Below are 563397 nucleotides of genomic sequence, written 5' to 3'. Positions count from 1 at the left end.
TTATCCTGTGGTTATTCTTGTGTTGTTGGTTAGTTGCTAAGACTTAACGGACTCTTAGGGGCTTCCCTGGTGGCTCAGTGGTAAAGGTATAGGACTCCTGGCGACCCCATGGACTGTAGTCCTCCAGGCTCCTCTGTCCATAGGATTTCCCAGGCAAGAATACTGTAGTGGGTTGCCTTTTCCGTCTCCAGGTGCTCTTCCCAATCCAGGGATCGAACAGGTGGCGCCTGCTTGGCAGGCGGATTCTTTACCGCTGAGCCACTAGGGAAGTCCTCCATCCTCCAAGATACTTCGTCTTGCAAAGTTAAAGGAATTTCTCGGCCACACAGTACTAATTTCTGAAAGGCGGGAACCGTGGCACCAGACATAGGAAATGTAATATTGTGACTCTGCTGAGAAGGGAAAAGAGTTCCAAAGATACACATCTCTAACAGAAATGTTATTACCAGAGATAGAAATAGCACAATCGACGAAAGAATGTACTAAAAGTACTTCAGAAAACGGGAGACGGAAATGGTTTAAAAATATATTTTAAAACGTTTAAAATAAGAATAATGCCTTTAAAGTCCTCAATACTTTGTATGCTTTCAGCTACCTAGGCACACAGAAGCTGTGCTTGGAAACAATTCACACTGTACATTAACTTGAATGTAAATTCAGTGCCGATTTTAAGTTTAAAATGGTGTTCATTATAAATTTTATTCCCCATAGAACCATTTAATTGAGGTAACATTGCACACGGTAGCACTGATGTCTTGAAACTGAGTTTAGAATAAGAAAATTCAGTTCAGAATACCGTACTCCTAAAAGAAGGGTGTGATCACAGTATCCACTAAGAGAGATGCAATACAAACAGGAAATAACCACAACTTGTAATTTTGGTCTTCCGTATTTGTTTAATGTCTGTCTAAGGTGCCTCTCCCTCTCTAGACAATAAGCTCTCTGAAGTCAAGGGCCATATTTGTTTTTTCTCTATATTCCCAGCACCTCGTGCTTGGCACCCTTATTGTGCACTCAGTGACAAGTCAGGACCTACAGCTAAACGGCTGTGAGTGTATGTTTCATTAAGTTAAGAAACAAGCTAACACTTCTTGATTAAAAATGTTGATTGAGTTGTTACAGTTTCTAATCTACACTGGGTTCCTTCTAAGAATTCTTAATTTGGTATCATGCTCATTCTAGGGTTAAAGTTAAGGGAGTAGATTCAGACATAGGCTTCAGGGCAAACCCCCTACATGTTTAGGAGTTGAAACATACTTTTCTAAAATGAACAATTATCCTTAATTATAAGGATAGGTAGTCTGTTGGCCTAAATTATTCATTTGAAATTATCCCTACCCATTGCCTCTCACTTTACATGTAGTTCTTTCCAGATGTGTGCATGTGTTCTAAGACACTTCAGTAGTGTCTGACTCCTTGCAACCCTATGGACTCTAGCCTGTCGGGCTCCTCTGTCTATGGGATCCTCCAGGCAAGAAGACTGGAGTGGGTTGCCTGTGCCTTCCCAACCCAGGGGTCAAACCCTTGTGTCTATGTCTCCTGCAATAGCAAGTGAGTTCTTTACCATTAGCACCACCTGGGAAGCCCTCTTTCCAGATAGAAGACATATAATTTATAAAAGGGGTACATTGTTTTCCCTGGAGTTAGTAATAGATCTAAATGCAGATTGACAATCTAATTGGCAAGATACGGTAGCTCTAAGCATAGTTAGGAGGTTTCAGAAATTTAACTTGCTGAACTAAGGAAATAGTAAAGTGCAGCCATTAATATCATTTCAACATAGATTAACAAGTTTTTTGTGTATATGAAATATAATTATAACCAAATACTATAAGACTTCTACATGAGGCCTTTTTTTTTTCTTTTAATTATGAAAGTGTGATAACACATTTAACAGGAGACTTGGAAAATACAGAACAAAGTTACACATAATTCCACTATATATTACAATTTTTTAATGTAGATAAATTAGGATTTTTAGTTGGAGTTTCAGTATCAAACTCTCAAAAATTAACAAATAGAAAAGTAGAAAGATATAGTAGACTTGAAAAGCACTATGAACCAATTCTGCATAATTAAGATTTATACAATTTTCACACAACAGCAAGATACAAATTCTATTCAAGTTCCCTTAGACTATAAACCAGGAGACACTGGAACATATCCAGGGACATAAAGTGCAAAAATTTCATGGTCTAAAGGTATTGAAATCATACAGAGTCTATTCTCTTATCACTATAGAATTACGTTAGAAATCAATGTCAAAAGATATTTGAAAATAAACGACGTTTACCAAGAGAGATCTTTGACTTAGCCATTGAAGGCCCATAAGACCTATTTTTAAATAGGACGTTCAATACTTAATATCTTGACATTATTACTTTGGTATAAGAAAGTCTAAAATATTGTGGAGATACTAACTTTCAATGTATTGTGAAGTTCTCTTCTTAGAGTTACTTTCTGAATAAAGAAATTTTTCTTCATTTTCTTTATTATTTCTCTGTTCTATAGCAGAGATTTGTGAAGAGGATTTGTGAAGCTTTATATGGTGTTTTAGTTGATCAAATGTAATTTCAGTTATAATTGATCATAATTTCATTTAAGCAGTTTGGAGTAGTTGCATGATACATACATTAAATTGAAGAATGTAGAATCCGTCTTTAATCTAGAGTATGAATCTTATAGTTTGTGTTACCATTTGGGGAGTTATGTGCAATTTCTTGAGCAAAACTCTAGGCAGTATTTGCTGAAAGAAGAAACAGCTTTATATGTTGCTAAGTCTTAATTAAAATGTAATTTATATTTTTCTATAGTTGGAGTGGTTCTTTTTTTTTTTTTTTAAGAGCAAAAAGCACTGAACCTTTGTTAACACAATTTTATTTTCTTAGGAAAACAGAACTGATCAGGTATTAGGGGACTTTATTTATTCCTCTTTATTGCCAGGATTTTTTGGATTTGAGTTTTTCAGACTTGACTTCTCATTTTGACTCAGGGCTCTGAATGGTAAGAGATTAAAAGGCTAGCTGTTGATAATAATCTGATTGAGAGAGATGAGCCATGAGCTTTTCTTAAGTTAGATTTTTGTTTGTTTTAAAGCTTAGTTTTTACTAATTATTAGTAATTGGAGAAATGCTCATAATTCATGTGTACAAATTATTGATTATTGGTAAATATCTATTTGTATTGCCATGAGGCAAACATCCATAGACTTTCTAAAACTTTTTTCACTTGCTTTTTGTTTTGACATAAATATTGGGAAAATGAAAGGATACGTACTCTTCATTTTTAACTTTTAAAAAGTAAATAAAACAGAAGGAGCCACTTGAACCTCAAGGATACTGAGGAACAGTCAAGGAACAGTCAAGGATACTGATTATATGACTTAGAGCAGTGCTTCTCAAACAGAGTTCCCCAGATCTAGATGTTAGTAAGTGTTCCTTAAACACACCACACACACTTTTGCTAGCCTAAACAATTTTAGGAACTTAGTAGGTTGGGGGAAGTAGGAACTTCAAGACATCGGTGTTAAGCAGAACATTATTTGGAAACTTGAAATAAGTGAACCTAGAAGGGTCACTATCCCTCTTCAGTTATTTTGTGTTAAATTTTGTGTTAATAACACCAGTTCGTAAGTATAGTGATTTACAAATGATTAGTATTTCAAAAGTTTGCTTGAAGATTAGTTCTTTGAAATATGTACATAAGAGCATGGTCATGACTAGGGAGTAGGTGTTCAAGTTAGCCCACAAGGGCTTATTTAATTTATAAAGTACTTATATGAATGCCATGGAACCCAGTGACAATATGTGGCAATAGTTCTATGAGGAAAATATTTGGATTTTTAACTTCGGTTGGGAGGAGTACATTCCTTGTCTTTACTTCTATGCACCAGAAGCTGTGTTAGGTGAAAAAGTTACAGTGTTGTTTACATGTATCAGAGATTCTGCAAATCCATATCTTACCCAATGTTAGGAGAGCCTCACCTCGCTCTCACTAGTCAGGCTCCTATGGTTTCCATTAGCCCCAACTAGTGGAAAGGAATGTTCAGATTCTAGGGGCTGAGAAACAAGGAACTGGCCCAACCTTTTGCCCCAGCTCCTATCTTTTTTTGGCAGGGGGGCTTTTTATTTTATTTTTTTAATAATTATAGGTTCACACGAACTGCCAAAAAAAAGTACAAGGAGGCTGTATATATTCTTTCCTCAGCTCCATCTCCTCCCTATGGTAGCATCTTGAGTAATGATAGTACACTAGCCAAATGAGAAAATTAATGTTGATATAATTCATAGAGCTTATTCAGAGGGGAGGGGAATCATTAGGATATAAAAACTATAGAAAGGATCGGGGGTACCTATATACTGGAGCCTCTTATAATCCTGTGCTGAAGAGAATTTTATAATGACACAATAATTGCTACCAGGAATTCCCTGGTGATTGGTGGCTAGCACTCTCTGAGCTTTCACTGCCAAGGGCCTGGGTTGGAAAATATTAATAAGATCCCACAAGCTTTGCATTGACCTCAAAATAAAAAATAAAATAATAATTGCTACCAAATATTTAATACCTATCATATTCTAGGTATAGGTGTTCTATCTATGTGATGTATATTATTATTAGCATTGTTGTTTGCATTTTTACTATTATAAGCATAACAATTATTGAGCAATTATGGGGCAGGCAGTCTTCTAAGCAATAGTTAATATTGACTCATTGAATCCTCACAACAACCCTATGAAGAAAGTATCTCATTACTCACTTTATAGATGAGAAATCTGAAGCACAGGTTTAGTAATTTGCTCAAGACACATTAAATAGAAGAGCTAGCATTTGAACTGACTCAGACACTGGAGCCAACACTCCTGAGTGCCATGTAGATACACATAGACTTCAGTGTTCATAGTAACCTTTCAAGGTAGATATTATTGTTTCTGTTTTCTATATGTGGAACCTGAGGTTCAGAAAGGCTAAGCAATTTGCTCAAGATCCTATACAGCTAACAATTATTGGAACCCAGTTTGATTCCAGGCCTGACTAGTTGCAAACTCTCACTATTTCTAGTTGGCCATTGGTATCTTGGGCTTCCCTGGTGGCTCAGATGGCAGAGTCTGCCTACAGTGCAGGAGACCTGGGTTCTATCCCTGGTTTGGGAAGATCCCCTAGAAGAGGGGATGGCAGCTCACTCCAGTGTTCTGGCCTGGAGAATCCCCATGGACAGAGGAGCCTGGTGGGCTACAGTCCACAGGGTTGCAAACAGTCGGACTCAGCTGAGTGACTAAGCACAGTGCAACATTTTGACTGGTGTGAGGTGAAAGCTCATTGTAGTTTGGGCTTCCCTGGTGGCTCAGACAGTGAAGAATCTACTTGAATGTGGGAGACCCGGGTTCGATCCCTGGGTCAGGAATATCCTCTGGAGAAGGACATGGCAGCCCATTCCAGTATTCTATCCAAATCCCGTGGATGGAGGAGCCTGGCAGGCTACAGTCCATGGCGTCGCAGAGTCAGACATGACTAAACACGTTTCACTCTATTTCTAGTTGGTCATTGTCATGGACTGAACATTTGTGTTTCATATCTTGAAACCTCATCCCCAATGTGACAGTGTTTGGAGGTAGGGTCTTTGGAGGTAGTTAAGTGATGAGGGTAGAACCCTCATGAATGGGATTAGTTCTCCTCTAAAAGAGGCCCTAGGGAGATTTCTCATCCCTTCCATCAAGTGAGAAGATTACAGTGAGAAGACTGTGGTCTAGGAGGAAGCAGGTTCTCACTAGACCCTGAATTGACCATCACCTTGACCTTGGACTTCACAGCTTCCAGAACCATGAGAAATAAATTTTTATTGTTTATAAATGTCACCCAGTCAATGACTTCTAAACGTTATTTATTTTTTAATTGAAGGATTATTGCTTTACAGAATTTGTTTTCTATATGACATTTTGTTATAGCAGCCTGAATACACAAAAATCTATTTTTGCCTCTCTGTTTTGTTTTTTAGTTTGTTGCGACTGTGGGTTGAACCTGGGCCCTTGGCAGTGAAAGCACAGAGTCCTAACCACTGGACCACCAGGGAATTCCCACCTCGCTGATTTTAAACACAAATCTCTGCCAGACCTCAATGATACTGTGATTTAAGAAATGTGTATTTGGTCTTCCTCCACAGTTCCTGGCACAAAAACCTTTGCAGTTTCCTAATGATAAGGATCTTGGGGATATCTTTCCTTCTCGGCTTCTGAAATAGCTCCAGAATGAAATCCATGTCCTTTCAGCCACCTCTAAGTTCATGTAGATATGACTTTTGGAAAGTCCCTAAGGATAGGGACCTCAGAGGAGGAGAGAGGGGCTGGAGGTTATATCAATAGCTAATGAGGCCTCCATAAAAAAACCCCAAACCAACTTGCTCAAAGAGCTTCCATGTTGGTGACTATGGAGGTGCTGAGAGGGTGGTGAGACTAGAGAGGGCATGGAAGCTCTGCACCCTTCTTCACACCAAGCCCTGTGCATCTCTTCCACCTGGCTGTTTCTGAGTTATTAATATAACCTTTTATAATATACTGGTAATCCAGTAAGTAAACTGTTTTCCTGAGCTTAGGGAGCTGCTCCAGCAAATTAATCAAGTCCCAGGAGGTGGTTATTTGAACCCCCAGTTTACTGCTTGTGGATTAGAAGCACAGATTAACAACTTGAACTTGTGACTCATCAGGACAGGGCTCAGTCCCCCAAGATTTTAACTTCTTGGATCTGACAGTATCTCTGGGTAGTGTCAGAACTAAGTTTAAATGTAGGACACCCAGCTGGTGTGGTAGCATTGTTTGGTGGGGCAAAAAAAAAAAAAAAACCTGTCACACACTAAGCGATCAGAAGTGAAAGAAGTGCTGTGAGTAGACAGAAAATAGAAGAGTATTTTTTTTCCTAAGCAAGCTCTAAAGAGGTCTAAGTCTGAGACCCAAGGCAGCGGCTGCCAAACCTTAGAGTGTTTTAGAACCAGTTTGCAAGACTTAAAACCCCAACTGGTGGACTCCATCTGCAGAGTCTGTGATTCAGTAGGTCTGGAAGAGCAAGTACTCACTTGATGCTGATGGCACTGGGTCTCAGAACATACTTTGAGAACTACTAGATCTGGCCTGCCGTCCCATTTAAGGTGGTTTCAGACTAAGGGAAGGATAGAATTAAAATAAGGATGATCAGACATCACAGTAATAGATGATGATATATCAGCAAATTTTCAAAGTACTGCAAGTATAAAATAATGGTTCTGTGACTCTTACTTGGAAAAGGTACTGCAAAATTAACGTTTCAAGGATATAATATACATGTCAGTAATAGTCAATTCCATTTACTTTCTGAATAAATTGATGCAGTATTTTCCTGGGTTTCCTTTCTGCCTCCAGTTTTCCCCTTGAGTTTTCTCAAGTTCCATTTTCTTGATGACATTCTTCTAAAACAGGGGCCCCCAACCTCCAGGACCTAATGCCTAATGATCTGAGGTAGAGCTGATGTGATAATAAAGGAAAGTACACAATAAGTGTAATGAGCTTGAATCATCCTGAAATCATCCCCCACCCCTTGCTCCCCAGTCCATGGAAAAATTGTCTTCCCTGAAACCGGTCTCTGGTACTAAAAAGGTTGGGGATTGCTGCTCTGAAAGATTAGCTCCATTGCACCTGTAAAATCTATTCTGAGTTCCTTGTGGTTAGCTTAAATCTCATATTCTCTGCTACTGCCTTCCCTAGCTCCTTGAAGTCTCAGGCCCATCCTAGTTCTTGAGTCAATTCACAAACAGGCAGAATGTGTCTCCATTAACTGTTCTTCCCCAGCTCCTGAATTCTAGCCTGTTTGCTAGGTTTTCCTCTATCGCTGCCTCCTCAGGGCTGTGCCTGAGCAGGTTCAATCAGGAGTGGGGTCTCCTGGAACTGTCTGTGATACCAATGAACTAAACAGAAATGCAGAGTTAACTTTGTTTTTAGTCACCTTGTTCAGGGGATTCCTTCACAATCAAAACAAAGAGAAACCTGTTCATTCTTAATCCTTTCTCATTTCTGTTAATGGTGCTATTCGCCTTAGTTTCTTGAACTAAAAACATTGTGTTATTGATTCCTCATCCTTTTCTCCTATATTCCATGTCCAATCAAGGGTAAACTGTATTGAGTGAATAGGACATCTTCATGATGTCTCTTTCCCTCTCCTGGTGACAATTTTCTGCCCTGTTGGTGACCTAAGGGTTGTTTCACAGTCATGATGTCTCAGAGTTTGAAAAGAGCACACATGTTAGCTAGCTCAACCCCCTATTTTGTGCTTGAATTCTCATGTCAACTTTGTCATCAAGTGCAACACATTTGTTAATGGGGAATTCAATAGCTCTTGAATCATAGCCTATTCAGTCTTCAAAGGATATCATTAGAAAGTTGTTCATGCCAAACTCATGTGTATGTAATATCATTTAAAGGAAAAAGTCATTGTAATATCTAAGACTGAAGCAGTTAAATATCTAGAGACAAGACAAAGGGCAGATGCATTAAGTAGAGCTCTTTTTAAAAAGAATTATGAAAATGATAGATTCCCACCTTTTTAGTAATGTCTAACACTTGGATTATGAGTCCTATTTCGAAATTTGAGAATAGTTGTGCTAGTCAGACTGGTGAAAATTCTCATGGATATGAGCGATTTTAATACCTTTAATGAAGACAGAACTGATGCCCTAAGACAGATGACTGCCTTGGATAATCACATATAAGTAGAACTCTGATGTATTTATTAGTTGTTTTCTCCCTTAGTATAAATTAGATGTAACATATGGTACCATACATACACATATAATTCTAGGAAATGTCTTTTAAAATAGTTCAAGATTGAACACCTTCAAACAGACATAGAAATTAGTGTTGAAATACACAACACCTCAAAGCATTTATCAGATTTCTATTTCTGGTTCTGTCACTATGTTATACAAAACCCTGAAGTCTGTTGGACTTCCCAGATAGTTTCAACAGACTTCCCAGATGCCTACAGAGTCAAAGGTCTGTAGCTCCTGTTGTGCCATTTAGACTTAGTTACCTTATGATGGACTTCAAAAAAAAAAAAAAAAAAATCAAATCTTTTAGTGTTTTCCTCACTATTTCCCCACTCGGTTGAACCCTTGAGATCCTTGTACTTTTACCTATAAGCTTATCCCAATACTCATCAGGTCCTATAAAAACCTGCTGTCTTTATAACTAATAAGAGTCAGAGCCTGGTTAGTGTTAGACCATCTTATTCAGAGCTTGTTAGATGTTAGAATGTCTTATCCTCTTGCCTTTTGGCTACATCCCTAGGATCTGCCTAATCAAATCTTGATGTTCTACATGGCAGAACATAAGCTACCATGCTGATCCCAAATTAGACTTCCCAGGTTTTTAGTTCTACTTATAAATAGAAGTATCAGAGGAACATTTAACTTGTAGACAGATGAAGTCAACTAAATAGCAGTACTATTATTTGCTTAATTCAAGGATATCATAGAACCATTAGAGCAGTGGAAAAATATTTATGGATACCCAGATGGCCTGAAGAGCTATTTAATTTCTAGAGATAAAAAATTCACATTTATATTTTGTGTTCTTTTTTTAAAATTTTACTTGCCACCTGACAAGAGGAAAAAAATTACTCATCATTTAATATGGAAGTCATTAAAGTGTCATTAAAATGGAAACTCTTTAAAAGTAATTCAGATCTGCCACAGACTAATCTTTTGAAAGCTGCACATCTCTCTCTCCTCATCGAATCTCTGGCAGTCCTCTTGGAGGCACTCTTGTGGCATGCACAGTGATCTAAAAGGTACACTGACAAACTGCTAATCTTGGCACCCTTGATGTGCTAGCTCCTTTTAGGAATAATTTAAATATGCTCTGGGTTGCCCTTCTCACAAAGTATTATCCTTATTATAATATCCAAATTAACAAAGAAGTGTGTGGAGTAGACAGAAAACATGTATATTTCCATCCACCCTTCCATATACTACTGCTTAGTGTAGTGTTTACCTTAGCATATACATCGTAGTGTAATATATACCTACGAATATAGTATATACCTAAGTATAGTATAGTGCTAGGGTCAACCTCGTGGACATGTGACCTGCACTCAAAAGGGCCCCACATTGGACTTAATGTGCTGCTGCCCCTATCTTGAAATTCTTAATTTTTTATTGAGGGGCTCCCCATTTTCATTTTGCACTGGGCTTGCAAATTATGTAATCTGCCATGGATAGTGCAAGTATATTCTTCTAACTTTCTACACCTAAAATTCTTTCTAGCATATGTTTCTTCAATCTTTAAAAATAAATGCTTATGTAATATCTCTGTTTTAAATATAAATAAGTAATACAGATATACATAGGGTCATACTATGTATACTATTCTTCAGCCTATTTTTAAATTAATATATTAGAGATATTGCGCCCTGTTAGTTATCTCATACTTTGTGATAGCTGAAGAATGGTTTCTTGTATGGATAAACATTATTTAATCTCCTCCTGATGGATGCATCATGTCCCCTGTTCTTTGCTATAATAGAATATACATACATTTGTGCTCACTTACCCTACTATTTCCTTAGGGTACATTTCTAGAAATAAAATTTCTGAGTCAAAGGGTATGAACATTTAAAATGTAATACATACTATCTGATTGCTCCTTAAAAAGATTATACCAGACTATACCAGATTATACCAGACCACCAATCTGACAGAATGTGGTCCACTGGAGAAGGGAATGGCAAACCACTTCAGTATTCTTGCCTTGAGAACCCCATGAACGGTATGAAAAGGCAAAATGATAGGATACTAAAAGAGGAACTCCCCAGGTCATTAGGTGCCCAATATGCTACTGGAGATCAGTGGAGAAAGAACTCCAGAAAGAATGAAGAGATGGAGCCAAAGCAAAAACAATACCCAGTTGTGGATGTGACTGGTGATAGAAGCAAGGTCCAATGCTGTAAAGAGCAATATTGCATAGGAACCTGGAATGTCAGGTCCATGAGTCAAGGCAAATTGAAAGTGGTCAAACAAGAGATGGCAAGGGTGAAAGTCGACATTCTAGGAATCAGCGAACTAAAATGGACTGGAATGAGTGAATTTAACTCAGATGACCATTATATCTACTACTGCGGGCAGGAATCCCTCAGAAGAAATGGAGTAGCCATTACGGTCAACAAAAGAATCCAATATGCAGGACTTGGATGCAGTCTCAAAAACGACAGAATGATCTCTGTTCATCTCCAAACCATTCAATATCACAGTTATCCAAGTCTATGCCCCAACCAGTAATGCTGAAGAAGCTGAAGTTGAACGGTTTTATGAAGACCTACAAGATCTTTTAGAACTAACACCCAAAAAAGATGTCCTTTTCATTATAGGGGACTGGAATGCAAAAGTAGGAAGTCAAGAAACACCTGGAGTAATAGGCAAATTTGGCCTTGGAATGCGGAATGAAGCAGGGCAAAGAGTAATAGAGTTTTGCCAAGAAAATGCACTGGTCATAGCAAACACCCTCTTCCAACAACACAAGAGAAGACTCTACATATGGACATCACCAGATGGTCAACACCAAAATCAGATTGATTATATTCTTTGCAGCCAAAGATGGAGAAGCTCTATACAGTCAACAAAAACAAGACCAGGAGCTGACTGTGGCTCAGATCATGAACTCCTTATTGCCAAATTCAGACTCAAATTGAAGAAAGTAGGGAAAACCACTAGACCATTCAGGTATGACCTAAATCAAGTCCCTTATGATTATACAGTGGAAGTGAGAAATAGATTTAAGGGCCGAGATCTGATAGATAGAATGCCTGATGAACTATGGAATGAGGTTTGTGACACTGTACAGGAGACAGGGATCAAGACCATCCCCATGGAAAAGAAATGCAAAAAAGCAAAATGGCTGTCTCGAGAGGTCTTACGAATAGCTGTGAAAAGAAGAGAAATGAAAAGCAAAGGAGAAAAGGAAATATATAAGTATCTGAATGCAGAGTTCCAAAGAATAGCAAGGAGAGATAAGAAAGCCTTCTTCAGCGATCAATGCAAAGAAATAGAGGAAAACAACAGAATGGGAAAGACTAGAGATCTCTTCAAGAAAATTAGGGATACCAAGGGAACATTTCATGCCAAGATGGGCTCGATAAAGGACAGAAATGGTCTGGACCTAACAGAAGCAGAAGATATTAAGAAGAGGTGGCATGAATACATGGAAGAACTGTACAAAAAAGATCTTCATGACCCAGATAATCATAATGATGTGATCACTCACCTAGAGCCAGACATCCTGGAATGTGAAGTCAAGTGGGGCTTAGGAAGCATCACTACGAACAAAGCTAGTGGAGGTGATTGAATTCCCGTTGAGCTGTTTCAAATCCTAAAAGATGATGCTGTGAAAGTGCTGCACTCAATATGCCAGCAAATTTGGAAAACTCAGCAGTGGCCACAGGACTGGAAAAGGTCAGTTTTCATTCCAATTCCAAAGAAAGGCAATGCAAAAGAATTCTCAAACTACCGCACAATTGCACACATTTCACATGCTAGTAGTGTAATGCTCAAAATTCTCCAAGCCAGGCTTCAGCAATACGTGAACTGTGAACTCCCTGATGTTCAAGCTGGTTTTAGAAAAGGCAGAGGAACCAGAGATCCAATTGCCAACATCCGCTGGAGCATCGAAAAAGCAAGAGAGTTCCAGAAAAACATCTATTTCTGCTTTATTGACTATGCCAAAGCCTTTGACTGTGTGTATCACAATAAACTGTGGAAAATTCTGAGAGAGATGGGAATACCAGATCACCTAACCTGCCTCTTGAGAAATCTGTATGCAGGTCAGGAAGCAACAGTTAGAGCTGGACGTGGAACAACAGACTGGTTCGAAATAGGAAAAGCAGCACGTCAAGGCTGTATATTGTCACCCTGCTTATTTAACTTCTATGCAGAGTACATCATGAGAAACGCTGGACTGGAAGAAGCACAAGCTGGAATCAAGATTGCTGGGAGAAATCTCAATAACCTCAGATATGCAGATGACACCACCCTTATGGCAGAAAGTGAAGAGGAGCTAAAAAGCCTCTTGATGAAAGTGAAAGAGGAGAGTGAAAAAGTTGGCTTAAAGCTCAACATTCAGAAAACGAAGATCATGGCATCTGGTCCCATCACTTCATGGGAAATAGATGGGGAAACAGTAGAAACAGTGTCAGACTTTTTTGGGGGGGTCTCCAAAATCACTGCAGATGGTGATTGCAGCCGTGAAGTCAAAAAATGCTTACTTCTTGGAAGAAAAGTTATGACCAACCTAGATAGCATATTCAAAAGCAGAGTCATTACTTTGTCGACTAAGGTCCGACTAGTCAAGGCTATGGTTTTTCCTGTGGTCATGTATGGATGTGAGAGTTGGACTGTGAAGAAGGCTGAGCACTGAAGAATTGATGCTTCTGAACTGTGGTGTTGGAGAAGACTCTTGAGAGTCCCTTGGACTGCAAGGAGATCCAACCAGTCCATTCTGAAGGAGATCAGCCCTGGGATTTCTTTGGAAGGAATGATGCTAAAGCTGAAGCTCCAGTACTTTGGCCACCTCATGCGAAGAGTTGACTCATTGGAAAAGACTCTGATGCTGGGAGGGATTGGGAGCAGGAGGAGGAGGGGACGACAGAGGATGAGATGGCTGGATGGCATCACGGACTCGATGGACGTGAGTTTGGGTGAACTCCGGGAGTTGGTGATGGACAGGGAGGCCTGGCATGCTGCGATTCATGGGGTTGCAAAGAGTCGGAGACGACTGAGCGACTGAACTGAACTGAACTGATACCAATCTAAATCCCACCAACAGATTACAAGCACTATTGCTGCCCCACTTGGTAACTGATCATAATAACTTCATCTCTGCCCATCTGATAGTACTTGCTATTTCTAATGGCCTTAGCCTGAGTTATTAGCTCTCTAGGATAACACTGATTCAACTAACATGGAATGGCAGTTTATTGACTCAAGCACCAGTGTGCCTATCAAAGTGAATACTTTCTTGGGGGTGATTTTACCCTGGAATTCCTAGCCAAGATATCTGAGGCCCTCTAAGCTCCCAGCTTTTCTGTTAAAACAAGGCTTTTGTTTTCCATGTGTAATATTCATGGATACTGTAAATGTTCAAAGAGCCCCTACCAACGTTAATCTTACTATCTTTCTGTTCTTAACCCCTAACCTTTAAAAATCTTATTTTGAAACAGTTTCAGACTTTGACTAAGTTGCAACAGAACAGTACACAAAATTCCCATATAGTCTTCACCCAGAGTCCCCAAATGTTAACATTTTATCACATTTACTTTCACTTCCTCTCTTTTATATGAACTGTTTGAGACTTAGATGCAGGCATGAAGCCCCTTTACCCCAAATGTTTTGTGTTCATTCTCTTATCTAATCACAGTGTGCTTATCTAAACCAGGAAAATTGGTGCAATATTGGTTTCTATAGACATTATTTAAATTTGATTAATTCCGTAGAGTCGGACACGACTGAGCGACTTCACTTTCACTTTTCACTTTCATGCATTGGAGAAGGAAATGGCAACCCACTCCAGTGTTCTTGCCTGGAGAATCCCAGGGATGGGGGAGCCTGGTGGGCTGCTGTCTTTGGGGTCGCACAGAGTCGGACATGACTGAAGCGATTTAGCAGCAGCAGCAGCAGCAGCAACACTTCATAGAAAAAGAGGAAAATTCTTTTTTTTCTGGTCCAGTGTTCAAACTAGGACCACACATTACATTTAGTTCTTGTGAGTTCCTCTACACACATACTTTTTGAGGTCATATTTTTCTAGATAAATCCTAGGTTAATGTAGAAAAATACTTTTTGGCAACTTGAATTCCAAAAACCTGGTTGGTTAGCCTTTTTTGTATTTATGTTTTAAAGCAAAGTTTTTTAAAAGGGGAAAACATACAATCAAACAGGTTAAAGAAGTGGCACACTTTGGCTGTAGATGATACAAATTGTCAGCAGTAAATCATATATACAAAATGAAAACTTCAAAAGCCTTTTAGGAATGCTCTAGATTTTCAAGAAAAGTTTCTCCAGGGCTGTTCTAAAAAGACTGGCTCTTGTGCTGAATTACCAGGTGTTGAGAAGTCCTATTTGATTATATACAAATAAAGTTATTTCCAAGTTCTAGAGAGCCTAGGGAGGAATAAAACCAAACAAATGTAATACGAAATGGCTCAACACCAAAGTAAGGGCATTTGTAGTCTTAGTAGGATGACATTGTGTGAGGTGTGTTGAGTGGGTAAATTAAACTATGGCTAGCCCATGAATCGGAGAAGGAAATGGCAACCCACTCCAGTACTCTTGCCTGGAAAATCCCATGGACGGAGGAGCCTGGTAGGCTACAGTCCCTGGTGTCTCGAAGAGTCAGACACAACCCAGCGACTTCACTTTCACTTTTCACTTTCAGGCATTGGAGAAGGAAATGGCAACCCTCTCCAGTGTTCTTGCCTGGAGAATCCCAGGGACAGAGAAGCCTGGTGGGCTGCCGTCTATGCGGTCACACAGAGTTGGACATGACTGAAATGACTTAGCAGCAGCAGCAGCAGCAGCCCATGAATGGGCTTCCCAGGTGGCACTAGTGGTAAAGAACCCGCCCACCAATGCAGGAGACATGAGATGCAGGTTGGGTCCCTGGGTCGGGAAGATCCCTTGGAGGAGGGCATAGCCATCCACGTCAGTATTCTTGCCTGGAGAATCCCATGGACAGAGGAGCCTGGGAGGCTACAGTCCTTGGGGTCACACAGAGTCGGGATACAACTGAAGTGACTTAGCACAGTACAGCACACAGCTCATGAACAGGCTCCCTGTAGCACTGGGGACTTTGGATAGTTGTGACTGAATAACCTGAGTGCTTCTACAGCTTAAAGATGAATTCATAAGGAAGGAGCAGATAGATATTTTCCTTATTAAGCAAACATTTGAAAAGTGATCACTGTCAATGTGTTAACCACCTTGAATGAAAACTCATCAGGCTATTACTTTTTTCATCCTACAAATGGAGAAATGGAGGCATAGAAAGGTACAGCAATTTTTGTCCAAGGTCACAAAACTAGTAGGAAATTGAGGATCTCAAGGTAAAGCCAACAGGCTGACGTGGTGGTGTAAGTCCATGAATTCTCAAGACTGAGCCATCAGTTTCACAAGTCTGGGGCTTCACACTGAAGATAAATGACTGGAAGCATAATTGAAATCCAACAGGACAAGGATGGTCAAGAAAGCTGTCTAAATATCAGACATGACACCACAAAACTAGTAGAGAACATAGGCAAAATATTCTCTGATATAAATTGTAGCAATATTTTGTTAGGTCAGTCTCCCAAGGCAAAAGAAATAAAAGCAAAAATAAGTCAAACCTAATCAAACTTAAAAGCTTTGGCACAGCAAAGGAAACCATCAACAAAACAATGACAACCCAGTGAATGGGAGAAAATATTCACAATCATGCAACCAGCAAAAGGTTAATATTCAAAATATACAACCATCTCATAAAAATCAATTTTATTTAAAAAAAGACAACATAATCAACAAATGGGCAGAAGACCTAAAGAGACATTTCTCCAAAGAAGACATACAGATGGCTAACAGGCACATAAAAAGATGTTCCACATTGCTAATGAAATTGCTAATTTTCATTCTCTAATGAAATGCAAATCAAAACCACGATGAGATGTTACCTTACACTGATCAGAACAGTCATCATCAAAAAGGGAACCAACTCTCCTACACTGTTGGTCAAAATGTAAATTGGTGCAGTCACTCTGGAAAACAGTATGGAGGTTCCTTAAAAATCTAAAAACAGAGCTACAATATAACCCTACAAATCCCCTCCTGGATATACATTCAAGATAAAAAAAAAAAAAAAACTCTGATTTGAAAAGATACATGCACTTGAGTGATCATAGCAGCATTATTTACAATAGCCAAGATATGGAAACAACCCAAGTGCCCATTAAAAGATTATGGGCTTAAGAAGATGCGGTGTATATGTGACTATAATGGAATATTACTCAGCCATAAAAATGAGATTTTGCTATTTGCAGAAATGTAGATGGACCTAGAGACTATTACACTTAGTGAAGTAAGTCAGACAAATACAAATATTTTTTGGTATCACTTATGTGTGGAATCTAGAAAGTAATACAAGTGAAGCTATATGCAAAACAGAAGAAGACTCTCAGGCATAGAAAACAAACTTATGGTTACCAAAGGGGAAAGTGGGAGGAGGGATAAATTAGGAATATGACAGTAACAGATATAAACTAGTATATATAGAATAGATAAGCAATAAGGATTTACTGTATGTGAGGGCATCATATTTAATATCTCATAATAAGCTATAATGGAAAATAATCTGAAAAAATATATATAACTAAATCACTTTACTGTACACCTGAAACTAACGGGGTATTCTGAATTAGCCATACTTCAATTTTTAAAAAAAGGAAAGAAAGAAAAAGAAGACCTAAACTAACATGGGAAAGGGGAAATATCAGGAAACATCTGAGAGCAAGCTGCTCTATTTTGAACAAAGCTATAAAAGCTTTCTGAACAAAGCTTTCTTCTTAAAATTCAGTAGAACTGAATTCATATAAAAATGAGCAACAAGAACATATCAAGATCTGATGTGATATAAAATTGTTATAAGGAAAAAGAATAAGGAGTAAACTAACAAGCATACATTCTTTACCACTAGGGCCACCTGGGAAGCCCTACCAATTAAATGGAGGGCTGACTATATGCAGATTTTCAACTTCGTGGAAGGTTGGCATCCCTTGCTCCAGTGTTATTCAATGGCCAACTGCACTTTTCAAAGTGGCTTTAAAATAATTTAAAATAATAAATTTGGTAAAGATGATTATTTTAAGATAAAATATGAAAATTTCACTTTATAATTTTGTAATTCAGTAGCAAATTATCGTTTGAATCTCCGGCCCATCCAAAGTCTGCTGTGCCTTACTACATGGGAGTTTTGTGAAATGAGAATAAAATTTTTTGGAAAGTCAAAACCATAAAGGGGAATTTAATAAGTGGCAGCAAATGTCACAATACATTATGGCAACATTATGTAGAAACTCACCCAAAACTTATTAGAATAATCTTCTGTAATGTCACATTGCATTATTATGAATTTGGAATTTTGCCATAATAAAGGTGTGAGAAATATATTTAAGGAAGGGTGCTGTTAGCAGAATAATTGAAGGGTAAACTTAGAACAATTATTCTCAGAGTGAGAGAGCATGTGTAATTTTTATTTTTTTTGTAATTTTTAAAAGTGTATTGAATATGACTACTACTGTTCTCCTAATACAACCTTAGAGAATTAGGTTTGATAAAATCTGTTCAGTTGTGGATGAGTTATTCAACTGTGAGAGGCACTGTAATGGAATTGGATAAAGTCTGAGACATATTGACATAGACCCTGATTTTAGTGCTTGTGCATGAAAGTGTTCGTTAGAGTTGGATAGGTGCTGACTTGATATATTCAAATCACTGTGGTATATTTTCCAAACTATAGTACACAGGTCAAGTCTGTCCCTCCCTGACTGAAAATCACAAATATGAAATATTAAGGCTAACTGGAGAGATATTTTAACTATGTGCAGAGGCTGTATATTTTAGTGTAGATCATCCTGGAAAGCTTTCCTATCCCTAATTTTTTTCTCACAAAAACATTGGGCTAATGAATGTTGACAAGTCTTTAAAAAAAAGGATGACTTTGTCAGCAAAATATTTTTCTCCATAACTGGTTCCATATTTTTGAACCAATATAGAACTGGAGGAGAAAAAGAATTTTTTAAACCAAATTTTGATGAACATAGAAGTCCTAGGTTCTGGTTTGGACTTCTCCATAACAATTTTGGATCTGGCTTTGGAATCCCAAGTGGGCCTACCTCGTTGAGAAAGGAAGTGGAGGTGATCTAGAGCTCTAGTAATTTTTAATAAGTTAATTTACTAGTACAACTGAGCCATAGATGAGCACAGAGAAGATTAGTTGGTTTATCTGGGGCTCATTTCCGGGGCGAATTTGGACCCTGGACCCCAGGTGTCTTCGACTTGCTTTGTTTCCTAGCACCTTAACATCACTGCCTTAAACAGCCAGCCAGTCCTTTCTTATCCATCCAGTGACTGAATTCTTTCATGACTTTTCCAGAGTCTCTGCCTTTTTTTTTTTTTTTTTAATGCATTTCCACTGCTTACAGCACACTGATTGGAGCTTGAGGTTAAGAAATAAAGGACAATTTAACTCAATTCATTTCAGCCTTGTTTTATTTCCTATGAATAGCTTTAACAAAAAGTTGTTCAGTTCAGTTCAGTCGCTCAGTCGTCTCCGACTCTTCGCGACCCTATGAATTGCAGCATGCCAGGCCTCCCTGTCCGTCACCAACTCCTGGAGTTCACTCAAACTCATGTCCATCGAGTCGGTGACGCCATCCAGCCATCTCACCCTCTGTCATCCCCTTCTCCTCCTGCCCCCAATCTTTCCCAGCATCAGAGTCTTTTCCAATGAGTCAACTCTTTGCATGAGGTAGCCAAAGTACTGGAGTTTCAGCTTTAGCATCATTCCTTCCAAAGAAATCCCAGGGCTGATCTCCTTCAGAATGGACTGGTTGGATCTCCTTGCAGTCCAAGGGACTCTCAAGAGTCTTCTCCAACACCACAGTTCAGAAGCATCAATTCTTCAGTGCTCAGCCTTCTTCACAGTCCAACTCTCACATCCATACATGACCACAGGAAAAACCATAGCCTTGACTAGTCGGACCTTAGTCGACAAAGTAATGACTCTGCTTTTGAATATGCTATCTAGGTTGGTCATAACTTTCCTTCCAAGGAGTAAGCGGCTTTTAATTTCATGGCTGCAATCACCATCTGCAGTAATTTTGGAGCCCCCCAAAATAAAGTCTGAAAGAGGTTGAATCAAAACATTTGATTAAAGAGAGATCTGAATTTTGAAGAGTCCAGTTTATTTTTGGTACCATGATCCTGGGAATACAGAGAATTAACTCATTTCTATTGACTATGCAGAGGTTCAGCTTTATTTTTTCATAATATAATAGAGAGTGTTACAGTAAGAATATCAGTAAATTCTCAGGAACTTTGGGGAAAGCACTGACTATCTCCAAGGAAGAGATTTAAAAAACAAACAAACAACAACCAAAAAATTCCCCCAAAACCCAGTTATGTAGTTTTTTTAAAAATGTAGTTAACTTGAAAAAAATTGTGGCTTGTGCTTACTATAAGATAATACATGCATGTGATAAAGGTACATAAAGAAAATCAAACATTAGGAGGTTATCCAATAAAAACCAAATCTTTGTCCCAGATCTACTTCCCAATCTTCATTTCCCTCTGAAAAATACAACAGTTTCTGAAGCTAAACTTGATAAGTAGGTGCTGAATTAATCCTTTTGAAACTCAGTCTTAGTCTTTAAGGACCAAAAAAACATGTTGGGCTATAGCCTCAGCATTATTGGAGAGAACCACACAGCACTGGTTCCCTAAGAGTCATCGTTGGTGTTATTTACATGTAAAGTGGCTGTGATCCAAGGTTTGTAAATGATTGCACAATAAAAATTAGGGTGCCCTGTTGTGGATCACTGAATAGGTACCATGTAGGTTACAATTTAACCACGCTAAAGAAACTAAACTATGGAAACAAACAGTAATAAGTAAAATATTCATCAGAGATTTGAAACTATTTCCTTTTAATTTATATTTTTATGAAATACTCTTCTTCCCTCAATATCAGAGAATTTGAATGACTTTAATTTTGATAGAAGTTTCCAAAGAGATAGATATATTACAAGATAAATCTATTTTCTATTTTTATAAACCTAATTGTAAGTGTGTCACTTTGTTTTGTGTTCACTAATGTTTGATTTTTTTTCACATGAAAAATTGTCTTTTTGTGGTTAGTACCTGTTTGTCTTTGATATCTAAATATTATATATCTAAAATAATGGTGAATATAGTCTCTGTTTATAGTTCAATGCATTAAGCTGCTATCATAGAGAAACAGAGGATAGATATTTCCCATAAACTAGTTTTTCATGTCCTAGATTACTTTTGTGGTTGTATTTTGACAACTCAGAACTCACTATTTCATTACTGCTGAGTTACTTTCTTCCAATGCATTTACCTTAATATTTATATTGAATTCATTTATCATATTTCTGTGTTTTTTATTCCAATCAATAAACATTCATTTCTTCACCTAGCAAACATTCATTGAATATCCACTATGGCTCGAAGTTGGGTAAGACACAGTGCTGTTTCTAGTAACCTCACATTGTTTGACTTGAGAGGCCAACCAATGTGGGAAAGCAAAACACACTTGAGCAAATCAATTTTATGATATATTAACACAGAACATTTGGTGGACAGGGAAGCCTGGCCTGCTGCAGTCCATGGGGTCGCAAATAGTCGGACATGACTGAACAACTGAACTGAACTGAACTGAACATAGAAAATACATTCACAATAGGGACACCACTTGGCAGTGAAACATTATAAGAATATTTGTAGAATAAACTTTATTCTTGCTTAGAGAAATCATCACCTGTTATTCTCAGGTCATTGGATGAGAGCTCAGAAATATTCTTCTGTCCTACTCAGAAGAGAAATGTCTGGTCATTTATGATCCTAACTTGTGCTTCTGCAAATGCTGAAAGAGTTGTTTGGTCCTAGTTTCAAGGGGTTTATTTTCTAGGAACTACTGTATCCACAAGGGTATGTTTGGTCAACTGGGGGTGCTTGGTCTGCTTAGAACTAACTTGCTGGAGTTCATTATGAGATATTACCAACCTAAGATACAGTCATTAGCATTTCCATTCAGAAATAAGTTGCTCAAAGTTCAAAGTTTGTTCAGTAACTTCCTTGCCTGCTTTTGCAGCATCTAAACACTAGGACTTCTACCTTCTAACTCTTTAGGCATATTTCATTTTGAAAAGAAAAATCCTGTGACTCAATTCTTACCTAATCACTACATTCTTTCATTATTGTTATTATTATTACCATTGTCAAGAGAAGGGAACATCTCACATCTTTTAACCGAAGGCTTTTCGATTTCTCTCCTTATCTATGCCTATCTGGGTCCTCTTCTTCACAGTGAATGGTAAATTTGTCCACCCAGTTGCTCATGTCTCAAATCTGACTGCCATGCTTGAAAATTCCATCTCCCTGTGATCACTTATTCACATCCAATAAGTGATATTTCTACCTTCAAAATATGTATTGAGTTTGTCCACTCTTCTCCATCTGCATTGCCACTGCCCTGGTCCAAGCCACTGTTGTGTCTTCTTGGACAACTGTAAAAAATGTCTCACTGGCCACTCTGTTCACATTTGCCTCTTCTCCAGTCGAATCCTCAGCAGCTATGAGAGTGACAGTTTTTTTAAAATATTTACTTATTTGGCTGTGCCAGGTCTTAGCTGCAGCGTGTAAGATCTTTTAGCTACAGCATGTGAACTCTTAGTTGCAGCATGTGGGATCTAGACCTCGAACAGGGATCGAACATGGGGCTGCTGCACTGGGAGCTCAGAATCTTAGTCACTGGACCACCAAGGAATTCCCAAGAGTGACAGATTAAAGGGTATTTCTCTTAGTCCATTGTTGTTGAACATCTGCAAGCCAGGCTTCAACAGTACGTGAACCATGAAATTCTGGATATTCAAGCTGGATTTAGAAAAGGAAGAGGAACCAGAAATCAAATTGCCAATATCCTTTAGATCATCAAAAAAGCAAGAGAGTTCCAGAAAAACATCTACTTTTGTTTTATTGGCTATGGCAAAGCCTTTGTGTGGATCACAACAAACTGTGGAAAATTCTGAAAGATAGGAATACCAGACCACCTGACCTGCCTCCTGAGATATCTGTATGCAGGTCAAGAAGCAACAGTTAGAACTGGACATGGAACAACAGACTGGTTCCAAATTGGGAAAGGAGTACCTCAAGGCTATATATTGTCACCCTGCTTATTTAACTTATATGTAGAGTACATCATGCAAAATGCTGGATTGGATGAAGCACAAGCTGGAAGCAAGATTGAAGTGAAGTGAAGTGAAGTCACTCAGTCGTGTCCGACTCTTTGCGACCCCATGGACTGTAGCCTACCAAGCTCCTCTGTCCATGGGATTTTCCAGGCAATAGTACTGGAGTGGATTGCCATTTCCTTCACCAGAGGATCTTCCCGACTCAGGGATTGAACACGGGTCTCCTGCATTGTAGACAGACGCTTTACCATCTGAGCCACTGATTGCTGGGAGAAATATCAATAACCTCAGATATGCAGATAACACCACTGTTATGGCAGAAAGTGAAGAACTAAAGAACCTCTCGATGAAAGTGAAAGAGGAGAGTGAAAAAGTTGGCTTAAAACTTACATTCAGAAAATTAAGATCATGGAATCCGGTTCCATCACTTCACGACAAATAGATGTGGAAACAAAGGAAACAATGACAGACTTTATTATTTTGGCTCCAAAATCACTTCAGATGGTGACTGCAGCCACAAAATTAAAAGACCCTTGCTCCTTGGAAGAAAAGCTATGAGAACCTAGACAGCATATCAAAAAGCAGAGACATTACTTTGCCAACAAAGTCCATCTAGTCTAAGCTATTGCTTTTCCAGTAGTCATTTATGGATGTGAGAGTTGGACTATAAAGAAAGCTGAGCACTGAAGAATTGATGCTATTGAACTATGGTGTTGGAGAAGACTCTTGAGAGTCCCTTGGACTGCAAGGAGATTGAACCTGTCAATCCTAAAGGAAATCAGTTCTGAATATTCTTTGGAAGGACTGATGCTGAAGCTGAAACTCCAATATTTAGGCCACCTGATGCAAAGAACTGACTCTTTGAAGAGACCCCAATGCTGGGAAACATTGAAGGTGGAAGGAGAAGGGGACAACAGAAGATGAGATGGTTGGATGGCATCACCGACTCGATGGACATGAGTTTGAGTAAACTCCAGGAGTTGGTGATGGACAGGGAAGCCTGGCATGCTGCAGTCCATGGGGTCACAAAGGGTGAGACATGACTGAGTGACTGAACTGAACTGATTATTGTTGATGTTTAGTAGCTAAGTTTTGTCCAACTCTTTTTAGTTATCCCATGAACTGTAGCCCACAAGACTCTTCTGTCCATTGGATTTTCTAGGCAAGAATACTGGAGTGGGTTGCCATTTCCCCCTCTAAGAGATCTTCCCAACCCAGGGATTTAACCTGTGTCTCTTACATCTCCTTCATTGTCAGGCGGATTCTTTACCACTGAACCACCTGGGAAGCCCCACATACATGCTCACTAGTACTCAAAAAATTAAATACAAGGATGAATGAATGAATTAATACATGACAAAATATTTATAATGTATTTTTCCCTGATTATGTACACTACAGGCTTCCCTGATGACTCACAGATAAGGAATCTACCTGCCAGTGCAGGAGATGAGGGTTCAATCCCCGGATTGGAAAGATCCCCTGGAGAAGGAAATGGCAATCCAGTATTCTTGCCTGGGAAATTCCACAGACAGAGGAGTCTGATGGGCTACAGTCCTGGGGTCCCAAAAGAGTCAGACATGACTTAGTGACTAAATAGCAACAACTAAAAAATAATGTACATTAGAGAAAGTTTGGAGAGTACAGAGAAAATAAGTAATTCATATTCTCACCACAGGAATATCTGCATTTCTACTATACAGATTTTGGAAAATATTCTTCCAGTTACCTGATGTCAAGAAATGACTTAGAAAAGCACCAATATGTGTCATTTGGTATAGAGTGGCCCTAAGGAGTCTCAGACCCTACCAGGAGGGAACAAAGCACCACCCATCAACAGAAAATTGGATTGTTGATTTATTAAGCAGGATCCCACCCATCAGAACAAGACCTAGATTTCCGTACAGACATTCCCTCCCATCAGGAAACTTCTACAAGCCTCTTACCCTTATCTGTCAGAGGACAGACAGAATGAAAACCACAATCACAGAAAACTAACCAAACTGATCACTTGGATCACACCCTTGTCACACATGGAGCACAGCCTTGTCTACTCAATGAAACTATGAGCCATGCGTGTAGGGTCACCCATGATGAACAGGTCGTGGTGGAGGGTGACAAAACATGATCCACTGGAGAAGGGAATGGCAAACCACTTCAGTATTCTTGCCTTGAGAACCCCGTGAACAGTATGAGAAGGCAAAAAGATAGGATGCTGAAAGATGAACTCCTCAGGTAAGTAGGTGCCCAATATGCTACTGGACAAGAGTGGAGAAATAACTCCAGAAAGAATGAAGAGGCTGAGTCAAAGCAAAAACAACGCCCAGTTGTGGATGCGACTGGTGATGGAAGTAAAGCCAGATGCTGTAAAGAACAATATAGCATAGGAACCTGGAATGTTAGGTCCATGAGTCGAGGTAAATCCAGTTCAGTTCAGTTCAGTTGCTCAGTCACTGGGACCCCATGGACAGCAGCAACCAGATCTCCCTTTCCGTCATCAACTCCCCGAGTTTGCTCAAACTCACTTCCATTGAGTCGGTGATGGCATCCAGCCATCTCATCATCTGTCCGCCCCTTCTCCTCCCACCTTCAATCTTTCCTAGCATCAGGGTCTTTTCAAATGAGTCAGTTCTTTGCATCAAGTGTTGGAGTTTGCAAAGTATTGGAGCTTCAGCTTTAGCAGCAGACCTTTCAATGAATATTCAGAACTGAGTTCCTTTAGGATGGACTGGTTGAATCTCCTTTCTATCCAAGGGACTCTCAAGAGTCTTCTCCAATATCACAATTCAAAAGCATCAATTCTTCAGCGCTCACCTTTCTTTATAGTTCAACTCTCACATCCATAGATGACTACTGGAAAAACCATAGCTTTGACTAGATGGACCTTTCTTGGCAAAGTAATATCTCTGCTTTTTAATATGCTGTCTAGGTTGGTCATAGCTTTTCTTCCAGGGAGCAAGTGTCTTTTAATTTTGTGGCTGCAGTTATCATCTGCAGTGATTTTGGAGCACCCAGAAATAAAGTCTGTCACTGTTTCCAATACTTCCCCATCTGTTTGCCATGAAGTAATGGGACCAGATGCCATGATGTTAGTTTTCTGAATGTTGAGTTTTAAGCCAACTTTTCCACTCTCTTCTTTCACTTTCAAGAGGCTCTTTAGTTCTTCTTTGCTTTCTGCCATAAGTATAGTGTCATCTGCATATCTGAGGTTATTGATATTTCTCCTGGCAATCTTGATTCCAGCTTGTGCTTCATCCAATCCAGCATTTTGCATGATGTACTCTACATATAAGTTAAATAAGCAGATTCACAGTATACAGCCTTGACATACTTTCCCAATTTGGAACCAGTCTGTTACTCCATGTCCAGTTCTAACTGGTGCTTCTTGACCTGCATACAGATTACTCAGGAGGCAGGTCAGGTGGTCTGGAATTCCCTCTTCTTTAAGAATTTTCCACAGTTTGTTGTGATCCACACAGTCAAACGGTTTAGCATAGTCAATAAATCAGAAGTAGATCTTTTTCTGGAACTCTCTTGCTTTTTTGATGATCCAATGGATGTTGGCAATTTGATTTCTGGTTCTTCTGCCTTTTTTAAATCCAACTTGAACAACTCAAAGTTCTCAGTTCATGTACTGTTGAAGCCTAGCTTGGAGAATTTTGAACATTACTTTCCTAGAGTGTAAGATGAGTGCAATTGTGCAGTAGTTTGAACATCCTTTCACATTGTCTTTCTTTGGGATTGGAATGAAAACTGACATTTTCCAGTCTTGAGGCCACTGCAGAGTTTTCCAAATTTGTTGGCATATTGAGTGCAGCACTTTCACAGCATCATCTTTGACGATGTTAAATAGCTCACTGGAATTCCATCACCTCCATTAGCTTTGTTCGTAGTGATGCTTCCTAAGGCCCACTTGACTTCACATTCCAAGATGTCTAGCTCTAGGTGAGTGATCACAGCATATCGATTGTCTAGGCCGTGAAGATCTTTTTTGTACAGTTCTGTGTACTCTTGCCACCTCATCTTAATACCTTCTGCTTCTGTTATGTCCATACTGCTTCTGTCCTTTATTGTGCCCATCTTTGCATGAAATGTTCCCTTGGTATCTCTAATTTTCTTGAAGAGATCTCTAGTCTTTCCCATTCTGTTGTTTTCCTCTATTTCATTGCATTGGTCACTTAGGAAGGCTTTCTTATTACTCCTTGATATTCTTTGGAACTCTGCATTCAAATGAGTATATCTTTCCTTTTCTCCTTTGTCTTTCACTTCTCTTCTTTTCATAGCTATTAGTAAGGCATCCTCAGACAACGATTTTGCATTTCTTTTTCTTGGGGATGGTATTGATCACTGACTTCTGTATAATGTCACAAACCTCAGTTCATAGTTCATTAGGCACTCTATCTATCAGATCTAGGCCCTTAAATCTATTTCTCACTTCCACTGTATAATCATAAGGGATTTGATCTAGGTCATACCTGAATGGTCTAGTGGTTTTCCTAACTTTCTTCAATTTAAGCCTGAATTTGGCAATAAGGAGTTCATGATCTGAGCCACAGTCAGTGCCTGGTCTTGTTTTTGCTGACTGTGTAGAGCTTCTCCATCTTTGGCTGCAAAGGATACAATCAATCTGATTTCAGTATTGACCATTTGGTGATGGCCATGTGTAGAGTCTTCTTTTGTGTTGTTGGAAGAAGGTGTTTGCTATGACCAGTGTGTTCTTTGGCAAAACTCTATTAGCCTTTGCCCTGCTTCATTCTGTACTCCAAGGTCAAATTTGCCTGTTACTCCAGGTATTTCTTGACTTCTTACTTTTGCATTCCCATCCCCTGTAATGAAAAGGACATCTTTTGGGGTGTTAGTTCTAGAAGGTCTTGTAGGTCTTCATAGAACTGTTTAACTTCAGTTTCTTCAGCATTACTGTTAGGGACATAGACTTGGATTACTGTGATATTGAATGGTTTGCCTTGGAAACGAACAGAGGTCATTCTGTTGTTTTTGAGATTGCATCCAAGTACTGCATTTCGGACTCTTTTGCTGACTATGATGGCTACTCCATTTCTTCTAAGGGATTCTTACCCACAGTAGTAGATATAATGGTCATCTGAGTTAAATTCACCCATTCCAGTCCATTTTAGTTTGCTGATTCCTAAAATGTTGATGTTCACTCGCCATTTCCTATTTGACCACTTCCAGTTTGCCTTGATTCATGGACCTAACATTCCAGGTTCCTATGCAATATCGCTCTTTACAGCATCAGACTTTACTACCATCACTAGTCACATCCACAACTGGGTGTTGTTTTTGCTTTGGCTCCATCTCTTCATTCTTTCTGGAGTTATATCTCCACTGATCTCCAGTAGCATATTGGGTACCTACCAACCTGGGGAGTTCATCTTTCAGTATCCTATCTTTTTGCCTTTTTGTACTGTTCATGGGGTTCTTAAGGCAAGAATACTGAAGTGGTTTGCCATTCCCTTCTCCAGTGGACAATGTTTTGTCAGAACTCTCCACCATGACCCATCCATCTTGGGTGGCCCTACACGGCATGGCTCATGGTTTCACTGAGTTAGACAAGGCTGTGGTGATTGTCATCAGATTGGTTAGTTTTCTGTGATTGTGGTTTTCAGTCTGTCTGCCCTCTGATAGAGAAGGATAAGAGGCTTATGGAAGCTTCCTGATGGGAGAGACTGACTGAGGGGGAAAGTGGTAAATCAGAAGTGGTCAAACAGGAGATGGCAAGAGTGACCATCAACATTTGAGGAATCAGTAAACTAAAATGGACTGGAATGGGCAAATTTAATTCAGATGATCAATATATCTACTACTGTGGGTAAGAATCCCTTAAAATAAATGGAGTAGCCCTCATAGTCAACAAGAGTCCAAAATGCAGTACTTGGGTGCAATATCAAAAATGACAGAATGACCTTTGTTCATTTCCAAAGCAAACTATTCAATATCACAGTAATCCAAATCTATGCCCCAACCACCAATACTGAAGAAGCTGAAGTTAAACGGTTCTATGAAGACCTACAAGTCCTTCTAGAACTAACAGCAAAAAAGAGATGTCCTTTTCATCATAGGGGACTGGAATGCAAAAGTGGAAGTCAACAGATACCTGGAGTAACAGGCAAGTTTGGCCTTGGAGTACAGAATGAAGCAGGGCCAATGCCAACAGAGTTTTGCCAAGAGAACACACTGGTCATGGCAAACACCCTCTTCCAAAAACACAAGATATGACTCTACACATGGACATCACCAAATGGTCAATAACAAAATCAGATTGATTATATTCTTTGCAGCCAAAGATGAAGAAGCTCTCTATACAGTCAGCAAAAATAAGACCAGGAGCTGACTGTGGGTCACATCATGAACTCCTTATTACCAAATTCAGACTTAAATTGAAGAAAGTAGGGAAAACCACTAGACCATTCAGGTAACCTAAATCAAATCCCTTACACTTATACAGTGGAAGTGACAAGTAGATTCAAGGGATTAGATCTGATAGAAAGAGTGCCTGAAGAACTATGGACTGATGTTCATACCATTGTTCAGGAGGTGGTGATCAAAATCATCCACAAGAAAAATGGTTGACTGAGGAGGCCTTACAAATAGCTGAGAAAAGAAGAGAAGTGAAAGGCAAAGGAGAAAAGGAAACATATCCATCTGAATGCAGATTTCCAAAGAATAACAAGGAGAGATAAGAAAGCCTTCCTAAGTGATCAATGCAAAGAAATAGAGGAAAACAATAGAATGGGAAAGACTAGAGATCTCTTCAGGGAAATTAGAGATACTAAGTGGACGTTTCATGCAAAGATGGGCACAATAAAGGACAGAAGCGGTATGGACCTAACAGAAGAAGAAGATATTAAGAAGAGGTGGCAAGAATACACAGAAGAACTATGCGAAAAAGATCTTAATGACCCAGATAACCATGATTGTGTGATCACTCACCTAGAGCCAGACATCTTGGAATGTGAAGTCAAATGGGCCTTAGGAAGCATCACTACGAGCAAAGCTAATGGAGGTGATGGAATTCCAGTGAGCTATTTAACATCGTCAAAGATGATGCTGTGAAAGTGCTGCACTCAATATGCCAACAAATTTGGAAAACTCAGCAGTGGCCACAGGACTGAAAATGTCAGTTTTCATTCCAATCCCAAAGAAAGACAATGTGAAAGAATGTTCAAACTACTGCACAATTGCACTCATCTTACACTCTAGGAAAGTAATGTTCAAAATTCTCCAAGCTAGGCTTCAACAGTACATGAACTGAGAACTTTTGAGTTGTTCAAGTTGGATTTAGAAAAGGCAGAGGAATCAGAGATCAAATTGCCAATATCCATTGGATCATAGAAAAAGCAAGGGAATTCCAGAAAAACATCTACTTCTGCCTCATTGACTATGATAAACCCTTTAACTGTGTGGATCACAACAAACTGTGGAAAATTCTTAAAGAGATGGGAATACCAGACCACTTTACCTGCCTCCTGAGAAATTTGTATACAGGTCAAGAAGCAAGAGTCAGAATCAGATATGGAACAATGGACTGGTTCCAAATTGGGAAAGGAGTACATCAAGGCTCTATATTGTCACCTTGCTTATTTAACTTATATGCAGAGTATATCATGTTAAATGCCGGGCTAGATGAAGCAGAAGCTGGAATCAAGATTGCCGGGAGAATTATCAATAACCTCAGATATGCAGATGACACCACCCTTATGGCAGAAGATGAAGAGGAACTAAACAGCCTCTTGATGAAAGTGAAAGAGGAGAGAGAAAAAGCTGGCTTAAAACTCAACATTCAAAAACAAAAACTATGGCATCTGGTCCCATCGCTTCAAGGCGTAGATGGGGGAACAGTGGAAACAGTGACTGACTTTATTTTTTGGGGGGTCCAAAATCACTGCAGATGATGACTACAGCCATGAAATTAAAAGATGTTTGCTCCTTGGAAGAAAAGCTATGACCAACCTAGACAGCATATTAAAAAGCAGACATATTACTTTGCCAACAAATTTCCATCTAGTGAAAGCTATGGTTTTTCCAGTAGGCATGTATCGATATGAGAGTTGAACCATAAAGAAAGCTGAGCACTGAAGAACTGATGCTTTTGAACTGTGGTGTTGAGAAGAGTCTTGAGAGTCCCTTGAACAGCAAGAAGATCAAACCAGTCTATCCTAAAGGAGATCAGTTCTGAATATTCATTGGAAGGATGATGCTGAAGCTGAAGCTCCAATACTTTGACCTCCTGATTTGAAGACTCATTGGAAAAGACCCTGATGTTGGGAAAGATTGAAGACAGGAGGAGAAGGGGATGACAGAGGATGAGATGGTTGGATGGCATCACCGACTCGATGGACATGAGTTTCAGCAAGCTCTGTAAGTGCTGAGGGACAGGGAAGCCTGGTGTGTTGCAGTGCGTTGGGTTGCTAAGAGTCGAACACAACTGAGTGTCTGAGCTGAACTGAAGGATCAGAATGCTACAGCTGCACAGAAGCCATCCTCTCAGAAAAGTGTACTTCTATACAGTGGGGCTGGACGCATTGAAGGACTATCGATGTATTTTTATACCTTGATATAAATTCAGACCTCAGAGGTATAGATTCAAAAGCTATAAAGGAATGTACGTCAAACATGAACCTCCCCTGTTATATTTCAACCATCTAATACTCCTTCACAGAAGCAACCATCGTTATCAATTGATTTTACAGATTAAAAGATGATTACCCCAAGTAATACTTACTTAGAAAAATAATTTTTATGTATTACCCCTTGCCTTAGTCGACAAAAATTGCTGTTAAAAATCCATGCCTAATATCTAAATAATAACCCTATTTAGTCAGAACCAGTAAATTGATATTGTGAAATGGGAATTCAATTTAAACACAGGTGAATGGATAGTCTTGAAGTTGCAGTAAACAGGCTTCACTTATCCACTGACATGGTTTTTGCTTCTCAGTGGCTTACAGTAGGGCTTCTGGAGAAAAATGATGTAACTATATAACTTGGCACCTTTGAAATGGTCCCGAAATCATTTGTTTTCCAAATTGACTCTCTCCTTATTTTAAAACTTCTGAATTCTTCAAATCTCTGATTCTGTATCTTTCTTCCTCACTTTTATCAGATGACTTTGCCTCTTTATAGGGAAAAAGGAATCATCAAGGTTTTCTGTGTAAGAAGCTTCTTTCTGCCAAGCAGATGCACATGTGTGTTTTAGAAGGACCATCTCATGGTCCATTTTGTATGGAAGGAGATGTTCTGAGGTATGGATCTATACTGATTCCTGAACTACATCAGGTCATGGAAAAAGAAGATTGAAAACTGTGAAGAGATATAAGGAAGGAAGTGCATGGATGCACAGCTTTAGATTGTGCCTGGATTATGAGAATACCTGTCCCATGTGGATACTTGCCAAGGACTCCTGCAGAGAAGGTTCTCAATAATTAGGCGGACAAAATGGCCTTGCTCACTACTACTACTAAGTCGCTTCAGTCGTGTCCGACTCTGTGCGACCCCATAGATGGCAGCCCACCAGGCTCTGCCATCCCTGGGATTCTCCAGGCAAGAACACTGGAATGGGTTGCCATTTCCTTCTCCAATGCATGAAAGTGAAAAGTGAAAGTGAACTCGCTCAGTTGTGTCCGGCTCTTAGCGACCCCATGGACTGCAGCCTACCAGGCTCCTCCATCCATGGGATTTTCCAGGCAAGAGTACTGGAGTGGGGTGCCATTGCCTTCTCCGGCCTTGCCCTAGGCATCTAATTGTTCAAAAGGCTCATTTTAAAAGGCTCCATAGGGGAGAGAGTGGATGGAGACATGTACACTATTGTAAGTAAAATAGATGGCTGGTGGGAATTTGCTGTATGACTCGGGACTCAAACTGGTCTCTGTCATAACCTAGACAGGTGGGATGGGGTGGAAGGTGAAAGGGAGGTTCAAGAGGGAGGGTACATATGTATCCCTATGGCTGATTCACGTTGATGTGTGGCAGAAACCAACACAATATTGTAAAGCAATTATCCTTCAACTAAAAATAAATAAATTTAAAAAATAAAAGGGGGCTTCTCAGGTGGCGCTAGTGGTAAAGAAACTGCCTGCCAATGCAGAAGGCAAAGACGCAGGTTCGATCTCTGGGTTAGGAAGATCGCCTGGAAGAGAGCATGGCGACCCACTTCAGTATTGCATTTGTGCCTGGGGAATCCCATGGACAGAGGAGCCTGGCAGGGCTCCTGGGGTTGCAAAGAGTCAGACATGACTGAAGAGACTTAGCTTGCATAGGCACTTCCCTGGCAGTCCAGTGGTTAAGACGCTGCATTTCCACTGCAGAAGGCACAGGTTTGATCCCTGGTTGGGGAACTAAGATCCTGCATGCCAGGCTACATGACCAAAATGTTAAAAAAAAAAAAAAAAAAGCTGCATAGTGGCAGGGAAGGAGATTACATGTAGGTCTAACATCAACTTCCTCCAGCAGGGCTGATTGGGCTACTTCACCTTCTGAGTACCTAACATACCTGCAGCAGTGATCAGTAACTGAACCCTGATCCAGACCCAGCCCTGGAATATTTACCAGCCATCTAGCAGCAGATTGGTTACCTAGGCGTCTTTCATCATGGAGCGGGCAGCAATATTTCCTTGCTGTGAATGTGTATTTACTATAGATATAGGTTTACTTTCCCTGAAGGCCAGATTTTTATCTGTACCATATCTCTAGTCTTACTAAGTACCTAGTTCGTTGTTGTGGTATCCATTTAATCATTGCTTCTAACCAGGGAATTTGTTTATTGATGAATGAAGTAAAGCACTGAACTAATACTGTCGCGATTCACTGATCTTATCATGTAGCCCATCATCTAGAAGTGGATGGACTTTTAGGAAGATAGACAGTCCTTTGGGAAATCCAGTAAAGGTACAGGCTGGGAAATAACACTTTGTGAGGGTAATGCTATCAGTCAGGCTGCAGTAAATGCATATCTTCCATGCCCACGATACATGGGTCCAGAAACCAGGGATGTAAAGCGGGCTGTGCTCTCAACAACTTGTGCAAAAGCCAAGGTTGGTTCCTTAGCCTTCTGGACATCCTGTAAACTAACCAGTATCCTGTAATAAATCCTTTTCTGCTTCAACTAGTATGTGTGTACTCTGTAGTCTAAAACGAATACTCCAGTGAATATGTTTCTAAACTAGTCAATGCAAGAGCAATAGAATCCCCCAATTTCAGAGAGGGGGCGAATGTTTGTGATTTAGACACAGTAACCCCCTTACCTCCCATTCAGTCCTCAACCACTGAAATCTCACATCTGCCTTCCCTGCTACTGCCTTTGTTAAGATCACCAAGACTTCCCTGATGTCATCTCTTGGCAACATTTGACCCTATTGTCCACCTGAAAGTTCTAGAAAAACCTCCCTTCCTTTAACTGCAGTGTGCCATTTGGTTTCCTTCCTTTTTCCCTGTTCCTCCTCAGTATTTTCTGAGAGGCCTTCTTTCTCTGCTGCTGATCATTTTAGATGAGTATTCCTCAGTGTTCTCTACCAAATCTGCTCCTCTTCTTACTCTACATAGTATTCAGCGGTAATTTTAGATTTTCTCTACTCCCACAGCTTTAATGAATTCCTGTACAATGCTGACTGCCAAATTTATTTCTTCAGGACAGTTACCTCTCCTCAGGACCAGCTGCATTCTGAATATCTCTACCTCAGTGGCTCAAAAGCACCTTCAATGCAAGATATATAAAACAGAACTCAGTAGTTCCTCCTCTCACGTCTTCAAAATCCTTCAAACTAGCCAACTACTTCTTTATTATATTTCCTACCCTGATCACCAACACCACCATCAACAGGAGCACTCAAGCCAGAAACTGGGTGTTGGCTTCGCTCTCCCATGCTTACCCAGTGATTCCTCAAGTCCTCCAAAATCTACTTCTCAAACATCTCTCACCTCTACTGCCTTAGTTCTCTCTTTTTTTCTTTCTTTTGTTTTTGTAAGAGAGCTTGGGAATAGGCTATTTTATTTATGGATTTATTTTTTGGGCCGCTCCCCACAGTGTGTTGGATTTTAGCTCCCCAACCAGGAATCGAACCCATGTCCCCTGCATTGGAAGTATGGAGTCTTAACCACTGGACCACTAGGGAAGTCCCCCTTAGTTTTAGATTCCATCATCTCCAGGCTAGTTTCTTGCCTCCTAACCACTCTTTTCCTCCTTCTAATCCATTCTTCACATTAAAGATAGACTGATACATTCAGAACATATGCAGTCATGCCTTTCCCCTGTCCACAGAATAAATAACATCCTAACTCCCTTCTCTGGAGAAGGCAATGGCACCCCACTTAAGTACTCTTGCCTGGAAAATCCCATGGACGGAGGAGCCTGGAAGGCTGCAGTCCATGGGGTCGCTGAGGGTCGGACACAACTGAGGGACTTCCCTTTCACTTTTCACTTTCATGCATTGGAGAAGGAAATGGCAACCCACTCCAGTGTTCTTGCCTGGAGAATCCCAGGGACGGCGGAGCCTGGTGGGCTGTCATCTATGGGGTCGCACAGAGTCGGACACGACTGAAGTGACTTAGCAGCAGCAGCAGCAGCAGCAGCAATCCCCTTCTCAGAAGGGCTGGTAAGGTCTTCCACAGGTTGGCTTCTTCAGCGCCGTTTACTGCACTGCTTGCTTCCTTTCCAGCAATTTGTGTTCACTCTTACTTAAGTTTTCTCAGGTCCTAGAATATGCCACACTCTCTTTGTCCTGAGGAACAACACAGTATTCCTATTCTAAAGGCCCTGAATTCAACTTAGATATTATTTTCTTTAGCAAGTCTTTCCTTCTGGGTTGTTGCCCCTGCTTTGTTCTCTACTAGCAGGGAGGTGCCTTCTACCTCTCCATCATATATGTGTGGCAAGCAATTGTAACTCTTGATTTACTTTTCTGTTTTTTCCCGGATAGGCCTCACTCAGTGGAAGCATGAGCTGTGTCTCTTTTGTTCACTGTTGGTGGTCCCATCACCTAGCAGAGTTTTGGGCACTTAAATATTTGTGAAATGAGTGAACAGTTGACACAAGAAGGTAGTAAATGACAGAGGAGTAATAAATAATTAATTGTTCATCAATTACTGGCTAATGAACATAATTATCAAAGAGTCAGCTAAAATGAAACAGAGTTGTATAAATCTAAATAACCAAGCCTTTCTTTCTACATCAAGGATATCAGCAGTATCCTTCTCTACAGCAACTTTAAAAAAGTGTTTTATTGAAATACAACTTAAAATGTACAGATCTTAAATCTAAAGTTTGACTGGCTTTTGTATATTCTATACCAGGGTAACCACTACTCACGTTAATATGTAGAACATTACCAGTAGCACAGAAGTTTCCCTCATTGCCAAAGAGCATCCTCTCAAAGGTAACCGCTTCTGACTTCCTACCAGCGCAGATTTGTTTGCCAGATTTTGAACTCCACACAATGAAGCGGCCTCCTTTTCTCAACGTCACCTTGATGAGTTTTGTTCTTTTACACTGCTGTACTCATCTTAATGTATGACTATGTGGTACTTCATCCATCCTACTGTTGAAAGACATCTGGATTTATTTCAAGTCTGGACCGTTATTAATAAAGCTATTATGAATATTCTTGTGTATGTCTGTTGATCAACATAAGCACTTAGTATGTTGGGTGTATAGCTAGAAGAGGATTTGCTGTATCACAGGATATGTAGTAAGTTCAGCTTAGGTAAATATATTATCAAATACTTTACTAAAGTCATACCAATTTATTATACTCAATAAATGTATGAGAGTTTCAGTTGTCCCACATCCTTGATATTACTTTATTTGATTTATTTATTTTTATTCTTTGGCTGTGCTGGGTCTTCACGGCTGCACATGGGCTTTCTCTAGTTGCAGAGAGCAGGGGCTGCTCTTGATTGTGGCGCACGGGCTTCTCATTGCAGTGGCTTCTCTTGTTGAAGGCTCTAGAAGCAAGAGCTTCAGTAGTTGCAGCTCCTGGGCTTAGTAGTTTCGGCTCCTGGGCTCTAGAGAGTCAGCTCAGTAGCTGTGGCCCATGGGTTTAGTTGCTCCAAGGCATGTGCAGTCTTTCTGGACCAGGGATCAAACCTGTGTCCCTTGCCTTGCAGGGTGGATTCTTTTTTTAAAAAAAAAATTTATTTATTTGGCTGTTCTGGATCTTAGTTGCAGCATGTGAACTCTTGGTTGTGGCATGTGGGATCTAGTTCCCTGAACAGGGATTGAACCCAGGCCCCCTGAATTGGGAGCACAGTATTAGCTACTGGACTGCCAGGGAAGTCCCTGGAAGGTGGATTCTTAACCACTGGGCCACCAAGCAAGCCTAATATTACTTTATATTTATATTATCTTTTACCAACTTATAAAAACTTATACAACTAAGATGAAAACTGAGCTTACTGTGATAGTATAAAAGCATTCAAAACAGGCTTCTTGAGGCTATTTTTTAGGCATAAGATAGTAAGAATGGTTAATATTTACTGAGTGTGCATTGCTTGCCAGGCATATTCTAGGCACCTTATGTAGGCTACCTCATTTAATTATCATTATAATGCTGTGAAGTAGATACTATTATCCCTTTTTAGGGATGAAAAATTTGTGGCACAGAGAGACATCATTAAATGATAGACTTTTAAAGAACTAGATGGCAGTACCCTGAATGGATTAGTTAATGCAATCCCACTATATTGACAAAAAGCCAACTCATAAAGTAGGCTGCATCTTATGAAAAAGAGGTCACCTAGTATGTTAGAGGAAGACTCTAGATTGGAATCCAGATCTCCTAACTTCTCGTCTAGCATTGATAACAGAACCAGTAGTGCACAAATCAGGTAAAAATAATGGTAATCAAAACAAACACATTTTTAAAAATTACTTCATTCCCTTCAGAATTTAATTATTATGACTTTGATTTATGGAATAGTTTCACCAAATTCTAAAATGACACTTATTAAGTTCAAGCAAGGTCACATAATGATTCATATTTTATGGGAGCCAAGTCAATTTAGTCACTCATTGTGTCTGACTCTTTGTGACCCCATGGACCGCAGCACGCCAGGCTTCCCTGTCCATTACCAACTCTCAGAGCTTGCTCAAATTCGTGTGCATCAAATCGGTGATGCCATCCAACTATTTCGTCCTCTGTCGTCCCCTTCTCCTCCTGCCTTCAATCTTTTCCGGCATCAGAGTCTTTTCCAATGAGTCAGTTCTTCACATCTGGTGGCCAAAGTATTGGAGCTTCAGTTTCAGCATTAGTCCTTCCAATTCGGGGGCCAAAAGTTTATGTAATTAAAGTGGGGGTGGGGCTTATTAAGAGAAATAATATAAAAGTATCTTTTGCAAATGTTACAAGAACCTGTGAACAAACTGCTGGGGGCCTGGTGGTAGCCACCCTCCTATTATGAAGATTTCCCCCAATAGTCCCCATCTCATGGTATTCATGCCCTTGCATAATTCTTCTCCAACACTGTACTGAGATTGGTCTGTGAGACCAGCTGAATATAGGAGAAGTGATGTTACTTTGGAGGCTAGGTTATAAAAGACCGTATGACTTCTACCTCTCTCTTGGATCATTCACTCACTCTGGGTAACCCAGCTGCCACTGTGGTGAGAACCCTCAGGTAGCCCTGTGGAGAATCCCATATGGTGAGAAACTGGGGCCTCCAGCCCGCAGCCGTGGGAGCCATCTTGGAAGGGGATCCTCCAGCTCTGGTCAAGCCTTTAACTAACTGCAACCTTGGCTACAACCTCATGAGGCACTCTGAGCCAGAAAAGCTGCCCTCTGATCCCAGACTCAGAAACTGTGTGGAATAATAAGGCTTCTGTTTTAAGCTGATACGTTTTGAAGTAGTTTGTTATACAGAAATTGGTAACTAGGACTTCCCTGGTGGCTCATGGTAAAGAATCCACCTGCCAGTGCAGGGGACATGGCTTCGATCCCTGATGAGGGAAGAGCCCACATGCTGTGAAGCAGCTAAGCCCTGTGTCACAGTTACTGAGCCTGTGCTCTAGAGCCCAGGAGCCGCAACTTCTGAGCCCACGTGCCACAACTCTGAAGCCTAGAGCCTGCACTCTGCCAACAAGAGAAGCAACCGCAGTGAGAAGCCTGCGCACTGCAACCACAGAGTAGCCCCTGCACTCTGCAACTAGACAAAGCCTGGGCAGCAGTGAAGACCCAGCACAGCCAAATATAAATAAATAAAAATTTTTTAAAAAGACAAGAAATTAGTAACTAATGCAGGCCCCTCACAGGGCCTTGGAAGAGACCCATGTAAGTGAGAAGCCTAGAAGTTTGAATTTCATAAGCTTTATAATAAATTGGTATCTGCCAATGTTTTTTTTTTTTTGAATGTGCTATTCTTTTTTTTAATATAAATTTATTTTAATTGGAGGTTAATTACTTTACAATATTGTATTGGTTTTGCCATACATCAACATGAATCCGCCACAGGTATACACGTGTTCCCCATCCTGAAACCCTCCTCCCTCCCTGTACCATCCCTCTGGGTCATCCCAGTGCACCAGCCCCAAACAGGAGAATGGCACTGAAACATGTATAGTATCACATATGAAATGAATAGCCAGTCCAGGTTCGATACATGATACTGGTATCTGCCAATGTTCAGTTCAGTTCAGTTCAGTTCAGTTCAGTCGCTCAGTTGTGTCCGACTCTTTGTGACCCCATGAATCACAGCACACGAGGCCTCCCTGTCCCTCACCAACTTCTGGAGTTCACTCAGACTCATGTCCATTGAGTCGGTGATGCCATCCAGCCATCTCATCCTGTCGTCCCCTTCTCCTCCTGCCCCCAGTCCCTCCCAGCATCAGAGTCTCTTCCAATGAGTCAGCTCTTCACATGAGGTGCCCAAAGTACTGGAGTTTCAGCTTTAGCATCATTCCTTCCAAAGAAATCCCAGGGCTGATCTCCTTCAGAATGGACTGGTTGGATCTCCTTGCAGTCCAAGGGACTCTCAAGAGTCTTCTCCAACACCACAGTTCAAAAGCATCAATTCTTCAGCGCTCAGCTTTCTTCACAGTCCAACCCTCACATCCATACATGACCACAGGAAAAACCATAGCCTTGACTAGGCGGACCTTAGTCAGCAAAGTAACATCTCTGCTTTTGAATATGCTATCTAGGTTGGTCATAACTTTTCTTCCAAGGAGTAAGCGTCTTTTAATTTCATGGCTGCAGTCACCATCTGCAGTGATTTTGGAGCCCCCAAAAATAAAGTCTGACACTGTTACCACTGTTTCCCCATCTATTTCCCATGAAGTGATGGGACCAGATGCCATGATATTCGTTTTCTGAATGTTAATGGCTGTTTATTAGAGTGCTGCAGCAAAGACAGCTAGTTTCCCTGCATTATTTGTACTTTCTTCCATAGAGGCTGTAACTAGGTCATGCCTATCCAGCCAGGAGTGTCCAGCCTCCTTTGCAGCTAAGTGTTTCACGTGGCAAAGCTCTTGTTAATGGAATGCAGCAGAAGTACTAGGTTCCTTTCCCGACTGTGCAATCAAGAAAGTGGCTGTTAACACTCCTTTCCTCCTTCTCCTGGGGCAAGGATGGTGACAAGTGTAAGGAACTTGGCAACCACATGTTGAAGATAGCAGAGCTCTGCCGGCTAAGTCCCTGAAAGAATTCACAGAGCATAGCCTCTACCCCTCCAGGCTGGAATACACCCCCTGAACAACTTTGTTAGAAATAAACTTCCATTATATTAAGTGACTATCTTTGAAAAGAAGTGAACCTGCCCTAATTAATTAGTTATGTTCTTCAAAACTCAGATACCTAATTTTCCCTCCAGGCTCTAGTCTTGGTGTTATTTATTTCTGTATCTGTTTCATAATTTATTAGCTTTTACTCTGTAAAATTTCAAACATACGAAATTAGAGGAAATCATATAATGAAGCCCTATGTTCAAGTCTCTCAGTCGTGTCCAACTCTTTGCAGCCCCATGGACTATAATCCACCAGGCTCCTCTGTCCATGGAATTTTCCAGGCAAGACTACTGCAGAAGGTTGCCATTTCCTACTCCAGGGGATCTTCTTGACCCAGGGATTGAACCTGCGTCTCCTGTGTCTGCTGCATTAGCAGGTGGATTCTTTACCACTAGCACCACTTTAGCCCCCTAAAGAGGCCCTACGCTGCTAAGTCACTTCAGTTGTGTCCGACTCTGTGTGACCCCATGGATGGCAGCCCACCAGGCTCCCTGTCCCTGGGATTCTCCAGGAGAGAACACTGGAATGGGTTGCCATTTCCTTCTCCAATGCATGAAAGTGAAAAGTGAAAGTGAAGTTGCTCAGTCGTGTCCGACTGCTAGTGACCCCATGGACTGTAGCCCACCAGGCTCCTCCATCCATGGGATTTTCCAGGCAAGAGTACTGGAGTGGGGTGCCATTTACAATTATGATATTTTGCAAACCTAGTCTAGTGACCACTGCCAGAGAAGTACAGTGAGGTAATTATACCTCAAGAGAAAACTGCTGAGTTGCCTTGGGCATGTGGCCACCCACATTAAAGTCAAACCTTTCAGTCTTCCCTGCATCAAGTGTGGCCCTGTGGCTAAATTCCAGCCCCAGGAATGTAAACGAAAGTGTTATGCGGCAGCTTTTAGAAAGTGTCCCTAACAGACAGTCCGAGTTTTCTTAGTCCCTTCCCCCTTTCTGCTCCCTAGAATCTGGAAAGATGGCTGGAACTCAAGCAGCCACCTTGAGACAATGAGGTGGAAGGACTTGCTAAAGATATAGAGTTATCAAAATAGAAGGCACCTGGGACTATGACACCACAGAGGAATATACTGGCCCTTGAACATCCCTAAACTGTGTTTATCAGGCCATTCCTATTTCCTGTATGTGTGTGTGTGTGCACGCGCCATTTCTTACATATTTATGACCATTTCCATGTCATTGGCATCCTCTCTCCCCAATTGCTCTCTCCTCAATTATTTTAAAGCAAATCTCAATCTCAATCAACATATCATTTCACTGGAGACACTTTAAATGCCGTGTAAGAAATCTCTTCTGCCTTTCCTGGAAACCAGTGTTTTCTGTGAAACTGTGGCTATGCAAAAAGCCAGTTCCCCACTGCTTGACAGCATATGATGAGGACATCATGAACTGTGAGGTTAAGCTCACCCGCCAGTGTGAGAGGCACAACCTATTCACACAGTGTACCAGAATCTACCTTTACCCCATTCAAGCTAGAAGTTTTGAGCCTATAAAAGGAACTGGCAGGGTTAGGCAGCTTGAGAGTATGGAGTGAGAACTAAAGTCAGGTGACTTGAATCCTAAACGTCTAAACCGTGGTCTCACTAGCTGTATGCTATTTACTTAATTATTCAGATCCTCACATTTTCTCATTTATAAGATGAAAACAATATCTATTCTACCACTGGACTGATATAACAAAATCAGCTAAGATTTTTTAAACTATAAACTTTATATGATGATCCATTTATAACATGGAAGTAAAGATAAGCTAAATTTTAAATTCTGACTTAATATTCTCTTGCAGAGTAGAATTTATAGTCACTTAAGCTACAAGAAATCCCTTCGCAAAGAGTCAGACACAACTGAGCAACTAACACACACACACAAGCTACAAGAATCAATGAAAATCAGTGTTATTGGTGGGAGTAAGTACTTTTTCTTAGTAGTTTATTGAATATGAATCAGCACCACCATTCCATGAAAGGGAAATGATATTTCAGTTTGTCCATTTCTAAATATGTTGCATCTGAGAAAACTGGACAACAGTGAGCTCCTGCAGGGAAAACAGTAATTCAGCTTACAATCTAAGTTGAAATTTTCCCTCAGTCACTTGCCTTCTCCCTTCCCTCACTATTTTCCAGATTTTGACCCAGACAGTTCTGGATATTCTGGGATATGGGGATTTCCATATCCTAATGACATCCCCCAGACACCAAAATGTCTCTTTCTGCGTTATTAAGCTCAGTTCCACCAAGTCACTGTATTGGGCAAGGTTGGTGTTGCCCAGGAAAGAGGTGAAGCAGTTGTTTTGCTCAGCGCAGCTGTGGGCTCCCTGGAACTGGTGATGCCTGCTCACAGCCTCTGACCTCTCACTCTGGCTTCCTAGCCTTCACTCTAATCTCTGATCTTGCCTCTTGCTCTCCTGTATGTCTGCTTTCCTCTTCATTTGCAATATTCCAGTAACATCATCACAGAACTATTTTTAAAAAGGAAGTGTACAATAATTCACGTGAAAAATAAGTAATATCTTTTCTCCTCTCCCGCTGAATCTGTATGCAGTGTTTTTCCTTTCTGGTTTCTGATTTTAAATTACAAGTACCTGGTAAGCTAGAACATCGCTGGTGACCCAGATGGTAAAGAATCTGCCTGCAATGCCGGAGAACCAGGCTTGATCCCTAGGTTGGGAAGAATCCCCGGAGGAGGGAATGGCTACCCACTCCAGTATTCTTGCCTGGAGAATTCCATGAATGAGGGAGTCCTTGGCGTCGCAAAGAGTCGAACATGACTGAGTGACCAGGACACACACACACACACAACTGGTAAGCTAGAATATTTTTGTTTTTTTAAACCTTAAATTTAGTTTTATCATTTATAACTTTTTATTTTGTATTAGGGTATAGCCATTAACCTATGGTTTTTCCAGTAGTCATGTATGGATGTGAGAGTTGGACTGTGAAGAAAGCTGAGAGCCAAAGAATTGATGCTTTTGAACTGTGGTGTTGGAGAAGACTCTTGAGAGTCCCTTGGACTGCAAGGAGATCCAACCAGTCCATTCTGAAGGAGATCAGCCCTGGGATTTCTTTGGAAGGAATGATGCTAAAGCTGAAACTCCAGTACTTTGGGCACCTCATGTGAAGAGCTGACTCATTGGAAGAGACTCTGATGCTGGGAGGGACTGGGGGCAGGAGGAGAAGGGGACGACAGAGAATGAGATGGCTGGATGGCATCACCAACTTGATGGACATGAGTCTGAGTGAACTCCGGGAGCTGGTGATGGACAGGGAGGCCTGGCGTGCTGCGATTCATGGGGTCACAAAGAGTCGGACACGACTGAGTGACTCAAATGAACTGAATGGAACTGAACTGATAGCCATTAACAACATTGTGATAGTTTCAAGCGGACAGAGAAAGGACTTGGCCATATGTATACATGTATCCATTCTCCCCTAAACTCCCCTCTCATCCAAGCTGCCACATAACATTGAGCAGAGTACCACCTGCTATACAGTAAGTTCTTGTTGGTTATCTATTTTAAATATAGCAGTGTGCACATCGAATAGTTTTAGATTTACTAGAAAGTTGCAAAGATAGTACAGAGAGTTCCTGTCTGCCCCTCACCCAGTTTCTCCTATTGTTAGCATCTTACATTAGCCAGCTACCTTGGCACAACTGAAAAACCAACATTGATATACTACTATGAACTAAACTGCAGACTTTATTTGAAGTTTACTAGTTTTTCCTATAATGGCCTTTTTCTGTTCTAGTATCCCATCCAGGACAACACTGTACATTTAGTCATCATGTTTCCTTAGCCTCCTCTGATCTGTGACAATTATTTAGGCTTTCCTTATTTTTCATACCTTGACAGTTTTGAGAAGTACTGGTCAGTTGCTTTGTATATATCTCTCCCAATTTGATTTTTTTTCTGTGTTTAGACTGGGGTTACAGGTTTTGGAGAGGATGACCACAGAGATGAAGTACCATTCTTCTCATGCCATATCAGGGATAGATACTATCAATAGAACTTATCACTAGTTGTGGTAACCTTGCTTACTTAGTTTAGCAGAGGAGCCTGGTAGGCTGCAGTCCATGGGGTCGCTAGGAGTCGGACACGACTGAGTGACTTCACTTTCACTTTTCACTTTCATGCACTGGAGAAGGGAATGGCAACTCACTCCAGTGTTCTTGCCTGGAGAATCCCAGGGACGGTGGAGCCTGGTGGGCTGCTGTCTATGGGGTCGCATAGAGTCGGACACGACTGAAGTGACTTAGCAGCAGCAGCAGCTGCAGCCATGTTTCTTCACTGGAAAGTAACTTTCCCCCTTTCTCCATACTCTATAGAAGCAAATGACTAACTCAGCCCATATTCAAGGCAGGAACACAGATTAAGCTCAGCCTCCTTGAAGGGAAGTATCCCCAACAATTATTGGATTTCTAATAAAAGAAAGACTTGTCTTCTTTCTCTTTTTTTTCGCTTTTTCAGCCATTTATTTTTATCAGTATGGACTTCTGGACATTTTTTTATACTTTGGTACAATGCTACGTTATTTTTGCTCTCAAATTCTCCCAGCTTTGTTTTGGGAGCTCCTGCAAGTTGGCTCCCATATCCGCTTGACATGCTTCATCCTTTTTTTTTTTGAGTACAACAGCATGCTTCATCTTATATTTTCCCTGTCCCAGCTTTAGCAGCAGCCATTTCCCAAAGGAACCTTGGTTCTTTTTATTAGAGAATATACTGGAATTCAAAATCTGGGCACACTGGGCATGCTTGTTGCTACTGGGGAGAAACTTTAAAAATGTATTAAAAAAATTTTTTTTAATTTGGCTGTGCTGGGTCTTAGTTGCCAGATGTGGCATCCAGTTCCACAACTAGGGATCAAACCCAGGCCCCCTGCATTGGATGCATAGGGTCTTAACCACTGGACCACCAAGAAAGTCCCTAGAAACATATATATTTAAAATTGTGGTTGTTTTAGTATGAGGCATTTGCCTGTGCTTTATAAACTTAATTATGAAAAACTAATAGGCAAAAATCTAACCTTACAAAAAATGAATGTGACAGTAGATTGTATTTATATGAATTACAGAAAGGTTCTCATCCCATTAAAATAATCTTAAGCAGAACAATCCCCCTAAATTCATTTAAAATATAATTCAATCTGACTAAATTTGATCTGAGCATAACTTTTTGGCAATACACATTATCTCAGTTCAGTTTTCCTAGGAAAAAAAAAAAAAACCTGAGGCAGAAGCAAACCTTACCTACCACGTAAAGGTTTATTGGTGGTGCAGTCTCAGGGCAGCAAGAGTGAGGGTAAAAGAGAAATGAGGCATGGAAAGAAGCCCCCCTGAAACACAGAACAGTCCATGGAGGGAGGAGAAAGAATTTATCTGTTGGACTTCTTGCTGAAGCCCAGCCCTCATCCTCAGGGAAAGCTGAGAAGTTGATGATGAAGATGGAGTGGTAGTAGCTACAAGTAGCAGAAGGGACGGGCATAAGTGGAAGCCATGTAAATTTGCTGAGGTGCATAACTAGGTCTGGTTACACACACATGGAGCAAAGCAAGATATATGCCCAGGGACTTCCCTGGTGGCCCAATGGCTAAGACTCCAAGCTCCCAATACAGAAGGCCCAGGTTTAATCCCTGTCAGTGAACCAGGGGGGCTTCTACAGTGGCTCAGTGGTAAAAAATCTGCCTGCAATGCAGGAGCCACAGAAGACTCAGGTTTGATCCCTGGATTGGGAAGATCCCCTGGAGGAGGAAATGGCAAACCACTCCAGTATTCTTGCTTAGAGAATCCCGTGGACAGATGAACCTGGCAGACTACAGTCCATGGGGTCTCACAAGATTCAGATACCACTTAGCAACCAAACAACAACAACATACCATCCTTAATGCCCAGCTAAATAATATGCTCTCTGCTGCTGCTGCTGCTGCTGCTGCTGCGTCACTTCAGTCGTGTCCGACTCTGTGCGACCCCATAGACGGCAGCCCACCAGGCTCTGCTGTCCCTGGGATTCTCCAGGCAAGAATACTCGAGTGGGTTGCCATTCCTTCTCCAGTGCATGAAAGAGAAAAGCGAAAGTGAAGTCGCTCAGTCATGTCTGACTGTTAGCGACCCCATGGACTGCAGCCTACCAGGCTCCTCCGTCCATGGATTTCCCAGGCAAGAGTACTGGAGTGGGGTGCCATTGCCTTCTCCTACCCCCACAATTTCTTCATTTCAAGAATGTTGTATAAATGAAATCACACAGCATATGACCTTTAGAAATTTTCTTTTTTATTAGATATACTTGGTTTTAAGTCCTGGCTCCACCAGAGAACAGTGATCAGAACAGTTACCGAACTTCTGGGAGCTTCTGTAAGAAGTGAAATAGACACACAGTTTGTTGTATTTGGTTTTATCTTATCTCACAAATATTATAATAATGGAGTGGTAATAAAGACTTATTTGCATAATTTACATTTAATAGATTTTATTTTTTAGAACAGTTTTAAGTTTACAGAAAAATTGACTGCAAAGCGCAGAAGGATCCTATATGCACTTCCTCTCTTCTGTCCAGTATCCCTTAAAATTAACATTCTCCATTAGTGGTTAACCTTTGAACTTCTGCTGTATTAGAAATGAAGAGTAGGACAGTACTGTTGTGGCAAGGTAACCTTTTGACTCCCAATAAATAGCAGTGTTTTCCTGGGAATAGAAACAAAAGAGAAGTCTTGGTATGGAGACAGATAACATGAGACTCCAAATTCTATTACACAAATAGGGGCAGGGTCGTTTAAAATTTTCTTTTCTTTCTGATTTTAAAACTCTTGACTCATCTTCAAAGAGAAAAGGAATAGAGGTCATTACAAATATTATAGCCAGCTCTGTGATTTTATACTTGCGAGGACTAGTTTCAAAGTAAGTTCTCGATTCAATTCTTTGAACTAAATTGAAAACGAAAACTGCATCTGAGAGGACGGACCAGCATCAGAAGAAAGATGATTGAAGTTCTTGTGGTGACTGTCACGGGAAGATGTCGTAGGTCACTAAGTATCCATGGGAAGATTTCTGTCTCTTCCAGTGAGACACCTCCGTTTCTGGGACACACTGGTAACCACCCCCCCCCCCCCGCCCCACCCCGAGAGGTGTTTTGGCAGTGTCTGTCAAATTTTCATAGGGGCCCAAGGAAATCCCCTTCAGTTTGGACTCAATCTGGAAGTTATTTCTTTCTAAAAGGAACTGAGCTGGTTACAAATCTCACTGAAAACCTCATGATAGGCAGAGCACAGAGATGCTGGCCAGAGGCAGAAGCAAAGCTGTGAGTGTAGCAAAGGGGCTGTACAAAGACGGCGGCAGGCTAGGCACCCTGTATTCAAGGAAAGCTATGCGTCCACAGCCGAGGTCCGGGGAGTTGTTCCAGTTAATCTGAACTTTGAGCAACTGCCGATACAGATTCTGTAAACTCTGTTAAAGGACTTGTCAAGTGGCTGTTGTTCCTGGGCAAACAAGTATGTGGCAAAAACAGAGTCAGTTATTCAGAGGAGGACTGGTACAGCCCGGACAATGTAAGAAGTGAAATCCAGTTGAGAACAGAAACATTTCCTGAGAGTTGCCTAAGAATGCCCACCACTTCTTTAGTGAAGGCAGGATACCAGAACCCCACTGCGCAGTGTCTGTCCTGTAGTGTTAGGTGTGGGTATAATTAATGAAAGGCATGCGTTTTCTTTGACTGATTCACTCGGTTTCAGTTAGTCTTTTTATTGTTTTTATTAAGCCCCAAGTGAAAGAATCCCAGTATTGTTATAGACAGCCATCAGGGCAGAGTGGATGCAAACAACACTTGTGGTCAGCTGCCTGAATGAGGTGACCAGGTGGACAGTTGCCCCGGCAGCGTGGTGCCTGGGCGTTCTGTTTGGTGTGCTGCCTGTTTACAATGGCACTGGGCAGGAATTCATGTTCATATGGTGATGGCCCCACAAGAAAGGGCCACTTTATGTTTTGTCTGTTCCATTCCAAAAAACAAGTAATTTTCAAGCTTTTGTACTCTAAAGCACTGGTTCTCTAACATAACCATGCCAAATTCCCTTGAGTGTGATCAGAACTTTGTTGGGTCCCACCCTCAGAGATTCTGATTCAGTAGATGGGATGGAACCCAAGAATTTGCATGGTAAGCTTCCATTCTGTGGAGCAGCCAAATAAATTTCTCATTCCTCATGATGCTGAACTTAAAACTGGAGAGGTTATTGCCAAGTGACAGGAATGGCAAGGTGCGTGTTGCACCTGACCCTGCTTCCTTTCCTGCACCAAAGCCTCTGGGATCACTCTTCTGTGCTTATCCTTTACTAACACCCACCTCCAAATCAGGATATCTAAAATGGGGAATTCACTCCCCTCTGTTATTAATTCCTCTCTTCTCTTTCCTCTAGTTCCTGTTGCTAATATATGTATAAGAATAATAGATAAGGGACTTCCCAGGTAATCCAGTGAGTAGGACTCTGAGCTCTCAGTGCAGAGGGTCCAGGTTCGATCCCAGATCAGGGAACTAGACCCCACATGCTGCAACTAAAGATTCCATGTGCTACAACTGGGACTCGGTGCTGCCAAATAAATTAAATAAATAAAAAATAAAAATATTGAATAATATACAGCAGCATGCAACTGAGCCATTGTATTTCAGGAGTTCAGGGAAAGACTCATGGTGGAATTGAAACATCACCTGCACCTGGACAGAAGGATGGCATCTGGCTAAGCAGATGGGAGACAGCATACATTTCACACACAGGCAGCATCTTGGGCAAAGACTCAGAGGTAGGACAAGTGGAGAGACAAGCCTGAGAGGGGTGTGTCCTGGAGACAACTAAAAGCAAAGATTGAATAGGTAGGGTGGGGCTAGAGATCCTGGCAGACTTCAGGGTAGATTTTGTAAGACATGGGAAGACAGTGAAGGCTTTAGAGTGATTAAAGTCCAGCTTTGGGCAGATTAGTTGGGCAATGGAGTGTGCAGGATGGCTTGACAGTGGAGGCCATCTAGCAGGCTGTTCTGGAAATTTCAGATCTCTGCAAGCCAGCAGCAGGTTCTTTCTTAGAACCTGAAAGTAAAGTGTTAGTTGCGGCTGTCTCTTTGTGACCCCATGGACTGTAGCCTGCCAGGCTTCTCTGTCCACGGAATTCTCCAGGCAATAATACTGGAGTGGGTAGCCATTCCCTTTTCCAGGAGATCTTCCCCACCCAGGGATCAAACCTAGGTCTCTTGCATTGCAGGGAAGCCCAGGTTCTTAGAACCAGACATGCGTCCAATTCACGATCGAAGTCATCCCTGGATGTGACCTCAGTGGGTCAGGGCAAGCTGAGCCACATCGTGTTTTGCTTAATTTCTCATATTTAAACTTCCTAAAAATCACTTTCAGTTACTTTCAATACTTTGCATGTAAATGTTCAAACTGATTTAAAATAAAGCCTTACCTTTTTTTTATTAAAATGTTTTAAGCCTTAACTTTTTAAGCTTAAAAGTCTACTCTTTCCATTTCATAATACTGGCTATTGTTTCTAAACCAGCCTTTGATTTCGTTGCATCCTCTCACTTTCTCAGTCCTCCAAGGTTTTCTTTCCTACCTCAGTAACCTTTTCTCCTCCCTTTGATAATCCAAACCTAAATTATCTCTACATTCTTTTTCCTGGCTTAGTTTAGAGGCAGCTTTCGCCTCCTGATCAAATTCACTAAAATATACAGTGGCAGATGGTTCTCCCCCTAATGTTGCTTCTACTTAATGATTCCAGATATATGATTCATAGATTATCTCAGAAAAAAAAAAGGATATTTTCCTCATTTGGATAAGGGAATATGAGCACTGTTCTCTATGTTATATGTGTAATCACATTTCTCTGTTGTACTGATGAAACGTGAAACAGCCACTTGTGGTTCAGTCTTCATTAGCAAGATATGGAAACTCCAGGCCTCAGGACCTTCACAGAACAGTAGGGTGTCTGCTACAGAGGCTGTCTCGATGCTCCTGGCAGCCTCATTTGCCCTCCAGTGTCAGCCCTGTGGGCCCCACTGCCCTGACATCCCCCTCCCTCCCAACACAGGCATATTCTGGGTTGCTCCTCGATTCCACTCTCAGTTACTGTCATGCCACCCGGCTCGCCCAGCTTACCCTCTTCCTGGGCCCCCAAGCAGATATGTCTTGTGTTCTGTATTCCCCAGGGGCTCTGTTCTTTATCACTGCCCCTTCCCAGGAACAAAGCATGAGCCCGGAGCAGCCCTGCAATCTCAGAGACGCCCCACTGTGCTGCCTCGTGGGTGTGCTCCCTTTGATCTCCTCCAGTGCCCCAAGATCAAGAGTGTGTGTGCCTCAACTCTCTCTGAGAACACGCAGAATCACGAATTACGTGGCAAGGTTTATACAGCCGATTTAATAAACTTTGCGCAGTTTTTAAACTCATGGTTTTCACAACCATAAAATTTTGTCTTTGGTAATTTGGAAATGATGGTGAGGAAACCCCACCCCTCCTGTTTCTTACCACTCTCCCTGGAGGCTTTATATGCAGCCTCCATGTATTCAGGAATGGAGTTTCTGAGGTCCTCATTCAAAAATCAGCTGAAGCTCTCAGCACCTCAAGTACCATCAAAATATCTAAATTTCCAATGTTCACAAACTAGGTCCCATTCAAATGTAACTTTTGAGCATCTACTCTGCCAGGCACTATTCTTAGTGCTTCGCTGATATATAAGTGAACAAGGTAGACAAAATCTCTGCTCTCAGAGAATGGGTGTATAAACAAACAATTTCAGACAGCGATACATGCTATGAAGAAAATAATACCTGGTGATATGATAGATAGTGATGGGGATGCTGAGGGAGGCCTCTCTAAAGAGGTGAAATTGATGTGTGACCTCCATGACAAGGAAGAGGCAGCCATGAGAAGCCCCAGGCAAAGAATGCTCTAAGTAGGAGGAGGGTTTGGTGTAAAGTCGGCAGTGGGAGGGCCAGTGAGCCCAGAATGGAATGTAACTAAGAGATGGGGAGTGATGGGATATGAGATAAGAGAGCGAGGTAGGGATGATGTCATATAGGGCCTTGTGGGACTGGGTGAGGAGACTGAATTTTATCTGAGTACTATAGGAAGCTATTGCATGGTTCAACTAGTGGGAGATCATGATCTACTTAACTTTTTTGTCTTTTTTCATTAGTGTTTTTGAAAACTGAGATGGGATGTATATAATGTGTTACTATTTTAAAAGTGTATAATTCATTGGTTTTGAGCAGTTCGCAATGGATACAACCATTACCACTAATTCCGGAACATTTCCACCACCACCAAAAGAAGCCCTGTACCTGTTGGCAGTCATTCTCCTTGTCCCTTTCTCCAGTCCTTGGCAAAAAAATTGTCTAGTTTCAATATCTATGGATTTGTGTCTAATATAAACTGAATGATATAGCCAATTGTGTTTAGCTTCTTTTACTTGCATTATGTTTTCAAGGTCATCCATGTTGTAGCATGTAATAGTATTTGATCCCTCTTTATGGCAAAATGATATTCCATTGCATGTATATACCACGTTTTGTTTATGCATGCATCCATTAGTGGACATTTGGACTGTTTCACTTTTTATCTTTTATGAATAATATTGTTATGAACATTTGTATACAAGTTTTTATATGACTATATGTTTTCATTTCTCTTCAGTATATACCTGTATGAATATATACTTTATTTCTCTTCCATATAATTGCTAGGTTATATGATAACTCTTGGACGAGGGGTATCTCCTCACCGCCGCCCCTACTGATCTTGAATGTGGAGTAGCTCCTCTCGGCCTTCCTGCACCCAAGCAGCCACCGCTCCTTTTCTGGATGAACTGGATGGTGAGCGCCGATTTGCCCACGCTGCCTCCACCGACCACCACCAGCCGGTACTTCTACTGGCCGGAGCCGTCCCGCCAGCCGGCCGCGGTCATGGGGACGCCGCCGAGCCCAGCCTGGCCACGCGGAGCCGCTGCCCGCCTTAGGCCTGGCTCTGGAGACATGTGCGGCTGACGGGCTGCGAGTGAGCCTCTGCGCTGTGGTTCCGGGCGCAGGAAGCTGCTGGAGGGCCGATCAGGACGGCACCCACACATCTCTTCAAGAAAATTAGAGATACCAAGGGAACATTTCATGCAAAGATGGGCTCGATAAAGGACAGAAATGGTATGGACCTAACAGAAGCAGAAGATATTTAGAAGAGGTGGCAAGAATACACGGAAGAACTGTACAAAAAAGATCTTCATGACCCAGATAATCACGATGGTGTGATCACTCACCTAGAGTCAGACATCCTGGAATGTGAAGTCAAGTGGGCCTTAGGAAGCATCACTGTGAACAAAGCTAGTGGAGGTGATGGAATTCCAGTTGAGCCCTTTCAAATCCTAAAAGATAATGCTGTGAAAGTGCTGCACTCAATATGCCAGCACATTTGGAAAACTCAGCCGTGGCCACAGGACTGGAAAAGGTCAGTTTTCATTCCAATCCTAAAGAAAGGCAATGCTAAAGAATGCTCAAACTACCGCACAATTGCACTCATCTCCCACGCTAGTAAAGTAATGCTCAAAATTCTTCAAGCCAGGCTTCAGCAATATGAACCACAAACTTCCAGCAGCCCAAGCTGGTTTTAGAAAAGGCAGAGGAACCAGAGATCAAATTGCCAACATCCGCTGGATCATGGAAAAAGCAAGAGAGTTCCAGAAAAGCATCTATTTCTGCTTTATTGACTATGCCAAAGCCTTTGACTGTGTGGATCACAATAAACTGTGGAAAATTCTGAAAGAGATGGGAATACCAGACCACCTGACCTGCCTCTTCAGATATCTGTATGCAGGTCAGGAAGCAACAGTTAGAGCTGGACATGGAACAACAGACTGGTTCCAAATAGGAAAAAGAGTACATCAAGGTTGTATATTGTCACTCTGCTTATTTAACTTACATGCAGAGTACTTCCTGAGAAATGCTGGGCTGGAGGAAGCACAAGCTGGAATCAAGATTGCACAAGCAATCAAGATTGCTCTCAAGAACTAAAGAGCCTCTTGATGAAAGTGAAAGAGGAGAGTGAAAAAGTTGGCTTAAAGCTCAACGTTCAGAAAACTAAGATCATGGCATCTGGTCCCATCACTTCATGGGAAATAGATGGGATAACAGTGGAAATAGTGGCTGACTTTATTTTTCTGGGCTCCAAAATCACTGCAGATGGTGACTGCAGCCATGAAATTAAAAGATGCTTATTCCTTGGAAGGAAAGTTATGACTGACCTAGATAGCATATTAAAAAGCAGAGATATTACTTTGCTAACAAAGTTTCATCTAGTCAAGGCTATGGTTTTTCCTGTGGTCATGTATGGATGTGAGAGTTGGACTGTGAAGAAGGCTGAGCGCTGAAGAATTGATGCTTTTGAACTGTGGTGTTGGAGAAGACTCTTGAGAGTCCCTGGACTGCAAGGAGATCCAACCAGTCCATCCTAAAGGAGATCAATCCTGGGTGTTCATTGGAAGGACTGATGCTAAAGCTGAAACTCCAATACTTTGGCCACCTCATGCGAAGAGCTGACTCATTTGAAAAGACCCTGATGCTGGGAAAGATTGAGGGCAGGAGGAGAAGGGGACGACAGAAGATGAGATGGTTGGATGGCATCACTGACTCAATGGACATGGGTTTGGGTGGACTCCTGGAATTGGTGATGGACACGGAGGCCTGGTGTGCTGTGATTCATGGTGTCGCTGAACTGAACTGAGTATTCCACTGAATATATGTACCACATCTTCTTTATTCATTCATCTGTCAGTGGACAGTTAGGGTGCCTCCATGTCTTCGCTATTGTAAATAGTGCTGTTATGAACACTGAGGTGCATGTGTTGTTTTGAATTATAGTTTTCTCTGGGATATGCCCAGAAGTGGGATTGCAGGATCATATGGAAACTCTGTTTTTTGAGGAATATCTATATCATTTTCCATTGTGGCTGCACCAATTTACATTCCCACCAAGGATGTAAGACTGTTTCCTTTCTTTCGTACTCTCTCTGACATTTATTATTTGTTTACTTTTAATGATGACCATTCTGTCCAGTGTGAGGTGCTATCTCATTGTAGTTCTGATATACATTTCTCTAATAATTAGCATTGCTGAGCATCTTTTCATGTGCCTGTTGGCCATCTGTATGTCTTCTTTGGAGAAATGTCTATTTTGGTCTTCTGCCCATTTTTTGATTTTTTTTTTCCTTATTGAGTTGTATGATCTATTTGCATATTTTAGAAATTAAGCCCTTGTTGACTGCATCATTTGCAAATATTTTCACCCAGTCCTTAGGTTGTCTTTTCATTTTGCTTATAGTTTCCTTTGCTGTACAAAAGCTTATAAGTTTGATTAGGTCCCATTGGTTTATTTTTTCTTTTATTAAAAAGTTAGTCTTTCTTAATGATGTGACTGACAAAAGACCAGGCAGTCTCCCTCAATAACCCATTCCAGTATCATTTTATTCTAGTAGTCTGGAAGTTCTTTATGTCCAGTAGAAATCTCTCCTATTTTAAACCCATTTTTTCTCATTGGCTCTTCTGTACTATTGACTTATTGGAAAAGACCCTGATGCTGGGAAAGATTGAAGGTGGGAGGAGGAGAAGGGGGCTATAGAGGATGAGATGTTTGGATTGCATCACTGATTCAATAGACATCAACTTGGGCAAATTCTGGAAGACAGTGAGGGAGAGGGAGGCCTGGCATGCTGCAGTCCATGGGGTTGCAAAGAGTTGGACACAACTTAGCAACTGAACAACCACAACACTATAGACAAAACAAAACAAAGCCAACTCTTTCAAAACCTCTTTAGTCTTTAAGAAATGGTAAAGGATCATTTATCAAGGCGTTTGAACACTGGTAATATCCAAACAACAGAACAGTGATGATGATTTCCTCTGCCAGTGTTGGCCCAGTGGCCCCGGTCACGCAGTGCAGACAGGACAGTGCTGATTATAACAGACAGATAGAAAATAACCTTGTCAGTGGCTATTTCAGGTGAAAGAAGAGTACACATTTTATGAAATAAAGGTCAGTTACTACTGAGCAAAAAAAAAAGAAAAACTACTGTTGCAGAGGCTGAAACAGACATTTGGAAATGAAAAGGACTGCAAAAGCAAGCAGACATTGATGAATCTGTCCCAGTGAGTGCTGCGTTCACGTCTCTTAGTTTTGCCCAAAGCAGTTTCAATAAATCCTGCTAGCAATTTTCTCATACTTCTCTTTACAGATCATCAGAATTTCACAATAAGTAAATGTGATTTGCTTTTTTATTATTTCATACTGCTTTGGGAAGGATATTTTAATAAAATTAACATGCATCACAAATTCTATTTTTTTATAATGTGAGAATTGGAATGCATAACCTATTTGTTGTTTTTAAGATCGTTAAATATTTAGACGTTTTCACAATGTGCTACATTTCTGTTGTTATTACTTTCAAGGAAACCCAGATAGCTTTACTTGATAAAAAATGACATCGAACCCTTAATCCATGCTTTGCTTGATTTACTTGTATTAGATTAAAATGTTTTATAATCGTACAAGACTTTCAAATTTATATATTTATTTTGATCACTGAATATATCCCATTTTTGATACCACTGTGCATTAATCAGGCTTTGGTTAGGCTAGGCTATCTATGTCATGATAGCAAATTAACTCTCAAATCTCAGTGGCCTCACCTAACAATTTTATTTCTTGCTCATGTTAACCGTGCTCTCTCGGTCAGCGGTGGGCTCTCTTCCACACAATCTCTTAAGTACCTGGACTGATGGGGAATCCAATATCTTGTTGTTGTGTTATTAGAACATGAGATCCCATGGCTGCTGCAGCAGAAGAGAGAGCTGCAGGTTCTCACACAAATGCTTAGATGCTCTGCCCAGAAATGCCACTCATGACTTTTATCTGCTGAAAAGGACTTTTATTTGATCTCAATTTTTTTTTTTTTTTTTTTTGGTCATTCTGTGTAGCATGTGGGATATTAGTTCCCTGACCGGGGATCAAACCTGTGCCCCCTGCACAGGGAATAGGAGTCTTAACCAGTGGACCACCAGGGAAGTCTGATCATAATGTTCTTTTGAAGTTCAGAATAATCTTGTCTTTAATTATGTCACCCCATGCTTATTCTTTTCTCAAGTGAACTCTATTTTTGTTAGCCTCCTCTAACTGTTACTATTCTTAAGTGTAGACAAAGAATTGAGTCTGGGTTATTTAAATGAGAAGGGATTTATGAAGGGAGATTAGAAAGCTCATATAATCATTGGAAAGGCTGGAGGAACAGGTTTGAGGCCAAGTACCAGCAGTCCCAGAACCCAGTAGTCTTTTTTGCAATGGGGAAGATACTGTTCCCACTGCCGACCCCAGAACTGTGACACTGAAGCCAATTTGTGCCAGCAGAATGGATGTCTGGGCACCGCCTGCTCTATAGGTATTTCCTGACAGGCACAACTGAGAGGCAGAAACCAAGGTATAGGACCTCACCTTAAAGTCAGAGGCTAGGGTCATTATAAATGTTTAATTTTAGAATTTACTCTGGGATAGTAGAATTTTGGGATAAAACAATGTGGGGAACTGTTAATATAAGATGTAGGGTGGTTTTTCAGAAGATTTAAGGCTGCCATGTGTAACAGATAGTTACTATACTTTCTTTTATAGAACTCATTTTCTTTGCTCTTGTAAATTTGTTTTGTTACAGATATAATACAACTAGACATAAGAAAGAAGCACAGAGACTGCTTGACACCACCTTAACATAGACACTGTTACTATTTTGGTATATTTCCTTTTCGCTCCTTTTCTATGCAGAATTCTCTTCTATAAAATTATCTGACAATGAATACTGATTTCCTAGTGAAATATTGGAATACAAACATTTCCCCCCATGTTTTCACATTATTTTCAAGATCATGGATTCTAGTGGCTATGCAATACTGCAAAGGTTGGAATGGCTTTTCTATGTAAATTTACCATCTAAATACAATACTGTGATGTAAATCAATAGGCATAACTTCTAGAACTGATTACAACTGTATGCTTATTTGTTCATTTATTCTGTGATTGTATCAACATTTTAATGGTTTCCTTACTTTCCAGTTTTCATCAAGACGCATGACCTCAGAGAGATACAGACCAAGACTCAATGCAGATAAGGAAAGGAATTTGAAATCTGTAGGCAAATGGTTAAGTACAAAAACATAATCTTCGTTTTTTCTTTATTTCTGGCAGTACCGCAAGGCATGCGGGATCTTAGTGCCCTGACCAGGGGAACCCGTGCTCCATGCACTGGAAGTATGGAATCTTAACCACTGGACTGCCAGGGAATTCCCAATCTTCATTATTTAGAAAAAAGGGACTTTTAGTATCATCCATACTAGTAGTGATACCAAAAGCTTGACCTCTGTATAGCAGTGCCAAATCAAATCTTGAGACAGAGTTTTGGGTGAAGTACAAAACAATAGCTTTATTGCTTTGCCAGGCAAAGGGGGAAACATAGAGGGCTCCTGTGTCCCTCTACCAGGCTCCTCCATTCGTGAGATTCTCCAGGCAAGAATACTGGAGTGGGTTGCCATTTCCTTCTCCAGGGGATCTTCCCGACCCAGGGATCGAATCCAGGTCTCCTGCACTGCAGGCAGACGCTTTAACCTCTGGGCCACCAGGTAAGCCATTGTTTTTCAACCCAGGAGGATTTGATGAGGAGTTTTATAGTAAAGGGATCGAACCCAGGTCTCCTGCGTTGTGGGCAAACACTGTACCATCTGAGCCACCAGGGAAGTCCCTTTATGGTAAGAGTTCAATGGTGGGGTGACTGATAAGATTAAGATGTGTGTGCAAGGCTAGCACTCTAATCTCATCTCAGCTGGTCTCCTAATTTTGATGAGATTTTCTGAACCTCTGATGAGGTTCCTTTAATCTTCTCAGGTGGTTTCTTGGCTGCTCCTCCCTTAATTTACAAATACACACACACACAGAAGTCGCTCGGTCATGTCCAACTCTTTGCGACCCCATGGATTGTAGCCTACCAGGCTCCTCGGTCCATGGGATTTTCCAGGCGTGAATACTGGAGTGGGTTGCTGTTTCCTTCTCCCTTGATTAACAACTGTTCAAATCTGACCTTTGGAATTCAAAGAAGATCATGAAGGCTAGAATCCATTCCCTACAAACAAGAAATGGGAGACAGAAAGGCTTCCATGCCCAGGAGCCCCACCGGGTCCTGCTTGGTTTCAGTTGCCAGGTAATTTTGAAAAATTCCAGACAACGTTTCCATTATTCATTTGCTTATGTCATCATAAATTTGGTGTCATTTCTGACCATTATATACAGCAAAATTCAATTTCATTGAACTATTCCTCCCCTTCAAAAAAGAAAAAGTCACACACGCTAATAACCTTAAGAAAGATCCATTAATTTTTGTATTGAGCACTCACTATTCTAAATAACTCAGGTAGGCCCAGTGTGAACAGAAAGATGTATCACATATACTGCCTGCCAAGGAGACATTTAAAATCTCTGATCAGGAACTTTAGTTTGAAAAGCAGCAGTGTGTTATATTGTCTTTTAAGTTTCATTTAAAGGCACTAAGAAAAGTTTTTTCTATTTCTTTAATTTTGTGTCTATATGACATGATGGATTTTCACTAAACTTATTTGATAATAACTTTATGATGTGTGCAAGTCAAATCATTATGCTGTATACTTCAATATAACTAGAAAAAAAAACCCCAAGTGTTTATTTTGCCAATAGTTCTAGATTTGGGAATATAAAGATTAATAAAATACTCTCTGAAAATAAGATTATAGAAAGTAGAGTAGTTTAGGAAGTAAAGAGACAAAAGAAAAAAAATCACTAAATATTATTTTATAATTAAGCACAGTGTGCCTCTTTGTATATAAAATCAAAACTAACTAAAACTGAGGGTTTTTTAGACAAAGAAAGATAGGGAAAATAAGTCCAGACTATGGGAGCATAGAAAAGACATAAATGAGAGATTCTGTGTCACTCTTTAGGAAACTATACATATTTAGTACTAATAGAGCAAAATATTTATCTATCTATGGTGTATGTGTATATCTATAATAGATAATATAATCAAATTTCTGTTGACTTAAAAAAGATACACAACGTGAGAGTTACGAGTCAAGTTTTATTTGGGGCAAAATGAGGACTGCAGCCTGGGAGACAGCACCTCAGAAAGCTGAGAAACTGCTCCAAAAAGGTACTGGGGGAAGGTCTATATATGTGATTTTGGTGAAGGGGGAGTCACATTCAACCAAGCACTAATCTTACAAAAGATTTTCTGCTAGTCACAAGGAGCTGATGTCACCATGAAGGTTTTTTAGATATGAGGAGATGCAAGGATAGGGATCATGAAATCAGTTTCTAAAAATATCTAACTATCTAAAGACCTGTTCCCCCAGTTTCCCTGGAGCACAAAGTGCCTCATTCTCTACCCTAACTCCCTTCAGGGTATGTTGAAGGTCAATAGCTGCAGAGCCCAGGATTCAATCTCCTCAGAGGCAGATGGCAAATGCACTTGGTAAGCTCCAATTTGTAGCTGACATTTCTAATTAAAATATATAATATAATATAATTTATCTTAAGAAGATGTAAAGTATTTGTTTGAGACTTCCCAATAGTTTTTGAGAGCTGACTGTGGGGAGTGGAATAGGTATATGGTATACTTATATTTTATTTTATATACACTATAACTTTAAAATAGTAAAAAAAAGAATTAATAATTATAAACATGCATTCTTTAATTGCAAAATACTAGAGGATATGGCAAATAGTGTAAGAATGGTGAGTGGTATGTTTATGATTATATCTGTTATGGTAGACATGTAGACTGTATGCATTTGCCAGAAGTCATCAATTTACATACTTGAAATTGGTGAATGATATGTAAATCACATCTCAATAAACATAAAAAAAAGCTAAAAAATAAAGGCACTAAAAGAATTGGATTGATAGTCAAGGGACATGAGTTTTATTCATAATTCTAGCACTGTGTTATTTTTGACAAGTTTTTCAAACTCTCTGGACCTCAGTTTCCTCATTGGTAAAGAGAAGTTGTTAGACTGGGTGAGAGTTCAAATGTCTCATCCCTAACATCCTGAAAATACAGTACATATCCTACAAGCTGTCAGTGTTTTTCTATCAAAAAAGAATAATAAACATATATATGTGTGTATTTATTATATGTGTATATATTTACATTTTGTTCTTGTTCACTTGCTAAGTTATGTGCAAATCTTTGCGACCCCATGGACTGCAGCACGCTAAGCCTCCTTGTCTCTCACCATCTCCAGAGTTCACCCAAGTCCATTGAATCAGTGATGCTATCCAACAAAAGACTTTTGAGAATCCCTTGGACACTTAGGAGATCAGACCAGTCAATCTTAAGCGAAATCAACCCTTAAAACTCACTGGAAGGACTGATGCTGAAGCTGAAACTCCAGTATTTTTGGTCAGCTGATACGAACAGCTGACTCTTTGGAAAAGTTCCTGATGCTGGGAAAGACTGAAGGCGGAAGGAGAAGAGGGCAGCAGAGGACAAGATGGCTGGATGGCACCACTGAAACAATGGACATGAACTTGGGCAATCTTCAGGAGATGGTGAGGGACAGGAAGGCCAGGCATGCTGAAATCCATGGGGTCACAAAGAGTTAGACAAGACTGGGCAACTGAACAACAACAACTCTGCATGTAAGTTAAATAAACAAGGTGACAATATACGGTCTTGACATACCCCTTTCCCAATTTTGAACCAGTCAGCTGTTCTATGTAAGGTTCTAATTGTTGCTTCTTGACGTGCATATAGGTTTCTCAGGAGACAGATAATATGGCTTGCTATTCCCATCTCTTTAAGAATTTTCCACAGTTTGTTGTGATCCACAGAGTCAAAGCCTTTTGGGATATGAATAATTTTCTTCCCATTTTGTCTTTTCTAAGTATTCTCTAAAAATGGCTGAAGAAGAGCTTCCTCCGCTGAGTCCGGGGCTGCTCAAGAAAATTTGAGTCAAAGTTTCTCTCTAAGTCGCCATCATTCTTGCGTGTGAACATGTGTGCTAAGTCACTTCAGTCGTGTCCGACTTTTTGCGACCCCATGGACTGTAGCCTGCCAGGCTCCTCTTTTCCAGGCAAGAATACTGGAGTGGATTGCCATGCCCTCCTCCAGAGGATTTTCCTGACCCAGGGATCAAACTATCATTTTAGCAGAACCCCAAAGTAGTTCTGTTTATCCCTTAAATTTTTTTTGAAGGATACTTCATTTGTAATCATTTTTACTTAGCATGCAACTTGTATATCAGGATGACAAAGCCTTTTACAATTACTGCCTAATACATTCTTCCAGCAGCTTCTGGGGAGACCAACATTTTACAGAAAAGCAAAATGCGATGTAGATACGTACATTTACTTGGCCAGAGTGACGCAGTGACTTTCTGTACTTACAGCCAAGGGAAACCCTGCTCCTTGAATGATAACATTTTACAGTTACACTGAGACTATAATCACAGAAAGCCTACTTTTTATTCAGTGATAGAGATGCCTTAAAAAAAAAATCTAGAGTTCCCAATTTACTTCTCGGAACTGATTCTCCTTTTGATCTTTCAAGTATCCTCCCTTGAGTTAATTGATAAAAGTTTTTAGCTCTTCAGTTTTGCACTGATTTCAAAATGAAAAACACAATGCTATTTTATGTCCAACAGACTTCCTTGCCACCATTTGGCTCGCTCTTTTACATTTTTGTATTAGCATAAAGCTTGATGCTAAATAAGAGAGAGAAGTTGCAGCTCTCCCCATAAACAGAAGCCCTCCTGTATTTGATTTCTAGCCATATCCACCTGAACATTGGTCCCTGTTATTAAATCAATATTTTTTTGATTCATTATACTGTTCATTCTTGGCAAGAGGAACTTCCATCTTTTAACCTTTCTCATGACTAAGCTGAACGTGTCTTTGGTTTGAATGAAAAATACACCATTAAGAGAAGGTAGTAAATCTTTGTTATATGGCTAATGAATAAGACCATGTTATTTTATATTTGATTTCATAATACTTTGAATTTGTAGTTAAGAAGCAGACTCTCCAGCATCATATTATAAATGAAGTGCCAACTTTATTTAAAATTTTATGTTAGGTCATATGATAACTTGACAATTCTTTTGATAGCTACAAAGAAATAAAACACCAACAGAATATATTTAAGAAGCTGTGTCATCATGTACACTTAGAATCAGAAAAATAAAATTCCACTACTATGTTTTATTAAGTAAAATCTGAACAATAATCTTTAGATGGATTATTAATAATTTTATAGATACCTATTTATTTTTCTGAAGTATAATTTAGAAATTATAGTAGAGAGAAGTCAATTGAAGACTGAACAAATGAACACAACTTCATTACTTGACAAAGACTGGCAGACCCTTTTGCAGTTGGTTTTTCTCCGAACCATCCTTTAAGGATGTTTTCTTAAAATTAACTATGGTTATATTTTAACTAGTTTTATCTAATGTTTTGAATTAAATTACCTCTTTAAAATATTTATCTGGTGAGGTTTCTTGAGAAATCCAGAATAAGTGGAAATAAATTTATGCAGCTGAGAAACTTAACATATATATCTAATATATATATAAACTCAAACATTTCTATTGCAATGTACTTTAGTCTTTACAGAATTAATTGAGAAAATTCAAATTAGTAAAGATGTTTATGCCATCAGATTAATTAGTTGACTCATCTCTTGGCAGCGGAAGTGAGGTTGTCCACATGAAGTAGTCACTGGCCTGGAGACCCAGATGACTGGGTGCAAATCTTGGCTCTCTTGATGATGAGTCACTGATGTCTCTGCATCAGATCCTTACTCATAAAATGTTATTAATGGTATTTTTAGACTTAGGTGGATGGTGAAAGCTATTTTATCAAGTGCTTATAAATGCTTTGAAGGTTAGAAGTCCAGAATGTTATTAGATCACAATATACAGAGTAGAAAGATATTAAAAATGGCTCTTATTACTGTCATGTTTGAATGGATTTCTCAGGATTAAGAAACTTACTTAGTTAAATATAGAGCCCAGTTGCTGGTGTTTAGAGGGAAATGCTATGTTAGACTCACTTAGCAATGACAGTCTGTCAGTCTCTAATGAGTGTGGATATAGAATTACATACTCTGGTAGTTGACTTTACTTATTTTAGTGTTGTTCAAACTGGTCCTCTAGGGGTTTCATAATTTACCTTCAAATTTTTTATTTTAATATTGCTTTTGGTCCCATCCAATCCTTAAGGGCATATCTGCTTGAAGTCAATCATTCTATTACATATTGGTCTAGTTATGACTCTCTTGTTTAGTTGCTGAGTCATGTCTGACTCTTTTGTGACCTATGGACTGTAGCCTACCAGCTCCTCTGTTCATGGGATTTCCCAGGCAAGAATACTGGAGTGGGTTGCCATTTCCTTCTACAGGGGATCTTCCCAACCCAGGGATCAAACGGTCTCTTGTGCCTCCTGCATTAACAGGTGGATTTTTTACCACTGAGCCACCAGGGAAGCCCTTAACTCTCTTGTTACCAGTGCTCTGATTATCGTGTTACTGATTGCTGGGAGCTCCAGATTTTGCGCTGACCCGGATTTTACTATCTTCTCAACAGGTGACAGTCCTGGGAATGACTTTTCCTCTCTAAGCTGCTTGTTACAAAAACACCTTAATTAATAGCCCTTTGAGAATTTCCAAAGTAAAATGAACCAATAAACAAATATAAAGTCTCAAAGTCCTGAATATTAGCAGGCACATAAAATTACATGATCGTTAAAGTCTCTTCTAGGTCCAAAATGCTGTAATTCTAAAACTTAAGGAAAAAAAGTGGGGTGATATATACCCACCCAGTGGGTGATATACAGGACTGACCTCCTGCTGCTTTGCGTTTGCTTCACTGTTGTATGAGATGAGTGTGTGGAAGGGAGATCTGGGGCACTGAGAAGAGAACAGCAAGGCTGCCCACAAAGGCAGACCACAGGAGGGGCTGGGCAGGAAGCAGTTTTACTTCCTGGTAGGAGAAAGCCACAGGGCCTCGGCTGGGCCGAGGCAGTGAGGTGCCTTGGGTGACAAGTTTAAGGAGGCCTCTGCTCTCGCGGGCAGTGTAAGAGTAAGGGTGTATTTGGTACTCCAGGAGTCCAGCCCTGGGAAAAAGGCTTAACAAGATCTGTGCCAGGGAAGAAAGAAAGGGCCACAAACCTGGGAATCTGGAAGCCAGAGTTGGAGAAGCCAATCAAATCCATTGACAGCTAAACTGTGAAGTCCTTTGCTTTCTGTTGTCTACCCTCTCTGGCTCAGGGCAATAAATTCCAACAGTTTCACAGCCTTAACTTCCTGCTCTCCTAGGAACACCAACTTAGAGGAAGGGACAGTTAATTCTGGGGAATCAATACAGGGACAACAGAGAAGAAATAATGTGTGGGGGAAAAAAAAAAAAGATGATGAGAATAAAATACCTCCACAAAGTGACCTGGGGCTCCTCCTGAGCCTACACTCCCTCTGCTGGGCTGGGCTTTGGGCCTTAACAGAGGCCTCCCTGCTAGACGGCTTTAAAGCCTTGGTTGCGCTTTGAGGGACTCTTTCACCTGTTTGGTAATTACTGCTCCCCTTTGCACAGAGTCTGGAGTAGCCAGAGCTATGTTTTCATTTCACAAAACTGAACATAAAAAGTGATCACTGAACCTGTTATTTCAGGCTTCTATTCTGCCTGATAGTGGAAATATAGCTCAGAAGATTGTAGATAAGTTGACTTCTGAGTTTTTTTCGCCATGTCTGGTAAATTCCATGAATTCAGAACTCCAACCCCCGTCTCCCCAGAGTGGCATCTAAGTTCTAGGTGCCAAGCAAGGTGAAGCACTGGGTTCACAAATGCCCCTTGAGGCTGACATTCACTGCTCATGTCCATGCTCCTGTGGTCCCCAGTCATCAGTCCTGCTATAGCAGCTCCTCATCTTCTTTAAAAATTCCAGTTTATCTCTGCTCTCCTGTATGTTTGTTTTTAATTTATTTTCATTTACCTGTTTGGCTGCACTAGGTCTTAGTTGTGACATGTGGGATCTTTAGTTGTGGCATATGAACGCTTAGTTGAGGCATGTGGTATCTACTTCCCTCACCAGGGATCAAACCCGGGCCCCCTGCCTTGGGAGTGAGGAGTCTTAGCCCCTGGACCACTGGGGAAGTCCCAGCAGCTCCATATCTTGACTGAGGTGATTCTTCCTGAGCCATGTCTTCACCTCTCTTAGGGACTGGGAAACTTGGATGTCCTCCTGTGCCATTCTGGAGCCTTGCAGGGCTATCTTAGACACATCTGGTTGCTATTTCTACCCATTCCTGTTTACCTCGGTCTCACCTGAGACGTGAACACAGGTCCCTCTGCTCTCAGATCCCCACAACTCTGAGGATTCTAACAGTCATCCTGACTCCTCCCCACCTGACTTCCTCTGGGGCCTCAGTCTTATCTTGAGTTACTCTCTCTTGCTCTCTTATATCTGACTGTCTCTCTTCTCCTTGGAGATTATCTAACACTACAGTATCCACTAGTCATGCATGGCTACTGAGCTCTTACAATGTGGCTGGTCCAAAATGGGATGGACGCAAAGCAAAAATACACGCTAATTTTAAAGACTTATTTGAAGAAAACATTCTAAAATATCTCATTAATATTTTTAATATAGCTTACATACATGTTGAAATAATACTATTTTGGATATGTTGAATTAAATGTAAAATAGTGTTACAGTTCATTTTTTTCTTTTTACTTTAAAAAATGTAGCTACTAAAAAATTTAAATTGCATTGTATTTCTTTTGGACAGAGCTCATCTAACAAATTTAAGGAAGTGTTGTGGACCGAACTGTGACTCTCCCTATTTGTAGCCCTAACCCCCAATGTAACTGTATTTGAAGATAAGACCTTTAAGGGGGTAATTAGTGTTTAATGAGGTCATAAGGGTGGGGCCTATTGGATTAGAGCCATATAAAAAAGGAAGAGACACCAGGAAGGCACAGACAGAAAGAAGGAAGACCACGTGAAGACACAGTGAGACGGCATCTGCTTACAGGCCAGGGAGGAAGGCCTCATGAGAGGCACCCTGCTGGCACCTTGATCTTGGACTTGCAGCTTCCAGAACTGTGGGAATATCAGTTTCTGCCTTTAATATTCTGTCATCTGGTACCTAGTCCATGGTATTCTGTTACGGCTGCCCTTGCAGACTAATAGAGGAAGGATGCCTCATTCTGACATCATGTCTTCTTTTAAAACCAAGTGTCAATGGCATTGGTTTTAGCTTTTGAGCCTTAAAAACCCTTCCTCTTAATCAACTGTCTGTGCCAGAGATTTTAAAAAATCTGGTTTGAAACTCAAGAGTTGAGTGAAAATGGACTCTTTGGTTCTCTGTTGTGACCTTCCTTCCCCAAGGCCTTAGAAGGAGTTACCCTCTGCTGCCTGAAGTTGAGGGAGAGATCACAGGACAAATGGGAAGTATGGGGGCAGAAACAGTTGATCATAATATTAATCTGCTACAGCAGTTACTTTCTCTCTTTCCCCATTTTGTCAAACTTCACGAGGATCTGACTTTATTTATTTGGTCATCCATTCATTTGTTCCTTATTTCTTGCCTACAGATTGATATGTATATTTTAGTGTGGATAGCTTTAAGAGAGCATTTTCACTAAAAATTCCATGTCTTTAATAATGAAAGATACTATCAGCTGTTAAAGAAATTTAAAATATCACAGTAAGTGCATGGTAATGGTAGAGAGAGATGGGTAAAGGTACTAAAATCCTGTTGTTCATGTCTTTAGAGCTCAGAAAGTTTTCTTAGCTATGGAGGAGATCCTGTTGTCCACCCTTAGCACAGATCTCACTTTGCTAGAAGTCCTACAATTCCTGATGTAATGCACAGGGCACACACAGGGTCAGTCTTGGCTTCCAACCATGGCAGTGGTCACTTGGAGACAGTGGAAGGCCAGAGAGCTAGGTCTTGCTCTTGGATGGGCATGGGGAGCTTCTCCTATCTTTTGTACTTTTCTGATTCACTAAGCATAGCTAGGTCTTACTGCTCACCTCACTGCACTATCAATCTGTATTTACTTCTCTGTGAACCCTGAATATTCCTTTACTCAATACCTAGTATATAGTTAATGTACAATGGAAGTTTTAGGAATGAAACTAAATGAATGCATGAATCCAACAAGTTCTGCCCTCAGATCCTCACTTCAGACTTTCTCTTACCTCTTTGTTAGCCTGGACATGGATCAAGCATCTCCCTCCATCTCCTTTAATCTCAACCAACCTCTCCTTTATAAAAACAAATTATTTTTAAAAGTTGCTTAATTACCCAAGTACTCTATGAAGATGTTATCAATATAACATGATAAAATAATACAAAGAGATTGAGAACTCCCTGGCCGTTCACTGAAGTGAGCCTGGGTTTGGGGAACTAAGATCCTGCAAGCCATAAGGCACACCCAACACAAACAAAAAACACAACAAACAAAGAAACAAAAAAGAGACGGCAGAAGCCTGTTACAACTCCATGGCAATCTCCTTCATCTCACAGCAGTGTGGGAATAGCTTCTACCCCCTTTCATAGATGCGTCACGTACCTACTAAAATAGACACAAATGTGTATGCTAATATGTTATTACCACCATATTATATATGTTAATATACATGTTATACATATTTAACCTAAATAATTTTATGCTGTTGGGTACTGTTTAACAGCTTGCTTTTTTTTTTTCCCCACTAAATTACTTGATATCCGTTTATGTCACTGTCCATTCATCTCCCTTGTTCTTATTTTAGTTGCTGTAAGTATTCTTTAGCACAGAGGAAAGAAAATACATCTAAAATATATTTAACTTCTTCTTTATTGATGACCCTGTGGTAGCTCAGACAGTAAAATATCTACCTGCAATGCGGGAGACCCAGGTTCAATCCCTGGGCTGGGAAGATCCCCTGGAGAAGGAAATGGCAACCCATTCCAGTACTCTTGCCTGGAAAATGCCATGGACAGAGGAGCCTTGTAAGGCTATAGTCCATGGGGTCTCAGTCAGACACGACTGAGCAACCTCACTTATTGATGACACTACAGGCTGTTTGTAATTTTTCACTGTTATAAACAATGAACATCCACTTATTTACATGTTTCTTTAGACACATGTGCAAGTGCTTTTTTTAATGACACATCCTTAGAAGTTGACTTGCTAGGTTAAAGGGTACATGTAAATTCTAGGGAATATCCTGAGAAGGAGGCTTTCTCGGCCATTTGCCATGCAATGTTTCCTTGCTTGTAAACCAAATAGGCTTGCTAAAATGTATGAGGGCAGAATGACATGGCAATACTTAGACTATCCTAGTCCCAGGAGATAATTTATGTAAATTGTATGGCCACAGATAGAAATCACATTACGTCCTTTATTTTATTTTATTTTTTATTTTTTGTGTTTTTTCCCTTTTTTTAAAAATTTTAATTTTTACTTTATTTTACTTTATAATACTGTATTGGTTTTGACATACATTGACATGAATCCACCACGGGTGTACATTCGATCCCAACATGAACCCCCCTCCCACCTCCCTCCCCACAACATCCCTCTGGGTCATCCCCATGCACCAGCCCCAAGCATGCTGTATCCTGCATCAGACATAGTCTCGTGATTCGATTCTTACATGATAGTATACATGTTTCAATGCCATTCTCCCAAATCATCCCACCCTCTCCCTCTCCCTCTGAGTCCCAAAGTCCGCTGTACACATCTGTGTCTTTTTTGCTGTCTTGCATACAGGGTTGTCATTGCCATCTTTCTAAATTCCATATATATGTATTAGTATACTGTATTGATGTTTTTCTTTCTGGCTTACTTCACTCTGTATAATCGGCTCCAGTTTCATCCATCTCAACAGAACTTATTCAAATGTATTCTTTTTAATGGCTGAGTAATACTCCATTGTGTATATGTGCCTCAGCTTTCTTAACCATTCATCTGCTGATGGACATCTAGGTTGTTTCCATGTCCTGGCTATTATAAACAGTGCTGTGATGAACATTGGGGTACATGTGTCTCCTTCAATTCTGGTTTCCTCGGTGTGTATGCCCAGCAGTGGGATTGCTGGGTCATATGGCAGTTCTATTTGCAATTTTTTAAGGAATCTCCACACTGTTTTCCATAGTGGCTGTACTAGTTTGCATTCCCACCAACAGTGTAGGAGGGTTCCCTTTTTTCCACACCCTCTCCAGCATTTATTGCTTGCAGATTTCTGGATTGCAGACATTCTGACTGGTGTGAAGTGGTACCTCATTGTGGTTTTGATTTGCATTTCTCTAATAATGAGTGATGTTGAGCATCTTTTCATGTGTTTGTTAGCCATCCGTATGTCTTCTTTGGAGAAATGTCTATTTAGTTCTTTGGCCCATTTTTTGATTGGGTCATTTATTTTTCTGGAATTGAGTTGCATAAGTTGCTTGTATATTTTTGAGATTAGTTGTTTGTCAGTTGTTTCATTTGCTATTATTTTCTCCCTTTCAGAAGGCTGTCTTTTCACCTTGCTTATATTTTCCTTTGTTGTGCAGAAGCTTTTAATTTTAATTAGACCCCATTTGTTTATTTTTGCTCTTATTTCCAGAATTCTGGGAGGTGGATCATAGAGGATCCTGCTGTGATTTATGTCGGAGAGTGTTTTGCCTATGTTCTCCTCTAGGAGTTTTACAGTTTCTGGTCTTACATTTAGATCTTTAATCCATTTTGAGTTTATTTTTGTGTGCGGTGTTAGAAAGTGATCTAGTTTCATTCTTTGACAAGTGGTTGACCAGTTTTCCCAGCACCACTTGTTAAAGAGATTGTCTTTACTCCATTGTATATTCTTGCCTCCTTTGTCAAAGATAAGGTGTCCATAGGTATGTGGATTTATCTCTGGACTTTCTATTTTGTTCCATTGATCTATATTTCTGTCTTTGTGCCAGTACCATACTGTCTTGATGACTGTGGCTTTGTAGTAGAGCCTGAAGTCAGGCAAGTTGATTCCTCCAGTTCCATTCTTCTTTCTCAAGATTGCTTTGGCTATTCGAGGTTTTTTGTATTTCCATACAAATCTTGAAATGATTTGTTCTAGTTCTGTGAAAAATATCACTGGTAGCTTGATAGGGATTGCATTGAATTTGTAAATCGCTTTGGGTAGTATACTCATTTTCACTATATTGATTCTTCCGATCCATGAACATGGTATATTTCTCCATCTATTAGTGTCCTCTTTGATTTCTTTCATCAGTGTTTTATAGTTTTCTATATATAGGTCTTTAGTTTCTTTAGGTAGATATATTCCTAAGTATTTTATTCTTTTTGTTGCAATGGTGAATGGAATTGTTTCCTTAATTTCTTTTTCTACTTTCTCATTATTAGTGTATAGGAATGCAAGGGATTTCTGTGTGTTGATTTTATATCCTGCAACTTTACTATATTCATTGATGAGCTCTAGTAATTTTCTGGTGGAGTCTTTAGGGTTTTCTATGTAGAGGATCATGTCATCTGCAAATAATGAGAGTTTTACTTCTTCTTTTCCAATTTGGATTCCTTTTATTTCTTTTTCTGTTCTGATTGCTATGGCCAAAACTTCCAGAACTATGTTGAATAGTAGCAGTGAAAGTGGGCACCCTTGTCTTGTTCCTGACTTTAGGGGAAATGCTTTCAATTTTTCACCATTGAGGATAATGTTTGCTGTGGGTTTGTCATATATAGCTTTTATTATGTTGAGGTATGTTCCTTCTATTCCTGCTTTCTGGAGAGTTTTTATTATAAATGGATGTTAAATTTTGTCAAAGGCCTTCTCTGCATCTATTGAGATAATCATATGGCTTTTATTTTTTAATTTGTTAATGTGGTGAATTACATTGATTGGTTTGTGGATATTGAAGAATCCTTGCATCCCTGGGATAAAGCCCACTTGATCATGGTGTATGATCTTTTTAATGTGTTGTTGGATTCTAATTGCTAGAATTTTATTGAGGATTTTTGCATCTATGTTCATCAGTGATATTGACCTGTAGTTTTCCTTTTTTGTAGTATCTTTGCCAGGTTTTGGTATTAGGGTGATGGTGGCCTCATAGAATGAGTTTGGAAGTTTACCTTCCTCTGCAATTTTCTGGAAGAGTTTCAGTAGGATAGGTGTTAGCTCTTCTCGAAACTTTTGGTAGAATTCAGCTGTGAAGCCGTCTGGACACATTATGTCCTTTAACATCCCGTTGACATCCCATCCCGTGGTTGTCTTTCTCCACAGCAGAGCAGTATGGAAAATATCCTTCTGAGCCCTTTCCCATGTATTTGCATTATGTCTTGAAGATTTTGCATCCTACTACTTTGTAATACCTCTATAAATGAACAGAGAAAGTGGCCTTCCATACTCCAAATGAGAAAGGAAATGTTGTTATTAGTCATTACTGTCTGTCATCTTATTCAAGAAGGGGAAGGTGGGTCATATCAAGAGAATCAGAGTCACCAGGTCATAGGCAAGGTGATAGACCTCAAGACTTGCTTGTATCTGCTCCATGGACATGTTGCAACAGTTAATGTGGTAAACGTCACTATCTGAGTGGTGAGAAAATAGAGTATGTACTATCTGAGCACTTAATATTATTTGGCAAAGGAAATAAAATGACTTTTCTTAAAAACTTTTCTGATATGTGTCTCTTGGAGTTCAGAAAATTTTCACTCACTGATTTATATAAAGAAATTATTAATTACTGAGGATTTGTCAGGAATGGGTATATCCTTTAACCACTGGCTCAAAATCCCCCAAAATAATATATTTTAAATTTTAGTAGATATATTGCCAAACTACCATCCAAAAGGCAGGTATCAATTTGTACTCCCTCTAATAGTGATTGAGTCTAACATATTATCAATTGTTGTCTGATGGGTGAAAAATAGTATCTTATTATCTTAATATGCATTTCTCTAGTGACCAGTGATATCCAGCATATTTTCACAAAATATCTGACCACCTGTATATCCTCTTGTGAATTGTTTGTTCATATCCTCTGCTCATTTTCTAATTTGTTTGTGTGTCTTTTTATCTTTGTTGTTTATTCATTTTTTGGCTGTGTTGTGTGGCTTGTGGGATGTTAGTTCCCTGACCAGGGACAGAACCCAGGCCTTTGGCCATGAGAGCATGGAATCCTAACCACTGGACCACCAGGGAATTTCCTTTTTAAGAATAGCTTTACTGCTTTGCCAGGCAGAGGGAGCCACGGCAGGCTAATGCTACAAAACCATGTGTCCTCTCTTCTTTATTGACTTGTATGAATTTATTAGGTAGTATGTATATGAAATTTTCATTCTATATTGTTAATATTTCCTATAGCTCTTTTGGTCTTTTGATTTTGTTTAAAGTGTTTTAATACAGAAATGCTGATTAATTAAGTATAGCAATCAATATTAACTCTTTATAGGCTTTATAATTTTGGGAATTTTAGTTTAAGAAGGCTGTGTATCACCAATGTTATTAACATATTCTTCAACATTTTCCTCTAATATTTTAAATGTCTTTAAAATTCTAAAATATGAGTATATTCTCACTAAAACTGTAAACAATTTCTAGTAATATGATGAACTAGGCCTTAAGTAAGATCCTTCCCAATATAGCACATGTAAAAATCCCATACAGAATATCAAAACAAACAAAAATATTTTATGTATATTTGTCTGAGGCTGAACTGGTGAGAAATTAAGGGAATTTTTTATAGGCTGGGTGAAAAGAAAGCAAAATCTGAAGGGATAGCAAAGCCCTGAGTGTTTATGTGATCCTTAGTGGCCAACAGTCCAAGTTTTAATGGGCCCAGTGCTTCAAGGACAAAGAGTATACCAGGGTCCAAAGTAAGATGGGAGCTAGATGGGGTATCTTCAAGGATGACTCTTCTGGTGACTGAACTAGAAAAATCCCATACAGCAGAGGGTTAGTGGTAATATTTGCCAGTCTCACTTGGACTCTGGGCAGAGCTGAACCAAGAAGAGAAAGGGCTGAGAATTCTTACTCATCAACCTACTTCTACATGTGTTTAGAACTGTAAATTCAAAAAAAAAAAAAAAAAAATTGCCCCAAGCCTAAAATGTAGCTGGGGCTTCCCTGGTGGCTGAGTGGTAAAGAATCCTTCTGCCAGTGCAGGAGACAGAGGTTCAATCCCTGGTCTAGGAAGATTTCACATGATGTGGAGCAACTAAGCCAGTGAACCACATCTACTGAGCCCATGTACCACAACCACTGAGCCCATGTACCACAACCACTGAGCCCATGTACCACAACTAGTGAGCCCATGTACCACAACTACTGAGCCCATGTACCACAACCACTGAGCCCATGTACTGCAACTGCTAAAGTCCGTGCACCCTAGAGTCTGTGCTCAGTTGTAAAAGAAGCCACCGCGATGAGAAGCCTGTGCACTGCAGCTGGAGAGTAGCACATGCAGCAATGAAGACCCAGCCCAGTCAAAAATAAATACATTAAACTTTTAAGAAATGTACTTGGGACTATCCCTAATACCAAGAGGAAGCAAGATGTGAGGAAATAGCAGAACTAGCACAATGCCAAGTCAGGCATCAAAGTCTTCAAATAATGGAATGATCTGGTATAGAATAAAATATAAGTATCAATATGTTTAATGTATGTAAAAGATTATTGAAAGAATACCAAACTATAAATTATCAGAATTGGCCACAGAGATTCGAAAAAGAACCAAAAAGAACTACTACATATTAAAGATGTAATAACTGAAATTATAAACTCAGTGGAAGTCTTGAAGAGTCGATTAGGCTCAGTTGAAGAGACAATAAATAATAGATAGGAGGAAATTACAACAAATTCAGAAGACAAAGAGAATGAAACTACAAAAGAAATATTAAGAGGACACACAGAGAGAAGTTCTGAAATGTTTAATTGCAGTTTCAGGAGGAGATACAAATAAGGGAGAAATTATACTATTTCCAAGAAATGATAGCTGAAAATCCCAAAATTTGAGGAGAGAATTTCTTCTTTTCATCTATTGATGAGAAATACCAATACACAGATCAGAAAACAGAAAGAACTGCAGACAGTGTAAGTAAAAAGAAATCCACAACTAGTCATATTAGAGCGACATTTTAGAATACCATAAGGAAGAAGACTATACTAGAAGCAAGACTATACTAGGAAGATTTCAAATGATGTGGAGCAACTAAGCCAGTGAACCACAACCACTGAGCCCATGTACCACAACTACTGAGCCCATGTACCACAACCACTGAGCCCATGAGGAGAAAAGACAGTGCTATCTATAAAAAAAACTGTATTTAAACTGAATGATTTTCCCACAGCAACAAAGGAAGCCAGAAGACAGCAGAATGGTACATTAAATGTGCTGAGAGAAGATAAATGTCAAAATATCCTATTATATGCAGCAAAATTATCTTTCAAACATGAGGTTAAAATTAAGTAATTTCTGACTGAAAAAATTCAGAGTTTTTATTACAGCAAAACTTTATTCGAAGATCTAGAGAATGCACTTTAGGATGAGGGATAAAAAGCACAGAAAGAGAAAAGTGAATAAGAAAAAACAGTGAGCAAAGACTATGGTAAACATGTCGATAAATCTAAGCAAACATTTATTGAATAAACCAATGATAATGTTTATTTTGAGGGTTAAATAAGGTAAGCTAGACACAACTAGACAACAACAGAATGTATAATGAGAGTGGTGAAAGGAATTAAAACATTCTAAGGTTCTTTAATTTTCCTAAGCGTGGATAACCACACTGATTATTCTTCAGGCATTAAGTTAAATATAAACTTAAAATTTCCAAGGTAACTATATTCACTCATATGCATTGCTACCTAGCAAATACCCACAAATTTAGCTGCTGAGAATAATATACATCTGCTTCTCAGTGTCCGTGGGTCAGGATCTCAGGCATGGCATAGCTGAATCCTTTGCTCAGGGTCTCTCACAAGGTTGCCGTCAAGGTGTTGGCCAGGCTGGGATTCTCACTGGGAACTCAGGGTCCTTTTCCAGTTCATTCAGGTTATGGGCAGTATGCAGTTTCTTGTGGTTGTAGGCCAGAGGCCTCAACTACCAGAGGCTGCCCTCCAGGCAAGTCATGATATGACTCTTTGTGTCCCTTCAGGCCAGCAAGAAAAGTCTGCTGCTTCAAATTTCCCTTTTCTGGAAGGATCTACTTTTTCCTATAGGTTCTCCTGATTAGGTTAGGCTCATCCAGGATAATCTCCCTTTTAATCAACTCAAAGTCAACAAAAGTGGAACCTTAATTGTTTTTTCAAAATTCTTTTACCTTTGCCATATGATTTAATCAAGATGGTAATATCCATTATATTTACAGTCCCCACCTACACTCATGGAAAGGGAATTATACATGACAGGATGGGAATCAGGGGGAGCTATCTCAGAACTCTGCCTCTTTGTATAACCATTAAAAAGTATAATTAGATTCTATGCTTTCCAAACCAATAAAGGTGAAAAAGAATCAGTTCAGTTCAGTTCAGTTCAGTCGCTCAGTCGTGTCCGACTCTTTGCGACCCCATGAATCGCAGCACGCCAGGCCTCCCTGTCCATCACCAACTCCCGGAGTTCAATCTAACTCATGTCCATCGAGTCCATGATGCCATCCAGCCATCTCAACCTCTGTCGTCCCCTTCTCCTCCTGCCCTCAATCCCTCCCAGCATCAGAGTCTTTTCCAGTGAGGCAACTCTTTGCATCAGGTGGCCAAAGTACTGGAGTTTCAGCTTCAGCATCATTTCCTCCAAAGAAATCCCAGGGTTGATCTCCTTCAGAATGGACTGGTTGGATCTCCTTGCAGTCCAAGGGACTCTCAAGACTCTTCTCCAACACCACAGTTCAAAAGCATCAATTCTTTGGCGCTCAGCTTTCTTCACAGTCCAACTCTCACATCCATACATGACCACTGGAAAAACCATAGCCTTGACTAGACAGACCTTTGTTGGCAAAGTAACATCTCTGCTTTTCAATATGCTATCTAGGTTGGTCATAACTTTCCTTCCAAGGAGTAAGCATCTTTTAATTTCATGGCTGTAGTCACCATCTGCAGTGATTTTGGAGCCCCCCAAAATAAAGTCTGACACCATTTCCACTGTTTCCCCATGAAAAAAGAATAAAAAAAGGAAAAAGTATAGTCAACTAAAACAAAGAGTGAAAACTTTGAAAAGTGGGGTACATGGAAAATATAAAAATGAAATGATAAATAAATCACAGTCAATCTCAAGAAACTACATTCTTCTGATGCAAAGATTAAATTTTTTAAAAGTTCAACTTTTTGCTGTCAAGAAGATACACATCTCACCATAACAACACAGAAAGTTTGAAAGGAATGCAAGTAAACACTAATCCAAAGGAAACTGAGATGGCTAAAGCAGAAACAGACAAACTCAATTTCAAGAAAAAAGTATTGCTAGAGATCAACTAGGTCACTACATATTGAAAAAAATTCAATCCATGAGCAAGATATAAAAATTTTAACTTAGCACTTAAAATATTTTCAACATATGGGATGCAAAATTGTCAAAAGTTGAAGAAGAAATGATCATATTACTGTTAGGAATATTTTCACATTATTCTTTCTTTGATCAATAGATCATGCAGACAAGTTCTGAGGAACAATTACAAAACTTGGCCTAACAGACATAGAATATTGTACCCAAATATTAGAGAATACACATCCCTTTCAAATGTATGTGGAACTTTTACAAAAAATTACCACATACCAGGACATAAAGTATTTCAATAAATGTCCAAGAACCAGTATTCTTGACCAGCATAAAATTAAACTAGAAAAAAATAATAAAACTTCCACATATTTGCAAATTTAGAAAAATACTTCTAAATAACTAAAGAGTCAAAGGAAAAAATTACAATGGTAATTAGAAAATGAGTAAAAATGTGTGGCATGCAGTTAAAATGTTACTTTGGGGGAATTTACAGATAAATGCTTATATGGAAAAGAAAAAAAAGAGAATAAATGAGAACTCATTTTCAGATATTATAAACAAGAAACAAAAACAAGAGACAAAGCAGAAAAAGCAGAATGTGGGAAATAATGAAGATAAAAACAGAAATTAATAAAGTAGAAAATAAACGAAATGATATATTACTTAGAAATATATATGTTACTTTTTATACATTAGTAATATATAACTTAGGCCTTATTACTTATTAAACAATACACAGCTTAAGTAATAATTATTACTTAATAGTTATAGTAAGTAGTATTATTTTTTATATGTTACTTATATAATGCTGAATATTTTTTCTATAGAAAAAAACTTAAAACGAAAAGCAAGGAGTGAGTAACACTAGCTACAGGTTAATAGTTATTTTTCTGGGTGAGGAGGGGGAAACAATCATTTAGGGGCCCCCAGAGGTCTTCACAGTATAGGTGATGTTCTATTTCCTTAACTGAGTGGGATAGACCCTGGTAACCATTTACCCTTTTACTTCTTCCTCTTTCCCTCCCTCCTTTTCTTCCTTTCTTACTATTCTCTTTTTGGCCATGCTGTGCAGCTTTCGAGATCTTAGTTTCCTGACCAGGAATTGAACCGGAGTCCTTGGCAGTGAAAGTGCTGAAGTCCTAACAACTGAACTGCCAGGGAATTCCCTTCTTCTCCTTTTCTTTTAATGTGTATATACAGTATATAATTTCTTTCATATTGTGATGTTTTGCATTTTTAGTTAATTTTTTTTACTGTATATTTTAAATGCAGATACAGCAAAAATCTCCTTATAACCAAGCCTCCCTCAGAGGAAGAGAAACCCTTACTAGTTTCATGTGTCTTTTTCTAGATGTTTTTCCTTACATTAACATACATGTATCTGAGAAACATATAGCTTACTACTTTCTGGGAGTGGGGGTTAACATGAAGTGATATTTTACCAGCTGTACTATTGTAGAATTTGTTTCTTTCCCTTAATAATCTCTCTTAGCAAAGTAACTTTATAAGTACACAGATACCTGGTTCATTTCTGCATGTGTGTGTTTTCACAGGATATCAACCAGAATAAGCTAGGCTGTGCAATAGTAATGAACAAACAGATTCCTGGGAGCTTATAACAAGAATTGTATCTTTTCATGCTTATGCTACCTGTCTACTGTGAACTGACTTATACTGTGTGTGCGTGTGTGTGTGTCAGTGTACTATATACTTGTCTCTGCACCTCCCACTATGTAATGTTTTTTAAACTGCTTATTATTAATGATTATTTGTGTGGGGGGGCGGTTTGCCTATTTTCTCTTCTATGCCAAATTTCAATCAGCTTGTCAAATTTTATTAAAGGACATAACATTTTAACTATGGCTTTTCTCCTTAAAGCCCAGTTCTCCCTCTTCTCAGTAAATGGCATCATTATCCTCCTAGTTTAGTCAAAAAAACTTAGGAGTTATTAATATCTTGAATGCTCTCTTACTCATAACCCATTCATTAGCAAGTCCTCTGGCTACTGCCTCCAAATTGTATCTTAAATCTGATCACATACACAAATAAATTTACTAGTAGCGGCAATATGTCCTTATTCTTTAAAAAAAAAAAAAAAATCCCTGCATGCGAGCAAAATAGAACCTCTAAGTTGTTGACCCACTGAGTTTTTTTTCTGGTGTCTGTTATTTGAAACCAAACACAATTATTAAAAAATAGGGGTCTTTTAAATTTGCAGTATTGAAAAGGTTTACTATACATTTGGAAACCAGATATACTGTTCATAAAGAAATTCCAGACATTAAGAATCTAAACTTAAAAAGTAGAATGATAAAAAAAAAAATTAGACCATCATTAGGATGAGGTAGTTATTCACACTATTTGCCAAACTGATCTGATTTGCTCCCTTGCTGGGTGCACAGTGGGACAGCACTTTCCGCCTCCTTGTGGTCACATGAGGCCATGGAAATCCTTCTGGCTCCTGAATTGTGAGCAGAAGTGGAAGGGGTGCCTGTGGCCCAGAACATTTCACTGGCTATGTAAGATCCCTCAGAGTTCTCTTTCCCCTGCACCACAGTGACCGGCAGTGTTCATGGCAGTGGCTGCTTCATAAGCCCGAGTCCCAGAATGAGGAAAGAAATCTTGCATCTTGTTTATTTGTTGGTGTATTTATCTCCCCCCTCTCACCTTGCATTGGGCTTCCCTTGTAGCTCAGCTGGTAAAGAATCTGCCTGCAATGCAGGAGACCTGGGTTTGAGCCCTGGATCAGCAGACCTGGGTCTGATCCCTGGGTTGGGAAGATCCCCTGGAGAAGGGAAAGGCTACCCACTCCAATATGCTGGCCTGGAGAATTCCACAGACTGTGTATAGTCGCAGTTGGAAACGACTGAGCGACTTTCACTTTTACCCACCTTGCTTTTGAATGTAAATGTGAGAGCAGAGATGCTGTCAATCATCACTGTACCTCCAATGCTTAAAATAGGTAACTGACTCATAATTAAATGTTCTACAAATATTTGTTACTGGTTGATTTCGACTGAGGCTGAATTTAACTTACAGATTACTTTAGGAGTGAACTGACATTTTTACAATGTTATATCTCTTCCTTTATTTGGCTGATTTTTTAAAGACCAGCAGTAAAGATTTAATATTTTCTTCATACAGGCCTTGTGCACATGTTGCCGAGTTTACTGCTCAATATTTTACAGTTTTTATTGCTATTGAGAATGGGGTTTTTCCTCAGTTATTGCTGGCTATGAGGAATGCTACTATCTTTGTTGATCTTGTGTCTTGGCCAGAATGTCTTAGTTTGTCATTCAGTTCTCTGAGTTTTGTAGGTACACAGTCACATTGTCTACAAATTTCCTTGCCTTTCCCTGTGACTTGGGATTCTTGGGTGACTGGCTTATAATTTGGGGGCTCCCTGAACATTATTTAAATTAGCATTTCATGATATTTCTATACTACTATTGGTATTCTGGATCACAGCTGAGAGGTTACATCCCTCCTCTTTCCTTATGAAACTGATGTTTGTTATTCATAGGCTGTGTCAGATACTGGATTATTATGAACCTGTAACAAGAATTCTGGAGACCATGTATATGTGGATGGGAGCGAACATCATCAGTAAACATTTGAGGAAAAGCAAGAAGCTAATAACCCCAGCTGGGGACAAGCTTGGTCAGGTCATCGAACTGGTTGATGTTGGCCAGCTAGCTCCAACACATGATCTGAGGAATGGAGGCACTTCTCCAACCTGAAATAGAAACTCTGGAGGGTAGCTGACATAGAGAAGGTATCAAGATTCTGTTCGGGGCCCTTTTTGCCCAAACCTCTAGGGAAGCAGCACTCTATAGGAGGAATATTTTGATGGAAAAGAAAGCTGTGGCTTTCAAGAAAGGAAGCCCCCTACAAGTTGAACTCTCCAAGAAAGGTTGAAGTCTTGGAGAATATTGGGTTGCCCTTTGCCTCTAACATGCATGACGCACTGGGCCTCAGACTCAGCACAATGCAGCAGCCCTGGGAAGGCTCCCTTGACCTGAGACAGAGTCACAGATTCTTCCACTAGGCTTCTTAGTAGCCTCCGTGCCCACTTCCCAGGTAAAGAATCTGCCTGCCAATGCAGGAAACACAAGGGCCAATCCCTGGTTGGGAAGACCCCCTGGAGGAGGGCATGGCAACCTACTCCAGTATTCTTGCCTGGAGAATCCCATGGACAGAGGAGGCTCGTGGGCTACAGACTATAGGGTCACAAAGGGTTGGACTTAACAGAAGTGGCTGAGCAGCAGCAGCAGCAGCAGCCTCCTTTTTGTTCTACCAAGCACTTGATGGATTGGATGATACCCTCCTGCATTGGTGAGGACAAAATTCAGTTTACTGACTCAAATGCTAACTAATCTCTTCCAGGAATACTCTCACTAACACACCCTGAAGTAATGTTTTGCCATCCTGGCTGGGCATCCCCCTTTAAATTGACACTAAAATTAACCATCAAACAGACACTGGAAATGGAGCATAGTACTCTTTTGCAAGGAGCCAAGATACAGCTTTACATTACCTCTCAAAAAAGTTGCTAACAATAAATCTCATTGTTTTTGTTGTTCTGTTGCTAAGTCGTGTACAACTCTTTGAGATCCCATGGACTGTGGGACACCATGATTCCCTGTCCTTCACTATTTCCCAGAGTTTGCTCAAACTCATGTCCATTGAGTCGGTGATGCCATCCAACCATCTCACCCTCTGTGGTCCCCTTCTTCTCCTGCCCTCAATCTTTCCCAGAGTCTTTTCCAATGAGTTATCAGTCTTTTCCCATGAGTCTGTATCAGGTGGCCAAAGTATTGGAGCTTCACCTTCAGCATCAGTCCTTCCAATGAATATTCATTGGACCAAGCAAATATAAACCTATCTACTATTCCCATGACCAATAATAAGACAATCTTCGGTTCCAGGGTTCATCTGTTTCCATTTCTTTGTGGCCAGTTCTCAGAATTGTGGCAGCTCATATCCTGGATACAGTCTGGTCTTTGTGTAGTTAACTTTTCCACCCTGGGGTTTCAGTGTCTATAAGATGGCTCACAGAATATGGCCCAGAATATTTCTATAGACCTTGAGAAAGAACTAAAGGCCCCTGACTAGGTTTAATGACTACCTGATCATTATTGTCTCCTTTGACTGTTTTCCTTTGTTTCTGCATTTCTCACTTCTCTGATTAAACTTATTCTTTGACTAAAATTTTCCACATACAAAAAGCAGACAGAGGACATGAGGGAGGGGGAAGGCAAGGACCATAGGGTCCTGCTCCATTTACTGGGAAGCAGCATGAAGTCATAACAACCACATCATGGAGATGTTATCCCACCCTGTCCTCTGACAACTTTGATTTCTTTTTAACTGCAATGAGAAATAATGTGCATTGCCGAAGTGTTCATGAAATAATTTTGAACAATTACCTCAAATAGCTTATGCTGCTGCTGCTGCTGCTGTTAAGTCACTTCAGTCGTGTCCGACTCTGTGCAACCCTATAGACAGCAGCCCACCAGGCTCCTCTCTCCATGGGATTCTCCAGGCAAGAACACTGGAGTGGGTTGCCATGTCCTTCTCCAATGCAGGAAAGTGAAAAGTGAAAGTGAAGCCGCTCAGTCGTGTCTGACTCTTTGTGACCCCATGGACTGCAGCCTACCAGGCTCCTCAGTCCATGGGATTTTCCAGGCAAGAGTACTGAAGTGGGTTGCCATTGCCTTCTCCAAATAGCTTATGAGTATGGCATTAATAGAATTTGATAAACAAAACATTTTTGGAATTACATATTTTGATTTAGGAGAGAGAAGCTTATTATTTATTTCAAAATACTACCAAAAGAAACTTTGACAAAACTGAATGTGGCAGGGGTAAGCAGAAGAAAGCAGTGATTTATAGTAGGTGTCATAAAGATTCCCCAAGATGGGTATCTGTGAATATTTATTGTTTATCAATAAGGGCCATGGGCTCTACAAGGTTGAGACCCATTTCTCTATATTTGCTTTCTGAGAAATCTCATCCATTAATCTGGCCTCAAATACATGTGGTTCAAATCTAACTATTTCCTTGGCTTCAGAGTCTTTGAATGAGTCCCCATTGCTTATGCATTATATGGCAGAACAAAAACCAAATTGTTAATTTAGTATTCAACTTATATGCAGAGTACATCATGAGAAACGCTGGGCTGGAAGAAGCACAAGCTGGAATCAAGATTGCTGGGAGAAATATCAACAACCTCAGATATGCAGATGACACCACCCTTATGGCAGAAAGTGAAGAGGAACTAAAAAGCCTCTTGATGAAAGTGAAAGAGTAGAGTGAAAAAGTTGACTTAAAGCTCAACATTCAGAAAATGAAGATCATGGCATCTGGTCCCATCACTTCATGGGAAATAGATGGGAAACAGTGGAAACAGTGCCAGACTTTATTTTGGGGGGCTCCAAAATCACTGCAGATGGTGACTGCAGCCATGAAATTAAAAGACTCTTACGCCTTGGAAGAAAAGTTATGACCAACCTAGACAGCATATTGAAAAGCAGAGACATTACTTTGCCAACAAAGGTCCGTCTAGTCAAGGCTATGGTTTTTCCTGTGGTCATGTATGGATGTGAGAGTTGGACTGTGAAGAAGGCTGAGCGCTGAAGAATTGATGCTTTTGAACTGTGGTGTTGGAGAAGACTCTTGAGAGTCCCTTGGACTGCAAGGAGATCCAACCAGTCCATTCTGAAGGAGATCAGCCCTGGGATTTCTTTGGAAGGAATGATGCTGAAGCTGAAACTCCAGTACTTTGGCCACCTTGTGCAAAGAGTTGACTCATTGTAAAAGACTCTAATGCTGGGAGGGATTGGGGACAGGAGGAGAAGGGGACGACAGAGGATGAGATGGCTGGATGGCATCACGGACTCGATGGACATGAGTTTGAGTGAGCTCCGGGAGCTGGTGATGGACAGGGAGGCCTGGCGTGCTGCGATTCATGGGGTCGCAAAGAGTCAGACATGACTGAGTGACTGAACTGAACTGAACTGAACTGAAGCATCCTCCAAACAAGGTGCTCTTCACACATGACCAGATTCGATCCCCATCCCACACCCACACAATCCTCTTTACTTAGCTATATCAAACCTCGGCTATTCTCAGAACATGCTGCACACTTCCTCTCCTCTGATTTCAATTTCATTGTCCATCTGGGAAGGCCTTTCCCTTTCCTCCTCTTTCATTATGCAAATGAGATATCATTCAAAGGCCACTCATCCTGAAAAGGACTTCTGGTCAGAATGAACAGTCCTGCATTTCTATGGTAATTCCGAGTGGACCTCTTTTTTTTTTTTATGACACCTCACATTCCAGTTATCATTGCTATCTTTTACCCATTTCAGAAGAAGCAATCAAAATGTCTGAGCACCAAAGTAGGCAATCAAAAGCATGTCCAGAAAGACATTAACCAAGAAGCATCTTTATTCTCATAAGTATTTTAAACTAAAATTTTACTTCATATATAAAGGATTTCTAATTATGTTATCTCCAGACGCCTTATTCTATCTTCTGTTCTGTAATGCTGTGACTAGGGGCCTGAAATCCAACATTTCCTAAGTGTATTTTTGCCAGTTGGCTTCCAGTTAGATTCTGCTAGTAAGACACACCATTGGAAACTCACACGGCAGGGACAGGGGAGAAGCCAGTGTTTGTTTTCTCTACACCTCTCTTTCCTTTGTAGAGAAGCATTCCTGGGGTCTGTGTCCATCCCAAGTAAGGTTGCTAGATTCAGCAAATAAAAATAAACAACAACCAATTAAATTTGAATTTAAGATAAGCAATGAAGGCTCCTTTATTTTAGGTATATCCCATTTAATATTTGAAACATACTTACACTAAAAAGTTCTTCATTGTTCATTTGCAATTCACACTTATCTGGTGTCCTGTATTTTACCTGTCACCTGTACTGACGAGGCCTCAGCATTTTAATTACCTTCCCTTACCCCAGTTTCTGGCTTGATTCTGTCTATTTCTGAGTCTTTAAGGACTGATTCTGCTGCATGACGTAGGTTTCCCAATTTGGTTTCCCTCATTGACAGATTAGGATTCAGCTTCTTCTAGTGTACAGCTCTGACTTCTTAGTTTATTCTCTAGAAAGACTAGAAAGGAGAATGTCAGTGAATGACAGTAGAAGTATGTGAGAAGCAGCTATGCAGACCTGGCCCTCTGATTTTTTATCCTGAAGCTGACTCCAGTGTCCCCTCATGAAGCTGGGCAAGACCATAGAGTTCAGTTATTCAAGGGCTGTCTTTGTTTACACCGGTTTTCTGGAATCTTCATTATTGGCAACACTTCCACTTTCAAAACTGTTCAAGTGTGGATGCTAAATGATGTGGGTGCCCCAAGCGTGAGCCACGCTTGCTGGACACTGAGCTGCAGACCCTCTCCTGTCACTGTACTGCCCTCACACGCCTCAGCTCCCGTTAAGAACTGCTTCCAGTTCCCTGGACACAACATGCTATTTCACCCTGCTTTTTGATGGCTCCTGTGCTTCCTTAAGGTTCTATTACCTTACTTATAATAATATTCACACCACATATTTATCTTCTTTATTAGACTACTTGAAAATGGAGACTGTTTTGATTGAACTGTATGTATTTTCAACATCTTGCATTAAATCTAGATATATTATGCTCTCAATATAAGTTTGATGAATAAAGCATATCAAAATTAAATTATATGCATATATAAACAAAGATAGAAAGAAAATAGACAAAAGTAAATTCATAATCAGATTTGTAAATGTTTCAGATGATTAAAAAATTTTTGATATTGTTTTTATAATAAAATATTTTATAAATAGCAAGGTTGATCATAGAGTATTAAAAAAAATTTTTTTTAATAGTTCAATCCTCAGTTGGTTCTTAAAGGGTGAACTCTCAGTTATTCTGTTTGTAACAGATATACAGTGCTTGCCATTTTGTGTGTTCCCAATAAATACTGAATGAATAATCACAGATTCATTGTGAGTTTGAAGAGAAATGAGTGGCTATAAAGAATGGGGATCTTAAAATAATTTTTAAAAGAATTTGCTGACCTATGCAAACCTATGATTTGGATGATTGACATGAAAAGGGAGTCAATTCGGTTCATGGTGGTCAGGTTGCATGGCCCAGTTCTTCGGGTTCCCCTTGCTGCTGGCTGGGCAGACATTCAGAGGATACTGAGCGCTTCGCATGTAGCTGGGGCCAAAGATAGCTGAGTCATCTGTCCTTGTATAAATGCCCATCTTTATCAAGGTGAAGAGTGACTGCCCCTCCCTAGTTCCAGACACAGCCCTCAGACTGTCCCTCTGCTCATTTTAATGGCATTGTATTGCACCCTTGTTCACTTTCATCTTATTTGGGAAGCAGGATAACAATGTTGGGGTGCTGGGGAAGGGGTTCAGCACACAATGTTTTATTCTGCCAAGGGAATACAGTACAAGGGAATAGGACTCTGAACTCGTTCCTTGTCTGGAAAAGATTAAAAGTTGCAGACTTTTTTTTTCCCTTCCAGTTTTACTGAGCTATAACTGACCTACAGCACTGTATAAGTTTCAGGTGTACAGCATAATGATTTGACTTAACATACATCATAAAATGACTAGCATGATAAGCAAGGATTGCAGGTCTTTTAAAATGTTAGCTGATAAACAAAACTTGTCAGAGGAGAGGAAGAAAATTTCATCAACCATGTGCCATGTTCTGTGATATGTTTTACATTTGTAAAATGTAATATAATAAACTATCACAACACCCCTGCTTTTGTCTTCATTCAGCATTTAGTAAGTGCCAGGGGCTGGCTATCAGCTCAGATCCAGTGGTCTACCCATGTGAGAGAAACGTTCTCCTCCTTTGGTGATGTGAATGAAAGTGCAGGTTCTTACCTGGAGAAAATGGCACTTGGAAGAGTTTCATGGTTAGAATATCATTTTTTGCAGCATCAAAGAATCTCAACTGGGATGAGCATATTTCTGACAGCTCAGTACAGAAATGCTTGAGGTCTGGACTTTTTACATGCAACAAAAATGGAAAATTAAAATTTAAGCCTGGTCTCACTGGTAGATATATTGATGTTTTCAATTTGTGCCTCATTGAGCTGTAGGTTTATTTTTGCATATTTCTATCTGTATGCTATAATTCAATTTTCCAAAAGTTCGTTTTTAAAAAGACTGAATAAAAGTTATCACAGGAAAACTAGGGATGTTCCAAGTCTGCACAAACTAAGCAAGTTACACAACCACATCCCAATTCTACTTTATCTGTAAAAAATAAAGTTAACAGAATAAGCTGCCACTGTCTTCTAAGAGATGAGATTCTATTATCTTCACTTGGTCAGGACATGGTTGAGTTCCTAAAGTCAGACCTCCCATCTCCACAGTAAGAAATTTTTAAAAAAGTTTCCTTCATTCCTGAATTTTAAAACAAATTTCTTGGTGATACAACAGAGCTTGCCAGTAACACTTTTGCAATCCTATCTTTATTTGCATAATCTCCAAATGATTCACAGAAAACAAATACCTTGCCTTTCCTCAGGTTTGGCCAGATGAAATGAATCTTTAAGTGTTGTAGGACAGTAGGAAAGAATGTTGAAACATTTGTAGAATTTTTCATGAAAATTAACATTGAGAAAGAAATTATTCACTTTTACAGAAGTCATATTTTCATTTGGATATAAAATTCATCCAGAATTTAACCCTCATCAGGTTGACTACCTTGAAAATAAGGTACAATTGGTTAAATGGGAAACAGAGTAAAGGCATTTATGTATGATTATTCTCACTATGGGCAAAATTAAAAGTTTTACCTCAGTACTAACATCAGACCTCATAAGGAACATATCAAGTTTAATATGAAATACATGTTACACTTTTTCTTTTAGAATTTAATTTATTGAAAGTACAGAGATGGAGACAAGCTGATACTGCAGAGTCCTTAAATTCATCTTGGGAAATACGGTCTGATCACATGTGTAAGCTGAATTATTCTTTACATTACTGCAGACTGCAGCCTTATTTGATTAGCTTATTTAAATTATATTCTTTTTTTCTACATATTATTTTGATTTTCAAAACTAAAGGAGAGTTTAAAAATAGTATAATGAGCACCCAAAACTCCTCACCTAAACTACCAGTTACTGATTTTTGCTGTATTTCTTCTCTGTGTGTGTATGTGCTTGTGTGTGCTGAGCCAATTGAAATTAACTTGTTGGTATCATCCCTAAGTACATTGGCATGTATCTCTTTAGAACAAGGATATCCTCTTACATAACCACAATATCATCATTTCTCTCAAGAAATTTAACACTGTTAAATAACACCATCTAATACACAATTTATAGATATAATAATATATGAAAGATAGTCATCATCAAATGCCCCCAATTATAATATAATTGTTTTTTTGGACAAAGGATTAAATCAAAGATCACGTAATGCATTTAGGGGCCATGTATCTTAAGTGTAGCCTAATTTAGATCATTCTTCTGCTCCTTTTTTTTTCCTTCTGTCTTTTATGACACGGAGATATTTTGAACTCCAGGTGTGTTTTTTTGTAGCATGTCCTACAATCTAGATTTGTCTGATGGTTTTCTCATGATAGTTAAACATGTTTTAGGAACAAAAACACTATACATGCGTGCTTGCATCCTGTTGTTTTTCTATATACATCCTATGTTTTCCCATTTCTGAAACTTTGCTCATACAGACCATCTCTTTAATATGCTTCTCCTACACCATCTCTAGAAGGCCTGGTGTGAGGTTGAACCTTCTCTAGAGTGATTTCCCTAATGCCTTCCATCCTGAAGTAATCTTTAAATTTCCAGAATATATTAGCTTTCCTCTTCTAATAGCATTGACATTTTTAAAACCTTTGCATTATTATTTTTATTCACATCTTTTAACTTTTCCCCAAAGAAAGCCACCTAAGGGCAGGTCTAATTTATCTTTGTGTCCTCCCTGAAATCTAGCACATCGTAGTTCACCCAGTAGGCAATCAATATATACATTTGTTGAAAAAATGGATGGATGGATTAATAAATGAATGAAAGTAGTACCTCTAGTTTCAGAGATACAGTGAGTTAGTTACAAATTTAATAGTTTTTAAAAGTTTAATTTCATCACAAGTGCATTTTCTATACCTAGAATAGTCTACTTAATTAAAAAATAAAATTTTAGTTTTAATGAAAACGAAACATGTATATTATATACCTTAGTATGTGAGAGCATGCTCACTCACTTCAGTCGTGTCAGACTCTTTGCAACACTATGGACTGTAGCCTGCCAGGATCCTCTGTCCATGGGATTCTCCAGGCAAGAATACTGGAGTGGGTTGCCATTTCTTCCCCCAGGGGATCTTCCTGACCCAGGGATTGAACCCACATCTCCTGTGTCTTCTGCATCACAGGCAGATTCTTTACCACTGAGCCACTGGGGAAGCCTCATGCCTTAGTACAGTTCTTTTAAAAGGCATTGAGGGAAGCCTTTCAACCTGGAAAGTTTATTCTTTAGTTTTGAAAAATAGTCTTATATTATTTCTTTGATAATTTCCTCTTTGCATGTTTTCTGTTCCTTTTGGAATAAAGTCCTAAAAGTCAGACTTTGAAACTTCTGGATTGATTTTCTACATCTCATCTTTTCTTTCATATTTTCTACCTTCTACTTTTAAAAGGTTTTCTTCTAACCTATTATTGATCTTTTTAAATTTTGGAAACCCTGTTCTTAATTTCCAAGAGTTCTGCTTTTGTTTTTTGAGTAGTCTTTTAAATAACATCCATTTCTTGTTTCATGGATACAATACTTTTGGAAATCTCTATGGAAATACTGGCTCAGTTGGTGAAGAATCCTCCTGCAACGCAAGAGACCTGGGTTTAATCCCTGGATCGAGAAGATCCCCTGGAGGAGGGAATAGAAACCCACTCTAATATTCTTGCCTGGAGAATCCCATGAACAGGGAGCTTAGCGGGCTACAGTCCCTGGGATCACAAAGTGTTGGATATAACCACAAAGAGTGGTTAACACTTTCCCTTTTTTTTTCATGGAAATATTAGAACTTACTGAAATTTTTCTTCTGTTCCCTGCATTACCTTTGTTAAAGCTTTCTTAAAACCTTCTTACTCTTATCTTGGTCTTTCCCTCATTTGAAGACATGTTATATATTAAGTGGACTTCCCTGGTGGCTCAGACGGTAAAGCATCTGTCTACAATGTGAGAGACCTGGGTTCGATCCCTGGGTTGGGAAGACTTCCTGGAGAAGGAAATGGCAACCCACTCCAGTACTCTTGACTTGAAAATCCCATGGACGGAAGAGCTTGGTGCAGGCTACTATCCTGGGGTCACAAATAGTCGGGCACAACTGAGAGACTTCACTTTCTTTCTTTCTATATATTAAGTATGAAAACCTTTGTGCACTGAAGCCTGACTGGTAACTCCGTGTACATGAGCCAGGTTTGCCAACTGCCAGATTGGCTAATAGGTTAATTAAATTTTGAGTTAGGTATTATGATGTGGAAACTCCCAACTGTCAAAACATAAAGGTCTCTTCTCTGACATCATACAATTTCTGTAGAAAAGCCTTTCTTTTTTTGGCCTAGGGAGTAACATCTCATTCTGAATAGTCACCCAGCAGAGGGGTGTGTGTTTGTGTGCTTTCTGTTCCTTATTCAGATTTTTAGTTAACCCTCTGTTTTCAGTCATGCATTTCGCCCCTTCCCTCTGTATCCTCTGCATCAGCCCGCTAAGCCTCAGCTTTATCCTGCTGCATCAGTTACTATTCATCTTTTATCTACATTTCACCTTCCAGAGAGATGTGGAAATCTCTCATCCTTCAATGGACTCTCCTGCTCTTGGTATGAATTTATATTTTCTTTTTACTCTATTACCATCATTTTGGTGGAGTCTTGAGAAGGAGAGGAGATAAATACGTGTATTCAGTTTGCCACCTTTAATTGGACTGCTTAATTTTTAAAGCGTTTGTGTTACAAACTTCCCTCTCCTATAAATCTGGTCTTGTGAATAATGTAAATTTCCTACCAAGAAGATTAAAGAAGTGATTCTCTATATGCTTATGGGAGTAAGGTTCAGGTAACTTTGGGTGGTTTAAAGTTTCTTATTGAGTAATCTGGAAAGTACTAAAGATACTGCTCAGGGCAGTGTGAGATAAACTCTCCCTTCATGACTTCAAAAGTCTGGTTACTTATTTACAACTGGGGTAAGATAAACAGTCAAACAACTAGAGGACTGCCACAAACCACTTGTACAGTTAAGTTTTTATCCTGCTACCAAAACCACACTCTGTCCAAGTCTTTGATTACCCTAGCTTCCCAACATTGGGAGGAGAACAAGCTGCAGTGTCACACAGGCAGGCCCCTCCTAAGTCCTGCTCACTCACAAAGAATTTCCCCTTTGAGCTTCTATGACACTGGCTGGTTACTCACACTGTAGATTCCTCAGGATTGGCTGGGACTGCAAATAAAACACTGTTTGCCCATAATCAAGTCGATAAGCTACAACATAAAAGCATGTAAGTTCCTATTCTAAGACTATTTTATGAAGCTTTTGCTCTCTTCTTTCCTAACACTTTCATGCAGGACCTAGAAAGGAAACAGTGGCTCCGGCCATAAGAAAAGGTCTTTAAAGAAAAATTTTAAAAGCCTAAAATGGGTCTGTTGAATTCTAAAAAGCCCAAAGCCAAGCAAGCCCGAATTCTTCTTCTGGGACTTGACTCTGCTGGGAAGTCTACCCTTCTTTACAAACTGAAGCTTGATAAGGATATTGTGACTATCCCAACAGTAGGTTTCAATGTGGAGATGATTGAGTTGGCAAAAGGTGTCTCGCTCACGGTCTGGGACATTGGAGGACAAGAGAAAATGAGAGCCACGTGGGGCCTCTACTGTGAGAACACTGATGGGCTAGTGTATGTTGTGGACAGTACGGACACACAGCGACTAGAAGACTCCAGGAAAGAGTTTGAGCACATCTTGAAGAATGAGTACATTAAAAATGTGCCTGTGGTCCTGTTAGCCAACAAACAAGATGTGCCTGGAGCTCTAAGTGCCGAGGACATCACCAGGACGTTCAAAGTGAAGCAACTCTGCAGTGACCGGAACTGGTGTGTGCAGCCCTGCTGTGCCGTCACTGGGGATGGACTAATGGAGGGGTTCCAGAAGTTAACTGGATTTGTGAAAAGCCAGATGAGATCAAGAGGAGACACTTTAGCATTCTTCAAACAGCACTGAGGTCCAAGTGGAGGAAGAGACGCTGATGAAGTTGAAAGGGTAATTTTTTTTTTTCCAGACCAAGTAAGAAAAGCAAATTGGCAAGTTGACAAACTTTTCCTGAAATGTTATTTCACCTAAATTCCATTAAACAACTCGGAATAATATCTAGAAAATTGTTATTTTGGGCCAAACACTCTAGCAAACTGTGTGGTAATGATAATTGTGAATGAAAATGTTACAATTTTGTGCATGTTTGATGATTCCAAATAATCATATTTGGGAACAAATACATTCTTGCCTTATTATTTTTATGTGACTACTAGAACAAAGTTTAAGCTGCTAATAGAATCAGACTTCTTTCAGACTGTTTCCAGCTGTTACAGGTATTCAGTTTCCACAATGCTCCTGTGTAATAGCTGGGTGGTATAAAAAAAATGAACTTTAAATTACGAAGAGGAAAAGGTTTGCTGTTAACATTTTATAAATCCCTATTTCCTAAATAAAGGGATTTTGTTTTGTTTTACTGTACTACTGCTAGGTTTTTAAAATCTATTGCTAGAAACTTCTTACAGTGAGTCAACCATGAACCCCAGGCTGTCAATTGCCCAGTGGCTGTGTTCTCCTATAGGAAGTAGAAGTTTGTATCTTAGAGCTCTGGGGATCAAGAGAGCATCTTAAAGCTTAGGGTAAGGTCTGAACTTATCGTCCAGCTGGAGGCTGCAATTCTCAGACTGGCTTCGGTAGAATTCAATATAACAGTTATTACTTGGGAACGTATGTACAGCTCACTGTACTGATCAAACAGGAACCAGAGCCATACTTTGCTGTCAGAGACCTGGCAATTCACAGGGGAGACAAACAAAATAAAGCCAGCAGATAGAATAAGGCAATAAGTACTAAGTGCTGTAACAGGAGAGCCTCATTCTGACCTGGGGAAACAAGAAGTGCTTCATGCAGGAGGTAGTGTTAAGTCCCCAACTCTGGGGGACCCTGTTGAAGGTACAGGTTAGTCACTGGAAGGTCCCATCAGTTGGAGATTCTCCAGCGACGTTGTTGGAGACGGAAAGAGGGGAGAAAGAACTGGAGATTGAACTGGAATTCCCCTGAGAGGCTCAGAAGTCCCAGAGAGGCCCTGGAACTTGCAGAAGCCACTCTTTCCCTCTACCCTGCCACCAACAAGGCTCATTTGGGTTAGAAGCAGGCCTCAGGCCCGCAGTGCAGCCTCAGGGGCTCCAAATTGTAAGGTTGCAAAGGAAAATAAAGGTGCAGTAAAGCAATAAAGGTACACTGCTTGCTCCTGGATTCCTTCTGTAGTTTTCTTCTCTCGCCCTGGCCCTGATTTGTTGTTTGGCAACAAATCCTTCTGTGTTGCATGGCAGGGATTCAAGTAATAAAGTAGACATATCTTTAATTACAGTTACCGTAGGTTGAATACTGTGTGTGCCACAGTTACTGACGCCTGCGTGCCGAGAGCCTGTGTTCTGCAATGAGAGAAGCCGCTGCAATGAGAAGCCCACACCCTGCAATGAAGAGGAGCCCCCGCTTACCTCAACTAGAGAAAGCCTGTGCTCAGCAGTGAAGACAGTGCAGCCAGAAATAAAACTATTTTTAAAAAAGGATAAATTCAAGCTAAATATTACTTAGCCATAAAAAATAATTAAATAATGTCATTTCCTGCAACATGGATGGACTTGCAAGTTATACTAAATGAAGTAAGCCAGACACTGAAAGACATATATCATATGATATTGCTTATACGTGAAATCTAAAAGAAAAAAAGGATATAAATAAACTTATACAAAATAGAAATAGACCCACAGACATGGAAAACAAATTTATGGTCATCAAAGGGGAGAGGGGTGGAGGGAGTGATAAATTACTGAGTTTGGGATTAACATACATGCACTACTGTATATAAAATAGATAACCAACCTGGCCTTACTGTATAGCATAGGAAACTATATTCAATATTTATAATAACCTATAAGGAAAAAAATCCTTTAAAAAAGATATATATTATATGAAAGTATTACTGAATCACTTTGCTGTACACCTGAAACTAAAACAACATTGTATAACATGTATACTTTAAGAAAAATAAAATAAATATATAAATACAAAAAATAAATCCAAGCTAGACTAAAAATAGAACACTATGGTCCTGCAATCCAACTTCTAGGTATTTATCCAAAAGAAATGAAATCATTACCTTGAAGAGATATCTGCATTCCCACATTCATTACATTATTTATAGTAAATCAAGACATGGAAATGCTAAAGAACGGTCAAACTATTACGCAATTGCACTCATCTCACATGCTAGCAAAGCAATGCTCAAAATTCTTCAAGCCAGGCTTCAACAGTACGTAAACTGTGAAACTTCCAGGTGTTCAAGACCAGAGATCAAATTGCCAACATAAACTGGATCATCGAAAAAGCAAGAGATTTACAGAAAAACATCTCCTTCTGCTTTATTGATTACACCAAAGCCTTTGACTGTGTGGATCACAACAAACTGTGGAAAATTCTTAAAGTGATGGGAATATCAGACCACCTGACCTGCCTCTTGAGAAATCTGTACACAGGTCAAGAAGCAACAGTTAGAACTAGACATGGAACAACAGACTGGTTCCAAATTGGGAAAAGAGTACGTCAAGGCTGTATATTGTCACCCTGCTTATTTAACTTATATGCAGAGTACATCATGAGAAATGCTGGGCTGGATGAAGCACAAGCTGGAATCAAGATTGCAGGGAGAAATATCAATAACCTCAGATATGCAGATGACACCACCCTTACGGCAGAAAGCGAAGACGAACTAAAGAGCTTCTTGATGAAAGTGAAAGAGGAGAGTGAAGAAGTTGCCTTAAAACTCAACACTCAGAAAACTAAGATCATGGCATCTGGTCCCATCATTTCATGGCAAATAGATGGGGAAACAATGGAAACTGTCAGACTTTATTTTGGGGCACTCCAAAATCACTGCAGATGGTGACTGCAGCCATGAAATTAAAAGACGCTTACTCCTTGGAAGAAAAGCTATGACCAACCTAGACAACATATTAAAAAGCAGAGACATTCCTTTCCCAACAAAGGTCCGTCTAGTCAAAGCTATGGTTTTTCCAGTGGTCATGTATGGATGTGAGAGTTGGACTAAAAAGAAAGCTGAGTGCTGAAGAATTGATGCTTTTGAACTGTGGTGTTGGAGAAGACTTTTGAGAGTCCTTTGGACTACAAGGAGACCAAAGCAGTCAATCCTAAAGGAAATCAGTCCTGAATATTCACTGGAAGGACTGATGCTGAAGCTGAAACTCCAATACTTTGGCCACCTGATGTGAAGAACTGACTCATTGGAAAAGACCTTGATGCTGGGAAAGATTGAAGGTGGGAGAAGAAGGGGACGGCAGAGGATGAGATGGTTGTATGGCATCACTGACTCAATGGACATGAATTTGAGTGAGCTGCAGGAGTTGGTGATGGACAAGGAAGCCTGGTGTGCTGCAGTCTATGAGGGTGGCAAAGAGTCGGACATGACTGAGCGACTGAACTAAGACATGGAAACAATATAAATGCCTATCAATAAATGAATGGATAAAGAAAATATGGTGTATATATACAGGGAATATTATTCAGCCATGAAAAGAAAGAAATCCTGACATCTGTGATAACATGGATGAACCTGTAGTTTGGAATTATGCTAAGAGAAACAAGTTAGACAGAGAAACACAAGTACTGTACGATCTTACTTATATGTGGAGTCTAAAAAAGCTAAACTCATTGTAGATTGTAGATTGTGGAAAGTAGATTGGTCGTTGCCAAGGGGTAGCGATGGTGGTAGTGGGCTGATGGGGAGGTTAGTAAAAGGGTACAAACTTAAAATTATAAGATGAGCAAATTCTGAGGATCTAATGTACAGCATGGTGACTGTGATTAACAAAATTGTATTATATACTTGAAATTTGCTGAGAATAACTCTTAAATATTCTCACAATCACCACAAAAAAAGTAACTATGTGAGGTAAAGGAGGATGTATTAATTAACTTGACTGTGGAAATCCTTTCACAATTTTATGATATCAAATTATCATACTGTGTACTTTATTATTATACATATAAAATGTATTACAATTTTATCTGTCAATTACACTTCAATAAAGTGGAGGAGGGGGGGAATCCAAGCCAATATATATTGCTTTTATATTAAGAAGTTTCTTTGCAAAAACAAGCTAGGTAGAATGAATGAAGTACAGTAACAGAGATGTAAGAAACATGCTGAAAGACTGTGGCAAGAGAGTTTCTGATTTCAGGAAGATCTTAGGGGGATGGCAATATGAAATACTTCATAGTAGAGTTCTTCCTAAGTTTCACAAAACTATTAATATGGGAAATATGCATATTTTTAAAAAATGCATTACCCCTTACCATTGTCCTTCTTTGATAAAAAAAAAAAAAAATCCTTCCTAGAACCTTAAGATACTAGGTTAAGTGAAATAAGTCAGACAGAGAAAGATAAACACTATATGACCTTATTTACATGTGAAACCTAAAAACAAAACTCATAAAAAAAAAGAGAGATAAGACTTACGGTTATGAGAGGCAGAGAATGGGGGGTTCAGTTCAGTCGCTCAGTCGTGTCTGACTCTTTGCAACCCCATGAACTGCAGCACGCCAGGCTTCCCTGTCCATCACCAACTCCTGGAGTATACTCAAACTTAGGTCCATTGAGTCGGTCATGCCATCCAATCATCTCATTCTCTGTTGTCCCTTTCTCCTCCTTCCCTCAATATTTCCCAGTATCAGGGTCTTTTCAAATGAGTCAGCTCTTTGCATTATGTGGCCAAAGTATTGGAGTTTCAGCTTCAACATCAGTCCTTCCAATGAGTACCCAGGACTGATCTCCTTTAGGATGGACTGGTTGGATATCCTTGCAGTCCAAGGGACTCTCAAGAGTCTTCTCCAACACCATAGTTCAGAAGCATCAGTTCTTCAGCACTCAGCTTTCTTTATAGTCCAACTCTCACATCCATACATGACTACTGGAAAAACCATAGCCTTAACTACACGGACCTTTGTTGGCAAAGGAATGTCTCTGCTTTTTAATATGCTGTCTAGGTTGGTTGTAGCTTTTCTTCCAAGGAGTGTCTTTTAATTTCATGGCTGCAGTCACCATCTGCAGTGATTTTGGAGCCCCAAAAAATAAAGCCAGCCACTGTTTCCACTGTTTCCCCATCTATTTGCCATGAAGTGATGGGACTGGATGCTATGATCTTAGTTTTCTGAGTGTTGAGTTTTAAGTCAACTTTTTCACTCTCCTCTTTCACTTTCGTCAAGAGGCTCTTTAGTTCTTATTCGCTTTCTGCCATAAGGGTGGTGTCATCTGCATATCTGAGGTTATTGATATTTCTCCCTGCAATCTTGATTCCAGCTTGTGTTTCCTCCAGCCCAGCCTTTCTCATGATGTACTCTGCATATAAGTTAAATAAGCAAGGTGACAATATTCAGCCTTGAGGTACTCCTTCTCCTATTTGGAACCAGTCTGTTGTTCCATGTCTAGTCCTAACTGTTGCTTCTTGACCTGCATACAGGTTTCTCAAGAGGCAGGTCAAGTGGTCTGGTATTCCCATCTCTTTCAGAATTTTCCACAGATATTTAGTATAGTATTACCTATTAGCAGATTAGAAAGCACATTAGAAAATTAGCACAAGAAAGCACATTTTGCTTTGAGAATATCACACAAATACAAAAGTTGATTATTAGATGATAACCATATGGGTAGTATACTCACAAACATTACCTCATTATATTCTCACAAAGTCTTATGGGGCAGCATAACAAATACTATCAATACCACTTTAAAGAAATAAGAAATGATTAAGCACTTACTAAACCTAGTCCTCCGGTTTCCTAGATTTCAAAAAGAAAACCACATGTAAGTATTACACAATGAATTGAGCAATAATGTGGCATGTACAATTTTTACCATTAAATTTCTGTTTCTATAAACCTATGGGACTATGTATCAGAGTATGTCTTGGGCTCAAAACGTAGAAGGCATCTTCCTTTCCATCTCATATTTCACATCTATGGCAAATTCTGTCAGCTTTTTCTTCAATATGCATCTCTTCTGGCCACTTTCCTGTTCCCATCACTCCCTCAGGCAACCATCAATTCTCACCCAGATGGCTGCATTATCCATATGGAATTCTGCAGGAGAGGTCTGAAGATGAAAATCAGATCACATCACTGCCCTGTCTTAATGCTTCTGTCCAATTCTTACCCTACCTGGGCCCGCCTTCTGCTTCTCTCCTCTCCCTGTCCCTCTCTAGTCACAGTTGCCTTAGTGTTGCTCTTTTGCTGCTAATTTCTTACAGTCTTAGGACCCCTAAACTTGCTATTTCCCGAGCTGAGAATACACTTTCCTCAGGCCCAACCAATGTGCAGAGGCATTCCCTGAATCCTTATCTGAATGAAGCTCTTCATCCCTCCAGTTTCTACCTCTCACCGTGTTTACCATTTCTCATAGCCTTTACTCAAGTTGTATCATTTACTCATTTACTCAATTATTGTTCCTTTCCCTCCCTAGAAGGTAAGTTCATGGAAGCAGGGACTTTGTTCCCTGTTGTATCCTAGAATAGTGCTTAGGACGTAAAAGGTATTCCAAAAGATACTTGTGGAAGGAATGAATGAATGGTCTGAATCCTCAAGGGAGGTCTTGTCAGGGCCTGAGGCCGCCTCTAAGGGACGGAATATGGATCCAGTGCGAGCGTGCTGGCGAGTGAATAGAATGGCAGAGGTGGACCGAGGCCCGTTTCACTAACCTCCGGGGCAGAGTGCTGCACTGAAACCAACAGATAGGCTTTGGAGTGACATCTGGGTGGGAGTTCCAGTTTGTCTCTTGCTGGCTCTTAAGCAGGTTGCTTCACCTTTGTGAGCCTCAGTTTTCTTACCTAGAACAATGACTTGAACAAGAAACAAACCTTCATTGTGTTGGAGATTTGGTGGTTGTTATAGCCTGGCTGTTCATTCCCTAATACAGGAGGATCATACTTCTTGATCCTCTCATGTGTTCCAAAACACTCCTTTCCTCTGTCTTTTTTTCCACACAAATCCCCCCTTCCCTGTCCCCCTACCCATTTTAGGAGCCCTGTTTGAACCACCCCAAAACAGGAAGGGAAAGGGATTTAATTTTTCCTTGATGTTTTATTTTTTAAAACTTCAAACCTTCAGAAAACTTGAAAGTAAAATTAACACAGGTATAAGTTTCACTTTAATAATTATAACAATTTTGCCATATTTGTGCTCTTTCTTTCTACACTCCCATAAGTGAAGTCGCTCAGTCGTGTCCAACTCTTTGCGGCCCTGTGGACTGTAGCCTACCAGGCTCCTCTGTCCATGGGATTTTCCAGACAAGAATACTAGAATGGGTTGCCATTTATACATACATACAATTGCAACCATCTTGACACCTCACGCCTAAATACTTTATCATCTGATTCCTTAAAATGGATATTCTCTTATGTAACCATAGTACATTATACATAGACTTTTAAACACTAATTAAATATCATCTAATAGTCCATAGTTAAATCTCCTCAAACAGATCTTATTTATAGAATTTTAAAAATCTAAGATCTGTATCACTTGGTTGTCACTTTCAATTTAGAATATTTCCCCTATCTTTTCCTATTTCTTCATGACCTAGAAATTTTTGAAGAGCCCAATCCAGATAATTTAAAGAATGTCCCACAGTCTGGGTTTATTTGATTGTTTCTTCATGACTAAATTCAAGTAAACATTTTTGACAAGATTAAATGTCAGCAACCTCAGATATGCAGCTGATACCACTCTAATGGCAGAAAGTGAACAGGAACTAAAAAGCCTCTTGATGACGGTGAAAGAGGAGAGTGAAAAAGCTAGCTTAAAACTCAACAACAACAACAAAAAAACAGATCATGGCATCCAGACCCATTACTTCATGGCAAATAGAAGGGGAAAAACTGGAAGCAGTGATAGATTATATTTCTTGGGCTCCAAGATCACTGTGGACATTGATTGCAGCCATGAAATTAGAAGACACTGGAAAGCTATGACAAACCTAGACCGCCTGCTGAAAAGCAGAGGCATCACTTGCTGACAAAGGTCTGAACAGTCAAAGCTATGGTTTCTCCAGTAGTCATGTACAGATGTAAATGTTGGACCCTAGAGAAAGCTGAGTGCCAGAGAATGAGGATTTCAAATTGTGGTGGTGGAGAAGACTCTTAAAATTCCCTTGGACTGCAAGGAAATCAAACCAGTCAATCCTAAAGGAAATCAACCCTGAATACTCATTGGAAGAACTGATGCTGAAGCTGAAGCGCTAATACTTTGGCTATCTGACACAAATAGTTGACTCAATTGGAAAGACCCTGAAGATGGGAAAGATTGAAGGCCAAGGAGATGGAGGCAGCAGAGGATGATATGATTAGATAGCATCACCGACTCAATAGACATGAATTTTAGCAAACTCCGGAAGATAGTGGAGGACAGAGGAGCCTGGCATGCTATACAGTCCATGGGGTCCAAAGAGTTGGATGTAACAGCAACTGAACAACATTCCATAGATGCTGTTGTAGTTCCCACTAAATCCAGTAGTAGGCACACAGTGTCACACTGTTACTGATGATGCTATATTTGGTCACTTCCTTTATGATAGTGCCCACTAGATTTCTCCCTGGTAAAAAATATAACTTTTCCCTCTGTTCTTAGTAAGTAATTTAATATAATAAGTATGATATTTTGAGACTATGAACATTCTGTTCCTCTAACGCCTTTCTCTTAATGGTTTTATCATCCATTGACAAGCCTTTCCTGAGTCAGTTATTACACTAGGAACTGCAAAATGGTGATTTGCTAAACCTGTTTTTCCTTTTACATTTATCAGCTGGCATACTTCTGTAAAAAAGAGCTTTTTTTTTTTTTTTTAATCCCCTTCCCCATAAGAAAGCAATCTCCCCTCTCCCTACTCTTTTGTTATAGACTCACAGATATTTTCAAATTCAAACTTTTATAATCCAGTGCTACTCAAACTGAGGTCCATAATCTACAGCAACACCTGCAAACTGCTAGGAAAGTATTAGGAAGTTCTCGAGACTTCCCTGGCGATCCACAGGCAAAGACTCTGCACTTCCAATGCAGAGGGTAAGGGTTTGATCCCTGGTCAGGGAACTAAGATCCTACATGCAGAATGATAGGCTTCCCGCCCCCAACCACCAAATGTAAATTCTCAAATTTGACCCCAGACCTATTAGTCAGAATATTTGGGGTAAGTGGGGTGGAGGTGTATGTGAAGGAAGTTCCTGGAATTTGTGTTGTTACTGAGACTGCTATAATCCATTTCTGTACAATTCTTTTTAATGTTCAAACTGTCCTGAACTCGCCCAGGAGAAGCTCTTTGAAGCAGCCTCTGTGTTCTGTTGACATCCCTGTTTGTCTTTGAGTAATTCCTTTCTTGGGAGGACACTGAGTCATCTTATACTTTCCCTATTCAGCTGCCTCAGACCTGGAATTAACCATTTCTCCCAGGAAATGGTTAATTTACTGGTTCCTTCCATTGCAGAATGGTACTTAGAAACTGAAGTGTTGCTAGCTGTGTTCACTGTTCCTGGACGTCACTGCTTATGGGCCCATTCAATAGAAAAAGCAAGGAAATATATGGGGTCGCACAGAGTCGGACACGACTGAAGCGACTTAGCAGCAGCAGCAGCATACATATAATACTGACACCTCCGGATTGAATGCACATCATAGGATTTTTCCTTACCTTCCTCATTTCTATTCACATCCCTCTTCTCCTACAAATAACTCTGGTTCTAAAAAGCATTAGCACAGTTACTCATTTGCCCTATGCTACAATACAACAAAATAATTTCAGAATCACTATTCCAAACTGCCATCTCTAATAAACCCACTCAGGAAAGTTCAAGACTTCCCAGGTGGCACTAGTGGTAAAGAATCTGCCTGCCAATGCAGGAGACACAAGAGACGTGGGTTCGATCCCTGGGTCGGGAAAATTCCCTAGAGATGGAAATGGCAAGCTGCTCCAGTATTCTTGCCTGGAGAACTCCATAGACAGAGAAGCCTGGTGGACTACTGTCCACTGGGTTGCAAAGAATCGGACAAGATTGAAGCAATTTAGCATGCATACACACAAGAAAATACTTTCAGAATCACTATACCAAACTGCCATCTCTAATAAACCCACTCAGGAAAGTTCAAGACTTTTTAGTTCTTTCTGCTTTTATTCAGAGTGCTTTGTTCAAAAGTTACTTTTTTTTTCTGTGCCTATGTCATAAACATGATACTGGTTTTAGGTTGATTTTTGCTATTTGTATTCAATTTTAAGTTTTGACACTACTTTATCTTTTGGGTTAATATTAATCTCAATTTTCAAATTCATAGAATATTTACATGCCTCGAAAATGACAGTTATATGAAAATGTATATACAGAGAAGTCTGGCTCACATTTTAACCTTTTCCACTTGGCCGTAACCTGTAAGTATTTTCATTGTTGCTGTTCAGTTGCTACATCATGTCTGACTCTTTGCAATATCATGAACTGCAGCTTGCTACCTTCCCTGTCTTTCACTATTTTCATTAGTTTCTTTTTTAGCCTTCCTTTGCTTTTTCATTATCAGGATAATCAAATAGATACAATTACATTCTTATTTTCTCCTGTTTCTTACACAAAATGCCACATTTTATACACAGAGAAGAAATAATTTTAAAATACAGATTTGCTGCCAGCTCATTATTACATTAAAGAAGAGGGACTTCCCTGGTGCTGCAGCAGTTAAACTCCCGCTACCTCCATCCGACTTCTAATGCAGGGGGAGTGGGTTCAATCCATGGTCAGAGAACTAAGATTCCACATGCTGCCAGGCACAGGCAAAAAAATTAACAATTAGTTAAAAAAAGAAGAGGGAAGCCCCCTTAGCATAATAATGTGATTCTTATACATTCCTCCTCAAGTTATTTATAAGTGTTAGTCAGTTGTATCTGATTCTTTGTGACCCCATGGACTTGTTGCCAGGATCCCCTGTTCATGGAATTCTCCAGGCAAGAACAGTGGAGTTGGTTGCCTTTCCCTTCAAAATCGCATTTTATTTTCTTTCACTGCAAAGCATTTTTAAGGCATCTTTCCACTGTAGTTCAGTGTACCTATGGTAGCTGCCCATTAGCGGGAAACATGAGAGACTGCTTACAATGAGACACAATCCTCTGTTTACCAAGGGAGAACCACCGTTATCTACATAGTTACCTGTCTGTTCTTGTTTTAGAGTAAAAGACCTTCACTTCCTGGAGAAAAACAAGATTGACATCAGCTAGGCAACAGGAGAACACACATCGAAGGAACAGTGCAGACAGTGATTTCTCTAGAACTGTACCTTTTTGTCTTTTTTTTTAAAGACCCCCCCCCCCCCCGTCATCCTCCAGTTTTCTTCCTGATGTTCAAATAATGCTTACAGTTGTGATCACAACCTTAGGCATATCCTACAACTACAAAGTTGCTATGCTGCTTTACAAAAACAAACAGAGAGGAAAAAAAAACCAACCAAAAAAAATCATACTAAAACAAATACAGACTAGTATTTTTGGGGAGTTGGAGGGAAGAAGCAGGTCTTGCAGAGAAAGTTTTGTTACTTGCAACAAACTATATACATAACACTTTTGTACAACCTAGAGTAACTGTTTCCAGACTGTCACCTATTTCAAGTTGTAATGTACTGAACCACTGTGGAGAACACAATTGTTTCCCCTGTTTGGGAGGTGAGATGGGGAAACTGTATACTTACTTCTGCTGTGACTGTATGTGGGTAAATGGACAAGATCTATCATTTATTTAGGGACCTGTTCTGCATTCTCCCAACTCTGTACCCATTTTTCTTTTGTGTTATGAGTGTACTTTTTTTTTCAAACCAAAGTTTAAAAATTCCAAACTTTTTTCAACCTTGGAATATGAAGTAGAGTGCCCTCAAGTGGACGGATTTTCGTCCTCAGTCAGTGTGTGTGTTGCTGCTTGGCTGCACAGGTGGCACAGTGGTAAAGAATTCACCTGCCAATGCAGGAGGTGCAAGAGACGCAGGTTCGATCTCTGGGTCAGGAAGATCCCCTGGAAGAGGAAATGGCCTCCCACTCCAGTATTCTTGCCTGAAAATTCTGTGGACAGAGGAGCCTTGTGGGCTACAGTTCACAGGGTCACAAAGAGTTGGACACGACTGAGCAGACACACACACCGCTGGAACCCCCAGAACGCCAAGGTCTTCCCTATGCCTTCCAGACGCTTTCTTCTTCCTAAAACCAGACAGGGTGAGCACCTGAGCAGGGAATCTCAGGTGGCAAAATTTAGTTCACCAGTTTCTACTCCGTTCAAGATCTGGGTTCCCATTCTTGAAGAAACAAGCTCATGGAAGGGTGTGTTTTCTTATTATATACTAATAACTTCTTATACTAATTTGTACCAAAATTTCCTTGACTGACATGCCAAGTAATTATGAAGTTTTCTTTTTCTCAGTATTGCATGAAGGCTACCAAGTTGGAACAGGCAAGTCCTGGATGTTAACGTTTAATTCATCTACCTCATTCATGTGTTATTTTTGCAACTATAGGGTCTGTTTTCCCATTTGATGACTGCTGAAGTGTTCCCAGGCCCTGTGGTAAACCTAGGAGTTGATGTATTGGTGGGAGCAGCTGGAAGTTCAAGATGTCATTGTGATTCTTTTTTTCTTTAATCTCCCTTTTATATATGTAATATTCCTGGAGAAGGAAATGGCAACCCACTTCAGTATTCTTGCCTGGAAAATTTCAGAGACAGAGGAGCCTGGCGAACTATAGTCCATGGGGTCACAAAGAATCGGCCACAGCTGAGTGACTGAGCACGTATGTGATATTAAGCAGATGATGAAGCACAACTCTTGAGGATTTAACAAGGAAGGAGAAAGACTCACACTTCTGGGTGGAGAAGTCATTGGCTCCTGTATGAAGAAGGGTGGATGGTGAATGCTCTCAAGTCAGTCTCTCTGTGATTGCACCCCAAAAATGTTTTCTGTTTTGCCGAGCTGTGCCTTTCCTTCTGGAATAGTAAGTGAATACAATAAGAGTACTGTTTACACTGTGAAGTGGATATTGTCACAGAAATTACACCAGAGGCATTCTCACTTGTTAAGCTAATAATGTCTTGTGAATGTAAAACCCCTGTAGGTTTTAACCTGCTGATGCTGTCTGTCTATTGGGAAATAAATTTTGGATGGTTCTTTTTTCACCAAAAAAAGGTAAAAGATACATTTTACGTTTATTTTAAAATTTAACCCTATGTAAAAAAGGAAGCATATGTATACACACACACACATACACACATATATACATATTTACACAGAACATATAAAACTCATCAAAATATTTGAGCAGTTACATTATAGATGGCTATAATTCCTTACAGTTCTAGTATTTTCCAAATTTTATATAGTGACTATGAGTCACTTTCAGAGTCAGGAGATGAAATATTATTTTCAAAAAAGCTGTTTAATCTTCAGAGTCTGTATAAAATATGAGTAGACAATGCATGGACCTAGAACTGTCATTTCAAACGCACTGATCTCAAGTAACATGAAATCTTTTTAACGACCAGAAAAATAGCAAAGCACAGACACGTGGGGGCATTGTAACCAAATTTTTATAATCTTAGGGAAAAAACCCAGAAACCAGAATCCAAAACAGCAGACGCAGTGTGCACTCACGGTCGACTAGGTTCTGTTACAAGCATCTGTATGTATTATCTCATTTCATCCTTGTGTTAACTCTATGGGATAGTACCATTATTATCCTCACTTAAGAGATCTGAGACTCCTAGCCACACAACAAAATTGTGAAAGCATTTACCATGATCTTTTGTATATAATCAAGCTCCTATTGACAGTTGTTTGGTGATAATTCCATAGTGCACCTCGGTGTAATTCTCTACTAAAGCCTACTTTACATTCTCAAATGATTTCCCCACTGCTGTACTCTGGGTCTAAGAACAGTTAGAGAGTAGAGAATGAATATTTAAACTTTTTAAGTTTGTTTTTTTTTTTTTTAATCAGAAATAGGAAATTTGAAAAATAGGAAAATCCCACTCTCTATTAGCATTTTGTGACATTTTCTTCCAGTCTTTCTCTTCCATATGTATACATATTCAAAACATCCTTTTTGATAATTGGGTAATTTGCTTTTTTCATCTATTATCACATCCATGTATTATGTATCTTTACCATATTACTATATATCTTTCAGAACCACCATTTTAGTGTTACATCATTTTCAATGAAGTAAGTATACCATAGATTATTCAATAATTTCTCTACTATTCTCTTTTTTCAGTTCAGTTCAGTCGCTCAGTCGTGTCCGACTCTTTGCGACCCCATAAATCGCAGCACGCCAGGCCTCTTTGTCCATCACCAACTCCCCGAGTTCACTCAGACTCGTGTCCATCGAGTCTGTGATGCCATCCAGCCATCTCATCCTCTGTCGTCCCCTTCTCCTCCTGCACCCAATCCCTCCCAGCATCAGAGTCTTTTCCAGTGAGGCAACTCTTCGCATGAGGTGGCCAAAGTACTGGAGTTTCAGCTTTAGCATCATTCCTTCCAAAGAAATCCCAGGGCTGATCTCCTTCAGAATGGACTGGTTGGATCTCCTTGCAGTCCAAGGGACTCTCAAGTGTCTTCTCCAATACCACAGTTCAAAAGCATCAATTCTTTGGCGCTCAGCTTTTTTCACAGTTCAATTCTCACATCCATACACGACCACAGGAAAAACCACAGCCTTGACTAAACGGACCTTTGTTGGCAAAGTAGTAAGTAATTCAGCAACAAACATGTTCATATGTATATTTCCCCTCCCTCATGTTTATTGCCCTATTCTGCAACTATTGTCTGAACAGCTAATGAATACCAGGCACTATATTAGGTTCTGGGTTTAGGACATTTTTCTCTAGGATAGTATTTTAAGGCTGCAAAATCTTATGCCTCAATACATACTGTCAAACTGCTTTCTAAAAGGTTAAAATCAGGTTATTCTAGATGGATTCTTTAAAAATAAGAGAAAAAACAGATGTAAAAACTTTTAGCTATTAGGTGATTGATGACTACAGCCTTATGTGTTGAATCAACATGAGTAGTTACAGTAGTTAGATTTGTAGATTTCAAATCACTTATGACAGGAAAAAATTAATGCCAAAATTTATAATAGTTTTCACTAATTTTGACTCAAAATCCAGATATAATAAAAGAACACTGATAAATTCAACTACATAAAAATGGAAGTTATGGCAGACATCGTGTGGTGTGCTGTGTTTAGTCATTTAGTCATGTCCAACTCTTAGTGACCCCATGGACTGCAGCCAACAAAGGTCCTCTGTCCGTGGGGATTCTTCAGGCAGCAATACTGGAGTGGGTTGCCCTGACCTCCTCCAGGGGATCTTCCCAACCCACGGATCGAACCCAGGTCTCCCGCATTTCAGGTGGATTCTTTACCATCTGAGCCACCAAGGAAGCCCAAGATAACTGGAGTGGGTAGTTTATCCCTTCTTCAGGGAATCTTCCCAACCCAGGAATAGAACCAGGGTCTCCTGGATTGCAGGCGGATTCTTTACCAGCTGAGCTGCCAGGGAAGCCTGGCAAACATCATGCTGCTGCTGCTGCTTCCTAGTCGCTTCAGTCATGTCAACTCTTAGCGACCCCATAGATGGCAGCCCACCAGGCTCCTCTGTCCCTGGGATTCTCCAGGCAAGAGTACTGGAGTGGGTTGCCATTGCCTTCTCTAGGCAAACATCATAAATAAAGTCAAAATACAACTATCAAACTGGCTGTTAACATTTGCAATATATATCATAGGTAAACATGTTCATAAGAGAACACTTAACAATCAAGAAAAAAGAAACCAAAACTCTATAGAAAAATGTACAAAAGACACATACACTGTTGAAAATAATATTTCAATCATCTTTAAACAAATGAAAAATATCTCTAGCTTCACTATTAGAGAAATGCAAATTAACACTACATTTAAATACCATTTCTCACCTATCATGTTTGCAAAAATCTAAAAGTGTGATAACATTCTGTAATTCTGTTGGTTGAAACTAGGAAAATGAATGATCTCTTCCAGTGCTAGTAGAAATAGAAAGTAATACGACTTCTGTAGAGAATCTGGCATTCTCCAACAATGCTACATTTACACTTACCTTTTTAACGCAATCAAATGATTTACTGAAGTTCTCCTTATGTTAAATCTTTCAAATTAGACATTTCCTTTTAAATACGGCAGCACTGTTTATAATACCCAGGACATGGAAACAACCTAGATGTCCATCAGCAGATGAATGGATAAGAAAGCTGTGGTACATATACACAATGGAGTATTTACTCAGCCATTAAAAAGAATACATTCGAATCAGTTCTAATGAGGTGGATGAAACTGGAGCCGATTATACAGAGTGAAGTAAGCCAGAAAGAAAAACACCAATACAGTATACTAACACATATATATGGAATTTAGAAAGATGGTAATGATAACCCTGTATGCGAGACAGCAAAAGAGACACAGATGTATAGAACGGACTTTTGGACTCTGAGGGAGAGGGAGAGGGTGGGATGATTTGGGAGAATGGCATTGAAACATGTATACTATCATGTAAGAAACGAACTGCCAGTCTATGTTCGATACAGGATACAGGATGCTTGGGGCTGGTGCACCGGGATGACCCAGAGAGATGATATGGAGTGGGAGGTGGGAGAGGGGTTCAGGATTGGGAACTCATGTACACCCGTGGGAGATTCATGTCAATGAATGGCAAAACCAGTACAGTATTGTCAAGTAAAATAAAGTAAAAATAAAAATTAAAAAAATAAAAATAAATACAGCAGGCCATTGATCAAAATAGTTAATCTCATCCAATTGGGTGTACTTTTAATCTAGCAGTCTCACTTGTAGGAATCTTCCCTGAAGATACACAACCATAAATCTGAAACAACATATGTGGAAGATTATTGATTGTGGCATTATTTGTAATAGCAAAATAAAAATACACTTCAAGCTCTTCCATTAGAGACTGGTTAAAAAAGGAAAAGGTATATTCCCAGAGTGAAATACTACTCAGCCAAACAAAAGAATGAAAAAGGGGACATGCCAAAGGGAAATTAAAAGGGCTAAGTAACAACTAGTGCACCTGAGGTCCAGATCTTGGTTTGTAAACATAATATCTCACTGAAGGGAACCAGAGCTCCTTGGAAAAATGGCTGTTCAGATCTGGGGCAAGTAAAGTAGAGGTAGGCCTGAAATATCTCTTGCCAGGGTGTAAAAAAGAACTTAAAAGCTGATGGAGATAGGTCAAAAGGTTACAGTAGTGGCTTAAACGGATTCATTGGCCAACTCGGAGATAATCTGGGCAGCAAAAAAGAGTACAGATGACAAAGGATTATAACACACTGAATAAACAAAAATAAAATTCTAAGTCCATAATGATATTAAAAATATAAGAAGATGAAAAGGAAAGGAAAGGTGTGGAATGGGGGAAGCTCTCTTACAGAGAAAAATGTCAAGGGTATGACAGAACTGGAAAGCCACTACTATACAACTGCAAAGTAATAACTATTAATAGTCTTGAGTATAACACTCAACTTATTTGTACAGTAAGATCACAAAGTGATTTCATGAAATATATTCTGGCTTTATCTGTGATCTAGGATTAAAAGACTTCTGAAATGGAAAACCTTGATCAGATAAAGGAAGGCTATGGAATCCTTAATTTAGCATGCTTTTTCCTTCTCTTCAAAGCTGAAAACTGCTTACAAGTACAGTCCTTAGTGTCTTGACCTTGAATTCTTTTCATCTTTTCTTATGTGGCTACAAGGTGTATTGGAACAACCCACTAAAAGAGGCTTCATCAGTAATGAAATTGAAAGACAAATGTCAAATTGTAAGTTTGATATATACTTGCACATATAATTGATGTAAGCAATAAACATCATAAAGTCTCATGTCCCTGATATAAATATTATGTTGTTTGTATATTGTTATTTATGTGTTGTTAAAGCTGTAGAGGGAAAAGATTCTGTTTAGCCTGCTGAGCCAAATAAAGCATCCCATTTCCAGTCTAAAGCATGGATCTTCTGAGGAAAGTAAAACCTCCCAACATCTACCTCATTTCCAAGAGACCAGGCTGGAAGGAGAAGTCTATAACAATGTTGCTTCAATTCAGGGTAGGGTCTCCACAGGCCACACATCCATTTCATTCTATTGTGCCTGGTCAGACTAGTGTACACCTGTTGACCTTGTGTAAATGTTTATGGTACTCCCTTTCACTCTTAAAAGTGTCTAAGTTTGGACCATATTTGGTTAGCCTACTTCAAGAAGACTCCTGACGCTCCTTAGGGAAAACTTGACTTGGCTGATGTTGAAGGTAAATGTCAAGTGAGAGAGAGAGATGCAAGTAAAGACTCTGCAATGTGGTAGGCAGAATAATGACCCCCCACAGATACCCTGGTGCTAGTCCCTGGAACTGTGAATATGTTACTTTATAGGATAAAAAGGAAAATATGATTAAATTAAGTATGCTGAGATGGGGAGACTATCCTGGATTATCCAGGTGAACCTAATCTAATTACAAGGATCCTTACAATTGTAGGAATTCCCTGATGAATTCATAGTTAGAGGATGTGACTATAGAAGAATGCTCAGAGGTGCAACATTTGCTGGCTTTGAAGATGAAATAAGGGGACCACAATGCAAGGAGTTGGGCAGCCTCTAGTGGCTAGAAAAAGCAAGGAAACAGATTCTTCCGTAGAACCTGGAAAGAAATACAGACCTGCCTAAAGAACTATAAAATAATAAATTTATATAGTTTTCAGCCATTAATTGTGTGCTAATTTGTTACCATAGCAATAGGAAACTAATACACGGAACTGACAGCATTTCTAGTGAGGACTGAAGGATCCAACAAGCCATTCATTCATTTAACAAATGTTTAAATCCTTATATATGCCTGACCCAATGTTGAATAAGATAGACTTTTTAAAGAGTTTACAGCTCTGGAGGAAGAGAATCACTGAAACATGTAATTAAGATTGGTATGAGCTAGTGGGAAAGAATCCACCTGCCAATGCAGCAGTTGCAAGAGACATGGATTTGATCTCTGGGTCAGGAAGATTCCCTGGAGGAGGGCATGGCAACCCACTCCAGTATTCTTCAACCCACTCCAGTATTCTTGCTTGGAGAATCCCATGGACAGAGGAGCCTGGGGGTGGGGTGGGGAATACAGCCCATAGGGTCACAGACAGTCGGACACGACAGAAGCAACTTAACACATAACACACGAGTGTTCTAGAAGGGTTAGTAGGGGGGTGGCAGGAAACTTAGTGAGCACAGGGGAGTAAACCAGGATATACAAACATGGGTGGAAGGCAGCCCAGTCTGAAGATATGGCATGTTTGGCCCAGGTGAAAGTTCAGGCAGGGGTTTCAAAGCATATGGATTAATGCAGTAAATAGCCAGCAGTATAGTTTGGCTGGACCATAAATAGATGGGAAAGGGTAACAGAAGTGCAATTTGGGTCAACTAGTAAAGGGCCATTCAGACTAAGAGTTTGAACTTAATCCTTCAAGCAATGGGAAGATATTTTTAAATAAAGTTTTAAAGCAGGGAAGGGGACATAGTCAAATTTGTATTTTATAGAGATACATCTGGTATAAGCTCCACTAGTACTGAGAACAAATTTGTTTTTGTTCACTCCCGCAGACACCTGTATCAATCAGAACATGCTAAGTTATGCTGTAGTGACAAATACTCCCAAAGTCTCAGTGCCTTAAAACAAAAGAAGTTTATTTCCTTCCCATGCTACATAGATCAGAGTTGGTCTCTGCTTATCTTAGCCATTCAGGGGTGCAGGTCAATGCAGTTACCACAATTCAAATGTTGCCTGCTGCTAAGCAAGAGGGGAAAAGAGTTCTGGAGCACCTCAAAGCAGCAATTAAAGGCTGAGTCTGAGAGTGACAGGGGTCACCTCTATTCACACCTCATTGATTAGGACCAGGAAGCATAATCCCACTATCTACTGGGGAGGGTTAAAACTGGCAGCATTTGCTGATGATTTTTATTAATGATTAAAGCTATGGTTTTTCCAGTAGTTATGTACAGATGTGAGAAATGGACCATAAAGAAGGCTGAGCAACGAAGAATTGATGCTTTCAAATTGTGGTGCTGTAGAAGACTCTCGAGAGTCCCCTGGGCTGCAAGGAGATCAAACCAGTCAATCCAAAAGGAATCAACCCTGAAAATTCATTAGAAGGACTGATGCTGAAGCTGAAGCTGCAATACTTAGGCCACCTGATGGGAAGAGCCAACTTATTGGAAAAGATCCTGATGCTCAGAAAGATTGAAGGCAGGAGGAGAAGGGGAGGACAGAGGATGAGATGGTTAGATAGCATCACTGATTCAATGGATAGGAATTTGACCAAATTCCAGGAGACAGTTGTGGACAGAGGAGCCTGGTGTGCTACAGTCCATGGGGTCATAGAATTGGACACAATTTAGCCACTGAACAACAACAAAATAATTATTAATTGAACAAATGAATCAATACAAAAGAATAAGAGGTCATCTGATGAAGTCTCACCTAGTAGAAAGAGAACAGGGAAGGAACAGGAGAGGAGAGTCAGTGAGTAATCAGATGTGCAGGGGAACAGTCTACCAGATTTTCAGTCTGGGTCAGTGGAGGAAGGGTGTTGCCAATTAAAAAGAAAAAAGTGAGATGAGAAGGTGCACATTTGGATACGTGCTTACGTGTGTGATCGGTAGAGCGCAGCTGAGACACCTACATTTTGACCTCACCTTTTGCAGTCTTGGCTTCAGGCCTTTAGCTCAGGATACTAGGCTCTTGGTATAGAGGCAGTGGAGCCCTAGCTAGAAAGCAAAATTGGTCCCTGCCCTGGTGAGGATGGTTAGTCCCCACCATAGGTAAAGAGCATGTAAGGAACTTTACACGCATTCCCTCAAAACATTCTATGAATACGCTATGATTAGATTCCTTTTACAGTGAGGAGAATTATTAGAAGACTACCTAGAATCCAACTCTGATGTGATATCCTGTGCAAGTTCACCTCTCCAAGCCTTGGGTCTTTCAGCTTTAAAATACTACTTACACCGAGAGTGGTAAGGATTGGAGGCTGGTAGGAGGACCAAAGAGTTGGAAGAAGGCCGGAGCAACCAAACACAGTACGAGAATTACAAACACAGTGCCCAACTTCCCCCGTCACACCTGCCGGGAGCGACGAACCAGAGGTGGGGGCGGGAACTAAGCCCAGTCTTGCAGGGAGATGACGTCATGCCACAGACGCCTGGAACTGCCCAGGCGCCGAGGAAAAACTAGACCCCGCCCCTGGGCCGCGCGATGCACTGACGTCACACAATTCCCCGCCTCCGCTGGCTCTGACGTTTCTCCGCTGGGGTTCCCTCCAAGGATCTCCGAAGGCAGTTTGCAAGAGGAACAAGAGGGATATTTGCGTGGAGTCAGTGTGACATCAGTTTGTAGTAGAGCGACTTCACTTTCATGCCTTGGAGAAGGAAATGGCAACCCACTCCAGTATTCTTGCCTGGAGAATCCCAGGGACAGATGAGCCTAGTGGGCTGCCGTCTGTGGGGTCGCACAGAGTCGGACACGACTGAAGCGACATAGCAGCAGCAGCAGCATGGCTTTGACCTCCTTATCGGAATGTATCTGGACCGAGGAGCATCTTATCTGGTGGTTGTATTGAGAAGGCACGCTGTAACGATTGGGTAGTTCCCCAGAGCAATTGTAGGTGCTGCCGCTCTGGAGGGGTAATGGAACAACAAGACCTTTAATCCAAACTTCTTTGAGTTGTAGACAGGTGTGTTATCTCTTCTCCTCATTTCCCATTTACTCTTCAACTCATTTCATCTGTTAAAGATTGTGTTTGAAAGGTGAAGTGAGTGAAAGTCGCTCAGTCGTGTCCAACTCTTTGCGACCCAATGGACTGTACAGTCCATGGCATTCTCCAAGCCAGAATGCTAGAGTGGGTAGCTGTTCCCTTTTCCAGGGGATCTTCCCAACCCAGAAATTGAACCCAGGTCTCCCACATTGCAGGTGGATTCTTTACCAGCTGAGCTACCAGGGAAGCCAAAATGAAACCTTCAAGGTGTGGCCCTGGTGGAAGGTGAAAGCCCACAAATATATTTGCATGCAAATATATAAATATAAAATGAAAATGTGTCAAGAGTTTAATTCCTTAGTGAGGAAGACACCAGACGTTGCAAAGCATCCTAAAGAATGTAAATAGTCTATATTCTGAAGTGAATTTACAGTTCTCCCTCCCCTTCTTCCCCTTCATCCAGTGGATCAGCAAGTTCTTTTGACTCCATTTACAAAACTGCATTCAACTCTCCATTTTCACAAACACCGTTTTAGTCTGAGCTAAAATTATATGTGGATTATCTTCCAATGACCTCACTCCCTCTCCAGTCTCTTCTCTACGGGCTTCTAAAGGGACTCCAGATTGCACAAGCTGGAATCAAGATTGCCAGGAGAAATATCAATAACCTCAGATATGCAGATGACACCACCCTTATGGCAGAAAGTGAAGAGGAACTAAAAAGCCTCTTGATGAAAGTGGAGAGTGAAAAAGTTGGCTTAAAGCTCAATATTCAGAAAACGAAGATCATGGCATCTGGTCCCATCACTTCATGGCAAATAGATGGGGAAACAGTGGAAACAGTGTCAGACTTTATCTTTCGGGGCTCCAAAATCACTGCAGATGGTGACTGCAGCCATGACATTAGAAGACACTTACTCCTTGGAAGAAAAGTTATGACCAACCTAGACAGCATATTGAAAAGCAGAGACATTACTTTGCCAACAAAGGTCCGTCTAGTCAAGGCTATGGTTTTTCCAGTGGTCATGTATGGATGTGACAGTTGGACTGTGAAGAAGGCTGAGCGCTGAAGAATTGATGCTTTTGAACTGTGGTGTTGGAGAAGACTCTTGAGAGTCCTTTGGACTGCAAGGAGATCCAACCAGTCCAGTCTGAAGATGAGTCCTGGGATTTCTTTGGAAGGAATGATGCTGAAGCTGAAACTTCAGTACTTTGGCCACCTCATGCGAAGAGTTGACTCACTGGAAAAGACTTTGATGCTGGAAGGGATTGGGGGCAGGAGGAGAAGGGGATGACAGAGGATGAGATGGCTGGATGGCATCACTGACTCGATGGCTGTGAGTCTGAGTGAACTCCGGGAGTTGGTGATGGACAGGGAGGCCTCGCGTGCTGCGATTCATGGGGTCGCAAAGAGTCGGACACGACTGAGTGACTGAACTGAACTGAACTGAAAGGGGTCATTAAAAAAAACAAACATCTACTACTAAACAAACATCTCCTTTGCTTGGAGATTTAAATTCACCTATGCTTGCTTACAAAGAACTGCATGATCTATGGGTGCCTGTTCACCTACCTCATCTACCACTTTCTGTCTCCCTTGCTGTGCTGCGGAGCCCTCTGGCTGGAATGCCCTTTCTTCTAAATTTCACTTTATTGCCTCTTAAAAAATCTTCAGATCTCAGTTTGAGAACAGCCTACACAGAGAAGCCTTCCTAGGCCCTCCATTCTAAAGTGGCCACTCAATCATATATCTAAGAGTCTAAATTTCTATAGAGCCTTAATCACTTTGATACATGACACTCATTTTTTTATTGTTCATCTCTCCACTCCTCAGTTAAGATCCACGCATGTAAATTCAGTCCAAAAAGCACTTATCTATACTGGGTACTGATGTACCCACAATGAGTCATCATGTTATTCATACACAATGAGTTCAGCATGTTATTCATACCCTAGTTGGAGCTTAATCATTTAAGTGGTTAATTTTCATAACAGAAATTTCAGAAATTATTTAAAAACAAGTGTTTCATGAGATGTTTACAAAATGTATCTGGTTATGTTAGGTGAAAAATACTTTGGATTAAAGAAAAATGGTGTCAAAAATATTTTCTGGGCTTGATGTCAGAAGAATTATTATCACCAAAGACTTTCTTTTCAAGAATACTAGCAGTTTTTTGTTTTTTAAATGCCTAGATGAATTGCAATCTAGTGAAAGAAATTTGGTTTAATAATTCAATCTAAGATACTTGGAATGAAACCCTAAAAAAACAGACTCTTTTTTGCACGTATCTTTGCACAAACTCTCTGTAGGATACTTGTTGTTTTTCAGTTGCTAAGTCATGTCCAACTCTTTGTGACCCCATGGACTGCAGCCCTCTGCCAGGTTCCTCTGTCCATGGGATTTTCCAGGCAAAAATATTGGAGTGGGTTACCATTTCTTTCTCCAGGGGACCTTCCCAAACTGGGGATCGAAACTGCATCTCCTGCATTGGCAGGCAGATTCTTTTATCAGAGTCATCAGGGACACCTATGTAGGATATTGGAGAATTCTAAATAAAACCTGAAGAGGGGACACTTGAGTCTGGACTTTCAATGAGTAGACTGAGAATATGAGTAGGTGACAAGGAGAGAAACTGGTACGTTAGGCAGAGGTGTAAATTTGTAACTGAGCAGGACTGTATGGGGCCTTCCAAGGACAGACCCCTTCTCCATATTGTCTGCTTTATTTCCTTTCTGCTTTAGTACCTAGATAATAGTATCTGATGCACATTTCCTGTGTTGTTTTACTAACATGAAAACCCCCACCAAGTGGAAGAAACTACTAGATTATCATAAGAACATGGCCCCCAGGCCTACCAGAGCCTAAGGATCATAATGGTAACTCCTGTGACACCACCCTGCTACCTCACTATCAACCAATCAGAGAATTGTGCATGAGCTGAACACATGAGACGGCCCTCCCTCACCTGGATTTTGAAAATGCTTTGCTGAAACCTATGCAAATTGTGACTTTGTGAGCAGCAGCTGTCCTGGACTGCTTGTACAGTACCCTACAGTAAGTGCTGCAGTTCCTTTCATCACAAGCCAGTGTCAGTAGATTGGCCCATGGACTCAAATGTGGTTTGATAACAAGTTCAGTTTGGAAGCAGAATATAAATGAACTTGGCTGAAAGGATGGCCAGGAGTCATATTACCAAGGAACTTAAAGTGTGGGTCTTATTCTATGGGGAAGCCAACAGAGATTTTAAATGGAGCTGTGACATGGTCCTCTGTTTTTCAGTCAGTTCAGTTCAATCAATCAGTCATGTCCGAATCTCGGCAACCCCATGGACTGCAGCACACCAGGCTTCCTTGTCCATCACCAACTCCCGGAGCTTGCTCAAACTCATGTCCATTGAGTCAGTGAAGCCATCCAACCATCTCATCGTCTGTCATCCCCTTCTCCTCCTGCCTTCAATCTTTCCCAGCATCAGGGTCTTTTTCAGTGAGTCAGTTCTTTGCATCAGGTGGCCAAAGTATTGAAGTTTCAGCTTCAGCATCAGTCCTTCCAATGAATATTCAGGACTGATTTCCTTTAGAAGTGACTGGTTGGGTCTCCTTGCAGTCCAAGGGACTCTCAAGAGTCTTCTTCAACACCACAGTTCAAAAGTGGTGCTCTCCAACACCACAGTTCAATTTTTTGTTGCTCAACTTTCTTTATGGCCCAACCCTCACATCCATACATGATTACTGGAAAAACCATAGCTTTAACTACTCGGACCTTTGTTGGCAAAGTAATGTTTCCGCTTTTTAATATGTTGTCTAGGTTAGTCATAGCTTTTCTTTCAAGGAACAAGCGTCTTTTAATTTCATGGCTGTAGTCACTATCTGCAGTGATTTTGGAGCCCAAGAAAATAGTGTCTATCACTGTTTCCATTGTTTCCCCATCTATTTGCCATGAAGTGATGGGACTGGATACCATGATCTTAGTTTTCTGAATGTTGAATTTTAAGCCAGCTTTTAAACTCTCCTCTTTCACTTTCATCAAGAAGCTCTTTAGTTCACTTCTGCCATAAGGGTGGTGTCATCTGCATATCTGAGGTTATTGATATTTCTCCTGGCCATCTTGATTCCAGCTTGTGCTTCTTCCAGCCCAGTGTTTCTCATGATGTACTCTGCATATAAGTTAAATAAGCAGGGTGACAATATACAGCCTTTTCCAGTCCCATGGCCAGTGCTGAGTTTTCCAAATTTTCTGACATATTGAGTATAGTACTTTCACAACATCATCTTTTAGGATTTGAAATAGCTCAATTGGAATTCCATCACCTCCACTAGCTTTGTTCATAGTGATGCTTCCTAAGGCCCACTTGACTTCGCATTCCAGGATATCTGGCTCTAGGTGAGTGATCACACCATTGTGGTTATCTGGGTCATTAAGATCTTTTTTATAGAGTTCTTCTGTGTATTCTTGACACCTCTTCTTAATATCTTCTGCTTCTATTAGGTCCATACCATTTCTGTCCTTTATTGGACTCATCTTTGCATGAAATATTTCCTTGTTATCTCTAATTTTTTTGAAGAAATCACTAGTCTTTCCCACTCTATTGTTTTCCTCTATTTCTTTGCATTGATCACTGAGGAAGGTTTTTTATCTCTCCTTGCTAGTCTTTGGAACTCTGCATTCAAATGGATATATCTTTCCTTTTCTCCTTTGCCTTTAGCTTCTCTTCTTTTCTCAGCTATTTGTAAAGCCTCCTCCGACAACCATTTTGCCCTTTTGCATTTCTTTTTCATGGGGATGATCTTGATCCCTGCCTCCTGTACAATGTCATGAACCTCCATCTGTAGTTCTTCAGGCACTCTATCAGATCTAATCCCTTGAATTATTTGTCATTTCCACTGTATAATCAAAAGGGATTTGATTTAGGTCATACCTGAATGATCTAGTGGTTTTCCCTACTTTCTTCAATTTCTGTCAGAATTTGGCAATAAGGAGTTCATGATATGAGCCACATCCAGCTCATGGTCTTGTTTTGCTGACTGTATAGAGCTTCTCCATCTTTGGCTGCAAAGAATATAATCAGTCTGATTTCAGTATTGACCATCTGGTGATGTCCATGTGTAAGGTCTTCTCCTCTGTTGTTAGTGTTGCTGCAAAAGGTAACATCATGACTCATTGGACAACATTAGCTATGTAAGTGGACCAAAATAAACCTTACATAGTTAAAATCTATATATTCCAGGTAATAGTAGATGATATGAACTAAAAGAGCTTCTAATAGACCTCAGAATTGCACATTAGAGACAAATGAGATATTAAAGAAGATATATTTATTTTTTAGCAATAATTTATAGGGTACCACTCATGATCAGGCAGGGGTTTCCCTGGTGGCTCAGCTGGTAAAGAACCCACCTACCAATGCAGGAGATGCAAGAGATGCATGTTTGACCCCTGGGTTGGGAAGACCCACTGGAGAAGGAAATGACAACCTGTTCAAGTATTCTTGCCTGGAACATGACCCAGCCGGCACACATGCATGATCAGGCACGTGGTACGGGAGGGGGAGAAGGGAACCTTGAAGCTATTTTCATTATGTCAAAAGACCTAACAGGAAACTGCATTTCCCCTCAATGAGGCTGAATAGGGTGATTAAAATTCCATGTTTGTTTTCTTTGGATTGGAATTTAAAAGAACTTATTATGAGAACACTGATCATCTCAGGCTGATAAGAAGCTCTGATGAGATGATAGAGGTATCCGGTTTTTTTTCTTAAAGAGAAAATGAGCTGAAATTTAATGTAATTTGCTAAGTAAAATTATCCAAAATGTGGAAATACCATTGAATGGAAGGAAAATGTGCAAAACAGTAAAGTATGAAATTCAAATCTCACCTTTACAGTCTCTTTTACATAAAAGCCAAACCTGCTTCTCCTTGATTTTCCATTTTAGTGATGGCCTCGCCATGTATTCAGGCTTCCCTTGTGGCTCAGCTGCTATAGAATCTGCCTGCAATGCGGGAGACCTGGGTTTGATTCCTGGGTTGGGAACATCCTGTGGAGAAGAGAAAAGCTACCCACTCCAGTATTCTGACTTGGAAAATTCCATGGACTGTATAGTCCATGGGGTTGCAAAGAGTTGGACACGACTGACTGACTTGCACCATGTATTCAGCTACAAAACGCAGAAGCCTGGGAAGCATTCTCCACTCCTGCCTCAATTTATTTCTCCTATTTAATCACACAGCAAATTATTAAGTCTACCTCTAAAACTTTTCTAGAATTTTATCCTTGTCTTTATTCAAACTATTATAACCTTGCTTGACATTAGCTTTTGTTTTGTTTTGCTGAGTAGGTAGAATTAACACACTTGAGGAGACTGAGGTCTGTGTGACCTTGTCCTAAAAGATAAATTATGATAATACAACAGGGGAGAAAACATGTCATATTTGTCAAATTTCTGTGAGGTGTTCTGCATCCAAGAGTCATGCTTTCTTAGCTACTTAGTTTTTATTAGACATGAGGGAGGAATTTGTCCTTCAGTGTCTTGAATGAGCTAGAAAGTTGTGATTACTCATCATAATGGAAACTCTCTTGAGTGATATAAGCAGGGTGTGAGGGGCTGTCACCACAGGCTCCATTCCGGCCTCAGAAAAAGTTAGCATGTGGTCAGATCAATCTCCTCCTGGGCAGTTGGGTTGGGTGGTGTTCATGCAGAAATGCAAGTCATAACTATTGCTTAGTGGAGTGTTAGATGAGGTTCAGGATGTGCAGGATGGCACCTTGGCATAATGAATATTGTAAGCTGAGAAGTTAGGGAAAAGAGCAAAAGCAGGGAGGTCACTTTGGACCTCTTCCCCCAACTTCTTCCCTGAAACAGGTCATCTCACCCTCCTGTGAGGGGCTGTTTCCCTTGGCTGGGAAAAGAGCATTCTTCTCTCTGTAAACAAAGGGCTAGAGAAGAATCCAAATGAATGGTTTGCCCAGTTTACTACACTTACCTCAGACTCTTTGACCTATTATATTTCTCCAAGACTGTCTACTCTTCATCAATTTAGCATAAAAATACGCCAGATGAACCATTTCTCTGGGTCATCATTTCCTTATGAAGACTCCTGTGTCATGTAAAAATTATATTAAATAAATGTTTGTTTTTCTCCTGTTAATCTGTCTTTGTCAGTTTAATTTCCAGACCAGCCAGGGACCCTAAGAAGGTTGAGGAAAACTTTGTCTTACCCTATAATAGGTAATAAAAGTTAAGTTTAAAAATAACTGCAGGGACCTTTCTGGTGGTCCAATGTTTAAGACTTCTTGCTTCGACTACAAGGTGTGCAGGTTCAGTCCCTGGTTGGGGAACTAAAATCCTGCATGCCATGCGGCCTCACCAATAATAAGAATAATATAATAAAATTTTAAAATTGGAGCTTATTTTATATCCTGATCTACCATCATTTTTACAACTAGAAAAATCAAAGTAAAACCTAGCTTAGTGAGATAGAAATACTAGGTTGTCCACTCAACAGCCATAGCCATTTTTTTCTCTTTTTCTTTTGATATCCGACATATACTTACACTAAAACAATATTAATTCTGTAGTTTTCTTGGCCACCCTACCATTGTTATATCCAACAGTCACGTTCCTTAGTAGCATACATAAACACAGTCAGATTAGCAACAAAAATAAATTTTTACAGTGATAATTATCTTTTTTTAGAAAAAGAATTTTATAGGTAATGAATTGCACCCATCAATACAAAACTAGGACTCCTGTCCTCATAATTTTGAATAAGTAATAAAAAGCCATACCAGATTTTTTTTAACAAATGTATACTGTATACTATGGGCAGAGAATTAAGTATCCTGACATTTAGTAAAACTTGTGCAAGACTTTGAAATGGCAACAAAAGATAACTGAGTGTTCTGTCTCATGCGTCCCCCCTGGATTATCTTCTCTGAGTTTCTTTGAACTACTTACAACTCTATAAATGGTAGACACTGGGGACAATGCAAATGACTCTTGTCTCAAAATGGGCAAATGAATTCTGTCCAGTGGAAGCGTAATTGATTTCTCTCCCCACCCTTGTGGAGAAACTGAATTTGTATCATTGTCAATTCATTGTCAGCATTCCTTATCTATCACTTTGAATTCTCCTTTGAACCAATTATAATATCTTACTGGTTTCTTCATTAATTATTGAATAACACACTGAAAGAAGAACTTTGATGCATATTCATTTTATATTTGTATGAGAATCATGATTTTTACATTTAAAAAGTATATATCCTTTAGCAATACATTTTAAAAGATAAATGAGTTCATTGATATTTGGTCATTTAGGATGACGATACATTCTCAATCATTTCAGGATGATTTTTGTTTTACCAAAAATCAAAGTTTCAAAGCAAGTGACTAATACACCATTTTTGTTTTGTTTTACCTCTTTCTGTTATTTCCTCTTCAAAAATATCTGCCTCCTCAAGAATATACAATGGGCCAAAGATAGCCTCTTCAGTAAGTGGTGCTAGGAAAACTGGACAGCTAAGTGCAAAAGAAAGAAATTAGAACACTTCCTAACACCATACACAAAGATAAACTCAAAATGGTTTAGAGACCTAAATGTAAGAACAGAAACTAAAATTCTTAGAGGAAAACATAGGCAGAACACTAGATGACACAAATCAAAGCAAGATCTTCTAGGACCCACCTCCCAGTGTAATGGAAAGAAAAACAAAAATAAACAAGTGAGACAAAATTAAACTTAAAAGTTTTTGCACAGCAAAGGAAACTACAAACAAGGTGAAAAGACAACCCTCAGAATGGGAGAAAAATAATAGCAAAGGAAAAAACTGACAAATAATTAATTTTAAAAATATACAAGCAGCTCATACAACTCAATACCAGAAAAACAAACAATCCAATCAAAAAGTGGGAAAAAAACCTAAACAGACATTTCTCCAAAGAAGATATATGATGGCTAACAAACACATGAAAAGATGCTAATATCACTCATTCAGTTCAGTTCAGTCTATCAGTCGTGTCCGACTCTGCGACTGCATGAATCGCAGCATGCCAGGCCTCCCTGTCCATCACCAACTCCTGGAGTTCACTCAGACTCACCTCCATCGAGTCAGTGATGCCATCCAGCCATCTCATCCTCAGTCATCCCCTTCTCCTCCTGCCTCAAACCCCTCCCAGCGTCAAAGTCTTTTCCAATGAGTCAACTCTTCGCATGAGGTGGCCAAAGTACTGAAGTTTCAGCTTTAGCATCATTCCTTCCAACGATATCCCAGGGTTGATCTCCTTCAGAATGGACTGGTTGGATCTCCTTGCAGTCCAAGGGATTCTCAAGAGTCTTCTCCAACACCACAGTTCAAAAGCATCAATTCTTCAGTGCTCAGCCTTCTTCACAGTCCAACTGTCACATCCATACATGACCACTGGAAAAACCATAGCCTTGACTAGATGGACCTTAGTCGGCAAAGTAATGTCTCTGATTTTCAATATACTATCTAGGTTGGTCATAACTTTTCTTCCAAGGAGTAAGTGTCTTTTAATTTCATGGCTGCAATCACAATCTGCAATGATTTTGGAGCCCCCAAAAATAAAGTCTGACATTGTTTCCACTGTTTCCCCATCTATTTCCCAGAAGTGATGGGACCGGATGCCATGATCTTAGTTTTCTGAATGTTGAGCTTTAAGCCAACTTTTTCACTCTCCTCTTTTACTTTCATCAAGAGGCTTTTTAGTTCCTCTTCACTTTCTGCCATAAGGGTGGTGTCATCTGCATATCTGAGGTTATTGATATTTCTCCCATGCAAATCAAAACTACAATAAGATACCAACTCACACCAGTCAGAATGGCTATCATCAAAAAGTCTACAAATAATAAATGCTAGAGAGGGTGTGGAAAAAAGGGAATCCTCTTGCATTGCTGGTTGGAATGTAAATTGATACAGTCACTATGGAAGCCAGTATGGAGATTCCTTAAAAAGCTAGGAATAAAACCACCATATGACTCAGCAATCCCATTCCTAGGCTCATGCCCTGAGGAAAACAAAATTGAAAAAGACACACGTACCCCAGTGTTCACTGCCGTGCTATTTACAATAGCTAGAACATGGAAGCAACCTAGCTGTCTACTGACAGATGAATGAATAAAGAAGCTGTGGTTGATTCTCGTTGATGTATGCCAGAAAAACCACAAAATTCTGTAAAGCAATTATCTTTCAATTAGAAAAATAAATTTAAAATTCTGGGGGAAAAAAGTTAAAGAAAAAAAAAAGTCACCCTTATCATGTAGTTATTTCTATACCACTTACTACCACTATCCCAACCCCCTTTGTCTTGGCAGTTGTTCAGAAATTTATTGTTTCTTTGTCCAAAGGTTAGGAGTTTCCTGCTCTGGTCACTTATTCTGATCCTTTGTTTTCTTGTGAAGTCTCCTGTGTACATGTAACAATTCAATAAAATTTACATGTTTTTCTCCTCTTTGTCTTTGTCAGGTTAATTTCCAGACCCAACCAGGGACCCTAAGAAGGTGAAAAAAGCTTACTGCGTCAAAGGGACAGGATTCATAGGAGATGTATTTTTTTTTCCATTTTATTAATTGAAGGATAATTGCTTTACAGAATTTTGTGGTTTTTTGTCAAACATCAACAAGAATCAACCATGGATACACCAATGTCCCCTCCCTCCAGAAACTTCCTCCCATCTCCCTCCCCAAACCACCCTTCTAGATTGTCACAGAGCCCATGTTTGTGTTCCCTGAGCCATACAGCAAATTCCCACTGGCTATCTATTTTACATATGGTAATGTAAATTTCCATGTTACTCTCTCCATACATCTCACCCTTTCCCTTCTCCCCCTCCTCCATGTCCATAGGTCTATTCTCTATGTCTGTTTCTCCATTGCTGCCCTGCAAATAAATTCTTCAGTACCAGCTTTCTAGATTCCATATATATGCATCAGTGTATGATATTTATATTTCTTTTTCTGACTTACTTCACTCTATAATAGACTCTAGGTTTGTCCACCTCATTAGCACTGAGTCAAACGTATTTATTTCTATGGCTAAGTAGTATATAGTATGTGGATCACAATAAACTGTGGAACATTTTTCAAAAGATAGGAATACCAGACCACCTGACCTGCCTCTTGAGAAACCTATATGCAGGTCAGGAAGCAACAGTTAGAACTGGACATGGAACAACAGACTGGTTCCAAATAGGAAAAGGAGTACGTCAAGGCTGAATATTGTCATCCTGCTTATTTAACTTATATGTAAAGTACATCATTAGAAAGGCTGGGCTGGAAGAAGCACAAGCTGGAATCAAGATTGGTGGGAGAAATATCAATAACCTCAGATATGCAGATGACACCACCCTTATGGCAGAAAGTGAAGAGGAACTAAAAAGCCTCTTGATGAAAGTGAAAGAGGAGAGTGAAAAAGTTGGCTTAAAGCTCAACATTCAGAAAACGAAGATCATGGCATCTGGTCCCATCACTTCATGGCAAATAGATGGGGAAACAGTGGAAACAGTGTCAGACTTTATTTTTCTGGGCTCCAAAATCACTGCAGATGGTGACTGCAGCCATGAAATTAAAAGACACTTACTCCTTGGAAGAAAAGTTATGACCAACCTAGATAGTATATTGAAAATCAGAGACATTACTTTGCCAACAAAGGTCCATCCAGTCAAGGCTATGGTTTTTCCAGTGGTCATGTATGGATGTGACAGTTGGACTGTGAAGAAAGCTGAGCACCGAAGAACTGATGCTTTTGAACTGTGGTGTTGGAGAAGACTCTTGAGAATCCCTTGGACTGCAAGGAGATCCAACCAGTCCATCCTAAAGGAGATCAGTCTTGGGTGTTCATTGGAAGGACTGATGCTAAAGCTGAAACTTCAGTACTTTGGCCACCTCATGCGAAGAGTTGACTCATTGGAAAAGACTCTGATGCTGGGAGGGATTGGGGGCAGGAGGAGAAGGGGATGACAGAGGATGAGATGGCTGGATGGCATCACCGACTCGATGGACATGAGTCTGAGTGAACTCCGGGAGTTGGTGATGGACAGGGAGGCCTGGCGTGCTGTGATTCATGGGGTCGCAAAGAGTCGGACATGACTGAGCGACTGAACTGAACTGGACTGAGTATATAGTATATACATACCGCAGCTTCTTTATCCATTCATCTCTTGATGGATATCTACGTTGCTTCCAGTTCTAGCTATTTGTAAATAGAGCTGCAATGAACATTGGGGTACTTGTGTCTTTTCCAGTTTTGTTTTCCTCAGGGTATATGCCTAGGAATGGGATTGCTGAGTCGTATGGTGGTTTTATTCCTAGCTTTTTAAGGAATCTCCATACCGTCTTCCATAGTGGCTGTATCCAGTTTGCATAAAGGCTGACTTAAATAAGGCTGCTGTTGCTAAGTCGTTTCAGTCGTGTCCAAATCTGTATGGCCCCATAGACGGCAGCCTACCAGGCTCCCCTGTCCCTGGGATTCTCCAGGCAAGAACACTGGAGTGGGTTGCCATTTCCTTCTCCAATGCATGAAAATGAAAAGTGAAAGTGAAGTTGCTTAGTCGTGTCCGACTCTTCGCGACCCCATGGACTGCAGGCTACCAGGCTCCTCCGCCCACGGGATTTTCCAGGTTAGGTTGTACAAATTTCTTGGCTCCAAATTCCCATTGTAATAATAAGAATATCTTCGCTCCTCCGAGGGTACCTTTCACACAGGAGTTTTATGACCTATTTCAGGGAAGTTGAGAAAAGGGTAAGTCAGAGTGCAATTCCGGTATCTACCTTTCTTAAATTTTTTTTTCAGCTAAAGCTATTTAATATGCCAAGTTGCCGTAGTTTGGCGTAGTATGTCCTGAACCTCATCAATGCCTTAATTATGTGTAGGGACTGTATAGAGATAGTAGTATAAGAAGTAGCACATATGGGAATCAGCAAACTGGATGGTGGGCAGTTCTGAGGCGGATCCAGCAGGAGAGAGGAGCTGGAAGGAGGGAACGCCTACAGAGACATGGGGTGGGTGTATGGCTCTCTCTTAGTTATTTAGTCAGTAAGTCACTAAGTCATGGTTGACTGATTCGCGGCCCCATGGACTGTAGCCCACAAGGATCCTCTGTCCATGGGATTTCCCAGGCAAGAATACTGCAGTGAGTTGCCATTTTATTCTCCAGGGGATCTTCCCAACTCAGGGATCAAACCTGAGTCTTCTGCATTGGCAGGTGGATTCTTTACCACCAAGTCACCTTGGAAGCCCCTCTTTCTGAGTACCAAGCACAGTTTTATCAGGCTCCTCAGAGATGGCCATTTACAGCTGCATAGCAATACTTTAAAAAAAATATATTATTATTATTATTATTTTTTTTTTTGCCACACTGCAGGCAGCCTATGGGATCTTAGTTCCCCCACCAGAGATCAAACCCAGGATCTTAGCTCCCCACTAAGGGTCACACTCAAGCCCCCTGCACTGGAAGTGTGGAGTCTTAATCATTGGACCACCAGGGAAGTCCCCCACAGTAGTACTTTCTCTCCCTCTCTCCAGGGCCCAGCCCTCCAGCCCCTCATCAGCAGGCAGCTAAGAGCAGTCCCAGGGTAAAAGGCAGAGGTATGCAAAGTCCTGAACACCAGTTATGAGGACAGGGTGTTGAGGGGTGAGGGCGTTGTGGTGTGAGTACAGAGCTATGATCTGACAACAACAGGAGCAGGATTCTAGCATTAAAGCTGTGAATTTGGTGAGGACAGGGCCATTCCCCAATTTCTGGGCTATTCTCCTAGCTCCCACAGCCCTGAAAGGCCCTGCTACCATACCCACAACTGTAGGCAAATAGCGTAGGGGGTCTGGAAGGAAAAGAACTAGACATAATTTTCTTGACATAAGAGAAGCCATGTTAGGCCTAAGTCATTTTGGGATCTAAGCCTGGCCACAGTGCTTGCTTTTGCAGGAGAATGGATCTCAATAGTTAATAAGGAAAGAAAGTTAAGGAAACAAAAGAGTTGTAAGAATAAACAATTGCTGTTAGGCCAGGGAAGTAATTTAACCGTGTGTGTGTGCTCAGCCATGTCCAACTCTTCGTGACCCCTTGGACTATAGCTACCAGGCTCCTCTCTCCATGGGATTTTCCAGGCAAGGATACTGGAGTGGGTTGCCATTTCTTTCTCCAGGAATTTAACCATATTGAAGACTATATATCAGTTACAAAGAGTCCTAGTTCTGTTTTGAAGGTAGAGATTAGCCTGAAACGCATTCTTGAGCTGTTTTGCAGGATCTAAACCGTTTTGAACATGCAGCCACTAGACTAACTGGAACCTAAGGAATGATGATGCCAGCTTTCCTGACCCTGGTGACTTTAACTAGAGCCTGGATTCTATCAACCTTTGCCTTAATGCTATGCTGAATTCTCCTCTGTTTAAGCCCCTTCATCAGTATGAATAAACCAACCAAACCCCTTCATGAACATACAGGTACCCTTAGCTTAAAACTTCCCCAGTTTTGCTGCTTGGGGAGACACTGCATTGGAAAGATTCCAGTGTACTCCCTAGTTACTGGGAGTAATAAATCCTCCTTTCTCCCACTCTTTGGCTTGACACCCACAAAAGAGGCAAAACCAAGTTTGGGGGGTAACACAACCCTAATGAGAGTTGTGGGTTCCAAAAATGCCTCTTACTCTAAATGATTTTTTAAAATTTTGTGTTAATTGTTGGGCACAGCATTGCCCTTCCACCACTCATGGCTGCTATTTCTATTCCAGATCAAAATAACTGTAGTAACTTTTTCTGATTATATACTTTATTAAATACTGCAGCATATCTATTTTTATAATCTCTAGTTTTCCAAATAACTCTGCAGGACAGCTATTATTAAAAGCTGGCACTTGAATAGTATAAGCAGCTAAAGATGGGTTTAGCCAAACTGTGAGGATGGCTGGATCCTACAGAACATAAGGAGCCACAGTAGTGTGTGCTGCAAAGTCTGGGGTCTCCAGTGTCACCTGTTCCCTGTGTACCCCCAGAATATGTCCTCTTCCAGCTAGCAGAGGCTGCTACAGGAAGAGATACTGCCTTCACCCTCACATCTAAACATCCTTCCTGAGTCTTGGTTCAGGAGAAGGCAAAGTCCCAGACTTCTGCCAGGGAAAGATTAAGCCACAGCCCTGATGAATGTGGCCATAGTTGCTCTGGTTTTAGCCCAAGTCAGTCACTCTTACACAGCCCACTAAAGGAGCTCCTGAGTATCAGAATGTCCTGGAAACCAGGCTCAGATCTGATTAGAAGGGTGGCAGAGCGCCAAGAAGGCAGACTAGATGCACAGCTTCACCCGATCTCCTGTATCAAAGTCAGGGCCCTGATAGGAAAGAAAGGGACCCTGAGACCTGGGACTGGGGGGATGAGTCTGAGACCCTTAAACCTCAGATTTCCCTGAGCCTTACTATCAGAAACAGCTGTGCCCCTATTCAGGCCCTGCAAATAGGTTTCAGTTCAGTTCAGTTCAGTCACTCAGTCGTGTTTGACTCTTTGCGACCCCATGAATCACAGCACGCCAGGCTTCCCTGTCCATCACCAACTCCCGGAGTTCACTCAAACTCATGTCCATCGAGTTGGTGATGCCATCCAGCCATCTCATCCTCTGTCATCCCCTTCTCCTCCTGCCCCCAATCCCTCCCAGCATCAGAGTCATTTCCAATGAGTCAACTCTTCGCATGAGGTGGCCAAAGTATTGGAGTTTAAGCTTCAGCATCAGTCCTTCCAATGAACACCCAGGATTGATCTCCTTTAGGATGGACTGGTTGGATCTCCTTGCAGTCCAAGGGACTCTCAAGAGTCTTCTCCAACACCACAGGTCAAAAGCATCAATTCTTTGGCGCTCAGCTTTCTTTATAGTCCAACTCTCACATCCATACATGACCACTGGAAAAACCATAGCCTTGACTAGACAGACCTTTGTTGGCAAAGTAGTATCTCTGCTTTTGAATATGCTATCGAGGTTGGTCATAACTTTCCTTCCAAGGAGTAAGTGTCTTAATTTCATGGCTGCAATCACCATCTGCAGTGATTTTGGAGCCCCCCAAAATAAAGTCTGACACTGTTTCCACTGTTTCCACTCTTTCCCCATCTATTTGCCATGAAGTGATGGGACCGGATGCCATGATCTTAGCTTTCTGAATGTTGAGCTTTAAGCCAACTTTTTCACTCTCCTCTTTCACTTTCATCAAGAGGCTTTTTAGTTCTTCTTCACTTTCTGCCATAAGGGTGGTGTCATCTGCATATCTGAGGTTATTGATATTTCTCCTGGCAATCTTGATTCTTGTGTTTCTTCCAGCCCAGCATTTCTCATGATGTACTTTACATATAAGTTAAATAAGCAGGGTGACAATATACAGCCTTGACGTACTCCTTTTCCTATTTGGAACCAGTCTGTTGTTCCATGTCCAGTTCTAACTGTTGCTTCCTGACCTGCATACAGATTTCTCAAGAGGCAGGTCAGGTGGTCTGGTATTCCCATCTCCTTCAGAATTGTCCACAGTTTATTGTGATCCACACAGTCAAAGACTTTGGCATAGTCAATAAAGCTGAAATAGATGTTTTTCTGGAACTCTCTTCTTTTTTCCATGATCCATGGATGTTGGCAATTTGATCTCTGCTTCCTCTGCCTTTTCTAAAACCACTGAACATCTGGAAGTTCACAGCTCATGTATTGCTGAAGCCTGGCTTGGAGAATTTTAAGATTACTTTACTAGCATGTGAGATGAATGCAGTTGTGCAGTAGTTTGAGCATTCTTTCGCTTTGCCTTTCTTTGGGATTGGAATGAAAACTGACCTTTTCCAGTCCTGTGGCCACTGCTAAGTTTTCCAAATTTGCTGGCATATTGAGTATAGCACTTTCACAGCATCATCTCCCAGGATTTGAAAGAGCTCCACTGGAATCCCATCATCTGCACTAGCTTTGTTCGTAGTGATGCTTTCTAAGGCCCACTTGACTTCACATTCCAGGATGTCTGGCTCTAGATGAGTGATCACACCATCGTGATTATCTGGGTCATGAAGATTTTTTTGTAGAGTTCTTCTGTGTATTCTTGCCACCTCTTCTTAATATCTTCTGCTTCTGTTAGGTCCATACCATTTCTGTCCTTTATCAAGCCCGTCTTTGCATGAAATGTTCCCTTGGTGTCTCTAATATTCTTGAAGAGATCGCTAGTTTTTCCCATTCTGCTGTTTTCCTCTATTTCTTTGCATTGATCGCTGAGGAAGGCTTTCTTATCTCTCCCTTGCTATCCTTTTGAACTCTGCATTCAGATGCTTATATCTTTCCTTTTCTCCTTTGCTTTTTGCTTTTCTTCTTTTCACAGCTATTTGTAAAGCCTCCTCAGACAGCCATTTTGCTTTTTTTGCATTTCTTCTGCATGGGGATGATCTTGATCCCTGTCTCCTGTACAATGTCATGAACCTCCGTTCATAGTTCATCAGGCACTCTATCTATCACATCTAGGCACTTAAATCTATTTCTCACTTCCACTGTACAATCATAAGGGATTTGGTTTAGGTCCTACCTGAATAGTTGAGTGGTTTTCCCTACTTTCTTCAATTTAAGTCTGAATTTGTCAATAAGGAGTTCATGATCTGAGCCAGTCAGCTCCTGGGCTTGTTTTTGTTGACTGTATAGAGCTTCTCCATCTTTGGCTGAAAAGAATATAATCAATCTGATTTTGTTATTGACCATCTGGTGATGTCCACGTGTAGAATCTTCTCTTATGTTGTTGGAGGAGGGAGTTTGCTATGACCAGTGCATTTTCTTGGCAAAACTCTAATAGCATTTGCCCTACTTCATTCCATAGTCCAAGGCCAAATTTGCCTGTTACTCCAGGTGTTTCTTGACTTCCTACTTTTGCATTCCAGTCCCCTATAATGAAAAGGACATCTTTTTTGGGTGTTAGTTCTAAAAGGTCTTGTAGGTCTTCATAGAACCGTTCAATTTCAGCTTCTTCAGTGTTACTAGTTGGGGCATAGACTTGGATTACTGTGATATTGAATGGTTTGCCTTGGAAATGAACAGAGATCTTTTTGTCATTTTTGAGATTGCATCCAAGTACTGCATTTCAGACTCTTTTGTTGACCATGATGGCTACTCCATTTCTTCTAACGGATTCCTGCCCGCAGTAGTAGATATAATGGTCATCTGAGTAAAATTCACCCATTCCAGTCCATTTTAGTTAGCTGATTCCTAGAATGTTGATGTTCACTCTTGCCATCTCCTGTTTGACCACTTCCAATTTACCTTGATTCATGGACCTTACATTCCAGGTTCCTATGCAATATTGCTCTTTACAGCATTGGACCTTGCATCTATCACCAGTCACATCCACACTGGGTGTTGTTTTTGCTTTGGCTCCATCTCTTCATTCTTTCTGGAGTTATTTTTCCACTGATCTCCTGTAGCATATTGGGCACCTACCGACCTGGGGAGTTCCTGTTTCAGTATCGTATCATTTTGCCTTTTCATACTGTTCATGGGGTTCTCAAGGCAAGAATACTGAAGTGGTTTGCCATTCCCTTCTCCAGTGGACCACATTCTGTCTGACTTCTCCCCCATGACCTGCCCATCTTGGGTGGCCCCACACGGCATGGCTTAGTTTCACTGAGTTAGACAAGGCTGTGGTCCTAGTGTGATTAGATTGACTTGTTTTCTGTGATTATGGTTTCACTGTGTCTGCCCTCTGATGCCCTCTCGCAGCACCTACTGTCTTACTTGGGTTTCTCTTACCTTGGGCGTGGGGTATCTCTTCACGGCTACTCCAGCAAAGCACAGCCGCTGCTCCTTACCTTGGACGAGGGGTATCTCCTCACAGCTGCCCCTCCTGACCTTGAATGGGGACTAGCTCCTTTCGGCCCTCCTTCGCCCGCACAGCCGCCGCTCCTTGGACGTGGGGTAGCTCCTCTCAGCCACCACCCCTAGGTTTATCTGTACCATTTTTCTAGATTCCATGTATATGCATTAATATATACTATTTGTTTTTCTCTTTCAGACTTACTTTATTCTGTATGACAGACTAGGTTTATCTACATCTCTACAGATGACCCAATATCATTCCTTTTTATGACTGATATTCCATTGTATGTATGTACCGCCTCTTCTTTATCCATTCATCTACTGATGGACGTTTAGGTTGCTTCCATGCAGATGTAGGCAATGGAATGTGGACGTGGGGCGGGGGGTGGGAAGGGGAGGGTGGAATGAATTGGGAGAGTAGCACTGACATAGATACACTACCGTGCGTGAAATAGATAGCTAGTGGGAACCTGCTGTATCGCACAAGAGGCTCAGCTTGCTGTTCTGTGCTCACCTAGGGGGTGGGATGGGAGACAAAGCAGGCAGGTACAATAGGGAGGCGATATATGTATATACAGAGCTGATTTACTTTGTTGTACAACAGAAACTAACACAACACTTTAAAGCAATTATACTTCAATAATAATAATAATAATAAAATGAAACAGCTCTGTCTTTCTCTTGCCTAGAGGCAGGCAATGACCCTATGTGATGCCCATATCTCACAAGATGATGCTGGTTCTCCTCAAGGCCTTTCGCTACAACCCCTTATTATCTCCAGGCTTATAACCAGTCAGTTCTAGGCCCAGCTTTAGAAGTAAAACATGAGCCTTATTCTAGGAACAAATAAATAATCCATCAAAGGAACTGCAGAAGTTTGCTAATGCAATCAGCAAAGAATGAGGGAAAAGATACACGAGTGGATCTTGTTATTACCATGGAACTCTGGAGAAAGGGGATTTGTTGACATGGAGGTACTTACCGATGACTCAAGACTTAACCTCTGGCAGAGACACTGGAATCGGTTTGAAGTGTTGTGATGGTGCTTTGGAACCTGAACATAATGAAAGCTTACTGTAACTGAAGTGGAGTTTCCAGAACTTCCTTGCCATGGAATTGAGTTGGATCTTGGCATAGAAAATATTAGAATAGATTTACTATGGAAAGTCTAAAAACTCTTAACCTGTGTTCCCCAGGAGGGCCAGATGCACTTGCTTTACTTAGATAATAAGAAATGCACTGGTGAGAAGCCACTGACATTTACCCGAAAAGTCTGGTTATCACTGTTTTCTGCAAGTTGTATAGTTGGCATCTTGAAATGGAACTCCTAGATATCAATGGGGATGTTGGGATTCAAGAATGGTAGAGGTAGACAGCACTTGAGTATCAGAGACAAAACTGTGTAGTTACTGCAGCAAGGCCAGAGTGCAGTGGGGGCCTTGGTCTACAGTATCTACAATGATGTCTGAAAGATGACAATGTTCCTACATGTGAGATGGGTGAGTGTCCAAGTGAGGTGGTGCTTAATTTTGGAACATTAACTTTATCAGTTTTGTTAAAATGATAGTAATTCAATTACATAGTAATTGAAATAGATGGGGAAACAGTGGAAACAGTGTCAGACTTTATTTTTGGGGGTTCCAAAATCACTGCAGATGGTGACTGCAGCCATGAAATTAAAAGACACTTACTCCTTGGAAGAAAAGTTATGACCAACCTAGATAGTATATTGAAAAGCAGAGACATTACTTTGCCAACAAAGGTCCGTCTAGTCAAGGCTATGGTTTTTCCAGTGGTCATGTATGGATGTGAGAGTTGGACTGTGAAGAAAGCTGAAGGCTGAAGAATTGATGCTTGTGAACTATAGTGTTGGAGAAGACTCTTGAGAATCCCTTGGACTGCAAGGAGATCCAACCTGTCCATTCTGAAGGAGATCAGCCTTGGGATTTCTTTGGAAGGAATGATGCTGAAGCTGAAACTTCAGTACTTTGGCCACCTCATGCGAAGAGTTGACTCATTGGAAATGACTCTGATGCTGGGAGGGATTGGGGGCAGGAGGAGAAGGGGACGACAGAGGATGAGATGGCTGGATGGCATCACGGACTCGATGGATGTGAGTGAACTCTGGGAGTTGGTGATGGATAGGGAGGCCTGGCATGCTGCAATTCATGTGGTCGCAAAGAGTCAGACACGACTAAGCAACTGAACTGAACTGAATTGTAAAAAATTACCATTTTGGGGACCATTCATCCAAATTTCTCTCTGTGCTTTTGTTTATAATTTTGCATGTGTAGGATCTGGTTGTATGTGTTTTTCTGTAACTATATTTTTAGGCCAATATTTTGTAGGCATCTTTCCTTATCAATAAAGATAAACATGCTAGAGAATTTTGAAGATATAAAGGCAGCATGGTATAGTTCTAAGCACCTAGATGTTGAAACAGACTGCTTGAATTCAAATGCTAGTCCCATCAATTTCTAGCTTTGTGAAATTAAATTGAATTCTATGTCTCAGTTTCCTCCTCTCTAAATTGGGTAAAACAGTGCTTTCTTCTTTTTAAGATTATTGCAACAATTAAATGAGTTAATATATACTTAGATCAATACTTGACAAGTGTTGTTGTTATTAGCTATTAGTTATTGTTTTATAGTCTCCCAATAATGGGCATTAACATTATTGGTCTCTTTTAACTCCTGTGAGAAATACTGCAGTGAACTTTTTGCCCTTATATCTTCTTATATCTGTGTGATTATCTTCTTAAGAACATTCCTAAAAAAGTTGGATTTCTAGAGCAACAGTCATGACCCTTTTCCTGAATGATACTTTTTATATTTTCTAGACTTTACCACAAGTTTCTTGCATGAGAATTGTGTACTCCCCAGTCTATATTTGTAAATATGGATGTGTCCTTTAATTTCTTTTTAATTATTAAATAGGAATTTGAACTCAAGCAAGAGAAAATTAGAAAACATGGGCTCAGATGATCATTTGGTTCTTTGTGATTGAAATTGCTTTTAATTCTATCCTCTGCATGTTTTAGCCTGGATCTCAACCAAGGGTCTCATTTTCAGAACAAGTCAGTTAAATCAGTGACCTTGTACTGTGACCTTACATGGCCCATGTAAGGGCCATGCTTCTTTGAAAAGGGATTTCTGCAACATGACCGCACAGTTGAATGGATAATACCTGAGTCTTAAGAAAAATATTTCATTGATCCCCTCACCTCTGCACCCAGATGTAGCGTTTAGATGCTTCCATTTCTATCACGTTCATATCTTATCTGATCCTCAAGGCAGTGGTTGCTGGCCAGACACTGTAACTCCCACGTGGCTGCTGCTGCGGGGGCAGGGAGTGGAGAAGGCAGAGGTGGTCCTGGGCAAGGACAAGTGTGGGGAGCAGCGGCTGCTGCCGTTGCCCTTGTCCCACATCTGAGTCGTCATAAAGAGCTCCCCGTGAGGTGTCCAGGAAGCCCTGGTGCTCACGGCCAAGGTCACGCAACACTGTTCACTATCTCACCACCTATTCCTGTAGCAACCGGAGTGGAGAAGAAAAGAAACACTCACAATGATTTATCAAATACTGCGGAGGAATCAGAAACTTTTTAGCCTCTTGCAGATACATCATCAAAGACGATTTTAGCTAGTAGATATCTGAAAATGTTGAAAAGGGAAGAGGAGGAGAATGACAACAGCGATAAGAGTGATGACGACCATGTGGAATCCTAAAAACAAAAGGTGCTTTGAAGTTCAGCCTGGTGATGGCCCGTGAGGATTAGCGCCTGTGCTCTCAAGCAGGCAGTAGTCAGTTCACTCTTCAGAAACCTGGCGGACATTGTATTCTTTCCTGGCTGAGATCGAGAATAATGTACCTCTGCCATAAACAGCCCAAAGGAAAGAAACCCAGATAGCAGCTTCTTCCCCAGACCCACAATGCAGCTCGAGTGGGAGGGAGGGACGGATATATAGCTGCGAACCCTTGGGCACAGCCAGCCTGCAGCGGTAAGCTCTAGCGGCAAAGACGAGTTTTCTTCACCTCCTAGTTTACAGATGAGCTTCCTTGGTGGTTCAGTGGTAAAGAATCCATGTGCCAACGCAGGAGACCCGGTTTCAGTCCCTAGGTTGGGAAGACCCTCTGGAGAAGGAAATGGCAAGCCGCTCCAGTATTCCTGCCTGGAAAATCCCATGGACAGAGGAGTCTGGCGATTACAGTCCATACGGTCTCAAAAGAGGGGTCTCAAGAGTCAAGCATGACTTACCGACTAAACAACAACTAGATTACACATAGATTTCTGATAACTTATAAATATGTGTAAATTCCCGTATGTATATTTTGAGATTTGTTCTTGTAACAACTAGATTCTGTTTTAGTATGTTTAGTATGTTTAAACATGTATGTTTAAACATGTTTGAGATTAGTTCTTATAAACAACTAGATTCTGCTTTAGTGTGTTTAATATGTTTAAACTACATGTTTTAAATATATGTAGTCTATGGTTAGTACATTACCTTTAAATTTTTGTACTTCAAGAAAGTTTGTTTGAGGCTTATTCCCTAGGAGTGCTTAAAATAGACAATAATCACATCACCTAGGTCAATTTGTGGAGATTTTATCTGAAGGCAGAGGAATGAGCTACCTAGAATTTTCATGCATTTTATTCCTTTGGTGATTCACTAATATGGTTCAGTCATCCTTGAAACAGTATTCCAATGCTAGACTTTGATCCCAAGTCACATGTGATCTCCTTTAAAGTGTTGTTTATATCCATTCTACATTTTGTTTCCTAAAAGTTTCATTCTGTAATGAGTTAATTATGCAATGTCATTCAACTTCAAAGTCATTCAGTTGGTTTTATGAAAAATGTAGATGCTCTTTTAAAAAAAAAAAGTAGACGAAGAAAATAGTTACTGGCTTGCTTCACATCCCATGGCTCCTTGTCTCTGAGTCTCTGACTGTTAATTTCCTTCTAGGACAAAGGAGCTTAATCCTTCCACTCTGTGTTTTCTGCCCCTCCAAGGATATCTTTACCTTTACTCTCTGCCCTTTTAAAAGTTAACTTAGTCTTTTCTTGAAACTTTTTTCCTTAACCTAAGCTCTGAGCGCCTCTCTCTAAACTCTGTTTCTGTGTAACAGTCCTGTTTTAGGGAGTTCATCGTTCCTTCTCTTTGCAGTGTTCTAGCAGATGGAAGCATGGGAGGTGGGGAAGTCAAGCATCCAGATAGATTCAAACTATTCAAACTAGTCTCAATTCATGTTTTCATGAGTTCATTCATCTACACTTCCATTCATGTTTTCACATAGGTATTATTCATTTGCTTAGTCATTATTCACTTATTCTTGCATGAAATATTAATACATTCTACCTGTCTGCATTCAATTTGCACACATTCATCTCAACGCTCATTCATTCATTCATGACTTTATTCATTCAGTTATTGAATTCATTTAGATAACATTTATTTATTTTAAAGCTTTTTAAAATGTGGACCATTTTTAGTCTTTGTTGAATTTGTTACAATATCACTTCTGTTTTATGTTTTAGTTTTTTGGCCATGAAGCATGTGGAATCTTAGCTCCGCTACCAGGGATTGAACCAGAACCCCCCTGCAAGGGAAGGCAAAGTCTAAACCACTGCACCACCAGGGAAGTACTCGTTTACATAGAATTTATATACTCAACAATTTTTTAATTAATTTTTTTATGTCAGCCAGGGAAGCAGGAAACCAATGGCACATTTAAATCAGGATAATTGAAGGGATTAATTACAAAGGCGTTGGCAGAGTATGGGAAAACCACAAGGATTAGTGCAAGACTAATACTTTGGCCACCTGATGTGAAGAAATGACCATTTGGAAAAGATCCAATGCTGGGAGAGATTGAAGGCAGGAGGAGAAGGGGATGGCAGAGGATAAGATAGTTGGATGGCATCACGGACTTGATGGACATGAGTTTGAGTAAACTCTGGGAGTTGGTGATGGACAGGGAAGCCTGGCGTGCTGTAGTCCACAGGGTTGCAAAGAATCTGACACGACTGAGCGACTGAACTGAACTGAAGTGTAACACTCTGGAGCTAACAGCCTGTCCCAGTTAGCACCTCTGGCTCTGAAAGGAAAAGGGGGAGAAAAACTGAGACTTCTCATTGTGGGATCCCTGCCTGGATAAGAGAGAATCTGGGCATAAATACCAGATTGAATTCTCCTTCCTTTGGCAGATCTTTTGCCAATGCCTCCACTCTACAAGTATTCTCTGAATGGGAACTACATCAGTGTGCGACACAGAGGACAGAGGCAGTCGGCACTGGTCAGCCTTCTGGGGGCAGGGTAGGATGAAGGTTGGTGGAGAATGTATCTGGAGAGGCAAAGAAAGGGAGAGAGCACTCCCCATGCTCTGAAGCTAGGTTCTGAAGCTAGTCAGCAATGCACCTTCCCTCTGCTTCTTTATAATTAAAAAATACTGTATTTATTTCAAAAAATTAAAAATTATTTTCCCATTGAGGTTATTACAGAATACTGAGCAGAATTCTGTGTGCTGTACAGTAAGTCCTTGTTGGTTATCTATTTTAAATACAACAGGATGTACTTGTCAACCCCAAACTCCCAATCTCTCTTCTCCTTCCTTATTATTGAGAAAGAACCAGTAAGAATGGGCAAAAAAAACTCCTGCTTAGGAAATTACTTTCATCACAGAAAGCCACATAGACTAGAGTCAGCCTGGTTACACATGCTGGCTATCTTGGATTTTGCTTTTTGGGGAAAGTCTTTCCGGTTCTCCCATCACCCCCACCCCAAAAAAGTGCTGTTTCCTATGACAATGCTTTAACAATAAATTGTGTCTGGATGACTGCATTCTGCATTCTACACACCTTGATTATCTTAGCCAGGGCCTGGTGAAGAGTAAATGTCAAAGGCAACACGGAGAAAGAACACCTGGGTGCTGAAGCGTCAAGATACTGTGAATTTCTTCCAGTCTACCACAAGGTGGCAACAGTTACCATGGTCCAATTTTCTTCTCTGCAGGACTCAGGCACATATCTTCATCCACTATCCTGTGAATAGAATAAATCTATTCTTAAAGCTCAACATTAAAAAAACTAATATCATGGCATCTGGTCCCATCACTTCATGGCAAATAGAAGGGTAAAAAGTGGAAACAGTGACATTTTATTTTCTTGGGCTCCAAAATCACTGTGAACAGTGACTGCAGCCATGAAATTAAAAGTCCCTTACTCCTTGGAAGGAAAGCTATGACAAGCCTAGCCAGCATACTAAAAAGCAGAGACATCATTTTGCCGACAAAGGTCTGCATGGTCCAAGTTATGGTTTTTCCAGTAGTCATGCATGGATGTCAGATTTTGGCCATAATGAAGATTGAGTGCCAAAAAAATAGATGCTTTTGAACTGTGGTGCTGGAGAACATTCTTGAGAATCTCTTGGACTGCAAGGGGATCAAACCAGTCAATCCTAAAGGAGATTAATGCAGAATATACATTGGAAGGACTGATGCTGAAGCTGAAGTTCCAATGCTTTGGCCATCTGATGCCAAGACTCTTTGGAAAAGACCCTGATGCTGGGAAAGATTGAAGGCAGAAGGTGCAGGGGAAGACAGAGGGTGAGAAGGGTGGATGGCATCACCAGCTCAATGGACATGAATTTGAACAAACTCCAGGAGAGAGTGGAGGACAGGGAAGGCTGATGTGCTGCAGTCCATGGAGTCTCAAAGAGTTGGACTTGACCTACAGACTGAACAACAACAAAATTTTAAAATAACTATATCAAGGAGAGAATAATACACTGATGGTGAGGAAGAGAAAAAACTATTGCATATCTACTTTCACTAATATTATTAGATATGGCACTGTAAATTTTACTTTAAACAGCATTTGAAAAACATTACTAAATTTCTGAAACAAAATTTGCCTCTGTGCAAATGTTAGATAAACAAATGGATTATCCCTGCCCTATACGGTTCCTAGCTGTATAATTTGTTCACCCAAAGTCTATTCTCTGGGCTCTTCCCATACACCTGGCCCTTCTTCTTGCCCTCAAGGTTAACGAGTCCCATAGGTTCAGGTTCTCAGTGACTTGCTTCTGTCCCCTCTTCTCTGCAGCCACCTCTATCTGTGCAGAAACTATACACTGTGCTTCTTATACTGGCCTGTGGGTGCTGGAATTCATCCCTGTTTCTAGTCTTTTTAACTCTTGAAGAAGGGCACCATTTTTAAGAAATTGTTGCTGAATGTTCTTTACAAGCTCAGGGATGAAGCTGTCCTAGTGAGGTGAAGTGTAACTTACCTAGTTGTTTTTTTTTGAAAATACTTACATTTCTTGAGTGTCTTAGAAACAATGTAGAGCATTGTCCCTGCATATTTTTTAATCTGCAGAAAACTTGCTTCTATTTTACTACTTTTGCACTTTGGCAAAGATTACCAAGACTTGTCTAAAACTTACCAACAATTAGCAATAAAATTTTGCCCTATAGTTTAAAATAAACTGTGTCCAAAGGATTAAGAAAAAGAATGCTAAATAAGATCAGGCTTTTTTTTTTTAATAATCAAGGGGTCCCTCAGTCAGTTAGTCAGTTCATTCACTCAGTTGTGTCCGACCCTTTGTGACACCATGGACTGCAGCACGCCAGGCTTCCCTGTCTATCACCAACTCCAGGAGCTTGCTCAAACTCACACCCATCAAGCTGGTGATGCCATCCAACCATCTCTTCTTCTGTTGTCTCCTTCTCCTCCTGCCTTCAATCTTTCCCAGCATCAGGGTCTTTTCTAATGAGTCAGTTCTTTGCATCAGGTGGCCAAAGTATGGGACTTCAGCTTCAACATTAGTCCTTCCAGTGAATATTCAGGACTGATTTCCTTTAGGATTGACTGGTTTGATCTCCTTGCAGTCCAAGGGACTCTCAAGAGTCTTCTCCAACCTCACAGTTCAAAAGCATTAATTCTTTGCTGCTCAGCTTTCTTTATAGTCCAACTCTCACATCCATACATGACTACTGGAAAAACCATAGTTTTGACTAGATGGACCGTTGTTGGCAAAGTAATGTCTCTGCTTTTTAGTATGCTGTCTAAGGGGTCCCTACAGAAAATGGATAAGAAACCATGGGGGTGGATGACAGGACCATGAGTAATTCCTGAGGCTGGGAAGAGGAGCCTAAGAGCTCAGAGCAGGAGGAAGGGGTGAGATGGGTAAAATTTTCAGCTTCTCAACAGAGAAGACTTAAGAACTTAGAAAAAATTCAGTTAAGGTGTCTGCCTTAGTAAGAGACAAGAATAAGATGAGCGGTAGGGAGAGAACAAAGAAAAGAACGAGGCATACCCACAATTGTATTGGTGTACACTGGAGCCTGGCAGTGGAAAGAGTCCCTAATATGTTGCCTCTCCTGAATCTTCCAGGCTTTTCTCATTGATGAGGGAGAGCTCACACTCATTGACCACCTACTGTGTCCCAGGAACCATATTAATATTTTCCATATTATATCATTTGAGTTTTATAATCATTCCACATCAAAGTACAATTCTCCAAAAGTTAAAAACATGATGTGAAATTGAAAAAAATGTTAAAAATATGATTTTCACAGAAAGATACAATGAATGTGTGTTAAAAATATATTCAACTCATTATGAATGAAGGAACTAGTAAGATGGCAAAACTGATTTCCAAGACCATTTGAGGAAGAGGGGTGTATGTAGCATACCAGGAAAGGAATCCCTATAAGATTGTTAATGTCTACAGATAATAAAATGGTTACCTTTGTTATTATTATTTTTGTACTGGACAGCAATCAGCAAGTTAAAATGTAACTCCATATTTTGGGGCCTCTAATCAAAAAGCAAACTGGAAAGTCAAACAAAGGTATATTCTAGGGAATGAGTTCTGGGGCAGGCCTGATTAAATACTGACCAAACATGACACTGAAAGGACATGAGGTTACTCTCCTTACTTACAGTTTATATTTAGCCTCCAGTCTTTCCCTCTCTAGACTAAAAACTCCACGGAGACAGGAACGTGTGTGTCTTGTCTTTTTCACCATTGTGACAATTGTGCAAGTGTGTAATACACACTGACAGGTCCTAAGTATTCGGTGAATAAATGTTTGGCTGCACTGAATTGAGTTATAGAAAGGTTAGCAACTTGCATAAAACCAAATAGGAGGTGAGTGGCAGATTCCCTGAGATTCCTTATACCCTCTCAATAGGAATGTGTATTAGTTTCCTAGGACAGTTGTTAACAAGTGATCCCAAGCTGGATACCTTGAAATGACAGAAATTTATTCTTTCCCAGTCCTGGAGGCTAGAAGGATGTTGCCAGGGGCCCTATAAATGGGTTGCCAGGGTTGTGACTCCTTTGAAGGCTCTAGGAGAGAATCCTTCCTTGCCTCTTCCTAGTTTCTGGTGCCTGCCAGCATCTCTGGTGTTTCTTGGCTTTTAGCTGTTATCACTGCAATTTCTGCCGGCCTTCACTTTTCTGTCTTCCCTCTTTGTGTGTCTGTTTTCTCTGTGTCTCTTCTTTTAAGGATGTTGGTGATTAGATCAGGGCCTACCATAATCCAGGAGGATCTCGTTTTAATTTATATCTCCATTAAATCTACAAAGACTCTAGTTCCAAATAAGATCACATTCACAGGTCCATGGATAAGGACTTGAACATATCTATAGTGTTAGTCTAGCTCAGTCGTATCCGACTCTTTGCGACCCCATGGACTGTAGCCCACCAGGCTCCTCTGTCTGTGGAATTCTCCAGGCAAGAATACTGAAGTGGGACTTACTTCTCCAGGGGATCTTCCTGACCCAGTGATTGAACCTGGGTCTCAGATTCTTTACCATTTCAGCCACCAATTCAACCTATACCAGGAGGCCTTGGAATCAGAGGATCTTGGGTTCCTTTATTTTATTTACTTTTTTTGCCACTGAGTGGCATGTGGGATTTTAGCTGCCTTAAAGTGGAGCACAGAGTTTTAACCTCTGGACCACCAGGGAAATCCTGGGTTTGAATTCCTTTAGCTCATTTAGTCAGGTCAGGATGCCCCAGCATTGTCTGTAGCCTTTCTGCTTTCCCAGGTCCTGGGGAAAATCCTGTTCTAAACCAGGAGGAATTTCAGGAGCCCCAGGCACTTATCATGGCTATTTTGTATCATCAATTTATTATTATTTAATAGTAAATCCCTTTCAGGTTCTCTGAAATAGTCCTTGTCTTTAACTCATGTTCTCAGAAATGGATCCTTATCTCAACCCTGCCTTGTCTGAGGTTTTGGTACCCGCCCAACAGACCGGTTCTTCACGGCCCAAGTCCACGGGATGCTCTTGCCTGGTGTTGAACAAGCTGAGTTACTACAGAGCAGGGAGGCAGTAGATGTCCACTTGGACAGAAAGAGAAAAGAGAAAAGGGGCCGGAAGTGGCCTGTTCTTTTTTGCAATTGGTCTGGCATTCTAGAAGTGGTGGTCAGCAAATCTGAATGGATGTTAATGGCCTCCCATCAAGGTGCCTGTGTTAGAGAGGCCTTATGGGGTTTAGGAACAGAAGCGGTTCTCAGCATTTTGTAGCTGTAGAGAGCAGCAGTCTTTAAGTTTTTAACTTAAAACTTTCAAATTAATTTTGAAAAATTATAAACTCCCACGTACATCTTTAAGTTAACATCTAAAATCTTTCATCACCAGTTTAAATAATTGAAAATGATGTAGCTTTGGACATTTTGCAGTATGTTAGTATTTTAAAATAAAATTGTTCAGTCACTCTTTTTATAGTGCCCAGTGGAATCTAAGTATTATAATGATTTGATATCCACTACTTGTCTCTTCTGGTAAAGAATCCACCTGTAATGTAGGAGACCCTGGTTTAATTCCTGGGTTGGGAAGTTCCCCTGGAGAAGGGATAGGCTACCCACTCCAGTATTCTGGGGCTTCTCCCGTGGCTCAGACGACAAAGAATCTGTCTGCAATGTGGGAGACCTGGTTCAATCCCTGGACTGAGAAGATCCCCTGGAGGAGGGCATGGCAACCCACTTCAGTATTCTTGTCTGGAGAATCCCAATGGAGAGAGAAGCCTGGTGAGCTACAGTCTGTGGGGTCTCAAAGAGTGAGACATGACTGAGTCACTAAGCACAGCATAGCACCATGTCTTTTAGGCTTCCCAGGAGGTGCCAGTGGTAAAGAATTCACCTTCTAATGCAGGAGACGTAAGAGATGAGGGTTCCACCCCTGGGTTGGGATGATTCTCTGGAGGAAGAAATGGCAACCCACTCTAGTATTCTTGCCTCAGGAATCCCATGGACAGAGGAACCTGGTGGGCTACAGTCCATAGGGTTGCAAGAGTAGGATACTACTGAAAGGACTTAGCACAGACACATCACGTCTTTACATATTCATGAATGGGTCCTTTTAAAATAGTTGGAAATTTGCCCGTTTCTCTTTTCTTCCTTGAACTCACATTTCCATTTTAATTCTGCCACAGAATTTAACCTTCAAGTAATACATTTTTAAGCATGAAAGTCTTACTGTTTGTACTACTTTTCTGCAAATACATATATATATAAATAAACATATATATAACTTAAAATTGTCTTCTTAACAGGTATATGAAGGTTAAAATTTTTTCTTTTGGTTTAAGCTATTATATCCATGACAAGTACATAATACAATATAAAGATAATAATTGTTGATAAATAATCAGTAAATATAAACTTAAAGTTTTGTTGGAAATCCAGTTTTTAATGAAATACCTGGTTTTTCCTCCAATTAGTCCATGAATCTATGAATAATTATTACTTATTGCTGGAATGAGACAGAATTTGTATTAATTCTATTATTCTTTCCCATTTTTACATAAAAATGTGCTAGGAGATATTGTTCTTGTAAGTAGCAAAAATGAAATGAGTTTTATAATTACAAGGCTATTCAATCCTTTGAGCTCCTTCTGAACTATGTGTCAAATAATAATAATAAATAATTATTTTATCTCATCTATTAACTGACGATGTAATTAGATCATCTTTCAAATTGGCAAACGAAATGAATTGGAAACTATACAACTTGCAAAATAATTGTTGCTCAACCGTCACAGGCATTCAGTTTTTCAAATTTCTTGCAAATATATCAAAAAGGATTTACAAAACTTAGCAGATGATTACTAATTAAACTTATTACTTTTTCAGTTTGAGATATTATAATTAACTTGATATACCAAAAGAGACAGCTTCCCTGGTGGCTCAGGTGATAAAAGCATCTGCTTGCAATGAGGGAGACATGGGTTCGATCCCTGGGTCAGAAAGATCCTCTGCAGAAGGAAATGGCAACCCACTCCAGTTCTCTTGCCTGGTAAATTCCATGGATGGAGGAGTCTCATAGGCTACAGTCCCTGGGGTTTCAAAGAGTTGGACATGACTGAGCAACTTCGCTTTTCACTTTCACCCAAAGAGAACTGAAAAAATTGAAATATTGCTTTTTTTCTATGCTTTTTCCAAAGCAATATGTTTTATAAAATACTTTTATCACATCACTTATGCATACTTTCAACTAAATGTTGGAACTGAAAACTTTATTTGGCAAACCAGTCATCTTTTTTACCCCATTAGTTCCAATCAGATTACTGTCAGTCAGAAAAAGTCTGATTTGTTTTCAGTTTAATTTATATGTGTTATACATTTGCAAAAATAGTATAAAAACCACTGGGAAAGGTTATAGAATACATTTTGTAAAACAGATTACCAAGAGCAGTCAAGATTTAAATGTTATAGATCTAAAATAGTTAATTCATCAATGTTAGAACAAGTTATAAAAAAGTAATAAATAATAAATCAAAATGCTATTTTTCATTACTTAATTTATAATGATGCAGTGTAATCTGTAGCTTAAAATATTACCTATTTATGAGGTAGAGAGTATGAATAAGAAGTATGCTTAGAGGCTGTTGTTCAGCTTCTGGGATTAGGTAAATAAGAATCATATATAAAATTAGAACTAACTCCCCTAGTGTTGTTAGACATTGTGATCAAGCTTTCCTATGTATTTAAAGAAATGTAAATAGCATTATTAAAAATAATCAATTCAGCAGCTAGCTTTTATTTTTTTTAAAAAGAAAATACTAAATGTTTTAAGATAAAATGCAATTGAAGTAAATATTTTGTTGATTTGATAAAAATAGATTATAATTCCATATTGAATAATATGTATAAATTTTTTAAAATTTTTGTAAAGTTTTATGTGTCATTTTTATGCACTGAATCATTAAAATCTTGCTAGTTCAAGAAAACATTTTAGTCACATGAAGAATCAATGATTCTTAACTGATGCCCCCATCATTCGTGTGTAATCCCTTCCCTTAGTTCTAATCAACAGCACATGGCAAAGGTGATGGGAAGTAGTTCCTTGATTATGTAAAGCCATATAAGACGTCTGTGTTGCTAGGAAACACTCTGAGCCTCTCCTTGCTGATTTGATGAAGGAATTGGCCATACTGGGGCTTCCCAGGTGGCAATAGTGATAAAGAAGCACCTGATGCCAATGCAAGAGACATAGGAGACATGGTTTCAATCCCTGGGTCAGGAGGGTTCCCTGGAGAAGGGGATGGCAACCCCTTCCAGTATTCTTGCCTGGAAAATTTCATGGACAGAGGAGCCTAGTGGGCTACAGTCTGTGGGGGTTGCACAGAGTCAGACACGACTAAAGTGACTTAGCATGCACACAGGCATATAAACATTGGCCATATTGAGGAAGCTCATGTGCAAAGAACTGTGGGTGGTTTCTAGGAGCCGACTATGGTCTTAGGAAGCTAAGGACTACTGCCAGCAGACAGCCAGCAAAAGGCCAGGGCACTCAGTCCTACAACTGCAGGGAATGAATTCTGCCAAGAATCTGAGTGAAACTGGAAGTGAATCCTTCTCCAGATGAGAATACAGCCTAACATCTTGACTGCAACCTTGTGAGACCCCAAGCAGAAGACTCAGCTGAACTCTGACCAGAGAAGAGCCCTGACCGAAAGAAATTGTGAAATAATAAATCAGTATTGGTTTAAGCTGCCAAGTTCTAGTAATTTGTTGTGTCAGTTCAGTTTAGTCGTTCAGTTGTGTCTCTTTGCTACCCCATGGACCACAGCACGCCAGGCCTCCCTGCCCATCACCAACTCCCGGAGTCACTCAAATTCATGTCCATTGAGTCGGTGATGCCATCCAACCATCTCATCCTCTGTCGTCCCGTTCTCCTGCCTTCAATCTTCCCCAGCATCAGGGTCTTTTCAAATGAGTCAGCTCTTTACATCAGGTGGCCAAAGTATTGAAGTTTCAACTTCAGCATCAGTCCTGCCAATGAATATTCAGGACTGATTTCCTTTAGGATGGACTGGTTGGATCTTCTTGCAGTCCAAGGGACTCTCAAGAGTCTTCTCCAACACCACAGTTCAAAAGCATCCATTCTTCTGCGCTCAGCTTTCTTTACAGTTCAACTCTCACGTCCATACGTGACTACTGGAAAAACCATAGCCTTGACTAGATGGACCTTTGTTGGCAAAGTAATGTCTCTGCTTTTTAATACGCTGTCTAGGTGGGTCATAGCTTTTCTCCCAAGGAGCAAGCATCTTTTAATTTCATGGCTGCAATCACCATCTGCAGTGATTTTGGAGCCCAGAAAAATAAAGTCAGCCACTGTTTCCACTGTTTCCCCATCTATTTCCCATGAAGTGATGGGACCAGATGCCATGATCTTCATTTTCTGAATGTTGAGCTTTAAGCCAACTTTTTCACTCTCCTCTTTCACTTTCATCAAGAGGCTCTTTAGTTCTTCTTCACTTTCTGCCATAAAGGTGGTGTTATATGCATATCTGAAGTTACTGATATTTCTCCTGGCAATCTTGATTCCAGCTTGTGCTTCTTCCAGACCAATGTTTCTCATGATGTAGTCTGCATATAAGTTAAATAAGCAGGGTGACAATATACAGCCTTGACGGATTCCTTTCCCAATTTGGAACCAGTCTGTTGTTCCATGTCCAGTTCTAACTGTTGCTTCTTGACTTGCATACAGATTTCTCAAGAGGCAGGTCAGGCAGTCTGGTATTCCCATCTCTTTCAGAATTTTCTACAGTTTATTGTGATCCACACAGTCAAAGGCTTTGGCATAGTCAATAAAGTAAAAATAGATTTTTTTTTTTAAACTCTCTTGCTTTTTCGATGATCCAACAGATGTTGGCAATTTGATCTCTGGTTCCTCTGCCTTTTCTAAAACCAACTTGAACATTTGGAAGTTCACGGTTCACGTACTGCTGAAGCCTGGCTTGGAGAATTTTGAGCATTATGTTTCTAGTGTGTGAGATGAGTGCAATTGTGTGGTAGTTTGAACATTCTTTGGCATTGCCTTTCTTTAGGATTAGAATGGAAACTGAACTTTTCCAGTCTGTGGCCACTGCTGAGTTTTCCAAATTTGCTGGCATATGGAGTGCAGCATTTTCACAGCATCATCTTTTAGGACTTGAAATAGCTCACCTGGAATTTCAGTTTTTGTTGGCAATAGATAACTAATATGTTAATCTATTCAGCTTTGACATGTTTTAAGGTGCTTTTCTTTATAAATAATTATGAATCCTAGGAGACAATATCTGAAAAGAATGCTTTGTGTTAACAATTAATCTCAAATATATACAAGCAGCTCCTGCAGCTCTCAATTCCAGAAAAATAAATGACCCAATCAAAAAATGGGCCAAAGAACTAAACAGACATTTCTCCAAAGAAGACATACAGATGGCTAACAAACACATGAAAAGATGCTCAGCATCATTCATTATCAGAGAAATGCAAATCAAAACCACAATGAGGTACCATCTCACACAGGTCAGAATGGTTGCTATCAAAAAGTCTACAAACAATAAATGCTGGAGAGGGTGTGGAGAAAAGGGAACCCTCTTACACTGATGGTAGGAATGGAAACTAGTACAGCCACTATGGAGAACAGTGTGGAGATTCCTTAAATCACTGGAAACAGAACTGCCATATGACCCAGCAATCCCACTGCTGGGCATACACACTGAGAAAACCAGAATTGAAAGAGACACGTGTACCCCAGTGTTCATCACAACATTGTTTACAATAGCCAGGACATGGAAGCAACCTAGATGTCCATCAGCAGATGAATGGATAACCTGTGGTACATATACACAATGGAGTATTACTCAGCCATTAAAAAGAATACATTTGAATCAGTTCCAATGAGGTGGATGAAACTGGAGCCTATTATAGAGAGTAAAGAAAGTGAGAAAGAAAAACACCAGTACAGTATATTAACGCATATATATGGAATTTAGAAAGATGGTAACAATGACCCTATATGCGAGACAGCAAAAGAGACACAGATGTAAAGAACAGTCTTTTGGACTCTGGGAGAAGGCGAGGGTGGGATGATTTGAGAGAATAGCATTGAAACATGTATATTATCATATGTAAAACAGATCACCAGTCCAGGTTTGATGCATGATACAGGGTGCTCAGGGCTGGTGCACTGGGATGACTCTGAGGGATGGGATGGGGAGGGAGGGGGGAGGGGGGTTCGGATGAGGAACGCTTGTTCACCCATGGCTGATTCATGTCAATGTATGGCAAAAACCATTACAATATTGTAAAGTAATTAGCCTCCAATTAAAATAAATTAATTTTTAAAAATCCAAAATAAGAAAAAGAAAGAATACTTTGTGTTTAAACATGTGGGGGAGGACCTTTTTTTAAAGCATTCAATACATCTTGTTTCTTTCTTTGCTTTGTTTTCATGGATTGTCCCATAATAATGTTTATTTATGTATTTATTTATTTGGGAGTAGGCAGAGAATGGAAGAGGCAGTCCTTACATGAGAATTTTTAGTAGTCCCACTATCATACTCTTGCATAGCAGAATCTAAGGCCAAAATGCTGCTTGTCACACAAAGTTTTACTCTTAACAAAAATATATGTATAAAGCTAGGAAACACAAGAAACTCTGTGTTTTTGTATCCTGATTAACCATTAAAGGAGTCTGCTCTTTTGTTTAGCCCGCTTGCAGGTTTTTACACTTCAAGAAATGCTTCACTGCAAGACTTGGTATCCATCCTTCATAGCTAATAGATGGGGAAACAATGGAAACAGTGACAGACCTTATTTTCTTGGGCTCCAAAATCACTGTGATCACAGCCACGAAATTAAGAGATGCTTGTTCCTTGGAAGAAAAGCTATGACTAACATAGACACCATATTAAAAAGTAAAGACATTACTTTGCTGACAAAGGTCTGTCTAGTCAAAGCTATGGTTTTTCCAGTAGTCAGGTATGAATGTGAGAGTTGGACTATAAAGAAAGCTAAAGGCCGAAGAACTGATGCTTTTGAACTGTGGTGTTGGAGAAGACTCTTGAGAGTCCTTTGGCCTACAAGGAGACCCAACCAGTCCATCCTAAAGGAAATTAGTCCTGAATATTCCCTGGAAGGACTGATGCTGAAGCTGAAGTTCCAATACTTTGGCCATCTGATGTGAAGAACTGAGTCATTGGGAAAGACTCTGATGCTGGGAAAGATTGAAGGCAGGAGGAGAAGGGGGCGACAGAGGATGAGATTGTTGGATGGCATCACTGACTCAATGGACATGAGTTTGAGCAAGTTCTGGGAATTGGTGATGGATAGGGAGGCCTGGCGTGCTGCAGTCCATGCGGTCACAAAGAGTTGGACACGACTGAGCGACTGACTGAACTGCAGACTTGGTATGAGTGAGAGGTGTGCCTGTATGTAAAAAGTGGGTGAAGGGCTGATGTGAACACAGGCACATTCTCTGATACATCAGTTTTGGGAAAGAGTATCTCTGGGAGTTAAGGATCTGGAAATCATTATTCTTTACATTTTCCCTGATTGCATGTCCCTTGGAAAGTTTTAGGACCAGGTGATTAATCAAAGGCATCCCTAACAATTCAAAAACCCAACCTTCTGAAGCTGAAGCTCAGAACCAGGTTTCAGTTCTCATGGGAATAATAAAGCTAAAGGGGAGAAAAAACAATCTCTTGAGCCATTTTTCCAGTGGAGTGAGATGTACATTAAAAAACAAAATAAATTATATTGTATGTTAGGAGGTTAAGTGTCACAGAAGAAAATAAAATAAAAGAGTAGGATAGGGATGATGTGAAGATTGCAGTTTAAAGAGTTGGTCAGAGAGACTTCCCTGGTGGGACAGTGGTTAAGAATCTACCTTCCAATGCAGGGTATGTGGGTTCAATCCCTGGTCAGGGAACTAAGATCCTACATGCTACAAGGAAGTAAGAATGTTTACGGGAAAGTAAGAATGCTTCAATATTTAAAAGTTAATTATTATAGTCAACAAATTAAAGAAAAAATAATAAATAATTTCCCTTAGGTGAAAAAATACATTTGATAAAATTAAATATTTATTTCTGACTCCTAAAATCAACTCTGGAGTATTCCAGGCATTCCAGTTAAGAGTCTGTGCTTTTACTGAGGTGGCCTGGGTTCAGTCTTGGTTGGGGAACCAGTATCCTGCAAGCAATGAACTGCACCCAAAAAAACAAAGAAACTTAAAATCGACTCTGTTAACTAAGGGAAGACAACTACATTAATGAGATCAAAATTATGTTTCAGGAATCAAAAACAGACATTGTGCTTGAGTGAAATATTAGACTACACTTTTTTCTATAAAGTTTAGAAACTAGGGCTATCTATCATTTTTGCTATGTTTAACATTCAGCCGATGTTATTAGAAAAACAGACAAAAAACATGCATCAGAAAGGAAAAGCAAAATCATTTTTTTGCAAATGATATAATCTGGATATATACTTAGGAATATTTGGCAGTCAATTTAAAACCATATTAGACAAGAATTACTAACAGAACTTACAGTAAAAAAAAAAAAAAAGACCAATAAATAGATCAGATACCTAGACATGAGAGAAATATTTTTAAAAAACTGACTATATAGCATGGCCACATGAACTAAACAGGCATTACAGGTTGGCTGCTGCTGCTGCTGCTAAGTCGTGTCAGTCGTGTCCGACTCTGTGCGACCCCATAGACGGCAGCCCACCAGGCTCCTCCGTCCCTGGGATTCTCCAGGCAAGAACACTGGAGTGGGTTGCCATTTCCTTCTCCGTTGTAGGTTGGCAAACAGTGATAAACATATCTAGCACAAGTGGCTGCCATAACATTAACACAAAAATTGATAAAGTTTAGAATAAGACCACACACACACACACACATGCACACACACACACACACACATGCATGCACAAACCAATATTAGTTATGCAACAGCTTTTGTTAGCTATAATTCCTAAGAAAGCGTAGTGGGGGGAAAAACAGCCCTAATAGCAATCTATAAAGTACCTAGGAATAAACTTAAACCAAGGAATATCTAAGACATAAATATACTGAATTTAGAAGAAGACAAGGGAATTACTGATCCAGTGATTAGGACTCTACATTTTCACTGCCATGGGCCAAAAATAAATAAATAAATGATAAATGAGTAAGTAAAAGAAAACAAATAATTTGAGAAATATATCATACTCCCCTATGAGGGAGTTTACTATTGCTAACTATAACAATTCTCCCCCCAAAATTCAATGATGACTTTGCCCAAACCTCAAAAAGTGTGGGGGATGTGGAGAAGGGGGAAGAAATATGCATCCTAAAATTCCTTTGGGAGAATAAATTAACTTATTAAAACATAAATATTTTGAAAACAAAGATTAATGATGGGAGACTTGCTCTATATCAAAACATATTGCTATATTTTAAATTATAGTTATTAAACAGTTTGGTACTAACCCAAGAATCAGTACAAAGTGAACTCAGAAATTATATGCTAAATATTAGTCAAATATATAAAATAATATGATAAAGATACTATATTTCTAGTCAATGGAAGAATACATAGATTTTTCAATATATAGTGCTATCTAAATTTGATAGCCATTTGAAATATATATTAAAATATCCAAGGAAATACATATATTGCTACTTTATATCATATATTAAGTAGTCATGAAGAACTTGAAAGATTTATATATAAAAGCAAAAAGACTGAAGTAATAGGAGAAAATCTTAGAGAATATGATCTTTGGAGCAAAGTTTCTGTTAGCATGTACCACAAACTGATAAGCGCAGAGTAAAGGGACAAGTAAGTGATTAAACAGCTAATCCCACTAGGGTATTGAAAGTAGAAAAATTATGGAAGACCCATGTAAGTTAATGACTACTCCAGAGAGCATATTTGCTTAACCACAAAACCAAGTAAGCTTGCTTAGCAGCAAAAGCATGCAAGAGAAGCGCGAGACACGCCCCCAAACAATAAAACAATCTAGGAAATTGATATATTTATTAACTAATTGCCTCACTCACCTCCAGGATACTTTTTTCCGTACATATTTTGGCTAAAAACTCTTTGATCTTCTCTTCACCAGGACAGCAGTTTTGCAATCAAAACTGCCAGGCAGCATGCAGGATATTAGTTCCCCAACCAGGGATCAAACCCAAGCCCTGGCAGGGAAAGGGCCAAGTCTTTAAACACTGGATGGCCAGGGATTTCTCCTCAGAACAACATTTGTAAGAACATGAAATTAAAACATATAATTTCAAAGAAAACTGATTAGAATGGAATATCAGGCATCTGTGGGCCCATGGTAGGAACTCCTCTGTGGAGTAGCTCTTATTTGAGTCTTTCCTCCCTGCCTGCATGACCACATTTGGTCCCTTGTATGTCAGGTGAATATGCACATTGCTGGGGAACGATGCAGGGACCCCGGGGACTTTGTCCAGAGTGTGGATCTTCGGGACTTCCCTGGTGGTCCAGTGGCTAAGACAATGCAAGGTCCCAGTGCAAGAGGCCTGGGTTCAATCCCTGGTCAGGGAACTAGATCCCATATGCCTCAACTAAGAGTTTGCACGCCACAAATAAGACCTGGTGCAGCCTAATAAATATATGCTGTGCTGTGCTGTGCTGTGCTTAGTCACTCAGGCATGTCCAACTCTTTGCAATCCCACAGACTATACCCCACCAGGCTCCTCTGTCCTTGGGGATTCTCCAGGCAAGAACACTGGAGTGGGTTGCTATGCCCTCCTCCAGGGGCTCTTCCCAACCCAGGGACTGAACCTGCGTCTTCCACGTTGCAGGAGGACTCTTTATCATCTGAGCCACCAGAAAGCCTGAAGGAATAAATAAATAGACAAATTTTAAAAAGAGTGTAGATCTTCAAGGGCAGCACACCGTTATTGTCACAGCCATCCTGGGGAGCAACTACTTGAGAAAATCAGCTTAAAAAAGAGGTCAGCTATTCACTGGTGATAGTGTCCTGTTCGGAAGCAGCAGGTCTGATATTTCTGGGTGAGCCCAGGGTTCTTGGACACAGGAGAAGAAGGAAAGGAAGCTTCAGTAAGATGTGCGCTTCCTGCTTATAGGTGCTTAGGGGGCACCTATGAGTGATTATGGGAAAATAAAAGAGATGTTACTGTAGTTGTACCTCAAACTGGAAAAGTGGGTCATATCTATTTCATTCATTTCTGTATTATTTGATGAAAAAAAATGTTTTTTTACAGTAACCGAGTGCAACTTCTGTGACAGAAAGAAAATAACCTAAGTAGAACTTTCATATCATTAATGATATTGTCTCATTCATGCTTCTTGAATTCAGACATCATAAGCCTTTTGGCAGATGTTGTGGAATCTGAGAAAGGATTAGCAGACCCCGGATCACTGAGACCCAGAGGACTTCTCTGCCAAAAGAAAGGGACAGGAGAACTCCATAAATTCTTACCCTCTAGACATATTTTCATGATTCTGATAAGCAGTAAATCAGTAACAAATGCTCACTGTAGACAGTGCTCAGGAGACTGTTGTTATTGAGCCCTGAATTGAGGGATTAGTAAGAATAATATATGCCTGGAGACACGGGTCTTCACACTGTGTGATCTCAGAAAAGCAAGGAGTTTGTGGAGCCCCCTTGGGAGTTGTAGGCAGTAGAGGGATGAGTCTGGAGCCAGAATGGAGCATAGCTGCTTAATTTAGTTTTTATATGTTGAACTTGCTTATCCTTTGAACAATTAGGGCTAAAATAAATATGAAAACAACAGCACTGAAACCTATTATTTATGAGAGAACTAGATTCAAATTGGGAGAAGTAAAGTTCTGGGGGATGGAAGAGGTGTTACTGACTCTCTAATAAGCATGCACAGGTAAAATCTGTGGCTACTCAAAGTCCAATCATGCCATTTCCATGGTAGTCCAGTGGTTAAGAATCAGTCCTCCAATAAAAAGGACATGGGTTCAATCCCTAGCTGGGGAACTAAGACCCCACATACTGTGGGAAATCTAAGCTTGTGTGCCACAATGACTGAAGCCCACTTGAGCCTGTTCTCCACGGATGCAAGAGAAACCTGCACACCACTACTGAGATCGAGAGCAGCCAAAAAAAAAGTTACAAGCAGAGGGCCAGCAAAGCTTCCCAGGTACCAGAAAACTCTCCAGATGACTGAATTGTACATACATGTGTGACAATGTAACACAATGATTTATGAAAACTTCTCTGGGAGAGGATTAAAGGCAGTTGGAAAGCATACACTCATTTATTCACTAAAATTCACTGCATGCTTCCTGTGTGCCTAACATGGTCTGAGATGCTGAGGATAAGTAGTGAACAAAATACCAGAGCCCCAGCTCTCACGGAGACTACATTCTAGTGGGGGTCATAGACAATACAGAGCAGATACAGAAAATGCAGGAGTGACAAGAGCTATGAACATGAGTAAAGCAGACTAACACCCAAAAAGACGTCCTTTTCAGTATAGGGGACTGGAATGCAAAAGTAGGAAGTCAAGAGATACCTGGAGTAACAGGCAAATTTGGCCTTGGAGTACAGAATGAAGCAGGGCAAAAGCTAATAGAGTTCTACCAAGAGAATGAGCTGGTCATAGCAAACACCCTCTTCCAACAACACAAGAGAAGATTCTACATATGGACATCACCAGATGGTCAACACTGAAATCAGATTGATTATATTATTTGCAGCCAAAGATGGAGAAGCTCTATACAGTCAGCCAAAACAAAACCGGGAGCTGACTGTGGCTCAGATTATGAACTCCTTATTGCCAAATTCAGACTTGAATTGAAGAAAGTAGGGAAAACCACTAGACCATTCAGATATGACCTAAATCAAATCCCTTATGACTATACAGTGGAAGGGAGAAAATAGATTTAAGGGACTAGATCTGATAGACAAGGTGCCTGATGAACTATGGACGGAGGTTCATGACATTATACCAGAGACAGGGAGCAAGACCATCCCCAAGAAATAGAAATGCAAAAAAAGCAAAATGGCTGTCTGAGGAGGCCTTACAAATAGCTGTGAAAAAAAGAAGGGAAGCAAAAAACAAAGGAGAAAATGAAATTCAAATTCACCCATTTGAATGCAGAGTTCCAAAGAATAGCAAGGAGAGATAAGAAAACCTTTCTCAGTGATCAGTGCAAAGAAATAGAGGAAAACAATAGAATGGGGAAGACTAGCAATCTCTTCAAGAAAATTAGAGATACCAAGGGAACATTTCATGCAAAGATGGGCTCAATAAAGGACAGAAATGGTATGGACCTAACAGAAGCAGAAGATATTAAGAAGAGGTGGCAAGAATACACAGAAGAGCTCTACAAAAAAGATATTAATGACCCAGATAATCACGATGGTGTGATAATTCACTTAGAGCCAGACATCCTGGAATGTGAAGTCAAGTGGACCTTAGGAAGCATCACTATGAACAACGATAGTGGAGGTGATGTAATTCCAGTTGAGCTATTTCAAATCCTGAAAGATGATTCTGTGAAAGTGCTGCACTCAATATGCCAGCAAATTGGGAAAACTCAGCAGTGGCCACAGGACTGGAAAAGGTCAGTTTTCATTCCAATCCCAAAGAATGCTCAAACTACCACTCAGTTACACTCATCTCACATGCTAGTAAATAGTGCTCAAAATTCTCCAAGCCAGGCTTCAGCAATACGTGAACCGTGAACTTCCAGATGTTCAAGCTGCTTTTAGAAAAGGCCGAGGAACCAGAGATCAAATTGCCAACATCCATGGATCATCAAAAAAGCAAGAGAGTTCCAGAAAAACATCTATTTCTGCTTTATTGACTATGCCAAAGCCTTTGACTGCATGGATCACAATAAACTGTGGAAAATTCTTCAAGAGATGGGAATACCAGACCACCTGAGCTGCCTCTTGAGAAATCTGTATGCAGGTCAGGAAGCAACAGTTAGAACTGGACATGGAACAACAGACTGGTTCCGAATAGGAAAAGCAGTACATCAAGGCTGTATATTGTCACCCTGCTTATTTAACTTCTATGCAGAGTACATCATGAGAAATGCTGGACTGGAAGAAGCACAAGCTGGAATCAAGATTGCTGGGAGAAATATCAATAACCTCAGATATGCAGATGACACCACCCTTATGGCAGAAAGTGAAGAGGACTAAAAAGCCTCTTGATGAAAGTGAAAGTGGAGAGTGAAAAAGTTGGCTTAAAGCTCAACATTTAGAAAACAAAGATCATGGCATCCGGTCCCATCACTTCATGGCAAATAGATGGGGAAACAGTGGAAACAGTGTCAGACTTTATTTTTGGGGGCTCCAAAATCACTGCAGATGGTGACTGCAGCTATGAAATTAAAAGACACTCTTTGAAAGGAAAGTTATGACCAACCTAGACAGCATATTCAAAAGCAGAGACATTACTTTGCTGACTAAGGTCAAGGCTATGGTTTTTCCAGTGGTCATGTATGGACGTGAGAGTTGGACTGTGAAGAAAGCTGAGCCCCGAAGAATTGATGATTTTGAACTGTGGTGTTGGAGAAGACTCTTGAGAGTCCCTTGGACTGCAAGGAGATCCAACCAGTCCAGTCTGAAGGAGATCAGCCCTGGGATTTCTTTGGAAGGAATGATGCTAAAGCTGAAACTCCAGTACTTTGGCCACCTCATGCGAAGAGTTGACTCATTGGAAAAGACTCTGATGCTGGGAGGGATTGGGGGCAGGAGGAGAAGGGGATGACAGAGGATGAATGGCTGGATGGCATTACTGACTCGGATGTGAATCTGAGTGAACTCTGGGAGTTGGTGATGGACAGGGAGGCCTGGCGTGCTGCAATTCATGGGGTTGCAAAGAGTCAGACATGACTGAGCGACTGAACTGAACCGATACATCTCAGAAGAAAGTTAGTGATGAGTTTTGTTCCTTGAGCAAGCCTACTTGGAGGTCTCATACCCACACCCATCACCTTCTAAAAGTGTTCAGACTCATTTCCTTTCCTGGTCTTCCTCCACTCCAGCCACACTGGCCTTTTTGCTGTTTCTCAAATAACACTGCAATTTCCTCAAGTTCCTGCCTTGTAGCCTTTCTGCTTTTGTTTCCTCTTTCTGATATGTTCTTCCCCAGGAGTTCTGATCCTTTACTTTTTTTAGTAATTAATTAATTTAATTTGGCTGCACTGGGTCTTGGTTACAGCATACATGATCTATTTCCTTGACCAAAGATGGAACCTGTGCCCCATGCATTGGGAATGTGTAGATTTAACCACTGGATGACCAAGGAAGTCCCGTTTCTTACTCTTTTTAGGCCTCTGCTCAATGTTATCCTAGTAGAAAATTCTTCTCTCCACCCTGTGTAAAATACTCTTCCCACCACTGCACCCCCTTAGTCTGCATTGTCAGTTCAGTTCAGTCACTCAGTCATGTCCAATTTTCTGTGACCCCATGGACTGCAGCATGCCCGGTCTTCCTGTGCATCACCAACTCCCAGAGTTTACTCAAATTACCATTTGAGTAATGTCCATTGAGTCGGTGGTGCCATCCAGCCATCTCATCCTCTGTCTCCCCTTCTCCTCCTGCCCTCAATCTTTCCTAGCATCAGGGTCTCTTCAAATGAGTCAGTTCTTCACATCAGGTGGCCAAAGTATTGGAGTTTCAGCTTCAGCAGCAGTCCTTCCAATGAACACCCAGGACTCATCTCCTTTAGGATGGACTGGTTGGATCTCCATGCAGTCCAAGGGACTCTCAAGAGTCTTCTCCAACACCACAGTTCAAAAGCATCAATTCTTTGGCACGCAGCTTTCTTCATAGTCCAACTCTCACATCCATACATGACTACTGGAAGAACCATAGCCTTGACTAGACAGACCTTTGTTGGCAAAGTAATGTCTCTGATTTTCAATATGCTGTCTAGGTTGGTTATAACTTTTCTTCCAAGAAGCAAGCATCTTTTTATTTCATGGCTGAAGTCACTATCTGCAGTGATTTTGGAGCCCCCCAAAATAAAGTCTGTTTCCACTGTTTCTCCATCTATTTGCCATGAAGTGATGGGACTGGGTGCCATGATCTTAGTTTTCTGAATGTTGAGCTTTAAGCCAGCTTTTTCACTCTCCACTTTCACTTTCATCAAGAGGCTTTTGAGTTCCTCTTCACTTTTTGCCATAAGGGTGGTGTCATCTGCATATCTGAGGTTATTGATATTTCTCCTGGCAGTCTTGATTCCAGCTTGTGCTTCTTCCAGTCCAGCATTTCTCATGATGTACTCTGCATATAAGTTAAATAAGCAAGCTGACAATATACAGCCTTAACGTACTCCTTTTCCTATTTGAAGTCCGTTGTTCCATGTCCAGTTCTAACTGTTGCTTCCTGAACTGCATATAGGTTTCTCAAGAGGCAAGTCAGGTAGTCTGGTATTCCCATCTCTTTCAGAATTTCCCACAGTTGATTGTGGTCCACACAGTCAAAGGCTTTGGCTAGTCAATAAAGCAGGAACAGATGTTTTTCTGTAACTCTCTTGCTTTTTCCATGATCCATGGATGTTGGCAATTTGATCTCTGGTTCCTCTGCCTTTTCTAAAACGAGCTTGAACATCTGGAAGTTCACGGTTCACGTATTGCTGAAGCCTGGCTTGGAGAATTTTGAGCATTACTTTACTAGCATGTGAGATGAGTGTAACTGAGTGGTAGTTTGAGCATTTTTTGGCATTGCCTTTCTTAGGGATTGGAATGAAAACTGACCTTTTCCAGTCTTGTGGCCACTGCTGAGTTTTCCAAAATTGCTGGCATATTGAATATAGCACTTTCACAGCATCATCTTTTAGAATTTGAAATAGGTCCACCCCCTACCTGTCCATTAAAATGAAGAGAGTGGGGCTACTTCAAAAAACGAGCCAATAATCTTAAAGCACTGTCCTTTTTCTCAGAGTTGATAGACCATTTCCCAATATTTTAAGTCCAGTTTTTTTTAGGGGATAAAAGGACTGAATTGGCCATTATATCGGTTATCTATAAGTTGACCTAGAATTTATACGCTGAAAACATGAAATGTTCATTATCACATTTCTCTGGGTCAGACATCTGGGTGCGGTTTAGCAGGGTAGCTCTGGCTCAAGTTGCAGTTAGGCTGATATCTAAGGGCTTGATGGGGGTAATCTCCTTTCATGGTTTCCTACGTGGTCATTGGCAGTATTCAGGCCCTCGTGGGTTGTGGTGTGAGGAACTTCCCTTCCTCGCTGGCTATGGGCACAAGTCCTTCCTCAGTTCTTGGCCAAGTGGTCCTCTCCCCTGGGTACTCACAGCATAGCAGCTAGCTTTCCCCAGAGTCTTTTGCAACCTAATTTCAGGAGTGGCATCCCATTAATTTTGCCATATCCCATTCATTACAAGTAAATCATTGGATGCAGCCCACACTCAAAGGGAGGGACTGTACAGGTTTGTGAAATACCAGGAGGAAGGAATTATTTGGGGTTATCTTAGGGGCTATCACAACCACTATCTCAGATTTTTTTTCCAGTTGAACATCAATTTAAAATGCCATTGAAAAGCTACACCTATGATTACTGCAGCAACAGTTTTAGATCCATCCAGTAGATGTGGACACTGAGAAATATGCCACAATTTAACCCTATCAAAAAGAGACAAATGTAGAGGATGTGACACTAGAAAATGGTGCATCCCAGAAGCAACAACTTGCAACATAGTTATTAAACTTTTAAGTAACAAATACAAGGAGACGTATATCAAACAAGGAGAAGCCACAATACAATTATTATTATTATATACTGTGATAATTATAGAATTTCTTTATACTAGATCAATTTTTCCCTATAGAGTTTGCAAATAATTTGCAAACAACAAAAAGGCAGGAAATGTGTATTGAAATAAGCAGGGTCTAAGAGCAAGCTATTAGAAAAGTAGAAGTATTAAGTATTAAGCCAAAGCCAAATTCTCTGTTACTAGATACCATTCTGGGCCAGCAGGAAAACCATGTTACTAATCAAAATAATAGAACTGATACATCAGAACATTCATAGAACCAAGAGCATGTCTTTGATGATTACTAGAGTAATTTAATACAGATTAAAAATGAGGCATGTCAAATGTAATTTCTATAAGGAAAGATTGTTGGTATTAAAAAACTGAAAATTAATAAGTGTTATATGAATAGTAGCATCTCTGAAAGCATAGATATTGCTTATATTTGGCTGGTTTTATACAGCAGGCATATACACATTTTGAAAAATATTTTTAGTGCTCCCCTTTCCCTATTTCCCTTTTGCTTTAGTTCAGTTTCCTTTTCTTTACAGAAACAAACCCTAAACAATTAAGAAAATATCAATTGGAAAATATACACTAATTTTCTTTTCCTTCTCTAATTTTTTCTATTTCTCCTATTTGTCACTTCTTAAGTTATTGTTTGTCAGAATTTGCTTCAAGTCTTATGCAAAGACTTAAATCTTAAGTCAATGCAGTTTTTAAAAAACTTTAATTTTTTTCTCAGGTTATCTGATGGCTATGTACATAGGGAAGGTGGGATTCTTCCTGAGCCCCCAAATATAACCTATAATTTGCCCTTTCTAGTTTATCTCTGCTTTTATGTAGGTAGATGACCCAGTTCTGGACAATGACATATAGGCCACGTCTGCAGGGCACTTCTGAGAGAAAATCTTCCTCTTTGCCAGCCATCTTGGGGCTACAAGGGATGAGCCAACCCACTCAGGCCACAAAATGGAAAGATGAAGGAATCTAGGTCTTTCGCCATCTTGTTGAGCTGTTAAATTAATTGACCTTGCATCAGGCCCACCTCTGAAGTTTTTATTATGTGATATTATTAATAGACTTATCAGAGCTACTATATTGCATAACTTCAGGGGGAACCATTCACATCCGAACGACACTGTGGTCCTGGATCTTACCGTTTAAGCTACTTGTATAAAGATTTTCTAAGGTTGTAGCTGAAAGCCTCCTACTTCATAAAATGGGGAAGATAGGGCTCCAATATTAAGGAACTGCCTCTTAAATGTACCATTTGATGCCTTGCAAGATACTATTTCTGAAAATATTTTAAATGACATGTCACAAAAGCCACAAATCACATCTAAAGAAAATAAAAATGAGGGCACATAAAAATGAGGGCAGGCTTTAGGGACTATGATCTAGATGTTCTAGGTGCCAGGACTTCAGTAGCTGTGGTATGTTGGCTCAGTAGTTGCTGCTCACCGGCTCCAGAGCACAGGCTCGGTAGTTGTGGAATGGGCCTAGTTGTGGAACGGGCATAGTTGCAGGCCCCACATGTTATCTTGATGTTATCAGTAACCTGGATTCTTTTGTGCCTGAGTTTCTCAACTCTGGCCTAAAATTATTGGCTTCTTTTTCAGGTTGACTTTCTTCAAAGCAGCCAAACATTTGCAAGAGTTTCAAAGCTCACACTGCCACATTCCCACGAACTCTGGCTGAGGCATCTGATTGGCCAAAGGACTGAAATGTTCTGATTGGCTTAGTCTAAGTCACATGCTCAATCTCAGGAGCAGAGTTTAGGCTCAGATTTCCCAGAGGCTCATGAATCCAAGGACGGCGGCCCACTCCAGTGTTCTTGCTTGGAGAATCCCAGGGACGGGGGAGCCTGGCAGGCTGCCGTCTATGGGGTCGCACAGAGTCGGACACGACTGAAGTGACTTAGCAGTAGCATGAATCCAAACTGGAGATTGGAAAGGAGAAACGAAATGCTGAGACCCAGTGATGAAGTGTCCGTTTCATGGACTGAGAATTATACTGCAAAGGAACTTTAAAAAATGTTTGGGATTTATATTCTATCTACTCTCAAAAGAACGTGAGATGGAGATAACCAATGATGTTAGGTCAATGGATTATCAATAAAGCACAAGAGTTGGAATTAAGAATAAACCTGATTGTCCGAGAATCTCTGCTCATTCCTGGTTTGAACATTGGTGAGATAGGACTTCTGTTTATTTCAATACTAGATTTCAAGGCAATTAATTGTGATTTAAAACAGCTGCTTCAGGAGAAATGTCAAACCCTTTGCTCTTTAAAAATGTTAATGAAAAAAATTTAGAATCTGTGAACTGTTTTCAACACCATCATTCTTCTGAAATCCAAAATTACTAGTATAAAAAAAGAATGCAATGCAATTCAGTCAAATCCACAGACACTTACTAGCACAGCTGTCATTTACACCAGAAAATGGAGCAAAATTGGCAGGATACACAACTAGATATTTGCAGACATACTTGAAATACACAGCCTAAGTTTGCACAGGTTCCTGACATGTGATGCTCAGTGGTAAATCATGGTCCTCTGAGAGCTTAGTTTAGCTGTTCATCACCCTGTAAGTGTTCATTTATTTCACACCTGCTTTTGAAATCTGGAAGTACTGTCAACTTGTTTTCCCAGATGGACTTGGCAAAAACTCCAATGTATTGTACAAAATTATAGATCAGAGTAAATCCACTTCTCAAATTCACTGGACATCTGGAACTAGTTTTAAAAAATATCTGTCTCAGAAAGGAAACCAATGGGCAGGACCTGATAAGTCCCTATCATTTTGAAAAGAGCTACACAAACTAGAAATGGAGAAGCTGTGGTCATGGGGTTGGTTCATCCAGGATTTTCCCTCAGAAACATTCCTAGACCGGTGAGGTTACCCATGCCCAAAGTATAACTATTTTGCTACTTTCTCTTAGAAAATGATTCTACAAGCTAATTACTTTTGTTATGGAAATGTATTCCTGGATGAACTGCAAGGATATTTTGAAAATCCAATGTGGTGCAATGTGTTTATAAATAAGCTCGTTATGATGCGGAGAAAAGAGGTAGCCAATGATAATTCTTTACTAATGCTTTGAGATTTCTGTGGCTTAAGCAATTGACCTTTGGTTATTTTTTTCCTTGAATTTTAGAGAAGACAATTTGGGACTTTAAATAACCACAGCAGTGCTATATTCACACTGTAGGTAGAAAGTGCAAGTCACATAAAACATTGAGATTTCCCCCAACCATAAACTCCAGCTTTCCTCTTCCCTGTACTAAAAAGGGTGTACAAGGTAGTGGTTAAGAGCTGGGATCCAGATAAAACTGCTGACTCCTAGGTCTGTCTTCTGTTAACTGGATGATCTTCCATACATTATACACTCTCTGTGCCTAGGCTTCTTTATTTGTAAAATGGGATAATGACTACCTATGTCATGGCTGTTAGAGGATTTAAGGAACTAATATATGTAGAACATTTGAAGCAGCAAGCACTATTTCAGCATTAGCTATAATTATTTATGAACTTTCAGATATATTTACTGAAAGAAGTTTTATTGGAATCCCAAGATAACTCAGTCAATATAACTTCCATACTATAAGCTTGCAGATAAGAGTATCTGCTTTGAAAAGTCATTCAAGTCTCTTATCAAAAGATGAATGGCATATTTGTCATTAAAAGTACTTTAGAATGTTATATTAGAAGTAGTCTGTGTTTGTGCAGACATTCCAAAATGTTTATTATTTACCATTTAGCAAATATTTATTGAGAACCAACCACGTGTAATAAATATTTTCTAAATGGCAAGTAATATACACTTGGAATGTTTCCATAGACAAACATTCTTTCTAATATTTATTGAGTACCAAAGCAGTGGCCACAGGACTGGAAAAGGTCAGTTTTCATCCCAATCCCAAAGAAAGGCAATGCCAAAGAATGCTCAAACTACCACACAATTGCACTCATCTCACACGCTAGTAAAGTAATGCTCAAAATTCTCCAAGCCAGGCTTCAGCAATACGTGAACCGTGAACTTCCAGATGTTCAAGCTGGTTTTAGAAAAGGCAGAGGAACCAGAGATCAAATTGCCAACATCCATGGATCATCAAAAAAGCAAGAAATTTCCAGAAAAACATCTATTTCTGCTTTATTGACTATGCCAAAGCCTTTGACTGTGTGGATCACAATCAACTGTGGAAAATTCTTCAAGAGATGGGAATACCAGACCACCTGAGCTGCCTCTTGAGAAACCTATATGCAGGTCAGGAAGCAAAAGTTAGAACTGGACATGGAACAACAGACTGGTTCCAAATAGGAAAAGGAGTGTGCCAAGGCTGTATATTGTCACCCTGCTTATTTAACTTCTATGCAGAGTAGTACATCATGAGAAATGCTGGGCTGGAGGAAGCACAAGCTGTAATCAAGATTGCCGGGAGAAATATCAATAACCTCAGATATGCAGATGACACCACCCTTATGGCAGAAAGTGAAGAGGAACTCAAAAGCCTCTTGGTGAAAGTGAAAGAGGAGAGTGAAAAAGTTGGCTTAAAGCTCAACATTCAAAAAACTAAGATCATGGCATCTGGTCTCATCACTTCATGGGAAATAGATGGGGTAACAGTGGAAACAGTGTCAGACTTTATTTTTCTGGGCTCCAAAATCACTGCAGATATTGATTGCAGCCATGAAATCTAAAGATGCTTACTCCTTGGAAGAAAAGTTATGACCAACCTAGACAGCATATTAAAAAGCAGAGATATTACTTTGCCAACAAAGGTCCATCTAGTCAAGGCTATGGTTTTTCCAGTGGTCATGTATGGATGTGACAGTTGGACTGTGAAGAAAGCTGAGCACCGAAGAACTGATGCTCTTGAACTGTGGTGTTGGAGAAGACTCTTGAGAGTCCCTTGGACTGCAAGGAGATCCAACCAGTCCATCCTAAAGGAGATGACTCCTGGGTGTTCATTGGAAGGACTGATGCTGAAGCTGAAACTCCAATACTTTGGCCACCTCATGTGAAGAGTTGACTCACTGGAAAAGACTCTGATGCTGGGAGGGATTGGGGGCAGGAGGAGAAGGGGATGACAGAGGGTTAGATGGCTGGATGGCATCACTCGATGGACGTGAGTCTGAGTGAACTCCGGGAGATGGTGATGAACAGGGAGGCCTGGTGTGCTGCGATTCATGGGGTCGCAAAGAGTCGGACACAACTGAGCGATTGAACTGAACTGAACTGAACTGAACTGAACCATGTGTAAGAGCTTCCCTGGTGGCTCAGATGGCAAAGAATGTGCCTGCAATGTGGGAGACCTGGGTTTGATCCATGGGTTGGGAAGACTCTCTGGAGGAGGGCATGGCAACCCATTCCAGTATTCTTGCCTGGAGAATCCCCATGGACAAAAGAGCCTGGTGGGCTACAGTCCATGGGGTTCCAAACAGTCAGACACTACTGAGATAGATAGCCACATGTAAGGTATTGTTCTAGCACTGGATTGATGTGTGTGTGCTTGTGTGCATGCACACGTGGGTAAAATCCTTGCTTACGTTGAGTTTATATCGTTTCAGGAGGATATAGACTGTAGATAGATGATATGTCAGGTAGTGATAAGTTCTATGAAGAAATATGAAGTGGAGTCAGAGTAGAGAGTGATGGAGAGTAGGCTCCTCTGTATAAGATCACACTTAAGGAATGAGTTTAGAAAAGTAAGGGAATGAGCCATGGAAATAATTGAGAGCAGAGGTATCCAGAAAGAGTGTATAACAAGTGAAAAAGCCCTGATGGGAGAGAGTGCTCAGTCTATTTAAGGAAGGGTGGTGTGCACTTTAAAACCAAGCAGTCTGTCTCCAGAGCCTGTATCCCACATTACCTTCTCCACTCTCCTCCATAAACTCTGTGCTTCAGATAGGAAGATTTTGTGAAAAATGATTATTACAGTTATATTTAAGTTATATAGATTTACATTTGGTGTGACGTTGACTAATGCAAAGTGCATTGAATCAATGCGGTCAAATAGGCCATCTGAAATGCCCTTTAGCCTACAAAGACCATTAGCTTAGTGTTTTGTGTAAAATTTTGCCTGTGTAAGTTTTTCTGGGGCCAGTAATGGGTCCCTGAAGGGTCTCTAAACCCAATAAAATTTGAGGAACACCACATCAGTAGTGTTTTAGAACCTAGGGGGTATTTTTTGTTTTGTTTTTGTTGACTACAAATTGACACTTGCCATGAGTATTGCCAGTGACTAAACAACGGGCATTTGTGGCTCAGAGAGTAAAGAACATGCCTGCATCGCAGGAGACCTGGGTTCAATCCCTGGGTCAAAAAGATCCCTTGGAGAAGGAAATGGCAACCCACTCCAGTATTCCTGCCTGGAAAACTCCATGGACAGAGAAGCCAGGTAGGCTATAGTCCATGAGGTGGCAAAGAGTAGGACATGGCCGAGTGACTTGTATTCATTCATTCATTCTGCAGAGATTGAACACTGTGCTGCTGCAGCTATTGACCTTCAACACCCCCTGAAGGAGTTCTGGGTGGAGTGAGGCACTCTGTGCTCCAGGGAATCTGGTGGAACAGGTCTTTAGATAGTTGGATATTTTCAGAAACTGATTTCATGATTCCAGTCCTTTCATATCTTCATCCAGAAAATCACTAAATCCCTTCACGGTGACATCAGCTCCTGGTGACTAGCAGAAAACCTTTTGCAAAGTAATTTATTGCCCATGGAACTCCCTCTTTACCAAAACCTTATATAGTGACCTTCCCTGCCTGACTCTTTAGAGCAATCTCTCAGAGCTCTCTGAGGTGTTGTCTCCCAGGCTGCAGTCTTCATTTTGCCCCAAATAAAACTTAACTTGCAACTCTCACATTGTGCATCTCTTTTGTCGTTTAAAAAAATCTCAGTGAGCAAAAAATGCAGCAGAGAAAGAAACATATTTTTTATTGTCTTACTTTAAAGAGGGAAGTGTAGAGGAAATCAACTGCTTCTTTTTTCCTTCCAGGTTTTGTGACTATGGCACCATTTAGAGAATAATTGTTAACCAGTTGAATTAAAATTGAGGAGGTAAGCCTGGAAGAGCTTATTTTGAGGGCAAGCTGTAAAGAGTAGCAGATAACTTCATAGAAGAGCAGCCACCTGGCTAGAGGAATATTCTGAAGAACATGCACAGTGGAGTATTATAAGCTTTCTATTTCTGAGGGAATGCCAGAAATTCTGGATAAAGAGAATTTAAATCAGTAGTGATAAACTATGGAAGTGTGTTATTCTAGGCCCTCTAGAATCAGTCAAAACAGGATTTGACGTGAAAGGATTTTATTAAGGGAAACATTTGTGTGAAAGAAAATGGGGAGGAAAGCAGATAAGCCATGAGAACATCAACCTGTGGTGTGAGTCTCAAGGATGGAGACAGAAGGGTAGGTGGAAATGTCCCAGGTCACCTGTAATTCAAGGAAGGTTCAGCAAGGCTGTCAATGAGTCCTGGAGCCAAAGTCACCAGCCAGGGAAGTCCCGTCTCTCAGGATTGGACCTGCCTTGGTCTTTAGTGTTCCTGTAGCCCTAAATATTTCATATTTTGTCATGGAGAACAGCTCAAGGGAAGCCTGGCCTCTGCACAATCTCAGCCATGGACTTCGGTGCAGGGCCCCTGGTCAGTTCTGTGGTAGTTGGCAGAGAGGTGCAGTCTCATGGCCACAGACTGATATGGAATCCCTGCGGAGCTGCCTTGCTGCCTCTTCCACCACCTATAGCCCCAGCCCCTCCACCCCAACTCTGAATGTCATTAGCAGCCATGGGGACCTGGTGCCTGGCAGAGAAGCACCTTCCCACAGCCAGACACTGGCAGGGTGTGTCGTGGCCCTCACTTTTTCTGAGATGGGGAAAGGGTTTGAGAACCTGGGAAATAGAAAAAAATGTCTTTTGCTTTGATGTTTCTTGTATGAGTAAATTGTTGGGAGTGATCTTTTATAAATGGTTTATTAAGGATTTACAAAGTTACTCAGTAGCTGATAAATTGCTTTATCTGTCTCTGTGATTTGTCCCAATAATTCAGAGGACAAAGTTGTTTCATATATAGTTCCCATGGTCATTTGGACAGAGCCCAGTTTCTGTGGGCCACGGAATGCTTTCAGCAGAAGACAAGGTGACACGCTTGCCGGTGAGGGGTAGCTCAGTGCACAGGGGCAAGCTGCAACACAGGGGGTGTCAGGAATACATTCTACCCAGCCACGCCTGAATCATGGCCCTTCTGCTTTTATCCTTACCAGACATGCTCCTCTCAGGCTGTTTCAGTGAAGAACTTCCCACTGACAACAGTGCACAAGGATATCTCTTTCTCCATTACGGGATCTGACCTAACAGTACAAGACTTAATTATACAAATAGGGCTCTCCCTCTGAACATGGGTACTTAAATCCTTAAAATTAGGTGATATATGCAGCAGACACTAACTAGGTCCTAATGCCATTATTTTCAATGGGAAAAACTGTAATGGTTATTGGTCTATGCTTAGGCATTTCCTAAAATGAAATATGAACTCACACCACCCGCTTTCTTCCTGCTTCTTGGCCTCTATAACCATGTGAGCCAATTTTTATATTTCCTATATATCCTCATAGATTGGTTTTGTTAGTTCTGTTTCTCTGGAGAACCTTGACTAAAACAGTAGAATACAGTCTGTGACTGCCCACACCTCTCCGGCCATTCCTGCAACTAGCTGATTTCCAGCAGCCAGCACCTGAGATTCTCTGCCTGCGGACTTGCACAGTCTGCTCTAGCTGCTAGGGCTTGGTCTTCTAGTTAGTGCCCTCTGGGAGCAGTTCTCACCCAATGACTGCTTGGAGTGGGAGGATAAAGAGGAATGTTCCCTTAATCTCCCACACACACTCCACTCCTTACCCCTGCAAATGAAGTATTTGCACGTGAGACCTTGTCTTAGGTTTTTGCTTTTAAGGAGCCTAAGCCAAGCCTTTTTTTTTTTTTTTAACCATAAACTTTCTGTACCGTGGGTGACTATGATGTTTGTTTTGTAATATCCCAGATGGACCTCCCCTTTACTGATACTCCACATGCTTTTCAATGCATTATGTGTGATTCTGACATTTTACCAATTTTATTTGGAATATACATCATTACTTTCCTCCTACATAATTTGTTTAAAATGTATTAAGTTTTGAGGATGGAAATTTTTCTTATATAAACTTCACTAAAAAACATTATTTCAAGAGATAGGCCATTGTAAAAACTTAAGCATTAAAAATCAAGAAGTATCAAAAGGTGGGAAACAGCCAAATGCCCATCAGCATTGATGAATGGGGGTATATACAGACAATGGAATATTATTCAGCCATAAATAGGAATGAAGCACTGATGCATGTTGCAATGTGGGTGGACCTTGAAGCTATGCTAAGTAAAAGGAGCCATTCATAAAAGGCCACATATTGTATGACTCCATTTTTATGGAATGTCCAGAACAGGCAAATAGAGAAAATAAATTAGTGGTTGACAGGGGCTGGAGGAAGGGCAAAAGTTTTCTTGTGTGGTGATAAAAAATGTTCTGGAATTAAATAGCGGTGGTGGCTGCACAACATTGTGAGTATAAAGACCACTGAAATCAGGAGGTGCTCGACCAGGAAAACGCTGACTGAAAACTGCTTTGTGGAATACGCCTATGCTGCCTTGCATTGTTTTCTGTTTTCTAGCTGAGCGTGGACTAGGCTGAGTTGATGAGACTTTCTAGATGGTTTCCTGCTCACTGCAACTGATGACCCTCTAGGAAGATTGCCTAGAACGAAGCATATTCTCATAGGCTGCACAAAGATTTCACTCAGTGAACTCAAGTCATGTTGTGTCCTTTGGGGTTTCTGCAGAAGCCACTCCAGTCTCCTCAGCTCACAGCACCACTCATGAGCACCACACCTGTTAATCTTAGGGATGAATCCCAAGTAAGAATGCATTCCCCTTTTAAGGTCTCAAACCTTTGGATATTTCTATTTTCAGGTTACAGGCATTTCAAAATTAGATCCAAACATATAATCATAGCAATCAGATCTTCCCTTCAACTTCTAACACTAGGTCTCAGCTAGCAAGCATGGATTCTTGTCAAAAGATATTTTCACTGAGCAGTAAGTGTTTACAATCACAACGGAGTGATATTTTACACTTCAATTATGTCTGCTGACACCTTTCTCTCCCAAAAGGGATAATGATTTCAACATCAATCCTAAATGCAGTCACTTCATGTTTGGATGCCACAACCTTTGAGGGTCACTCATATCTTTCACTCTGGTGCTAAAGTCTCATTGGTTTCAGCTTGACTTCCATAGAACTGGTGCCAGGCATCATGTTAGGTGTTGGAGTTGCAGTGAAGAACAAAGCAGACACATCTCCTGCCCTTGTGGAGCATATAAACTATAGTGACAGTTGGGGAAAAGAGACATTAATATTTCAAAAATTTATTTTATTCAACTATAGTTGATTTATAATATTGTGTTAATTTCTGCTGTACAGAAAATTGATTCAGTTATACATAATATGCATTCTTCTTATTTTCTTTTCTATTATGTTTTATCACAGGATACTGAATATAGTTCCCTGTACTACTGGGCTATACAATAGGACCTTGTTGCTTTTTCATTCTATAGTTTGTATCCGCTAATCCCAAAGTCACACTCATTCCTCCCCAACCCCACCAACCCTTCGCAACCAAAAGTGCGTTCTTTATGTCGAAAACAGACATTAATTTTAAAAAATCACCAACATATATATTTACAACTTTGATGAACACTCTGAAGGTGCCATGAGAGAGGGAGGAGGGACCTCACTTAGACCACATGGTCAGGAAAGGCTCTTGAGAGAGAGAAGTATGAGCTAGATCTAAGGGATAATAGTTAACTAGGAGGAGTGTGGGTGGGAGAGTGGGTTAGGGAAAGGCCAGCATTCCAGCTAAATGAAACTGCATGAATAAAGAACCCCAGTCAACAGGAAGCTGGGTGCTCTACAGGAATTGTAAGGAGTCAGATGTGGCTGAAGTAGATGGGCTGAGGGGAGCTGGTGGCATGGGACAAGGCTGAGAAGGAGAAGAAGGCCATAGTTAAGACTTTTGTCTTTATTCTAAAAGTAGTGAGAAGTCATTTGATGGTTTTAAGCAGGATTATTCAACTACTGGAATCAGCTATAGTGTTGATGTATGTTAATTAGAATAAAAAATTTAGGTAATGCTTTAGATTAATATTATAATTTAGGAAGCTTCTTTGAAAATCATCATAGAGAAGTCTAGGGCAGTTAGATGAAGGATTCTTAGGATAAATGTGGTTTTTGTAAACAGACTTGGTGCAATGGTACAAAACAAGTTTTCAGAAAACAAGTATCCTTAATATATCTCGGTAATTAATATAAAAAATTGGGTTGTAGAAAAGGACCTTGTGCATTTGGATTCCAGTGAAATAAAATGATATTAAACATGGTTGGTATCTTTTGACACAGTGGTTCATTTGACAGGACACCTGACATTAAAATTATAAGTCCAGATTGACATATTATTATACTTATTTAAATGATGGATTTATTTTCTGAATTGTACTTCTAAAACAGATTCATTTTGTAAAGGGCACATTTTCCAGGGGATCTTCCTGGGCCAGGGATTGAACCCAGGTCTCCTATATTGCAGGCAGATTCTTTACCATCTGAGCCACCAGCACGCACCCATCAGGCTCCTCTGTCCATGGGATTCTCCAGGCAAGAATACTGGAGTGGGTTGCTGTTTCCCTCTCCAGGGACCCAGGAGTCGAACCTATGTATCTTACATCTCCTGCATTGGCAGGCAGGTTTTTTACCACTAGTGCCACTTCAGAAGCCCCTAAAACTGAATATGTATTGTTAAATTTTTGCATCTAGAAAGGTTGTTTGAGAAGCACTTGAACATTTAAAATGGGTTAATAGTCATGATCATTGTTAACCATTTTCTGAAGGGACCAATACTGAAAATCACTTTTAAGATAGAATTTACAGTAATGGTCCTTTATATTAAGGAGCTTTGATCCAGGAACAATACATTTTCAAATACAGTTTGCCTCTAAATTGTAAAGTTGAACATTTTCCATTCCCAACTATTCAGCAGTTTAATTCTTAGTTATACATCTTAGAGAAACTTTTGCACATATGCACCAAGAGCTAACACAAAAATAACTCATGAAATCATTGATCCCGATAGCAAAAAACTAGAACTCAAATGTCCAGAGAAAATGAACACATAAATTAGAGATTGGTCACATGGTAGGATATTATATAGCAGTGACAAGATTGAACTATATGTAATAATGTGGAATGATCTAGATATATAACACTGAGTGAAAAAACAAGTATCAGAGGACTGTATATAAGTAAGATACCCTTTATAAAGCTCAAAACCAAGCAAAACTAAAATATATATTATTTGAGGTATAGACAAGGGGATGATAAAACACAAAGTTCGGGCTAGTGGCTAGCTACCTGTAGAGGACAGGCAGGGAGGTAGGATAGGGAAAGAGCTTGTTATGTTGGTCAAAGATCGGTCAGTTTTTAGGTCAGATTTATGCGTATAGTACTCATGGTTGTGCTTCATAACTATATTTTCACCTACTTGTCGACTTAAAAAAATGCACAATGTGAGAGCTGCAAAATAAGTTTTATTTCGCGCAAAATGAGGATGGCAGCCTGGGAGACAGCAGCTCAGGTAGCTCTGAGAAACTGTTCTAAAGAGATAGGGAGGAAAGTCAGCATATATGTGGTTTTGGTGAAGGGGGAATATATGCATTCAAGCATGTCTTTTTTCCAGAAGGTTTCTGCTAATCTCATGATGCTTTCTGCTAGTCACAAGGAACAGTCATCACCATGAAGGATTTTAGTGCTTTTCTAGATAAGAGGAGATAGAAGAATTGGGGTCATAAAATTGGCTCCTTAAAATTTCTAACTATCTGAATTCCTGTCCTGGCAGTCACCCCCAACCCCAGCTCCTTTCAGGGGGTGCTGAGGGTCAGCAGCTGAGCAGCACATGAGCTAATCCTTGTAGAAGTAGATTATAAGTGCCGATTTATAGCTGACACACTCTTTTGTATGTCTAATTTAAAAGGTTATACATATATAGATGCATACTGATGAAATAATAGTAAGAGGGTCCTTAATACTCTGTATATATTTATATGCATATGGCATAATTTAAGAATACAAATCAAACTGATAACTGGGAAATTTTGAAATGTGTGGAGAATTTCTCTGTCTATAAAAGTTTCATTTAAATTTGATTTCAGAAAATTTCCATTACATTCATTGTTTAGAGGCTTAGCTGATATATTTGATTTTTATAATTTTGTAATAGGTGGCAAAAACAAAAAGATATAAGGACATCATGAATCACCATAACATTAGGAAATAGATTTATCAAGCTCTGTTTTAAAGAATTCTTAAACATAAGAGCTACAACTCTTTTTTTTCCCCTCTGAGAATACACCATATTTTATGTTCTTTATAACCTTGCAAGGTTGACATGAGTTAATTGCATAGTTGAAAATGATATTTATCTGGGACCAATTTATCACTATTATTGTATCTCATGAAAGCCTAGGTTGCAATTAGCTTTCTGTTCATTACCATGTCACTTTAATGGTGAAGTATTTGTATAATGTATGTACTATGGTACTCTTCTTCTCTGTGAAATTCAGATAGCATTTTACTTTAGCAACAAATTTTGAGACTTCTACACTAAGACAAAGGACAGTTTTCTTGCACTTGTGTTCTGCCCCACAAATATTCCTGATGGGTGAAGTAAATATTCCTAGTGCAGTGCTTATCCTGAACGTTTAAGACAGAATTGTGGAAAAAGAACCTGTGTATTCTTTTTGAGATTTCTGTAACAGAGATCTACAGAAATGTTACTAGAGAAGTATAAAAATTAGACTAATCATCTCAGTGTCATTGAGCAATCAGTGGATACTGATCGTCAGGGTACTGAATTGGTGGTCAGAAGAACTGAGTTTGAGTTTCCAGTTTCATATTTGCTGAATTGTGATATTTATTTAATATCTTGGTGCCTCACCTTCCTTGTATTTATAAACAGAGATAGTAGCTCTTCTATCTTCTTCGTAGAACTGTTATGAGAATGGCAATAAGTTGATACACATTAAAAATCTTTATAATCTCAAGTAATAAGCTAAAGTTTGTCACTAGAGAAAGGTCTTTTTTATTTTGCATATATATTAAAGTTCACAGGGGGAGGGATAAATTGAGGGATTGGGGTATATGTGTACACACCATGTGTGCTTAGTCGCTCAGTTGTATCTGACTCTTTGCAACCCTATCGACTGTAGCCCCCCCAGGCTCCTCTGTCCATGGGGATCGCCAGGCTAGAATACTGGAGGGGGATGCCATGCCTTCCACCAGGGGATCTTCCCAACCACTATATATAAAGTAGATAACTAAAAAAGACCCACTGTATAGCACAGGGAACTCTACTCAATACTCTGTAACAACCTGTATGAGAGAAGAATCTTAAAAAGAGTGGATAGCTGTATATGTATAACTGATTCAATTTGTTGTACACCTGAAACTAACACAACTTATCAGCTATATACCAATAAAAATTTTAAAGACATAAATTTCAAATAATAATTTTCTAAAGTTTCTCAGATCTGTCATACAATAAACAATGGCTTTATAAAGATTAAAAAAATTCACAGGAAATTAACAAAACGCTTACTTAGGGCATTTAAAAAATCACTCTGTAAACTAGATTAATTTCTTAATAGAAATAAGAAAGTGCCCTTAGGGTCCACTTGAAAAATCCTTTTACTGATTTACACACAAATGAACGCATACATGAACTATGGAGATGTAAATGTCATAGAAAACCTCCACAGAACCTGCAGGATATCTACATTTGTAATCAAGTCAAATCCGCCTTTTGTTATCTAACCTCCAGAGAGACCAGTACAGTCCTTTCTGTTCTTTGTTTAGGTATGCCTCTCATGAATGTCTGCTGCTGTCATTAATGCAGTAATGTTATGGACAGGTTGGATGCACCCCTAGGTTTGGAATGTTTTTCCCTGGTACCTGTTTTGACTTGTAGTTTTGAAGTCTTGATAAACTTACCTGCAAGTTGCCTTTGCCACAGAGAAATAGATTCATGTACAGAGAGACTGATAATGCACCCTAAATCCATTTGCTAATTTACAGCAAGAAATATTATAAACTTATCTTCATTATAACACTAATGTATTACCTTTGCCTTATAGTTCCTGAAGGCTTTTGAATTCATTACCTCATTTTCGAATTTTATGATTTATGACTTTCGAATACAATGATCTCATTCATTTCTACTTATTTTCTCTATTTATCACGTGGAAAATACCATAAAGTGCAAATTAGAACAGAAGACCAAATCTGAGCTGTCAAAAATAGAACAATGGTAACAATTCTTCTCATTTCCTTCCTTTTCTATGCATATGTATATAATTGAGATCATGTTGTATATATCATTGAAATGTCAAAGTTTCCTTTTTTTTCTGGTTAAGATGGCAATCTATGCCATTTGTAAAATCGTTGGAAAAGTTGTAGAAAGCAGACACAAGTTCAAATCAGAAAAAGAAAACCACATACAATTTACTACTGTAGTTAATCATCGTTAACATTTTGTTGTATTTTCCTCCTTTTATTTTTTTAAAACGTAGTCGGGATCACTGTAAGTCAGGAGTGCTTGCGGAGACAGCCTCTGGCTGGGTTGGGAATCAGACAGCTTCTATTCTCGAGCGGACTGGAAGCTGCAGATCAGCACTCGTCTTCCTGGACAGGGGTAGCAACACAATATTTTCTTTTAAGGCTTCCTTCTTTCCGTATTCTAGCTGACTCTGTGTCTCTTTGTGGAAGGGTTGCGACCCCGGAAAGGCCTTCATGGCTAAGTCCCCACTTCAGGGGCTGCGGCTCGCAGAGGGGCCAGCCCATCCTCAACTCTCTCCAGGTTATTATCAGAACGCACTCCCACGTGGCTCTGAGTCCTCATATCTTGCTGTTTTCTATCTTTTCTCGTCGAGAGAAGCCTTTTAGGTCCGACGATCTCTCTCAGACTCTCGGGAGATCCTGGTAGGCCTCTGTCACAAAAAACCAAGGGTCCGAGACGCTCTGCCTTGCTTTGCGAGCAAGAAGTGCGTCCCTTCTCGCTTGCCTTATGCCTGACAAGGCGGGGACCGCACTACCATGCCTCCAGCCGGAGGGGGGGACGCTCAAGTGCGACCCTTTGCTTTCCAGCCGGTAGCCGTGGCTCCCAGAAAACCACCGATCAGACCACCACGGTCAGTTTTATGTTGTCCTGAGAGCTCGCACAGGAGGCACACAAGACCATCCACTCGAGCTCCGCTGCAGACGCACCCCTTCCCTCCCCTTCGGTTCGTCCGGGCCTCCGGCAGCTGCAAGCGCGCCAGCCGCGGCTGAACGGCCTCGGCCTTTGACAGCTCGGCGCGAGCACCTCCAGGCCTCTAGTCCCGGCTCAGGGGGAGGAGCGAGGCGGGGCGGGGCGAGCGCGCGCGGGGCGGGGCGAGCGCGAGCGGCGGAGAGAGGAGGGAGCGCGCGAGCAGTGCCGATCGGAGCTGGGAGGTGCTGGGGAAAGGCAGGCAGAGCCCGGCCGGCCGCCTGCGGCTCCGCGCCGTTCTTGCTGCGTCCCCGGCTCCAGGTACCCTCGCCTCTGCCCAGGCTCCAGCAAAAGTTTTATTCTCTGAGGCCCCCCCCCCTGGCGTGTCTGAAGGACTCGGAGCGATTGGCCCGCTGTGCGCTCCCCTGCGGCGGTGACCAAGGGGACGTGCATCCCTCGCCCGCGGGGCTCTGGTGCCTCGCGCTTCCTCACCTGCAGATCGCTCCCCGGAGCGGCGAGGGGCCCCAGCTGAGGGACCGCGCGGGGCGCCCAGAAACTCTCCAGCCCACCGCCGCAGACCCGCCCGGTTCAACTTAAACTTGATTTCTCTCGTCCAGCCCCGGCACCCGCGACTGCTCTGCCACCGCTGGCGTCTCGGCCGCCGCAGCCGCCGCCTCACAAAGGGGAGTAGGGAGGGGTAGCAGGCGGCGGGCACCGGCGCCGGTACGCAAGGCGCTAGCCTCCGGGCCGCCGAGGCCGGGAGACAAAAGGGAAACTGCCTCTGTTCGCCGGACCGGCTCGGAGCTGCCCGATCGTTCGCCTCCCGCCCGGCTCCGTGAGCCTCTTCCCCCCCCGCCTACCCTCGGCTGCTGCTCCGTCTCCCTCCCCGCGGGCTGTCCCCGCAGTGCTCCGGGACCCAGCCAGCCTTCGGGGCGCGCGTCGCTGCTGGTGGTTGGGGCTCTAGCGATAATAAATGATAGAGGATACAATGACTTTGCTATCTCTCCTGGGTCGCATCATGCGCTACTTCTTGCTGAGACCCGAGACGCTCTTCCTGCTGTGCATCAGCCTGGCGCTGTGGAGTTACTTCTTCCACACGGACGAGGTGAAGACCATCGTCAAATCCAGCCGGGACGCCGTGAAGATGGTGAAGGGCAAGGTGGCCGAGATCATGCAGAACGATCGGCTAGGGGGGCTCGACGTGCTGGAGGCTGAGTTCTCCAAGACCTGGGAGTTCAAGAGCCACAATGTGGCGGTGTATTCCATCCAGGGTCGGAGAGACCACATGGAGGACCGTTTCGAAGTTCTTACGGACCTAGCCAACAAGACGCACCCCTCTATCTTCGGGATCTTCGACGGCCACGGGGGCGAGGTAGGAATTCTCTGACACTTTGTTTGAGTGAGTGAGTGAGTGTGTGTGTGTGTGTGTGTGTGTGTGTGTGTGTGTGTGTATGTATGTGAACTACAGGACGTTGTGTGCCCAGCCGGTAGGACTGGGTGCGAGGGGCGTGGTGATGACCTACCTGGTCGTGGGTTGGACAGAGCCACTAGTTCCAAATGTGACCAAGTTGTCAAAAACACTTCCAGATCCAGACCTTTTGTACAGAGGGTCCTATGCGGGGGAGGGAGGGTCATCTATAACCTATTTCGTGCCTCATAATTTATGAAGTTTTTCAAGGCCAGAACGCAGCAAATGACTGTGCTAGTTTTTCTGGGAGGGTTAATGGTTTCTACTGTCAACTTTGGTCCAGGGCCTCAGCGCCCCTGTTATGTTGGGTTGGAACCCGAAGTAGGCACAAAGAAGGAATAAAGTATCTTTGATTTTCGTTAGGAAAAAGATAACATCTGCAGATACGAGTCAGTGAGTGCTTAGTGAGGACGGAGGAAACTGTGATTCCTTTCCATCTCCTTCCAGAGGAGAAACCCGAGGGGGCAGCGCTGGGCTCCTTCCCAATTCCATTAACTTTGCATGTGCAGTCCGGCCACTTGACAGCAGCGCTTAGCTTGCCGGCCGCTTTTAGCTGGATCGAGGCGCTGGACCTAGGTCCCTCTGGCCTTAGAAGAGGTGGCAAAGCCCGCAGAGGTAGCGATGCCCAGATTTCACCACTGCGAAATTCCCCTAGCCGGCGTGGGACGGAGACGTCTCTCTGCTTCTAAATTCTTTTATTCGGGGGTTCATGCGGGAGCAAGAGATGACGTTAGAGGTTCAGGTCCCTCTCCAGAATTTCTGCGGCATCCTGATTGCTTGCCCGGGCTCAGATTTCCTGGAGGTCGGAGCGAGAATTGGCATTGTTCCTTGGGCAGCGGCCCAGGCGAAGTGAGTGGTAAACGTCGTTCAGCCACCCCATCTCTAAATCTGGCAGTTTGGAATGGAGTTTCATTGCTGCACACTTTTTTTTTAAAGCGTACTTTCTTACTCATATCCCCGCCCCTCCCCGCCACCTTTGCTACTCCTTCATCACTCCCTTCCACCCCATACTCCCATCCAACCCTCCCCTCATTCTCCTCTTGGAGCTTATGGTCTCTGGGTGGGCTGTAGCGGGAATTCTCTTTTAAGCTTGTTCTTCCTGGTGGCTTAGATGGTAAAGCTTCTGTCTACAATGCAGGAGACCTGGGTTCAATCCCTGGGTCGGGAAGATTCCCTGGAGAAGGAAATGGCAACCCACTCCAGTATTCTTGCCTAGAAAATCCCATGGATGGAGGAGCCTGGTGCAGGCTACTGTCCATTGGGTCGCAAAGAGTCGGACACGACTGAGCGACTTCATCTCACCTTGTTTTTGGTGAACACTGAGAGAGCTCTCAATTGGTTGTCTCTTTTGGTACCAAGTCACTTCAGCCAACACTCTGCTGATCTTTACAACATATTGCATCTACCTGCCTGGTAGAACCAACTTTGCCAGGAATGACAACTTACTAATAGTTGGAAAGTTTATTTGGTAGAGCTGAAATAAATTTTTGCGATTTTTCATCCACCCTAGCCCTTTCTGTCGGAGAAGGCAATGGCACCCCACTGCAGTACTCTTGCCTGGAAAATCCCATGGACGGAGGAGCCTGGTGGACTGCAGTCCATGGGGTTGAAAAGAGTCAGACACGACTGAGTGACTTCACTTTCACTTTTCACTTTCATGCATTGGAGAAGGAAATGGCAACCCACTCCAGTGTCCTTGCCTGGAAAATCCCAGGGACGGGGGAGCCTGGTGGGCTGCCGTCTGTGGGGTCGCACAGAGTCCCACACGACTGAAGGGACTTAGCAGCAGCAGCAGCAGCCCTTTCTGTGTTCTGTGTTTCAAAATGAAGTTTTCTCACGGATTGTAATTTTGTAGCCTCTTATTTAGTTTGGGGTTCTTTTCCTTTGAGTGGGTGAAAGGTGTGAAGTTAACTGAGGGAAGGGCCAAGATGTGAAGTTAATTGAGGGAAGGGCCACTGTTTTTACTTGGGTAAAAACATATCTGAAGGAGGTTGCCAATATAATGACTGATATGTTTCCTGGTTTGAGTCAGAATGTCTATATTTTCATTTTATGTCTTAAAAAAAATATTTTACATTTATTTGTTTTAATTGAAGGATAATTGCTTTACAGAATTTTGTTGGTTTCTGCCAAACATCAACATGAATCAGCCATAGGTATACATATGTCCCCTCCTTCCTGAGCCTCCCTCCCACCTACCTTCCCATCCCACCCCTCTAGGTAGTTACAGAGCCCTGGTTGGAGTTCCCTGAGTCATACAGCAAATTCCCGTTGGCTATCTATTTTACATATGGTAATGTAGGTTTCCACTGTGCCTCGATTCTTATAAATCATTTAATAAAGATTATGTTTATTACATACTTTTACATTAAAATTGTTGGCAGGTCTGATTCTTGTCTTAGAAAGTACAGTTTTATTAATTTAAAGGTCTAGATGTAGTATTAATGTTGTGAAACTCTTGGCAGTGCTTGTCTGGGTGTGCTGGATTGTTATGTTTTGAACATGTAAGTGAATGGGGTGTTTAAAACTTTTCTTCCAAGTTGATATTCTAAAACTTAAATGTTGAAGACTCCAACAGATTTCAGGCTGAAAAATTCAGTATTATCTTCTGGTAGATGTATCAGTCAGAAAAGGGCCATAATAAATGCTTCTATTTAATTGGAAGTATTTTACCTGTATAAGGCTTTTCATTAAATTTTTAAATAATAAAGGAGATCATCGTTAGCCAGACTATGAAATGAATTTCATTGTGCCTTCCATTAAAAAGTTTGCTGTTTGCAAAATAATAAGTATTATCAGTACACTGAAAAATAGAATAATTGTTCTCTGTATGACATTGTATAGACTGTAGCCAGTTCATTCATTTTGGCTTTGTTTTAGGACAAAATAAATTTATAAAAAGGAGCTATTTAATTGCTATTGGGAATGTGATGGCGAATAATATTAGGTAGCTTCTCTCTTGCTTCTTTCATTCAAAGAAAATCCCACCATCTAAATCTTATCTTTTGTATGGTTTAATGCCTTTAATATTCACCAGAGGAGGGTGCCACTGTTTGATTTTGGTATGGTTGATAGTTATCACCTTTCAGAAAAGAGGAAGCTTTTTCTGAACTCTGTGTATATAACTATGTGTTGTCTGTAGTGTAGTATGGAAGATAAATGAGGAATTTATTTATAATAATTCAGACTAATAAAATAGGCTACTAAAAATCAGGACCCATCTTCAATGGTAGTGCTTTTAGATATAGAAAGAACCTCAGCCACCTTGTATATCTATTTCATTCTGTTTTTTAGATGGTATGTTTACTGATGGCAGGAGAAGCTGTGACTTTCCTAAGACTGCGTGGCTTATTCAAGGCCTTTAGTTTGATAATCTTTATATTAAACCAGTGAATAAATTTATTTGCATATTTACCTAGGTAAATAGATATCACATTAGGGATACACTGATGAATGAGATACAATTCCTTTCCTCAAAGAGTTTCAATTTGGTGAGAGAGAGACCTGTATACCAGGTATTATAGTTATGGTGTGCTTGAGGTTATAGTTAGGGTCTTATCGGAACATTGTCATTTTAGTCAAATTGGGAGGTCAGAGGCCCTGGGAAAGACACCTTGAAGCTTCTTTTACTGCAAGGTTAAATGTATAGGTTTTCAGTCTGCGCTTTGCTTTAAACTGTCTGCGACCTCGGGCAAGTTTGCTTAAGCAACTTTATTTGGGAAGTTTTAGTCTGAAAAATAAGGATAATAATGCATGTGAGGTTCACCTTCATCAGTTGTTTAAAAGCCTATCTAGAAAAATACTTGATGGCTAGAAGGATGTGGAAGAAGAAAGTTTAGAGACAAAGAAGTCCACAGTATTGGGGCCACAGTATTCAACAGAAGAAAAGAGACTCTACCCATGAAAGCCACAACTTTGATCACTAGAAAGTTGTATATTGGATATAGATTAGGTATGTACCAAACTCTCTAGCACTGCTTGTTCTAACTTTTGGTGAACCAATTATTTATTTAGAATTTCAGGTATCCTAGCATTGGGGAAGTAGCATCCTGACTTCAGGTGAAAATTTTCTGATGAGTAAAAAGGAATATTCTTTATGATTAATTGGTAAATTGGTATTCTGATTTGTACTTTAGCCTCTTATGAGTTAAGTTAACATGAGTTAGTTCTCTTGAGTCTATTCACTATTAATTTTTGACAAAGCTATGTCTCTGGACTTGTTATGCTGAGGACCAGACCCAGAATGGCTGTGGCTCCTAGATGGATGCTATCTTAATGAGCCATGTTTTTTTTTCTAAGGGTTTCTATGGGTCGGCTTCCTCACTTGATGCCCTTGGGCCCTTGAGACATTCTGACCACCATACTATGGGTAGATGGTTGACTCTATGTGTGTGTGTCTAAAGTCAAGGCAATGAGTGTTTTGCTGTATAATGCAAATTAAAGCAACAAAAAGGAAAAAATGTGTAGATTGTATCAACTAATGTGGAAAGGTTATTTTAAGATTATAAAATACTGTTTATGTAGGAAAATTGTTTTTGGCACTTATCTGTAATTTTTATTCACAGGCAAAAGGTGTTTTTTGTTTTTAAACTTTTTATATTAACTAGAAGAAATACCACTGATCCTTTGAGGCACTTTTTTCAATGTTCATGGCTGAAACTATGTAGAAAAATAATTGTTATGTACTCTGTATGCTTATGGGCATTAGTGTATTCAAAGTCATGTATCATTGTATCATACAATTAACACACAATTTGGCCAGTGGTTTAAGCTTAGAGTTCCACACGTGACTTCAGAGAGAAGCTATACTTCAGATGCTTGTCAGAAGCTATGGTCTTGGGGCTTAGCGCTTCTTAGAAGCTCAGAAGAAAAACTGCTTATGAAGGGTTTCCTGAAGAATATATACAGTCTGGTTCTTTAGATCAGTGGTTCTTAACTTTTCTTAAGTCATGCTTCTCTTTGAACATGTTATGAAACTATAGACATATCCCCCAGAAAAATGTACATGAGCATCAAGTTTTGTTTATAATTTCAAAGAGAATTGGATGCCTGAAACCTCTGGATTTTAGGTTTAGTCTAGATAGAATAAAATCTGTTTCTGATAGATCTAGACCTGCAGGGAGCAGTGTACCTCGGGTGCCCTGATCACCTTCTTCTCTGTCATTTTGTATTTACTGATGCGTGTGCTGGCATTTGCCTGTGAGGATTAGTATGAAGGATGGTCTTCCAAAATGCTTTGACAGATCAACTGCAGGATGTCATTGAGGACTTTGTTACATTAGATGGTTTTCTCTTGATAAGGACCAAGGGAGGGAGAGTTCACTGAGAGCCTTTTGTTTTTATCATAAGGATGCTGAATCATGATTGGGTTATCTTGTGTTTGTTGGCTGGCAGAAGTGTTAGAGCCAAACCCCTGATCTACCTCTAGCAAGAGTGGAGAGTTTTATTAATTTTATTAATAAGCTGAGGCTTACTCCTAGGAAACTTTATATTTCCTATGTTTACTTTTCTTTTGTCCCATTTTTCTCTTTCTCCTTTTAGATATGCCAGTTTATCTTGTGGTATATGTATTTATGTGTTTCATTAGATATTTCTGAAATAAGACATAGTAGTTCCAAATAAATAAATTATAAGTGGCACAATGAATGATCTGCTTTTCAGACATTACTGCTGCTGTTAGTAAATGTTGGACTCCCACATTATTGACATGCTGGAAGCCTGTAGATTTAGTGTGGGCAAATGACTTATGGTTTAAGAGAAAATTCAGATTGTTTTGGCTTTAAATGACACATTAACCTTTCCGCCCCCAAAGAGGGAGGCACTTTCCCTTTAATAATCCACCCCTGTCCTGTGCTCAGTGGCTGTTTGTAGGTGAATGTAAGATCCTGACTGCTGACTTTGTTGCATCTTCTGAACAGATTGTTTAGAAATTCAGTTTAATTAAACATGCATTTTCTGTAGTCTGTGGCTTGTGGCAAACAAGAGTTCTGTTCTCTGTGATTCTATAGTCAGTGCATTCTCTGCCCTCAGGGAGCATTCCATCTACTTGAAGAGAGATGTTTTTTTAAAGAACTAGCAGAACTACAAGATGCAGTTGGACCACCTGCAAGAGTGCTGGCCTGACTAAGGGAGCTTGGGGAGTCCTGGAAAATTTTGTAAAGGAACTGACATTTGACTGTATCTTCCCATTTTAGTGCACAGAGACTGGGTGGAGGGAGAATGAAAAGATAACATTACAGGTGAAAGAAAAAAGTGTGAAAGTGGTATAGACATAAAATGCAGGCACAGTAGAAGAAAGGCAGGTGGCTCTATTTGTTTAGAGCTGGCTTTCCCCATCTGCTGCGATCTAGAAGCCCACACATTTTCTTCTTTATTTAAATACCTTCTATTTTATGATATACTTTATATTGCTTTTTAGATCATCTGTTTTTTAAAGTTAAGTATATTTGTTTAAAAAAGAAACTTCATATCAGCGCTGTGAGTGGAAAACCCAGAAAATGAAATTCTTGGCCTCCAACCTGCTCATAAGCTGTCTCCATCTTGATGGAGTAGAGTGATTCTGAAACAAACTCTTTTCTTAGTCTCTGGTTACCTCTGGAGTCCTTCTGTCCCCCTCCCCTTGCTTTTTATGAGCAGAAAGGTGGCTTTTAAAGTTTAGTTGTTGGCCACAATTTGAAGTGAGGCAGGCTGCTTGTTCCCTTTTCAGGTGGAAGGTGCCTCTGGTGAGGCCACTCTGTGAGGAGCCTTGATTTGGAACAGCTTTCTGACTCATGCGACAGATAAGATTTCATGTGTAACATACCTCCATGGGGAACCCAGAATTATAGGCAGTTTACAGCGTTCTAGCGGAAATTCCATCCCTGTTTCTATCGCAGTTAAGTGAGCAGATATTATAGGAATAAGCCTGAATCCTTTCTAGCTTAGTTTAAAAAGTAAGTAGTTAATCAGTTTTGGTGCTTGAGCCATTATTGGTCACAAATTGTGATTACTTACAATGACAAGATACACAATGACAGCTGTGCTGGGGCTCGCGGTTGAGGAGTCTTCGCCTGGACTCGGTGGTTTAAACAGGTGAGGAGCTGGAGATGCTGCTGGAGCTGCTGTCAGCCCTGACACTGAAAGTCACACTGAGCAGCCTGGGTCATGTGCTGTGGATAATGGAGAACCGTAGATATTTTTGAGCAAAGGAATGGCTTTTAAATCCGTGGTTTCCTAATCCCTCTAATCTATATATAGAGGATTGACTGGAGAAGGAAATGGCAACCCACTACAGTATTCTTGCCTGGAGCATCCCCATGGACAGAGAAGCCTGGCGGGTTATAGTACATGGGATTGCAAAGAGTCAGACATGACTTAGCAACTAAACCACAATGAAGAAATAAGATGGAAAGGGTGTGTGTGTGTCGCGGGTGGTGTCAGTTGAGGAAGACTGGGCCAGAGCAGAGAAGAGGAAACCCTGGGGTGTGGGTCATTGCTAAAGAGGGGGAAAGATGAACTGGAGACCCTCTGAAGTAGCGAGGCTGCTGCCAGCGTACCCAGTGTGGCACCATTGACATGAGAGATGGCAGCTGATAGAAGAGAAAATTTGGGCAATAGTGAGAATAGTGTGAGTTTGCCTATAAATTTTTTTTGGTTATCTTTAGACATTTTTTGAGATTCATAAAATGTTTGTTGACTGTTTAGCACCCCAATTTGTAAAACGTTATTTCTGTCATACCTTATCTAAACGGACACATTTTAAAACAGTGAAAATAGGCATTATATATAATATCAGATTTATTCAAGTAGAAAAGCACTTATTACTGTTTTACTTTTGTTACTAGGAATAATTTAGGTTTTATTATGAGGTATAGCTTTTCTAAGACTAAAAAACAACAGGATATCTTTATATATCATAAATGATTTCATTTCACTGACACTTATTTTAAATTTAAAAATATGTATATCATCCAGTCTCAGATGAAAATGTTTCCCAGGCTCTATCCAGTTTAAATGTAAGCACATAATTCAATAGGGACTCAGATTTTTAAAAAGTAATATTTTAATTTGGATGTTAATATTTGAAGCATTTGTTTTAGTCTTAATTTCTATTTTGATTTTGAACTACTTCAGTAATATATTTTTGTGGTTTAATTTTTATTACCATTTTAATAGTTCTATTTAATAAATATTAAAGTAAATCAGCAAATTAAACGTATTTTAAAATAATTTTAAAATTATAAAAGTAGTATGACTACATGATTGTATAGAAAAAAAAAATCACTCCAAATTTCATTATTCTGTCACATTCACTATTATGATTTTGGTGTATTACTTGCTCATCTTTTTTTATATGTTTTTAAAATATTATTTTACATTGTTATAATGATATACATATAGTTTTAAATCTTGGCTTTTTTCCCACTTTGTATAGACTCAGTTATTTTGCTCCACAATTCTTTGTTATATTTCTAATGTAGTTTTTAGTGATAGAGTAATATTTTACTGGATATTTGATGAATTACTTAATTGCTTCCTTATTGGTATACATTTAGATTCCTCTGACTTTTCACCATTATAAACAGTAAATATGGTTGTAATAAGTATTGTTGTGCTTTTACTGTAGTTTGGGTTATTTCTCCAGGGTGGATTTCTAGAAGTGGGATTTCTGGATCAGAGAAGAAGTGAAGAAACCAGTATTCATGGTAATAATAATAATAATAATAATAATGGTTGACAGTTATTGAATGTATATAATATTCCAGGGAGTATTTAAAGTACTTTATGAAAGTGACAGTGTTAGTTGCTCAGTCCTGTCTGACTCTCTGCAACCTGAGTCCTCCTGTAGTCCTCCAGGTTCCTCTGTCTGTGGGATTTTCGAGGCAAGAATACTGGAGTGGGTAGCTATTCCTTTCTCCAGGGGATCTTCCTGACACAGGGATTGAACCCCAGTCTCCTGCATTGCAGGCAGATTCTTTACCATCTGAGTCACTAGGGAAGCCTAAGTACTTTATATATATTATCAAGTTTTAATGATCATGACACTTTTTTGAGGTAGGTACTGTGTTATCTACGTACATAAGTAGAAATTAAGGCTCTGAGAGGTTAAGTAATTTGCCCAAGGACTGTCCACAGCTCCTAAGTGGTGAAACTAGGATTTGAAACTGGAATTCAAACTTAGAGCTTTTACCTCCAAAGCCTGTGCTGTCAGTTTCCAGTTGAAGCTCTAAACATCTCAAATTTGGGCGATAAAGTTCAGATAGCATTGTTAGGGGGACACTGCCTGGTTTTCTCATGTTGGTAAGAGATGGAGTTTATTTGAAGATTGTGTCCCTGTGTCCTGTGACATGTTGCTTTTGAAAACTCTATGCTGGTACCTTGGTAGGTAGATTTTATAATTACCTGGGAAAGTCCTGAAGTTAAAGAAATTAGGGGTCAGAAGTCAGAGCAGGTGGTGACTCACGTTAGTCTTTCTCAGCTATTCCCCTTCTTTGCTGGCAGAATCTCTGTCCCACTACAGAGAATCCCTAACATTTTTGCCTCTTAGCTCATGAAAGGCTTCTGTAAGCATTCTCAACAAACAACAATGATTTATATTTTATTTTATTCTAAAGTACCAAAGGTTTGAATTTAGAATAAGTATATAGGTTTATGTGTGTGTATATATTTGCATAATTTCTCTTTTATACTCTTTTATACTGAAGCACAGTTTTTTTTTTTGGAGGACCAATAACTTCCTAATATGTAAATGATTGTTAATTTTAAAGAGCAAGGTAGCATTTTTTAATTTGTTTTTAATACTGAGTTGGTATGTTTAGTTTGAGTAGGTGCTAAGTCTTACGTTTCCATCCCAGAAGGCTCCCTAAAACTTTGTTCTCTTAGTTGGCCTTATTTCAAGCTGAGTCTTTGTGATAGATATAATCTGTTTTTAATATAAATCTTCAAAGGCAAAGTTTAAGTAAACAAAGGAAGATAAAGATAAAGATAAGAGTGGCTCTGTAGTCCCCTTATAGCTTTCTTTTATAGTTATAGGCCCTCCCTTGAAAAGTTCAAAGCATCTAAAGTAAATATTCATATAGAGAGAAATCATGCATTCTGATATGTTGATACTTTCAATAAAGTTGAGGTCTGTACTTTGAGATACTATGCTTAGAAAGTGAAAATATGATACTTTACATCTGAAAAATAAATCTATAAAAATCTCACTTGTTTGGTCTCTCTGGGGAATTTTTTCCCCCTTTCTCTGTTTAGTGAGAATGGGACCCAATTTAATGGAACTTCAGCAGCCTCCAATTTTTTAAGAATGAGGGAGGGCTTTGGTAGTTGAGTCTGTTAAGGAAAGAATGAGACTTACTTTCCTCCATTCCTAGAAGACAAGGAAGTTCCTGTCAGCTACTGCAGATGGACCACCCAAAGGTAAGTTCGGTGCCATTGTGTATAATTGTGTAAGATGTAAACTGTATAATGATGCCAGGTAGAGAGACACCCTTTTCTTTGTGTACAGTGGAACTGTCTGTTTTCCAAGCTAGGTATATGTGGGCCTGTAATCACCTTAGAAAGCGTGCCTTTAAAAAATTTCTATAAAAGTCACCATAAAAATAGGCTAGTCTTCTGAGACTCACATTCTTTACCATACCATCCATCCTTGTTTTGCTCCTGTGTGAGCAGGTGACAGATAATCTGTATGTCTTAGTTTGCTAAGCCAAGACCAGTTATTCACCACACATTATGCCAGCACACTTTATGACCTCCCTGGAGAAGTAAACACTTATTTGCATTTGCTTTTCAGAGTTATTGGTCATTATAAATGTGAATGGGGATTTAATGCCCTATAGCTATAAATCTTAAATATTTCAAATGGTGTTTTTTATAGGACAGTCTATATTTAGCATTAGCAGTAAAGTTTACATCTAAAAACGTTAAGAAATTTTTATTCTCTTCATTATAGAATTGCCAGAGAGTAGAAACTGTTTTATTCTGATACATATATACTGTTCTTTTTAATCTACTGAGTGGTTTTGTTTGTCTTTTTAATTAAATAGATTAACTCTTAGTTAAATTAGTCACTGACATTTTCTAGCCAGTAAGGCTCTTAACAGACACTGTCAGGATTTTATAGAAATTGAGACATAGTAGGATTTTGATCATACTGTTTGCCTTTTTGGTCCTTAATATGATGAGTTGAATTTGCTGTAAGAACTGATTTGCCTATGTGTATGATAAATATAACTGTCCTAGAATTTGGGATTAGGAAGTTTTTAGTTCTTTTTTATTTTAACTCTCAGATGTTTTTCTAAATTTCTGCTTAGAAAGAAGATAAATTTTCTCTTTAGATAGGCTTGGCAGAGATAGCGAATTGTCATATAATCCAAATATAGTGCCTAAAGCTTCACAGCTACATGGATAATCTATTTTTAAAGACTTTCATCAAGGAGATTTCACATTGTCCCTGGAGAATTTTTGTCTCTATAATCCTCTCTCAGGAAAATCATCTTTATATGTGAATTACATTCTGTTGGTTTAAGTGTATTTCTTTTAGTCTGGCCTCAGTGGAGATAATGTAGGATTAGGTTGTTACAGTTCATAAATCAGTAAGATTAAGGTAATCAGAAATCTCCTTCCCCCGTATTAAACAGGTACATCAAATTTATGGAAGAAGTATTCATCTTGGAAAAAGGAGATACAAGATAATTTCAACCAAAGGCAGAATGGTGTTTCCAGATAATCAATAATACCTCCTCTTTGTTAAAGAGCCAGTTGGGCAATAAAGGAAATGTCCTCTTCCAGGTTTACAGATTGGCTGGTTTTGTCTTTCATGTTCATTGTCAGAGACTTAGGCTGCAGCAGAAGTAAATTCAAGCTACATACCTAGCTAGCGCATTATTTGGAAGTTTTTGGTTGTAGGTGGCATAGAACTCAAGTGGAGTTAACTCCAGGTTTATTTATTATCTCATGTAACAAATGTCCTGGAACTAGGTGTTTCCAAGGTTGGTTGATTCAGTAGCTCAGTGACTTCAAGTCTTTGTATAACTACATCCAGAGACGTGAAAAAGAAACTGTACCTGTCCTGCATTCTTAAAGCCTGAGGAAAACCTATCTAGAAACTACCACTCACATCTCCTAGGCCAGAATTGTTTCCATGGCTCAACTGGGAATGGGCCATTGAAAAACTATCACCATGGTGATGAACTCTGACCCAATATATTTCACCTCAGTTCTGGAGAAGAGCCCAGCCTCCTTTGGAGATCATGGACAGCCTAGGAAGGTGAACAAGGCCTGAGTGTTGTTAGCTAGAAGAAAGGCAAGTGGGAAGGGTTGTTGGTTGGGCCACATACCTGGGAAGTGGGTTCAGAGAAGGTGGCCTGGAACATTTCTTATCTACACATTAGCAACCTCATTGAAGAAGGTTGCTATGAAGTGTGTAACACTGACATGAGGGTTAGAAAAGGGTAAACCATCTTATTTTCAAATTGGCTTTAGGATGGTTTTGCCTGGAAAGAAGCCATGGTTCCAGAGGAATGGGCGAGTGCTGGAGCAGGTGGGCAAGTGCTGGAGCCATCTTACCCTGGTACCTCTGCCGGTTTTGGTGAAGGTTATTCTTTTTTTTCCCCCTTTGAGATTTCAAGAAAATTCTTGCTCTAATTTCTACAACATGTCTTGTAAGAAAACTGCAGCTGATTGTGGAAGAGTCCTGTATGGAGGGAGTTGGGTCCTAAGTTGGTTTAAAAATAGAAGATCATGTATAGCCAAAATGTCTTTGGAACGATAGAGAGATTGGTGTCTATCGAGACATAGAGAATGGTGTCTATAAGTTGACTATAGAGAATGGTGTCTCTGATGTACTTCTTATTCTGTAGAGCAGTATCTAGGTATAAATATATAATATCCCCAAGTCATGTATGTGCTGTGCTGTGGTTAGTTGTGACACCATGGACCATTGCCCACCAGGCTTCTTTGTCCATAGGATTCTCCAGGCAAGAATTCTGGAGTGGGTTGCCATTCTCTTCTCCAGGGTAATTCCCGATGCAGGGACTGTACCCAGGTCTCCCTCATTGCAGGCTGATTCTTTACCCTCTGAGGCACCAGGGAAGCCCAAATCATGTATAGTATAAAGTATGGGATGGAGAAGGAAATGGCAACCCATTCCAGTATTCTTGCCTGGGAAATCCCATGGACAGAGGAACCTGGTGGGCTGCAGTCTATGGAACTGCAGAGTTGGACATGACTGAAGCGACTAAGCATAAAGTATAGGATGTGCATATAAAATATAGTTTCAGGTGTTTTAAGTGATAAAAAAGAGTATCTTGAATTTGTGTAGATTTGTAAATAGTATCATTTCACTGTATCTTCTGTAAGATAATAGGATAAGAAATTGAAGAACGTTTTGAGATTTTCAAGTGACAACAGGAATTTATTTCCTTTAGAGAGAGAGAGTGTGTTATAAATTTCTGTGTGATCACTTTGAGAAAATCTAGTGTTTTAAAGTTTTAAAAATACAAAGCAGAATAAACATCTGGTTTTTTGGAGTCAGGTTGAATTTATCTCGATTATTTTGAAAGTCGGTTTTAGAAGGATAATTATAATGCCATATTGAATACTTTATTTTTAACCTAAGTGCCAGCCGTATCTTTGACACCAGATGGAAATACAGAGATGGGTACCCAGCATGGTAATTTGTATTCATTAACACATAGAAGAAGTTTATACTTGCTATTTCTTTTTTCCCTATGGCTTGAGACCTTGGGGGATTTTATTCTCCAGCAATTTCAGAAGAGACCAATCAGGAATTCTGACCTTTCCCACTTTCTTGGTGTCTCTCCTGAGCATCTGATATGGTTGTGCTGTGCTGTGTTCAGCTTGACTCTTTGAGACTGTAGTCTGCCAGGATTCTCTGTCCATGGAATTTTTTCCAGGCAAGAATACTGGAGTGGGTTGCCATGCCCTGCTCCAGGGAGGTCTTCCTGACCCAGGGTTTGAACTGGTGTCTCCTGTGGCTCCTGCCTCGGCAGGTGGATTCTTTAGCACTGTGCTACCTGGGAAATCCCAATCTGATATGGTACTTCAAATCTAAATTCGTTTGATAAATGTCTGGTCCTGGATTTGTCTAAGAATGAGACTTTTTGAGCAGCAAGGAATTCTTGGAAAGGAAGTTTATATTTTAAATAGCTGTGAGATCCAAGTGGCTGCTGCTGAAGAAATCACATGGGTAAAGAGCTGGGATTCTAACGGGGGCCAGAGAAGCTCTCTACCCTTTCCTGTTAGAGTCAAAGACCATGCTGTGTTTCATGGAGTCACACAGTGATGGAAACTTTTTATTCCCAAAGACTTATGTAATGCAAGTAGTTTAGACATGAAATAGCACAGGCAGGCATGTATTTTGGCAATATCACCTCAATTTGATGGAAAGAGCTGTTAGTTTTCTTCTGTCTCTCAAAAGTAGGATAACAGTGGGAGTGCCCAACTGATATTTTCACTTTACCTGAGAGAAGTCTCAGCTCTAGCCTTCATGCTGACTGTCTGTTAAAGGAGGTTAGGATATTGACTTTCTTCATTAAAGAAAATTTAACATCGATATGATATTATTATCTGATACACAGTCCGTATTCCAATTTTGCCAATCATCCCAACTGTTCTCTTTAAAAACAGCTTTACGTATGATTGACATACAATAAACTGCATATGTTTAATATATACAGTTTGATTAGTTTTAGACTATGTGGGATCACAATAAACTGTGGAAAATTCTGAAAGAGATGGGAATACCAGACCACCTGACCTGCCTCTTGAGAAACCTGTATGCAAGTCAGGCAGCAACAGTTAGAACTGGACATGAACAACAGACTGGTTCCAAATAGGAAAAGGAGTATGTCAAGGCTGTATATTGTCACCCTGCTTATTTAACTTATTCGCAGAGTACATCATGAGAAATGCTGGGCTGGAGGAAGCACAAGCTGGAATCAAGATTGCCGGGAGAAATATCAATAACCTCAGATATGCAGATGACACCACCCTTATGGCAGAAAGTGAAGAAGAACTAAAGAGCCTCTTGATGAAAGTGAAAGAGGAGAGTGAAAAAGTTGGCTTAAAGCTCAACATTCAGAAAATGAAGATCATGGCATCTGGTGCCATCACTTCATGGGAAATAGATGGGGAAACAGTGGCAGACTTTATTTTGGGGGGCTCCAAAATCACTGCAGATGGTGATTGCAGCCATGAAATCTAAAGATGCTTACTCCTTGGAAGGAAAGTTATGACCAACCTAGATAGCTCAAAAGCAGAGACATTACTTTGTCAACAAAGGTCCGTCTAGTCAAGGCTATGGTTTTTCCAGTGGTCATGTATGGATGTGAGAGTTGGACTGTGAAGAAAGCTGAGCACCGAAGAATCTATGCTTTTGAACTGTGGTGTTGGAGAAGACTCTTGAGAGTCCCCTGGACTGCAAGGAGATCCAACCAGTCCATCCTAAAGGAGATCAATCCTGGGTGTTCATTGGAAGGACTGATGTTGAAGCTGAAACTGCAATACTTTGGCCACCTGATGCAAAGAGCTGACTCATTTGAAAAAACCCTGATGCTGGGAGGGATTGGGGGCAGGAGGAGAAGGGGACGACTGAGGATGAGATGGTTGGATGGCATCACTGACTCGATGAACATGGGTTTGGGTAGACTCTGGGAGTTGGTGATGGACAGGGAGGCCTGGTGTGCTCTGACTCATGGGGTCACAAGGAGTTAGACAGGACTGAGCGACTGAACTGAACTGAACTGATATATACTTGTGAAACCATTACTACCATCGAGATAATGAACGTATACCCCACCATGAGATAATGAACATATCCATCGCCCTCAAAAGTTTCTTCATGCCCCTTTGTAATACCTTTATTCTAATGTTCTTCTCCAGTCCATCCCTTTATCACTGGATATGCTTCTGTCACTATCGAGTTAGTTTGTACTTTGTAAATGTAATTTATGTAAATGGAAATATACAGTACGTATGTCCTTTTTTCCTGGCTGCTTTCCCTCACCTCGCCCTAGCATAATTATTGAAATTCTTCTGTGTTGTTGTATTCATCAATAATTAAGTCATTTTTGTTGCTTAGTATTCTATTGTATGGATATACCAACAATTCGGTATCCATTCACATGTTCCTGGACAGTTGAATTGATGCCAGGTTTTGCCTGTCAATATTCATGTAAGTATGTGTACTGACATATGCCTTCATTGTATGTGGGTGTGCTCAGATGCTCAGACATGTCTGACTGTTTGTGATCTCATCATGGACTGTAGCCCACCAGCCTCCTCTGTCCATGGCATTGCCCTTGGGTAAATACCTAGGAATAGAATGACTGGATCATATGGTAGGGGTTATATTATCTTTTTAAGAAACTGCTGGGTAAACTGCTATTCCAGAGTGGTTGTACTATCTTACATTTTCATCATTGGTGTGTGAGAGTCTAGTTGCTCCATAGCCTCGCCAGTCTTCTAAATTTTAGTTTTGGGTTGGCCAAAAAGTTCATTCAATTTTAAGTAAAAAAATAAAGACATAGTTTTCCTGTTTACTAAGAACTTTATTGAACAATATATTCCCTAACTGAACAAACTTTTTGGCCAACTCAATATAATTCCTAGTAGTCATGAATTGGTTGCTCAATATGGTTTTAGTTTGCATTTTCCTAATGACTAATGATATTGAGCATCTTTTTAATGTACTTTGGGGAAGATGGTCTTCTTTCGAAAACAGAAAAAGGTGGTTATTAAATTTTGGTTTTCTTGTAAAATCTGACTTTTAATCCTTTTCTCTTTTGTGTGAGTGAAAGAAGAGAATAAGAAGTGAAAGGAGTAGGAGTGATTAGACATGACTGTCTCTTACTGAGAGAGCCTAGGAGTACAGCCAAAAATAAGAGGTGTTGAGAGGCTGTACAGGATAACCAGGAAATTAGATGAAGCAAGGAGAGCAGAAAAGAAAGACGAGGCCAGTGACCACTAAGGACAGTTTGTATTATCAGATTCTTTCATGTTCTTAAAACCACATGTTCTTGTATTTCAAATGAAAAATCTGAAAGAGACTTGTCCTAAATGCCTTTGAAAACAGAGACTGTAGATACTGCTTCTGCCTCTTCTTTCTACTTATCATTTCCTGTTGTCATCTAAGCTTTTTCAAGTCTGGTTTTTTGCTGGGCTCCAGAGGCCTCATAACTGCCATGTGTGATGGCTTGCTTTCAGTCCTCATCTTAGATTTTTTTGTAGGATCTGGCTTTCCTGACCACCTCTGTCTTCTTAACCCTCATCTCCCTAGCCTTAGTGACACTCAAGGTTTTTTTTTTTGTTGCCTTCTCTTCTGTTAGGTGTTAACACTTCCTTATGAACCTGGGTTTCGAGGACAGCTGTCCTCAGTGTACTGGTCCCATTCTGTTCCTTTGCACCAGAATCTTTGCAGCTTCCCGGGATTCAGCCATCCTCTTTGAGAAGAGGGCTTTCCTTCCCATCTAGAGTCCACATCTTTTCATGCTGACTGACTTTTATTTCTTGATGTCGCCTCCATAGCTGCCTGTCTGAAACCAAATTTGCCCGCTGTGTTCATAGATTAATTTTATCTTCAGACTTGTCTCTTTCTGTCATGGTACTACTGTCTTGTTTTCAGTCTCCCACTCTTGAAACTGCTACTTTTGTTTCTTCTCTCTTCATTCAAGTCTGTGAGACTGTGTCATACGTCTCATTTCTGTCTCCATCTTCATGGTCCCACCGCCACCATCCTAATTCAGGCTTTCATTGCTTCCTGCTGGGACTGTGACCGTGGCTTCCTCACAGGTTGGTTAGTGTCTGGTCACTCTCCCTGCCAGTCCACTCACTGCTATCTTTGATAGGTCAGTCTTTTAAGCTCACTGACTGGTACATTGTTTCTTTTAAAAAGTCTTTGATTTCTGACCAGCCGTGATATATTCGTCTGAATTTATTTGTGGGATACTCTTAACAACATTCCTGATTACTTTACCTTATTCAGCCTTCTCTTGTGTCGCTCTCCTACAGAAAACTCTGCACTGCAGCAGAACTGGTCTTTTTTTTTATTCCCCAAATACCTGATATGTACACATGCCCACTGCTGCTGCTTGTGAAAAGCTCTATTCCATTCTCTGATTCCCATTCCTCTTCTCATAACTGTGTTTTATCCTTACTCCAAAAAACACACACACAAAAGTGAAAGTGAAAGTCGAAAACAACCAAAAAAAGTGAAAGTGAAAGTCGCTGGGTCATGTCCAGCTCTTTGCGACCCCATGGACTGTCTCTTGTATTATTACTCATTTTTAAGGTGCCTTTTCTCTTCAGCCAGAGTTCAACTTCCTTGAGTTTCATGTCTCTCTCAAAGCCCTAATGTGTGCCTGCACTGTTCCAGATGCTTGCATAATAACAATGCCTTACAATAATCCTGGAAATAATGATGCCTTGCAGATGAAAAGGAAACACCAAGTTCTGTGACTACATTTGTTATCATTGTACCAATTGGAAACTACAGGGCCCTGCCATTCTGACCAAGTGCCTACAATGTGCCAGATGCTTTCACTGATGCTCTTTCACTGAATCTTCATGGTCTTTGCAGGCTGCTGTGGATATCTTCAGGCTTCCCAGCTGGTAGTTGTGGTAAAGAACTTGCCTGCCAAGGATTTGATCCCTGGGTCAGGAAGATCCTCCAGAGGAGGGGATGGCAACCCACTCCAGTATTCTTGCCTGGAAAATCCCATGGACAGAGGAGCCTGGCGGGCTACAGTCTTAAGGGTCATAGAGTTGGACACAGCTAAAGTGACTTAGCATGCCCGTGGTTGTCTGCATTTCACAGCTGGGGAAACCGATGCTCAGACTACTGTGTGCCCAGAGTTATACAACTGCTAAGTGGAAGGGCTGGAATGAAAATATTTCTCTTATCTGCCCCAATGCCAAATCCCCCTTCTCTGTTCCACACTGTCTGTATGCTGCTGCTGCTAAGTTGCTTTAGTCATGTCCGACTCTGTGCGACCCCATAGACGGCAGCCCACCAGGCTCCCCCATCCCTGGGATTCTCCAGGCAAGAACACCAGAGTGGGTTGCCATTTCCTTCTCCAATGCATGAAGGTGAAAAGTGAAAGTGAAGTCGCTCAGTCGTGTCTGACTCTTAGTGACCCCATGGACTGCAGCCTACCAGGCTCCTCCGTCCATGGGATTTTCCAGGCAAGAGTACTGGAGTGGGATGCCATTGTCTTCTCCACACAGTCTGCATAGGCAACGACAAGTTTTGGCAGGGCCTTCACCTGGGGGTTATTTCTGAGGTACTGTTAGCTCTCGGTTTCTACCACTTTAGATTATCTGTAATGGCTATTTCAAGTACATGGAAATGGAATCAAGTTGAGGAAATAAAGTAATTTATTTACATCATTCACTTGTATTAAGTTTTTGCTTTTTCTCTTCAACTCTTGTGACTTGTGCAATGTATGGTTCATCCAAAAGCTGTTTAAATAATGACCAAGAAGAATGCAGATTAAATATATAGAATTCTGAAGGTGAGCCTAGGCAAGTGGTTTTCATCAGTTTGACAGGTGTGATCCTATATCTGGTTGTAAGGCAGGAATTTTGAAAATTGAAGCCGGCTCTTCAAAAGAGGCTGGCAACCAACATTCTCTGATTTAACTCAGTCTTCCCTTCCCAAGGTGGCTCAATTATTTTGCTGGGTTGTTATGGATTATAGGGCATTAGGCATGCCTCTGTTTTCAAAGGTAAGTACAAAAGGACATTCTAGAGAATCCCAAAAGCATCATGCAAAATAAAATTATAGTATTTAGTGAGCATCAAAGAGTGGAGAAGTACAAATGAACAACTTTGGCTGCCTAGGGATAGAAACAGTGATTCATAGACTTGAGATTTGGAACTCAGACATTCTTGGTTTGTACCCAAGGGGAGAGAGGCATCAGATAAGTTGCATGACAGAAGAGAAAATAGCTTACTGATAGTGTGAGAATACCTTTGGAAGAAGTGAACGTCATCAACTTTATCTTATTTTGACTAATGTCATGAAAATATATGCTTCTTCTACACTATTGAGTTAAAAAAATGGCATTTTAGAAAACATCCAGCATGAGGAGGTGATAAATTTCTCGTGTACAAAATGGACATTTTCTACTTTAGGGGGAAGTAGCAACCTTTGGGGAGCTTTTTGACTCATATTCAAAACTCAAGTAACTCAGTTCTTAACAGGTAACTCCATTAGCTACCTCTTCCTCAGCTCTTCCAACCATGGGAAACAGAAGTTGCTCTCTGGTTCTTTTCACCCATGCAGTTGTCACTGATCACCACTCCAGAGAGAAACAGGTCACATAGGATGAAAACATGATATTTCCTCAACCAGTTCATTTAATTTCCCTTCGCTGTGTTTACTCGTTCAGTTGTGTCTTACTTTTTGTGACCCCCATGGACTGTAGCCTGCCAGGCTCCTCTGTCCATGGCAGTTCTCCAGGCAAGAACACTGGCGTGGGTTACCATGCCCGCCTCCAGGGTATCCTCCCAACTCAAGGACTGAATCCAGGTCTCTTGCATTGCAGGCAGATTCTTTACCATCTAAGCTACTAAGGAAGCCCAATTTCCCTTTGGCAGTGTTCAGTTTGAGCAGAAATTCATTAAAAAAAAAATTCTTATTTTTTTAAACTTGAGTATTCTATGAAGATCTTTTATTATTAATTTTTTTGCCATGTGGGGTATTGGATCTTAGCTCCCTGGCCAGGGATTGAACTGGCACCCCTTGCATTGAAAACAAGGAGTCTTAACCACTGGACAGTCATGGAAATACCCAAAACATTTTTAATTTCTTGAAATTGGGTAGAAGTTATGGCTATGAATGTTTGGGTTAGCATTATGCCTATTTTTAACTGTTATTGTATGTCTTCTTTCAGATATACCATACTCCCTTGGCACCTTGTACATACCCCATTAATGTTTATCAGATTCATCTCATCAGGGAATCAGAGAAGATTAGTACTATGAAAATTCTTAGGTAGCTTTTTGACTTCTTCTAGAATGAGGATTTAATATAAATAATTTCTAAAAGGTTGTTTTCTTTAAAATATTTAAAAATTGTGGCAGAATTACATAACATATAATTTCCCATCTTAACCATTTTTTAAGTGAACAGTTCAGTTCAGTCACTCATTTGTGTCTGACTCTTTGCGACCCCATGAATCGCAGCATGCCAGGCCTCCCTGTCCATCACCACTCCCAGAGTTCACTCAGATTCACGTTCATCGAGTCAGTGATGCCATTCAGCCATCTCATCCTCTGTTGTCCCCTTCTCCTCCTGCCCCCAATCCCTCCTAGCATCAAAGTCTTTTCCAATGAGTCAACTCTTCGCATGAGGTGGCCAAAGTACTGGAGTTTCAGCTTTAGCATCATTCCCTCCAAAGAAATCCCAGGGTTGATCTCCTTTAGAATGGACTGGTTGGATCTCCTTGCAGTCCAAGGGACTCTCAAGAGTCTTCTCCAACACCACAGGTCAAAAGCATCAATTCTTCGGTGCTCAGCCTTCTTCACAGTCCAACTCTCACATCCATACGTGACCACTGGAAAAACCATAGCCTTGACTAGACGGACCTTTGTTGGCAAAGTAATGTCTCTGCTTTTGAATATGCTATCTAGGTTGGTCATAACTTTCCTTCCAAGGAGTAAGCGGCTTTTAATTTCATGGCTGCAATCACCATCTGCAGTGGTTAGTGTTAAGTATATCCATGTTGTTATACAACAGATCTCCAGAACTTATTCATCTTGGAAAACTGAAACTCGATGTCTATTGAACAGTAATTACTATTTCTGTCTATCTCCATCCTATTCTAACTGCCATTCAGCTTCCTGTTCCTGTGAACAACTAGTTTAGAGAACTCATGTAAGTGAAATCATTCAGTATTTGTCTTTTTGTGACTGGCGCATTTTCCAGCAGTATCACAAATAATGTGTTGACTGAAACTGTTATAAGACATAAAATGACAAGTTTAATCTATGTTGTAGAATGTATAATCTTTTGTATTGTACATACCATATTTTGTTCATGCATTCATCTGTCAAAGGATATTTGGGTTGTTTCTATCTCTTGGTTATTGTGATAATGCTTCTGTGTACACGAGTATGTAAATATGTCTTTGAGATCCTGCTTTCAGCTTTTTTGGATATAATTAGAAGTGAGAATGCTGGATTTCATGCTTGTTATTGTTCAGTTGCCAAGTCATGTCCGACTTTGCGATCCCGTGGACTGCATCACGCCAGGATCATAATGGTAGTTCTATTTTAATTTGTTGAGGAGCTGCCGTACTATTTTCAGTAGTGATTGTTTTGTTTTACACTCCTACTCTCAGTGCACAAGGGTTCCAACTTCTCCACTTCCTCACTAACACTTCTGCTTTTTAAAGTGGTAGCCATTGTAATTGGAGAAGGAAATGGCAACCTACTCCAGTATTCTTGCCTGGAGAATCCCAGGGACAGAGGAGCCTGGTGGGCTGCCGCCTGTGGGATTGCACAGAGTCGGACACGACTGAAGCGACTTAGCAGCAGCAGCCATTGTAATGGGTCTGAGGTGATAGCTCATATTTTGATTTGCATTCCTTTAAGGATTATTGATATTGAATATCTTTTCATATACTTTTTGGCCATTCATATATCATCTTTGGAGAAATGCCTATTCAAGTCTTTCATCCATTTTTATTTATTAATTTATTTTTATTTTACTTCATTTTAGTTTACAATACTGTATTGGTTTTGCCATACATCAACATGAATCCGTCAAGGGTGTACATGAGTTCCCAATCCTGAACCCCCCTCCCACCTCCCTCTCCATACCATTTTTAAATCAGGTTATCTAATTTTGTTGTATCTAATTTTGAGTTTTAATAGTTCTATATATTCTAAATATTAACCCCTTACTAAATAAATGACTTGCAGATGTTTTCTTCCATATTTCTAGTAATGTTTTTGTAACTTTTTATGTTGATATAATTACAAACTTACAGAAAAGTTGCAAGATTAGTATAGGGAACTCTTGCATACTCTTTATGCAGAATCACTGGTTTTTTGAAGGACCACCTAGGTTTCTTGACATTTTAGTGAGCCTTCTAAACAGAATGAACTACTTGTGGCTATGGGAGATATAAAAATGTAAACATGGTCCCTGTTTGAACATGGAAAACGAATAGGAATGTTTATAAAGCAGCAAGTACAGATGAGAATTATATAGATAGGAACACAAGTGAGAAGGGGCCAAAAATGAGAATAACTTGCATTATTAGAACTGGAGACTTGTCCTGGTGGTTTTCAAACGTGGGATGTTTTTGTCCCCTGGAGGACTTCTGGCAGTGTGTGGAGACTCACTGGTTGACATCAATTCAGGGTGCATGGCAGAAAGTTGTACTGCTGGCATCTAGTAGAGACCAGGAGTCCTGCTAACATCTTGCAGTGTATAGGGCAGCCCCTCACCATCAAGAATTATGCAATCCAAAATGTTAATAGTGCCAAAGCAGAGAACTCTTGCCCTATCCCCAGGAACCAGACTTTGTAGAAAACCTGTCTTGAGAACTTTAAAGGTTTTGGGCCCAGAAATTCTGTCAAACACGTCCAAAGCACTTGGATAGCACAATGAAGACTACTTAATTAAAGAATAGGTATGAAAAAATTTTTCTTTCTTTTTTTATGTATAGCCCACAACCAGGGAACTTAGTTGGTCTTCTTACTATAAATTTTCCACAGTGAACAGTCTAAAAATACTCTCCCTGGTGTTATTTTGTATTGCAGTCACTTGTAGCTCACATGTTTCTATTACCGTGTTCTCCTCTCTTTGCCATTTGCTGCTGTAGGAAAACTATGTAAACTCTGAAAAAAGCAAATGTTACTGTGCTTGATGCTTAGATACTGGTCTTGATGCCTAGAGGAAGAAAGCAGTGGTGTTGGGGAAAGGTGCCTTAGGTGGCTTTCTTTCCATTCTCATTTACTGCAGAGAAGCTGGGTGCCAGCTCTCTTTTACCTCTTGCTCCAGTAGGCTGGGAGGAGAGTGGAAATAGTATGGACATTGGCATCCTGTGGACCCGGATTTGATTCCAGGCCCATCCATTACTAGCTGTCTGACTTTGGGCAAATACAGTATATTCTCTGAACTCTATTGTCTTCTCTGCCTGGGGTATAATGTCTGCTGTGCTGAGTGATGAAGGGCAGTGGAGTGCAGTGGTTAAGGCTGTGAACCCTTACATTTAATTGGTTGCCTCTCTGATCTTCGCTTTGCTGCCTCTCATTGTGTGTCCTTTGATGAGTTTTTCGGCCTTTCTAGGCCTTAGTTTCTTCATTTGAAAAATGAGAAGAAATATAATATCTTTTACTTCACAGGATTTTTGAGCTTCCCAGGTGGCTCAGTGGTAAAGAATCTGCCAATGCAGGAGACACAGGTTCAATCCTTGGGTCAGAAAGATCCCCTGGAGAAGGAAATGGCAACCTGCTTCAATATTCTTGTCTGGGAAATCCCATGGACAGAGTCTGGTGGGCTAGGGTCCATGGGGATGCAAAGAGTCAGACATAACTAGCAACTAAACAACAGCAACAACATAGGGCTGTCCTGACATTAAATGAAATAATACATGTAAAGCACTTAAATTGGTGCCTTGCACATAGTAGGCACTCAGTAAATAGCCATTTTGGGGGTTTATTTGAGATTAAGGATTAAAGGACACTGTAGTGTTGAACAAATAGAAGGTGCTTGATGACTGGTTTTTTAAAATTTAAATTTTGGTAGCAGACAGTTTGTTAAAATGCCATTATAACAAAATTTCAGTAGCTCCTGAAGTTAAATGAGTGGGCATTTGATCTTAAGATGTTCCTAGGATACAAAGGAAACTGGTCATTCTCTTGCTTCCTGTTTGTACCTGGTAAAGATTCCTTTGGATTCTTGTTCAAAAATGTGCTTCAAGAATTGCAGGCCTAGCCAGACTTTTGCAGAATTATGAGACCAGGGTTCTGTGGAATTATGAGAGTCAGCTGAACGTATGGAGTGGTGAGGAGGTGTTTGGATTGGAAACAGTTGTTTTCCTAGTCTAGCCTTCATGAAGTTACCCTCAGTGGAGAGGAAGTGGGGAAATAGCAGAAAAACTTGATTCTTTTTAAACTCCATGTTCACCCTTGAGGTGTGACTGTGTATCCCAGTGGGTGAACAGGTCCTGTCCTTGATAGTATATGAGATATAGATTCACTCAAAGATAATTTTCTGGGGAACTGAATATTGGGTTCTACCAGTTCCTGAGCGCTGAAGAATTGATGCTTTTGAACTGTGGTGTTGGTGAAGACCCTAGAGAGTCTCTTGGACCACAAGGAGATCAAACCAGTCAATCCTAAAGGAAATCAAGACAGAATATTCATTGGGAGGACTGATGCTGAAGTTGAAGCTCCAATACTTTGGCCACCTGGTGTGAAGAACTGACTCTTTAGAAAACACCCTGATGCTGGGAAAGACTGAAGGCAGGAGAAAAGGGGCAACAGAGGACCAGATGGTTGGATGGCATCACAGACTCGATGAACATGACTTTGAGCAAGCTCTGGGAGATGGTGATGGACAGGGAAGCCTGGTATGCTGCAATCCATGGAGTCGCAAATAGTCAGACACGACTGAGCGACTGAACTGAACTGACTGACCAGTTCCTGCAGGTATCGGGTTTTAGATGGACATGTTTATAGGTCACATATGGTGCAGTCCTTTATAAATGCAAGAATATATTATTTAATTGCAAAGTAAAGTATGTGCATAGGGTTTAGCATAATGCCTCTCATTGTAGTGCTTTATTATTAACAAGAGTCCAGGTTTGATGCATGATACTGGATGCTTGGGGCTGGTGCACTGAGACGACCCAGAGGGATGGTACAGGGAGGGAGGAAGGAGGGGGGTTCAGGATGGGGAACACGTGTATACCTGTGGCGGATTCATGTTGATGTATGGCAAAATCAATACAATATTGTAAAGTAATTAACCTCCAATTAAAATAAATAAATTGTGAGTCTGAGTGAACTCCGGGAGATGGTGATGGACAGGGAGGCCTGGCGTGCTGTGATTCATGGGGTCGCAAAGAGTCGGACATGACTGAGCGACTGAACTAATACTAATAATATTAAAAAAGAGTTAGCTGATATCATCATAGTCATCATCATTATACTTATCATTACTCTTAAATTTTATGTTTTAGTTCAGTTTAGAAATAAACTCTTTACTTTAAAGCAACTCAATTTCCCTTTTACTTTATTTTTTATTTTTAAAAATACTCTTATGGACATATACACATTCAGAAAAGTACACCTCATAATTTGATAGCTTAATGAATTTCCACAAATTGAACCCACTCATGCAGTCAGCACTTAACGGAATATTACCATTACTGTACTCATGTTCCCTTCTGGCCATTATCCTTTAGTTTTTAACAGAAGAAAAAAAATTTTTTTCCCTTTAGTGACATTCAAAGCTACATATGGCTTTATGTAAGCTCTTAATAGGTGTGGCCGACAGTTCTAGCCTTCGGGGTGACCTTATTATATGCTTTTATTTTCTTTTGCTTTAAAAAGCACATCTTCTGGAAAGGGATTTCAGACCTGGGTGTTGTTATATTTGGACATGGATAGACTGAATCATCTTGTAGCTCTCCTTCTGCAAATGAGTGATGTGTTCTCTGCTTTTATTTGTCTATACTGCCGAAGTCCATTGAAACCGAAAAGGAGTCCATTGTACTAAAAGAAAAGGGGAATAGCTCAGCCACACAAACCTCTTAGATGTCCTCTCTAAAAGCATTCCACGTTCAATAGAGTTCAGGGGACATGAAAGATATCCTGTGGTGAAGGAAGGCTGTGCAATGCTGGGTGCACTTGCATGTCCTCATCTCCTGCCGTTGACCGACATAGTTAGGCTGAAGGGCTGGCCAGTTCTGCAAGTAATGGACTGTAGTGTGTTTACCCTGCTTTTGTCTGGTCACATTTAGAAAACCAATAGTAATTTTTCACACGGCAGCTTCTCAGAGGAAGAATAAAAATTCAGGGGTTGAGTCTGAGGCTCTCTATTTTCTTTTTGAAATCAAAGTACAGAAACACATTAACTCTGAAAGCACCAGCATGTTAGCGTTGCTGTGTGCATCTTGTTTAACTTACTGGGCCCAGCTAAGAGTTTGGCTAAAATATTGTTCAGCATTTCAGAATGTCATTCCAGTGACATTTTTGGCTACTATTTTATTTCTTGAGATTTATTTAGTTAGTTTTCTTTTAAATTGAGATATAATTCACATATCATAAACCACCCCCCCCCCCACCCCCCTGTTAAACTATACACAGTTTGGCAGTTTTTAGTATATTCATCAAGTGGACTTGGGGGCGCATTTTCCAGCAGTATCACAAATAATGTGTTGACTGAAACTGTTATAAGACATAAAATGACAGTATGTTAGTCACAATCACTTAAAAAAACTTCAGTGCCTGTGAACAACAGTGTGGCTCCTATAAAACTAACTAGCGTGGTGAAGACTTCTGATAATCTGCCAAAGCTGACCTGTGTTTTAAGAGTTTAATGGATTGAGAAATCAGTTCTTCTGGCCTCTGTGGAAAGGTTTAGGTTTCTTTGCTTCTGCAACTACTTACTTTTTGGGGGGGGGGGAAGGCATAAAATTTATTAGTATTAACTCTTAGTTGAAGGCCTAAAATAGATTATTTCTAAATGAATGTGATTGACCTATTTTAAAAACCTCATTTAGACTAAAATGTTTTTTGAATCTGTACGTTTATTATTTCAAAAGTAACAGATGCTGGTTGAAAACATTTCCTAAATGTGTAGACCTTAGAAGAGTTGTGAAATGAAAAAAGTGTCATCCTTCCTCTCACTTTACAGAGTTTATGTGTCGAATATTTTTATGTCTAAATATAGCCTGTTCAATTTTAATTTTTTTTGTTTTCAATCATTAAAATTTTTATTTTCAAGATTTTTTTCAATATTTAAAACAATGGAAATAAAGTTGATTTTCAGGTGTACTGTGTAGTGATCTTGTATTTGCATATACTGTTAAATGGTTACCACAGTAAGTCTAGTAACCAACTGTCCCTATACGAAGTCATTATAAATTGTCAATCATATTCCAGTTTTTACTTAAGTTTTAAATATACAGTGGGAGTGCAGTTGTGGAAGTTGAATTGTGTTCTATAATTGTGTACTGCTTTTAGGTTTCTGGAACGTTTAAAACTTTTTCTTTCAAAGTAGTGATTGCTTAAAAAACCCAAAAACCTTTAATATTTCTTAAAAATTACTTTGGTTTGTTCATGGTCCAGCGGAACTTCTGAGAAACTGGAAATATACATACTTCCAAAGCTAGGTCTGTTTATCATCAAAGAAGGCTGCATGAACTCTTTAAGAACTCTTTAAGAGGCCTCACCTCTCAGAGCAGCTTTTATCCAAAGCCTTCAGGACCAAATGACTGCCAAATTCTTGTCTGCATATCTTCAAGTACAGATATTTCATTATGGTGATTTGGTTGTAAAGCATACTTTTTAGTAATTCTCAGGAAAAGAATGGTGTTTATCATATACTATGTATAGAAATTAAATAGTGGAGTTGTCAAGATTCTGAGGTTGACTGGAATCACTAGAACCTTCCCCCCCATATTGAATGTCTCTCCTTTTCACTTGTAAAACAAACTTTTATGTATTTTTATTACACAAAACAATACACATATTTTATTGGAATGTTCACTTGAGCATTTCTCTGCCATATTTCCTTTTTCACTCTTGAATAATCCTAGGGTTCTGCAATGTCTTCTGCAGTTTCCCAGGAGAAATATAGAGATGCTTAATTTTAGAACTTCATTCATGGGAATCAGGTATAGGACCAAAGAAATAACCTTACAGGTAAAGAGATGGCTCTAGCAGTTAAGTTTTTTAAGTACCAAAAAAGGGATTTGGCAGAGAATCTTACACTTACTTTAGGTCAAAAGTATCTAGAAAGAATATATAATTTACGTGAACTAGTACTTAAACGAGTTGGATTCAGCTATTGCCTGAGCAACTACCTAATAATGGATTTAGCATCTTTGAATTTACCGTATTTTCATTCTACTAAGGTTCAGTTCAGTTCAGTTCAGTCGCTCAGTCATGTCTAACTCTTTGCGACCTCATGAATCACAGCACGCCAGGCCTCCCTGTCCATCACCAACTCCCAGAGTTCACTCAAACTCATATCCATCGAGTCGGTGATGCCATCCAGCCATCTCATCCTCTGTTTTCCCCTTCTCCTCCTGCCCCCAATCCCTCCTAGCATCAGGGTCTTTTCCAATGAGTCAACTCTTCGCATGAGGTGGCCAAAGTATTGGAGTTTCAGCTTTAGCATCAGTCCTTCCAATGAACACCTAGGACTGATCTCCTTTAGGATGGACTGGTAGGATCTCCTTGCAGTCCAAGGGACTCTCAAGAGTCTTCTCCAGCACCACAGTTCAAAAGCATCAATTCTTCAGCACTCAGCCTTCTTCACAGTCAACTCTCACATCCATACATGACCACAGAAAAAACCATAGCCTTGACTAGACGGACCTTAGTCGGCAAAGTAATGTCTCTGCTTTTGAATATACTATCTAGGTTGGTCATAACTTTCCTTCCAAGGAATAAGTGTCTTTTAATGTCATGGCTGCAATCACCATCTGCAGTGATTTTGGAGCCCAGAAAATAAAGTCTGACACTGTTTCCACTGTTTCCCCATCTACTTCCCATGAAGTGATGGGACCAGATGCTGTGATCTTAGTTTTCTGAATGTTGAGCTTTAAGTCAACTTTCATCAAGAGGCTTTTTAGTGCCTCTTCACTTTCAACTTGTAGCAAATTCATTTTAAGATATTTAATGTATATATATGCATCATCACTGTAGTTTTAAAATAGTTCGATACTGTCTCCTCTGCTATACTGTTTGCTTCGTATGTAGTATTATTTGCTGGAGTGATGTGGCTATTGGAACATGATTTGATAGTGATAATGAACTGGAAAAAGTTGTAAAAGGCCAAGCAAACTATCTTCTACTATATGAATAGTTAATCAGGAATAAACAGTATCTTGCAGAAAAGTCTGGAGCCTTAATGAATAATAGATAGCACCCACTAGTGAAAGAGAAAATGGAAAAAAACAAAAACAAACCCAAGCCACCCACACAGTATAAATGAGGTCAGGTTACACACACTTTGTTTTCCCAGGAAATCAGAGAAGAGTGTGTAGGCTCTGAAGCTTACCTTGTGTGTTTAATACTTCACAAGATGTTGGACTTAATACTTACATAGATAGTTTTTTAAAACATTGTTATTGTTTTTATTTTTTTCCCCCTGACATACTCTGTCACCCAAAGGCGAATTCATTGCCTATGTACTCTGCTTGTCAAACAGTAATTTATCTCAACAAATCCTTATTTGTGCTCCTGCTATGAATTTTGGATAGATCAATCATCAGTTGGGTTAGTTGAAAGGAAAGTACTTCTGTTTTTGTCCAGATAAACCTTACCTATGGGATAAACCTGTGGAAGAAAAGATGTGCTGATTTTTGACAAGCTAGGAGTGACAAGACAAAAGCATTGATTGGGAAAGAGTATGTTATCAAGGAACCACTCTGACCAGTATATCTGGCTCTGTGGTGGTTCTGAAGGTGACTGGAAACTCTCCAAGCCTTTGACACAATCAGAAGTTATTTCTTGTATTTGCAGACTAGTATTGGAGGAGGAAATGGCGACCCACTCCAGTATTCTTGCCTGGATAATCCCAGGGACGGGGGAGCCTGGTGGGCTACCGTCTATGGGGTCACACAGGGTCGGACACGATTGAAGTGACTTAGCAGCAGCAGCAGCAGCAGCGTTGGGGAGAATATTTTGTTTCATCCAGTTTATATTTTCGTTTTCATTTCATTCAACAAGCATTTATAAAGTGTTTACTTACTACTCTTCGTTAACCAGTATGTTGGGTATTTGAAGTCTCAGCCTCAGTGTTGGTTGCTCAGTCATGTCCCGCCAGGCTCCTCTGTCCATGGAATTCTCCAGGCAAGAATGCTGGAGTGGGTAGCCATTCCGTTCTCCAGGGGATCTGCCAAACTAGTGGTTAAATCATTAGGATTCTGCTTAAAGGGTCTAAGGATCCACATGTTTTAGAGGAAAGAGTTTTAGGAGTTCACTTTCTGGAACATTGAATGTTCTTTATAATTTTAAGCTTTGTATAAGAAATAATAAATGACTATTTTATTCATTTAAAAAGAAAACACTTTATCTCCTGTACTGCAGACAGTAACACAACATTGTAAATCAAGTATATTCTAAGAAAAAGTTAAAAAAAAGAAAAAAAAATTATCTAAAAGAAACATTGGTGACTTTTAAGTACCTTAAGCCTGAAAGTAAAGTGAAAGTTATATTATTTTTTTAATTAAAAAATGCTCAAACTAAAACATTCAAACACTGTAAAAACATGTTTAATAAAAAATTAAATTCCCTAGAGTAGAAAGTCTCCAGGATTCTAAACTTCCTCCCCCAAAGCAACTCTCACTGTCAGTTTTTCTTGCACCTTTGAGTAAAGGTTTAAGCATGTACAAATACATGTATGTGATTCCAGGCCCCTTTTCATACAAATGGGAGCATATTATGTAATCTCTTCTGATCCTGGTACTTTTTCAGATCTATTGCATTTTTTAAAAAAACCAGCTGCTCAATATTCCATTGTATGAGTGAACTGTCATTCATTATTTAATCTTAACGGATATTTAAGTTTTCCCCAGGTTTTGCTCCAATAGACTTTGCTACACTGATTTTTTTTAAAATATATCTGTTTCCCAAGTATGTATCTTTAGCGTACATCCTTAGAAGAGAAGTGAAATGAAGTGAAAGTTGCTCAGTCGTGTATGATTCTTTGCGACCCCGTGGACTGTAGCCTGCTAGGCGCCTCTGTCCATGGGATTCTCCAGGCAAGGATACTGGAGTGGCTTGCCATTTCCTTCTCCAGGGGATCTTCTTGACCCAGGGATCGAACCCAAGTCTCCTGCATTGCAGGTAGACTCTTTATGGACTGAATTATAAGGGAAGCCCTTGAAGAGATTCTAGGTAAAAGAGTATGTTTTTCTTAGTTTGATAGATATTGTCAAAAGGAGCTTCCTGGGGCTGACCAGTGTATACTTCCATTAGTGTGAGGTGATATTTCCTGAATCCCCATGTTCTTACCATAATATTCTCTTTTCAAACTTTTTGACCTTTGCCTGTTGGTTATGTGAAAATGGTATCTCATTAAAATATTCAGTTCTTTAACCATGACTAAAGTTGAAAGTTTTGTGGATGAAAAGCCGTTTGTTAGTATTTATATTTTGTGAACTTCTGGTTCACATTCTTTGCCTTTTTCCTACTGTTAGTCTTCTGACCAAGTAATAAGAGTTCTCTCTATATAAGAAAAATTGCCTTTGTCATATGTGCTGCCATTATATTTTTGCCTTTTGTTGTTTGTGTTTTAATTCATGGCATTTTTTCTTTACAGATTAAAGCAAATTCTTTTGCTGTCACATTTAGCTATTTTCTTGTATAGTTTTTGAATTTTGTGTTTCACTTAGAAAACACATTTATGTTTTGAAGAGATAAAGATTATATATTGTTTTCTTTTTACCTTTGATCAATCAAAAATTGGTATGTTGTGAGAAGGACGTTTAATTTTATTTTTCCAGCCTACTAGAATAATCCATTTTATCACCAGCAGTTTGAAGTGCAATTTTATTATTAATTTTTTAAAATATTATTGGGTCTATTGCAGGACTTTTTCTATTTCATTGCTTTTCATTACACTGAGTACAAATGATTTTAATTACTATAGCTTTATAATGTCAGAATTGTCCTGGTTACTTTAGTGTCTCATTTTACTGTCTGACTTGAAGAATCAGTTTATCTGGTTTCAAACAACAATGACAAAAATTCTTTTGGTATCCTTGTCAGGATTTCATTACCTTTATGATTTAGTTGAGATAAATCGATAATTTTACAATACCCAGGAAGAGGATACTTCTTTAATTTATTTGAGACTTCTGTTATGGCCTATTTTAGAGTCCTAAAGTTCTTCATGGGCTTCCCAGCTGGCTCAGTGGTAAAGAATCTACCTGTCAGTACAGGAGACACAAGAGACATAGGTTTGATTCCTGGATCTGGAAGATCCCCTGGAGGAGGAAATGGCAATCCACCCCAGTATTCTTGCCTGGAAAATTCCATGGACATACATGGACAGAAAAGTCCATGGTGGGCACAGTTCATGGGGTTGCAAAGAGTCAGACATGACTGAGCAGACACACACACACACACACACACACACACACACACACACACACACACAGAGAGAGTTTTTCATATAGATCTTTTACATTTAAGAATAAGTTATTAAATTTATTCTTAGGACTTTTCTGTTTAGTTATTACTTTTACAAACGAGCTCTTTTATGGCATACTGTTTTCTAATTTTTTTCTTATATACAGAAAAGCTACTGTACTGAATTCTCCTACTCTTTGTTATAGTTTTTCTAGTAGATTCTCATAGATCTTTTTGTTATTTAATATTAGCTGTAAATACTGATAATTTTGCTTCTTCCTTTGCTATTTATAGCTCTCATTTTTTCCCTCTGTTCTAATTGCATTGACTTAGAATTTTAGAATACTGTTAAATAATAATGGTGATAATATGCATCTGTGTTTTGTTCCTGAGTTTAGTAGAACTGTTTCTAGAATCTCATCATTAATCATGATATAAGCTTTGGACTATATCTATATTTATATACCTGCATATATATATATGTGTGTGTGTATATAAATATGAAAAGTGTTAGTCACTCAGTATATATACTTTTGTGTTTTACTAAGAATTTTTAAAATTAGAAATTTATGTTGAATTTCATAAAACATCTGTTCAAATTTAGAAATATTATCATTTTTTCCTCCATTGATCTGCTAATATAAATAGACTACATTGGTAGATCCCTAATATTGAGCTGTGTTGTCTTACTAGTGTGAACCGCACATGAGCATGCCAGTGTTATTCTTTTAAAGTATTAATGGATTCTGTTGACTCATTTTTCAATCAGGATTTCTATACTGATATTTTAATCTGAATAACAGTATGAATCATATGATATCCATAAGTGAGATGGCTCTATGGGCTTTTATCTTTTTAAAAAGGTATTTGTAACAGATTTATTCTGGTATACAAAAAATTTTAAATCTCTCTACCTTTTATTCATAAACGTTGGAATTATCCATTCCTTTGAAGATTTGGTAGAATTCATCTGTATAATTCTATGGGCCTGTTGCTTTGTGAGTTTTAGCTTGTACAGTGTTCTTAGAGGATTCAAGGCTCTAGGAAGTTTCTTTACGTCACCTTTCAATTGAATTTGAGCCAAGTGTTTTGGCCAGGAGAGAAATTCAGAAGGTCTTTGACTTGTAAACATCTCACCAGCTCACAGTGTTTTCATTCACTGTGCCCAGTTGAATTGGTGCTACTCTATCATCTGGTCTTACTCACTGGTTTTATCCAGCTAAGGTCACATTCATGGCAATCAGCATTTTGCTCAACTCCTAACTATCATGAGACCATTTTGAAAAGAGGGTCCTAAAATGAAGAATTGGGTTGGGTTTATACATTAAAAAAGGAATGGAAAGAACACAGGTTTAGAGTCAATCATAAATGAAACCATGTCACTTTTTTCATTGAACTGCTTATTAGACTTCCAACCTTCATCTGTAAATGGTTAATATTATGTACTTTGTAGATTTATGAATATTTAGTGAGATAATATATGTGAAGAACCTGGAACATAATTGCTGTTGTTGTTCAGTTGCAAAGTTGTGCCTTACTCTTTGCCACCCCATGGAGTGTAGCATGCCAAGCTCCTCTGTCCTCCACCATCTCCCAGAGTTTTCTCAAATTCATGTCCATTGAGTCAGTGATGCTGTCTAACCATCTCACCCTCTGCTGCCCTCTTCTCTTTTTGCCTTCAGTCTTTCCCAGCGTCAGTCTTTTTCAGTGAATTGGCTCTTCGCATTAGGTGGCCAAAGTATTGGAGCATCAGCAGCAGTCCTCCCTATGAATATTCAGAATTGATGTCCTTTAGGATTGACTGGTTTAATCTCCTTGCAGTCCAAGGGACTCTCAAGAGTCTTCTCCAGTGTCACAATTTGAAAGTATTGTTCTTTGGTGCTTAGCCTTCTTTATTGTCCAACTCTCACATCTGTACACGACTACTGGAAAAACCACAGCTTTGACTATATGGGCTTTTCTTGATAAAGTGATATCTCTGCTTTTTAATACACTCTCTAGGTTTGTCATAGCTTTCCTTACAAGAAACAAGTGTCTTTTAATTTCATGGCTTCAGTCACCATCTGCAGTGATTTTGAAGCCAAGAAAATAAAATTTATCACTGTTTCCACTTTTTCCCCATCTTTTTGCCATGAAGTGATGGGACCGGATGCCATGATCTTAGTTTTTTGAATGCTGAATTTCAAGTCAGCATTTTCACTCTCCTCTTTCACCCTCATCAAGAGGCTCTTTAGTTTGTCTTCACTTTCTGCCATTAGAGTGGTGTCATCTGCATGTTTGAAGTTGTTGATATTTTTCCCATCAATCTTGAGTCCAACTTGCGATTCATCTAGTCCTGGCATTTCACATGATTTACTCTATATATAATTTAAATAAGCAGGGTGACAATATACATCCTTGTCATACTCCTTTCCCAATTTTGAATCAGTCAATCCATGAACGAGGTAGCATAATTAGCTTTTAATGTTTGCTTATTTAATAAAGTTCCTCTTTTTCTTGATAGCTTGTGTTATAGTCTTATTGCATGATTTCCTGTGTCTGGTTCCATTTCATTCATTTATTCATTCTGAAAACATTCATTGAGAACCTGCTCTGTCAGGCACTGTTCTAGAGGCTGGGATTAGACATAGATCAAGGTAAACAAGGTCCCTGTTCAATGAAACTTGCAGTCTGAATAGGGAGAAACAGTGAAAACCAAATAAACTAGAAAATATCATGTGGTGATTAGCATCACAATAGAAAATATAAATAAGGAGAAATGAAAATAGAGTGTTAGAAGTACTATTTTAAATTGGATGGACAGGAAAGCCTTCTTCGATTAAGTGACATTTTACTGAGACCTGAATATCCAAAAGGAGCCAGCTATGTTAAGAGCTAGAGGAAGAACGTTGTAGGCAGAGGGAGCAGATAGTACAAAGATGGCAGTGAATTTGTTATGCTGTAGGAAGAGAAGGATGGAGATGTTCAGACAAAGGCAAGATTTTGAGGGATCTCACAGATCAAAGTCCCTTGGACTGCAAGGAGATCAAATAAGTCAATCCTGAAGGAAATCAGTCCTGAATATTCATTGGAAGGACTAATGCTCAAGCTGAAACTCCAATACTTTGGCCACCTGATGGGAAGAACTGACTCATTGGAAAAGACCCTGATGCTGGGAAAGATTGAAGGTAAGAGGAAAAGGGGAGACAGAGGATGAGATGGCTGGGTGGCATCACCGATGCTATGGACATGAGTTCGGTCAAGCTCCCGGAGTTGGTGATGGACAGGGAAGCCTGGTGTGCTGCACTCCATGGGGTCGCAAAGAGTTGGACATGACTGAGTGACTTAACTGACAGATCAGCATTTGGAGTTTGCTGTGAGGGGAGTTTGCAATTTCTTGTAAGCCTCAGATCTATGGATATATGTTAATTTTCATGGCAGAAATACTGTGGTGATAGTCTGATCTCAGCATGTACCTGGATAGTATACATAATATTATCCTTTGAGGAGAATCAGAATGAGAGCCTTATCTTAATATAGTGAAGCAAGTAGATTAAAAATCAAATGAGGCCCATTATACATAACTAGTTTTTGTGTTAGCTAATGAGAGGTGATTAAAGTAATATGCTCATATAATTAACTTTTAATTATTTTTCTTAGTGCCATTTAGTTTATGGTTATTCTTGGGATACTGTGGCATGATATAAACAGTATGACCACTTAGGTAACAAATTTGTACTAACATTACTCATATTTGATGGTAGCTTATAATTAGGATAAAGGTGTATTTTTAAAAGTAAACTTTTAAGAATAGTTTTAGATTTGCGGAAGAGTTACAGAGAGAATTTCCATATAATCCACATCCAGTTTCTGCGATTATTAATAGTCCTCCACAGACTATAGGGCTTTCTTGGTGGCTTAGATGGTGAGGAATCTTCCTGCAGTGCAGGAGACTTGGGTTTGATCCCTGGGTCAGGAAGATCCACTGGAGATGGAAATGGCTACCCACTCGAGTATTCTTGCCTGGAGAATTCCATGGACAGAGGAGCCTGGCAGGCTACAGTCCATGGGGTTGCAAAGAGTCAAACATGACTTTCACAGACTTCTCATTTGGGACATCAGCTGCAAGCTTTGGGGTTTCTGACCAACTCGCTAAAATTAAGGGGTTTCCACTACCTCATCAGGTTCAGTAGTTCTCTAGACAGGGGTCCCCAGTCTTGAAGATCTAATACCTGATGATCTGAGATGGAGCTGATGAAATAATAATGTAAATAAAGTGCACACTAAATGTAATGAGCTTGAATCATCCAAACACCACCCCTCAACCCTGTCTGTGGAAAAACCTCTTCCATGAAATTGGTCCCTGATGCCAACAAGGTTCGGGACTGCTGTTCTAATATTACTCAGAACTAAGAAGACTGCTATACTTGTGAAAGGTTGGGGACTGCTGTTCTAATATTACTCAGAACTTAGAAGACTGCTATACTTGTGAAAGGTTGGGGACTGCTGTTCTAATATTACTCAGAACTTCGAAGACTGCTATACTTGTGAAAGGTTGGGGACTGCTGTTCTAATATTACTCAGAACTTAGACGACTGCTATACTTGTGATTACAGTTTTATTATAAAGGATGCAGATCAGGAGTGGCCAATGAAGAAAAGCAGGTCACCAGGGTGAAGTCTGGGAATGCCCCAGATGTGAAGCTTCCATGGCCATGGGATACATCAGCCTCCAGACACATTGATATATGATGACCAACCAGGAAAACTCACTGTGGAATGTCCCTCTATCTGCGTTCGTCAGATGTTTTTCTCAGATTAACTTGGGGTTATGGTGTTTTTGGGAAGAAGACCACGGAGGTAAAGTGCCATTCTCAACCTATTATTGATTAAAGGAAAAATACACAGTGTAAGGGTCGTGAATTAAGTTTTATTTTGGGACATTACTAAGGACTTTAGCCTGGGAGATAGCCTCACGGATAACTCTGAGGAACTGCTTTGAAGAGGAGGAGCCAGAATGAATTTTCTTTCCTTTTGCTGGGAAAAAAGGTGTAGTCAGAGAGCATCAAAACATTACTGCTAATCACAAAGAACAGACATCTCAGGTTAATGATTTTAGTGCTTTTTCTACCCGTGGGAAGATGCAGGAATCTGGGATCATTCAGATTTGCTAATGGCTTGATCCTTGTAGAACTGGAATGGCAGGTGACAATTTTTTTCTTAAAGTACCAGTTAGTCATAAATTCTACCAAAGTCTGGGAGGCATTTCATGACCAGTTTGTCCTATGCTTCTAGAAATGCTTATTCTTAGTCAGACGAGTATTTCGGTGATGGGCCAGTCATGTGCTGTATCTGGATTAGGCCCTCTTAATAACCTAAAATTCTCTGGATCGTCTGTTTTACCAGTATGGTATGATACAGGGTAATTTTTTCTCTTGTTGCTTATTCCCATATCTAGAGTTGCACAACTGCAATTAATTTTATATACTTATATGTGTGATGATTGCCTCAAGTGATCATTAATATTGTCGGAGGTCTGGTTACCCACTGGGTCATACAAAAGAGGACAGTGTTATAAAATAGATAGGATATATGTAATATATACATTAACATTAATAAGGTAGCAGCACTGCAGAAAGAGAAAGCATAAGTAGTCTGAAAACAACAAAGAGAGAATCAGTTAGACAATTATTAGTATAACTAGTTGCAGTTTGAATCTCAGCCATGAAGTTCAGAGGGGAGCCAGCTAGAGAAGCCAAATTCTGGAGGGATCAGGTTAGAGTGAAAACAGTAAATGTTTCATCTTTGTTTACAAAGCTATACCTTACCAACTTGCTGTAGGTAAAAAGGTTTTCTGGGAAACAAGGATTAAAAGCCAGTAATATTCCAAACAAAATTCATAAAAATTATAAATCTTATTTACCAGTTCATTCAGTCCCATATAATGAATGCTTGCTGATCTGAATGAAGTGAGTAGGTTTTCCAATAGAGTTTTGTAATTTTTCACCCAGTTCAGTGATACGATCTAAAAGTCGTCAGAAATCTATATTTGTTGAAAAGCTTTTTTAATAAATCCTCTTGAAAATCTTAATTCTTGAAGATCTTCATTTTGTAAAATCAGAGGAAATAATGACTATATATATAATGACAGTATATATGACAAAAGACTTAAAATGGCATGGTTGAATTAATACAATGATAATTATAAAATAACATAAACATTAAATAAAAGATTATTACTTTTAAAACATAACATGATTAAAGATCTGCTTAAAGTGCAATTGACAAAGAAATTTGGTTATTTCTGTGATGTACAACATTTTAAGATAATAACTAGAATTATGACTGATAAGATTATATCAGCCATTAAAACGAATACACCTGAATCAGTTCTAATGAGGTGGATGAAACTGGAGCCTATTATACAGAGTGAAGTAAGCCAGAAAGAAAAACACCAGTAGAGTATACTGATGCATATATATGGAATTTAGAAAGATGGTAACAATAACTGTATATGCGAGACAGCAAAAGAGACACAGATAGATAGAAGAGTTTTTTGGACTCTGTGGGAGAAGGTGAGGGTGGGATGATCTGAGAGAATAGCATTGAAACATGTATATTATCATATGTGAAACAGATCGCCAGTCCAGGTTCAATGTATGAGACAGGGTGCTCAAGGCTGATGCACTGGGATGACCCTGAGGGATGGGATGGGGAGGGAGGTAGGAGGGGGTTCAGGATGGGGAACACATGTACACCCATGGCTGATTCATGTCAATGTATGGCAAAAACCACTACAATGTTGTAATTAGCCTCCAATTAAAATAAATAAATTAAAAAAAGAAAATATCAATAAAAAAATTATACCAGAACATACACGACACCCCAGATTTTTAGGAATTCCATATGATTTCTACAATATCTATACTAATGACATTTACATAGAGTATAACCCAAGAAGATTTATTACCACTATTTGGACAGTGTTTCCTATGGTATTTAACATACCAAATAAACTAATTAGTTTAATATCTTTCATTGGGATGCTTCAGGGGTCCTCTGAAGCATCCCAGAGTTAGCTTGAGGTCCAAAGAACTTCATTTAGAATTTAACTTTGGGCAAGTTTGTTACAGATATCAAAAGGTTTAAAAATACTTGGTCAAATAGGATCATAGGTCATGGTGAAACATTGTTTATTTACTTAACCAAGGTGGCAATAAAAGATTTTAAAGGCAAATACAGGTATTAACAGATCACTTAAAAGGGAGAGTAACTTCTTAAAAGGTAAAGATTTTTTTTTGTTGTTATCAAAAGCAGATTGATATTCCAAGAAAACCAAACTCTAGTTTTGTATTAGCTTACTTTTAGTATTACAGTTTATTTATTCAGTTAAGTTTTGTTCCATTCTTAGTGAGTTCTGACTGTTCATGAAACTCTTCTCAGAATTCTTTTCCAAAAACCTTTTTATAACTTCCTTTTTTATTTAGATTTTGCCCTGTATTCTACTTCCCCCTTTTTTTTTCTCCAGGGCAAAATTACTTTCTTCTCTCTTAACAAAATGCATTTCTTTTTCTTGTACTTTTTTGTTTCTTATGTACAAAGATGTTTTCCTTATTAACTTAGTAGTTTTAATTACATATTTTAATCAAAATTCTTAACCTTTAAAAGCCTTAATTTCTAATGAAAAGTGAGACTCAATTATGAACTTTTATATTAGCATTTTGTAGATTGGTAAATATTTATGAGTTCTAAGAACATGTGTTTTTATCAGAAAAATTTTCAGTGTGGCACCAAATATATTTATTGTCTTAAATATCTTTAGTTTCTTTTAAAAGGAAGCCTCTGATCCATAATTAATGTTTCAGTATCTTATTTTATTTGGAAATGATCTAGGTACTTAATAAACTTCCTTCATTTAACTTAGCAAATTTCTAAAGTTTCAAGTTACCAGAACTCTGGAGAAACTATTTTTAAGTAGGCATAGGACTTCCCTGGTGGCTCAGACGGTAAAGCGTCTGCCTACAGTGCGGGAGACCTGGGTTCGATCCCTGGGTCAGGAAGATTCTCTGGAGAAGGAAATGGCACCCCACTCCAGTACTCTTGCCTGGAAAATCCCATGGACGGAGGAGCATAGTAGGCTACAGTCCATGGGGTCCCAAAGAGTCGGACATGACTGAGCGACTTCACTTCACTTCACTTCACCATAAAACATAATTATTCTTAAAGAGTTCACCTAAAAGCTCTTACCCCACTCATATTTACATAATTCACTTGTTTCCAACAATTATTTAATCACCCATGAAAATTTCATGAGACACTTGACTAAGCCATTTTTCTTGCTGATAAGTATTATAACAGAGATAATATGACTTATTTGACTTTTAGTAAACCTAAGTACAATAAAAGCTATGTCTGTATTAATTTTAACCAACAAATTTTAAACTTTAATATTGAATATTCTGTGGGCTTCCCAGGTGGCTCAGTGGTAATGAACCTGCATGCCAATGCGGGAGATGTGGGTTCGATCCCTGGATCAAGAAGATCCTGTGGAGGAGGAAATGGCACCCACTCCAGTATTCTTGTTTGAGAAGTTCCATGGACAGAGGAGCCTGGATGGCTACAGTCCATAGGGTCATAAAGAGTCAGACATGACTGAGTGACTGAGCATGCACGCACACATTGAGTGTTCCCGAAATCACATGAACTCAAAATTCATTTGGGTTAGTCTCTGTTACATTTTTGGACTTCCCTGGTGGCTCAGATAGTAAAGTGTCTGCCTACAATGCGGGAGACTCCTGGAGATCTCCTGGAGAAGGAGATGGCAACCCACTGCAGTATTGTTGCCTGGAAAATCCCATGGACGGAAGAGCCTGGTAGGCTACGGTCCATGGGGTCGCAAACAGTCGGACACGACTGAGCGACTTTCTTTCTTTCTTTCTATTACATTTAGAAATATTTAATTTATAAGCACGTAGTGTTTTTTCTTAAACAGTTGTTGAATTATTCTTTATTTGGCAGATAGAAATTAAATTAGATCTTAAAAGAATAAACAGTTTGGATAGTCTCAAATGTGTGATTAGGCAAGGACCAGCTGTACTTATTTTGAATAGTGCAAATTGAAATGGCATATAATAACTTCAATACTTCCTTCAAGTATAAGCACTTACTTTTAAGTCAATTAAATAGAGCTCTTTTACAAATTAATTTTGAGAGTACCATTGGGAGCTAGAGATATATCTCTAATGAACACATAAACATATAAACAGACATAACCACAGACTGCATAGCTTCATTTTAAAACTTAGTCATGAATCAGGTATTTTCATACAAAACATACTAGTGTTTAAATAATGATTGTAATAAGTTAAATTTATTTGTACATATGACTAAGGCTTTCTACTGTTTGCAGGAGAGACTTAAGATTTGTGTTTGCCCTTGGTAAATCCTTAAGTAGGCTGTGGACTAGAATTTGTGAGAGGGAGCCTCTTGAGCAGTTTGAGTTTAAAAAGGACTCTTATCCTCTACTTTTTTTGTTGTTGTTGTTTTAGGTTCTACCTGATTGAGCTCAGTGTCAGGTCATTGTGGGCTGTATTTACATTTCTGATTTGTAGATACTTGCAAGATAAAGACAGTTTTTAGTTCCCCAAAGAACTGGATTATTTCCCAAATGATATCAAAAGATTGATTTGCCTTACCACATATAAAAATTTTTGTTCCTTTTTATCAGTGAGATTTCCAACCAAACTGGAAACCAAAAGATTTTTATGTTCTAGAACTATAGGGTTCAGTATATCATGCTTTGAAAAGTTTGTGTAAGGTGTTCAACATAGGCTCTCTATCTGTGTGTACAAGTCAAATTCAGACCAATTTACCCTGGGGGTTAGAAAAAACAAAATCTCCATTATTGCTCTTATTATACCCTGAATATTACACCCCAGTTTTAACTCCATGCTATGTGGGTTTAGGTCACCCTATTAGTTTCTTTTAGTATGTCTAATTAATATTGTCTGAGGGGCATTTATATGCCCTGTCTTATAATACCATGCAGAGGAAGCATTCTTCAATGAGATGTAATGTCTGTCCCACAATATAATTAGGTAAAAGATGTAATCATCTTACATAAAGCCTGTTCAAATACACCCCAGTTTTTAATAAGTTTTTATCTCAAGTCTATCAACTTTTATATCTTTAACTTTATCTTACATTGGGATCCCATCAGCAAGTCTTGGTCTTACAAAGAGTCCCAGAAACTTTCCTTTTATCCCCTGCCATTTTATCTATGTATATAAAAAGCCCTGGAGTGCCTAGTGAGAGGTTGAGACAAGGTACCCAGGCCCTTTGGTCAATTTGTACCTTGATTAATGGCACCAATCAATTGCTGGTCAGGCATCTTAGTATAGTTTTCTTTTAGCCTTATTTATTTATTTTTTTTAAATTGAGTGAAAGGAGTGGGCTTGTTTGGGGCCCTTTAATATTAGGACCAATAGGCTGTTCCTTTGACCCAATCTTAAGTAATACTGTATTAAAACCTTTGTTCTAATCCCATCAACATCTGTTTTATTTATCCTCTTTCTTAATAAGCATGTAAAGATTTTCATCTTTCCGGGACAAGTCCCTTTAAAATTTTCACCTTCTTGAGAAGTCACTTGACTTTCCTCCCAGCTTCTTCCTATTCCCTTGCTAACTTTATTAATACTAGTTAATCTAATGTTTCAACTGAGGCATTTTTCCCTGGTGTCTTTCAGTTGAATGTATTTTCCTCAATGTCTCTCAACTGAGGAGTCAGGTAATTTTTTATCTACCACCAAATAGAACTTAGGATCATCAGCTAATAATGGGAGATCCAAGATCCAGGAGAGATTCACCCAATCATCTGGACTCACTGAAGAGGTGGAAAGGCACAAGTGGCCCTTGCTGTTACCAAGACTCTGGATCCTTGTAGAGTTCAGGTTAAGGAGAGATGTCTGCTCTAGGTTCCATTGTGGTTGCCAAAACTGCAGACAAAAATGCACAATATCAAAGTTGTGAGTTAAGTTTTATTCAGGGACCTTAGAGAGGACTCTAGTCCAATAGACAGCCTCTCAGATAGCGCTGAGGAACTGCTCCAAAGGAATCAGGAGGAGCCAGGATATATATAATTTTTTTTTTGCCAAACACACACACAAACACATACAGACATATGTAGTTGGACATCAAAATATTGCTAATCACAAAGAACAGGTATCTCAATTCAGTGATTTTAGTGCTTTTCTATGTATGAAGATGCAAGAATCTGGGTAACTGAACATTTTCCTTATGTGTCTTAACTATCTAGGCACTGGTATATCCAAAGCACAGGATGCTTCTTGTATTTCTTCATCTCATAGTCCCCTCAGGGTACACTGTTGGTAGGCAACTGTAGTGGCTAATGGTTTGATCCTCATAGAATTGGAATGGTAGGCAACATTTCTTTATACCATCATATCAAGGGTCCATGACCAATATGACTTATGACTATTGATCCTGACCTTAATCATCAGGTGGATAGTTTTATCAGTTTTCTCCACTGTAAAGTTACTAGCCCCCACTTTCCTATTGTACTCTTTGGAAAGCAGTTACTATGTGCAGCTCACACTTAAGGAGTGAGGAGTATGCTCTATCACCTTGAGTATGGAGTAGGATAAAGGTATTTTTGATAGAAAAGATTTGAAATGAAAAAATAATTTCATGTGTTTGTTGTTGCCTGTGTTGGGTCTTCATTGCTGCATGGGCTTTTCTCTAGCTGTAGTGAGCAGGCCTTGCTCATCAGTTACCGTGCGTGGGCTTCTCTTGTGGAGCATGGGCTCTGGGGCTTCAGTGGCTGCAGCATGTGTCCTCAGTAGTTGTGGCCTCCAGGCTCTAGAGCACAGGCTCAATAGTTGTGGCGGAGGGACTTAGCTGCTTTGCAGGCTAATGGTATCTTCCCGGACCAGGGATTGAACTCATCTCCTGCACTGGCAGATGGATTCTTTACTCCTGAGCCATGAGGGAAGCCCAAGATTTGAAATCTGTGAGTCTTTAAGAATCTGTTAATTTTTCCGAATGTTCAAAAAGTGGAATCCTGAGAGCTGAATGGGATTTTTCTTAAAATAAGCAAACTTGGAGGGGTCATAGAGTTAGATGTTGATAGATGAAGAGTTCACTGTTGGAAAGAGGGATTTTGATGATTCAAGTGCTACATTTGCAGGTTTCTGCCTCAGGCTGCCTTATGTGGGATATGAGGTAACTTATGGTGTAGTGAGTAGTATGTGTGTGTGCTCAGTTGTGTCTGACTCTCTGCAGCCTCATGGACTGTAGTCTGCCAGGCTCCTGTGTCCATGGAATTTTTCAGGCAAGAATACTGGAGTGGGTTTCCTTTTCTTACTCCAGGGGATCTTCCTGATGCAGTGATTGAACCTGTGTCTCTTGCACGTCCTGCATTGGTGAGCAGATTCTTTACCACTGCGCCACCAAGGAAGCCCCTGCCAGATAAAAAGCTGTCATCCCCTCCTCCCCCCATCTCCCTGCCACAGCTTTCTAATGGGTTTTGTGATAGGAAAAGAGCTGCTTCTTTACTTTGTAATGTTGTGTTCGTGTTATTTAGTTTCAGCTGAGTAAAGTGTTGTGCACGTGTATGTTTGGGAGGGAGGAAATTTTCTCTATCATGCTAGGTTCTTCTGGTTGAACTAAAATTACATTGACATGAGACAGATTAATAGGAGAAAATTAAACAAAGTTTAATAACATGTATAACTTGGGAGAGACACAGAACTGAGTAACTCTCCAAAATGGCCAAAAGGGGATGTTGAGGGTGGGGAGAATCAGTTATGAGAAATTACCAGAAAGACCACAGTAAACACAGGCAAGGTTATTATGCAGACTTAAGCTGTTGCTTCTTCCACTGATATATTTCTAGAGATTTGGCCATCTTTCTCTTCTTGGTACATTGAGGAAGACACCCTTACAGATGGAGATTTTCCTTTCAAAGATAAATATTTTTAAGAACAGGGTAACTCCTACTTCATTTTCAGAGTTTTCCTCATGTCTGATGTTTCTTAGAAAAGAATCATCTTAAACTAATTAATACACCAAAGAGACACATTTTGCGGTGGCAAATTCCACTCCTCTGCATCTGTTTCCATGAAATTTAATTCTTCCATGCAAGAATTCCATAGGTGTTGAATTTTGGAGATTTTTGCTATTGTCTTTGTCTGGGAAGATTCAACTTTTGATGAATGGGTGGATTGCCTTAATATTTTATGTATGTTCAGGTTCTGTGGTGTGGCATGTCAGATTACTTGTAGAACTACTTGGAGAAAAGAAGAGCAATGTATTCAATCTGATAGTTGCAGAGTGGGGGAAAGGGCATTCTGAGCTGGCTGAGGGATTTAAGAACCCTACTGTGACTGATGTCCTTCTGCAAACAGTTCTCCTGGTGATAAAACTCTAGCTTCCAGCCATATGCAAATCATAAGACATTTTAAGTTGGAATATTCACTGAAAAGCATTTGGTCTCGGGGTAGGAAAAAATGTTATTCACCTTGTAGTTTGATTTGCATCTTTTTATTATTTTTTCCTTCAAGTGCTCCAAGCAGCATCATTTGTAACATCTAAAAACATTTAGCTCCTCTTGTCTTCATTATAAATATGATGTTCTTAATGGGCTGATTAATCCAAATAACAGTCTCCAAGAGCAAGAGTGTTATTTTCACTTTATGGAAAGAAGAAACCCATGGGATGACGTAAAATGATCTGATTTGAGGCAATAACGGAACCTGGGAGATTAGCCTTGGTTGTCTCGACTGGGTCCATGTCTGACTGAAAAGAAAAGCTGCTTCTGCTTTAGTTGGTGGACCTCACCTACCTTGCAGGGAATAGCACTTCTAGGGAGAAATATTACTTATGGACTGAAAGATGGGAAAGTACCACCTGGATAGCAGACTGTGTAATATATTGCCGTACCTTTCCTGCAAAATTCTGATCCATCAGTAAGTATTTTTTTTCCCAGTAATTTTCCCAACTTTTTTTTTTTCCCCCTCCTCTCCTCCTACCTCAAACGACAGATACTCCCCTTTTGTAGTTTAGACCAGGATTTCTCAACTTGGACACTATTGACATTTGGGGCTGGATAATCCTTTATTGTTGTGGAGACTGGTGCATTGTAGGATGTTTAGCAGCATCCCTGGCTTCAGCTCAGCCCTCCTACCCCATGTTGTGACAAACAAAACTGTTTTTGTACGTAGCCAAATATCCTTTGGGGAGCAGAATTGCCCTTAGGTGAGAATGACTGCTTTAAGGTTAGCATTGCAGCCTTCAGACCCCACTTTTGACCACAATGGACAACTTGGCAGTGTCATGTATCACCACCAGTCAGTCCCCTTTTCTCTACCTGCAAAATGAGAGATGTTGTTTGTGCTCATCACTTTTTGGGGTTTCCCAGATGGCACTAGTGGTAAAGAATCTACCTACCGATGCAGCAGGTGCAAGGGACGTGTGTTCAATCCCTGGTTGGGAATATCCCTTGGAGTAGGAAATGGCAACCCACTCCAGTATTCTTGCCTGGAAAATCCCATGGACAAGAGGAGCCTGGCAGGCTACAGTCAGTGGGGTTGCAAAGAGTCTGACACGACCAAGCACACACATACATAGTACATAGTGTTTCTCGGTTTGGTTTTGAAAATGAAGTACTAATGAATAACCGCGTGTAGCAAATTTATCTTGACACAATGTTGAACAGTTTTAAAGTAATCCAAATTATATTTGCAAGTACATTTGAATTTAAACTAGCATCAGTCACTACTTAATTGTATTCTTGCTATTATTTTACTTTTAGGAAAATTGCAAACTTTCCTGCACTTACCTCTTTGCAGAGCTTCACAGGGCTCTCCAAGCAGTTTTTGTCTGCAGCTCTTTAATCTCACAGTGGCTTTGCTAACCCATGCTAGTGATTTCAACTAGTTATTTCCCTAGAGAAAGTTCTGGTGGAGGTTGGTCTCAGGGAAATCCCTTTACTACTTTCTCCCAAAGCTGAATTTAGAACAGAGAGAGGGAATGCTTTCTTTTTAATGAGGGAACAAACAAGCAGCCAAAGACGTCCCCCTCTCAGCCTTCTCGTAATTCAAAGCTGAGAGCTGAGGAAATGCTGGTCTGGAAATCTTTAAGGGAATGAATCTCTACTACTTTCTTTGAATATCTTATGTACGTTGTAGATAAAGTTTTATGTTGTTTCCATGGTGCCCTTATGTAAAAATGGAGTAAAGCAAAAGAAAAGCGGCAAGCATCTTTTGCCTCCATCACCTTTTTCTTTTGGATTTCTGTATTTCTAACTCTCTTTCCAATTTTTCCATATTTCTAGCTTCCCATATTTCACCCTCTCAGAGGTTTTATCTGCCAAGCGGCTGGAGGTAGAGTTGGGGCCTGGGAAAGGGGAGGAAAGAGCTACCTAGACTCTGTGACAGGTATTTTTGGGCTGCATCTCTGTTACTTCGATTCTCAATTCATCCGTCATCCTTAGTTTCTGAAGGTATCTTTTACCTCAGTTAGCATATTAAGTGCCTTGTCTTGGGTGATCTGAAAAATAAGAAACCATGACAGTAATATACACAGAAGTATCACTTGGGTATCAGCTGTGTAATTTTGCTTTTCTCTTTGTAAGACCTCAGTTAGTTTGAAGATTCTCCCCTGTATAGCTGATACTTTTGTCTAAGGGAAACAGAGAAGCATAATGATTAAGGACTTCAACTTAGAGTCGGAAGGCTCTGCATTTGAGTTAGGTTCTGCTGCTTGCTGTCTGTCTCATAACTTCCCTGTGCTTCATCTGTAACAACACCCGTAATAGAAATGGGTTAAGTGAGATAATGTCCTTTATCAGTCACTTAGTAGGAGTGCAATGAAATGTATTTCCTGTCTTTTCACTCTCACTTCCTGCTTTTCTTTTTTAAATTCTGTTGTTTTTACTGTTTTCATTTCTATTTTTTAAAATTAATTTTTATTGGAGTATAGTTGGTTTGCAATATTATGTTACTGTCTTCTGTACAGCAAAGTGAATCAGCCATACATATACATATATCTCCTCCCTTTTGGATTTCCTTCCCATTTGGGTCACCACAGTCTGTTGAGTTCCCTGTGCTGCACAGCATGTTCTTGTTAGTTATCTATTTTATACATAGTATCAATAGAGTACATGTGTCAGTCCCAATCTTCTAATTCCTCCCGCCCCCACTTGGTATCCATACATTTGTTCTCTACATCTGCCTTTATTTCTGTTTTGCAAATAAGTTCATCTGTACCATTTTGCTAGATTCCACATATATGCGTTAATATATGATATTTGCTTTTCTTTTTCTTAGTTCACTCTGTACAACACTCTCTAGGTCCGTCCATGTCTCTACAATCACGTCTGCTCTTTTTTACCCTTTACCTTTTGAAACCAGTTCATTCCAAATGCAATGGATAAACAGAATAGACAAAAGTGTATCTCCCATTACTGCACCCCGCCCGTGCTCACTCTGCCTACCCTTTCTCTCAGCATCCCAGGTTCATACCCTAGGGCCTTTGCATTTGTTATTCCCTTTGCCAGGACTTCCCTGGTAGCTCAGATGGTAAAGCGTCTGTCTACAATGCAGGAGACCTGGGTTCGATCCCTGGGTCAGGAGGATTCCCTGGAGAAGGAAACGGCAACCCACTCCAGTACTCTTGCCTGGAAAATCCCATGGATGGCGGAGCTTGGTGCAGGCCACTGTCCATGGGGTCGCAGAGTCGGGCACGACTGAGCGACTTCACTTCACTTTGTCTGGACTGGATGTTCACCAGGCCTGTTCCTTCACGTCCTTCAGATCTCTATTCATATGTCACCTATCAGAAAAGCCTTCTCTGACAGTCTTATGTAAAATAGGACTTGCTCTTTATTTCCTCTCCCCTTTGCCCTGCTTATTTTTCTGCATGCCACTCAGCATATTTTTATTTCTGTATTATCTGTTTCCCCCCACTAAAATAAGCCTCTTAAGGTCAGGGACCCATTCATTGTTAATTGCTGTGTGCTCAGTGCTAGGACAACACTTGGCCTCTATTTGGTTCTCAATAAACATTTATTTATTCAAATTATTTATTACGCTTTTCTTCAGTTTTTTTTTAAAGAAAAAACATGTATACTGATTTAAAAAGTAAAATATTTAAATTGTCTCATCACCTCAAAAATTATTTAATTCAAAGGTAACCATTTTTCACCTTCACTGTTTTTATATTAAAATATGATTTCTTCTGAGGCTTTTCCCTTCATACAGTTTTAATTTTAGAGAACTTTTAATTGTATCATTAACATTCCTGTCTGTAGGTCACTGTTGTGTGGTGAATTGGGAAAACAGAGAGAGACCTGTGTTCTACTTATATCAATTTTTGTGACCTTCAGCTGATTGTCAAAATCCCAGTACTTTTTTCTTTTCTGAAAATACATGAATATACTGAGGTAGATTTTCTTAACTGAAAATAGTGTAAAGACGTGTTTTGTTGCCACTGTGGGGGAAAATCTGCTGAATTTTTAAAAAATGTTTTTTGTTTTTTTTTCTGTTTACTCTGAAAGAATAGCATGCAATATTTAAACAATTGGAGTCATGGTCATTTTTATTTTAGCAATTCTGATGATAATTTCACTTGCCAGATATGTGTTTTGCCATGTATCTTTAAAACTCACCTGAGATCCTGTTTTATTTCCACTCTATTTGATGCTTCACCTTTGATTCTGCACCTAGACTCCCTTGGGTTAATAAAGTACTCTAAGAACAGGAATATCTGGTATGCTTATCAGTCCATGGTGTTCACATATTTGGGTAGGGAACAGTGATTAGCAGCTTAAACAATTTTTGAAACAAACTTTGATAAAATAGATTTTTAAATGCGCTACTTCACATGTTCTTTTTTTTTTTTTAAATACAACTGCACTCAGTTTTAATTTCCTATTTATTACTGTGTATAAAGCCTGTCCAGAGAGTGTAACCTGTAAGTCAGCTTTTTTTTTTTTTTCCTTTTAGCAACGCTGAAAGGAAAGACAAAAATACTTACCAGGTTATTTATCATACCTACCTAGATCATCTCAAATACTGGTGATTTTTGTCTCAGAGGTTTATCCATCTTAGAGCCGAATAACTTTCTGAATATGAACATAAAACCTATGCGTTGAAGGACATTTTGCACTTGGAGCCAAGTAAGATTTAAGTAAATGGATTTTATGTCTTGCAGGGCTGGAGAAGTAGTAATATTTAATTTCTGTAGCCAGGATGGAGAACACTGTCCAATTTAAGACTGCCAGTCCACAGCCATTCACACGAGGAAGAGTGTTTAAAGCAGAATCATGGATGTTTTCTAAGTTTTATGTACATCTGCAAATGATTCATGTGCCAAGGGGTTCTTGTGTTGATGTCCTCAGCAGAGCAGTATCTGGCTGTTTGTGCCAAGGTAACTTGTACTGTTCTGAATTTACTCAGGGGATGTGCGCAGTGTTTTTTTTTTTTTTCCTTTCCAAACTGTGTCCTCTGCCTCTAGGGTGTTTCTCTGTTTGTAATTTTCCTCTCCCACAGTGTCTCAGCCTGAGATAATTTAATTCTCAATAGTGAAGAAGAACTTGGGGACCTATCTACAGATTAGAATGTTGTATAGACTCACACCGCTCAGTTCTCACTGGCTCTGTGTCACACATAGTTTGAACTTATATAGTCATTTCCAGCTTTCCTTCCAGTTTCTTACTTTCTGCTACTGTCTAATCTGGGCTGCAGCTATTTCTATCCATTGCTTTGGTCACTGGGAAAGCGCGCTCCCGCCCCCCTCCCATCTGTAACTTCAGAAGTGGTTTCCTTGTCTCTTCACAGAAGGCATCTTGGTGTCTCATTGTGTTCTGCCAGCATCCGTCCCATAGATGCCCTGTCCTGGGAATTATGACAGCATCTTCCACTTAGATGGCATCCTCTGGGATGTTTGTCCTCTTCCCTGCACTGATTCCTTACATTGGAAAGCCTCATCTTTGTCTTTTTGGTTACATAAGGTTTTGGAAACCTGTATTTCTTTTTTTTTTTTTTCTCACAGCCTGCCCTCATATTTTTGCTCCATTAATATTTTCTCTTACCCTGGGGCCCCAAACTCACCCCAGGTGTTACCAACCCTGGACTCTTTAATCCATAGAAATTGATAAGAGGCCAGGCAGGAGATTCAGATAAGAGTTTATAGGGGCTTGTGCAGCAGCATAAGGCAATGAGAACTAGAAAGAGGTGCCCTTGCTTGCTTCCTGAGAGGAGCTGCTGGGACCCTTAAAGGGGTAATAACTGGGCTCATGGGTTGGGCAGAAGGTGTATCTTAAGTGGTCTGCCCGCCCCCTTGGTGGTGCTGTCTGTGGGAATCAGGTGTACTGCCCTGATTTTGCTACCAGCACCTCAGAAATGGCAGTCGATGAAGGAGGAAATGGCAACCCACTCCAGTATTCTTGCTTGGGAAATCCCGAGGAAGAGGAGTCTGGCAGGCTACAGTCCATGCAGTCACAGACTCAGACACGACTTTGCGACTAAGCAACAACTGTCTGCATGGCAGTTGTGAGGTGTGAGATAGGGTGTAATCTGACTTTGCTGTTTCAGGAAAGAGGAATAGTTGTCCTTTGGGTATTTCTTATCACATTTCCTCCCAGTACATAGTTTATATGAAGGATTGTGCAAAAGTATAAAAATCACACGTAGGAAACCTGTTAGCCACTGATAATTACATGGAATTTACAAAGATAATGAATGTTAAATATTCACCAAAATCTTATGGAATTGTCTAGCGAAAAAATGAGTTTATATTTTGTATTAAATACTCTGTTTCTGGAGACAGTTAAGTAATAGAAATAAACATTGAAGACTGGAAAAAAAAAAAAAGAAATGGCAGTCAGTTTGTAGCCTTTTTGTATCTTACTGTTCCTAATTGTCCAAGCTGCCAAAATGCACAATTATTTTTTAGTTCCTTATAGTTTCTTGGTAATCTGTTTGTCCAGGTGCAGTCCCTAGGGGAGAGGGTCCCAGGTATTGGCTTATCTCACAGGTGTTCTCTGGGCTCTGTGGTCATGCCTGGTGGTGTGAGTAGGAGAGAGGGATGTGGTCATTGTGTGGTTTGGCTGTGGTATGCCATCCATCTAAGCAAGTGGTTAGAAATCTATAAACCAGAATTCAGAAACAAGGTTTAAAGATATGATTCTCTGCAGGTAAGCCATCCACTCTGTGTTAGAATTCTTTCATCTTAAAAGGTGGGCAGCTGGGTCTTAGGAAGGGCGTGAATGTTTATTGAGTCCTGTTCTCATTCAGCCCCCAGTATTCTTATGGAGGAGCAAGTGACTGGCAGAAGCATTTAGAAGAAAACGAATATATTGCTGAGACGGCTGGATGGCATCACTGATGTAATAAACATGAATTTGGGCAAACTCTGGGAGATGGTGAGGGACTGGGAGGCCTGGTGTGCTGCAGTCCATGGAGTCGCAAAGAGTCGGACACAACTGGGTGACCGAACAACAACAACAATATATGGATATAAACACCTGCACACGTTATATTGTAAATTCTAAATGTGCTCAACAAAGTCACACTAGAAGACAGTGTGGTGTGATAGAAAGTAACAGTATGGGATGGGTTTTGGAAAGTCACAGAGATCCAAATTTAAATCTCACTTTTATTTAGGCAAAAGTAATAGTCCTTCTGGGGTAAAGTATTTTTTAAAAGTTTTTTTTTTTAAAGAAAAAATATAGAGTTTTGGTTTAAATAAAGCAAAATTAAAAAAATCTCACTACTCATACCATTGGTTCAGGCCCTTTTTAGGTAGAACATGAATCATAGTAAAGAGAATTTCCCTTGGGCTTCCCTGGTGGTTCAAATGGTAAAGAATTCTCCTGCAATGCAGGAGACCTGGGTTTGATCCCTGGGTCAGGAATAGCCTCTGGAGGAGGGAATGGCTACTCACTCTAGTATTCTTGCCTGGAGAATCCCATGGACAGAGGAGCCTGGTGGGCTACAGTCCATGGGATCATAGAGAGTCAGACATGACAGTGACTGAGCATGCACTCATGCTAAATTCCCTCGTGGATTAAGTGCAAGGTTCCTAGAGTTTCCAGTAAGCCCCAACAAGTGAAAATGGAAGAAACAGTGTGGCCAGCTGATCTAGCTGGAGCATTAAAGTGAACCCTGGGCATAACTCAACACTTGAGAGTGAAATACACAAAGGGGAAATTTAGGCTGCTTTCAAAACCAATCCAGTAGAAAGACATATGTTTGTATGCCCACCCCTCCTGCCCCTAGTAGGCAGTTGTATAATCCATTTTCCCTCTTTCCTATGCAGTTGTATGTTGTATGGTTGTATGTTGTATGGTTGTATGTTGGATGTGTTTAGATGAGACTTAAATATTTGTTATTGATACAGTCTCACATAGAATACATTCTAATACATGCTTTGTGGGTTCACTAAGGTGACTTCTTGCTGAAAAAAGAAACTCTTCTAATGATGTTAGTCCTGTGATTTCTTCATCTAGCTGTTTGTGCACAACAATTGGTGGATGGAGAACAATTTTTCAAATTAAATTTTGAGTTTTCATATTTAAAGGTACTTTTCCTTCTCTGCCTTTAGAGGTATTTTATGAGTTTGTGTAATTTTAATCTTTAAAAAATACTTGAGGGATTCAATGTAGATTGTTAAATGTAATTTAAATAGCCTCTTCCTTGTGTAAAAAAGGACCTTTGGTTTTGCTGAATTATAAGTGTTACTGTATAATTTCCAAGCCGTCCGAGATTCTAATATCTTGCAGTTTGGCAACCTCTCTTTGGAAGTCAGAGTGCCTGAGAGAAACTCATTTCCATATCTAAAATTAGAAATGACATGCAGAGACTACAGGCATTTTACCAGACATGGTAATGATATGTTTTCTCTTTTTGTTAAAACCTGAAGGAAAAAAAAATCAGTTAGCATTTTACTAGATAAACAGTCTGTCTTTCTTTGGACAATACTTCTGTCCATTTGATTTGAGAATCAGTTGTAGCCATGTGTCTATCACGTGTTCCTTACTACTGCCCAGTTTTTGAGTTAGGACTTTCTTTTCCCCTAAAAATCTATAAGGTCATCCAAATGTTCTCACTCCCTAATTTTGTTTATAGACAACTATGTTTGTGAAATAAAGCTCTGGGACATTTAAACCAAGTGCCTTTTATAGATTTTTGGGAGAATCTTCTATGAGTGCTCTGTTTGCTACGCATGAAGCTTTGCCTTGTGACTTTACTCACTTAGAGAGAGTGCAGAATTTCTGTTCATGGTTGACTCTTACAACCCATCGCCCTGTCTCTTCCCTTACATTTGGGAACTTGACCTTGGGAAGGAGGTCGAGGTGGTGCCCAGAGTCCTCCCTGGGGACTGGGTGACCTTCTACTGGCATCTGGGTTTTCCATTCCCCCTGTCAGGCTGTCCTGCTTGGACAGCTGGCTGTGTTCCCAGCCTACAGAGGGTCACTGCCCAGGGCCTGGAGCCCTAGCCCAGCTTGGTGGATCATCTGTGATTTTTGATGACCACCTCTGTACTCCAGCTGCATGTATAATTCAAATCTGACTATACATTAGCTGGAGTCCTAATACGTGTGTTCTTTACCTGCATCTTAATATTTACCATATTTTTTCCCTCTCTATGGTGAAAAGTAAGAAGGTCCTGTATTGAATTTGAAAAATGAACAAGTAGGGGCCTAATTTAAAGACAGCGGCACCTTGACTTAGCATTACTATGGGGAGGAAAGCTTTAGGCAGTTGGACTTATCAGATTGCTGTCTGCGACACTGCAGTTCAATTTCACATTTAAAGATGTACTTGAATCTAAATTGGATACTGCTGCCCTCGCCCCCTTAACAGCCTTAAGTAGTTTTCCATAATGTAGTGAAAAGGTGTGGGCCATACCTGCAGCTCTGTGGGCAGTATCTGGCCTGCAGACTTAGTTCTCCTTCTCTAGGTTTTAAAACCTGCAAATTTCACCTCAGTACTAGATTCTCGGCATGCATTGAAAATCTGGAGGATATGTTACTATTGAACCTTTATTCTTACATTGACTGGAGTTGAGAAGCAACAGTCATCACCCCTCCCCGTCTCCGTCTTGGGTTGGGCAGTCTAGCACACCAGCTGTTGCCTGACATTTACATTGCTCAGTCCATTCACGTTACCCTTTCAGCACCCTGGAAAACCCCTCCAGCCTCACTTCCCTCTTATAGTCACACCCACCCTCTGCCTCACTGGTAGAGAGCCGTGTGCAGAGCTCTGAGGAAGGAGTCTCACACCCCTGCTTCTCTCTAGCCTTGGCACGTTCTGGTCTCTCTTCTGAGACACCTTTCCATACTTTCTCCTCCTGGCTGACCCAGCCTGGTTGTGGTGTTGGAGAAGCTGCCTTTAACACCACTCCCTCTCTGCCTGGTTGTGTTACATGCCCCGCTGCCAGGCTCTTTAACTGCTTTCTGCTCCTTGGTTGTAGCACTCAGCACCCTCTATGATAGCTGTTGAATTACATGTCTTTCTCTCCCTGAGACTGGGGGTCTTGAGGGCAGGGTCTGTCTTACACTTCTCCGTTTACTCAGTAACTCACAATTCTTGGCACATACTAAGCTTGTGTGGGCGTGCTAAGTTGCTTCAGTCATGTCTGACTTTGTTTATGCAACCCCACGGACTATAGCCTGCCAGGCTCCTCTGTCCATAGGATTCTCCAGGCAAGAATACTGGAGTGGGTTGCCAGATCCTCCAGGGGATCTTCCTGACCCAGGGATTAAAACCGCATCTCTTAAATCGCCTGCATTGGTAGGTGGGTTCTTTACCACTAGCACCACTTGGGAAGCCCAGTAAGTTTGTGATACATTATTTTTAATTGATAATTAAGGCAGTGGTTCTCTGCCTTAGCCACATGTTAGAATCACCTGGGGAGCTCTAAAAACTGTCAGTATCTGAGCTTCACCCCAGACCAATTATATCTGAATCTCTGAGGGTAGGGCTTAGTCACCAGTAGTTTTTAAAGCTCCTCAGGTGAGTCCAGTGTGCAGCCAAACTTAACAGAAACTGGTCTAGTACATATGACTAGGGTCATCTAATGGAGAAGGCAATGGCACCTCACTCCAGTACTCTTGCCTGGAAAATCCCATAGATGGAGGAGCCTGGTAGGCTGCAGTCCATGGGGTCGCTAAGAGTTGGACACGACTGAGCTACTTCACTTTCACTCTTCACTTTCATACATTGGAGAAGGAAATGGCAACCCACTCCAGTGTTCTTGCCTTGAGAATCCCAGGGATGGGGGAGCCTGGTGGGCTGCTGTCTATGGGGTCACACAGAGTCGGACACGACTGAAGTGACTTAGCAGCAGCAGCAGCAGCAGGGTCATCTAAAGGCAAGTAATTTGCCATGATTTTAGTTTTGGATTAGAATATTTCATGATGGTTTTAGGCAAGTACACCTATGATGAACATCTTTATTTAACTGTGATAGCACATAGGTGTTTAAACACATAGGGGCCTGTCTTCAAAAGATCAGTTTCTCCCACAACAGTGAAATAATTGTTCAAACTGAAGTGGTGACAGATAGCTCAGCAGCAATGTCATTGCAGTACATTAATGGCTTTTTATAATTTTGCTAGTTTATGTTGTGTAGCCACGTGCCATTTTCCACATGGTTGCATTTTGATTTGAAATTTAAGTGGATTATTTTTCAATCTCTCTGCAAATTAGCTTAGGCATTTCTTGAGTTTCCAACACCAACTGCTTCTCTTTTTTCCATATTCTTCCTTGTTTTATATTGGGACATCTAGTTGGAAAATAGACAAAAACAAAACATTGCATGGAAAACACATGAGATAAAAACCACTTTTACTTGGTGAAAGGTATCATCAGCTGTATTGTCTAATAATTAAATGATTTTTCCTGGCCTCATAATTAGTTATGAGTAATAATTAGTGGGCTTCCCTCGTAGCTTAGTTGGTAAAGAATCTGCCTGCAGTGCAGGAGGCCTGGGTTTGATTCCTGGATCGGGAAGATCCCCTGGAGAAGGAGATGGCAACCCACTCCAGTGTTCTTGCCTGGAGAATCCCAGGGACGGCGGAGCCTGGTGGCTGCTGTCTATGGGGTCGCACAGAGTCGGACACGACTGAAGCGACTTAGCAGCAGCAGCAGCAGCAGCTCGTAGCTTTCAGTTCAGTTCAGTTCAGTCACTCAGTCGTGTCCGACTCTTTGCGATCCCATGAATCGCAGCATGTCAGGCCTCCCTGTCCATCACCAACTCCCAGAGTTCACTCAGACTCGCATCCATCGAGTCAGTGATGCCATCTAGCCATCTCATCCTCTGTCGTCCCCTTCTCCTCCTGCCCTCAATCGCTCCCAGCATCAGAGTCTTTTCCAATGAGTCAACTCTTCGCATGCGGTGGCCAAAGTACTGGAGTTTCAGCTTCAGCATCATTCCTTCCGAAGAAATCCCAGGGCTGATCTCCTTCAGAATGACTGGTTGGATCTCCTTGCAGTCCAAGGGACTCTCAAGAGTCTTCTCCAACACCACAGTTCAAAAGCATCATTCTTCGATGCTCAGCCTTCTTCACAGTCCAACTCTCACATCCATACATGACCACTGGAAAAACCATAGCCTTGACTAGACGGACTTTAGTCGGCAAAGTAATGTCTCTGCTTTTTAATATGCTGTCTAGGTTGGTCATAACTTTTCTTCCAAGGAGCAAGCGTCTTTTGATTTGATGGCTGCAGTCACCATCTGCAGTGATTTTGGAGCCCAAAAAAATAAAGTCTGACACTGTTTCCACTGTTTCCCCATCTATTTCCCATGGAGTGATGGGACTAGATGCCATGATCTTCATTTTCTGAATGTTGAGCTTTAAGCCAACTGTTTCACTCACCTCTTTCACTTTCATCAAGAGGCTTTTGAGTTCCTCTTCACTTTCTGCCATAAGGGTGGTATCATCTGCATATCTGAGGTTATTGATATTTCTCCTGGCAATCTTGATTCCAGCTTGTGTTTCTTCCAGTCCAGCGTTTCTCTTAGTTGGTAAAGAATCTGCCTGCAATGCAGGAGACCTGGGTTTGATTCCTGGGTCAGGAAGATCCCCCGGAGAAGGAAGTGGCCGCCCACTCCAGTGTTCCTGCCTGGAGAATCCCAGGGACGGCGGAGCCTGGTGGGCTGCCGTCTATGTGGTCGCACAGAGTTGGACACGACTGAAGCGACTTAGCAGCAGCAGCTCGTAGCTTAGTTGGTAAAGAATCTGCCTGCAATGCAGGAGACCTGGGTTTGATTCCTGGGTTGGGAAGATCCCCTGGAGAAGGAAATGGCAATCCACTCCAGTATTCTTGCCTGGAAAATCCCATGGACAGAGGAGCCTTTGGGCTACAGTTTATGCGGTCGCAAGATTCGGACGTGACTTAGTGACTAAACCACCACCATAATTAGTTTGGAGAGGGCTCAGGGGGAAAAAAAAGGAAAATAATGAAAAAATTAAAGAAATGTTTATGAATTGGGATGTTTTTATTTTGGAGAAGAATAGACAGGTGAAAAAATTTCTGTATGGGTGTTTTTTTGTGGACAGTAACTTTTGTTTCCATTGAGAGTGAAGCGGTAGGCATTTGGTTTAAAGTTAAAGGAGTTTTAGAGATTTATGTCTAAGGAACCATTTCTTGTTTAAAGACTATTCGATAGTGGTGTTAACCATGTGATTTCTTTTCTAGGAGAGCTTTATGAAGAAGATTGACTGCTGCCTGTCTGACCAGATAACTTGTTGAGATTTCTTTTATCTCTATGATCAAAACAAAACAAAACAAAAACATCTCTTCCAATTAATCTTTTGTATCGGAAGCCAATGATCTTTTCCAAACTGCCCATTTATCTCACTGAGAAAGCTGATTTATCTAAATTGAATACAGCAATTGGACTTTATTGGTACAGGATTTTAGATGTTTTAAAGATTTTCTGTTGGTTCACATCTGTTTCCCTCTCGGGCTAGAGGGGAGGGCTCTGGTTGTTTCCCTCTCCCTCCAATGGGATTCTCCTCCTTGTGAGAGGAGAGAGGTGGTACTGGGCTTCTGGAGAGAGTCAGGTTAGTGGGGCTGCCTGAGGAGTTTTGACCTCACCTCCCAACCCCATTCTTGAACCCGGCTGGCTTGTTCTCAGACCTGTAGCAGTGGCATCACTTCACCCGGTGGGAGAGTCAGCCAGTCCAGGGGGGGCCAGATCTGCAGCTCTGCCCAGCCTGGCTATCACCTTCAGGTGCCCGAGGATACCTGGGATGTAATTACAAGTCTTGAGACCATGGCTTCAGTCACAGAGCAGAAAAAGGAGCTGATTAATCATGTAGTCAGCCCAGTGCATTCAGCTGGTTCTCTCCTCAGTCAGAGCCTAGTGAATCAGGGCTTGAATTTTGAAATCCTGCCGCTTCCTTCCCCCTATCCCTGTATTTGTAGAGCAGCTTCTTTCTGGACAGAAGGGGAAGGCCACCAGTCAGGGCATTTCACCTTCCTGGCCACCTGTCCTTCCGTTCACCACCCCTGCTGCCAGTTTCCTTGCTTTCTACCTCACACGACCGAGCACTGACTTCATCTGTTTGATTGAGTGCCTTGGGTAAGAAGTGTGGCAGTAGCCCTCACAAGGGTGAGAACGCCAGCAGCAAGGGCTGGGGAATGCCAGCCGCTAATATTGGCGTGCCTGGCACCACGGTTCTCTCAGAATTGGCTCCCAGAGCCCAGCTCTGTCAGCATGGGGCTGGTGTTTGGAAATACAAAATTCTGATCTAATTCTGGCAAAATACTCTCTCTCTCTCTTTTTTCTTTTTTTAAAGTTTTCTTAGGTTATTATCCTGATTCTCTCTATTCTTTTGGTTGTGGAGACTTGGCCTTCTGTGAAGGTCATTGATGTGAAGAAATGGAAAGGAAAGTTGATTGTATTTGCCCTCGTCCTGAGGTTAAAAAATTGTCAGTCCTGTCTTATAACTCCTGCCCTCTCCCTCTCCACATTGAGTTTCTCCCCTGAAGGCTCAACTTTAGTTTTTGAACTACCCTAGAGCCAAGACAGACAGTATTTAAACAGCTTCAGCCTCTTGGTCAATGGGGTCCAGGTTGCCTTTCCTGGCAGGTGACAACCCCCTACCCCGGAATCCCATGGTGCCAGCTGAGTCCCAGCTCTCCACACTTTGTACCTGGTTTCTAGCTTCATGTTGACAGAGCTGGGTGTTGGGAACTGACTTTGGAAAGATGGTTGTTGCCAAGTATGATGTCATTTGTAACTATGGCCCTTGCATCCTGGCTTGCTCTTGCTGTCTCTCTGATGGAATGATAGAGTTCCGGCCTGAGCTTGGAGCCCTGCTGCTTACTAATACCACCTGTCTGTATAACTCCTGAATGTTCTCTGTTTTATGCTCTGTTCTGTTATTTTTCTTGTGGGAGATAAAGCCTGATGAAATGAAAGGGCAAGTTTGATCCCAGATGGACACAGTTGGAATTCCCCAGCCTGGTTTTCTTACTTGTGTGATCTTGGATATGTTTTCCCCAGCCTCAGTTTATCATCTCTAAATTGGGGGTGCTGTTTCCTCTCTTACAAGTTTATGATGATCATGTGATATACTGAATGTAAAATACATACCTTCAAGCCTTGGGGTGCTGGATCTTCATCATGACTGGGGTTGCCATGCCCTTTGTACACAAGGAAGCACTTTCCTTGTTTGTTTGCTGTTTGAAATTAATTGGCTTTTGCAGTTGGTCAGTTTTTTCTAGTCCTCTTTAATCTGTTAGTAGGTCTTGGGCCAGGTCTTTTTCCTGACAGTCTGGGTTTCATAAGAGGGGATTATGCAACTGAACAAAAGGGGCAAAATTCAAGAAGGGAGCTGCTTTCATTGCTCTCATTCCTATCCTAATTTGCTGGTTGTCTCTGTGATCAAAATTGGCCTGTATATATTTACCGGTAGACTGGGCTATGTGGTTCCACATGCCACCTTTGAAATTAGGTGCCAGCTTTTGGAATCTGGAGTCTTGGGTTTCCAACTTGTTTAGTTCAGCAGAGAAAATAACATTTGTTGCTGTTAAATTGGCCCCTGGTGGCCATCTTCTGTTTTTACTTTGTAGTTCCCAAACAGCTGGGCATGAATCAGCATAGTTGAAAATATTTTAACCAGAGACTCTTGGAGCTGGCACTAAGCTTGCATTGCCCAGACCAAGGCAGAGGTCAGCCAGCCAACAACTGACAGGGCATATGGCTTGCATATGCTAAAGATGGTCTGAGAGCAAATCCTAGATGCAAGTTTTAATATCTAAAGAAAATATTAAAGAGATCATAAATTGTAGATTATTTTTGCTTGTGTAGTGAAATCTGAATGTCATTTAAAATGCATCTCATTATGTGCTCTAGGGTTGATGAACTGGATCCTGTTTGCAACATCTGTTAGGGTGACTTGATGATTATTGCAAATTGCAGGGAGTGTTCAAAAGCCTGTTTTACAAATGTCGTAAAGTGAATGGAAAATATTTTTTATAATTTCAAATCGCAGAACCCCTGAGGCTTTTGATCACACTGAAAGAGCCCCTGGTCAGCTTGAATCTCCCTAGGTTTCTGTTCATTATGTTTTGGCCCTACGAAATAGTTGTTTTTAATTAGACTACAGAAAGCATTGATTTTCAGCCACTGATTAATGCCTAAGTTGGAATATACAAAAGCATGGAAATAGAATGAAGAAATAAATGAAATAAGTGCTGAGTAGCTACTAAAACTATTCTAATGAAGGAGTCTGTGTAAGGGACTGCTATTCTTTACCCTTTACTTTATAATGGAATGTATAAGAATTGACTGAATTGAATACTGATCTTCTTCTGGCCTCCCTTTTTTCTCCCCATTCTGAAGTGAAAAGTGCCTTGGTAAATCAAGAAACTGAGTCAGTGATACAGTTCTCATCCTTCAAAATCACTTAGCCTTGCTTGGACCTCATCTTCTAACCCAGGGGTTAGTACATTGTGGCTAATGGCCAGTTTTTGTACAGCCTTATGAGCTAGGACTTTTTAAAAAATGTTTTTAAAATTGCAAGAGGAAGCAAAAATAAATATTCAACAGAAACATTACATGGCTTGCAAAATCTAAAATATTCACTGGTCCTCTACAGAAAAATACGGTCAACTTCTGTTTTAATATGTTATAAATAAGGTCTTTCTCTCTCTGATTTAAAAATGTTTATTGGAATGGAGTTGCTTTACCCTGCTGTGTCAGTCTGCTGTACAGCAAAGTGAATCAGCTATATGTATACCTATATCCCCTCTTTTTAAGATTTCCTTCCCATTTAGGTTACTATCCTGGAGAAGGGATTGCCTACCCATTCCAGTATTCTTGCCTGGAGAATTCCATGGACAGAGGAGCCTGGTGGTCTACAGTCAATCCCAGTCTCCCAATAAGTTATTTCTCTTTATGAGCTTAAGTTGAATGCCCTAGATTGTGTCCTCAGCGAGATTAGCACAGTGGAAAAGTGGAAAAGGCATGAGCTTCAGAGTCAGGCAGACTTGGTTCTGAATCCTGGCTGCGTGACTTTTACCTGAGAATCTCAGGAGAGTTTGTCTTTGAGCCTAAGCACTGGGCACTCATCCAAATCCTTGTGAACATTTGAACCTTTGATGCTGATTTGTTGCCAAGAACTGTTCTTTGTTCTATCCTGCTTTTCTTAAAGGACAGTGTATCCATTAATTGGGTCAAAAAGAAAATGGTCCTTAACTGTCCCTTTCCTAAGGTGTCACTGTTCCAAGTGACTTCTGGCGAGAGATTTAAACTGCTGTTCCTTTTCCTTTTTTTCAGAAAATGAGTAGATAACTTCTCTGCTTTGTACCTAGGAGATTCAGAAGCATTGTATTCTGCCTGAGTACCTTTCAGTGGAGGTTGAAGTTATGGGTGTGAAAGTGAAAGTTAAGTTGTCCAGTCATGTCCAACTCTTTGCGACCCCATAGACATGAAGCTTCTCCGTCCATGGGATTTTCCAGGCAAGAGTACTGGAGTGGGTTGCCATTTCCTTCTCCAGAGGATCTTCTTGACCCAGGGATTGAACCCAGGTCTCCCGCATTGTAGGCAGATGCTTTACCTTCTGAGCCACAAATCTTCTTTATGCTTGCTGTTTTGAAATGATTGGGGCCCAGAAGTTCTCTATGTAATTATATACTGCTTGATTTTACAAGGACAAGTATGATAGAATTATTCCTTTGGAAGCCTACACTCAGCCTATGAGTTTCTGAGAGGTGTAACTGAGAGGGTGTGCAAAGATCAGGCTGTTCTCCTTTTCCTGGGAGGGTGGGGCTGCTTGGCAAGTCTGATCTTAGTGATGTGCTTAGGGATGAGGCTTTTGGCCAGGATTTCTAACACTGATTACAGGTAGCAAATGCTAAATTAGGGTTCTCCATCTGTAACACATGGCTGTATTTGGCAGGAAGTGAAGAAAGCTGCACGTGAGAAAGTCCCTGCCAACCTTAGAAAAAAGTAGGTGATGTTTACAATGCCTTTTATTTATGTGGCATTTTCCCTTCAGGTACAGAATGGATTTATTAAGATGTTACTTAAATATTATGTAAGGGTTTTCTTTTTATTCACTTGCTGTTCAGTCACCAAGTCATGTCCAATTCTTTGCAACACCCCTATGGACTGCAGCATGCCAAGCTTCCCTGTCTTTCACTGTCTCCCAGAGTTTGCTCAAACTCTTGTCCACTGAGTTGGAGATGCTGTCTAACCATCTCATCCTCTTCTGCCATCTTTTCCTTTTACCTTCAATCTTCCGTAGCATTGGGGTCTTTTCCAGTGAGTCAGCCCTTTGCATCAGGTGGCCAAAGTATGGGAGCTTCAGCATCAGTCCTTCCAATGAATATTCAGGGTTGATTTCCTTTAGGATTGACTAATTTAGTCTCCTTGCACAGACTTTCAGGAGTCTTCTCCAGCACCACAGTTTGAAGGCATCAGTTCTTTGGTGCTAAGCCTTCTTTATAGGCCAGCTCTCTTACATAGTGTTAATAAATAGTGTTTTGTTGTTTAAGGGCCAAATGGCATTTTTTTTTTTCCCTCAAATAGCTTGAGAAACCCAAGTGTTCTGGACATCAAAATCTCTTTTATGTACTCAATGCCACTGCACTGTACACTTAAAAATTACATTAAGAGAGTACATTTCATGTTGTGTGTATTATACCATATTTTTAAAGGTCTATTGTAAATGATCAGAGTACAGTTTTAAAGCAATTATTAAATTGTCTTGGTAGTTTTAATTTTCTTCTTTGGCTTTTTTATATTTCTCAGTTGTTGCTTTGGGTTTTTTTTTTTAATGATGGATAGGCATCTAACAGTACTCTCTATCCCCTCACATTGGTTTAACTTCAGGCCTGTATTTAAGCCACACATTTTTAAAAAAAAATTCAAAACTACTATTTTCTAATAACCCTTGCCTTAGAGACTCAGAAGTAAAGGGAATGAGTCTGATTAAGTGGTGCAGTCTTCACACACTGTACACCTACTTTATTATAAAAAGCAATAATTTTTGACAACTTGCCTTATAGATCTCTACATCTGAGACAAAGAGGGGCAATAGTATCATTAACACATTTGGGAAATTTTGTTTAGAGATACATGAAAATTAAAGATTTTTAATTCTCAAGGATTTTATCTTTTGAAATCTGCAACTAGCAAGATATATTAACTTGCTTAGGGCAAAAGAGAGTTAAAATAGGGAAATCTTTGGAAGCAGGTAGGGAAAGGATGAAAAGGAAGCTCACAACCTTCCATCTCCAGTCTCATTGCCTTTCCTTGCTCCTCAGAGCTGGATCTTCATGCCTGGCTGGGCATCTGGGGCCTTGGTGTATGTGTGTGTTAGTTGCTCAGTTGTGTCTGACTCTTTGCAACCCCATGGACTGTAGCTCGCCAGGTTCTGTCCATGGAATTCTCCAGGCAAGTCTACTGGACTGGGTTGCCATTTCCTTCTCCAGGGGATCTTCTCAATGCAGGGCTTGAACCCAGCTCTCCCACGTTGCAAGCCAGTTCTTTACCCTCTGAGCCACCAGGGAACCTTGGTAGGTCTGAGCCATAGAGATTTCCCCAGAGTAGGTTCAGCCTGGGGCATAGGTGGACTGGCTTCAGCCTCAGTGAAGTGGGTAGATGACCCAGAGAGAGTGACCAGAGAGGCACTGCCCAGGGCTTCCCATGCTTGTGACCTTTTTCCATTTCTGCAGTCACACTTTACCCATCCGTCAGGACCTGGCTCAGATGGTCCTCCATGAAGCTGTTTCTAATTTGTCTACTCCAACAGAGATGCTTTCTGCCTTCCCTGAATTCTCCAAGCACAACTTTTCCCCAATCATGTTGCAGAACCATAAATAGGTGTTCAATAAAAGCAGTGCTGGTCGCTGGTCAGTAAGTTTGGGAATCCCTGCTGGCCAGGACTCTTAAAGAGTCCCAGGTGCTCTTTAGCATATTATAGGTTCTGAGAAACCTGCTTAATTCAGTGTTAAAAAAACAAAACATTTAGATTACAGAGTCTTTGTTTCCCAGGAAAAATGATTGACATATTGAGGAAGGTTCAAGTTGTCCATAATGGGTAGTTAATAAACTTTATTCAGTGACTTACTGGCCTTACTGCCACTTTACCATTAGAAATTATTCCAAGGGTCTGTGCAGAGAGCCCCAGATTTTTGGGAGATATACTTATGATCAGAGAGAAAGGAAAAGGTGAAGTTTGCAGAAAAAGACTTTTATTAAAAGAAGCCAAACATTTTACAGTTTGCTCAGGGCAGGGCATACACTGAATCCTGTAGACAGATACTGGAGCTGTGAAAGATTAAAAATACCTTGTGGCCTTTTTCCCTAGGAAGGAGAGTATATTCAAGTTACACGGCAAGAACTGAAAGGAAGAGAAGTACTAAGTATAAACACTACTTTCAGTTACCTGAACGTCATCTTTTACTCCTCCTCTACTCTTTGCATTCTCACAAAAATACGCTGTCAAAATATAAACAACCTTCCCTTTTACACTGAACCCTCAATTTTTCCTTCAGTGAAGGAAGAGACAGAGGAAAGGTGAAGTTTTAAAACATCTACATATTGATAAACTGATTTCTCCTTCTTTAGAGTAAAAATTATCAGGAAAAAGGAGAAAGAAGTGAATTGTGTGTGTATGTGTGAGTATGATGTATCTACGATGAATAGCAATTTCATTTTTAGGTGAAACCCATAGATTGGGACTTTAAATGTTTGTGAGTATGGGGAGAACTGTTTGTTTTGTTTCTTTTCTCTGAAATATGGAACATTTTATGAACAGGAAAGGAAAATTCAATTTCATTGTACAATTTGGCCTAAGAAAATGCAGTTAACTTCTTTTGAGATTTAAGAAAGGAAGAGAAGGTTTTTTTTTGTTTTAAATCCAGTCCCAGCTAATTACAGGCTCTGTAAGGACAAGATAGCCTTGGTTTGATGGGGAGAGGAGAAGATAATGTAAACATTTCCCAAGATTCCTTAATTTTGTATTGAGCTCTTTTCCATCTGATATATGTCTACACCGGAGGAAAAACCAGGGCCCTGTCTAGCTTCCACTGAGGAAGACAGGGAAGTTGATAAAGGGAGTTGGTTTGACTGAGAGGGGGGCATGTTTTGGAAGATGGAGTTCAGGTTTAGATGTACATATTTGGGTTTAGGAGACTGTTTGCCAGATTAGTGTCTCTTATTGGTTATAGCCTGGAGTGGATACTAGAGACAGGGAATTAACTGCAGATTTGAGAGTCAGCTGTGTGGAGTTGTTGGTTAAAACCATGGAATACAGCCTGTTCATCAAGGGATAGTTAGAAGTTAGAAGGAACAGGAATGTTTAAGGAGAAATAGAATTATAGTAGAAAAAACCAGAATGTACAAGTTAGGAAGGTTCAATGAGGAAAGAATTTAAAGAAAAAGTTTAATATTGACAGATGCTGGAAAGATGGCAAAGTGAACTAAGCACATTGGATTTGGCAGGAGGTTAGGAAATTTTCAAGGGTCATATCAAACACAAAGGAAAGGTTATGGAGCAAAGACAACAAAACTGCAGTTTAAGAATGATTGGTGGTGAGACTTCCCTGACAGTCCCATGGTTAAGACTCTGAGCTTCCACTCTGGGTTCCATCCCTGGTTGGGGAGTTAAGATCTCACGTGCCATGTGATGCAGCCAAAACAGAAAAAAAGAGTAGTTGGTTAAACTTAATATGAAGAATAGTCCAGGATATGTTTTGTTTGAAATTAGTGCTTCACACAGATTGCTGGGACAGTATGTTTATTTGAAAGCCTTTGCCTACCTATATAAGCCTTTGCGACGTAGCTCTAATAAACTTAAAGGCCTTTGATCTGATGTACAACTGAGTTACTGAGCTCACTGTCCTACAGTTCTTTCAGTTTGAAGGAGTTCTTTATCCAGTTTAGTAGCATTCCTAGTATATCAAAATAATGAATAAAATAATCAATTGGTAGTTTTTTAAGCTCTGAAAACTATAGCCCACAGAAAAATACTACAGTTGTACTATTAAAAATTTGATTCTTCTTGTCTTTCAACTTAAGCTGGTCTTGTCAGACTGCTTTTCTTCTGCTCTCATTTTATTGTACCTTCTGATATGTTTTGGGACAAGCAAAAACAAGCCTTCCTTTGTTTCACCTGTGCACAGTTCTGACTTCTATTGCCCTGTCTCTTTTGGTGAGCTGCCAGCAGTCTTGCCTTAATATTTAGAGTCTGGTCGAAAGTGCTAGACATATTGCTGTTTAATCAACTTGGTGGCAGAGTTGAGCAGCAGCTAAAAAGAAAGGTACCATAGTATAAACTGAGTATTATAATAATGATTGATGGTATCATTGAGTCTAAAATTATATCTTCTGGGACTTCCCTGGTGGTCCAGTGGCTAAGACTATATACTCCCAATGTAGGGGGCTTGGGTTTGATCCCTGGTCAGCAAACTAGATCCCACATGCCACAGTGAAGACCTGGTGCAGCCAAATAAACAAATTTAAAACATGATATTCTCTGAGTCCAAGATTCTAAACCAGTCTTTAATAGGTTTGACTTCAGACAAATTGCTGTTTTCAGTTGGTTTAAATTTATTCTTTTAAATTGTAAGAAAAATTTTTTAAGAATTGATGTTTCTAATGTACACTGAGATGTGTGGTTTCGTAACATCACATAGTGTCATTTAAAAAAGCATAAGGAACTGAGTCTTAAGACCCGCTTGATGGAGGTAGACTGTAGACATCCAGTTTTCATTTGGATTCCACCATTGTTGAAGGCATGGGCTTCCCAGGTGGCTCAGTGGTAAAACAATTTGCCTGCTAATGCAGGAGGCACAGAAGATGCCAATTCTATCCCTGGGTGGGGAAGATCCCTACGAGGAAGACATGGCAACCCACTTCAATATTCTTGCTTGGCAAATCCCATGGAAAGAGGAGCCTGGTGGGCTACAGTCCATAGGGTTGCAAAGAGTCGGACAAGACTGAGCACGCACACTTACTCGGAAGGCAAGGTGATTTGCTTTTCCAAAAGTCATTTTCCATTCATTAACGCTATATGTGTAGTAGGGAAGGCCAGGCCATATTACAGATATGGTGATAATAATGGCAAGTAACATTAAGCACTTATTTTGCCATATATTGTTTATTCATTCAACAGTTATTTACTGCTTTGCTACTGTGTGTCAGGCAGTATTCTAGGTGCTAGGGATATAGCGGTGAAAAAATTGTTGCCCTCTTAGAGCCTATATTCTAGAGAGGGTAATTGGCAGTAAATAAATGTTTCATTGTCTATTATACTGTATATTTTATGTATTTATTTGTTAATTATCTTTATACACTCTCATGTAAGATTCATGAGGGGAGGGAGCTTGGAGGGTGAAGTTGGCCTTATCATTATTAGTTTTCAAATAGATCTTAGGTATATAGAATTTGATTAGTAATAGTTTTTTCCTCATGACAGACTGCATTCTTGGTCATTTTATGGTTAGTTTATTTATGTACTAGCAAAGTAAGGAAAATCTGTGTACCCATCACCAAGGCCAAGAACTGGAACACTGTCAATAATCTTAATCCTAGGGAAGTTCTATTCGTGCCTTAATTTAAAGTGATTTTTAAAAAGCAGGAATTGGGGCAAGGTGGAGTCCAGGTGGGAGGTGAGCAGAGACAGATGAGGAGACCACTTAGAGGGGAGAGATGGTGAGGTACATATAACCTTAGTAGTGACAGTCAAGTACGCAGCTGGATGGGATTGGATTTAAGAGAAAAGACATTATTGCATTGTCATCACAGCACAAAATTAATATTCACCAGCTCTTAATGTGTGTTTAGATAAGGTACATGATGAAATCATTCTTGGTTTATTTGTTTTTGTATTTTCCATATTTAGTGCCACAAACCTAGAGAATCTCAGAATTTTTATTTGAGATTTAAATTTTTATTGTAAAATATTTAAGACATAAAAAGCAGGAAGATATTTAAGGCATTGGACCCTCCTATTCATACTACCTAGTATAAGAAGTTAAACATTTTAGCCCTTATAATTCTGTTGCTTGATTTCATTTCTTTCTCATCAGTCTCAGTAGGAACACCACTATTTAAATTGGCTGTTGGTCATTCCTTCTTAAAACAACCACCAAAAAACCTTTTACTACATATGTCTGTGTTTCTAAGAAGTGTAATTATATTGCTGTGTATGGTCTTAAATGTTAAATGACTGGTATAATGCTCTATTTATTCCTTGGCAGCTCTCTTTAGCTCAGAATTGTTTATGAGTTTCATTCATGTTGCTGCATGTAGTGTGCTTTTTCACTGCTGTCCCTTGTGAGATTATACCATGATCTACTTGTCTCTCTCCTTGTTAATGGACATTTCAGTGTTTCTATGTTTTGGTAGTATAAACAATGTTGTCACGGACATTTTTGTACCTACTTCCTGGTGTACATATGCAAGAGCTTATTTTTGATTTACAGGAATGGAATTGCTAGGTAATAAGATAGGCACACCTTAAACTTTACTAGATATTACTAAATTGTTCTTCATATTGCTTGCACCAAGTTACACTCCTGTCAATAATGCATTTTAGAGAGTGTTCCTTAACTTTACTGCTGGAAAGAGAACCTGTATTTTGTAGACTGGTGCTTCTTATTAACAGGGGCAAGGTAGTATGTGATGTCTGAGAATCACCTCCCAAAGCACATACCTTTTCCTCCATCTGTTTCTCTCTAGGTTTTGACCCCTTGGTGTGTATGTGTTGTGGGTACTGGGAATGAACTGGGAAATTTATGAGAAGTCTTACATAGTGAGCCTTACTAGCTCTTTGCATCCGGTTCCATCACTTCATGGCAAATAGATGGGGAAACAGTGGAAACAGTGACTGACTTTATTTTTCTGGGCTCCAAAATCACTGCAGACGGTGATTGCAGCCATGAAATTAAAAGATGCTTACTCCTTAGGAAGGAAAATTATGACCAACCTAGACAGCATATTGAAAAGCAGAGACAATACTTTGTCAACGAAGGTCCATCTAGTCAAGGCTATGGTTTTTCCAGTGGTCATGTATGGATGTGAGAGTTGGACTGTAAAGAAAACTGAGTGCCGAAGAATTGATGCTTTTGAACTGTGGTGTTGGAGAAGACTCTTGAGAGTCCCTTGGACTGCAAGGAGATCCAACCAGTCCAGCCTAAAGGAGATGAGTCCTGGGTGTTCATTGGTAGGACTGATGTTGAAGCTGAAAGTCCAGTGCTTTGGCCACCTGATGCAAAGGGCTGACTCATTTGAAAAGACCCTGATGCTGGGAAAGATTGAGGGCAGGAAGAGAAGGGGACGACAGAGGATGAGATGGTTGGATGGCATCACCAATTCAATGGACATGGGTTTGGATGAACTCCAGGAGTTGGTGATGGACAGGGAGGCCTGGCATGCTGCGATTTGTGGGGTCACAAAGAGTCACACACGACTGAGCGACTGAACTGAACTAGCTCTTTGAGAACCTTTAAATTAGTGACTGATTGACTTATTGGCTTATTGCTATCCGTAAAGCCCTGGTAACCTCTCATTTTAATTTGCTTTTGTTTTTTGGTTGTTCTACCCAATCCTAGTGGCTTCCCTTGTGGCTCAGCTGGTAAAGAATCCAGTTGCAATGTGGGAGACCTGGGTTCGATCCCTGAGTTGGGAAAATCCCCTAGAGAAGGGAAAGGCTACCCACTCCAATATTCTGGCCTAGAGAATTCCTTGGACTGTATAGTCAGTGGGATCTCAAAGAGTCAGACACAACTGAGCGACTTTCACTAACACTATTGGAGAAGGAAATGGCAACCCACTCCAGTGTTCTTGCCTAGAGTATCCCAGGGACAGAGGAGCCTGGCAGGCTGCTGTGTATGGGGTCACACAGAGTTGGACACGACTGAAGTGACTTAGCAGCAGCAGCAGCAGCAGACCCAATCCTAATCATATTTTTCTTTAATTCTGTAGTTTAAAACAATTGAAATATATTAGAATCCTTGTCTCCAGTATTCTTGTCCTATACTGTCAGAAGCAATGATTGCAGTTTTCATGAAAAATCTTAAAAACTTTTCTGCTTAGCTGGTGTTTTAAAGATAGGAATGTTTCAATAATAATAAAACTATAATAAATATTTAGCTGTAGTTTGAAACAGTACAGTTAAGAGTCCTGCGAAGGACTTAGGATTGGCTTTGTCAGCTCTGGTAGGTTAGTTATGACTCATCCATCTATTTACAAGCTTCCACGATTTTGTTGTTATTGTCTTCTCTTTTCATTATTTGTGGGTTTCATTTATTATTTTTAATCCCATTATATTCTAGAACAATTTGAGGAGGATACAATGTGAATTATGTACTTAATATGCCTTCATTTAATAGTAATGGTATTGTTATTTTTTGAACCATTACTGGATGTCTGGTACTGTACTAAATATATTACCTCTGTAATTTTATTTAATTCCCTTGATAGCTTTAGGAGCAAAAAGCTGAAGGCTGAATTAGAACTGGGGTCCTTTGTCTACAAAGGTTGTTTTCATCCCGTTATACCACAAAGTCTTCTGGGCTTTTTTTAAAAATGAAATTTTAAAAAGATTCATAATACTGTGTGTGTATGTTTATTTTTGCACATTTTGATAACAGTGTTAATTATAAACTACTTAACATTAAGGAGAAATCACCCAACACAGTTGTCATTCTTTTGAAATCTTTCTAAAAGCTGCTGCTTCTATTACATTGCTTCAGTCGTCTCCGAATCTGTGCGACTCCATAGACGGCAGCCTACCAGGCTCCTCTGTCCCTGGGATTCTCCAGGCAAGAATACTGGAGTGGGTTGCCATTTTCCTCTCCAGGGGATCTTCCCAATTCAGGGATTGAATTCAGGTCTCCTGCATTGGCAGGCAGATTCTTAACCCCTGAGCCACCAGGGAAGCCTGAGATAAAATAACTTGAAGGTTAAATTAAGGAAAGTTGAATTAGAATGTCTAGAAAAAAAGCTATGTTTAAGGAAAATAACGAGATCAAGGAGAGAAAATAGACAAAAACCTGTGAGACAAAAGAAATATGAAAAGTGAATCTTAGAAGACAAAGTAAAAAATATCACTATTCATAACAATAAGATGGAACTGTCTTCTGTAATCTCAAGAGAATAAGATTAGCTTGATTTAAATAAATTAGCATGCATAATTTGTACAGGCACTGGTTGCCTGGATGGTTGCCAGGATAGCCTTTGATGAGACAAAGTTGGAGGGAGTTCTAATTTACAGAAAACCAGTCAGTGTTGTTTTCTTTTTTCATCTGTTTACTTGCTTAATCTTTTTTTTAATATTCTTCTTGGTTACAGATGGCTAGTGAGGGCATTTTCAAAAGTGGTTGATGAGTGGTGTATTAGTATAAAGTAATGTTGAGGCTCTTAATCTGTTGTGAAAAATTGTAAATGGTTATACTTTTTCTCTTTATATGTTGTGTGTGTGTGTGTTCATTTGCTAAGTTGTGTCTGACTCTTTGTGACCCCATGGACATCAGCTCATCAGGCTCCCCTGTTTTTCACTGTCTCCTGCAGTTTGCTCAAATTTGTGTCCCTTTTATTTCCAGTATTCTGGGAGGTGGGTCATAGAGGATCCTGCTGTGATTTATGTCAGAGAGTGTTTTGCCTATGTTCTCCTCTAGGAGTTTTACAGTTTCTGGTCTTACATTTAGATTTTTAATCCATTTTGAGTTTGTTTTTGTGTATGGTGTTAGAAAGTGATCTAGTTTCATTCTTTTACAAGTGGTTGACCAGTTTTCCCAGCACCACTTGTTAAAAGAGATTGTCTTTTCTCCATTGTATATTCTTGCCTCCTTTGTCAAAGATAAGGTGTCCATAGGTGTGTGGATTTATCTGTGGGCTTCCTATTTTGTTCCATTGATCTATATTTCTGTCTTTGTGCCAGTACCATGCTGTCTTGATGACTGTGGCTTTGTAGTAGAGCCTGAAGTCAGGCAGGTTGATTCCTCCAGTTCCGTTCTTCTTTCTCAAGATTGCTTTGGCTATTCGAGGTTTTTTGTATTTCCATACAAATTGTGAAATTATTTGTTCTAGCTCTGTGAAAAATACCGTTGGTAGCTTGATAGGGATTGCATTGAATCTATAGATTGGTTTGGGTAGTATACTCATTTTCACTGTATTGATTCTTCCAATCCATGAACATGGTATATTTCTCCATCTATTAGTGTCCTCTTTGATTTCTTTCACCAGTGTTTTATAGTTTTCTATATATAGGTCTTTTGTTTCTTTAGGTAGATATATTCCTATGTATTTTATTCTTTTCATTGCAATGGTGAATGGAATTGTTTCCTTAATTTCTCTTTCTGCTTTCTCATTGTTAGTGTATAGGAATGCAAGGGATTTCTGTGTGTTGATTTTATATCCTGCAACTTTACTATATTCATTGATCAGCTCTAGTAATTTTCTGGTGGAGTCTTTAGGGTTTTCTATGTAGAATATCATGTCATTGCAAACAGTAAGAGTTTTACTTCTTTTCCAATGAGTAAAAATAAACAAATGGGACCTAATTAAAATGAAAAGCTTCTGCACAACAAAGGAAACTATAAACAACGTGAAAAGACAGCCTTCAGAATGGGAGAAAATAATAGCAAACAAAGCAACAAACAAAGAAGTAGTCTCAAAATATACAAACAACTCCTGCGGCTCAGTTCCAGAAAAATAAATGACCCAATCAAAAAGTGGGCCAAAGAACTAAACAGACATTTCTCCAAAGAAGACATACAGATGGCTAACAAACACATGAAAAGATGCTCAACATCACTCATTGTCAGAGAAATGCAAGTCAAAACCACAATGAGGTACCATTTCATACCAGTCAGAATGTCTGCTATCCAAAAGTCTACAAGCAATAAATGCTGGAGAAGGTGTGGAGAAAAGGGAACCCTCTTACACTGTTGGTGGGAATGCAAACTAGTACAGCCACTATGGAGAACAGTGTGGAGATTCCTTTAAAAACTGGAAACAGAACTGCCATATGACCCAGCAATCCCACTGCTAGGCATACACACCAAGGAAACAAGAATTGAAAGAGATACATGTACGCCAGAGTTCATTGCAGCACTGCTTATAATAGCCAGGACATGGAAGCAACCTAAATGCCCATCAGCAGACGAATGTATAAGAAAGCTGTGGTACATATACACAATGGAGTATTACTCAGCCATGAAAAAGAATACATTTGAATCAGTTCTAATACAGTGGATGAAACTGGAGCCTATTATACGGAGTGAAGAAAGCCAGAAAGAAAAACACCAATACAGTATATTAACGCATATATGTGGAATTTAGAAAGATGGTAGCAATAACCCTGTATGCGAGACAGCAAGACACAAATGTATAGAACAGTCTTTTGGACTCTGTGAGAGAGGGCAAGGGCAGGATGATTTGGGAGAATGGCATTGAAACATGTAAATTATCACAAGTGAAACAAATCACCAGTCCAGGTTTGATGCATGATACAGGGTGCTCAGGGCTGGTGCACTGGGATGACCCAGAGGGATGGGATGGGGAGGGAGGCAGGAGGAGGGTTCAGGGTGGGGTACACATGTACATCCATGGTGGATTCATGTCAATATATGGCAAAACCAATATAATATTGTAAAGTAAAAAAATAATTAATAAAAAAAAGTTAGTGTCCCTTGACTTGGTGATGTCATCCAAACATCTCATCCTCTCCTGCCCCCTTCTCCTTTGCCTTCAATCTTTCCCAGCATCAGAGTCTTCCAGTGAGTCAGCTCTTTGCATCAGGTGGCCAGAATATTGGCACTTCAGCTTTAGCATCAGTCCTTTCAATGAATATTCAGGGTTGTTTTCCTTTAGGATTGACTGGTTTGATCTCCTTGCAGTCCAAGGGACTCTCAAGAGTCTTCTCCAGCTCTACAGTTCGAAAGCATCAATTCTTCAGTACTCAGCCTTCTTTATGGCTCAACTCTCCCATCCATTCATGACTACTAGAAAAAACCATAACTTTTACTAATACAGACTTTTGTTGGCAAAGTGATGTCTCTGCTTTTTAATAAACTGTTTAGGTTTGTCATAGCTTTCTTTGCAAGGAGCAAGCATCTTCTGATTTCATGGCTAAAGTCACCATCTGCAGTGATTTTGGAGCCCCATAAAATAAAATATATATAATATATAATGATTCTTTCTAATGTTCATTATTAATTTTCTATATTCATAACACCATTATTAGTATAGATATCACCAGAGTAATTAGTATGACCATAATACTAACTAACTGCTACCATTTTGTCAACATTTCCTATGTGCCAGGTACTTTGCTAGGTACTTTTTGTATGTCAGATCATTTAATTCTCACAAGAGTGCTATAAGGTAGCCTTAATAGTGCCCCCCATTTACATACAGATGATGAAAGTGAGGCACAAAATGATTAAATAATTTGTTTAAGTTACTGTAGCTACTAAGCTTGAGATTTAAATCTAGGCATTCTAATATTGGAACCCTTGACAATGACACTATTTAGTGTAGTTGACCAGGTTTACTCTAAAGTTGGTTTGTTTGAATCTTTGTGCGCATGATATTCAGAGACCAGGAGAGCTCTCATTTTTATTATGCAGTTCACATCTAGATTTAAGATTCTAATTCAATTTCAAAAGGGTTATTTATGAGTGCTTGTTAAAGTACTAAATCATAAAGTTGATGGTATTTTAAACACATTTTAGCCCAGTTAGTTTGTGATTAGCGCAGGGAGTTCCCTTATGAGAGATAAGTCTTGGGCTAGAATCCTGTGGGTATCAGTTCCCTTGCTCATTCTAGAGCCAAACTCTGCCCTTTTAACCCTGGCTCCCACCTGACAAAGTGGGCATTTGGACATAAGGGGAACCAAATGTGAGGGTGTGGATGGCTCAGTGCACCTACATCACCAGGATGGTGGCTGCAAATCAAAGCTCTGTTACAGAAGGCCTCAGAGAAGTAACATATATTTATTTTTAATAAAAATTATTAAATATATAAACATTTTTTTAGTCCCATAGTTTTACATGTTCCCTTCTCCTTTGGGCTTCATTTTATATTCCTTGAACTCATGCTTGTTTCTGAAATTCTTCCTTTTGAGGTCTCTAAACTTCCATGTTTTCTTTTAACTTTTCTTAATTTGAATTCCTAGGCTCCAGGACCTGGGACAGTGTCATAAGCATGGCAGTGGCTCAAATGGTTAAACTAAATAAGAGCAAAAAAATTTTGTGGTCATCTCACTCTTTTGTAATGTTTTGCATCCTGATGTAGCCTGGCTTTCCTTACTTTGACACAACTTTTTGGGAAGACTGATCAATAGAGAGGCACTTGCAATAGAATAGTTTCTATTTGTCTACATTTCCAAACTAAAATGAGAATATTTTGGAACCTAAAGTAGGACTGTAAGAAATCAAAAATCTTTGTTAGTCCTACTACTGTTATTAATGTGAATATATTGATCATAATTAATGTAAATTTTGGGGTGAACCATATGAAATTGCCAATATTAGGCCATTTTGCCCTATAGAAATGACATTTTTAAATTGAATTATAACTCATTACAATATTGTATTAATGTCAGATGAACAACTTAGTGATTGATATTTTTGTGCATTACAAAATGATCACTATGATAAGTCTAGTTAATATTGGTCACCATACAAGATTATTATGATATTAGTGATTATGTTCCCTATGCTGTACATTACATCCCCATGACATCTATTGTATAGCTGGAAGTTTGTGTCTCTTAATCTCCCTCACCTATTTCACTTATCCCCCTCCCCCCCACTCCCTCTCCTTTGATAACCACCAGTTTGTTCGCTGTAATCTATGAGTCTATACACACCCACCCACCTACCCACACACACACACACCACATCCTCTTTATCTATTCATCAGCAGTGTATGAGAATTCCTATTCCACGTCTTTGCCAAGCCTTGGAATTGTCGATCTGTTTAGTTAACCATTCTGGTTTATATAGAATGGATTTTTGTGTGTACTCTTTATATGTCATATCTAATAAGTTGCAAAAATTTTAAATGTACACCTTGAAGAATACTTTACTATGCATGTACCATATTTACATGAAAACATAGAGCATTTCCATCACTCCAGAAAGTTCTCTCATACTCTTTTGCTTACAGAATCTGTATTCTGATAAAACTGTTTTGACTTCTACTGGTACAAATTTGTTTTGCCTGTTCTTGAACTTCATGTCAATGGGCTCATAACAGTATGCATTCCTTTGTGTCAGACTTCTTTTGCCCAGCATAATAATGTTTTTTGCAGTTTATCCAAGTTATTGGTTTTATCAGTTGCTTAGTCCCATTTTTCATTGCTTAGTCCCATTTTCAGAGAAGGCAATGGCAACCCACTCCAGTACTCTTGCCTGGAAAATCCTATGGACGGAAGAGCCTGGTAGGCTGCAGTCCATGGGGTCGCTAAGAGCCGGACACGACTGAGCGACTTCACTTTCACTTTTCACTTTCATGCATTGGAGAAGGAAATGGCAACCCACTCCAGTATTCTTGCCAGGAGAATCCCAGAGACGGGGGAGCCTGGTGGGCTGCCGTCTATGGGGTTGCACAGAGTCGGACACAACTGAAGTGACTTAGCAGCAGCAGCAGCATGGATGGCCACTTAGGCTGCTTCCATATCTTGGCTGTTATAAATAATGCTGCAGTGAACATTGAAGTGTATGTTATCTTTTTGAATTAGTGTTTTTGCTTTTCTTGGAAAAGTACCCAGAAATGGAATTGCTGGATTGTATGGTAGTTCTATTTTTAATTTTTTGAGCAACCTCCAAGCTATTTTCTATGGTATACACCAGTTTACATTCCCACCAACAGGCTTCCTTTTTCTCCATATCCTTGTCAACACTTGTTATTTGTTGTCATTTTGATGGTAGTCATTCTGATAGGTGTGAAGTGGTATCTCCTTGTGGCTTTGGTTTTCATTTTCCTGATAATCAATGATGTTGAGTGTCTTTTCATGTGCCCGTTAGCCATCTGTATGTCTTCTCTGGAAAACTGTCTACTCAGATCCTGTGTTCATTTTTAGCTGGCCTGTTTTTTCTTTTGATGTTGAGTTGTATGAGTTCTTTGTATATTTTGGATATTGAGATATTTGCAAATATCTGCTCCTATTCAGTAGGTGGCCTTTTTGTTTTATTGACAGTTTCCTTTGCTATACAGAAGCTTTTTAGTTTGATGTCGTCTTATTTATTTATTCATTCTTGTTTTTGTTTCCCTTGCCTGAGGAGACGTATCCAAAAATACATGGCTAGGACTGACGTCAAAGAGCATACCGCCTGTTTTCTTCTAGGAACTTCATGATTCCAGATCTTTCACTTAAGTCTTTACAGCACTTTGGGTTTATTTTTATATATGGTATGAAAGTAGTCCAGTTTGATTCTTTTGTGTGTAGCTGTCTAAAAAATGACATTTTTAATGGTTTAACCAAAAAATGCTGGTAACAACAGCAGCTCATTTACACTGATTGCTTGTACTATATGCCTGGATTGTCTTAAATGCTTTCATGCCTTTTTTAAAAGATTTTTTGTTGTTGTGGATCATTCTTAAAGTCTTTATTGACTTTGTTACAGTATCACTGGACTGCCAGGGAAGTCCTGCTTTGATGCGTTACTGCATCCTCCCACTCATTGAGACACGTATTATTTTTCCCCATTTCCCAGACAGAGGAACAGGTTGGAGAAGTTAAGTAGCTTTTTCAAAGTCACTTAGAGTAGCACTCTTAGCTAATGTTTAACTCCCTCATTATTTTGACTGGCAGGGCTGATTGAGTCAGTAGAGTATGACAAAACGAGAAGGAAGATAAGAATATTTGACTGTTAAAACAGCTCTGACACTTTTGAGCCAGTATCATCTTTGACACTTTTTTTGAGCCATTGGTCTTGTGAAATAATTTATCATCAGTTGGAAGAGAAGTGCACAAAGGCTTCTAAATTCTTTTTGACTAGTTGATTTTTGCGAACCCTTAACACACCTAGTAACAGCTTTAAAACAGGGCAGGGTGCAGTCAAGTTCTGCCAGATGAGCAAGGTTTAGTATTAATTCTCATTCTGGTTGTTTCATCAACCTTTGAATATTCTAGGTAAGAACTTGTCTTTCTGTTTAGACTTTTGAAACTTCAGTTGCAGTGAGTGGGGGCTACTCTCTAGTTGTGGTGGGAGACTTCTCATTGCTTTCTCTTGTTGTGGAGCATGGGCTCTAGGCATGTAGGCTTCAGTAGTTGCAACTTACGGGCTTAGTTGTTCCATGGCATGTGGGGTCTTCCCAGCCCAGGGATCACACCCATGTCTCCTGCATTGGCAGGCAGATTCTTTACTACTGAGCCACCAGGGAAGCTCTAACCCAGATTTTGATCCATTGCTCCGAATGTGGTTGGGGTCTTTGTTAGACCCTGGCTTAATGATGCTATATGTTTTAATTTTTTCTTTATTACACTTTCTAATATCATGAGAAACCATTAGGACAATGGATAAATTGAGTATAGTAAATGAAATTAAATGTTTTGTTTCATAGTTGCTATGAAAATGTGTTACTATGAACAACAAAAACGTCACACTGGAGTACTGAGTATTATAGTTGAGTTTCTTTGACAGTTTTACATATTAATTGCTGGAGATATATCAGTGCATTTTCTGCAATTGTACTTACAAGGTACAGATGACTTCCCTTCCTGATAGAATCATTATTCAGAGTCTGTTTAGGTTTATTCTATCTTTTTGTCTCTCAAAATTAATTTTTTAAGATAATATGATCTTGAAGTAGAGAGTGAAGGAAATTGTGGAAATGTTTTCTCCTGATACTATTCAGCCCAGTATTTCTTTTTGAAAAGTACTATCTTTAAAAAAAGATATATTTATAACACTCATTGAAACAAATTTTTGGCTAGTGGCAACAATCCTTGGGTCAAAAACAGCAGAACAAAATTTACTTAGTTTTCTCACTCTCAGGAAATTTCATTAGATCTCCTGTATAGAATTATCAGCTATAAATAGAGATCAGCTAATTTGATGAAGAGGCTGTAGGTCTGCAGATAATTGAGCAAATACATCATGGTTTAAAAAAACTCACATGAGATGACAATAATAGTGAATAGGGCAGGGGAGGGGAGAAAAAAGAGGGAAAGAAAAGGAAAAGAAAATACAAAGGAACAATGATGGATTTGTGTGCAACAAAATGTGGATCCAATACCAAACTACTTAACACACTTTCTCACCAGGAGGCCATTGTTCTTTCTCCAGCACTTTTTGCTTGGCTGCTTTCCTTCCCCATTTAGAAGGAGGAGAGTTCCCCCTCCCTCCCTCTCTGGTCCTTTGTCCAGAGAATAATATTTCTGAAGTTGTTGGGGAAATAATGGACTTTTGCCTCTGCAAATATGATCAGCCTCTGTGAGGGCTGGTTTGCAGCAGAAATCCTGTTCTCCCCAGAGATTCTTTTTCATGGGCTGATTTTTTTTTTTTTCTTTTTAAAATCTTAACATTTAAAGAAGCTTAATTGGAAGTGACAATAGTCTTCCTTCTTGATACTCTCTCCCTTCCCTCTTCTTTTAGAAATATGTGTGTGTGTACTTGGTTGCTTAGTTGTGTCCAACTCTTTGCGACCCCATGGACTGTAGCCTGCCAGGCTCCTCTGTCCATGGGGTTTACCAGCCAAGAATACTGGAGTGGGTAGCCATGCCCTTCTCCAGGGGGTCTTCCCAACCCAGGGATAGAAGCTGGATCTCTTGCACTGCAGGTGGATTCTTTACTACTGAGCCATCTGGGAAGTCCCTATCAGCCAGTTCAGTTCAGTTGCTCAGTTGTGTCTGACTCTTTGCAACCCTATGGACCACAGCATGCCAGGCTTCCTTGTCCATCACCAACTCCTGGGGTTTACTCAAAAACATGCCCATTGAACTGGTGATGCCATCCAACAATCTCATCCTCTGTTGTCTCCTTCTCCTCCTGCCTTCAATCTTTCCCAGCGTCAGGGTCTTTTCAAATAAGACAGTCCTTCACATCAGGTGGCCAAAGTATTGGAGTTTCAGCTTCAACATCAGTCCTTCCAATGAACATTCAGGGCTGATTTCCTTTAGAATGGACTGGTTGGATCTCCTTGCAGTCCAAGGGACTCTCAAGAGTCTTCTCCAACACCACAGTTCAAAAGCATCCATTCTTCGGCACTCAGCTTTCTTTATAGTCCAACTCTCACATCCATACATGACTATTGGAAAAACCATAGCCTTGACTAGATTTGGCAAAGTAATGTCTCTGCTTTTCAATATGCTGTCTAGGTTGGTCATAACTTTCCTTCCAAGGAGTAAGCATCTTTTAATTTCATGGCTGCAGTCACCATCTGCAGTGATTTTGGAGTCCCCCCAAAATAAAGTCTGTCAATGTTTCCACTGTTTCTCCATGAAGTGATGGGACCAGATGCCATAATATTTGTTTTCTGAATGTTGAGCTTTAAGCCAACTTTTTCACTCTCCTCTTTTACTTTCATCAAGAGGCTCTTAATTTCTGCTTTACTTTCTGCCATAACAGTGGTGTCATCTGCATATCTGAGATTATTGATATTTCTCCGGGCAATCTTGATTCCAGCTTATGCTTCATCCAGCCCAGTGTTTCTCATGATGTACTCTGCATAGAAGTTAAATAAGCATGGTGACAATATAAAGGCTTGACGTACTCCTTTTCTTATTGGAACCAGTCTGTTGTTCCATGTCCAGTTCAAACTGTTGCTTCTTGACCTGCATACAGATTCCTCAGGAGGCAGGTCAGGTGGTCTGGTATTCCCATCTCTTTCAGAATTTTCCACAGTTTATTGTGATCCACACAGTCAAAGGCTTTGGCATGGTCAATAAAGCAGAAGTAGATGTTTTTTCTGGAACTCTCTTGCTTTTTCGATGATGTTGGCAATTTGATCTCTGGTTCCTCTGCCTTTTCTAAATCCAGCTTGAACATCTGGAAGTTCATGGTTCACGTATTGCTGAAGCCTGGCTTGGAGAATTTTGAGCATTCCTTGACTAGCGTGTGAGATGAGTGCAATTGTGTCGTAGTTTGAGCATTCTTTGGCATTGCCTTTCTTTGGGATTGGGATGAAAACTGACCTTTTCCAGTCCTGTGGCCACTGCTGAGTTTTCCAAATTTGCTGGCATATTGAGTGCAGCACTTTAATAGCATCATCTTTTCTGACTTGAAATAGCTCAACTGGAATTCTATCACCTCCACTAGCTTTGTTTGTAGTGATGCTTTCTAAAGCCCACTTGACTTCACATTCCAGGATATCTGGCTCTAGGTGAGTGATCACACCATTATCTGGTTCATGAAGATCTATTTTGTACAGTTCTTCTGTGTATTCTTGCCACCTTTTCTTAATATCTTCTGCTTCTGTTAGGTCCATACTATTTCTGTCCTTTGTTGAGCCCATCTTTACATGAAATGTTCCCTTGGTATCTCTAATATTCTTGAAGAGATCTCTTGTCTTTCCCATTCTGTTGTTTTCCTCTGTTACTTTGCACTGATCACTGAAGAAGGCTTTCTTATCTCTCCTGGCTATTCCATATACCATAGAGCTGCCAGAACTTACACAGGACTGGGAAATAGACTCTTGGAGGGCACTGCAGAACCTTGTGCACCAGGACCCAGGAGAAAAGAGCAGTGACCCCACAGGAGACTGTCCCGGAATTGCCTGTGGGTGTCTGGGAGTCTCTGTCAGAGGCGTGGGTCGGTGGTGGCCTGCTGCAGTGTTGGGGGCACTGAGTGTAGCAGTACATGCACGGGATCTTTTGAGGGAGGTCACCATTATCTTCATTACCTCCACCATAGTTTGCACCCAGGTAAATAGCAGGGAGGGAACTCAGCTCCACCCATCAACAGAAAATTGGATTAAAGATCTACTGAGTGTGGCTCTGCCCCATCAGAACAAGACCCAGTCTCCCCCTCAGTCAGTCTCTCCCACCTGAAAGCTTCCATAAGCCTCTTATCCTTCTCTACCAGAGAGCAGACAGACTAAAAACCACAATCACAGAAAACTAACCAATCTAATCACATGGACCACATCCTGGTCTAACCCAATGAAACTATGAGCTATGCTGTGTAGGGCCACCCAAAATGGATGGGTCATGGTGGAGAGTTCTGACAAAATGTGGTCCACTGGAGAAGGGAATGGCAAACCACTTCAGTATTCTTGCCTTGAGAACCCCATGAACGGTATGAAAAGGCAAAGAAGATAGGATACTGAAAGACGAGCTTTCCAGGTCGGTAGGTGCCCAATATGCTACTGGAGATCAGTGGAGAAATAACTCCAGAAAGAATGAAGAGATGGAGCCAAAGCAAGAACAACATCCAGTTGTTGATGTGACTGGTGATGGAAGCAAGGTCTGATGCTGTAAAGAGCAATATTGCATAGGAACCTGGAATGTTAGTTGCGTGAATCAAGCAAATTGGAAGTGATCAAACAGGAGATGGCAAGAGTGAACACTGACATTTTAGGAATCAGTGAACTAAAATGGACTGGAATGGGTGAATTTAACTCAGATGACCATTATATCTACTACTGTGGGCAAGAATCCCTTAGATGAAATGGAGTAGCCATCATGGTCAACAAAAGAGTCTGAAATGCAGTACTTGGAGGCAGTCTCAAAAATGACAGAATGATCTCTGTTCGTTACCAAGGCAAACCATTCAATATCATGGTAATCCAAGTCTATGCCCTGACCAGTAATGCTGAAGAAGCTGAATTTGAATGGTTCTATGAAGACCTACAAGACATTCTAGAACTAACACCCAAAAAAGATGTCCTTTTCATTATAGGGGACTGGAATGAAAAAGTAGGAAGTCAAGAAACACCTGGAGTTTCAGGCAAATTTGTCTAGGAGTACAGAATGAAGCAGGACAAAGACTAATAGAGTTTTACCAAGAGAATGCACTGGTGATAGCAAACATGCTCTTCCAACAACACAAGAGAAGAATCTACACATGGACATCACCAGATGGTCAATACTGAAATCAGAATAATTATATTCTTTGCAGCCAAAGATGGAGAAGCTCTATTCGGTCAGCAAAAACAAGACCGGCCACTGACTCTGGCTCAGATCATGAACTGCTTATTGCCAGATTCAGACTGAAATTGGAGAAAGTGGGGAAGACCACTAGACCATTCAGGTATGACCTAAATCAAATCCCTATTGATTATACAGTGAAAGTGACAAATAGATTCAAGGGACTAGATCTGATAGACAGAGTGCCTGATAAACTATGGACGGAGGTTCGTGACATTGTACAGGAGACGGGGCACAAGACCATCCCCGTGGAAAAGAAATGCAAAAAAGCAAAATGGCTCTCTGGTGAGGTCTTACAAATAGCTGTGAAAAGAAGAGAAGCAAAAAGCAGAGGAGAAAGGGAAAGATATACCCATTTGAATGAAGAGTTTCAAAGACTAGCAAGGAAGTCCCTATGTGTGCATTCGTATACAAAATGCCTGCTGGGAAAGAATTTTGGTGTAAAGTGTCTATTTTAGATTCCAAGGGTAAGAGTGGCAGAACTGGGGGAAAAAATGCATGCATACTATTGTGTCCAGAAAGACTTCTACTTTTAGAGAAGACACTTGGAGATATAGCATAGAAAGAATAAACATGGCCAAATAACACATTTGGCAAAGGCATGGCTATTAAGCCATGTTTTCACACAGGCTTCTGCACCTCACCCATTGACTAATGGCTTAATGTGATTAATTAAGTGTAGATTAATGTGTGTAGAAACCATGTGGGTTAGTAGGTTAGTACTGCTTGATGCTGTGTTTAAGTATGAACTTATGAACAAATGGCAGATAATAAGATGCTTTAAGCTATGAATAGCAGGTATTAAGCTACTTTACTTACACAGATGTATATTTTATGTCTTGACCATAGTTGCCAAACTGTAAATCAGGACATATGATGTAGGTAGGGTTATGTTTATGGGGACAGTGTGACCTAGTATTTAGAATTGGGACTGTCCCATAGAATTCATTTATTCAGCATGCATTCAACAAGTACGTATCAAACGCCTACTCTATGCCAGGTACTATTATGGATGATAGAGATGCAGTGGTGATAAAAAAGAAAAGTCCCTTCTCTTCAGAGGGTCAAATGGATTATAGATAGATAAATTAATAAAAAGTAGGATAGGTTGGATAGTGATGGGTACTAGGGATACAACCAAGCATATTGAAAGGGTGTAGCAGGTGGTACTGGGGGTGTGTAGGGATTATTATTTTTGATAAGGAGTGAACCACATTCATATCTGGAACATATGATAATGGACCCCCTTTGTGCTCCACCCACCCACAGTCCTTAGATCTCCTTCATTATTTCCTTAGATTCCACAGCTTGCTGTAACTTCAAGAAGAGAAAACCTTTCAGCATACAGAGTTAGGTAGGACTACTAAAAACTAAACCAAAGGACAATGCCCTAAACACCTCTTATTTATAGCCAAGTCTACCAAAACAGCTAAGTAGAAAGTATCGAGATACCCTGAGAGAGATGTGTAACTGAAAAGAAACTGCCCTTCACGCAAACATTGGAGTCTGAATCTTTGTACTTCCAATAGAATTGCCATTTTTGGTTTAATAAAGGAGACCAGTAATTAGAAGGAAAAAGCAGAGACATCACTTTGCTGACAAAGGTCTGTATAGTCAAAGATATGATTTTTCCAATAGTCACAGACGATGTGAGAGTTCGACCTTAAAGGAGACTGAGCAGCAAAGAACTGATGCTTTCAAATTGTGGTGCTGGAGAAGACTCTTGAGAGTCCCTCGGACAGCATAGAGATCAAGCCAGTCAATCCTAAAGAAATCAACCCTAAATATTCATTGGAAGGACTGTTACTGAAGCTGAAGCTCCAATATTTTGGCCACCTGATGCGAAGAATCAACTCATTGGAAAAGACTGATGCTGGGAAAGATTGAGGGCAGGAGGAAAAGGGGAACAGTGGGTGAAATGGTTGGATGGCATCACCAACTCAATGGACAGGAGTTTGAGTGAATTCCAGGAGATAGTGAAGGACAGGGAAGCTTATCATGCTACAGTCCATAGGGTCACAAAGTGTTGGACACAACTTAGTGACTGAACAACAACTAATTCCAGGGCAGGGATGTTGCACAGTGAGAACATGATACATGTTGTCATTTACTGGCTCAGTGAGAAGTATCAGGTCTCCTCAGTCTTCCAGAATATGCTCTGCACTTGCTGGCTACCTCTGCATGTGTTACGTTTTCTGCCAGTTAAATGTTGTTGTTTTTAAACCTGGAATGCTCTCCTTCCTTGTTTTTGTTTATCAACACCCATCTCCTGGAGGATAGGGACTCAGTTCTTTTTCTCTGTGTCCTTGACAGCTTCTGTGGTATTTGGCATCAGTAAGTGGTCAGTAAACGTGCTACATGAATGTGTGAACGGGATGAGAGAGGGGAGGGCACCTGGCATTTACCCACCTTACTTTTCAGTCCACAAATAGCTGTTAGAAGTGGCCTTTCCAGGTTTTGTTCCATTTCTCACTTGCTTAGATTCCCCTTCTTTTCACATTCCTCTAATTAAAACAACGCAAGACTGTGGTTAAGGAGACTGCCAGACAACTAACTCAACCACCTGAGAGGAAGGCCGTTTTGCGTTCATGGTTTTTAAGTGGACATCAAATAGTTTCCTCTTTTCCATCTATCTGTAAAAGATGGCTTTTTCCCCCTCCTGATTGGGGAGCCTCCTCTTCCCTTCTTGCCTCACTAACTACTCCCATGGCATCCTGCAGGTAGACAGGCTAAAATAGGATTTCATTTGTAGCCTGTCAGCTCGATTCATCAGTCGACAGAGATATGGTTGAGCTTTAAGAAGGGTTTGGGAGGTAGAGTTATTAAGGGAGCAGCAGCAATTTTGGTTTATGAGGGAGTGGGAGGTGCAGGATGAATATACAGATATTTTCCAATTCTTTAAAGAGAGCAGAAATCTCAGGCTTTGGTCCCATCACCTGCATACTTTTCCATACTGTGTTCCTTAACACAGTAGAGTGTCCTTCACACATGCTGCACCTCAGCCTGCGAAGCTGCAGCCTGACAGCTGTTTCTCAGCCTGGGAAACACAAGTGGTTTGACCTGCTGTATAAACAGGACTGTAATTCTTAGGTGAGTTGAGAAAACAAGAAGGAATTTCAGAAGCCTGGCATGATGAATCTTGGCTGGGTAAACTTTGCTTCCTCGCTGTTAGGCATTTCTTGGGGGTACAGTGGGTTTTTTTTTTTAGCTTCATTTAAAATGACATTTAAAGGTTTGTCCTGTGCTCATCATCATTCTCATTCTTGTTATCCTTTTGCTGTTTATTGAATGTTGACAGACAGCTGTCGTCCTTATGATGATTAGCTCATGTAATCCTCCTGTAACCTTCCCAAGGAAGGATTTTTGGCCCTGAGTTCTAAATCGCAGTCTGGTCCTAGATCAGAAAGGAAAACCATATGAATTTTCCTATGGAGGCATCAAGTTTGAGGAAGGGCAAAACTGCAGAGGGAAGTAATTTATAAACTTTTCCCTGTGAGTGAGAGGATTTTATATTATTCCCACAGTACCCTGCTGCTGCCAAGTTGCTTCAGTCGTGTCATGACCTTATGGACTGTGGACTGCTGGGCTCCTCTGTCCATGGGATTCTCCGGGCAAGAATACTGGGGTGGGTCGCCATGCCCTCCTTCAGGGAATCTTCCCAACCCAGGGATCAAACCTGTGTATCCCTTACATCTCCTTCATTTGCAGACGGGTTCTTTATCACTAGAGCTACCTGGGAAGCCCCCCACGACACCCTAAAAGTCTAGTATTTCATTTTCTAAATGGAATAGAGGAGTTTGGATTCACATAAAAGAGAAACAAGTCAAACCATAATTATACTTCGTTGCTCTGAAAATTAGTCTTTCCATTTATTGATGAATTTCTCAGCCTCAAGATCCATGTGAGATTGATAATTCAGATCACATCCCCAGTCTACAGTAACTCATTCTACAGTGGGGAAAATTAAGACCCCAAAAGTGTACTCCAGATTATTTTCTGATGAATCTTGATGGTATGTTTTCTTATGTAATTTCAAAACTACTTTAGAATAGTTTAAAAATAGCTTTGAGTTTGCTACTTATAAACATGCCTAAGGTTACAATAAGAGTGTTTAGGAACTATTTAAAGAAACTTTCTAATTGCCCACTTTAGCACAGATTATAAATCAGCAAAGCATTTTCCAAATTCCTGTTCCATGCTGGAAACTGGTGTTTGGAATGGAGTTCTGTTGAACAGTACCAGCTATAGCCTGTACCTACCTTGGACAGCACCCAAGAGGGTTGAATATTAGGTGCATTAGAATGCACTTATTTAAACATGGTTTCTGTTTAAATAACCAGGGAGAACCTGGTTTTTCATCACTGGCCACAAGATTAAAAATTAACCTGTGTGTGGTCTGAATTAACTTTTAAAAAAATTTATTTATTTTTTATTGAAGGATAATTGCTTTACAGACTTGTTGTTTTCCGTCAAACCTCAACGTGAATCAGCCATAGGTATACGCATATCCCCTCCCTTTTGAACCTCCCTCTCATCTCCCTCCCCGTCCCATCCTTCTAGGTTGATACAGAGCCCCTGTTTGAGTTTCCTGAGCCATACAGTAAATTTCCATTGGCTATCTATTTTGCATATGATAATGTAAGTTTCCATGCTACTCATTCCATACATCTCATCTTCCCATCCCCTCTCCCCATGTCCACAAGTCTATTCTCTATGTCTCCATTGCTGCCCTGTAAATAGATTCTTCAGTAAATTTTTCTAGATTCCGTATATATGTGTTAGAATATGATATTTACCTTTCTCTTTCTGGCTTACTTCACTCTGTATAATAGATTCTAGGTTTATCCACCTCATTAGAATTGACTTAAGGAGTTCCTTTTTATGGCTAGGTAATATTGCATTGTGTATATGTGCCACAACTTCTTTATCCATTTATCTGTCGATGGACATCTAGGTTGCTTCCATGTTCTAGCTATTGTAAATAGTGCTACAATGAACAATGGGATACATATGTCTTTTTCAATTTTGGTTTCCTCAGGGTATATGCCTAGGAGTGGAATTGCTGGGTCATATGGTGATTTTATTCCTAGGTTTTAAAAGAATCTCCATACCGTCTTCCATAGTGGCTGTATCAATTTACATTCCCACTAACAGTGCAAGAGCGTTCCCTTTTCTCCACACCCTCTCCAGCATTTATTGTTTGTAGACTTTTTGATGATGGCCATCCTGACAGGTAGGGGGTGATGTCTCACTGTAGTTTCGATTTGCATTTCTCTAATAATGAGCAATATTGAGCATCTTTAGCCATCTGTATGTCTTCTTTGGAGAAATGTCTGTTTAGGTCTTTTACTCACTTTTTGATTGGGTTGTTCATTTTTCTGTCCTTGAGTTGTATGAGCTGCTTGCATATTTTGGAAATTAATCCTTTGTTCGTTGTTTCATTTGCTATTATTTTCTCCCATTCTGAGGGTTGTCTTTTCACCTTGCTTATAGTTTCTTTGCTGTGCAAAAGCTTTTAAGTCCCTCTTGTTTACTTTTGTTTTATTTCTGTTACTCTAGGAGGTGGGTCGTAGAGGATCTTGATTTCATTTATGTCATCGAGTATTCTTCCTATGTTTTCCTCTAAGAGTTTTATAGTTTCTGGTCTTACATTTAGGTCTTTAATCCATTTTGAGTTTATCTTTGTGAATGGTGTTAGAAAGTGTTCTAATTTCATTCTTTTACATGTAGCTGTCCAGTTTTCCCAGCACCATTTATTTTAGAGGCTGTCTTTGCCCCATTGTATATTCTTTCCTCCTTTGTCAAAAATAAAGTACACACAGATGCATGGGTTTACTTCTGAGCTTTCTATCTTGTTCCATTGGTCTATGTTTCTAGATTTCACTCTTCCATTTCTACCCCATGAAACTATTCTATGAAGCTTTCTGTAAATATATCTCCCTACTCTATCCCAAGCACTAGCTATATATGCAGAGCCCAGTGTAAAAGGAAAATTCAGGGCCCCTTTTCAAATTAAAACAATAGTAACAAATTACAAGAGAAGAACAGCTCAGCATTAAACCAAGTATGCCCTTCTAAACATGGGAATTTGTTCAACCACACGGGTCACATGCCTATGAATCCAGCCCTACCCTCTTCCTTTCTTCTAATCAACCTCTACAATCTCTTTGTGACCTCCAAGGGTCCTGCCCTTGGCTTGGCAATCTGAATCTGACCTCATTTGCTTCGGACTGTGTTTCCTGCAATGAAGACAAGCAATTCTTTCCCTGGCACAAAGACTGGCCTTCTTGACAAGATGTATAGCATGGGATTTACATCTATATGGTCTATGACTCCAGCGTTATTCAATGAAGCAATAGTTATCTGGGGAGAAAAAAGGACATTTGGGCATTTAAGGCACAAACAAAACATTTTGTTAGAAATGAGTGGCAGAAAGGAGGTTTTGGTTACTATGTGGTAGATCTCTTCTAACTGACCTTAGTTTAAGGGATCCAGCACTGGATCCCAGGATTGCTTTTGCTTTAAACTTCTAGGTGGTCTGGTTGCCTTTCTGCCTTCCTGTCTTTCCTTCATGGTTGTAGAGTAACAGAGGGGATGGTGCAACTTATATAAGGAAAACTTAAGCAGTACAGTGAACTCACCCTTAAGAACTTGCAAACACAGTGCAAGTGAAGATAGAAAGTGACAGTGTTAGTTGCTCAGTCATGTCCGACTCTATGACCCCATAGACTGTAGCACACCAGGCTCCTCTGTCCATGGGATTTCTCAGGCAAGAATACTGGAGTGGGTTGCCATTCCCTTCTCTAGGGGATCTTCCTGACCTAGGGATTGAACCTGAGTCTCTTGGAAGGCAGGCAGTCTTTACCATCTGAGCCATAATACATACAATATCTGTCAATTAAACCATGCTGGATCAAGCAGGGGCTGGCAAGTGTAGGTATGTAAGACAACAGGGAGTGGTGGGCAGTCAGGGTAAGCACCAGAGGAGGCATGACCCACATGAAGGAAAAAGTGTTCTGCTTCAGCTTGTTATTGCCATATTGTATTTAGCCTTGTCTTTGTCCAGTGGGGGTAAACTCTTCAGATACTGTTCAGTTCAGTCGCTCAGTAATGTCTGACTCTTTGTGACCCCATAGATTGCAGCACACCAGGCCTCCCTGTCCATCACCAACTCCCGGAGTTCACTCAAACTCATGGCCATCGAGTCAGTGATGTCATCCAGCTGTCTCATCCTCTGTCGTTCCCTTCTCCTTCTGCCCCAATACCTCCCAGTATCAGAGTCTTTTCCAATGAGTCAATGATTTGCATGAGGTGGCCAAAGTATTGGAGTCATCAGTCCTTCCAAAGAACACCCAGGACTGATCTCCTTTAGAATGGACTGGTTGGATCTCCTTGCAGTCCAAGGGACTCTCAAGAGTCTTTTCCACCACCACAGTTCAAACGCATCAATTCTTCGGTGGTCAGCTTTCTTCACAGTCCAACTCTCACATCCATATATGACCACAGGAAAAACCATAGCCTTGACTAGACAGACCTTTGTTGGCAAAGTAATGTCCCTGCTTTCGAATATGCTATCTAGGTTGGTCATAACTTTCCTTCCAAGGAGTAAGTGTCTTTTAATATGATGGCTGCAATCACCATCTGCAGTGATTTTGGAGCCCCCCAAAATAAAGTCACCCACTGTTTCCACTGTTTCCCCATCTATTTCCCATGAAGTGATGGGACCAGATGCCATGATCTTCATTTTCTGAATGTTGAGCTTTAAGCCAACTTTTCACTCTCTCTTTCAATTTCATCAAGAGGCTTTTTAGTTCCTCTTCACTTTCTGCTGTAAGGGTGGTGTCATCTGCATATCTGAGGTTATTGATATTTCTCCCTGCAATCTTGATTCCAGCTTGTGCTTCTTCCAGCCCAGCATTTCTCATGATGTACTCTGCGAATAAGTTAAATAAGCAGGGTGACAATATACAGCCTTGATGTATTCCTTTTCCTATTTGAAACCAGTCTGTTGTTCCATGTCCAGTTCTAACTGTTGCTTCCTGACCTGCATACAGGTTTCTCAAGAGGCAGGTCAGGTGGCTGGTATTCCCATCTCTTTCAGAATTTTCCACAGTTTATTGTGATCCACGCAGTCAAAGGCTTTGGCATAGTCAATAAGGCAGAAATAGATGTTTTTTCTGGAACTCTCTTGTTTTTTCGGTGATCCAGAGAAAGTTGGCAATTTGATCTCTGGTTCCTCTGCCATTTCTAAAACCAGCTTGAACTTCTGGAAGGTAACGGTTCACCTATTGCTGAAGCCTGGCTTGGAGAATTTTGAGCATTCCTTTACTAGCGTGTGAGATGAGTGCAGTTGTGCAGTAGTTTGAGCATTCTTTGGCATTGCCTTTCTTTGGGATTGGAATAAAAACTGACCTTTTCCAGTCCTGTGGCCACTGCTGAGTTTTCCAAATTTGCTGGCATGTTGAGTGCAGCAATTTCACAGCATCATCTTTCAGGATTTGAATGAGCTCAACTGGAATTCCATCACCTCCACTAGCTTTGTTTGTAGTGATGCTTTCTAAGGCCCACTTGACTTCACATTCCAGGATGTCTGGCTCTAAGTGACTGATCACACCATCGTGATTATCTTGGTCACGAAGATCTTTTTTGTACAGTTCTTCTGTGTATTCTTGCCACCTCTTCTTAGTATCTTCTGCTTCAGTGAGGTCCATACCTTTTCTGTGCTTTATTGAGCCCATCTTTGCATGAAATGTTCCCTTGGTATCTCTAATTTTCTTGAAGAGATCTCTAGTCTTTCTCATTGCATTGTTTTCCTATATTTCTTTGCAGTGATCGCTGAGGAAGGCTTTTTTTTTTTATCTCTCCTTGCTATTCTTTTGAACTCTGCATTCAGATGCTTATACCTTTCCTTTTCTCCTTTGTTTTTCACTTCTCTTCTTCTCACAGCTATTTGTAAGGCAGCCATTTTGCTTTTTTGCATTTCTTTTCCATGGGGATGGTCTTGATCCCTGTCTCCTGTACAATATCATGAACCTCCGTCCATAGTTCATCAGGCACTCTGTCTATCAGATCTAGTCCCTTAAATCTATTTCTCACTTCCACTGTATAATCATAAGAGATTTGATTTAGGTCATACCTGAATGGTCGAGTGGTTTTCCCTACTTTCTTTAATGTAAGTCTGAATTTGGCAATAAGGAGTTCATGATCTGAGCCACAGTCAGCTCCCAGTCTTGTTTTTGCTGACTGTATAGAGCTTCTCCATATTTGGCTGCAAAGAATATAATCACTCTGATTTTGGTGTTCATCATCTGGTGATGTCCATGTGTAGAGTCTTCTCTTGTGTTGTTGGAAGAGGGTGTTTGCTATGGCCAGTGCATTCTTTTTTGCAAAACTCTATTAGCCTTTGTCTTGCTTCATTCCATATTCCAAGGCCAAATTTGACTCTTACCCCAGGTGTTTCTTGACTTCCTACTTTTGCATTCCATCCCCTATAGTGAAAAGGACATCTTTTTTGGGTGTTAGTTCTAAAAGATCTTGTAGGTCTTTATAGAACCATTCAACTTCAGCTTCTTCAGTGTGACTGGTTGGGGCATAGACTTGGATTACTGTGATATTGAATGGTTTGCCTTGGAGACGAACAGATATCATTCTGTCGTTTTTGAGACTGCATCCAAGTACTGCATTTTGGACTCTTTTGTTGACCATGATGGCTACTCCATTTCTTCTGAGGGATTCCTGTCCACAGTAGTAGTTATAGTGGTCATCTGAGTTAAATTCACTCATTCCAGTCCATTTTAGTGTGCTGATTCCTAAAATATCGATGTTCATTCTTGCCATCTCCTGTTTGACCACTTCCAATTTGCCTTGATTCATGGACCTGACATTCCAGGTTCCTATGCAATATTGCTCTTTACAGCATTGGACCTTCCTTCTATCACCAGTCACATCCACAACTGGGTATTGTTTTGCTTTGGCTCCATCCCTTCATTCTTTCTGGAGTTATTTCTCCACTGATCTCCAGTAGCATATTGGGCACCTACCTCCCTGGGGAGTTCCTCTTTTGGTATCCTATCATTTTGCCTTTTCATATTGTTCATGGGGTTCTCAAGGCAAGAATACTGAAGTGGTTTGCCATTCCCTTCTCCAGTGGATCACATTCTGTCCGACCTCTCCAGCATGACCCGCCCGTCTTGGGTGGCCCCACACTGCATTGCTTAGTTTCATTGAGTTAGACAAGGCTGCGGTCCATGTGATTAGATTGATTAGTTTTCTGTGATTATGGTTTCAGTGTGTCTGCCCTCTGATGCCCTCTCTCAACACCTACTGTTTTACTTGGGTTTCTCTTACCTTGGATATGGGGTATCTCTTCAAGGGTGCTCCAGCAAAGCTCAGCCTCTGCTTCTTACCTTGGACGAGGGGTAACTCCTCACGGCTGCCCCTCCTGACCTTGAACGTGGTGTAGCTCCTTTCAGCCGTCCTGTGCCGGTGCAGCCATAGCTCCTTGACTGTCGATGAGCTATAAACCTTGATTTGTTTGACTATGATCTATATTTATCTAGTTGTCTATCTTCTATCTGGCTGTGTTGGGTCTTCGTTGTGGCACTTGGGCTCTGGGGTGGGCAGGCTCAGTAGTTGCGGCTGGTGGGCTTCATCGCTTTGCATCATGTGTGATCTTAGTTTCCCATCCAGGGAACAAACCCTCATCCCCTGCCATTGCAAGGCATATGCTTAACTACTGGACCCACCAAGGAAGTTCCTTGACTGGGATATTTTCCAATTAAGGAAAAATACTGTCAAAATGAATTTATTTCAATCCTTAAACAGACATTAAAATACAACAACCTTGTTTCCTAGAAGTAAAGATGGGAAGTGACCAAATTACTTCTTTAGGGGAGGCAGCCATAGTAATAGACCTAACTTGAGCATCTTTGATGAGGCCATCCCTAGTAAGGAGACAGAGTTTGAGCAAGAGTTGCCAATAGATATTGAGGTTTATGATACAAAAGGAGTTACAAAGTTTCTGTATTGGTGGGGCTTCAGGGGTTAACAGGGAGATTGATTTTGGGAGACCTGTTTTGGAGCTGTGTTTGCATAGTAAACTCACTGTTTTTACTCAAATTTTATGACATAGATCATAAAACTTAACTCAGCCTTCTAAGGATTTTCCCTACACTTTAGATAAGATGGCAAAGACAACATTTGCCCATCTGCAGGAATGGACAGAAAAATTTTAGGACTTTCTTAGTCTGATGCCATTAAGAATGCATTCATCTAATAAGTTTTCCCCCTTTTTATGTGCTCAGCAATTTTTTATGATTTGGCTTCCCAAGTGAATCTACCGGAGGGAAGGCAGTGGGTGAGCTCTTCAGGTTAGAATGTTGGTGTTTCTGTGAGTACTTATTGTTAATTGTAATTTTAAATTTATTGATTGATTTTTTCAGTATTTATTATTTATTTAGGTATTTATTTGGCTGTGCCGGGTCTTAGTTGTGGCATGTGAGATCTAGTTCCCTGACCAGGGATTGAACCCTGGGCCCCCTGCATTGGCAGCATGGAGTTTTAACCTCTGGACTACCAGGGAAGTCCCTTACTAATTGTAATTTAATAAATTGACATTCTAGGTTTGTGCTTATGACTATGGTTATACTGTGGATCTGCCAGTGAAATTCGGAATCTCTCTGGTGTGCTGACACAGTCAGTTTTGAATTTGCACAGGCTCTATACTATGGCAAATTTGCCAGAGTAATGAATGTTACTTTGGGAGGTGCCTTGGCAGTTTTTCCCTGTGACACTAAAAATATAACTTGACTGTATGCATCTTTCCTATTTGAATTTCTTTAGTAGTAGAGATGAGATACTTGAAAGTGAAAGTGAAGTCACTCAGTCATGTCCGATACTTTGCGGCCCAATGGTCTATAGCCTACCAGACTTCTCCATCCCTGGGATATTCCAGGCAAGAGTACTGGAGTGGGTTGCCATTTCCTTCCAGGGGATCTTCCCGACCCAGGGATCGAACCTAGATCTCCTGCATTGCAGGGAGACGCTTTATCCTCTAAGCCACCAGGGAATCCCTAAAAGAAAGGAGGAAAGTGAAGTCACTCAGCTGTGTCGAGCTCTTTGTGATCCCATGGACTGTAGCCCTACCAGGCTCCTCCGTCCATGGGATTTTCCAGGCAAGGATACTGGAGTGGGTTGCCATTTCTTTCTCCAGGAGATCTTCCCAACCCAGGGATTGAACCCAGGTCTTCTGCGTTGTAGGCAGACGCTTTACCTTATGAGCCACAGGGAAGTCCAAAGTATTAGTAGGATTTCAGATAAGCTGGGGACATTTGGCTTAAGTGAATGTAAGTTGTTTTCTCTTAGGAGGACTTTTTCCAGAGCATTTCATCTGCTTTGTTTGGAAAACTATTTGTTTGTTTATTGAAAGTTAGTTGGTTTACAATGTTGTGTTAGTTTCAGGTGTATAGGAAAGTGATTCAGATATACACATACTTTTTCAGATTCTTTTTCTTTATAGGTTATTACAAAATATTGGGTGTTGTTTCCTGTGCTATACAGTATGACCTTGTTGGTTATCTTATTTTATGTACAGTAGTGGGTATATATGTTAATCCTTACCTTCTTATTTACGCTCCCTCTTCTTTGGTAACTGCAAGTTTGTTTTCTATGTCTGCGGGTCTGTTTTTGTTTTGTATATAGGTTCATTTGTATCATTTTTTTTTTTTTTTAGATTCCACATACCTTTTAAAGAGTGTTCTTCAATAGGAACACCAACTTCATTTGCTAATAATACCTTTAAAATGTTTCCTTTGGCAGTGCCTTTGGAAAACACTATGTTGCAAAACATGGTGTTAAGCTTGCACTGATGAGGTATTCCTGGAATCCTCGTAGGTGGAAACCATGGAACAGCTTGGGGACATTTTATTGAATCCCAGTTTGCCTCTGGTTCCCTTAGGTTTACCTGAGTGTTCTGGAATCCACAGGAATACCTAGCATGACCATTTACTTACCAGGTGGAATTATCCCAGTGTGGACCCCCAGCGCGGAAATAGAATTTGGCAACATGGTGTTGGGAATTTGGATCTACATATTTTAAGTCAGTGTGGAGTTCTCAGAGCCCAAGGCTTCCTTTATCTGTATATTTCTTCTCCTGATAGCATACTTTCTTAAAAGAGAGCTTGGGAAGCTGCTTGTTAAGTCCTATCCCAGAAATCAGCCATATTCTCACAGAGAGGACTCAGTGAACACAGTAGTTAACTATTGAGATTATTTTCAGAGGATCAAAGGTCATATTATAGAGTAATGTGGTTTTATAGACACTCATTTCATTTTCTTTGATTCTACAATAAGGAAAATGAATGTAGAACTCTTATTTCCAGACATGAAATGGTGATTACAGGTACAATTCCTTTGTGTATTTTCTCAGTGTGTAATGACAACATTGGAAAGAAAATTGATTAGTATTTCTAAAACAGCAGGAAAATTATTTCCTGCCCAAACATTGATTAATCTTTGAATAGGCTTTCTTATAATCCCTTTTTTCCATAGACTGCAGGGTGCAGCATAGTCATATTTTATGTGGAGTCAAGCAGAGGAACTACTTGCTGCAATTAAACTTATTGCTGCTTTTTTCAGCAGGTGCAAATAGCTTTGTCTTCAGTAGTTATCCTTTCCTGGCTTGAAAACACATTGGGACTTCTATAGTTTTCTTTTAATTAAAGAAACTGTTGTCCTATACTATGACATGTGGAAACAATGAAATATTGAAAATTTCTGATGATATATACCCCTCTTTGGCTTACAAATAGTAACTTGCTTAGCATCCTGGCATGAATGCTTTAAAATCCTATTAGCTGAAGGTCATGTAATATTAATTTGTTCCTGGTTAGAGGTAATATAAAATACAGTGATAAAAAAGACTGAAGTCTTTCCCTCAGGGAAATTAAGATTTATTTGAGGACTTAAGACATTGAAATAAGATAAAGAAATATTAGTATGAGAGAGTTTATATTGAGCCCCAAATGAGTGGTTTCAAATATCACATAACCTAATTTAGGACTTCAAAGGGAGAAAGACTTTTTATGCATCCTGGTGTGGTTGGTGACGACTCATACAAGAGCTGGGCCTTGAGTTGGTCCTTGGAAATAGGAAGGATTCAGCCAGGAGGACAAGGGTAGGAGGGATGATGGCATTACTAAAGGTGGCTGGACTGGAATGTGTGTGCCTTTTCAACAGTGAGTAGACTTGTTTGGATTTAATAGGGGACTAATGAAGAATAATGGGAAATAAAGTTGGAAAGGTAGGTTGAATTCAAATCAGAAAGTGTTTGAATTCCAGACAAAGGAATTTGGACTTTATTCGGTAGAAGATATATAAATAGTGAAATTTGTTGGACAGAAATAAGTAGAAAATGCAAGAAACAGCTTTGTAGTTAGAGCAGCAGCACACAGCTGTGAACTGTGGTACCTTCTGATGCAGACAGTGGTGAAAATGTGAGCAGGTTCTGCGTTCACTGCTGATGGGGATGTAGGTTGGGTTTGACTGCTTAATTGTCATTCTTCTCTTTATTTTTCCTGTTCTCTTTTAAGGCTTGTATAAACTCTTTTCAGGCTTTTAAAATACATTAATTCAAATTTGACCTTCCTTACTGCATGATAGTTTGAATATCCAGAGCTATTTTCAGTTGTTCTAGATTGTCATGAGTTTGATGTCCAGGTGCCAACTGGAAGGGCCAGACCTGGCCTGTGGAGGATTGTTTTTAAAATCCAATTCTAAATTAAGCATTTCAGGACATGAAAATGAAATGTGGCCTAGTTCTTTCTCACCATTTAAATAAAAGTATATGTTTTTTTTCTTTTCTGCTTAAATATTTGTCTGGATCTTTCAGACTCAAAAGGCATATAAGCCAGAGCAAAGAATATTTAGATTCCTCTGCACTCTAATTTTTTTTTTTTCTAGAGTAGTTTTTGGCTTTCACTATACTTAAAAATTTATAAAAAGACTTCCTCCAAATATTAGGTGGCAATTCTTTAAAGAGTTTTTTTTTTATTCCTGGGCCTCCTATTTCATATCTCACAAGTTACAGAAATAGAATTTTTTTGAAGTGTGAGCCATTGATGGAAGTTAGACTTTTAAACATCTAAAATTAAGTTCTAAAGGATACTGTCCATATTAGCAGCAGGTGTGATGTGGGTATAAGTAGATCATAGTGTAGGCTTTGGAGTCAGAAAAATCTGGTTTTACATCCCCATTCTGCCACTCACTCCCTGGGTGACCTGAGTGTATTACTATTACTACATGTTGTTTGACCTATTGGGATACAGACTAGCTGGAGAGAGTCTCTGGGTAAAGGCAGAATTAAAGGTTATGTCTCCCCAGATTCCAAGCCCTTGTCATCTCTGAGCCTCAGCTTCTTCATCTTTAAAATGGGGAATAATACTTACCTTGTAGGCTATCATGGAGATAAAAATGGATAATTTAGCATAATGTTAGGTTAGGACTAGGCTTACCTGGTAGCTCATCTGGTAAAGAATCCACCTGCAGTGTGGGAGACCTGGGTTCCATCCCTGGGTTGGGAAGATCCCCTGGAGAAGGGAACAGCTACTCACTCCAGTGTTCTGGCCTGGAGAATTCCATGGACTGTATAGTTCATGGGATCACAAAAAGTCAGTCATGACTGAGCAACTTTCACTCATTCACACTTGGTTAGGACACTCAATAGAATTGTAGCTGTTGGTATTGTGGTTGGTGGGATTTGGATAGGTTTAATTTAGTGGAGAAGGCAATGGCAACCCACTCCAGTACTCTTGCCTGGTGAACCCCATGGACAGAGGAGCCTGGTAGGCTGAGGTCCATGGGGTTGCTAGGTGTCAGACACGACTGAGTGACTTCACTTTCACCTTTTACTTTCATGCATTGGAGAAGGAAATGGCAACCCACTCCAGTGTTCTTGCCTGGAGGATCCCAAGGAGCCTGGTGGGCTGCTGTCTATGGGGTCGCACAGAGCTGGACACAACTGAAGTGACTTAGCAGCAGCAGCAATTTAATTACATTAATTTTGGTTTTTAGCTGTGTGACTCTTTCCCACATACTTTATTTCCTTTTGTATTACCCTGTAGGGTGTGGATGTGTTCAGAGGCTAGGATCTTGAGCTAGAATAAAGAAAAAACAAAAACCCTTAGGAATCAGAGTTGTCTTTTAAGGGAGGTGCCAGGAAGCTACCACATAATGCACTTCCATCCCATTGGCCAGAACTTAGTCCCATGGTTATGCCTGGCTGCAGTGGAAGCTGGGAAATGTAGTCTCCTGCCTGCATAGCCATTACTGTGGAAGAGGGAAGATGAGATTTTGATGGATAGCCAACAACCTCTGCCAAGGCCCTCAGTATGTTCCTGTATCTTAGGCCAGTGTCACCATGGAAATGAGACCAATTGTGATATTTTTCTCATGAACATATAATCACCTTAAATATTCCATAAATGTGTTTTAATTTCACTGATATTCTTATATAGAATATTTTACCCTTAGTTTTTAAATCTACTATAAAGCATTTTAACCTACCAATTAAAGAGGTTAAGATTTTATCTATAATCATTCAGTCTAATGTTATCTTTATTTCATTTTATAGTAGTGAAGTCTTAGAATTTGGGATATGATCTCAACAGAACACGCCCTCACAAACTCCATTGACACACACTTGGAGCTACTTTCTGCTTTGCAGTCACAGATACTTGTAAGGTCATTACCTCTAGAATTCCAAAGGTTGACTCAGTAAAAAATATATGGCACATCACAGTGCTTATATGCCACAACAAATATATGAAAATGATCACATATCTAAAAATATTCTTTCATGTAATGAGATGTGCTGTTCCAAAAACTTGTGGATTTTTTCTATTTTTTATCATCTGTTTAGGTTTTTCAACCGAATTTTTAAAAAGATTTTTATTTTGAGATAATTGTAGGTTCACATGCAATTGTATGAAACAATACAGAGATACCCGATATACTCGTCACCCGTTTTCTCCCAAAGGTAACATCTTGAATAGCTACAGTATACTATCACAATGAGGAAATTGACTTTAATGGAATCCACAAGGCTTATTCAGATTTCATTAGCTTTATATGTCCTCATTTGTAAGTGAGTAAGTGTGTATATGCATGTGTAATTCTGTGCAGTTTTATTGCATGTATAGATTGATGTGATTACACCACTGTCAGGACAGTACCATCAACACAAGACTCCTTTGTGTTACCCTTTTTAGCAGTTACTTCTCTCCTTTCTTTTCCCCTGGTTCCTGGCAGCCACCAGTCAGTTCTCAATCTTTGCCATTTCAAGAATATTATATAAATGGGAGCATATAGTATGTTATCTTTTTTTTTTTTTGATAAGCAGTCCAGGCCTCAGAACCACTGTTTAAGTCTTAGTCATTTACCACAGAAAGGACAAAGAACAGCTAATCCTCTAGGCTCTAGATAGCTTCCTTCCTCACACAGTTGTTTATGAAAATACATAAATATGATATGCTTTAATTTTTTGTTAATTGACATTTTTATTGTGATAATTATACATATAAGGTTTTGAGATTGAATTTTTCCACTTGGTACGATTCCCTTGAGATACATTCAAGTTATGCATGTCCGTAGTTCATTCCTTTTTATTGCTGAGTAGTATTCCATGATGTGAATATACTACACTTCGTTTAACCAATCACCCTTTGGAGGGACATTTGTATTGTTTTCAGTTTTCAGCTAGTACAAGTAAAGCTGCTATGAACATTTATGAATATAAGTTTTCTTTTCTGTAGGATAAATGTTCAAGAGTGTATTGCTTTGTTGTGTAAGAAGTATATATTTAGTTTTACAGCAAACTGCCATATGCTTTTTCCAGGTGGCTCGAGCACTTTACATTCCTATGAGAAAAGTAATGCCAGGTAGTGATCTCCCATTGAGATTTTGATTAATGTTTCCTTAGTGAGACTCCTTCTCTCCCTACCCATGCCCCCCCATCTGTGTGTGTGTGTGTGTTTGTGTGTGTGTGTGTGCATGCACATCTATAATAAGCACGTGATGAGAAGATGGTGTATCTTCTTTGGCGAAATGTCTGTTTAGTTTCTTTGCCCATTTTAAAATTGATTTATCCTTTTATTGCTGAGCTGTAAGTGTTCTTTATATATTCTGGGTATAATTATCTTATCACATATATAATTTGTAATATTTTTTACTATTCTTTGGGCTGTCTTTCTTTTCACTTTTTAAAAAATATAAATTTATTTATTTTAATTGGAGGCTAATTACTTGTATAGATTGATGTGATTATTGTATTGGTTTTGCCATCCATTGACATGAATCTGCCACGGGTGTATATGTGTTCCCCATCCTGAACCACCATCCCACCTCCCTCCCCATCCCATCCCTCTGGATCATCCCAGTCCACCAGGCCCAAGCATCCTGTATCATGCATCAAACCTGGACTGGTGATTCATTTCACATATGATAATATACATGTTTCAATGCCATTCTTCCAAATCATCCCACCCTTGCCCTCTCCCACAGAGTCCAAAAGACTGTTCTATACATCTGTGTCTCTTTTGCTGTCTCACATACAGGGTTATTGTTACCATCTTCTAAATTCCATATATATGCATTAGTATACTGTATTGGTGTTTTTCTTTCTGACTTACTTCACTCTGTATAATAGGCTCCATTTTCACCCACCTCATTAGAACTGATTCAAATGCGTTATTTTTAATGGATGAGTATTACTCCACTGTGTATATGTACCACAGCTTTCTTATCCATTCGTCTGCTGATGGACATCTAGGTTGCTTCCATGTCCTGGCTATAATAAACAGTATTGTGATGAACATTCAGTGTGTATGCCCAGCAGTGGGATTGCTGGGTGATATGGCAGTTCTGTTTCCAGTTTTTTAAGGAATCTCCACACTGTTCTCCTAGTGGCTGTACTAGTTTGCATTCCCACCAACAGTGTAAGAGGGTTCCCTTTTCTCCACACCCTCTCCAGCATTTATTGCTTGCAGACTTTTGGATAGCAGCCATTCTGACTTGCATGAAATGGTACCTTATTGTGGTTTGGATTTGCATTTCTCTGATAATGAGTGATGTTGAGCATCTTTTCATGTGTTTGTTAGCCATCTGTATGTCTTCTTTGGAGAAATGTCTGATTAGTTCTTTGGCCCATTTTTTTGATTGGATCGTTTATTTTTCTGGAATTGAGCTGCAGGAGTTGCTTGTATGTTTTTGAGATTAATTCTTTGTCAGTTGCTTTGTTTGCTATTATTTTCTCTAATTCTGAAGGCTGTCTTTTCACCTTGCTTATAGTTTCCTTTGTTGTGCAGAAGCTTTTAATTTTAATTAGATACCATTTGTTTATTTTTGCTTTTATTTCCAATATTCTGGGAGGTGGGTCATAGAGGATCCTGCTGTGATGTATGTCGGAGAGTGTTTTGCCTATGTTCTCCTCTAGGAGTTTTAGAGTTTCTGGTCTTATGTTTAGATCTTTAATCCATTTTGAGTTTGTTTTTGTGTATGGTGTTAGAAAGTGATCTAATTTCATTCTTTTACAAGTGGTTGACCAGTTTTCCCAGCACCACTTGTTAAAGAGATTGTCTTTTCTTCATTGTATATTCTTGCCTCCTTTGTCGAAGATAAGGTGTCCATAGGTGTGTGGATTTATCTCTGGGCTTTCTATTTTGTTCCATTGATCTATAGTTCTGTCTTTGTGCAAGTACCATACTGTGTTGATGACTGTGGCTTTGTAGTAGAGCCTGAAGTCAGGCAGGTTGATTCCTCCAGTTCCATTCTTCTTTCTCAAGATTGCTTTGGCTATTCGAGGTTTTTTGTATTTCCATACAAATTGTGAAATTATTTGTTCTAGCTCTGTGAAAAATACCGTTGGTAGCTTGATAGGGATTGCATTGAATCTATAGATTGGTTTGGGTAGTATACTCATTATCACTATATTGATTCTTCCAATCCATGAACATGGTATATTCCTCCATCTATTAGTGTCTTCTTTGATTTCTTTCACCAGTGTTTTATAGTTTTCTATATGTAGGTCTTTTGTTTTTTAGGTAGATATATTCCTAAGTATTTTATTCTTTTCATTGTAGTGGTGAATGGAATTATTTCCTTAATTTCTCTTTCTATTTTCTCATTATTAGTGTATAGGAATGCAAGGGATTTCTGTGTGTTGATTTTATATCCTGCAATTTTACTATATTCATTGATTAGCTTTCATAATTTTCTGGTGGAGTCTTTAGGGTTTTCTATGTAGAGGATCATGTCATCTGCAAACAGTGAGTTTTACTTCTTCTTTTCCAATTTGGATTCCTTTTATTTCTTTTTCTGCTCTGATTGTTGTGGCCAAAACTTCAAAAACTATGTTGAATAGTAATGGTGAAAGTGGGCACCCTTGTCTTGTTCCTGACTTCAGGGGAAATGCTTTTAATTTTTCACCATTAGGATAATGTTTGCTGTGGGTTTGTCATATATAGCTTTTATTATGTTCAGGTATGTTGCTTCTATTCCTGCTTTCTGGAGGGTTGTTTTTTTTTTTTTTATTGTAAATGGATGTTGAATTTTGTCAAAGTCTTTCTCTGCATCTATTGAGATAATCATATGTTTTTTATTTTTCAATTTGTTAATGTGGTATATTACACTGATTGATTGCAGATATTGAAGAATCCTTGCATCCCTGAGATAAAGCCCACTTGGTCATGATGTATGATCTTTTCAATGTGTTGTTGGATTCTGATTGCTAGAATTTTGTTAAGGATTTTTGCATCTATGTTCATCAGTGATATTGGCCTGTAGTTTTCTTTTTATGTGGCATCTTTGTATGGTTTTGGTATGAGGGTGATGGTGGCCTCATAGAATGAGTTTGGAAGTTTACCTTCCTCTGTAATTTTCTGGAAGACGTTAAGTAGGAGGTGTTAGCTCTTCTCTAAATTTTTGGTAGAATTCAGCTGTGAAGCTGTCTGGTCCTGGGCTTTTGTTTCCTGGAAGATTTCTGATTACAGTTTCAATTTCCTTGCTTGTGATGGGTCTGTTAAGATTTTCCATTTCTTCCTGGTTCAGTTTTGGGAAGTTGTACTTTTCTAAGAATTTGTCCATTTCTTCCACGTTGTCCATTTTATTGGCATATAATTGCTGACAGCAGTCTCTTATGATCCTTTGTATTTCTGTGTTGTCTGTTGTAATCTCTCCATTTTCATTTCTAATTTTATTGATTTGATTTTTCTCCCTTTGTTTTTTGATGAGTCTGGCTAATTGTTTGTCAATATTAACCAGCTTTAATATTAAAACCAGCTTTTGGCTTTGTTGAGTTTTGCTATTGTCGCTTTCGTTTCTTTTGCATTTATTTCTGCCCTAATTTTTAAGATTTCTTTCCTTCTACTAACACTGAGGTTCTTCATTTCTTCCTTTTCTAGTTGCTTTAGGTGCAGAGTTAGGTTATTTATTTGACATTTTTCATGTTTCTTGAGGTATGCCTGTATTGCTATGAACCTTCCCCTTAGCACTGCTTTTACAGTGTCCCACAGGTTTTGGGTTGTTATATTTTCATTTTCATTCATTTCTGTGCATATTTTGATTTATTCTGTGATTTGTTGGTTATTCAGCAGTGTGTTGTTCAGCCTCCATATGTTGGAATTTTTAATAGTTTTTCTCCTGTTCAGTTCAGTTCAGTTGCTTAGTCGTGTCCGACTCTTTGCGACCCCATGAATCACAGCACACCAGGCCTCCCTGTCCATCACCAACTCCCAGAGTTCACTCAGACTCATGTCCATCGAGTCAGTGATGCCATCCAGCCATCTCATCCTCTGTTGTCCCCTTCTCCTCCTGCCCCCAATCCCTCCCAGCATCAGAGTCTTTTCCAATGAGTCAACTCTTCGCATGAGGTGGCCAAAGTACTGGAGTTTCAGCTTCAGCACCATTCCCTCCAAAGAAATCGCAGGGCTGATCTCCTTCAGAATGGACAGGTTGGATCTCCTTGCCATCCAAGGGACTCTCAAGAGTCTTCTCCAGCACCACAGTTCAAAAGCATCAATTCTTCAGCGCTCAGCTTTCTTCACAGTCCAACTCTCACATCCTTACATGACCACTGGAAAAACCATAGCCTTGACTAGATGGACCTTTGTTGGCAAAGTAATGTCTCTGCTTTTCAATATGCTCTCTAGGTTGGGCATAACTCTTCTTCCAAGGAGTAAGCGTCTTTTCATTTCATAGCTGCAGTCACCATCTGCAGTGATTTTGGAGACCCCCAAAATAAAGTCAGCCACTGTTTCCACTGTTTCCCCATCTATTTCCCATGAAGTGATGGGACCAGATGCCATGATCTTCGTTTTCTGAATGTTGAGCTTTAAGCCAACTTTTTCACTCCTCTTTCACTTTCATCAAGAGGCTTTTTAGTTCCTCTTCACTTTCTGCCATAAAGGTGGTGTCATCTGCATATCTGAGATTATTGATATTTCTCCAGGCAATCTTGATTCTAGCTTGTGCTTCTTCCAGCCCAACGTTTCTCATGATGTACTCTGCATATAAGTTAAATAAGCAGGGTGAAAATATGCAGCCTTGACATACCCCTTTTCCTATTTGGAACCAGTCTGTTGTTCCATGTCCAGTTCTAACTGTTGCTTCCTGACCTGCATATAGATTTCTCAAGATGCAGGTCAGGTGGTCTGGTGTTCTCATCTCTTTCAGAATTTTCCACAGTTTATTGTGATCCACACAGTCCAAGGCTTTGGCAATGTCTTATGTTAGGGTTTTTTGTGGGATAGCTATCCCATAGTCTGGTTTGCTATCTCAAGTTAGTTCCCTCAGATTGCCCTCAGGGCATTCAGGCCTGATACTTACTCTAAGCAATGCAGCCTGCACCTCCCTGTCCAGCCCCCGCTTGCTAGTGGTGGATGTGAGTGTCTGGGCTGCTTCTCCGCTGGCAGTTGCTGTTAGGCACGTAATCTATGGGTTTTAATTATTTAGTTATTTTACCTCCTGGTTACGTTGCCCTCTGAGGTTCCAAGCCTCAGCACAGACTCTCCAGTGAGAGTGTTTCCTGGTGTTTGGAAATTTCTCTCTTTTTTAAGACTCCTTTCCAGGGACGGATCTCCATCCCTACCTCTTTTGTTTCTCTTTCTCTCTTTTATATTTTTTCCTACCTTCTTTCGATACAGTGGGCTTCTTCTCTGGGTGCCTGATGTCCTCTCCCAGCATTCAGAAGTTTTTTTGTGGAATTTATTCCAACACATTGAACATTGTGTTCAAATGTTCTTTTGATGAATTTGTAGGGAAGAAAGTGGTCTCCCCATCCTATTCCTCTGCAATCTTCCAGCAGCTCCCTCTTTTCACTTTCTTGATGATATTGTTTGTAGGACAGAAGTTTTTAAGTTCATTGAAGTCCAATGGGGAATATATATATATATATATATATCTGTCTTATGGGTACTTTTGTTGTTATATCTAAGAATCCATTGCTTGATCCAGTGTCACAAATTTCCTACAATGTTTAAGAGTTTTATATTTTTAATTCTTACATTCATATTTAGGTCTGTGGTCCATTTTTGATTAAATTTGGGAATGGTGTAAATATTTCTAACACTTAAAAAATTTTTTTCCAGCTGTAATGAGATAAAATTGACATATAACATTGTGTAAGTTGCAGGTGTCCATGATGATTTGATACACATATGTACTGTGAAATGATTACCCCAATAGGTTAGTTAACACTTCTATCACCTCACATAATTATTATTTTTCTTTGTAGTGATAACATTCAAGATCTACTCTCAGCAACTTTCAGGTAATACAACATTGGTAGTGGCTGTCACCATGCTGTGCCCTAGATCCTCAGAACTTACTCATTGTATTTCTTAAATCTGTGACCCATTTGAGTTAATTTTTGTAAAAAGTGTGTCCAGTTGTACCAGTACAATTTGTTGAACTCAGATACAAATTTTAGGTTAAATTTTAACTTTCCAGATGCAGTTAGACTTCAAGTTAGTTTTCTTTCTGAGAAGGAAATACATCTGAGGTGGAATCGTCCCAAGTATTAGCCTCTAAAGAACAAAGCTAAATAGGAAGTAGAGGTGTCAAGAAATTAAGATGTATATGAAAACCCTCAGTTTTTCCACCTACAAGAGGGAGAAAATACTTCTTGTAAAAATAAAAAATTAAGGATTAAAATCAGAAACACCAATTTCTTTTTATAAAGGTCCATTTATTTATAAATGCTACTTGGAAGTCTTACAAATGAAATAGCATTTGATAAGATTGTCTTCCCATAAAGAAAGTGGAAAGCAAGTTTCTCCTTGAAGATGAAAACACAGATATTTTAAAAGTTCTAACGTCTTTAAGCTAAAATAGTGAACCACAATAGAAAGACTTGACTTTTCATATTTCAAGTCTTTTTGTCTGGAACCTTGTTCATCCATGGCTTTAATTAGGTAGTTTGTGAACAGTTGGTGGACATATAGTGAAGTTATACCTCATTAATAGAATATAAATTTTCCATGGGTTTTCTTTTTTTTTTGTCTCTTTGTCATTATTTTGCTTTAAGACAAACTTCTGTCTTATAAAAATTGGCCTTTTTGTCTTGGGAAACCTCTGAAGATACTTTATATTTGTTTTATATTACTCAGTGTCTCTGCAGATTTACAGGCATGCATTAGATACTTTATAACTCATTGTGTTCCTTTAAAAGTTCATATCATTCAGGTATTTTAAAAAATGATTATGACATTAAGATAAGCTTTTAAAAGTACAGCCTCCTGTTGTTACATAGCGTAGCTGAATAACTAAAAACTACCATGTAACTGTAGGTGGATTATCAGTGAAATTGGTTGGTTAGTTATAAAATATATTTGACATTAACAATTGCATAGTGCTTTTGCTATGCTCTTTTTTAAAAAAGGTTTCTTTATTGGCATATAATTTTATAATTTGCATACTATAAGATTTATCCTTTTAAAAGGTACGATTTAGTGTTTTTAGTGTTATCTACAAATCTGTGCAGCCATCACTAGTATCTAATTCTAGAACATCATGATATTATTTGCCAATTTCATATGATTTATTTTCTTTGTTTTGCTAATTTTGTCTGGTTTACTTCAAAATAGATCTGAGGTGGTTTACAACAACAGGCTTATAACAGGGTTAGTATAAGAGATCAAAAACATTTGAATCAGTTCTAATGAGATGGATGAAACTGGAGCCTATTATACAAAGTAAAGTAAGTCAGAAAGAAAAACACCCAATACAGTATGTTAATGCATATATATGGAATTTAGAAAGAGTCCTAACGATGACCCTGTATGCAAAACTGCAAAAGAGACGCAGATACAAGGAACAGACTTCCGGACTCTGTGGGAGAAGGCGAGGGTGGGATGATTTGAGAGAATAGCATTGAAACATGTATATTATCATATGTGAAATAGATCATCAATCCAAGTTTGATGCATGAAACAGGGCCCTCAAAGCCGGTGCACTGGGACAACCCTGAGAGATGGGATGGTGAGGGATGTGAGAGGGGAGTTCAGGTTGGGGGACACATGTATACCCATGGCTGATTCATGTCAGTGTATGGCAAAAACCACTACAATATTATAAAGTAATTAGTCTCCAATTCAAATAAATAAACTAATTTTAAAAATTAGTGGGAAGGGAGGAATAAATATACTAAAAACTCACACTGAAGCTAATGTAATTTTGCTTTTAAGTGAAGCTTAAAACTCCTTATCAGATAAGTAAGTAACTGTTAGTTGCTCAGTCGTGTCCGACTCTCTGAGATCCCATGGATTGTAGCCCACAAGGCTCCTCTGTTCATGGGATTCTCTGGGCAAGAATACTGGAGTGGGTTGCCATTCCCTTCTCCAGGGGATCTTCCCAACCCAGGGATCGAACCCAGGTCTCCCACATTGCAGGTAGATTCTTTACCATCTGAGCTACAGGGAGTGTTTCATATTCTATTAAGGATACAGAATTATATTCCTGAAACCAAGTCACATCACGATGCTTTCCTCTTTAAAACTTCTTCTTGCTTCCTACAATCAGAAGTCATGTTTGAAATTATTATATGTGACTCAGTCAAGGTCATGTGTATTGAAACTGGTGGCTGGGTAGGGGTGTGTGTGTGAAGGGTGTAAATATGGTGCATTTAATTGTGAGATCAATTTTACCTAAAAATTTTAGAGGAAAACCAATATTTTATATTAAGTTAAAACATTTCTCAATATAGACAATGTATATAGTGTAGAGGGGCTTCCCAGGTGGCTTAGTCGGTAAAGAATCTGCCTGCAAGGAAGGAAACCTGGGTACGATCCCTGGGTGTGGAAGATCCCCTGGAGAAGGGAATGGTAACCCACTCCAGCATTCTTGCTGGTAGAATTCCATGGACAGAGGAACCCGGAAGACTACAGTCCATGAGGTCACAAGAGTGGCACGCGACTTAGTGACTAAACCACCACCATCACCATATAGTGGAGAATGCAGAATTTGCATGAAATACAAAATAAGACTTCAAATAAATGTTGTTCTTGATCTCAATTATGAAAGGTCTGATCCTAGGAACCCTTCTACCCTTCCTAGCACATGTTCTCTCTTTGCCACTGGTGTTTCCATTTTGGAAATAATGGTGAAGTTCTGGCATACCAAACAAAACACACACATAAACCAAACAACCCACCATCCCCCTAAACCCTACCCCCAAATCCTTAGGTTGGTATAAAAATCTGCTAAATTTCTCACAAATGTGGATCAGTAAGTATTCAGTCCTTTCCAGATTCTTTCTGCCTGGAATGTTCCCACTGTCAACCCTACCTGACCCTTCCTGTCTCCCCCATCCCCTCCCCTTCCTCCATTCTGAGTTCCTGTGTCACTTCTGTCGAGGTGTCCCCTGTGCTGTGTTCTCCAGGTACTTTCTCCCTGCATCTGTTGTAATTAGCACAATGTATCACTGTGGAGTCTCAAGCAGTCTGGTTAAGTCATGTGGGCTGATAATGGATGTATGTCTCTGTAACTGTAAACTCTCAAAAGCAGGGCTCATCTTTTATTCATCTGTATATCCTGGTGCATTGTATGGGTTCTGAAACATAGATATTTACTGAATGTTTTCGTGAATTAATGAATGAGGTGACAATCATTTGTGGAGCATAGTAGTGCAGATAATTCTGTTTGGGGGCCTTGGTAAGTGTTTTCAAAAATTTCAGGGTAAATGGAGTTTTTGTACATTTTATTCCCTCTTCAGTGCACTGCAGTTAGGCTTCTAGCATGTCGCAGAGTACGAAATTGCTCTTGCCAGGCCAACAGTGACCCAGTTTCCAAATCCAGTGTGTCTTTCCCCCTCGTTGCTATTTTTTCTGGAGCTGACTGCTGTGTTTGATGCTATTGTAACTTCTCCACTTTGTAGCTCTTCATTCTTCTTTGTGGAACAGTGTGCTCTCCCACATCTCCTTATGTCAACCATCATATTCCCACAGGCTCCTCTTCCTCTGTCTGCATCTTAAGGTTTTGGTGGTGTCCCCAGGTTGTGTCTTTGGCTCCTGCCTTTTGGTGTACACACTGGGGCATGTCAGCCACACTCCCTGATTCTGTTTTCTGACTCTAATCCTCAGATTGGTGTCTTGAGTGGGCAGCCTTCTAATCTTGGCACCTCTCTCCTTGATGTTGCCCTAGGATAGTCCCAGGCTTCACAGATCCTACATATCTAAAATGAAATTCCTATTCTTTCCTGCTGAATTCATTCTTCTCCTGTATCGCTCTCCACCATTTGTTGAAACCACCATCCACTCAGTTACGGAAGCTAGAAATCTAGCTCTTCTCCAAGATCCTTCTTCCTTGGTGATCCCTTCCAAATTGCCCATGAAGACCTCTCAGTTTCATTCCCAGAAATTTTACAAAGTAATTGCATTATTCCAAAACAACTGTCTTCTCTCTGCAGTACTGCTGTACAGTAGACAGTGCCTCTGGGGAGTGGAGAAATTTACACTCCCCAGCCTGGTGACTTCATTTTTTATGTCAGGTTAGTGATTCAAGACTTATCAATTATATGGGCAGGTATTAAACACCAGTGTTTGTGTTGTTTTCCAGTCTTCACATTTCTGAGATCACGCTATATTTTTTCTTCCCCACTTCTCCATGCACTATTTCATGATTTCCTGGCTGGCCTGGACTGCCCTAGAATTCTCTGGGCTGCCCTAGACCTAGAAAGACTCTCATCTTTTCCAGAGCCATGTTTCCTGTCCAGTAGGGATATTCTCAAGACCTTCTCTTGTTTTTGGCATACCCTGTATTTGAGTGGCAGGCAGAGGCCTCTGGTGTGTCCAGGAGACCTGCAATTTTAGTTTGGCCCAGATCTTGGGCTGGAATTGGGGTTAAGTGAAAGTCACTCTGTCATGTCCAACTCTTTGTGACCCCGTGGACTCTACAGTCCGTGGAATTCTCCAGGCCAGAATACTGGAGTGGGCAGCCTTTCCCTTCTCCAGGGGATCTTCCCAACCCAGCAATTGAACCCAGGTCTCCCACATGGCAGGCAGATTCTTTACCAGCTGAGCCACAAGGGAAGCCCAAGAATACAAGGGTGGATAGCCTATCCCTTCTCTAGCGGATCTTCCTGACCCAGAATCGAAGCAGAGTCTCGTACATTGCAGGCAGATTCTTTACCAACTGAGCTATCAGGGAATTGGGATAGTTTCAATTTTTTTTTTTCTCCTGTGCCGTTCGGGGAACAGGACTGCTTAGCTGGCCCTCAGTCTGTTACACCATGTTGTGTCTTCATTGCTGAACCCACAGGAGGAGGGAGCTTACTGCTCTTTAAGGAGGGTTGCTCTTTGTCTTTATTCTATTTATGATTTTTTATTGGAGCATAGTTGCTTTACACTTCTGTGTCAGTTTCTGCTGTACAGTAAAGCGGGTCAGCCATACACAAACATATGTCCTTTCCTCTTTTGGATTTCAGGAAGGTTGTGTTTTGGTCGTCATTCTCTCTCTGTCCTTCCCCATACTTGTCAGAGAGCAGTTTCTTTCCCCAATCATTCCTGCGGGGGTTTCTATATCTCCTCAGTCCCCGCTCCTCAGGAGACATCCTTGTAAAATGTCCTTCTACACATTATTTTATTCTCCTCCTTCCATCACGAAGGATTTGAAATATTGCACAGCTGTAAGACCTGAGAGATGTTCAATTTCCCTGATCTTGTAGGCAGAATTTTTTTTTTTTTTAAATAGGAGAATGGAATAATGGAATCTTGTTTAGAAAGTGAGAGGTATAGCTCCTTCCATCAGAGATGATTAAAAATTAAAGACAGTATCTGCTTCTGATTAATCTGTATTTACTTAAGTAGATGTGTTTTTGATTGGCTATTATCTAGGGTGACTGAGCGACTGAACTGAACTGATCATCTAGGGTTATAAAAAGCATCAAAGCAGGGACTGTTTCTTTTCTTTGAAAAGCTAAGGTCTGTGTCCAAGCATGAGGCCAAACTATGTGAAAATCGTCAATTCAGATGCCTTTTTTTTTTAAGAGGCAAATTACCTCTGCCAGTAGATTCCATGGCTGCTTGGCAGGGGTAATTTGCTTCAGCACAATGCTTTCCAAGTTGAGGTAAATTGTTCCTTTTAGAAAGTTAGATATTCTTGGAAGAGGTACATACTTCATCTCTGAGTAAAAGAGTTTATTAAAATATTAAAAGCATTTGTTGAACATCTAATATGAAACTTTTTAAGAAACAATTTTTTTTAATTGAAGTACAGTTGATTTACACTGTTGTATTGGTTTCAGATGTGCACCATACCTATTCAGTTATTTTTTTTCTGCTTAAATTCCGTTATAGGCATTGCACAATATTAAATATAATTCCCTGTGAAAGTGAAAGTGTTAGTTGCCCAGTCGTGTCTGACTTTTTGGAACCCTCAGACTGCAGTCCTCCCGGCTTCTCTGTTCATGGGATTCTCTAGGCAAGAATACTGGAGTCGGTTGCCGTTCCCTTCTCCAGGGCATATTCCCAACCAAGGGATCAAACCTGGGTCTCGTGCGTTGCAGGCAGATACTTTTACCATCTGAGCCACTTAAATCCTTGTTGCTTATCTAGTCTATGTATAGTAACTTGCATCTGTTAATCCCATACTCCTGATTCATCCCTCTCTCCGTCCACTTTACTGACCTTTAGTTTGTTTTCTATGTCTGTGACTCAGTTTCTGTTTTATATATAGATTAATTTTTAGTATAGTTTAGATCCCACATGTAAATGATATTATATAGTATTTTTCTTTCTGTCTGACTTACTGTATTAAGCATAATATTCTATAGATTGATAACATGAAGCTTTGATGGGAGAAGAAAAGATCAAAATTTTAGAGGACAGGAGTTTTTATAAAGGGGATATTTTTAATTAAGTGCTTAGTAGGAAGCTAGTTGGGGCTTCCCAGGTGGCTCAGTGGTACAGAATCCGCCTGGCAATGCAGGAGATGTGGGTTTGATCCCTGAGTTGGGAAGAGCCCCTGGAGAAGGGAATGGCAACTCACTTCAGTATTCTTGCCTCAGAAATTCCCTGGACAGAGGAACCTGGTGGGCTACAGTCCGTGGGATAACAAAAGAGTCGGATACGATTTAGTGACTGAACGTCAACCACAACAAGGACATTAGTTAGCTAGTGGGAAAGATCAGATACTTGGGGAATGGAGAGAGAGGAAACCAGGAAAGGGGCAGGAAGGTGGGAAGGATACCCTGCCATTGTTCCTTACAGTGAGCCTTGAGGGAGCCTGTGTTTTCTGAGCAAACACCTCTGTTCTCTGACAAGTATTAGCTCTGGTTTTGCTCTTCATAGAAGGCAATGAGTTCATTGTTGATTTTGACATCATGTCACTTCCCCCCTCAAGGGATGGATAATTAGAACTCTGATGAAGAAAAGGTCCTATAGTCTTTTTTTAATAGATAATCATTTTCTGAACCATCAAGTGAAATTCAGCTTTAATCTTCGGGGCAAATGAAGATTAGTTAGGATGTATTAAACTCTGTGAGCCAAATGTTCATGACAAGTGTTTCATAAAGGAAGATGCAGTCTGTTATCGCTCCTCAGAAAGAAACTGTTGATAAGAAACCATTCTGAGAAGTAAGATTTATGGCAGCATCAGGAGCTAAAGAGCCTGGGGCATCTGAACCTCCAGGACAATCAAGGGCAAATGGGACAAGTAGATTTTTCTTGTGAAGTCTTCTGTGTTATAAAAAAAAAAATGTATTTGTATAGTCTTCTTCTGCAAAGCAATTAAGGAAGATATTTAATTTTAAAAAGCCCACTCTATTTTAATGAAGCATGTTAATTCATGATGTAGATAGTTCAATGACAGGGGATACCAGTGAGAAAGCTTCCCCCAATTGTTGTCTTATTATTTCTGCCCCCTCAAATAAAACCATTATGTATGAATAATCTGTTGATTCAGAATTTAGAGGGTTGGTTATTTTTTCTTGACCTTGTTCATCCAATGAAGCATATGACCCGAATGCAAAAAATCAGACCCCTTATCTTATACTGCAAAAACACCCAGCTCATCTCCTTTAAACAAATTGTTTGAAAGGATCCCAGCTTTTTGCTGACTCTCAGTCAGCAACTGTGCTTTTAATATTGTACTTCTCCAGTTGTATTCTGTGAATAATTAGGTACTTCAGGTGGCTTATTATAGAATTTAAGTCTTTGCTCAGAAAATACAGGCTCCAGCAAGGAGTTGGTGATGGACAGGGTGGCCTGGCGTGCTACAGTCCATGGGGTCGCAAAGAGTTGGACACGACTAAGCAACTGAACCGAACTGAACAGAGCAAGGCTCACTGTAAGGAATAATGGCAGGGTATACTTCCCATCTTCCTGCCCCTTTCCTGGCTTCTTCTCTCTCCATTCCCCAAGTATCTGATCTTTCCCTCTAGCTAACTAATGTCCTTGTGGTGGTGGTGGTTTAGTCACTAAATCGTATCTGACTCTTTTGTTATCTCACGGACTGTAGCCCACCAGGCTCCTCTGTCCATGGGATTTCCAAGGCAAGAATACTAGAGTGAGTTGCCATTTCCTTCTTCAGGGCATCTCTCCCAACCCAGGGATCACACCTGCATCTCCTGCATTGGTAGGTGGATTCTTTACCAGCCACCTGGGAAGCCCCAACTAATGTACTACTAAGCACTTAATCCAAGATACCCACTTTATAAAAAGTCCTGTTTTCTAAAATTTTGATCTTCTGCCATCAAAGCTTCATGTTATTGATATATAGAATATTATGCTTAATACTCAGACAGAGAAAGACAAATACTATGTGATATCATTTACGTATGGGATCTAAACTATACTACTAATGAATCTATGTACAAAACAGAAACGGACTCACAGACACAGGAAACAAATTTATGGTCACTAAAGCGGAGGGAGAGAGGGATGCATCAGGAGTATGGGATTAACAGATGCAAGTTACGGTACATAAAATAGATAAGCAACAAGGATTTACTGATAGCACAGGGAATTATGTTTAATATTGTGTAATAACTGAATTCCTATAATGGAATATAAGCAGAAAAAATAAGTGAATCAATATGCCGCACATCTGAAGCCAACACAATAGTGTGAATCAACTATAATTCAATTATGTTCGTTTCCTGTGGCTGCTGTTCCCAAATTACCATAAAGCTGATGACTTAAAACAATAGGGATTCATTCTCTCACTGTTTTGGAGGCCAGAGGTCTGAAATCAAGGTGTTGGCACGGCAGTGGTCCCTGGGAAAGCTCCAGAGGTGCATCCTTTACTTGCCTTTTCAGCAAGCTCCTGGCATTCCCTGGCTTGTGGCTGCATCAGTCCAGTCTCTGCCTCTCATATTGCCTCCTCTGAAAATCCCCTCTGACTGTATTTAGTGCCCACCCTCATGATCCACCCTCTTCTCAAAATCTTAATCCTACATTTTGGTTATAACGTAAAAGTCACATGTTCTCAGGGTTAAGACATGGACATATCTTTTTTTCTGGGGGGGCATCTTTCAAAGAAAGTACTTTGTTCTTTCTGTGAACTCATGGTTGCCCCAGGGAAGGATGGGGAGAAGGAATAGTTAGGGAGTTTGGGATGGACATGCACATCCTGCTATATTTAAAATGGATAGCCAACAAGAACCTACTGTATAACACATGGAACTCTGCTCAATGTTATATAGCAGCCTGGATGGGAAGGGAGTCTGGGGGGAAATGGATACATGTATATGTATAGCTGAGTCCCTTTGCTGTTTAACTGAAACTAGCAGCATTGTTAATAGGCTTTTGTTGTTGTTAGGTGCTCAGTCGAGTCCGACTCTTTGTGATCACATAGACTATGGCTCACCAGGCTTCTCTGTTCACGGAATTCTCCAGGCAAGAATATTGGAGTAGGCAGCCTTTCCCTTCTTCAGGGGATCTTCCTGGCCAAGGGATCAAACCCAGGTCTCCTGCATTGCAGGCAGATTCTTTACCATCTGAACCAGCAGGGAAGTCCCAGTACAAAATTAAAAGTTTTTTGTTTTTTCTTAGAAAAAGTGCTTTTTTTCTTTCTTATTGTCTGTAAGATTTGGAATATTCAATATACCTATTCTACCTACATTTGGAATATACCATCATAATCTTTCTAAATCTTGAGGTTCAGATAGAGATCAAAATATGAACTTTTTACCTTTCCCAGTAATCAACCTAGATTTATTTTTTCATGCTGTAGATCATACTAGTGAAATTAAAAATATAAAGTATGCAAAGGAAAATAATCCTAGTATCATTATATTTGGTCTTGGTCAACTGTACAAGTATGACAATATTAAAATCATTAAAATATTTAAAATCATCCTTACCACCATTTATATACCTGGAAAATATTGGATGATAAAGGGTACATTTGGGTTATATTGAGTGAGTGTTGAGAATAATTTATTTTGGATTGAAATTTTATCAATAAATAATTCATAAGGTACATACACAATGATCAAGTTAGTAGTAGTATTTTGATGCAAAGTATTAATATTTGTGAAACTAAAGACAGTTTGTACTAGATTTGTTTCCAGTTTAATTCATTTTTGACAGATGCCCACAAAATGCTTCTCATTTTCATAGTTCTCAGAAAGAAGAGAACATGTAATGTTAAACCTTAATTAACCCCTCTGCCTGAGCCTGGACTTCCCTACACATACAGCTATTTATAATTGCAATCCACATATATCAGTTGCTGACAACAGTGTCAAGTTAGTGTGTACCTGACTAGTAAGGTTTATTAAATTTTCAGGTGAACTTGGCATGCTAGGCAGGCAGTGCCAAGTTGATTGGAGAGATCTGTCTTTTAGACAGTAGAAATGTCTGAGACTAGATCTTAACCCTCATTATGTGGTTCAGTTAATTTAAAAATGAAGACAGGGGAAAGAATTGCCCTGTTGCCCTTGTTTACCTGAAGTTCGAGGAACTCATTTGAGGGAGCCAGAGCCAGTTAGTATATCTCTGGGGTCTGATCTTGTCTGAGTGGTGTTTTTCCAGTCCTTTTATGTAGGTGTTAAGTGTACAAGGTAAAGGTATTTTTAGGATATACCTGTCTGGGTGCCACAGAGGGCATTTGTAGGGAACTGTGGAAGTTAAGGCTGGAGCCTTCTTGGAAATCTGATCATGGAAAGCCTTGGATACTAAGCTTAGAAATGTGGATTTTCTTCTTTTTCTAATCCTTTCCCTTTTCATATGATCTCTTCCTCCATATATATTTCCTCTTAGACAAAAGTAGATTTATTTAGACTATTTTTATAGTGGATTTTTCAGTAGTTTTTTCCTTTCTATAATTTTAAACAAATTTCTGAAACTCCTTTCCAAGAGTGTATTTTGATATTTGATTCTGAATTCCAGTCTTTTTTTTTTTTTTTTGCCAAAAGTAACAAAGAAACCCTGAACTTTGCATTTTGAAAGTTTTACCACCTGAAAAAAAAAGAAAGAGGTCAGTGTTCTTCATGTTATGTTATGCTTCTTTTTAAGAAATGCCTTTTGTTTCCAGACAAAATAAAGAAATTTTGCTTCCAAAAGGTCATGATTTCGTCTAATTCAAATTCTTACAGTGTGGGCCCTGAAATTTGTACTGTCATAACTCTTCAATGTACTTTTCATTAAATTTAATACATTTGATCTTTTGCCTTAACAATCATTAGGTCTTAAACCATTATTCAGAAAAATCACAAGTTTGGAATTAAAAAAAAATGAAAAAGCAGAACCCCAAATTTGATGTACAGCTAAAATTGTTTTACTTGTGTTTCTGGTTGGATTATCAAGGGTAGACTCTGTGAGTAGTATAATTTAAGCGGCTACCTTAAAAATATAATGCAACTAACTGGTCATCTCTTGTCTTGCAACTGGGACCACATTGTTTTCTGAACTTTGTATGTGTAAAAATCCTTTTTTGTGTAGACTCCATTTATGTTCTGTTTATTTGTTTGTTCTTTCGTGTACTGTGTCTTGTGCTGTGCTCACATGCTTAGTTGTGTCTGACACTTTTTGACCCTATGGACTGTAGCTAGGCTGCTCTGTCCGTGGGATTCTCCTGGCAAGAATACTGGAATGGGTTGCCATGCACTCCTCCAGGGGATCTTCCCAGCCCAGGGATCGAACCCATGCCTCTTACATCTCCAGCATTGGCAGGTGGATTCTTTACTACCAGTGCCACCTGGGAAACCCATATGGAGTACCTATTCTGTGCCAGTCCTGTGAATACAGAAACTAAAGGCATGATCCTTGCTCGTAAAGAGGCTTGTGGGAGAGGCAGGCATATAAACAAATAATTACAGCCTAAAATAATAAATGCTGTTATAGTGATAAGACAAAGTCCTCCTTGTGGCTTAAACTCTCTAGCCCACATTTCCCAACTGATTATTTATGAATCTTTATCTGTGGATCTTTTCTCCTTGTCTCTCAACCTTTTTTTGGATACGCACATAGAGATATTGCTTGGTTATTCTCTTCTGCTCCAGGTTTCCTCATTTTAGGTGTGAAAGCCTTTTTCCTGTATCTCCTCTTCTTCTTTTTGGTAGCACTCTCTAATATCCTAGCTCTGCCTTTAAGTGTTAACAGAGAGAAAAATAATATGTCTTCTTATTTTGGAAGCATTTAGGGTGTTGCAGTTGATATGAAACGTGGCAGAGCCTATAGTCCTAGAAGGAAAATTATCCGTATTATATAATATGAACTATTTTTAGAATATGGAACCAGATACATATGTATAAGCACACACACACACGCATACAGGCACACACATGTATATGCAATTAAGTAAAGCAGCGCCTCCCTTTTAGGACAAATAACTTTCAAAGCAGCTTCATGTGTAACGATTCATAGTGGAGCCTTAGCTCTTTATTATTTTTTTTTAGCTCTTTATTTTTATGTTTTTTTATCTTATTTTTTAAATTTTTTAAAAATATAAATTTATTTATTTTAATTGGAGGTTAATTACTTTACAATATTGTATTGGTTTTGCCATACATTATGTTTGTTTTTTAAAATGAAAAGGAATATATTACCCTTAAAGGTAAATCTCTACCTTTATTTCATATTAGTTACATTTTGAGTGAAATACAGTTTTAAGACAGTGTTTGCTAAACAGTGCAGCACAGGTAAATAAAATCCAAGGTCGTCTATAGATTTCAGATATTTGACCAATAAAGGGTTTTTGTTGTTGCTTTAAAATCGTTTGAATTGTCATTTCTTCTGCCACATGCAAACGTCAGGGTCCAGGCTAATTCAGTTGGGTTAGTTAACCTCCATGCCCTTTCCATTTCAATGTTCTATGATTATCTGCCTTCCTGTATCATATGCAAGTTAGATTACTTTCATGGATAGAGGTTAGGCAAGTAACAACTGAAAATTCTCAGAAGTAATTTCTCCATTCTGCGAACTATAAGTGGAAGGTCAAGAGTAGCTGTTCTACATTTTGATCTTATTTTTATCAAATTTATCTAGATTTTGATCTTATTTATCTTCATTTTATAGCATACTTGACCTTCTATGACTCTTACCCTCCCTTGGTCCAATTGTATTCACTAGACCATATGAAATAAAACAAGCAAACGAAAAAGAAAAGCAAAACTCTGCTTGATGTGAGAAATTATCCCTTTCTGAATCACATTCACAATTGATCCCTTTCTGAGTCTCCCCACCCTTAGGATAATATGTGCATTTTGTGATGATGACTTTTTAAGAATACTGCATAAGAATGGAGAAAAAGAGCACCTGTGGCATGCATGAAAATTTCCAGTGCTCTTGCCTGGAAAATCCCATGGACAGAGGAGCCTGGTAGGCTGCAGTCCATGGGGTTGCTTAGAGTCGGACACGACTGAGTGACTTCCCTTTCACTTTTCACTTTCATGCATTGGAGAAGGCAATGGCAACCCACTCCAGTGTTCTTGCCTTGAGAATCCCAGGGACGGGGGAGCCTGGTGGGCTGCCGTCTATGGGGTCACACAGAGTCGGACACGACTGAAGTGACTTAGCAGCAGCAGCAGCAGCATGAGAAGTTCATGAGGTAGCGAAGCAGAAAGGACAGGACATGGATGCAGAAGCCCAGGTAACCTTGATCAAGTTGTATAGGCTTCGCTCATCTTTCAGATGTTGGGTACTTGTGAGGATGATGTGGTATTTAATGTTTGTGGAAGCCATTTGCATGTAAAACTTGATGATGACTGAAATCATTTAGGAATGAATGTACCTAGTATATTCAGTGAGTTTCATTGATGAATTGTGCCAAAAGCAACAGATTAGGAAATTTAAGAAACTTTATTGAAAAGTAAGCTTCTTTTCAACATTTCCAGACAAAGCTCAGAAGCTGACTTTTGGTTCATCCAGCCTGGGTTGCTTGTCAACTCAAACCAACCACAGTGGCCACAGGAGTAGCAGAATGGCAATTAATTGGCTGGGCTAGATTCCATACACATCTCTGGATAAAGGAGACTAGACTGGGTTTGAACCATCTGAACAATGAAGACTAAATCTGGGAATATATAATAAGAATAGATATGAAGGTAGTTTCAGATTTTGAAATCCAGCTGTTTAAAGAAGCAAATATTACTTACTGCTTCCAGATATCTTCCTCCAGATCATATCTTAAACTTTGGTTTTCTCTGTTCATTCCCACAAATAGTAATAACTCGTGACTCACCTTGTGGATGCCTGTCTGTTCTATAACCAATATCCTATTGCCACATTTTTCTTCCTTAAAATAATATACCCTAATTACATAATAAGGCAGCTGAATGTAGTGTCTGATAGAATATGGAGAACAGAAGATAGGACTGAGTGAAATATATCTGAGAGACTGGGATAGTGGTGGTATTATTAACAGGAGGCAGATTGATAAGGGGTCCATGATGGGAAGACACCCAGCTGGAATGATTGCATCACAAGTTGTGGATTTAGACATGGCACTTAGTGGAAGAATGGAGTCCCTGTATAGATCTAGAAGTTATGAAGTCATTGATCTTTGTATCTCAAAGCAAGTTAATCAGTTTGGCTGCTATAAGGAAATAACCAGAGACTTGGATGGCTTAAGTAGCAAACATTTCTCACAGTTACTGGGAAGTCCTGATAAGACTTGAAGTTTGGTGAGAGCCCTCTTCCTGATTTGCAGATAGCTGCTTTCTTGCTATGGCTTCACATGGCAAAAAGACAGGGAAGAAGCTAGCTGTTCGTGACTCTTTTGAGGGCTCTTATCCCATGCATGAGGTGCTGCCCTTGTGACCTGATTATCTCCCAAAGACCCAGTCTCCAGATACTATCACAATGGGTATTAGGGCTTCAACAAATGAATTTGGTCAGGGGTGGGGTATACAAATATTCAGTCAATAGCAGGTCTTTAAGGCATCATTTGGTCTTGATTTTTTTTTTCAGCTAAAAGGTTGAATCAAAGTGGAAGGTGACATAGTATGTTGTTAGTCGCCTCACTAGGTATAGGATGTCTATTTGCTGACTCCAGGGCCAGTGTTTTTTCTTCTCCATACAACCTTCGTGTGCCATCAGGCCAAAGATATTAATAACAGTGGAAACTTTAATATCAATAAGGATTCTGATGAGGATCAACTATGTACTAGACAGACTATAGTGTAATTATCTACTAGTGGATGGAGACAACTCTCATGTATCTCTGACATGAGAAAGCCAAGATATTGGGCCATTTAGATAGGGTAGGTGACTAGGAAAAGCTGGCTTATCAAGGGCTTAGTGGCTGATATAAAGAATGCTTTATATTAAATATAAATGCTTTATATTTAATCATTTTTTTCTCTTACCAACTGGTCTTATAGCCATTATAGTATAATTGCTTATTTAGAATGTGAGTTTTGATACGATACAGTACTGAATTTGATTCTTGGCTATGTTACTTGCTGTCTGAAGTGCCTTTGAGCCTTAGTTTCTTCGTCTGATGAGATGGTTGGATGGTATCACCGACTCAATGGATATGAGTTTGAGCAAGTTCTGGAAGTTAATCCACCTATTAGAAACATTAGTTTCTTTTTACTACAGAAATTATAAAAAAATATAGTCACCTAAATAAGAAAATACAAGTTTATTGTTTTAGTTCTAGGGGTCAGACTTCTGAAAATGGATCTTATGGGGCTAAAAGGATTAGCAAGGCTGTGTTCCTTTAGAATAAGGGCGAATTTTCTTCTTGCCTTTTCCAGCTTCTAGAGACTGCCCACCTTCCTTGGCTCATAGCCCCCTCCAGCACTGGTGTCACTCCGACTTCTGCTTCTGTCATCACATTTTCCTCTGGCTCTTATAGTCTTGCTTCCTTCTCAGAAGGACCCTTATGATTATCTTGGGCCCACGTAAAAAATCCAGGATAATCTTCCATCTCAAGATCCTTAACACCATCACATCTGTAGAGTCCCATCTGCCGTGTGAGGTGACATGCACCCATGTCAGGCATTAGGATTTGAACACCTCTGGGGACCATTATTCTGCCTACCACACTGATGATAATACTAATGAAGATAATGAGGAATAATAGCTAATCCTATTAATATTTCAGTTGTTCCCAAAATTGCTTCTAGTATTTCATCAAAGAAAATAAATTCTTCTGTCCAAAAGCACATAAGAAGAGCAAGGCTAGCCTAATAAGAGAATGGCACTTCTGGTTTGATAAAAGCATCTTTACTTTGTGATTGAAAATGTCTTCCTTTACAGGGTTGCCTGGAAAGCCATAGAATGTTTACATTCGCCATCCTTTTGATTCAGGCATTAAAAGGCAGCAATGTGCAATCATGTTTTCTGGGAGAAAAACCCAACTCTCAATCTAGCACAAGTGACAAAGAAGGCAACGAGGAGATGAGAAACTGGACAGGGTTTGATTTAAAATGAGATAAACTAACTGTTCATAGCAGAGGATCAATAATTGTATTTGAAATATTGAACTGAGAAGACAGTCTTACACAGAAGATGCACAGAAAGTTTTAGTCTCTATCCCTGTTTCTATGTGCACGCTCTCACACACACACACACACACACACACACACACACACACACATACACACATACTTCTGAAACTGTTATTGTTGTTCAGTTGCTAAGTCATGTCCTACTCTTTGCAACCCCATGGACTGTCAAAACTGTAATCTTGTCAGATTCCCAAGTGAGTCTTAGTTTGCAGGAAAAACTATGGATAAAAAATGAAGAGGTCTGGAACTTTCCTGGTGGTCCAGTGCCTAAGGCTATATGCTCCCAATGCAGGGGCCCTGAGTTTGATCCCTGGTCAGGGAACTAGATCCTACATGCCACAACTAAAGATCCCACCTGCTGCAACTATAATCAAAGATCCTGCATGCCACAACTAAGACCCAACACAGCTAAATAAATAAATAAAATTTTTTTTGTAAATGAAGAGGTCATAATTGGGAAGGAGTTTAAAAAAAAGCTTGAGTGAAATGACAATAGAATAAAATGGTGATTAGCTTTTTAAAAACACTAGTGTAAAGATACCTCTTGCTTTAATTTTCCTTCTATTTTGTTATAAATTATAGGTCTGCTAAGGAGAAGAATAAAGAATAACCTGTCAATTCCTTTAAAAACACAAATCAGACAAATTGTCCTATAGCAGGAGGACACTGCAGTGATTTGACAGTCACTCAATGCATTCTCTTACTAGCCTTTCTTAGACACAATACCTGCATGACTTCTATTTTGTCAGATGCTTTCACTGATACATATTCACATATGGGATTTTTTTGTCAGTTATGACAAGTATAAATTATTTTTTTACTTCAAATAAAAGACCACATATTATAACAGTGACTTTAAAGTTTGTAGCATTTAAAAAATGGAGAGTTGGAGACCACATTCAGAGCACTCTATAGCAAACCAGAGGCTCTCAGTTTTCTGGTTCTGCCTTAGCCTTCCAGTCTTCTTTCTCAGCTCCTGGTTTACCCAGTGCTTTCTGTCGTTGTTTAGTCACTAAGTCATTTCCAACTCTTTGTGACCCCATTGACCGCAGCAAGCCAGGCTTCCCTGTCCTCAGCTATCTCCTCGAGTTTGCTCAAGTTCATGTCCATTGAGTCAGTGATGCTATCTAACCATCTTATCCTCTGCTGCCTCTTCTCCTTTTGCCTTCAATTTTTTCCCAGCATCAGGAAATCTTTCTCAGAATCAGCACCTACCAGTCAGCTAAAGCCACTTGTTTCTGCTTGGCCCTTGTATATTCCCTGTCACCTCACTAAATGCCTTTCATTTTTAAATTATTGTTTCCTATAGAAATTTAACACCATCCATCATGATTGCCATCTGGAGAAAGCTTTGCTCTCATCACCCAGTGGTTGAAACAGGTTGACATTTCTACTTAAAGCTCCAGCCCCCAGTCTTAGCCCTGATTTAGGTCATGTGCTGTTGTGAAAAGTGTCCGGGACCTGCATAAACGTGGGACCTTCCCACCACCTGGGAAGCCCAGGTGGTGCTAGTGGTAAAGAACTCCTGCCAATGCAGGAGACATAAGAGACACAGGTTCAATCCCTGGGTCGGGAAGATCGCCTGGAGGAGGGCATGGCAATCCACTCCAGTATTCATACCTGGAGAATCCCATGGACAGAGGAGCCTAGCGGACTACAGTCCATGGGGTCGCAAAGAGTTGGACAGGACTGAAGCGACTAAGCATGCACCCGCATAAAGTGTGAAGTTATTAGACTGATCGGGCACTGCATAGGTTAGACAGCTATCATGTATGTTGCTGCAGTTTGAACCTTAACAGTCTGTCATCAGTAGTTGGTTTCTTGATTCCTAAGCAGTTCTTCCTTCTGCTTGAAACCTTATGCCCTTCTGTTCTCCTGGAAAAGTCATTTCCTCCAGGTGTCAAGGGTACAATTCTAGGGATTTCATTGTTCCCTGGGAACCCCCAAGGAGAGCTCAGGGTGAGAATGTTCATTCTGTGAGGAAGTTAATCTGATTGAAATATTTGAGTTTGAAAAATTGTTTGGATGGATGTCGGAAGATGAAGGAAGCCTGCGTAGGTAAAGAAAGTGATTTCAGAATTTCCTGAAAGTAAGCTGACAGACCGTCTCAGGTCTTCCCTCACTCAGAATTCTGTTGCATTGGCTACCACTCTATATTGAAGTGTGTGTGTGCTCAGTCATGTCCAACTCTTTGCAAACTTATGGACAGTAGCCCACCAGGCTCCTCTGTCCATGGAATTCTCTGTCCACAGAATACTGGAGTGGATTGCCATTTCCCACTCCAGGGGATCTTCCTGACTCAGGTATTGAACCCACATCTCTTGGGTCTCCTACATTGGCAGGAGGATTCTTTACCACTGTGCCACTTGGGAAACACATAAGAGTTGGTGTTAATGCACAGAAGACAAAATAGCCTCCCATGACCCATATTGAACTATAGGAATCCAGCTGACTTTTTATTAAAGCCACGTCCCCAGAAGATCTTAGAACCTCATTTTCCCTTGTTTTTCTTGACCACTATTTGCTTCTGCTCCAGAATATAGGTGTCAAAGGATATAGAAATAAATATTAGAATTCCAGAATAATCCACTTATTTCTATTTCATATAGTTTATTCAGAATCTTGATCAATTCTTTTAGCAATTATTTTATTGAACAATTATTTGCTGGTGCTGGGCATAAACAGATCCATAAGACATGAGTCTTACCTTCATGGACACCATCACCACAGACATAGTGCCATTTCCTGAAAAGACCCTTCCTATTCCCAGGGAACAGTCTAAGGAAGGCTGAGTCTTCACTGGGGAAACTAGAGCAGTTTATTCTCAACAGGAAATAAGAGGTAACAGATTGTAGAAATTTTGGGATAAAGTATTAACCAAGATCATCTAGGAAGTTTATATCTTAGGAGTGGGTAGATAAATTGGTAATGAATTCAGAGTTGCAAGTTTGAATAAATGCATATACTGAAAACCCAAAAAGATGTGCTTTAATCTGTCTAAGCTTCAGGTGAAAGTCCAGCACTTTAATCTACTGAGTGTTGTCTACAGATAAAGACGGTACACTGTAGCAGTTTATATAGACTAGTGAAAACCAGCCAAAGAAGTGTTTTCTTGAAAAAAAAAAAAGAAGGAAAATCTAAAAAATTCTAATATTTTCATCTTAGCCATAATTTATCTCTAAGGTATCCAGTTCTGATGGCAAATACCGGAAAGCAGAGAGGTGTGGTGTTCTGGAAAAGTCAATAATTGAGGCTTTAAAGTAGCTTCAGTATAAAGACTAATCAAGAAGACTGACTTTCCAGAAAGATAAAGTCCCAGAGGAGACCTGAGCCAGGTTTATGAAGTCAAGAGGTATGTGAATAAGGCAAATATGAACTTATTCCTCAAATTATAAAAATATTTTAAAACTTTGAAAAAGTGACTTTAGGGTCATTGAAAAGTCATGGAGATTGTATTTTATTGTTGGCTTTAAAGTCTGAAAGTATAAGTGTTAGTCTCTCAGTTGTGTCCGACTCTTTGCAACTTTATGGTCTGTAGCTTGCCAGGCTTCTCTGTCCAAGGAGTTCTCCAGGCAAGAAAACTGGAGTGGGTAGCCATTCCCTTCTCCAGGGGATCTTCCCAACCCAGGGATCGAACCTTGGTCTCCAGCACTGCAGGCAGATTCTTTACCATTTGAGTCACCAAGAATCTGCTTGCGATGTGGGAGACCTGGGTTCCATCTCTTGGTTGGGAAGATCCCCTGGAGAAGGGAATGTCTACCTATTCCAGTATTCTTGGGGCTTCCCTGGTGGCTCAGACTGTAAAGAATCTGCATGCAATGCGGGAGACCTGGGTTTAATCCCTGGGTCAGGAAGATTCCTTGGAGAAGGGAATAGCTACTCACTCCAGTGTTCTTGCCTGGAGAATTCCATGGACAGAGGAGCCTAGCAAGCTACAGTCCATGGGGTCGCCAAGAGTCGGACATGACTGAGCAACTAACACTTTCAAGTCTAAACTGTAACATTGCCTAAGATAAAACCACTTTAGGATAAATATCTTTTGCTATTGTAGTAATTAACCCCCGTTGGATTAGTTTCAAAATTGTTCTGCCTTTCTGTGAATGTAGTTGTATGGTAAATGAGTCTTTTAGCAGATTTTAAGATACAACTAGGAAATCCTTTATCTCAGTGCGTAATATGTACTTATGTGGATAGCAGATTCCTTGTGGAATACTAAAGAAATAGATCATGTTAAATATGTGTCTCAGCATCAGAAGTTGTCATAGAGAGCCAATGTATTTTTCCTTAAAATGTGTTTTGATATTTCTGCCCAGGACCAAATACCAAGCTGACAATTGGTTTCATTCAATAAGCCATCTCTTATGTTATCCTGAACTATTACAGTTGCTGGGGCTTTTTCTATTTCCTTCTCCTATCAGACATAGGGAATTTTTCTCCTCTCCATGCCCAGGAAAGGTACTTGGCTAAAGTCCTTCTGAATATCACTATTTACAAAGTATCTGCTTTGTATTTAGTGCTACGCAGAATGGTCATGAAGACAAACTCACGCAGAATGGTCATGAAGACAAACTCTTTCGGATTTTAATATTAATGGGATGATTTAACTTTATTAGTTTTATAAATTATAGAGGCCAGTGGAGTTGTTTGCCAGATTTTATCATAGGCTCAAGCTGGCGAGGCCCTAGTTCAGGAAAATATGACCGTTGTTCATTTCATTCTTTTTTGTTGGAAAGATTTGTGCTCTATGCACATTTTATGACTCACATTTCCTTTATAAATATTCAGTACTTGATTCTTACTGTTCTAGATAATGATGTATACATGATGAAAATGTTAATACTGAAATAATGATATGTATCACTACATAATATAAGCACGGGTCTTCCCTGATAGCTCAGTTGGTAAAGAATCTGCCTGCAATGCAGGAGACCCTGATTCAATTCCTGGGTGGGGAAGATCCACTGGAGAAGGGATAGGCTACCTACTCCAGTATTCTGGCCTGAAGAATTCCATGGACTACATAGTCCATGGAGTGGCAAAGAGTCGGACATGACTGAGCGAATTTTACTTCACATCACAATAAGATTTTCATCTTAAAACCACTGTAATAAATCTGTCTTAAAAGTTGAAAGTGATACTTTGTGATGCCATACAAAGATGTGATAATGGTAAACCATCTGTCCCCACACAAAGAACTCATTCCCCTTTGTATTAGAGGTGCCTTATCTTTAATCATCAGGTATTTTGAACAACTAATAAGACATCTGATTATCTCTCTTTTTCTCATTTATAATCTCGCAGATTAATTTCTAGACTCAAACAAAAGCTTTTTCTCATTGGCTTTTTAGACTCTTAGAATCCACTTACCTTACAACTTGTAAAAGAACAGAAAGAAAAGATGGTCAGCAAATAATATATTGTTACTGGAAATTACTAGGCTGTTTTTTAATTTTTCATGAACTTTTAAAAGTATCTGTAGCCTTAATTGATTTAGCAGGAATCTTCGAATAAGATTCCTATTTACATTTTGGCCCAAAATCAGTTTCATATTTTATTTCTTACAGTGGGGAAAATAGGCTTGTTAAGCTCTTTGTATCTCTATCCTTTTATTTCAGATTTTGAGGACATATATCTAAGTGTTACCCTAGGTTCTCTGTCTTTACCCTCCTCCTTCCCCCAACATACACTCTATACTATTATGATGTAACTACAATTGTGTTTTAAGTTTTCTTGATATCTTGTATTTCTTAGCCTTCTTCCCTTCTTTCCCTTTCCCTTAGATCTTTAAATCTAGAAGAAACTTCTCTCCTGAATAAAATATTTTTTAGTCAGTGTCGCAAACAGACAATTGTAAACTTCATCTTTGTAGATAAAGTACTTGAAAATCGGATTCATTCTCTCCTTTGTTTTGATGGTTAAAAAATAATGATACTATTTTGATGAATGGCTGGTGAAATGCAGCTGACACAGCACAATTGGTAGCATGCTGTCAGTTTAAAGTTTAAACAACTGGACTGAAAAGAGTCATTTTGGTTTAGTCCTTTTAACTGGATACTTTTTTGGAGGGTGAGTTCTAGGACAGAATGCCTGTGACACTTTACACATTTAACATATTCACAAAAATGATCAGAATTCAGGCTAAATAACTTAACTTACTTGATTTCCTATTGATTACATTTTGATTGTCCAGAAAAAATAAAATTGGTTTTTAAAGGAGTGGGCTGGTCTACAAAAAGACTAGGGAGAAATATCAGTCTTTATTGGAAGTTGAGAAGTATTATATAAGCCCTAGGCTGATATTGTAGAATGGGTTCTAAGACTGGGAAATTGGAGGCATCCTGTTTTAATCCTTTATAACCCAGCCACATGCATCATACTGAGCGCCCTTAACACCTGGTATTTTTGAAAGGATAAGAGACCTATTTTTCTGTGTACAGTGGACAGACATGCAAGTAACATCTCTTGCTTGTCTCTGTTCTCCGAACCCTGGACACAGAGAATGAAGATTCTGTCTATTTTTCACCTTGGGAGAGGGGTGGCTGGCAGCAGAGGTCCTATTGTTGACTTCCTGGACTGTGGATAAGGCGCCTCGCCAAGACTTGAGTGTTGCGGAAGCTGGATCATTAGGGTCAGGTTTTAGGCCTTACCTTTGCAACAAGGCCATAACATTGTCCCAAGGAATCCTGGCCTGTGTCAGCCCTTCATTAGAACTTCTTCCCTCTGGGATACCAGAGCAGGACCTAATTGTCACTGGTCCCTTTTCCTTGAATATGTTTCAGTAAAAGTGTATGTTTTCTCCCATTAGCTTTGTTCACTCAGTTATGTCCAACTCTTTGTGACCTCATGGACTACAGCATGCCAGGCTTCCCTATCCTGCACCATCTCCCAGAGTTTGCTCAAATTCATGTCCATTGAGTTGGTGATGCCATCCAACCATCTCATCTTCTGTCGTCCCCTTCTTCTCTTGCCTTCAATCTTTCCCAGCATCAGGGTCTTTTCCAATGAGTCGGCTCTTCGCATCAGGTGGCCTAATTATTGGAGCTTCAGCTTTCAGCATCAGTCCTTCCAATGTCAATTGGGGATTGATTTCCTTTAGAATTGAGTGGTTTGATCTCCTTGTAGTCCAAGGGACTCTCAGGGGTCTTCTCCAACACCACAATTCGAAAGCATCAATTCTTTGGTGCTCAACCTTGTTTATGGTCCAACTGTCACATCCATGCACGACTACTGGAAAAACATAGCTTTGACTTTACCAGCATTTGTTGGAAAAGTAATATCTCTGCTTTTTAATACACTGTCTAGGTTTCTCATAGCTTTCTTCCAAGGAGCAAGTGTCTTAATTTCATGGCTGTAGTCACCATCTGCAGTGATTTTAGAGCCTAAGAAAAATAAAATCTGTCACTGTTTTTTGAATGTTGAGTTTTAAGTCAGCTTTTTCATTCTCTTCCACCTTCATCGGGCTTCCCTGATAGAACTGAAAGAATCCGCCTGCAATGCAGGAGACCCTGGTTCAATTCCTGGGTGGGGAAGATCTGCTGGAGAAGGGGTAGGCTACCCATTCCAGTATTCTTGGGCTTCCCTTGTGGCTCAGCTAGTAAAGAATCCACCTGCAATGCAGGAGACCCCAGTTTGGTTCCTGGGTGGGGGAGATCCCCTGGAGAAGGGAAAGGCTACTCACTCCAGTATTCTGGCCTGGAGTATTCCACGGACTGTATAGTCCATGGGGTCGCAAAGAGTCGGACATGACTGAGAAAGTTTCACTTCTCACCTTCATCAAGAGGCTCTTTAGTTCCTCTTTGCTATTTCCACCTAAAACTAAATCTAATGAATAGGGAGGGATCTGGTAATTGCAACTGTTTTATCTTATTGAGGTGGACAAAGTGTAGTGACAGTTAAGAATTGTTTTGTTTTTTCAAGTCACGGTTTCACTCATAGTACAAAGTTATCTGTATTTTAAATTAAATGCACTTAGTCTTTGCGTCTAAACATATTTTACGACACTTAATTTCTTCTTTTCCAAAGTAAGAAAATTATAAACAGGACTTTAAGAAATCTCCTGTTTAGCTGGATACTAGCTTTTCAGATTCATGAAACTTGATGCCTTTGACCTTCAGTTAGTGCTTTGGGTTTAAAACTCTGAGGTCCAGTCCCTTGTTCTCAAGGGAAATCCTTTGTCTGAATAGGATTTCTAAAGTCATGCTGTGAGCAGAAGCTGTATGAAAGCTCCGAACCTGGGCTTTACCACACTTACTTAGACAATTTGCTTAAGTCCTTCAGCTTCTCTAATGCTGTATATCCTCATATGTACAGTGATATCTAGCTCCTCAGGGTGTTGTGAGGTTTTTCATGAACTCGTGTTCATGAAATATGGTAGTACAGTGCCTGGGACAGAGAAGGTCTTTCTTTTTTCCCTTTTCTCCAGCCTACGTTAATAACTGGACTTTTAGGAGCATTAGGGTGGAGGGAGGGCTTTAAAATGATTATTATCATAATGCTCCGTCGTGTCTGTGTCTGACTCTTTGCGACCCCATGGACTATAGCCCATCAGGCTCCCCTGTCCATGGGATTCTCCAGGCAAGAATATTGGAGTGGGTTGCCATTTCCTACTCCACATTATCATAATAGTAAAAACATAACAAGACATAAAGTTTTCTGCCTCCTGTTTTGTGAATTTCCTGTTCATATCCTTTGCCCATTTCCCTATTGTTTGCTCATTTTGGGTTTGATTTGTAAAAGCTGCTGGTTATTCAGGATATAAACCTTACGTCTGTAGGTTTAGGTTATGTTTAATGTTTTAGGCATGTTATATATATGTTTTGCCTTGCTTTTCACAGTATATATGGTGTTTTCTGCCATGTAGAAATTTAAGCTCTTATCATTTCATGAGATATGTTGCTTTTCTTTGGATATAAGAACTGTCAACTATATGACATATATTGCTTTTAGAGATGTCAAAAATGTGAAGAAGCCAAGTCATATTCAATAAAATAGAACACTAATCTTTTCTTTTATAGTTCCTACCTTTGGTTTTGTGTGTGTGTGTTTGTGTATACAAATGTTTGTATGTGTGTAAATTGGGCTTATTTTCAGTACTCAAAGATATCGCAGACAGGATTGGATAGGTGAATGTTTTCTCTAGTCAGGAAAATTCTAGGAAGAATGGAGTTGCGTAGAGCTCAGAAGCCCTGGCGTGGACTTCAGGCATTGCTGTGGACGCTTTAGTCTTGCTTTGTCTGTTGCTGCCAGAATCACATGCTGTTCTTGTCCAGCTGTCGCTGTAACTCGGTCCCTGTCGATATGTATCTCTGTGTCGGTACTGATTCAGAATCTGCCCTGAGGATTGGATTAGTATTTATTGCCGGCACCGGCCACTAAGTGTGGGAGAAGGAGGGGGAGGAGAGACGAACTCTGTAAAGCAGGCTTCACAGTAGAAGGCTCAAAAATGTGTGTTAGTCACTCAGTCCTGTCTGACTCTTTTGCAATCCCATGGGCTGTAGCCTGCCAGGCTCCTCAGTCCCTGGGATTCTCCAGGCAAGAATAACTGTAGTGGGTAGCCATTCCCTTTTCAAGGGGATCTTCCTGACCCAGGGATCAAACCCCGGTCTACCTGCATTGCAGGCAGATGCTTTACTGCCTGAGTTACCAGGTAAAGGCTCTCTGGGCAGAGTGCTGTAACTTTCCTTTCACCACAATAAGAAAGTTGTCCTACCCTCCTCACCAAAACTGAGTCAAGGCTGGTCTAAGCCCAGCAAGCAACTGTCCTTCTAAAGTAACCTGAGAATATATAAGCGTATAATACAAGATTGTTTCCTTGGGAGGAAAGATACCAGAAGTATCTATTTCAAAAAGGTCTTTAAATTCATTATACATTAAAAAAAATCATGCCATTATAATAATTAAAAGCCACATGCTCTGGTGCAGGCCATAGTAACTACTAACAAATCATTAGCTGATGATGTCATAGTGGCCTAAGGTCCACAATGCAGACAGACATGGTGGTGGACACATACAGAACACTCCTGTGTCTTCACAGTAATTCATGAACTGTGACATTTTTGTGTCATTTCCATGTTTGGGCAGGTAATGGTAGCTTTATAGCCATTGAATCTAAAGGCTTAAGGTTGTAATTTGTTGTCTGAAGCTGATAATTAGACTTCCTGAGGTCCTCCCACATAAGACAGGCATTTACACTCAGTTTATGAAAACAGAATAATAGAGAATTATTTAAATTTATATTTGTAATATTTCATGTAAACAAGTGTTGTAGCATGGTTTTAGTTCTTGGCAAATCTTGTAATAATAATAATAATAATCATAAAACTGAAGGCAGGAATGTTAAAGAGTAGTTATTTTTAAATATCAGTATATGAGTGGGACTTGCCTACTCATGTGTTGAGCACATATTTGTAATTTCTCAGAAATTAAATAGCATGACCCTTTGATTGAATCCAGAGCTGGAAACTTAAATAGGTAACTTAAGAGTAATTGGTTTGAAATCCAAAGATCTATTCTGGGATGCTTTAGAAATTCTATCCTATTTTACCTCAGCTTTAAATATATATATTAAAAAATATATTTATATGGAAGAAAAGTTATGGCCAACCTAGATAGCATATTCAGAAGCAGGGACATTACTTTGCTGACTAAGGTCTGTCTAGTCAAGGCTATGGTTTTTCCTGTGGTCATGTATGGATGTGAGAGTTGAACTGTGAAGAAGGCTGAGCGCCGAAGAATGGATGCTTTTGAACTGTGGTGTTGGAGAAGACTCTTGAGAGTCCCTTGGACTGCAAGGAGATCCAACCAGTCCATTCTGAAGGAGATCAACCCTGGGATTTCTTTGGAGGGAATGATGCTAAAGCTGAAACTCCAGTACTTTGGCCACCTCATGCAAAGAGTTGACTCATTGGAAAAGACTGTGATGCTGGGAGGGATTGGGGGCAGGAGGAGAAGGGGACGACTGAGGATGGGATGGCTGGATGGCATCACGGACTCGATGGACATGAGTCTGAATGAACTCCGGGAGTTGGTGATGGACAGGGAGGCCTGGCGTTCTGCGATTCATGGGGTCACAAAGAGTCAGACACGACTGAGTGACTGAACTGAACTGAACTGAACTGAACAGATCAAGGCTTCAGTTTCAAAGTCTACTCTTATACTTCTCTAAACTGTTTTCTTATATTTGACACTGTTCTTATTCTTTTTTGGATTTGAGCTTGAGTGGGAGGAGAAGGTGGTTTGAAAGAATCAAGAAGTATTTATCAATGGGGTCTAAAAAACCAAAACAGAAAGAGGTTGAAGGGACACATCTGATTTATTCCAGAAGAGCAAAAGTACAAAGGCGATATGTTATCATAAAAGCTTTCATACACATGAAGTGTTTTGACTTTAGCCTTTGAGGATTAGTTGTTCTTCACCTCTGCTAAGGGCAAAATAAAAGGAAACAATTTTAAAACTGAAATACAAAGAGGTTAAGATTAGACAAGGAATCCTATAGAAATACTTGTTTGTTAAACTAAGTACCTCAACCCTTTAAACAAGACTAAAGAAACTCCAGTAGTTTGGCCACCTCATGCGAAGAGTTGACTCATTGGAAAAGACCCTGATGCTGGGAGGGATTGGGGGCAGGAGGAGAAGGGGACGACAGAGGATGAGATGGCTGGATGGCATCACTGACTCGATGGCCGTGAGTCTGAGTGAACTCTGGGAGTTGGTGATGGACAGGGAGGCCTGGCGTGCTGTGATTCATGGGGTCACAAAGAGTCAGACACGACTGAGCGACTGAACTGAACTGAACTGAAGAATACCGATAATTCTACCCTATTAATCTGTAGAATCTTGAATCTTCCTGGATAGCTTTTAAATTGATGTGGGATGATTAGGTATGTCTCAAAGGATTGTTAGTCCTGTAATTTCCCAGTCTGGATTTTACTGATCGCATTCCCATAGTATAGTTTAACATGTTCTTCTATTTTCTTTGTATTTTCTGCAAATTGACAGTTGACTGTATAGGCTTAATGGTTTAAAATTTTCTTCCCTCCCTGCAGGATTGCTTTATAGATTGTGTTATGTTCTTATATCAGGTGGAGCAAACTGTCTACTTTTCTTTTTTTTAATTGAAATATAATTGATTTATAATGTTGTCTTGAGAAGCCCATGTGACTCAGTGGTAAAGAATCCACCTGCCAATGCAGGGTACACAAGTTTGGTCTCTGGGTTGCGGAGATCCCCTGGAAATGGCAGCCCACTCCAGTCTTCTTGCTTGGGAAATCTTATGGACAGAGGAGCCTGCCAAGTCTACATACAGCCCATGGGGTCACCAAAGAGTCGGACATGACTTAGCGACTAAACAGCAACATATGCTCTTACAGTATAATTCCACAGTCCTACCATGAGAAGTGGGGATCTGTGTTCTCCTTCCTTAACTCTGGGTGGACTAATGGAATGTAGTGGAATTATTGAGTGACTTTCTAGGTGAGGCCATGAGAGACAATAGTTTCCTCATGGTTCTCTTCCTTTCTTGTGACCTGTGCCTTGTGAGCCCTGAGTCCAGAGACCCTGAATCCACCGTATTAGGGAGATCACATGGAAGGACTCCTTGGAGTTTGAAGGGATGCCAGAAGAGCCCCACCTGTTCCAGCTGCTAGCTGGTTGAGGTTTCCCAGTTTTGATGACATATAAGACAGAAGAGCGGGTAAGCTTTTCAGAGGATTTCAGCCCCCAGCCTTTAAGCTAGCCCGGCAGATGTTGAGTGGAGCAGAAATAAACTGTCTTGGTTGTGCCCTGTACAGATTGCAGATTCATGAACAAAATAAACATTGCTGTTGTTTGAAGCCACTTTGGGTTTATTATATAGCATTATGTATCAGAACTCTGGCTATTACAGCTATTCAAACTAGAACACCCAAGCTTTAACTCTTAGCATAGAATCATGCTTTCAGATTCTTAAAAGACAGAGTTATTGATATGCAAGGAACTTACTGATCTAGTTTTTCCCTTTTGCATTTTATAGGTTAAGAGAGTGGTACTTGTTTGGTCTTTTGTAGAGCAAACTTGGCTGGAATAATATTATAGAGCTTTATAAAATATCAAGACTATCTTCAATATTGAGATGTTAAAAATAGTAGTTTTCTGGATATTTGTAGCAGCTTTACATCTCATTCCATAATGGCCATGATAAAATGTTGCTTGGCAGTGTCCTGTGTATATGTCTCTAAATGTAAATTCATGCCCTCTATTAAGACTCTAACACATCTTTCAAAAAGCAAGATGAAAGCTCATCTCTTGGGTTGCATGTCCCACTTAACAGAGTAGAATTTAAAGGGAATTTTGGCTCATTTTATTTAATTTCTAAAAGTTATTGAGGATTTTCTGTGTGCCAGGCACTATGCTGAGTGCCTCCAGGACTTCTTATCTAGTCGTCACAACAATCTTATGAGGAAGATTTTATTACTTGCACTCCATTTTACAAGTGAGGGAACACATTTAAGATAAGTAAAACTTGCTCAGGTCACATAGCTATCAGCTGTGATTTGAACCTAGGACTGTATGTGTCTTTAGGGTCAGTGTATTTGTAACCCCCATGCTGTACAGCCAGAATGGCTATGAGTGATGCTTCAGCATTTTAGCTTCTTTCTCTTCCTTGTTCAGGATTACTTTTAAGGCCCCTGTATCCAATGACTATACACACACACACACACTCTAGCCCTTTTCATACATTTCCCTTTCAGAATCAAAAATACACTTTTTACACCTTCTCGCATGTGCCACAAGCCCTGGTCTTGCTATGTTTTAAGCGGCTCCACATTCTTAGGAAAAGTGTGAGAACATAAACTGTATGGGAATCTTGATGGCCTCTGTGGCAGCTGTCTCCAGCTGTTCTTTGACTCAAATCTGCTTTGTGTAGGAAGTGTACAAGTTGTATACAAATGATGCAAAATAATTTATCCTTCATAATGACACTAATTGTTAAGTATTTCAGGTAGAAGATTTCTACCTCTAATACTTCAAATTTGAGTGACTTGTGACAGTAGTTCGAGGGTTTGAGGGCTTCGAGGGAAGGACATGGAGACTACTGTTCTGTGTGTTTTGTGTGTGTGCTCTCTCCCCGCCACACTTGTTGTAAGGAATGATGTGAGCAAACTATGCTGATGTAGAGTTAAGAAGAGAGAAGAAGGAAAAGTATATTGATCCTGATTACTTTAGTGGTTTTTTTTTTTATAGTATGTACATCATGCTTAGCTTCCTTAGCATAGATGATTTATAGGAGAAAATTGGCAAATGAGATGTTGGAAAAAATTCATCTCTGTTGTTCATTTGCTCAGTCATATCCAACTGTTTGCAACCCCAAGGACTGCAGCACGCCAGGCTTCCCTGTCCTTCACTGTCTCCCGAAATTAGCTCAAACTCATGTCCTTTGAGTCAGTGATGCCATCCAATCATCTCATCCTCTGTCGCTTCTTTCTCCTCCTGCCCTCAATCTTTCCCAACGTCAGGGTCCTCGCCAGAACCTGAATCTCCTCTCTGAAAGTGCCCCTGTACATTACTACAGACACTATGCTATTATGTATGTCAGCACCACTGAATTTTATACTTAGAGGAATTGATTTCCTAGCAAACAACAAGCCCCTGGAAGCTCAGCACTTCTAAATACTCATCATCGAGTTGCCAGAAGTCCTTTTCACACAAATGTTTCATGAAGTTGTAGCTATAATGGTCAAAGTTGTCTTACTGGGAGATGGGTGTATCCCATTTTCCCTAATGATGCAGAAGGTAATGAAAAAATGACTTTGTGTTTTTGTCTTCAAACAGCAAACTTGAGCCTAGCAAGTGACAAAAAGTTGTTGCTCTCTTTATATCCTTTGAGAATGACTTCTGCACCTAGACAACCAATCACAGGCTGAAGACCCCTAACTACAGAGGAAAAGGAAAATTCTACTAATTAGCTGTAGAGAAAGGGACATCACCACATTCTAGAGAGTCTAGGTTTGCAAGAATCCCTCCAAGGACAAAGTTTTGCAGTATTTTTTCCAGCCTATTATTTGCTCTGGTGTTTCACTGCAGAGACCTAGATTTGACATGAATACTCCTCTAAGGGCTATTTATTATGAGCCATGTGTGTCATAGGTACAAATCAGTCTTCAAAGTCAGATCAGTTAGGAAAATTCACAATTTAAAAATTCTTTTTGGATAGCTTAATTTTCAGTAGAGGACCTTCCCCGTTCCCACCAGGCAGAAGAGAAATTTGACCTTTGTCAGTTTTAGAGTTCTTTCCAACTCCAAGTTCATGGCAAGCTGGAGATGGCAGTGATTTCTGCTGAGATGCCTCTTAACCTCAGTGTGCACTTCCTCTTCAGGTATGGCAGCTCTGTGACTTTCTGGTTATGCCTGGCTCATGGAAATCATTTTGTATTTTGAGTCTAGGCATCCAGTGTCTACCATCTTCTCTCCAGAGGTCATGGCTTACACTGGCCCTCCTGGACTGCATGTAGCTGAGTCAGCTCATATGTGCACTAGCATATGCAAACAAAACCTTTTCCTATCTTTACTAAGAATTTGGGGCCAGAGGTCTAGCAAGAAGCCATGAAAGGAAAGTGCCAGGCTGGGGTCTATATTAGTCTGTGCAGGATGCTATAACAGAATACAGTGGATTAAGTAGCTTAAACCACAAACATCAGTTTCTCACAGTTCTGGGAAGTCCATAATCAAGGTCCTGGCAGATTTGGTTGCTGGTGAAAGCCCTCTTCTAGGTTTACAGACAACCACCCTCTTGCTTTGTCCTTACATGGTGGAGGGAGCGAGATCTCAGTGTGAGCTGATTTTCTGCCATCTTATGAGGGCACTAATTCCATCATGAGGACTTCACCCTCATGACCTCATCTAAATCTAATTACCTCCCGAGGGCCCCACTTCCAAATGCTGTGGGGGTTAAAGCTTCAACATGTAAATTTTGGGGGCACACAAACATTTAGTCCAGAATAGGGCCCCTTTTCAGATTGTCTTGAAGAACCTACAGATGTGTTCATTGGAGAAATGGAAGAACCTAGAAGCCTCTCTCTTTAGTGGGTAGATACTTAAAAAAAATATCAGGTCCATACTGTATAGCACAGGAAACTATATTCAACATCTTGTAATAACCTAAAATGGAAAAGAATCTGAAAGAGAAGATATGCGTGTGTATATATATCTACATATATATCTATATATACATACATATATATGTGTGTGTGTGTGTGTGTGTGTGTATTCTTTCAGATATATACCCTGACACACATATATATTCTTTCAGATTCTTTTCCATTTTAGGTTATTACAATCTGATGGGCTACAGTTCATGGGGTTGAAAAGAGTTGAATACAACTGAGTGACTGAACACACACACACTCAAACATGCAACTGAACCATTTTGCTGTACACCTGAAACTAATACAATATTGTCAATCAACTAACTTCAATTACAGAAAAAAAAAAAAATTGTATAAATCTCACCCCCTGCTATTCTCAGGAAAAACATCAGGTCCAGAACAAGGGAACCACAGGTGATTCTTTCTGTCATAATGTGGAACATCTCTGCATATTCACTTCAGTAGGATACATGCTCAGTGCTAACAAATGCATTTGACCATATTTTATTTATTTATGCCAGGCGGAGGAATTCCCCTGTGGTTAAAGCCTCCGCAGGAACCGCCACCGCTAAGCTCTGACTTTTATTCAACTCAGAACCTGAATCATTAGCAACTAAATGACTAGTTCCATTTTGCTCAAGGATAGTGCGGGCACCCTGTGCCTGAGGGGAATTATTTGCCCTTTGTGTTTTGGATGTGGCAAAGAAAGAGAAGGCAAACAGAATGGTATTTTCATATTAAAAGAGTTTGGAAGGCTATATCCAGCCACAGTGGTAACTAATGAATATTGCCATGCATGTGACCCCTACTGTGTGCCTCTGAAAAAGAAGTGTTACCTCTCTTTTTTCACTCTGTGTTCAAGGTTGCCAAGCCTTTTGGGGGAAATATTTTGTGCAACTTTTAATTTGATTTTAAGTTGGATTACCCAAATTCTGAAGCTGAGCAGTTCCTTCTGGAGAATGACTGAATCCTCTCTAGACTGTATATTGGGGAACTGGGCCCTTTTGTTCCTAGGTCATAATTAAAGGAAATAGGTCTGTCTCAGCTGGATGGGAATGTCATATTCAAAAGGAGAGCTCTCCCTTGAGGACCTCTCCCCTGTTCCTGTTGTTGTGAATGCTTGTTACATTTCCGTTTGCTTACTGGCTCCATGTAGGATATTGGCGGGCAAGGGAAAGCAACGGGGACAAGGGAAGAGAGAGAATTTTTGCCCTAAGAATCATATAAATTAGTTGGACAATGTATACACATGAGAATGTTTGGTAACAATTCTGGTTGCTTGTGATTAAAAGCCAGGATGAATTGGAAGAGAGTAAGTTTCTGTTGTTATTTAGTCGCTGAGTCATCTCTGACTCTTTGTGACCCCACGGACTGTAGCCCACCAGGTTCCTCTGTCCGTGGGATTCTTCAGGCAAGAATACTGGAGGGGGTTGCCGTTCCCTTCTCCAGGGGATCTTCCCGACTGAGGGATCAAACCTGTGTCTCCCGCGTTGGCAGGTGGATTCTTTACCACTGAGCCACCAGGGAAGCCCATGTTTCTGTTGGATATGGTTCATCAAGTCAGAATCCCATGGAATTCTTGTTGAAACAGACTCCAGTGTCCTACCCCCAGAGTTTCTGGTTAGGTGGTAGGCCTAGGGTAGGCCTGCTGACTTGGATTTCTAAGTTCCCAGCTGGTGCTGATGCTGCTGACTTGAAGACCATGATGCTAACTGCTGCTCTCAGAGGTCAGGGAAAAGAGAGGTGACACAAAGGTGTGATTGATGTGTACTGAGATGGTCCGTCCCCCCAAGTACTGCAGTTACCACACTTCTCTTTTCTGGCCTCATTTTAAGAGGACAGCTTGTAGCACTCTGAAATATCAACTTTTGATATCATAAGCAGGGAGCCTGCTTTTCCCTATAATTAGGGAATTCTCCACAAGGAGAGGAAATTTATGCCATGTTCTTGGCAAAAGTAGAAGGAGAGAAACAGTATTCTTGGTTTTGTTTAGCTGTTATTATTCTTTCACTTTCTCTTACTTTCAGCATTCACCCCTACATTCCCTAAAGTACATTAAGCATCTTTTTCTGCAGCCAAATGCAAATAGGAAACACATGTTTTTGGATTCACGCCCAATTCAGTTAAAATTAGGAAAACAGAGAGGAGAAAAAAGTTAAAAATTATGTAGGGTGAAGAGTTCAGAAAACAAGCTTCCTTGGAAAGGCTTATTTGGTACTTTTTGAGAATAGTTCCTGATTGAGTATATACATTTCTGAAGGAGAAATGCAATAACAGCCTCTGGAAGGGGGTTTGCCATAATGTTGTACTGCAGCGAAGTGGAGGTTTCATTGCTATTAAGTTAGCAGTTGAAATGATTCTGCTCTCAAATATGTATTCCTACTACTTTATATTAGTTGGGAAAGAGCATTCTGCAGTTTCTTTTCTTTTCTTTTTTTTTACAGTAAGGAGTCTTTAATGTACTTGAATTGTTACTTAGCTATATCCGAAGTTTCTATTAAATACCAGTACAGAGAGAGAAAAAGTTTTCCTATAGTATCTCTGTCCTCTGCTGAAACCAGTTCTTAATCTGACAGCAGTTTAAGGTTGATCTAATGAAACTGATTTTGGGCATTGTTGATATTGAGGCAGAAAACGTAACCACAGGTCCTTGTACGGTCAGGCCCCTCAAGATGGTTGCTCTCTTGTTCTCTGTACATTCCCCTGCTTGACCCGTGCCTGCTTCACTGATGCCCTGATACATGACTGACCTTCCTATGAACTTGCCCCAGACCCCAGCTAATGAGCATTTTTATCAAAGGGACAGTGAGAGGCATGCCCCTCTGCTGGTTTCTCTGGTGACTCATGAGCCCTCCTGACATCAATTCCTCTATAACTATAACTGGTAATCTCCCCTTCCTGCTCCGGGAGCCAAGACTGCTGCCATGTCTTGCGTGCTGTTAGCTGCACACGGCAGTGTGTTGCACCAGGACCTGTGTCAGACATGTAAGCTCCCTCATCCATATTCAACCATTAATGTCTCTGTTGAGGACCCTGGGCTCTTTCTTCAGTCTCGAAGCTGGGCAAGCACAGCCTTGTAGGTCTGCGGAGTGCAGCCCGACAGCCCTCCTCCCCTCCAATCCAGTTTGCAGCTTTATCCCTTTCCTCTGTTATCTTCCAATGATACACATTCAACTCCGTAAATATAGTGATACTAGGATTTGGGGATATAGTGAAACTTGGTGTATATTTCATAGGAAAGTAGTTCTTTGTTTTTCTTTATGGTAATTTTTCAAATGTTTGCTAGCATGTGATTCTTAATATAGGGAGTAGCTTGTTGGTTTTTTTCCTACTTTCTCAACCATTTAAAAAATACCACTCTCTCTAAGGTAATGTTTTTCTTTATCTTAAAGCATACCAATGCATACATCTAATTAGGCGCTAAGGAAGACTGTACTATTTTTTTGCAGAGATTTTAACTACAGGATGGAACAGTAATCTTTTGGATATGAAGATGTGTTTTACATTATGTTTATTACTTTTGTTCTATTTTTCCTTTAAGAAGATTGAGGATCTGGTTCCAAGAGAGGGTCACATTTCTTTTAAACATGTCCTTCCAATTTTTTTCTTTATGAGAATGAATTATTACTGTCAATTTCTGGAAACTGAGTTATCAGTTTTTTCTTAATTTGACAAGAGCACAGGAACAGAAGGTTAGGGGAGGACAGTTGAGCCGGATTTGTACCTAATTCTGTTCTTGACCTGTATCTTTTCAGAATAATTTTAAGACCTTCCTTCCCTTCTTTTTTAAGATAGAAGAATCCTCCAATGTCATATGACTCATTCACCTCCAGTTTTCATTCTCTAAACAGCAGAGTTTTAGTGGTTTCAGAGTCTAGTTCCATTTTGAACTATTCTCTAAAGTGGCTTTTTTTGTTGTTTTGTTTTTAACATCTTCCTTTTTCAGAGTTCTTCAGTGTTTTCATGTCATGGTACATATCCAGTGATCTCACTCTCTTGTAATTTTTGTCTTATTGCCCAAGATGCTTCTTGAACAAGTCAAATAAATAGTATACTTTTGATATCATTAATCTTTGAGCAGAGGGAAGAAGAAATATAATCTGTCTCATGTACATGGTTGAATAGCACTTGAAAATTTTATCTTAATTTTAATTCCCCAAGATAGATAAGTAATGCTTTTGCTACTAAATTGATATATTTCCTCTATGATTATTTTAAAGAGTAGACATCATTCTAAAGGACCAGGAATATCTTATTTCTGGATTCTCTGGAACCTTTCCCAGTCTACCATATCTGGCCCAGAGTAAGTACTTAGTTGAAGTTTGAATGAATGAATGAACAAAGGAACATGGAAAGCTTTGACAAAAAGTGTGCATATTTTAGTCATGGGTTTAAGATGATTACTGCTGCTGCTGCTAAGTCACTTCAGTCGTGTCCAGCTCTGTGCGACCCCATAGATGACAGCCCACCAGGCTCCGCCGTCCCTGGGATTCTCCAGGCAAGAACGCTGGAGTGGGTTGCCATTTCCTTCTCCAATGCATGAAAGTGAAAAGTGAAAGTGAAGTCACTGAGTCATGTCCAACTCTCAGCGACCCCATGGACTGCAGCCTTCCAGGCTCCTCCGTCCATGGGATTTTCCAGGCAAGAGTACTGGGGTGGGGTGCCATTGCCTTCTCCGAGATGATTACTAAACTGTAGTATAAAAAAGGGTAGAACTTTTGGCTTGCTTAAGGATGTAAAAATATTTTTTAGACTTTGTTTTTTAGAGCAGTTTCATATTTATAGCAAAATTAAGTAGAAAGTGCAAAGATTTTCCACACACTCCCTGTCTCCACACATGCATGGCTCTGTCATCATCAACATCGCCCACCAGAGTGATATATTTGTTACAGTTAATGAACCTGCAGTGACACTTCATCACTCAGAGTCCCTAGTTTGCACTACGGTTTACTCCTCAGTGTTGTATATTCTGTGGGTTTGGACAAATGTGTAATGTGTAATGACCTACATCCACCATGGTAATATCGTACAAAGGAGTTTCATGTCCTAAAACCCCTCTGTGCTCTGCCTGTTCATCCCTCCCCGTCCCCTCACCCTTGACAATCACTGATTTCTGTGCTGTCTTCAGAGTTTCACCTTTTCCAGAATGTCATATGGTTGGAATCTTTTTCGGATTGGCTTCTTTCACTTAGTAATGTACATTGAAGTTTCCTCTGTGTCTTTTCATGGCTTGGTAGCTCTTCTCTTTTTAGTGCTGAATACTATTCCATTGTCTGGATGTACCATAGCTTATTTATTTATTGAACTACTGAAGGACATCTTGGTTGCTTCCTAGTTTTGGTGATTATGAATAAAGCTACTATAGCTGTCCATATGCACATTTTTGTCTGGATATAATTTTCATCTCCTTTGGATAAATACAAAGTAGTATGATTGTTGGACTGTGTGGTAAAAGTATATTTAGTTTTGTAAGATATTGCCTGTCTTTCAAAATGACCATATGATTTTGCATTCCCACCAGCAGTGAATGAGAATTCTGTTGTTTGACATCCTCACCAGTGTTTCTCTGGTGGTGTTATTGTCCCAGATATGGCTATTCAAATTGGTATGTAGCAGTATCTTGTTCTTAAATTTGCATTTCCCTGAGGACATATGAATGGAGCATGTTTTATATACTTATTTGCCATCTATATATCTTCTTTGTGAGGTGTCTATTAAGGTCTTTAGCCCATTTTTAGTCAGATTGTCTGTTTTCTTATTGTTTAATTTTAAGAGTTCTTTGTATATTTTTAGTAAAGTCTTTTATCAGATACATCTTCTTGCTGTTCTCCTAGTCTGTGGCTTGTGTTTTCATTCTCTTGAGCTTACTTTATCTTAATTTGATTAATTTTTGAATGCATGGTATTGTCACTTTGTAAAGCAGATTTGTATTAGTTTCTTAGGGTTGCCACACACAGTGACACAAACCGTGGGTGGCTTTAAATGACAGAAATTTCTCTCAGAGTCCTGAAAGCTACTCGTCTGAAGTCAAGATGTTGGCAGGACCCTGGTCTCTAGAAGTTCTAGTAAAGAATTTTTCCTTTTCCCTTCTAGCTTCTGCTGGTTGAGCAGTAGTCCTGGTGTCCCTGGCTTGCAACTGTATCGCCACAGTCTCTGCCTCTGTCATCACATGAGGTTCTCCATGTGCACCACTCTGTGTCTGTGTCCAATTCCCCTTCTTATAAGGACAGCAGTCATTGGATCAGGGCCCACCTCAACGCACTGTGACCTCGTGTTCACAGATATCAGGGGTATTCACACTTGAACGGATCTCTTTTAGGGGACTGCAGTTCTCTCCATACAGATATAAAAGTGTATGTATGAAAAGTTCCTATCTCTTGCTATCCCCAGGTCACTCAGTTGCCCTCCTCAGAGGTTACCAATGTTATTTTAGTTTATTTTAAATAGCTGCAACTCGTCTAAAAATGATAATAGGGTAAAAGTCTCATTTTCTCTTTGAAGAGTCAATCTTTTTCTCATCTGTTTCATTCATCAAAACTTCCTGATTTTAGTCATCACATTTGTCCCATGTCCTCGGCTGGGTTCAGCGATGGGAAGAAAAGATGAAATGTTCAAGTACAAACTAAATATAGTGAACCTATATTAATCATGGTGTGAAACATATTCTATATCCATGTGACTCCCTCATTAAATGTCAGACACAGTATGGGTAGCACTTAATCACTCACTTGCTGGCACTAAGTAGGTTGTTGCTAGTTTTAAATACTAGTAACATTAAATCCTACAGCATTTGGTAATGGGATTTCTTATTATATGTGTCATTAAATGGTTTTGAAATGAATTTGTTGCTATTATGTAGTAAAATGATGCTGTTAAAATAAGGTACAGCTCTATTAGATGAAATTTATAAAGGATAGTTCTGTTCATTCATACATAATAAAATATGTGTTAATATCCTATACCTTCTAAAATAGAAACTATATATACTAAAACTGCATAATGCTGCATCAGTTCAGTTCAGTTGCTCAGTCATGTCTGACTCTTTGTGACCCCATGACCTGCAGCATGCCAGGCCTCCCTGTCCATCACCAACTCCCGGAGTTCACTCAAACTCATGTCCATTGAGTCGTTGATGCCATCCAGCCATCTCATCCTCTGTCGTCCCCTTCTCCTCCTGCCCCCAATCTTTCCCAGCATCAAGGTCTTTTCAAATGACTCAGCCCTTTGCATCAGGTGGCCAAAGTACTGGAGTTTCAGCTTCAACATCAGTCTTTCCAATGAACACCCAGGACTGATCTCCTTTAGCATATTAAATGATCTGCAGGTTCTGCAGTAAGCAATCAACATGTCTAACTTTGTTTAGCCTACAGTTGCTCATAAAGTTATTTTAAAAAAACATTATGCCTTTCATTGCTTTTATTTTCCAGAATATGTTTGGAGAAATAAAGCTTTAAAAGCAGAAGGTAGAGTTAAAACATTGAGTCAGAAGCCAAGCACTGAATTAGGACAGAAAGGTAGGATTTTTCTCCTGCCTGTCCTAATAGGAGGAGACTGTGTTCCTTTTATTGCCATAGGAACCACTGCCTTGCTGTCTGAGAGGTTGTGAGAGGATAGAGAATAGGAGAAAGAGCCTGGGTTTGGAGATTAGACAGGTCTCATGTGAATCCCAACACTGCCATGTACTAGTTATGTGAAACGTGAAAGTCGCTCAGTTATGTCCAACTCTTTGTGACCAGGTGGACTGTAGCCTGCCAGGCTCCTCTGTCCATGGAATTCTCCAGACAAGAATACTGGAGTGAGTAGACATTCCTTTCTCCAGGGGATCTTCCCAACCCAGGGATTGAACCTGGGTCTCCTGCATTGCAGGCAGATTCTTTACCATCTGAGCCACCATGGAAGTAGATGCTACTACTTATGTGACCTTAAATAAATGGCTACATTTTTCTTTATCTATATAGGGGGAAGACATAGTTCCTATCCCTAAAGAATTTATCATCTAATGGGAAGATGAGATTAGAAGAACTGTGGTCATGAAATAAGAATAAGATAATTGCTTTAAGAGATAGACACAGTGGTTGCAGGGCGGGGGTGGTGGTGGTCTGTTTTATTTTTAGATTTCTAGTTATTTATTCTTTTGGCTGCATGGCGTGAGGAATTTCCCTGACCTGGATTGAATCCATGCCACCTGCATTGGAAACTTGGAGTCTTAACCACTGGACTACCAGGGAAGTCCTGGGGTGTATTTTAAAGGAGGCAGAAGCCAACCAGTTGTGGACCATCTGGAAAAGCTTCATGGAGAAGCTGGCATTTAGGTAGACAGGTCTATATGAGTTAGTAAAGTAAGACTGACATTTGGAGACATAATAGTGGGCAGTACATTCCTGGCAGAGCAAAAAGCAAGAGCAAAGGTTTGGTGACAGGAAAGAAAAGACATTTAAGGAGTAGCAAGTGGCCTTATTTCTCCAGAGACATTAGCAGTTAAGCAGTCATTTTGCTCTGTGGCCTGTGTGCTATAGGACCTCTGTGGTATAGATTGTTTTAGCAGGACTGTTGGTGGCTTTTGAGTAGACTAATACATTTAATACTTACTATGGCACCATTACCAAGTAAATAACCTTGTACTTGAAAATTTAGTTTTCAGTTAACGCTCTTAAAAGTTTGGTCACTCTACTAAAGTGTCCATACTCAGGATTTATTGTTAACCCTGGAAAATTTACTGTGCTGATATGCCAAGTCCCATGGAGGGAGATTTAGTGTGTAGCCCTACCCAAGATTATAGGACCTCAGAACCCTTTGTTCCCCGAGTTTTTATTAACATCTCCCCAAGATATTCTCTTCCAGTCATCAGGATCAGTGTGGAGCTTTGTCAAAAGATGGAATATTACTCAGCCATTAAAAGGAACACATTTGAGTCAATTCTAATGAGGTGGATGAACCTAGAGCCTATTATAGAGCAAAGTAAGTCAGAAAGAGAAAGACAAATATCATATATTAACGTATATATATGGAATCTAGAGAGATGGTACCAATGATCCTATGTATAGGGCAACAAAGGGGACACAGACATAAAGAACAGACTTCTGAACTTAGTGGGAGGAGGAGAGGGTGGTATGATTTGAGAGAATCACATTGAAACATATACATTACCATATGTAAAATGGATAGCCAGTGGAAGTTTGATGTGTAAAGCAGGACACCCAAAGCTGGTTCTGTGTGGCAACCAGGACAGATGGGGTGGGGAGGGAAGAGGTTAGGGGGTTCAGGGGGGAGGGGACACATGTATGCCTATGGATGATTCATGTTGATCTATGGCAAAAACCATCACAATATTGTAAAGTAATTATCTGCCAATTAAACGAAAATTTTGAGAAAGCAGATGCTTTGCTTACTATTTCCCTTACCTGTATCCCCTCCAGCATATCAGATTTTGAGTACGGTAGGGATGGGACAGGTGCTCAGAAGGGTAGGAGCAATGTGGGCACCCTGGCCATCCTCATATCTTTTGTCCATGCCTCCAGCCTCCTGCTCCCTATCTTCACCCCTTCTCTGAGCCAACCTAAGGTATCATAAATTATTCTTTAGTTGCATGAACAGTAAGGGCTCCCTCTCCTAATTCCTAATTGCTAAAATTTTATAATAAAAACCTTACTAAAAAGTTGTGGGGAGTTCCCTACATGCATGCGTGCTATATTGCTTCAGTTATGTCAGACTCTTTGTGACCCCATGGACTGTAGCGTGCCAGGCTCCTCTGTCCATGGGATTCTCCAGGAAAGAATGCTGGAGTGGGTTGCCATGCCCTCCCTGCAGGGTGTCTTCCAGACCCCAAGATCGAACCTGCATTGGCAGGCAGGTTCCATTAGTGTCACCTGGGAAGCCTGGCCGTCCTAGGACTTCAGGGTTTCATCCTTGGGGCCTGGGTTTCAACCCCTGGTTGGGAAATTAAGATCTACAAGCAGCATGGTGTGGTTCAAAAACATTTGTGAAGAAAAATATAAATATACTCATGTAAGCAGGCCAAGTAGGTTACTGATCACCTCTAGATTAGCAGTGCTGTGTTCTTAGTCACTCAGTCATGTCTGACTCTTTGTGACCCCAAGGACTGTAGCCCACCAGGCTCCTCTGTCAATGGGGATTCTCCAGGCAAGAATACTAGAGTGGGTTACCATGCCCTCCTCCAGGGGGCCTTCCCAACCTGGGAGCGAACCCAGGTCTCCTGCATTGCAGGAGGATTCTTGACTGCCTGAGCCACCAGGAAATAGTAGTAGATCATCAAAATAACACCCTCTTCCAACAACGCAAGAGACAACTCTACACATAGACGTCACCAGATGGTCAGTACCAAAATCAGATTGATTATATTCTTTGCAGCCAAAGATGGAGAAGCTCTATACAGTCAGCAAAAACAAGACTGGGAGCTGACTGTGGCCCAGATCATGAAGTCTTTATTACAAAATTCAGACTTAAATTGAAGAAAGTAGGGAAAACCACTAGACCATTCAGGTCTAACCTAAATTACATCCCTTATGATTTTACAGTAGAAGTGACAGATAGATTCAGGGGATTAGATCTGACAGAGTGCCTGAAGAACTATGGAAGAAGGTTTGTGACATTGTGCAGGAGGCAGTGATCAAAACCATCCCCAAGAGGAAGAAATGCAAAAAGGCAAAATGGTTGTCTGAGGAGCCCTTACAAATAGCCGAGAAAAGAAGAGAAGCAAAAGGCAAAGGAGAAAAGGAGGGATATATCCATCTGAATGCAGAGTTTCAAAGAATAGCAAGGAGAGAAAGAAAGCCTTCCTAAGTGATTAATGCAAAGAAATAGAGGAAAACAATGCAATGGGAAAGACTAGAGATCTCTTCAAGAAAATTAGAGATACCAAGGGAACATTTCATGCAAAGATGGGTACAATAAAGGACAGAAATGGTATGAACCTAACAGAAACAGAAGATATTAAGAAAACGTGGCAGAAATACACAGCAGAACTATACAAAACAGATCTTTGTGACCCAGATAACCATGATGGTGTGATCACTCACCTAGAGCCAGACATCCTAGAATGCAAAGTCGAGTAGGCCTTAGGGAAGCATCACTGCGAACAAAGTTAGTGGAGGTAATAGAATTCCAGCTGAGCTATTTCAAATCCTAAAAGATGATGCTGTGATAGTGCTACACTCAATATGCCAGCAAATTTGGAAAAGTCAGTAGTGACCACAGGACTGGAAAAGGTCAGTTTTCATTCCAATCCCAAAGAAAAGCAATGCCAAATAATGTTCAAACTGCCGTACAATTGCACGCATCTCAACACACAAAAAGAATGCTCAAAATTTTCCAAGCCAGGCTTCAAAAGTCTGTGAATTGAGAACTTCCAGATGTTCAAGCTGTGTTTAGAAAAGGCAGAGGAACAAGAGATTGAATTGCCAACATCTGTTGGATTATCCAAAAAGCAAGAGAGTTCCAGAAAAAATCTACTTCTGCTTCATTGACTATACTAAAGCCTTTGACTGTGTATATCACAACACACTGTGGTAAATTCTTGAGGAGATGGGAATACTAAACCACCTTACCTGCCTCCTGAGAAATCTGTATGCAGGTCAAGAAGCAACAGTTACAACTAACTAGACATGAACAACAGACTGATTCCAGATTGGGAAATGAATACGTCAAGGCTGTATATTGTCACTTACTTATATGTGACACTTACCTTGCTTACTTAACTTATATGCAGTATACATCATGTGAAATGCCAGACTGGGTGAAACACAAACTGGAATCAAGATTGCTGGGAGAAATATCTATAGCCTCAGGTACACAGATGACACCACCCTTATGGCAGAAAGTGAAGAGGAACTAAAGAGCCTTTTGTGAAAGTGAAAGAGGAGAGTGAAAAAAGCCAGCTTAAAACTCAGCATGCAGAAAACTAAGATCATGGCACCCAATCCCATCGCTTCATGGTAAATAGATGGGTAAAAAATGGAAACAGTAACAGACTTTATTTTTGTGGGGCTCCAAGATCACCGCAGATGGTGACTGCAGCCATGAAATTAAAAGACACTTGCTCCTTGGAAGAAAAGCTATGACAAACCTAGACAGCATATTAAAAAGCAGAGATATTACTTGGCCAGCAAAGGTCCGTCTAGTCAAGGCTATGGTTTTTCCAGTGGTCATGTACGGATGTGAGAGTTGGATCATAAAGAAAGCTGAGCGCTGAAGAATTGATGCTTTTGAACTGTGGTGTTGAAGAAGACTCTTGAGAATCTCTTGGACAGCAAGGATTTCAGTCTTGAAATTCATTGGAAGGACTGGTGCTGAAGATGAAGCTCCAATACTTTGGCCACCTGATGTGAAGAGCCAGCTCATTAGAAAAGACCTTGATGCTGGCAAATATTGAAGGCAGGAGGAGAAGGACAAGGATGAGATGGTTGTATGGCATCACTGACTCTATGGACATGAATTTGCAAAATCTCCAGGATATGGTAATGGACAGGGAACCCTAGTGTGCTGCAATCCATGAGTTTGCAAAGAATCAGACATGACTGAGAGACTGAACTGGTCAGAATAGACTGTAAGATGCCTGGACTGTGGGTCTTCCCAGGTGGCGCTAGTGGTAAAGAACCCGCCTGTAGATGTTAGAGAGGGGAGTTCCATTCCTAGGTTGGGAAGCTCCCTTGTTTAGGAAATGGCAAGTCAATGCAGTATTCTTGCCTGGAGAATCCTATGGACAGAGTAGTTTGGCGGGCTATTGTCTGTAGGGTTGCAAAGAGCTGGACATGGCATGCCTGGACTGTTATTATGCGATGGAAATATATTTTAGAATTTATAAGTTTATTTCTAAGCCTAAGTAACTTCTCTATGAATATTTGGTTGTCGTTATTTAGTCACTAAGTCATGTCTGACTCTTTTGCAGCCCCATGGGCTATACCCCACCAGCCTCCTCTGTCCATGGGATTCTCCAGGCAATTATACTACAATGGGTTGCCGTTTCCTCCTCTAGGGGATCTTCCTAATCCAGGGATTGAACCCGAGTCTCTTGCATTGCAGATGGATTCTTTACCAGAAAAATCTCATGAATATTTTAAACCAACATTAATGTATCTTCAAACCAAGTAATGCAATGTGTAGAAAACTCTCTGCTGCAGATTTTAAGTAAAGTGAATTTATAATTTGGCTCAGAATGATCAAGGATCTACTCAACAATTGATATTACTTCTCTTGGAATGTTTAAGTTTTTAGCACTTTTTAAGGAGATTAGAGAAGGAAATGGCAACCCACTCCAGTACTCTTGCCTGGAAAATTCCGTGCGCAGAGGAGCCTGTTAGGCTACAGTCCATGGGGTCGCAAAGAGTTGGACATGACTAAGCAACTTCACTTTCACTTTCAAGGAGATTAGAAAGAAGATAGAATTTAGGTTTTTTACCATATATCTTCATTTCTGGACAGGGTAGATTACAGTTAGATTCCTGACATTAATTGATAGTAGGAAATAAATATCAGTCATTTCAGTAGAAATCAAAATTTTTTGCTGTATCACTATATATATTTTTTTAATCTAAGTTTTTGGTTTTTTGAAAAAGATCCTCAAAATTTTTTCTTAATAGTTTTCAGGTAAAACTGTGTAATAATATAACATATAATGTATAAAGCTATAAAATATGTATATATGTGATCAATGCATGTAAAATATCACATAGCAGATCAAAGAAGGCTGTGGTCAGTAATTCACAGAAGCAAGATATCTTCACTTCCTGACCATGTTTCTCAAAATATATTGCACTTGCTTTCTTATCATCATCAAAATGCATATACTTCTTATTGCCTCTCTTTCTTGCAATGGATACAACTTTTCTCTATTTAGAAGGCAGGGAACCAATACAGGAAAATGCCTAAAGGAATGTGCATAAGCTGCCAAAATGGATAACTCCTGGGATGTTTCTAAAAGCATCATAAATAGCATATAGTGCATTTGCCTTCTCTCTTGCTGAGCTATTGAAATAGCTCACTCAGCACTTTTGTTAAATAATATCCCTGGGACATGAACCAAATAGCATTTCCTCTTCAGTCTTATCTGTCATTTTCCTGATTCCAAAACCAGTCTCCAGATGTCAAAATATGAAGGTGAAAGTGGATGAAATTGTTTTTGTTTATAGAGCTTCCTATAGCAAACTGATGGACCAAGATTATCCCCTGTTGTCTAACCCCCAGTCAGTTGGTCAATGATCCCAAAGTAAAGGCTTTACCCTATGAGTGTCTAAGTTATCTTTAACCTTCAGTGTAGTTGATATTCTTTGCAGCCAAAGATGGAGAAGCTCTATACAGTCCACAAAAACAAGACCAGGAGCTGACTGTGGCTCAGATCATGAACTCCTTATTACCAAAATCAGACTCAAATTGAAGAAAGTAGGGAACACCACTAGACCATTCAGGTATGACCTAAATCAAATCCCTTATGATTATACAGTGGAAATGAGAAATAGATTTAAGGGATTAGATCTGATAGATAGAGTGCCTGATGAACTATGGACTGAGGTTCATGACATTGTACAGGAGACAGGGATCAAGACCATCCCCATGGAAAAGAAATGCAAAAGAGCAAAATGGCTGTCTGGGGAGGCCTTACAAATAGCTGTGAAAAGAAGAGAAGCGAAAAGCAAAGGAGAAAAGGAAAGATATACTCATTTGAATGCAGAGTTCCAAAGAATAGCAAGGAGAGGTAAGAAAGCCTTCCTCAGCAATCAGTGCAAAGAAATAGAGGAAAACAACAGAATGGGAAAGACTATAGAGATCGCTTCAAGAAAATTAGAGATACCAAGGGAACATTTCATGCAAAGATGGGCTTGATAAAGGACAGAAATTGTATGGACCTAACAGAAGCAGAGGATATTAAGAAGAGGTGGCAAGAATACACAGAAGAACTATACCAAAAAGATCCTCAAGACCAAGATAATGACAATGGTGTGATCACTCAACCTAGAGCCAGACATCCTGGAATGTGAAGTCAAGTGGGCCTTAGAAAGCATCACTACGAACAAAGCTAGTGAAGGTGATGGAATTCCAGTTGAGCTCATTCAAATCCTGAAAGATGATGCTGTGAAAGTGCTGCACTCAATATGCCAGCAGATTTGGAAAACTCAGCAGTGGCCACAGGACTGGAAAAGGTCAGTTTTCATTCCAGTCCCAAAGAAAAGCAATGCCAAGGAATGCTCAAACTACCGCACAATTGCACTCATCTCACACGGTAGCCAAGTAATGCTTAAAATTCTCCAAGCCAAGCTTCAGCAATACATGAACCGTGAACTTCCAGATGTTCCAGCTGGTTTTAGAAAAGGCAGAGGAACCAGAGATCAAATTGCCAATATCCGCTGGATCATCGAAAAAGCAAGAGAGTTCCAGAAAAACATATATTTCTGTTTTATTGACTATGCCAAAGCCTTTGACTGTGTGGATCCCAATAAACTGTGGAAAATTCTGAAAGAGATAGGAATACCAGACCACCTGAGCTGCCTCTTGAGAAACCTGTATGCAGGTCAGGAAGCAACAGTTAGAACTGGACATGGAACAACAGACTGGTTCCAAATAAGAAAAGGAGTACATCAAGGCTGTATATTGTTACCCTGCTTGTTTAACTTATATGCAGAGTACATCATGAGAAACGCTGGGCTGGAAGAAGCACAAGCTGGAATCAAGGTTGCTGGGAGAAATATCAATAACCTCAGATATGCAGATGACACCACCCTTATGGCAGAAAGTGAAGAGGAACTCAAAAGCCTCTTGATGAAAGTGAAAGAGGAGAGTGAAAAAGTTGGCTTAAAGCTCAACATTCAGAAAACAAAGATCATGGCATCCTGTCCCATCATTTCATGGCAAATAGATGGGGAAACAGTGGAAACAGTGGGTGACTTTATTTTTTTGTACTCCAAAATCACTGCAGATGGTGACTGCAGCCATGAAATTAAAAGAAGCTTACTCCTTGGAAGAAAAGTTATGACCAACCTAGATAGCATATTCAAAAGCAGAAATATTACTTTGCCAACAAAGGTCCGTCTAGTCAAGGCTATGTTTTTTCCAGTGGTCATGTATGGATGTGAGAGTTGGACTGTGAAGAAGGCTGAGCGCCGAAGAATTGATGCTTTTGAACTGTGGTGTTGGAGAAGACTCTTGAGAGTCCCTTGGACTGCAAGGATATCCAACCAGTCCATTCTGAAGGAGATCAGCCCTGGGATTTCTTTGGAAGGAATGAAGCTGAAGCTGAAATTCCAGTACTTTGGCCACCTCATGCGAAGAGTTGACTCATTGGAAAAGACTCTGATGCTGGGAGGGATTGGGGGCAGGAGGAGAAGGGGGCGACAGAGGATGAGATGGCTGGATGGCATCACTGACTCGATGGACGTGAGTCTGAGTGAACTCCGGGAGTTGGTGTGGGACAGGGAGGCTTCGCGTGTTGCGATTCATTGGGTTGCAAAGAGTCGGACATGACCGAGTGACTGAACTGAACTGCGGTTTAAGATAATATACCTTACTTGAAGTACATTTAGCTGAGTTATGTAATTTGTTTTGTATATTTTGCCAAAGTAAAATCATGGTGTAAAAATGAAGTAAAAAATGATGAACCTTGTAGCATGCACCATAGCACTGATAGAAACACTACACTGAAATTCTATTGCTATGTTAATGTCTCTAGTATTGCACAGAGAATTTAGATTGCTTTCTGTTTCTGTTGCAAGTATGTATGAGTGTGCCTTTAAGGTGTGGGAGATACATGAAAATGCACTTTGAAACGCTAAAGTGCTATGTAAGTATAGGGTGTTATTTTGGGTCTGTGGCACTTGACTCACCTGTTCTGTATGCATTTTAGATTTTCATATGTACAAGTTTTGTAATAATATACTAAGGGAAAATGGCTCATGTGATCTTTTGAATTCTTTCTCATATGTCCAAAAGCTTGGGAATGAATGGACTCTATTAGAGAAGAAAGACCCATAAATATAACTCAGGTGAATTGCTTTATTTTTCAGGTCAGAAACAAAGACCTGAAGAGGTGAGGTATTTTGCCCAAGATTGCAAAGCCAGTTAGTGGAGCTGAGATAGGCACCATCTAATCCCCAGATCCCTGGCATATTACTCATTCTTCAGTTCAATAGATATAGAATCTTGCTTAGCAACCGGGCAAACAACCACAAAGGATGTTGGCTTTGCCCATTTTGTTAGTGTACCTTTTTTCTTTTTTTATAAAAAATATACATGCCTGTCAGTCCAGTCCACCTGTATTGTGGAGACCTGGGTTCAATCCCTGGGTTGGGAAGATCCCCTGGACGAGGGCATGAAAACCCATTCCAGTATTCTTGCCTGGAGAATCCCCATGGACAGAAGCACCTGGTGGGCTACAGTCCATGGGGTTGCAGAGAGTTGGACAAGACTGAGTGACTAAGCATGGAGACACCAGTGGTTAGGACTCCACCTCCCAATGCATAGATTTTATCCCTTGTCAGGGAACTAAGGTCTCAATGCTGTGGAATGTGGCCAAAAATTAAATAAATATATGAAAGTGTTTGAACCATTAAAAAAAACCATTCCAAAAAAAAAAAAAAATATACTCAATAACAAATCTGCCTTCAGGAGATTCGATTTTCCCATAACCAGGCATTATGATCAATTCAGAAACATGGATCTAATGATTTTTAAATTCTAGATTACTATGATATTGTAATTCACTTTATAAGACCTTGTTAACTTATTATTACCTATTTTTATTTCTTTTTGCCAAACTATATGTCTTTTTTTTTCTCCTATGTCTTTTATTATCCTGTGCCTTGGGGAAGTTAAGTCAATTTTCATAGCTTCTATCTGATGTTACATTCACATTATTGCTTAAGAACAGGGGTTAGATGTGTCTTGGGACCTTACTGTGTACGGCCTCACTCTGAACTTTGTCCTCACTTCGGTGAGCCTGGTGGGAAAAGCTCTTAAGTTGTCAGTTTTGAAGACCTGCCAGAGTTCCCACAGTGCTACTCTTCACCTACAGCTTTCATTTGGGTCCTCACTGTGCTTTCTGAACTTGTTTTGTGCCCAGTGGGAATAATAATTGTCCATTCTGTACCTTAGAATGTGACACTTATAGAGTTTCTGAGAAATTTATAGAAGAGTGCTTTGTTTGGAGTTCTTGATCCTTTGGGTATATCATCTCAGTAAGGATATCAGGAGTGTCACCCAAACCGCTACTGTCTATTAAGGAAGGATAAGGAAGAGGGGGAGGCGGAGGGGGAGGAAAAGGAGAAAATGCTTTATAAATGGAGAAACAGTGTAAGGTGGTCTCATATTGTTAGCAGGACCCTCCTCCACCAACCAAAAATTTTAAAAATTATTTTATTTACTTTTTAAACTTTTGGCTGTGCTGGGTCTTCACTGCTGCATGAGCTTTTCTCTAGCTGCTGCGAGTGGCGTCTGCTCTCTAGTTGGTGATGCACAGTGTCATTGCAGTGACTTCTCTTGTGGAGCAGGGGCTCTCAGGCTTCAATAGTTGTGGCTCATGAGCTCAATAGTTGCAGCTCCCAGGCTCTAGAGCACAGGCTCAGCAGTTGTGGCACACGGGCTCAGTTGCTCTGCGGTGCATGGGACCTTCCTGGAGCAGAGATTGAACCCGTGTCTCCTGTGTTGGCCTTGGCAGGTGGACTCTTTAGCACTGAGCCACCAGGGAAGCCCCAGCCAAAGTTTTTTAATGGCTATCTTAGTACCAAGATGTTGCTCCACTCTGCTGTTGTCCTCTCCTGTCTTTACTAATGTCTACCTTCCTAAAGTCCCCTCTCCAATGCTGCTTTTTCTTTAAGCTTCTCTGATTCACGCCCCACCCCCCACCATGTTACATTGAGTATCATAGTTATTGCTACTATTATTTTTTAATTTAGTCCAGAGCTAGACTGAAAGTTCCTTCAGGGATTTTATGAAACATCTAGAGGAAAGCTTTGCATGTTATAGGTTGTTCAGTGATATTTATTGAATTGATTTTGGGGGAAAATGCATTTTTAGTATTCTTTTTCCTCAATTCCTTCCTTATAATTTTACTTAGAATTAAACAATAGTGTGAGGTCTTCCTGGTGGTGCAGTGGTAAAGAATCCACCAGCCAGTGCAGGAGATGGAAGAGACATGGGTTCAATCCCTAGGTCAGGAAGATCCCCTGGAGCAGGAAATGGCTACCCACTCCAGTATTCTTGCTTGGAAAATTCCATGGGCAGAGCAGCCTGGTGGGCTACAGTCCATGGGTTCGCAAAGAGTCAGACATGACTGAGAGACTGAGCTTGCATGCACACATACAAATAATAGTGTGTGGGAAAAAAACTTTAACTTCCAATGCCTTTCAGTATATTATTTTATAAGTTGAAAAAAATTATTTTAGAGGATTATAGTTTATTTTATAAATTAATTCAGCTGCACGTCTTTTTAATTAAAACTTAAATTTTATTTTCCATTTGTGTTTTTCTTTTTTCTCTAGTGATTGTATTTAAGTATTCAAAGTTAAGAACTGAATCTTGGGCAAATAATTGATCAAATTACATTTATTTTTTAAAGGAAGTTTAATTCCATTTACTCATAGCAAATCAATTCTTAGGGTAGAAATATGTCATCATGAAGACAGATGACATGTTCGAGATTATAACCTTCCTACCCCCTTTAAAAAGTAAGTATAGGAGCCATTGTGAGCAATGATGCTTCACGTTTCATTTTCCACTACTAAAGTGTTTTAAAATGACAAAAATCATTCTTTACAATACTATGGTCAAAAATGGAAAGACATTTATTGGCTGAGAGCATTGTGTTTCTGATAGCTTTGCCTGGAGTTATGATGGAAATTTTGACACAATCATAATTCAAGTTGTGATTAATGGGAATCATTATGGTCTTCTCTAGCCTTATTAGAAGGTCATTTGGAAATTTTATTTAGATAATCAGATGATTCCATGACCAAGTAGATATAGTGCTTTATTTTTTGTGTTTTTACTGTTGGGCGCTCACAGTGAGTGTAGCTTTATGTACACCCTTCCTTTGACTGTTATCACTTCTTACAGCTGGGTTGATTACTACCCTAGTCACAGTGAATGGCTGACATTTCTCATATTATTGACTTTTGCAGGGCTTCATCATCAGATGATGCCTCTGAGGTCTCTGACTAGATAATGCTTTTTTGCTTTTCTTAGCCTCCTGACCCCCACACCTCCATGCACCTCTACAGTAGAGATAGCCTTTACCCTTATTCCTAATAATAAAGGAGTATGGAATTGGGCAAAGAGACCAAGAGAGCTCAGTGCTGGCATTGGCTCTGATAGCTAATGGGCTTTAAAGCTTTGAGCAAATGACTTCTCTTCTGCAGACCTCATCTTTCTGATTTGTAATATGTGGGTTATATTAGGTGATCTCAAAGATCCCTTCTTGTATAATTCATCAAAATTCATCTACCAGAATGGTGGTGTGATAATTAGCAAGACTGATAGCTGGGTACAGGGAAATGGCACTGCGAAAAGCTCTAGTCTACACTATCCCCGGTGAACATTCATGTTTGCATATTTTACTAACAATATTCTCAGCATCCTACCTCCACCCAATCACTCACTTAGCAAGAACCTTTCTCCCCCTTAACATTTTACAACTGTGTAATTTAATGAGCTCTATTAATACCAACAAAATGGAGAGACAGTGCTATTTTAATATACATTTTAATATTCCTTCTAGGATTTGAGATACCAAATGAAAGATTTTTAGCTTTGACTTTTCAGGAAGAAAAAAATCACCTGTCTTTACTTAATGGAGGAAAAAAATATCTCCAATGAAGAATCATGCCTCAGAATTGTTATTCCGTTCACACTTGCTCCTCTTTTGGCATGTACGACCTCATGTGTAAGCATAAAAGGAAGGTGACACATTAAATGAAGGGTCATTCTAAAAAAACAAAGCTGACAAAAATGCTTTACTCTCAGGGATAGAGGTGAAGTACAAACCAAAATAATAGCTTATTCATAGTTAATATTTGGAGATATTTCTTAAGTCCAGAAAGGTCAGAGGGAAATCCAGCAAATGTCAACACTGTTTGTCAGGTGGCAAGACTCACTGTGTCTCCTGAGGAATTTAATTTATATTAATGAGGAGTGAGACCTGCCTTGGGCTCTCTCAGAGATGGCTGTGGTGCGAATTTTAATGATCTAACTTCATGAAAAGGATTCCTAACAAATTATTCAGCGAAACAACCTCACATGAGATTGGTTTTTAATCCTGAGACCTCAGTTACTCTGACCTCTGCTGAGCCACAGGCACAAACTGGGACAGTCTTGAGACCTGGCCTCACTACATTGATAGCTTGCTGTCATTTCTCTTTCTTGTTGGGTTATCAGGGGGCCAGGCTAACCCAAGTGCCCGGCAATGTGCATATTCAGTCGTGTCTGGCTCTTGGTGATCCCGTGGACTGTAGCCTGCCAGCCTCCTTCATTCTCGGGATTTTCTAAGCAGGAATACTGAAGTGGGTTGCCATTTCCTTTTCCAGTGGATCTTCCTGACCCTGGGATTGAACGCATGTCTTTTGTGTCTCCTGCGTTGGCAGACAGATTCTTTTCCAACAGTGCCACCTGGTAGGACAGCAAAGTGAGATTCTGACAATAAAGTTCTAATTCAGTTCAGCAGTCCTTCATGAAGACTCACAATTGAGGCAATGTGGGAGTGATGACAAGAGTCACTATTTATGTGCACTTATTATGTGCCAGACTCCCTATTAACTGTCTTGTATTTCCAGTTTCTAATCTTTACAACAGTTGTACAGAATTACAGAGGTGGGGAAGAAGACTCAGCAGAAATCAGACTTGGTAGGTCTGTTTAGTTGCAGTATCCATGGTTTTCCACTATGGACCTACCTCTTAGGTTTTTCCTTTTTCATCTCACTTCTCAATGTTCCCCATAGCTTTCTTTTATCTAGCACTGGCTATGTTTCAGATACTGTGCTTGGTGCTTTATAATGTAAACCTACTAAATAGATGATATTAGTTCTACTTATAAATAAGAAAGGAGGGCTAGAGTGTTAAGCAGTTTTCCCACATTGTCATTCCCACAACTAAGAGTTCCCATGCTGCATCTAAGACCTGTGCAGCCAAATAAAAATAAGTAAATATCAAAATAATAAACTGTGTAAATGTCACTAAGTTACATTTTCTAAATTTGAAGTGATTCTGTGTTTGGGATTAAATTGCTCTTCAATGGGCAAGTGCTAATGAAAATAAACATGCTCTAATATCATATTTAATATTATTAATATCATTTAATATCATAATACCAAATAATTTGTGTGTTTTATTAACTCTCTTTTATGCCTTGTAAGTTCTTGTCCTCAATCTTTCTATTAGCAGAAGTTGAATTCTAAGTATTTCACCTCTTTCTCTTTCTCTCTTTTAAAATATACTTTTTAAACTTAAAAGAAAAATTTTTATAGCAGAATAAAATCCTAGATAGCCTTCTTTGACATCTTCTCATACAAGCAAATAATCTCAGTTTTAAACAGGTTTTCTACTTCCATTTAAGCACAGACTACTGTCTGTATTTTGGAAGCCTATCCTAGACTGTGAAGCCAGAATAGACACGATACCTTATACAAGATTTTATCTGAGAGCTTCATGGATTGGCACAAGGAGCTAATGAAGCAAGGGTGTTGGTTTGATACCCTAGAAATCACATGCTTCCCATTCCTCTGGGGCTTCATTTTAACCAAACATTTAATCCATTTTTATTCTAGTAACAACATCATCAATAATAACATTTATTTAAAGCTTACAAGACACTATGGTAGGTGACTCATATGTATTCTTTGTCTTCATAGCAATCCTATTGCAAAAGGAATATTATTGTCTTGCATCTTAGAAGGGAAAACACAAGGTCAGAGAGGTTAGCAACCTTGCCCCTTGTCACAGAAAGTGACAGCACTGGGATTTGAACCCAGATTTATTGTACTTCAGAGCCCAAGCTCTTAAGCATTTGGCTGTAACACTTCACAAGAGATTCATTGTGTACTAGGAAAAAAAGATTTCAAAACTTGATGTATGGGAAAGAAAGGCATAATGCAGAGCTGAAAATTACTGTAGAGAGATCACTGTCTAGGATAATATGCTTATATTTCTAAAAAGGAAAAGCTGAAGCCTAGAAAAGTCTTGGGACATGTTCGTGTTCACAAACTAGTAGGGTGCAGCCATCCTAGAGCCTAGGTCTCTTGACTTTTAGAGCCATAGTGTTTCCATACATGCCCCCCTCACCCCCACCCCCACCCCCCGCCCATGATGTGTCTCCCCTCTGTTTCAGGGAAATATTTAGTAGAATTCTAGTGTAGAAGAGGGAAGGATGATAAGGGTAAGAATACAGTCTATTGCATTGGGAAGCTGAGCTCAGATCATTGGGCCAAATTCTTACTGACCTTATCTTTTAAAAGTTTCCGTGCTACATTGCTATCAGCTGTCATTATAACTAGATCTTTCCCACCATGTTCGACTGCAGTAGCTTATTGTTGTATGCACATTATATTTTGGGAGTGGAGAGAGAGGGGGTGAAAGGGAAAGAAGGAAACGGAGGGAACGGGGTGGGGGTGGGGGACGGAGAGAGACTGAAATAGAGACGGGAGAGGGAGACAGACAGGCAGCATCCTTCGTGGTGTGAGCCTTTCCCTTGTGCTGTTCCTGGAGGGCACCTGTCGCGTGAGACGTGCACCTGCTGTTCCTAAGTCATCTTGCTGGCTTGGTGTCTCTTAGATTGTGAGCTTCTTGCCATGCTGGGTGTGACTTTGGTGTTGAAAGATATGTGATTCTGCACAACGTGCTCCAACTTTTTCATCTGGTTCACAGCAGAAAAATGAAGGTCTGTTCCAGTGCTGGAGGAAAGGCTGGCTGACTTGGTCCCAACAGAGATGCTATTGTGTTTCTCTGACCCTTTCTAAGGATCTTAAGGGTAATTTTAACTATGTGATTTGGTAACCTAACTTCGTATAAGGTTAACCTAACCTCTACTGAATTTCTTTTGCATTTTCTCTCCCAGTTCTAATATACAACAATGTCTTTCTGGATAAGTATTCTTGTTGTGGCCCTACCACTCCAGCTCTATAGAGCATGTTCTGTCCATTGGTAGTTCTCAATCTCGTTACACTCCACACTGAATCCTGTTCACCTGGGATCACTATGTTCTTACAGTTGACACTGGTTCATTGATAAATCTGGAATATTGACCTTTCACATCAAAAACTAAGAATAATTAAGCAATAATATTTAGGAGGTTATCATATAAAGTATCTGCATGCTTTCTTCTTTTTCTCTCAAGTTTATATTTTTTATTTGTTCTGTGCTTCTTCATTTTTCTGAATTGGCAATGTAATATTTTTGCTCTTAGTTATGTGTGTACTGGGGCTTCCCAGGTGGCTCAGTGATAAAGAATCTGCCTGCAGTGCAGGAGACCTGGGTTTGATCCCTGGATTGGGAAGATCCCCTGGAGAAGGAAATGGCAACCCACTTCAGTATTCTTACCTGGGAAATCCCATGCACAGAGGAGCCTGGCGGGCTACAGTCCAAAGACTTGGACATGACTGAGTGCGTGAGCACTCACACATGTGTGTATTATATTTTGTTATATTTATTGCTGAGATTCAATCATTTTCCTCACATCTTGCCAATTCCGTTCCAAGTATCGTCACTATGTTTAATGAAAAAGTGAAAGTGAAAGGTGCTCAGTCGTGTCCAGCTCTTTGAAACCCAATGGACTATACAGTCCATGGAATTCTCCAGGCCAGAATACTGGAGTGGGTAGCCATTCCCTTCTCTAGGGGATCTTCCCAACCCAGGGAGCAAACCCAGGTCTCCCACATTGTAGGCGGATTCTTTACCAGCTGAGCTACCAGGGAAGCCCATTTATAACAGTGTGACAGAGACAAGAGAAATCAAAAAGGGATGGTGAAGGAGTCCTGAGCTAGTGACAGTGGGAAGCTGATGCTACTCGTCAGCCTTAAGGGGAACAGGTATCCTGTTATTGGAAACCAGCAAGAGCTGGAGATGTGAGAGGCTGACTGTTCAACAGGAACAGGAATGTAGCCACTGCCAGTCTGTGGTCTGACAGGGAGGAATCCAAGGAGATAAATGTCTCAACCTAACTGTCCTCTTAGCCTCCTGAGTTCAGTTCAGTTCATTTGCTCAGTCATGTCTGACTCTTTGCAACCGCATGAACCACAGCATGCCAGGCCTCCCTGTCCATCACCAACTCCCGGAGTCCACCCAAACCCATGTCTATTGAGTTGGTGATGCCCTCCAACCATCTCATCCTCTGTCGTCCCCTTCTCCTCCTGCCCTCAGACTTTCCCAGCATCAGGGTCTTTTCCAGTGAGTCAGCTCTTTGCATCAGATAGCCAAAGTATTGGAGTTTCAGCTTTAACATCAGTCCTTCGAAAGAACACCCAGGACTCATCTCCTTTAGGATGGATTGGTTGGATCTCCTCGCAGTCCAAGGGACTCTCAACAATCTTCTCCAACACCACAGTTCAAAACCATCAATTCTTCAGTGCTCAGCTTTCTTCACAGTCCAACTCTCACATCCATACACGACCACTGGAAAAACCATAGCCCTGACTAGACGGACCTTTGTTGGCAAAGTAATGTCTCTGCTTTTCAATATGCTGTCTAGGTTGGTCATAACTTTCCTTCCAAGGAGTAAGCGTCTTTTAATTTCATGGCTGCAATCACCATCTGCAGTGATTTTGGAGCCCAGAAAAATAAAGTCTGACACTGTTTCCACTGTTTCCCCATCTATTGCCCATGAAGTGATGGGACAGGATGCCATGATCTTCATTTTCTGAATGTTGAGCTTTAAGCCAACTTTTTCACTCTCCTCTTTCACTTTTATCAAGAGGCTTTTGAGTTCCTCTTCACTTTCTGCCATAAGGGTGGTGTCATCTGCATATCTGAGGTTATTGATATTTCTCCGGGCAATCTTGATTCCAGCTTGTGCTTCTTCCAGCCCAGCATTTCTCATGATGTACTCTGCATATAAATTAAATGAGTAGGGTGACAATATACAGCCTTGACGTACTCCTTTCCCAATTTGGAACCAGTCTGTTGTTCCATGTCCAGTTCTAACAGTTGCTTCCTGACCTGCATACAAATTTCTCAGGAGGCAGGTCAGGTGGTCTGGTATTCCCATCTCTTTCAGAATTTTCCACAGTTTATTGGGATCCACACAGTCAAAGGCTTTGGCATAGTCAATAAAACAGAAATATATGTTTTTCTGGAACTCTCTTGCTTTTTCGATGATCCAGCGGATGTTGGTAATTTGATCTCTGGTTCCTCTGCCATTTCTAAAACCAGCTGGAACATCTGGAAGTTCACAGTTCACGTATTGCTGAAGCCTGGCTTGGAGAATTTTGAGCATTGCTTGACTAGCATGTGAGATGAGTGCAATTGTGTGGTGGTTTGAGCATTCCCTGGCATTGCCTTTCTTTGGGATTGGAATGAAAATTGACCTTTTCCACTCCTGTGGACACTGCTGAGTTTTGCAAATTTGCTGGCATATTGAGTGCATCACTTTCACAGCATCATCTTTCAGGATTTGAAAGAGCTCCACTGGAATTCCATCACCTCCACTAGCTTTGTTCATAATGATGCTTCCTAAGGCCCACTTGACTTCACATTCCAGGATGTCTGGCTCTAGGTGAGTGATCACACCATCATGATTATCTGGGTCGTGAAGATCTTTTTTGTAGAGTTCTTCTTTGTATTCTTGCCACCTCTTCTTAATATCTTCTACTTCTGTTAGGTCCCTACCATTTCTGTCCTTTATTGAGCTCATCTTCGCATGAAATGTTCTCTTGGTATCTCTAATTTTCTTGAAGAGATCTCTATAGTCTTTCCCATTCTGTCGTTTTCCTCTTTTTCTTTGCATTGATCGCTTAGGAAGGCTTTCTTATCTCTCCTTGCTATTCTTTGGAACTCTGCATTCAAATGGGTATATCTTTCCTTTTCCCCTTTGCTTTTCCCTTCCCTTCTTTTTTTTTCACAGCTATTTGTAAGGCCTCCCCAGACAGCCATTTTGTTTTTTTGCATTTCTTTTCCATGGGGATGGTCTTGATTCCTGTCTCCTGTACAATGTCATGAACCTCCATCCATAGTTCATCAGGCACTCTATCTATCAGATCTAATCCCTTAAATCTATTTCTCACTTCTACTGTATAGTCATAAGGAATTTGGTTTAGGTCATACCTGAATGGTCTAGTGGTTTTCTCCATTTTCTTCAATTTCAGTCTGAATTTGGCAATAAGGAGTTCATGATCTGAGCCACAGTCAGCTCCCGGTCTTGTTTTTGCTGACTGTATAGAGCTTCTCCATCTTTGGCTGCAAAGAATATAATCAATCTGATTTCTGTGTCAACCATCTGGTGATATCCATGTGTAGCGTGTTCTCTTGTGTTGTTGGAAGAGGGTGTTTGTTATGACCAGTGCGTTCTCTTTGCAAAACTCTTTTTCCCTGCTTCATTCCATATTCCAAGGCCAAATTTGCCTGTTACTCCAGGTGTTTCTTGACTTCCTACTTTTGTATTCCGGTCCCCTTAGTCAAATCTCCTACTCTCCATTAGTCAAACCCACTGAGAAGCTAGAAGGCAAGAGAGTCCAGTTGTTGCTGGCTGTACCGATCAGCAGCTCAGGATAGAGCACCATAGATGGTGGAGAATGATTTGGAGGGACAGACGGAGAATATTCAGCAAAGAAGGAAAATCTTTTTATTTTTTTTATTTGGTTCTTGTTTGAAATATAAACCTATTTGAATGTGTTTACCCTTAAAAAGTTGTCAGTTTTTATTAGTCTTTAAACTTGAACGGCCGTTTAACTGTTAAAGCCAACTCAAGAACTGCTTTTTAAAGTATTAGATCATGTTTTTATTAGGTTCTATTTATGATGAAAGTTATGACCTAAGAGTTGCTTTTACTTTGGATATTTGACATTAAAATGACTTATAAAGAAGAAATATGGGTCCTTATTACATTTGGACCAATAAAAATGGATGAGATATTTATACAAAGAAATACTTTTTGTTGGATAGTTGTTTCTCAGTTTCCCTGAATGCTACTTTGTAAATACCCATGAAAATGGGGGAGAAAGTCTCTCGACAGAGGTTGTGACTATATATGTAATCTACATACCACTACTTTCCTTTTTAAAAAGCACACCTTATGTTTGGAAACAGTAATCATAACACAGGAGAGGCAAGGATCCTCCCAAGCCAGGAGCAGCCTTATTATACATGGGAGAAGGCATTTCAAAGGAGGATTAGTAATGTCTATAGACTGTGATGTGTTCTCAGTCGTGCCTGACTCTTTTCAACCCATAGACTATAGGCCACCAGGCTCCTCTGTCCATGGGATTTCCCAGGCCAAGAATACTTCAGTGGGCTGCCAGTTCCTTTTCCAGGAGATATTCCTGACCTAGGGATCGAACCCGAGTCTTCTGCATTAAGTAAGTAAGTGAATTCGTTCAGTTGGACACAACTCTAGTATTCTCCAGGCAAGAATACTAGAGTGGGTTGCCATTTCCTTCTCCAGGGGATCTTCCTAACCCAGGGATCGAACCTGGGTCTCCTGCTTTGCAGGCAGACGCTTTAACCTCTGAGCCACCAGGAAAGCCCCAGAAAAAGTCTAAGACCTTACAAAACTCAAGAACATAAAATGTTGCATCAGTGGTGTCAGCTTTATAGATGTATGCAATTAGAATCTATCACCACAGTTTAAGGTCCAAATCTAATATATGCACTGAGTTTGGGGGTAGGGAGGAGGGTCCCTTGGACAGGCCCAGTTTCAAAGGGCTTCCCTGGTGGCTCAGCTGGTAAAGAATCTGCCTGCAGTGCAGGAGACCTGGGTTTGATTCCTGGGTTGGGAAGATCCCCTGGAGAAGGGAACAGCTACCCGCTCCAATATTCTGGCTTGGAGAAGTCCATGGACTTCTGCAGTGGCAGGTGGATTCTTTACCACTGAGCCACCTGGGAAGCCCCATAAACTCTGGTAGAGGAATACAAAAGGGGCATGCAGAGTAGACCGAGAACTTTGATCTGTCCTACTTTCAAACATGGGAGCTGTTTGGCTTTGATCTCATATTGATACCAATTCTGCTGCTCTTGATGGTGGAGGGAGAGTCTTGAACCCCTACGGATTATTTGTATCTCTACATTCAGGAAGGAAAGCAGAGAATCTGGTGGTAAAGACTTCTCAGTTTATGAGATTAATCTATGTTAAATCAGTAGTGAGAAGGGACAGTTGGGATTTAAATAGAACCACATGCCCTGAAAATGGAATGGAATTTAGAGATCACCTGGTGTATTTATTCTTCAAGCCTAAAGGACAAAGCCTAAATAAATCCTGGGACACTCTCACTCTCAGCTTTTCCTAAAACAGTGCTTCAGTCAGGCAAATTATTATGCAAGCTGGGGTCTATTTGCCTTCTCTGAGCAAATCCATGGCTCTTCACCTCTTACTTGTTAGAAAATAATCCTTTATAATTGCTGGTTTTGTGTTTTCAAAGAGCTTCCCCTTAACTTTTAACCCTACCCATTAATCACAGAGGAAGAGACTGAAACACTGAAAGTAAAGCCTTAAATTTAGCATCGGTGCACTCTGTAACACCATGGAGCTGCCTTCTGTTGACAGGATTCTGTACTGGGAGAGCAAACTCTTAAAAATAGGGAAAAGATACCGAGAGGCAGTTGTTGGAGGGATTCTGAAGGCATTCCCGTTCCTCTACTAAGGCCTGGAATTTCCCCAATTCTACCAGTTCACTTTTCTGAATCTCCTATGACCTTCTATAAGAATGTGACTGTCCATGCTGGAGAGTTATTTGCTCAAATTGAAGTGTGTCTGATAGAAATTGTTGAAGTGTTAATTACAGCAGGTTGTTTGATAGGTCGATGTAATAATTGATGTGACGAACAGTTATTAAGTATTTACGAAGTTCAGAGGGCTGCTGTGGGTGCTGTGAGTCATAAAATGTGTGTGTGTGTGTGTGTGTGTGTGTTTATGCTCAATTGTGGTCAGCTCTTTAGTCCACCAGGCTACTCTGTCCATGGGATTTTCCAGCAAGAATGCTGGAGTGGGATCAAACCTGCGTCTCATGCACTGCAGGTAGATTCTTTACCACTAGTGCGTACCACCTGGGTAAACGGGAGATAATAAATGATTCCTTCCCAAATGATTTTATAATGTAGTCAGAGACCCTCCTCCAGCAGAGAGGGAGGGATATTTGGGATATCCCAAATAGTGAAATAACCCTGAGTTTTCTTGTAAACGTTGGATTTGATAACAATTTTGAGATGTGTATTTGACAGCATTACATTTTGTGATGGGGTAACTTGAGTATGAAGTAGGTTTTCAGGGGACAGATGAGATGTTTAGTGGGATGCCCTGTAACTAAGATGTTCTGTGGATAACATATCTGTGTTCCATGCAAATGACTTATGAATTTTTCAAAATATTTGAGTTATCTTGGGGGCTATGTTTAAAAGGAGAAAGAGCAGAGGTTGAAATAAGAGTATGGAATTGTTGGCCCCAGCTAGTAGAGTTGGATTCATGAGTTTTGAGGGTGGTAATGTACAAAAAGTGAAATTAGGCTGCAAAATGTGTAAATTTTTCAGACAAGTGTAGGGAACCTAGGCTATCTAGAGGTAGACAGAGAACCATACTGTCAGAAGTTGAAGAAAATATGATTTCAGTAATATTTGTAGTTTTAACATGAAACATTTTAAAATCACCTTTTTTGAGGTGTAATACATCTACAATAAAGCAAACCCATTTTAAGTATATTTCAGTGGGTTTTGGTAAATTGGTATAGTTGTGTAATCACCACAATCAAAATACAGAATATTTCATCACTACAGAAAATTCCCTTGTGTCCCTTTTCAGTTATTTTTTACCTTGACTCTTGGCCCCAGGCAACTGCTGATATACTTTCACTGTAGATTATTTCGGTCTTTTCTAGGATTTCATCTGAAAGGAGTCATACTGTGTGTACTCTTTTTGTCTGGCTTGTTTTTGCTCAGCATGTTTCTGAGATTCAGTCATGTCTATCTGTATATTAGCAATTCTTTCCTTTTCATTTTTAAGTATGTATCCATTCAGCTCCTCATGGATATTTGGGTTGTTTCCAATGTTTGACTACTGTTAATAAAGCTACTGTGAACATTCATGTACAATTTTTTTATTGAGATATAGTTGATTTACAATATTGTATTGGTAACAGGTGTACAGGAAAGTATGTTATACATATATATATATTATTTTTCCCAATTTTTTCCCGTATCCTTTATTATAAGATACTGAATATAACTCCCTGTTCTATACAGTGAATGCTTGCTGTCTATTTTGTATATGGCAGTATATCTATGTTAATTCTATACTCCCAATTTATCCATGTCTCCCCATCCTCTTTGGTAGCCACAATTTGTTTTCTATGTCTGTGAGTCTGTTTCTGTTTTATAAATAAGTTCATTTGTCTATTTTTTAGATTTCACATATAAGTAATATCATATAATATTTGTCTTTCTCTAACTTACTTCGCTTAGTATGATGATGTCTAAGTCCATCCATATCACTGCAAATGGCATTATTTCATTTTTTATGGCTAATAGTCCATGTATATGTATATGTATCTCTGTGTATCTCTGTGTGTTTGTGTGTCTATATATATATATATATATATATTACAGCTTCTTTATCCATTCATCTGTTGATGGACACTTAGGTTGCTTCCATGTACAATTTTTAATTAGAAATATGTTTTGATTTTTCTTGGATGAACCTAAGAGTGGAATTGCTTGCTGTATACTAAGTATATGTCTACCTTTCTAGGAAACTGACAAACTGGTTTCCAGGGGATTGTATCATTTTTTGTTGCAGTAGTGAGTGAGAGTTCAAGTTTCCCTGCATCTTTGTGAACACTTGGCATGGGCATCCTTTCAAAATTTTACCCAATATATTAGGTGTGTAGTGGTATTTTATTGTGGTTTTAACTTGTGTTTTCCTGGTGACTAATGATGTGCTTGTTGTCTATTTGTATATATCTACTTTTGTGAAGTGACATGTCTTTGGTCATTTTTTTATAGTGTTGTTTACTTTCTTATTGAGTTGTAATGATTCTTTATATATTCTGGATATAACTTCTTTATTAGATATCATGAATATTCAAAGTACTTTTTGACTGCAAGAAATTACTGAAAATCTTGCCACAGTAGTGGTTTCAATACATAATCAAAATAAAAATATTGGTCTGGTTGCTAAAATGTAATACATTTTCTCTGATGTAGCTCGTTTGAGTATAACAGAAAAACGTAGATTAAAAATACTTTTTGTCATTTTCGATTTCATGATATCAAATTTCAAACAAGAGGCCTGTCTTCGTATTGCTTTTCAGTATACTCTGAAATCCACCTTTTTTTAAAAAAGTATATATTTTTTTAGACAGCTGCCAGTTGAGTTCTAATTTCACATTCCATTTTTTTCCTGGCAACACCTTTGAGAAACATATGCTTCCAACTTCAGATACTGCTTTTTGCTCCATATGCCTCCTGTTCCATTTCTAGGTGTCAGGAAGGCATTTGGGCTGGTTATGTGCATGATTAAATTCATGGAGCTTCTTGGAGGAATCAGGCCCTCCAAGTTGGAGGGAGGGCTTCCCTGGTGGCTCAGATGGTAAAGAATCTGCTTGCAATGCAGGAGGCCTGGGTTTGATCCCTGGGTTGGGAAGATCCCTTGGAGAAGGAAATGGCTACTCACTCCAGTATTCTTGCCTGGAGAATTCCATGGACAGAGGAGCCTGGTGGGCTACAGTCTATGGGGTTGCAAGAGTCAAACACAACTGAAAGATTTTCACTTTCTCAGTTCAGTTCAGTTCAGTTGCTCAGTTGTGTCCAGCTCTTTGCAACCCCATGGACTGCAGCACGCCAGGCCTCCCTGTCCATTACCAACTCCCAGAGTCCACTCAAACTCACGTCCATTTTGTCAGTGATGCCCTCCAACTGTTCACTTTCTAATAGGAAGGAAAAGAGAACTTGCCTGCTACCAATTTTTAAAAAGTGACTTAGGAACATATAGTGCCATCCCTCTTCCTGTCAGTGACTTTAAATTTTAAGCTATAGGAACACTTGTGCTGAATTGCTTCAGTTGTGTCCAAGTCTTTGTGACCCACTTGCTCATCAGCTATTCCTTGTGCTGTCTCTGTACATTGCCCTAAAGCTTAACTTCATGGTGGAGAACACAGACATAATTCCCAAGAGTACTTAGAGAACAGATGCTGAGGGCAAGAGAAGGAATTAGGATTCTTGAATGCTTCTAATGCCATTCATTTCTGTCCCTCCTGCCACTTATTGTCATCTGCTCTTGTTGACATAGTGGCTCACAGGACAGTGTTTGGTTCGGTGAGATGGAATAGGCATTCTGCAAATGCATTAGTGTGACATATTTGGTATTACGATCCCCTGTTGCTGAAAGGTATTAAAGAAATCTCCCAATCTAGGTATAGGCTTTTCTGGCTGGCTTCATCTAAACTTACATTGTTATGTAAACTATAAAATGACAGATCAGTGAAAGTGTTTCTTCTTTTAGGAATTGTTGACCTTTCTGGAATTTATATTTCTGGCCTTGTTTACTTTGAATATATCTAATCAATGGACAGTAAGTGATGTGATTCCTGGATGACTAAAATAGATACCTTTTCCTCCTGTCTCACAGACTTTAGGCCTAGCAGAATTTCTCTAGCTTCACTCAGAGCTTATGTTTTCTATTAAATATGACTTTCATAAGTCTGGTTATCTGGTTTCCAGGTCCACAGCTATTAAAAGCAAAAAGGAAGGTGAGGTGGTGAGGGACTCCTATATGCAGAAACACTGATAGCAGATCAGAGGAAGAGACCACCATATTAAAGAAAGGACATGATTTTCAAAACCAGTTTGGGGTCATATAGTAAGATGTAGCAAATCCCGTTGGACCCCAAGGACATCCCTGTGATATAAGTCATACTAGTGACGTGATGGTCCTGAGTCATAAAGAAAATATTAAGCAATCATCCTGTGTTCTTTGTAATAAAATTCTAGGTAGTTTTCATACCAAAATCATTAAGTAAACATTGTTATACATCAAGATTTAAGGCTTTGGCCATCAGGAAAACTTTCTCCTGTTTCCTGTCCTGATTCTTCTGTGCCCCTCGTCCCCATCCCCTGCACACACACACTGTGCACACTAACTCCTTCTTATCCAGGACTCACCTGCTAAGGGTGTTTTCCTTAGGAAAATTGATTTAACTGCCCCTTCTTTGATTACCCTTTGCTTGTATGTATCTTCGTGACATTCAGAGCACGATATGGTAATTGCCCATTTACTTGCTCAGCTTTTGCACCAGACTGGAAGCTATTCATTGATATATATGCCTAGCGCAGTAGTACTGGAACAGAATAGATGCTTAACAAATAGTTCTTGAATAAATGAATGGCTGAACAGATGTGAATGAATCCAGAATAACTTCTGGGGTCCATTCTAAAGGAGATCAGTCCTGGGTGTTCTTTGGAAGGACTGATGCTAAAGCTGAAACTCCCTAATACTTTGGCCACCTCATGTGAAGAGTTGATTCATTGGAAAAGACTTTGATGCTGGGAGGGATCGGGGGCAGGAGGAGAAGGGGATGACAGAGGATAAGATGGCTGGATGGCATCACCGACTCAATGGACATGAGTTTGAGTGAACTCCGGGAGTTGGTGATGGACAGGGAGGCCTGGTGTGCTGCAGTTCATGGGGTTGCAAAGAATCGGACACGACTGAGTGACTGAACTGAACTGAACTGAGCCAAGATTTGTCTGTACAGTACTTTGGAAAAGCAGCCTGCCCAAACCTTTTGAAAATGTGTGTTCTCAGCTGTTTGGAAATATCTGTTACATAGAATCTCAGCAGATGAGGTTCAGAGTAGAAACAGGGATGTCTTTCAGATGTGAAAGACAAACTGAATCTAAAAAGTTGTACCATGTGTAAATATTCTAGCATAATAGAAAAATTATAGATTAAATGTGTCTGTCCTTAATGGTTTTTGTTTGGTATTAAAAATGCCCATATCACATCACACAATTGGATAGATTATTTTCCTATAATTAAATAATTTTGGAAAATGATACGTTGAGAACCTTGAATAGTTCATCATTGACTTGACTGAGAGAGAACAATAAGAAATGTGCTATACATCTAGTCAGTAATAAAATACTGTCATTTGGAATAATTTTAATCCAGCAAAGAGACAAGACTCATCACTAACAGGTTTGCTAATAATCAGAAATTAGAGGACATGTATAACATTAGGTGATAGCTTTAAATTTCAAAATGCCATGTTCAAGTCATTAGACCTAGAAGCACAGTGATACATACAAATGAAGGGAAGTTGAGTTTAAAGTTTAGTGCCAGGAATAAAACAGAGATTAGAGCAAAGGGTTATTAAACCCTGGGTAGTTAGTGAAAAATATTGTCAAATCTCAGACTAGGATAATGGCTTTGAAATATTCCCTTTTTTTTTTTTTTTACATGCATGAGAATCATAACCACCAGTACTATTTAGCTTTAGAATAAAATTGGTGAAACCCACTAAAGACAGGAAGAGTCTGGTTAGACTGGATATTTTTAGGGCCAGCTCTGTGCACCCTTTGATTCAGCAGGAGGACTGACCAAGAAGCCTTTTCTGAGGGCCTTTTTTCTTTCTCTTTTTCTTCCCCTTTGGCCTGTGACAACTGTGTTCTGCTTTTTCATTTATCTGAGGTCATAATTGAGGCCACTTAAGAACTGGGCTTTCTTCCAAAATAGAGTATTTACTTGTGACCATTTTCACAGTGCTGTCTTAAAGATAAAAAAATAGCCAATGGCTCTAATAGGTATACCTGGGCCGTGTTCTCATGCTGCTTATGGTAGGTACCTTCATCAGCTCAAGCACAGAGAAGGCTGTTAGAAAGGGAGAGGTGCCTGTTATACAAAAGCTAAAAGTCTAATAGTTTGCTTTCAGACTGAAGAAAATTTTTTTCTCCCGTTGGAAGTAGCTGCATCCAAATGTCATATATAGACTTTGTCCTGTTTTGTATTAGAACGTTAATAAACGAGTAGCTGGTGTGAATTGCTCTATGAAACTTGGGCTCAAGAAAACATTACTTGTCTTTATTTTTATCGCTTGAGTTAAATTGGTTTTTGAGCCCTTCTTGTCAGGGTTGGTGAGGAATCTGATGTCAGTTGTTGCTGAGGTTCTCCTCCAGTGCTCCCGCCACCCTCCCACCACCCCCACGCCTGTGCACTGTCTTGTCTTGGTCTCCCAGGGTTTAAGTGGTCCTGGGAACACAAGGAGAAGTCTGGCCCTGAGCTGTCATCATGGTCACCAAGGCTTCTTCTGTTTACTTTGCCAAGGCTGGAGTAGCACTCCACTGCCCGGGTCTATCACTGTGAGGGGCTCTCTGAAGTGCCCACCCATGGTCTGTGTCCTTGCAGACAGGCTCTGTGGTGCCAGCCAAGGGCAGTATGCCCCAGAGCCAGAACACTCATTGTGGTCACTCTATTCAGAGGTTTGCCACCTCTGAGGGCTTTATGGAAATAAGGGCCAGGCCTTCCAGACTGACCTGAGGGATCCACTGCATCCCCAGCCTGCCTCTCACCCTCCGCAGGCTCCTGGTACCTCCACTCTGGAAGGACTTTGCTTTGCCTTGTCTTTGACAATGAGGTTTATGACCCATCTGGAAGCTCTAAATGGATAAAACTCTAGGACCACAAAAGCCTCTTTGCTTTCTTATGCATAAGATGGTTTTAGTTTTTAGGACTGCAGTATCATGGTCTCCCATCCCCCAAGGATGAACTGCATATTTTGTTGAGACAGCTGAAACCCAGCAGTTGCATTTATGCATTTAGTTTTCATATCCTGCCACATTAAATCCTCAGTCACTCACATTCCACCCCCAACCAAGTTTTTTGCAAGGCTTATCATGCATGCTCTGCAACTTAAGAATTTAAGGTCTTATATGCCTTGCAAGTGTGTTATATAATCTTAAAAAGAGACTGGTGTGCCATTCTCCCTCTCTCTCACACACTCACACACAATTTTTAAAGGCCTGAGAATGCGTGTTTTGGACAATCTCTTTTATAAATCAGAGGGTGGTGGTGAGGGAATCTTTGTCTCAGAATGCTGATATTATAAAGGTACTTTGCTCATTCCCCAGACTGTCTTCATACACTAGAAACTGACTATACACGATCCAAATGTCTGTCATCCACCAGGTTCATCACTTGCATCCTTCTGGTTCCTATTATGTAATTGACCCTCCCATCTATATCTAAAGAACTTGATGGGATCTTATAGTCTTTCATATTCTTAGGACCATACAACTCTAAAAGATACTTAAATGATATAGATTGAATTTGGATATCTTGTATATACCTTAAAATCATTCTCATAGCAGTAAAAACTGAAAGAATTTATGCATTTTTGGTATGTGCAGATAAGCAAACTTAGATGATTCTTAAAAAAGAAAAGTTTTTATACAGTTGGCATATGTGTCAGGCTCTGTGCTAGGCAAAAAGAAGACAGTCATGAATTCTCTCCTCATAAAGCATGTGATAAAGTGAGATTGACCATATCCTAGAAGTGAAATTCAGGTAATATAAGGACAGGTTATTTGTATATCAGGCCTGTTTTACCAGTAAATTGCCAATGAATAAACATCCAAAGGTACTAATTTACCCCTTCTCTGGAGTGAAACTAATGCCTGTCCAATTTGCAGTTGCTATAAAATTAACTTAGAGATTTTAACTGGCAAAGTGACTACAATTTCTGTCTGGTTACATCAAGAATAACCTCAAGGAACAAAGAAAAAAGTCCAATTCTAAAAGCAATCGATATATTCCCTATTCACTGATGAGCTTTATTTTAAAATGAAGTCATCTGCCTTTTAAGATCTCGCTTTAAATATTATAATAAAACTTGATCATAAGGAGTTTCGGCATCTTGCCTTGAAGTCCGTCAGGAAATTGGAATGAGTCAGAACCTAGTTAGACTGATTCCTGCCTTATTTCCACTTTAAGATATTTTTTTTTTGAATGAATGTTTTATCATTCTGAAAGAGCTTCATGAGAACCATATGCTTTATTTCCTGATTCTTAAGAAAGGGCTTTAGGAGTTAGTCAAGATGACTTAGAAAATGTGGCCTTATTTTAGCAAGTTGTAGGTCATTGCATAGTACACGCAGCTGGTTTATTAAGTGGATTTAACTCATGACAACACGTGAAATAGCTTTCTTCTCTCACCACTGCTCTCAAACCATGTCACATCAAAGAATATTGGCCTGGGTGCTAGAATATTAAATAGAAAAGTAGTTAGCTAAACTTCATTAAAAAAAAAAAAAAGTAGTTAGTCATAAGGAAATGCCAGTTTCCCCTCAGTCACCCTCAATTTTAAATGAATATTGAAGCTGAGTTGGAAATTCAGACAGTGTAAGAGAGCTTACCCTTTTTTGATATGACCCCAGAATGATTCTCTGCTGGGCAAAATAGTCTTTTTCCACAAAGCTTGTATGGGTGCGACTGAACCTTGTGTGCATGATAAAGTCTCAGGACAATCTTCTTGGGTTCTGAGACTCCTAACATCTTCAGAAGATGATTTTTTATTCTTCTCAAGGGAAGTGGTTGGAATTATCCAACTCTGTTATCTGATACTCTAAGACAAGTTAAACCACAAACTGTATGCCCCTTTCCCAGAGAATGAGCAAAGAGCGTAAAAATTTTTCTACAAATGCCTTGTTGAAGGTCTTTCTTCAGAAGTTACATTCACTCATTCTGTTTATTTTTTAAATTTATTTGTTTTTGGCTGCCCTGGGTCTTTGTGCGGGCTTTTTCTAGTTGCAGTGAGTGGGGGCTGCTCTGTTTTGGTGTGCAGTCTTCTCATTGTGGTGGCTTCTCTTGTTGCGGAGCACAGGCTCTAGGCACGTGGGCTTCAGCAGTTGCAGCCCTCGGGCTTGGTAGCTGTGGCTCAAGGGCTTAGTTGCTCCATAGTATGTGGAATCTTCCCAGACTGGAGATTGAACCAGTTTTCCTTGAATTGTTAGGCAGATTCCTATCCACTGTGCCACCAGGGAAGTCCTCTGTTTATGTTAGAAAAGAAATTAGTTAAGGTTTAACCTCTCTCCTAAATGACAGAGGAGGATGTGCTTGGATATTATCATTGAGCCATGATTTCTGCCCTATGAAAAAAATTATTGTCTTAGGCACAGTCAATTGAGTATTCCCACAGTGCTTAGTTATGAGGAAAACCCAGCCACAGCAGCTTGAAGCCTAGGAATTTTGGATACGTTGAAGAATCCAGTCTTGCAGAGGGTTACAATAGTGTGGGTAATAGCTTGGTATTATTTTTGAGAGGAACATAAAAAACTTTTGGCTGTTCTCCATCTCTTTATATTCTTAAACTTCTAGAATGAAAGGAAGATGCAGCCCAGAGACAAAATCAGCTTTAGTTTTGGCAAGTTCTATCCTAGGGAGAGAGAGAGAATCAAGTCTAACCAGGCAAAATATGTCCTGATAATGAATGGGGCAACTTCTTCATGTGGAAGGCAGCACCTACTATATATTGCTCTCAAGAACAGAATAAAATAGTTTAAGCAGCCATGGGGCTTAAGTGTTAGAAAAATATAGTGTCCTAAGTATAGTAGGCTTCCTGGAAAACATTTGCTATTTCAAGGCTGGGTAGAGGTACTGGCATATGCCCTCCACAATCAATATGTAATATGTAACACCTTGTGACGTACTATAAGGCACAGAGCAGTTGTATAGTGGATTGACTTCTCCACAAGGGACCAAGATAGGTCAGTTACATGCTATTTTTACAAAGTGACAAGCTAAATTCTGACTTATGTCTGATGATATGAAATAATTCACATCTAGATTTCCTTTCAGATCTATTATTCTCTGTCAGATATTTATTGACATAAAACCCCATTGAGGTTCATTTTTATCTCGCTCAGCAAAAATAGAAAAATGACTATTCTCTGCTGTTTGTTTTACATTCTGTTTAAGAATAAACTGCTTCTGTACAAACACACTCAACTTGTAAAATTCTGAAAATCGGCAAGCTACTTCTAATCATGGAAGTCAGCTCTTCGAATTCTAAATGTGGAAACCACACGTTGTTATCAAACAAGAAGCAGTCACGGCCATTTGCAACAGCCGCTGTTTGGCAAATCTGATTTACCAGTTCACTAAAATCCCTATTTGTAAGTGTCACATTTGCATGCATAAATTTGAATTTCTCATTCCAGTTCATGCTGCCAGTGAGTTTTGGAAGTAGGAATCATTATAGTTTTGAGAGGTTTTTAATTTATTTAGTATGTGTATGTTGTAGAGCCATATAGATGGAAATGCAATATAGTTTTATTTAAACTACCCATTTGGTGATCAAAACAACAATTGAGTTTGGCCTAATTGTTCTAATTTTGTCATTATTAACAAAAATTTGTGGTCTTCAACGTTTATAGTGGTTATAAAGTGTTTTAGTGAGTCCTTGTGTTCTCAGGATGCTGGCTGATGGTTTTGCTGTAAACTAGTCTACTATTACTGGAAGCAGAATGCCAAACTCTTCTAATTCATCACCTTAATAAGCCCTCATCTGTGCCACTAATAATAAGAATAAAAATAACTACCTTAATGTTTCCAGAATTGAGGTTTAGTCATGCATATTATCTCAGGTAGTTTCCTCAGATGAAAGTGGTGATATTTTAATAACGAAAGCAGACATTATGAGGGAGTAAATTGAAGTCTAGAGAGGTTAAATGACTGGTCCAGGGTTGAAGAGTTAGTTAAGTGTAGAGCCGGAGGGGACATAAATCCCACCTTCTAGTTCTGCTCATCCCTCTCTTACAAGGCACTTGCATCCTTTATGGGATACTCATGCCAGAGTTGATGGTGGTGGAAAATTAAGCCTACTGGAGCTGTAAGGCAAGCTCACCTCATGGCCATAAACCTCTGGATTCAGTAATCTAGCAGCTAGGACCCCTGATGCTGGCAGAAGTGGAGGTACAGGTGACGGAAACAGGATAAGAGATACAGCCCTTGAGACAAGGCTCCTTCAGGGACCTAACATTGAGGAGCCAGGAAGGCTGGCTCTGTAACTAGTGCCCCTTTGCCCTAGTTTAGTCTGATTCCTTTTTTCTGCTAATTCATATCTCAACTCAGTGATTCCATCTATTTCTAGAGGGCCTTCTGAACCATGATTGTACCGTGCATTTTGATGATTAGAGGTCTAGAATTTGGGAACTAAAGTCTACTGACCATTAGGCCAGGTTCTTTATTCAAAGGTGAGTGGAGTGAGGAAATTTGAGACGAAACAGCTAATAAATATAGTACGCCTGGGACCAGAGCTGTTTTATATCTCTTTCCAGCATGTGATTGCTCTCTATATTTTCATTTCAATAAGCCTGACTCCATACCAAAAATTTAAGCTCTTTGAGGCCAAGGACTTCTTAGACCTTCCCAGGATAGCTACACAGTGCTGGAAAACTCCACAGTCATAGAAGTACATACTAAGTTGCCTTTAGAGCAAAAGCATTCTGCTAGCTGTACTGGCTGTGTGGCTCCTTTCAACCAAGTAGGGGGATATTTGTTTCAGTTTGAGAAGTTTCTTTTCTGTCTTCATTATGAATGTGCTATGCTGAAGAATTGATGCTTTTGAACTGTGATGTTGGAGAAGACACTTGAGAGTCCCTTGGACTTCAAGGAGATCCAACCAGTCCATTCTGAAGGAGATCAGCTCTGGGTGTTCTTTAGAAGGAATGATGCTAAAGCTGAAACTCCAGTACTTTGGCCACCTCATGCAAAGAGTTGACTCATTGGAAAAGACTCTGATGCTGGGAGGGATTGGGGGCAGGAGGGAAAGGGGACGACAGAGGAGGAGATGGCTGGATGGCATCACCGACTCGATGGACGTTGAGTCTGAGTGAACTCTGGGAGTTGGTGATGGACAGGGAGGGTTGGCGTGCTGTGATTCATGGGGTCGCAAAGAGTCAGACATGACTGAGTGACTGAACTGAACTGAACTGATGGCAATGGTGTCTGTGGGCACTGAGTTAAAAAATCAGATACTATTGTCACAGGCCTGCACTCTGACCCAAACAGATGGGGACCATGACAACATTCTTCTGGGCCCTCCTGACTTGAATATTGGTTGGGTAGAGCCTGAATTGATAGAGGAACTTTAAGAAGCAAGTCACTCGCACTTGTTTTATTTCAAGTATATTCCAAGGAGCTCATTATAGCCCTATAAATAGTCATTGATCCTCTCAGGATGCCTCACAGCAAGTATTTCTGTTTTACAGATGAATCAAGAAAGCAGAAGTTGGTAGGTTTGCTACCTAAGGCAAATGGGTTGATGTCGTCAAATAGAAGCTCTGAAGGTTGATGGGGCAGGAGGCCTTTTTCTGCATCTTTGCCTTTGCCAGATATGTGTACAAGGAACGTCCCATGCCTGAAAGTAAAGCTAGAAAACCCTAACCTGTGTTGCTTTAATATCCCAACCTCAGCAAAAGCCCAGAATCAAAGCCAGCTGTGTTATCTCTTCTAACCAGAAGCTGTCTTGAAAGTACAGTTGGAAAAGCAAAATAATTTCCAGTTTTGTCTTTGAAGTTGTCTGGTGTGATAGCATGGGTATTTAATACCTACTGTGGATATTTTTAAAATAGGGAGAATTATAAAGTGATAAATAGAGGAACTGTTTGAACAACCACATTTTAAGTCCTAAAAAATAACCTACATAAAATTTGTTTTTCACCTTGACTTTGTAGTTGTGTCTGCATTCTGATGAATTTTTTTTCTTTTTATATTGGAGACTCAGACATGCTGGTGGCAAAACTGTTCCACTTTATGTGATTTTTGTAGGCTGCTGTAACAAAGTACCACATACTGCGTGGAATAAACAGTAGAAATTTGTTTTCTCTCAATTCTAGAGGCTAGAAAGTCAAAACGAAGGTGTCGGCAGGATTCTTCTGAGGCCTCTCCCCTTGGCTTGCAGATGCCTGGCTGTCTTCTCCCTGTGTCTTCAGGGGGTCTTTCCTCTTTGTGAATCTGTGTCCTAATCTCTTCTTGTATGAACCGTAGTCATATTGGATTAGTGCCCATGTTAATGACCTAATTTTAACTCCATTACCTCTTTAAAGCCCTTATTTCTAAATACCTCCACTTTCTGATATACAGAGAATTGGGATTTCAACATACAAGTTGTAGGGGCTACAACTCAGTCTGTGGAAGGTATTTTGTTGGGTTTCAAGTATGACTTGCTACTGAAAGAGTTTCAGTTAATTTAGTAACCACAAACAAGGTGGAATCTAATCAGAAATCAGCTTGATGTTTGCTTCTCACTGCCCAGTTTGAATGTATTCGGTGAGGGAAGTTCTTCCCTTACCCCAGGATGAAAACTTAGGCAGTCCTATGACTTTCTGACAATTTACAAGTAATATCCTTGATTATTGGGCTTCCCTGGCAGGCTCAGATGGTAAAGAATCTGCCAGCAATGCAGGAGACCGGGTTCAAACCCTTGGTCAGAAAGATGCCCTGGAGAAGGGACTGGCTACCCATTCCAGTATTCTTGCCTGAGAAGTCCCATGGACAGAGGAGCCTGGCAGGCTACAGTCCTTGGGGTCGCAAGGAGTTGGACACAACTGAACGACTAACACTACTTTCCAGTGTGTACCCATCCTTGATTATGGGGACTTTTAAGTTGTAAATACAATCTCAGGTCAGAGGATTAAATGAGCAGTTTGATGAGGTCATCAAAACTTCAAACTTGATTTGAAATGAGATCTTCCTATTTCCCTCATGCAGCTAAGACCTTTGTGATTGGGATCCCTGCTCGAAGTTTCTCATCTTGCCAAGGTCTAAGCAGAAAAAGGGAGGGGCAGGGAAGTGCTCTTAACTGATGGTGACACAAAATGGCTTCATGCTTTCAGTGCCTCCTAAATGCTGAAAGAGTCTCTCTTTCCTGGTCACTAGTGTGAGTTTTTCAGCCTCTCCCCTGACCTTACATTTTACTTAGTTATGCTGTAAGCATTGCTTTCCCGTTACCTCCTGTTCTCAGTCGTCCATATCATACAGACTGTATGGAGTCTTTTCGCCGCTGCAAGCCATCCTCCTGGGCAGGACCCATTGTCTTCTCTCTCCCACTAGCTTCCTTGCCCTGAGCCCACATCTGTCCACAGGAAGTGCTTGAGGGGATCCTGTGACAAGTGCTGGGGCTCAGGCCAGGCCAGCTTGGTCACCTTGTCCTCCCGCCTCTCCTTCAGTTCTTGCGCTCTCTCAAGAGGGAGCCAGCCATCCATTCCCCCAAACTCCAAATGGGGGGACACATGCTAGGCTGTCCAAATGATATTTTGGAGACTCTCTTTCCTGACATGAAGGGAAAGGAGATGTACCCACCACCTGCACCAACCTTCTGTGCACATGTGAAACAGTGCTGCCCCATGAAATCTTCCCTGGAAAACCTTCATTGTCATTCTCTTGACCCTTCCAGTTTGCACATGGGTTAGGTCTATTTAGAATCACAAGTGAATTATTAAATATTTCTTTTACAAATTTGCCCGTGGGCCTGGAACTTCAAGTGGGAATTTCACTTTCATGGTATCTCAGTAGAAACTTCCAATTTAATAGACCTTAGGAAAAAAAAGTACTCTAAACTGTTAAGTGCTGTACAAGTGTAGGGAATTGACTCCCTTTGCTCTGAAGAGGTATAGGGACTGACTGTGCCAGAAACAGAAATACAGTGTGGCTGTCCTTGACAAAGCAGACCTTTCCAACAGATTTATAGAGGTTGGTTGGGGGGACTTTGTTTTGTGTCTCATTGATGCATGCTTTATTACTTAGTTAAGGTAGAATTGTTCATAATACATAGCTTTCAATTTATGCTGCTCTCCCAACTAAACGTATAAATGGCAGTAATCAAGACAGTAGGGGACAAACACTTAAAGTGAAAAATGAGAGTCACCCAAGGAGCCAGCATTTCTCTCCCTTTTAGTTTCTGAAGCCTTCTGTGTGCACAAATACACACCACGTCCACACGCTCAGTGGAGGCTTCTATGGTTGTGGTACTTGGCCAAGATGCCCAGACTGATTGGCCAATCCATAGCTCACTCAGAGAAGAATGTTCTTCATTCAAGGGTTGGAGAAGTTGTCCTAGAAAAGTAGAGATCCAGTAGGAAGCTGCACCTGTCCTTGGAATTCACATGTCTCTCCTTCATCTATTAAGTTTATTTAGCAATTATTTACTGACCATCTAGTTTCCCCAGGCATATATACCAGACACTGGGTCTATAGGATAAGTTAAACAGACAGAACTTACAAATAGAAACAAACATCAAACACTTAAGGGCACAATTGAAAATTGGGCCAAAGGGCAAGAAGAAAAGTGAGCATGGAGAGGGGGTGGGTGGAGAGCCGGGATCACCTATCTTAGTCTGGGGTTGAGGGAGACATTCTTGGCAGAGGAAGTATCAAGGGTAGGGACCACTGTTTGTCCAAGTATGCAGTTTTGGGGCTTCCCTGGTGGCTCAGATGGTAACGAATCTGCCTGCAATGCAGGAAATCCAGGTTCCATCCCTGGGTCGCGAAGATCCCCTGGAGAAGGAATGGCAACCCACTCCAATATTCTTGCCTGGAAAATTCCATCGATGGAGTAGACTGGTGGGCTACAGTCCATAGAGTTGCAGAGTCAGAGACGATGACTGAACAAGTCAGTAATACTAAATGAAATATTCCATTTGATTAAAATGCAGTGCTTTACAGGAGTACAACTCAAGCCTTTCCTCCGAAATGTTGTCTTCTTCAGATGGTGCTTGACTCTTTTCCCAAGTAGAGCTTAGAATTTGTTTAAAAAGACTACTTTGGGAATCATCAGTGTTTACTGGAACAGAAGTTTGTGTATCATATTTTTTCTTAAGTGGTCAATCCTGCCTCTCAGAGCTTCTTGTCATCAGACACCTAGAGTGCTCACAGAGGAGTCATTTTTTGGTTTCTGCTTTCTTATTCTCTGTGGTAAATCCCTCTGTTTATTCTACTTCATAGCGGGGATCCCAGGGGAATGGAGAGGGTCAGTAAGATGAATGAGGAAAGCCTCTTTGGCAATGAATAGTTTACTAATAATAATAATGTTTTCTCCAAGACAGATTACCTGAGGTTTTCTTCAAGACAGCAAGAAAGTAAATATGGTTATGAGCATACTGTGAAATAGAACAATTTGGCTAGACAGACATGGGGTGAATTGAGAAAGAGCCTGTATTTCCACTGCAATGCAAAACCTGCTCAAAGTGTGAACTGGAGAGAATGCTTGACACCTGTTGAGACTATCAGTTGTCAGTTTCATGTTGATAAAAACCATTTCCCGAATGTTGTATGACACAGGAGAAGTAGCACGGATGGCACATTAAGAAACATGGGTTCTGGCTCCTGCTTTGTCCCTCACTAATGGTTATTCTTGAGTAGTCACTTGGTGCCTTGTACCTCAGTTTCCTTGGCTACGAGAAGAGGGTAGTGTTAAACCTGCCTCACTGTCTCTCAGGAGTGTTATGGGGATAAGTGAAGAAACCTTAATTTTTTTTTTATAATAAAACCCTTCACATCTGATGAATTATTATCATTGCCATTTGATGGTTTTGAGTTTTATGCTTATGACGGATTTTGGTCTACAAAACTGTTCTCCCCAAGTTCGTTTATCCTGAGGCCAAGATTCATGACATCTTAGCTGTGTATCTGGTTGGGTAAACGTCTTACGATGTGACTGTTCATACTGCAATATTCCTGAGAGTCATGTGTATTAGAAAAGTCTGTCTTTTGAAGCAGAAAAGAAGTGGGTGTGAATTTGAGCCCCAGCAATCACTGCTAAATGACCCTGGGGGATTTTACTCTTTCTGTGCCTCAGGTTCCTCTGTGAAATGCTTTTGAGTGTTAAGTGATAAAAATGATGAAAGCACCTAACCCACTGCTAGTTGTGATAGGGTTAAAAGCATAAGTGCGAGTGTTCTTCTCCTTTAAAAAAAAAACTACCACTGTGGAACCTCTGTGTGTGTGTGTGTGTGTGTGTGTGTGTATGTGTGAATTGCTCAGTCCTGTCCAACTGTTTGCAATCCCATGGACTGAAGCCCACCAGGCTCTGTGTCCATGTAATTCTCCAGGCAAGAATACTGTAGTGGGTAGCCATTTCCTTCCCCAGGGGATCTTCCCAACCCAGGGATCAAACCTGGGTCTCCCTCATTGCAGGCAGATTCTTTATCATCTGATCCACTGGGGACGCCCTCCTATGAAACCTAATATTTGCAAAACAGATTTTTTTTTTCCTATAAAAGCATTCACGAAGGGGTATGACTATCATAAATTCAGTTTCTCTTTTTAAGTTTACTGTAGCTGAGAAAGTGAGGCACATCTGCATTTGTTTTCTAGTAACATCATTTTTTTTGTTGTTATTTTTTGTTAAAGTACAATTGATTTACAATGTCATATCCATTTCTGGTGTACATTTCTGAAGTGATTCAGTTATACAGATATACTTATTCTTTAACATTGTGGCTTATTACAGGATATTGAATTCAGTTCCTTGTGCTATATGTGTTTGTGTGTGTGTGTATGTTGTTGTTGTTCAGTCGCCCAGTGGTGTCTCACTGAGACCACACACACCAGGCCTCCCTTTCCCTCACCATCTGCCAAGTTTGCCCAAGTTCATGTCCATTGGATTGGTGATATGCTGCTGCTGCACAGAGTCAGTTTTGTCTGACTCTGTGCGACCACATAGATGGCAGCCCACCAGGCTCTTCTGTCCCTGGGATTCTCCAGGCAAGAACACCGGAGTGGGTTGCCATTTCCTTCTCCAATGCATGCATGCATGCTAAGTTGCCTCAGTCATGTCCGATTCTGTGTGACCTCGTGGACAGCAGCCCACCAGGCTCCTCTGTCCACAGGACTCTCCAGGCAAGAATACTGGAGTGGATTGCCACTTCCTTCTCCAATTGGTGATATATACCATATATTTGAAGGATAATTGCTTTACCAAATTTTTTTGTTTTCTGTCAAGTATCAACATGAATCAGCCATAGGTATATACATGTCCCCTCCCTCTTGAAACTCCCTCCCATCTCCCTCTCCGTCCCACCCCTCTAGATTGTTACAGAGACCCTGTTTGAGTTCCCTGACTCACACAGCAAATTCCCACTGACTATCTATTTTACGTGTGGTATATATCACATCTTTATCCATTAATTTCTGGACATTTAGCTTGCTTCCATGTGTTAGCTGTTGTAAATAGTGCTATGAACATTGTGAGTATATGTATCCTTTTAAATAACTTGAAGTTAGTTGATTTACAGTATCTTGTAAGTTCTAGGTATATAGCATAATGATTTGGTCAGAGAAGCCTCTCTCTCCCTCTCTCTCTCTATATATATATATACATGTATATATGTATGTGTGTGTGTATCCATGTGTGCTCAATCGTGTCTGACTATTTGCGACCCCATGGACTAGAGCCTGTCAGGCTAGCCCATGGGATTTCCCAAGCAAGAATACTGGAGCAGGTTGCCATTTCCTAGTCCAGGGGATGTTCCTGGCTCAGGGTTTCAACCTGCATCTCCTACATTGGCAGGAGGATTCTTTACCTATGTGCCACCTGGGAAGCCCATATATATATGTGTGTATATATAGGCTATGTGTGTGTGCATGTATGTGTGTGTATATATACATACATAGATACATATATATATACACACATACATATATGAAAGCCCTATAGGCTATGTGTGTGTGTATATATACATATATATACATACTATATGTATATGATTCAGTTATATATATCTATTTCATGCAAAGATGGGTACAATAAAGAACAAAAATGTTATGGACCTAACAGAAGCAGAAGATATTAAGAGGAGGTGGCAACAATGCACAGAAGAACTATACAAAAAAGATCTTCATGATGTAGATAACCACAATGGTGTGATCACTCACCTAGAGCCAGACATCCTGGAAAGCGAAGTTAAGTGGGCCTTAGGAAGTATCACTACGAACAAAGCTAGTGGAACTGATGGAATACCAGTTGAGCTATTTCAAATCCTGAAAGATGATGTTGTTAAAGTACTTCACTCAATATACAGCAAGTTTGGAAAAGTCAGCAGTGGCTACGGAACTGGAAAAGGTCAGTTTTCATTCCAGTCCCAAAGAAAGGCAATGCCAAAGAATGCTCAAACTACCGCACAATTGCACTCATCTCACAAGCTAGCAAAGTAATGCTCAAAATTCTCCAAGCCAGGCTTCAACAATATGTGAATGGTGAACTTCCAGATGTTCAAGCTGGATTTAGAAAGGGCAGAGGAACCAGAGATCAAATTCAGAGCCAACATAACAACAGGCTGGTTCCAGATTGGGGAAGGAGTACATCAAGGGTGTATGTTGTCACCCTGCTTATTTAACTTACATGCAGAGTACATCATGTGAAATGCCAGGCTGGATGACGCACAAGCTGGAGTCAAGATTGCCAGGAAAAATATCAATAACCTCAGATATGCAGATGCACCACCCTTATGGCAGAAAGTGAAGAATGAAAGAGCCTGTTGATGAAAGTGAAAGAGGAGAGTGAAAAAGCTGGCTTAAAATTCAACATTCAGAAAACTAAAATCATGGCATCTGGTCCCATCACTTCATGGCAAATAGATGGGGAAACAATAGAAACAGTGTCAGACTTTATTTTCTTGGGCTCCAAAATCACTGCAGATGGTGACTGTAGCAATGAAATTAAAGGACACTTGCCCCTTGGAAGGAAAGTTATGACCAACCTGCTGCTGCTGCTGCGAAGTCGCTTCAGTCGTGTCCAACTCTGTGCAACTCCATAGACGGCAGCCTACCAGGCTTCCCCATCCCTGGGATTCTCCAGGCAAGAACACTGAAGTGGGTTGCCATTTCCTTCTCCAATGCATGAAAGTAAAAAGTGAAAGTGAAGTTGCTCAGTCGTGTCCAACTCTTAGCGACCCCATGGACTACAGCCTACCAGGCTCCTCCATCCATGGATTTTCCAGGCAAGAGTCCTAGACAGCATATTAAAAAGCAGAGACATTGCTTTGCCAACAAAGGTCGAGCTAGTCAAAACTATGGTTTTTCTAGTAGTCATGTGTGGATGTGCAAGTTGGACTATAAAGAAAGCTGAGCACCAAAGCATTGATGTGTTTGAACTGTGGTATTGGAGAAGACTCTTGAGAGTCCCTTGGACTGCAAGGAGATTCAACCAGTCAATCTTAAAGGAAGTCAGTCCTGAATATCCATTGGAAGGACTGATGTTGAAGCTGAAACTCCAGTACTTTGGCCACCTTATGTGTAGAACTGACTCATTGGAAAAGACCCTGATGTTGGGAAAGATTTGAAGGTAGGAGGAGAAGGGGATGACAAAGGATGAGATGGTTGGATGGCATCACCCACTCGATGGGCAATGAGTTTGAGTAAGCTCTGGGTGTTGGTGATGGACAGGGAAGTCTAGTGTGCTGCAGGGGGTCTCAAAGAGTTGGAGATGACTGAGCAACTGTACTGAACTGATATATATATATTCTTTTTCAGATTTTTTTCCCTGATAGGTTTGTGTAATTTTGAGCATAGTTCCCTTGTTTGCTATCTATTTTATACATAGTAGTGTGTATATGTTAGTCCCAAACTCCTAATTTATTCCTCCCCCATCCTCTTTCTTTTTCAGTAACCAGAAGTTTGTTTTTTTGTGTGAGTTTCTTTGTATTTTGGAAATAAGTTCACTTGTGTCTTTTTTTTTTTAGATTCTACGTATAGGGAGTGTCATATGTTTGTCTTTCTTTGTCTGACTTACTTCACTTAGTATTATAATCTCTGGGTCCATCCATGTTGTTGCAAATGGAATCATTTCTTTTTTGTAGCCGAGTAGTATTCCATTGTGTGTGTAAAACACACACCCACCCCATATCTTCTTTATCCATTCATTTGTTGATGTTCATTTAGGTTGCTTCCATGTCTTGGCTGTTGTAAACAGTGCTGCAGTGAACACTGGGCTGCATATATCTATTCAAATTAAGGTTACATCCAGATATAGATCCAGAAATAGGATTCTTTTATCATATTGCAACTCAATTTTTAGTTTTCTGAGGAATCTCCATACTGTTTTCCATATGGCTGCACCAATTTACATTCCTACCAACAGTGTAGAAGGGTTCCCTTTCTCCATACTCTCTTAAGCATTTGTTATGACTTTTTAATGATGGACATTGTGACCAATGTGAGCTAGTATGTCATTGTAGTTTTGATTTGCATTTCTCTGATAATTCACAGTGTTGAACATCCTTTCATGTACTTATTGGCTGTCTGTCTTCTTTGGAAAAACGTCTGTTTAGATCTTCTGCCCACTTTTTATTGGGTTATCTGATTTGTTGTTTTTGTTGTTATTGAGTTATATGAGCTATTTGTATGTTTTGGAATTAGGCCCTTGTCTATTGCACCATTTACTAATAGTTTCTTCCACTCCATAGGTTGTCTTTTCATTTTGTTTATCTTTTCCTTTACTATGCAAAAGTTTATAAGTTTGATTAGGTTGCATTTGTTTATTTTTGCCTTTATTTATGTTGCTTTGGGAGACTGACTTAAGAAAACACTGGTACAATTTATGCAGTAAATTTTAGGATTATTTGTTCTGTGAAAAACAGCATGGAATAGCAAGGTCCAATGCTGTAAAGAGCAATATTGCATAGGAACCTGGAACGTTAGGTCCATGAATCAAGGCAAATTGGAAGTGGTCAAACAGGAGATGGCAAGAGTGAATGTCGACGTTCTAGGAATCAGCAAACTAAAATGGACTGGAATGGGTGAATTTAACTCAGATGACCATTATATCTACTACTGTAGGCAGGAATCCCTCAGAAGAAATGGAGTAGCCTTCATGGTGAACAAAAGAGTCGAAATGCAGTACTTGGATGCAATCTCAAAAACGACAGAATGATCTCTGTTCGTTTCCAAGGCAAACCATTCAATATCACAGTAATCCAAGCCTATGCCCCAACCAGTAATGCTGAGGAAGCCGAAGATGAACAGTTCTGTGAAGACCTACAAGATCTTCTAGAACTAACACCCAAAGAGATGTCCTTTTCATTATAGGGGACTGGAATGCAAAAGTAGGAAGTCAAGAAACACCTGGAGTAACAGGCAAGTTTGGTCTTGGAATACAGAATAAAGCAGGGCAAAGGCTATTAGAGTTTTGCCAAGAGAACACACTGGTCATAGCAAACACTCTCTTCCAACAACACACGAGATGACTCTACACATGGACATCACCAGATGGTCAACACCGAAATCAGATTGATTATATTCTTTGCAGCCAAAGATGGAGAAGCTCTATACAGTCAGCAAAAGCAAGACCGGGAGCTGACTGTGGCTCAGATCATGAACTCCTTATTGCCAAATTCAGACTTAAATTGAAGAAAGTGGGGAAAACCACTAGACCATTCAGGTATGACCTAAATCAAATCCCTTATGATTATACAGTGGAAGTGAGAAATAGATTTAAGGGTCTAGATCTGATAGATAGAGCGCCTGATGAACTATGGAATGAGGTTCATGACATTGTACAGGAGACAGGGATCAAGACCATCCCCATGGAAAAGAAATGCAAAAGAGCAAAATGGCTGTCTGGGGAGGCCTTACAAATAGCTGTGAAAAGAAGAGAAGCAAAACGCAAAGGAGAAAAGGAACGATATAAGCATCTGAATGCAGAGTTCCAAAGAATAGCAAGAAGAGATAAGAAAGCCTTCCTCAGCGATCAATGCAAAGAAATAGAGGAAAAGAACAGAATGGGAAAGACTAGAGATCTCTTCAAGAAAATTAGAGATACCAAGGGAACATTTCATGCAAAGATGGGCTCGATAAAGGACAGAAACGTTCTGGACCTAACAGAAGCAGAAGATATTAAGAGGTGGCAAGGATACACAGAAGAACTGTACAAAAAAGATCTTCATAACCAAGATATTCACGACAGTGTGATCACTCACCTAGAGCCAGACATCCTGGAATGTGAAGTCAAGTGGGCCTTAGAAAGCATCATTATGAACAAAGCTAGTGGAGGTGATGGAATTCCAGTTGAGCTCTTTCAAATCCTGAAAGATGATGCTGTGAAAGTGCTGCACTCAATATGCCAGCAAATTTGGAAAACTCAGCAGTGGCCACAGGACTGGAAAAGGTCAGTTTTCATTACAATCTCAAAGAAAGGCAATGCCAAAGAATGCTCAAACTACCACATAACTGCAGTCATCTCACATGCTAGTAAACTAATGCTCAAAATTCTCCAAGCCAGGCTTCAGCAATACGTGAATTGTGAACTTCCTGATGTTCAAGCTGGTTTTAGAAAAGGCAGAGGAACCAGAGATCAAATTGCCAACATCCGCTGGATCATGGAAAAAGCGAGAGAGTTCCAGAAAAACATCTATTTCTGCTTTATTGACTATGCCAAAGCCTTTGACTGTGTGGATCCCAATAAACTGTGGAAAATTCTGAAAGAGATGGGGATACCAGACCACCTGAGCTGCCTCTTGAGAAACCTGTATGCAGGTCAGGAAGCAACAGTTCGAACTGGACTTGGAACAACAGACTGGTTCCAAATTGGGAAAGGAGTACGTCAAGGCTGTATATTGTCACCCTGCTTATTTAACTTCTATGCAGAGTACATCATGAGAAATGCTGGACTGGAAGAAACACAAGCTGGAATCAAGATTGCTGGGAGAAATATCAATAATTGCAGACATGCAGATGACATCATCTTTATGGAAGAAAGTGAAGAGGAACTAAAAAGCCTCTTGATGAAAGTGAAAGAGGAAAGTGAAAAAGTTGGCTTAAAGCTCAACATTCAGAAAACAAAGATCATGGCCTCTGGTCCCATCACTTCATGGGAAATAGATGGGGAAACAGTGGACACAGTGTCAGACTTTATTTTTTGGGGCTCCAAAATCACTGCAGATGGTGACTACAGCTCTGAAATTAAAAGACGCTTACTCCTTGGAAGAAAATTTATGACCAACCTAGATAGCATATTGAAAAGCAGAGACACGACTTTACCAACAAAGGTCCGTCTAGTCAAGGCTATGGTTTTTCCATTTGTCATGTATGGATGTGAGAGTTGGACTGTGAACAAACCTGAGCACCGAAGAATTGATGCTTTTGAACTGTGGTGTCGGAGAAGACTCTTGAGAGTCCCTTGGACTGCAAGGAGATCCAACCAGTCCATCCTAAAGAAGATCAGCCTTGGGTGTTCTTTGGAAGGAATGATGCTAAAGCTGAAACTCCCAGTACGTTGGCCACCTCATGTGAAGAGCTGACTCATTGGAAAAGACTCTGATGCTGGGAGGGATTGTAGGCAGGAGGAAAAGGATATGATAGAGGATAAGATGGCTGGATGGCATCACTGACTCAATGGACGTGAGTCTGAGTGAACTCCAGGAGTTGGTGATGGACAGGTAGTCCTGGCATGCTGCGATTCATGGGATTGCAAAGTGTTGGACATGACTGAACGATTGAACTGAACTGGACTGAACATTAAATCCTTAGATTGCTTTAGGTAGTATGGCAATTTAAACACTATTTATTCTTCAAATACAAAGGCATGGAATATTGTTCCATTTCTTTAAATCATCTTCAGTTTCTTTTGTCAGTGTTTTGTAGTTCTTAGCATGTGAGGCTTTCACCTCTGTGGTCAGGTGTATTCCCAAAAGTTTTATTTTTCTGATGGAATTTTAAAAGGGATTCTCATAACATCATATTTTAAAACATTGTAGTTTTGTATTGTGTACTGATTATGAACTGAGTACAGCTGTTGTTTAGAAGTATTATAGGAAACAATTCATTTTGATTTTATTAGCACTTGAAATGTTATGACCCAAATAAATGATTTTTATTATTAATTTACCTATTTTAAGAAAAAAATTTAAATTGTTTATAAAATTAAGACAAATAGAAAACAAAGTAATAGGGAACTTGGAACAAAAACCAGATAGGTTAAAAAAAATGAATTTTAAAAAAGAATGAATTTATTAGAAAACCAAAAGAAAAAAAAGGAGTTATTTTCTGAAACCTGATGATATATGGTGCAAAATACCTCCAAGGAAAAAGGAGAGTGAGGGCGCTACTTTGTTGCGTTTCTTGTCTCTTGACCATCAGTTTTCCTTGTGTTTTTTTTGAGTGTCTTCACCTCCCTATATGCCCAACCCACTCATCATTTGCAAGAATGGAAACTTGGGAGCCTGAGAGTTTGGTGGGAAATGACCCACAGCTGACCAAGAATTTATAGCACAGAAATAGAAAGTGTACATCTCTTTGTTGCCTTGACAATTTTTCCTGAATTGAGAGCTTCACATACTGTCTTGCCTGGGCTGTAACCTAACTTTCTCTCTTTATCTGAAATCTAGGCCAGGAATGGTGGAACAAATGACTTCAGACAGTCTGATTACAGAGAAAAGGTTTTTTGACCCAAAACTTTCTGTTTATGAATTTAAAATGGCTGAATCTCTCTTTAATAACAGTGCCTCTTGAGAAATGTGTTTAATGGTGGTTTATGTTGTTATGGATATTTCAGCCTATTGGTGTAATTACCATATGTCATTAATCCTGTTCCTACAGGGAATTGGTCTTTGGTCTTTTTTTTTTTCCCTAAAGCTAACACGTAACAAAAGCAAATGTTTTCAACTTTAGCATGTTATTCATTTTAAATGTAAGTTGGCAAGATGAGGATATGAAAAACAAGAAATCTAGATCAGTTTCTTAAAAAGTGAAAACCATTAAGCTATGTTTAAACTACATGCCTCATGACTTCCATCTCTGGGCTGGTGTTATATAGTGTACTTCTCAGCTGCCTCTTCTGTTTCTAGACTTTGATTTTCTGTGGGTTACATCTGTTCCTGTTCTGCTCTGCCCTACCACACATGCCTTTCTGGTAGGTTTCCTGCTGTGACCAGAGTCAAAATGATTGGAAAGGAAGGAAGCTTGACATTTAAGGAGATTAATTTAAGAGATAGCACATTCAGTGTTCCCATGGTACCACCTATCTACCTATTGTTTTTTCTTCCTTTTTCCCTTTTTTTCATCCAATTTTTTTTTTTTAAGTAATATGTATTCACTGTAGAAATCCTCAAAAATACAAAAAACTTAAGGAGGAAAAAAAAATCACATGTAATTCCTCTACCCAGAGAGAACCACAGTTGAGAGTACTTCTGTGTAGTGGTGTACATCCTTGTTTTAATGTGTATGTGAGTTCACACCAGAGCGAAAGTTTGATAAACATTTTTTCAGGGAACAGTACTGTAAATTTTTCACATTATTAAAACTTCTTTTACATCATTTTTGATGGTTGTGTTGTGTTCCATCATATAAATATATGTAGATAGGGACAACATATTTATTTGAAAACAAAAGCCTTACACCCTAAACCCTGAAGGTAAGTTACAGGCCATGAAAGGGTGAGTGCACAATTCATGCACCTGTGAAGACCTGGGTGTAACTCACTGAAGCCTGGGCTGCTGGAATGTCCAGGGAACTGAACTACTAAGACTTTGAGGAGGGTCTAGATTGTTCCATCTCTTCTTTTTCATGTCTGGTGCCTTGCTTCCTTTGTGGCTAAAACAAGTTTCTGGGGATAGGGTTTCTCACTGTCATTGCTCAAAGTGAACAAGATAAGTTCTATACAATGTTTTTTCCTTAAAGTCATGAGAATGTGTCATCTGTGGGACTGTTCAACTTTTTTAAAAATTGTAAATGAACTTCATATTGACAGTCACGTAATTCTCTCATCTTGCAGGATGTAGTTTAGATTCTAATCCATTAATCTGATCTTTCCTCAAGCTCCATCTTTGAATAATGTGATTTATGACAGATGTGGGGTAACCTTTCTGGCAGGAAGGAGGCTGGGGAGTGACTAGCTGCATACATTTGTGTATGCATATGTATGTAAATGGCTCTTATGTTTGGTTTTGTGTGGCCGAAAGAATAGTGATCCATCAGGTCCAGTTTGCCAGGCCAGAAATCTGCACTGCAGCCGACCCTGGAAAATATGGAGATGGTGTATGCCTAGGCAGAACTGAAGTGGTGTTGCATAGATAGTAGAAGTTGCTGCTCCTCTGTTTGCTTTTCCCAGCGACTTGTCCTGGGACTTGGAGCTCTGCTCCTCAGAAACCCTAGAGAAGAATGAGCCTTAGTGAAGGAGGCTTAATTGCACCAAATCAAAGCTCATTGAGTCAGCCAGGTCATTAACTCCTTGATATTTAATTACTAGCTGTTCCACTGCTGGAAAATGTCATCAGGCCCTTGCACTAAATCTGCTCGTAAAGAATGCATTTTTCCCTTTGAATGGTTCATATTTTATTGTTTGGTAGAAAGATCAGAGAAACATTTTGACAATCCAGTAAAGTTGGAGGTGCCAGCTGCTGTGTCCTAGGCCACTCTTGCTCTTCCAGTAGCTAACAAGTCCTGTTGAAGAAACTTATTTGAAGGTCCCGTAATAATCTAAGACTCTCTGGGTCACATTTGAGATGGATTCTACCTAGGTGTCTTGTTTGTCTGTTTCTTCTTCTCCTCGATTATAATGGTCATGTGTGGGGAATTAGAGAATTTTCATTGATTTTTTTGACATTGTTTTAATGGCTCAAGATTCATTCAGTCCTAAGTTATCAGTCTGACAACTCGTGAAGAAACTTATGTAGTGCCTTCTTTAAACAGCTATAAATGAATATAGTTTCTCAGATGGTTAGTATTCCCAGTGGTGTGTTTGTCTTATGTTTTGAAACATGGTGGCAGCATCAACAGAATTGTTTCTTAACATATAAGTTATTTTATTGTGTAACTGTACCAGATAGCTGCTGGCAGGTTCATTGTAATGTAAAATATCCTAAAATACGAAACATTAGAAATAGTGTGCGATTTATGTTTCCTAACGGACTTAATGGGCTTCCCTGATAGCTCAGTTGATAAAGAATCCACCTGCAATGCAGGAGACTTGGGTTTGATCCCTGGGTTGCGAAGATCCCCTGGAGAAGGGAAAGGCTGCTCACTCCAGTATTCTGGCCTGGAGAATTCCATGGACTGTGTAGTCCCTGTGGTCGCCAAGAGTCAGACATGACTGAGCAACTTTCACTTAATGGACTTAATAAATCCTGCCTAATATTATTTTATTTATTTTTTAGGAGAGTTTAATTTATTGGTCACCGTAGTTAGTAATCATGACCTTTTAAATTACTCTCGTTTTTTGTTTTATTTCATGTAGGTGGAACCCCATATGGAGTAATAATTATGCAGTGTTTTATAGAATAACTCTGAAGTGGGATGAATTTCACTCAAGAAAGTCAATCTAGTGTAATTTTGGGACTGGCCAAGTAGATTTTTTTTCTTAATGTTTTGTTTACTTTCATTGCAGGAATATACATGTATATAATTCTTAGCTAAGTTTCTGGCTCATAGTGAATGTTCAATAAGTAGTAGCACTTGTGAACATTTTCATTATATTCACCAAAATACTTCAGCTCATTTTTTTTTTACCTCTAGTAGCAGCAGCTTGTATGTTTTTGTTTGAAATAATTAAATCTCTAAGTATTTACAGAGCCTCACAGAATTAAAAGTAAACTCTGAATAAATTTCAATAAAATGTGTTTCCCAGGAGCTGGTAAAATAATTTAAATTCATTTCATAGTCATCTCTGAATTTAAACTCTTCTCATTTATCATCCATTTTCTTTAATGATAAAAGAATGCAAAACCACATAAGGGAACTCTTTGACACAATAGGTAAAAATGCCTATTGTCTGGTTAAAGCACTTCAATACTTTGTACTATTTTTAAAATTCTAGATTCATACCATGTTTTATGCTCCAAGGGGCAATGAATTAGCATAAAGAGTCACTGAGCTATTTAAAATGTTATATCACAAATTCAGGATATTTTCTAAGTTTTTCAATACATAATTATTGCTGAATACTTTTATAGGTATAGATCTACGTAAAATGAAGAGTTGTGTGGTTTAAGTCTGATATGTCAGTCTTTTTTTTTTAAAGGACTAGCATTGAGTGCTTGCCTTAAAGTATTGCTTTTAAATTCTTACAAGTATTTTTCTGCTTCATTCTTAAAACATGACTGCTTATTAACCATATACTCCTGTAATGTTGAAAATCAGTCACACTATGTCTCATTTTTGCTGCTTTAGTTAAGACTCAGCAAGAGAGTTGCTGTTATTTAATAAATGGATTTATTCATTGTCGCTAACTGTCAGCAGGAATTTGAAGCCATCTGATTTCTAAGCTGGTTCTGTTAATTCAATAATGGCTTCGCATTGCCAATGGATGGCTGCTAAGTCACTGAAGTTAAGGGAGGTTTTAAAATACTTCTGTTCCAATGATATACAAAAATATGAGCATATTTTTAACCATCTGGATAATCAATGTGCCTTCTGTTCATTCAGTTCAGTTCAGTTCAGTCGCTGAGTCGTGTCCGACTCTTTGCGACCCCATGAATCACAGCACGGCAGGCCTCCCTGTCCATCACCAACTCCCAGAGTTCACTCAGACTCACGTCCATCGAGTCAGTGATGCCATCCAGCCATCTCACCCTCTGTCATCCCCTTCTCCTCCTGCCCCCAATCCCTCCCAGCATCAGAGTCTTTTCCAATGAGTCAACTCTTCGCATGAGGTCGCCAGAGTACTGCAGTTTCAGCTTCAGCATCATTCCCTCCAAAGAAATCCCAGGGCTGATCTCCTTCAGAATGGACTGGTTGGATCTCCTTGCAGTCCAAGGGACTCTCAAGAGTCTTCTCCAACACCACAGTACAAAAGCATCAATTCTTCAGCACTCAGCTTTCTTCACAGTCCAACTCTCACATCCATACCTGACCACTGGAAAAACCATAGCCTTGACTAGACAGACCTTAGTCGGCAAAGTAATGTCTCTGTTTTTGAATATACTATCTAGGTTGGTCATAACTTTTCTTCCAAGGAGTAAGCGTCTTTTCATTTCATGGCTGCAGTCACCATCTGCAGTGATTTTGGAGCCCCCCAAAATAAAGTCTGACACTGTGTCCACTGTTTCCCCATCTATTTCCCATGAAGTGATGGGACCAGATGCCGTGATCTTCGTTTTCTGAATGTTGAGCTTTAAGCCAACTTTTTCACTCTCCTCTTTCACTTTCATCAAGAGGCTTTTGAGTTCCTCTTCACTTTCTGCCATAAGGGTGGTATCATCTGCATATCTGAGGTTATTGATATTTCTCCCGGCAATCTTGATTAGGCTTGTACTATGTAACTTTGAGAGATTACTACTTAGTATGCCTGCAAAACAGAAAGTTTGCAAAACGGATGTAAGCAACTTGTAAACTACTATTTTTTTCTCTCTGATTAGTCTGTTGAATTATAGTGAATTCTCAGGTTCTGTGGTTATATAGTTTTTATAGATTTTTAAATTTGTATCCTGCCTTAAATTACTCATTAGCACCTCCAAAATAGGATGGTTTAACAGATGTGTGTGTGTGTGTGTGTGTGTGCACTCAGTCCCTCAGTTGTACCTGACTCTTTTTAACCCCATGGACTGTAGCCCGCCCAGCTCCTCTGCCCATGGGATTTCCCCGTCAAGAATACTGGAGTGGGTTGCCAGTACCTCCTGCAGGGGATCTTTTCAACCCAGGGATCAAACCCATGTCTCCTTCATCTCTTGCATTGGCAGGCGGATCCTTTACCACTGAACCACCTGGTGCGACAGAGGGAAACATTAAATACTTGCAAACATACATATATTTTAAAAATTCATGCAATAAAATTTAAGACTAGAAGGAATCCGAAGATCCTCCAACCCTGTATTTTCCCTCCAGCCCAATCCCCTATCTTATCGATGAGGAGACCAAAGGTCAGAGAGGTTAAAGGCTGTGTGCAGAAGCACATAGCCGCAGAGCCCGCCAGTTGCAATGTGAACAGTAACCCACATGTCATAGTCCTGTTGGGGACTCCTTCCAGAGGAAACTAGAATAATGGAAAACTGTATTGTCCCTTAGTTTACTGTGAACTCGAATTACTTCCCCAAGGAAGCATGCCTAGCCGTTTCCAAAGGTTTTGAAAGTAGGTGGGTAGTAGGGAGAAACAGTTATTATAGAGGGTCCACAGTGGGAACCTAAGGACAGACCAATAGCATACTGTTTAGAATGCTGGGAACTTGCTAAGAAATTTATTTTTTAAAGTAACATCCGTAAATTGGTTCAACTGTTCTTTTAAAGTCATAGAGAAAATAACTCCATTTCTTCATGCATTCTCACTCTTAGATTCATCTGTCACATTTGATTCACAAATCTATGAGGTAACTCAACAAGAATGTTATGGTTTTTCCTTCTACCACCAAGTGTATAAGAAAAGTAAGTTATCATACAGATCATTTAAAGTCACCTCTTCCCAATGATTGCCTAGTTTAGATAGTAAAGAATCTGCCAGCCAATGCAGGAGACCTGGGTTTGATCCTTGGGTTGGGAAGATCCCCTGGTGAAGGGAAAGGCAACCCACTCCAGTATTCTTGCCTGGAGAATTCAATGGACAGAGGAGGCTGGCAGGCTACAGTTCATGGAGTGACAAAAGAGTCAGTCACAAAGAGTCTGACATAACTGAGTGACTAACACTTTCTCTATTATTGCCCACTTAAAGAACAATTGGATTGTATAGTTGAAATTTGCTAAGAGAGTAGAACTTAAATGTTCCCACCCCTACAAATGAAGAAGGAAAAGGAAGAGGAAAATATGAGGTGATGGATGTGTTAATTAACTAGATGGGAGCAATCCTTTCACATTGTAAAAAAAATCTATCAAGTCACCATGATGTACGCTTTAAATGTTTTACAAATTTACATGTTGATTATACCTCAAGCTGGAAAAAGAAAAAAAAAGGAACAACTGAAACTTGACTCAAGATTGCCGGGAGAAATATCAGTAACCTCAGATATGCAGATGACACCACCCTTATGGCAGAAAGTGAAGAAGAACTAAAGAGCCTCTTGATGAAAGTGAAAGAGGAGAGTGAAAAAGTTGGCTTAAAGCTCAACATTCAGAAAACTAACACCATGGCATCTGGTCCCATCACTTCATGGGAAATAGATGGGGAAACACTGTCAGACTTCATTTTTCTGGGCTCCCAAATCACTGCAGATGGTGATTGCAGCCATGAAATTAAAAGACACTTGCTCCTTGGAAGAAAAGTTATGACCAACCTAGACAGCGTACTCAAAAGCAGAGACATTACTTTGCCAACAAAGGTCCGTCTAGTCAAGGCTATGGTTTTTCCAGTGGTCATGTGTGGATGTGAGAGTTGGACTATAAAGAAAGCTGAGGGCCGAAGAATTGATGCTTTTGAACTGTGGTGTTGGAGAAGACTCTTGAGAGTCCCTTGGACTGCAAGGAGATCAACCAGTCCATCCTAAAGGAGATGAGTCCTGGGTGTTCATTGGAAGGACTGATGTTGAAGCTGAAACTTCAATACTTTGGCCACCTGATGCAAAGAGCTGACTCATTTGAAAAGATCCTGATGCTGGGAAAGATTGAGGGCAGGAGGAGAAGAGGATGAGATGGTTGGATGGCATCACCGACTTAATGGACATGGGTTTGGGTGAATTCCGGGAGTTGGTGATGGACAGGGAGGCCTGGCATGCTGCAGTTCATGTGGTCGCAGAGTCAGACACAACTGAGTGACTGAACTGAACTGAAACTTGATTCAATCATAATACCTTGGAATCTCTCTAAGAAATATTTACTTTTTAAGGCCCCAAAGTACAGTTAGAGCTTCCGTTGTGGCTCAAGGAGACTCGGGTTTGATCCCTGGTTAGAAAGATGCCCTGGAGAAGGAAATAGCAACCCACTCCAGTATTCTTGCCAGGTAAATCCCATGGGCAGAGGAGCCTATCAGGCTGCAGTCTATGGGGTTAAAAAAGAGTTGGACATGACTTAGCGACAAAATAACAAAGCATAGTTAACTGTGCAGTCTGGAAATTGTTTAAAAAAAACACAACATTTTAATCTCAATATGACAAAGTCAGTTTAAGGCATCCTTAGGCAAGTGTGTTTGAAAATAATTTGTCTGTCTCTATCTAACTTAATATGATTAACTTAGTTTTATCTACCTCAGATTTCCTTTCTGGCAGAATCTTCTTAATGTCATTGCATCTGCCTCACTACCGCCCCATTTGCTGTTTTAAATCACAGTCGTGGTGGTCCAATCTTTCGTTTAAAACACTTTAGGGGTTTGTTTGTATTGTAGATTCTACACGAAGTCTTTTTTCAAGCTTGTTCAGTTGCTAAGCCATGTCCGACTCTTTGCAATCCCATGAACTGCAGCATGCCAGGCTTCCCTGTCCTTCACTATATCCCAGAGTTTGCTCAAACTCATGTCCATTGAGGTGGTTGCCATCCAACCATCTCATCCTCTGGCATCCACTTCTCCTCCTGCCCTCAACCTTTCCCAGCATCAGGGTCTTTTCCAGTGAGTCGGCTCTTCACATCAGGTGGCCAAAGTATTGGAGCTTCAGCGTTAGTCCTTTCAACGAATATTCAAGGTTGAGTTCCTTTAGGATTGATTGGTTTGATCTCCTTTCCTTTAAGACTGACTAGTTGGATCTCCTTGCAGTCCAAGAGACTCTCAAGAGTCTTCTCCAACACCACTGTTCAAAAGCATCAATTCTTTGATGCTCAGCCTTCTTTATGGTCCCTCCCTCACATCCGTACATGTCTACTGGAAAAACCATAGCTTTGATTATACAGACCTCTGTTGGCAAAGTGATATCTCTGTTTTTTAATACTCTGTCTAGGTTTGTCATAGCTTTCCTTCCAAGGAGCAAACATCTTTTAATTTCATGGCTGCAGTCACTGTCCACAGTGATTTTGGAGGCCCCCCAAAATAAAATTTGTCACTGTTTCCACTTTTTCCCCATCTATTTCCATAAAGTGATGGGACTGGATGCCATGATCTTAGTTTTCTGAATGTTGAGTTTTAAACCAGCTGTCTCACTTTCCTCTTTCTCTCCCATCAAGAGACTCTTTAGTTCGTCTTAACTTTCTGCCATTAAAGTGGTATCATCTGCATATCTGGAGGTTGTTGATACTTCTTTCAACAATCTTGATTCCAGTCTGTGATTCATCCAGCCTGGCATTTCACATGATGTACTCTGCATAGAAGTTAAATAAGCAGGGTGACCATATACAGCCCTGTCATACTCCTTTCCAGGTTTTGAACCAGTCTGTTGTTCTGTGTCTGGTTCTAACTGTTGCTTCTTGACCCACACACAGATTTCTCAGGGGACGGTAAGGTGGTCTGGTATTTCCATCTCTTGAAGAATTTTCCACAGTTTGTTGTTGTGATCCACACAGTCAAAGGCTTTAGCGTAGTCAGTGAAGCAGATGTCTTTTTTGGAATTCCCTTGCTTTCTGTGTGATCCAACAGATGTTGGCAATTTGATCTCTGGTTCCTCTGCCTTTTCTAAATTCAGCTTGCACATCTAGAAGTTCTCGGTTCACATACTGCTAAAGACTAGCTTGAAGGATTTTGAGCATTACCTTGCCAGATTTTCAAGCTATGGATTTAATAATTTGGACTAGAAGCAAATAGTGACTTGGGTTGAAATTACAGCTTTACTATTTACTAAGCTAAGCAAGTTAAGTAATATTTTTGGCCTTATTTGAAAAATAGGTATAAAAGTAGTGCATATTTTTGAGAGTTATAATGAGGAGTAAACATTTTAAGTGTTAGCCTAGTGTTCAGCGTTGAAGAAACATTTTAAGTGTTAGCCTAGTGTTCAGCGTTGAAGAAACATTTTAAGTGTTAGCCTAGTGTTCAGCGTTGAAGATTTTTAATAAATATTAGCTATTCCTACTTATTATTTTCATAGAATTAAAATTAAAATGAAAATTCCTAAGTATACATATGTGGTTCCAGTCTGCTGTTAGTTCTTAATCTTCTTCTATTTCCTCCACGTTTTCCTCCCCTTTGGTACAGCCCATTGCAGCCCTACAACCCAATTTTAGCTGGAAACATACTAGGCTTTTTCATGCCTCTGTCTGTGTGTGGGCTGTGCTCTCTGCCTGGATTACTACCCAGTCCATTGTTCTGCTCATTCCTTGCATCTCTCAAGATTCAGCTCGTACATTCCTTCTGACATGGTGTCTCCAAGGCTTCTCAGAGAATTTATTGTTTGTAGTTACTACTCTCATTTGTAGTTATCTGTTTGCCACTCATCTGCTTCTTTAAATCAGAAGCTCTTTGAGGGCAAGGATTTTCTTGCTCTCTATATTCGCCATAATGCTGGGAGCATTGTTAACCCATGGTCATTATGTTACAAGAATGCATAGATGAATGAATTACTAGGCTTGCTTTGCAGTCCAGTACAGACAGGCATCTGCTTATCATAACTGAATTGTAGCAACTGCTCATCTAGTCAAGAAGAGGACAGCCATCCTTTACTACGTTTTTTGTTTTTCTCTTGAGTATCATTTTATTTAGGTATGTCTCTTGATTTGTGAATGCCATCTGGTGGACAAAAGGGTAACTACAAGCTCATGCTTCAGTCAGTTCTGTTGCTCAGTCTTCCACCCCATGGACTGCAGCATGCCAGGCTTCCCATCACTAACTCCTGGAACTTGCTCAAACTCATGTCCATCGAATCGGTGATGCCATCCAACTGTCTCATCCTCTGCTGTCCCCTTCTCCTCCTGCCTTCAATCTTTTGCAGCATCAGGTCCAAGACGCTGATGGCTCATACATAACCAAAGCCATATAAGCCTAAGGCTCATGCTTAAGCAAAAACTATATGAGCCTAAGGAGAAGGCAGTGGTACCCCACTCCAGTACTCTTGCCTGGAAAATCCCATGGATGGAGGAGCCTGGAAGGCTGCAGTCCATGGGGTCGCTGAGGGTCAGACACGACTGAGCGACTTCACTTTTACTTTTCACTTTCATGCATTGGAGAAGGAAATGGCAACCCACTCCAGTGTTCTTGCCTGGAGAATCCCAGGGACAGCGGAGCCTGGTGGGCTGCCATCTATGGGGTTGCACACAGTCGGACATGACTGAAGTGACTTAGCAGCATATGAGCCTAGAACCATATGAGCCTAAGGCTAACCAAAACCGCATGAGCCTAAAAGGCTCATGCTTAACCAAAACCATATGGAAGTTAAGGTGATTGTTGTTCATTAATATGGGATTTTCTACTGTTTCATGTTGGTTTCCAGAAGCAGAGTGAAAGAACCAAGAACTCCTTGGTATTGTCCTTTCATTCTCGTACATTTGGTTTCTTAATATTTTAAGAAGTTGATCCATCACAAGTAATGTTTTAAAACATTATTTGGGCAAATAAGATGTATGGAACTAAATGTTGTTTATCTGTTCCAGTATGTGATAGAATAAAACTTTCAAGTTTTATAATGCTTATTTATAAAAATATTTAAACTATGGCTTTAGGAACTTTCCAGACTCTAATTGCTTTTCTAATTGCTTTAGCTCATAAAAAGAATAGTGGTACAGATTCTAGAGCAAATGGTCCATCCAGTGTATATAGCTCAAACATCTGAAATTGCTTATGAATTTTTTGTTATAAAATGGAGAAGAATAACTGTTGTAATTTAAGTAATTTAAAGTAAACTGATTATCTAAAATTTGGATATTGAATTTTAAAAATGTTTGTGACACCAGATTTAGATTCATTCATTCACCAAGCATTTACTGAGTGCCTAACTAATGCCTGATATTGTACACAATGCTAAAGAACCAGAGATTAAATGTGTAGTTTCAGTTTGGGCTCAATTAATGAATATTTAGGTTAGAATGTAAAGCTATATAACTTTTCATAAGACAAATCATACTAGCCCCATTTAGATTTTCACAGGAATTCCTTACTTTGGTTGACCATCCATGTGCATTATAAACATGATAGATTTTAAAGATAACAGTTCATGCCTTTTGATGGGTTTTCTTGGAGCATGTGAATCTAAAGGGAAGTTCTTTATAACTTCTAATAAAAAATAAATAGTCATTCAGTCTTCATATTTCTGGCTTCTTATATTGCACTTATCTGATAGATAGACCTTATTTTTTGCATTTCAGCTGTCTGAAGCGCTATAATGAACCAGGAGGTTAACAAAGGACTAGGGAGAAACCACAAAACCCCTTCACCTACCTCTTTCCATTAAGAAGGTTAAACATTTTCCAGGTCTTTAGGGTAGACAGTTGTTCATAAAGTAGCTGCTTAGAAGTAGGGTTATCTGCTTATGGAAAGAGAAGCCAGAGCCTCTTACAGTATCAGGGAGATTTGGTGTGGGAGCCGTTTCATATGCAGGAGGTGTGCACATTTCAACCCCCATTTCATATTCCAAAAAATGACCTTAAATCATCCAAAAAAACCCCAAAAAACCCCACTGGATTTTCTTCCATGCCTACTCTTTGAAAAATTGCAGAAGTATGTGTTTCAGTTTAGAAACATTACCATGAAAAGAGGTTAAAATAACTTTTCATCATTTAGACTGTGAAGTTGAGTTAAATGGGACATTCACTTATGTGGAACTGTTCATTCCCTGATGGCACTTGTTAAATGAGGTATTACAGAATCGAGCTATCATTTATACAACTTTCATTTGAAAAATTACATAGGACACACACACATACATACATATGTATATATATCCAAATTTAATTTTCTCTTTAACTGAAGAACCCCTAAAACGGGCCCTGAGAATTTATCCAGTTCTTATAAAGGATACCATTAAAGTATTATGTTAAAATGTATTATATGTAAAATTTTATTTCATGCATCTCTTGAAGGAAAGATTTCAGAGCTCCCAGCTCAAGTTATAAATAGCTACTCAAAGTAGAAATGGCAAGCCACCTGTCTTCTAACACTCTATTCACCTTCAGTATTGAATTGCCTGAATGTGGACATATGATTTGTGTTGAAAAATGAAGCTTGGTTTATTGAGTGGGTGTCATAAGTCATGTTGACTTATTTAATGACTTCTTTATCCTAGGGCATTCAGATCAATATGTTTTGAAGAAGAATCACAGGTACTACCTTGGGGAATAAAAGGCAATTAATAATTGAGTATTGTGAATGGCAAAGTTTATGTTTTCTTCTTGTCTGACAATTTCCATACTGATTTATGACATTTGGAAGTTGCTTGTTGCAATGCTAAATCTTGAGGTGGGTCTCTATTGGATATGGACTGTCTGGCTACAAGACCTAAAGATAAGACACTGACTGCTCCATAGCAGATGGTTTTTGCTTGCCATTTAACAGCCCTCACTAAGCAATTCATTATTTTCTAAGGTTGAAGCAGCTGTGGTTTACTATAATTATGAATTTATTATGTCTCTGCCAATCTACTATGAATCCTAATTTAAACTTTACATGTCTCTTTGGAACCTTGTTCATTTTCTCATGATTATGTGGTTCCCAACAAATGACAGTTTTGAGAATCCAAGGTTGTTTAAGTTAGTTTTTTACGGAGCATCACCAGTTGCCTGTTGTTTTTAGAATGAATGCCTGGGGACATTTTCATTTTTCAAGTTGAAGCACCCACTCTTTATATTGTCTGGTTACATTTTTATCCACTTATTTCCTTTGCGGATTGCTGCAGGACTGTAAGTTCTAAGACTTTCTGACTTTTAGGTTGTATGGTCAAGTGGAAAGCGTTAGAATGCTTAAGAAATCTCTCTGGGATATTAGAATTTTAAATCACTTTGTTGGGTTCACACAGCAAATCGTATGTGCTTATATCTTAGAACCCAATCAAATTGTCTTGTGATTATCTGTTTAATCATTTCTGTAATTAGGTTGTGAACTCTTTCATGGTAACAACTCTGTACAACTTATTTTCATACGCCTGAAACCCAACACATTGTTCAATACTTGAGGGGAAATAATAAATGTAAGTTAAACAATGTCAGTTGTATACACACACACACCTGCTAATTTTGCTTTAGTTTGATAATGCATCTATATCAGGGTTCAGTAAACTTTTTCTATAAGGAGTCATACAGTAAATATTTTAGGCTTTGTTGCACAAACTCCATCTTAATAGCTCAATGCTTCCATTGAAGTTCAGAAGCAGCCATAGACAATATGTGAACAATTGAGTGGGACCATGTTGCAATAAAACTTTATTCACAAAATAGGTTTTTTTTACTATAGTTTGCGACCCTTGATTTAGACCAAGGCTCATGAACACATTATATCTCCTGTGCTAACTTTGGTTTATTGGTTGCTGCCTGGAGCACTGTATTGAGATGAATTCTCAGGGTATGTCTGGGCACAACGGCAAATAGTTCTTTAATTGATTAATATTGTCTCCCATAGGCATTATTTGGATTCTTCCTATATTATATTCCTGTGACCTGTGAAGATGGTAGCCTTTATTTCTTTGCTTTGGGTGCTGGGGACTCAGATTTTAATTCATCACTAACAAATCAAAGGAATCTTAAGGCATATATTTTGTGTCTCAACTTTATCCCTGGGCTTCATTTCAACTTTACTATCTTTTCTTCTTAGTCTCAATTTCTTAAAATTTACCTACACAAAATATTTATGACACTGTAGACTTTGTTGAAGAGCAAAGGACTGTAGGAAATATGCAGGGGCCCATTTGTAAAAAACCTATAAGTATACCTACCTTTCAGGGTTGTTGTGAGAATTAAATAAAGTAATTTATATAAAGGACCAAATATAGTACCTGGCACACAATAAGTACTCAATAAATGGTAGCTGTTAATATATGCCTACTAAAGAGTTAGCCCAATCCACTTAGAAAGGCGAATTACATTACTTACGATTTTTTCAGCCTCTTCTCCTTGGTAGGTGGAAACACTAAAGATGGGAACACTCTCTTAATTACTCAGATTTTATCTCTCTGAGTCTCTCTGTGTGGGAAATACTAGGCCACACTATGCATTTGAGTCTTCTTTCCTACTCTCCTGTTTGTGGGGAGCTTTATGTATGGAATAGGATCATGCATCAACACAGAAGAATAATGAAAGTGGAGGTTGGAGTGGAAAGGCCATCTGGCTTCCTTCTTACCCTACTGAGACGTACATTTCTTAAAAGAGAAAAGCTCATTTTAGTTTTATTCCTCTGAATTTGGGGGCAAAAATTTTACAACTTGGGACAAATGATTCCAATAAAGTTATACTTATCAATTGATGCTATTTTGGCTGACTTTTGAAAGAAATCACTTGTATAAGACACCTAGATATGTTATAACTCTGAATATTTTTGTAAGAAGGTCAAAGTGAAGTGAAGTGAAGTCGCTCAGTCGTGTCCGACTCTTTGCGACCCCATGGACTATAGCCCACCAGGCTCCTCCATCCATGGGATTCTCCAGGCACGAATACTGGAGTGGGGTGCCATTTCCTTCTCCAGGGGATCTTCCTGACCCAGGGATCGAACCCAGGTCTTCCGCATTGCAAGCAGACGCTTTAACCTCTGAGCCTCCAGGGAAGCCAAAACTTGGTGTAAAGGTCAAAACTTGGTATAAGTTCAGTGCTTGAGGGTAACATGGAAGGAGAGCTGAGGGCTCTACCAGTGGCCTGAATTAAACAAGGAGAAGTGGCAGTGTGAGGATGAGGTGAGGAAGAGAAAATAAAACCATGCTAGTTGCTCACTAGGCTTCCCTGGTGACTCAGAAGATAAAGAATCTGCCTGCAACATGGGAGACCCCGGTTCAGTCCCCAGGTTGGGAAGATCCCCTGGAGAAGGAAAGAGCAACCCACTCCAGTGTTCTTGCCTGGCAAATTCTGTGCACAGAAGAGCCTGGTGGGCTACAGTCAGTGGGTTCACAAAGAGTCGAATATTACTGAGCACCCACATGGCAGCACAATATTTCATTGCATATATATACCACATCTTTATCCATTCCTCTGTTGATGGACGTCTAGGTTGCTTCCATGTCCTGGCTATTGTAAACAATACTGCAGTGAATTTTGGTGGGCATGCATCCCTTCAAATTATGGTTTTCTCCAGATATACACACAGGAGTGGGATTGCTGGGTCATATGGTAGTTGAATTATTCTTTTTTGTTGTTTTTTTTAAGGAATCCCCATACTGTTCTCCATAGTGGCTAACCAGTTTACATTCCCACCAACAATCTAGGAGGGTTCCCTTTTCTCCACACCGTCTCCAGCATTTGTTGTTTGTAGATTTTTTTGATGATGGTCGTTCCAATCAGTGTGAAGTAGTACCTCATTGTAGTTTTGATTTGCATTTCTATAATAATTAGTGATGTTTTAACTCAGATTCTTTATAAAAGCCATTTTAATGAAAAGAAATTCAGAAACTAATAGCACCCCCACAACAACAGAAAGATTTTGCTGGCTTTGTTTGGGCAGGTATAGTGAATACTGAGCCCTCCTTCATGTTCAACAGACCCAGTGACTGGTTGTCTTAACATCTCAGAGCACACATCCATCTTGAAGGCCTGTGTCCTATAAATTCAACTTTCATTCACCTGTGGCCCTCATTTATCCACATTTTGGCAAATTCCTATCAATGAAATAGACTGTGTGTCCCACCTGTATTGACCTCTTCCTTCCTTCCTTCATCCTGCGACCCTCCTTAGCTTGTGACCTTCCTCATCATTTCTTAGATCTCCACTGTTTCACTCTCAGGAAACGTCTTTCCAGGCTGTTTCCATTCTTTTGTTAGATCCTCTCAAAGAACCTTGTTCCTTTCCTTAGAGTACTTCTGCTTCTACACGTAAGTGATTATTTGGTTAATTCTTATCTCTCCACTAGATGATAAGCTTCCTAAGGGCAGAGGCCTGTTGATGTGCACCCACCATTTATTCCTAGCAGCTGGCACAGTGCCTGGCACACAGTGGACCCTGGTGTAGTCATTGAAAGGTTAAGTTCTACCCCACTACAGCTTGCCTGCCCATCCGGCTGTCATCATGTGGAACTGAAGCAGGACTTGGGAAGGGGTACATTTTTCTCTCAGCTATTTGCTCATTCAGATTTTAAAATGTCATTTTATATTTACACAAGCAGGTGCATTCACTGCTGAAATTATAGCTTTTCCATGCAATTAGGTATCCCATTTTCCTCTTGTTAAAATAAGATACCTTTCAAACTCTGTATGCAAAGTTCTGCAACAGTGCTGGAAATGGTGATTTTCTTTCTTTTCTGCCGCATTTTGCTGCTGTTTCCCAGGCTTCTCAATTCTACTAACCGTCCCCAGCAGAGGTCAGCTCAGTGTTCTGATCATGCCTGGGCTCGGTCAAGAGGAAATCATGGTGTTTTCAAGGTGCTTTGCCACAGGTCATTCTGTGGCCTGTTTCACACAGCTTGCTGAGATCTGCTTGATTGCCCACAAGCTGTTGGAAAAGGGTTCCAGGTGCTGCTGCTTATCAGAAGGACTCAAGGTCACTTAGCTTGCTTTAGGGAGGGCTAGCCTTTCAGAGGCTGAGCAGATTTGTAGTTCGATGGAGGAAAAAGAAAAGCCCGTGGCACTGAGGGTAGACAGGCAGTATGGGAATGTCACTGCACACTGTCAAGGTTATTACAAGAATTAAAAATACTTACTTGCCAAACTGAGTCCTGGGGATGCAGAGGGCTCTTATTGTGGAGAATCTGGTACAACTCTGGATGTTCATCAGAATGTGCTGTCTAAATTTGTGAAAATACATGTGACTAGGTGTTAAAAAATCACAACTCTCAGGGGTAGATGTTGTGGGTTTCACTCCTCAGTAAGCTTGCTGAAATGTAGCACAAGTTTAAAAAGCAGATTCTAGGGTGCCTTATGAAATACCTTGACTTACTGAATATGAAGCAGGAGCCATATAATGCATTTTTAAGACACCCCCTTCCCTCTCCCAGGTGCTTCAGAAGGAGTTGGTTGGTGTACCACCCTTGAGAAATACTGATCAAGTCTAACCACATCATTTTGTAGAAAAACTACAGCCCCATACCTAGTGCCCCTCTCATAGTAAGTAAAGTAAAGTCGCTCAGTTGTGTCTGACTCTTTGCGACCCCATGGACTGTAGCTTACCAGGCTCCTCTAGTCCATGGGATTCTCCAGGCAAGAGTACTAGAGTGGGTTGCCATTTCTAGAGTGTCCGTGTGTGTGTATGTGTGGGTGTGTGCACGTGTTTAGGAAGAGGATCCATGGCGCTCATCAGATTTTCATTTAGGTTCAAAATTATACAAAAATAACAGGAAACAATTTCTTGGTTTGAGATACAACAAGCTTTGGCTCTGCCCAAAGCAGCTGTCCTGTTTCTGTGGAATTAAACAGGATTTGGTGCTTAAGAAATATAAAACAGTACAACATTGCTAGCCTATGACAAATGTCAGAGTGATGGAAACACAGGGAACCTGGTCCTTTTTTTCATGTTTGTGGTTATACAGAATTATCAATCATAAGCTTCTAAGGCTAGTTTTAAAGCACCCCTTCCCCATCATTTTCTTCTGGCATCCCTGCACTGGGTTAGATGTTGGGGAAATCTTTGTATGTGAAAGACTTTGGTCCTCCCTGCTAGTTGCTCACAAACTAGTGAGGAGGCAAACAGATAGCTAGATGGAGACACTGTGAAGTGACTGAGAACTGTAGGAGAGGTCTGATGCAGGACAGTGCTGTGGCAGCCCTGCTGAGGGAGCAGTGGCTTTTGTTCTAGAAGATACTTGTGCTGCATTAGCAATGCCTCCGATCTGAACAAGAAAATTTTTAAATAATGTGCTGTAGATGTCACTGAATGCATTCTTTATTGATCAGCATGTGAATTGCAACAAATTTTGTTTTTCTTCTCAGGTTAACCTTAAAATAGTTGGTCTTGCAGGTGGAGCAGTGATGGTGAAGAGTAAATTAAACCTTCAAACAGTACAGATTTTTGTGTTTCCCTCCATACATGGTTAAATTTCAGAGTAGACAACATTTGCCTTTCCTGACCTTCACGTGACAGTTTTACCTCTTATTTCCAGGAATTTCCCTGGGTGCTTTTCTGCTTTTCATTCTCCTTCATGCGTGTGTGCATGCTGTCATTTCAGTCGTGTCTGATTCTTTGCAACCCTGTGGAACGTAGCCCGCCAGGCTCCTCTGTCCATGGGATTCTCCAGGCAAGAATACTGGAGTGGCTTGCCATTTCCTTTTCCAGGGATCTTCCCCACCAAGGGATCGAGCCCACATCTCTTACGTCTATCTTCATTGGCAGGCAGGTTCTTTACTACTAGCATCACCTGGAAAGCCCTCTCGTTCCCCTTCCTGTGTGTAAAAATCTAACCGTGTCCACACTAAGACTGAACATTTCTTACTCTATTAATTTTCTTTAAAATATTTGCCTTTTGGGAAGGAGAAGAACTGATGTAAACCAGAGATTGAAAGTTGTAATGATAGAATTTCAGGGTTCAAAGCCAAAAGAGAACATGATTTGGGGGCAGAGGTCCTTTTTGGGATCCTTAAATCACATTACAGAAGACCAGACTGCTGGACAGAAAGATGGACCCTTATCCAATCCCCCACTGCACATACAAGGAGCCTAAGTCTCATGGTGCTTTTGAAGACACTTCCTCCAAGCATGTCAGACTGGGGACGTCCACTGACTGGCATCAGCCTTCAGCTTCCCTGCCGCTGTGGCCTCACTAGCTCTCTGGAGGTGCTCCCAAAAGAGCCTGATAGGAAGCCATGGGCAGGAGTCAGATGAGTTCCAAGAGGGGTCCTCTGGCCCTGTTGCCAGCCAGGGAGCATTTTGTCTCACTGTGCTTCGGCTGCCTCCCTGAGGCACTGCTGTATTGTCATAGCTGCAGAGTTGTTTTTGATGAATTGTTCATGAGGGTTTTATAATTCATTTGTAACGGTTGGTCCCATTGGCTTCCTGAATCACCAAGGGCATTTTTTGGTTAGCATTATGCATGGAACTTTCTAGAATACACTTGAATAGTGCTCACAGAAGTTAAATTTTCCTCAGGCTTTGTAGCCCCAACATTCTGAAATGAAAGGGAATTTTATCAGTAATTAACCATAATTTCCTTTGAATAGGAAACATTTTCCTGTCTGTAAACATTTTTCTTCTATAGATCTCAAGTATATAGAGTATGAAACAATTTATGATGTCTTTTTATAACTGCTGAAGAGATAGGAACTCACCTGTTACACAGACCACTCTGACTGGGTTCTGCCTGTTTTCTTAACAGATTTATTAAAAACAAAAGACTCTACTGGCTGGCTGTTTTCCTGTTGCCATATCTCAGGAGAACTTGACTGTGCGTGTGCTTTAAGGAAATAAAAAGAAGGAACTAGTGTAGCCACGGGACTAGTACAGGATGATCTTTCCCCTGACTCTCGAACATGCATGGTAACTGAGATCCAGTGTATTAACCATCGGAGAAGGCAGTGGCACCCCACTCCGGCACTCTTGCCTGGAAAATCCCAGGACGGAGGAGCCTGGTGGGCTGCAGTCCATGGGGTCGCTAAGAGTCGGGCACGACTGAGCGACTTCACTTTCACTTTCCACTTTCATGCACTGGAGAAGGAAATGGCAACCCACTCCAGTGTTCTTGCCTGGAGAATCCCAGAGACAGTGGGCCCCTGTCTATGGGGTCGCACAGAGTCGGACACGACTGAAGCGACTTAGCAGCAGCAGCAGCAGCAGCGGTGGTGAAATAACCTCCACTTTTCTTTAGATTGTAAAGAGATATATTTTTAACCCCTTAGAGTGTGAATGTAGATTTGACCAAGATTATAAGCTTAGGAAAATGGACCACAAGGCTAAACAGTATTTGATACCTTATTGTGATTTATATATGTGTGTGTGTGTATATATATATACACATACATATATATGTATATACATATATATATTTAAAAACATCCTATATGAAAACATCCGTCTGTCATCAGGGAAGCAGTCCTTCAGGAGATGGAGTTTGCGTTATATTTTCACACTGTGGTATGCTTGGCGCTACCACATGACTATGCCTCAGAATACATATGAGTCATATGACTGATAGTTATTTATCAAAGATTTGTCACTCGAGGAACCCCAGAGGAATTGTCCTGAAAAACATGTAACTTAGCTGTCATCATTTTAATATTTAAAATCAATGAAAAATTCAATTTCCATATTAAGTAGGTTAGATTATATGACTCCATGTCCCTAACATACTAAGTTACCCTCTGTGGTCGTTTTGCCACCTGACTAACATTTGCAGGTCCACAGCTGTGGTTTCCCAGGACAATTACAAATCTCCATAACAAGCATAGGGTAACCTTTCAGGTTTAAACCTGAGACTTTTTCCTGATGATGTGTGTCTAGAAGGAATCAAATTTGCCTCCTTGAGGCATAATTATTAATTCAGAAATGCAAGATGGTCCTGTGAAAGATACTTTTCTTATTTAAATAACCCCTCCAGGTTAGAAGTGGCAAAGACTAAAAATGGCAAGAAATGATGCTCTTGGCAGGTGAGAGACAGAAACAACTCCCTTGCCTTCTGTCCTCTTCTGGTGGGCAAGGACACTCTCTCTGACGTTGTTTTGAACTGCCTGCAGCCAAAGAGCTGTTGTCAAGAGTTAATGATATGTTCCCCCAAGAAAGATGGCTGTCAAGGTGGACCTAAGTAAATTCACCTGTGGTCTGTGCTGGCTGCTGCCAACTCAGCACATGTACGTTCATCTCCCTTCAAGGGCAGGGCAACCTTGTCTGCAAATAAAAATATTACTCCCTTCTCTCTCTGTCTTCCTGTGGCATGAATTTTGAAGCATCTCCTTTATCTGCTGAATACGTAGCCATCATCCCTGAGTTACTGTTCTAAAATTTAGCTCTTTTCTACTCAGCATTTATAGAATCGATCCCCCACTTGTGTGTTGATACCTCACTTGTGTGTCATCCTCAGTGTCAAAGCCTTCCTCTCCCCAGAGGGTCAACTGCTCAGATGTGCTCAGAGCCAGAGATAGCACCTTATTGTATGGGGGATTAGTGTGCACTTTACCCTTAGCATGGGTCCAAGGGTCAGCCCCTTTGCTTTAGCCTCCTTTTGATCCAGTCTTAAAAGCCTGTGTCCATCCATGATTGACACTATCAGAAACAGTAGCAGGGTATGTTCCAAGGCAGGCATATAAACTGAAAGGCACCGCCATCAATTATTTGTCCATTCATTTCAGTGGAGCTTGAGGATGTGTCTCTGCCAAATTACAGTGTGTGTGTGTGTGTGTGTGTGTGTGTGTGTGTGTACATACATACATTAAATAAAATGAAAGGGGAAGGGTAATTTATAAAATCAGATAATTTGAAAGATAGTAAAATTCCAGAACTTCTTTTTAATTTTTTTATCTTGGCAAAGCACAGTTGGACCATCCTTGAAGCAAAAGTGGCTATTTCTTCTTAAGATGAGTTTCCAGGTTTTGCAATCTTAGAATCTCATCTGTTGGTTTTTCAAAGTTGCTTAAAATTGGGTCTTTACATCAGGATCCTCATTTACAACACAACTCATTACACACTTAATGATAAAATCCATTCCTTGGCTTTGAAAATATCTTCTAAGTGAAAATTGAGTTTGAACACTACATTTCCTTTAAATATCATACCTAATTTTTTAAATGTAAAATTGGATTTTGTATATAGGGTCTTAGCTGCTGCTGCTGCTGCTGCTGCTGCTGCTAAGTCGCTTCAGTCGTGTCGGACTCTGTGCGACCCCATAGACGGCAGCCCACCAGGCTCCACCATCCTTGGGATTCTCCAGGCAAGAACACTGAAGTGGATTGCCATTTCCTTCTCCAATGCATGAAAGTGAAAAGTGAAAGTGAAGTCACTCAGTCGTGTCTGACTCAGTGACGCCATGGACTGCAGCCTTCCAGGCTCCTCCATCCATGGGATTTTCCAGGCAAGAGTACTGGAGTGTGTTGCCATTGCCTTCTCCGATAGGGTCTTAGACTTGGTCATAAATTAGAACATTTGATTTAAAATAAGGTGGCAAGAAGCTTCCCACATCTATGAAATATGCAATATTAAATAAAAATTGTAAGGCATATTTCCATAGTTACGGACATCAGAGGCCTATTTTTATTTTATATCTATTAAAATTAAAATGAATAGTAACTTGTTTTTTGCAGATTCCTAGAGAAAAATTGTAAAAGTGATTTGAACACAGTTCTAATTTACTCATGATCTTTCTCTAATGGAGGCTGTATTAGAATTTAATTCAATATCACTTAATATCTTCTCGAAAATAGCTTTTGCCTCTCTGAAACTGGTAACCAAAATCATCAGTCTGATATTTTTCTTTGGAGTTTTCTAAAATAAGTCTAATACTTTTCCTCCTGGAGGTTTTTCTTTTTTAGGGAGTAGTAGATATTCTGTAAAATACAGAGGTGGACTGTTTTCAGGCTTACAGTTAAATGTTCAAAGTAAATTTAATGTTCACTTTACTCTGTTTTCCCATTATGTTCTATAGCATCTCCATCATCTTTAGCTTCCAGTTTTGCAACATTGAGACCATTTTATGGGTTTTTCTTTTCAATGAGTCACCAAGCTTTGCTTCTGTGCTCTCATTCTCTTCTCAAAGGCTTTTGCCTAGCCTGGGGCTGCTTTACCCTGCAAAGAATGGGACCACAATAGGCATTGTCTTCTTTGTAAAATATGATTTTTTTTTCTTTCCTGGTTCAAAAGTGTTTGTTGATTCCTGCTCCAGTCCACCACTCACTGTATACCAAGGATAAATTTAACCTCTCTGAGTCTGTTTCCTCATCTAAGGATGAAATAAGCAAACGTGTGAAGCATTCAGCACAGTGCTTGGCACACAGAAAATAATCATTTTTCTGTTTTTTATTTTAGAAAATTTGGAAAATGAAGAAAATTGCATAGAGAAATATCAACCAAACTCTTTAGTCTGATATAACTAATGATACATGTTAATGTAAGTCAGCCATTTTCCCCTCATATGTGTAGTAAGCAAACTGCTTTGTAATCTGTTTTTCATTACGAACATTTTCTCACATTATTAGTATTTTTTCATAACATGATTTTTAATAATAGCTGCATTGTATTCCATTTCTCAGCTATCCCATAATGTAATCAACCAATTTCTAGACAAACTTTCATTACCTTGAATAATACTTTGATAAACATGTTTGCTATACAACTCTTTATGATTATCTTTAACTTTTTCTTAAATTCTTGGAAGGACAATTTCTAAGTTAAAAGTGTAAACTACTTTAAAGTTTTGGTTCCACTTTTTCATTTGCTTTCCCAAAAATTGTCTGATTTATATTCCAATCACAGTGTAGAAGGCCAGTCTTCTTTTACTTCAGGCTTTTTGTCTCCTTGCTTTAATCGTTTTTCTGTTTCAATGCATTCTAAACTCAATTTCAAGCACATTCTTCCTCAAACAAGATTTGATAATTTATTCATTCTTTTTGATGTTTCGGCTGTTTCTTCTTACTAACTTCTACAAATCAAAACTCCGTGGTTTAACAGTGGGTTAAAACTTCTTCACCTGCCAGCTGTCTCATACCCCTAGTTTCATCAGCTTCTTTTAAATTTTTCCCCATGAAGTCACATTCACCACATTATAGATTGTTTTTCTTTTCTCTAACAAGAGTTTTTAACCTTGAAACTGATCCTTAAACTGATCCTCCATCAGCATGATTTCCTGATTCTTCTTCTTGTGCCCTCTTTAATTTCTCTCCCTAAAGGAGCACTTACCATAGCTCAGCACTTACCATAGCTCATATGTTAAACAAATGGTAATTTATCTCAAGATTCACATCTATTTTTGTATTGGTTTTTCTAGTGTTTCTAGAAAACATGTTTTTCTAGTGTTTCACCTGTGTGTTGTTTACATGTTAAAACTGCAGGTTTGTGGCAGAGGTTTGTTCTCCCAGCAGTGTCGAATCTAATGTGCCTCACTCAACAGACACTCAGTTAATTAGAATTGGCTGGCTGACAGGTTTTCTTTTTAAGATGAACTGTGAAGCATTTAGCAACTTTTAAAATACACTAGTTTTTTTTTTTTTTTGTACACTCCTTTCCATCCCCTGCAAAGTGATTTCATAGACATTGATTATTTCTTAAAGAACATACAACTATTAGAGTTAGTAGTGTTTTTGCATAATGACCAATATGAGCATTCTACCTAGTAGGTTTCCAGAATTTAGATCCTTAATTGTTCTGCTTCTTTTATCTTTTTCATTCATTGAGTCTTTTTACAGGGTTTACTCCAGCCTTTTACTGTCTTCCAGAATGAAGTTGGCATGGGTAATAAAAATATATGCAAATTCCATAAGAAGGGGTTTTGGGCACATTTTGTGCATGGCCTCAAAACTTTTAGCCCATCTTTTTATTCCAGCATCTTCCCAGTTATAACCGCAAGAACCCGTGAACCTGTATCATCCACTTTGTGCCCTGAGGTTTCTCTGCCACCTCCTGGGGTATGTTTGGGAACCTACTCAGCAGTTCAGATAAGCAAAACCTGAATGTCCAGGCTGCATTAACACCCTGCAAGGCAACCCTTCACTCAGGAACACTATCCTGAGGCACTCTACGTGACTGCTCAGAGAGCCCTTAGCAGAACTGAGTTCATTCCCAAATGAAGAAATAAAGGCAAGAATGGAGAAGATCAAACAGCTATGGAGAGGACGTTGTTAAATAGAGCTTCATATGCGGCTTGGTATATGAAGTACATAACTGACCATGTTGGCATGTGGATGATGTTGTGGAGTTAAGTTGTTTACTTCCGAAAATAATGGCTCCAATAATAATTAAAGACTAAGTGTAGTTCTGTTTGCCAGTAGAAGACCACACCTTTCTTGAGTCGTGAAAGAAAGTTCTGATTGCAAACAAAGAATGATGAATTTTCTGGAAGTTTTCTCTGAAAGCGATCTCAAAGTCCCTGATTCTTTGATATGGTAAAGGTATTAAGCTTCTGTGGTAGAGAGCACTGAACTTGGTGCTAGGGGAATACAAGGATGTGTGAGATACAGTCTTAATGTCAGCCAGACTGGGGAGCTAAAATACCTGTACCTCTATAAATACTTGAAAGGCTGCTATTAGATGGGTTCACTAACAGAATTTATAACATTTGAGCCTACTTTGAAGGATGTGAAGAATTGGCCAAATCCAGAATCTACCTGTGTGCTGTGCTTAGTCACTCAGTCTTGTCTGACTCTTGGCAACCGCATGGACTGTAGCCCGTCCATGGGGATTCTCCAGGCAAGAATACTGGAGTGAGTTGCCATGCCCTCCTTCATGGGATCTTCCCAACAACCCAGGGGTCAAACCCAGGTCTCCCACATTGCAGGCGGTTTCTACTCTCTGAGCCATCAGGGAAGCCCCAGAATACTGGAGCGGGTAGCCTGTCCCTTCCCCAGGGAAACTTCCCACCCTAGGAATCAAACTGGGGTCTCCTGCATTACAGGTGGATTCTTTACCAGCTAAGCTACCAGGGAAGCCCATATTCTGCCTACTTTCACTCAAAGTTATTGTGAAGACACAGAATGTTAGCAACCTAAATTGCTGAGAAAAGCATAAAGTACCACACAAATGCAAGACTCAAGATTGTAACAAAGTACTATTTCTGCAATAGTTAGTTTATGAGAATATTCAGTTTAGGACTTAAATTTCTAGTAGCACTTACCAATGATGAAAGAATAGATAAGTAATCCTATTTTTTAATTTTGTTTTTCACTTCACTTTTAGAACTCTGGTGAAAGTTTAAAATTTAAGCTGCTCTTTGTACTATTGTGCAAATAATTACAGTCTCAGTTAATAATATGAACACCTGTTTTTTATTGAAATATAATTGACTTATTAGTTTCATGTGTACAACATAATGATTCAGTATTTATGTATATTGTGAAACGATCACCACAGTAGGGTCTAGTTAATCACATGTCATTATGCATATTTTTCTTTTGATGAAAACGTTTAAAATCTGTTTTCTTATCAACTTTCAACAATGCAATACAGCATTATTAACTGTAGTCACCAGGACTTATTTTATAAGTGGAGGTTTGGTATCTTTTGACTACTTTCACCCATTTTGCTCACCTCTGGCAACCACCAATCTGTTCTCTGTATCTGTGAGTTTGGTTTTGTGTTTTTATTTTTCACATGTGAGATCGTGTGGTATTTTTATGACAGCCAGCCTACTTTTTAGCATAGGTTTTTGCTAGAATGCAAGGTTTTAACTGACATTTGAATACACTTAGAGAATCAACTCAGTATAAAGGTGATTTCTTGAAATATGTTGAAAGAAGCTAATATTTTGCTTGAGTTATTTCTTTCTGTTCTTCTTAAAAATCTTTCCCAGTGGAAAGAACTCTCTGTAGTAGTCCCGGAGTGTCCACAGAGGATTAGTTCCAGGACCCTCTTAGATGCCAAAATCCAAGTCACTCAAGCTGCATATAAAAAGGTGTAGTATTTACCTATAACTTATGCATGTGTTTTAAATCATCTGTAGATCACTTATAATACCTAATACAATGTAAATGCTATGTAAATAGTTGTTAGATACAGTGTAAATCCTATGTAAACAGTTCCTGGCATGGCAGATTCAAATTTTGCTTTATGGAATTTTCTGAAGTTTTTTTTAACTTTTAAAAATTGAAGTATAGTTAACACACAACATTATGTTCATTTCAGGTGTCCAACATAGTCATTTGGCAATTAAATGTATTACAAAATGATCCCCACAGTAAGTCCAGTAACCATCTGTCACCACACAAAATTATTACAGTGTTATCCACTACAGTCATGCTCTGAGATATTGCAGGTTTGGTTCCAGACCACTGAAATAAAGCTAATATTGCAATAAAGTGAACCATACAATTTTTTTTGGTTTCTGAGTGCATATATAAGTTATTACAGTCTATTAAGTAGCATTATGTCTAAAAAAGCACAATGTACATACCCTTTATTAAAAAGATGTTGTTGTTCAACTGCTCAGTCGTGTCTGACTCTTTGTGACCCCATGGACTGCAGCACCCAGGCTTCCCTGTCCTCCACCATCTCCTGGAGCTTGCTCAAACTCACGTCCATTGATTGAGTCGGTGATGCCGTCCAACCATCTCTTCTGTCATCCCCTTCTCCTCCTGCTTTCAATCTTTCCCAGCATCAGGGTCTTTTCTAATGAGTTGGCTTTTTGCATCAGGTGGCCAAAGTATTGGAGCTTCAGCTTTAACATCAGTCCTTCAGATGAATATTCAGTATTGATTTCCTTTAGGGCTGACTGGTTTGATCACCTTGTAGTCCAAGGGACTCTCAAGAGTCTTCTCCAACACCACAGTTCAAAAGCATCAGTTCTTCCGTGCTCAGCCTTCTTTATGGTCCAACTCTCACACTGATACATGACTACTGGAAAAACTATAGCTTTGACTACATGGACCTTTGTTGGCAAAGTAATTTAAAAATACTGTATTTCTAAAAATTGCTGACCACTATCTTACAATGCAGGGCTGCCACAAACCTTCAATTTGTTAAAAAAAAAAAAAAAAAAGGCAACAAATAACAGCACAGTAAAGTAAGGAATGCCTATATATTCCTTATGCTGTGTAGTACATCTCCGTGATTTATTTGTTTTATAACTTGAAGTTTGCACCTCTTAATCCCCTTTACCTATTTCACCTAACCTCCCACTCTGTCCCTTCCACCTCTCTATATCCATGAGTTTGTTTTTCTCTTCTTTGGTTTGTTCATTTGTTTTTTAGATTCCACATGTAAATGAGATCACATAGTATTCGTCTTTCTCTGCCTAATTTATTTCACTTAGCATGATGCCATTTTGCTGCAATTGGCAAAGTTTTGTTCTTTTTCACGACTGAGTTATATTCCTTTGCACATATATACCACATCTTCTTTCATCCTGTCTTCTATCAGTGAACTTCTGGTTTACTTCCATATCTTGGCCATGCTTCCCTGGTGGCTCAGATGGTAAAGAATCTGCCTGCAATGCAGATGACCTACCTAGGTTTGATCCCATGGACAGAGGAGCTTGGCAGGCTACAGTGGATGGGGTTGCAAAGAGTCAGACACAGCTGGGTGACTAACACACCCACAAATACACAAGATAGGCTGCTGGAACTGTCTCTATGGTTGTGTGGAATTTGTCCGTGATCCAACAGACCTTTTTAGGTTGCTTCCATATCTGGGCTATAGTAAGTAGTACTACACTGAACATAGGGCTATTTTTGAGTTAGTGCGTTTTTTCTCCCCTTGGTTAAATCCTCAGAAGTGGAATTTCTAGATTATTTGGTAGTTTTTTGATAATATATTTTAATTAATTTATTGATTTATCTTTGGTTGCGCTGGGTGTCCACTGTCGTGTACAAGTCTTTCTCTAATTGCAGCGAGATGGGGCTGCTCTCTAGTTGTGCACAGGCTTCACATTGCAGTGGCTCCGCTGGTTGTGGAGCATGGACTCTAGGCACTCAGGCTTCAGTAGTTGCAGCGCACAGACTTAATTGCCGTGCAGCATATGGGATCTTCATGGACCAGGGATGGAACCCATGTCCCCTGCATTGCAAGGTGGACTCTTAACCACTGAACCATCAGGAAGCCTAGTGCTTCTATTTTTAATTTTAAAGGACCCTTCATGTTGTTTTCCATAGTGGGTACACCAACTTACACTTCAGCCAGTAGTGCTCAAGTGCTCCCTTTTCTCCATATTCTCACCAACAGTTGTTATTTGTTGTCTTTTTGACGACAGCCATTCTGACAGGTGTGAGGTGATAGCTCGTTGTGATTTTGATTTGCATTTTCATGATGATTAGTGACTTTGAGCATCTTTTCATATGTCTGTTAGCCAGCCATTTGTATGTCTTCTTTGGAGACATGTCCATTCAGGTTCTCTGCCCATTTTTAAAATGGATTTAAAAAAAATTGAATTGTATGACTTCTTTATGTAATTTGGATAATAACCCCTTATCAGATCCACCATTTACAAATATCTTCTCCTGTTCAGTAGGTTGTCTTTTTGTTTTGTTGATAGTTTCCTTTGCTGTGCAAAAGCTTTCTAGTTTGATGTAGTTTTACATTTGTTTACTTGTGCTTTTGTTTCCCTAGTCTGAGGAGACAGAGCCAAAAAAATATCGCTAAGATCAGTGTCAGAGACCATACTGACTTGTGTTTTCTCCTAGGGGTTTTATGGTCTCAGGCCTTAAAGTCTGTAATCCATTTTGAGTTCATTATTGTATATGGTGTAAGACAACGGTCCTCTTGCTGTGGCCGTGCTGGTGCTGGGGCTGGCTGTAAGGCTTGGTTGCCACTGTTGCAAATGTTCTGGTATGACCCCTAGGGTGAGAGCCACTGTGGGGCTATGCTAGTGCCCGCCAAGGGTGCCTAGTCGGGCTGGCAAGTTTGTGGGCCACGTTGGAGGGGCCCTGGTCCTTCCTGGCCGAGGGCACTCACCCAGACTGGTGGGGCAGGTTTCTTTCCATATGTTTTCCACCTGCAGCTGATTGAATCCACAGATTTGGAACCTGTAGATATAGAGGGCTGATTGTCCATGAAATAATACTGCTTTAGAAATGAAATGACAAAATTTAACTCCACTTTAGTAAAAAATATTGGCTCCATTCTAAGACCTACATTTCAATTTTAATCAGAAGAGTATATCAGTGGACACAATGGGAAGAAAATGTGTGGTTTGCTTTCAGTAAAACTGAGTACACCAATACTTTTTCAGTGTGCATTATGGAATTATTTCCTGTACCTCATATGTATTTCCAAGGGAAAAAATCAAAGACACGTGTTACACTGAATAGCAAGGTAGTGTGAATTTTGAAATAGTTATTCTGCAGTGTGTTTCTTCATTTTCCATTGTTGGGAGAAAATTGTTATTAAACTTTAGAATTAAATATGTTGTACTAATGTGCTGAGTCCGTTTACATTTTATGGGATAATTGTATTTGTTCTGCACTAGCTAGCTGGCTGGCAGAGAAAATGAGTGGTGTTTGGTAATATTTTAAAGTTGTAATTTCATCAGCAACCAACTTAGAGGATCTAAATATAAATCTGGAAATGAAGGGTTGTGTGCTATATTTGGCTGCTCTGAAGACTGAAATAAAGCTTCTCCTACCATTTCCCAGTGGGTTTTTCCTGAGAGTCAGTTGTTGTTCTTCTGGCAAGTTTTTTTTTTTTATCCTAAATTGTGCTGGCCTTTAGAAGGAAAACTACAAAAGTTACCCCAAAAAATTATATTTTAAAGGTAATGGTTTTAACTATGGGAATTAAAAAAAAATACATAAATGTGTCTTCACCTTATTCTGGGCCCATACCCCAGAGGCAATACTGTTTAACAATTTCTTTTATTTTAGTTTTCTAGTAATTGTGAATATAATTGTAAATAATATATATATATATATATATATATATATATATATATATATGCCTTCATTTATTTTATCAACTTTAGACCCTCTACATATGATGTAGGACTGCACTGTAAGAAGATGCCAAAACTCTTGGCATTCTCAAGAGATGTGTTTTAAGAATTTAAGAACTCAGTTCTTCTGAGTCATACATACTGCTCTGTTACTTAATTTCTCCCTTGAAATTCTACTTAACTTTAACTGTGATTCTTAGCTGGAAGGGAGAAAAGTGTGCTATGGCCTCAGTCCAGCAGAAGAATGTATCAGAATCTTTGGGAAGGTCTTTTTCAGATGTCTTCCTTCCTACCTTTTAAGGGAAGCTCACTTACTTGGTTGAAAGTCATTGTGTGCAATTTTGGGTGTCACTAGTTGAGAGTTTATTATGCAGATAGTCCAGAAGCAGAAAAAAAAATTCAGAATAATATATATATATTATTTATATATAATAGAAAATATATTTTATATATAAAGGCCAAGATATTTTAGTGGTAAATAGTTCTTTGTTCAGACGGAGGCATCATTGTTTTAGATCTCTTCATTTTCTGTTTATCCTATTATTCAATTATTAACCCTAGCAGAGGGCTTTCCTTTTTATTTGCTTTACAAGAGTTCCTGCCTAAGCATTAATGAGCAGAGAACAAGAAAACAAAGCAGAGATGTGGATGCCACAGCATGGTAGGGCTTCCTGCTCAGATGAGTTACTAGCTTCTGAATTCTAGACAAGGGTGAGTCAGATTATCTCCAGTAGAATTACTATCACTGGGCCTTCCAGGTTCAGTGGAATAGTTGAAACCCTGAGGTCTCACTCCTTAAATGCCAGTCCGCATCTTTTATACCTTTAAACCTGATGGAAAACTCTTAAAAATCTGTGATTTTGTGTATTTGGCACCTTAACTTGGTACTGCTGCTGCTAAGTCACTTCAGTTGTGTCCGACTCTATGTGACCCCATAGATGGCAGCCCACCAGGCTCCGCCGTCCCTGGGATTCTCCAGGCAAGAACACTGGAGTGGGTTGCCATTTCCTTCTCCAATGCATGAAAGTGAAAAGTGAAAGTGAAGTCGCTCAGTCATGTCCGACAGTGGAGTCTTAAAATGACAACAGCAGTGACAAGGACGTGTTTGTGTAAAGAACTGGTTCCACAGTACTCTTGAGTTCTCACTACAGCACCTAAGGGAAGTGAAAAACCTAAGATGAGAAATACTAATGGGGCTCTCTATTTGTTTTATCTGCAGACAGCAGCTGAATATGTAAAATCTCGACTCCCAGAGGCCCTTAAGCAGCATCTTCAAGACTACGAGAAAGACAAAGAAAATAGTGTATTGTCTTACCAGACCATCCTTGAACAGCAGATTCTATCAATTGACCGAGAAATGCTAGAAAAATTGACTGTATCCTATGATGAAGCAGGTATGTTTGTCTTTAATACATACACACACACACATGCATGCACACATACAATGTTTTCTTCCTAAAGAAATTTTTTTTTAGATTTTGGTTACATTTAAGTCCTTTTCTTTGATAGAAGAAGAAGGATAGACTGGACTCAAAGTTATATAACATGGATTAGCAGTAAGTTTTATTTCTGAAGTTTTAGTATCAAAGACTTTAATCAAGAGATTTCTAAAAATGGCTCTGAAATATCAAATCCCGTTAAAATTTTTTGCTCTTTTTTAAATGGAATTTTTCTGGCCTTTTATCAGCAATGTGCTTCTACTGATTTAATCTTTTAAAGTGTCTCTTCAATTCTAGATGTGAGCTGAAAACTTTTACATCCAATAATCCAAGAACTGTTAGTTGCTTCAAGTATTATTTTTTAATTTCAGAAATTTTCTTTTCTGAAGAGGTATCATTTTTTGCCCTGAAGTTTCAAGTTGAACTTGACTTTCTTTTCCTTTAGCTCCTCAGATGAATCCTAGCCCCTAACACCACACTGGACACTTTAGTTTACTGCGTTCTGTAAATTCATGTTATCCAAAAGAGCTGTTTAATGAAGGAACTTATTAGTGAAGGCCTGGATTGACCTTCCTTGTGATACCATTCTATCTATTACATGGTCTGTCAGCTAAAACCTAATTGTAATGAAACCAGTGCCATATTACTTGGAATTACTAAAATCTTGAATAAAACTAAACTTATTCGGGAGAAATATCTTGATTAAAATGATCATACCACCTCTGCATCCCACCCTCCCACAAAATGGATTAAGAAGTATGGGAAAATAGGTTTCTAATGGTCAGTCACTGCTGCTGCTGCTAAGTCACTTCAGTCGTGTCCAACTCTGTGCGACCCCATAGACGGCAGCCCACCAGGCTCCCCGGTCCCTGGGATTCTCCAGGCAAGAAGACTGGAGTGGGTTGCCATTTCCTTCTCCAATGCATGAAAGTGAAAAGTGAAAGTGAAGTCGCTCAGTCGTGTCTGACTCTCAGCGACCACATGGACTGCAGCCCACCAGGCTCCTCTGTCCATGGGATTTTCCAGGCAAGAGTACTGGAGTGGGGTGCCATTGCCTTCTCTGGTCAAACACTAGTAGTATTAATGCCCTTTTTAATACCAGCATCTTCTGTTTTTATTTCTACAAAGGAATTGTTATTATCATCTTACTTTCTTTCACATGATCTAAACAGTGTCAGTGCTGACATTCTTAACATTTGATTTCAAGCTTAAATAGCAAACAGAAGAGCAAACCTTAAAAAAAATTTTTTTTTTTCTGCACATGCCTAACCACCGATGCACCTTTTGTGGTGATTAAGCTGTCCACATTTTCATTCAAACTTCTAACCTGGTTATATTCACAGGGTAGATCCACGTGTCTAGGCTTGCCCAGGACATCACTACTCTCTCTATGATTCTTCTTTGCTTTATTGATTGTGTGAAAGACACGGTGATTCTCTTCTGCCTGTTGGGCTTTGAGTTATCTAGCCTCTGTATTTGTCTTGTTTTTAACGTTCTTCTCTTTGGAATGGTCAGTCATCTCCTCTCTCACCCTATTGGAGTAACGTAAGGCTATGTAACCAGCCCTGTCAGAATAATTTTTAAAGTTTCAAGATTCTCAGAGATTATAGAACTCAAATAGTCCATCTGCTTCCTGTCCCCATAACCATTTTTTAAATTTTATTTGAAGTATAGATGATTTAAATATTGTATTAATTTCTGCTGTACAGCAAAGTGATTGTGTTATATGTATATATGTATATTCTTTTTCATATTCATTTCCATTATGGTTTATCACAGGAAATTGATTATAGTACCCTGTGCTACATAGTAGGACCTTGTTTATCTATCTCTATATATACTAGTTTGCATCAACTATTTCCAAACTCTCAGTTCATTCAACCCCTTCTCCCTCCCCCTTGGCAACCACAAGTCTGTTCTCCAAGTCTGTGAGTCTGTTTCTGTTTCATAAATAGGTTCATTTGTGTCATATTTTAGATTCCACATATATGTGATATCGTATGCTATTTGTCTTTTTCTGACTTACTTCATTTAGTATGATAATCTCTAGATCCATTAATGTTGCTAAAATGGCATTGTTTTGTTTTTTTATGGCTGAGTAACATTCCAGTGTGTGTGTGTGTGTGTGTGTGTGTGTGTGTGTGTGTGTGTGTGTGTGTGTGTGTGTGTGTATACCACATCTTTATCCATTCATCTGACAGTAGACATTTAGGTTGTTTCCATGTCTTGGCCATTGTAAATGGCGCTGCTATGAATATTGAGGTGCATATGTATTTTCAAATTATAGTTTTGTTTGGGTAGGTATATGCCCAGGAGTGGATTGCTGGATCATATGGCATCTCTGTTCTTTTTTTTTTTTTGAGGAACCTCCACACTTTTCCACAGTGGCTGTGCCAATTTACCTTCCCAACAACAGTATAAAAGGATTCCCTTTTTGCCACATCTTCTCCAGCATTAGCATCTTTTCAACTGTCTATTGACTATCTTTATGTCTTCTTTGGAGAAATGTCTGTTTAGGTCTTCTGCTCAGTTTTCAATTTAGTTGCTTAGGTTTTTTTGTTATTGAATTATGTGAACGGTTTATCTCTTTTAGAAATTAAGCCCTTACTGGTCACATCATTTGCAAATATTTTCTCCCAGTCCATAGGTTGTCTTTTTGTTTTGTTTATAGTTTCCTTTACTGTGCAAAAGTTTATAAGCTTGATTAGGTTCCATTTGTTTAGTTTTGCTTTTATTTCTATTGCCTTGGAACACTGACCAAAGAAAACATTGGTACAATTTATGTCAGAGAATGTTTTGCCTGTGTTCTCCTCAAAGAGTTTTATGCTGTCATGTCTTATATTTCATTAAGCCATTTAAAATTTATTTTTGTGTATGGTGATAGGATGTGTTCTAACCTCATTGCATTGATTTACATGTGACTGTCCCACCCTCCCAACACCACTTGAAGAGACTGTCCTTTCTGCATTGTATATTCCTGCCTCATTTGTCAAAGATTAATTGTCCATAAGTGTGTGGGTTGATATTTGGGCTTTCTCTTCTGTTACATTGATCCATATGTCTGTTTTGGTGCCAATATCACGCAGTTTTGATTACTGTAGCTTTGTAGTATTGTCTGAAGTCTGGGAGGGTTATGCCTCCTGCTCCCCCCAACCCGACCCAACCCTTAAAGATTACTTTGGTAATTCTGAGTCTTATGCATCCATATAAATTTTAGGATTGCCCATTACCATTCTATAATGAGAAAACTGAGACTTGTCTAAAGTAACACAGTTAATTATAGAGCTGGAATTCCAGCCTCCTAACTACTAATCAAGCTGGGCTGTCACCATATTCATGCAGGTTGTCATTCACTCAGTTGGCATTTGTGGAATGCATAGCAATATGCTTGACAGTTGTAAGAAAGAGGGACAAGCATAGAAAGGGCAGAGAGGAATCTGAGATGTAGAAAACAGAGATCTTGCATAATCAAATCTAGCTAAAACATAGATTTATGTTTTATGTTTTATGTTTATGTTAAAGCATAGATTTATGGCTTCTAGCGAAAAATATCTGACCATTTGGAAAATGTACACTCTATAATATCCATAATCTGTTAAAGTTAAGCTGAGGGGATGTGGAGAAAAGGAACAGTGAAAGTGGCTGTTCATGTTATTAAAACCTCTTCATGTGAAGGTAATTTTAATGGCTGCATAATGTTCTATTCTTTGAAATTGCTACTCACTAAGCATTTCTTATATTGGATGATTATGGTTTTTTTTGGTTTTGGTATTATGAATAATGCTGCAATGAATATAAACATTTGTCTGCATTTCATATTACTCTAGGGAACAGACTTTCAAAAACATGAATTTAGAATTAGAAGGCAGGGAAGGAGATGATGCTTAGAGCAGAGCCTCGGAGCAGCAAGGAATAAGAGCAAAGAGTAAATCCATAAAAAGTAGTCATCATATGGCACTACACTCTAATTCAAATCAGCATTCACAGACCCTGCATTATAGAGCTGACATCATTGATCTGCATAACAGTGACCTTCATTCACAGAGAAAAGGTTCAATAATGTTAATTATATTCTGTATGTAAAAATAGGAATTGTATGAATAGAAACCACTTTAGATTTTCATCTGGTTGGTTTATTTTTAAGTCAGACTGTTATAGGAATAAAGATTTTTGTGGTATAATTGAAAGAGTTCTTGGAGCCAGAAGACCCAGATTCTGTTCCTAGCTCTGCTGCCAACCAGGTGTGTGACCTTGATTAAGTCACCAAACCTCCCTAAAGCCTATTTCCCTAGAAATGGAAGGTGTGAACAGTATCTCATAGATGTCTTCCGTTTCTAAAACTATGATTCTGGTCTCTTGACATGGAAAACTCAGGTAGCCATAGTTTCTGGAAGGTTGCACATAGCTGCTTCGTGAATCTTCTGCTTGCTCATCTGCCTTTCTCCTCTCTTCACAGATATCCCATGTAATTTGTTTAAAAACTGGCTAGAAGACAACTGTCACTTATCTTTTTTGGCATGTACACATGAATTTGCTCAGGCATGCTTTTGTTGCTAAGATAGGGAGTGAGACTATGAGGGGGGCAAAACCAGATTTTGGGAGGAAAGGTTCTGAGCCATCATTCATGGATTCTTGTTAAGACTGCTTAGATTTTTAAAAAATTAATTTATTTATTTTAATTGGAGGCTAATTACTTTACAATATTGTATTGGTTTTGCCATACATTGACATGAATCAGCCACAGGTGTACATGTGTTCCCTATCCTGAACCCCCCTTCCAGATGCCTCCCCATCCCACCCCTCAGGGTCATCCCAGTGCACCAGCCCTGAGCACTCTGTCTCATGCATTGAACCTGGACAGGCGATCTGTTTCACATATGATAATATACATGTTTCAATGCTATTCTCTCAAATCATCCCACCCTCACCTTCTCCCACAGAGTCCAAAAGTCTGTTCTTTACATCTGTGTCTCTTTTACTGTCTCATATATATGGTCATTGTTACCATCTTTCTAAATTCCATATATATGCGTTAATATACTATATTGGTAATTTTCTTTCTGACTTACTTCACTCTGTTTAATAGGCTCCAGTTTCACCCACCTCATTAGAACTGATTAAAATGCATTATTTTCAATAGCTGAGTAATAATTCCATTGTGTATATGTACCACAGCTTTCTTATCCACTCGTCTGCTGATGGACATCTAGGTTGCTTCCATGTCCTGGCTATTGTAAACAGTCCTGAGATGAACATTGGGGTACATGTGTCGCTTTCAATTCTGATTTCCTTGGTGTGTATGCCCAGCAGTGGGATTGCTGGGTTGTATGGCAGGTCTATTTCCAGATTTTTAAGGAATCGCCACACTGTTCTCCATTGTGACTGTACTAGTTTGCATTCCCACCAACAGTGTAAGAGGGTTCCCTTTTCTCTGCACCTTCTTCAGCATTTATTGTTTGTAGACTTTTTGATAAGACTGCTTAGATTTTTTTATTGGTACTTATTAATACTAAGCAAAATCTAGCTTGAGAAGATATGGTGTGCTTTTGAGCCATTAATGTTTTTATTTGAATGGAGGTACAAGTTCATACACATTTCAATAGATTGGATTTAGCAGAGAGAAATTTCCAAGGAAAAGAGCTGCATGATTTGAAGGGATCAAAATAGCATTCCACACTGTCTCAGAAAGCATCATTAACCTAAGTATTTAGTGTTTATCATAGTGGGCAACAGTGGTAAAGAACCTACCTGCCAACGCAGGAGACATAAGAGATGTGGGTTCGATCCCTGGGTCAGGAAGATCCCCTGGAGGAGGGTGTGGCAGCCCACTCCAGTATTCTTGCCTGGAGAATCCCATGGTCAGAGAAGCCTGGTGGGATACAATCCATAGGGTTGCAGAGAGTCAGACACAACTGAAGCGATTTAGCATTCACAGAATGGGCAAATGGCAGCCCACTCCAGTACTCTTGCCTGGAAAACCCCATGGGCAGAGGAGCCTGGTAGACTGCAGTCCATGGGGTCATGGAGAGTCGGACATGACTGAGCGACTTCACTTTCACTTTTCACTTTCCTGCATTGGAGAAGGAAATGGCAACCCATTCCAGTGTTCTTGCCTGGAGAATCCCAGAAGACAGAGGAGCCTGGTGGGCTGCCGTCTATGGGGTCGCACAGAGTTGGACACGACTGAAGCGACTTAGCAGCAGCAGCAGAATGGGCAAAAGTTGAAGGGTTGAAATAGCCCGAGAGGGAATTCTCATTATTTACTTTTATGCTTATATGTTATTCATGTCTCTCTTTGTTGTTTAGTTGTTCAGTCATGTCTGACTCTTTGTGACCCATGGACTGTGGCATGCCAGGCTTCTCTGTCCTTCATTGTCTCCCGGAGTTTGCTCAATCTCATGTCCACTGAATCAATGAAGCCATCCAACCATTTCATCCTCTGTCTCCCCCTTCTCCTCCTGCCTTCAATCTTTCCTAGCATCAGGATCTTTTCTAATGAGTCAGCTCTTCACATCAGGTGGCCAAAGTATTCGAGCTTCAGCTTTAGCATCAGTCCTTCCAATGAATATTCAGGGTTGATTTCCTTTAGGATTGACTGGTTTGATCTCCAAGGGACTCTCAAGAGTCTTCTCCAACACCACAGTTCAAAAGCATCAATTCTTTGGTGCTCAACTTTCTTAATGGTCTCACACATTAAGAAATGAACTCTCACATCTGTACATGACTACTGGAAAAATCATAGCTTTGATTAGAAAAATCATAGCTTTGATTAGAAGCCTTTGTCAGTAAAGTAATATCTCTGCTTTCTAATATGCTGTCTAGGTTTGTCATAGCTTTTCTTCCAAGGAGCAAGCATCTTTTAATTTCATGGCTGCAGTCACCATCTGCAGCGATTTTGGAGCCCAAGAAAAGAAAGTCTGTCACTGTTTCCATTTTTTCCCCATCTATTTGCCATGAAGTGATGGGGCCAGATGCCATGATCTTCGTTTTGTGAATGTTGAGTTTAAAGCCAGCTTTTTCACTCTCCTCTTTCACCTTCATCAAGAGGCTCTTTTGTTCCTCTTTACTTTCTGCCATTAGGGTGGGGTCCTCTGCATATCTGAGCTTATTGATAAAATCTCCCAGCAACCTTGCTTCCAGCTTGTGCTTCATTCAACCCGGCATTTTGCATGTACTCTGCGTGTAAGTTAGATAAGCAGAGTGACAATATACAGCCTTGACAAACTGCTTTCCCAATTTTGAACCAGTCCATCATTCCACGTCTGGTTCTAACTGTTGCTTCTTGATCTGCATACAAATTTCTCAGGAGGCACTTAAGGTGGTTCTGGTATTCTCATCTCTTTGAGAATTTTCCACAGTTTGTTGTGATCCACACAATCAAAAGCTTTAGTGTAGTCAGTGAAGCAGAAGTAGATGTTTTTCTAGAATCCCCTTGCTTTTTCTGTGATCCAGCAGGTGTTGTCAATTTGATCTCTGGTTCCTCTGCCTTTTCTAAATCTAGTTTGTACATCTGGAAGTTCTCAGTTAACATACTGTTGAAGCTTATTTTGGAGAATTTTGAGCATGACCTTGCCAGCAAGTGAGATGAGTACAACTGTGTGGTAGTCTGAAAATTCTTTGGGACTAGAATGAAAACTGACCTTTCCAGTCCTGTGGCCACTGCTGCGTTTTCCAAATTTGCTGGCATATTGAGTGCAGCACTTCCACAGCATCATCTTTTAGGATTTGAAATAGCTCAGTTGGAGTTCTGTCACCTCCACTTTGTTCATAGTGATGCTTCCTAAGGCCCACTTGACTTCACATTCCAAGCTGTCTGGCTCTAGGTGAGTGATCACACCACCCTGATTATCCAGGTCATGTCTCTCTAACCTCAAATTTTTTATGATTTTTTTTGTAAAGTTTGGGCATGAATTGATAATCTACACATTCCTTTGTTAAGGATAAAGTAGTGTGACTTGTAATGCCTTGTGTTTGAGGGAATTGTGAGAAGAATAGGTCCATTTATTTGAGAATGATACTCTCTGCACACTCAAGAACCCCAAGGCATGGGAAACAGAAGGAGAAAGCACTTCCTTTTCCCTTTGGGAAGAGCTGAGTCTGCCTGTAAGTGGGTGGACTGTCCAGTAGTGGAATCTTATTTTTGGTCTGGAAACATTTGCCTAAGTTGATGCTTTGATCTCTTTCTCAGAGTTAAATCTAAGACTGGCGAAGGTTTTATTTGTTCTCACAGTCCACTAGAAACCTAGACAGCTTTCCAAGGAGCACATCTGTCTACCACGTAGAAAGAGCACTTACAGGTAAAAAGTGGGCCAGACAGTGCAGATGAGGTAGGGAAAGAACTCAGGCAGCTGTTAATTGTGTTCATCTGGGCATCAGTTCAGGCTGGGGGCCCACAGATCCATTGACAAGTGTCAGGCAGTCGCGTACAACTTTCCCAGAGGAAGTAAGGAAGGAGGAACAGCATGAAGTTGTCAGCCTTTGCTTGGTGATTGCCTGATGCAGTCCTCCAGTAGGAGTTCCTGAGCTGTGCTCCAGCAAAGTTACCTGCCCTGAAGACACACCAAGTACTGTAATGTACTTTTTGAAGAAATAGCTTTTGAAAAGGGTGGCGAAAGTGCTGTAAGAAATTTAGGAAGTAGCTGGAGGGGTCCCTCCCTTCAAGCTTATTTTCTTCTTCTTAATATAGATGGTACCTAAAAGTTATATCTCTGATTTAATTGAGCCATTAGTGTCAGAGTAATCAGTGATCTCAAAAGGAAAGCAATTTACCGTCATGGAGAAAAAAATTGATCACACATTGAGAAACCAAACCCAGGAAAGAGATTGTGAAATATTCAGGGCCCTCCAAGTTTTCCAAGAACATAAAAAATGCAGTAAAAGGACTTTGCAGAAAGTTCTTCACTCTAATAAATACAGTGAATTTCTCAGTATGTTTCTCAAACATGTCCTAAGGGAAAAGGTGGCTTTAGGTTTCCTTAATTTATGTCTTCAACCAGAACCTTATTTCCAAGCTCAGAAGATGTTCTCACCAGAGGCTTTGTCAGGATTTGGAAGGAAGAGAAAAATAGGGAAACTTAAGAAAAATGTTATAAAGGAAAGTTTAATATTGGTTGTGTAACCTCTGATACAAACTTCTACATTTCTATAAAAAGTTATATATGTTCAATTTTTCCATTTTGAGAGTAATATAAGTATGTTTTAGAACATTTTTAAACTATGAAAAAATAGAAAAGGAAAAGATTAGCTCTAATTCTACCACTGAAACATAAAGACCATCTTTTGGTATATTTATTTCTAGTCATTTTTCCTTGCTGCATTTTAATAATTTGTGCCCCATTTGATACCTTTTATTCAGTTAACAATGAAATATAATCGTGTTTCTCAGTGCTCTAACAAGCTATTCATAAAAGTAATTGATAAAGACTGCATGATATCCTACAGAATGGATATGCCACAGTTAGCGTCCCCATAACCTTCGAACATTTTCAGCATGATCCCTCTCTTTTATTCCCGTTTCAGTTCTTGTCACCATGTAGAATCCCTGAATTTGGACGTCTGTTTCTTATTTGAAAAGATGAGAATGGTAGTATGACTAACAAAACCATGATGAAGACTTCTTCAAGGCAGCCAGCTGTTAGTCATATAGCAGCAGGAGCAAAGGACGAAAACAGCTAGTTAAAATCTATTTATAAACTGAACTTTTTCTAGCCAATAATACCAGTCTTTTTAACTAAGATGATTTGAATTTCATATAATTCTTATTATTTCCCGTTATAGCATGGATTTAAAAGGCCGAAAGATAAAGGGCGAAGGAGTAGCAACTAAACAGAGTGATTTTGCCATCTGTAAACTAGGGGACTGTCTGCCATGGCTGTTGGAAAGGATCCAAATGCATGATTCACCAGCGCGGGGATTGGTTTCCATCTTTGTGGCAAGACATTGCACCTCTCTCTGCTTGGTTTCATTTACCTTAAAAAAAAAAAAAGGACAATGGATTGGATATTTCCTTATGGCTTTCCCAGCTTTAACAATGTGTGATTTTTGTCTCCAGTTCATTTAACATTCATTGGTTCATTTATTTCTTTACTCTGTTAACACTGACTAAATGCCCAGGAACCAGGCACCGTGCCTGCCACTGGGAATGCCCAGATGACCACATGGCCCTTCACTCCAGGTGTGTGTGCATGTGTGCACATTTGTGTGCACATGTGTGTGGTGGCGGGAGGCCAGAGACACAGTGGTAGGAACAGATAAGTACAGTACGGTGCACTTGGTGCTATACAGTGTGTGCTCAGGGGATAGTGAATGGGTAGAGGAGGAAGGAATTGGGCTTGGGATTGAGAGAGTTTTTAAATAAATCAGAAAATGGTAAGAGAACCTATAAATCTCTTGAACTGTTTGTCTTGAACTATAACGTGTTGCGTGTTTTAAAGGCAGGTTTATTATGAGTGATGCTTTTTTTTTCTTTGCTCAGTAACTGTGGTTATGTATCAGCACCTTTACAGACCTATTCTTTTGAAAATACATGTTTTTAAATTGACGTAAAGTTGATTTACAATGTTGTGTTTCTGGTGTAAAGCGAAGTAGTTCTTTTATAGTTTATAATATTGATAATCTTTTCCATTGTAGTTTATTATAAGATATTGCATATAGTGCCCCATTCTGTACAGTAGGGCTTTTTATTTTTATGTATAGTAGTATATATATGTTAATATCAAACTCCTAATTTATCCTTCCCTCCCCTTTCCCCTTTGGTAACCATAAATTTGTTTTCTACGTCTGTGAGTCTCTTTCTGTTTTGCAAATGAGTTCATTTATACTTTTTTCTTTTAGAACTCGTAGATAAGCAGTATCACATGATATTTGCCTTTGCCTGGCTTACTTCGGTTAGTAGGATAATCTCTAGGTCCATCCATGTTGCTGCAAATGGCATTATTTCATACTTTTATAGCTGAATAATATTCCATTGTATATGTATACCACATCTTCTTTATCCATTCATCTGGTGATGGACACTGAAGTTGCTTCTATGACTTGGCTATTGTAAAGATTGCTGCTATGATCACTGGGGTACATGTTTCTTTTCAAATTGGAGTTTTCTCCAGATACATGTCCAGCAGTGGGATTGCTAGATCATATGGTAACTCTATTTTAAGTTTTTTAAGGAACCTCCATACTGTTCTCAATAGTGGCTGTACCAATTTACATGCTACCAATAGTGTAGGAGGGTTCCATTTTCTTCCCATCCTCTCCAGCATTTATTATTTGTAGACTTTTTAATAATGGTCATTCTGACTGGTATGAGATAGTACGTCACTGTAGTTTTGATTTGTATTTCTCTGATTATTAGTGGGGTTGAGCATCGTTTCATGTGCCTATTGGCCATCTATACAGACCTGTTCTTAACCTTTGCTGTAACATCACCTTCTACGTTCTGTGTCACTCTCCAACTAATTTTAGTTTCTAATAATTCAGTTCAGTCGTTCAGTTGTGTCCAACTCTTTGCCACACCATGGACTACAGCATGCCAGGCTTCCCTGTCTATCACCAGCTCCCAGAGCTTGCTCAGACTCATGTCCATTGAGTTGGTGATGCCATTCAACCAACTCATCCTCTGTCGTCCCCTTCTCCTCCTGCCTTCAATCATTCCCAGCATCAGGGTCTTTTCAAATGAGTCAGTTCTTCGCATAAGGTGGCCAAAGTATTGGAGTTTCAGCTTCAGCATCAGTCCTTCCAGTGAATATTCAGGACTGATTTCCATTAGGATGGATTGGTTGGATCTCCTTGCAGTCCAAGGGACTCTCAAGAGTCTTCTCCAACACCACAGTTCAACAGCATCAATTCTTTGGCGCTCTGCTTTCTTTATAGTCCAATTCTCATATCCATACATGACTACAAGAAAACTCATAGCTTTGACTAGATAGGCCTTTGTTGACAAAGTAATGTCTCTGCTTTTTAATATGCTGTCTAGGTTGGTCATAACTTAATTAGCTTATACTTATACTTATCAGCATCACCTGTTTTCTTATGAGGTCTCACCCCTACCCCCTAAAAGTGATAATTCAGACTAAATTTTATAAAAACAATATGATGGGAAGTTATTATTTTTAAAAAATCACATTTTCCAACTTCATCTTACCTTTAATAAAAGGCCTCGTATGCACTCTGAGAATACATTGATCCAAATTTTGCAGTGGGCAAACAAAATGTTAAATTTTAGAGAACTTTGCTGAGAATCCTGGAAACTACAGGCTAACACTGAGATTTAGAATCAAGATGTGCTGCCTCTGGTGATGAACACATTTGACTGGAGCTGTGTTTATTTTCCTAATCAAGTTGTCATTGTTTGTCACAAAGGAAGTAATGTTACTACCTGCTCTGAAGTAGTATTTGATTACAAGGCCCGGAGAAAATGTGTTTACTTCAAAGAAAATAATTGTACCAGGTGGTCACCATTTAGACTGCATTGACCAGCTAGAGGCAGGGTGTTGATGCCATCTGTATCTCTTCCTTTCTGTACCATGGAAGTTTGGTAACCAAGCTTCTGTGAGGCCTTGTTGGAATGCTTGTAATAAATTTTAATGAACTCCAAGTTAATGGTAATGAAGGGAACGATAGGTGGTTTTTAAAGCACTGGAATTTCTCATGTACTGTGACCGTCATTTGTAGTGGTGAGAAGTAAGGAAAATGTAGCCTCTGGCTGACTTTCAGATTCAGAAGATCTGTAATCGGAGGCAGCTGGATTGCCATTTAATGTCATTTTGCAAGAATGTTAAGTTCAATCTTGGTGAGCTGCTGGATACTCTGACGTCTCATCTGGTAAACTGCCTCCTGAACAGTGTTGTTTTTAAGCCACCTTCTAGTGCCCAGAGGAATACTCTCTGTGTTTCTTGTTTTGTTAATGTCCTTGTCACAAGGCTGTGTGGCTGAGGCCATCTCTGAGGGTGGTTTGATGGAGTTTCTGTAGTATAGACTCTCAGGAAGCACCTGAATGTACTCTTGTAGTTCTGCAGTCAAAGGAAACTAAATCAGCTAGAGAAATCCCTAGAACCATCACTTCATTCAACACAAACATTTATTGTGTGCCAGGTTCTGGCTAAGTGCTGGGAATCTAAGAAATGGGGCAGGACAGTTGAGTTAGAGGTCTTTTCCCTTTGAATTTATTGCTCATCTTGAGTACTGTCTCTATAAATCTTTCCTCTAAGAGGTGCTTCAAAATGACAGCTTACCTGGCTTCTTCGTTCTCTGAGCCAGGGCCTTCTGTTCCTTTGATCTCAATTCTTCTTATTAAAGGAAGTGACACAAATCACATGTCTGTTATTTATATCCTACTAGCTTCCTGAAAGTTGGATTTGCCATACATACAAAAGTAATGTTAAAATAAAAACAGAAAATCAAAGACAAAAAACCAGGAAGGAAACAAATGCACTAACCATAAAGAAAAGACAAAATGAAACAGTTTTTCCATGGAGACAACTCCTAATGCTGAAGTTTATGGAGCCTTTACCACAAGGTACCTTGTACTTTGGACACTGAGCAACATTGTCTGAGCCAGAGTTTCCCTAGAGCAGAGGCTGAAACAAAAGGCAAGAGTGAAAGTGTTGGTCACTCAGTCCTGTCCAACTCTGTGTGACCCCATGGACTGTAGCCTGCAAGGCTCCTCTGTCCATGGAATTCTCCAGGCAAGAATACTGGAGTGGGTAGCCATGCCCTCCTCCAGGGGATCTTCCTGACCCAGGGATCAAGCCTAGATTTCCTGCATTGCAGGTGGATTCTTTACTGTGTGTGTCACCAATTTAAGAATGTCACCGAAGGGGCAGGAGTGAGAGCCCTTGGGAGTGAACCAGGAAGGAAGGGAAAGCTACCATGAGGACACAGTATGGAGCTGGTCTCCACTGAGTGTGGCTTCCTTAGTACCTGACTAAGGAAGCTTATGAGTGGCATCTCAGAGCTTTCTACTAGGAGGTGAAGGGAGAAGCATTTAACATCTATTCTCGTGCCCTTGTTTGTCAAGGGGAGCTCCATGGACATTAGCTGACCCACACTTCTGGCTTGTGTATGCCTGAGAGCTGCGTGGGTTCTGGGGACATTGCCCATCTTGGCATCAGGGAACCTCCAGGGAAGGGAGCAAGGGATAAAGAGCTCAGGTCAGGGCTGCATTTGGCTGTTCTGGTTCCTGTACAGTGGCTGGGACCGAGAGTGTGTGAAATGCTACACAGGAGGTATGCTGTATGAGCATAAAAATGAAGTCTTTAAACAACTTTATAGGAAATACACTTAACTTGCTATATACTTGGCTTGGTATATAGGTGTATTTTTCAATCGCTTTCATGGTAGAGAGGATTAATTATTATGTACTTTGCATAAGTTAATTTGAGTCTTACCCAGGACACAACTGAAATCACAAAAATACTGGCTCTGTCAACCTTCTGTTCATTCCATGCTCTGCCCTAGATGGAAAAGCAATCCCTTGAGTTTAGTGTGTGTGTACTATGTTTTTATATATTTGCTTTCACTTTTTCTAATGCTATGTGTTAGTTAACCACTGCTATCTAATAAATGACTTAGGATCTTAAAACAATAAATAATTATTTATCTACAAGTTTATTTAAAAGTACCAAAACTTAGTAGCTTAGAACAATATATGTCTATTATCTCACACACCTTCTGAGGGTCCAGAATGCTGGTTGATTCTCTCATGAGGTTGCAATCAAGCTGTCAGCTAGTCTTTAAAGGCAGGCTAGAAGTGCAAGCTTACTCACATAGCTCTTGGCAGGAGGCCTCACTTCCTTTCTACATGGGCTTCTCCATAAGGCAGTTTGCTACCTGGCTTCCCTTGGTGTAAGTGACCTGAGAGAGCCCAGGAGAACCCACGATGGAACTGAAGTTTTGTATAATCTATTATCAAAAGTAAAATATTATAATTTCTGCCAGATGCCTTTGGTTACACAGCCCAACTGTGTAAGGGGACATACAAGGGTATGACTGCCAGGAGGTGGTGCTCATGAGGGCATCTTGGTGGTGGTGGTGGTTTAGTTGCTAAGTTGTGTCTGACTCTTGAGACCCCATAGACTGTAGCCTGTGAGGCTCCTCTATTCATGGGATTTTCTAGGCAAGAATACTGGCGTGGGTTGCCATTTCCTTCTCCAGGGGATCTTCCTGACCCAGGGATTGAACCCCAGTCTTCCCTGGTGGCTCAGATGGTAAAGAATTGACCTGCAATGTGGGAGACCTGGGTTCAATCCCTGGGTTGGGAAGATCCCCTGGAGGAGGAAATGGCAGCCCACTCTAATATTCTTGCCTGGAGAATCTCCATGGGTAGAGGAGCCTGGTGGGGTACAGTCCATGGAGTCACAAAGAATGACTAAGCACAGCACACTCCTGCATTGCAGACAGATTATTTACCGACTGAGCTACCAGGGTCCCTGTTGATGTTCAGTCACTAAGTCATGTCCAACTCTGTGTGACCCCATGGACTTCAGCCTGCACGGCATCTTAGAGGCAGGCTACCACAATCTGCATTGTAAAAATATCTACTCTGACTCTGCCAGCTCTTCTATCTCCTCTCTAGTATTATCAGCTTTTCCTCTAATTTCCTAATGACCACCTACATCCCGCTTCTCTAAATCCAAAGCTGGAGTGTTCAGCCCTGCACTCAGCACCAGATGGCCTTAGGGTGCTTACCCCAGCCTCCTTTCCCACACCTCAGCTTCATTTTATCTGGGCAAAAGCAATGCCATCAATCTCTCACTTTGCATATCACTTCTGTCTCCTCTAATTCATGAAGACATTTCCTTCTAGAACATTTTAACATGTGCCCAGTGCTATAGTCCAGAGAAGGCAATGGCACCCCACTCCAGTACTCTTGCCTGGAAAATTCCATGGACAGAGGAGCCTGGTAGGCTGCAGTTCATGGGGTCACTAAGAGTCAGATACAACTGAGCGACTTCACTTTCACTTTTCACTTTCATGCATTGGAGAAGGCACTCCAGTGTTCTTGCCTGGAGAATCCCAGGGACAGGGGAGCCTGGTGGGCTACTGTCTATGGGGTCGCACAGAGCCAGACACGACTGAAGCAACTTAGCAGCAGCAGCAGCAGCAGCACTGTTATAGTCTGTTCAGGCTGCTATAATAAAATACAGACAGTCCGCAACTTATGATGATTTGACTTAGAATCTTTTGACTTTATGATAGTGCAAAAGTGATATGTATTCAGAAGAAACTGGACTTTTAATTTTGCATTTTGCTCTTTTCCCAGGCTAGACATACACAGTAGGATTCTCTCTCATGAGGCTGGGCAGGGCAGCAAGCTGAAGCTCCCAGCCAGCCACATGATCGTGAGGGTGAACAACCAATTTGCTGACAGCCATTCTGATATTCACTTTCAGTACAGTATTCAGTAAATTACATGAGATATTCAACACTTTATTATCAAATCAGCTTTGTATTAGATGATTTTGTCCAATTGTAGGCTAATGTATGGAGAAGGAAAGGGCAACCAACTCTGGTATTCTTGTCTGGAGAATTCCATGGACAGAGGAGCCTGGTGGTCTACAGTCCATGGGATCACAAAGAGTTGGACATGACAGAGCGACTAAGCATAGGCTAATGTAAGTGTTCGGAGTACTTTTAGGGTGGGCTAGACCAAGCTTGATGTTCAGTAGATTTATTAAATGCATTTTCAACTTAATGGTATTTTAAGTTTACAGTGGATTGATCAGAATGTAACCCCATTGTAAGTGGTTTATAAACAATAGAAATTTATTTTGCATGGTTTTTAAAGGCTGAAAGTCCAAGATAGGGTACCTTTATGGTCAGCTGAGGGCCCTCTTTTGACTTCTTGTGTCCTCACATGGAGTAAAGGCCATGTAGCTTTCTCAGGCCTCCTTTATAAGAGCACTCATCCCATTTATGAGGGCTCTGCTCTCATGACCTAATCACCCCCAAAAGCCCATCTCTCAACACCATCATGGGGGGATTAGGATTTCAACCTGAGAATTCACAGGGGGGATACAAACATTCAGACCCTAGGACCTGAGTACCTCAACAATTGTGAAACTGCAGTTTAGTTTTCTCAGCAGTATCCTAGATCCTTCAGATGAAGGCATTACCCTCTAGTTGGTAATGTTGTCATCATTGTCTCCGTCTCTTTCTCTCTCTCATTTTCAACAATCTCTCACTCCCCACCCCTCGCCTTATTTTTCTCTTTGTTTCTTTCATTTAAATGGCTGTTCTAAAATTTATTACATTTTAAATTTTTATATTTATTAAAAATGTTGATGACTTGTTCTATTTATTTTTAAAATGGGTGGGTAGAATAATGATAAATTTTTTTGTATTTGACTCAGCTGTTATCTTCAGTGAAAAAAAAAAAAAGGAAGTTTCCTGTTCTTTCTTATTGCTTCTTGGCTGCCTCTTCTATTGTATAAGAAAAAAGCGAAGATGTAAAAATGAGAAAGTCACTGACGATCTTGCCTGTCTCTTCCACTTTTTACAATGCCCTGATTTCCATTTTTTGTGATCTTCTACTTTTCTACCAAACTCCTACCTTAAGGTCTTTGTTCTTAAAGAAAACAGCAGTAAATGAGTGAGTCTTTCATTGTGTCAGCATTTGTAGGGAAAAAATATGGATAGAAGTAACAAGTAACTGTCCCCTCATTTCCTAGGGACTGTTTCTTTGAGGCTAGATTTGTTTAAAATGTTTTGAGAAAAACTCATATATTTTTAACCTTCCATTCTTCAAGTTGCTTTCTGACCTATAGAAAATTCAGTCTGAGGTTAGGAACTAGGAAAAATGAAAATGCCTTCACAGAATTAGAGATGTATTTGATTTTTGCACTTAAGATTTAGCTTGTGAAAAGTATTGGCCCAAGTAAATAAAAAGAAACACAGCCAAATTTGCCTACTTGTCTTCAGGCCTGCATGTGTTTTAAAATCATACCTGAGAGTGTTATGGGCCTGGTGTAATTGCATTTGCAAATAAAATGCAGGAAGCTCTAGTGCTCAGAGTATAATTAGGTAACCCAATTAGGTGGGTTAATTTTCCCTTTTTGTTGTAATGTCAGTAACTTCAAACCTCTTTGGTTGACTGTACTTCCTTGTAAGCCTTCCCCTGTAGAGAAAATCAGTATTTCAGAGCCACCAAAGAAAATGAGCTTGTCTAAAAATAGTTGCTTGTTGACAAGACTTTAGCAGATTCCCCACCCCACCCTCACCCCTCTGACACGAAAGCTCTACAAAATGGAATGAGGGCAAATAGTACAGATACAGTCAAATCCACTTGTAATCTGCAAATCCCTGCAGTTGTGCTAATTTTTAAAATGGAGACTTTGGAGTGTTACTGAATTTATGGCATCTTCAGCAGTTCCTCACGTCTCTGCAGCTTTGGGGGGTGCTTGGTTGTGTTCTGTGCTTTGTGAATCAGTGCCCTGTTCCCTGGTACCCGCTGGGTCCTACTTACTGGAGTCTCAAGTGAGTTTCTCTTATACTCTGCTTTGATTTGTCAGGAATTGTTTTCTGCCGGCCTCAAGTATTCAAATCCATTTACTATAGTAGTGTCTGTATACAGCTGTGGTTTTCAATTTCCAACCTGCCTCCACCTCCTCCAGCAATTGGCAATGTCTAGAGGTGTTCTTTGTTGTCCCAACTGAGGAAGAAGAGTGGGAGTGAGGGCTGCTGGTATCTAGTGGGTAGAAGCCAGGGATGATGCTAAATATGCTGTAATGCACAGGACAGCCCTTGTAGTAGAGAATTATCTGGCCCCAAAGGTTGGCTACCAGGGGCTTCCCAGGTGGTTCTAGTGGTAAAGAACCCGCTTGCAATGCAGGAGACTTAGAGACACAAGTTTGATCCCTGGGTCAGGGAAGACCTCCTGGAGGAGGAAATGACAGCCTGCTCCAGTATTCTTGCCTGGACAATCCCATGGACGGAGGAGCCTGGAGGGCTACAGTCCATAAGTTCTCAAAGAGTCAGACATGACTGAAGCAACTTAGTACTGTACTGTACTAGTAAATGTTGATAGTGCTGAGGTCTTGGAACTACTTCAAACAATATTTCTCAACCTTCCCTGGGGCAGGGCAGCAGGGGGCGGGGGGAGTGTTATGCCCAGTCTGGCACCCAGGTCCATTAAATCAGAGTATTTGAGCAGTGGGACCCAGGCCTCGGTATTTTTAAAATCTTCCAAGGTGATCCAAGTACACAGCCAAGACTGAGAACTACTACTCTGCAGCAAACATTTTTAGAGGGCAAGACTAGCTTAGGTTAGACATCATCTCAGATACTTTCCTTATTAAAGTACCTGAAAGGACATCATTAAAATATGGTTTGGTGTACTGGGCAATGTCCCATTATAGTATGATAGTAAGGTTCAAATGAATTTTTAACAACACTTTATATTCTCTAAAGCCAATGCTTAACCCTTGAGGCACTGCTATTGCCATTGCCATGTTGGAAGTTTCTTTCCTTTGGTTCTTTCTATCCTTCTGGTAAGTGGCGATAGCAGGTATTTACTGGTAGTTTTAATGGATAAAGTTCTCTCAAATAACATTTGGAGTGAGATTGGAATATTGTTGATTTGTTTCCCTTGGAGGTTTCTTGTGTATCTTTTTTACTTGATGAACAAATCTCATCATTTATTTCTACCTGAATGGATGTGCTGTGCAAAGCATAGAATATAAAGTCTCTTCTCTAAGAATATTTTATATGAATTTTTGCTCTTGTACTCCATTCTTCACTATTTTCTTTCACCAAAAACGGAATCTCCAAATGCATAGACAGTCATTCTAAACAGATATATATTCTCCAAGTATTATTATTATAATATATAGCTTTTTGTTTTATTTCAGATGCCTGTATTGACGATGCAGGTTTTCAAGAAACCCCTAAAATCATAAATGCATTTCAAACCTTTTGACAGGGTAGATTGAACAATTACTCTAAGTAGTCTATTACTAACAATTTCTATAAAGTAAAAACCATTCCATTTATAAAAACCAGTACACACCTACCTAGTAAACAATAAAACTGTCCTCTTCTACACTTGTTTCAAAGCCTTAGGGGAGGTCAGGTTGTGGAACCCTGGAAAACACCCAGCTTCTTTAAAGAGATGTGGGAGACCCAAATGGCTGGGGACCTGGGCCTGGAGAAGCCACTTCCAACATAGCTTTTTCATTCATACTTTTGGCCTCTTGGTAAGAACTGTGTAAGTGTTGGGCTTCCCTTGGGACTGTTGGCCTGAGTGCCTACACATGGACTTACTAATATGGAGGCCAAAAGATAGATTTTTTATTTGGCAGTGCAGTGTTTTGAGAGGGAGTGTCCTAAGAGGGAAGATCCAAGAAGTAATCATCCCAAAAGTTCCAAGTAGAAGTTGCATGCCTTTTTTCCTTTTTTACCTAACCTGGGAGTCACTTCTGCCAGATTCTCTTTGTGGAAGCAGTCCAAAGCCCACCCAGGTCCAAGAGGAAGGAACAGAGGCTCCATCTCTTCATGAGAGGAGTATCAGAGCATTTGTACCATTTAAAACAATTGATACTCTGGGCCACCAGCTTCACTTTGTTTCTTGGTTTAAATTCTTGACCTAGGGACCCTGCTTGACTCATCTCATTATATAGATCAGTTCCCCTTGTCCTGTCAGCTCTGGCAAAGGGGACAGGCTTCCCTATTTAGTAAAATTTTTCTTCTCTGGCTCTGAAATAGGCAGGTTCTCTAAAAAGAGTTCAAGATTGAGGAAGAAATAATGAGATCTCTAGTGTAGACACTGCCAAGAATGGCAAACATATTATTGCCTTCTACAAGTACTTTAGTGAACAGAGGGAACTGGGCAAGAGAAAAGAAATAAGGAAAACGCCATAGGGTGACTGAAGTCTATGGGAGATAAGTTCTGTCAGGAGCATGGCATTTGAGTTATTTGTTTATATGACATCCACAAGAAAGTGAAGTCTGGAAGTGTTCTAGGTAAGCAGTAAGTGAATGATATGAGAAAATCAACCTTGTTCTTGAAACAAGAACAAATTTGACCTTGAGCAAAATCAGAAACAAAAGAACCGTTTCACAGCAGCTATAGATTTCCAGCTTGTAGAGGCAGATGTTAAATGTCAGATTTTCTTGGCTTTCAGTTCCAGTCAATAGTTAACAGCATTAAATGAAAGATCCTTCCTCTAAGATTCTCAAGCTACCTAATCTGGTAAGTTTAGCTTAGCTGAGCACCCTAAGGTGGTAAGCACAGGGAAACATGGTTCTAATTTTGGTATGATACTACAAGAGCAGGCTCTAAAGAAGAAAATAATGTTTTCTAAGCTTTCTTTCTGCCTGGGAGAACAAATTTGGGAGGTTAAATAACTTTCTCAAGATCTCTGAACAACTTAGAAGAGAATAGCCAGTCCTTAACTACCGAACCTATCCAGGGAGCCAGTGTTTATGCACTACTGACCTGCTTCAGATAGAATTTATATGTTAGTGCAGTTAGTCAGTATGATTCTTTATGCTTGAGAAGAAGCTAGGAAATGTCTGCAATTTTATAAACCAGTTCTGTGGATCTTATGAACAGCAGATTTTAAGGGTAATCAGACCTTTACTAGAAAAAGGTTTCGGCTATGGAAGGGAGAAGTCATGATTCTTTTGTAGGACAGATCAAACTAGAGCTGGCTAATATAAAACTCAATGTATTGATTTAAGTGAATGCTATTACTCCTTATGTCAAGGGGAAGAAAGAAAAAAGGCTGAAACAAAAGGAACAATTCCTTAGGAAAATCTGACACTTGAAGAGTATAAGGACTTCACTGCCTCATGCTCAAGTCAGTTTTTCTTTTCCTCTTAATATTTCTTAATCTGTTTACTTACCTGTCCATGTTTCTCTTTTCCCCCTTTAATTTTTATAGAACAAAATCCCATAAAACCAACATGTTGGTTGCCCTGTAGTAAGTTTCTCTGTAGTGGGAAGTCAGAGAAAAACAATTTGAGTATTTCTTTCCATTCTGTTAATACTCTAAAACAGTAATTCTCACCCTTACAAACCAGCACTTTTTAAAAAAAAAAACACTTTTTAGCACTCTATTTACCATCCCAAAATGAAATTCATAGATAATATAATCTACTGATATGCATAATGTTTTAAAAAGTCACTGAAATGTCCTAATAATACAAAGGGGAAAACAAAGGAAAGAAATGTATAGTAAAATTGCTTGTATTTCAATTTATAAATATTCAGGCCCCAATATATTAGAAATCTCAATGGAGTTGTCAGATGCCTGCACCTGATGCCGGAGCTCCCTCCTTCAGTACAACAGCTACAGGTGCAGGCTGACAGTGGGTTACTTTGACAACTCCAATACAATGAGTGGTGCTATTGTTGGTGAAGTGATTTTTCCATGATGAGATTACCTCTTCATAAAGTTCTAAACAATGTGCAAGTTCCTTTTAAATCACACAGTAGTTGCATTCCAGGAAAATTCATTATATAATAAAGCCATTCCAAAAATATATTTCGTTTATACATAAAACAGAAGGTCCAGGCTCATGTGATTATAAACAGGCTTTCACCTCTTACTGGAAAATTGTGTGGGATGTAGAAAAGTCCTTGTTTTGTAGGGCCATGTATTTTGTTGCAAGAACTCTATTATCCCTATCCTTTGCATGTGTGTGTATGTGTGTAACACGCAGCCATTGTGACAAATGAAACTGCACCTCTAAATATTCTAAATGCCCCCATTTAGAGCCAGTATTCTAGATAATCTGGAACAAAAGTGAAGAATTAAGTTTAGGTGAGAGATGTTAGTCTTCCTGAGTACAGTTTGAATGTTTTTGATTCACTTCCTTTGGCTTTAAAATGCTGAGACCCACTGTTCCATTTTCAAATATTGGAACCTCCAGACCATAACATCTCAGGAAAAAGAAAGATGTTGTTTAGGTATGGCACATTAAATTTACAGCTTTCACAAAACTATTTGAGTTTCATTGGAATCCCTGTGGTTTGGTTAGGGAAAGAAGATTCGCAATGGCTGATATTGGTTCAAGCCTAAGCACCATTTTAAGGAATCTAAAAAATGGAGTCAGTTGTATCTTAGGCAATTGTGTAACTGTTTTATGACATTAAAGTGTATATATATCTTTCTAGGAGTACTCTAGATCTACTGTGTGTCTATTAGAATCTCCTGAAGGTAACACTGTCTCATTTTCTATGCGGTTATTGGAACCTAGACCTTAACTGTAGCCCAAGGGCTATGGCCTGTAGGAGAGACCCACAGGAGGAGCCTGAAACCACTGATGTACTAATGAGAACCCAAAGTGCTTGCCTAGAAATTGACCAGCCTAATGTCTAAAAATATCAATATGTACCATTCATCTCATTGTGTTGCAGTCGGTATACGCATTTACACATATATGTACATGCATTTACAGTAAATTTATGAAGAGTACCATCTCTAGGTTTCCCTAGGTAATATGGTAATCAATAATGACAGCTAACAATTATCGACTACTTCTATGTACTGGATACAGTTCCAAGCACTTCACGTGGTTAATTCTCTCAACAGCCCTAGAAAATAAGTATCGTTATTTTACATGGGGAATTTTTACATTGGGAAACTAAGGCATGAAGAGGTTAGGTAACTTGCATAAGATTCCCTCACTAGTAAGTAGCAGAGCCAGAACTTGAACCCAGGCAGTCTATGTTTCTAGAATCCAAGCTCTGAGCCATTGTACTACACATATTTAAGAAATAGCAAGACTGAGGACATGAGTTAGCAATTCAGAATACACAAAGAGGAACCTTTTAAATTTATCCTGCTCCCAAGTCTAATGAAGCTAAATGTTTGGAGGTGATAATGGTTAAGAAAGCTGATAGTGCTGTTATAGCTTTATTCCTTAAGCGTCTACAGGAAACTCCCAGTGTTAATTTCAGTGTAACCAGAAGCACATGAACAGAACTATCTGTAAAACTGGGAAAATGTCAAGTGTCACCTTCACTCAATTTATCAAAATTGGGGCCCTGGACTCTCCTTTCCAACAGACAGAAATTGAATTAAGCAAAGAAAAAAAATGGAATGTGAAATGTATTGGTTTCATAAGTGAAAAAGTCCAGGGGATACTCTTGATTTATAAATGGTTTGATCCAAGTCTCAAAGAATATCAAAGCTCTCTCTCTCTCTCCCTGAGCTCTGCTTCTCTTTGCATGTTAACCTTATTCTTGTCTATTGCAAATAGTATCCTTTTTGGAGCCACAAAAAATATTTACAGCTTGTGATTCCAGTGTTAGAGGCTCTCTTTTCTGGTATCCACAGGGACAATTTTGATTGGCTGGTGTGGGTCACATGCTCAGCTTTGAACCCACCAGCTGTGGCCAAGGAGGAAGAACTCTGATTGGCCAGCCTGAGCCATTTGCTCTTCCACCTCAGCTCTCTGGGAGGGTAGGCAGGCAAGGTGGGCCTCATGGCTTAGAAGACAAGTGGCTCCCCAGGAAAGAGCAATGCTGGATAGGTCAAAACAACATGTGATTGTTTCCAGGACACAAACTAAGCCAGAAATTGACTGACTACTATTTCTGCACTGCCAGGCCGCAGCATCTCCAAGTTGTACCTGAATTGCTGATCCACAATACAGTGTTTACTTCCATTATAATGAGGCTTCTTCCTTTTTTTTGTTTTATACATGAATATATAGAATTATAAACAGTGCCTGGCATAGGGTAATTGTTAGCTGATATCATTCTGTGCTCATAAGTAAAAATGGTATTTCTGCTATTGCCTCAATAATGAATGTCTAGCGAAAAATTACAGTGTATTCTGGTCTCAGGTGATGCCTAGCAACAATATCCCAAGGCTTGTCAGCAACTAGATGAATTATGGAGCAGGATTTCCTAATCTTGATTAAATTCCAGAGTTTGATAAATTGTCTGATTCTCTACAACAGAGCTGGGTAGAGGAAAAGGAAATCAGGTCAGAAAATATGGGACCTGAACTGTAACATTTCATACTGGAGAGGGTCAGGGTAGAGATGATCGCAAGGTGGTGGAAAAGCTGCCACTTGCCTGCACCAGGTGTGCTAGTTGGAAAGTACTGTACTAATGATTCTAAACCATCAGCAGCAGTCTGCCTACTGGGTGACTGGGGGAGCTTTGTAAAACTATAGCTCGCAGGCCTCAATACTGGAGACTTGATTTGGTAGACTTGATCTGGGTCCTGGAGACCCAGATTTGCAGGATGAGTGGTATGCAGTCAGACATGAGAACTACAATAATCAACCTCTGTGATTTACACAGGAGCCGATGCCATGGTACAAACACAGGTCATCAGTTCAGGCACACTCAGGCCATAGAAACAACCTTCGAGTGGTATCACCAGGTGTAGAGGAGTTCACTCCTCTCCCTCATTTTGAGGACAGAGCCATTCTACACTATTAGCTCATTTTTCTCTCATCAGGGACTGATACGCACGAGGCTTTTTCCACCCCGAACCAATCCCCACTCCATTTCCGCTTTTTTCTTTCACTGTTCAGCTAATTTCCATTTTCTTTCTCATGCATATGAGCAAATTCATCCTGACACCTTTTCTGGTCTCTCTCTCTCTTTTTTTTTTTTTTTGCAAATCTTACTGACCAAGTAATTTGGAGGGAAAATATTCTATTTATTCAGGAATAAAAATAACCATAACCATCGTTGAGAAATTTTACTCATTCATTGAAAAAATAGTTATTTGGCACTTGCTAAGTGCCAGGCACAGTTCTAGGTTCTAGAAATTCAGCTATGAGTGAGCCAGACATGTTCCCTGCCCTCATGGAGCCTGCAGAGTAGTGAAGGCGACAACGTGATGATGAACGGACAGCACCCAGATGGAGGTAAGTGCTGCAGAGACAAAGTGGGACAGAGCTTGGTCAGTAAGGTCCAGGGGAGGCCAAGAGCAGCGGGCAAGGAGAGACCTGATGGAGTGAAGGAGTACGCGCTTCTCAGAACTGCAGGAAGAGCACCCCAAGCCCAGTGACCAGCAAATACACGGACCCTAGGCAGGAATAAGTGTGCCATGTTCAAGGAATTACAGAGTGAGCAAGGCAGAGGATGGTAGGATGTAAGGTTGGAGGGGCAAAGAGAGTCCTGAGGCTTATTTCAAATGTTACTTCGTGGTGGTAGAAGACGAAAAACAGAAGTTGACAGTTGCTTTGACAAAATACAGGTTGTCAATTCCTCCACAGGAGCAGTTTTGGTGAGAACAAAAACCTCTTTAAATGGGTTAAGAGGAAATTGTGGAAGGTAAAAAAGTGGAAATTTTAAGTAAAGATGAGTTTTTCTTGCAGTTTGCCATAAAGATGAGCAAAGAGATGTACCAGTAGTGAGAGGGTCTTAGGTATTTAGACAGTTTTCTTTAAGATAATAGAAATAAAAGCACATTGATATGCTAATGAATGATGCTCTGGAACAGAAGAAATTGATGATGCAGGAGAGAGAATATTAATAATTATAAGATAAGAGCTCTTGAGTAGGTGAGAGAGATAGGAACAGGAAGGCAGGCAAGAGTTTCTTGCTTCTCTTGGTTAATCAATTAATCATGGGAGAGAATAGCTTCATTTTCTTGGATTGCATCTTTTTTTCTTAGTAAAATAGGTGAGGTCATGAATTGAGAATAAGGATAAAGAGAGTGGTTTGGGGAATCTGAGAAAAGAAGGGAATATATGAAATAGTCCACTCAGAGATGGAGAGAATGAATTAACTAGGATAATATAGTGAAAATGCAGTGATGAGTGTTCTGAGATTTATGATCAGAAATTCAAGGTGAGACAGTAGGGAAAATTCTGTTTATAAAGTGTACATATGAAGTCAAAAGAGGGTTGGATTAACCAGATTTGGAGATTTACCAGGCAGGGCAACAGAGTGATGAACACAAGAAAAATTTCCATGTTAGACAGGGTACAGGGATGTGAGGGACAGTGCAAAAGGGATAGAGCTGATAGAATATCTGGTTGGCTGAAGAATTTTTGGAGTCCAGGTGCCACTGGAAATGATCTGGAAAGTTAGGAGGTGGTGGTTGAAGAAAAACATGCTTCAAGTCAAGATTCCCAAGGTGGTTCAAGGTTCACTAAGAGGCAGGGCTTCTCAGTGATGGTAGCCGTCGGCGAGAGGTGATAGAAGGAGAGGCGCTCGTCCTCCTGTCCACCGGGAGGCAGCATAGAGCAGGGAGGGGTGGGATAGTCTACCTACCGCTTCTTCCTAGGAGTTCAGTGTTTGCAGGAAGGAAAGTGGGGTGGAAGCAGCCCTGAGGGAAGAGAAAAAGAAGAGCTGGGCCCTGCGCTTAGAGCCTTTGGTGTTGGGGGTATGAGAAAAGATGGAGCCAGGCTTCAGCTGGAACAAGGAGGTGAAGAGAATATCAGAAAAGAGTTTTCAGCATCAGGATAATTTTCTGGTAAGAAGTTCCAGTGTATATAGTAGAAAGGTTAGAAGAGAGATAGCTGAAGGGAGAAATAGGAGATGGGAGACAGCTTAGGGGATACATAGAGGCAAATTGGGATGAGTCCTGATAGTGAGTCTTGGACTTTTCATGATGCCAGGGAAGACAGGAATATACAAAGTGGTAAATGGTGATAGTTTCATTTTTGTAAAGTTGAAGTATAGTTGATTTACAATGTTAGTTTCTGCTGTACAACAAAGTGATTCAGCTATACATATAAATGTGTTGGTATAGCTGTATATACATATTCTTTCTATTATTTTCCATTATTTTTTATCTCAGGATATTGAGTATAGTTCCCTGTGCTATGCAGTACAACCTTGTTGTTCATCCATTCTGAATTTAATGGTTTGCATCTGCCAACCCCAAACTCCCAGTCCATCTGCCCCTCCCCAGCCCAGCAACCACAAATCTGTTCTCTATGTCAATGTGTCTCTTTTCTATTTTGTAGATAGGTTCATTTGTGTTATGTTTTATTTATATTAAGTAATTTAATTTTTATTTTGTATTGGAATATAGTTGATTTGATTTATAATATTGTGTTGATTTCAGGTATGTAACAAAGTGATTCAGTTATAAATATATCCTTTATTTTTGAGATTCTAGGTTATCACAGAATATTGAATTGAGTTCCCTGTGCTATACAATAGGTCCTTATTGATTATTTTATATAGTAGTGTGTATCTGTTAATCCCAAACTCCTAATATACCTTCTCTCCCCACCTTTCCCCTTTGGTAGCCATGTCTGTTTTCAAAGTCTGTAAGTCTGTTTATTTTGTAAATAAGTTCATTTGTATTAATTTTTTTAGATTCCACATATAAGTGATAACTTATGATATTTTTCTTTGTCTAACTTAGTTCATTTAATATGGTAATCTCTAGGTCTGTCCCTGTTGCTGCAAATGACATTATTTTGTTTTTTTATGACTGAGTAGTATTTCATTGTATTATATATATACCATGTCTTCTTTATCCATTCATCTGTTCATGGACAGTTAGGTTGGTTGCTGCTATAAACATAGGGGTTCATGTATCTTCTTGAACTATAGTTTTGTCTAGATATATGCCCAGGCGTGGGATTGCTGGATGATATGGTAGCTTTATTTTTAGTTTTCTGAGGAACCTCCATACTGTTTTCCAAAGTGGCTATACCAACTTTCATTCCCACCAACAGTGTGGTAGGGTTTCCTTTTCTTCACACTCTTTCCAGCATTTGTTATGTAGTTTTTTTTCCATGATGACCGTTCTGATTGGTGTGAGGTACCTCATTGTAGTTTTGGTTTGCATTTCCCTAATAATTAGTGATGTTGAGCATCTGTTCCTGTTCCTCTTAGCCATCTGTATGTCTTCTTTGAAAAAATGTGTATTTAGATCTGCCCATTTTTCAATTGGCTTGTTTTGTTGTTGTTGTTGAGTTATATGAGTTGTTTATATATTTTGGAAATTGAGCCCTTGTTGGTTGCTTCATTTGCATATTTTTTCTCCCACTCCATAGGCTGCATTTTCATTTTATGGTTTCCTTTGCTATGCAAAAGCTTGTAAGTTTGATTATATCCTATTTGTTTTTGGTTTTATTTCTATTGCCTTGGGAGAATGACCTAAGAAAACACTGGTACAATTTATGTCAGAGAATGTTTTGTCTATATTCTCTTCTAGGAGTTTTATGGTATCATGTCTTATATTTAAATCTATGTCATTTTGAGGTTATTTTTGTGTTTGGTGAGAGGTGTGTAGTGACCTTGTTGGTTTACATGCAACTGTCCAACTTTCCCAACATCACTTGCTGAAGAGACTATTTCCTATTGTATGTTCTTATCTCCTTTGTAAAAGATTTATTGAACTAGGTGAATGAGTCTATTTCTGGACTCTATTCTGTTCCATTGATCCATATATCTGTTTTTGTATCAATACCACAGAGTTTTAATTTCTGTAACTTTGTAATATTGTCCAGAGATTTATGCCTTCTGCTTTGTTCTTTTTTCTCAGGATTGCTTTGGCAATTTTGGGTGTTTCGTGCTTCCATGTAAATTTTAGGATAATTTGTTCTAGTTCTGTAAAAAATGTCATGGGTAATTGATAGGGATCACATTAAGTCTGTAGATTGCTTTGGGTAATATGGCTATTTTAAGAATATTAATTCTTCCAATCCAGGAGCATGGATAAGCTTTCTATTTCTTTGAATAATCTTTAATGTTTCTTATTAATGTTTTATAGTTCTTGGCATTTCATCTCTTTGGTCAGGTTTATTCCTAAGTTGTTTTTTTCCCTTTTTTTGGTGTGATTTTAAAAGGTATTCTTTTTTCACATTCCCTTTCTGATATTTCATCCTTAGTGTAAAGCAATACAACAGATTTCTGGACTGCATGCAATGGCATCAAGTCATGCGTGCAATATGCATGCCCAACAGTGGGGAAGAATTACAGTAAGCTAAATGTTCAAAGTAACCTGTAATAACCTAAAAATCCACTCACTGAGGATTAGTCAGAACAACTTCAGTCCTTCAAAATAAGAGATTAGGTGGAAAAACAAAAGGTCTAAAAATCAGAAAATCAGAATGACCTAAGTGTACTTCAACCTTATACATAAAACCTTACACATAAAACTTGAAAATATAAACAAATAAGGGCAAGAAAATGTAATTGCGTTAAAGTGAATTAGAAAAACATTTAAAATAGAAAACATATACAAATCCCCTATAAACTCAGATTTAGCAGAGGGTTGAAGGTGTTGTGGTTAATTTTTTAATGCTTTATTTTATTTATTAGCAATGGAGGTTTGTTCTAGTGAAATAAGAAAATACAGACAACCAAACATAGATTTAAAAATCCACAATTCTATTCAGAGACTAACAGTGCTTCTACCATCATATATATTTTTTGCCAGAGTCCTTTTTGTATATGTACATAATTATAGATTATTATCTTCTAAAAATTGGAATCATTCTGTAATGTTTTATAACTTACTATAATTTATTTAAGTCACCCACTAGTTTTGGGTATTTTGGTTATTACAACAAATCCCTATTACAGACCTTTAATTTGTTATGACTTATTCATTTGGGCCTTCCCAGGTGGCACAGTGGTAAAGAATCCACTGCCAATGTAGGAGATGCGGGTTCAGTCTCTGGGTTGGAAAGATCCCCTGGAAAAGGAAATGGCACCCCACTCCAGTATTCTTGCCTGGAAGATCCCATGGGCAGAAGAGCCTTGTGGGCTACAGTCCATGGGGTCGCAAAGAGTCAGACACCACTGAGCAACTAAACACACACACACACACCCCATTCATTTACTGTTACACATTTAGACTGCTCTTACTTTTCACTGTTGACCACAGAAATAATTGGTCAAACATGAATTAGGAGAGAGAGCAGAAATAAATAAGCCAGTACTTTAAAAATTAGGTTGATTTAGGAGGTTCTGTTAACCAACGTGCACTCACTGAAGACAGCTGCTCTCTAGAATGTAGTCTGCAGGAATGCCAGCTCCAACCAGGGCTAGGAGTTTTGTTGGTTTTCTTTAACTTAAATCCTAAGTGCTTTAGAACATACTTGGCATTTATCAAATGACTGAATGAACAAATAAGGGGGAATATGTAAAAAAACCAAGAAGTATTCTGCTTGCAGATTGTTTTTTGTTCTTGTCTTTAAAGGGATGACATTTTACTCTGCTTAGAGAATCTGAAACTAGATAGTCAAGACCAGTGGTTCTCAAACTTTAGCATGCTTCAGGATCATCTGGAGAGCTAGGCCCCACCTTGGGGTTTGATTCAAGTCTGGAGTGAGCCTTGAAAATGTATATTTCTGTCATTATTCCCAGGTGATACTGACTCTGTCAGTCCAGGGAACACATTTTAAAAAGAACTGTCCTAGATAATATCTGATGGATATGGTCTATGTGAAAAGACAACCTCGAACTGGTATATTAGGCAGCTGCCGGTTTCAAAGGGCTTCCCAGGTGATGCTAGTGGTAAAGAACCCTCCTGTCAATGCAGGAGACCTAAGAGACGCAGGTTCAATCCCTGGGTCAGGAAGATCTCCTGGAAAAGGGCATGGTAACCCACTCCAGTATTCTTGCCTCAATAGGCTATAGTCCATGGATTGGCGAAGAGTCAGACACGACTGAAGCAACTTAGCATGCACGCACCAGCCTCAAATATGCTGTCTAAGGGAGTTTCTAATGTCCTTAGAAACCCAGGAAAACAGGAAAATAGTAACAATGGCTGAAGCCCTCCACGTAGATATCGTCATCAGCTAAACACAAAAAACGATGTTTGGGATCTCAAAGGGGAAGAAGGCAATTCACGTGAAGATGAAAATGCAGATGTTTGGTAAACAAATGTTTGTTGGGTGACCACAGAGACAAGGGACATAAAATGGACTTGATTTCTAGGTCTTGCTGTTTACCCCACCACACTTGGCCCGTATTTTTTGTAGATATCTCTGGTGAAAGTTTTATTCCAAGAACAGGCCCTCTATTTAAATTCTTTTAGGCAGTCACGGGAGAAGGTCTAGGTTCCTGAGTCTTCCTCAGTCTTTTGGGTATTGCTTGTTTTCAGCTCATAATAATCTGCATGTCCAAGAGATATTTTGGTGTGGCAAATTTTGTTTCCTGACACTAAAGGGAGGTTAAGAAAGTGAGTGGGCTTATTCATTGTCAATAGCAGGAGGTGGACTCTGCCTCCCACCTATTATTAAAGTGATAAATAGCTCCATATTTGTTTAATATCCACTGGAGATGACTTTCGAGTTTTTGACCTTGAGTGAAAGGGAAAATGATAATGCTGTTGGCAGCAGTTAGGATGCTGTCAAGAAAAAAACAGACTGGGAAACTATTTTGTTGTATTCTCTTACATGTGTCAGTTATGGCTATTTAAGTAAGGTGTAGGAAACCTGGGTGGTTCCAAGCAGTCACACTGTCAGATGCCAAAAGGGCTGGTTTAACGACTAACTTGTCATCTTAAGGACAACCTTAGGTCAGGCTGGAATAAGACTGAATAACTCCAGGTCTGGTAGATGGTTTTATTCTGGCTCTAACATTCTCTTGATGAGATTAAAGAGGGGGGTGGGGTGGGGGGAAGTCAGCTGGAAAGTAGGAAGCAAAGAAGCAGACCTATCAGTTTTGCTTTTCTAGTATTATAAATTACTTCTAGATTAAATAAGAATAACCTATTACAAATAATCTCAAAATAAAATTATTCATGTGCTAAGAACCTACCAGGACTTAGAATGGCTGAGGACCACAGGAAGCAGGTTTGATGAAAAAATTCAGAAGAGCATATCACAGAGCCTATTGGGGAAATATAATAGAAGGCTATAATAGAATATAATAGGAAATATAATAGAAGGAAAGTAATATGTAACTAAAAGCTCTTACTGTCAAATTACTTTGAATATATAAGTAGCGTTTGCAGTCAAGACAAATAACATTACTGGAAAATTTTCCCTCTGTTGGATGACATTTCCACAATCCACTTTCCACGTTAAAACCAACATAATGAAAGTGCCCCACATTGTACTGAAATGACCACAACCTCCATGCTAATGTACAATAGAATTGATTTTCACCTGGGACTCACTATTCCAGTTGTTTACAGCCAGCATCTGTTCTAACTGTTTAGCATCTGTGCTTTGCTGGTTGTTACTGCTTTTTATTATCACCCCTGCTAGAGTATGTATTCATTTTCCAAAATAACAAAAAGTATGTACAAATTAGTATAACTGGAAGAAAACACATAAAATATTATTTAATCTGATGTGGCTCTTATCATTGTTATTCCTGTACTTCACTTTCCATTCCCTCCCTTTTTTTTCTTTCATAGCAAACCACAAAGGTGACTTTGTCATCACCTTCATTAGAGTCACAAAATTCAGAAGGACTTTTTTTAAGGAGATTTTTGACAGGCATCTTTGAAGAGATGTCTGGGGAGACTTGGAGTGCCTAGATCACATTTTAGGAAATTGAGCAAGAGTGAATAAATTCATTGACAGTATGAGCAAGACTACTAAAAGCCCTTTCTTTAGTATACATTTTTATGAAGCAAGAATAAATATTGACCATTAAGTTATCACTGTAATACAGGGATTGTTGGTGAAGCCCTGTGGGTAGACAGTGATATGATCCCAGTAGCCCAGTAGCCTGACAGGGTTGACCAGAAAGTTATTTAATAATTGGACTTATTAATAGTGAGTTACAAAGGTAGGTGGGCTTCCCTTGTGGCTTAGTTGGTAAAGAATCCACCTGCAATGCGGGAGACCTGAGTTTGACCCCTGGGTTAGGAAGATCCCTTGGAGAAGGGAACGGCTACCCACTACACTGTTCTGGCCTGGAGAATCCCATGGACTGTATAGTTCACGGGGTCACAAAGAGTCAGACATGACTGAGCGACTTTCACTTCACAGAGGTATGTGGCTTTTTAATAAACTACTTGCCCTCTAAGAGAATGGATTTTACTTTTTATGATTCTACTGAAATTTTAAAAAGCTGCTTGTGAAAGGAGCTATGTTTTCGCAGTAAAGGCCACTCAAGATATGACAAAGTTGCTACCTCTTTGCAAAACAATTATGACGCAGCATGGGATAAAATGCAAACATACTAATAATAGCTTAGAAATTTTTTAGCACATTCGATGTGCCTTTCTTTCATGCATTCTAGATGTAGTAGCTTTTCTAATCGTCACAGCCACCCTATGAGGAAGGACTAACTCATATGTTCATTTTTGTGAATGAAGAGAGTGCAGCATGGAAAGGCAGAGTAACTCGCTCAAGATGACCCATCTATAAGCAGCCAATCTGGGTTTCCACTACTAGCAGTTTGGTTCTAGAGCCTAAGGTCTAGTAAAGCTTCATGTCATAGTGTGTTGCGCTTAGAAAGCCATATTTCATTATTATTGACTCATTATTCATTTTAAATCCAGATCATTGTACCAACAGAACAGAGGGCAATTAGAACCTTAAGCCACAACTCCTACTTCCCAGGGTATCACTTCACATGTGCTACTCATGAGCTCAGTGTTTTGCTCCCAGCCTTCTCACCTTGCTGCTGTGATTTCTGTTCAGGGAGGAAAATTGGCTACCTCAAAATATGTCTCTCTGGCATAAAGATTAATCTAGGTTGACTATTTAAAAAAACAAAACAGTACACTCAGGAAATCTGTCTTGTTACCTGTCCCTTAATTGCCTAAAAGAATTTGGATACAGGAGCCGTTCCTGGAATAAAGCCATCACCAGAGACATGTGCGAAGAACATGGGTCAGGTGTCCTGGGGGAAACTCAGTGTGTCCCATTGTCTCTGTAGGCCCAGCAGACTTTTGTTTACCAAACATTTGCTTTTTCATCTCCATGTGAGTTGCCTTCCTGCCCCTTGATGTCCCAAACCACTATCCCAACATCTTTTGTTTTAGCTTGAAGATGGTATTTAAGGGGAGGGTTTCATCCATTGTTACTCAGTTTTCCTGGTTCTCTTCCATGTATGCATGCATGCTAATTCGCTTCAGTTTTGTTCAACTCTTTGCAACTTATGGACTATAGCCCACCAGGCTCCTCTGTCCATGGGATTCTCCAGGCAAGAATAGCAGAGTAAGTTGCCATTTCCTCCCTCCAGGGGATCTTCCTGACCCATCTTGTTATGCCCAAGTCACGAAATCTCCCAGTGACCACCAGGGAGCCGGTATCCGATTCAAAAGCAAAAGAGTTTTTATTACCAAGCTCGAGCTGGGGCTCCCACCGGCACTGGCACTGACGCAGCGGCTATAGGGAGGGAGCCCCGAGTTTTGGGTTACACTGCTTATATGGGGAATATTCAGGTGAAAGGGTAACAAAGGGGGTGTTCAGGCTGAAGGACTACTGATTGGTTACCCTCTTCTATAGGGTTGTGTGTGGATTTCTGATTTTTTTTTTTTACTTCCACGGTAGATCATTACTTCCAAGGTAAATCACAAATGTCACAATTGTAAATCATTACTTCCAAGGTAAATCACAAATGTAAATCATTACTTCCAAGGTAAATCACAAATTCTTGAACTTAAAGTCAGGAGGTTTAACCTAAGGGCTGACTGGCTCGTGCACAGTGAGGCAAGTTTAGGCAATATCCAAAGTCTAAGTCTGTTTGCCCGGTACCTTTGCAAAATGGAGTTCTTTTACAAGATGGAGTAGCTCAGGCTCTTCAATCTCTGACATCTGTTGCATTGGCAGGAGTGTTCTTCACCACTAGCGCCACCTGGAAGATATGTGTATACACTTTATTAAACTTTTGTTTGATTTTCTCTTGTTAATCTGTTGCTTGTCAATTTAATTCCTAGGCCAGCCAGAAGAATTTAGAAGGTAGAAGAGAATTTCTTCCTCCCTCACATCTGCCACACTCTAAGGAGATTGCTGCTAGCCAGGCATAATTTTTTATTGGATGTAGCCACCTTAATCCCCCAACTCGGACCTCAGGAATGATATAGCTTCCTGTAATTCCTCAGAGTTCACCTAGTAACTTTCAAAGTCCTGTTCACCTGTCCAGCTAATGATGCCGATACCTTGGTATGAAGCTTCTATAATTTGGGTCATTTTGCTTGTTCAGGTTTTCACCAAAAACAAGGCAAAGGTTCTTAGATTTGAATCACTAAAAATCTCCTTCCCAGAATCAAGAGAGGATGTGTAGCCCAATTCTAATTGTAATCCTTAAAATACATATTTGTGTTCTAAGTACTAATTTAGGTATTTTTCCTTCCCAAGCCTGAAGTACTCTAGGACAGGATCAGTTGTGTCCACCTTGGCAGCCACATAATCTAGCACAGACAGAGATTTAGTAAATGTCTGCTATATGAACAGATGATTAAATAAACAAGTCATTACTCTTTAATACAGCAAGTTGATAATGAACAAATACACATGTGCTTTAAATAATTAGAGGTTAGAGGTCAGAAATTGGATAAGAAATCAAAGCTATGCATACAGACTCTCAGATTTCCAATAAAGAATATGAAATTGAAGCTGTAATTCAAAATATGTCTTGAAAAGCAGTGAAGAATGGGGAAGCAGAGTGAAACTTGAAGAAAACACATAAAGTTTAGGCGAATGTAATCTAGTAAAGAAGCTAGTAAAGTGGCATTCAGAGAAGTTAGAAACAGTTCAAGAACATGCATCTATCAGAAGCTAAGAAAGAAGTGAGTTTCAAAAGTGACGAGTACAGTCTCCCAAGGCAATAGAAATAAGAACAAAACTAAACAAACGGGACCTAAACAAACTAACAAGCCTCTGTGCAGCAAAGGAAACCATAAACACCAAAGATAGCCTATGGAATGGGAGAAAATATTTGTAAATGATGTGATTGACAAAGGCTTAATTTCCAAAATATACAAACAGCTCATGCAACTCAATAACCAAAAAGCAAATAACCCTATCCAAAAATGGGCAGAAGACCTAAATAGACATTTCTTCAAAAGACATGCAGATGGCCAATAGGCACATGAAAAGATGATCAACTTAGAGAAATGCAAATCAAACCTACAGTGACCTCACACCTGTCAGAATGGCCATCATTAAAAAGTCTACAAGTAATAAATTGTGGAGAGGTGTGGAGAAAAGGAAACCCTCTTACACTGTTACTGGGAATGCAAGTTGATTCAGCTATTATGGAAAACAACAAGGAGGGTCCTCAGAAAGCTAAAAATAGAATTACCATATGATCCAGCAATCCCATTTTTGGGCATAAAACTGTAATTCAAAAAGATACACGAACCTCTGTGTTCACAGCAGCACTATTGACAATAGCCAAGACATGGAAGCAACCTAAATGTCCATCAACAGATGAACGGATAAAGAAGCTGGAGTCCATATATACAATGCAACACAGCTCAGCCATAAGGAAGAACAAACGAATGCCATTTACAGCAAAATGGATGCAGCTAGAGATGATCATACTCAGTGAAGTCAGAAAGAGACAAATACCATATGATATCACTTATATGTGGAAACTAAATTATAACAAATGAACAAATCTTTGAAACAGAATCACAAATACAGAGATCAGACTTCTGGTCGCCAGGAAGTAAGGAGTTGGGGGAGAGATGGTATAGGAAGTCGGGGTTAGCAGATATACGCTTTAATATGTAGAATGGATAAGCAACAAAGTCTTCCGGTATAGCACAGAGATCTATAGTCAGTATCCTATGATAAATCATAATGGACAAGAATTTTTAAAAAAGAGTGCATATATGTGTATAGTTGAATTACTTTGTCATACAGCAGATACTGACACAACACTGTAAATCAACTGTACTTCAACTTAAAAAATCACACACACAAATATGACCAGTAAAATCCAACAAGCACATGACAAGTAAGTAATCAGATATATAAGGCAAATCAAGAAAAAAGGCAAGAAGGCCAGTGAATTTGGCAACAACAGAATGTTGTTAGAAGCCTTTAAAAGTACGTTTCCAGTGAAATAATTTGTTTTTTACATTTCTATATATATTCACTGCATTGATTTCTAACAAAAACTGTTTCCCGATAGGTAGCCTTTTGCCATTTTTATGACTCAGTGGAGATATTTACCAATTAAAAACAATCATTTGGATTGATTCCACCTGGAATCATTTTAAGAATTTTGCTTAAAACACAGTAGCCTTGTGTACAGCACGTTTTTTGTTGTTTTTTCCCTGAAAGAATTTTATTTTTTTAATGCCACTGGCATTTAATTTTTGAGGTTGCTGAAAATATTTTGTATTCCATTATAAGTTTCTCTGACTTCTTCTTCTCCTTTGACCCCTTTTTAGAAAGAAAAAAAAACCTTTCTTTTGTATTGGGGTATTGCTGATCAACAGTGTTATGATAGTTTCAGGTGAACAGCCAAGGGACTCAGCCATACATATACATGTATCCATTTCCCCCCAAATCCCCTACCATTCAGGCTGCCATATAACACTGAGCAGAGCACATTCTTAAATAAATCACTTAATCACTGGATTTTTTTTTTCTTTCTGTCAACACTTTACAGATCTCAAAGATACAGCTAACTAAAATCTCCTTGATCCATCAATGACCATGGTAAAGGCTATGCTGGGTGCTTTCTTCCAGGGAATGATAAGAATACCAGATTATTTCTCACTTACATGAGGAATCAAAAATGAAACCCACAAGCTCATATAAACAGAAAACAGATTGGTGATTGTAGAGGCAGAGCTGTGTGCAGCATAACAACTGTAGTTAATATTTAGTTAGCACTGTATTGCATACTTGGAAGTTGCTAAGAGAGAAAAAAATCTTAAAAGTGTTCACAAGAAAAAAAATCTGGGTGGCAACAAATGTTAGCTAAACTTACTGTGGTGATCATTTTGCAATATGTATAAATGTTAAATCATTACATTATACACCTGAAATTAATATAGTGTCATACGTCAACTATATCTCAGTTGAGAAAAAGATACCAACTCACTGAAGAATTAATTTTACTTCCTAAAATCTAAGTGTATTATAAACTCTTACTAAGAATTTAATTTCAAGAACATGGCTTGAGTCTACTTCAAACTATTAAGATTTAAGACCATCTATAAATATAATTTCTGATTGTCTATAACAGTAATTGTTTCTTCCTTTCACTTGTTATTCTTCTATGAATCATAAGCCAACTGCTGTTCAGGCAATTCTTTGAGGACACTATAGACTAGATTGCAGAAACACCCTAGGAACTAAAGCCCTATAGTTTAAAAGCAAACAAACCCAGCTTTTCCCAATGATAGGAAAATATATAAAACTGAAAAACCCAAATGAAGTTTTTGGCCAACCCAATATTTATATATCAAGGCCCAGTCATAAAATAATACATATATATATATATGTGTGTATGTGTATATATATATATAAATCTTAAATGTAATTTAAGATGCCTCCAGGCCTTTTTTCCTTCTGTCTAAACATCAGTCGCTATCAGTGCTCTCAGGCTTTCTTCTCTCTCCTACTTAGTAATGGAGGGACCTTTTATCACCTATTCATAACTTAATGTGAATTCTATATGAGCCCTCCTAAGGTATTTACATTTTAAGCATTTTTCTAACTTATATATTTATTCACTCAATAAATATTTAGTGAGCTTTCTGCATAATACTAGTTTGAGGAATATAAGGAGAATTAGATATGAAAGCTACTACTTTTTATTTTATTTATTTATTTATTTATTTATTTATTTTTAATTTTAAAATCTTTAATTCTTACATGTGTTCCCAAACATGAACCCCCCTCCCACCTCCCTCCCCATAACATCTCTGTGGGTCATCCCCATGCACCAGCCCCAAGCATGCTGTATCCTGCGTCAGACATAGACTAGCGATTCAATTCTTACATGATAGTATACATGATAGAATGCCATTCTCCCATATCATCCCACCCTCTCCCTCTCCCTCTGAGTCCAAAAGTCCGTTATAGACAGCTGCATCTTTTTTCCTGTCTTGCATACAGGGTCGTCATTGCCATCTTTCTAAATTCCATATATATGTGTTAGTATACTGTATTGGTGTTTTTCTTTCTGGCTTACTTCACTCTGTATAATCGGCTCCAGTTTCATCCATCTCATCAGAACTGATTCAAATGAATTCTTTTTAACGGCTGAGTAATACTCCATTGTGTATATGTACCACAGCTTTCTTATCCATTCATCTGCTGATGGACATCTAGGTTGTTTCCATGTCCTGGCTATTATAAACAGTGCTGCGATGAACATTGGGGTACATGTGTCTCTTTCAATTCTGGTTTCCTCGGTGTGTATGCCCAGCAGTGGGATTGCTGGGTCATAAGGGAGTTCTATTTGCAATTTTTTAAGGAATCTCCACACTGTTCTCCATTGAAAGCTACTACTTTTTAAAGCAGCATGAAATGTATACAACTAACTTATGAGCTAAGATTTTAAAAAGTGAGGAGAACAGGTTTTCTAGAGAGATCCACCTCAAACTCAACGTGGGAAAGTTTTATGGAAAGAGTGTGGTAGTTGAGAGGGCTATATAGCATGATGATTAAAAAAGGGATCTTCAACAGTCTTGCTGCTGCTGCTGCTAAGTCGCTTCAGTCGTGTCCGACTCTGCGACCCCATAGACAGCAGCCCACCAGGCTCCCCTGTCCCTGGGATTCTCCAGGCAAGAACACTGGAGCGGGTTGCCATTTCCTTCTCCGTAATAACCTCTAGTGGAAAATAATCTGAAAATATGCCTGTATATTTAACTAAAACACTTTGCTGTATACCTGAAACTAACACAATATTGTAAATCAACTATACTTCAATTTGAAAAATGATGAAGAAACAGTTTAGAGAGAGAATTTTGTATGTTTTTTTTTAATTAAAAAAGTTGTTTTTAATCTAACTGTTGAAGAATGCTGAAGGTGAAGTGGAAAAAAAATTTTATTAATTGATTTTCCTTAAAAATCCCATTTCTTTTTTCTTCACTCTGGTGCTTGAAGCTTTTATGCCATATAATACCTTCTGAAATCCTACCCTTGCCAATGCAACTCGTTCCCTTTTACCATTAGGAGAATGTGCCATTTTTAATTACTCCTCTTACCATCCCAGTCATTCTGTCATGTAATATTTATTGAGTGTATGCTATGTGCTATTTGTTTAGACAGGGATTTAACTGTGAAAGAACAAAATCCTTATACCTGCAGACTTATAGTCTAATAGGGGCAGACAGATAATAAACAAGTAAATACATAGTATGCCAGATGGTGTTAAGGGCTCTAGAGAAAAGATTGTTGGGGGTGAGAAGGGAGGAATGCCAGGGCAAAAGAGCAATGCTATTATATATAATGTAACCAGGGAAAGCCTCATGTAGAAGACATGAGCAGGAATATTTGAAAACAGAGGAAGATGAACAGTGGCTGGCTGGGGGAAGACTCTTCCATTTAGAGGGACCATCTAGGGTGAAAGCCCAGAGGGAGGAGCAGCTTGATTTTGAGGGAGAAGGTCAGGGAGTCCAGTAGCTTGAGGAGAGAGAGCAAGGGGGAGAGGAGTGGAATCGGAGATCAGATCAGAGAAGTAGCTGGGGGCAGGGCACTTGTGGGCCATTATATAGACCTACGATCAGATGGGAGCGAGTGCTCAGCAACATGGTTTCTCTGGCAGCAGATAATGGACTGTAGGAGGGAGAAGAGGGAAGCAGAGAATCAAGTCAGGAGGAAAACAAAGGTGATTGAGACCAAATGGTAGCAACAGAGGTGTGAGACCTGGTTATGAAGGTAGAGCCAGTGGGGATTCTAATGGATTGGATGTGCAGTGAGAGAGGAGTCTAGGCTGACTCCAGGTGTCTTGGCCCAAGCTGCTGTGTACTGAGTCACTGTGTACTGAGTCACTGTGTACTGAGGCAGGGAATACAAGAGCAACACATTTCCTGGAATAAGAGACTCGGGATATTAGTCTGGGAGGTGTTAAGTCTGAGTCGCTAAGTTGGATTAAGTAGGTAATTGAATATGAGTCTGAAGTTCAGTAGAAAGATCAGGGCTGGAAACAAAAGTTTGGAAATCACCTGCAGAGAGATGGATTTTAAAGCCATTAAACTGGATGTGGTCAGCTAGGGCATAAGTGTAACTGAGGAAGAGTTCTGTGGACTTGAGCCCTAGGCTGCCCACTTCAACACAGGGAAATAAGGAAGACACTGCAAGGCTTGAGGAGCTGCCAGTGAAGGAGGAGGATGTCTCAGAAAACATCCCTTTGCAAGTGACTCCTAGTAGGAATCTCTATACTGTGTTGTGAATTGCCAGTGCCTGGGTGGTTGTGATGAATGGTAAGCCTCAGTGTGCTGGCTAGCTTGCCCACAGTGTTGTCCCCAAAGGTGGTTCCAACTTCCCCTTTTTAGAATGAAACATTTACTATAATGTAGGAGAAGGAAATGGCAGCCCACTCCAGTAGTCTTGCCTGGAAAATCCCATGGATCGCGGAGCCTGGTAGGCCACCGTCCATGGGGTCACAAAGAGTCGGACACGACTGAGGGACTTCACTTTCACTTTCAGACTTATATAGAGAAAGTTAAATTTACTCAGAAATTAAAAAAAAAAAAAAATTTGACCACATAGTACCCATACTATTTAAAGATGCAGTGTTTGTTCATTTTTTTTCTTAACTGGATGCAAATTGACCTTCTACATTATCTTAATGAAAATAATGTTTTGAAATCTGGTTGACCAGATTTGTTGCCTAACCCCTCCTGTCATTCATCTCCCACTCTCTGAAGTCAATACCACATTTCTGCAGCCTCTTAAAATGCAGTGTAAGAACCTATTGATTTTATTCCTTCCACCTCCCTCCTTTGCCTCTGACCACAAATTAGTCTGAGTCAGAAAAGGTGGTCAGATAAAAAGACTATTTATAGGCTGTCCTTTTCTATTCTTTCCCAAAGGTTTTTTTTTTTTAAACTGAAAAGTCACAAAAGCAAAGCTCAAAACTAGCTGAGAGCTATATGTCCAACTGAATCCTTTATACTTAAAAAGCAAACCTGTTGGCTTGCTACACACTTTGAGTTCAGCACAGAAAGCGATGCTTGCCAGGATTTATCTCTCCCTGAAATTCTACTACAGAAGATATTCAAATTTAGTGTGTCACTGAACAGAATTGTTTCTGACATCAGCCTCCAAATGTTAAATATCCATGTTGTTTTTGTGCTCCAGATTCTCAGATTTAGGAAACTGATGCCATTGGTTCATAAAGCCAAACACTATCACTTCCTTTTTCCAAGTTAAGATTTTTAATAGTATAAAGTAGGATAAGCACTAACTCTTCAGCTATCTCTGTCTTTGCCTTCATCTTCTGGCTGGGGATATCTGGGAGAGTTATAGTGTACCACCTCCAAGCAGTTGAATTCTACCAGGTTTGGAGCAAAAGAAGTGTGCCTGAGTTTCCCCTGTGCTGTGTGCTGGCAACTCTATTTCCATATTTAAGGAGTTGTCATAGGAGACAGCTGCTCCCTGGGGAGAGTCACGGTTATAAATTAAGGAGCAATAAGTCTAGGGGTGTGCTGGTAGAGGAGCAAAGAGGGAGTGAATGGGGGAAAATTGTTACTGGATGCAGAACCTCCCCCATACACACACACACTAAAAGCATTATAACATAATCATGTACTATATTGAGTCTGCTTTCCTAGTATTAGCAGTTTGAGCCCAGAATCTCACTGCAGACCCAGTCTCATTTTTGAGATGACGCTGGTGATTCTTTTTTCACTTCCAAACTCGCTGGAACACTAGGTACTTACAGGGTACCTCTGAAGTGAGCCGGTGGACTGAAATATAGTTGTGCCACTGATAAGTGCAAGTTCTTCATAAAACCTCTGTGCCAGGACCTGGAGATAATGCAGTTATAGTAAAAGCAATTTGTCTAATGTGATCTGAAACCCTAAAGGGGATTTTCTAGCAGATGTGTTCTATTAATGCTGGCGCCAGCTGATCAGGAGATGCGAGCGGCATCTCTAAACTAGTCATTATTTATATCCTTCAGCTGCATTCCCTAATTAAATCCCCCAACTTAGCTCCAACACCTACCACCTGGGACCTGTCTCCAGACAAAGGCTTTCTTGTGTCATGCAGCTGAGCCTGGTCTGGGCCCTCCTGTTTTATGTCAGAGTAAATATTTTAGTTCTGCTCTTTTTTTGTCCAACTGATTCAGTGGTCTTCTGATTGGTTTGCTTTATTTCTTCAGCAAGAATCAGTTTACCAAGCTTACTGCTGTTTGGAGTGGCTAATTAAAACCTGATCAGTATGTATGCAGGCAGCCTCCAAGCCAAATACTGCCCTTCATAGAATTGGAGTACCTTTTTTATTGATTAGAACAGATGGGTATTGTGAGTTACCCTCATTCAATCTGAATCCAGTGTTTGCCTTTTATTGCATGCCCTTGTGAAAAGTATATCCCCAATTGGAAAGAGGAGTGCCCAGAATTTCCAGTCTTGACCGAATCCTATGGAAAGGATTGTCCTGCCTTTAACTTCGTGGTTGGCCAGGTCAACAGGAAATGTGGCTGTCCCACCTATGACATCTGGCCTCCTGAGATGCTTTGGAATTACCCATTTATCCTCATTTATCAAGGTTTCATGCAAAGTGGGTACCCAGGTGTGAAAACTTTACCAATGCTGTAATTCCTTTGATGGCAGCCTAGCTGCTAACTTAAAAAATTGACCAAGGGCTTCCCTAGTGGCTCAGTGGTAAAGAATCTGCCGGCATTGCAGGAGATCTGGGTTCGATCCCTGGGTTGGGAAGATCCCCTGGAGAAGGAAATAGCAACCCATTCCAGTATTCTTTCCTGGAAGATCTCATGGACAGAGGAGCCTGGTGGGCTACAGTCCATGGGGTTGCAAAAGAGTCGGTCGGACACAACTGAGCAACTAAATAACAACTATACACACACACACACACACACACACACACATATATATGATAGTTAACTGCATTTGACTATGATCTCTATCAGCATCAAACACATATTCACTTAGGCAGTATAGTTTGGTGTTGTATTCTGGGAGAGACTCATCATATTTCTCTAAAGAACTAACAGTCTTTTTGTTTTTTCTAGAAAGCTCTAATTCAAAAAGATACATGCACCCCAGTATTCATAGCAGCACTGTTTACAATAGCCAAGGCATAGAAGCAACCTAAGTGTCCATTGACAGACAAATGGATAAAGAAGTGGTGTATATACACACACACACGCACACAATGGCAGCAACAGGGATGGACCTAGAGATTGTCATATTTAGTGAAGTTAGAAAATGGCAAACTTACATGATGTCATTTATATGTAGAAAATAAAAAGTAATAGCAATGAACTTACTTACAGAAACAGACACAGACATAGAAAGCAAACTTAGGTTATCAAAGGGGAAGTGGGGAAAAGGGATAAATTGGGAGTATGAGATTAACAGATGCACACTAATACATATATAATAAATAGCAGAGATTTACCATATAGCATAAGGAACTATATTCAATACCTTGTAATAAACTATAATGCAAAAGAATCAGAAGACTATATATGTAACCAAATCACTTTGTTGCACACCTGAAACTGACACAATATTGTAAATCATCTATACTTCCATAAAAAGAATGATAAATATGTATATTTTATCACAATAAAAAAAGAAACAGTCTTATGGATGAAACTTTTATGCAAACAAATAATTCTACTACGACATGATCAATTGTCTCTCAGATTTCTAAATGAGGCAGATGAGTGGATGATGATGCCTTAGCCAAGATCCAGAACCCAGAAGTAGGAACAGGTTGCTGGAGGGGGATGCAGGGAGAGATGTTCATTTGGGTTTCAGGTGCTTGCAGGGCATCCAGGTTGTGTTGTCTAGTGGGCAATTCCAAATAGGGCTTAGGAAACACACGAATTGCTTCTTGCAGGAAACTTATTTCATCACATCTCTGTTGGAGAAGTAAGGCATAGTACAAATAGGTTTTGGTAGAAGAGAGAGATGGGGTTGAGCATGAACTCAGTGACAGGACACCGAGTTAGGGAACAGGGAACTTGTTGAGAGCAGTTTCACTGTCAGTTTTATGTAGAGGAGGCCCTGATTAGGATGGGTTCATGATGGCTCAGATAGTAAAGAATCCACCTGCAAATGCAGGAGACCTGGGTTCAATCCCTGGATCAGAAAGATCCCCTGGAGGAGGAAATGGAAACCCACTCCAGTATTCTTGCCTGGAGTATTCCATGGACAGAGGAGCCTGGTGGGCTACAGTCCATGAGGTTGCAAAAGAGACATGACTGAGCGACTAACACTTTCACTGATTAGAATGATATGCCCATAATTTGGAAACTTTCTAAAGGGTTAAGCAGTAAATGAATCTTTAAGGAAAGTGCATGTCAATGGATTAAGTACTCATCTGCAAGAGAAGAGTCTGTCTCTCAGTTTTCTAGATGATGATGTTTGGAATGTTGTCTGAACCAAACGCAGTTCACTTTTTTTCTTTTTATACCTGTCTTGCCATATCATTAAGAACTAGTTTAAAATATTTCAGCTGATATTTCTAGCTGGAAAGGTATAGATTTATGGAATATGTCATTATTTTTAAAGTGGAACTATGAGTAGAGATGATTCATAGCTTTCATTTTTGCATGTGACACTTTAGAAAGAGAGAGCTGAGTGTGTCTCCAGCTAGCTCAGGGAACATGGTAAAACTCTTCCCAAATGATCCCCAAGTGAAAGAACATTTGAATCAATGCCATGGTGAAAATTAAAGAGAAAGGGGAATGTCATTGCTGCAGAATACAATAAACAGCAAATTGTCAGAACTCTAAGGAGTTTTAGGGAGATTAGATATAGAATATGGTTGTAATTTTTTTTTAAGCGCAGTCATGGAGTCTGAGCATCTTGACCCAGCTTATTATGGTGACTGGCTCTTCAGTAGTGTTTTCATTTCTTCACCAATTTTCTTATTCTCCAAAGACCCTCAAGATTCTAGCACATTGCTTAATCTGCCTACATTTGGGTGTTTTATTGAAAGTCCATTGGGTTCTACCTTTGTATGTAAATGTTAGCCTCCAAAGTAAATGCCCATTATACCTACTGTGTTACAATTTTACTAAGCTTAGAATTGTCATGGGAAGTTGAAAACATTTCAGTGATCAAATAGAGAGAGTAATTAACTCATTTAAATCCTGCGCTAAGTCCCATTTTGTCCTTGGTGCAAAGGTGCCAGCCCAACTTTACAAGAGTAAATAGGGCACATATCCTGACATTATTCATCTATCAGTCATTTTTTCTTTTTGGTATTTCAGGGAGTTTTGTTTTTTGTGAAAAAACATTTAAAAATTTATTGAAATATAATTTTAAAAATTATTGAATTATAAATTTTGCAGATTTTATTTTATTTATTTTTTACTTTACAATATTGTATTGGGTTTGCCATACATCAACATGAATCCACCACAGGTGTACATGTGTTCCCAATCCTGAAACCCCCTACCAACTCCCTCCACATACCATCTCTCTGGGTCATCTCAGTGCACCAGCCCCAAGCATCCTGTATCCTGCATTGAACCTAGACTGGTGATTTGTTTCTTATGTGATATTATACATGTTTCATGCCATTCTCCCAACTCACCCCACCCTCTCCCTCTCCCGCAGAGTCCAAAAGACTGTTCTACACATCTGTGTCTCTTTTGCTGTCTCGCATACAGGGTTATCATTACCATCTTTCTAAATTCCATATATATGCGTTAGTATACTGTATTGGTGTTTTTCTTTCTGGCTTACTTCACTCTGTATAATGGGCTCCAGTTTCATCCACCTCATTAGAATTGATTCAAATGTATTCCTTTTAATGGCTGAGTAATACTCCATTGTGTATATGTACCACAGCTTTCTTATCTATTCATCTGCTGATGGACATCTAGGTTGCTTCCATGTCCTGGCTATTGGGGTACACGTGTCTCTTTCAATTCTGGTTTCCTCAGTGTGTATGCCCAGCAGTGGGATTGCTGGGTCATAAGGCAGTTCTATTTCCAGTTTTTTAAGGAATCTCCACACTGTTCTCCATAGTGGCTGTACTAGTTTGCATTCCCACCAACAGTGTAAGAGGGTTCCCTTTTCTCCACACCCTCTCCAGCATTTATTGCTTGTAGACTTTTGGATCACAGCCATTCTGACTGGTGTGAAGTGGTACCTCATTGTGGTTTTGATTCGCATTTCTCTGATAATGTGCGATGTTGAGCATATTTTCATGTGTTTATTAGCCATGTGTATGTCTTCTTTGGAGAAATGTCTATTTAGTTCTTTGGCCCATTTTTTGATTGGGTCGTTTATTTTTCTGGAATTGAGCTGCAGCAGTTGCTTGTATATTTTTGAGATTAGTTGTTTGTCAGTTGCTTCATTTGCTATTTTTTTCTCCCATTCCGAAGGCTGTCTTTTCACCTTGCTTATAGTTTCCTTTGTTGTGCAGAAGCTTTTAATTTTAATTAGATCCCATTTGTTTATTTTTGCTTTTATTTCCAGTATTCTGGGAGGTAGGTCATAGAGGATCCTGCTGTGATTTATGTCAGAGAGTGTTTTGCCTATGTTCTCCTTTAGGAGTTTTATAGTTTCTAGTCTTACATTTAGATCTTTAATCCATTTTGAGTTTATTGGTGTGTATGGTGTTAGAAAGTGTTCTAGTTTCATTCTTTTACAAGTGGTTGACCAGTTTTCCCAGCACCACTTGTTAAAGAGATTGTCTTTACTCCATTGTATATTCTTGCCTCCTTTGTCGAAGATAAGGTGTCCATAGGTGTGTGGATTTATCTCTGGGCTTTCTATTTTGTTCCATTTATCTCTATTTCTGTCTTTGTGCCAGTACCATACTGTGTTGATGACTGTGGCTTTGTAGCAGAGCCTGAAGTCAGGCAGGTTGATTCCTCCAGTTCCATTCTTCTTTCTCAAGATTGCTTTGGCTATTCGAGGTTTTTTGTATTTCCATACAAATTGTGAAATTATTTGTTCTAGCTCTGTGGAAAATACCGTTGGTAGCTTGATAGGGATTGCATTGAATCTATAGATTGGTTTGGGTAGTATACTCATTTTCACTATATTGATTCTTCCAACCCATGAACATGGTATATTTCTCCATCTATTAGTGTCCTCTTTGATTTCTTTCATCAGTGTTTTATAGTTTTCTATATATAGGTCTTTAGTTTCTTTAGGTAGATATATTCCTAAGTATTTCATTATTTTCATTGCAATGGTGAATGGAATTATTTCCTTAATTTCTTTTTCTACTTTCTCATTATTAGTGTATAGGAATGCAAGGAATTTTTGTGTGTTGATTTTATATCCTGCAACTTTACTATATTCATTGATTAGCTCTAGTAATCTTCTGGTGGAGTCTTTAGGGTTTTCTATGTAGAGGATCATGTCATCTGCAAACAGTGAGAGTTTTACTTCTTCTTTTCCAGTTTGGATTCCTTTTATTTCTTTTTCTGCTCTGATTGCTGTGGCCAAAACTTCCAGAACTGTGTTGAATAGGAGTGGTGAAAGTGGGCACCCTTGTCTTGTTCCTGACTTTAGGGGAAATGCTTTCAATTTTTCACCATTGAGGATAATGTTTGCTGTGGGTTTGTCATATATAGCTTTTATTATGTTGAGGTATGTTCCTTCTATTCCTGCTCACTGGAGAGTTTTTATCATAAATGGATGTTGAATTTTGTCAAAGGCTTTCTCTGCATCTATTGAGATAATCATATGACTTTTATTTTTCAATTTGTTAATGTGGCATATTACAATGATTGATTTGTGGATATTGAAGAATCCTTGCATCCCTGAGATAAAGCCCACTTGGTCATGGTGTATGATCTTTTTAATGTGTTGTTGGATTCTGATTGCTAGAATTTTGTTGAGGATTTTTGCATCTATGTTCATCAGTAATATTGGCCACAGTTTTCTTTTTTTTTTTGGCATCTTTGTCAGGTTTTGGTATTAGGGTGATGGTGGCCTCATAGAATGAATTTGGAAGTTTACCTTCCTCTGCAATTTTCTGGAAGAGTTTGAGTAGGATAGGTGTTAGCTCTTCTCTAAATTTTTGGTAGAATTCAGCTGTGAAGCCGTCTGGACCTGGGCTTTTGTTTGCTGCAAGATTTCTGATTACAGTTTCTATTTCCATACTTGTGATGGGTCTGTTAAGATTTTCTATTTCTTCCTGGTTCAGTTTTGGGAAGTTGTACTTTTCTAAGAATTTTTCCATTTCTTCCACGTTGTCCATTTTATTGGCATATAATTGCTGATAGTAGTCTCTTATGATCCCTTGTATTTCTGTGTTGTCTGTTGTGATCTGTCCATTGTCATTTCTAATTTTATTGATTTGATTTTTCTCCCTTTGTTTCTTGATGAGTCTGGCTAATGGTTTGTCAATTTTATTTATCCTTTCAAAGAATCAGCTTTTGGCTTTGTTGATTTTTGCTATGGTCTCTTTTGTTTCTTTTGCATTTATTTCTGCCCTAATTTTTAAGATTTCTTTCCTTCTACTAACCCTGGAGTTCTCCATTTCCTCCTTTTCTAGTTGCTTTAGGTGTAGAGTTAGGTTATTTATTTGACTTTTTTCTTGTTTCTTGAGGTATGCCTGTATTGCTATGAACTTTCCCCTTAGCACTGTTTTACAGTGTCCCACAGGTTTTGGGTTGTTGTGTTTTCATTTTCATTCATTTCTATGCATATTTTGATTTCTTTTTTGATTCTGTAATTTGTTGGTTATTCAGAAGCGTGTTGTTCAGCCTCCATATGTTGGAATTTTTAATAGTTTTTCTCCTGTAATTGAGATCTAATCATACTACATTATGGTCAGAAAGGATGCTTGGAATGATTTCCATTTTTTTGAATTTACCAAGGCTAGATTTATGGCCCAGGATGTGATCTATCCTGGAGAAGGTTCCGTGAGCACTTGAGAAAAAGGTGAAATTCATTGTTTTGGGGTGAAATGCCCTATAGATATTAATTAGGTCTAACTGATCTATTGTATCATTTAAAGTTTGTGTTTCTTTGTTAATTTTCTGTTTAGTTGATCTATCCATAGGTGTGAGTGGGGTATTAAAGTTTCCCACTGTTATTGTGTTTAAAGTCTATTTTATCTGATATGAGTATTGCTACTCCGGCTTTCTTTTGGTCTCTATTTGCATGGAATATCTTTTTCTAGCCCTTCACTTTCAGTCTGTATGTGTCCCTTGTTTTGAGGTGGGTCTCCTGTAGACAATCTTGTTTTTGTATCCATTCAGCCAGTCTTTGTCTTTTGGTTGGGGCATTCAACCCATTTACATTTCAGGTAATTATTGATAAGTATGATCCTGTTGCCATTTACTTTACTGTTTTGGGTTCGGGTTTATATGCCCTTTTTGTTGTGTTTCCTGTCTAGAGAAGATCCTTTAGCATTTGTGGGAGAGGTGGTTTGGTAGTGCTGAATTCTGTCAGCCTTTGCTTGTCTGTAAAGCTTTTGATTTCTCCTTCATATTTGAATGAGATCCTTGCTGGGTACAGTAATCTGGGCTGTAGGTTATTTTCTTTCATCACTTTAAGTATGTCTTGCCATTCCCTCCTGGCCTGAAGAGTTTCTATTGAAAGATCAGCTGTTATCCTTATGGGAATCCCCTTGTGTGTTATTTGTTGTTTTTCCCTTGCTGCTTTTAATATTTGTTCTTTGTGTTTGATCTTTGTTAATTTGATTAATATGTGTCTTGGGGTGTTTCGCCTTGGGGTTATCCTGTTTGGGACTCTCTGGGTTACTTGGACTTGGGTGATTATTTCCTTCCCCATTTTAGGGAAGTTTTCAACTATTATCTCCTCAAGTATTTTCTCATGGTCTTTCTTTTTGTCTTTTTCTTCTGGGACTCCTATAATTCGAATGTTGGAGCATTTCATATTGTCCTGGAGGTCTCTGAGATTGTCCTCATTTCTTTTAATTCATTTTTCTTTTTTCCTCTCTGATTCATTTATTTCTACCATTCTATCTTCTATTTCACTAATCCTATCTTCTGCCTCCATTATTCTACTATTTGTTGCCTCCAGAGTGTTTTTGATCTCATTTATTGCATTATTCATTATATATTGACTCTTTTTTATTTCTTCTAGGTCCTTGTTAAACCTTTCTTGCATCTTCTCAATCCTTGTCTCCAGGCTATTTATCTGTGATTCCATTTTGATTTCAAGATTTTGGATCATTTTCACTATCATTATTTGGAATTCTTTATCAGGTAGATTCCCTATCTCTTCTTCTTTTGTTTGGTTTGGTGGACATTTATCCTGTTCCTTTACCTGCTGGTTATTCCTCTGTCTCTTCATTTTGTGTATATTGCTGTGTTTGGGGTGGCCTTTCTCTATTCTGGTAGTTTGTGGAGTTCTCTTTATTGTGGAGTTTCATCACTGTGGGTGGGGTTGTATCAGTGGCTTGTCAAGGTTTCTTGGTTAGGGAAGCTTGTGTCGGTGTTCTGGTGGGTGGAGCTGGATTTCTTCTCTCTGGAGTCAATGAAGTGTCCAGTAATGAGTTATGAGATGTCAGTGGTTTTGGGGTAACTTTGAGCAGCCTGTATATTGAAGCTCAGGGCTGTGTTCCTGTGTTGCTGGAGAATTTGCATGGTATGTCTTGCTCTGGAACTTGTTGGCCCTTGGGTGGTGCTTGGTTTCAGTGTAGGTATGGAGGCGTTTGATGAGCTCCTATCGATTAATGTTCCTTGGAGTCAGGAGTTCTCTGATGTTCTCAGGATTTGGACTTAAGCCTCCTGCTTCTGGTTTTCAGTCTTATTTTTACAGTAGTCTCAAGACTTCTCCTTCTATACAGCACCGTTGATAAAACATCTAGGTTAAAGATGAAAAGTTTCTCCACAGTGAAGGACGCCCAGAGAGGTTCACAGAGTTACATGGAGAAGAGAAGAGGGAGGAGGGAGTTAGAGGTGACCCGAATGAAATGAGGTGGAATCAAAAGAGGAGAGAGCAAGCTAGCCAGTAATCACTTCCTTATGTGTGATCCACAGTCTGGACCTCTCAGAGATGTTCACAGAGTTATACAGAGAAGAGAAAAGGGAGGAAGGAGACAGAGGTGGCCAGGAGGATAAAAGGGGGGAATGAAAAGGAGAGAGACAGGTCCAGCCAGTTATCAGTTCCCTAAGTGTTCTCCACTGTCTGGAACACACAGAGATTCACAGAGTTGGGTAGAGAAGAGAAGCGGGAGGGAGAAGACAGAGGCGACTTGGTGGAGAAAAAGGAGAGTCCAAAGGAGGAGAGAGCAGTCAAGCCAGTAATCTCGCTCCCAAGTAAAAATGGGTAATGAAGATTGGGTTTTTAAAGGTACAAAATTGATAACATACCAAAAAGCAAAGATTAAAAATCTCGAGTAGAGGTTGGATTTTCAAAAATACAATATTAAAGAAAAGAAGAAGAAAAAAGTCACAAGAATTATTAATATATATATATGAAATTTGTTTTAAAAATAGGCTCTTTTTTTGAAAAGTTATAGTAGGTTATAAAAATGAAAATTAAAGGAGTAATAGAGGAATTAAAAATTTTAAAAAGTTTAAAAAAAAAGAAAAAAAAGTGATCGTAAAAATAGTAAATATATATCTAGGACTTTCTCTGGGGGTGTTGTGGGCAGTGTGGGGTCAGTTCATTTTTGGATAGCTCCTTGGTCCGGCTTATATTTCTCAAGATCTATAGGCCCCTTCCTATGTAGTTGGTACTAACGACAGGGTTTTAATCTATTGCACCTGTCACTTCCAAACTTCCCTCTGTTTTAGCTTCTTCTGTTTGCTGGTCTCTTCAGTGTCTGATTACCGCCCTGACACAAAGGGCGGTGGTGGACACTTTTTTTTAGGCTCACTTGTTCAGTCGCGCTATGGGGAGGGAGGGACGCTGCAAACAAATAACACTGGCGTGTGCTCTCAGTGTCTCAGCCACGCTGGGCCTGCCCCCCCCCCGCCCCCCCCCCGCTCATGGCGCACACTGCTCAGGCTCTAGGTTGCTCCGCCAGGAACCATCTGAGGCCGGCCCTGGGCTGCATGCACCTCCCAGGTGTAAGCCGGTCAGGCTCAGGCACTCAGGTAGTTCTCAGAGGTGCAGACTCGGTTGGACCTGCATTTTATGCCCTTCCCAGGTCCGAGTAGCTCAGGTGTTTGGAGAGCACAGTCACTGCGACTTATCACCTCTCCCATCCCTGCTGCTCAGTTTTCTGGGTATACAACTGGCGTACCTTCTCAGGCTGATGATGACTGTCCAGAACCCCAAGAAGTCTTAGTTAGCAAAGAAGCCTGCTTGTAGTTTGGTAGATAATGTCTCTCTGGGGCTGTGATTGCCCCCTTCTGGCCCTTCTGGCTCTGGCTGCCTGTCACCGGAGGGGGATGGTCAGCAGCCGCCTAATTCTGTTCCATCCTTTGTTCTGTGCGCGGTCCTGGCGGTGTCTTATGTTAGAGCTTTTCATGTGGTAGCTATCCCACAGTCTGGTTTGCTAGCCCAAGTTAGTTTGCTCTGATTACCCTTGGGGCATTCCGGCCCGACCCTTAAAAAGCAATGCAGCCCGCGCCTCCCTGCCCAGCCCCCGCTTGCTAGTGCTGTCTGCAGGCGTCTGCGCTGCTTCTCTGCTGGGGGAGTTACCTTTGGGCTCGTAATCTGTGGGGTTTAATTATTTATTTATTTTTCCTCCCTGTTATGTTGCCCTCTGTGCTTCCAAGGCTCACCACAGACTTGGCAGTGAGAGTGTTTCCTGATGTTTGGAAACTTCTCTCTTTTTAAGACTCCCTTCCCAGGATGGAGCTTCGTCCCTACCTCTTTTGTCTTTTTTTTTGTCTTTTATATTTTTTTCCTACCTCTTTTCAAGGACAATGAGCTGCTTTTCTGGGTGCCTAATGTCCTCTGCTGGCATTTGGAAGTTGTTTTGTGGAATTTACTCAGCGTTTAAATGTTCTTTTGATGAATTTGTGGAGGAGAAAGTGGTCTCCCCATCCTATTCCTCCGCCATCTTAGGACCACCCCCCATCTATCAGTCTTAAAAGAAGTGGAACACTGGGCCTGATTAAACCAGATTAAGTTTGTCTGTAGACTGTCTGTGAATGTGTTTGCGTCCTCATAGACTAAGTGCTCGCTAACCCATTCTCTGCAGCAGGAAGGACCATCCTTAGAGAAGAGTACTCTATAGGAAATCACAAATACAGGATTTGCATTTACACATAAAAGACCATGACAGTCAATTTTTAAAAAACACTCTGCTCATTTTACAAGTGAATTGACTCTAAGCAAGATTTTCAAGTAGAAATCTTCAAATGTATTTTGCTTCTTCAAAAGTAATAATATCAAGTGACTTTTCGTAGCTTCTTTCATTTTTCTATTAACAGGAAAGATAACATGGCTACTTTTATAAATGAAAGTCCAATATTATTGATTTGGGTCTTTTTATTATTTGGATATTATATAAAAGTCAAGCTGCAGTTGATGACAAAGAATAATTAATTTAGGATTAGATTTAATTAGCATTTTAATGAATTTGAATATCCTTTTAAAAAGGAAGTTTGTACAATTATAGGAATGGAATATTTTTCTTATAGTGTAAATATTTATTACACACTGCCCATTACTATAAAACTGATAAAAAATTTATATCCAAGAACAATATTTCTTTTAAAGTATAACTTAATGGTCAAGAAAATTTATTGAATCTTGTTACAATAGGAAGCTGTGCACATTTTCAGTGTATATTCCTTGGGACCCAGGTGTTCTAGGAAAAACATTTGATATATCTTGCATAACCATGTTTCTACTTGGATCCCCTGTTGAACAGTACATTAAAGGCTTTATAAAGACTGTTTTAACTGTGGTAACTCGATTTACCCAAACTTACTAAGAAATGAACCTTTTTAAGTGAATGACCTCTGTTTACATAAAGCTAAACTGGTACTCCATGGAAACCACTTTAGGAAACACTGGAGTATAAGATAAGGTTATTTATAGATTTGGTTGATTATCAACTTTAGATAATATTATATATGATGCTGAAAATCTTAATCCAAGGTGATGGGCCAAATCATACCAGGATGATATTATGTTACATAAGACTACTGCTCCTGCTGGCTTTCAAACTACCATTTTGAAGAGGTGCATTGACTCGGAACTAAGAGTGAGCTCTAGGAGTTAAGAGGGCCCCCACCCCCACCCTTCCAATAGCCAACAATACAATGACAACTTCAGTCCTACAACTTCAAGGAACTGAATTCTGCCTGAATGAGCTTGGAGAAGACACCAAGGTCTTGATGAGAACCACAGTTCTGTTGATACCTTAGTTATACCCTTGGGAGACTCTGTATGGAAGACCCCATAGAACTGTATTCAAACTCCTGGGGATCCAAATAAATCGTGCAGTAATTGGTGTGTGATGTTTTCAGGTGCTGAATTTGCAGTAAATTCTTATATAGCAAGGGGAAATGACCACACTCTCTGTTATTGTATCTAACTGCTGCAAAGTTAGATCCAATAACTAACTTTGTATCTAAAGTTAGTTTAATATAATCTATTTTGGCCTGCCTTTCTTTCCTTTCTTCACATTTCCATAGAGTTATCAGTTTCTGTGTCCAAGTAAGAGCTGATATCCTCTTTCAGCATGAAAAAGAAAAAAGAATGCCACTGTTTAAAGCCTATACTCTAGACATTCTCTCTTCCTTTCTCCCCAAGAAACGACTTCATCATGTGCCAGAGAGAGGCTATCAAGGCTAACACCACTCACTAGGCAAGACACATCAAGGTTTTCCTTTTTCCTATCTTTCCCTTTCTTCCCTTCCTTCACTAACATTTTTTTTTGTGCAGACGCTGTGCTATGTCCCATGCTTGCAGTGAAAGAAAATGTCTTTTTAAAGAGCTTGCTATTTAACGGTAGAGACAAATTTCCACATGGTAATTTCTCTGTTCTTGGACTAAAGCTCAGGAGTGGGAGAGAGAAGAAGGTAATTATGCTGGAATCTCTTCCTTTCCCTGTTGTCACACACCCACTCTTCCATTTTCTCATACACACTCATTAGCATCCTACATAAATAAAATCTTGGGTTTCACTAGAAGTTGATTCTCTGTCTGAATTACTAAGTGGCTGTTCAGAAATGATAAGGTTCTTCTAAACCGATTTACGTATCATTACTTGTACAAGGAAAGCAGGTAGTGGAGGAAGCAGGTTTGGTCTTTAGGCCTGCATTTCCCTGTAAGTTTGAGCCAGGCCATTGATGTTATCTTCTGTGCTGTCAAAATGTGGAATTTGTTTATCCTAACAGTTGAATGTGATTCCAGAAACACCATTCTGAAACATTAGAAGTGGCAGGAGTACAAAACATTCATGTGTCACTAATACCTGCAGCTGCTACTGTGGTTGACTCTCCTGGGGCTTTATAATTAGAGCTTTTTATACTCACAGCACGTCTTATACCTAGAAATGCCGTGTTCAACAGGATATTGCTCATCAGCTCTTCTAACAATTAGGTTCACTAGATTGCAGCAGCCTACCTTGTTTATTTCAACCAGAGACAAAATTAGATGAATGTGATGAAAATAAGTTACTGCTACCAAAAGGAATTTGTTTACAAGGACTTAGAATTTCAAGTGAAAATGGGGTTCCATCAGAGTCCCTGGATCACAGTTGAGGAAAAGCAAACACAGAACTAAGCAAACCCAAACATCCTTTCTACTCTTTAAAGCCTCAAACCTATGTTCAGTTGCTTAGAGGTATGTCTAAAAAAAAAAAAAGAAACTTAAAAACAAACTAATATAAAGACAGTGATAGAAAAGAGCTTAATCTTGACCTTTGGCTCAAGGACTGGTTTTATCACTGTCCTCTTACCAGTATTCAGAAATAAATTGCTTGGTCCCTCTGTGGAGTGAACATTCAGAAGGTGAAGAGGCCACCAAAAGCCTTCTGTTATTTAGGAATAAGCTTTCCTGACTAGTGGCTCAGACAGTAAAGAATCAACCTGCAATGCAGGAGACCTGGGGTTCAATCCCTGGGTTGGGAAGATCCTCTGAAAAAGGGAATGGCAACCTACCCGGTATTCTTGCCTGAAGAATCTTTTAGACAGAGGAGCCTGGCGGGCTACAGCCCATGGGGTCACAAAGAGTCAGACACAACTGAGCGACCACTAACACTTTCCTGACTGTGCTCTCTAAGAGATTAATACCATATAAAGGTTCACTTACATTGATTCTTTCGTTTTGCTTTCCAGTGAGCATTTTGCTATCCAAGCTTCAACTACAGATGCCATTCTTGATGTTACAGTCCTCTGCATCTCCTCTTGCATTTGACTTAAGTTGGATAAATGTGGCCCTGGGCTACTAGACACACAGAAAGTAGACTGGGAAGGGGGAAGAGAGAGACAGCCTCTGCACAAGGTGTGCAGTCCAGATTGAGGGGGATCAACCAAATGGTCAGTGTAAACAGCTGCAGGAAGAGTGATTTGATTAAAGCAAACTCATCACAGACCTCTAGCTGGGGTGCTTAGCCTCTAGTTGACAATTACATTTAGTTTTCTTTTTCTTTCTTTTTAAAATTCTTTTTATTTATTTAATTTGTGTGGCTACACCAGGTCTTAGCTGTGGCATGTGGGATCTAGTACCCTGACCAGGGATTGAACCCGGGCCCCCTGCATTGGAAGCATGAAGTCTTAGCCCCTGGACCACCAGGGAAGTCCCTACATTTAGTTTTCTAAAGGAACAAATTTGATATCTGACTTTTGCCTCCTAGCAAGTATTACTCAGGGTCTCAGGAGATGCCAGAGTAATTTGAAGTATACATGCTTATTTTGTTGTTTATCTTTAAGACAGCTTCACTGATAATTCAAAGACCATAAAATATGTACCTTTGAAGTGTCCAATTAAGTGGTTTGTAGCATATTCACAGAGTTGTGCAATTATCACCTCTTTTCAATTTTAGAATATTTTTATCACCCCTAAAAGGAATTTTCATAGCTCGGTCAGTAAAGAATCTGCCTACAATGCAGGAGACCCTGGTTTGATTCCTGGGTCGGAAAGATCCCCTGGAGAAGGAAATGGCAACCCACTCCAGTATTCTTGCCTGGAGAATCCCATGGACAGAGGAGCCTTGCAGGCTATATAGTCCATGAAGTCTCAAGAGTTGGACATGACTTAGTGACTAAACCAAAAAGAAACCCACAGATTGGGAGAAGATATTTGCAGTGAGACCAACAATGGGTTAATATCCAAAACATACAAGCAGCTTGTATAACTCAGTATAACACACTGCCCCCCGCTCCAAAAAATGGGCAGAAGACCTAAGCAGACATCTCTTCAAACAAGACATATAGATGACCAACAGGCACATGAGAGGATGCTCAATATCACTTATCAGGGAAATGCAGATCGAAACCACAATGAGCTATCACCTCATTCACTGTCAGACTTGGTATTATCAAACAGACAGCAAATAACAAGTTCTGGCAAGGATATGAAGAAAAGGGAATCATCATACACTGTTGATAAGAATGTAAATTGGTATACCCATTAGGGTACATAATATTCCAAAACAGTATGGAGTTTCCCTAAAAATCTAAAATAGATATGATCCAGCAATCCCACTCCTAGATATATGCCTCCAGAAAAGAGGCAAACTTGAATTTGAAAAGATACATGCACCCCAGTGTTCATAGCAGCACTATTTACAATCGTCAAGACATGGAAGCAACCCAAGTCCTAGCAACAGACAGTTGGTTAGGAAGATGTGGCATACACGTGCACACGTGCATGCACACACACACACACACATGTATACATGATGGAATGTTAACTATAGAAAAGAAGGAAATATTGCTATTTGGAGCAACATGAGCAGACCTAGAGAATTTCATATTAAGTGAAGTAAGTCAGATGGAGACAAATATGGTATCATCTGTATGTGCAGTGTAAAAAATAATACAAATGAATCTGTCTACCAAAGAGGAACAGACTCATAGGCATAGAAAACCAACTTATGGTTATTGAAATGGGTGAGGGAGGAATAATTTAGGAGTGTGGGACTAACAGATGCAAACTACTATACATAAAATAGAGAAGCAACCAGGATTTATTGTATAGCACAGGGAACTAGATTCAGTACCTTGAAATAATCTATAATGGAAAATAATCTGAAAATACATAACTGAATCGCTTTGTTGTTCACCTGAAATGAACACAATATTGTAAATCACAACAGAGACAATATTATAAATTTAAATATTGGTAAGTATTTCAGTTAAAAAAAATGCTGTGTGGCAGGTATATGGATATTTGCTATTAATACATTTTACATTTTATTCTTGAGGGAAATTCTCAACAATAAAGCTAAGTTAAATCTCTTTTAAAGAAACGTCATCAAGACTGGTTTTCACACAGGCCTGAGGGAGCCCAGAGAAAGAACCCACTGAGGAATTAAGAGGAGAGGGCCTGAAAGTGCCACTGGATGTAGTTTATGTCACTCCTGAACAGGTGGTCTCCTTCTAGGTGCACTGACAGGAGTCTGCAGTGCCCTGAACTGGGTGCTTACTGTTTGGTAAAGGGTCCAACAGTAAGCAAGTGTGTGTGGAGTAGTTCCAAGAGAGCTAAATGCTAGGGGAGCTTTCAGAGAAGAGTGACTTTTAATCCACAGTTGGTGAGGAAGAGCTGGGAAGACTTCTCAAAAGAGGTAATATCTTAGCTGAACTTTGTAAAAAATGGATAGAGGTAGTCAAGAGATGTTTCATGCAGGGGAAGCGTACTTGATAAACCAGTTTATAATGTCTAGAAGTCAGGGAACAAGGTGGTAAGTGGTGCAGAAGGAGACTTTGGAGTCACATAGGCTATGCAAAGCGATGGGTTTAAATCCTGTAGACTGTTGGTTTTTGGAGAATCTTAAGATGAGGAAATGACAAGGCAGAAAGGCAGTGAGTACAATGTTTAAGATTTTGGCCTCTGGGATTTCCTTGGTAGTCCAGTGGCTGAGACTCCTGCTCCCAATGCAGGGGGGCCCAGGTTTCAAGCCCTGGTCAGGAACTAGATCCCGCATGCCACAACTAAGACCCAGAGCCGTCAAATACATAAATAAATAATTGTTTTTAAAGATTCTGGCCTCTGGAGTCAAGGGCTGGAATCTGGTGTCAAATTCCATCTCTGAGGCTTACTACCTTCGTCACGTTGGACAGATTCCTTAAGCTCTCTGTGCTTCAGCTTACTCATCTGTAGAATGGAGGTACCATCTCACAGGCTGTTACCAGCTTTGAATAAGCTCATTCATTTAAGCACTTACTTGGAAGTTTGAGTGCAGAAAAAGTGCTAAACAATTACTAGGAAGTTCAAGTAATTTTTATGTAAAGATCAGAGGATGTTTGTAAAAGATGGCTGTGTATAGGGTGGAGGTGGGGGTGGGAATGGGAAGGTTGCAGGCCAAGGGGCCTCTCTTTAGTCAAGGTGTGGGCCTGGGAGCTGCAGAGTCAGCATCACCTAGGTACTTGTCAGAAAAACAGATTTCCTAGGATGGGGTCCTCCAGGTGAATCTTACATGCAACCAAGTCAAAGCACTGGTGTAACTGAGAAGACATGAGAAACCATTCCAAGTGTCACTGTCCAGAGCTCTTCATGGCCTCCATACCAAACACTAACTCACGTAAACAACAAATCAGATGTTATTCGTGTTTTACAGATGAAGAAACCAAGGATCCGAAAGGCTAGGGTCTTTGCTTATAACCACACAGCTGTTAGGTAGAAACCCTAGAAATCAGCCCCAGAGCCATTATGGTTTTCCTCTCCTAATCAGAAAGCACCAAGAGAAGAGGGGGTACTTCATAGACAGTAAATGGATAGAATTAGCAAGATATACTGGGTAGTTGGGCTTCCCAGGTGGCGCTAGTGGTAAGGAGCCACGCAGGAGACAGAAGAGACTCAGGTTTGATACCTGGACCAGGAGGATTTCCTGGAGGAGGGTGTGACAACCCACTCCAGTATTCTTGCCTGGAGAATCCCATGGACAGAGGAGCCTGGTGGGCTACTGTCCATAGGGTCACACAGAGTCAGACATGACTGTAGGGACTTAGCACGCATGCCTGCACTGGGTAATTAGCTTTGGGCACGGAGGGAGGTGTTGATGTTGACTCCCAGGTCTCTGAATGTGGATTAATGTTGATGTGCTTCTTTGATTCAGGCTACATCAGTGAGGAAACAAGTGTAAAGCAAAGACATTTGTAAATTAATTTTAAAATTTTTTTAAATAAATCTCTGAGGTCCCTGTAGGAGAACAGAGTACAAAGCCTTGATAGGTTGGATACTCAAGCTGAAAAATACAGATATGGTGAATAGACGTCAACAGGTGGGTGTGCCTGAAGGTGCTGGTGTGGCTGGACCACCCTCCACAAGTACAGAAGACGACTAGAATGGGGACTGACATTATTTTGCAGTGTGGTGATCAGGCAGTTCAACAAGCTCCTATAGGGTACCAGGCAGAGCTTGGGTTGGGATGCAGAGGTGAGGGGTGTGTGTGTGTGTGTGTGTGTGTGTGTGTGTGTGTGTGTGTGTGTGTTGGGATGCAGAGGTGAGGGTGAGGGTGTGTGTGTTGGGATGCAGAGGTGAGGGTGTGTGTGTGTGTTGGGATGCAGAGGTGAGGGTGAGGGTGTGTGTGTTGGGATGCAGAGGTGAGGGTGTGTGTGTGTGTTGGGATGCAGAGGTGAGGGGGGGGGTGTGTGTGTGTGTGTGTGTTGGAATGCAGAGGTGAGGGTGTGTGTGTGTGTGTGTGTGTGGCTTTTGTTGTTGTTGAGCACTCAGTCATGTCCAGCTGTTTGCAACCCCATGGGCTGAAGCACACCAGGCTTCCCTATCCTTTACCATCTTCTGGAGTTTGCTCAGACTCATGTCCATTGAGTTGGTGATACCATCTAACCATCTCTGTAGTGTTAAAAATTTTTAAATAGTTGCTAGTATTTAAAGAAAATAAGTAGATTTATTGGGGAGGGAGGTAGGAGGGAGGTTCAAGAGGGAAGGGACATATGTATGCCTATCAGCATGATTTATGTTGATGTATGGCAGAAGCCAACACAATACTGTAAAGCAATTATTCTTCAATTAAAAATAAATGGAATTTTTTAAAAGTAAATTTTAAAAAAAGAAAGGGAACTGAGGACAGAATCCTGGGGAACTGGTAGAGGACACACGTTCTGCAAAGTGGACTGGAAAAAGACACTGAGCAGAGACAGAGGAGGCAAGAAAGGAGCTGTGGCCCAGAAGTCCAGGAGCAGATCATCCATCCTGCAGAGGCTGATAACCATCCCTTTGCCTGCCATCTCCCCAACATGAGTAAACGGGTATGTGTGTAAATAGGGCTACGTGACACCAAAGACAGGAAGGTTCTCCCAGATACACAATGGAGAGGGCGCCCTGAGTCTGAGACACTCATTAATAAAAAGTTATCAGGATGCTGACAGACTGTCAGTGTGTACACCCTACAAATTTTTAATTGGTGAGATTGTACTCTTTAACGTGCGGCTCCATGTGATCGCAGTAATCTTGATGAACTTTGGTCTGTGGATTCAGGGAGGTCATCTGTACAAATAGAAGTCTAATTCATCACATTCAATGGGCTTGTGGTTTTTATTACACTCAGTGCCATTAAGCATTTCTAGTGATCATTTGGTGTTCACGCATCTCAATTCTAGTGTCAGAGCCAGCACACAGAAAACAAAAAACCTAACCGTGCAGTCTGATGGCAGCTGGCATGTGAGAGGGCAAAGGTGAATTTGCCGTCTCACACAAGGGGAAATAGCAATTACTGATTGCTCATTGTGGCCAGCATTTTGCAGAGGTTATCTCCTTGTATCCTCTGGAGCACCCTCTCAGGCAGTTATGAGAAGGAGCCAGACTGAGTGAACAAATGCAGTTGAGTTTCAGAGGGCTGATAGCTTGCCAAGGTCAGGGACATACAACTAGTAAATAGGGAACTAAAATTTGAAACACTTGCCCATCTCACTTCAAAGCTTAATGATTTCCATTAATGATGCCAAGATGGAATCATATAAAATCAGACTGCCTGCCTTAGAAGTATATCATAAAATTCAAATAAATAAGGAGCCTGAAAGCACTAAGAGAAGAAAGCCATATGTAGGAAGGATATATTTAGTTTCCATTATTAACATCAAAAGTAGTAGCTGAAAACATAAAGACACTTCAAAATAATCTCTAAAAGTACATTCTTATTAGCCCCACCTTGCCCAGAAGAGAATTTTAATATATTGCCATTGCTTGACCTTGCTGTTTTATCGCTAACCCCAGGGGCTCAGTTTCATACAAATCATTCTGTGGTAACCACCCCCTGACCTTCCACTGCTACCATCACCCTTAACTAACATGCACTCCATAGCATTTCTCCCTTCCTGGCTATTCTTCTAGGATGTACGGCAGTCCTGGTGAAGAGAAACCTAAAAAGAATTAGACTTTAACCTCTGCCTCGGTGGTTGTTTTACAAAAGGATGTGACTTGATTCCTGGTATCAGGAACCCCGCCACTCCCACACTAGGGCCTCCCTGAGGTCCTGGGAAATGATGGAAAAAAGACCGGGCCCAACCTGACCCCTGGAGGCTTGGGATACTTTCTTGAGTTCTTGCCCACTGATACCATGAGACCACCCTGTTAGCTGTTTCATGCCAATCTCAGATAAAACCTCCAGACTCTGCTTTCCCTTTTATGATAACTTCTCCATTTACCAATCAGCAATTGCTTCCTGTCACCATTACAGTCATATCTTTTATCAAGAGATACAGAAGTGGGTGGGACTTCCCTCATAGTCCAGTGGCTGAGACTCCTTGATCTCAATGCAAGGGGCCCAGGTTTGACCCCTTTTCAGGGAACTAGATCCCACAAACCGCAACTAAGAGATTATGCATGCCACAGTGAAGATTGAAGGTCCCGTGTGCCCCAAGTAAGACCTGGTGGGGCCAAATAGTTGTGTGTTTTGTTTTGTTTTGTTTTTTAAAGAGAGAGATACCACAGTAGGAATTTAGGTATTCAGAGAACTACCAGACAGAGTCAGACTTGTGGATGGACCCAGGCTTCCAACATTTTTGCTTCCAAATGTGTTTTACAAAGCTATATATGGCCTCCCCGTAAGCAGAATCCACATATCAAAATCCTAAATTACATGAAATGAAAGAAAGGCAGCCCCTAATGCACTTACTAATCATCATACAGGTTATAGAAACAGCCCGCCTTTGAGCCAGAAAGGAAGGTTTGCAGAGGTCATTCCTTTGGTGTAATTCATCAGACTTTAGAAAAGAATTGGGATGTCAAACCAGACTTTGAGTAAAAGAACAGGAGAAAGAAATCTTAGGCAAGTAGGCTTGACCATAAAGACTATACTCCAGGCTGCCTCCTGAAATGGGACCCAAAATGACTCACCCCTGTTCTGTTTCTTTACCTTCATAAGCTACAATCACAGACTAGATGACCAGGTCCCTTCCAGCAGGAATTCAGGCAGGTAAGAAGTTTGTGTTTCTGAGAAGTACTAAGGAAGAATCAAATGCCCTTTATCTGTGTGATCAGGCAAGAGGTCAAGTGTAGTGAAGGCAGAAAGTTCTGGAAGATACCACAGGTACAAGCTGGCAGTAAGGGTGACCTTGTAATGATCTGGAAAGAAAAACACAGGGAGCAAACAACCATTGAGCAAAGACTGCGCCAGATAATTTCTCAGGCATTGCTGTGTACATTGAAACCAAGAGAGCATGGTTCACTTGCCTGAGGGTATTTAACTCGATGGTGAAGCTCGGCTGTCCCATATACAGCTCCAGTTCTCTCCGTCACTCTCTGGCAGAACAGCTCTTCCCTGTTTTTGTTGATGGTAGCCTTGTGTTCTGCATCCTGCTGCAGCAACAGCAGCACTCTGTGATGAGAGTTCAGCCTATTTAGCCCACCTGCTGATGGCGCTGTTGCATCCCAAACAGCTTATCTGTGGGGGCCACAGTGTGGGAAATAGGGCAACAAGGGTGGAGCTTTGGTAGCACATTTCTCTGCCTAGGGAGAAAAGGGGGGGAGAGAGTGGAATCAAACAGAGCTGGCCTTTCTTCCTCCTTGTCTGTCTCCTCACACTAATTTACCCCCAGCCCATTTTATCTTAGGGCTTGAACACAAAAGGTCTTTTTTTGTTTTTTTGTGGGGGCTGAGCTGGGTTTTCGCTGTGGCAAGAGTGATCTTCGATCTTTGTTGTGGCATATGGGACCTTAAGTTGCAACATGCGGGATTTAGTTTCCTGTGTTAGTTTTTCTTGTTGTTTGGTCACTCAGATGTGTCTGACTCCTTGCAACTCCATGGACTGTAGCCCACGAGGCTTCTCTGTCCGTGGGATTTCCCAGGCAAGAATACTGGAATGGGTTGCCATTTCCTTCTCCAGGCCATTTTCCTGACCCAGGGATCAAATCCATGTCTCTTAGTTCCCTGACTGGGGTTCAAACTTGGACCCCCTGCACTGGGAGCATGGAGTCTTAGACATTGGACCAGCAGGGAAGTCCCACAAGAGGTCAGTTTTTAAAGTACTTTCTTATACTAGTATCAGTAGATTTATCCAAATGCGTAAAGTGGAGCCAGGCCCTTTCCCCATAAGTGGAAGCAATGGAATTGCCTCCATTCCCTCCTATTGGGTTGGGTAGTCCAGTATTTCAAACAGTTTCTACTGTCACTTTGGTTCATTGTCCATCACTCAATAGGTCACTCCTGCTGCTGTTGCTAAGTCGCTTCAATCGTGTCTGACTCTGTGCAACCCCAGAGACAGTGGCCCACCAGGTTCCCCCATCCCTGGGATTCTCCAGGCAAGAACACTGGAGTGGGTTGTCATTGCCTTCTCCGGGTCACTTCTGAGCAATTTGTAGATACCCAAAGCAGCGATGGCACCCCACTGCAGTACCCTTGCCTAGAAAATCCCATGGACAGAGGAGCCTCGTAGGCTGCAGTCCATGGGGTCGCGAAGAGTCGGACATGACTGAGCAACTTCACTTTCACTTTTCACTTTCATGCATTGGAGAAGGAAATGGCAACCCACTCCAGTGTTCTTGCCTGGAGAATCCCAGGGATGGCGGAGCCTGGTGGGCTGCCGTCTATGGGGTCGCACAGAGTCGGACACGACTGTAGCGACTTAGCAGCAGCAGCAAACTGATTCAGAATTTTATTACAAGGGCTTGAGGATTGCATTGCAGATTCCTGACCTAGTGTTGGTAGATCAACTTTCTATTACTCAGTGTTCACCTAATACCTGGGCTCTTTAAACTAAGGTAATAGGAATCCTAGGTGGGAACTGTGGAGATGAAAGGTCAGAAAAGTGGGAGATTTTGGAGGCATGGAGCATTGCTTGTGCAAACACCTGAATATAGTGGCTCAGTAGGCAGAAAAGTCTTAGAGTGTTGGGTGCTAAGGGATGGGATTAAGGTCCCTACCCCAACTCCACTGGCACCTCCAAGGAGGAAAGAGAGTATGAGATCATTTGAGACAAAATTAAGACACCTCAGAGAGTTTCAGAAAAACATCTATTTCTGCTTTATTGACTATGCCACAGCCTTTGACTGTGTGGATCACAATCAACTGTGGAAAATTCTGAAAGAGATGGGAATACCAGACCACCTGACCTGCCTCTTGAGAAATCTGTATGCAGGTCAGGAAGCAACAGTTAGAACTGGACATGGAACAACAGACTGGTTTCAAATAGGAAAAGGAGTACGTCAAGGCTGTATATTGTCACCCTGCTTATTTAACTTATATGCAGAGTACATCATGAGAAACGCTGGACTGGAAGAAACACAAGCTGGAATCAAGATTGCCGGGAGAAATAGCAATAACCTCAGATATGCAGATGACACCACCCTTATGGCAGAAAGTGAAGAGGAACTAAAAAGCCTCTTGATGAAAGTGAAAGTGGAGAGTGAAAAAGTTGGCTTAAAGCTCAACATTCAGAAAACGAAGATCATGGCATCTGGTCCCATCACTTCATGGCAAATAAATGGGGAAACAGTGGAAACAGTGTCAGACTTTATTTTTTTGGGCTCAAAAATCACTGCAGATGGTGATTGCAGCCATGAAATTAAAAGAAGCTTACTCCTTAGAAGAAAAGTTATGACCAACCTAGATAGCATGTTCAAAAACAGAGACATTACTTTGCCGACTAAGGTCCATCTAGTCAAGGCTATGGTTTTTCCTGTGGTCATGTATGGATGTGACAGTTGGACTGTGAAGACGGCTGAACGCCAAAGAATTGATGCTTTTGAACTGTGGTGTTGGAGAAGACTCTTGAGAGTCCCTTGGACTGCAAGGAGATCCAACCAGTCCATTCTGAAGGAGATCAACCCTGGAATTTCTTTGGAAGGAATGATGCTGAAGCTGAAACTCCAGTACTTTGGCCACCTCATGTGAAGAGTTGACTCATTGGAAAAGACTCTGATGCTGGGAGAGATTGGGAGCAGGAGGAGAAGGGGATGACTGAGGATGAGATGGCTGGATGGCATCACTGACTCGATGGACGTGAGTCTGAGTGAACTCTGGGAGTTGGTGATGGACAGGGAGGCCTGGCATGCTGCGATTCATGGGGTCGCAAAGAGTTGGGACACTACTGAGCGACTGAACTGAACTGAACAGTTTGCCTGAGCTTGCTTCTGCATATTGAATAGGTAAGGAACCTAAATTAAAGGAAGTGGCTGGCAATGCAGGAAGCTCTAAACTTGATGTAACACACATAGAGTTTCCATGGTTTATGTGGTACAGGGCCCCTTGGCCAAAAGGGGGAAGAGCTAATTCTGAGAGAAATGACCGCTGCTTTCAAGTAACTAGAAAGTGGTTTTGACTGTCTTCACAAGTGCAGATGGCTGGTTGTGTCTCATAATTTAAAGGCAAGATCCAGCTTCTTTGAGCTGTTGATAGAGAAATAGTTGGGCTTCCCAGGTAGCACAGTGGTAAAGAATCTGCCTGCCAATGCAGGAGACACGGAAGGTGAGGATTCAGTCCCTGGGATAAGGAAGATCCCACGGAGGAGGAAATGTCAACCCACTCCAGTATTCTTGCCTGGACAATCCCATGGACAGTGGAGCCTGGTAGGCTACAGTCTATAGGATCACAAGAGTTAGACATGACTGAGCATACATACTGTTCATGGGCAGTGCCAAAGAATGCTCAAACTACCACACAATTGTATTAATCTCACATGCTAGCAAAGTAATGCTCAAAATTCTCCAAGCCAGGCTTCAGCAATATGTGAACCATGAATATCCAGATGTTCAAGCTGGTTTTAGAAAAGGCAGAGGAACCAGAGATCAAATTGCCAACATCTGCTGGATCATTGAAAAAGCAAGAGAGTTCCAGAAAAACATCTATTTCTGCTTGATTGACTATGCCAAAGCCTTTGACTGTGTGGATCACAATAAACTGTGGAAAATTCTTCAAGAGATGGGAATACCAGACTACCTGACCTACCTCTTGAGAAACCTGTTTGCAGGTCAGAAAGCAACAGTTGGAACTGGACATGGAATCACCATCTGCAATGATTTTGGAGCCCAGGAAAATAAAGTCAGGCACTGCAGATGGTGATTTCAGCCATGAAATTAAAAGACGCTTACTCCTTAGAAGGAAAGTTATGACCAACCTAGATAGCATATTGAAAAGCAGAGACATTACTTTGTCAACAAAGGTCCGTCTAGTCAAGGCTATGTTTTTTTCCAATAGTCATGAATGGATGTGAGGGTTGGACTGTGAAGAAAGCTGAGCACTGAAGAATTGATGCTTTTGAACTGTGGTGTTGGAGAAGACTCTTGAGGGTCCCTTGGACTGCAAGGAGATCAACCAGTCCATCCTAAAGGAGATCAGCCCTGGGTGTTGATTGGTAGGACTGATGTTGAAGCTGAAACTTCAATACTTTGGCCACCTGATGCGAAGAGTTGACTCATTTGAAAAGATCCTGATGCTGGGAAAGATTGAGGGCAGGAGGAGAAGGGGATGACAGAGGATGAGATGGCTGGATGGCATCACTGACTCAATGGACATGAGTCTGGGTAAGCTCACCAACAGGTACGCTCCCTGTTGGTGATGGACAGGGAGGCCTGGCGTGCTGCGGTCCATGGGGTCGCAAAGAGTCAGGCACGACTGAGCGACTGAACTGAACATATATGTATGTGTGTGTCTGTGTGTATGTGTGCTGTGAGGACTACGGGAATTAATACATTTAAAGTACTAGAGAACAATGCTTGGTACAAAGAGGGTGTTCAATAAACATTAGCTGTAATTATCTTTCAGTAAATGATGAAATTTACCTAGATAGTCTTAGAGTTTGGTTAAGGCAAGCCAGGGCTAGTTAAGACATTGCAGACCTTGGGGGAGTTTTTGATGCAGAGTACAGATTCCTTCTTGTTTATCTATATTTTTTCTCCTTTTTCATGTTTCCTTCAGTCTCCTTGCCTAGTCATTATCAACCTGTGGTCACCCATCAGGGCATTCCACATGCATTTAATGTTGCAAACTCAAGGGTGCTTTCAGAGCAGAGAATCTGAGATTTTAAGGGATTGCATTGAGGTTATAAGTGTCAAGTACATTTTTCCTGCCAAGATACAAGTGGTTAACACTTTCATTCTTGTGTCCATTTCTTCAGCAAGAGACTAAGTCACATCACCTCTGATCAATTTTCAGTAGAGGGCTAGTTTTAGGTTGCATATAACAACAGGTATATTTAAGAGTTTTATTTTCTTTTAAAAAGCAAAGTTGATTCTGTCCTTACATCTTTTCATTCTTAATCATGCACATTTTCTTGGTATGTTTTATAACCCAGTCTTCTTCTTCAGTAATTAGTCTGAAAGTCATGCAAATATCCTTCCATTTTCTTCAGCAGTTCCACCTTTCATCAATTAGGAGACAGCCCTCGGGACTCTCCAGGAAAAATGATCTAGGTTCTTAATGCCCTGCCCTCTTAGAAAGCAGGGTGACTAAGTGGGGAAGCCATCAGGAGGAGTGATGGATTTGTTTCATTTGAAGCTGTTCAGCATTGGCACTTCCAACATTCAGTTTCTCTCTTGGAATTTTATGAAGCTCATACCTCATCGTATTTTAAATTTCTACCATTTGGTAAATTTAGGTACAAAGCATTGAACGAAACTGCATTCCATCTGCTGAGCAAAATGGAGCCTGACTTAAACTTCTCCAATATAAATGCTAAAATCTGATTCCACAAGTGTTCAGATCTTTAAACATTGACTTCTGGAAAATTGGTCCTGGATCTCAAACAATATGTACTCCTTTTGGAAACTGAGTATAAATCTACCAGATTTGCATCTAAGATGGATTATGCCATTTGTGTATCCTAAGGCAATAAGAATTTGCCAGAGTTCATGATCCTACTTTGAAAAGTGTTAGCTGGCCAATGGCTTGGTGCTTAGTGAAATGCATTCTTTTAACTCTGAATAACCTTTTACTTTCTTCTTCACATTAAGACATTTCTTCAAGGAGTGACAGACAGTTTAGCAATTTTTAATCAAGATTTTGAAATATGATACATAGTACTTTTAGAATTGTTTTTAAACCATAGCCTTGGAGATTTAGTTAATAAGTGGTGCTTAGACACTCCTCCTCCTTTTTCAGAACTCCACAGCTGGGTGTCATGCAGCCATCATAACAAGGGATGATACAACATGTGCTATTGATTTCGGTTCTTCAAGGCTGGGGATTTCCCATTATGCATTCATTTGCAAGCGAGGAAGAGCACATTTTCCCCAACTCTCTATAAGGTTAAACATATGAATTGAAAATAGAGCAAAATTAAGTACAGTAACTGACTATCTACGGTGCTGAAATGGGGTACTCTAGCATATGGTGAGTCTTTACTATTAATTAAGTAATCACAGAAAGTTCCATATGGATGATTTGTGAACATTCTAAAGTCAAGTTGGGAATTTGCTTCTTTATTGTGTTTTCTTTCTAAACATAATTTTCTTAAACAGCATGTGGGTCTATATAATCTTATTTGCAACTCGGCAACGTTTGAGAGCTTTGACATTTCTCAATGTCACTAATTTCCATATTGAGATTTGATACATTTGCACTCATGTTAAATCAGATGTCCTACTCATCACAATAAAAGAATATTTTAAAAATCTTTCTCTAGTGTAGGAGAGAAAAAAAAGTCCCCTTTCATTCATTTATTTATTCATCTCCCCCCACCCCATACATAGACACGTGGAGGACACACAGACACCAAGTCCAAGCCTTCCCCCCACTCCCCTGCCCCCACACCTCCCTCCCCCCACAAACCCCCCCCACCCCCACCCCCCCGCAACCCTCCCCGCCCCCCGCCAACTTTGGCTAACTTCTATTCATCAGTTAGAACTCAGCTCAAACCCCTGCTCCTCATATGATTGCAGGTGGGTTTCTGTGCTTTCCTCTCTCAATTTCCAACCATCCTAGAATTGTTTTTCTATTCTCTTCCCTCTGATTTCTTCACTTAGAGACTGCATCTTTTGTTTGAGTCCCCAGCTCCTATCAGAATGCCTTGCACAGCAGAAAGTGCTTGTTAAAAGCCTTCTAAATGAATGAATAACTCTAGCCTCTGGGCCAGCTAGCAGAGGAGTTCAGAGGCTAAATAAGCATCATTTATAAACTCAGCCAGAGTATTAGGAACCCAGCAAGTCTACAACAGTGCCACCCTGGGGTTTAGAGCACCTTCAGAGGCTGTATGAGGCCAAACCGACGCTGAAACCACATGCCTTCCCACCTAAGGCCCCTTCTGCCTACCAGTTTTGCGCAGTTGGTAGACCCACAACCAGCTCAGTGTGAGTGAGGCTCTTACAGACATTTTGCTTGTTCAGGAACTGCATGAAGTAGGTAGAGAGAAGCAGTCCCATTGGAAGAGCCCTAGACAGAATTCAACTCCATGAATCATACTTAATGTTTAACAACCTTGTGCTTAGTTGCTCAGTCATGTCTAACTCTTTGTGGCCCCATGGATTGTAGACCCTGCCAGGCTTCTCTGTCCGTGGAATTCTCCAGGCAAGAATACTGGAGTGAGTTGCTATGCCCTCCTCCAGGGGATCTTCCCAACTCAGGGATTGAACCTGTTGTTGCAGGCAGATTCTTTACCAGCTGAGCCACCAGGGAAGCCCAAGAATACTGGAGTTAGGGGTGTGTGTGTGTGTGTGTGTCTTTTGTTGTTGTTGAGTCACTCAGGCATGTCTGTTTGCGACCCCATGTGTTACCAGGCAAAACTTGATGTGGTATGCAGAGGTGAGGTGTGTGTGTGTTGCTCAGTCAGGGGATCTTCCTGACCCAGGAATTGAACTGGGGTCTCCTGCATGGCAGGCAGATTCTTTACCAGCTGAGCTACCAGGGAAGCCCTTTTAGGCAAAATTCAATTCCATGAATCGTGCTTAATGTTTAACAACCTTGTTTTGTATTCAAGTCAGAGGTGACTTCATCACATTTGCCTGGAAAATAGACTGGAGACAAGTGAAAAAAACTGCCTTCAGAAGCCAGTTCAACTTAGGGCTGGTGCAGAAGGGCAGTATGGCTGTGAGAAGCTCCACTTCTCAGCCATCAGCTGACCTTGTAGTGATCCTGAGAGTAGTGTTTAAATAAATGGAGGTTATGCTCCTTGATGGGGTCTTATTTTTCAGTTCACAAGATGTCTCCTGCAGTTTGCATATTACGCAGTCAGTGGTCAAGAGGGGATTTAAACCTACTTAGAGCCCAGTGTTCTTGAACTAATCATAGAATCTCCTTGCTCTTTACTGACCTGAGAAAATCTCTCTCTCTCACTTACTTCTTGGGCTTTTCCCCTTCATGTTGTTTCTAATCTCCAGGAAAACCACATACTTATCTTCCAACTCAGTCATGAATTAGAAAACAGTTTTTAAAAATATTTTATACATCATTTGTAAACTGTACCAGGAAGGTTTCTTTGAATATCTGGTTTGTATATTTCCCTGTATTGTTCCTCAGTGGAAGCAAATATAAACTTTAAAGGATCCTAAAATAAAGCTGTTTGCTGGCAAAACTGACTGCTTCCTTGTCACACTCCTGATTAAATTTTCTTAGAGAATATTTTTAAGGCCTGATTCAGGGTGTCAGATCTGGGTTCAACTTCCAATGCTTCCACTCAAAAGCTGTGTGACCTTGGAGAGCCTCTTGTGTCTTATCTGTAGAATGGAGAGATGGGGGTGATGGTGATGATAACAGTGTACACCTTGCCGGATTTTTGTGAAAGTAAAATAAAGTCAGGCATGTGTGAGCAGCAAGCAGAGTGCCTGGCCTGCTATAAATTGTTTAGTTAATGACATTTTCCTTGTGGCTTGAGATTTGGGCATCTTGAGACTCTTTCTTTGTCTCCTGTCCTCCCCTCCTTCCCCCACTCCCCTCATCAGCCTCACTTCCTGTAATGTGACACCCACTCAGCAATGGTCACAATAAGAACAGACCTAACCACCTGCTTAGACAAGAATAGACCTAATCTCCCCAAGCCAGTTCTTTGGGGAACTGGCTCTCCCTGGTCAGGGGTTCCTGTGCAGGAAATGCATCATAATCAGCCTGTTCCTGCTGCCCTCTGCCCTCTACAGTCATCCCTTGTCACTTTCTGGGCAACAGCAGCTAATCATGTAGGGTGATGGTGTCACACGAGTGTGGTGTCACAAACGTGGAGCGTTCTGAGCCCTACCCATCATGAGTCTGGGGCTTGGTGTCCCCCCTGACACTGTTCCTTTCTTTTTCTAGAGCTATATTAGCCATCAGCCAAAATGGAACCAGTGGAGGCATAGCCCCAGTCTTGTTAGTTAACAAGTTGGTTCAGTGAGTAAAATCAAACAGCTCAACTGAAAATCCAGTCAAGTCATTGTAGATCATAACAGAAGACCCGCAGTGGGAAGGATAAAAGTGCCTAATAACATCAAGGAACAAGAAAGTAAAAAGCACTGAATTTGATAAAAAGTGAAGTTTCTATAAATGAGTCACATTAAATGAATAAAACTGAGGAAAATTCAGAACAATCTTTTTAAAAAACTTTAATGAACTTTAATAATCTATTTTTGTTTCCTTCTAACATTTTTCTGCATACATTTACACACATGTATTTATTGAAGTAATTGCAGTTGAAATATTTTATATATATCATTTTTTTCAAATAAAATGCTAATGTGTTATATTTTAAAGTAATTTATGTACAGTTTTTATTTTTCACTTACAAGCACAGTGTATGTTCTTCAGAAACACTATATTTAATGTCCTTGGAGTGCTTTTATTATTTGAATATTCCATGATGTTTTATACATCTGTTCATTTTGGTTATTTCTATTATCTTGTTTGAATTCTATGAGGTTAATCCTTATATATGAAGCTCTGTTCATATCTCTGATTATTTCCTTAGGAAAAAAATTCAAGAATTGGCATTATCAGGTTAGAGTATAAACAAGTGTTTGTTCTAGACTTTGTTTTGAAATGAACTATAAAGAAATCTCCTTCAGAGAGCTACTCTCATCATCCATTTTTACCCTACAGATTCTTTCTTTACTTCCTCCTTTGTGCCAAGAACCAAATTAAGTTACACAAATTCCTTACCCTATTCCATCTTCAAGAACGTTCAGGCTTCACGTCTTCCCAGTCATCCTCCCTGCATATCTCCTCACCACCCAGCATCTCCGTAGCCTGAGCCATGCCCCCTCTGCCGTGACCCCCACCCACAATCCCAGCTCTCATAGCACGTGTGTGCTAAGTCACTTCAGTCATGTCCAACTCTTTGTGACCCCATGGACTGTAGCCTGCCAGACTCTTTTGTCCATGGGATTCTCCAGGCAGGAATACTGGAGGGGGTTGCCATTTCCTCCTTCATCCATAGCACTGTCACAGCGTTTACCATACTGGATCCTAAGTGTCTAATTCCATCTTGCCATTGGGCAGTAAGTGCTGGGGATGAAGGACTGTATCTTGTTCATCTTTATTATTCCTGCACCAAACCTAGTAACTTATACACAGTAGGCACAGAATATGGCAACCCATACCAGTGTTCATGTCTGGAGAATCCCATGGACAGAGGAACCTAGAGGGATACAGTCCGTAGAGTAGCAAAGAGTAGGACATGACTGAAGCAACTTAGCATGCACACATGCATACACAGGCACAGAATAAGGGAACAAAGGCCATAAAACTATTTAGTCAACACATACACACTTCCAGTTAGGTACAGAACATAGAGGTATGAGAGAGAAAGAGAAGAAAGATGGTCATTATCATGAAGGAATATGGTTGGATATTCTTGGCTGTAGGTATAGAGATGCGATATCACTTTTGGGCATGGGCCAGATGGAATTAAAGTCAGGATTTTATCAGATCTTTGAAGATGCAGCCTTCCTGGAGACATCGAGTTTGAGTCAGTTTTGTAGTCCACTGAACCAAAAGCAAACTGGAGAATTAATATTTATTGAATCAAATTAGCCTCAAATCAGATTTGTTTTAATTATCCCAAATAAACATAATTGTACAACTTTTATTTTGTCCCTTTAAATGGGGATGACTGTGTTCTGTTTGAATGGAAAAGATCATTTGAAAATAACTTATGTGTAGCTGCACAACCTACCAAGGGTGTGCCTCACAATGGCAAATTTGTCTTTGGAAACAGTTTCACCTTCCATCTGGAATTCCTCAGTAATAGGTATATGTTAATGGAGAAGGCAATGGCTACCCACCCACTCCAGTATTCTTGCATGGAGAATTCCATGGACAGAGGAGCTTGGTGGGGGCTGCAGTTCATGGGATTGTAAACAGTTGGATACGACTGAGTGACTAACACAGTAATACAGTAATAATTCAGATATGTGTTAACTAACTCAGTGCCCAAGGCAGTCTTGTTTAGTTGTCAAACATTGTTGGTACTAGCTGATTTCATAATGCCTAAGTCAGGGTAAAAAGCAGAGACATTACTTTGCCAACAAAAGTCCGTCTAGTCAAAGCTATGGTTTTCCCTGTAGTCATGTATGGATGTGAGAGTTGGACTATAAAGAAAGCTGAGCAATGAAGAATTGATGCTTTTAAGCTGTGGTGTTGGAGAAGACTCTTGAGAGTCCCTTGGACTGCAAGGAGATCAAATTAGTCCATCCTAAAGGAAATCAGCCCTGAATATTCATTGGAAGGACTGTTGCTGAAGCTGAAACTCCAATACTTTGGCCACCTTATACGAAGAACTGACTCATTTGAAAAGACCCTGATGCTGGGAAAGATTGAAGGCAGGAGGGTAAGGGGACAATAGAGGATGAGATGGTTGGATGGCATCACCAGCTTGATGGGCATGAGGTTTGAGCAAGCTCCGGGAGTTGATGATGGACAGGGAAGCCTGGCATGCTGCAGTCCATGGGATCACAAAGAGTCAGACACGACTGAGTGACTGAACTGAACAGAAGTCAGGGTAAAATTCAACATGTGAAATGTGCGATAGATAGCCAATAAACAGGCAGATGCGTGCATGCACGCACACACGCATTGCACAGTTACAAAATAAACGTGAAATTTAACTTCATTTGTCTCCATAGAACTGAATGTAACAGATTTTGAGTCCATATTGGATCTGTTACTAAAATCTTGCCATATTCATTAGTAGATATATGCTGTAATTTCCTGATTTTTCCTCAGGTTCTTAAGTGTAAATACCAAGTTGAGCCATGTGCTCACACCCCTTTCCTCCAGGAGTGATCTACGTTATCAGGTTGTTGTTACTATCCTGACACTTGTTGGGATGACCCAGGGTCTCCCGGACCTGTGGTTGGAAGTATCTTATGCTCTTGAGAGGTATCTTTCCTTCCTCAGGGCAAGCCTAGCAGTCCTCAGCTCTCCTCTCTGCTCCACACTGGGCTGTCCAAGTGGCCTCATTCAGCCATTGCCTCTCTACACTGGGGCAGAGGTTTCTGATCTCTTGGGCTCTTACCCTTCTCTTACTGGAAAGCGGTCCAGTCTCCTGTGCTTTGAGCACCATATCATTCTTGGAGCTCCACACATCAAATATTCTGTCTTCCCTCCACTTCCCCCCATCACAACCTTCCTGCCTGCCCAGCCTTACATGTCAGGGGAGCAGGAAGAGAGCAGTTGTGGGCAGGAGAACTTGCTCCACCTTCATATGGTTTATCCAAGAACCAAGGCTAATGGATGCTCAAGAAGATTTTTCTCTTGAGAACATTGTCTTTTTGTGAGTTTCCAGTCTCTTTGAACCTTAGAAGCTAAATCTGACTACTTCTGTCTCCTTGCACTTCAGCCACAGTATTCCTAATCTTCCCTGGGACAATGAGTGCCTCACACTGAGTGAAAGAGGGTTCCGTCCACACATGGGGCAGGAATTTCCATTAATATCGCCAGATGTCATCCTTCCAACACACCCACACTGCCCCCCCAGACACACACACATGCACACATATGTAGGTAAGTAGGTAGATAGCTATATGGTAATTTAAGTAAAGATAACTTAATAACCTCCAGTTGTGTCTAATGCTTTGCGACCTAATGGAATGTAGCCCATCAAGCTCCTCTGTTTGTGAAATTCTCCAGACAAGAATACTGAAGTGGGTTGCCATTTCCTTCTCCAGGGGATCTTCCCAAACCAGGGATCAAACTCAGGTCTCCTGCATTTCAGGCAGATTCTTTACTGTCTGAGCCACCAGGGAAGCTCCCACTTAATAACCTCGAAGATCAGGTTTGTTTTTAATGGAAAGAATAGGGGAAAGGGTTGATTCTGTGCTGAGGAAAAAAAGAAAAGGTCAAAGAAAGTGCAAATCTCTGCCAAGCACCAGATGAATCAGACTGTACCTCTTATTCCCAGCCTTCTCCTCTTTGCTCTCTCTGCCTTTTATTAAAAAGCAAATGCCCCTTTTAATAAAGCTCAGTTTCAGAAGTTCGTATTATACCTTGTTCCCATAGCATTCATAAAGAAGCAGAAACAGTACTTGTAATTTAGGGCTGGGAGCCCTAAAAAGAAACGAAATATCTCACTGAAGAATTCTGATATAACATGAAGACATGAAAAAATATAGTAGTGCATCTCTGGCTTATGTAGGAAGAATCAAAAAACCATGAAATTGATTTTATTTACCATTAAAAGACACAGAACTTAGAATCTAGGTTGTGATTGTGTAATTAGAAATTAATTTCAGCAGCATGTTATCATCTGAACTAAATGTCAACCAGAGTAATGAGCAGGATGTTAATGAGTTTTAGAAAAGCATGCATGCTTACTCATACCTCAAAATAGTCACGTCAGAGAGGAAGATAGAGGCTCCTAAAGTATGAGGACCTGCCCCTGCTGTGGTTTTCTCAGACTCCCAGTATGTGACCAGTTAAACAGGAAGTGACTCTTCAACATGTCCACACTGAACTACTACAGTAGTTGAAAAGTGAAGTTGAAGAACACTTTAATTTTAAAATGCTATTCAAGAGCATCAGGTAACATGTATAATTTTAACTTGGGTGAAGTATGAAAATTTAATGAATACTCCATCAGATTCTGAACGTTTGAATTATCGAGGTGACTCAGTGGGTAAAAAGTCCACCTGCAATGCAGGAGACGTGGGTTCGATCCCTGGGTTGGGTAGATCCCCTGGAGGAGGGCATGGCAACCCAGTCCAGTATTTTTGGCTGGAGAATCCCATTGACAGAGAAGCCTGGAGGACTATAGTCCATAGGGTCGCAAAGAGTCGGACATGACTGAGGTGACAGGTCACACACCCTAACCCTAACTTCCCTCCCCCCATAAAATAGATTATCTTATTTAGGATAACACAGCTCATTTGTGGAAAAGACCTTTCTGGCACTTGTACCTGGTTTCTTATTTCTTCTTGTCATTTTATTAATTACTGTATGTCTGCCAAGGAAGAGCCCAAATAAACCTAAATCTGGAATTAGATTACCTAGGGTTTAAAATAATAGAATTTGCCATCAAACTGATTGCCTCACAGTCAGCCAGTGTTAAACTCAGTGGCTGATATTTTTGCTTATGCAGAAATCTCAGAGAGGAAGAGAAAATTACAATTGGTAATAGAGCTTGTTTTCTCACACGGTGTTATTTCTGCCACTCTGCCCTCCAGCATGTGATGAGGGGAAGTTGAGACAGCTTCGGTTAAAAAGGAGGACCGAAAGGGGTGCCATGTTGTGGGGGGCTCACATGAGCCTCTCTGTGTGGTGCGTCCTATCACTGCCCTCTCTGTCTGGAAAGCCACGAGATGGTTTGCCTTCTTAGTGCTAATACTTCAGGCCTTCATGGAAGAAGGCCTTAATGTTCTCTGGGATGTGGCCTCACATGTGTTGCTGTCAGTATTTCACTCTTCCAGCTTGGGCTTTTGGACTACTGCTAGTCTTCACGTGGAGCTGAAAACCTCTCATGTTCAGCTGTTCTGCTGAAATTCCTCACTGAGCGACCCTCTCCTCTGGTCTCTTCCCTTCTGGGACAGGTGGTATAGGGTGGCCAGGCCCAGGGTATAGCCTAGAAGCAGGGTTGCCCACATCACCATGCATATTTGCCCACAGGTTCTAGGAGGCACTGTTCACACTGTAGTCATTGTCAACTTGAACATGTATTACGGCCCTTTTTTGAAGATGCTAATCTCCTTAATAAATCTCTTAAGGAAGAGTTGCCTTAAGACATCTGGTTTGCACAGAAACAAGAACCATGGGCTAGCCACAGCCTGCTTCAAGGTTGAAAGCAACACTCAGGCAACAGACTACTTAAATTCTGTCCCTCACTAGCCGCATGATCTTGGGCTGCTCTTTTAATCTCAGTTTTATCATCTGTAAAATGGGGACAATAGTACCTCATAGGCTGTTAGAATTAAAGAAATTACCTCTGCACATAGCAAATGGCTCTGGTGGCTCAGATGGTAAAGAATCTGCCTGCAATGTGGGAGACCCAGATTCAATCCCTGGATCAAGAAGATCGATCCCCTGGAGAGGGGAATGGCTATCTACTCCAGTATTCTTCCCTGGAGAATTCCATGGACAGAGGAGCCTGGTGAGCTACAGTCCATGGGGTCGCAAAGAGTCAGACACAACTGAGCGCTAACACTTTCACTTGCTTTCATGGTGCATGGACAGTATATAGCAGCTCTCACAATTTGACCCACACGTATCTCTCTGCACGTAGATCTCTTTCCAGTTGCTTTCCATTCAGGGCCCTTATAGCATAAAATAGCTTTCAGACTCACAAGACTCATTACAGTAGAGTTATTGACTTATGGCTTGAGAAGTTAGTTACTATTAATTTAGTAGCCCCAGCCATGCACATTAATATAGAAATTCAAAGATGGCCTGAGGATATAGAGCATGGGATGCAAAGACTCAGGCAATAATGAGAGAAAAGGAATAAAGAAGGAGAGATTAGAGCTCACTCTAGTTTTTCAGACAGTGGATTGTCCCAGGCAGGTGTGTCTCTGCCGTGGCATTAACGATTACAAGAGTGGTGAGCAGGATCCAAGCAAGTCAAATTTTGGTGGACTTAGAGATTGTGCAGATGGGGGATGGGGCCCAGGAGCCTTATCTCCAAGCTGCCTGAAACTTTATCTGTGTTTCAGGACTCATCACAATGTTGGCTGTGGGAGGTAGGGGCTAGAAGCCCCTGCCGACAGTGATCTTATCATTTCCCGTAATGCTTCCATTAATGGCTGGCTTTGCCTGCTCTTTTTCCAATATGTTGCACACCAATATAATTTCTGTCAGTTACCAGGCCTTGATGTCATTTAGGCTCTGGAATTGTGTTATTGAACTCACATTCATTGTCAAACCTTTTCAAGATAAACCTATCTTTGCTTATCATATGAATGTATTGATTCTCCTTTGCTGTGCATAAAGAATGGCTTTTAGGCAGCTGTAGCACCTTCTCCGAAATAGTCATTCATTCTCTCTCCCTCTCTCTGTTTTTCTCTCTCTCAGTCTCTCTCTGCTCCTGTGTGTGTCCACTTCCTTCCCTTTCCCCTTGTCACCTCTTCTTCACTTATCTCCCAATTTCTTTCTCTCTTTTCTGAAGAAAAAAAAAAGGAAAAAATTTAAATTCTCTTACAAGACTTTTTGTCACAGAGGGAAATCACTGGTAGCTTGAGCCAGTGGCATTCACGGTGTGGTGCCTCACTGGGAAAACATCCACTGCTTTGAAACAGGCAAGCACCGGCTAATCGCACCCAGCTAATCACATCCGGCTTTCTCCACTCAGCCCAGCCTCCCACTCCCTCACCAGAAAAAGTGAAACTGCAGTGTCAGGCACATAAGAAGATGTTGCAGTAAGCTGAACTTTCATAAAATAGGGATTCTCGTTGCTCTAGTTTTTTAAATCATAGTTGTCTGCATACAGGAAGAGGGGGAGGGGAGTGCAAAGGGTTGAAGGTACTGTGTTTTGATGGGAACTCAGGGCTGAGTGGAGCTTCCCTGGTAGCTCAGACATTAGAGAATCTGCCTGCAGTGTGGGAGACCTGGGTTTGATCCCTGGGTTGGGAAGATCCCCTTGAGAAGAGAATGGCTGCCCACTGTGGTATTCTTGCCTGGAGAATCCCATGCACAGAGCAGCCCGGTGGGCTACAGTCCGTGGGGTGGCAGTTGAACATGACTGAAAGACTAGCACTTTCACCTTCAGTTTCAGGGCTGGGTGTTTTGCTCTGAGTAGAAATTGTAGATAGCCCTGCTCAGAGGTGAGGTGAGGCTGTGCAGGGAGCCTGAAGGCAGCTGAGCTTCCCTTGTCTGTCACTGAGTCGATGATGGATAGTCACTGATGGTCAGACCTGAATTTGAACTTGGCCATCTGTCGACAGTGGTGCTGTTGTCGTTTGTTACTGCTGTTCCTCTGTGTCTTTTTTCTACCTGTACCGTATCCTACTACCATGACTGTCGGTTCTGCTTTTTCTGTTTTATGTCTTGAATACTTTGCTTCATGCAGTGGATATACTTTCTGAAATGTTGTGAATAATTTATGGGATATGCCTTCTGAAACATTGTGAATAATTTGTGGTTTTAAGTAACATTACATTCATCTTAATACAGAAAAGTATAAAGAAAACAAAGTGGTCTAACATCCCATCAACTGGATAACTCTGTTAATATTTTTCAAAAAATAAGAGTATATATATTTACATAGGACAAAGGTGTGAATTTTTTCACACCTTTATTTTTCTGGGCTCCAAAATCACTGCAGATTATGACTGCAGCCATGAAATTAAAAGACGCTTACTTCTTGGAAGGAAAGTTATGACCAACCTAGACAGCATATTAAAAAGCAGAGGCATTACTTTGCCAACAAAGGTTCGTCTAGTCAAGGCTGTGGTTTTTCGTGTGCTCGTGTATGGATGTGAGAGTTTGACTGTGAAGAAAACTGAGCACAGAAGAATTGCTGCTTTTGAACTGTGGTATTGGAGAAGACTCCCGAGAGTCCCTTGAACGGCAAGGAGATCCAACCAGTCCATCCTAAAGCAGATCAGTCCTGGGTATTCACTGGAAGGAATGATGCTAAAGCTGAAACTCCAATACTTTGGCCACCTCATGTGAAGAGTTGACTTATTTGAAAAGACTCTGATGCTGGGAGGGATTGGGGGCAGGAGGAGAAGGGGACAACAGAGGATGAGATGGCTAGATGCCATCACTAACACGATGGAAATGAGTTTGAGTAAACTCCAGGAGTTAGTGGTGGACAAGGAGGCCTGGAGTGCTGCAGTTTATGGGGTCGCAAAGAGTCAGATACGACTGAGCGACTGAACCGAAGATGTGAATTGTATAAATACTACAATTAGTATAAGTTGTATATAGATAAGCACCCCCACTTCCCTTACCACCACCTCAGTCCTTAGCATCCCTCCCAACATTAGGGCCTGTGCAGAGTACGAAGCACTGTGATAAGAATACTGCAGTGAATAAGGTGTCATCCTGGGTCAAAAAGAAGTTGCCAGTCTAATGGGTCAAAGAATCATTTGACATACAGTTGCCTATTGTTTGGCATGCATTGGGTTTTTTACATTGTTGTTATCTGTATTATTTTTATTTAACTTTTTATTTTATTTTGGAGTATAGCTGATTAACAATGCTGTGATAGTTTCCAGTGGACAGCAGAGGGACTCAGCCATACATATACATATATCCATTCTCCCCCAAACTCTCCTCCCATCCAGACTGCCGTATAACACTGAGCAGAGTACCCTGTGCCATACAGTAGGACCTTGTTGGTTATCCATTTTAAATATAGCAGTATGTGGCCTGCATTGTTTTTTTTTTTTTAATAAAAGTGGTCACCATTATATAAGTCAGAGTTCACATAAAAACAGCTTCTCTTGAAAAATCTGGATAACTATTTACATCGGGCCTTCATTCCCCCATGGCAGCCATTTTCACTGCAGAGGAAATGCTGCCCCCTTAGCATGCATTCCTAGTTTGCCACAAGCCCCACCACTGCTTGCTGTGGACCCAGCACTGAAACCTGGTGTCAGTTGCCTCCTATCTTCATGCTTGCCCATTCTTAGAGTAAAAAACATCTTCAGAACCCAGGATCCTGTCAAAAGTACAGGGGTAAAGCTACTCCAAGAGGATCATAAGCTTTTTCTCATACCTGAAGGCATAGGAGTTTGCAGTTCCTATTCAAAACCAGCAAAATGTTCAAGCTGGAAAGGATGTAAAGTTAATCCAAGTTGCTTGCTTTTTACCTGCAGAAGTTCAGATATTTTCTGATTGATCATTATTGAGAATTTGAAATGTATCAGCTTTAAGTTAATCAAGACTACAGTTATATGAAAGGAAATTCATCTCACACTAATCAGAATTTTTTCTGGTTTACAGACATTTCTGTAACGTGCACTAGTTTATACTACAAAAGAGGGCAAGTTGATGGGGACTATTTGAAACACAAATGCAGAAACTGGTCACAGGAGTCATTCCTTCTTGGAGGTGGAAGAGAACAGTTTAGAGCAAGGAGTGCCAGTTATCAAAGGTTTGGGCCAGGGAATCGGACAGACCACGTGAGTGACCTGGGCAGATTGCTGTATTGTCTGAGACCTAGTTTCCCCATCTGTTAGATGGAGATAATTATGCCTTCTTGTAGTTAGTGCAGATTAAGTTACATAATATAAATAAAATGTTTAGCATTATAGTAAAATGCATAAACAATAGGTCTATCATTGTTATTGTTACTACTAATAATTCCGGATTCCCTGGTTTTTTAGTCAATTTGGTCTTTCATTACATACGCACTGAGTCATGTAATCATGGATATGACACTTGAATTCTCTGAGTCCCATTTTTCTCATCTGCTTAAATGGAAGAATAATACCTACCTCTTCTCAACCATAATGTGTCAGGAAATCAACTGCAAGTGTGTTTGTGGGTTCACGGGCTTCCCTGGTGGCTTAGACAATAAAAAATTTGCCTGCAGTGTGGGAGACCCAGGTTCGATCCCTGGGTTGGAAAGATCCCCTGAAGGAGGGAACGGCTCCCCACTCTAGTATTCTTTGCCAGACGGGCTACAGTCCATGGGGCTGCAAAGAGTCAGACACGACCGAGTGACCGACACTAGTGGCATTCGTAGTGCTGAACAAACTATTACTACTTTGTTACTAGTTTCACTGGAAAAGTTTTCAATTCGGATTTTGAAAGATGGCTGAGATGTCCCAAACTACTTATCCCTCATTAAGATTTACATTTTTCTCCAGCTCAACTCATCAGATGAATTCACTGAATAATGTTAGCCAATAAAAATACTTAGGTAAGTCCAGAACAGATTTTCTTGTTTACTTTTACTTTGCATCCTAGAAATTAAACGAAGAGAGAACATGCTGGTTTAGAGAAATAGGCTAATAAGTAATTGGCCTTTGTGTGTTCTTCCCTAAGGAAAACAAGAACTAATAGAACAACACAAAAACGTGCCTGCTTTGCTGAAGTACAAATTGAGGTCAGAAGTAGACACAGATTGCTCATGTAATGGTCACCATGATGCATTTTTATTACTTCCCAACGTGCTATGGCTTTGGAAGCTGTTGAGGATGGGCACCCTACCCATGTTTCATTTGCATTGGCCCAAGAGCCTGGACTGGAGGAAAGAGCTAGGGCCAGGCCTAGGCTGGAACTTTGGTCTACTTGCTAACAGTGTGCCTGTGAGCATGCTTATACATGTACAGGAGGGTCCTTATGTTTTGATCAGTGTAAAAAATGTATTTTGCTACAGTTGGGTATCTCCCTGCTGTGGCAATATCTAGAAGATGTTGTGCAGTGTGCTACTGAACTGGTTTGATATACTCAGAGCAAGACGGCAGGGGCTTAGCATAACATTAGATCAGGACCAAAGAGAGTGTGTGATTGTTTATCACTCCTCTGTTGTTTATTCAGCAAATATTGAGGTCTGCGGTATTCTAGACTTAAGCATTATAGGAGGAAGAACAAGCAGGTGATATTCTTACTCTTGTGAAGTTTACATTGTACAGGGGAAGATTGGCATTAAATAAATTACTTAAAGAAATAAACAAGATATTTACATACTTATGTGTTCTGAAGGTAATAAAGGACATCAAGAGGAAATTAGATCCCCCATCAGAGAGGGCCTCTGAAGATGTCATGCTTGAACTGAATCATCACCATGTGCAATTCAGCCAGTGTCAAGGACCAGGCACTGTGCTAGGCAGAGGGAACACAGAGGCCCAAAGACAAAAGGCTTGGCGTGTTTCCTCTTGGGCATAATGTGCATTTTTCTGAACCATCAGGTAGTTACATTCTGCTATAACGTAAGATTAGATTATAAATTATCTCTTGTAATCCTGAGCTAAGACTGCAAATTCCAAACAATAAGTTGTTTACAGTGAAGCATTGTGTTTTGTTTCCAATCATGCTTGGGCCTCCACCCAGGACACAGGCAGTTTTCTATGGAGGGAGAATGGTAACATTTCAGTGATCCTCAACGCTGCCTGCAACTCTCGTTCTGCCATCTGGGGCTCACCCCTTTTGTCCGGTCTAAGAGTCCATTGTTGACACAAGCAGTTTCCACTTTTGCAAAGTGGTACATTCCTGAAATCCACACCAGGAGGTAGATTTTATTGACCCATAGGAACAATAGGATTGTGTTCTTGACAGAGAAGTTGGCAAGCCGTGAATCTTCATGTGTGAATGAAGCAAAGCAGTCACACTAAATCTCTCATCCAGAAACTGCCTTATTGAACAATGAGCCCTTGAACCAGTTAGGATACCACAAGAAGAAATAACAATAAAATCCAACATGAAAAGCCTTAGAGAGTAAGGACATTTGGTGTCTCCCAGAACAAGAACAGGGCAAGTCTAGGCTGGTTCAGAAGTCCTGTGATGTCTCAGGGACTCAGGTTCTCACTCCTTGGCTCCTCCTCCTGGGCACAGAGCCTTGACTCTGAGCTGTAGCCCCTCCTGGTGCAACATGGCTGCCACCCCTCCAGGAAACACAGGAGCCACACGAGGCCAAAGAAATGTGTTGTGTTCTGCATGGTGTCTCCTTCAGTGAGAGAGAAAGCCTTTCCCAGAAGCCCAAGTAGACATTTCCTTAAGTGCTTGTCCATGGAGCACCCCGTGCCCCTCCCCACTGTCTTTGAGACACCAGGACATTATTCTAGACTTCTCCCCTCTCCTTTTGAGCTTTCCTGGTGGCTCAGATGGTAAAGTGTCTGCCTGCAATGTGGGAGACCTGGGTTCAATCCCTGGGTTGGGAAGATCTCCTGGAGAAGGAAATGGCAACCCACTCCAGTACTCTTGCCTGGAGAATCCCACAGGCGGAGGAGCGTGGTGGGCCACAGTCCATTGGGTCGCAAAGAGTCGGACATGACTGAGCGACTTCACTTTCACTTTCACTTTTCCCCCTCTCCTTTATTTCCTTATTCTCTATGACCTGTCCGTTCTGATTTTAAATAATCTGTTACTGATCCTCGATCCTTTTGTTTACAACAGTAATTCAGATTCTCATGAACTCTCCCTGTTCTCCCTGCTTCTAGTTTACCTTCCACAGAGCCACCGATGTGATCTTATAAAACACAGATCTCATCATATCACTATCCTCCTTAAAATCCTTCAGGGGTTTTTAAACCCGTATACAATTAAATCTCAATTTTTTTTCTGACCATAGGAATGACCTCTCTCCTCTTAAAAACAAAAGATACATCGCAGTTCAATTAAGCTAACAATGGATATAGGGCTGCTGTGACTGAAATGGGGGTGTGGAAGGGGCTCATAGCTCAGCCAAGTGGATCCTTGTGCTTCCCTCATATGGGGACCTGAAAGTCCTTTCTGAGCTACGATTTCTCAAAGTGCACCAAGTGAGAAGAAAAGGGGGTCTTTGAGTTGAATGATACCCCCAAACCATACAATACCCCAATAACGTAGTGTCTCCATTTCACCTTTCAAACTTCCGAGCGTGTGCCTTCTAGGAAAATTTGTGCTGTCATTGTAATCAACAGGTTAACACAAGCAGATGCTTGAAGACAAAGTGAGGTCAGTTGAACACCAGAATGCAGCTAATATCAAAAACTAAGAATAACAATTTCTAATCATATGGATTGTTCTTATGGTTACATTTTCATTCTTACAGTTTTTTTAAGATAAAAGGTTGTGATTTGCTTTGATAATCCTGAGATTAGTCTTTTTCCTTTACAAGGCCTTTCATATCAGACATCCTGAGACAACCAACATTTCATGTGTTTCCATTTCTAATCAAGGCACTTTTGAGCTACACAGGCTTTAGCGTGGAATTTTGAATAGAACTATATAATAGCTGAATATACTGATTATTCTCCTCCCTCTTGATATCAACCTGTATTTATTCTTTATGTCTATTTAAGAATTTAGCCTTTGCTGTTTTTCTATGAAGAGCAAGAGCTATTTAGATGCAGTTTACATTCTGTTATGGAATATGACCTTCTTAATGAGGAGGTTAAATATTAATGAAGACTAATTAATGCATAATTTTAATAAGGAAGGTCATTATCAGTTTGAAGCAAGAGCTTAATGGATTGTGCATTTCAGCAGGTATTTGCATATTCAGTGACTCTGTCAGAAGGCCAGAGGAGAAAGGTGAGGGGGCTGAACAGAGGGTAATGGGCAGGTAAGAAGGATGACCTCCAAGTAGACCAGACTCTGTAGTTCTATTGCTTTTATCCATTCTTGTTCCAGGAAGAGTTTGAGGAGAGGGAATGTGTCCTTGTATGTCTTTGTGGCCCCAGGTAAACAGCTCTTCACTCTTACTTCCCTTCTGACTCTGACCACCTTCAAGCCCCACCTCCTATTGGCCTAGGTGTCATTTCTCTCATCACAGTAGGTTTTCCTGCCTCTCCCTTGATGGTCTCCCACATCACACCCTGGAGCCGACCTATTTCTGGCCCCTGGTCTTTCCTCTCAGACTCTGTATAGACTAGTTTGCATAGGCTGTGCCCCTGGCTCCATAGGATCTGGTTGTTACCATCTGTCATTTGCTGGTGTGTCCAGGTGCTCCCACTGAGAGCCCACCCCCCATTCTTCCCACTTTCAACTGGGGTTTCACAGAACCTAAGTACCAACAAGAGGCAGAAAATAAGTATCCATTGTCTGAAGCTTCAAGCTTCTGATTCTCTCCTAATCCTGTTAAGTGTGATATCCACTTAAATCAAGAGAACCAGAGATAACAATGATTTGGGAAAATGATCATCTTATCCTAGCCGATTTCAGTGACACTCCAACATGGTTAAGAAAATTGACTGTCAGATCTGATCAGTGTTGTTGAAGTGAACAGCCCTCCTTCCCGGAGTGGCTGGAGTCAGATGCTCCAGTCCAGCAGGAGCAGTTTTAATGCCTGAAGACTCCAGTAACCTCTAGAAGCAGCTTACCCTCACAGCACCGCTGACCACCCATGTGGCCTCTCTCTTCTGTTTTGCAGGGACAACGTGTTTGATTGCTCTGCTATCAGATAAAGACCTCACTGTGGCCAACGTGGGTGACTCGCGTGGGGTCCTATGTGACAAGGATGGGAATGCCATTCCTTTGTCTCATGATCACAAACCCTACCAGCTAAAGGAGAGGAAGAGGATAAAGAGAGCCGGTGAGCTTATCAGTGCCTCCAAGGACTGTGTGCTGTCTTGTTCAAGTGGCCAAGGCGGTTTCTGGGAGATTCCCCCAGAGAGACACTCCTTTACCCAGTGAGGAGCAGATCAGCACAGAGGCTGCAGTTGAGGCAGCTGGGACTGGACTTTGTAATGTTTCCCATCAAATGCATGGCCACTGAATTTGCCCTTCTTCATGGCCAACGTGTCCACAACAGCCAAAAAAAGCCCTTAGTTTAAAGGCTAATGGGATCTTTGGGCCATTGCTTGCCATACTGCTTACTTCCAGCTGTGCCAAACTAACCACCAAATGAACCGTGGAGCTGACACGTCTGTGCCTTTGCAAGTGTTGCCCACACTGTCCAGTGGATAATAATGACCTTGCCCTTTAAGACTTGGTTTCAGGATGTCCTTTTAGCAACCTTCCCTGTCACACTGAGCCAAAGGCTTCCCCAGTCTGGCTTAGGTACCCCTTCAGGCTTTCCCTGGCATCCTGTGTGGACCTCTTGGGTCACTTTTCGCAGGATGTGGACGTATCTGGCCCTTTCATCTGTCTTGCCTTCCTGATCATGAGTTCTTTAAGGCAGGAACTTTGGTCTGTTCATGTGTATACTCAAGCTCCATGCCTGATCCAAGTATATATGTCAGTTGGAGGAGGGAGAGAACCCCTTTTTTATTCTTTTAACATCTAGGGGCTGGAGGTACATATGGACATCCTGGAATTGAGACGGGGGAGGGGATGGAGTAGACAGACATTATTAATAAATAAGTTAAAACAGGTAAATTATCTAGTCTATTACAAGGTGATAACTGCTATGGAGAGACACAGAACAAGTTAGGAAAGGGGAGTGTTGGGGTGGTCAGTGTGGGCCTCACTAAGGTGACATTGGCAAAGAGTTAAAGAAAGATTACCAGCTGATTACATTTTCATAGTTAATTTGGGGGGATTCTTTTCTACCTGTAGGCTTTCCTGGTGGCTCAGACAGTAAAAAGTCTACCTGCAATGCAGGAGACCTGGGTTCGATCCCAGGGTCAGGAAGATCCCCTGGAGAAGGGAATGGCAACCCACTCTAGTAGTCTTGCCTGGAGAATCCCATGGACAGAGGAGCCTGGTGGGCTCCAGTCCATGGGGTCGCAAAGAATCAGACATGACTGAGCAACTAACACTTTCTTTTTTTCTACCTGTGCAGGGGACGACCCCTTCTTTCCCCAAACTGACCACCACAGCTTGTAGCCTCTGTGTCACATGCCACACGGCAGGCCCTGTTGCCCAAGGGAGCTCAGGTCCCCCAGGTGGCTGCCCAAGAAGTGCCCCTGCCCTCTGGGGGAGTCTGCAGATTGACCATCAGTCTCTGCATACCAGCTTCTGCCCAGAACCTAATCAACATTTGAGTTCTCACAGTGGGAAGCTGTACTGTTGAATCCAAAATCGTTGAATTTTATTACAACCTCCTGCTTCAGTGACTGCTTGAGATGCAGAATAATTTTTAATGAAAGCTCTGGTCAGGTTTTCTGTCAATGGGACGGCACAGTGTTTTAAGAGCCCCTCTCAAGCTTTGATGAGCTTCCCTGCTTATGAAGACAGCATCTCCTCAGTCATCCACTGTGACCCTGGACTTGGGACACAGTCAGCTTGCTCTTGAGGAAGCACGGTGGGAGTGTGTATATGGTACACCTGAGATGCCACCTCAGCGCTCTCTTCTGACATGTCAGCCCATTTTATCCTCTCTCCTCTTCCCTGCCCCCACCCGGAACTGATTATAGGAGCAAATTCAGACCGCGTCTCCAAGGAGGTTAATCTCACCTGCTGTGTTGGGGGTGTACTTTACAGCAGGACTTAATGAGCGATGATTGGTTTTATTACGTGTGTTTTCTCTGGCCTCAGCCTTCCTTTCTGGACACCTATCCCCCTCCTGTTTGGTGTCGCAATACTCTCCAACCAGTCTAGGTCAAAATACACGTCAATCTTTCTGTCTCCCTGCCTTAAGCTGTTTGTACAACAGTAGTGATGTCAGCTGCATTTACCGTGCATTCACTCTGTGCTGGGAGCTAAGCTGGGTGCTTTACATACACTTTCTCTTTCCCTTCCTTATGAGGTTGATAATGTTATTCTCATTGTTCAACCAAAGAAATGGAGCCTCAAAGAGGCTTGTGTGCCCAAGGACACACAGCTAGTGAATGGTGAGACCTGAATTGAAACCCCAGACAGTGATTCCAGAGCCCGTACTCTTGTCTGGGAAACCACTCTTCCTGGAATGTTTTTGTACATCCCTGCTCATGGAAGTCCTACCTATCTTTCCATTCAGAGCTGAGCTTTAATGCTCACTCTGCCCTGATTATCACAACTGGAAATCTTCTCTCTCTCTCTTCTATCTGCTTATAGCATTTAACAGGTGCTAGGTTCTCCCTGAAAAAATACTGCTCTATGCTTGTAGCTGTTAATGCAGGTGGATTTTCCCTCCTGCCAGACTCTCTGCTTCTTTAGGAAAAGGTCTAGATCTTGTCCAACTTTATAGCCTGCAAACTGCCCTGCATGGAGCATATATTTAATAAATATCTGACATAACATGCAAATGAACAAAGTTCTAGTTCCCTTAAAAAAAAAATAATAATAGATAATACTGTGAAAGTGAAGTTGCTCAGTAGTGTCTGACTCTTTGCAACCCTATGGACTGTAGCCCACCAGGCTCCTCCAGCCATGGGATTTTCCAGGCAAGAATACTGGAGTGGGTAGCCATTTCATTCTCCAGGGGATCTTCCTGACTTAGGTAGGGATTGAACTCAGGTCTCCCGCATTGCAAGCAGACTCTACCATTTGAGCCACCGGGTAATACTGAGTGCATGTTATATTCAGACACTGTGCCAACTGATTAATATAGAATAACTCTATTTCCTACAACTTCTTAATGGAATAGATTTTATTATTGTCCAAATTTTGCAACCAGGGAAACCAAGGATTAGCGAGTTTCTCATCCAAAGTCACTCAGAGCTAGAAGTAACAGAGCCAGGAATCAGATCCTAGTAGACTGACCCAAGAGCCTGTGCCTTTAACAACTCTGTTAAAATATACCATCCTTTAATCCCTGTCCCAGTTGGGGAGCTGTTTGCGATCAATACAGGCACAACCAAGGGCGGCCTCATGCTAATGATGGGTCCCAGTGGTTGTATCCATTACCAGCCACCTGCCTTTCAGTGTTGTTTTGCTGCTGTCCCCAGATCCCCTCCTTGGGGCTCCCTACTATCAGTCACTGCACTGCTAAGGTGTTCTTTAGTTATTAATAAAACTGATGCTCTCACCCATCCACCACTCCTACCCTCAATATTCCTACTGATTTAGTCTTGAAGACCTTTAAGATGCCAAGGATGAGGGCCCGAGGATCTATTAGTAGAGCATCAGACGTCAACCATGCAGGAGGAACACTGTTCCCTCGTGGCAGTGCCAGCAGGAGCACGTATGACAGGTCACACACAGTAGGTCAGCCCTTGCAGGTGCACACGAATCACACCAGGATGTGAGGGAGCAGCTGCTCAAGCTAATGGGCTCATTCTCTCTTTCCAGGTGGTTTTATCAGTTTCAATGGCTCCTGGAGGGTCCAGGGGATCCTGGCCATGTCTCGATCGCTGGGGGATTATCCACTGAAAAACCTCAATGTGGTCATCCCAGATCCAGATATCCTGACCTTTGACTTGGACAAGCTCCAGCCCGAGTTCATGATCTTGGCATCAGATGGCCTCTGGGATGCTTTCAGCAACGAGGAAGCTGTTCGATTCATCAAGGACCGCTTGGATGAACCTCACTTTGGGGCCAAGAGCATCGTTTTACAGTCCTTTTACAGAGGCTGCCCTGACAATATAACAGTCATGGTGGTGAAGTTCAGGAATAGCAGTAAAACAGAAGAGCAGTGAACCCTTCGGGGTCTCAGCTGCCTTAGACTAAAGGACTTTCAACACACTGGTCTCTTTTAATGTAGTGAAAGGTGTGGGAGTTACAATTAGGATCATCCATCCCAGACATGGGGTTCCCTGTCCCCAACTGTCTTAAGTCTATGTGCCGTATGAACAGAGGGTGCTCTTGGCCAATGTAGTTGAGATGCTGGAAAATAGTTTCTTCGTATTTTCCCAACACTTTCATCCAATGTCCAAAATATATATAGCTGTAGATTCACATGTGTGACGTGAAAGGCGTATGTGCCATATATTCTCGTTTTACAGTTGCTTTTTAGATCCATTACAGGGCCCTCGGATCATCAGACTTTGTGTCCTCTCACTGGAGCAATGAGCAGAACAGGACTCCCAGGAGATGCTGTGGGTAACCCATGAGTCAGAGCCAATGTGGCCATGCCCCTTGCTGAGAGGCAGAGCTGTCCCTAGGGTGCTTTGTCCTCCTGAGCCCAGTTTTTCTGCTCTGCAGCAGCCCAGAAACAGATTTGAAAATGGTTTATTATTCCACAGCTGTTCTTGAAGGCTGAGGGAAGTGGGGAGGAGGAGAACCGCCTGCACCCCTTAAGTCACCTTCCCCTGCCTTCATTAGTTAAATAGACTTTGTATACCACCCAACCAGTCTTTGTGTGTTTATCCTAATCGTGCATGGCTTTAACCTTTTGCTTACACCTTACCTAATGGAATAGGCAGCTGTTAAACTTTACCACCAGACACCGTGATTTTTTTACAGTACTAAGTGGAAAAAAGCAAATTGCAATACCGTAATCCTTCTACCTTTAAGGATAGATGGGGAAATCACGGCCAAATAAGTCACAGCATCCCCTGGGAAGTTTGCTGCTTTGCATTGGGAGAGAAAGCTACTGAGGTTGCCATCCTGACTTGAGCACCAGCTGCCCGGTTTTGTGCATTTCTTTCTCTCCTAGTAGCTTTTGAGTGTCTCTCAAGCGTTGTTCTGAGAAGCAGCTGCATAGAACTGCATGTGTGCCCCCTGAAGCCAAGTACAGAGTCCCCAGCCTCCTGTTGGAATTCGGTAGTAAGTTACTGGGATGTGCTTCTGCTAGATGGTGGAAAGGCAGCAGTCTTTATTGTTTGGTTGCAAACCATTGAGTTATTTTGGGGCCAGACCTGCTACTTTTCATTTCTTATCACCAATGTCACGTTTCCATTCTCAGTATTTTATTATGGAAAATGCTGGGCTCAAACAGCCAAACAAGATTTTCATGGCATCCCCACCCAGTCTGTGTCTGAAAAACCAGGGCATCTATCTGGTTTTGTCCTTCCAGAGTGGGCATTTGTCTTTATGGCTTCTCCGAGGCCCCATTCGCTGACCACCTCCTCCTCTGCCTTCTTCAAATGTGGAAGGTCCTAGGAGAGAACTCGGGAGGATGCAAAGATCCCTTTGTGGCTGCCGAGGACTGTGATCTGTCTGGATCCCTCTGAGCTCTTAACTTTTATTTAACTGAAAGAATAATGGTTTCCCAAGCGATGTACTTTTGTAAACTAACATTGGAATTTACGATATTAGAACTTTGGTTTTGGTTTTTTTAAGTGTAGCATGTTCCAGTACAAAATACCTGCCACCTGTTAGATTGGAGTTTCTGCCTCTTGAGAGGCACAATGTTTGGTTGTGTGTATTTGAGGTGGGGGTGGGGAGGGAGTTGTGGGAAACATGCTGGTTATGATTATTGATGGGATGGTCAGGCCAGGTGGCCTGAGTTTGTTTGGGGATTCGGGACATTCTGATTATGAAGTTACTGGAGCCCACCCTCTAACTGGAGTCCAAGAGTAAGCAGTGTCAGCATGTTACAGTACATAGTTAATTTTCCTTTTTCTATTTTTAACTTAACTCAGAATTCATAAATAACAATGGAAAGACTTTTTAAAGTTCTGTCATCATTGTTATTGTGTAAAATGAAAATGGTACTGTTTTGGTGAAGATGAAGAAGAAAAACTACTAAATTAGTAAATCAGTGTTTCTCTGCCCTGCGAAATGTCTTAGTAGATGGTGCTGAGTGCAGGAGTGTGTGGTTTTCCCTCTGACTGAGGTTCACAAGGCATCTTCTAAACTTTTCTTTGTAGAAATGAACCCATTCCTGACTTTAACCAAGTAGTGTGTGTATTTCTTACTGCCTCTTTTTCTCCCATTTTGGCTTGTAGATTTTTGAAACAGGCAAAAAATAGCCGCAATCTGATGACTAGTTATGTCTCAAGTCAGGCTACTTTGTTCCCTTCCCCATTCTCCTGGAGCTTGATCGCTCTCTCTCTCTCTGTCTCTTTCTCTCTCAGCTGCCTCCAGCCTCTGGGGGTGTGCAGACCTCACCTGGGGTGCCCTGTGGCTCTCCAGCCAGCTGCCCCATTTTCTAGGGACAGGAAGGTTGAGTCTAGTTAGGGAAATTGACTTGAGAAGTTTGCATGTGAAGCCAAAGCTTTGGAAACGTCACCCCAGCTTCCTAGCCTGGGTTAGCATTGCCAATAGCCCCCATGGTGCCAAATTTTGGAATGGTTTTATAGTCTTTAAGAAATGAAGCTGGGAACCAATGATCATGTGCTTATGACCCCCCCAGCAATGTGCCAAGCCCAGGTCTTCATTAATGCACTGCTTTCCTGCTGCTCTAGTGGCAATTTGTACTCTTAAAATGGGTCAGAATTTGATGCGTTGCGGGGGAGGGTGGTGGGGTGGGGATAAGGCAGGGAAACTTTTTTTTTTTTTTTTAACTCACTGTATTTGCAGGTCTCTAGTGAAAGGAATAAATAATACTTACATGGAAAACTCTGAAACTAGTTCCCAAGACCGGCATTTATTTCATGTGACCAACTTGCCCAAAGCACTTGACTCTGAGGTCACCATTCTAATACAGCATAACTGTACATGTTACTGGGACCCAAGGCTACATTCTCTTCCTTGCCTTGGACTGAAGGCATTGGCCTCTAGCATCTTGTCTATGGGGTAAGAGTATTACAGAGTGTTTTACAGAGTGAAGGAGCATATGAAAGGGAAAGTGTTAGTCACTCAGTTGGGTTCCCCTCTTTGCGACCCCATGCACTGGAGCCTATCAGGCTCCTCTATCCATGGGATTCTCCAGGCAAGAATACTGGAGTGGGTTGCCATTCCCTTCTCCAGAGATCTTCCTGACTGACCCAGAGATCAAACCTGGGTTTCCTGCATTGTAGGTGGATTCTTTACTGAGTACCAGGGAGCCCATGCAATTTGGATATTTAAAATGGGCCTTATTGCATACAACTGTTGTGATTTCAACCCATGAACATTTTGTGCAGACAGGATTATGTGAGTGATGGCGTCGTCAACCCTATCTGAAGTGGTTCTAGGAAGTTGATTACACAATTGAATTGAGTCACTGGGATGTTCATCCATACATGAGGGATTCACAAAGGCAGTGATCACTTCTTCCTTTGCCAAGTATACTTTGATTTTCCTGACTTTCCCCCCGCCCCGAGTTGTTGCTAGATCTAACTCTCCTGCAACTGGGAACACAGAAAGTTTAGAAAGGGCAACAGTTCATTGTACATTTGGAAGTACAGTAATCCATACTCTGGATAAGGTTTTATTTTCCAGTGATCTCAGAAAATTGTTTCCTTCTTTTGACCCAGTATGAGACTGATTTTGATGTTCCCCTGAATTGCCTTAGCTCATCACACCAGCATTCCTGACCTAGCTCTGCAGAAATGACATTACCATTAGATACCATACTAGGGCCTTTTTAATTGCCCCTGGATTAACTCATTCACATCTAGACTTTGAAGCTAATTAGTTCAGGACTGCAGGAGTGTTCCCCCAGCATGTTCCACAGGACACAAGCTCCAAAGGTACTCTTCCTCATACAGGGTTCCAGGGTCAAAAGAGTTTTGGGAAAGATACTATCTTAGAAAGTTAGTACATATCAGCACATTGAAGGTTCTAATTTAAATATCCTTCAAGGAAAAATTAAAAAACAAAAACAAAACACATATGTAGTTCTAGTGTTTTTCAGGTTCATCTGACCATGGAAACTTTTTTTTTGAGTAACACCTAGTAACACTCCAAGAAGCTTGTGTTCCATAGGAACCACTTTGGGAAATTCTGCTATATGGAAATATTACTGTTTTCTCATTCACTGTGACTCTTAGTAGTTGCAGTATATAGTTTGCAATTTAGAAGCACTCATCCTTTCATGGAAGAGGCTGATTTGTTAATGAAAGCAGTATTAAGAAATAGTATGATTTACTTTGACCTTCAGCAGCCTCACATCAATAAGTAGAAGCTCAGCGATCTTGCTTGAAACTCTAAAACATGGGCTCCCTTCTTTTTGTATGAATAATAAGCAAAAACCTGGCTACAGCTAGGGATTTTTAAAATTCGTTTCAAGAGCTTTTAGTTGCTTTTTTGAAGTTATCTTTGTTTTTCAGATAGAATCAAAATAAATACTTATTTTTATCACTATTGAGAGTAAGAAAATCTATTTAAAATAAAAGGGAGAATAGCAAATTTGGTATTAATTCATTTTTTAAACTCTAACTAGACTTTTAAAAATTATGTATCCATTGTATAATAATGGAAATGTAAACTATTTACATTTATTACTCTTTTCTTATTCATTCTAAAATCCCTATCCCATGTTGTCCCATCTTTCACATTTTATATATATCATTAAGTTTGCCAAGTTAAAATGTAAGGCTTGACTATAGTTCCATAATTGTCACTCTCAGCCTGGGTAACATGTTCAGGAAGCTCTGAGAGGGAATCCACACCACAGGGGAGATAAATCTACTTGAAAACATGGGACAAAGTGAATTTACAGTAAAGTCCTTATCTTAAAATTACATCCAATATTTAGGAATACACTCTCTCTGGTTGTTATCCAAAGCAGAATAAAACTGAAAGTAAGACCACTTAGACTAGGTGGCAGATTGCACAGAGCAAGTGATTGTGAGGTTTCCATTATATACCTGATTCTAAACTTGTTTTCTAGTATGTAAGTTTATTTGCTAATTCTCAATAATGTTGATGCTTTGTCCATTATTTTTTATTTTTACCACTGTTAATCCACAAACTATTTAACCAAGGGTTGATTATGATCATGTTCATGTGGTTAGTAATAACCACACCTTCATTTGTGCAATCACTTCAATAAATCCAAGTTAAGGACTTTGAAGAGAGCATGTAGTAACTGTTCATTTTAACAGATCATCACAGGCATTTGCACAATTCACAACTCCACCAAATGAAGATGTAAATTGATACAGCCTCTATGGAGAACAGTATGGAGGATCCTTAAAAAACTAAAAATAGAATTGCCATATGACCCAGCAATCCTACTAGGCATATACCCAGAGAAAACCATAATTCAGAGAGATACATGCACCCCAATATTCACTACAGCACTGTATTCTATAACCAGGACATGGAAGCAACCTAAATGCCCATCAACAGAGGAACGGATTTAAAAAAGATGTACATACATACACTGGAATATTAGCCATATAAAGGAAAGAAATTGTGTCATTTGCAGAGACATGGATGGACCTAGAGCCTACCATACAGAGTGAGGTAAGTCAGAAAGAGAAAAACAAATATATTATATATATGGAGTTTACAAAAATGGTATGCTGCTGCTGCTAAGTCGCTTCAGTCGTGTCCGACTCTGTGCAACCCCGTAGACGGCAGCCCACCAGGCTCCTCCGTCCCTGGGATTCTCCAGGCAAGAACACTGGAGTGGGTTGCCATTTCCTTCTCCAATGCATGAAAGTGAAAGATGAAAGTGAAGTCGCTCAGTCTTGCCCAGCTCTTAGCGACCCCATGGGCTGCAGCCTACCAGGCTTTTCCGTCCATGGGATTTTCCAGGCAAGAGTATTGGAGTGGGTTGTCATTGCCTTCTCTATGGTATAGATGTCCTTATTTGTAAAGAAGAAATAGAGACAGATGTAGAGAACAAACATATGGATACCAAGGTGGGGATGAGAGGTGGGATGAATTGGGAGACTGGGATTAATGTATACACACTATAAATAACTAATGAGAATCTACTGTACAGCACAGGGAACTTTACTTGGTTAAGATGACACATTTTGTGTGTATTAAAAAAAAAAAATGCTGAAAAGGAAAAATAACCAAAAAGCAAGCAAGTTGCAAACATGTGGATTATATTTAGAGATGTGGTTCTATTTACTCTAGAAGTCCTACCACAGAAATCCCCTCTGACATTTGCTGAATCCAAATTAATCTCAAAACCTCTAAGGACCAGAGTCCCTAGCTTTGAGCACAGCCCTACTGTGAGGGCTTCAATGGCAGATTGTGTTGGGGGGAGGGTAAGGAGGCAGGGCAGTCTGCCTGGGTCACTTCTTCATAGGAAAGGGACCATGTTTCAGCCACATTCTCCCATTACCTTTTGTCATAAAGAAATTCAGAGGTTAAATGTGAGGCCATGCAGTATCTCAACATATTTCTATATTAATTAGACAAGGCATAATTTTAAATGTGCTCATGCAGAAACAAAGGTAGAATAGTCAAGGAACTAGGGAGAAAAGAAAAACCTTTAGAGTAATCAGACATTCAGTTCAGTTCAGTCCAGTTGCTCAGTCATGTCCAACTCATTGCAACCCCATGAACCGCAGCACACCAGGCCTCCCTGTCCATCACCAACTCCCAGAGTCCACCCAAACCCATGTCCATTGAGTCGGTGATGCCATCCAACCATCTCACCTTCTGTCATCCCCTTCTCCTCCCACCCTCAATCTTTCCCAGCATCAGGGTCTTCTCAAATGAGTCAGCTCTTTGCATCAGGTGGCCAAAGTATTGGAGTTTAGCTTCAGCATCAGTCCTTCCAATGAACACCCAGGACTGATCTCCTTTAGGATGGACTGGTTGGATCTCCTTGCAGTCCAAGGGACTCTCAAGAGTCTTCTCCAACACCACAGTTCAAAAGCATCAATTCTTTGGCGTTCAGCCGTCTTCACCGTCCAACTCTCACATCCATATATGACCACTGGAACAACCATAGCCTTGACTAGACGGACCTTTTGAATATGCTGTCTAGGTTGGTCATAACTTTCCTTCCAAGGAGTAAGCGTCTTTTAATTTCATGGCTGAAATCACCATCTGCAGTGATTTTGGAGCCCAGAAAAAACAAAGTCAGCCACTGTTTCCACTGGCTCCCCATCTATTTGCCATGAAGTGATGGGACCGGATGCCATGATCTTCGTTTTCTGAATGTTGAGCTTTAAGCCAACTTTTTCACTCTCCTCTCACTTTCATCAAGAGGCTTTTTAGTTCCTCTTCACTTTCTGCCATAAGGGTGGTGTCATCTGCATATCTGAGGTTATTGATATTTCTCTGGGCAATCCTGATTCCAGCTTGTGCTTCCTCCAGCCCAGCGTTTCTCATGATGTACTCTGCATATAAGTTAAGTAAGTAGGGTGACAATATACAGCCTTGACGTACTCCTTTTCCTATTTGGAACCAATCTGTTGTTCTATGTCCAGTTCTAACTGTTGCTTCCTGACCTGCATATAGGTTTCTCAAGAGGCAGGTCAGGTGGTCTGGTATTCCCATCTCTTTTAAGAATTTTCCACAGTTGATTGTGATACACACAGTCAATGGCTTTGGCTAGTCAATAAAGCAGAAATAGATGTTTTTCTGGAACTCTCTTGCTTTTTCAACATTAAAAATGTAAAAAGTTGGTTATCAAAAATTTGGATTGTTAGAATTTTACTTGCATATGTTGTATTTAATAGCAGTTGCTGACCCCTGCACAGAGACCCATGTGCTCAGTTGTATATGACTCTCTGTGACCCCATGGACTATAGTCCATCAGACTTCTGTCCATGGAATCTTGTAGCAAGAATAGTAGAATGGGTTGCTGTTTCCTATTCCAGGGGATCTTCCTGACCCAGGGATCCTACCTGCATCTCCTGCACTGGCAGGCATCTTCTTTACCACTGTGCTGCCTGGTACGCCCATGCACATACACCCATAGAAAGCAGTTTTTCTCACTTTTTACTTACTCGAATTCAAGGCTTCCCATTTAAAATATTGGTTAAAGCTTTGCTTACATGTTAATAAATACAATTCTAAATCTTCTTTTTATATGACTGATGGCCTAGGTAGAATAATATATAAGGAAAATATAGCTTGATGCATTTTTTAATTTTAAAAAGTGCAAAATTAATTTCCAATGAGATCAAAGTCAGAATATAAAGAAGAGCATTTTCAAAAAACTATTTAAGACAAAACCAAATAAAAATAAAATATTTTCAATTAAGGAGACATTATATTTTATTAACATCATGAATCATTCTAATATTTGTGCTCTTTCTGAAGTTAAGTAGGTAACATTGAAGTAAAAATGAATCCTGAGTTATTTGTAAAGTTAGTAAAATTACAACCCTTGTTCCATTCTTTGCCAGTGAAAACAGATACATGTGGTCTTATTTACTGCTCTCCTAAACCACTTTCACTGTCCTAAGTACTGTTTGCTTTCCAAATGCTAGACATCGTTTTACCCTGAATCCTAAGAATTTGTGCATTTCAAGAAGGGAATACTCCTTTCTAGAATTTTTTTTTAATAGTAAGAGACACTAAATGATAGACCTTATGTTTTAGGGTGTCTCAGTAAAACTGAAGTCAGATAAAGTCACTCACAGCTACAACTGGGAGTGAGTTCTAAATTTGATAATTTTTCAAACACCAACATGAATGCCAGTGAGTATTCAATTTAAAACTGACCATTTCACAAAGACAAAGCACAGGGTTATTTAATGTTTCTGCTTCCTAGAGACTTTTTCATATAATTACGAAGGTCACGTTTGCTCATATAATTTTTTTAAAATCCTATAGAAATGATGTATTAGACATCTCTAACCAAAGAGAATGATATCTCCTGTGCACATTTGATATCCCCATCTGTCTCCCAGTGTATGCAGAGACAAACAGTGACTGCTTAGTATAATAATGAAAAGATATAAATCCTGCCATGGGGGAAAACTATAACCATGGGACGTTAAGCAAGAATACTCCCCCTATTCAGGTTCCAAGACTATAGCAGTCTATGTATTTTTCATCTTGATTACCCTTTATCTCAAGCATATATTTGGAAAAATGAAGTAGTAAATAAAGAATGGGAGAAGATCCAATAATTTTTGCTTCTCTTTTAGAAAGCACTGTTTGCTTTTTTAACATTTTATCAGAAATACACATTCACATTGCAACACTGGCACCTACAGCGTTATCTTCGGTTTACTCTTTCAGTTACTAAAGCCAGTGGCTTTGATTTATAACACTCACACAATTTCAGTTCAGATTATAAAGAGTTGAAATTTGTTTTGCAGTGCTTCAACATTCCTTTGGTCAGCCAGGAAAAGGAAAACAGAAACAAAAGACGACATTTTAGAGTTCAAAAGAATAATTATTCTAACAAGCCTGAAAAATAGTAATGAAACAGTTCATTCCAAAACACCCCAAAGTGAATTATGCTCACATACATAATTCTATATACCAAATACATAAGTTTTAAAATATATAAATATATATACATACACGTGTAAGCATCATTGGATTCATAAACATTGATCTACATTAGATTTAGTTGAGAAGGCCACTATTTTTGCTGTAAATAAACCTGCTTGTATATTCTTCCCATTACTATTATGACCTTTTTGACCCCTACCAAGTGCAGATAGCCTATGGGAGTGTATCTAGAGGTGAGCACTCAGGCATCATTCCTGCCTTGTCACTTTCAGGCCCGTGGAGGCTTCATGGATATTGCAATGCTCAGTATTGGCTGAATGGGGTAAAAACACATCTTTCAAGATTTTCTCCAGTGACTTAGTTGTGTAAGGACAGGGCAGAATTAGAGTCATTCTTTATTACACTTAACAGACAGCAAATGGTAACAGATTGGGAATATCTTACCACCACCCAAGCAAATAGCACAGATATTTACTCCACATTAGATCATCTAGTTTCCCAAGGATGGAGTGGGGAAGTGAGACAGGGAGCTTCTGGGGAGCGGGGCATGGGTAGGGCTGTCTCACTGAGGGATAGCCCCTGGAACAATAGCCATACAAGGGCTCAGCAGGAGATCCAAGCCAGGGATCTCCCTACAGGGTCCTCTGGAGGAAGGAGAGAATTACAGCAAAGGCAGACAGGAAACAATGAGAACATCTCTCCATGACCTGTTTTTATTTTTATTCCCAAGAGGCTGTGTCCCAGCTTCATGTCCCAGATGAGAACCCAGAACTGAGTTTTTATTATCAGTATTCCTTGATAAATGAGTGAATTTATTATATAGAAAAGTAACACATTTCAGAAATACAATTATGTCTTGATCTTAAATGTGAAGACTAAGTGCAAGATTTTTTCTTGATCATAAACTGGGTATCCATAGTTACTTTAGATATGCCAGAATCTAAGCATGGGATTTAAGTTTTATATTTTGAATAATAACAACAGTATCTATTTTCTGCACAGTAAAGCAGAACTGAATACAAGACTTTTATTTTTAACCACTGAGGCCATCCCTTCTTTCTAAATTCTCTGCTTGGTCACCTTCCCGAGACATCTCTTTCTGTTTATGCCAAATGCTCCTTGATCCAAGTAATATTCAGTTCAGTTCAGTTCAGCTGCTCAGCCATGTCCGACTCTTTGCGACCCCATGAATTGCAGCATGCCAGGCCTCCCTGTCCATCACCAACTCCTGGAGTTCACTCAAACTCATGTCCATCGAGTCGGTGATGCCATCCAGCCATCTCATCCTCTGTCGTCCCCTTCTCCTCCTGCCCTCAATCCCTCCCAGCATCAGAGTCTTTTCCAGTGAGTCAACTCTTCGCATGAGGTGGCCAAAGTATTGGAGTTTCAGCTTTAGCATCATTTGTTCAAAGAACACCCAGGACTGATCTCCTTTAGAATGGACTGGTTGGATCTCCTTGCAGTCCAAGGGACTCTCAAGAGTCTTCTCCAACACCACAGTTCAAAAGCATCAATTCTTTGGTGCTCAGCTTTCTTCACAGTCCAACTCTCACATCCATACATGACCACTGGAAAAACCATAGCCTTGACTAAACGGACCTTAGTCAGCCAAGTAATGTCTTTGCTTTTCAATATGCTATCTAGTTTGGTCATAACTTTCCTTCCAAGGAGTAAGCATCTTTTAATTTCATGGCTGCAATCACCATCTGCAGTGATTCTGGAGCCCAAAAAGATAAAGTCTGACACCATTTCCACTGTTTCCCCATCTATTTCCCATGAAGTGATGGGACCAGATGCCATGATCTTCGTTTCCTGAATGTTGAGCTTTAAGCCAACTTTTTCACTCTCCTCTTTTACTTTCATCAAGAGGCTTTTTAGTTCTTCTTCACTTTCTGCCATAAGGGTGGTGTCATCTGCATATCTGAGGTTATTGATATTTCTCCTGGCAATCTTGATTCCAGCTTGTGCTTCTTCCAGCCCAGCATTTCTCATGATGTACTCTGCATATAAGTTAAATAAGCAGGGTGACAATATACAGCCTTGATGTACTCCTTTTCCTATTTAGCTGTTGCCAAATTACATTAGACTACTATTGAATTAAAATAATAGAGAGTAAATAAGAGATTGGGAATATTTCATTGTGGTCAGCAGTGGAATTTTTGTTGTTTTTAATCAAGAGAATATACAAAAGGAAATGCAAATTAAATGAAACCAATTTCTAATTTGGTAAGATTAAAACCATAGGGGGAATCCAGTTATAAAGAAAAGAAAGGAGGGTTGGATGGAGTAAGAAAAAAAACTCACATAACTGACAAGTATTTTTCATGAGCTGTATATCTCAAAAGCTCTGCCCTTGTTCCCTGCTGAAGTTTGAAACAGGACTTTGCAAATGCATTTACTATACCCATTTTAACATCAAGAAAAATTTTCCATCAGTGTTTTCTTGCTATTTTAAAAATCATAAGATGTTATGGGTTTATAAAAAGATAGCAGGATATATTCAACAATGGTTTCTTTTAGGAACCTTCCAACTGTATTTTAATAATTAAATCATAGATCAAAATGCCCGCTCAAATCAATCAGACTTTCTGGTAAGTTAGTCCCTGAAAACTGTCCATAAAACACAACAAAACCTCGGCAAAACCTCATCGCTCTTGGTACTCTTCAGAGGTGTTTATACCTACTAGTCTATGTTAGTCTCTAAGAGACATTTGAAATAAAGCTAAATGTCAGTTTGGTGCTGAGCTTGGAGTACATGGGAGTGCACGGTCATTTAAGATGCATGGCATGTCATTCAGGTCCCTTGGACTTGTGCTAGAGGTAGATTTAGCCTTGTAGAGACTAATGTGTTCACGCCATCACTGACTCTGTGTTGTTGTATACCAAATGAACAGCTGAAAAATATACCCTTGATGACCAGATTACAGCAAGAGTAAACACATTAAAGCTATTGGACTTTACAAATGAGACTGCTGCTCTTCTTTTCCTTTTGGTTAAACTCATTTTACCTATGATGCCTATGCTGGAATTTTCTAATTTCTCAATGCTTCTGGGTTGGAGTGGCCATTAAGTTGGGATTCCACATAGAAAGCAGAAAAAAACAGTTCATGGCCTGAGGATAAGGTAAAAGCATAACAGAAGCAAGAAATAGGAGGTATCGAGAATTTGGGTGCTTTCATTTGTAACAGGAATAAGCCTAGCTTAAACTCAAAATGAGATAACTTTTTTAAATGTATGCAATAAAAATTGTTTAGGGTTAACACAACTTTCACCCAGCTTTATACTACAATAACAAAGTATATAACTGGTATTAGGTGATAAAGTTAGATTAGCTATACACACATGTAAACTCCAGCAACATGACATGACACACTTCTGGGAAACTGTTCAGTAGAGAATATCCATCTGCAAAGGTTTTCACAAGATGCAGGAAGGAACAGTGTGGAATTTAGAGGTGAATAAATATATACACACACCCATGCACACCTGTAATACTATGTTTAGGTAAAATGCTTAGATGTGAACAGCACCTGAAACTTAGATGAACAACAATAAAAATTAATCACCAGATTACTAAATTTGTAATTGGGTATAACAAAGCAAGAAAAAAAATGTGGCTTTGGATTATTTTTATCCTTTTCATTAAAAATAATATTTGATAGCCAGATTAGAACATGCAGTCTGAAAAATCTTATCTTCCACTCCTTTCTCTGGATAGAAAGTTTCTAACATAAAATGAAGGATGTGATTAGAGATTCTGGGACAGGCATTTGTTATCTGGATTAGAGTAAGAACTAGTGGACGTTTCCAACATCAACCACAGATCCAAGGAAATAGGAGTTAAGAATTACAAAACCCCACCTTCACTTCAGTGATTATATTCTCTCTCTTTCCTTCCATTTTTAGAAATACAGTGGTGACAATCTATTCAGATTTTTGAGGTAACAGCAAGATTCTGGTAGTTTAAGCAGAAAGGGGACTTTAAGGATTTTAGTGGCGCCTCATGGAGTCCGGGTAGCTCAAACATTAAAGAATCTGTCCTCAACGCGGGAGACCTGGGATCTTCCCTGGGTTGGGAAGATCCTCTGGAGAAGGGCATGGCAACCTACTCCAGTATTCTTGCCTGGAGAATTCCATGGACAGAGGAGCCTGGTGGGCTACAGTCCATGGAATCGCAGAGTTGGACATGACTGAGCAACTAACACTTTCACTTTCATGGAATTCAAGGGCTTTGAGTATTTAAGTGAGGCCTCAGGAACAATTCACACTCAAGACTCAAAAACTTTCAAGGAGTCTCCAGGGCCTTCCTCTTCCAGCTCTCACAGGTTAACTTGTATTGCACTAGGCCATCCACAGTAAACAGTAAACTGTGAAACTGGATAAACTGAGCTAAGCAGCTGTGTTCAGACATTGGGCAACACTGGACTACAGGGAGTACAAGATAGCATCCTTGGGCGAAGCAGTCACAAGCTGTCTCATGATCACCTCAGCTCTCTGTGAGCAGACACTTTTCTGACTGTGGCACAGCAACCTGGAGTACAAGCGGAGATGGACTGAAGTGAAGATAAAGGATGTGGCTGGAGTCTATGCAGAGCTTAACAGAGAGGGAGACTTGGAAGTCTACATGTGGGCCCCTCGTGAGCCCTTAGCTGAGGGCTCACTGGATATGCACGGGGGCCAGAATCCAAGGCTCAGCCAGAAGTGGCTGCTGTGGGGCTGAGAGTGGAACAGAGACACTGTAAATGAGTGTTGTGGGGAATATCAAGTTCTGGCCAAAACAGAGTGGAGGGACATCCAGTGAAGACACTTAGGCTGTGTATGAGAGGTAAGGACAACTCTCTCAAAGAAGGCGCATTTCAGATCTAGCCTGCTGCCACTGCTGCTAAGTCGCTTCAGTCGTGTCCGACTCTGTGGGACCCCACAGACGGCAGCCCACCAGGCTCCGCTGTCCCTGGAGTTCTCCAGGCAAGAACACTGGAGTGGGTTGCCATTTCCTTCTTCAATGCATGAAAGTGAAAAGTGAAAGTGAAGTCGCTCAGTCGTGTCCGACTCTTAGCGACCCCATGGACTTCAGCCCACCAGGCTCCTCCGTCCATGGGATTTTCCAGGCAAGAGTACTGGAGTGGGGTGCCATTGCCTTCTCCAGACCTAACTGAGCCTAAATTCAAGTGTTGACAGGATCCACAAGAGAAAATGGGGAAGCTGAGTGACAACTAACTGAAGCGTCTTGGGAACACCCCAGGCTTTTACAGACTTGCTGAGACAAACTATAACATGTTCCCCCTGCTACTCCCATCAAAACAAAACAAAAAAAAAGACTTAAAAAAAGATCAAGATGACTAGATAGTAACTGAACTACTTACTAGAACAAAAATCAAACATCAAAACTCTTCAGGGAAAAACAGTAGAATCCAGAATATTTACACATTTTCAACATAACACTTGCCTAGTACAATATAAACCTGAGAAACTATTAGACATGCAAAGAAACCGGAAAACGTGAATGAGAGTCAATAAAAAACAGCTGCCAATGGTAGTTAACTTGGAGAAGCCTAGATATTGCTCTTGGTAGATTTTATAGCAGCAATAATAAATATGATCAAAGAATTTAAGGCCACTATGGTCTTAATAAGAAAATAGATAAAATAGAGAAGTGGAAAATTAAAAAATTCTGGTACAGTTAAACAAAAAACTGGAATGAAAATTTCACTGAATTGGCTTAACAGAACTTGGAGATGGCAAAGAAGGAGTGAGTGAAGTTGATCAATACAAATTACCTGATCTGAAGAAAAGAAGAAAAAAGATTAAAGGAAAATTAATGGAACACATTTTACAAAGACATGTAGGAGACTATAAAACAGTGTACGTTATATGTTACTCAAATACCAGAAAGAGTCAAGAGTGAGGATGGGACAGAAAAATAACTGAAGAAATAGTGACCATGAATTCTCAAATTTTATGAAAAACATCAATGTATGAAACAAGCAATATCAGCAAACCACAATGAAGCAAAATACAAATAAAGCACACCCCACAAAGAATTATCTGACTCAAAATGTCAATAGTACCAAGGTTGAGAAGCCTAGCTCTAAAGCAATCAATTAAAAAAATTAATTTCAAAAATAAGAATGAGCAATAGCTAAGACAGCAATCAAGGAAATTAAATAATAAGCTAGTGATTACTCACTTAACTCAAAAGAAGGCAAGAAAGGGTCCACAGAGATGCAAAGTAGAAAGTACACTTAAAACCAATCATAAAAATTATATTAAATAAAAATGGACTAAACACTTGCTAATGTGGAAAGTCTTTCTTTTTTTAATGCTGCTGATATTTAAAAACTAGATATTTGCATGGGAAATGAATTTCAAATGCTTTCTCACTCACTCTGAATAAAAATTTAAATTGGAGATGGATCATAGACCTAAATGTAAATCCTAAAACCATAAAGCTTCTGGAAGAAAACATAGGAGAAGATCTCCTTCACTTTAGAGTAGGTAAAGGTTTCTTGGGTGAGGCACAAAAAGCATAAACCATAAAAGAAGAACTGTGTAGAAATACACAATTGTACAAACACTTTTGAGAACTGTTTGGCATTTCATAGAAAACCCTGGTTGCTCAGTGGTAAAGAATCCACCTGCAATGGAGGAGACTTGGGTTCGATGACTAGGTCAGGAAGATCCCCTGGAGGAGGGCATGGCAACCCACTCCAGTATTCTTGCTGGGAAAATCCCGCAAACAAAGGAGTCTGGCTGGCTATGGTCCATGGGGTCACAGAGTCAGACACGACTGAAGCGACTAAGCACGCATGCACCCTGCTGCTGCTGCTAAGTCGCTTCAGTTGTGTCCAACTCTGTGCAACCCCATAGAGGGCAGCCCACTAAGCTCTTCTGTCCCTGGGATTCTCCAGGCAAGAATACTGGAGTGGGTTGCCATTGCCTTCTCCATGCATGCACCCTATGACCCTGCAATTCCATTCTTAGGTGTTTACAGAGGGAAATGAAAATATAAATACACAAAAATCTAATACAAAGATCTTTATAGCAGTCATTCATAATCTCCCCAAACTAGAAACAACCCAAATGGATAGCCAAATTGCCATTCACTCACGTAAAGGAATAATACTCAACAATTAAAAGAAATTTCTGACACACAAAACATGGATTAATGTCAAGCACATTATGCTTAATCAAAGAAGCAAGACTTCAAATAATACATACTACATGAATACATATATATGAAATCCCAAATAGGCAAGACTAAATCTATAGTGATAGAGACCAGGAAGTGGTTGCTCTGTAGTGGGGGTGGCATAGGGGTAGGGATTAGAAAGTGGCATTAGAAACCTTTCTGGGATGATCTATATCTTGTTTTAGGTGATGGCTGTACAGATGTATAAAACTGTCTAAAGTTATTGAACTGAGCCCTTAAGTTCTGTACATTTTATTGTATGTTAATTGCACCACTATAAAAACTTTCATTGACAATAGCATCAAAATATACAAAATACTTAGGAATAAATCTAATGAAATATATGCAAGATTGTAACCTTTTTACCAACTTCAGAATATTGCTGAGAGAAATTAAAGGAAATCTGAATAAATGGAGAGATAGACCACATTCATAAACTGGTGGACTTGATACTATGAAAATATCCTTTCCCCCCATTTTTTATATTTAATACAATTCTGATCAAAAGCCTGGAAAACTCTTTCATAGAAACTGACAAGCTGATTCCAAACTTTTCATGAAAATTCAAAGGTCATATAATAGCCAAAACAACACTGTGAAAGAATAAAGTTGGAGGATCTATATTAACAGATTTCAAGTCCTAGTGGACTTCCCTGGTGGTCCAGTGGTTAAGAATCTGCCTACCAATGCAAGAGACACAAGTTCAAGCCCTGGTCCGGGAAGACCAGGAGCATAAAAAATACCAAGGAGCAACCAGATCACGGCATCCAGCCCCATCACTTCATGGCAAATAGATGGGGAAACAAAGGAAACAGTGAGAGACTATTTTGAGGGGGCTCCAAAATCACTGCAGATGGTGACTGCAGTGATGAAATTAAAAGATGCTTGCTCCTTGGGAGAAAAGCTATGAGCAACCTGCTGCTGCTGCTGCTAAGTCACTTCAGTCATGTCCGACTCTGTGCGACCCCATAGACAGCCCACCAGGCTCCCCTATCCCTGGGATTCTCCAGGCAAGAACACTGGAGTGGGTTGCCATTTCCTTCTTCAATGCATGAAAGTGAAAAGTGAAAGTGAAGTCGCTCAGTCATGTCCGACTCTTCGCGACCCCATGGACTGCAGCCTACCAGGCTCCTCCATCCATGGGATTTTCCAGGCAAGAGTACTAGAGTTGGGTGCCATCGCCTTCTCTGATGAGCAACCCAGACAGCATATTAAAAAGCAGAGACATTACCTTGCCAACAAATGTCCATCTAGTCAAAGCTATGGCTTTTCCAGTAGTCATGTATGGATGTGAAAGTTGGACTCTAAAGAAAGCTGAGCCCTGAAGAATTGATGCTTTTGAACTGTTGAAGAAGACTATTGAGAGTCCCTTGGACTGCAAGGACATCAAACCAGTCAACCCTCAAGGAAATCAGTCCTGAATATTCATTGGAAGCACTGATGCTGAAGCTGAAACTCCAATACTTTGGCCATCTGATTTGAAGAACTGACTCATTGGAAAAACCTTGATGCTGGGAAAGATTGAAGGCAGGAGGAGAAGGGGACGACAGAGGATGAGATGGCTGGATGGAATCACTGAATCAATGAACCTAAGTTTGAGCAAGCTCCAGGAGTTGGTGATGGACAGGGAAGCCTGGCGTGCTGCTCCATGTCCAAAGAGTTGGACATGGCTGAGTGACTGAACTGAACTGCAGGGGCAACTAAGCCTCAGTGAGCCACAACTACTGAGCCCATGCACGGCAGCTACTGAAGCCATTGTGCCCTGGAGCCCGTGCTCCAGTTCCACAATGAGAGGAGCCAGCACAGTGAGAAACCCAAGCACCACAACTAGAGAGTAACTTTGCTCACCGCAACTAGAGAAAACAGCAATGAAGACCCAGTACAGCCAAAAAAATTTTTTTAATTAAAAAAATAATAAAAACTTTAGTATACAGCCAGAGTAGTCAAGATAGTATGGCAGTGACGGAAAGGCAGATTTACAGAGCTATGGAACTGAATTAGAGTTCAGGAAAAAAAAAATCAATATATCTATCTCCCACTGATTTTTCCCTCGTTCCTCTGCAAAGAACAAACTACCTGCTTCCAATCTGTCTTCCTGCTGGTAATCTTTCTAGACTCTGGCCCTGGGGGCAGCAGCAACATCTTCTCCATTGTGCCCTTCACTGTTTACACCATTCTTTAGAACCACATGGTGATTTAATGAAATTTCCCAGGTACTGAGTACCCACTTCCTCTGGGATCCTTCCCATCTCCTACCTCAGTGAATTCTTGCAAAAGTACTACAAGCCAGGCACACTAATTACCTCCCTGCCACATAAAGGCAAATGAGGCTCAGAGAGAAGGTAACCTAGCTAGTAAGAGGTGGCACTAAGATTTAAATTCAGGTCTGTGCGACTCCAAAGCTGACACTGGTATTTCTCTCGGAGGAGACTTTTCAAGTCCAGACCCTGTTTATTCTCCACTTTCAGCATCCTTACCAAAGGACCCTCCAGGTTCTTTTAATTCCTTTAAGGTTGGGAATTCACTCTTTCCTGAAGCAGCCTTCTCTCTCTCTGGTTTTCTCTGATCCTGCACTAAAATTTCTCTTCACATCAGGTGGCCAAAGTATTGTAGTTTCAGCTTCAGCAACTTTCACAGCTCTGGCTGTTTTCTCTGCCACAAGGCTTTCTGTTCTCCAGGTTGATGGCCCCAGCATCTTTAAATCATCATCTAATTCTGAAGAGAATGAGAATTATTAATACTATCCCTCTTTATAGATGAGGAAATAGAGACCCAGAAAAAGCAAAGTACACTTTCCAGGTACTGGAAAGTGCTGAGATGAAGGCAGGTGGGCCAACATGGGCCTAGGGTAGCTGAGAAATAAAGGGCCAGGTGGAAGAAGATTGGTGTGCAAGGCGTGGGGCGGAGGTTGGGGGCGGGGAGCGGGCAGTGCTGGACTTCATTTGCAGTTTGAAACCAAACCCCAGAAGCTGTTGACCCTCAAATGTCAAATTTACCCTTTTGCCCTCCTGCCCACCTGGGATGGGGGAGCCTGGTAGGCTGCCGTCTATGGGGTCGCACAGAGTCGGAAATGACTGACAGGACTTAGCAGCAGCAGCAGCAGCCACCTGGTACAGACGCCAGCCTGGGGTTGGCATCCATAGGAAGCCTTGCTGCCTCCTGTGAGTGGAAGTGAAGCCCTAAGAGCCGTAGGTCCACCAGCCCCGCCCTAGGTCAGCCATGGAAAGGGGACTGGCCCTGGCAAAGGGCTTATCTGAATATGCGCCTTTTCTGTTTCTGTAAACTACTGCCCTTCCATGAGCTGAAGACCTCAGCTCTGGAGCTTTCCCCAGGGATTATAGTCTTAGCCTCACTGACAATCCACCAAGAGTTCAGTGGAAACTGTGGGCTTTGTGTGATAATGATGTGTCACTGTGACGACAGCCAGTATAATACATGGACTGTTCTGGTGGAGAATGTTCCTGGTGGAGGAGACTGTGCGTTTGTGGGGGCAGAGAGTTTATGGAAATCTCTATACTTTCTTTTCAGTTTTTCTGTGAAACTAAGACTGCTCTAAAAATGAAATTTATTATTATTTTTTAATAGCTTTATTTTCTTGGGCTCCAAAATCACTGTGGATGGTGACAGCAGCCATGAAATTAAAAAGATGCTTATTCCCTGGAAGAAAAGCTATCACAAACCTAGACAGCATATTAAAAAATAAAGACATTACTTTGCTGACAAAAGTCTGAATAGTCAATGGAAAACCAGTCCGAATATGGTTTTTCCAGCAGTCATGTATGGATGTGAGAGTTGGACCATAAAGAAGGCTAAGTGTTGAAGAACTGATGCTTTCAAACTATGGTGCTGGAGAAGACCCTTGAGAGTACCTTGGACAGCAAGGAGATCAAACCAATCAATCCTAAAGGAAATCAACCCTGAATATTCATTGGAAGGGCTGATGCTGTAGTTGAAACTACAATACTTTGGCCACCTGATGCAAAGAACTGACTCATTTAGAAAAGAACCTTATGCTGAGAAAGATTGAAGTCAGGAGAAGGGGATAATGGAGGATGAGATGATTGAATGGCATCATCGACTCAGTGGATATGAGTTTGAGGAAACTCTGGGAGATGGTGAAGGACAGGGAAGCCTGGCATGCTGCAATCCATGGGGTCACAAAGAGCTGACATGACTTAGTGACTGAACAACAAATATCAAAATTTCCCAGATTTATATCTCCGTAGTTGAAGACAATGCTTAGACTTAGATTGCTTAGTCTTAGTTCTAAATTCTTTGAAAGCAACTGCCCAGTAATGTTAAGTTGACCACTGGGCTGTCTCCAGGGAGCTGGGATCTTAGGACTGGGGGAATCCTCATGGTTTGAGTCACACTGTACTGACCATGCAGATGGAGTTAGTGGAGAAGACATTTCTCAGAAGTAGAAATTCTCCAGGAGGTTGTTCAACAAGACAAAATAATAACTGCCTGTCCATTTGCTTTTGAATTTAAGGCTGAGAAATAAAAATTTTAATTTTTACATATATAATGCTTTTTAAGATTTTACTTCATTTTTATGTTAAGGTTCACTAAAGGAAAGAGAAACAAAATGTGCAGAAATTTTTAAAGATTCATATCAAAAGAGATTCAATAACAAAAGTGAGATTGTTACTTTCCTCCTCCTCATAGTCATTGACCTAAGAGACAGGTTTGATTATCACTTGACCTTTTGAACACCAAGTTAATCATTTACGGTTTCTCAAGAGTTCTTTTCCTGAAAACTTGAGACATTTCATTCCATTTTAAAGAAATTACAGCAATCCCAGGGCACAGAAGAACGGCAAGACCTGGGTCCAGGGCACTGGTCATTTCATTGTGAATTTACCAAAACCTAGAGATTTTCTGCCTTCTCATTTATGAAGAGGGCCGAGTGAATGATATTATCATCAAACCCTGAAACTACTTTGTGCGAAGTTCATAAAGCAAACCTCCTCGGATGAAACAGGGAGTAACATGAACGGCAAACAGATGAGGCCCTGACATCTTTTCTCCCAAATGAGATGAGCCGCCTTCACAGTGAGATGCGTAAGGACTCCTCAGGGCTCCCTCCCTGACCTCTGTCCCCCTGCCCCCACAGACCAACTGCCCTACCTGGTAGACCAGCACCAGAGAGGAGTGCCCACTGCATTCCTGTGGGCTTCTTGCAGCCTGGGTGCTGGTCCCCAGGACAATCCACACTGGAGCCCCAGAGCTCCCAAGTCATGAACCAGCCGTTTCCTCTCTACCCCACAGGAATGTTTATGTTCTTACAGCTTCCCACTCACCGTGAGCACAACCCACTCCGGGCAGGTAAACTGTTCCCATGTCCCTAGTCAGGTTCCCCTCAGCTGTGAGGAACTGACCCCTGGACCCACTACATCCCAAGATGTGGTTATGACACACCCCCAAAGTCTAGAAGAATATCAGCCCAGGCCTGCCGCTTCAGCTTGCTGCCTTGGCCTTTAGCCTCAGGGATCAGCATGGAAGCTGCAGATCCAAACAGTGTAGATGGAACCACTGATGAAGGAGGAGGCATTCTTTTTTTTTTTTTAATGAGGCCAGAATAGCCCACAGGAGCCCAGTAGACAGTCCCTGTGAAACAGGAGGGAAGCGGGCAGGGCACAACCTTTATAAGAATAACACAGCCCTTGAAAATATGGCATAAACTGGCTAAAACCGACTAGGCCCAAGATGGCGGAAGGTTCACCTCCCCACAGACCTTGAGCCTTACTCACTGTAATACATTAGCACAAGCTAAATAACACACCACCAACACCATAACATCTCTGAGGCCGACCATAGCAGGTCAAAAAGTGGGCAGTGGCCCAAATCCTGAAAATCTCTGCTCCTTCCCCAAAGACTTGAAATAATCCTCCCACTGTCGTTAGCATAAGAAATGACACAGCCCACAAAAACTAGCCTCCAGGGGTGCTCTTACCTTTTGAAACAGTCTGGGTTCTGTCTTTGCAGTATGTTTCTCCCAGGGCCGCTCTCACTTTCCAAGACGATCCCAGATCCTGGGGCATTGAGATGGAGCACACTCTGTCTGTGGACTATGTATCTCTTTTAATAAATCCACTGCTTCCCTATCAGTTTGTCTCTCACTGAACTCTTTCTGCGAACAGAGAACCTGAGCTTCAGTAAGTCCTGACTCAAGAGGAGCAATTTTGACTAAAAGACAAGTGCATTCAAGTCCCAGTCAGAGTTGCTTGGTTTCACCTGGAGCCTACTGGCTCGGATTTGTTCAGATTTGTTCACAAGCCTCAGCTGTGGGAGAAAGGGGGTGGGGAAGAAGGGCCTGGCGGCTCAATGGTGAGCCCAGTCTTTGACCTTGAACCCCACCAGCTTTTCCCCATGACATTTTCTGACCTTGCTTTTTTGCCTTTACCTAAATTTGTTAATGGACTTCTCCAGTGGCTTAGACAGTAAAGAATCCACCTGCAATGTGGGAGATCTGGGTTTGATCCCTGGGTTGGGAAGATCCCCTGGAGGAGGGCATGCAACCCACTCCAGTATTCTTGCCTGGAGAATCCCATGGACAGAGGAGCCTGGCAGGCTACATAGCCTTTGCTATATGGGGTTGCAAAGAGTCAGACACAGCTGAGCAACTAAGCACAACACAAAAACAAATTTGTTAATATATTGTTAAAACATTTATGTTATAAAAATAATTCATCCTTGTTGTTGAGAATGAAGTGATAAAAGGTACTTTAAAGGTAGCAAAGTTGTTGAGAGGCAATTCTTATTACCATTTTGATGTTTTCTTCTGCTTGTTTGTGTGTGGTTTCTATATATGTTAGGGAGAAGGGAAAGAGTGTGATTTAAAACCTTTGGTGCAGCTGCTGCAACCTTTTAAGAGAATGATGTAATTCACCATGAGGGACCTTGATTTTTTAATCTGGAAAAATGTTGTGTAGGGGGTTCTTTAAGGGTAAAATGTAAGTAGCACTGACCTCCACCCTTCCTCCCACAGGTGAGTGGAAAGCATGAAAAGGGCTAAGTTGACAAGACATTTTAGAAATTATTCACTGAAAACCTAAAGGAGGGGTAAGGGCTTGCAAATGTGGAAGAAAGGTTAGATGTGAGGGGAGACTATCTGAGTGCAAGTTCTGTGCCTGTCATTTACCTTAAATACAGAGCTATGGTACCCATTCTTGTTAGGCCCTCCTTTGACTTTATAAGACCCATGAGACTACCCAATCAAACTGCCTCTTGCCTCTCAGGGCCCATATTCCCATGCTTGCTTCTGTCTCCTACCAATACCGCCATCACCACAGGCCACCTGTTTTGACTTCTTAAAGGATCTGTCCTGTATTAACTACACATGGGAACTGATAGACAATGTGAGAGGGTTCTAATGGCTTACACAAAATCCAGAGGAGTTGGCTTAAGATAAATTCCCAGTGGATATAAAGAACACCAAAGATGGGGTTCTGCTACATTTCTTACATTCACCCTTCCAGCCTCAAAGCTGGATCCCTTCCAATGCCTCTCTCTCCCACTCCATATCCTGAAATAACTGCCTACCAGACCCCAAGAGAAGAGAGCTTTATCCCTATCCTCACAGTCAGAAATACTGTTATAAATAGCTCAACTCTGGCTGCTCTTCATCTGGCGAGTTGATTGGAACATGATAATACCAAGATCACTTAAGCAAGAGCTGGGGGGAGATTAAGGAGGGTGAAAGGGCAGCCCTCTCAGGGAAGGGCTCAAAGCACCCTCTCCAAGTGAGCCAGAAAACCTCTGGTCCACTGGGGCTGGCCTCAGATTCCAGATCCCTGAGCCCCTTCTTTTCACACACGAGGTGTGGCAGTGCTTAGTTGCTCAGTCATGTCAGACTCTTTGGGACCCCATGGACATGGCCTGCCAGGCTCTTCTGTCCATGCGATTCTCCAGGCAAGAATACTGGAGTGGGTTGCCATGCCCTCCTCCTAGGGATCTTCCCAACCCAGGGATTGAACCCAGGTCTCCTCCATTGTAGGCCGATTCTTGATCATCTGAGCCACCAGGGAAGCAGATTATTGGACCCAACTATCCCTTCCCCATCCTGTAAAAGAACAAAATACTCCTGGCTGCCAAAACATGACTTGTACTATTTCCAGGGAGACTAAATCCCCCCATCCCTAGCCACCAGTGACACTAGCCTTGGCAAGAGATTTGCTTTGGTCAGCGGATATAGTGAGCGGATATAGAGGCCAGCATTTCCACTAGCTCTTTTCCCCCTCCCTTGATAAGGATGACATGTTCCAGACAAGGGCTGTCCTTCAACCGGGCCCTGAGGTGAGAAGACACACACAGTAACCAGGGCAGCATGCCAAGGTAACCAGTGGCGTGCGGTATGGATGAAAAGAACACACGGTTGTTAACGACTTCTGGGATCTGCTCTTGCAGGATAATCTGGCAGAAGTTAACATGCTTGGGTCCCAGACTCAATGCTTACGGGGCAAGCAAAGTAAATGAGTGACACAGAGTATGTAAGATCACGGGGATGGCAGGGCTGTGGATGGTAGAAGGCTCCGGTATTGAACTTTGTTATCAGTTAAAATAAAGAGTGCTGCTGATGTGGTTAAACATCAGAGGCCAAGATTTTAATAATACAGCTGATTAATACTGCTGCTGCTGCTAAGTCACTTCAGTCGTGTCCAACTCTGTGCGACCTCATAGACAGCAGCCCACTAGGCTCCGCCATCCCTGGGATTCTCCAGGCAAGAACACTGGAGTGGGTTGCCATTTCCTTCTCCAATGCATGAAAATGAAAAGTGAAAGAGAAGTCGCTCAGTCGTATCCGACTCTTAGTAACCCCATGGACTGCAGCCCACCAGGCTCCTCCGTCCATGGGATATTCCAGGCAAGAGTACTAGAGTAGGGTGCCATCACCTACTTGGAAACAAACATGAAGTTAAAGACAAAAAATAAAATGACCCGACCTCTTAATGTTTTTCATAATCATTTAATTCTTTAGAGATCTCTTAAGCAACAATCTGTAGTTGAAAAGGGAAAATCTTCTAAAACTTGGCAATTATTCACATTTTACTTCTTTTTTTAGTCTTACAAGTGAAGGGACACTATCTTTTATTTCACAAGTTCTCTTTACAACTTCTTGGAGTTTGCTTCCCAAACACGAATATAAACAATGCAAATTCAATCAAATCTAATCCTACCAAAAAAAAAAAAAAAAACAACCCACCACCTGTGTCTTAGAGAAAGTGACTCCCGGATGTGTGGGAATTAGCAAGGGCATGGATTGATTCCACAGAATATTTATTTTATGATTTTTATTGTGATTGGATCAGGTCTGAGATGAGGGAAATGGAAACAGCCTTGTTATAAGGAATCACACGTTATAACACTTCTAATTCAAATTAAGCTTTTTTACAGGAAAATTACAAATGTATGAGTGTTCTAAGAGCTGACTATATACTTTAAAGTTCATATTTTCTCCCAACAGATTTGATCTTTTGCCATCATGTAATCCAGAGAGTTACTTGTCCCATATCAGGCATAATGGGAAACTGTGCAGCCCCAAGAATATGGGGGCAAGGAGTGCTATTCTTGGACCAACTAGTAGGTCAAAGGTGACCTACGTCACCACTCCTATGAAACAATGCATTTCTCTACAACATGGAAATTAGACTTGATTTTAGACCATGTAGTAGGGCTTTCCTCTTGATGTGAAACTAGTAACAATAGCAACAGTGCTTTTTTTCTTTATTCTTTTTTATTCTCAAACTGATTGTTAATGAAAAAAACATGGAACAGTTAACTGCAACTCAAATATTAGTCTTCTCTTTCCAACTCAAGCACTGAAATACGATACTGCTTTCCATGATATTCTGGCCATCATGTTCGTTCGTTCTTTTTGGGCTTCAGAGTCCTTTCTAAAAGGAAACATGCTACCTGGCATTCTATATTACTCCAAATTTCCAGGCAGAAAAATGAGACAAATGAAGTGACATCTAAAAATACCAGGGATTATGTTTTTAAAAACAAGACAGTAATTTTGATCTTCTTGCTTTAATTCTTCTCTATATTACCATGATGAAATATTTATCAAAGTCCAAGAGATTATTGATATACAATAATGACTACACATTAATGGAGCTATTCATCATAAATTCGTCACTGAAGTAACTGGAAAAAAAGTTTATTCTGTTTATGCAGTATTGAAACAACCAAAACATTCAAACATCCATAAAGTGTAAAACTCTAAGTATTATTAAATAATAATTAATAACTCTTTAATACTGCAACATCTTGAAATATCTTCCAAATGACCAAAACCAGGTTAAACTTTGTTCAGAAATAACTTCAGTTTCTTTTACACAGAACTGTATATTTAAAGAAACTAGTAATCCATGTAATATATACACAAAACCCTGAACTGACTAGATGCCTCAATGAATAATGCTCCACACTGTTTTGTTGTTATGGACAAATGAGCTTATAATTCAATGAAACCCATTTAAGAAGCTCTAGACTACAGAATGACATGTTCAAACTGTTTGGTCCTATTAGTTTTATTAAAAAAAAACCCTCCCATTCCTATAAGATTTTAATTCCTCTGAATATCACCTTTAAAAGGCTTGACTTGATTGTTGTCATAATAAACCACAGGCCAAGTGTAACCCTCCAGTCTCCAGTCTATAGGCTCTATACGAGCTTCAGCTTTGAGCCACACAGTGACCTTCTCATGGGTTTTTCATTGGCGATTTCATAGTCTAACAATAACACTTTCCATAAAGTATCCTCCCTTCTCTAGGCTTTGGGCAGAATGTCAAATTAATAATGACATGTGGTGTTCCTTAGCATAACCTGCCAAAATGTGATGATTTCCTTGGAAGAAAAGCCATGGGCTGCAATCACACGTCTGAGCTGACAGACATCCAAATGGATCCTATATAAAAAGAAAAGGTTGGTGTCTTCTGGAATATGAATGTCCACTTTTAGTAAATTCAAACAGATCCCAACATATACATCTTCAAACTTGATGGGTTTTACGTGACTCATCATTTCATAGATTCTCGGCACCAAATCTCTGGACATTATATAACCCAACCCACTGCAGTAAGGTGGGAACACCTTGAAGGGATATTCCTGGTATGAAATATGGGTTTTTTGGTAAAATCCTCTATAAGAATAATTATCAATTAGAGGATAACCTGTGAAAAACTTCTCTGAGTGGTTTAAATTTAAAAGATACTTCACTAAATTGCCAGTATTGACGAAAACATCAGTGTCTGTCTTCATGATATACCTGGCGTTGGGGCAAAACTCAGTTACCCACCTAAATGCCATAATGGTTTTCAAGGTCAGATTATTGTAGGTATCTAAAAAATCCTGTCGTATTATGTCCCCATAAAGGAGGTGTTCATCCTCTAAGGATAATGCTAACATTTTGTCTTCCTTTTCAGCCTGTTGGCCTAATAAGAAAAATGTAAGAACTTCATATCCCCACCAAGACTTCTTTTCACCCCAGGTAACTCTAATGGCCTGCCTGGCTTTCACATCTGAGGGGTGTGAGGTCACCAGGATGACAAGAAATGGGTTTTGATGAGAGCAATTTGAATGCTCTCGAAGTGTGAAGCGGAAGTCTTGTCTGTAAATGGGCTCATACTCATAGAAGTACATCCAGTTCACACGTTCTATCACATTGTAGTGCGGCAGACTGAGGTACCACATCACCAGGAAACTCAGCAGCGAGAGCAGCAGAAGGCTCCATTTCAGGGATCTGAGTGACATCCTAGCTGGAAGGGTGGTCAGGAGTGCCGGGGCCATTCACAGCAGCTCAGAAGCATGCAAGCCTCGGGTTCTGGAAGATTTATCAAAGACCTGCTTAGTATGCCATCACCCGAAACACATTTCCAAATGATACCTGATCACCTCCTTAAAAGAAAAAGAACTGGGAAAACAAATATATCAAAGCAAAATCAAATACCCTGACCTGAGTCTACTTAACTTCATTTAACTATAAGCAAATGGATACCCACAACCAAAAGTATATGTCAGCATTTTATATCAAGACCAATGTTAAAAACATATTCTTAATTATTTGGGGAAAATTAATACTTCCTGCTTGACATAAATAACTGTTGAAATAATTCTTTACTTCTTTTTCATAATGGTAGAGAAGTAATTTGTTTTATTTTTACTGTAGATTTATTTTGTAACTCCACTCCCCCATTACTCATCTCTTTCTGTCCCTCTGGATATCCAGGATAAAATCATTACTGCAAAGAAATATTATCAGCAACAAAACCATTAATGTGAAGAGATATTGTCAGTGACATGTCCCAATAGACCAAGGGTCTTTCTCAGCTGTGGGATCTGATGTGATTCTAGCAAATCTAGAGTAAGAAAAGGGCTACAATTGTTCTTGGTGACCTGCTTGATATGGGATGAGATAAAAGTGGAGATACTTCCCCTGAAAGGCGGGTTTTCTAAACATAAACAGAATAGCCATCTCTGGAGTTTTTTAATGCACAAGACTATAAAATAGCTTTTTGTTGCCTCAAATACCACCCCAGCCCCTTTCTAACTCAGTTGCTGAACTCAATGATCAGTCTGGACAGCAAGTGCTTCAAGGTCTGTCTGTAGTATGAGTTTTCATGTGTTTCTCATTCTAGTCTGTTCAGAAATCCTGCATAGGATGGCATGGAATCTCCTAGAACTCTTGCTTTAATACAGAAATTCCATCTGAGACAAGAAAACAGAGCTAGGAGACATGGTGCATTCACAGTCTCAAGCTCAGCTCTGTTTTGGATCTCAAGGATGAAGTTGGTTTACAATTCGGGACCCCACAGGGCTTTCCTGGTGCCAAGATCATGGGCCTCAGTCCAAAGGCATTCATGCACTGTTATTAGGCCTTCTGCATCCACAGACTGCACCAGGCACGAAGGAGGCCAAAGGAAGAAGGAATGGGAGAACAGATTCCAAGACAACATGTCACAATAATGTAGTACAAACTGTTTACGTCAAGTGCCAAGGGACTTTAGACTAAGATAGATCAACTAACACCAAGGGCAGGCTGAGGAAGCTTCTTGATGATGACCTTTCACCTGCAATTATCTGGGGGAAGGGCTCCTGGGAACCCAGAATTTGCTGTGGAGGGCATACATTAAGGTCATTACTTAGAAAGACTGGTTTACCAAGGGCTCTACCCTTGGGTTTATCTTAGGTCTTTGGACACAGTTCTTCTGTCTCTTGAAAGAGCAAGTTGCTCAGTCGTGTCCGACTCTTTGCGACTCTACGGACTATACAGCCCATGGAGTTCTCCAGGCCAGAATACTGGAGTGGGTAGCCTTTCCCTTCTCCAGGGGATCTTCCCAACCCAGGGATTGAACCCAGGTTTCTAGCATTGCAGCCAGATTCTTTACCAGCTGAGCCACAAGGGAAGCCCAAGAATACTGGAGTGGGCAGCCTATCCCTTCTCCAGAGGATCTTCCTGACCCAGGAATCAAACCGGATCTCCTGCATTGCAGGCGGATTCTTTATCAACTGAGCTATCGGGGAAGCCCCTCTTCAGTCTCTTAATACATATAAAAATGACAGGATCTCAAGACTCCTCCTTTCCATCTGGCCATATCTTAGCTGCCCTGACTACTTATGGCCAATATCTTTCCTATCTCTAATGTTTTTTATATTTTAAGTCACACAGTACAGTGGAATGCTTCGGCAAACTCTCTAGTTTGGTTTCATGTTGTTTATGTGTCTTGCCTTTCCACTTATATCCTATGACCTTATTGGCAAAGAATGTTTTTCTTTTGACAAGCATCAAAACAGTTGCTTAAAACTCAACATGAAAAAAAACTAAGATCATGGCAACTGGTCCCATCACTTCACAGTAAATAGAAGGGGAAAAAGCAGAAGCAGTGACAGATTTTATTTTCTTGGGGTCCAAAATCACTGTGGATGGTGACTGCAGCCATGAAATTAAAAAACGCTTGCTCCTTGGAGGGAAAACTAGAACAAACCTAGACACCATATTAAAAAGTAGAGACACTACTTTGCCAACAAAGGTCTGTATAGTCAAAGCTATGGTTTTTCCAGCAGTCATGTACGGATATAAGATTTGGCCCATAAAAAAAGCTGAGTGCTGAAGAATTGATGCTTTCAAATTATGGGGGCTGGAGAAGACTCTTCAGAGTTCCCTGGACTGCAAGGAGATCAGGCCAATCAATCTCAAAGGAAATCAACCCTGAATATTCATTGGAAGGACTGATGCTGAAGCTGAAGCTCCAATACTTGGGCCACCTGATGTGAAGAGCTGACTCATTGGAAAAGACCCTGATGCTGAGAAAATTTGAAGGCAAAGGAAAGAGGGCAGCAGAGGATGAGATGGTTAGATAGCATCACCGACTCAATGGACATGAATTTGAGCAAAGTCTGGAAGATAATGAAGGAAGAGAAAGGAGCCTGGTGTGCTGCAGTCCATATGAGCAAAGAATCAGATATGACTTAACTACTGAACAACAACAAAGTACAAGACAGAGACAGACCTACAGTAGAAGTGCAATGAACAATGACTTGTTTGATATGACATTTCTGTTTAAAGCTCAACATTCAGAAAACGAAGATCATGGCATCCGGTCCCATCACTTCATGGGAAATAGATGGGGAAACAGTGGAAACAGTGTCAGACTTTATTTTTAGGGGCTCCAAAATCACTGCAGATGGTGACTGCAGCCATGAAATTAAAAGACACTTACTCCTTGGAAGAAAAGTTATGACCAACCTAGATAGTATATTCAAAAGCCGGGACATTACTTTGCCGACTAAGGTCCGTCTAGTCAAGGCTATGGTTTTTCCTGTGGTCATGTATGGATGTGAGAGTTGGACTGTAAAGAAGGCTGAGCGCCGAAGAATTGATGCTTTTGAACTGTGGTGTTGGAGAAGACTCTTGAGAGTCCCTGGGACTTCAAGGAGATCCAACCAGTCCATGCTGAAGGAGATCAGCCCTGGGATTTCTTTGGAAGGAATGATGCTGAAGCTGAAACTCCAGTACTTTGGCCACCTCATGTGAAGAGTTGACTCATTGGAAAAGACTCTGATGCTGGGAGGGATTGGGGGCAGGAGGAGAAGGGGACGATAGAGGATGAGATGGCTGGATGGCATCACTGACTCGATGGACGTTGAGTCTGAGTGAACTGCAGGAGTTGGTGATGGACAGGAGGCCTGGCGTGCTGCGATTCATGGGGTCGCAGAGTCGTACAAGACTGAGCGACTGAACTGAACTGAAGGATAAAATATAGGTCTGCCCATCCCACCCCCATCCTTCCTTCTCCCCATTAATAGTCTTACCCAGCCAGTTCCCAGAGAAACCTGAAACAGAACAGACCGTGAATGAGAATTATGGAAGAAATTAATATCTTCTTGCTCTTTTCCCTCACCTGCCCACTAGACACAGCATAACCCTAGGGGGCGAGCACCATCTAATCTCAGCCACTGATGCCTGTACATTAATCACAACAGTTATCAAACGGCAATTTTACATCTCATTCTAATGAATCAACACATTATAACAAATTACAGACAAATAGAAGGATCCTGAGTAATGCATACACAGTAATGGAGGCCCAGATGCTCTTCAATAATGGGAAAAATTCAAAACAGCAAATATTATTATAAAAGTTATCCTATATGCATTCTACAAGCCATAGTTCACAAATGTGAAATTGTGTCTGTGTTATTACATCTATTCCTTATGGGCCTATGAACAAAATAGCAGAAAAAAGAAAAGGAATGGTCAATCCAAAAGTGGGGGGAAGGTCTTTCAGGACTGGCTGGAACAGACCTCAGGTTACCCACAACACAGGTGGCTCCAAAGGTAAAGACTAGAGTCCAAACCCAGCTCTATTCTTTACCAACCAGGGCAAGCTTGGGGCATGTTATTTCTCTCTAGAAGCCCCAGTTTCTTCATCTCTGCACTGAAGATGTCAATACGGTGTGAATTAGTGACAGTGTGTGCAAAGCATCTGGCTAGTGTCAGGTACACAACAAACAGAGGCTGTCACCATGAGCCATATTCCACCCTTGGCATCTGTTTCTTCCTGTTTATGTTCATTAAATTGATTTTTATTGTTGAAAGGGATTGTTCTAAACAAATTATCTTGATGAATTCTTCTTAACTTGAAGAAATGTATGTTTCAAAGCCATAAACAGATTTCTATTTCTTACCTTCTTTCTTGATTTTTCTCTTCTGAGTGAAAGACCTTCAATTTCAATAACTGAGCATTTGATAGCAAGTAGCAGTCAAAATAATGCTTGGAATTTCTGTAAGATATACAAGAAGCGTAACAAGCATTTACTTATGGGTCAGGGGATCAGAGGTCAGAGATGGAAAGGGAACCCCCTTCCCTATTGTAATTTCTTTCTAAAGTGAAACATATGCTGAAAAAGTAGTTAAAGAAAACCCTACCAGTTCACAGAACTCAGAAAACTCATGGATTCATCATGAAGGCCACTTGGTATTCAAGATGCAAAGCCTCTAAGTCCTCACGTCAGCTGGTGTCTCATGTCATCCCACCCCAGTTCCACTTGCCCTGATAAAGAACTCAGGGTCACTAAAAGCAGTGAAACTGCTAAAATACACTAAACTGCTAAAAGACACTTTGCTTGTATCCTCTCTTTAATCCTTTTTCACACGTACATATAAGGTAACCCAGACATGAGACTGTTAACTTCTTCCCAATCCACTCTTTCCCCCTTTGAACCTCCGATTCTGCTCACAAATACCCAAGACACATTAGTAAACTGAAAACTATGCCGCATATCTCACTTCCTGCCACGATTCAGGATGCTCAATGTACCTTGATTTTCCTCAGTCAAGTTTAAAACGCAGAACGGAATGTGAAAAACAGGAAGGTACTGATATATATATATCTCCTTATAACAAAACCACTCCAAATGAGTTAAAGATTCTAAATGGGAGAGAAATAAACTGGCAAGAGCATTAAAAGAAAATATGAGTGAACATTCTAATACTTTTGAAGTGGGTAAGAACTTTCAGTTATCCCACGTAAGGAAACAACCCAGAACTCATAAAGGAAATTTTGATCAAATAAAAATGTCAAAAAATTCTTGAACAAGGTTGAAAGCCAAAAAAACCAAAAAACAGTAACATAATAAAAAGCACAAAGTTGAAAGATTAAAAAAAAAAACAGGGTATTTATAATAAATAATTCATAAGCCAAATAAGAAAAAGGTCCACATAGTTTAATAAGCAATGGATAAATGCAAAAAGACAATAAATGGCCAAAGGAAAATTTTCAAAATAATTACAAAAGATCAATAAAACAAGAAAAGATACTCAAACTCACTCAGTAAGATACTCAAATGATAATAAGCAGAGATATTGATAAAAATCTAAAACTGGAAACGTAAAGGGAAAAAATGACAATACTCAGTTTATGTGAGGAAAAGAGGCATTCTTGGACACTTTCTGGAGAGAAAAATTAAATATGTATAAAAAACGTGAATGTGCACGCTCTTTGACTAATACCACTGCAAGCAATTTATCTTAAAGACATTTTCAGGCAACTGTGTATACTTTATAAAATAAAAATAATTTTAAAGCCTCACAATACGGAATTGATTAAATAAAATTATGACACATCCATACAATAGTATGTGCATGCTATGTTGCTTGTGTCCAACTCTTTGTGACTCTATGGACTGTAGCCTGCCAAGCTCCTCTGTCCATGAGATTCTCCAGGTAAGAATACTGGCATGGGTTGCCATGCCCTCTTCCAAATCTTCTCGACCCTATACATTTATTCAGTGCTATATACAATGATGTTCATTTATATTCCCTTGATAACCACTAAGTGAGAAATGCAGTAGCAAAACTGCAAATAAAGTATGATTCCTTTTGAAAGATGAAAAGGCAAGTCTCTATAAATCCATATAGCTACACATGCAGAGGAAGATGTGTTCTAGAAGGATGTGTTTCAATATGTCAACAGTTTTAATTCTGTGGGATTTCTGGAAAGATTTCTTTCTTTCCTCTTCTTTTCTTATCATTTGAATTTTACACTATTTGTGCATTGTCTTTGTAAATATATAAAAACAAAGTAAAAAAATTGCACTTCATGCTTGCATGTCTCAAGGTTTTACTGAATGATAGTAACACTAAGTTGGCAGTTCAGTTAGTTCAGTTCAGTTGCTCAGTAGCGTCTGACTCTTTGCGACCCCATGAATCGCAGCACGCCAGGACTCCCTGTCCATCACCAACTCCCAGAGTTCACTCAGACTCACATCCGTTGAGTCAGTGATACGATCCAGCCATCTCATCCTCTGTTGTCCCTTCTCCTCCTGCCCCCAACCCCTCCCAGCATCAGAGTCTTTCCCAATGAGTCAGCTCTTCGCATGAGGTGGCCAAACTACTGGAGTTTCAGCTTCAGCATCATTCCCTCCACAGAAATCCCAGGGCTGATCTCCTTCAGAATGGACTGGTTGGATCTCCTTGCAGTCCAAGGGACTCTCAAGAGTCTTCTCCAACACCACAGTTCAAAAGCATCAATTCTTCAGCACTCAGCTTTCTTCACAGTCCAACTCTCACATCCATACATGACCACAGGAAAAACCATAGCCTTGACTAGACGGACCTTAGTCGGCAAAGTAATGTCCCGGCTTTTGAATATACTATCTAGGTTGGTCATAACTTTTCTTTCAAGGAGTAAGTGTCTTTTAATTTCATGGCTGCAGTCACCATCTGCAGTGATTTTGGAGCCCCCCAAAATAAGTCTGACACTGTTTCCACTGTTTCCCCATCTATTTCCCATGAAGGGATGGGACCAGATGCCATGATCTTCGTTTTCTGAATGTTGAGCTTTAAGCCAACTTTTTCACTCTCCACTTTCACTTTCATCAAGAGACTTCTTAGTTTCTCTTCACCTTCTATCATAAGGGTGGTGTCATCTGCATATCTGAGGTTATTGATATTTCTCCTGGCAATCCTGATTCCAGCTTGTGCTTCCTCCAGCCCAGCATTTCTCATGATGCATTATTCTGCATAGAAGTTAAATAAGCAGGGTGACAATATACAGCCTTGACGTACTCCTTTTCCTATTTGGAACCAGTCTGTTGTTCCATGTCCAGTTCTGATTGTTGCTTCCTGACCTGCATATAGGTTTCTCAAGAGGCAGGTCAGGTGGTCTGGTATTCCCTTCTCTTTCAGAATTTTCCACAGTTGATTGTGATCCACACAGTCAAAGGCTTTGGCATAGTCAATAAAGCAGAAATAGATGTTTTTCTGGAACTCTCTTGCTTCTTCCATGATCCAGTGGATGTTGGCAATTTGATCTCTGGTTCCTCTGCCTTTTCTAAAACCAGCTCGAACATCAGGAAGTTCACGGTTCACGTATTGCTAAAGCCTGGCTTGGAGAATTTTGAGCATTACTTTACCAGTGTGTGAGGTGAGTGCAATTGTGCAGTAGTTTGAGCATTCTTTGGCATTGCCTTTCTTTGGGATTGGAATGAAAACTGACCTTTTCCAGTCCTGTGGCCACTGCTGAGTTTTCCAAATTTGCTGGCATATTGAGGGCAGCACTTTCACAGCATCATCTTTCAGGATTTGAAAGAGCTCCACTGGAATTCCATCACCTCCACTAGCTTTGTTCGTAGTGATGCTTTCTAAGGCCCACTTGACTTCACATTCCAGGATGTCTGGCTCTAGTTAGGACCCCTAATTTCATCTTATCCCAGCTGCTCTTCTCCCAAGGTGTGAGCAAGTACAATTCATGGTATTTCTAGTAGGTATTATTCTCTTTTATCTTAGTAAATATGATCTCAATACAGTAAGTGATGCTTTTTAAAATCTATTCAAAACACAGTAATTCTAATATAACTCTAATAGGATATATATTGGGCTTCCCTGGTAACTCAGATGGTAAAGAATTCACCTGCAATGCCAGAGACTTGGGTTCAGTCCCTGAGTTGGGAAGATCCCCTGGAGAAGAGAATGGCAACCACTCCAGTACTTTGCCTGGAGAATTCCATGGACAGAGGAGCCTGGTGGGCTACAGTCCACAAAGTCTCAAAAAATTGGACACAACTGAGCGACTAACACTTTCACTTTCAGGAGGTATATTAGCTAATAATAATAGCATTATATATACATATAAAACAGTTTATAAAGTGTTTCAACAAATATTATTAGTTACCCCCAATAACCCTATACTGTGGGCCAACTGGCTTTATTGTACATAATTTACAGGTGAATGTTAGAGAGTTCAGGTGAAATTAAGATGAAATAACAACATTCTGAAACAGATCAGGACTTATAAAGTACACAAACTCTAGCTAAAAGAAGTATCAAGGGAATGTATTTTAGTATAAAGAAAAATGAACTCAGGAGGAAGGAAAGGAATGCAAGAAACAAAAGTAAATAAGGAGATTATTGAAAGATAATGAAAACTAACAAATACACAGAGTAAAAGAGAGAGCACAAAAAGTACTTTTAGGTGTGATTAACAAGTGAATCCAAAATACTATCTAAAAATGACATGATTGCTGTAAAGAAAGTTTCACTTAGTGCATATTAACCTTCAGAGTGACCACTGAAAGAACAGATATGGAACATATACATTTCCACACAGATTAAGAAATAAAAGAAACAAAGCAAGCTAATAGTTCAACAGAGGACAGAAGAGGGGGGAAAAAAGCGGAGAAAATGCATGGCAAATAGAAAAGCATAAGAAAAAATACCAAAACTAAATTCAAATGTATCATCAGAGTAAATACAAATGTAAACTCACTTACTGAAAAACAGAGACTCTCAGATTGGCTTAAAATTCTGCTGTATACTGCTTATAAGACACTTACTAAAACAAAACAACACAAAAATTTAAAAATTAGGAAATTTTTTAAAAATCAGGAAAATGACCATCAGAAATCTGCTGTAGTTATTTACCAACATCATGTATTTTAAATGAGCAGCATTTAAAAGGGACAAGGCAGGCTTCCCTGGTGGCTCAGTGGTAGAGAATCTGCCTGCCAAGGCAGGGGACATGAGTTCCACCCCTGGTCCAGAAGACCCCACAAGCCACAGAGTAACTAAACTTGTGAGCCACTGCTGAGTCTGTGCTCCCAAAGCATGGGAGCCACAACTACTGAGCCCATGTACTGCAACTACTGAAGCCCTCAAGCCTAGAGCCTGTGCTTTACAAGAGAAGCCCCCACACTGAGAAGCCTGCACACTGCAACTGGAGCGTCGCCCACTCACCACAGCTACAGAAAACCGCACACAGCAACAAAGCAGAGCCAAAACCAGATTTTAAAAATAAATTAATTAATTGAGAAAAGAGACAAGGAGATTTTGTTGCTAGTAAAAGGAACCATCCAAAAAGATAATTTAACAATCATGAAGCTACATAAAAATAGAAACATAGGCTCAAAATATATAAATAAATCCTGAAAAGTGTGAGTACAAATGGAAAAATCTATAATCCTAATAGATTTTTAACAAATGTCTCTAAATGGCTAACAGATCAAGCAGACAAAAAATAGGGATATGAGTGTTTCAAATAACATTATTAATATTACTAATAGTCTTGATTTAGGACTTTTCATTCAATTAAAAAGAATAGGAATATTCTTTTCAAGACCACATGAAAACATTAATTAAAAAACTGATCATATTAGGTTACATAAGCTGTCTCTAAAATTTGAAATTCAATTTAACACAGGCCCCAGTCTGAACACAGTATTATTTTCATATATATATATAATATATATATACAATATATAATACAATATATATGCAATATAATATATATTTTTTAATAACAAAAACATAACTTGAAAAACACAAACAAAAATAGAAACCTGTCTGGAAGCTCAAAACTCTCACAAACCCAACTTTTGTTTAATCCATAAACTTAAACACAACACCATAGTGGTAATTACAAAATACCTGCAACTGAATGCCAGCGATTTCAATTTCAAGGAGGCAGCTATAACATCAACCCTTTCCTTAAAAACTATTGGGGGGAAGACAAGTAAATTTTGATTATTGTTGTTTTGCTTTCAAAGAGTGATCTATGGTTCAGGAGAGGCAGATAGCTTCAAGTAAAAAGGAAAAGCTCTTCTTTATAGAAAAATGACAATTATGAATGTAGGTAGAGTGACAGAATAAGAAAATTATTATGTTGCAATATTTCATGAAATTACTGATTAAGGCAATGATTATCAATCAGTGTTTTAATCATCAAACAAAAGATTGGCAGAGAATCAGACATTGTATGGTACCAAAGTAATACAACAAAGATTACTTCTTACTTGTAAGGACTGAAAAAAGATAAAATTCACAATGGGGGAATCAAACTCTCATTCAATCATTAATCTCAGCATTATAAATAATGAAATACATATTGTATGTTTCCCAATGAGATACAATGAAGTGTACATCCTAGCCAAAATGTTTAACAGGAATCTAATCACATTTATATAAAATACAGAGGACAGAAGAAAAAGCTAAGAACTCCACAAGGAAACACTCAAACAAACCCAGGAGGTGGGGTATTCTGTGATAACTAGCATGGTGTCTGCAGCTAGTCAATCCCATAAAACAAGGAATGACTCCGCAGTAAAGAAGATTAAGGGAATGCACACAACTGCAAAGTACGACCCCGGACTGGATCTTGGAGAAACTGAAAACAATCAAGATATTAGGTGATGCAAACAGGATTACTGATTTTGTTAGGTGTGATAATGTTAACTGAGAATCCATATAATGGAATACTATTCAGCTATGAAATGAAAGTACTGACACAGGCTATACAACATTTTATTTAAGAATTCAGAACACGGAGGTGGCTTCACTGGGGAATTCTACCAAACATATAAAGAAGAACTTAAGTCATCATATCACCCTGATACCAAAACCAGATGATACCAAAAAAGAAAATTATAGGCTGATATCTTAGATAAATACAGATGCAAAAATTCTCAACAAAAATTAGCAAATCAAATCCAAGAAAAAGATCAAATGATATAATCATATTGGATTTATCCCCAGGTCACAAGGATGGCTCAATGTACACAAATCAATCAATGTGATACACCACATCAACAAAAGAAAAGAGAAAACCACATAATCATTTCAACAGATGCAGAAAAAGCATCTGATAAAATTCGACATCCATTCATGACAAAAACTCTTATCAAAGTGGGTGTTAAGGGAACACATTACAATATAATAGAAACTGTTTATTACAAGCCCACAGTCAACATAATACTCAACAGTGAAAAGCTAAAAGCCATCCCTCACTAACATCTGTAATAAGACAAGGATGCCCAGTCTCACCACTTCTATTCAACACAGTATTGGAAGTGCTACCCACAGCAGTCAGACGAGAAAAGGATACAAAATATACCCAGATTACAAAAGTGAAAGTGAAAGTGAAGTCGCTCAGTCATGTCCGACTCTTTGCGACCCCATGGACAGTAACCTACCAGGCTCCGCAGTCCATGGGATTTACCAGGCAAGAATACTGGAGTGGGCTGCTATTTCCTTCTCCAGGGGATCTTCCCAACCCAGGGATTGAACCCGGATCTCCTGCATTGCAGACAGATGCTTTACCATCTGAGCCACTAGGGAAGCCCCCAGATTAGAAGGGAAGAGGTAAAACTGCCATGATAGACAGATGACATGATTATATAGAAAACCCTAAAGATTCCACACAAAAACTACTAGATAAACAAAGTCAGTAAAGTAACAGGATACAAAATTACCATACAGAAATCTGCTGCACTTCTTTATACTGGGCTTCCCCGGTGGCTCAGTTGGTAAAGGATCTGCCTGCAATGTGGGAGACCTGCATTTCTTTACACTGACAGTGTAACTTTTAAAATCGCATCAAAAACAAACAAAAAAACTTTGACCAAGGAGGTTAAAGACTTACATGTGGAGAACTATAAGACATTGATAAAAGAAACTGAGGCTGATTCAAAGAAATAAAAAGAAAGCCCATGCTTTTGGATGGGAAGAATTAATATTGTTAAAATGACCATACTTACCCAAAGCAATCTACAGAACTAATGCTATCTCTCTTAAATTACACATGACAGTTTTCACAGAACTAGAATAAATAATCCTAAAATTTATATGGACTCAGGGAAGAATTACCAAAGTAATCCTGAGGAAGAAGATCAAAACTGAAGACTTAACCCTCCCAGGCTTCAGGCAATATTACAAAGTGACAATAATCAAAACAACATGGTATTGGCACAAAAACAGATATATGAATCAACGGAACAGAATAGAGAGCCGGAAATAAGCCTCCACACCTATGGTCATCGAACCTCTGACAAAGGAGGCAAGAATAAAATACATTACGGAGGAAAGACAGTCTTTTCAGCAAATCGTGTTGAGATAGCTGGAGGGCTGCATGTAAACCAGAGATTAGAACACTCCCTCACATTATACACCAAAATAAAACTCAAAACGGCTTAAAGACTTAAATAAAAGTGAAGTGAAAGTTGCTTCAGTTCAGTTCAGTTCAGTTCAGTTCAGTCGCTCAGTCTTGTCCAACTCTTTGCGACCCCATGAATCGCAGCATGCCAGGCCTCCCTGTCCATCACCAACTCCTGGAGTTCACTCAGACTCACGTCCATCGAGTCCGTGATGCCATCCAGCCATCTCATCCTCTGTCGTCCCCTTCTCCTCCTGCCCCCAATACCTCCCAGCATCAGAGTCTTTTCCAATGAGTCAACTCTTTGCATGAGGTGGCCAAAGTACTGGAGTTTCAGCTTTAGCATCATTCCTTCCAAAGAAATCCCAGGGTTGATCTCCTTCAGAATGGACTGGTTGGATCTCCTTGCAGTCCAAGGGACTCTCAAGAGTCTTCTCCAACACCACAGTTCAAAAGCATCAATTCTTCGGTGCTCAGCCTTCTTCACAGTCCAACTCTCACATCCATACATGATCACAGGAAAAACCATAGCCTTGACTAGACGGACCTTAGTCGGCAAAGTAATGTCTCGGCTTTTGAATATACTATCTAGGTTGGTCATAACTTTCCTTCCAAGGAGTAAGTGTCTTTTAATTTCATGGCTGCAATCACCATCTGCAGTGATTTTGGAGAGCCCCAAAATAAAGTCTGACACTGCTTCCACTGTTTCTCCATCTATTTTCCATGGAGTGATGGGACCAGATGCCATGATCTTCGTTTTCTGAATGTTGAGCTTTAAGCCAACTTTTTCACTCTCTTCTTTTATTTTCATCAAGGGGCTTTTTAGTTCCTCTTCACTTTGTGCCATAAGGGTGGTGTCATCTGCATATCTGAGGATATTTCTCCTGGGAATCTTGATTCTAGGGTGTGCTTCATCCAACCCAGCGTTTCTCATGATGTACTCTGCATATAAGTTAAATAAGCAGGGTGACAATATACAGCCTTGAGGTACTCCTTTTCCTATTTGGAACCAGTCTGTTGTTCCATGTCCAGTTCTAACTGTTGCTTCCTGGCCTGCATACAGATTTCTCAAGAGGCAGGTTAAGTTGCTTAGTCATGTCCAACTCTTTGCAACTGCATGGACTGTAATCTATGGAATTCTCCAGGCCAGAATACTGGAGTGGGTAGCCTTTCCCTTCTCCAGGGGATCTTCCCAACCCAGGGGTTGAACCCAGGTCTCCCACATTGCAGGTGGATTCTTTCCCAGCTGAGCCACAAGGGAAGCCCAAGACATGACACAATAAAGCTCCTAAAAGAGAACACTGGCAACACAGTCTCTAATATAAACTGTAGTGATATTTTTTTGGGTCTATCTCCTAAGGCAAAAGAAATAAAAACAAAAATAAATGAATGGGATCTAATTAAACTTACAAGTTTTTGCAAAGAAAGGAGACTGTAAACAAAATGCAAAGACAAACCCAAGTCTGGGAAAGATATTTGCAAATGATGCAACTGACAAGGGCTTAATTTCCAAAATACACAAACTGCTCACACAACTCAATAACAAAAAAAGGAAACCCAAGCCCAAAATGGGCAGACCTAAATAGACATTTGCTGGGAGAAATATCAATAACCTCAGATACGCAGATAACACCATCCTTATGGCACAAAGTGAAGAGGAGCTAAAAAGCCTCTTGATGAAAGTGAAAGAGGAGAGTGAAAAAGTTGGCTTAAAGCTCAACATTCAGAAAACGAAGATCATGGCATCCGGTCCCATCACTTCATGGGAAATAGATGGGGAAACAGTGGAAACAGTGGCAGACTTTATTTTTTGGGGCTCCAAAATCACTGCAAATGGTGATTGCAGCCATGAAATTAAAAGAAGCTTACTCCTTGGAAGAAAAGTTATGACCAACCTAGATAGTATATTCAAAAGCAGAGACATTACTTTGCCAACTAAGGTCCGTCTAGTCAAGGCTATGGTTTTTCCTGTGAACATGTATGGATGTGAGAGTTGGACTGTGAAGAAGGCTGAGCGTCGAAGAATTGATGCTTTTGAATTGTGGTGTTGGAGAAGACTCTTGAGAGTCCCTTGGACTGCAAGGAGATCCAACCAGTCCATTCTGAAGGAGATCAACCCTGGGATTTCTTTGGAAGGAATGATGCTAAAGCTGAAACTCCAGTACTTTGGCCACCTCATGCGAAGAGTTGACTCATTGGAAAAGACTCTGATGCTGGGAGGGATTGGGGGCAGGAGGAGAAGGGGACGATAGAGGATGAGATGGCTGGATGGCATCACGGACTCGATGGATGTGAGTCTGAGTGAACTCCGGGAGTTGGTGATGGACAGGGAGGACTGGCGTGCCGCAATTAATGGGGTCGCAAAGAGCTGGACATGACTGAGCGACTGAACTGAACTGAACTGAAATAGACATTTCTCTAATGAAAACACACAGATGGCCAATAGGCACATGAAAAGATGTTCAATTTTGCTAATTATTAGAGAACTGCAAATCAAAACTACAATTAGGTATCATTTCAACAGGTCATTAAAACATCTATACATAACAAATGCTGAAGAGGTATAGAGAAAAGGGAATCAACACTGTTGGTGGGAATGCAAATTGGTACAGCCACTATAGAAAACAGCATGGAGGTTCCTCACAAAACTAAAAATAGAGTTACACTATGATCCAGCAACTTTACTTCTTGGCATAGACCCAGAAAAAACTCTTAATTTGAAAAGGTACCTGAAGCCCAGTGTTTATAACAGCACTTACAATAGCCAAGACATGGAAGCAAACTAAATGTCCACCAAAAGATGAATGAATTAAAAAAAACGTGGAAAATTATCAGCCGTAAAAAAGAATAAAATAATGCTAACTACAGCAACCTGAATGGACCTAGAGATTATCACACTAAGTGAAGTCAGAGAAAGACAAATACCATATGGCATTATTTATATGTGGAATCTCAAAGAAGATACAAATTAACTTATTTACAAAACAGAAACAGACTCACAGACATAGAAAACAAACTTAGGGTTACCAAAGAGGAAAAGGGATATGAGATAAATGAGGAGTTTGGGATTGGCAGATACAAACAACTATATGTAAAGCAGATAAACAACAAGGGCTTACTACATAACAGAGAACTATATTCAATATCCTGTCTGCGCATGCTTGTGCTCAGTTGTGTCTGACTCTGCGACTCTTTGGACTGTAACCCACCGGCCTCCTCTGTCGATGGGATTCTCCAGGCAAGAACACTGGAGTGGGCCGCCATTTCATCCTTCAGGGCATCTTCCCAACGCAAGAATTGAACCTGTGTCTTCTGTGGCTCCTCCACTGGCAGGTGGATTCTTTACCACTGAACCACCTGGGAAGCCCATATTCTCTAAGTACTGACACGGAATATATATAAATGAAGAAGTATAGAACAATGTTTATAATGTGTTAACTTTTGTGTTAGAAAGGAAGAAGAAAGAAAGCAAATGTTTGTATGTACATAAGAAAAACAAAGTCAAGACACAGAGAGGAGCAGGGTAGAGAACAGAGAGGAACAGGGTAGAGAAGAAAGAAAGGTGAGAGCACTCCTTTTTGTATTACTTCGTTACACTACTTGCTATCACTTGGTTAGATTACTCAATCCAACTTTGTATTACTTTGTAATATTACTTTTACATTAACAATGCAATATTACTAAGTAACAATGTAGTATTAGTAACAATTAATTACTAATATTATGGGGCTTCCCTTATAGCTCAGTTGGGAAAGAATCTGCCTGCAATGCAGGAGACCCGGATTCAATTCCTAGGTCGGGAAGATCCCCTGGAGAAGGAACTGGCAACCCACTTCAGTAATCTTGCCTGGAGAATCTCATGGACAGAGGAGCTACACTCCATGGGGTTCCAAGAGTCAGACATGACTTAGCGACTAAACCACCACCACTAACATTATAATTAGTAATTGTAATATTATATCGTTATATTACATCATTACTTATACATATTTTAAATATTATTTTGATTCTTAGGATATCTGAACAGAGAAGGCAATGGCACCCCACTCCAGTACTCGCCTGGAGGGTCCCATGGGCGGAGGAGCCTGGTAGGCTGCAGTCCGTGGGGTCGCTAAGAGTCGGACACAACTGAGTGACTTCACTTTCACTCTTCACTTTCAGGCATTGCAGAAGGAAATGGCAACCCACTCCAGTGTTCTTGTCTTGAGAATCCCAGGGACGGGGAAGCCTGGTGGGCTGCTGTCTATGGGGTCGAGCAGAGTCGGACACAACTGAAGCGACTTAGTAGCAGCAGCCGCAGGATACCTGAATACATTACAATTCAAAACAAGGAAAATAAAATTTTTCCCTCCCCATTTAAAAAAGTGCTTCATAGAAGAATGCACTGGGTATAACTAAAACAATCCTTACGGAAAATTAACTTAAACATAATGTACTTTTTAAAAAAAAGTAGTATTACTTTATATATTTTTTTGTATCTATATGATATATTTTCACTGGCATATAGTTTACATAAAGTTCATCATTTTTATTGTACTATTCCGTAAGTTTTGATGCTCATGTAACCACCAACACAATCAAGATACCAAACAGTTCCAACACAACAATCTACTAGTGTTCCTTTGTAATCAATTCTTCCCCTAATCCCCAGGCAACAACTGATTTTTTCACCCCTATAGTTTTGTCTTTACCAGAAAGCACATAAATGAAATAATATGTTATGCAGACTTTTTTCAGTCTGTCTTCTTTCATCAGCATTAACAGATAACGTAGTGGCTCAGATGGTAAAGAATCTGCCAGCAATGTGGGAGACCTAGGTTTGATCCCTGGAGAAGAGAATCTTCACTTCAGCCCAGTCCAGAATTCTTGCCTGGGGCATTCCATGGATAAAGAAGCCTGGTGGGCTACAGTCCATGGGGTCACAAAGAGTCAGACACAACTGAGCAACTTTCACTTTCACTATGTTAAAAAACAGATTGAAAATAAATGATCGGAGTACAAGAAGTTCAAAAAATTCCAATGTTACTACTAAGAAAATAAAAGGAATAATAAGATGAAACAGAAAATAATGAAAAACAAAAAACCAATAAGGATGACTTAGCGACTAAACAATGAACAAAAGATAATAGATAAAATAAAACCTGTGTGTCTTTCAGTGGAATCCGACAAGACAGTTAAAGGAAATGAACTAGATTTGCACGTAGTGTATTCATGTGAACAGTTCTCAAAATTACAATGTTGAGTAAAAATACAAGTTGAATGATTACACCATTATATATATACCATATATAATACCATTTAGATAAACAGTTGTAAACTGTACACAGAAAGAGTGAGTTTTTAGAAGCAGCTATAAAACTGTTTTTTAAAGGAACACCTTCCACACTAAGCAGTGTGGGTGTTACTATGAAAGATTGAAGGAGGCATGTAAAACATGGGAAAAAGTAGATTAGACACAAATACTATAAAGTATTAGCAGTTGTTAACCCAGGGTGATAGAAATGCAGGTTTACTCTTATATTCATAGTTTTCTTTGTATTTCAAGTTTATCAAAACAGGAAAAAAAAAATAACAAAAATGCAATTAGATGGCTCACTGTCCCATCTTGGTTGCAGCACTTAATGGTTGTGTGACCTTGGAGAAGTTAACTTCTCAAAAGTGTCTTCTTCCAGATATAAAACAAGCATCGATGCCAATTTGGTTATTATGAGGTTTACGTGGGGAACATGAATTAACCAGTCAGCACTGGGGCACTCAGCAGTTTCTGAAGGTAAACGACATCCAGCCATGCAGACAAAGGCCCATACTGTAATGCTGCAGAAATCCAGCTGGCCTCGCCTGAGCTCTGGAAGCAGCTCATACCGTGACAGCTGGGGCAACTTAGGAAGGCTGAGCAGGAGGCTTGATGAACGCTGACACTGTTCTAAACCCCATGCCCAAGGGGAGGGACAGAAAGAAAAACCTAAAACATTAATGCATAGAAAAACACAAAAGGGCCCAACATGGATACTATGATTTTATTACTGACTTCTTAAATAATAGTATCACTTTTCACTGTCAAGAAATAAATTATATTTATAATTTTAAAATACTTTCCATTTTCTAAAAAATAAACTTGTGATTGTATTAACTGTACAGGCATTCACCAACTAGACTCTAAATAATTTACACTAAGCAAACCATCTTCTCTGTCTCACAAGTCTAGCACAATGCTGGGTACACAGCAGGTTACCAGTAATTACTTGTTGATTTGGTGGTTGAGGTACGACAGCTTCCCAGGGGGTGCTAGTGGTAAAAAACCACCTGCCAAAGCGGGAGACATAAGAGACGCAGGTTCGATCCCTGTGTCAGGAAGATCCCTTGGAGAAGGAAACGGCAACCCACTCCAGTACTCATGCCTGGAGAAGCCCATGGACAGAGGAGCCTGAGCCTGGTGGGCTACAGCCCATAGCTGAAGAAAAATCTCAAATAACAGAAAAGCCCAGAAAACCTCCAGAGACAAAACAGTTGTCAGCTTCTAGATTATTAAGTATGCAAATACTTTAAACATCCAATGAAACCACCATCCTCAGAGAAGGAACTGGCGTCTCAGTTATTAGGCATAGGACTTTATGGCAGCCAAAGAGGGTTGCATCGGTGTCCTATCTTCAGGTGTTACAGAACCTCAAAAGGGCTGTGACAAAAAGACTGGAAATCATTCAAATTATTTTTTTTATTCAAACTACTATTACTATTTTTTTTTATTGGGGTGTAGTCAATGGCACCCCACTCCAGTACTCTCGCCTGGAAAATCCCATGGACGGAGAAGCCTGGTAGGCTGCAGTCCATGGTGTCGCTGAGTGAGACACGACTGAGTGACTTCACTTTCACTTTTCACTTTCATGCATTGGAGAAGGAAACGGCAACCCCCTCCAGTGTTCTTGCCTGGAGAATCCCAGGGACGGGGGAGCCTGGTGGGCTGCAGTCCATGGTGTCGCTGAGTGAGACATGACTGAGTGACTTCACTTTCACTTTTCACTTTCATGCATTGGAGAAGGAAATGGCAACCCCCTCCAGTGTTCTTGCCTGGAGAGTCCCAGGGACGGGGGAGCCTGGTGGGCTGCCGTCTATGGGGTCGCACAGAGTTGCACACGACTGAAGCAACTTAGCAGCAGCAGCAGCAGTTGCTTTACAATTGTATTGGTTTCTGGTGTACAACAAAGTGAAACAGCTATAAGTATACATATATCTCTTATCTCCTCAACATTAGCTCAGTTGGTAAACAATCCACCTGCAATGCAGGAGACTCTGGTTCAATTCCTGGGTCAGGAAGATCCCCTGGAGAAGGGATAGGCTACCCAATCCAGTATTCTGGCCTGGAGAATTCCATGGACCATATAGTCCATGGGGTTGCAAAGAGTTGGACATGACTTAGAGACTGTCACTTCCTCAACCTCCCTCCCACCCCCTATCCCACTCTCATAGGTCACCACAGAGCACCGAGCTAAGCTCCCTGGGCTGCACAGAGCTTCCCACCAGCTATCAATTTTACACACAGAAGTGTACATATGGAGAGTTTTTCAGAGTTCTTAATATATTAATGTACATTTTCTGAGAAAAGGATATGTTGTGCAACGTTTCTCAAACTTATCTGAACAAAGAACCTATTTTAAATTTCACAGCCTCTGGCAAGACTAGAATTTTGCACTTCGGGAAATCCTGTCCTAGGACATCTTGTATTCACTGAATTGTGAAACTAATTTTAATAATTTAACAAATAAATATTTAAATAGTTGAAATAAAAGCAAAAAGCTGAACAAACTGGTTCAATTAATGGAAATTGAAAAATCTTCACTGAGATACAACTGAGTAGCCCAATGACATGGCTACTATACCTCAGGCAGAACAGGCAACACTGTGTATGTCTGTTTAAGGACAACCAAAAATGTTCATGAAAGTTCTTAATAGCACACTTTTCATGACAGCCCCAACCTGGAAACAACCCATGATAGAAGAAAGAAAGAAATTTAGAGAATAGCACTTTATGCAAAATTAAGACAAACTACAACCTCCCATGACACCATGGAGAATCTCTCAACCATAATGTGAGCTAAAGAAGCCAGGTGCCTGAAGAAGAGACGTTATGATGCTGTTTACACAAAGCAGAAAAGCAGGCAGAAGTAATCTGCTGCTGCTGCTAAGTCCCTTCAGTCATGTCCGACTCTGTGTGACCCCACAGACGGCAGCCCACCAGACTCCCCCGTCCCTGGGATTCTCCAGGCAAGAACACTGGAGTGGGTTGCCATTTCCTTCTCCAATGCATGAAAGTGAAAAGTGAAAGTGAAGTTGCTCAGTCGTGTCTGACCCTCGGCGACTCCATGGACTGCAGCCTTCCAGGCTCCTCCGTCCATGGGATTTTCCAGGCAAGAGTACTGGATTGAGGTGCCACTGCCTTCTCCGAGAAGTAATCTATGGTGTTAGAATTCAGGACAGTGGCAACCCCTGGGGAGAGGGAGGAAATGCAATTGGGAGAGTCTGGAGAGGACCTTTAGCGGTGCTGGCTATGTGCTATTTCTGTATCTAGATGGTGGCTACAGGTGTGGTCACTCTAATAATTTATCTTCTAACTTGCACACTTTTCTTTTTGCACACCATACTCCAACAGAAACATAAAAAGAGCTTGGCAGTTCAATCCGTTATCTGTTTATTCAGACACCGTGTGCAATCTATGTAGGCAGGTGTCCACACGATATGCTGGCCCTGGGTGTCCCATCTATGGGAAGAGCACCAGGCACTAAGTCATGTCATCTTCAAGAGACTCCATGATTTAAGGAGCTTTCAGGACCTTTACTGTTCACATTTAACAGGTGAGTAAACTAAGGCTTAGGGAGAGTTGATATATTGCCCAAAGTCACAGGCTATAAACAAAGGTAAACACAGGTACAAACACAGGTAGAACCAAAATCAAACAGAACTCCAAACCTCACATTCCTGGCCACTGCCCTTCCTATCCTAGGGCGTCTACTGCAACCCTCTTGACCAGAGCTACCCTGAGCGGGGTGAAACCTTCTAACCACTGAACCTTGAGAGAAAGAGTAAAGTGGCATCACAGCCTTACCATCTTTATACAGCAAGACTCAAGATGCCCATTCTCAAAACCTGACATATGAGTTATTAATGACAGTCAAAAAGAATAACCAACAATTCATGCAGGTATGGACCTTTCATTTTGCATCAGAAACATGCTGGGTACAAGAAAATAAACTGGAGGCATGGGTGGAGGGATCAGGTCAAATACAAGGGTTCCAGGGAAACGGAAAAGAGCATTATGGCAATGGTATAATTATTTAAGCCAAAATAATCTGATATTCTTCCCTGGGGTGCAAAAATGTTGCTTATTTTCTGCAAAGTGAAAATTAATTTAATTATTTAAAAAACATATAAAATGTTTCTAATTACAAATGTATGTTCATCAGAGAACTGTGAATGCAAAAACAAAGATAATAAAAGCTGAAAGATAATGTTCAATTTTGAAGACAGGAGAAAGCAGGGAAAAAATAGCATATTTATTAGAAGATATAATTACAATCTAAAAAACTTTCAACAGGTTAGAATAGAACCAAAGCAAGATGAAATCTGGTGACAACAAATTTACTGATCTGTGTCGGAGTTCAAAAAACCAACTGTACAAGAGAGGATGGAAGAGATTTTAACAACAGTCAAAGTTAAGAAGACTTAAATGTTTTAGTTGAGTATGAACTCAATATGAAGAAAGGTGATGATGTAAAGGAGTAACTGGATAGAGAACACAAGGATTCTAGTTCCAAGGGCTAAAGAAGGGGACAAGCTACTGAATTTTGGGCGCTGCTTGTCTCATTAGAATATTTAAGAGAGTGGGCCAGATACCTTTCAGGCCCTGTCTAGTTCCAGTAGAACAGCAGAACAGAGACAATGTCCATTTTTATAGCTGCTGAGTCCCTAATCTCTGGGACAGAAAGCATTCCCCAAGTGCTTGTAAATGAATGACAATGCTTACAGAAATTCTACAAGTTAAAATACCATAATGTGTCCTGCCAAAACACACACAGATACTAAAACCCCTAATACACTCTTAGGTTCAAGAAACAGGGAAAAGTCTGGGCAAAAGGGATCATAATCCTATAGCCACATTTTAAAAGGAAAACTGACAAGTTAGATTTAGTGCAGAGGAAGGTTAAGGGTTTATCATCTCCTATAATAAGGACTGTATGAAGTAGTGGCTGAAGGAACTGAGGCATATTTTGTTCTGGGGAAAACAAAAGCTTAGAAGGACCATGATAGATGCTTTCAGATACTTTGAACAATACATCAGTGTAACTCTGGGAGGCAGATGGAAGCCCAAGGATAAAAATCAGTGGGAAGATTCAGTACAGATGACTGTACTAGAAGGGGCTGCTCCTCACCAACAGAAATCTTGAAGCAGTAGGCAGAAATTTTCAAAGATTAATTCCTTACCGAGTTTTAAGTTATTTTAGATAACTTCTAAGGTCCCTTCCAACTTCAAGATTCCATAACTTTGCTATTCATGTTTAAAATGTAGTATATAGAGGACTTCTCTGGTGGTCCAGTGGCTAAGATTCCCCACTCCCAATGCAGGGGACCCAGGTTTGATCCCTGGTCAGGGAACTAGATCCCGCACACCGTTAACTAAGACCAAGGACAGCCAAATAAATAAATAAATGTTAAAAATAAAATAAAATGTAGGATATAGAAAAGGTTTCATTTTACATAACAGTTTAAAGTTGTTCCATTTTTAAGAATGGATTTGAAGTACAATGAGTTTAAGAAAACCATTCATATTAAACATAACTCTGTGGTTGTTATACAGTTTTAGGTAGACAGTGAGTATAAATACCTGAAGCTTCATTAACACTTCCCCATTCTGTCCTTGCACCCCCTGCTGGTGGCAGCAGTACCACCTTCAGATACTCAGATGTGTGGGAGGAATGCCCTTCATTCCAGCCTCATTAGAGTAGAAGCCTCCAGTCTCCTGCCTATTGAGGTAAAAGATACCTGGCTGGGCTTTTAAAAACATATTTTAAAAAGGCATGTACTGTTTATAAACAAGGTATTTTAGTGTAAGAATAACAATAGAAGGGAATACAGAGCTCTACAACCATGGGCTCCACTAACTTTTGATTAAAAATGTTAAAAAAAAAAAAATTTCAAAAAGTTCCCCAAAGCAAAACTTGAATTTGCCATGTGCACTGGCAACTATTTACATATCATTTACCTTGAATTTACAAATAACATAACTAAATGTTATATTTTATATAACATTTATATTAGGTATTAGAAGTAACCTAGAGATGATTTGGAGAAGGCAATGGCATCCCACTCCAGTACTGTTGCCTGGAAAATCCCATGGATGGAGGAGCCTGATAGGCTGCAGTCCATGGGGTGGCTAAGAGTTGGACACGACTGAGTGACTTCACTTTCACTTTTCACTTTCATGCATTGGAGAAGGAAATGGCAACCCACTCCAGAGTTCTTGCCTGGAGAATCCCAGGGACTGGGGAGCCTGACAGGCTGCTGTCTATGGGGTCACACAGAGTTGGACACGACTGAAGTGACTTAGCAGCAGAGATGATTTAAAGTATATGGAGGATGTGCATGGATTATATGCAAATATTATGGCATTTTAAGGATTTGTGATGGATTTTGGTATCTGAGGGAGCCCTAGAACTGCAGATAGAGGACATCTGTATTTTATAGATTTCTGCGGTTGTGGAGTGTAGGATCTTTAGGCTGAGAAACATGAAGAGCAGTCAAAAGCAGGACCTGCCAATATGCAATTTTCTCTTTGCTTTTCATTTGCAATTTCTCTTTGCTTTTCATTTGCAATTTTCTCTTTGCTTCTGCCCTATATGCAACTGTATCCAACACACACACACACAGAGTGTACTTTCTGTAATTTGCAATACATGTTAGAATTTTAAGCAGGGTTTAAAACATTTTTTAAATTATTTTTTTAATTGAAGTATAGTTGATATACAATGTTGTCAGCAGGGTTTGTTTGTTTTAAGGTTAAGTGGACTTTTGAGCTTAAGTATTTATCATGTCTACAGCAATTTACAAAGCACATTTCATAACATGGTAAAATGGGTGTCACCATGTCATTTTTCAGAGACCAGTGCAGCCCAAGAACAGGTGGACCTGGAACCCAAGTTCAGGTTCAACTCTAAATGTTATGTTCCTTCTCTAGAGCACAGCGCCTGTAGAAGAGTCCACCCTCACAGCCTTTCTATATTCTGGTGCAGGGAGCAAAGTGTACAAAAAAGTTGACACAACTCTGCCCTGAGTGGTGGGCAGTCTGAGGGAGTCACATGACAAAGTAGCCTGTGGGAAGAAGCAACAGGATAACCAGGTCCAGAAAAGCTAGGAAAACTGGAAGTGTAGCAAAGACTGAGTAGCAAGCCAGGCAGAATAGCACCAAGGCTGACTTGACAGCTTGGCTGCCTGTCTCTGTTTTGTTAGAGCTTCACTCATTGGAGGAATAGACAGTGAAAGCTGCTCTAGTTAATACTTCTTCCCATAGTGGCCCTAGATGAGGAGTATTAACAGATCTCTTGTCACTCTTGCCTGTCAAACCAAGCTACCGCTTCCCTTGTCCTTAGCTATTTGAATGTATTTCATTCATTCATTCAATACGCTGGACCTATGATAGAGACTGGGCTGCCTGGCCCTCAAGTTTCAGACACAATGCAGAGTGTAGAGGAAGGTTCACAATTCCAAGTTTCAGACTGAACATTATGAGCAAAGCCCACCTGGAGAAGATGGAGGAAGACCCCCTACAAGTCACTTCTAACTTTACCATGCCTTCCCTTCTCTTCTGATTCACAATGTATCAAAAGCTCTGGTTGCAAAAGCAAATCAACATCTATTATATGCAACATTTTACTAAAACAAAATCAATGCTCATAGTCTCAAAAAAGATGTTTGCCAAAGAGCCTGCTATTAAACAGATTGCAACTCTTGAATCTGTTGTGCCAGGCCATTTAAAAGCACCTGTTTGACTCTCCCATTGTGAATCTCATTCATGAAGCTGTAGCGTGGGTACCTACTACACAGTGAGCAGGGATGAGCAATGATAGCTGTTAGAAATGCAACAGAAAAGTGTATTTGGCCTGGACATTATATGGTGGCAGAAGGGATAAAGGCATTTCCTAAAACGGGGTTCTACCTGTATTATCCAATAGTGAACAGAACAGAGCTGGAGACTGGGTACAGAGACAAGGCAAATCATGTGAAAGGGAAGAAAAAGAGAGAAATAGTCATTGGAGTATTTTTTTAGGGATAAAGAGAGTTGAGTCCAATCTTGAGTTGAATACGACCACTAAATTTAGTATATATAGCTATGTTTCCCTGAAATACCATGGTGTTTTACACACACATATATCTTTATATAATCTTAAATGGTTTAACTGAGCTTAACTCAACTCCTCGAATCTTTTAGGGAAAGAAATATATTAGAATATATAACAAAACTTGCAGCTGCATAAATGATCCTTAAAATCTTATAAAGGACACTATTATATGCAATTTTAACCAATATAGATAATTTCTCAATTAAAATAAGATGGGCTTACCTGTAGAATTTCACATGAGACTAAAGTACCAGCTGAAGTGTTTTGTTTTCCATATTCCATGCTTTAATTACAAGATTTGCCATGAACTACTGAACAGAAGAACAGAAAAAGAATATATTTCAGTCATAACAACAACATTGGGCATGATAACATCTAAAATTAATGTTCTACGAACTTATGGTTGCAGGGGAAGAGGAGGGATAGTTGGGGAGTTTGGGATCAACATGTACACACTGCTATATTTAAACTGGATAAGCAACAAGCACCTATTCCTGTAAGGAACACTCTGCTCAATGGTATGTGACAGCCTGGATGGGAGAGGAGTTTGGGGGAGAATGGATTCATGTATATGTATGTCTGAGTCCCTTTGCTGTTCACCTGAAACTATTACAACATAGTTAATCAGCTACATCCAAAAACAAAATAAAATGTTTAAAAAATTCATAAAATTAATGCTCTATACCTATTATCAACATTATTTTCATTTCTGTTAAAGCTTTGATCCTCTCTTCTTTCTCCTTGCTCTCAAATCACTTCATGCATCTCATCTGGATTTATATTTGGCCACTGTCTTGATCACTACAAACAAAGCTAGTGGAGGTGATGGAATTCCAGCTGCTGCTGCTACTGCTAATTCGCTTCAGTCGTGTCCAACTCTGTGCGACCCCATAGACGGCAGCCCACCAGGCTCCCCCGTCTCTGGGATCCTCCAGGCAAGAACACTGGAGTGGGTTGCTATTTCCTTCTCCAATGCATGAAAGTGAAAAGTGAAAGTGAAGACGCTCAGCCATGTTCGACTCTTAGCGACCCCAGGGACCCCGTGTCTGGCTCTCAGCAACCCACCAGGCTCCTCCATCCATGGGATTTTCCAGGCAAGAGTACTGGAGTGGGTTGCCATTGCCTTCCCCAGCTGATCTACTTCAAAATCCTAAAAGACAATATTGTGAAAGTGCTGCACTCAATATACCAGCACTCAAAATTTGGAAAACTTAGCAGTGGCAACAAGACTCAGTTTTCATTCCAATCCCAGAGAAGGGCAATGACAAAGAATGTTCAAACTACCACAAAATTGCACTCATCTCACATGCTAGCAAAGTAATTCTCAAAACCCTCCAAGCTAGGCTTTAACAGTATGTGAACCACAAACTTCCAGTTGTTCAAGATGGATTTAGAAGAGACAGAGGAACCAGAGATCAAATTGCCAACATCCATTGGATCATAGAAAAGGCAAGAGAATTCCAGAAAAACATCTACTTCTGCTTCACTGACTATGCTAAAGCCTTTGACTGTGTGGATCACAACAAACTGTGGAAAATTCTGAAAGAGATGGAAATACCAGACCACCTTACCTGCCTCCTAAGAAACCTGTATGCAGGTCAGGAAGCAACAATTAGAACTGTATATGGAACAATGGACTGGTTCCAAGTCGGAAAAGGGGTACATGAAGGCTGATTGTTGTCAACCTACTTATTTAACTTATATGCAGAGTACATCATGCAAAATGTTGAGCTAGATGAAGCACAAGCTGGAATCAAGATAACTGGGAGAAATATCCATAACCTTAGATATGCAGATGACACCACCCTTATGCAGAAAGCGAAGAGAAACTAAACAGTCCCTTGATGAAAGCAAAAGAGGAGCGTGAAAAAGCTGGTTTACAACTCAACATTCAAAAAACAAATATCATGGCATCTGGTCCCATCACTTCATGGCAAATAGATGGGGAAACAATGGAAACAGTGACAGACTTTCTTTTCCTGGGCTCCAGAATCACTGCAGATGGTGATTGCAGCTGTGAAATTAAAAGATAGTTACTCCTTGGAGGAAAAGCTATGACAAACCTAGACAGCATATTAACAAGCAGAGACATTACTTTGCCAACAAAGGTCCATCTAGTCAAAGCAATGGTTTTTCCAGTGGTCATGTATGGATGTGAGAGCTGGACTGTGAAGAAGGCTGAACAGTGAGGAACTGATGCTTTTAAACTGTGGTATTGGAGAGTCGCTTGGAATGCAAGGAGATCAAGCCAGTAAATTCTAAAGGAAATCAGTACCGAATATTCACCAGAAGGACTGATGCTGAATCTGAAGCTCCAATACTTTGGCCACCTGATAGAAGAGCGGACTCATTGGAAAAGACCTTGCTGCTGGGAAAAATTGAAGGCAGGAGGAGAAGGGGATGACGGAGGATGAGATGGTTGGACAGCATCACCGACTTGATGGACACTGAGTTTGAGCAAGCTCTGGGAGATGGTGAAGGACAGGGAAGTCTGGCATGTTGCGATCCATGGGATCGCAGAGTCTGACTCCACTGAGCAACTGAACTGTCTAGATAACAGGCTTTACTTTCAGGACTGAAATTACCCAACAACCATTGGTTTGAATGAACTTTCTGTTTAGGAGAAAAAAAGAGTCTTAGACTTTTATCTCTAAATAGTAAATAGTCCCTCTCTCTACACTGATACAAGTTCAACGTATGCTTTTATCAGGCATCAACACATTTTGAGAGCAAAAACTCAGCTCCCTACCTCTGTTTAAGCCGCCTGGGGAAAAAAGGGTCAAAACACAAAGCCGTTCCCAGCTGAGGACTGCAAACTCAAATTTTCCTTAACTCTAAATACAGAAAGAAAACAACTTGTGGCTGACAAGTTGTCAGCCTAGCCTCCTAAACGCTAGAGAGGAAAGAAAACCATCTCTGCTTTGCAAATTTCCCTCCTAGAAAAGCAGTGAGAAGTGGAAGAGAAAGAAGGACTACGTAATGCTACTCCTGCTTCCTGCTGGTATCATTACTTACTGCTTGAAAAAGTGAGGCTCCATTACACCTTCAAGGTTTCCTTTAAAATGACTTACTTGTAGGCTTGCTAAGACCGCCTCTTAAAAATCACATAGCCCCAGCCCCTTGAGGTTTCCTCCTCCCTCTGGCCAATTCGCCCGCCCATCCTTCTTAGGTCCATATTCTTCCCAATCCCTCCCCAGGAGGGACAACCCTCCCACAATTCGGCTCCTGGGCCCTTCCCCAGAGTCTGGGCGATGAATTACCCCAGGCCGGCTAGGGAATCCGACACCGAAACACCGTCCCGTCTCCTCCCCCGCCGACTGGGCCAACGAGCCACCGGCTGCTCCTAGAATGTGCCACCGGAGCGGCCCAAGGCGACGGGCTGGGGTGGGTTGCGCCCTGGGGCGGGTCAGGGAGGACAGCGGGCTCCTTCTAGCTTCGGCCTGGCCCCACCACGCAGCCCGGCGCTCCGCGATGTCGCCCACAGTCCCACGGGGCCCCATCTCCCGCGCTCACCCGGTGGGGCAGCTGAACGTCGCGGAGGCCAGAGCCCCAGGGCTCGGCTGATCGCGGTTCCACCCCAGCCGCGCTCCGGGAGAGGGCCTGAGGAGTAGGCGGCACCGCCCTGCCCGCCTCCCGGCCGAGCCGCCCCGGCCTGGGTGTCCCTGAAGAGGGCGCGGTGCGGAAGGAGCGGGCCCTAGGGCCACGCCCGCCACCCAGCCCGCCACCCAACCCGGGGAGTGGGGGCGGTGAGGTGGGCTCTCCAAGGCTTCCGCACCTCCCTAGAGCCCGTGCCCACACTTACCTCCCGCGCAGGGCGCGCACCCTGCTCCGACGCGGGCGGGCGGCGGACTGTCCCTCCCTGCGCGCACACGCAGCCTCCCGCAGCCACACGCACAGCCGGGCGCGCGCAGACCACGCGCCGCGCCCGGGAGCCCCTCGCTAGCTCGCTCGTACGCACGCGCGGGCCCCGAACCCAGCTGGAGGGCTCCGCGGTGGTCCGGGCGCGCGCTCTGAATCCTCGCCATCAGTTTGCATGTCACGCACCGGGGTGCCAGGTAGGCAATTTACAGTTGCGCCCAGCCGGGGTGAGTCGATGTAGTGGCCGACTTCGGGAAGGATTTCGATTTAAGACGCGCTCCTATATGTTCCCCTAGCCCTATTTTCAAGTTGCGTAAATGCCCGGCCTCGAGGCAATCTGGGAGGAATTTACTTATTGCACTCCGCACAGAGCTAGGAAGGAAAGAAGAAACCTTGCAGAGTTCTTTTGCTCTTGCGTAAGAAATGCGCGTTTTCCTTTTAGAGTCTATAGAAAACGGAGGGTGGGGATACGTCGGGGTTGCAATGGTCCAGGGTGTGAACATAAGTCCCTGGCGTCTCGCGCTCTGGTGAAATGCCGCTCGGTACTCTTCCTTTGCCCTGGAGAATTCAGAGGAAGTCTGTCCCACCAAACTGCTGCTCCCTGGGAGGAATGGAGAGGCTTTGAGGCGCGGGAGCTGAGTGTGCTGTTTTTGAGGCGCGCCTCTGATTGTACCGGTATCTGGATAGCGGTTGTTGAATTAATCCAGGAATAGTATTTCCTCTCCTCCCTCGGCACCCCTCACGTAGTGCCATCTGAAA

General features: G+C 40.2%; 3 protein-coding genes and 1 non-coding gene across 4 annotated transcripts; 2 read left to right on the top strand and 2 right to left on the bottom strand.

Annotated features, from left to right (window-relative positions):
• Window positions 1-88240: 88240 nt before the first annotated feature.
• On the top strand, window positions 88241-92581 carry ARL14 (ADP ribosylation factor like GTPase 14). Its single transcript, XM_052639203.1, has 2 exons — window positions 88241-88271; window positions 91887-92581. Exon 2 carries the CDS (start codon window positions 91956-91958, stop codon window positions 92532-92534), a length of 579 nt encoding a protein of 192 aa, XP_052495163.1. The 5' UTR covers window positions 88241-88271; window positions 91887-91955; the 3' UTR covers window positions 92535-92581.
• An 86339-nt stretch (window positions 92582-178920) lies between these two features.
• On the top strand, window positions 178921-506194 carry PPM1L (protein phosphatase, Mg2+/Mn2+ dependent 1L). Its single transcript, XM_052639182.1, has 4 exons — window positions 178921-180080; window positions 410279-410453; window positions 500214-500375; window positions 503936-506194. The coding sequence occupies exons 1-4, from the start codon at window positions 179682-179684 to the stop codon at window positions 504280-504282; spliced, it is 1083 nt and encodes a 360-aa protein (XP_052495142.1). The 5' UTR covers window positions 178921-179681; the 3' UTR covers window positions 504283-506194.
• TRNAC-GCA (transfer RNA cysteine (anticodon GCA)) lies at window positions 351221-351293 on the bottom strand. Its single transcript has one exon. It is a non-coding gene; the product is annotated as a tRNA-Cys (tRNA).
• Window positions 506195-532011: 25817 nt separating the features above from the next.
• Window positions 532012-561823, bottom strand: B3GALNT1 (beta-1,3-N-acetylgalactosaminyltransferase 1 (globoside blood group)). Its single transcript, XM_052639192.1, is given in 6 exon segments — window positions 532012-532162; window positions 532164-532794; window positions 536283-536303; window positions 537159-537254; window positions 559003-559091; window positions 561796-561823. Coding segments are annotated over 2 exon segments (627 nt in total). The 5' UTR covers window positions 532761-532794; window positions 536283-536303; window positions 537159-537254; window positions 559003-559091; window positions 561796-561823; the 3' UTR covers window positions 532012-532132.
• Window positions 561824-563397: the final 1574 nt, after the last annotated feature.

This window comes from Budorcas taxicolor, chromosome 1 (genome assembly GCF_023091745.1).
Source record: "Budorcas taxicolor isolate Tak-1 chromosome 1, Takin1.1, whole genome shotgun sequence".
NCBI classification, from domain to species: domain Eukaryota; kingdom Metazoa; phylum Chordata; class Mammalia; order Artiodactyla; family Bovidae; genus Budorcas; species Budorcas taxicolor.
The sequence above is the reverse complement of the archived record's forward strand: the minus strand, read 5'-3'. Positions and strand labels throughout refer to the sequence as shown.

Bases quoted from the DNA above. Each gene is read 5' to 3' on its own strand.
- ARL14 (XM_052639203.1), top strand. From the start codon at position 91,956: ATGGGTCTGTTGAATTCTAAAAAGCCCAAAGCCAAGCAAGCCCGAATT.
- PPM1L (XM_052639182.1), top strand. From the start codon at position 179,682: ATGATAGAGGATACAATGACTTTGCTATCTCTCCTGGGTCGCATCATG. The intron at 180,081-410,278 runs GTAGGAATTCTC...TTTTATCTGCAG, and splicing joins TCGACGGCCACGGGGGCGAG to ACAGCAGCTGAATATGTAAA. The intron at 410,454-500,213 runs GTATGTTTGTCT...TCTGTTTTGCAG, and splicing joins TGTATCCTATGATGAAGCAG to GGACAACGTGTTTGATTGCT.